At 50.2% G+C, this 488171-nt stretch overlaps 7 protein-coding genes, 3 long non-coding RNA genes and 1 pseudogene across 36 annotated transcripts; 8 read left to right on the forward strand and 3 right to left on the reverse strand.

The window, feature by feature from the left end:
• The first annotated feature begins 12682 nt into the window (after positions 1 to 12682).
• Positions 12683 to 22044, forward strand: LOC311586585. Of its 4 annotated transcripts, XR_014775592.1 has the most exons (7): positions 12683 to 12811; positions 18103 to 18280; positions 18356 to 18497; positions 19197 to 19305; positions 19672 to 19891; positions 21057 to 21179; positions 21334 to 22044. It is a non-coding gene; the product is annotated as an uncharacterized lncRNA (long non-coding RNA). The 4 variants fall into 4 exon arrangements; XR_014775593.1 differs by lacking the exon at positions 21057 to 21179; XR_014775594.1 differs by lacking the exon at positions 21057 to 21179 and having other exon boundaries at positions 12689 to 12854.
• Positions 22045 to 22966: 922 nt separating this feature from the next.
• Positions 22967 to 209382, forward strand: CUX2 (cut like homeobox 2). 11 transcript variants are annotated; one of them, XM_084762082.1, is made up of 23 exons: positions 67298 to 67344; positions 106629 to 106717; positions 138985 to 139095; positions 142225 to 142272; positions 165913 to 165991; positions 177667 to 177801; positions 179560 to 179680; positions 181434 to 181510; positions 182340 to 182406; positions 183589 to 183637; positions 186035 to 186139; positions 188769 to 188960; positions 189037 to 189095; positions 190663 to 190711; positions 190791 to 190911; positions 191721 to 192368; positions 193301 to 193402; positions 196738 to 197552; positions 197979 to 198144; positions 199296 to 199565; positions 201855 to 202043; positions 203356 to 203629; positions 206428 to 209382. In XM_084762082.1, exons 4-23 carry the CDS (start codon positions 142237 to 142239, stop codon positions 207212 to 207214), a joined length of 4341 nt encoding a protein of 1446 aa, XP_084618208.1. In that variant the 5' UTR covers positions 67298 to 67344; positions 106629 to 106717; positions 138985 to 139095; positions 142225 to 142236; the 3' UTR covers positions 207215 to 209382. The 11 variants fall into 11 exon arrangements, with proteins under 11 accessions (XP_084618206.1, XP_084618204.1, XP_084618207.1 ...); XM_084762080.1 differs by lacking the exons at positions 67298 to 67344; positions 106629 to 106717 and adding an exon at positions 22967 to 23194 and having other exon boundaries at positions 190812 to 190911; XM_084762078.1 differs by lacking the exons at positions 67298 to 67344; positions 106629 to 106717 and adding an exon at positions 22968 to 23194.
• A 3826-nt stretch (positions 209383 to 213208) lies between these two features.
• Positions 213209 to 219135, reverse strand: PHETA1 (PH domain containing endocytic trafficking adaptor 1). Of its 3 annotated transcripts, none has more exons than XM_084762163.1 (4): positions 218334 to 219135; positions 217139 to 217221; positions 216403 to 216502; positions 213209 to 215276 (listed from the first exon to the last, which is right to left on the reverse strand). In XM_084762163.1, the coding sequence occupies exon 4, from the start codon at positions 215250 to 215252 to the stop codon at positions 214533 to 214535; it is 720 nt and encodes a 239-aa protein (XP_084618289.1). In that variant the 5' UTR covers positions 215253 to 215276; positions 216403 to 216502; positions 217139 to 217221; positions 218334 to 219135; the 3' UTR covers positions 213209 to 214532. The 3 variants fall into 3 exon arrangements, with proteins under 3 accessions (XP_084618289.1, XP_084618288.1, XP_084618290.1); XM_084762162.1 differs by having other exon boundaries at positions 216389 to 216502; XM_084762164.1 differs by lacking the exon at positions 218334 to 219135 and adding an exon at positions 218017 to 218322 and having other exon boundaries at positions 216389 to 216502.
• A 12914-nt stretch (positions 219136 to 232049) lies between these two features.
• On the forward strand, positions 232050 to 254027 carry SH2B3 (SH2B adaptor protein 3). Its single transcript, XM_084762127.1, has 8 exons — positions 232050 to 232494; positions 239364 to 240044; positions 250095 to 250196; positions 250273 to 250364; positions 250447 to 250541; positions 250625 to 250839; positions 250930 to 251101; positions 251217 to 254027. The coding sequence occupies exons 2-8, from the start codon at positions 239391 to 239393 to the stop codon at positions 251540 to 251542; spliced, it is 1656 nt and encodes a 551-aa protein (XP_084618253.1). The 5' UTR covers positions 232050 to 232494; positions 239364 to 239390; the 3' UTR covers positions 251543 to 254027.
• Positions 254028 to 254545: 518 nt separating this feature from the next.
• On the reverse strand, positions 254546 to 346100 carry ATXN2 (ataxin 2). Of its 10 annotated transcripts, none has more exons than XM_084762094.1 (25): positions 345672 to 346100; positions 312084 to 312120; positions 310225 to 310284; positions 309696 to 309767; positions 308667 to 308817; positions 294686 to 294810; positions 291632 to 291723; positions 290616 to 290813; positions 289109 to 289287; positions 286959 to 287204; positions 284272 to 284454; positions 282449 to 282646; positions 281813 to 281920; positions 281377 to 281447; positions 275650 to 275954; positions 274472 to 274535; positions 273439 to 273591; positions 273024 to 273090; positions 268000 to 268184; positions 267466 to 267598; positions 263968 to 264021; positions 258909 to 259054; positions 257918 to 258145; positions 255965 to 256133; positions 254546 to 255157 (listed from the first exon to the last, which is right to left on the reverse strand). In XM_084762094.1, exons 1-25 carry the CDS (start codon positions 345761 to 345763, stop codon positions 255129 to 255131), a joined length of 3345 nt encoding a protein of 1114 aa, XP_084618220.1. In that variant the 5' UTR covers positions 345764 to 346100; the 3' UTR covers positions 254546 to 255128. The 10 variants fall into 10 exon arrangements, with proteins under 10 accessions (XP_084618220.1, XP_084618212.1, XP_084618215.1 ...); XM_084762086.1 differs by lacking the exon at positions 345672 to 346100 and adding an exon at positions 344943 to 345429 and having other exon boundaries at positions 273030 to 273090; positions 286959 to 287168; XM_084762089.1 differs by lacking the exon at positions 345672 to 346100 and adding an exon at positions 344943 to 345278 and having other exon boundaries at positions 286959 to 287168.
• On the forward strand, positions 326443 to 334939 carry LOC311586198. Its single transcript, XR_014775475.1, has 2 exons — positions 326443 to 330246; positions 330710 to 334939. It is a non-coding gene; the product is annotated as an uncharacterized lncRNA (long non-coding RNA).
• On the forward strand, positions 345553 to 368455 carry LOC311586200. Its single transcript, XR_014775477.1, has 3 exons — positions 345553 to 345622; positions 352295 to 352377; positions 368057 to 368455. It is a non-coding gene; the product is annotated as an uncharacterized lncRNA (long non-coding RNA).
• Positions 368456 to 372213: 3758 nt separating this feature from the next.
• BRAP (BRCA1 associated protein) lies at positions 372214 to 403102 on the reverse strand. Its single transcript, XM_084762119.1, has 12 exons — positions 402856 to 403102; positions 401387 to 401548; positions 399755 to 399950; positions 397861 to 398050; positions 388996 to 389109; positions 385952 to 386100; positions 382921 to 382996; positions 382417 to 382555; positions 381636 to 381745; positions 380215 to 380304; positions 376267 to 376370; positions 372214 to 374257 (listed from the first exon to the last, which is right to left on the reverse strand). The coding sequence occupies exons 1-12, from the start codon at positions 402935 to 402937 to the stop codon at positions 373894 to 373896; spliced, it is 1776 nt and encodes a 591-aa protein (XP_084618245.1). The 5' UTR covers positions 402938 to 403102; the 3' UTR covers positions 372214 to 373893.
• LOC311586194 (dynein light chain 1, cytoplasmic-like) lies at positions 392767 to 393662 on the forward strand (annotated as a pseudogene). Its single transcript has one exon. The product of its transcript is annotated as a dynein light chain 1, cytoplasmic-like (transcript).
• Positions 403103 to 403234: 132 nt separating the features above from the next.
• On the forward strand, positions 403235 to 448833 carry ACAD10 (acyl-CoA dehydrogenase family member 10). Of its 2 annotated transcripts, none has more exons than XM_084762099.1 (22): positions 403235 to 403391; positions 408233 to 408432; positions 414434 to 414582; positions 415856 to 416050; positions 417105 to 417263; positions 417858 to 418017; positions 419264 to 419405; positions 421853 to 421921; positions 425567 to 425748; positions 428130 to 428280; positions 429607 to 429752; positions 432007 to 432180; positions 433042 to 433442; positions 435297 to 435437; positions 435861 to 435998; positions 436101 to 436191; positions 437592 to 437750; positions 438803 to 438975; positions 442231 to 442374; positions 443216 to 443293; positions 443903 to 444095; positions 448718 to 448833. In XM_084762099.1, the coding sequence occupies exons 2-21, from the start codon at positions 408246 to 408248 to the stop codon at positions 444071 to 444073; spliced, it is 3210 nt and encodes a 1069-aa protein (XP_084618225.1). In that variant the 5' UTR covers positions 403235 to 403391; positions 408233 to 408245; the 3' UTR covers positions 444074 to 444095; positions 448718 to 448833. The 2 variants fall into 2 exon arrangements, with proteins under 2 accessions (XP_084618225.1, XP_084618224.1); XM_084762098.1 differs by lacking the exon at positions 448718 to 448833 and adding an exon at positions 444281 to 444660.
• Positions 448834 to 450019: 1186 nt separating this feature from the next.
• Positions 450020 to 474648, forward strand: ALDH2 (aldehyde dehydrogenase 2 family member). The gene is made up of 13 exons (XM_084762128.1): positions 450020 to 450248; positions 462334 to 462438; positions 463964 to 464104; positions 465841 to 465920; positions 467645 to 467756; positions 468155 to 468283; positions 468848 to 468961; positions 469738 to 469840; positions 470235 to 470419; positions 471202 to 471366; positions 472980 to 473137; positions 473892 to 474006; positions 474316 to 474648. The coding sequence occupies exons 1-13, from the start codon at positions 450129 to 450131 to the stop codon at positions 474346 to 474348; spliced, it is 1560 nt and encodes a 519-aa protein (XP_084618254.1). The 5' UTR covers positions 450020 to 450128; the 3' UTR covers positions 474349 to 474648.
• Positions 474649 to 488171: the final 13523 nt, after the last annotated feature.

The raw sequence follows: 488171 nt of genomic DNA on the forward strand, positions 1-488171 counted from the left end.
AAACTAATTTTCACTGCATGCATATACATATACACATATATTTTTATATATAACTGGTTCAGCCTGTGCAATACCACCTTATTATGTTTTGGGAGCTGGCCATTTGGCACTGGACAACCAACTGGTGCGCTCGTCCCTGGAGAGGCCCTCCTCTCCTCAGTCACGTAAAATTCTTTATGTAGACCTAGTGGGCTTTCCCCTGTCCGGCTCGGCACATTCACGGTGTTGCCCTTGTTCAGCACATGTTGGTGAGACTTTACAGGTGTAGCTCTGACACTGCTCGGGGAACACAGTCTCACAGCAAGCTCCCTGATCTGCTGGCGCTTACAGGCTTTCTGCTTTCTTTTCTGCAATGTTCCCAGAGCCTTTGGTAGAAGTCTCTTCTGGGACTCAAAGCCACAGTGCTGCCTTCTGGTTGTTTGTGTGTTTCTGTAACGGTCTCTCTCTATTGCAAAGGGAGTTTCCTTGATGAGTTGTGAGGGCTACTCTTATCTGTGGGTACAGGACAAATGTTTCTAGAGTGTTGTTCAGGATTAGGCTGGCTTATTAAGCCAGTGGCTGTAGATTCTCCTCCAATAACCGTGGCTCTACCAGCACGGACTAGTTGGCTAGGTTTCCAGTACCAGGCACAGTTTCCTTCTGGTTGACTGGGCCTTAAGGCTAATTACAGAGCTGTCGGTTACTGCCAAGGTACATATGTTACTACTGCACCCTTAAGGTCAACACCAGGCTGCTCACTGATGGGGTTCATAGACATCATAGCTGGATAGGAGTGATGGCTGTGACCTTCCTTGGGAAGCTCGCGTGGTGCTTTCTGGTACCATAAAAGCTTGTCCATAGGGAGCAGGCATTTTACCCTGTAGCTCAAAATGGACTCAAGCTCAAGATCATACTGCCTCAGTTTCCCCAGTGCTGGGATGACAGGTGTGAGCCGCCCACACTCAGATGAGATTCAAGTCACTGCTCTATGTAAAACACCAAAGTTGCCAGGCTGTCGGCAGTGGCACAAACCTTCAATCCCAGCACTCAGGAGGCGGATCTCTGAGTTCGAGGCCAGCCTGGTCTACAGAGTGAGTTCCAGGATAGCCAGCCACACAGAGAAACTTTGTCTGAAAACAAACAAACAAAACGTCACCAAAATGGGGTGGGGAGAAAGAAAAGAAAAGGAAGAAAGAAAGAAAGAAAGAAAAGAAGGAAGGAAGGAAGAAAGAAAGAGAAGGATGTGTCCTTCAGCCTGGCTTTTGGTGGGAAAAGACCAATGGGCTCCAAGTGACATTCAGAGAAGAGTCCCTTCACAGTCAAGGCGTGGCTTGGGGTAGAATGCCCACTTAGAATGCGTGAAACCCTGGGCTCCATCACCAGCTCTGCACAAAGCGGGTAGGACAGGAAGGCCAGAGGGTCAGGAGTTCAAGGTCAAGGTCATCCCCTGAGAGAGTTTGGGGTCCGAGAGACCCCGCCCCTCAAGAACTGACAGAGCAGAGGTGAGGATCCCGGGGGCTCCTGATCGAGTTGTTCCCCTTGGGCACAGCTGTTACCTGAGGTGGATAGCAGCAGGCAGGGAGAGAATCCCACAGGGGGGCACCCGGGAGGGAACCGGCACCCACCACCCCGACCCCAGATCTCCTGACCAGGCCCTTCCTGTCCAGATGCGACAGAAGACAGAGAACAGGTGTAGACCCGGGAAGCAGGGACTCCCTGAAGGGATGAGAAATGGACTCTGACAGCCGGGCTTCGGCTGGGTGCTCGACACCAGGCGAGGTTCCTTCTCACACCTGGAGAGGAAGTTACTGTTCCCATTTCCTGGATGGGGAAACTGAGGCGTATGGGGATGAAATCATGTACATCTAGGGTTTAGACAGACATCTGTTCCAACTCTTCTGAGGAAGCAGACATCTCTTGAAGATATCTTTCTCTTTACAAAGGGAAGGTGGCCGGGCGTGGTGGCACACACCTGTACTCCCAGCACTCCAGAGGCATTGACAGGTGGATCTCTGTGAGTTCGAGGCCAGCCTGGTCTACAAAGCCAGTCTAGGACAGCCAAGACTACACAGGGAAACCCTGTCTCGAAAACCCAAAATATAAAAATAAAAAAGGGAAGGTGACTTTCTTTAGCTTCACCATGCCTTCTTTCATACCTGAGACTCTGGTATATGCGGCTGATGTCTGGGGTTAGGGCAGCCATATTTTGACCATGAGGTAAGATATCACCAACAGGCTGAGCGGAGCAGAACATGAACAACGAAGGGGTTTGGGCCCTTGCTGACTGTTTTGCGTCTCTCTCAGCCGAGGTCTGAATTCCTATGTTGAAGCTTTGTGCTAATGAGTGGGCATCTTTTGTCCTGGCATTGGTAGAATCCACCACAGCTTGTATTAATAGCGAGATGCGTTCCTGATACCTGTCACAAACAATATTGCTATCCTGGAATTTCTTACGGGGATCCCCTCGGGGAGACTTTGGAGTTCCCAGGGTCCTGGGTAACATGCAAGCAAAGGGAAAATAAATAAATAAATAAAGACCTGCAAAAATCCCAGCTCCATTTCCCAGCCTTGTGACCTCAGACGGACCCCTTTGCCTCTCTGGGCCTCTGTTGCCTCGCTTTACAAACACACCCAGGGCTAGACACTTCGTGGCAATCGGAAGATTGAAATTGGGGCTGGAGAGATGGCTCAGAGGTTAAGAGCACTGTCTGTTCTTCCACAGATCCTGAGTTCAATTCCCAGCAACCACATGGTGGCTCACAACTATCTGTAATGTGATCTGATGCCCTCTTCTGGCCCGCAGGTAGAGAACTGTATACATATTAATAAATAAATATTTTTTTTGAAAAAGTCCCATAGGTTCAACCGTGACCCCTGGGGCCTTTAGCTGTCACCTTTTCTCTTTTGCTATGTCTGGAAACAGGATGGGAAAGACGTTGCCCAAGTTCTGTGGGCGCCGTGCTGTTCATCCCCCAGAGACAGATGGAAAGAGGAAGCAAGCGGTAGAGGTCACTGGGGAAGTTGAAATCATTTTTTCCCTTCAATAAAAATGATTTCGAAGTTTCGGGAAAGCAAGAAGGGAGGCATTGTTTGGTGTCTTAATGCTCGTGCCATGTCCCTGGGCCTCTCCTGGACCCCAAGTGATCCCTGCAGTCAACAGATTTCAGTACACAAATGTGAAAAATGCCAGGCAGGGGAAAGGTGGCTGCAGTAATCAGGGACTTCCTGTCCCTGGAGGCTGTGCTGCTGGAGTTGTGGTGTCCCTTGGCCAGGCACTGGCAAGGTCAGTAGATGTCACCATAGCATGACTTTTCCAGAGGAGACGTGACCACATGTCTCCTCTCCAAGGATGGTCACCAACGACAGACTACTCCAGTCTAGTTCAGGATATCAAGGAGCTTATTGGGGTTCCCTACAGCCACGTGGGTGACTTAAAGGTAGTCACATAGCCAAAAAGACACCAGTGTGGGTGAAGACTCACTTGAGGGCTGTGACCTTGGGGCTCCTGTCCAACATGTAGACAACTCTGAGCAAGAGTCCTTCTCCCATGGTGACCCCCCCCCATCATAGGGGCCCCATCTCCTCATCAAAACCTAATATTTATCTTTCAAAGGTGCTGCAGGGTGAATGTGGTACTGGCAGGGAGCCTGGGAACTGGGGGCTGGGGGCGGGGGCGGGGCGGCAGTATTTAATCTACAGCTAAGGCCTCAGCTTCAGAAAATGCAGGGTGAGAAGCCAGAAACGGTGAGAGCAGAGGCTGGGTGTGGCAGGGACACCTGGGCCACTCACCAGGAGGCGGTGCCGTGGTCTGAGCTCATTCTTTGGCGTCCACTGCTGTGAGATCTAGGGCAGCTATCTTACCCTTTCTCCGCATGTCACTCCTGTTTCTAAATGCCCGCCTGGCTGCTGGTCACGTGGTGTCCTTGTGGCGTCAGCCCCGCCTTACTGCCTCCCAGGCATGTTATGAAAGGGCGTGGCTTAGGCCTGGCCCACCATTGTGATGACTGGCTCAGACGCAGCCATGCTATCTAGCCCGGATTAATGAGATTCTTCTCTACTGTCCTGTTACTCACCAGGCAGGCCAGGCTGGCTTTGAACTCACAGACCATCACCTGTCTCTGTGTCCTAAGAGCTGGCATGAAAGGCGTGTGTCACCAGACCTGGCTTCCCCAGGATTTCTGATGGTGATTTTAGAAGGGCATTGAGCTGTGATTTAGGGAGATGGAGGTCTGGAAACTGGGAGCCAACTTTGCCCCTGAGAGAGGACAGGCCTGTCTGAGAATAAAGACACCAGGGAAGAAACCAAATCCTGGATAATGAGAGAGGGGAATTAGAACTGAGCACCACAGCCCTTCTTTTCCTGTTGTGCCCGAGGCTGAGCCCACGCATGTCGCTAAGCTCTCCGGTTGCTCCAGTCAGTCCCTTTCTGCTCAGGACAATTAGTGTCTGGGAGCTAGCGAGCACCTGTAGTTTGCATGCACTGGCTAGAGCTGCCTCTGTCCCTTACCTATGAGGACATCTCAGGTTTGGGACAACCGGCGTGATGCTCCCTCCAGACAAGGGATTGAAAATGTGCATGCTGAAATCCATCTTACCACCTCAGGAGGGTACCAAGTGCCCTGCTGTCTTCTGAGATAGGCAGTCTGTCTCCTTCCTAGCATCCTTTAAAAAAAAAAAATTTATAGCCCAGCTTAGTGGTACACACCTTTAATCCCAGCACTTGGGAGGCAGAGGCAGATGGATCGCTGTGAGTTCAAGGTCAGCCTGGTCTATAAAGTGGGTCCAGGACAGCCAAGGCTACACAGAGAAACCCTGTTCTCAAAAAAATTTTATTTGTGTGTGTATGAGTGCCTGTGTGCATGTGTGCACACACAGGCATGTGTAAGTGCCTGCAGGGGCTAAAGAGGATGTTGGATTCCCTAGAACTGAAATTACAGATAGTTGTGCACCCCAACATGGGTGCTTGGAATCGAACCCAGGGCCTCTGTGAGAGCAGCCAGTGCCATAACCACTGGGCCATCGGTCCATTCTCTCAACACTCTTTTTAGCTTCTTCCCTCATGTTGCTCAAGTTCCCTGTGGCCTCTGCTCTAAGCGACTTGCTTTAGAGGCAGGATTAACCACAGCACTGATTCCCGAGGAGGGAGTTGGGGTGATGAGCCCCAGAGAAAGAATGAGTCATCACCTCTTGCAGCCCCTGAGGCCACAGGTGGGGGGCCCCGGCCTGCCCCACACAGGACCTGCTGGGCCCGCTCTCCCACAGAGCCTGTGAGGAACAACACACCCAGCCTCTCCGTCCTGGGTTTGCATAAAATCCCACGTCCATGAAGTAGCAACTGCAATGTTTTGCAGTCACATAGCAAAGATATTTAAAAATATCACCCATATGTGTTTTAAATACAGGCAAATAGCTGGCACGGCAGCCGGCTTCACACCCGCGTGCCATTCTGAGCTCGCTCCTTCTCGCTCCAACTCTCAAAATCGCACATTGAAGGCCAGACAAGCCCAGAATGCCGCTGCTAGCTGTGGCGCCCGAACCCCTCCCACCCACAGCCGGACTTTTCTCTGGGAGGGGGGAGTAGATACGACCTGGGAAAGAAGCTAAGTGTCCCTAAGCTAAGAAAGACCTGCACTCCAGGCCAAGATTGGTCAGGCATTGCTGCAATCCTAGCACTCAGCAAGGTGAGGCAGGAAGGTCAAAGGTCACCTTCAGCTACATAGTAAGCTTGGGACCAGCCTGGGCTACTTAAGTCCCTGTCTTAAAAAAACAAACCAAGGGCTGGGCGGTGGTGGTGTACCCCTTTAATCCCAGCACTCAGGAGGCAAAGGCAGGAGGATCGCTGTAAGTTCAAGGTCAGCCTGGTCTACAAAGCGAGTCCAGGACAGCCAGGGCTACACAGAGAAACCCTGTCACAAAACCAAAACCAAAACCCAAAACCCAAACCAACCAACCAACAAAACAAAATAAGACAAAACCCCAAAGCCTTTCAATCCATCTTTTATGATGTCACACTAAGCAGAAAGAACATTGTTTTTGATGTCACAGAATGGGCTGGACTTGCCACCGAGTCTGACACCCTGAGTTTGACCAACACGGTGGATGGACAGGGCTGACTCCTTCAGGTTGTCCTCTGACTTTCCTGCGTGAACAGGCATGTACACACTAAACAAACAGGATTTAAAAAAATTAAATCCCACTTTGTGTGTGATATTATGACATAAGCCTCTTCCTATGTTCTCTCTCTCTCTCTCTCTCTCTCTCTCTCTCTCTCTCTCTCTCCCTCCCTCCCCCCGTTTTTCGAGACAGGGTGACAGGGTTTCTCTGTGTAGCCCTGGCTGTCCTGGATTTGCTTCGTAGAGCAGGCTGGCTTCGAACCCACAGCGATCCACCTGCTTCTGCCTTCCCAGTGCTAACGCTACTGTCTTGTTTCATGGGTTAAAGTGGGTCACGAGGCCAGATTCAAGTTCAAACAGCAGTGAGGTGGCCACTAGAGAAATAGGAGGCATGGGCTTGGGGCTCACCCATAGTGGGGTGACCAATGCAGAGGAGGGAGGCAGGGGTGAGGAGAGGAGGGAGGCAGGGGTGAGGAGAGGAGGGAGGCAGGGGTGAGGAGAGGAGGGAGGCAGGGGTGAGGAGAGGAGGGAGCGGTGATGTAAGACCCCCAGCACGGTGGTCTTAACGTAGAGACCCCCACCAAGAACCAGCGAGACCAAGGTTTCGGTTGCAACACGCAAGAGGCTTTATTGTAGGGGGACGGGTACCCGGGCGTCTCAGTCTCTGGAGAGGCTGGCGCCCCGAGTGAAGGGGAGGAGACCCTTTTATAGGGTGGAAAGCAGGAAGCAGGGTTACAGAAGCGAGAGGCATAATTACAGGGTTTTGATTGGCTAATTTGATGCGGCTAGATTTAGCTCTGGTCAGGGCTTTTGGAATCAGGAAACGGTTGGGCTATTTTTACAGTAGCTTACTCACAGATCATACATCCTGTTGCCCCAGGGCAGTTTCCCATACATCCTGTTGCCCCAGGGCAGTTTCCTAGAACCGTTTGTGCAGGCCTTGTGAAATGGTGGGTGACCACGAGTCTTGTGACATCTGCGAGCCTTGGGACATGGTGGTATTTTTCCAGTCTGACTGGGCCTTTCAGGTGACCTCCCTGAACTATTGTACAGCCTTACAAAATAGCATTACACAAGCCTTAAACTATTTGACTAAATAACATTTAGAAATGGGGTCTTTCATTCCCCTCTTTTTCTATGAACTAGAATGGAATCTTTCATTCTATTTCAGTTTCCATTTCCTGCCTCAGGCGATGGTATTGTTGGGTGAGGACCATCGCCTGGATTATGGATAACCTATCTTTCATGAATTGGACTAATCTGTTGAGGATGTAGGGTCCAAATAGGAGAATCAGGAGTATAATAATAATTGGTCCCAGCAGGGAGGAGACTAGGGTGGTAAACCAGGGGGACCCATTTTTTTTTTTCTGGTTTGGCCTGTCATAGCTACTGATTCTTTTTACCGTGATCAGATCCCAGGTGGAAGTAGGGTTTCAATGAGCCTCACCAGTAGTTTCACAACCCCATGCAGCACAATAGAAATCAGAGGTCCCCCCACACTGGTGTCGAAGCTTCTAACTGTGGCCCTGACCTGGGCAAACATAAAATTTTGAGGACCGGAGGTTGGCCCAGCAGAACTGTCCTGAGCACCCGAATGTGCTCCCTATCCCACCCGGGACGCACTGTTTTTCAGCCAGTGGTTTAGAGAGGTCTGTGTGGTCGGGGAGATCCCAGGTGAGCGATCCAGCCACCAACTTACAAATATCTGGCATTAGATCCGGCCACCAAGTCCATGGGGGGGGGGTGCACTGTAGTGATCGACCAGACAGTGTTCCCCTCCTCATTGATCACCTTCCAAGTCTGTTGTATTGGGGCATGAGGGTTGTTGTCCTGACTCAGGGTCGTGTCCATGACGCAGACGCAGCTTAAGAGGATTATCTCCAATCTTGAACTGATGAGGAACTGTAGGGTCTCCAACGGCGTAAGCGTTTTTCAGCTGTTTTCAAATCTCTCGCCTGATCGTCTCGAGAGCCTTTAAACGGGCTAAAAGATGGGTGGAAGGCACAAAACTGTCATCAGGACGCGCCACACTTTCTAGGATTTTAAACAGAGGTGGTGGTGCACCAAACAGTATCTCAAAGGGTGTCAGTCCCAATGGTCCAGGCGTGTTCCGTACCCGGAACAAGGCAAGGGAGAGAAGGGCTGTCCAATCACCCCCACCGGTCTCTAAGGTCAATTTTGTTAAGGTCTCTTTTATAGTTCTATTCGTTCTTTTTACCTGTCCTGAGCTCTGGGGTCTATAAGCACAATGTAATTTCCAATTTATCCCCAATTGTCTGGCCAGTCCCTGACTTACCTGGGCGACGAAGGCAGGCCCGTTGTCCGACCCAGTTACCTTAGGTATCCCGAACCGGGGAAGGATTTCTTTAAGTATCTTCTTGGCCAATACATTTGCCGTTTCTTTGTTTCGTGGGAAACGCCTCGACCCACCCCGAGAAGGTGTCTATGAAAACTAGAAGGTATTTATTACCATATCGGGCCGGTTTGACTTCAGTGAAATCAACCTCTCAATAAGTTCCAGGTCGATCTCCCCGCGAGCGCTTTTCTGCACAGTGTCTGCTGGAACCGGCATTAGTGAGAGCGCAAGCCTTGCAGTTTTTTTTTTACCAGATCCTCTACTGTCTTTTGTAGTCTGGGGATGTGATAGGGAGACTTATTGACCAGTTCTGTCATCTTCTTGGGCTCTAGGTGGGTAAGGCGGTGTATACTAGCCAGGTATTTTACCCCTCTTTCTCTGTGAGGATTCTTTTCTCGGGAATCTCCTCAGCCTGTTGGGGCATAACCTTAGCTATTAGAATCATTGGTCCTTGTGCCGCCTCTTTGGCCATCTGGTCAGCCATTTGGTTTCCCCTTTTTATAGGACCAGACCCTTTTTGATGTCCTTGGCAATGGATGATCGCCACCTTGCGGGGCAAATGAACAGCCTTTAATAAACTAAGAATATATATATATATATATATATATATATATATATATATATATATATATATATATATCTTTGTCAGCTGAAGTCAGCAGCCACGTTGTCTATAAATCACTCCATGGACATGAGCTGTTGCGAAAGCATACCAGCTATCAGTGTAGATATTGATAGCCTTTTTCTCCGCCAGTCTTAGTGCTTGGGTCAAAGTAATAAGTTCAGCTTTTTGGGCCGACGTTCCTTCTGGTAAACTGCTGGCCCAGATGACAGACTTCCCGTTTACTACCGCTGCCCCAGCCCTCCGCTTACCTGCTACCACAAAGTTACTTCCGTCGGTGAACCAAGTTTTTACCCCAGGCCACGGCTGGTCAGTGAGGTCTGATCGAGTCCCTGTTTTTTCAGCCAGTATCTCTTTACAATGATGAACTGGGGTCTCGCCAGCTTCGGGTAGCAAGGTGGCAGGGTTAAGGATGGCGGGCGGAGCGAAGGTCACCTGCTCTGTCAGCAACAAGCTCTGGTAGTGGGTCATCTGGGCGTTGGTCATCCAACAGTCTGGTAGTTGTCTGATAATGTTCTTGAGGGCGTGGGAGGCCATCACTATCACATTTTGGCCCATGGTTAATTTATCAGCATCTTTTACCAATACAGCCGTTGCTGCTATTGCCTGCAAACAAGAGGGCCACCCACTGGCTACGGGGTCCAGTTTTTTTTTTTTTTGACAGATAGGCCACTGGGCTCTTCCAGGGTCCTAGAGTACCCCCCTGGCAACTCCCTTCCGCTCATCGATGTACAGAGTAAAAGGCTTGTTCAGATCAGGCAGTGCTAGGGCAGGGGCTTCTAGCAGTGCCTTTTTAAGGTTCTCAAAAGCCAATTGGTGTTCCTTAGTCCAAGTGAACTCCCCCCTTTCTCTTGTTAGAGGGTATAATGGGGTCGCCAGAGTGGCGAACCTGGGAATCCAAAGCCTGCAGAATCCCGCGGTCCCTAGGAATTCTCTTACCTGGCGAGGAGTGGTTGGGGTCGGGATCTGAGTCACTGTTCGTTTCCTGGCTTCTGTGAGCCACCGTTGTCCATCTTTTAGGGTGTATCCCAGATATGTCACTTCAGTCCGGCACAGTTGCGCCTTCTTGGCAGAAGCCCGATACCCCAACTCACCTAACTCAGCCAGGATTTTCTGAGTCCCAAGCTCGCATTCTTCACGGGTCTCTGCAGCCAATAGGAGGTCATCTACATACTGTAGAAGAGTCACCTGGGGATTATTAGCACGGAAAGGGGCAAGGTCCCGATGTAGGGCTTCATCAAATAGGGTGAGGGAGTTTTTAAACCCCTGGGGCAATCTCGTCCACGTAAGCTGTCCAGTTCTTCTGTTTTCAGGGTCTTGCCACTCAAAGGCAAGCAGGGATTGGCTGTTAGGGTGCAATCTCAGACAGAAGAAGGCATCTTTGAGATCAGGTGGCAGTGTTCAATCTTCTCTGGGTCTCCTTGGCCCCTGCCTTCTGTTGTCGCCCAGGTTCCCTGTCTGCCTAGGCCTGCCTGTTCCCTGACGCCTTTTTTTCCCTACCACTGCGGCCAGTACTCTCGTCAGATTCTTTTCCTGTCTTTTTTTTTTCCTTTATCCTCAGCTCTCTTTTTTTTCTTCTTTCCTCATCCTCAGCTCTCTCTCCTTCTTTTTTTTTCCTGTTTTACTTTCTCTGTCTCCTTTTTACGATAAACTTTTTCAGCTTTCTTTACCACATCCCTGATGGTATAATTGTGCAATCCCTCAATGCGCTAATGCACTGTAGTTTTTTTTTTTTTTAATCAGGTACTGACTGTCCAATGAAAGCCATGATTACAGAGGCTCGCTGTCTCTCTGATGTAGGGTTAAAAGGGGTATATCTCCAGTAAGCCTCCATGAGCCTCTCTAGAAACACCGAGGGGGGCTTGGTCGTTCCCTGCATGACTTCTCTTACCTTCGCCAAATTGGTGGGCCTCCTCGCAGACCCTCTGAGACCTGCCACCAGAGCCCGGCGGTAAATGGACAGCCGTTCCCTACCTTTTGCCGTGTTGTAGTCCCACTGAGGACGGGTCAGGAGGAATCCTTCATCTATTTTGGCCAGGGTCTGGACGGGGTGTCCAGCGTCATCTCGGATATTTTTTTCAAGCCTCGAGGAGAATTCTTTCTCTCTTCTCGGTGGTGAATAAAACCTGCAGAAGCTGCTGACAGTCATCCCACGTGGGTTGGTGGGAGAACATCAGGGACTCTATCAGACCTGTAAGTCCCGTAGGGTTCTCTGAAAAAGGTGGGTGGTTAGTTTTTTTAATTATAGAGATCAGAGGAAGAAAAAGGCCAATACTGTAGGAGTTGTAACGCATTTTTTTTCCTGTCAGGGCCGGCCCGACAGCACTAAGGGGCAGAGCCACGGTGGAATCAGGCCCCTCCGGGGTGGCTCCAAGGCGGCTCGCAGTGCCCGCCGAGGGTCCATCACCCATTGTCCCGGAAGCCGCGGGCAGGGCTGAGGTTGGGGCTGTAACAGAAAGTCTCCCATTTGCCCTTGCGGACTTCTACTGACAGATTGTGTGCAATGACACGGACCTCCTTGAAATGCTGTAAGGTAAGGGTTAATGGAGTGGCAAGAGTCTGACCCATGGTACCAAAAACATAAAACGAAAGACAACAGAGGACAGCCAGACACAAAAGACCAAAAACAGCCTGCGCGGGACGCTTGCGCCAAAACGAAAACAAAACAGAGGTTGGAGACACAGGGGGTCCGGATTCCCCGTCTCCCAGATGAGGCGAATAGCCTCTCAGATGGGCCGGAGCCCCAAATTCGGATGGGACGGAGAGTCCCTACGGAATCCCGCCGGGACGTCTCCCGGGGGTACAAGGAAGAAGTCCGAGTTCGTCAACTCCTTCTTGTCCTTGCCAGATTCAGAGAGTCTACGCAGACACCGAGACACGTAACGATTAACAGAGAGACGACAGAGAGACGAAATGACAACAACGACTAAGCCGGCCGGCACAAAGGCTTACCTCCCGAATTTGGGTCGGTGGTCCCTGGGCGGGGGTCCCGATCTCGGTGGAACCTCCAAATGTAAGACCCCAGCACGGTGGTCTTAACGTAGAGACCCCCACCAAGAACCAGCGAGACCAAGGTTTCGGTTGCAACACGCAAGAGGCTTTATTGTAGGGGGACGGGTACCCGGGCGTCTCAGTCTCTGGAGAGGCTGGCGCCCCGAGTGAAGGGGAGGAGACCCTTTTATAGGGTGGAAAGCAGGAAGCAGGGTTACAGAAGCGAGAGGCATAATTACAGGGTTTTGATTGGCTAATTTGATGCGGCTAGATTTAGCTCTGGTCAGGGCTTTTGGAATCAGGAAACGGTTGGGCTATTTTTACAGTAGCTTACTCACAGATCATACATCCTGTTGCCCCAGGGCAGTTTCCCATACATCCTGTTGCCCCAGGGCAGTTTCCTAGAACCGTTTGTGCAGGCCTTGTGAAATGGTGGGTGACCACGAGTCTTGTGACATCTGCGAGCCTTGGGACATGGTGGTATTTTTCCAGTCTGACTGGGCCTTTCAGGTGACCTCCCTGAACTATTGTACAGCCTTACAAAATAGCATTACACAAGCCTTAAACTATTTGACTAAATAACATTTAGAAATGGGGTCTTTCAGTGACTTTGCCTTCCCCACAGGCCGGGTTGCCTTTTCTGCTCTCTGAAGGAAGAAGCTGATGTCCAGAGAGGTTGAGAGTCTGCCCTGAGAACACACAGCCATGGATTCAGGATTCAAACTTGACTCAGCCATGCCAAGCAACCCAGTGAGCACTTTTAAGTAGACTGAAGAGCCACCATGTGCCACGGGTAGTCTCTGTTTTACTGTTGTCTCTTACCCGGGCCGCTGCCTCCCTTCACTCTGCAGTTTAGCAGGCTCACGTTGGCCCACTCACGATCTCCTGGAGGCTCTCTCAACCCCAGAGCCGCCGGGGCCATTGATGCCTTCTCCTCCCCAGGGCTTGGAAGAGTGTGGCTCTTAGGTACCCTAGTCCATGTCTGTTCACAGGTGTCGGACACTGAGGGGACTTCCAGACCTCCTTTGAAGTGCCCGAGACAGTTCAGTGGGGAACAGAGACAAGGACAAAGCCATCCAGGGTGGCCTGTCTAGACTCACCATCCCCACCCAAAAACCCGAGTCAGTGACATCATCTCTGCCTAGGAAATGGGTTCAGTCCCAGTGGGGATTGTGACACTAGTGAGCTGTTTGGTGCTCAGAGCAATGTCTGCGTGCATAATTAATCTGAATTGTTGGACTGGGCTCCTGAAGCTGGGACTGGTTCAGGGATGATGAAGTCAGTTACTTGCCTGGGTTACGAAGCCCAGGAAGGGCGGGGCTAGGATCCACCTTGTCCTTGAATTTGGGTCGAAGGCCACTTCTGGTTCAGCCCCACCTCGAGCTGCACTTGCTTTCCAGCCATGTCACGACGTCACATGTTTTTTTCCAAATGCATATTTGCAGACATACAGCTGGGCAGGGGAGGCCATGGAGGAGAAGCCAGCTGTACCTCTCCTCTGAGGTCGTTTGGTGCTGCCGCCAGGGGAAAGGAATAGGAGAGGGGGAAGCCCTTGAATAGGCAGGGGGGTCCCCCAAATGTCCTTCCAGTTGTTACATGCCAGCTGTGGGACTGCCCAGCATCCTTTGGTAGGTCAAGGGGGCACTGGGTTGGCGAACAGTTGGCATATACACAAAGCGTCCACCAGGTGGGGCTTGTGCCAAAGTCAGGTGCTAGAGATCTTGGGAGAGGTGGCCTCACTCCAAGGAGATTGGTAGGCCCTGGGGTATGGGTGTGGTGGGGGTGTGGTGGGGAACCACACAAGCCCTGTGCCAACAGATGTGTCCCTGAGAAACTGCTGGCTCATGCATTAACTTGCGTGGAGAGTTCTGTGCACGTGTGGGCACACACCTGCTGCATATACCTATGCCTGCTGTACATGTGTGCTGAGTGGCATAGACATGGTGCCTGTGGGTGCGGGGAGCTGAAGTGTGGACCGGAGCCCTCTGTGTTGTGTCTCTGTGCTCACGTGTGTGCATGGATGTACGTGCAGAGATGAGTGCAGAGGGTATGGGCACGTGGTAGGGAGCAGACCCGAGTCTGCGTCTTGAGTTCACTTGAGTCTCCTTCTTAGGCAGTTTGGAGGCCAGGGGATAGAAAAACCTGCCTTTTTATTTTTTTTTTTTATTGATTTTTCTTGGCAGGGTTTCTCTATGTAGCCTTGGCTGTCTTGGACTTGCTTTGTAGACCAGGCTGGCCTTGAGCTCACAGAGATCCACCTGCCTCTGCCTCCCGAGTGCTGGGATTAAAGGCAGGCACCATCATGCCCAGCAGAAAGACTGGCCTTTTGTGGTAACTTCTGCATAAAACATTTGACAGGTCCCCCAAGTCAGGCTGTGATGGGAGCGGGAGCTACCCCTTTTCACATTAAGCTCTTTCATCTTTGAAGATTTCCAGAGTGGCCTTCTAGAACCATCATTTGGAGCTTGTTGAGTTCTGGTAAGGGGAGCCGCAGACAATGGATACAGAAAGGATTCTGCTCCATGCTGGGAGAGAGACTCAGTGTGCCCCAGGGAGGAGTCAGAGGCTTCTAGGGAACAGAGAGGGTGGCATCGAAAGCTGAGACCCCAGCCTCACCAGCTTTGTGGCTTGAGGGCTGGGTGACTTGAGCAATCACGGAGCCATTTCCTGGGCAGAAACGACAGTGTTGACCTCCCAGCACTGTTAGGTGGAAATATGAGACGGCAGGCTGGGCTAGCCTCGTGTAAGGAATAAGGGGATGTGGGCCACGGGCAAAATGGCCCTGACGTTCCTTTTCTGTCCCGTGGGATGGTGGCGTTGCTTTTGGTTTGTGTGTACCAAGTGCAGAGAAAGCAGACATTCCTGGGAGGCTGACAAAAAGGTGACTCAGGAACTGGCTGCCTGGGTCACAGACATGTGCCCCTTCGACCTTCTATTCCATTGGCCGCCACTGCCTCAATGGCTTCTTTATTTCCTTCTCCCTGCTCTGAGCCCAAGGCTGGTAGCCGCTTACCCAACTTTCCAATCATGTTCGTCCTTATCCCCTTTGAGTCCTTCCATCTCTCGGGGCCTCAGTCTGTTGACCTGCAAAATGGGCACAGCCATGTCTGCAGTAAGGGTCAAGGCAAATCCTGGTGCCACCCCTGTACACAGCAGGCACCATGAGGCTGTAATGGTTGACAACTGGCAGGGACAGAGACTAGAGCGAGAATCACTTTCCTCATCTCACAAGAGCAGCCACCAAATCCCCCCTTTTTGTTTGACTCAGTAGCCTCAGCTAAAGGTGAGAGCCATGGAGGCATCGGGAGAGAGGACAGAGAGGACGGGGCGGGGGGGGGGGAGGGGGGGGAGGGGGAGAGGAACTGGGAAGAAAGGAGAGAAGGCATGTGTGGTTGGAGGCAGAGAAACCAAAAATAGAAAAGAGAAGCTGAGAATGGTGGTGCTTGCCTGTGCTCTCAGCACCCAGGAAGCTGAGGCAGGAGGATCACAAGTTTGAAGGCAATCTGGGATACTAAGTGAGATTCTTCCCGTTCCCCCCCCCCACCCCCACTCCCATGATACTGGGGTAGCCCTGTGTTCCTCATCCCAGGGTTTCCTTGGGGATGGGTAGAGGTGCTGGCGGACTTGGGTTTCCTGGGCAGGTCCTTGGCCACCCTGAAGTCTGACAGAAAGGCAGAGGTCTCTCAGGCCGTAGCCTGCGGCTTTGAGGCAGAGGTCATGTGAGTGAGTGTCCTGTATTCCTTGGCTGCTGGCTCTGTTGTTTTTTTTAAATAGATGTGGCATTTTTATTTGTGTGTTTATGTGGGTATGCAGACATGAGTGCAGTGCTCACGGAGCCCAGAAGAGGGCGCCAGAACCCTAGAGTTGGAGTTACAGGGTGGTTATGAGCAGCTCAGCGTGGGTGCTGGGAAAGGAATCCTGGTCCTCTGGAGTAGCTATGACTACTTAGTCCTTGTTCTGACTGCAAAGCCAGCTCTGGAAAGAATCCTGGATTCTTTGTTTTGTTTTGTTTTGTTTTGTTTTGTTTTCAAGACAGGGTTTCTCTGTGTTAGCCTTGGCTGTCCTGGACTCACTTTGTAGACCAGGCTGGCCTCGAACTCATAGCGATCCACCTGCCTCTGCCTCTCGAGTGCTGGGATTAGAGGCTTGCGCCCCCACGCCCCGGCAAGAATCCTAGATTCTTATGCCACAATGGCTACCATAGCGTTGGAAAGCAAAGAGGCTGAGGGTGGAGGTGGGGGGGGGGGCGGGGGTTTAGAGTGCTGGCCTGGTGTGTGCGAGGCCCTGGATTCAACCCACATGATTGCAGGTGTGATGCAGTGAAGTTGGCTTCCTAAGGCTGATGGAAGAGAGCAATAGGTTGAGTTCCATCCTTTCAGACCCACAGTGTGAAGCAGGGCGTGGTGGCTACATGGTGAGTGTAAGGCCGGCACAGGCAACGTAAGATCCTGCCTCAAAGTGAATGAATGAATTACAGGATAAAACCAAACCATGGTGTGTTGTAGAGTCCCCTTAAAGCTGGTCCTCCTGTGCAGTGTGAGGTAGGGGGTCTAATTGAGTTGCGCCCCCCCCCCCAATCCCCACCGCCCATGCTGTGCAGCTAGCCAGCTGGCCCAGCATCCTTTGCAATCCAAATCTGGCCTTTCCTTTCTAGTTTCTGGGACTGGCTTTTTCCATCTATTTGCATGTGTCTGCTTTCTCCTTCCATCCTTGTCCTTCTGCCTCCCCTTCTCTGTCATCCTGACGTTGGTGACAGTCTTGGCATCTGATAGAGAGGTTCTCCTGCCCCAGCAGTTTTCGGATGAGTCCCTGCTGCTCTTAACCCTTGTGACTTTGTAATAATTTAGAACAGCAGGTTTTAGGAGAGACCCAGCTGTGGTTTCTTTTTTTTTTCTTTTTTTCTTTTTTTTTTTTTGGGGGGGATGGGGTGGTGGTTCAAGACAGGGTTTCTCTGTGTAGCCCTGGCTGTGCTAGACTCACTTTGTAGACCAGGCTGGCCTTGAACCCACAGCAATCTGCCTGCCTCTGCCTCCCGAGTGCTGGGGCACCACCACGCCCAGCCCCAGCTGCGATTTCAATGGGGACGGCCTGAATTTATGGCCACAGTTGAGGAAAAGAAGAAAGTCCTTCCCCCTGGACAGTGTCCCAGCCGTGACCACAGCAGCTCCCTCCTCGGCTCTCTTACAGACGAGCCAGCAGGCTGTGGTGCTCTGTGGCTAGTGTACTGGGCTGAGTCCCCAGGGAAAGCAGACTCTCCCGATCCAGAAGATTCCTGATGGAAAAAAAAACCCCACTAATTTATGCTCATAAAAAAGTAATTAAGAAGGCCAGTGAGATGGCTCAGCTGGTAAAGATGCTCGCTGCCAAGCCTGACGGTCTGACATCAGTCCCCGGGCCACACATGGTGGGCAGGGAGAGCTGACTCCTGTAAGCTGTCTTTAAAACAAAACATGATTTATATTTATTTTGTGTTTATTGGTGTTTTGCCTGCATGGATGTCTGTGTGAATATGTCAGATTCCCCTGAAAGTGGGATTACAGACAGGTGTGAGCCACCATGTGGGTGCTGGGAATTGAACCCCGGGGCCCTCTAGAAGAGCAGCAGCCAGTGCTCTTAAACCATGGAGCCATCTCTCCGGCCCTGCAGCTTGTGTTCTAACCTCCTCATGCGTGCTGTGGCACGAGCCCACCCCTCTCCAAATGAGTAGACTGGTAGCAATTTATTATTATTTTTAAATAGATTTTTTAAGAAATTAAGGGCTGGGTGTGCGGCTCAGTAGCAAACTCCTAGTTTAGCGCATGGGAAGCCTGGACAAACTGACTAGCCCCATGTCCCAGTGACAGCTTTTGTTTCAAAACGTACTGTGGGTGGTATCTGAGGTTGACCTGTACCCTCCACATGCTCATACACACACGTGCATGTGCCCTTGTGCGTGCACATGCATTCAGTGAAACACATTTAAGGTGGTGTGGGACTTAAGAGTCCACTAAATTAATTTCTGTGGCCGTTTGAGGTCTTTTCCTTGGCGTCTGTCCGGGAAGCACTCTGTGACAGAAGACGGGAACGCCCACCGTCTTGCTCCGAACCTGCAGGCATCTACCTGAGGGGTGATATTTTACAGACATCTAAACACGGCCTCAACCCACGTATAAGTCGCCACCGTCTTCTTCAATGATGGGACAATATTCCTTTGTCCACTCAGCCAGGATGTTTCACTGGGTGAGTCGGGGGGCTGCGTGGGGTGGGGGGAGGGGACGGGGACCGGTTACCCACCTATCTTGACCTTGCTGTCAGAGTTCTGAAGATACAAAGTGGAAAATTCCCAGAGTGACCGCATCCATCTTCTATGACGGTGGCCATTATCCTGGTTCCTTTGTTTCATGACTGCTGTGGCTAAACTCGGCACGTCTAGTGAACACATGATGCTTCCTCATAGGTAAGTGTGTATAAGACACAGGGTATGATGTGAAGTTTCAGGGATCCCCTGTGGGTCTTGGAAAGTGTCTTCTGCACCTAAGGCATTGGACAATATGGAGGCCTTGGGTGTCAGTAAGAAAGGAAGCCTCATACTTCAGACCTGAACGGGAGGCAGAGGGAGCAGGTCTTGGGGCCAGCGAGGACAAGACCGAGTAGTTACAATGGAGCTGTTCAAACTTAAGGGCAGCCGACTGGGAGACTGGGAACCAATAGCCCCAACTTCCTCTCTTTCCACCCTTTGATCTCCTAACAAGCATCCTATTGGTCAAGCCAAATGTTAGTCAGACAGCAAGGGCGCCTGGGAGATGTAGTCCACTGAGGTCAGCAGGTGCAGAATGGATGGGGGAGGGGAACTAAAAGGGAATAGTCAACACATAGACAATGCGATTGTTTATTTAAGTAGTGATGGCACAGGAAAGGAGTTGACACAGGAAGGGAAGAGAGCCTGTCCCATTATTGGGGTTCCTTAGCAGCTCCGGTGGGTCATGGGGAATTGGCACTTGGCTGAGGCCCCATCCTGGCTTTGTAGTCCGCTCTTTCCCATCAGTCTCAGATTACTGTGGATAAACTTGTGTCTGTCCTCACTCTGCCCCCCTCCCCCCATGTGACCTGGAACTTGCCACTTCTCAGGACCATAAGTGTCCCACCTTCATTCTAGGAGTACCCATCCCAGCCTGTCCGCTGTGACACCAAGAGCCCGTGGCCCCTGTGGATTCTCAGTGCTTCACGCATGCCCTTGTCACCCAGGAGGAAAACAAGCCACAAAGGTAAACTGGGTTGCCCGGGTCTCTAAGCTTAAGTGGCAGGGCCAGACTCAATACCCAGTCTAGCCACTCTGCCGTGTGACGGACTGACATTTCTCTGTGGCTGATTTGTCAAGTGTTGGCAACCACTAGGCACTTTCTAAGGTAGTAGTTGCCAGCGTGGGGGAGCAGGAATTGCTGGCGTGGTCCTTGCAGCCAGTCCCGGCCTGAGTCTGTTCTTGCAGGCGGCCACCAGGCTGTCTCCCCTCTCCTTGACTCTCCCAGAGTGTTCACACTTCCAGATTAATTCCAAGGCTTGCTTCACTCCTTGCCTGGCAGCCGCGGTGGGCGATTTCGAGACTCTCAGAGGGCATTTTCCTTTTGTTTCAGCTTTGATGCTGAGATCTTTCGAATATCATTATGCGTGGGGCTGAGGACCTGCCGGCAGCTTCCCGGGGATTCTTACACAGTTTGTGAATTTCTCGAAGGATCCTGGCTGCTTCTGCTTTCAGGATGAGCTGCCCGAGAAGGGCATCTGTGTTCTCGGAATTTCCTAACATCGATCTGAGGAGTGGTTGGCGCTGGGAGTCCAGAGCTCATCAGGGACCTGGTTAAGTTTCTCTCTGTTAAAAAATGTGAAAAGCATTTTGTCACAATTATATTTAAAATTGTATTGCCTTAGCTCCAAGGTCACTTGTCTGCTTTGAAAGCCTGAATTTCCTGGCTTTAGTGGACCACCCATAATAATATCACTTCCTAGAGCTAACTCTATTTAGGGGTAAACACTTAACCGCTTAATTCATTATTGCTGAGTCTGAGACGGTTACAGATGTGGCTGGAACGGGAGCCCCCATATCTAATAAGGCGCAGGCTGGCAATGTGCTTGGAACGTGGCTGGGAGAGAGACGGCTGAAATTTATTTTGTGAATAAAGCAATAAGCCGCTAAACAAAGCTAATATGTTTCAGCCGAGACAGAAAGACACGATCATTCAGTATTTATGTAGCAGCCCGTTCCTCGGTGGCACTGCAAGTGGCCGCCATTAAAATGGTCGGAATTCTTCAGAGACTTGGCTGTATTAAGTCATTTAAAAATATCACAGGCTTAAAACAATCTGAATTATTGGATTTTCTCGCTGCTCCTGGGTAAGCATGTTTGCCGTGGCAATTTCCTGCTTGGTCAAAAGGTGTACAGCCTGACTCAGTGAGGAATGAAGAAAAGTTGTTGGCAGAATCTTTATGCGGTGCCAAATGGCTGAAACAAAATCGGATCTTGATTTCATGTCTGTAGTTCTGACTTTTAATTTTGACATAATTTCAGATTCCTGGAAACGTCTGGAGGAATTGTAAACCCCGTGTGTTGAGAGACAGAACCCTGAGTGCTAGCGGCGTGCACTGTCCGGGCCTCGGGTTCTGGAGAGAGAGGGAAAGAGGGCTTGTTTCATTTGCACAGTTTGAGTTAGCCACGGATGTGGCTTCTCCCTTCTCCCTCCTAACCACTTTTGTGTATTTTCTAAAAACAGAGCTATTTCGTTAAACGGGACACAAAGCAAGGATCCAAATCAGAGAGGTACCGTTAATAAATATGTAATCTTATCTGTTGGCTTTGGTCCAAATTTGCCATTGAGTCCAGTTGATAGCCTTTGGAGACAAAGAGACCGCTTGGTTGTCCCCTTTTATCCCCTTGTCACGTTGTTCTGGTTTCGTACAGCTTGGAATACATACTCTGTCCTTCTGTTTGTTTCGAGTGACACTGACTTTTTTTTTTTTTTTGAAGAGAGCAGCCCGTTTATTTTGGAGAATCCCCCATCCACCACTTGGGACCGTGTGATATTTCTTCACAATTAAATTTAGAATCCGCACTTTGGGCAGGAATACCACACAGGCAGAGTCCTTCTTGGTACGACACCCCAGGAGTCACAGCATAGCGGCGTGTCCCACAGAGGCAAAGTCAGACATATGTTAAAAGACTCTCTCATTTGAAGCTCTGTTGGTTAAATGTGCTTTGAGAAGGTCTCACGAACTCTAGGTTTTTATTTTATTTTTTATTACAGGCTTTCAAAGGACAGACCGAAAGACACGGATGCTGCAAGCTGTACAGATACTCCAGAAGAAAATGTAGCCATTTAAAAAAATCGCAACACACTAGTTATGAGATTTGCCTAAATCCATTTTGCAGAATGGGAGCTGCAATCTGAAGGCCGACTCATGGAGGGGAAATAAACCGCACGTCACGTGCAATTTAATCTGGCAGGGGAATGGGCCCCTCGGAATTGCTAACTCGGCCTAATTCGTTTCATCTCTGGGAACGTTCTACTATTGGTCTGAGGAGTCTTTTCAACTCCTGCATTAATGTATTTGCCCAGACGTCACAGGGACAAAAAAAAAAATGTCTGAGGACAGTAAGAGAAATACTGTATCCTACTTTAAATCACACTGCAGTTTTTAAACAGCTCGACTGATGGCTTGGAGCGATCACACCTTCTCCTGAAGCATTTAAGAAACAGTTATTTACATTACATTAAAAACTTTAATTGCCTCGAAGCACGTGCTCGGAGACACAAATATTGGAAAATCATCAAAAATATCCATCACGAGTCTCTCTCCTTTACAACTCTTCTAAACTTCATCTTTTTTATAACCCACTGTATTGATCTATTGTCCCAGACCAAGAGTGATGCCAGAAGTCCAAGCTCGGTCATAAAAAGAGAATATAATTTCGCTTCGCTGTCCATAAAAGCTCGGCTTTTGACAGAGAAATGGGGGGGGGGGGACGATGCCTCTTCTTTTGGAAGGGAGGTAAATGGGGGTGATGTATTGGGGGGATGTATGTGTGAGGAAGGCGGCTTCAGGTCCCCAGGTGTTTTAGGGGGTACCTAGGCATGATGGGGGGTCTGAGTCCTTTCTGGAGGATGAGATGTTGGGAGGGTCTAGGGCTCATAGACCCAGAAAAGAAGAGGAAACTGTGAAACAGGACCCCTCGTCACCCCCTTTGGTCCAGGGTGTGAGGAACCACAAAAACCAGGACCTCCGCTCCCTGGCCTAAAGAGCAAAGGCAAGGAGAATGCAGGAACGCTATACTGCAGAGCGCTGAGGGTCACCAGGTGGGTTGGCCCCGGTAATGATAACATGACCCCCGCCCACAGTGGTTAGAGGTCTGGCGCACCCACGGGCAGGCCTGTGGCCCCCTGAACTGATCCAAGCAGCCGTTGGGAAAAAGGTTTCTCTAAGAACATCCCACAGTAATGATCACTCTCTATACGAGGGCCTTGCGGAGTAAAGTTGTGGGGTGCGCTACGCTCACTAAATAACAATCAAAGCCGTACTGTGAAGACTCAAAGCATAGACACATAATGTCCTCAACCGGGGTCTATGACCCACTCCCTCTCTGGTCTGAAAGCTCCCGGGCTGGCCAGCACCGTGCTGGGCGCCGGGAGACTTTCCCACGGCTCCGGGGCGCCCCCTGGTGGCCGACACCCGCAGCGCTCGGGAACGTGTGGCGCGCGGGGGACCTTGGCCTGGGGGGTCGCGCGTGTGCTCCGTGCTCCCTTCGCGCGTGAGGCCACACAGAGACCGGCGGCCCCACGACCTGCAGAGCGCTCACTTTGTTCCTTACGGTCTCCGTCGCCCGCGGCCCCTCCTCCCTCCTGCCGCCCCCCGCGCATCGATCCCGGCGCGCGGCGCCGTCGATAAGTTTGCGAGAAGCCAAAGTCAAGTGCGTGCGCGCGGAGCCGGGCCGCGCTCCCGGGGTCCAGCCCGGGTGTTGGCGGCAGCCGCATCCCCGGCCGCGCGCCCGCCCCCAAGATGGCGGCCGAGGGGGGACCGCGGGGGGCCCGGGGGCCGAGGCCGGCCAGGGCGGCGCGGGCGACCAGGGGGCCGCGCGCAAGACGGCGCCTGGACCTGCGGCGGCTGCAGGTGAGGGGAACCAGCCCGCCTTTGTTCGCCGCCGCCTCGAGCGGCCGCTGGGACGCGGGAGCCGCCGAGGCGGGAGGAGCGCGGGGAGCGGGAGGAGCGCGGGGAGCACGGTGAGCGCGGGCAGCGCGGGGAGCGGGACGCGGCTGCGCAGCCATCCAGCCGCCGCCGCCGCCGCCGCCGCCACCGGCTGCTGCAGCCTGCGCTCTCGGTGCACCTCCGGTGCCGCTTCTTGCGGGTTAGTCTCTGCGTCTTGCTTCCCTGGGTTTGCTACCCTCTCCGCCTGCTTTCCCTCCGCCTGCTTTCTGCCTCCCTCCTTCCCACCTCAGTCTTGTTTCCTCCTCCCGCCTTGCTTTTCTTCCCTTGCTTCCTCTCCTTCTGCTTGCTCCCCGTGTCTTGATTTCGTCCCTCTCTGCCTGCTCCCCGCCCCTCCCGTCCCCATCCTTTTCACTCCATCCTAGAACCCCCGGCCCGGAGCCCCAGGCCGGAGCGCGCGCAACTTTGCGCACCTGCCGCGGGGCGGAGCAGGTGCGCGGGCTGCGGCCCCTGGGAACTTTTGCACTCGCAACCCGGCTGCCGTTCTACCTCGCCGGCTCCCGTACCCTGCTCTCCCTGCCCTGGATTCCCCCGGTCCCCCTCGCTCTCCTCTCCTTCTCCCGGGCGAAGCTCTTCGCAACCCCAGCACTTTTTTTTGATGCTCCTGGTGCGCGGGCGCCGGGTGCCTTCTGGTTGGGATGTTTGCTGCCGTCATTATGAGGCCCTGGGTTGGGATGGTGGTGGTCACAGTACCCTAACTGGAGACACACTGCGGGTGCTCAGTACGCTCGCAGAGACCCCCACACACCCTGCAGTCCGGCAGAGTCGCGGCAGGTGCGGCGAAGGCCAGGGGCGGGGAAGCCGTATGGATAACCGCGCTCCGAGAACACTATGCCTGGTCAGTGACATTCTCAGAAGACGTGACACGTATGGAGATTTAAAAAAAAAAAAGGAGAAAATAAAAGGGACCCACTTTCCCTTTTTAATCTGCCCGCAGATCTCGTTAAGTTGCTTCTGATAAGTGGCGGCAGCCCCCCTCTTCTCTGTCCCCACTCCTCGCTCCCCTCCGCCCTCAAAGCCATCGAGGCGGAGAGAAAATCGGGGCACTCAGGCATGCAGTTAATAACTGCAAGAGCTATGCAATTCCTGGTCCGCCCCGAGTTGAGGTTACAGTTTGGTGGCCAGCTGAGATGGGCAGGGCTGTGAGCTGTGCTTGCCGGTTTAAAGGATGCTAAAGTGGCCTTTGGTGGCGGATGGGGTGGGAGAGAAAAAAGGAACGAGAGAGAGAGAGAGAGAGAGAGAGAGAGAGAGAGAGAGAGAGTTAGGTAGCCACATTGGGCTTGGCACGAAGACCAATGGTAATCGTATTCCCTGCTAATGTTTGTAAATGAGACCCGGGCAGGCTGGGGGACAGCGTCTTTATTTATGATTGATGTTCAGTAACATAAGGAATGACAAGAACGCGGCAGACGAGAAGGGAGCGAGCAGCTGGGCTGGCGGAAGCCCTTAGCCGGGTGCTATTGTTATTCGACTGGAGAGAATTGCCACGGTGAGGTTTACGGCTTCGGTATTTGCCCGGGGTCGGCCAGAATGCCAGTGAACACAATTCTCATTAGATAACTCCCTTTGCATCCAGGGCTGCCTGGTTGGTGGGAGAGAGGCTGGCCCAACAGCTGAGGGCTGGGTGCGCCCCCCCTCCACCCCCCCTCGCTGCTTTCTGATCTGGGGTGGTGATTCTTGATGCTCCCAGTCCCCAATCTTGGTGGGAAGTCTTTTGTGGAGCTGTGGAAGGTCACCCCAGTCTTGGTTCCAGCTGACTCCCCAGGGTCTGCAAGCCTTTTGTTAGAGTCTTAGAATACACAGAAATGGAAAAGGAGATTTGAGCTGGAAGGTAGTGAGTGGGGGTGGACAGGCCTGTCCAGGTGTCAGGGACCAGGAGCACAGAGACCTCTTTCTCCCCCCAGCAGGGGCTGTGCAAGGGTGTGTGTATGTATGGGGGGGGGTCTCATTAAGACAATGGCTGTGTGTCTGGCACAAACGGGCTCCCGGGGAGGTGTGTGGGGGGGCTCATCTGAATCGATATAAAGAGGAGGGGATGTCCCCTAGGGAGTTTGAAAAGGCTTCATAGTCCTAGAGCCTGGAGAAAAGACGGTGGAAGCTGCCGCCTGCAGCCTGTCAGGCCCAGGCTGGTGCGGATGCCCGCTCTCGGACTCTCCTTCTGTCCCTTGCACAGTGTGCAAAGCCCAGGGTCTTCCAGGCGTCTGTCTCTCAGCCCTTTGCCCAGGGACACTTTCTGCTACATCCTCTTAGTGGCTTCCCCTCCACGCTTCCTGGCATCTTCATGCCTTGTCCCCTCCATAGAGAAAACTTCTACCGTTTCGTTGTGACATACAGGTAGGGACCGTGGGTCTGTGCAGGCCTGGAGCTGGGGGCCTGGGAGGAGTATGTGACTTGTACTGTCGTCGTAGTGGGTTATTCAAGTTGGATGGTTTCTTGCAGCTTGATTTCTGAGTCTTAAAATGACCCAGCCGGTAAAAGCGGCCCCACATCCCCAGCCTGGACCCACACTGCTGATGCTGTCCCATTCGGGACAAGAAAGGTGACCTTGTGCCAGCTGGGCTCTCGGCCCTCCCGAAGTATATATTTCTTAAACATGGAAGCTGTCCGGTTAGTCATGTTTCCCCCCCCTCCCCCCCTTCCAGTACGTTCTCTGAGCATGGCGGAGCGAACATTCTGGGGCTGGCTAGGTGGGATGGAAGTCAGTCCACAACCCAGGGACTGACGGGCTCAAGGAATGACTCCAAAGGTCATTGCATCTGGGTACCCCACCCTTGGCACTTCTCAACCACCTCCCCCACTTTTCTTCTCTGTGCTCCCCCCCCCCTTCTCTGCTTGTAGCAGCTCAGGGATGAGAAGAAATAAAATCCCATCCTGAGTTAATGCCAGCATATTTCATTTGGCTATAGGATGGTTTTACGGTGAACATCACTAATGCGGGCGTATTTTATGGCTTTTCTGTGTATTATCGTTGTAACTGGATTCATGGTTTTTCTTTTCTGCTTTTGTTTACCCCCTACTCCCAGCCCCCCTTTTTAATTGGTGTTCTGGGTCCTGGCCCCCCAGTCCACCTTTCCTCTCCCCTCCAAAGAGAGTTGCTTAAGCTAAGCTTTTGGGGACACCCAGTTTGGATGAGGGATGGGGGTCCCTCTGCCTAGCTGTGTTTGTGGGAAAGAGTAGGGCTGGCGGCCCCATACAGGAGACCGGAGTAGGAACATGCCAGTTCCACTCTGAGGACTCAGTGGCACCCTCATGATGAGCCAGCGAGGCCAGGCTTGTTAAAGGTGCCTTACAGAAACTTCTGGAATGGCTTTAGAAGCCAGGTGGTGCTTTGCGGTACACTGTTCTGTGCTCAAAGTTCAGAAAGGAATATGGATAAAATTAAAATATTACAACCTTGTGATGTTCTGAAGCAGGTAAATTTTTACATATCAGCTGCCGAGTGCTCAGGCATCCATTAGAGCCGGTGACAGCTTGACTCACCTAAATGTGCTATCACTTAACAATGTGTCAAAATCCCCCTTTCTACCCCTGACAGCCGTAAATAAGCCATCAGGCAGGCTGGTGATTCCTAACTTTGGAAACTCTGACAGCGTAGACTCGCTGCTGTCAGAGTGGGGAGGTGGCAGAAAGGGCTTGGCGTGCCACGCCAGGCCAGCACGTGGGAGGACTAAAGGAGGTATGTGGGATCGGAGGAACCTTCCAGAAACATCTCAAGGTTAAGCCCAAATGCTGGATGCTTTTAGTAAGTCCAGCTGGCGGGTGAGCCATCTGCCTTCCTGGTTTTCACGACCTCTCTGCAAGAGCCCTTCCTTCAGAAAGAGCCGGAAGCAGATGTGGAGCATGCATTTAAGGAGCCTCAGTCCTGGTTTCTTACCTGGTCAGAAATCCTTCTCAAAGCTGGGCTCCCCGTTGGAGCATTTACCGCCAAGCTGTGTGTGTGTGTGTGTGTGTGTGTGTGTGTGTGTGTGTGTGGTGGTGGTGGTGGTGGGTGTCTTGGAGTTTCGTTTTAGGAGATGGAGGTTGTGAAGAGCTGGCTGAGCACTTTGGTGTCTGGGCGGCCTGCACAGAGCTGGTTGCATGGGTGCACAGGAGCTGGGGTTGAACCTGTACATGCACAAACAAAATAATTGGTTTCCACCACCCCCCTCTTTCTTTCTCTTTTTCTTTTAATTCGCCCATTAAAAGAGGGTTCTGTCTTCAGACTTGACATTCTGTGAGGTAACCTTTCTCCCGGCAGATGGTGTCTTACATGTGAGCACCTTGGCTGGTCTAAATTTGGGCCTGGTTGATGGCAGCCTGGGGGGTTTGTATGCTGCTTTCTGCAGGGAGAATCAACTGCCAGCGGGTTCCTGGTCACTTGCTGCTGAGACAGGGCCTGGCTCTGGTGAAGCTTAGTTGACGTATGAGGCGGTGGCTTGCCTCATACTTTTCTATCTGTTTGGGCTTTTTTGAGACAGGGGCTAACTGTAACTAGCCCAGGCTTACCTGCCCCAGCCTCCCAAGTGCTAGGACCACAGACAACCCTGTCCTAGCCTGCTTTCGATTCCTAGCCTTGGGGCTTGTGTCTTCTTAGGGTTAGTGGGGGGAAGATCAACCAGTAGCCCAGGTCTCCCAGGTGACAGAGCCACACTGTGTGGGCAGGCCAAATAAGTGTCACTATTCCCCCTGTTCTTTTTTATTTGTGCATATGTTTTGTGTGTGTATGTGCGTGTGCGTGCTCTTGTGTGTGTGCACACGTGCTTGTGTGTTTGTGTGCTCTTGTGTGTGTATGTGCGCTTGTGTACGTGTGTGTGTGTGTGTGTGTGTGTGTGTGTGTGTGTGTATGCGCGCGCATGCCCTTGTGTGTGTGTAGGCTGGTGATTAGCATCGAGTTTCTTGGCATCCGGTCTTATTTTATTTTTGAGGCAGAGTGACTGTTATCATTGTCAACAGACACAGCCTAGAGCCTCCTATAGGTCCCCCACCCCATGGTTTCACGCTCTATAGACCTCAAAACTTAAGAGATGCACCTGCCTCTGCTTCCTGAGTACTGGGATTAAAGACGTGTGCTACCCACTACTACTCCGTGTGTTTTGCTATGCAAAGGTATACTCAGGGGCCTGTATTTCCCCAAGGGTTGACCTCAGAACTTTCTGGGGTGTGATGGCTTTGCACATACTAAGTAGCAGTGGTCTGCCACCATCTTTCACAAAAGCTCAGGACAGTCACAGACTTTGAGGTCCTTAGTGTACCATCCAACTCTGTGTCAGGAGCCTTAGCCAATGAAAATGAATTGGTGTGGCTGGACATAGCCAATAAGAACAAAGAGGCGTGGCTAGCCATTTGTTACAGGTCAATAAAACTTTATTCACAAAAGGGGTAGTGCTAGCCATTCATTAGCCTGGAGGCTGTGCTTAACTCCTGGTCTTCTGGCTGTGAGATATCTGCCATATTGGTGAGCCATCCCTAGATTTTCCCTTTTCAAGTATAAATGTGTCTCCTCTCCTTTAAGATGGAAGCCTGACTATCCAGGATGGTGATGGGTACCCAGACTGGCTTCAAATCCTGTCTCCATCTCACCTGCCTGCTGTGTGACCTTGGGCGGAGACTGAACCTCTCTGTGCCCCTCTCTCTCTTTCAGCGCGACTGTTAGTATGCTCCTACTACACAGAGCATGGCGGCGTTCAGCAGAGTGTGGGGCGTTTGATTGTACTTTGTAAGTGCCTCATTTCTTCTTAGGTATTTTTAGAGGGTGTGGGAGCGGCAGCCAGAACCTGCTGGCCTGGCAGGCTGTCTTAAGGCTTTTTGGGTGTTGCAGTATGCTTTCCTAGTACCATGCAAACCACCCACAGGGGAGACAGAGGTTGCAGCATGGAGCCCTGCTTGGCTCACAGACATGTCTGTCTGTCTGTCTGTGTGGATGAGTCGTGATGTGAACTCTTTGTTGTGAAAGCTGTTGGCGTTTAGGACACAGGAGATCTCTAACTCCGAAATGCAGCTACTTTGGTTGGTTTCTTTGTACATGGGGGTGGGGTGGGGTAGGGGGTTGGGGGTGGGGTGGCGATGGGGGCAGTTGGGGAGTGGGCTTTGAGTGTTGGGCAGGAGCCACTGAGAGGGTGTTCAAAGCCAAGGGAACAGCCTGGGGAAAATCTTAAAGGATGGGGTCCACAGAGGGTCAGGACAGCTGCGGGGTCAAGGCCACTGGTTATCAAAGTTACCCTGCCCAGGTTCCTTTGCTGTCTTGCCGTGCATCAGAAAAAGCCTCCTCTAGGAGACCAAGGCTCCTGAGAGCCCCATGAGGGAGATGGTTGTGGTACAGAGTCAAGTTGTCTGGAGGCAGCCTGCCCCTCCTGCCCACCCCCGCCCCCATATCCTCTAGCTAAACCAAACTGCAGTTCCCGGATACACGTTTGTCATTAAAAAGAAAGACAGAACAAAATCAATCCCTAGGCACTCTGGTCTGAGTTGGTTGTCTGCCCAGGGCGCCTGGAGCCCAGTGGTGCTTAAGACTGTGTGAGCCGCCCGCCGTCACTCAAACTGGACAGGGCCAGTGGCTCCCTGGGAGCTGCTCTGTGTCCAGCCGGCTGCTTCCCTGTGGGTACTGTGGCTGGGGAGACCACAGAAGATGTCCCTGAAAGCACCTCGTCATTCGTTACCCACTGTTCCTCCTGAGCACCTATGGACCTGTATTGTTGGATGTGTTGAGGGCTCAAGTCCTGTGTCTGCTGTGTACCAGCTGTGTAGCCTGGGTTGAGTTGCTTAACCTCTCTGAGCCATGGCTTGTCACACATAAAGTGTGGACAGCGGTTTGAATCCCTCAGACTGAGGAATACACTCAAATGCTGGGCGCCCAGCATACAGCAGCACTAGAGAGAGCTGAAATTTATAACTGCTATTGTTTTACTTCTTAGGCGTGTGTTTACCACTCATGGGGACACTAATAACGATAATTAGTGGTTATATAAATAATAGTATAACAACATAATTAAGATAACTTGTAAACTGTGTGGTTCAGGATGCAGATATTACATAGATGTTAGCAGGAAGGCTGGGCGCCAGGGAGCTGTGAGGCGACAGGCGCAGGCAAGGTGGACACACACATCTGGGCACTGACTGAGCTTGTCACCAGACATGGAGAATGTGACCAAGGAGTTGTCTACTCCTCAAAATGAGAACAGTATGTGCAAAGCTCCAGTGGGCAGAGAACACACACCACACACCACACACACACACACACACACACACACACACACACATACACACACATACTCACACATACTCACACACACTCACACATACTGGGGAGGGGGGAGAGAGGGAGACAGAGAAGTAGAGGTAGCAGAAAGTGGGGTCACAGATTCCAATTGGTCTGTAGGAATTGCCTTCTTTCCTCTCCCAGAGGACAGCTGGTCAACTATCTGACGCCGGGAAAGGCTTGGGAACTTAATTGTTTTAACTAGTTAACCCACTTCCCTCACCTCCCCCCTTTAATCTCATGACTGCATGACATTGCCAGGTTCAAATCCCAGCTCTGCTGCTTGATAGCTGTGTGTCCTCGGGCAACTGCTTTCTCTTGCGAGGCTTGGGTGGGCACGCTGGGGGCTCTGCTGGTTGGGGTCGCAAGGCCATGTCTTGTCGGACTCTGGCTCCAGGGCAGGTGATCTACCTGGAGTCCCAGGTCTCAGTCTCCACGGTAAGATACAGCACACAGTGCGGCTGGGGCAGGCCCAGGGCGTTTTCTTTGCTCTGCACCCCATCTTCATGTGTGCTTCTTGGAAGCAGCAGACAAAGAAATGAGGTCACTTGCCTAGGCCTCCCACTGCCAAGAAAGACCCTCCAAGGTGTCCATCAAGTCCTGAGGGAGCTGACACTGTCCGTGTGTGTGGGCCCGAGCTCTGTGGTCTGGCCTTGCTGTCCGTGCACGCCCGAGCTCTGTGGTCTGGCCTTGCTTCCTGCCTTCACCCCTCTCAGGCATCTTCACTGGTTCCTGGTGTCATCCAGTCCATTTCAACCCAGGCCCTTTGCTCTGACCGTCTGGCGTGGCCCTTCCAAAGCTCCTCCCTTTGCCTTGCTGACCCCTGATTTTGTAGCCCCCATGTAGAAAGACCCTCCCCATCATTCTTAATGAAACACTCCTTACTCTGCTGCCACTGACTTGATTGTTCATTTGTTCGTTCGTTCGTTCATTCATTCATTCATTCATTCATTCATCCGTCTGTCTGTCTGTCCGTCCATTCATTACTTCTCCTTGCTCTGCTCCTACCCTCAGGGAGTCATGATGCAGTCCTTGAGCTAATGGAGACCATTGGGCCCCAAGCCAGTGCTGAGCTTGGTTTCTCTTTAGCTCTGCGCATCTTGCTTTAGAAACTGGTGACCCCAATTCCAGCCTGGGCGGTGGCCCCCCCCTTCTAATTAATGTGTCTTTGAATCAATTTCCAGTGGCTATGAGCCACTTGGGATGGTTTGCCAGCCTCAGTTTGTAGAAAGCTTGAAGCACGTAGGGACAGCTGCCATGGGGACAGGCCGTGGTCTGGTAGCATCTCCCATCAGAGTCCGTGCTTGTCAACTCAGAGCTATCAGAGAGGAGCTGAGGGGATGGGGACCCGGTCTAAAGCCTGAATCCAGTCTGGAGATGGATGTGCTGTGAGCTGACTTTGGCTCTGGGCAGGGAGGCCTTGGACAACCTCTCTGCCTCAGTTTCCTAATCTGTAGGATGGGTATTAGATCCAGCCCCCTCCTCCTGCCATGTGAGATGAGACACAGAGTCCTTGACCTTGGCCTGGAGCCAGCTCCTTCCTCAGCAAACCACACCAATGCCCATGGTGTGTCTTCCTCCTGCGTCTCTCACTTTTGGGTCTCTCCGCTTGCCTCTCCCTCTGACATCCCAGAGAGGCATTTGGGGCCCCCATGGCCTCCTCTAGCCCAAAGCGATCAGGCTCTTCCTGCTTGGCCCACCGAGAGCCAGCAGTCAGGAGATGAAGCTTCCTAGGTTTTGGGAGGTCAGAGTTCACCCTCGGGATGCCCATGTAGCTTGGTGGCTCTTGTGTCCTTATTCAAGCCGTTGGCTCACATTGTTCTATGAATCCAAAGCCTCTTTTCGGTTCCCATTTCATTGCTCAGTCCATTGCCGTAGTACCCACGGGCATGTTATTAGGGCTGCAGCCCAGGACCTTCTGGCCTCTTTGAGCCTTTGACCCACTATGGTCAGAGGTGCCAGGGCGGAGCCCACCCACCCCCACCCCCGCTCCAGCTCACCTGCACTTGCCCTCTCGCTCCCGCCCCCCTTCCTTCTTTTCAAAACAGAGGCTCAGTAGCCCAAGCTGTTTCCCACTCACCATGTAGCCAAGGATGACCTTTAACTCCTGATCTTCCTGCCTCTTCCTCCGTAGTGGGGGACTTGCAGGTGTGCCCATCACCCATGTTTTATGCGGTGGTGGTGGGGTGCAGACTCAGGGCCTCGAGCAGGCAGGCAAGTACTCTACCAACTGAGACCGCGGCCCGCAGAGCAGCCCGGGCGGTTGAAGCGTAGTCTGTGACTCTAGAATCTCTTAGGCAGACATTCTCAACCTGTGTGTGTCATGACCCTTCCAGGGGGGTCACCTAAGACCATCAAAACAAAAACAAAACCCAAACCCCATTTATATTATGATTCATAGCAGTAGCAGAATTGCAGTTATGAAGTAACTTTGACAACAGTCTTACGGTTGGGGGGCTCATCACAGCACGAGGAGGAACTGTTTTAAAGGGCGGCAGCATTAGGAAGGATGTAGAACATTCCTTTTCTGGATGGGTAGTGAGTGCCACCCACTGCCCAGCTCCCCCTCCCTCCAGTGTGGGGCTACGATGGCACCCCAGTCCTGTGGCCTGTGTTCCACAAGATGAAATTCCGCGCTGGCCTGATAATAAGCAGCTATTGATCCCTGCTGTGGTCGTTATCAAGATTTATTTAGTCAATATGGCCTCCCCGCTCAGTAAATCGTGTCGTTGATAAAGAAGGAAGGAGACAGACTTGTAGGCTGTATTAAAAAAAAAAGTTTTTTTTTTCCCCCCGGATTTCCTTTTCACAGCTGACTCCATCCCTCCTCCTTCCCAAACTGCACAGTCTTGTGGGGCCGACAGCGCAGTTACCCTAGACTTTAGCTGAAGACTCTGAGGTCCAGAGTGGTCCACGTGCCCAAGGTCAGTTAGGCCTCTGTCCCAGGCAGTCCGGCTGGAGTGTGTGCTCAGAATCTGTCATTCATTGAGCAGCTGGCCAACTGCATATGAACTAAGTGCTGTGAGCAGGCGGTGACTGTAGGGTGCAGGCCACACGGATGCGTAAAGTGCGGAAGTGGAATTGGAGGAAAGAGAAGCATTGCAACCACAAGGGGCCTCTGTCCACTCACGGTGGCAGTGGAGGCCACCCTGTGTGGGTGACGCTCAGGCTATGCGAAGGACTTGATCAGGCATAGGGCAGGCAGAGGAGAACTCTTAGCTACAAGCAACTCCTTGCCTTGGGGCGGATGGACCACGCCGGGATGCAGGTACGAGGGTTTGAATGTGAGCTGTCCATGTGTTTCAATAGCTGGCCTCCAGGTGGTTGCTCTCTTTAGGAAGGTTGGGGAACCCTTGTGAGCTGGGGTCCCCCTGGGGGAGACAAGTCACAGAGGGCTGTGGGCCTTGAGGGTTAGGAGTGCTGCTCCAGGGTCTGTCTATTCTGCCTCTCTCCCACGCGACAGTCGTCCCTCTCCCCCGTAACCGCGAGGCCACCATGCATTCTTTGATGTTATGGACTACACTCTGCCAGGTATTTGGTTATAGGGCAGAAGGGACAGCATAAGCTATGTGGGGGGCGAGCCCCGTTTTTCTGTCCCAAAGAAAGCCGAGAAGCTGGCCACCCCTCTGCTTATCCAACTTCCAAGATGTCATCTGCTCCTACTGTTTCTGTCCCTACCTCTCCTACCCACCCTGCAGCTGTTTCCAGCTGTCACCTCCTCACAAGGTACTTCCTGTGTCCTCGAGGCCCCCCACTTCTTCTTCATGTCACTTCCTTGTTTGCTTTTCAGGCCCCTCACTCTCTGGAGGACTCTCGCTGGTGGATCCCTCCCCACTGTCTCTTCCCTTTGTCCCCTAGGTGACAATGTCACACCCACCCCTCCCTGGGTGGGTTATCTGCTTTCCATCTCTGTCTCCCAAACTCCCAGTTTGGCAGCTTTTGTTACACAGCTTTCAAAATCTATTTTATCAACATCTTAATTTTTTTTTTACATTTATTTACTTAATCTTACCTGTACGTATGTCTATAAAACAACATATACTTCCCTGGTGCCTATGGAGAAGAGAAGAGGTTGTCAGAGCCTTTGGAACTGGATTGTGAGCAGCAGCCTTATAAAACCATCACCTACAACCTTCTGTAGGTGCTGGGAACCGAATCAAGGTCCTCTGCAAGAGCAGCCGGTGAGTGCTCTTACGCACTGAGCCGCCTCTCCAGCCCCTATGGAGATCTTCTGACTGCGTGTGGTAAAGATATCGCTAGCTCCAGATGACCAGAATTGAACTCTTCTCCCCTGGGCCTCTACTTGGGGACCACTCAGATCCATATGACAGAAACTCTGGGCTCAGTGTCTCTCCCTCCTCCTCTCAACCCATCACACACTCGGGGTTCACTTCCCACCTGCCCATGAATTTCATTCTCTACTCTCTTCTCTACTGTTGGCAACTGGCCTGAGTTCCGGTGACTTCTCCTGGACTTTGCTCACTTAATTTGTTTGTTTGTTTGTTTGTTTTCCGAGACAGGGTTTCTTTGTGTAGCCCTGACTGTCCTGGACTTGCTTTGTAGAGCAGGCTGGCTTTGAACTCACAGCGATCCGCCTGCCTCTGCCTCCCAAGTGCTAGAATTAAAGGTGTGCACCACCACGCCCAGCTTCAATTTGTTTTCTGGACTGCCTTCAGCTTCCCTCCCATGGTCACATAATGGGGTGTTTATAGATTGGCCAGAACCAGCTCCAAAGGGTCTCCCAGCTCCTGAGTCCCCAGAAGTGACTGTTCAGCCTCCACACACCACTTTCTGCCCTCTGGGTTTGTAATGTTGTTGAGCTTGGGTCTCTAGCTATTGTTGTTGGGCTATTTCTCTAATTATTTTTGCTTTGTGTGTTTTGATATTCCTTCATTAGGTGCCTGTCAGCTTATAACTATGCTTTCCTAGTAGATAGATCTTTCTTGCATTAGCAGACCTTTCATTCTCTAATAACACTAAATTTTTAAAAAGCCAATTTTGTCTATTTGAAACCTCTTTCATAAAAAAGTGTGTGTGTGTGTGTGTGTGTGTGTGTGCGCGCGCGCATATGTACATCACATGCTTGCAATCCCCCTTGGAGACCAGCAATGGGTACTAGACCCCCCCAGAGATAGATTTATAGGTAATTGTGAGCTGTCATATGGGTTCTAAAACAGAGCTTATGTCCTCTGAAAGAAACAGTACACGTTTTTAACCAGTGAGCCATCTCTCCAGCCCCTATTTGAAACTCTGTGGAGCCTTCTACTCTCAGTCTATATGTATCTTTGACTTTATAGTGTCTACTGCAGACAATGTACACTTTTTGTTTTGTTTCTGTGTAGCAGAGCCCTGGCTGTCCTGGAACTCTCTTTGTAGACCAGGTTGGCCTCAAACTCAGAGATCCACCTGCCTCTGTTTTCCAAAGTGCTGGAATTAAAGATGTGCATCACCACACCAGGATGACAATGTGTAGTTTTTAATCTGGTCTGAAGTCCTTTTCCTTTTGATTAGATTGTCTGGCACACTCATACTTAGTGTGTTACCGATGTAGCAGAGCTTGTGTTTGCCATTTTTCTTTTGGTTTTCCACATGTCTGGTTTCTGTTTTGTTTCTCTCTTCTTTTATTGTTTTCTTTAGAATTTTCTAGTGTAGCATTTTAGTTTAGTGATTTTTAAAAATTGCTTGGTTCTCCCAGCAACCACATGGTGGCTCATAACCATCTGTAATGACCCCTCTTCTGGGGGTCAAGCACACATGTAGACAGAATGTTGTATATATAAAAAATAAATAAATCTTTAAAAAAAATTGCTTGGTTCTTAGCAGTTACTGGGGCTTGCCACGTTCTTATTTGTTTGGTTGGTTAGTTTTTTTGACACAGAGTTTCTCTGTATAACCATGGCTGTAGACTAGTCTCTACCTCCTGAATGCTGGGATTAACACCCGGCTGCTGTATTCATTTTAAGCCATCAAAATCTGGCTCAGATTTACCATTGTTTGCTTCCTTCATGCCCCAGTTTTTGCACATGCTAGGCCAGCACTCTTACCACTGAGCTGTACCTCAGCCCATGGCCTCTCTTCTTCATCTGATCTTGAACTGCGTTCCATGTGCTTTCTACTCTCTAGCCGCGGGCCTCTGGCAGACCCCCCTTTACCCCACACTCCTGGTATGTTGACACCCCCTTGCATTGTGACACACTTTTTTTCCCCTCCCACTTTACCCATGTTGATCCTTTATGTTCCTCTGGTGCTTGCAAAACTGTGTCACCAGGGACCTGTCCTTGTGTGTATCTTGTCTCTGCTCACTGCCTGTTCACAGTGCAGCGCAGTTCTTCCACCACCTGCTTTCACGGCTGTGATGATCTGCAGGCACATGGGGCCAACGGACCCCTCTGCAACCGTGAGCTGAAACAAACCCCTTTGCCCTTACGTTGTTTGCCCCTGTCTGGTCACAGTGGTAAAAGGCAACCAAAATGGTGGGCTCCTGGTTAAGCCTGCCTCCCTCACGGGCACTCAGCTCCCTCAAGCTTGTGCTTCACCTGTAGCTCGAGTGACCCTGGTGTCACACACTGCAGCGATTCCCCGTGGCAGACTGTGTCGAGGTGATTTTTGCCTTTTCTGGCCTCAGTGTAGCCTGTTTGGAAAATGGGCAAGAATGACATCACTCCAGATGAAAGAAGTGCTGAAAAATTTAACTTTTTGAAAAAGTATATAAATATATTTTAAAAATTATATTTAGTGTGCTAAGGTTTAGCTCTCTTACTCTGTCATGTGGTCCTGGGAATTGAACTCGGGTCATGAGGCTCAGTAGAAAGCACCTTTACCCACTGAGCCAACTTGCCAGCTCCCAAATATTAGCTTTTATCTTGTTTATTTGGGTTTAATGAGCAGTTAAACACTCAGTGTTCCTAAATTCACACCCCTCCCCAAAGATTTTATCTCCACAGCAACACTATAATGTAGCCATTGTTAATCTCCCCTGTTTTCAGAAGAGGCCGCTGAGCTCAGAAAGGTCAAGTAACTTGCCCCAGGCCACACAGCAAGACCAGGCCGTCTGAGCGCAGAGTCTGCACACATAGGCTTGCTTACCTGTTATTGGAGTAATTGGGAAGTGGCTGCTTATGTCCAGTTGTCTTTTTCCTCTCCTCAAGCCAGTTTGTGTGCTGTCTTCCATGAGAAAGGTCGGCCCACAGGAGACAGAGATGCCTGACAGGAGTGGGAGCCAGGGCAGGAATTTCCTCAGGTGGGTACCACATGAGCCTCAGACTTAGGCTGTTTGGGTCCCTATGGCAGGAGTCAGGGAGAGCCATGTCTTTTTCCTATCCCATTACTACCTGAGGTCACTGGACCCCGTCCCTCATGCTCGCAGCCTGGAGCTTCTCCAAGCCAGCGTCTCCCTCAGAGGAAGTCCTCTGCAGCCTCCATGAGTGAGGGAGTTGGTCCCACGGCCCATGGCCTACTTTGAGAGACTGAGCTCTAGAAAAGAATCCTTTGGAGCCATGCAGGGCTGTTCGGAGGCTTCTGGAATGTGGGGACTCAGAGTACCAGGCGGGACGGAGGCCCAGCTGCCACCACCAACCTAGTTGGGGTGGTCCCAAGAAATACAGACCCCCTCAATGTCCCAGATGCCCTCCCCCTCCCACTGTGTCTAGGTAGTGGCCTGAGTGGGTGGGCCAGCCTGAGCCCTGCAGGTGAGGCTACTTCCTCTCTGGGGGACCCTCAGTGTGTTGACCTGAGGCTCAGCCTTTGGGCAGGTCACTCAGCTGTATGTGTGTGTGGGTGGTCTTAGCTTTGTCCTCTGTCTACTGTTTTTGGGGCTCTTTGCCTAGACCCTGCAGTATGCCTGGCGCTTCCTGTGGCACGGTGGAGTTGAATGATGTCTTTCTTTGGGAACAGTGTGTCCTGAGCTGGTCTGTGAAGCAGAGGAGTATGGGGTGAGGCAGATGTGTAGATATATCAGTCAGTCGTCACTGTGTAACAAGACACCCAAGCCTTGTGGGGACAATGACTATAGACTCCCTGGTTCTGTCAAGAATGAGGGCAGAGCCCAGTTAAAGAGGCTGTCACCACTTCATGACAGCTAGGTGTCAGCTGACAAGTTTCAGTTAGAGGTGACAGGATGCCTCACGTTTTGGCTGACGCTGGCTGCCCGCTGAAACTTCAGCTGCTCACAGGATTACCACCGTGTGGCCGTGGTGTGCTCCGTGGTTTCTTCTCACCTCACAGTGGCCAGGTTTCCAGAGGACAAGGTGGAAAGCTGGCTTTCATCATCTAGGCTTGGACCATGGTTGTTACTTCTTCAACTTTGCCTCAAGCCAACAGTCAGTCCAAAAGGAAAGGTCTAGACTCCACTCTTCCATGGGGAAACTGTCAGTCATATTTTATGAAGAGCCTGGGAAGGGAGAGCTGTGGTGGCCACCATCTTTGGAGAAGATGTTTTCTCTAGGAAGGGTGGTGCTGATTCGTGTGATTCAGGTCCAAGTGTGACAGAAAGTGGCTGAGGGAGACAGCGGGTGGTATAGGTTGTGTAGAATGACTGGAAGTGACAGGAAGTGGCCACGTAGGGAGTGCAAGCCACGGGAGAGCCTGGGGGGGGAATGGATGTGCTGAGAAATGGGCAGTAGGAAGTGTGACAGGAGAGTGTGTGAGGGGAATGGGCGTGACAGGAAGTGACCAAGTAGGAGTGTGACAGCAGGTGGTGTGAGGGGAGTGGGCGTGACAGGAGAGTATGTGAGGGAAATGAGTGAAGTGAATAGGACAGGAAATGGCCAAGGAGGCCACTTTGGCTTTGCCTGTGTCTGCCATGGTGGCAGTAATGAAGTAATGAAGATGCCGGGGGCACCATCTCTCTTCGCTCTCTGAACTGCACCCTTGTGCGCCTTGGGGTGACTGGCCAGTTTGCACGTGGGGGCCCGGGCCTCATCCATCTGGCTGGACTCCTGCCTTGCCTGTCTCTCATTCGCCTCCCTTGGGTCTTAGTGCTCCCCACTCCCACAGCAGCAGCCCCCCTTCTTCTAGAAAGCGCAACTCCCACCTCAACAGCCTGGAAACCCTCCAACTACCACACTTCTCTTCAAATAAAAGCAGCTAATTAACATTATTCTTTAATTATTGCCTTTATCAACAAGGGGTCTGATTGCACCAGCAGGGTAGTAGCGTTCCCTTAAACTACTCAAGTGAATGCTTCAGTTCCTGGTGCTTTTGAAATGAATTTGATGTCATCTGCCCAGAGTCACTTAATGGGGACGCCTGGGTAATGACTGAACGCGCTAACTCCGTTAGCAGCCCTGGAAGCGTGTAATTTGGCCCCTCAGGCAACCGCACTTTGAAAATCTCTGGATAGTTTTGAACTCTCTGTTCTTAATTAAATATGCAATTTTTCACGGTAACCAGGTTAATTCTTTTGTGTTGTGTTGTAATACTGTTAGGAATTTTCATAGTTCTTATTAAACATTATTCAGGCATTGTGAATTCCATAATTAAAAAAAATGAAAAGAACAAAGCTTGATTCCCTCCTTTCTTTTTTTTCCCTGGCTAATTTATCAAATGAATTTTGCAAATTTTTCTTTCTGTCCCTAGACAGTGTGGCAAGTGTTTTAAAGGGGAAGGATTTAATTGCCCTGTAGGGAACGGCTGGTTATGAAGGATTTTGGCTGTTTGATTAGTAAACCCAGTTGGGACCGGTCTAATACTCCATGATCTTAAAAATTGTCTGATTGTGCCCTCTCCGAGGAGCCTCGCTGCTCGCTCCCGCCCGTCCGCCCCTCACAAGTTTGATTATGGAGCGATGGGGAAGAGGAGCTGCGGTGTTGACTTTACTTTAAATTGGGGATCTTGGGAGATTTTTGCCCTCATCCCCCTGGCTAGGGAGGGAACAGGAGAGACAAAAGACAGAGCCACAGAAACACACAGACGCGGGTGTCGGGACACACACAAAGACAATGACAGACACACAGACACCAGGACCGAATAATTCTCAGATTTCAGGTACTGTGTAAGATGGAGGGTAGCCAAGAGGGTGGGGCCTGAGGGGACATTTCACTGTAGCTGTGAAGATGATGAACCCACCACCCCCCCCCCCCACACACACACGCACACGCACACTAGCTAGTGCAGAGGCAGAGCCTAAGCTAAGGCCGCTCCACTGTGCAGAGAGGGGAGGGGAGCGAGGACCTATTTCCATTCTGTTTGGGACCTGTTCCCAAAATGTGCAGTCTGCCCTACTCTGAGCATGCTGTTGGCGAAAGAGACAGGAGCCCTAACTCCCCTCAATCAGGCCAGGCCTCCTGGGGGAGGGGGGTCTGGCAGAGAAACCCAGGCCCTTGAAATGCTGACCTCTGACACCATTTGTTTCCAGAGAAGCCACCTGCCTTTGCCTCGGTTTTCCCTATCTGTAAGATGGGGGGGGGTAGGCAGATGACTCCTAGCCCGTTCTTGTTCTCCTGATCTCCCACATCTGTGTTCATACATGCACACGTGTGTCCACACATGGGTGCACGTGCACATACATCCAACCCTGGGATGCCGGCACAGTGTCGCCCGCAGCTCTTCCACTCCTGTCTATTTTTATTCCCGTTCCAGTCACTGGGGACAAAGAGGAGCCAAGGAAGATTTCTGGGATTTGGGGCAGAGAGGGAGGTACAGTCTGTGGAAGGATTTGGGGGGAGATTGTACAGCTACAAGGCAAAGAAGGTACAATTCTACAGGGTTTTGACTACGGAGAAGGGGCGCGAAACTGGAGCAAGGCCTAGGGGACTGCCGTCTGGGGTCCTGTCCACTTCTGGTTCCCACTGTGTTCCACGAAGCCATCAGTTCGGGTTCACACTTTCACTGAGCAACTGTGGCTGCCCTTGGTGTAACGCACATCACACCAGTTAGAGCAGGTGTTTCTAGCCAGTACCCTGGTGGCCTTCGTTCACTGTCCCCGCTGGAGGCCACGGCTCAGGCCCCCTTGAGACTTTATTTTTAACCGTTCAACCCATGGGCTTGCCTTGTTCTGTTAGGAGGGCTGGAGGCCTGGTGGTCAGAAGCCTGGCTATAGAGACAGGTGGGAACCGCTCTGCTCCTGTCTCCAACTCTGCAGGGGGTCTTTGACTGGGGGGACAGTGGGGAGGATGGTGTGCCAGACTAGACTACAGTAGGTACTCTGTAAGTGCTACCTGCGTGATGGCCAGGCTGGTTGTCCCCTCGTGCCCCCCAGGGTGCAGCGGGCACTCACCTGCCTCAGGTGCTGCAGTTGTCAAGCTGCTTTTCTGCCTAGGCTGTTGGCGGGGCGGTGTGTGTGTGTGGGGTGTGTGTGTGTGTGTGTGTGTGTGTGTGTGTGTGTGTGTGTCTTGTGTGCAATGGGAGCCCTGTGTGTATTGCACACACATGTGCACACACACCCAGCTAGGTCAGAAAGGTGTGCATACAAGGCCGTTCTGGAGGACAAATCTTACTTATCTTACTATGATTAAATGTTTATCTGGGGCTCGACGACACAGCCCCTGGCAGTAGATAAAGTGATGTCATAAGTGAAAGATACCCAGCTCAGCCTGGAGGAAGCAGAGTGGGAGGGGCTGGGCAGGGGTGACGTCATCCCTTCACCTGGTGATGGGCCAGCAAGTTTTGCTTCACAGCTCCTCACTGCTAGGGAGCCAGGGAGGCCCCCAGGGATCAAAGTGGACTGGCTGTCTGCCTTCACGGTGCTGTGGGTCTCCATGGTGTTTAAGGGGGAAAAAGTCCCCGAAGAGATCACGGTAATGAATCAAATAATCACACATTTGAAATTGCATACCCTGCGGAGGGCTTTGGGGGAAGAGAGCTAGGAACGAAGAGCTTAAACTGGCATAGAATTTCGTCTTGGTGTCAGGGAGGGACTCTTGGGATAACAGGGACTCAGCTTGTGCAAAGGTCCTGGGGTGAGGGGGTGGCATGCCTGCAGTTCGGGAACTTGGTGTGGCTGGGTCCCCCACTGGGAGTGTCCCCAAACATTGTATATGGTTGGGAGGATGAGCAGCCTGGCTCTGATGGGACTGTACAGAAGGGGACAGTGTCTGCAGGAGGGTGTTTGGGCTCAGAGCCTAGGGCAGGACAAGTGGTCATTCAAGGCTACTGAGCTTCCACACTATTGTCCTCTTGCCCTGCACGCATACAACATCTAGGAAATTGAAGGGTGCGGCAGATCAGCTTAGGGACAGGTGTGAAGCATGTTCCCTGCCCAGCAGATGGGGGGGGGGTGGCGGTGCCCCTGCATATTAGCATCATGGTCACTCTGGAATATGGATTCATGGTGGCATTCTGAGCCGTAGACCCACCGCTGCGATCTAATGGCTCCCTCTGAACCATCTGGGCTGTTGAGTAAACTGCTGCCTGTTTTTTTTAAGAATTGGGTACACGTGTCATGTACCAGCCATACTGGCATCAGGGATGGTCTGGCAAAGATGGTCAAGGACAGGGGAGCACACAGCTTTGCAGAAGTGGCCAGCTCAGTCTTGACGGCGTTGGAGACAGGCTTCTGACATGACATGCAGGGAAGAGACCTAACTCCAAAGTCAAGGTAGAGGGCCCGGGGACATGCTCGCCACTCAAGCATTTGGATCTGAGATGGGCTCCCAAGCACTCATAAAAACCAAGACGAGCTGGGCGTGGTGACACACACCTGTAATCCCAGCACTTAGCAAGGCAGAGGCAAGTGGATCTCCGTGAGTTCAAGGCCAGCCTGGTTTACAGAGCGAGTTCTAGGATAGCCAGGGATACACAAAAAGACCTTGTCTCAAAAAAAGCAAAAAGTAAATAAATAAATAAAATTTATTAAAACTGCCATTGAGCCACTCTCACACTCACAAACTCCCACACGCATAGACATGTGTACACATACATCACATATATAAATAAATAAAGCAAAAGCCTGGTGTTTCTAGGCTTGGTTCTGCACGATTGGTCACTGAATTCATTCATTGTAATTCTCCATGCTTCCTTGGCCTCAGGGGTCTCAGTGGGTGTAAACAAATTCAGGACACCCCCACTGCCGTGTGGCACAACGTCTCATCCTGACAGGCGTTGAGTTTCTTTGTGTGAAGCTGGGCAAGTGGAGAGACCCATCTCTGAGAAGCGAGTCTGAAAAGATCTCTCAATTTCATGTTATGTGTGTGTTTTACATGCATCTGTCTGTGTACCGTATGTGCGCCTGGTGCCCACAGAGGCCGGAGAGAGTGTTAGAGCCCCTAGAACTGGAGTTGCAGGCAGTTGTCAACGGCCATGTGGGCGATGGGAATGGAACCTGGGTCCTCTGCAGGCGTAGTGCCCCTAACTGCTGAGCCACCTCTCCAGCCTGTCTTACAGTCCCATCATGTGGAAAGGAGGGCCTGGGGCATGGGAGGCGCTGGGCCTAATACCTGGTACACAGTAGGTTTTCAATGACTGTCACTGCCAATGCCATTACTGGACTGAACAACTGACCTGCCAAACATAGAACTGGCTTCACAGTTGCTTTTGGAAGCCGGTATGTTTAGATGAGTGGTTCTCAACCTGTGGGTCGTGACCCCTTTGGGGTCGCAAATCAAATATGTGACGTGCCTATCAGATATTTGCATTACGGTTCATAACAGTAGCAATATTACAGTCATGAGGTAGCAATGCGATAATTTTATGGTTAGGGATTACCATACGGGGGACTGTAGTAAAGGGTCGCAGCCTTAGGAAGGTTCAGAACCACTGGTTTAGATGGCAAACACCCCATCCTTCCTCAGGCTCACATATCCCAACACTTGGTCCCCAGCAGCTGGCTGTTCCTCAGCAGCTGGCTGCTATTGGGTGTTGTGAAACCTTTAAGAGGCAGAGCCTCACTGGAGGAAGTGGGCTGCTGGGGGTGGGGCTTGAGCTTCATTAGCTCAGTTCACTTCTGGCCCCACCCAGATGACTTGTCTGTGGCGGTGACAGACTGTATCCCCTCCAACTGTGAGCCGGAATCGGTCTTCCCTCCCCCTAAGTTGCGTTTGCCGTACATAACATAGCAAAGTATGTATGAGAAAAGTAACTAACACAAAGTCTGCGCGTAATAAACCCGTTTTCAGAGGCTCCTGGCTCTGATCCTGCGTTTGTCCTGGGTTGTAACTTTGGACTGGTGAATTCTGCAGCCTGGACCAGTCTCAGGTGCCAGAACTCGACCAGAGATGAAACATTGTTGGCTTTGTCACTCGCATGCCATCTTCTTACACAACTGCTCGACTCTGCCCTGTGTGAAAGAGTGTGTAAACAAATACGGGGTGAGCCAATGAGTGTAGGGGCATTTGGCCCGAAGAACAGGGCATTCACCCCTGTGCCCGAGAGCGCTTCTGTTTGCTTTTACTAAATGTCCGGTGGTATTTTTCTTCATTAATTTCCTGGCAGAGGTTCCCCCGCCCCCAACACACATAGGGTTTCTCTGTGTAGCCTTGGCTGTCCTGGAACTCACTCTGTAGACCAGGCTGGCCTCGAACTCACAGAGATCCACCTGCCTCTGCCTCCCAGGTGCTGGGGTTATAGGCGTGTGCCACCACCGCCCCGCACGGTCAGTGGTTCTAGGACCTGCGGTGTCTATGCTGTCTGGGAATCCGTTCATACAGGGCCCTTTCAAAACCTCCTGAGTCAGCTTCCCTGGACTGAGTTCACGCCGAACAGGTCATCCAGGCGATCCTACTGCGCCCTTGAGAGAGTTCCAAACCCACGTGAGTGCGGAGCTTGGCTGCACGTGAGTGTGGGCTCACAATGTGCCGGTCCTTCTGTCTGAGCAGAGAATTCTCTTGCCTCTCCAGGGACCTTGATCCCCTCTCCAGGGGTTTTTTCTCGGGGTCGTGGGGTCGATTTGTGGGTTAAGAGCAGCAGGTGCTGAGCCAGTTGACATCAGGTTCCGTTCCAGCTCTGATGCCGAACACGCTGTGGGTTCTTCCCATGGCCCTGTGCCTCTGTGAGCCCCAGTTTGTCCTCCCATGGGATGGATGGGATGGGATAGTGGAGTTGCCCACTCGAGGAGGACACGCTGAACTCTCAGTGTGTGGTCCTGTTTGTGAGTGGCCTGGCCTTGTGAGGTGGGCGGGTCCTTGTGCACTTTTGGACCAGAGAGTGAGCTGCCGTGGCGTGGGGTGGCGTGGCAGATATGCCTTGGAGTGGCTCCCCCGCATCATATATCGCCATTAGTTCTGTGACAACCCAGGGAGATAGGGGAGCTGTCAGGCCCACACCCATTTCGCTGCCCACAGTGATTGGCTCAAGGGGAAGTCACATGACCCAAACTGGGCCAATCAGAGACTTTCCTGATATTTTACTTTGGCCTTGGGGAGGGGAGTTTTCTCTCTTGTTGCGTTTTAGAAGGAATGGAAGTTTAGAGCTATTCACATCCTATATTTCTGAAGACACACTGAAAGCCACCTCTTCCGAGTGACCAAGAGAGTCAGCTTTGTGTCTCTCTCGAGGCCACTGCCTTTGTCTTTAAAGCATGGCCAGTATACAATGGAGTATACCTGGGTCCTTAAGCTTCTTGAAATTAAATTGATATAATCAGAACTACAGGCTGCCCCTCCCCCCATCTCCCATGGAAGTTTCTGGAAACTCTTGGCCATTCCATGCTGTATGATCACAATTTCTATATGGGTGAGCAGGAAAAATACATGGCTACTGTCGGCCCTGGTGGACGGAGCGGGGCAGACCATATTGCAGCCGCCGCTCCCCCAGCCCGCCCCCCCCCTCCCTGGGGGAGGTGTTTGCGCATCCCATTTCCCTTGTAAGGTCTGTGCAGTGACTCTATAGTCTGTGTTTGGGTCCCTGGCAGAGCTTTAGCACAGTGGCAAGGTTTCTATCCTCCCAAGAGTCACAGTGTTCATGGGTGCCTGTAGGGGCTCCCGAGACCGCTCCCCCTCACCCCTCTAGCGTAAGGAGGCGTGGCTGTCTGGGTGTAAAAGTGGCCTGAAGACACCCCGTTCCTGGCATCTGCCATAACCCCTCTCACCTACTGCCACTCAGTCCTGTATGAGGATTGTCATGATCAAGGTCATTTCTCATGCTGCATTTGCCCCGCCCCCGCCCCGCCCCGCCCTGCCCCCACCATGTCTGATTCTGCCAGCATGGCTCTTTCCTCCCCATCTCTTTTTCCTCTCTCCCAGGTTTATGCTAGGTCTGGCTGCCTCAAACCAAAATAACTCTGAGTGCGCAGGGAAAATCATTCCCACGTCTCTGAGTGACACGGGGACAAAAGCCAGCAAAATGACCCACTGCTGTCCTTTGAAGGTGCTTGTCAGTGAGCTCCGTGGTGAGAAGTGCCAGGTGTCATCCTGTGTGACTGGAGATGCCTGCCTCTGAGAGATTCTTCTTCTTCTTCTTCTTCTTCTTCTTCTTCTTCTTCTTCTTCTTCTTCTTCCTCCTCCTCCTCCTCCTCCTCCTCCTCCTCCTCCTCCTCCTCTTCCTCCTCTTTCTCCTCCTCCTCCTCCTCTTCCTTTTCCTCTTCCTCCTCCTCCTCCTCCTCCTCCTCTTTCTCCTCCTCCTCCTCCTCTTCCTTTTCCTCTTCCTCCTCCTCCTCCTCCTCCTCCTCCTCCTCCTCCTCAGAAAGCTTCAGCTCAGCCTCTAGTCTCTCAGGGGGACCAGAGCACATCCGTTTTCTACAGAGATGAAAGGAGGCCCAGTGGAGCTCCTGGCATTAGCCATGGGCACCCAGCAGGGACCCTGAGGTGGTGGCTTTGCAGCCCACCTGCTCTATCCACATGGTTCCCTCTGCCTCTCTTTGTGGTCTGTGTGGCCACGTGGGTCTGGCTCCTCCAGGCAGAGCCTTGAGAGGAGGTAGGGTGCTGGCTAAGTCTCCTTGCTCCCCTGCCGGTGGGAAGGGAAAGCTTGGGGTTTAGGTCGTGGCTTTGGAGTCAGACTTGGTCTGGGTTCACATTCTGGCTCTGCCATCTTTACAGAGCTGGTCCTGTCACCTCCCTAAGGCTCCGTGTCTTCATCTATAGCTAGAGCCATCGGGTGTAGTGACTGTTAACTCTTCTCGTCTCTGTGACAAAACCAGTTTAAGGGTGGAGGAGTTCTTCCCAGTCACAGTGGATAGGATACCATCCTGCATGGAGAGGGAAGGCGAGGCCTCAGCATCGGCTCAGTACAGCATCGAGAGCTCTAGGCGGCTCTTCATACGTGCTTGGGGTCAGGAACAGGGTCAAGCTGTAAACTATAGGCCAACACTGTTCCCCCCAATAACCTCATCCCGTGAGGCTCCACCTCTTTTTATTAGATGGATGTTTTATAGTTGTTTCCCCCAGGTCTCTTCTTCTCTTGGCTTTGTCTTTTGCAGAACAGAAAATTTTAATTCTCATTATTTGTTGTAAATGATGTATTTACTTTCATTTATATGACTGTGTGTGACTGTATATGCACATGGGTGCAGTGCTCATGGAGTCCAGGAGAGGGTGGCAGATCCCTGGGGGGGCGAGAGTTACAGCTGCCTGACTTGGGTACTTGGATCCAAGTGCCTCTGCAAGAGCATCTCCCCCCGCCCAGAGCATCTTAACTGAGGAGCCATCTCTCCAGCCCTCAAGCTTTTTAATGTAATGAAATCAAGCAAATCATTTCTTTCATTGACCACGTCTTTGGCATTGGGTCTGGACCATCACTGCTGTGCCCAGGCAACCTCCCGTTCTCGCCTAGGAGTCTGAGGCGGGTCTTGGGTAGCACAGTATACTGGTCTATCCATTTTGAGTTGATTTGGGTGAAGGCTGGCAGGTCTTGGTCTGACTGTTTCAGTGTAGGTGTGGGCTGTTCATCAGCACCATCTGTTGAATGACTAATCTCTTCTCCCTCTAGTGCCTTTCCTCTTTCCATCAAAGCTCCGTCAGTTGCACTTATGTTGTCCTCTGCTGGGCCCTGGGCTCTGTCCTTCCTCCACCATGCTGGCTTCATCACTGTAGTTGTTTAGCATCTGGAGTCTTATGGCTCTTCTCCCTCAGGAGTGCAGGGGCCTTTCTAGGTCTTTCATCTCTCTGTGATTGATGTTTTGCCTTTTGTTGTTGTTGTTGTTGTTGTTTGATTTTTCGAGACAAGGTTTCTCTGTGTAGCCTTGGCTGTCCTGGACTCTCTTAGTAGACCAGGCTGGCCTCGAACTCACAGTGATCTGCCTGCCTCTGCCTCCTGAGTGCTGGGATTAAAGGTGTGCGCCACCACGCCTGGACTTAATGTTTTTCTTAGCCTCTTACTGAAGGTCTCCTTGTGAGCTTTAACTCTTCCACCTGACAGAACAGCCACAGCCTCTAGGCCAACACACTTTGCTTGCCCGGGACAGCCCTGTTCCCACATGCCAAGTGTTTACCAATCAACTCATGCAATTGTCAAAAACAAAGGAGGTAAGAGGTCCCTGTTTTACAACTGAGGAAACAGAGGCACATCAAGGCAAAGACCCTCAGCTAAAAGTGTCACACAGCCAGACAGAGTCAGAGCGACATCTACACAGACAGGCAGACAGACAGACAGATGGAGGAAGTAAGATAGATAGACGGTGTTAAAAGTAACTAGAGGCCACACTTAGCTGGTGGAGGTGACACCCTGCTTGGCAGTCATTATCAGTGTTTCCAGATGTATCTATCCACGCTGCCCGAAGCCAGACAGGTCTCCCTACATACCAGTGTCTCTCCCTAGGAGATGCTGGGTATTCCCTAGAAACACTCTGTCTGTCCTGACAGAGGAATCCCCCTCCACCTGCTGGGGACCCCAGAAGCCAAGTGCCACCCAGTCCCGAGGTCAGTGGCTCTATCCGAGGAACTGTGAGCTCTACTCAGGAAAGCCATGTGTCCCTCTGCATCGAGACACACACTCTAAGGAGCCTTTGATTGGAAGTCATTCCCAGTGTCCCTCGGTGGCATAATGAGAGTCATCTGCATTCCCAGGAGGATCACTGTGAGTTCCAAAACACACTGGGCTACAAAGTGAGATCCTGTCTCAAAAAGCAAAACAAGCGGGGCATGGTTCAGCTTGCTTTCTTTTGTTTATTTTACTTTTGTTTCTGTTTTTGAGACAGTGTCTTGCTGCATAGCTCAGGCTGGCCTTAAACTTAAAGTCCTCTGCCTCAGCCTCCAGAGTGTAGGGTGGGATTTGGGTGGCCGGTATCAGACCTCCCCAACCCCATCATCTTTAGTCTGTCTTCAGGTGCCAGGGTGGCCATCATGGAGGTTGCGTCCTGGCCCAGCTGTACTAATCACTTGACTCCTGTGAGCTGTATTATGAGAAGCCCCTGGCCTCTCCCACAAGCCCCATGTTGCTAGCCCAGGTGCTTCCTGGCGAGGCAGCTGGCGAGGCTGCAGGCGAGGCTGCAGGGTGACCTCTTCAGATGAGTTAGTCACATGTGGGTTCATTTGCACCAAGAGGGTCCCAAGCGGGCTGCACTCTGCAGTTGGCTCCGGGCTGTGGATGAGTAGGCTGGCGTGGACTGCTGGGCATCCTGGCAGAAGCAGGAGCCAGGCTGGGTACATCCTAACATGGGCCTCTGCAGCTGGATCCGGGCTGCAGGGAGCCAGACTGCGGGCAGCCAGGCCCTCATTGATCGCAGTTCTTGGAAGGCCTGTCACGAGGACAACGAGCGGAGAGTAAACAGTGCCGGTGGCCAGCAGCCGTCAGGGTTGGGCCAGCTCACTTCTAGGGACTGGCCAGTACTGTCCCTTGTCATCGAGGACACGGCACCATACTTCTCCTCCAAACCTGAGGCCTCCAGAGACCCTCTAAGCCAGGTAAGGTTGGGCCCCGGCTGAGAGTCTGGTCCCTGAGCCCCCAGCGGTGCCTCTTTCACCCTGTCCCTTTCCTCCTGGAGCCTCAGGGACTTCAGGGTCATTTGTTCATTCATTCCGTCTTCACTCGACCCCTCTGTCCAAGGCCTGCCCAGGCTGGGCATTGTGTAGAGGAAGCGTCATCTTGCTACAGCTCCCCTCCCTCCCCAAGAGCTGTCTCTTGCCCGGCTCTGGGGCTCCAGCTGGTATATGTGTTGCCACGGGCTGCCACCCGCTGGATGGCGTAGTGACAGCCCTGAAATGTCCCATGATGTTGTTGGGTCTCAGAGCTGCAGATAGACGTGCCAGTTAAGAGCAGATTCTCAGGTCCTGATGGGTCTGTGGGAGGCACAGCCTCTCAGTGGCTTGCTGGACGCTCGGGTGTCTCGGAGGCTGGTGACGTGGAAGTCCTCAGGGAGCTTTTGATGCTGGTTCTTTTGCGCGCATGTGTTGAGGGGGAACGTCTGTGGTGCTTTGGGTTTTGTGTGTCTGTCTTGCTGTACTTGCTGAAGTTCAGTGTTGCTCTGGACTGTGGGAAGTGGGCCATGACCTTGTAGGCCTCAGTACTGAGGAGCAGCCCAGAGAGGCTTCAGAGAGGCCTGATGTCAGGCTGGGGTCAAGGGCTTGCTGTGTGCCAGTTGTTTGTAGCAGCCTGCCTTGATGGAGAGTGCTGAAGCACAGACAGGTGGGTTCCCTTTTCCGCAGTCACACAGCCAGTAAGTGGTAAGGCTGGGCTTTGAACCCTGAGCTTGGCTTTCAGGCACAATCACATATGCTGAAGGTACCCTTTAGGGTTCATGCTAGACTCACTCTCATGCTGTGACGCACACATGGGGGCAGGGAGAAGGGGAGGGTCATTGTTACAGAGGTCAGCACTGAGGAGGTGGGGTGCATTCAGCTGGGTGTGTGGGTGACCTTATCAAGGATTCTAGGGGGCCTTACCGCTCTGGTGAGAGCAGCACTTGTCATTTCCTTGTCCTCCCATCTGGAGCTGTGACCTGGAGAACCGGCCGTTGGAGGCTGTGTGTCATGGCTCAAGCTCACACAGCCAGGACAGAGGCAGAGGCAGGTTTCAGGCTGTTCAGCTGCAAGCCTACCATGGCTTTGCTTCTCCCACATGACCAGGTCAGGGACCGTCAGGCTCCTCTGGTCTCCTCTCCCAGTCGCCAGGCCAACCCCCCCCCAAGCCCTGCCCCAGGAGGCTTCCCTTGTCCCCTCACATTTATCCTTCCCATTGGCCGCCTGTGAAGGGGAGGAGGAAGATGGGGGGGGCAGGAGAGGGTAATGTGACGGAAGGCCTTTCTTTAATCTTGCTTCGGAAGGTTCTAATTCAAGGTCAGAGAGCTTAGAAATTGGTGAGAAGGCCCAGGGCCACCCCGGGGAGGGGGGGGTGGCCACTAAACACACCAGCAGCTTTTGGACACCTCTGGCCAGTACCCCACATGGCCGTAGAGCTTTCTTTTGTATGAGGAGGCAAACTTGTGAAGGAGATGGCGTTGCTGGCCAAATGCCACCCCTCCCACCCCCACCTTTCTTTATTTGTTCTGTTTCTGTAGTTCAAGGGAAACCATCTTTCAACTTGGGAATCAGGAATGGCCTTCCCCAAGCCTCATGTCCCCAAAGGCCCTGGCCAGCCTGCCTGCCCTGCTTAGAGAGGCCTTTTAGTCAAAGGCGCAGCCCAGGCCAGGCCCCAGTGGATGCCAGTAATGTATTCACAGTCGTGACACGCAGCCCCCAAGTGTCCTGAACCCCGGCCTCTGGGGATTGGTGAGGCCATGCCATCGACCCAAAGTCCTGGACCGATGCCCTGGTCTAAATTCATCAGGCCCAGCAGCCCCCCTGGTCGTGGGCCACTGAATAATTTACGGTCCCTGGGAGCGGCGGGGAGCGGGTCACTGGAGTTCATGGGTTAATAACAGGTTTGGTTTTCGATGTCAGCAGCTCTCCCGATAACGTATGAAAGAATCCTATTCTGTTGATTAGATTTTGAAATGGATCAATTTTTAATCAGCCAAACACCTGACTCACTCAATAAGGCCCGCATTGTGCAGACAGGATGGAGGCCGGCTTTATTTACAGGAGTGTTTGTTTTTTTGGGGGGCCTGTACGCAAATGCCCGCCCCACCCCACCCCCTCCTGGCAGGAATTGACCGGGTTATCTCTGACCTCAAATGGCAGCGTTTGATTCCCTTTCTGATTAGTTGGGAAATCCATGGGTCTGTTTAAGAGATAAGAATGACAGCTAACAGTTTGATTTAGGCATCGCGCTTATTGATGGAGAGAGCATTTATTTGCCAATGAAGAAATTTTGCTTAATGTAACATCAAGAAAGAAAGAGGAAACAGAGAGCTAGCTCTGGCTCCTGCTGTGGCTGGGGGGCGGGAGTGGGGGTGGGGTGGAGGGTTGTTGGGTTCCCTGGCCCTACACTGGGGTGTTCTTCAAATAGCATCAATGAACAAATACAGCAAATTATAGAGATAGATGATAGCAGAGCAGGGTGTGGCGCCTGGGGTCATTTTATCTATTCATTCAACGAACACCGGAACTGGTAACATTAGCCTCCAACTGGGGACAGCTTGGGAGGGTGAGAGGATGGGTCTGGCGGTTCCTGTATCAGGAGGTGGTATTGGGGACCAGCCCTGATTGCCCATGGAGGCAGAAGGGGATTAATCACTGTAGATGATTTCCCTCAAACTCAAGAGCTGGGAGCAGGGAGCAGAGAGGATGTGTTGGGGGCTGTACTTTCAGCATGCTTTTCAGAAGCTGGGGCCTTGGGTAGACAAGCAAACTAGAGCAGTGTTCACTATAGAACCTTCTAGAAGAACCTGTTAGAAACTGTAAATGATAGAGGTCCCTGGGATGGAGTTTCTGGGTATGCCGAGGTGTGCACAGTCATTTGGAGGAGATATACCTTGGCTTGCCTCATGCTGGGATAATCCAGCTGTGTGGGGCATAGGTGTGGATGTGGGGGCGGGGGAGCTGGGCATCAGCTGCTATCCTCCCGGTGGACCTCATCCTCCTCACTGCAACTGGTAGAAGTCATGAACTTGATGGGCCCTGGAGCATCCTGGGTAGGACTTCTTCCCCCCATGGGATCTTAGTCTGAGATTGGTAGGCATAGCGACCCACCGCAGAGAGACCTTGGCGAAGAGGCAGCTGAGCTACCATTAGGAACTGCTCATGGGTCTGGTTCTGGCTTGTGACCGGAGCAGGATCAGGTTTTCTGGGCCTTTGTTTCTTGCACATAGACTTGGAATAAGGGGGACATCACATCTGTCTCACGGCCTGTGGGACTATTGTCCTGTCGTCTCATGCAGCCCTTTCATTTGTCTGGTAGCCAACCCCCCCCCCCAAAAAAAACAATGTTCTTTGCACATCCATGCACACGACACTGCTGGGCCATCCCTACCCTGCTTAGTCTCAACATGATTAAGCGTAGACTTTATACACTTCTTTTGCTGATCAATTCCTCTCATTAAAATGCCAGCTCAGCTGGCTGCGGTGATGCACCTTTAATCCCAGCACTCGGGGAGGCAAAGGCAGGTGGATCTCTGTGAGTTCAAGGCCAACCTGGTCTACAAAGCAAGTCCAGGACAGCCAGGGATACACAGAGAAATCCTGTCTCAGGGGAGAGGGGTAGATAATATACAAACTCTGGGGGCTAGAGAGATGGCTCAGAGGTTAAGAGCACCGCCTACTCATCCAGAGGTCCTGAGTTCCAATTCCCAGAAACCACATGGTGGCTCACAACCATCTATGATGTGATCTGATGCCCTCTTCTGACATGCAGGTGTACATACAGTTAGAGCATTTATATATATAAAATAAATAAATCTTTTTTTAAAAAAAATACAAGCTCTGGGAAGGCAGGGGCTTTTGTCTTTTAGGCGCCAGGTACCTGCAGTGGCATCCGGCACACGGTAGGTGCATGGTTAAGTTCCGGTTGGGGGGAAGGAACAAGATGAGTTGACGTCATCTAAGCTACAAGCTCTGTTGCATTGCTGCTCACGTGACTGCTGGCAGGGAGCTCTTGAGCCGTGCGGTTTCCTCCTCTGTTGGGTGCTGACCTTTCTCCTAGGCATTGGCAACAGTCGGCTGATGCAGACTCTGAGTCTTTCTTTGTCCTCCACTGGAGCATGTGATTCTACAGTACACAGGGCCTAGAGGAGCAGCCGGTACCCATTTCTGTAGGCTGCAAAGCCAGGCTGCCCTGGAGGGGACCTCGATTCATGCCTCAGTCAAGGCTGTGTTGTCCAGGGGACCTGACCCAGGCCACCATGGTAACCATAGATCAAGTCCACTACCCCCCTCCACAAAAACACCTCCTATGATGAGGGACTCCCCACTCAGGGGACTCAGGAGTGGGTGGGGCAGTAGGAGGGACAGGACGTGGTGACAACAGGATCCCATGGTAATCAGGGTGACTGTGGAGGCCGTGTGAGGCAGTGTGTGTGGAGGCTGCATCTTGTGCAGCTGTGGCACAGCAAGAGGAGGCTGGCAGAGTTCACGGGCCTCTACCTGCTGGTGACCATGTGTCTGGCTTTCCCAAAAAATACAAGGCCAGATCTTCTCAGAGTTGAATGGCCAGAGCATGGAGCCTTGCAGCTGTCCAGGCCTGGGAGCTTCGCCCTAGAGGAAGAACCTGAGGTCTGGTCTCTCTGAGAGGCATAATAATTCTTGAGTTCAAATGAATGACCGACCTGAAGAAAAGGCCGTTCTCTATGACACTGGACACCTACTGCGTGCACACTGCAGCGGCCAGCCCGGTGCTCACGGGACTGTACTCTGGTAATAGGGCCCAGCTAGCCATGCATGCATCATATGTGATCACCGATAATACCCTCCACAATAAAAAGGTGCAGGGGTGTTGGGAACCCCGGGACTGGAAAGGAAGCTGGGAAAAGAGGCCAGCTTCAGGGTCACCTGCTTGGGACAGACTACTTTAGTGGGCCCTCACCACAGAACCTAGTGAGAGCCCACAGTGGCATCTACATGAGTCCTGGGCGAAGAGAGGTTGGTGGTTGGGGGTGCCTCTGGACCACCAGGGGGACAGAAGCAGCCATGTGCCCTTCCCGGATACTGTTCGCAACCTGTGGATGGGTTGTGAGATTGCCTGAGAAAGCAAACTTTTTCTTTTCCTGCCCCCCCTCCCTACCTCCCTCCCCCCCACTGCCCCTTTTAAGGCTAGTTTATAAAGGATTTCTTTTCCTTTTCTCGCTGTGAACAGGCCAGGGGCTATTACGGAAATAGTAAACAGAGGGTGCCCGGCAGAAGCCGGTCTGTTTTAATTAGGGCATTAAAGTAGCTTAGCGCTCACACTTTATATTTTTGCGAACTTGATTGTATAGCATTTTAAATACCTGTGAACGTTTTAAGGACTCTGGGCGATGGATTATTTGCAGTTTCACAGGAAGCTTCTATTTTAAAAGCAGGCCGGGGTGAGGGGCTGTGCAGGCTTCGCTGCGGTGCCTCCTGGGGGAGTGAGTCAGGCCGCGGTGTTGGCAGGTGGCCAGCGATGCGCCCAGCTCTTGCTGAGCCACCCTGGGGTCCCCTCTGCAGGGGGTGCACCCTACTGGGCACCCAGCCGGGATCCCCACAAGCCTTGGTCGCTCCCAAGGCCTGATGGTCCTTCCCTAAAGTGGTTCCTAAATAGCTGTCTCTCCCTTTCCAGCCGCTGGGGTGACTTGGATGACCTCCACAGCTCCCAGCTTCTGACCCCCTCAATAGCCTCTCCAGCCGGCATCCCAGGATACACAGTCTCTTTGCTCAGAAACCTCCCAGCGGCTTCCATCGCCCGCTTAGGCCCCACAGCCTTGGGCAGGCAGCTTCTGGTGCCCTCCTTATGCACCCCTTCATTCTCTCTCACACACACACCCCTCCACATTCTCCCACAGTCCAGGCCAGCCCTTGATTCCCCGTTCTCTCAGCACCTAGTCATCTTAGGAATTTGTGTGTATGTGCATTTATGTGAGTGTGCATGTGTGTGCACATTCACTTGGAGGGCAGAGGGCAGATGTTTTTCTCAGTTATTCTCTGCCTTACTTTTTTTTTTTTTTTTAAAAACAAGAGCTCTTGCTGAGCCCCAGGCTTGCCAATTAAGCTAAGCTGTCTGGCCATGACGCCCTAGGGATCCACTTGTATCTATGTCCCCAGCACTGTGATGAGAGAGAAGCATTACCACATCCGATTTTTACGCAGGTTGCTGGGGATGATGCTCAGTTTCCTGTGCTTGTGTGGCAGGCACTTGACCCCCTGTATTGTCTCCTCAGCCCCTGCTAGTGTTAGACTAGTGGTTCTTAACCTTGTGTCGTGGTGACCCCCCAACCATAAAATTACTTTGTTTGCTACTTCATAACTGTAAATTCGCTACTGGTATGAATTGCAGTGTGTGACCCCCCTATGAAAGGGTTGGTTAACTCCCAAAGGGGTCAAGACCCACAGGTTGAGAACCGCTGGATTAGACCCCGCACCAAGCACACAGCAAGTCTCCCTACTCTGCAGGAGCTCGCCTTCAGGTGAGAGGAGTTGGACTAAACCAACCACAAGCCTCGTGTGTCTGGGATGAATGTTCTGGAGATCCCCTCCTATTAAAGGCTCCATCCTCAGCCTGAGGCCCTGTTGGGTAGTGGCAGAACCTTTAAGAGGCATGGCCTAATAGGAGTAAGTGAGATCACTTGCCCTTGAAGGAACACTTGGGGACTCATGGTTCCTTCACTCTTTCTCTTCTTGCTTCCTGGCTGAGGGGTAGCATTTAAAGGTGTCCCCCACCGATACAAATGACGTCCCCAAGGAGGGTAAGAACAAGCCAGGGCATCTCCTCCCTGCTCCTTGCTCAGAACAGAGGTAGCCTGGAACGTGCCGCACGGAAATGTTGACACCATGGTGATGGGCAGAGGTCACATTGGGCATGCCCCCAGGAAGCCTGTGGTTAAGCAGCTACTATCCCTGGTCTGTAGCATGCTAAAGAGGAATCTAGGGGAGGGTTAGAAAGGCTGCCCAGGGCCTTCTCTGCCCAGGGCAGGTGTTTGCAAGGCTTGGAAAGCATCAGGAAGCCAGTGGGCTGAAAGGGTGAAAGGGGGTAAAGCCAAAGAAAACCTTGCGTGCTTTTGGTTTCGACATACTCTGGGTTTGCTTGTGCTGCAGGACCTTTGCACATGCCTGCACCTTTCTCCAGGCTGCCTCCTCCTTCCTGATGCCTTCAATTTCCGCTTCCAGAGAGTCTGTCCCTAACCATTTTAGTAGAAACCCTCCCGTATCTGTCTCTATCCACACCTCACTTCCTTCCCCAATGTGTGGCTCGATGCCCCGTCAGTTACCAGGCTGTTGATCTGAAGTCACGCTGAGTTGAGAGATCTTGCTGTCTCCCAGTTAGGACTGAGTGGATTTCCCACCGGCGGGCGACGGCCACTGGAGAACCTTCTCTGAGCCTATTGTTGCCCGGCAGGTGCGTGGATTGTGAGGGCAAGGATCAGGAATGTGGTGCTGGGCTGCAGGAGGCTTCCAGCTCATGCTCCACGGGGCCTGCAGCCTAATTCCAGGTCCTTGAAGCAACAGGCCAGCAAACGGAGGATGTACAGCAATGGTTCCCTGTCCTAAAGGAAAGACTTACCTTCCATTTCTTCCAGAAACATTGGTGATGTGGCGATATCTATCTATCTATCTATCTATCTATCTATCTATCCATCCTTTGTGCCACAACTGGCAGCTCATCTGGTCTGAGAGCAGGGTTGTGCCAGACAGTGGAGCTGAGGGCCTTGAGCTGGCTTCATGGGTGGGTGAAGTGCAGAGGCCACTGATGCCCCGGACTTCGTGGCCTGAGGTGCATCAGCAGGGGAGGGGGATCTCTTCTTTATCAAAGGGAGCAGGTTCGGCTGACCTGATGACTTCTTTTCTTTTACTGATGAGAGCTTGGAACATATTGATTGAGGTGATCAACATTTAGATCTTTCATAGTTAATGAGGAGCTGTCTGATTGATATCGGAAACAATCACTGCCCGGGGCTTTTAATGAAGCCTGCGGAGCGGAGAGAAATAGACGCTTGACATTCCAGGTGGAGGAGTGTGGGCAAGGGAAGAGGAGGGCTGTTTTCCAGTCACTGCTCTCTGTCCTTGGAGCCTGGCCCTGCCCCGTCCTGCCAGGGTGGCCCCTGGCCCCATCACTCAGAGGACCCTTCAGTCCTCTTCTGTGAAATGAGAATGGAAGTAGTCCTGTCCTCTCTGGGGAGACTTGGTGGCTTGTGAGGGTCAGAAGTGACACTGTACGTGAAGTCCTTGGCATGATGGGGACACAGTGAAGTTTCCTGTTGGTACCCGGCCTTGAGGTTGGTGCCTCAAAACCTGAAAAGTGGCATGCTGTAGAAATGGTACGCTGTAGAAATTTCCCTACCTTCCTGGGTGACAGTGATGGGCTTGACAAAGGCGCACACTGCCTTCTCTGGCTAGCATGTCTTCATGCTCGTGGGCTTTGCCACGTGCAGTCCACCCAGTGATTGGATTCTGTGTGAGCAAAAGCAGAGGGTACAGGAGGGGACGACACTTGCCTTTGACATCGCTTGCCTAGAACAACATTTGAGCATAGTAGCAACTCTGTGGTTTTGTTTTGTTTTGTTTTGAATGAGTGTCAGAACGTGCCTGGGGGAGATGTCTAAGAACCAAGAGCAAGATCCCAGAGAAATGGAGCTAAAGTTGACATAAACCTGCACAAGAATGTTCCCCAACAGCTTTGTGCATAGGAGCCTGAGATCGAAAACAAACCAGCTGGACTTGAATGAGCTCATGGTTAGACCTGTGGCATTCCCATGTGAGCCATGGTTGGCTGTATTGTGGTATGCTTGCATGAGCTGATGGTTACATTAGCCCATGGCCTGACGGTGGTATGTGTGAACCTTTGACTAGACTGTGATACACCCATGTGAGCTTTTGTCTAGATTGTGGTACACCCATATGAGCCCGTGGTCATATTATGATATGCCCACTTAAACTAGTGGTTGAGACTGTGAGGCACCCACATGAGCTGATGGCTAGACTATGGTATGCCCATGTGAGTCTATGGTTAGACTATGGTATGCCCATGTGAGTCTATGGTTAGACTGTGGTATGCCCATGTGAGTCTATGGTTAGACTGTGGTATGCCCATGTGAGTCTGTGGTTAGACTGTGGTATGCCCATGTGAACCTGTGGTTAGACTGTGGTATGCCCGTGTGAGTCTATGGTTAGACTGTGGTATGCCCATGTGAACCTGTGGTTAGACTGTGGTATGCCCGTGTGAGTCTATGGTTAGACTGTGGTATGCCCATGTGAACCTGTGGTTAGACTGTGGTATGCCCGTGTGAGTCTATGGTTAGACTGTGGTATGCCCATGTGAATCTATGGTTAGACTGTGGTATGCCCGTGTGAGTCTATGGTTAGACTGTGGTATGCCCATGTGAACCTGTGGTTAGACTGTGGTATGCCCGTATGAGCCTATGGTTAGACTATGGTATGCCCATGTGAGTCTATGGTTAGACTGTGGTATGCCCATGTGAGTATGTGGTTACACTGTGGTATGCCCATGTGAACCTGTGGTTAGACTGTGGTATGCCCGTGTGAGTCTATGGTTAGACTGTGGTATGCCCATGTGAACCTGTGGTTAGACTGTGGTATGCCCATGTGAGTCTATGGTTAGACTATGGTATGCCCGTGTGAGTCTATGGTTAGACTGTGGTATGCCCATGTGAACCTGTGGTTAGACTGTGGTATGCCCATGTGAGTCTGTGGTTAGACTATGGTATGCCCGTGTGAGTCTATGGTTAGAATGTGGTATGCCCATGTGAGTCTATGGTTAGACTGTGGTATGCCCATGTGAGTCTGTGGTTAGACTGTGGTATGCCCATGTGAGTCTGTGGTTAGACTGTGGTATGCCCATGTGAGTCTGTGGTTAGAATGTGGTATGCCCATGTGAACCTGTGGTTAGACTGTGGTATGCCCATGTGAGTCTATGGTTAGACTGTGGTATGCCCGTATGAGCCTATGTGTAGATTGTGGTGTATGTACCCATGGGAGCCCTTGGTACATCCACATGAGCCTGCGACTAGACCATGGTACATCTGTGTAAGCCTGGGGTATGTCTATACTGTAGTATGGTGCTCATTGCTAAAAGAGAGTGAACTGTTAGTAAGTGAACAACATGGAAGAGACAGTAAAGAATTATGTGGGAAGAACTCAGCCCTATAACTGGATGGCTCCAGTGTGGGGAGGAAGTAGGGGGACAGGATCCATGTAGCCCGGGCTGGCCTCAAGCTCACTAGGTAGCATAGGATGACCTTGAACTTCTGATTGTCTTGCCTGTACCTTCCAAGTACTGGAATCCCAGGCCTGGGCCTCCAGGCCCCTCAAGTGACCTTGCAAAGAAGAAATTGGAGAAGCTGGAGCAGGGAGGGAGCATTCGTGGCCATGGAGTGTCCTGTGTCCTGCCTGTCACGTTTTGTTCATGGAGTCTTCAGGCAGCCATGTGAAGGAGATGGTGATGTCACCATGTCACAGAGGAGAAAACAGAGAACTCAAGGGGCTTGCCTGAGGACACACATGGTGAGAAGGGAACTCAAGCCAGGTTTCTCCCCAGGCCTGTGACTCAGAAGTCCTGTACAGAGAGTTGCTTGGCTTTCCAGGCCTGGATGGCTTCAAATCCCCAGCACCCACAGATGGAAGCAGCATGGTGGGGTACGCACCTGTAACCCCAGTGCTGGGAGGCTGGAGTGTTGAGAACCCCTTGGGCTCTTTTACCAACCCCTGTAGCTGAAGCAGTGAGTGCTAGGCCAGTCAGAGGCCCTGCCCCAAAGGAGGTGGGTGTCGTTCCTGGAAATGGCACCCGAGATGGCATGTACATGTGCACACACACACGCACGCACACACACACACACACACACACACACACACATGCACACAGATATCAGTATATTCATCTTGTGATGTGGCAAGAGTCTGTACAGGAAGAAAGACCTAGATGGGACAGCTGGCCCCATTTGGCCTTTATGCTCAGGGTGTAGGAGAGGTACTCACACCTCAGGGTGACAGGGAAGGGATCTGACTCAGACGCTCCTTTCCTGGAAGGCCTGGAGCCAACAGCTAGCATCAGGCTAGCCAAGGTCAAGGTCCCATTGTAGGGACCTGAGTCTAGGGGGAAGTGCAGCAGGTACATTGAGAGGTGTGGGTAGCTCACCTTACCCCATACACAGCCTCCATATTGACTTTTCCCAGCCCCAAGAACCTTTTAGAGATCCGGCTAGATGCTGCCAGGTTCTTCATGCTCTTTGTAGAAGAGCTGCCGGCATTCTCCACAGGTTGGAGCCCGGCACGGGCACCATGTGCAGCCACAAGGGTGGAGGCGATGGGCTCCACTGCAGGTGTTGGGCCGCATGCTCTCCACAGGTCCAGGAAGGTTGTCGCTGATCTTCAGCCCTGGCTCACTTGCACTCCCTGGCACCCCTCTGTCAGTTTCAGACCTCTCTCTTTCCACTTGGGAGGAGACAGTCACGGGAGCTGGGCCACCCTGGCCCCACATGCCACCTTTCACTTGACTCGTTGGCACTTCCAAGGTCCCAGATCTGGCCACATCTTGGGGTTCTGAGAAGATGTCAACTTCCGGGGTCGCATTTCAGTCCAATGCCAACATCATCAGGACACATTCGGGCGCGAGTATCCTCTATGCTTGTGAGTTGGGGACTCCCCTAGGCGTGACAGGGATAGGGTTTGTCTTGATTGTGCTACTGTCTCCGTAACTGCAGGAGCAGCTACGAATGGGCTTTGTGCCATGATGGGGCATTGGCCAGTGGTTCCTAGATGGACATTGCTGAGCCAGAGGGTCCCCCCACTCCTTGAGTGGTGTTAGCTTGTGCAACCCTCCCCAGTCTCAGCTGTCTCCTTGGAAGGGTAGAGGTGGCAGCAGGCCCACTCACGAAGGCCTTAAATTCATTGCTGTGGGGCTCATGCCAGGGGTAGATGCGTCCAAGTTCTCACTGCTGGGACAAAGGATGCAGGACTTGGAGAAGTGTGACCACAGTGACAGACACTGGTTTCAGGAACTCAGCCCCACCTCTCGTACCCAGCCAGTGATTGCCAAGGATGGGTCAGCAGGACTGAGCTGAGCCATTTACTGATAAAGCCACAATGGGAGCTGCAGGGGCCCTGCAAGGGGGAGACCATTGCCACCCCATTTTATACAGTGTAACTGAGGCTCAGGCAGGGTGAAGTCCACCCTCCAGGGCCATCCAGCCAGCTGGTGGCAGAACCATGACTCAAACAGGCACAGCTAGGTCTGCGTCTCCCTTCCTTAGAAGCCTCTGTGCCTCAGTTTCCCTATCAGTAAAGTGACCTTTTCTCCAATAGAGTCATTAGGTCCCTCCCCTGCAGTGGAACCGCTGGAGCCTCAGTAAGGTGACAAGAGCCTGGCTCACTCCCCCAGCAGGTCTCAGCTTCCTTGTCCCTCCCTCACACCACGACTTGAGATCTTTTACACGGATGGGAACTGTGTGTGGGGAGGTGAGCCTTGGGGTTGGGGTGTGTGTGTGTGAGCGCGCATGTGTTTGCAACAAATATTTTATAATAGACAAGCCTTGTCTGCCACTTCTAAAAGTAGTGGGGGAAAAAAAACCCACTTTGAGAAAAATAAAAATAACCCAATGTCTAAGATGCTGAAATCATTAGCTTGTTAGGGGCAGCAAACAGGTCCTGGGCTAGAAACTTCCACTTCCGTGACAGATACCTACGCCCGCAGGGAACAGGTCCCCACAGTTAGTTTGTGGGCAGAGCGGCCACCTGCCTTGGAGGAATGCTTCCTACAAGATGTCCGTCTTTCTTATTTTTACCAGTGACCTAACAACTGATCGTTGCCCTGGCGGCGGCCATAGAGCCTTTTTTACATGGAAGCCGAGCGCTGCCTCATAACGTGGGAGCTTGGCTGGGCCTTTGTGCCGATCTCAAGCTGCTTGGAAACTTTTATTTCCTGTGACTGCCCCCCTCAGGAGTGAGCCGATGTGTATCTGGCAGGCCCCAGCTGGGAGAGGACTGCACGGAGAAGGGCTTCCTGGGTGGCCTGTGGTTAAATAAGTATTGGCCGCTGATGGATCTGGTGGCCTACACCGTCGTCACCGCGGCAGCCTTGATCCTCTCCACGTCACAGGGGAAGCCTGGTGAGCAGAGTCTGCCCAACAGCGGCAGCGTCACCAGGGCCCAGAACTGAGGGAAGGCAGAAGAAACTGAGAAGACTGTGGTCCCTGGCCACTGTGCTGTCACCCACAGCCCAGAGAGTCTAGGAGGACCCTCGGGGAGGCAAGGGTCATCCTTTGAGCCAGGAGAGATGCTGGGACTCTGGGTCTGAGGCGCATGCCCTTCCTCTGAGCTGTGATAACAGTAGGGCCTGGCTCCTGGTGGCACCGCTTTTTAAAGCAGCAACAGGATTGTTGAGTCCCGGGGGTGTAGGTCTGTTTCGTCTGTGGGACCAGAAGTTTGGGAGTGTTTCCTTGGCTCTGGGGTTCTCCCTAAGTTTCTCTAGCTTGTAGCACCTGGAGAGCACGGGGGGAGGGAGCTTGTTGATAGCCCTCTGTCTCCTCAGCACTGTTCACCGGCTGGCGTTTCTTGGGGGCAGCTTTCATTAACTGACTCACTGGGTTTTCCTGAGGGGGAGGAACGGATGTGTCTTAAGAGCTTAAAGCTCAGAGACGGTTGGGATCAAGTTCTGGTCAGTGACCGGCTGTGTGTCCTCAGGCAAGTGGCCTGGCCACTCAGGGGTTACTGTGTTATTATCGGTCTTGGTCTTTGAAATGGAGGCGAGGATAAATGAGCAGGCTGTTTTATATTTGTTTCCTCATTTGAAAACTAGTATCCTGTGACTTTCCACCCAGGTTGTCACAGGAGCAAGTGAGAGGCTCCCCGGGAGGAAGGTTCAGGGCTGTACTGAAAGTCAGGGTCATGTTCACTGTCAGAACCGTCATCACCAATGCCGTATGACATTGCACACTGTATGACATCCCGTGCTCACTCTCTGTGGCCTGCCTACTTTGTGTGTCTTGGCGCTATTACTCCCCTCCCAACATTTTCCCCCCCCTGAGATAGGGTTTCTCTATGTATCCTTGGCTGTTGTGGAACTCACTATGTAGACCAGGCTGGCCTCGAACTCACAAAGCTCCGCCTGCCTCTGCCTCCTGAGTGCTCGGGTTAAAGGCGTGCGCTAACCACGCTTGGTTCTCTCCCAACATATTAAAGTCTCTGTTGGGGATACTTTGGACCAGTGGACTCAGGGAATCTTTTGGTCAGAATCCTGGCCCCAGATCTGTCCTGGAGAGAGCCAGAGAGGAGCCTGGAAAAATGGGAGTGGCTAAAGCCCCTCCTCCTCTTATTAGAATGAATTCCTTCCTGTGGGGTCTTAGATACCTGGGGCCAGGTTGCAGTGCCTGGGGCATGGCTGACCCTGAGTGCAGGGGTTTCTGAGTGAGCGCCAGCCCTAAGATTTTCTTTATTACTGAGCTCCCCATTTGCTGGGGGCGGGGAGCCAGAAGTTGCCCAGTGCGCAAATGCGCAAAACACCGTGTCCCCAGAGTCTGGCCCACACCTTTGTGACCACTTGTGGGGTCCAAGATAGAGCCCTTCAGCACAGGCAAGAAGCGAACGAGCCAAGGCCTCGTTCTGTAGCTTCTGGCCTTGGCTCTCTGTCCCCCACCACTGTTGTCGTGGGCAACCGTCTTAGTGGCCGCCATGCTTAGGATGGTGGAGGCCAGACCCCAGGCTGGTGCTCTCTGTGGGGTAGCTTAAGAATCTGAAAAGCAGGTTCGTGCCCACATGACCCTCCCTTGTGCCTTCTCAGGAGCCAATCTTGATCTCCATACTTGAATTCTGCAGATATGTCCAGGAAGATGCTTAGGGGTCCTCAGCTATGGATGCCACCTGAGCCCCAAGGGTTGCTCTGTGGTGAGAGCCACGTTATTCCGGGGTGGGCCTGGGGGTCTTAGACACGCAGTTTTACCACCCACCTCCTTCCTGCCTCCTTCCCTAGCCCCCCCCCCCATTTCCACACTGTTCTCCAGCCCTCCTCCCCCACCTCAGCCTGGGGCACCAGGGAGAGAACAAAGATGCTCGGTTCGCTCTTTTTGGCTTTATTTATTAAAAACACACTAATCCAAGAGCGAAGCACAGGGCACCAGCAGCAGTGGGAGCTTACAAATTATATTAATCGTGGCAGCAATAACAAATGCATATGAATACACACGTCTAGGCTGCATGGGGGGGGCACGGCTAGATAAGTGAGACAGGCTGCAGCGACAGGGGTAGTGGAAAGCCCTCACATCTCAGCACAAGTAGGGGACACTACCCTCAATGGCACTGAGGGCTAGGACTGGATGCCATAGGAGCCACATGCTGCTGTTGTGAGCACAGGGTTGGGGCTGTTTCACACGCAGGAACTGCACTGGGCACCAGGAACAGTGCATGCTTTGTGTCACTTTGTTGGGGTCCAGGTGAGTGGAGCTGACAGGGCCCCGTTTCTTGTGTGGTTGGGACTCAGGGTTGGGCCTTTGGTTAGTCAATTGGGAGCTGTGTGGTGGCTTAAGGTGTAGCTATGATGACCTCTGCACTTTGACCTTTTGCAGAGAGCTCTCATGCCACCACAGAGAGCAGGGCTGCAGGGCAGGAGCAGCTGGGAGGACTGCTGCAGTGCGCTAGGCCCGCGTCCAGAGTCCTGAGCCTGGAGACTGAGAGTCCCCAGAGCACTGTGGGAGCTAGTGTTTCTGTCGCCCACCCGTTTTTCTGCTAGGCATGTAGGGGTCTGGTAGCCCTCAGCAAAGCAGGTAAAAGCCAAGATGCTGCGTCACCTGCCTTCCTCTCTCGAGCAGACCCTTGCTTGCATCTGTCTTTTTTTTTTTTTTTTTTTTTTTTTTTTTGGTTCTCTCTGGCATCTGTGGAAGGACAGCCCTAAGGTCTGAGACCCGTGGGGGCCCCCAGGTTTGTTGGTTCGCGCTCACTGCCCTCAGGGAATCCCAGGATCCGACAAACTGAGGCAGGCAGAGGAAACTGGCTTGAGCCTGGGAGCTGCTGGGGAACTCGTGAGAGCTGTGAGTAGGTGCTTGGTCAGCCTGGAAGCCCGAGGACAGCTGCCTGTGTCATACATCCTATTGACGGCAGGGGCTAGGCTGTCCTGCTGGACACAGGAGCTCGGGTCCCCCAGCCGGTGACATGGAGGCTCAGAGGGGTACAGGTATGTGAGAGGAGGCAGCTGAAGCAAAGGCCAGGGTGCCCTTAATGGCAGAGTCACAGCCCAGAGGGTCCGGGCGCCCCAGTGTTAGAGTAACATTCTATTTAAGGCTAGCATTCTGTGTTCTTGGCCTTGGGGCCCATCCCCACAGCCCACTCTGCCATCTCAGGCTCTCTTTGATCTCCCGTCTCACCTAAGCTGTCACTGGGTCCAGATTAGGTCCCACATGGAGGTGTGAGGTGAGATGGTGTGCAGGGAAGGTGTTTTGTGGGGTGGGTCATAGAGCCCCACTTTACATCCTGTCCCCCAATTCAGAGCAATCTTGCCACTCGAAAGCCACTGTATGTGATGCTTGTGTGGAAATCAGGGTTGGGGCCACAGGGATCCAACTCACCGAGATAGGACTTTGAGGGCTAGTAGGGGTGTCTTTGTAGATTTGGAGCTCTGGTCACCTTGACCACATTAGTGGGGCCTGCAGGAACAGTGTAGGTTAGACTCCAGTGGCCAGTAGGTCCCAGGTCTGGAGCCTGGGACACAGCACGTCTGTGTCCCTTCAATGCCTGGTGGTCAGCGCAGGGTGCGAGGCGGCATCTAGCCGCCTCGAGAGCCAAAGAGGTAACGGCACTGCCTTTAAAATTAGAAGGAAGATGTTTGTTGCGGAGCAGAACCTGCGTCAGCTCTGAGTCCTGTGGGAAGGGCCGCTAGCAGCCTTTCGCATTTATTTTTGCACATTCTTTGCATGTGCTGGCTGCCGGCGGTCCTCCCTCAGCTCGCTCTCGGAGGGGCTTCACGCTGCCCGTCCCTGCCGTCACTGGACATTACCGCGTTAGTGGCTCTGAGGAGGACAGAGCTGTCCAGGGTGAGTGTAGGGGTGTGTGAGGAGAACAGGATTCAAGAGGGTGTCCTTGTGTCTGTCTGTGCCCTGCCTACCCTGTGGTCTTTAAGGCTTTCTCCCCTCATGTCATGGCTTCGAGAGTCACTCGCATGTGAGATTGGGTGGAGATCTTTGTCACTGTGCTCGTGTGTTCAGAGGCTGTGGCTTTCTGGGTCTGTCTGTACCTGTCTTCAAGAGGTGGCCATAGGCGTGGCTACATACGGGTCTTCACTCTGCACCGGTGTGGTCTTGGGGAGATACGAGTCTGTGATTGTAGGTCCCTGTAGCTGCAGGTGTGTGTGTGTGGCAGGGAGTGGACATGTGTGAGCACACGCTGGTGTACATGTACAGGGGTGTGTATAGGTTAATTTGAACATGTGTGCATACACGGGGCACACGGACAGCGTGCTGTGTGGGTGCACAGTGTGTGAGCGTTCTGTGTGAGTGATGGTGGGGGCACACGTGAGCATGTTTGGTACATGTGAGCTGCACGTGTGTGTGTGTGTGTGTGTGTGCATGTGCCACTCTTTTGGCTCCTGACAGAGCAGGGCTGCCATGAACCTGCCTGGCTTTTGAAGGCTGGTGCAGACTGAGGGGACAGGCGGGCTGCACCCCAGCTGGTCCCAGATTCCCTTCTGAGACTGGGGCTGGGTCTACCCCACCTGGCTCTGCTAGGAAGGGTTAGGCGTGCTTGCTCTCTGTAGTAGTGTTGGCTTTGTGGCCCCATGGATGACAAGTGTTGTCCTGTCCCCAGGCTTCCCTGAGAAAGGCAATTCCAGCTCTGGAGATCATCAGGATGGCTCTGTGTCCTCCTGGATACAGGATGCCCCCTTTACTCTTCATGGAGCCTAGTGGCTACCCAGTTGCTCTCAGCCAGGGGAACCTTTTCCCTGCGGTCTTCCCACCAGGGGTACCATCCTCTACAGAGCAGGTGGATGGAAGTGGGGAGTGTAAGTCAGACACCCCACAATATACAGACTCAGCCCATGTGGAACATACATCCAGACTCTGGCTTCAAATGCTGTGCAGCATTGAACACATTGGCCGACTTCTCTGAGTCCCATTGCTGTCGCTGCAAAAATGGAGTTGGGACAGTGCCAGGGCTTGTGGCTCTTTCTCGTTTGCCAGTGCGGGTCTCTGTGGCCAGGTGGCGTAGGTCGCGTGGCCTAGCTGTGTGTGACCCTCGCCAGGCCATTCTGTCCATGCCTCAGTTTCCTTACCCGTCAAATTGAGTTACTAACCGTACCTGCTTCTCGCTGACACTGTGAGGGTGTCTCCTCGTTTTACATAAAAGGTTACAGAGCATGCACTATTGTTGTTATTTCTGGAACAGTGGAATGCAGATTAAAACATCCCTCAGCCTGCAAGCGCTTCTATCCTTCCATTGTTAAGCACGGCGTGGAGGCCACTTCTCCGCAGTCCTGCCTGGGCTGGGATCTAGGCACCCTAGCATGCTGTGGGGTTGCGGGGCAGTGCCCCCGTGGGTGGGCTGCTCTGCCTCATCTCTCCAGGAAATTGGCACAGTGGGTATAGATGTGGCTGAAGCCACCATTGGCATCAGGCAGGGCCAGGAGCATCTGGCAGGGGAGCCCCTGGCAGCACTCAGTCAGCGTTGGTCCAGCCGGCTTGTGGTGGCTGTGGCCACCCAAACTATCTGTGCTCTCTGCGGAGCTGACTGACATGTGGACGTTGGTGGCGGACCTCGGAGACAAGGGTGATGTGATGTTGCCCCAGAGCTTGCCCTTCAGTTGCCGTGAAGTGCTCAGGGGTGCAGCCCTGTGCGTAGCTTGGGTGGGTGCCCAGACCTGCAGCATACGCGGCCGGTATCCACAGACACTACCCAAAGTATTCAGCCATGTCTTCCAGGTTGCTGTGGAGGTCTGGTTTCTCTAGTTGGTGGGTGACTTTGAGCCAGCTGCTTAACCTCTCTGGACCCCTCTAGCTACTTACCTTTTTTTAAAAAAAATGTGTGTGTATGTGCAGGCATGTGCACATGGCACGTGCACAGCACATGTGGAGGTCAGAGACAGCTCAGGGGGTCAGTTCTCTCCTTCCATCATGTGGGTCCCAGGGATTGAACTCAGGTTGCTAGCCTTGGTGGTAGGCATCTTTGCCTGCTGAGCCATCCCGCTGGCCCCGCTTTACCCATTTAACCTGGCGGCTGGCATCCTAAGTGATTTCTAAAATGTCCTTATTGCTTCATATTTAGCGAGGAAGTTGTCCTTGTCATTATAATAAAGGTAATGAGGCAATCTGAAGACCACATTTTGACATGGACCGGGGTTAATGTTTTACTCTTAGCAGCCACCCACGGTGTCCAGCCTATGGGGAGTGCTCCCTTTCCAAAAAGCTTGTGGGCAAAGCCTCTTCCTTGGGGTAGGGAGGGGCTTCACGCTGTGGCATCTCCCTAGCAGAAGGCCAGGCTGGGTAGCTGGGTGGACAACGTCTTGAGCACCTGCTGTGGCCGAGGGAGGTGCCGGGTTCTTGGACAAGGGTGTGATGGGAAACTGTGTCTTCCCCCTTCCCCACCCCCAACCCTACGGGCTATGGGGGCCAGAAGCTCCCTTAGGGATGGTCACCAAACTGCGATGTGACGGCTGGAAATAGAGACTTATGTTAGGGACATCATGAGACTCCAAGGCCAGGGGTCAGTTAGAGGCTGGGGTGGGACCCACAGTCATAGTCAGCAGAGGGTCCTTCACTCATCCATTGAGTGAGCATTTCCGGGTTCTACCTTGTCCAAGAAGACCTGTGTCAGGGACAGAAATGATTCAGGACATCGAACCCCTATGGCTTTTTCCGGAACTGGGTCAGTGAGGGAGACCCGCAGCTGCACCTTACCATCAAGGTTCAACTCCTACGGATCTGTGTAAAAGGCACCCTTGGGGGAGCCCTCTCATACAGACAAGGGTTGTAATTGGCTGAGGTGACCTGAAAGTTCTGGGCGTGGCTTCAGATATGGCTGTCTCCAGCTTCTGGGATGCGGTTGTCTCAGCAGGCGGCTCTTTTTATTAGTAGCTGCAGTAAACGGCCAGTGGCCAACCTGGCTGTCACGCTGGAGGGACCCTCTGCCAAGGTGGTAAGTGACTCTGACCACCTCTGCTTGTCTTCCCAGTCCAGCCTCACCTAGGCTCCGTGGGTGCTGGTGCCTAGCCCTTGTGGCTGTAGTTAGTCTTAAGTGGGCACGGCGAGATTTTGTTCCGTATCTGGCACCTAATTCTATTGTACCCTGGCTGTGTGGGGCTCCCCTCACAGAGGCCAGAGTCTCTGAATGGCGACAGCTTCACATTTGACCCCATCCCCACGGTTAAAAATATAGCAGGTGCCTGAAGTTTGTCTCCAGCGACTCCGGGGAGGCTCAAGGGAGTCCTAAAGAAAGCCCCCAAACCATCTTTCTGAACCCCTCATTTATAGATATGTTCCCCAAAGCCTGGGCCATTCACATCAGCTTTTACAGTTTCAAATTCCATCTCTCTGCCCTTCAGGCTGTGTGGTGTGAGGTGAGTTTCTTAACCTCTCTGAGCCTCTCTTTCCTCCTCTGTAACATTCACATGTATGTTAAGGGAGGAGCTGAACACAGTACCTGTGGGCTCCCCACATGGCTGCAGGTAACTAGGAGGGAAGGGAGTTCAGAACTCCGGTTTCAGTTCCATGGAGGAGAGAGCCATGGGTGAGCCTGTGGGACACCCCCAAGATCAAGGAGTAGGAGGGTCAGTGTGCCCTGCCTGCTCCCCTGGCCTCTGCTCTAAGCCTTGGGTCTCCTGCTAGGGATCTCTGAGATTGTAGCTTGCATGGCATGGTCCTTGGAGGATGGTGGCCCTGCAGTAGTGCGGGACAGTATGAGTGGGTGCCAGCTGCCGTGGCCTTGTTGTTACTGTGGCATCGTGTGACCTTTCTCCTTCCCGAGCTTCTTGCCCTTGGCTAGTCAGCCCAGTGGCTCAGTGCTGTCCCTAAATAGCCTCAGGGCCACACTGAGGGTTCGGGAGCTAAGTGGCATGGCTCGGTGCCACCCCCATCCCACGTCTGCCCTTTTCTTTCTGTCCAGCACCTCCGAAATACTGAGGGTGATTGAAAGGAAATGATGTTTTAACTACAGTGAGGTGGATGGAGTCTGGGAGACCTGAACAACACAGTGGCCTTGGTGGGGGGAGGGGGCTGGTCCCTCGCTGGTTCATTTGAGTTGAGAGGAGATGTGTATTGATTTCTTTCCCTCCTCCCTGTGAGGGCTGAGGAGGTGGGTCATGACTCAGCAGGGGGGGGGAGGGGAGGAGAGGAGGAAGCTGTGAGCTCTCCCCTCCCAAGTTGGACAGAGCTGTGCAGGCTGGAGGTAGCTTCCTCAGGGCCCCCCTCACAAGGAGGAGGGACGCTCTGGAGCCAACAGAAGCCTGCCCTTGTCTCCTCCCGTCAAGGTTACTACATGCTAATGGCATTGCCTACCTGTGACTCAGTTTCCTTGTCCGCGTGGTGGGTGAGCACTCATGCCTGTGGAGTGTGCCGTAGATGGAGAGGTCCACCTCCCGGTAAATGACAGGCACTCTGACGGCAGCCAGGGCGCACGTGACTGCATCCCAAAGGCTTTTGTTATGTCTGTGTTGCTGGGGATTGGATGGAGGGCCTCTCCCATGCTAGGCAAGAGGTCCGACACCAAGTGGCAACCCTCAACTCCAGAAAGGAGTTTTAGTTGTTAGTACGTTGGCAGTCCAGTCTATGGGACACCATAGGAGAGAGAGTGTGGGTCTCAGGCAGTCCTAGAGGGCTTCCTGGAGGAGGCTTGACTGACGTCACTCCTGATGGAAGGGGCAGTGCAGAAGACACAGTGTTGTGTTCAGGACGCTGCGGACAGGTAGGGGTGCACAGACTCTCAGGAGATACAGGAGGACAATGGCTGTCCATTGGGGCCAGGACAGAGGTGAGGGATGGCAACAGCGGGGTGGGGGTGGGGGGGATGTCAGGGAGAAATAAGGAAGTGATGACTAGTTACGGAGCTTAGGCTGGGTCGGCCACCCATGTGACAGCTTACCATGCCATGGACACCACAACTTGTCCCTCTGAATCCTGCCCAAGGTCTGGCTGGACCCCAGTGAGCCCACTGCTCTGTGTCCTGGCCTGTAGGCCCCTCACCGGGCCCTGGGTCTCTTCTATGACACTGGGGCACACTGATACCCACCTCCCACCCCCACCCCCAGGGCTCTCGCCTAATCCAACCGGGCAGAGCTGTCATACAATTGTCGCTTATGATTTTCTTTGCAGCTACATTTTGTCATCCCCTGAGCTGGATGGGCCTCACCTGAGCAAGGCCAGAAGCTTCTGGGGCCTCAAGGGCCGCTGCATTACCACCTGAGTGGGTCCTACTTTAGAGGGCCTGATGGTACAAGGAGAGGAAGGTCGGGCTCTGGCAGGAAATATTTCTTCTTTTGATCCTGAGGTGGAGGCCAAAAGCATTCACAGAGTGTCGAAGTGAGGTGAAATGAGAAAGTCCCTGGCCTTCCTGCGTACGTGGGTTCAACCTGAACAGTTTGCCAGGTAGCCGAGGCTAGCCCATGAGATCCCAGTGATATGCCTGCCTCTGCCTCGCCAGTGCTGGTTTTTGAATGTGGATGCTCGGAGGTTGCCACACTTGTAAGGTGGGCACTTTCCTGACCGAGCCATCTCCCCTCTTTCTGGCTTCCCCTGTCTGTGTTCCCCACCCCCACCCCCACTTTTAAAAATTGAGACGGAGTCTCACGTAGCCCAGGCTGGCTTCGTACACCCTGTGTCCTAGGTGACTGTGAACACAGACACTGAGATGACACATGTGAGAGACACTATACCCAGCTTGTCCTCACATTTTTTTTTCCTCTCCAGAGAAGCCAGCCCATTCATCCCACAGAGGCTCCCTCCATTGGAGGTGACAGGGCGGGAGCTTTCACCTCAGTTGTTTTCTTCTACCCCTGGGGTCTCCTGTCCAGAGGTCTGGGCAGGTGCCGGTTTGGCTTGATGCTTTTGGCAAGAACCCGTGGCAGTGGCTGCATGGTGTGGCGTCAGTAGGCATGCCAGGTCTGGCCATCTCCCTCCTGGCACTGAAAGGCGGTCGGTGGCTTTAGCTGTCACCTTGAGCTACTCATTGTCCCTTTCCTCTGGCTTTAATTACTGGGCCACCCCTTGTTCCCGGCTGGGGCATTTCTCTACAGCGCCCATCAGCTCCCTCAGAAACAAGGGAAGAGAGTTCAGAGGGAAAGGGTAAGAGCTTGCCTGCTTCCCTTCACCTGCCAGGCTTCCGCAGAGTGACAGACTCCAAAGATGTCTGAAGAAATGTTTAAAAAGATCACCAGCAGCCCTCGGATTGGGGTGGGGGAAATGGGAGGGCTACTTCCGCTATTACTGTCTGTACCCGCGCTCTGGTTGTCCTGTCTTTGTCACTTGGGGCCTCCATTTCTTGGCTCTAGGACCCTCTGAGCGTTCAGGTTTGGGACTTTCCTCACTTTCTGCTAGGACACACTGTCCCAGGCTCCGTGGGTTCATTCCTGTAGCAAGGTACAGTCACAGTGGTCCACGTGGGACAGGGGTGGGTGATGGGGGGGTGCCAGGTGGGAGTTCAGCAGCACTTGGGTCTCCTTACTTTCCTCACTCAGGTCCAGGTTGGTGTCCCACCAGGTCCATTATGGGCCTCCACTCCCCTCCTCTGTTGTCTTCCCTCAGGACATGCTGGGGCGTCTCCCCACCTCCCGCTCCTGACTTGGGTCTAGCTTTTCCCCCAGGGAAGAGCTGAGAGCTCAAGGCACTCCGAGAGACAGGCCCTGACCTGTTGTCCCCTGGACCTGCGTGACTCTGGACTTCGGGTCCCTTTCTGATACAGTTCAGCCTGAGGGGCCGCTCACTGTTTCTGCCTTTGCACATCTAAGGGGCCTCTTTCCCTCTGACCAAACCCAGACTAGAAAAAAAATGACATGTAATAATATCCTTTTACCAGAGCGACTTAAAAATTAATACGGGCCTCCTCGGTGTGCCACCCCGCCTCCACGCGAGCAGCCCGCGTTCTCTGTTTGAGATTAAAACTCACATTTCATTTTTATATGCTGTGTTTAATCCAATAATGATTTTGCGTTGCAAACGGCAATAACATCTCTCAGCATAGTTAATCAGACTAGACTTAATTCTGTCACTATTTATTAACCTTTGTTGAAAAGCAAGAAGTTTCTCTCTAATCTGCAATTGTTGGTCCTGTCAGGGTCTATCAAGTGGGGGGAAAAAAACAGTTTTGGCATTCATTAAAACGGTGCAAATCCCGAAATGACAAATGGGGCTGGGTGGGGTCTAGTGCGTGAAATCCTCGCTGTGTTTATCAGGATGGCCAAGGAACATGGGGGTGGGGGCATGCTGTGTGATGGGGACCCATGCGGTCAGAGGACCAAATGACCCAGTCCCAGATTTCTTTTGACTAAAATCATTTGCGGATTGCAGAGGATGGAAACTGAGTCACTCAATGCAATGGTTTTCAACTTCCTGGGGCCTGGCCCAGGTTCACGAGCCACCGGGAGTGTGTCCAGTTGGGATCTGTCAAACAGCGTGGCTAAGGACATGGCTCGGTGGGTAAAGCGTGAAGACCTGAGCTTGAGCCCTTGAGGCGATGTAGAAGGCCGGGGTGGTGTGCACACCTGCAGCGCCAGTGCCGGGGAGATGGAGGGAGTGGGGAGAGATTTCGGGGTGCTTCTGGTCAGCTGCTGCCCCCCTAAGACTAACTCTAGGAACGGCGAGGAGGAGAGCAGAGAGGTGGATCCGCGGTAGGGAGGATTGAACAGGCGGTGACCGGCTGGTTGAGGGAAACCAACAGTTGGTTGAACAACCAGCTAGAGGAACTAGAGGTTGAGGAACGGAGGAAAAAGAAATCCTTGGAGACTCAGGCGTATGTGGGACAAGCTGAAGGTCTTAAAGCCCCGGAGAACTTTTCTTCTGGCTCTCTGTCTGTCTCCATCTCTGTCTCGCTTGCTGTCTGACTCCTTGCTCGCTTACTTGCTTGCTGTCCTATCTTCCTTCTTGCTGTTCCCCATCTACCTACCCCTCTTGCCAGTCCCTATCTCTCCCCTCCTCTCGCTGTTCCCCATCTCACTCTAGCTTTCCTCTCTCACGTCTGTTGCTTGTTTGACCTTTTTCCTTGGGCCAACCTCAGTATTTTATTGAAATGAAGTTCAATTTTTTTTTCATTACAGATTATATCATGAATGTTTTCTCATCTTTTACAATCACCAGGGCAATCAAAAATCAACAGAGTAACAAGGAAATACAAAAAATTCTGTAACCTACAACAAAAATCAATCAATTTTCAAGCAATGGTCAGCATGACCTGATTGTTATTTTTTAAACAATACACGGGAAAGTTTAATCACAAACTTCCACGGGCTAAAGCCAATGTGTTTACAAGATGGGCATGGCAGCATAGCTTGAGCTAAATATTCTCTAAAGAAAAACTTGATCTACTTCCAGGCCCAGACCAACAGGTGTGCTATCCAAGCCTAGGCTAACCGCCAAGGGGTCCTCTATTGTAAAATATCTGTAGAGCATGACGCTCCAAGTCCACCGTCTATTGCTCTCAACGCAGATCCTAAGGAAACATTATTCAGCTAACAGAATCTAGCCAGGTACTGTTATGTCCAGGTCTTAACTTTATTTCATGCAGTTTCTGCTTGGGTGCTCACAGTCAGAGCAAAAAACTCTGTCATTTTCTCAAGCCTTTGGCCAGATGTCTTCTTTCAACAGTCTCTGTGGGGAAAAGTTTTCCCTGTAAGCTTTTCCTTAGGGCTGAGAAATAAAGAGAGAGAGAAAAAAAAAACCCCAAAAAACCTGTTTTAGGAGAAATAGCAGATTTCCAAACAACGCTACACCTGGACCATACACATAATATTTAGGGGCAGCTGGAGATCTTTGGAATTTTGTCAAGCAGAGCCTCAGCAGCTGCTCTGGATGTCTAGAGGCCATGCTGGACAGTCGGAAGTCTCTGGAACTTTGTCAAGCAAAGCCTCTGCGACTTATCCTCATGTCTGCGACAGCCAGCCAAGCCTACTTGGTGAGTTCCAGGGGAGTGAGAGACCCTCTCTCAAAAGCCAGGGTTGATGACACCTAAGGCTTCAGTGCAGAAGGATCGCAGTGAGCTCAGCTGGGACCTGTGTAAGGAACTGATGAGACCCCCCCCCACAGCACCCCAGAGTTGAGTAGGCCTGAATGTCTTAAGACCGCCTCTCTAGAAAGTTTCCTATTTGATGATGAGTGTGCTTGCGGGGGAGGGACATTCTGGAAGCCCTAAAGGACCTAGTGGTTTGGGGTTTATGAATTTGCTGGGATGTCACACCAGTGGGCCACTCATTGACCTTGGTTGGCAGCTGGATTAGGGTGCATTGTCTGAGGGTGGGGGGTCCTCAGTGGCTCCAGGCACCTCAGTTTTCCTGTTGGCATTATTCTGGGGGCACCCTGCCCTACTGTGCGCCTCAGCTTTACTTTACTCCCTTGCTGCCCAGCACTGGCTTATCCTTACGATGCAGGTTCTGACCATCAGGGCCCAGTGAGGTAGAGAAGTGCCCTGACAGATTCCTAGGCCCTGGGGAAGCTGGCGAATGCCGATGCCCTGGCTGGGTCCTGCAGAGGCAACCCTGTGGTCATACCTGTTGCCCTGGTGGGAAACTGGCTTTGAGAGAAAGGGATTGTTGCACCCGCTGAAGCCTCCTAAGGAAAGCCAGCTCTTGGCGTTCCCCATATTCCATTTCCAAGAGCTCTAGACACGCCTCTTGGTGTCCTTTTGGGGGGTGTCTTCACTTTCCAAAGATGGCTTAAGAAGAACCTAATCTGCAGGGGGTGTGACTTGCTTGATGGAGGGCTTGTCTAACAAGTGTAAGGCCATGGGTTCGAGACCCAGCCCCACACGACCTGGCCTAGTGGTACACACCTGTAATCTCAGTACTGTAGCACTTCGGGATTCTACAGGAAATCTGAAGCTCAAGGTCATCTTTGACTACATAGAGCTCTTGAGGCTAGCCTGGGCTACATGAGACCCTGTCTCAAAACAAAAAGCCAGTCCATCCACAAGGTGAACATAGCAGTTGTTCTGGGCTTGGGCTTGGGCTTGGGATGGCCAACGTTGGTGGCTGATGTGAGAGAACGCCCAGGAATGATGACTCCGCGGCCCTTGAGTGGTCGGGAGGCCGTGAGCAGGTGTGGCTAATTCTCTCAGGAAGGATGAAGGCCCCTGGGCAGGCGCTTTCTCTGTACTGTCTGGTGATAAAGGTGGAAGGGAATGCTACAATCCAGAACTCTCCTTTGTCCCAGATTGCAGTAGAGCTCAGGCTGGCCCAGACGATGGGAGCCTCTGACTGTGCGGAGGCCAGTGCTAGCTGCAGCAGCCGTGGCCCCAAACCCACTTTTTATTTCTGCCCTGCAAAACCAAAGCCTGTGAGAACTTGGGGAGGTGGTGTGCCTGGACAGCAGGACTTTGTAATCTGTCTGTGCCGGCAGAGAAAAGCTTTTCCACGTGGAGGTGTTGCCTCAGGACTGCAGAGACCTGACGGCCCTCAGGATGCTCCCAGAAGCACTTGCAGTCTGTCCTCGCTTCTATTCTGGGCCCCTAGAAACATCTGGCTACCTCTGTAGGTTAAAAGAAACTGTCAAGGAAATGTGTGGGTGTCGGCTGCAGCTTCCCCTTGTCTCTTCTGTCTGTTTCATCTTTGTGGTGATCTTTGTGGATTGAGGACACCTGGCTCCCTTCAACATGTATTTAAAGTTATTATTAATATTATTTAAATTAGCTCTGTGTGTGTGGAGGTCAGAGGACAAGATCTGGGAGACAGCTCTCTCTCTCCGTCAAGTGGGTCTCAGGATTAACCTCAGGCCAGCGTGCTTGGCTGCAAGTATCTTTACTCCGTCCATCTCGCTGGCCACTTGGTTCTAAAATGCAGCTTGACCCTGTGTCCTTAGGGGCTGAGGTGTTAGGGGTAGCATCGATTACTCACCCAGATGGGCTTAGCAAGTCTGAGGGCCTCAGTGCTTGGCACGTGGGGCCACCTCTCAAGGAGGTGATGTGTGAGGCACATACAGAGGGATGGTGCTTGGCAGGGACAGAGGAAAATAAAATTCTCTGAGGACACAGGAGCTAGACTGGAACTTGATGGACACTTGTGGGTTGGGTGGCAGAGGAGGCAGGCAGTAAGGGAGTGGGTGACAAGTGTGGAGAGTTCTAGCTGGGGGTGGTTGGGGAGGGACTTTGAGTTCTCAACACCTGATAAGGGCTCTGGCTCTCCCATAGTACATTGCGGGGATGCCTGATCAGGGCACGGACACTGGAGCAGGATGGACTTTAATACACTGCAACTTACTGGTTTGTTTTCTAAACTGTGACCTTTGACAACCCTCCCCCAATTCCCCTGTGTTACCCTTTGTATTCCAACCCTTCTCCCCTTTTCTGTTTGAGCCTGTGGCTTCTCTCAAGTTGGCTGAGTCTATGGGGTGAGGGAAGGGTTTGAGGGTTTTCCCCATGTCTTAGATGGACTCCTAGCTTAAGGATCTTTTTAATTTTTTAAATGTGTTTGGCCTCCATGTGCCTGGAGCCTTGCAGAGGCTGGCAAAGGGTGTTGGATCCCTTGGGACCAGAGTTATAGATGGTTGTGAGCTGCCTTGTGGGTGCTGGGAATCGAGCCCAAATCCTCTGCAAGAGCGGCCAGCGCTCTCAGCCGCTGAGCCATCTCCAGCCAGCCCCTGGACACCCAGCTTCAACACCGCGTGCAAGAAAAAGTAGGCTGTGTGGTTTGTTGCTTCCCGAGGAGCAGCCTGTCCATCCCCCTGGGAGGCTGGCACCAGGCAGCACTGTCACAGGTGTGAGTTAAAGGCTTCCAGCTCCACTCTTCCGACTTCTGTAGTCTGAGTCCTTGCATTTTCATGTGAATTGACTTTTTGGTTTCTCCCACTGAGCAACCAAAACGGGGCCCTGGTGTGGGGGTTGACCAAGACTGCGTGGACTCAAATGACTTTGGAGAAAGCAGAAGTTGTGAAGTCTTTCGGCCATGAATATGGATGGCGGAGCTCTCACGCTTCTCTCCCTCTTTTCCCAGCCCTTCTCTTTGCCTGTTGGTGTGTCAGCATGGAAGCCTCCTGCTGGGGGGCCCTGGATCCCTCACTTCCTGGCGCTCATCACCAGGACAGGAATTGTTTGTGCGATGATGTTTTACATTTGTCACTTCCTATGAACTGTGAGCTCCTGGAGGGCAGAGGGACCAACTCTGTCTGGTTCATAGAACCGAACCCGGGGATTTTCCCACAAAGATTTATGAGTGAGTGAGTGAGAGAGAGGGAGGGAGGGAGAGAGGGAGGGAGGGAGGGAGGGAGGGAGGGAGGGAGGGAAGGAAGGAAGGAAGGATAGATAAAGTCCCTTCTCATCTTTTCACACACACCTGCACCTTGCTGGCTGCTGTCAATCATAGTTATAAGTACTCCTCAGTGTCTGTCTGAAAATGGGGAAACTGAGTCCCCCTTTAGCCCTTTGCTTGGCCCCGTGCTTCATTCTCAGCTCTGGGTGGCTGTTGTTGCACCTTGAGAATCCTTGTTCATAGAACAGGCAGGTTGTGTAATTGTAGTTTTTACGTTCATGGATGTATTGTGTGTGTGCATGCATGCGTGAATGTTCCCATGTGCGCATGCGCTTCAGTGTGGGTGTGGCGGTCAGAAGCCAGCTTGAAGGAGTTGGTTCTCTTCTTCCATCATGGGGGTCCTGGGGTTCGAACTTGGGCTATCAGGCTTGGCGGCGGTGCCTTTACCCACAGAGCCATCCCGCTGGCCCGATTGTAGGCAGTGACTATAATGCAGATCTTTAATTTCCTGGTGAAATAAAGAGGGACTGTGTTCCAGCATTACTCAGAGAATTAGGAAAACCAGCTGTGGGGTCTTGATCAAATTAGGCTCCGCTTGTAAGTGGGAAAAGCCAGGGCGTGCAAGATGCCGACAGGCAGTGCAGACAAGTGATAGCAAGGAGCGCCACCCCGAACCACAATGTAGGGCATCATGATGTTAACTAATTGGTTTGTGGACATGACTGGGTTACATAGATTTCATTGTGCTTTTGATCCCAAGTCGATATGGAGGCCAGGTGTTAATGGAGTCCCCTGGGCGAGGACTATAAGGAAGACTTAAGGAAGAACTTCCTGTGGAGACCTGAGGTGGGTGGCCAGGATGCCAACATGGGTAGCAGGATTGGGAGATTCAGAGGGGGCTGGGGGGAGAGAGGGAGGGGGAAGGTGGGTGCTGTGCAGGAGCCCCGGGGGAGGTGGGGATGGGCCTTCTGAGCAGATTTTCTAAGTTAACCTAGGCTGCGCGGGAACTTGAGGAGGGGGGAGGGCACCCTGGGAGCGATGGGAGGAAGCCTGCTCCCAGTTAGGGCCTCTCCCAGTCACAGCCAGGATTCCCTATCCCATTCAACCCCGTTCCAGTTGCAGAACAGCCTGGAAAAGCAGATACAACAATGACTATTGTTTTTTCACAAATCATAGACCAGCAAACCGCTGGTGGCCGTGGCCTGCAGCTTCAGCGCCAGCCAGGAGGTTTCTAAGATCCCAGCCCCCAGGCCCCCCGGCTTCGCCTTGCCTGTGCTAGTTCATTGGCTTTGGTGATGGACCTGATTGGCTTTTACTTGTGATTCTAGAAACAAAGGACACCTTACTCCACAAGGGGCTGGAGGGATGGCTCAGCGGTTAAGAGCACTGGCTGCTCTTCCAGAGGGTCCTGAGTTCAATTCCCAGCAACCACAACTGCCCAGAACGGTTACCCCTTACAGTAGTCACTGGAGTAATTTCCATTTCACAGGTGAGAACGTGGAGGCTCAGAGAGGTAAAGCTACTTGTCGAAAAGTCACGCAGCTAGGAAGTAAGAGAAGTGCTATTTTGGCTACAGAGTCTGTATTGTATTAACCCACTCACAGACGGAGAAGTTTGAGGCCCAGTAAGCGCCAGCTAACACTTATCGTCATGCCCACTGGTCTCAAATAGGATACCTCCCTATTTGGGCAGTGGGAATTATCAGCCGTCCCTTCTGGGTCTCTCTTGGGTGGGCGCCTCACAAACCTTGGGTTCCTGAAGTGAACCTTGTGCAGTGAGTGCCTGCTTGGACGAGTCAGCTCTGCAGGAGCCAAGACTTTTCAAGTGCGTCGCAAAACACAGACATCATCACGCATTAAATGCCAGGCCTGGAGAAGTGGCTTAGTGGTTAAGAGCCTGTGTGGTGCTTGCAGAGGACCAGAGTTCAGTTCCCAGCACCTGCATCAGGCAGCTCACATCCACCTGTAAGCACAGCTCCAGGGGTTCCAACCTCCAGCCTCCATGGGCGCCTGCCCTCACATGCACACAACCTCACGCACATTGGTTATGCGCTTATGCACGTAGTTGGATGTGCAGCCTCTTAGACAGTTAAGGGACATAAGTAGTTGAGTCTAGTAACCTGCCTTATCCAAAGGGTCACAGTTTGGAGATCCAGATGTCCGACACCTCAGGTAGTATTAACCCTGTATGGGCTATGTCTTTTCCTATGTATACAATCCAGGGATGAGCCGGGCATGGTGGCACACACCTGGCCTGTAATCCTAGCACTCAGGGAGGCAGAGGCAGGTGGATCTTTGTGAGTTCAAGGCCAGCCTGGTCTACAAAGCGGGTCCAGGACAGCCAAGGCTACATAGAGAAACCTTGTTTTGAAAAACAAACAAACAAAAGATTAAAAAAAAAAAAGACACAAGAAAGAAAGCAAGCATGACATTTAAGTTTTGTAATTCAGGCATGACTAAAGATGAGCTACCAATAAAGCCAGCTAGTTGTCACAACATACCATACAGCCATGACAGCAGGCTGGGGAGGTGGCCCAGCCAGGAAAGCGCTCGCAGTTACCAGCATGAAGGGCCCGAGTTGGAGCCACCCACATAAAAATCCAGGTGCAGGGTTGTGCACAGGTTGTCCTAGGATCCCAGTGCTGAGAGGCAGGCAGAAACAGAGAGCTGTGAAGCTTGCTGGCCAGGCAGGCTAGCTGCATTGACAAGCTCCAGGTTCCACAAGAGACTCTGTCTGAAAAAATACTGTGGAGAGCGATAGAGGAAAGTGGGACTATCCTGAGGTCAGCGTGCACACCCACAGGCTCAGAGCCTTGGCTGTGTTTCCTGCCTCAGAATACCTCATTGCTGCGCACTGGCTCTATTCTCGGATACTTTCTACGGCTAGGTGATGAATAGGAGTGATGCGGTGCTGGGTTGGGGTTTAAGCGTTCCACGAACACAGCACCGCTGTTCTGTGACAGTCAGTCTGACTGAGATAGCTACCAGGCATGGCACATGGCGGCTGGGTAAGGCATAGAGTGTGGTTACACCAGAAGAAGTTCTGATGCCACTTCCTGGCTGGGACAGAGCTTGAGTGTGTGACATTTCATGCCACGCTAGAATAATACTTCATCTAAGATTCATGAAGTGTTTATTACTGGCATTTTCCCTTTTATTTTTGGACAGCAGTTGATCGCAGCTAGATGACACCATGGAGAGCTAACTCACAGATACCGTAGATATTTTTTCCATCGCGGGCCATATGGTCTCTGTCACGGCTACTCAACTCCACCACAGCAAAGGCAGTGTGCGCAAGAAAGAGCATGGCTGATTTCCAGTAAAACTTTATTTACAATACCGGAGGAGCTGGATTTGGCTCACGAGCCAGGGTTTCCCAACTTTTGTCTAGAATGTCCCTTACCTGCCTTAAATCTGCTCATGCGGCGGACGGAGGAGATGGCTCAGTTGGTAAAGTGTACCACTGGAATGTGACGACCTTTCTGAGATTTGGTATACTCCTGTCATCCCCAAGCTGTGGGGCTGAGATGGGAGGATCCCTGGGGCTAACAGATGTGGGGGCTCCCTTCCACCCCCCCTCCCCGCCCCTGAGATTCTTTGAGCGGCTTTAGCCATTCTCACTAAGGTAGAACGGCTGACCCGAGCCTTGCGCTTCTGAACGTTATTTAAGTTTCTCAATAGCCTAAGGATAGAGACACCGAGGATACCGTGGTCCAGGCCAGGAATGGGACAGGTGCCCAGTAAATATGTCATAAAAGAAGGACGACAGGCCCACTCATGTGTTTGATTAGCCATACTCCTAGAGTTTTCATCAGCTATATACACAGAGTCGGGAGTGAGGGGGAGATGAAGTTTCTCCTCCACTTCACGTCCCAGATTGCTAAGAGCCAAGGTTTAGCATCGGTAGATGTTAGAACCCCAAGATTGAGACAGGTTGGTCTTGAGCCCACATGTGTCCAGGGATGACTTTGAACTCCTCATCCTCCTGCCGCGGCCTCCCCAGAGCAGGCAGGACAGGTGTAATCATGGATCATTAATGTGGTGCTGTGGCTGTGTGCACAGCAGCCAAGCACTCTGCTAGCAGAGCTACACCCACAGCTCCCAGGAATCTTTTAAACCGTGTTGGTCCCCAGCTCCCACTTCTGGAGTTGGGCTGCAGCAGCAATGGAGTGGGCTTCAGGGCTGCTCTCTGCCCCAGCCTCCCCACCTCCCCCATACTTTCTCTCCAGAGTCCTGGACAGTGAGGAAAAGAATAACCGCGTGTGTTCCTCTGTGGCCTGATTTCAATCCATTAAGTCCCCGTGTCCCTGGAGATGAGCTCGGAGGAAGCCTGCCTTCACCCCGACTGCTGTGGTACAAGGGGTGAGGTGTGCGCTTTTGCTGCTGGGGGGGATTGGAGAATGTTTATTTGTATTTCTAGTAATGGACAAAACCCAGAGCAGCCACAGAACAATCCAGGAGGCCCCGCCTCTTCCCGCTCCCAGGATTTTTGCTTCCACCGAGTTCCAAATGTCTGCATTTTTGTCGTACATCAACCACTCCAGGGTCCCCCTCTGGGCCCCATGCGCTCAGTTGATTGCTTTCAGGCACACTTGTCATGTTCAAATCATCACCCTGCACGACCTAAACGCTGCATGTTGTGTTTTAGAATGAATGGCTTTCCCCCCAAATTGACTCGGTGTGCAATATTAGACCTTATCAATAATAAACATCCTCATCCCCGGATAGATGGGGTTACCCAAAGTCTCGATCCTTCGACAAAGTCACAGAGCTTAACCAGAAGTAAGGGGGGAAGGCGCACGGTAGGAGAGCTACCTAGAACACGCCGTCACTGTGCTTGCTGGTTGATCTGGTAGATGGCAGAGGCTGAGGAGATTTTTTTCACTGAGATGCTTCAGTGAGTAAAGGTGATTGCTGCCAAGCCTGACGACCCGAGTTCAATCCTCAGGACTCAAGGATGGAAGGCGGGAACCGACTCCCACAGATTGTTTTCTGTTGTCCGTATGTGCACCAGGACACACACGTGGGGAGGTAGCTCAGTCAGTGCCTGCTGCACAAGCAAGGGGACCTGAGTTCATGTCCCCAGCACTCGGCATAAAAGCCAGGTGTCATGGTGCATGCTGGGAACCCCAGTGCTGGGGGTTGGGGAGAGTGGAGACGGGTGGAACCAATCAGTGAGCTGTATCAAAATGTAAGGCAGGCGGGGCCTTCATGATGGTGCAGTGGATAACGTTCTTACCATGTAAGCCTGACAACCTGTGTTGGATCCCCACAGCCCGCATAGAAGTCCCCTGGCCTCCACACACAAGCTGTGGCAGTTGCCTCCCCTACCCATCATGTACACAATAACAGTAAGTTAGGCGAGGCTGGAGGTGGAGACCTCTGGTTTCCACAGGCATGTGCGCTTGTATATACGCAACAACATGAGCGCGCGCGCACACACATGTCTGTAGTGTAACAGTGAGGCAGGAGGAATGCTGAAGGTTGGAGGCTAACTTGGGATACATAATGTCTAAACAATAAGCTAAGCTGTACCAAAACAGAAAGACCGTAAGGTACAGGTGACAGCAAGGCAGGGGAGAGGGTGGTGTGGAGGGCGCCCGAGGGTGGAGATGTCCCCTGTAGATGAGACTCTGACATTGAGGGAATGTAGTACTGATTACAGTGAGGTCTGGTCTTTCTGGTTTTTCGAGACAGGGTTTTTCTGTGTAGCGCTGGCTGTCCTAAAACTCACTCTGTAGACCAGGCTGGCCTCAAACTCAGAGATCTGCCTGCCTCTGCCTCCTGAGTGCTGAGATTAGGTGTGCACCATTATGCCTGGCCCTTTGAGATGCTTGGCTTCTCTGGGTTCTGACTCTGCCAGAATCTTCTTCCATGACCGGCTGGATTGAGTCCTATTCCTTCTTTCAGGAGTCCCATCCAGTCCCCTACAGCCCATGGCAACATGGGCCTGTGTCCCCTACGCTTTCCCCTCGGAGGTTCCGTTTCCACAGATGAGAGCTCTACCATCTCAATATAACTATAGGAAAAGAAGATTCCGAGCCTGTCTGCTGGGGGCTGCCGAGAAGCCTTTGCCAGGAGCTCCCAGAAGCCTAGTGCTTCTCACCCTGAACATTAATTTAAAATAAAGAAATCATCTCTTGAGGGCTAGGGAGAGGGCTCAGTTGGTGAAGTGCTTGTCATGTGAGCGTGAGGACCTTACTTCGGATCCTTAGGGCCCGTGTGAAGCGTCATGCACAGTGGTGTGTGCAATCCTGGCTCTGGGGAGGCAGAGCTGGGAGGATCCTGGGTCGTGCTGGCCAGCCAGTCTGTTCAGTGGGTGACCTGCAGCTTCCGTGCGAGGCCCTGACTGAAAAAGATGGAGAGCGACTGAAAAAGATGGAGAGCGATTGAGAAAGACACCTGATGTCAACTTGTGGCTCACACATACACACTTCTGCTACACCCATAGACTCTCTCTCTCTCTCTCTCTCTCTCTCTCTCTCTCTCTCTCTCTCTCTCCCCCCACTGTCAGATAAAATAGTTCTCTGAGGTATCTGGCACTGCCTGCCTCCCCTTCCGTCTTTCCCACCCAGGTCCAGCAGGGCACATGCCCCTTCACAAAGGAGGCGTAGTTTTTACAAGTAGCTTCTGGAACAGGGATGGGCTAAGCGGTTGTAATTTCTCGCAAAGCTGTTTTTATAGAAGAAAACCGAGTCAACACTCTGGAGTATAACTCGGCTCTTTCCAGAGATGGGAGAATTAATCAAGCTGCCGAGCGCGCTGTCTAAGGCGCGCGGGGCGGGAGGGCCTCGTTTCATCAGCAGATTGGCGCTGGGAGGCGCGGATGAAAGGAAGGCCGACCCTCTCCTGGTGCCTTAAATATTGGCAGGCTGTGGGGTCGAGACGTTTCCTTCTCTTCTGTTGTTAAGGAAAGCCATACAGATAATTAATGCCGCTGAAAGCAGCCTGCTCTACTGGCGTCTGCCAGGCTGGGCTCCCCCCACCCCTCAGTCTGGGATTTCTAGGGAGGAAAAAAAAAAGTGAAGCCCCCAGGGGGACTCTGGCAATTTACACAAGCAATAAATATCGTCCAGAGAGCAGACAGGACCAGCCAGGGCCTCTCACAGCTACAGACATTTGAGAGGAGGACTCAAGTCACAGTGTAGACCAGTGGACTTGGCATAGGGAGTGCTTAATGCCTTCGGGTCTTGCATCTCATGCAAGCCCTGGGGTGTGGCTGTCACACGGTGATTACTTGAAAAGGTAGGTAGGTCACCAAAGCTCAGGGAGGGTTCACAATGGATTTGATACTTGAAGGTTTTTATCGCGCTGCTTGTGTGGATACCAGGAAAATGTGCTACCATCCCTGGATGTCAGAGGCAGCCAATGGGAGCATGCAGGCCTGGACAAATCTGCTGGTTCCCCAGGAGTCCAGTGTGTGCCTTGGTGTGCCCAGTCCCACAGAAACAGCTGGCTTTGTGAAGCCTTGTCTCTCACACTTCAGTATTCCGCTCACCCAGGCTTCACGAAGTGTGGGAAGGACTCTGGCTGCCCCCATTGTACAGATAAGGAGCCTGAGGGTGAGGTCATGTGCTAGCCAGAGTTGGAACCAGGATTGGAGCTTGTGTAATCAGCTCCAGAACGGGAGGAGGGGAGGATCCACGCACGCTGCTAGTCAGCGAGCTCCTGTGACATACAACACATGAAATTAACCATTCAAAGCAAACACCCAGAGGCTGTGAGTACAGTTTGTGTGACGGTCACTCCTGGCTCATTCTCAAACATACTCCTCTCCTGACTGTTAACCATCCCCAAAGGGAAGCTCGCACCCATCACCAGTCCCCGGCATGTTCCGGTGTCGTGCAGGTTTGCCTCCTACACATGCAGCGGAGCCTGACCTCTTACGCCGGCCTGTTTCCCTCAGAGTTGTGCTTTCATGGCCTCTCGATGCTGTAACATGCATTGGCACCTCATGCCTTTTCATGGCTGATCGATATTCCACGGCATTCCACGCGCGGATCTCATTTTCTCCCTGTGCCGTGGCTGGCATTTGGACGGTGTCCTTTTGAGCGGCTGTTGTGACTAGTGATGCCGGAGATGCCTAGAGACAGGCATTTGTAGCCGGGCATGGCGACGCACACCTTTAATCCCAGCACTCGGGAGGCAGAGGCAGGTGGATCTCTGTGAGTTCAAGGCCAACCTGGACTACAAAGTGAGTCCAGTCCAGGACAGCCAGGGCTGTTATACAGAGAAACCCAACCTCGAAAAAACAAAAACAAACAAACAAAAAGATAGGCATTTGCTTGAAGTCCTGGTCTTGATTTTTTTGGGGGGATGTGGAATTGCCAACTGGTATGGTGACATTGTACTTCCCTTTTTTGGGGGTGCCCTCCAGACTGTTCATGGCTGATAATCTTTAATTATAGCTAGATCTTCAGCACTCTTCCCCACCCCCCACCTCCACCCCCCAGGCATGTTGAGCTGGATCGTCTTGCAAGGCAGCTGTTTAGCTGTGTCTTGGGGGCACAGCAGGCTTTTTAATTGAGCACCAGGAAAATTCATTTATACAACAGATTTGGGGGTGTCACCATCGTGGCAGATGTTACACCTGGTACATTGGGGAACACCTTGGTGGTCCCTGCATGAGGCTCCACTGTGACTCCTGAACCGGAAAGTGTAAGAGTCAGGTGTTCATGTGGCAGGGTAGGCTGCTGCAGGGCCACAGGGAGCGGTGGAGACTGTAGCCAGTGTCCCAGAGGAGGCCTAGTTAGTGACTGACAGTTGCCAAACTAGCTCGTCGTGGCCAGGCTTGCCTGGTTGTAGAAGAAGCTAGAAACCCTACATCTTTGTGTAAAAGTCTCTGACTCTTTGTGGATGTCTATAAACTCTGCTCTCGGGAGGTAGAGACAGGAGAATCAGGAGTTTAAGGCCAATCTGAACTACATGGGCGACACGCCATCTTCCAGCCAGCACTCAGGCCCTTCTGCCCTCCAACCCAGGGACCTCTCACCCTCTGCCTGCTGACAATGAGGACCTCACCAGGAGGGTACCGCAGACATTTGAGCCATGTCTTCATGGTACTGTTCTGTGACCTCAAGGCCCGTTCTGTCCTACTTCCTTTAGTCACTTCCAGTCTACAGACCCCGCTCACGATGGCTCAGATCATGCAGTATGGCTGGACCCCACCATGTGCTGGCTGCCGTCAGAGGACACCAGACTTTGGTCCAGCACTTTGATGGGATGCCCCCTGTACCTCTGGCCTCTGGGACATGTGGTTGAGGGGCAGCTGGGCCTATGTAGAGCCACCCCCATTGCCACTCCTTGTACCACTCCGCCAACTGTAGGGGTAGCTGAATGGGTGACGTGAGCGGCTGTGTTTCATCCTTGCCCTTACTAGGGACATCACGACACCCTCAATTGCACACTGTGGACCCCTAGACATTTTAGCTAGGTAGAAGGCCCCTGAATGCCAGTCATCAGGCCCCAGGGGTTAGCCTGTCTCTGTCTCCCTAACTCTAGGCCTATAGATACACACTGAGGTGCTTGGCTTTTTATGTATTCTGGGGGTCCAAACTCAGGTCCTTGCACTTTCCAGAAAGTGTTTCTCCAGATTGGCCATCTCCCCAGCTCCAATTTTCTTATTCATTCCTTCTTTCCTTTTTGGTTTTTCGAGACCGACTTCTCCGTGCTACAGAGCCCTGGCTGTCCTGGACTTGCTTTGTGGACTAGGCTGGCCTTGAACTCACAAAGACCCACCTACCTCTCCCTCCTGAGTGCGGGGATTAAAAGCATGTGCCACCATGCCTGGTACCAATTTTCGTTATTTTTTATTGCAAGCTTTAAAGCAAAGGTTCTGCTTCTTGTGTGTGTGTGTGCATGTACACACACACACACACACACACACACACACACACACACACACACACGAGGACAGTTGGGGTTCCCTGATTCCGAATGTGGCTTTCAGGAGATGTTGCTCCCAGCTCCAGTCCACAGTTGGAGCCAGGCTGCTCTGCAGCTCGCCTCTATAGCCCCTGCCCCACAACCCTACTCAGTGTATGATAGGCATGTCTTCAGGACCCTGGGCAGATGCCAGCCTCTGAACCTCAGTTTACCCTTTTATGAGTCAGACTCAGAGTTGGTTTGCATGGACGAGGTACAGCTATATAGTTTTAAACATTAAGTGCCCAATAATTGTTGACTAGAACCTTCTCACCCTGCGTCCCTGATAATCTCTTAGTATCTGATTGCTTGGGTCCAGGCCTGCTGTGGACCGTCTGGAATGGGACTGTATGATCGAGCTGTCTAAAAGGATAAATAGCCTGGACTACTGTGGGGGCTCCAGCTGCCAGGACCCCCGCTCTGTTAGCTCCTCACCCGCAGCTTAACCACTCTGGGCCTGCCACCACCAGGAGGGGCTTGGCAGGAGGACCAGCAGATGCCAGCCTCGGCCCGCGCACAGATGTATCTGCCAGTTTCTGACGGGAAGACGTGATCTGGGAATCGCTCACTTCATTGATAATTAAATTCAAATTAAGAGAGATTTGCATTTATGAAGTGCCTGTTTGACAAGGTGTCACTGTTCCATCCACCACCAGGGTGCTGGGGAGCTGACGGGAAGTGGGAGCAGCCACAGGGGGGCAGGGCGGTAGAGGGTCACAGCTCCATAGGGAATGACACCACAGGATCTCAGTCCCACACCCCACCCCTGCTGCTGTCCCCTGAGTGCCCCCTCAGGGGTTCATAGCTGTAATGAGGCTATGAATGCTAGAAGGAAACCCTCCCCCGCGCCCCCATGCCTGTCACCTTTCCCATTGGATGTTAGCAAGGAGACCCAGGTTGTTTCTGGGAACTTTGATGGTGACCCTGATCGCTGTGCAGACAGAGTCCCCAGTCCCCATCTTCCTCTCGCTTATTAAAATGTTGGGTCCCTTCCTACCCTAGGTGTAGCTCATAGCCCTACAGAGGCCCCCAGTGGGACCACACGCCTTCAATAGCCCCATTCGTCCTTCCTCTCTTCCCGCCTTCTCCTCCAGAGGTACAGCAGACTCTTCAAAAGGACACACACACACACATACACACACACACACACACACACACACACACACACACACACACACACACACCTTTCCACCCCATCCCACCCAGGTTCCCCTCACGGACCTCGTGCTCCCAAAATGGCTGCTTGTGCTCCACCCATCACCAGCCTCCCTGACCCCACTGTCCTCTTCCAGGCCTGGCTATATCACCTTTCAAATGGAGACAGTCTTCTCCCCCTTGTAGTGCCAAGGGCCTCGTGTGTGGGACAGTCTTTTTGATATAGAAAGAGAGATGCTCGGGTGACTTTATTCCCCAGACCCACTTAAGGCAAGAAGCACTCAGCTCTTGGCCTCACAGCCAGCTTTCTTCCTCCTGTCACTTCTCCAAGCCCACTGTCACGGTTGACACATGGCAGCCTGTGTCTGCTGGCTCAGGCGTCCGAAGAAGCAGGTGAGCTGGGCCAGAATAAGGGGACTTCTTGTGCCCTTGTGTTAGACTGTGTGTTACATCGCCCAAGGCCCTGTGGCCTTTGGCAGGTTCCACCACCTCTATCAGCCTCAGTTTCCCCCTCTGTAAAGTGGCATTGTACCTCATGACCATGTCTCTGATGTGACATTCTGTGGCTCTGTTTTTCTACATGGGAACAACTCCCACGTGCCTCAGCTCTCTGCTCTCATTTTTCGCTGTCCCCTCCAAGGCTGAGAGGAAACAGTATGTGAGTGGGTGACCCAAACTTTGGAGTTAAGGTTATTTATCCATTTATGCCCCATATGTGTGGGTTTGTGTGTGCAGATGCACGTGCACACGTGTGTGTGGTGGTGGGGTTCGTACGCATGTGCATGCGGAGGCCCCCAGGCTGATGTTGCAGATCTTTTGATTATTATCCACCTTATACATTGAGGTGGGATTTTCCCCATGAACCCAGAGCTCACCTGTCTAGCCAACCTGCTTTCTCAGAGGGTTATTCTCTATCTCCCGTGTGCTCAGATTGAAGCCAGCTTTTCTCATGGGTTCTGGGGATCCGAACTCTGGTCCTCTAGGTGCACAGTGAGTGCTTTCATCGTCTCAGGGTTCAGTAATAACCACAGGACTGGGCAAACTGCTGTTTCTCCTAAGGGGTGGGGCTCCACACCTCCTTTACATGTACACACACACACACACCCATGCACGTACGCACATACACACACTCATGCACACTTCTTGGTAGGCTTGTGTCCTTCGGTGCTTGAAATGATGTTGTGCTGGCTGAGGGAGAGAACTCTCCCCCAAGCCTCACTACTCTGAAGTGTGTGTGGTGCTGTCTCCTTGGGCAGACTGAAATGACAGCAAGGAGGACTGGCCTTTCTCAACTGTCCCCAAACTGTCCTTGGTCATCTTAGCCTTTAAGAAGCCAGTGTCATGCTGGGCATAGTGGCGCACGCCTGTAATCCCAGAACTCAGGAGGCAGAGGCAGGCAGATCTCTGTGAGTTCGAGGCCAGCCTGGTCTACAAAACGAGTCCAGGACAGCCAAGATAACACAGAGAAGCCCTGAAAAAAAAGAAACTAAAAAAAGAAGGAAAAAAAAAAAAACCAACAAAAAAACGAAGCAGCAGCAGCAGCAGCAGCAGCTGCTGCTGCTGCCACCAGTATCAACTCCATATTACAGGTAAGAGAAATCAAGGCTCAGAGAGGTGACAATGGAGATCTTTAAGCAGCACACCCAGTAAGTAACAGTCTTGGCCGACCTCAAAACCTGGAGCCTCCAAGTCCTGGCACACCAACAGAATGTTAAGGTCTGGCCTCACACAGTGTTGACAGCAAACACCACAGCTCACAGGGAGCCTTTGGGGAGGAAGGACAGGATGCAAAGTGGATTTCCTGGTAAATCCTGGCACTGGTTCACAGACATCCACCCCACTTCTGCATGAGAAGGCACGCACTGGGCCAACCTCTGTACTGAGTTCAGCCAGGCATCCAGGGCAGCGCCTCTACTGGCACCCTCAATCTGCTATCCCTGAAACCAGGTGGAATGTTCTAGCACAAGGTGTGATGGCATGAAGTATCGCCTGGCTGAAAATCCCCTTAAATCTGCTGTGCTATCTAATTACTGCATTAGAGAAGTCTTCAGACCATGTATTGAACATTATAAATGGGAATAAGATGGTTCTGCTAATGGCTTAATAAAGCAGGTGACGCAGCCCCGACTGTCTGCCGGGTCCTTGGACGGTGGCCAGATTGATCTGTCAGGGAGGCAGAAAGCAGGGCCTGTGTGGGCCCCTGGAATACTGCCTCCGTGAGGGGCCTTGGACTCCGCTCCTTCCCCTCTGAAGCACTGGCCAGGCTTTTTGGCTAATAACAGTCGTCAAGTTGGGTAGAGAACTGTCTGTGGCCAGTTCTGCCTTCTGAAGCCATTAGCTTCTGACTGGGATGGACGGAGGGATGGCTGAAAGTCCCAGTGGCTGACGACATGTGGACCCACTGTGGTGGCCGTGGCCAGGGAAGAGGGTGGGCTGTGAGTGGAGAGGCCACTCAGCAGTCATGGGGTCCAAAGTGCAGTAAGATTGGATATGGCTTCTATGTGCCACTGTCCCGTTACCGTGGACTCCAGTCTCTGGGGTTTTCTGTGTTCGTGGTGACTTGAGCTGTGACTGTGTCCTCTGACTGTCCCTCCGCGAATACTCATGTCATTGCTCTCATTTCCGTGCCTGGTTCTTTTGCTGTTTCCAGTGGACATCTCCCCATTAGAACTTGCTCCTGCTTGGAGCTGATGTTCCCAACCCAGTGACAGAGAAGCCATGAGACATGGTGGGCACATGAGGAACGATGTCCCTAGGTGCTTGCTCTGCATGGTCCCAACCCCACCCCAACTTCTCGATCTATCCAGACTCCTGTGTCGGGGCTGGAGGTCAAGTTCCACTACATCTAGAGTCCCTCCCCAGGCCTGGCATCCTCGTCGTCATGGCGACGGGGCCCAGGACCCCAGAGACTGGGACGCAGAATTAATGGCAGCGCCGGGTAAAGGATTCCTGTCTAGGCACGCTTGATGGATTACGTTGACGAACCATTTGTCATACTGTAATTGTTCTGGCAAATGTAATACCCACTAGTATAAACATCGCGCTGCTTTGCTAATAAAACCCAAAATAGGATGAGAAAGGATGATACAGTGCCACGCTCACTTAAAGAGACACCGCCTCCTCTCCGAGTGGGGCCACTGCTCTTCCTTAAAGTGTCAGCGCCAAACAGTGGCCATCCTCTCAGCATGCACAGTGTGGCTACCGGGCTAGCCTTTTCTCATCTCCTTTGAGTTTCTTGGTGGCCTCGTGGTAGCCCCGGTAGAACCTATTTGCCCAATGCTTAAAGCCGCTGCTGCTGAGAAGCCTTCCTGGACCAGCCTTCCCTGACCAGGCAGCCCTTCTCTGAGCTCTCTTGCCTTAGTCTCCCTGCGGCTAGGCAGGAGGTTCCTGGGGCTAGAACCAAGGTCTGAGCGTCTCCATTTCTCTACCTTCCCAGCAATGCATACAACAATGTCTGGGACACAGATGGCACCTAATGGATGCTCAGCGAGAGGTCTAGCTGAGTACCCTCATGAGCACATGCCAACATTTCAGGCATACATCAGGAGTCATCTGTGTCTCTGGGCCCCGCCCACCCAGGGTCTGTACCCAGCCACTGTTCCTGGCCTTTCCTAACTCCCAGCTGAGACAGAGAGCTGCACCACTGGGGGGGGGGGGGGAGGGCGTCCTCCATCAGCCTTCAGAGCCTTGAGCTTCAGGGCTTACATGCTTCTCTCCCTGAGCTTCTCCAAGAGCAGTTGAGGGGCGTGTTCCCCCACTCTGACTGTACCTGGCCCAGTCAGCAGTCCCAAAACCCCTGGAGTCTCTGCTCCTGTAGGCACCATGGTGGGCTGCCTGGGACAGGAAGCCCAGGAAATGGTGTCTGGCATCACCTGACATGTGCACTTAACCTTGTAGCGTAGTTGTAGGTTCACAGCATAGCCGAGTACCAGCCCATCCCTACTGCACAGGCATCTGCGCAAATCTTTACCCACAGGCGGTGGCTGATTCTCCAGGGCTCGATTCTACATGCCAGGAAAGCACCAGAAGAGGAGGCCAAAGATGCAGAGGGAGAATTCCTCAGGAAGGGAGACCTACCCAGATGCTCCCTTTCACCTTCCATAGCTGCAAGAGAACCAGGAAGAGATCACCACCCCAAGTTCAAGTGTCCACGCCCTGACCCTCAGTGGGGTGGGGCACTCCCAATCCAAACTGATTGCTCTCCTTAGAAGATGCACTGTGCCGACACCACAGAACCCAGTACTTGGAGTAGTCACCATGTGGATATTGTGTCATGTGAGATTTAACATCTCTGTTGCTACTGCTTGGAATCATGGGGTTTTCCCCTTCTGGCTCTTTCTGTCTGTCTGTCTGTCCATCTGTCCTTTTTATTCCTTCTGGGCTGACTTATTTTTTCTGCCCTGCTGAGGATGGAACAGTGGCTGTTGCACACTCTAGGGAAGAACTCCACTGCTGAGTCACACCATGGCCCTCTCCTGCCATCTCGTGATCTGAGGCAATCTTTCCGACAGACCTAAAAAATAGATATTGTTAATGCACAGGCAACAACACCCACTTTCAGCATGCGGCAGTGCCAAGGTTCAGAGAGGGGAAAGCTTTTGCCCAAAGTTGCACAGCTTGATGGCTGCTGTACTGGTCCTTGAGTCTGAGACCTGTCCTCCGTAGGCCTGCCAACACTGGTTAAAACAGGATTGTGGTGTTGTTGCTGCTGTTGTTTCTTTGGCTGGAAACATTTGGGTGAATAGACCTTTGTCACAAGGACAGTCTGGCTGGGTAGGGTCAGCAGCAGTGCCCACTCCACTCAGTCCTCAGGAGATGCCAGTGTGTTTGTTGACCTGTGAGGAGTTTATCCCTCTCCAGTGTCCCCAGGGAAGACATCACCTCATTGGGCTGGGATCCTAGGGGCCTCTTGGCCACACCCAGGATACCAGGTACCAACTCGAGTTTGAGGCCACACCCATCTGGTCTGTGGAGGCCATCATGCTGGAGAGGTTATTTGAAGGAAGGGTTTACAGCACTTTCCTTTGCCTGTTGGAAGGGCCCAGGGTACCCCAGCTCCCAGTACCCTCTCACCCTGGGAAGAACGGGATGTGTCAGACACCCGTTTTTGGCATATGTGTATGTACTTAGAGCCTAAACAATGCTCATCTGCAAGGTGATTTCTAGAAACAAAAAGAATCCTTGTTTAATGTGTGCTGAGGTTTGACACCCCCAGCCCCATCCCCACCCAGGAGCATCTCTGTGAACAAAGCCCAGAGCTCTGTTGAATCCAACCAGCAGGAAGCGCGTGGACTCCGTTTGATGAAAAATCCTACTTCTGGCCTTATGTAATGGCTGATGTGCACAGTAGGTGCTTAGTTATTTCTCTGTGGCCAAAGGCAACACAGCGGTGAGGCAAGGCATCAGCACTCTCATTTGTGTATGTCCCTCTTATTTGAACATGCTTTATGACAAGAGCATATAATAACTTAGTGGCTCAAAAAAAAAAAAGCCATCCTCCAAAACAGGAAATTTCCAAACAAAAAGTGCCATTAACACCACATACAGGTGCTTGTCCTGTGAAAGCCACACGGAGGGTGAGGCCCGGTGGGGCCGACAGTCCTGCTGAGCTCCTCCTGAGTTCCTCCTGGGTAACACTGGACGGCTGGAGAGACCCCTTTTCCCTGGGGCTTTTGGGGGGGTGAGAATATGAAAGGCAGGAAGCTAGCTAAGGAGCAAGGACCTCGAAACTTCCAGCTTCCTTCTGCTTCTGTCCCAGCCAGGCGGCAGGAGGCTAGACCACATGTGCTCCTAGGGACTCCCAGATCTACTGGGGTAGAGCGATGGAGGACCAGGAGGGGAATAGAGTTTTAGCATCTTCCCGGGAGGCAGGTGTCTGAGTCTGGGATGAGGGTTGCTTTTCAAATTTGTTGTTTCATTCATTTGGTATTTACAGTCACGTGGAGGACGGGAGGAGCCCCATACCCAGCTTTGCACACTTCGCCATAGTCTGAAGCTCTCTGAATTCATGCCATCCCATCCCAGAATCCAGGGGTTTGGGTATTTGAGGTTTTTTTGTTTTTGAGTTTACAACTGACCATGGTCGGTGGGAAGAAAGGCAAACGCCGCTCCCATGTTTGGAGTCCTGGGTAATTTCTATCTCTTGACCTTTGAATGTATTTGAATGTAAGCAGCAGTAAAAATGAAGAGCTATGACCGTCATTTCACACCCCGGCTGTACTAACCGGTTCCTGCCCGAGCGCCGGGGGTTTTAAATTGGCTAATGCGGAATGCTCGCTGAGCTAATAATAATTCAGATTACTTCTGTCAGCTATTCCGGTTTCATGGGTAATTTAGTAGTTGAATAAATTTTTTTTAAAAAAAAATTCATTCGTTACCATGGGCTGCGATGAATCAGTAGATGGTTTAACATTGGCAGCCGTAACTGTAAGAAGATTTAAATCGCTACTGAAAAGGATTTGAGTGAAGGTAATGTTTTATAATGTTCTAAGCCATATGCACTACTTTCAGGCCTCATCAGTTTTACATTGATTCCTAGTGAAGTGTTTAATTGCATCGTGAATGCTATATAATTCAGTTCTTTCTGCTAATATGGTATATATCTCAAAGTGATATACAGCCCTGACAGGGGGAATTCACCGTTTTGTGTCTGGGTTTGGGAAGACAGTGGGTACTGGGTGCCTTGGGGGGGCGTGTGGAAGGTTGGTAGCTGGCCTCTCAACCCCCCGCCCTGAGGTAGAGGGCTCTGGCTTGGCTCTATCGCACAGAGTTGGCACGTGCAGGGTGGGTGGTGTCTGTCACCAAGGGACCCACCAAGGGGCCCCATGCCCACCGGATGGGTCAGGGGGTGGGGAAGTTCCCCCAGCTGGCTGACACAATGCACAGAGCTTTGAACAGGGCTGGCAAGGCTGGCGCCGTGCTGATGGGCCACTTGCAAGTGGCTGCCGGGCCTTCTGTTGTCATCTGTTTGAGCATGCGTTGAATATTCAAAGGGGTCTCTCACTGTGTATGGAAGTGGTGGTGGAGGAGGTGATTGTGGTGGGAGTTGGGGTGGGGGACGGGAGGAGACTGGCACCCACACCTCAGGATGGAGACTTGAGTCGTGTCAGGTGTGATAGAGACGTCAAGGGGCCTGGGGAGCTGGCACAATTGGCAATGCGGTTGCCTTGCGAGTAGGAGGGCCTGAGTTCTGATCCCAAACATTCACATTATAAACAAGCAAGCTGGGCATGGTGATGCTCACTTGTAATCACAGTGCTAGGGAGGTAGGGGACCAGCCACTTTGCCTGTGTCTATGATCACTGAGAGACCCTGCCTCAAAAAATTAGATGCAGAGTGATAGACGCCTGATGCTGACCTCTGGCCTCCACACTCAGGCACACATGTACTTGTGTGCACACGTTGCATACACCACAGAGAGAGAGAAGAAGGTGGCAGATTGAACCCCACAGTGGCCCCTGGCAGTATCTAGACATGGGGAATCTGAGCTCACAGGGCACATGGAAATAGATACTCTCAGGAGGGGACAGGCAGCCCACATCTCCAGCCACGTGTCTCAAGGCTGTGGAAGCTTTCCATTTTCCCCACTAAGCTAGACCTCCGGATTTGTATGCAAAAAAAAAAAAAAATCTCTCGTTTTTAAAGAAAAATTCAAACATATACACCATCCAGGCCAAACTAAATACAGTATGTCAGTGGGCATGGGCTGCGTGAGCCACCTGTTTGTCATGTCTGTTCCCGGGCAGGGCTCTGCTGTTAAAGCAAGTTTTTTTTTTTCCTCTGTCAGTTGACAAAGTAAGTGCAGTTCAAGATGGAGGAGGCACTGAAGGAGACCTGCCAGGCTGGGATGGATCATCAGAGTTGGGCTTGGCCATGCTGTGGCTGGGGGGGGGGGGGGGGGCAGACAGAAGGAGGCTGGGGCTTCTTGCCTAGCAACTGCGGAGGACACTTTCTCAGGTAGAGATAAAGACAGAAGGGACCAAAAGGTGCTGGTGGGAGCAGATGTACCCCAAACCCTTTTCCTGGAGTCTCAGGGGAGCAGCCTGAGGCTGGGATGTCCTTGCTGGGAATCCAGCTTCTGCTTGGGGTGAGCCTTCCAAGTGGCAGCAGGTGACAGCAAAACTCACCCCTGTAGCCAGCACTCGGTCACTTACTGCTGCTTCACAGTATGAGGTGAGACAGTGGTGACTAGAGGAGTTAGCCTTGTCCTCTGTAGCCTCTGCGTTCATGGGGACAGTTAAGCCAGGCTCAACTCTGTCATGACTACCACAGGTTGGCTTGGATGTCCCTGACCTCGCACTCCAGGGACCTGCTTGCCTCGGCCTCTATCCTGCAGTCTCAGAAGTAGGGCCACTCCGATGGAACACCACAGCCTGGCTTGCTCACAATAGTGTCTCTTACCTCAGTCTCTGTTGGAAGCCCAGACTCCGGGTGCTTCCTTCAAGCCCCGCCCATTGCTTTTTTCAAAGAACAGGTCATTTTCCTTTGTATTTTCACACCAGTATTCTGGCCTCAAGCCTGGCATAGTGGCACAGACTTGGGAGGCAGAGGCAGAGATGGATCGCTGCAAGTTCAAGGGCAGCCTGGTCTACATACGTTCTAAAATAGCCAGAGCTACATAGTGAGACCCTGTGTCAGAAAAAAAAAAAACCAACCCAAAATGATGATGATGATTAAAAAGGGATGGAAACCTTATCAGGCAGACCCACCCCAATTACTCTATTGGAGCCTGATTGGTCAGCCCAGACCCTGTCTCCAAATATGGCCACATCCTGATGTCTTGAAACACGTAGAAATGGGGGTCACCTATCAGCCCTTCACACTCTAGTTAGAGGGATAACAGGGACATGATTGTGGCCAAGCAGAAGAGACAAGAAAACTGCCATACCAACTGGCTAAGGGTGGGGCATCCGTCAGCGTTTAGCGATCCTGGTCACATCTGTCCCCTAGCGGCAGGACCTTCAAACGCAGTTGGCCTGCGTGTTTAGCTATCTGATCCCAGCCTTCAGAAACCAGCCCGGCTCCGCCCTCCGCTTGGCGCCAGCACGATGTAATCAGAGCTGTTCTTTTATCTTGGCTCTTGAGGAAGGCCAGCCAGCTAGCTCTCTCTCATTTTTTTTTGATCATATAACCTTGACTCAGAAGAATAATTTACCCATGCCTCCAGAAGAGGGAATCGCAGCATGTTATTTATGAAGGCAGCCACTGGGTGCATTTCTGGCTCCCAAGTTTGTGGGTGTTGCTGAGATGGGGAGACATGGGTGGGACCTGATGATGAAGCAGTTGTGCCTGTGAGATGGGAGGCTGCGGGTGCCCGTGGCAGAGACCAGGGGCGTGCATCCTCTTTAGAGGTAATCCACGTGCCTTTCTGGGGGTTAACAGACAGAACACAGAAAAGTGTCAGACATAGTGTGAGGTTGGGGGAAGGCCGTGAGCGTGAGTTGGGCTTGGAAGTGTGTGTGTGTGTGTGTGTGTGTGTGTGTGTGTGTGTGTGTGTGTGTGTGGCTGTGGCCCCAGTCTCAGGGACCCTGGGGGCTCTGCAGTGCAGCGTCTTAACTTAGGGCCTTAGAGTATTAGCGCCTTGGGTTTGGGTCCCAGCTCTGTCCTTCCCTGGGTGGTCTAGGCCAGCTGGCAAGCGGGCAACTTTTGTCATTGGTTCCTCTCTTTGTGGAAATGAGAACAGGTCTTCCCCAAGCTTGCCTCCAGGTTAACGTAAGAGAATATAAGGTCCTAGTCTGGTTCCTGAGCCCCGTGTCTTGGCTGCCCACCCAGCCTGGCCCTGCAGCCTGGCCACGCCGCTCCTCGCCTGTCGTGGAGTGAAGGGGTATAGGAAGGCATGGCTCTGTTCCTAAGCAGTGCTCAAGTACCTGGGATGTCTCCTGGGCTCCTCTGGGCCGCGCTCCTGAGTGGCCTTTCTCCTCAGAAGTCACTTCCAGTTCTGGCTCAAGTGTAGACACACAGCCTGTACCCCATCTGCCATCGTCACTGACTGACGCCATGTTTATGCCATGCTTAGCTGGGCATTGAAAAGGGGGTCCGGGGGAGGGGTTGGGGAGACGGTCAGATAAGCGGAGCTGCCGCTAAGCCTGATGCATGAGTTTGATTCCCAGCATCCACGGAGTGGAGAGAGCTGATGTGTGAAGGTTATCCCCTGTCCTCTACAAATGTGTTACGGCATGGGCGTGCATGTGGGGACACACATAAATACACAGACGTGAAACTGTTTTCTTTTACCCTGCGTGGCCTTGAGTCCCTTGTCATCAGAGAGCCGCCTCAGGCCATCAGAAGTTTCCTTCCAGCGTCACAGGGATGTGTGTTCCCAAGGGAGCCATGCCTGTCTGCTGTAGATGGGCTGGGGCTACCCCACCTCGTGAGGAAGCGTGGTCCTGAAGGTTCCGCCCGGTCAGGGTTTCGCGGCCTCTCAGCATTTTGAGGGTCTCTCAGATTAGCGGTTGATATTGAATTAGTGTTCATTTTCTCTAATACGATCTAGAAGGATAATCACATTAGTGACTTTCATAGCACATCAGATTAGACAGTTGGAACATGTCCCTCCCCACCCCAACACCCACCTAAAACAGCGATAAGGAAGAGTAAAAGAGGAACAGCCAAGAACAACTACCCAGGCAAGCTGGTCCGTCTCCCAGGAGCCCTCTCTCTGCTCCAGCCTCCTAGTCCCCGTGGAAGAGGGACTTTGTTCTGCCCCCAGCACATGTGGAAGGGCCTGTAAGACCTTAATAGGGGCGCCGAATGGAAGTCGGCCTAATCGCGGGGCAGAAATATAGGCAGAGCTGAGGTTGTAATTAATCGCACTAATTACACTCCTAGCGCTGCCCTTGCCCTCATTCCCAAGACACTGGGTGAGAGCAGCAGATATGGTTGCCTCTTGCTGGCTGCTGTCACTGGCCAGGGAAGCAAGCCCGTGAGCTTGAGGCACACTTGGCCCACACCACACGCTTCCAGTACTTTCTCCAGTTGGGCTCTCCAGGACTGTCCTGGTTAGGTTTGGTTTCGTTTTGTTTTTTAATTATTAATTAATGAATTAGAGAACTTTATTTCCAGAATGGCAGCCCCAGGCCAGATCTCCTGAGCACTGCTCTTTGTGGGTTAGCCTGGCCACCATACTGTCTCAAACACAGAAGACAACATTCCTTACAGACAGACAGACTTTCTGAGGTCTCCAAATCTGCAGTGGTACCACCAGGCCCAGAACTCAATCCTTCCCTCACTCACAAGAGGTGGGAGCCGCCCTGAGATTGACCAGGCTCCACAGGTGGCCTCTGTTTCACACGCAAACTGGTGTGTGCGCCCATGTATTTGCCATATGTGTAGGCCTGGGTGCTTGAGTGCGGGGGGTGGGGGGGGAAGGGATGGGGGGTAGGCAGGGGGCGGGGTCACACTCAAGGATTGTTCCTCAGTCACTCTACCTTAGTTTTTGAGACTGGGCCTTGGTACCTGCTGAGTCAGCGAGGTTGGCTGGGCCAACAAGCCTCTGGGATCTGTGTGTCTTCACCACCCCTGAACCCCCCCCCCATTCCCACCCCACCCCCATGCTGGGATTACAGGCACTAAGAGACTAGAGTCATGCTTGTGGGTGCTAGGGATTGAACCCGGGTCCTCCCGCTTGCATGGCACACACTTTACTCGCTGAGCCATCTCCCCAGGCTTGTTGGAGATTCATAGACCGTTTTCTAGGTCAGCAAAGAGCTTCATCTAATCTGTGTACAGTCTGCAGCCAGGCTGTGGGGATATGGCTCTCTCACTTAAGGGAACCAGACTCTAGTTGGGAGAGGTGGTGGGAGATAACAAGGCTGACTCTCATGGCACAGGGTAGAGCTGGTGCCTTCTGCTAAATGGAAGAGGTAGCCATTGGGCAGTTCCCCGAAGGAGAGAGGCTGACATCTGGCGTGTTTAAAGAATTAAGCCATCCATGAGCCGGGCGTGGTGGTGCACACCTTTAATCCCAGCACTCGGGAGGCAGAGGCAGGTGGATCGATGTGAGTTCGAGGCCAGCCTGGTCTACAAAGTGAGTCCAGGACAGCCAAGGCAACACAGAGAGACCCTGTCTCGAAAAACCAAAAAAAAAAAAAAAAAAAAAAAAAAAAAAAAAAAAAAAGAATTAAGCCATCCGGCGCAGTGGTGTACACCTTTAATCCCAGCACTTGGGAGGCAGAAGCAGGTGAATCACTGTGTGTTCAAGGCCAGCCTGATCTATGTAGATAGTTCCAGAACAGCCAGGGCTGCATAGTCCCCCTTGTCTCAAAATCAATGAATGAATGAATGAACAAACGAACGGAACAAATCATAGGAGCACTCTGGAGTGTATAGAGTTAATGGAAATAAAGGAAGACAAATTCAAAGACTAGGCTCAAGGTTACTGCAGATATCTGAACAAAGAAGGGTGGATAAAGGGTAAGTAGGACTGATTCATTAATGGGTTTGATATGTGTGGCAATCTATTAGTAATGCCTACCATGGGCATAGGAACAGCAGCAGCCATATGCATGCCATGTGAGGCATTTGTTGCTTGGTGGGAGAGAGGGAGGAAGATAAAGAGCTACCCAGGGATAGTATTTGGTGGCTTTAGGCACAGCTATGGATATTGTGATAGGGATAGTCATCCGCTGGCACAGGGTGAGAGGAGTCCATATTGTCTCCACCTGAGACCCAGGAATCGATTCCAGCAGACGGATCCTTCAGAAGATGCAGAAGGACGGCCAGGCTTCCCGGAGACCTGCTTGGTTCTGAAGGAAGCCAGGAAAGACAGTTCTGAGAGCACAGCCAATGCAGGCATCCATTGGATCAAGGAACAGAAAGTAGTTTTTAGGGAAGGCAGTGAAAACAGAGGCTTTCCCTTTCCTTACAGCCAGGACAGAGCCAGCAGCAGGTGCAGATACAATAACAAGCCAGAAGTACACCTCCAAGCTGAGGACAGGCAGGTAGAGATCCCTGTGAGTTCAAGGTCAGCCTGGTCTACATAGTGAATTCCAGAGCAGCCAGGCTATGTAGAGACCCTGTTTTTAAAAAAAAAAAAAAAAATCTAGAAGCATTTCCCAAAAGGCCTGATGTGGAGCCAGATTGGAGAACATCTGGGCAGGCCATTTTTGAACGTGAGCTTCTCAGAGATGTGTTATTCTATAAGCAACATACGTGCGGCTTTAAATGGAGCAGTTAAGATGAGCGCTGGTGAACAGGCTCCGCTTCCTGCCTCCTCCCGTTGCCAGTGCACACTCGGCCGCTTGCCTTGCTCACATTTACACGATGTTACGATGGACTGGCACATGTTGGATGGAAGCCAGACTCCAGGGGCTGGCTAGCAGATGAAATGCTAAGCTTGAGGGCCTGAGTTGGGGTCTCTAGATCCACAGGAAAGACAAGAGGGGCAGTGTGCTTCTCAGGAGTCCCATAGTGCGGGGAAGGCAGAGTCAGGAAGACGCTTGGGGCTTTGCCATTCACTGTAGCCAATCAGGGAGCTCCAGGCTTAGTGAGAGACTCTGTCTTAAAAATAACAGAGAACGGTAGAAGGAAACAGTATGTCACTTTGTATCCCCCTACACACACACACACACACACACACACACACACACACACACACACACACACACCATGCATATAACACACAGACTGATAAGAAACCAATCTTCCGGTTTTAAATTAGGGCATTGTTTCTCCAGATACTGGGCAGTAGCAATGAGGGCGGCTCCCTGGCAGTCTCATTGTGATAAAGGGAGCAGCCACCCCACAGCGTACTGTCACCCAGCTGGGATAGCTGGAAGGAGACGTGTACGAAGTGCCGTTACTGCTTGCAATATCCCCAACCCACAGTGGGCTCGCTAGGGACGCACCCCATCATCAGCCAGGAGCGCCTTATAGTCTTCTCTGGCTTCATGGGACATTGTGCACAGCGGGTGGGCATGCAGGCATGATCTCCCCCGTATCTGTCAGGCGAAAGGGGTCGAGGTGACGATGTCTCCTTGGCTCTCTTACTCCCTAAGAATGGAGTCTTTGTCGTGGGGCCTGTGTTGTGCCTGTGAACAGGTGAGTGCAGTGAATGTCAGAGAAAGGCTCAGGACACCAAAGAGGCACGGGCCGAGTCATTGGCCCTGTGAGTACACATGGCTGACATCTTGGTACCCAGGGAGCTGGTCAGTGATGGAATCCAGTTGTATTTCTGGGGTCCATCCGGGCGAGGGCCACCAGGGCTTAAGGTTGGCACTGGCCGACGGGTGCACTGGTGGGTAAGATAGTGGGGGATGCAGTGAGTGGAGGTGAAAATCTCTCCCAGGCGGGGACCAGGCGGTGGTGAGTCACCAGTGGTTTTCTGGAGGAAGGAGATAAGAGTGGCAGGGAAGGAGATTCCCTCGACCTCCAACAGGGACGGCAGCGCAAGGAGGCGAGGCACCAGCTCTCAGCTCTGGACGCTGTCCTGGCTGGCCTGCTGCCGTCATAGGAGCGCACATGGTCACCTTGTCTCCAGCCTGCAGCACTCAGTGGCTCCTGTAGCACGCAGGCACCAGAAGGCTGGGTGGCTCCTGTGGTGGTGGCTGGGGACAGCTTCCTGGCTGGTTCTGTCCCCTTCTCTCCCAAAGTAAGAGTGCATCGTGTCCAAAGTAATCCCCCATTTGCCCAGCAACGGCTACCACCAAAGCCGCCTTCATCCCAACCCCCAGCTGACTCAGCAAATGCTTCCAGTGCCCTCAGTGTTGAGTCTTGTGGGGTATGTCTGTGCCATCAGTGAGGAAACCGGGGCTGGGCAGTGACAGGCGCACTGCAATGAGTGATGGGCCCGTGTGAACCCAGCCCTGTCTAACCCTGCTCTATTACAAGTGCCAGCATTTCTTAGTCACATTTCTTCCACAGGCCGTTACCATGATACTCATTTTATCAAATGGGGAAACTGAGGCCCACAGGGAGGAAAAGCTTTGCTCTGAGTTGGACAGCTGGAACAGAACGGCACCAGGCTAGAACTCAGCCTTTAGCCACCAGCTCCATACGGCCTGTCTGTCATCACAGCCCAACCCAAAGCATTCCAGTGATCCCTGGGGCCGGAGAGAGACCTGGGCATCAAAGGGAAGCATCAGAGGCTCATAGGATCCTAGGGGCAGTGTGGCATGGCCTTGAAAACCCTAGTTCCAGAGACGTGGGCTCAGTACTGGGCAGATTATAGCTCACCAGGCACTGGGCAACCCAAGCTCCCCTGTCTGGGATACACAAATGAGCCTTGTGGGGGCTGGGGCCCTGTCCATCACAGCACCTGGGGAAGCAGTGACATAGGGAACAGCTTACAGGTGGAGCTGAGGGACTTCCTGCTTGCGTGTGTGTGTGTGTGTGTGTGTGTGTGTGTGTATTCATGTGTGTTTTGAATAAGTTAGTAGTGTGCGTCTTGAATAAAGAGCTGGGAATATCACATCCAGACTTAGCCTCACACCTGCTGAACCTTCCAGCTAACAGAGCATCTAAGGTTGGGCTGCCTTAGAATCCCACCTCTGCTTCCTTCTTGGTGCATAACCTTGAGCTTGGCCACTCTTAATGTCTGTGTGCCTCAGTTTTCCCCACCTTTGTAAGAAACAAAGTGGTGCATAGACCTGTGTCTGACGCATGGGGCTCAGTCACCATGTGCTAGCTAGTGTTCTTTTAGAAATGGCAAGCCATGTGGCCTGTATTGCAGCCACTTACCTTTGCTACTGTAATAGGAATGTGACCACGGACAGTGTGGCCATCTAATGCTCAGTGGCATTGGCTCAATGACAGGCTGTATTAAACAATTGTGCCTGGTGGCCAGGTAGTCTCCGTCGCCACATTTCTGTTCCAACAGTGTCCTTTAAAGTGGCTTCCGTGTAGCCACTTGTGACCTTTTCTTCCTGTTCAGGGTGTTTCTGCCCGCTTCTGTAAGGACAGAGCAAGGCCTTTGAAAGGCTGAGTGATGAGCCGTGAGACGCACCACTGCTGAGAGAGAAGGTATGCTCGGGTTTTGATCCTTGAACTTCCGCTCTGGCAGCTTGCTTCGTGAAAACTAAATGTAGAAGTATGTGGGGGTGGCGTGGGGCTCGATGCTGAGGTGTGAACCCCGCCTTCATGCTGGGGGGTGGGGGTGGGGGTGGGGATGTTGGAGGGTAATGGGCAGGGCTAACAAGTCCTGGTGGCTAAGTTTGCTTTAGGGACAGCGTAGTGGGTTTGGGATGCATGCTGGCCACATTCTGACAGTGCGAGGCAGGGGTGGGGGTGGGGGGAGTGTTGGGATCTTGGCTCCAGGCCTGTTGGCTCCTGGATGCCATGTGGAGCACTGTGGGAGTTATCCAGCAGCCTGGCGGGATGAGGAGGTGGGGCTGGATGGGACTCTTCGTGTCTCAGACAGGCTGGCAGATAGCAGGGCAGTACGTGCTGGTACCGGAGGCCTGCCTGGCTCCTACTTCATTCTCCCTGCCTCTCTCTCCCCAATTTGTGTGCCCGTCTCTTCCGCCGGGATAGGCTGAGCCAGAGAGCAGACAGGCAGCTTGGCATTAGGAAAGCAATGTCCCTGTCCCCACGGGTCTCTGCTTCCTCGACGCTATTAAAACCTCTGGCTATTTGTTTATGCTCCCCACCCCCATTTTCCTCAAGATAAATTTTAACCTCCTTGGTTTGGCTTGGAAACCTCTTGTGATGTGACCCCTGCCTCCTGGTCCGAGCTCCTGTCTTCCATCTTGTGTGTCCCTTGTGTGTCTCAGCTAGTGTTTACTTTTTTGTCATTGCCTGGCCCAAAGCTCACTGTGACATGTAGGTGGAGTTGAAAGGCTGGGAGAGGTCTCATGTGCATCTTAAAGTAGGTTTCCCATGTGTGGGGCTCTGTGTCTGGGACTTTCCCCCTGCACTCTTCTCTAAGCCTATGGCAGGTCCCCCTTGTTTTAGAGGGGGAAATGGAAGCACTGAGTGATTTAATTATGTGCCCAAGATGCCCCAGCCAGGATGAGGTGGTGCCAAGACTTGTATTAGAGCCAGCTCAGGCCCCATGCAGGGTTTTCCTACGTGTGTTAACTGCACGATCCAGCTCATATTTGACCCCCACCCTCACCCCTGTCACTCTCCCGTGCCCCGAACTTAACCCCACACTCTATCCCACACTCACTGTCAACGTGTTCATAGTGTCCCAGCCACCCTGCTATGCCCGTAAGAGCTTGATGGATCAGCCGTGGCAGCACCAGCCCAGCTGTCACACCAATAAAGACAAAGTCACAGAGGCTTGAGGAAGGTGCCTGGTCGCCCTCCGCTCATCAGCTTGTCAGCCGTCTGTGCAGGGAAGTCAGGGCCTCTGGGACATTTAAGAGAAGGGGCAGAATACGAGGCGAGAGTGTTGGAAAGAGAGTCTCCCTAAGACTGCTCCCTCCCCCGAGCCTCAGTCAGTGGCATGTGGCCCGTGGTGGCCCTCGTGGCCCTGCTCACAGCGGACACATGGCTTCCGCTGGCCCCAGTGTCAATCACCCCAGACCTTTGATGCCAGGCCTGGGTGAGGAGTGTCACGCTGCATTAGTGAGTCCCTGTCAGGCTGTGTCATGTTGGGGGGTGGCGTGAAGGCCCGTGCTTCCTCTAATATGATTCGAAAGTGACTAGTCAGAGAAGGCTCCCGCTTTCTATCCCGGGAAATAAACATCACAAGGCCATGGAGGTGGCTGCTCAGAAAGTCCTGCTGCTTATGTGACATGATGGGCCCGTGGGAGGAGTCTGGATTAGTGCTTGAACTTTTCTGGAACTGTGAGGAATTCTACAGTACTCTCATGCCTCCCCAACCCCCACCCCCACCCCCTGAGAATTAGGGTCAGGACTGAGGAGTTCACTCAGAAGATAAAGTACAGCCACTCAAACACGAAGACCCAAGTTCGATCCCCACCACCCCTGTAAAAAAGAGCAGGGCATGCCTCTAATCACAACACTGGGGAGGCAGAGATGGGAGGATCCTGGGGGTGTTGGCTAGCTAGCATTGCCTAATTGATGAGTTCCAGGTTCAGAGAGAGACCCTGGCTCAAAAAAAAAAAAAAAAAGATTGAGAATGACAGAGGAACACACTTAACGTTGACCTCTGACCTATACACAGTGTCCGGGCTCTACTCACTCCTCCTGGCTGTCAGCTCTACACCCAGGTGCTTCCCTGTTTGGAGTTAGATCTTGTCTTCCCCCAAATTCATGTTTACGTAGACCCTTGTCCAAGAATAGGGTCTTTGCAGAGGTCATTAAGCCAAGGTCATATAGGCTCTAATGGCTACGTTGGGTGTCCTGGTAAGAAAGCTATGTGAAAAACAGACATGGCGACACTACGGATAACAGGTGCAAAGATGATGCAGCTCCAAGCCTGGGGATACCCAGGCCAGCAGAGCCAGTGGACATGGAGGGGAGGATGGGGGGGGGTGAGAGGGGAGAGTGGGTCTGTGCTTTGAACTTGTGACCCCAGGAGCTGTGAGAGAACCGCATCAACTTGTCACAAGGCACCTATCTGGTGGACATTTGTCACAGTAGGCCCAGGAAACAAATGGCCCTATACCATCACCCCAGGAAATCAGAGGACAGTTTCCATCAACTCAAAGATGCCTGGCAGCCTAGGTGTTCTCAGGTGGCCTCAGGCTCACTGACTGTCCCTTGCCTGCAAGTGTCCTTTGAGGGCTGGGAAGAGTCAGGCAGTGGCGGGCAGCTGGCATATTGGGCTATATAGCCTGCCTCACATCACGTTAATGTGTGATTAAGGGGGTCTTTAAAGCGCCCATTAGTCCCCCTCTGATATCTAATAGCGCTTTCGGATTTAGAACAGAATATTATTTACTCATTAGCTGATAGCAGAGCTAGAGTGTGTTGTGTGGTGGGGGGGACCACGATTAGAGGCAATTACACAGGGGCTGGTGCTGTGGGCCAGGGCGGTCCATCATGCGTGGGGGTGACATCATGTGACCTCCGGGAAAGCTAGGAAAGCTGGGCCTGCTACCAGTCAGTTGTCAGGGGCTCATAAAACCCAGAAGTGAATCCCAGCGCAGACCCAGCCACCTTAATTCAGGCCTGGGATTCACCACCTTAGCGAGGGGCAGCAGTGGCACTGCCCTGTGGTGGCAAGTGGCCGCACCAAAGCATCACCCATGTCCCCTAGGCAAGTGTGCTACGCCTGAATGCCCTGCCGTTTCCTGGAGCAGTACATGCCCGTGGCCTACAGCCGGGAAGTGGCTAGATGCCAACTATCCTTGAATAGCAAAGCCTAAAACTGTCCCAGCATGCCTCTGTGCCCAGGGCTGAGGCACCTGGCCGGCTGGATCTCATCTTCTCTTACTTTAGACAAGAGATGGGCGAATGGTCACCCACCCAGTGAGCCGGAGCCTGTCACTCAGCAGCAGCAACCTTGACCTGGGCTAGTGGGGGAGGGGAGAGGCAGGCAGCGTCAAGGAGTGTCCCTAGCCTGTGCCTCATGGGAGCAATGCTGGGGCAGCCCTCTTCTAACAGGATGCAGCACGCCAAAGGAGCTTCTTGGCTTTTGACCTTCATATATGTCTTGACGCTGGCAAGCCTGACCCTCAGGTCTTGCATTCCTGATCCCAGAAATTTTGAGGCTGTCCAAAGAGACACATTTAATGTGCCCCCCTCCTGCCCCCTGCCCCCTGTCCCGTTTGGTAATACCTCCCACCATGTCAACTGGGAGGTTTAAGCCAAACCGAAAGACGATCCACAGCCAAGCTAGAAGTTGGGTCTGTCCTGGGTGTGTAACCTCCACTGTCAATACGTTGGGGGTCAGGGCTTGTCCACACACTTGAAAGTGCCAGGCCTGGCAAGCTGAGAGCAAAACAAATACCAGATATCACATGGGTCTCCAGCCTCACCTCAGTCCCCTAAGGCTCGAGGGGAGCCGCTGCGGATGAGGGGGCCTCTGTTGCTGGCCCTGGCCCCATCAGAGAGTGACTTGCTCACTGAGACTCCAGGGTGTGCCTGGCACCTGGGCTGGTTCAGGGCATTGTGGTTTTTCCAGAATGGCCACCTGTTTCTTCCAGTGACACTGGCCTAGTAAGACTGGGTACCTGGCTTCAGGAGCAGGTGTCCTGGGCACAAATGGTCTCTTGTCACTTCTTAGGGCTCCAAACAGGTCCCTGATATGCTAACAATGGTCCCTTTCGACTACTCTGGGAAGGAGCCAGGAAAGAGAAACCTTGACTGTGGGACCCTTGGGTGTTTTCTACTCCACACATGGGGCCCCTACCTCTGTTGGCCAAGCAAGGGGCATACACCAAAAGGTGCGACTGTGTGCATGCGCACATACTCTCGCCTCTGTTTTAATAAAACCTCACCAGGAATCCGATATCAGTTTCTGTCAGAACAACGCAGCGCATCTGAACCAGAACTAAATAAAAATAAACATTAAGCAATTATTGGAATTTAGGTTTATTTTAAAAATCAGCAGGCTGCAGGAACAAGACACCCGTTAGTGAGCACAACTATCAGGTCTTCGAACAACCCAGTGCGCCACCACGCCTGGCGGTGCCCCCATCTGGAGCAGAGCTTTTCACTTACCATGGTCCTTATAGTGGAGGGGAATCTGAGACCCAAGCTGCTCCAGACCCTGCACCCCAAGTCCCTGGACATCCCTCATTTCAAAGGAGCCCACATCTTGCCACATAGATAGATTGGCAGCCTTAGCAGTGAGTGCCACATTACAGTCACGGTACAACTCCCCGGGAACTGATACCCTTTGGAAAACTGAGTGAGTTGGGAAGTGGGGATCCTGATGTCAGCATCAAGAGAGCACCCCTAGTTACAGGAAAAGGAGCTGTTGCCTCTCCAACTTTGGCTCCAAGAAGAGCCCAGCAACCTGCCCAAGTCTTAGGTTAATTAGCACAGCCAGCCCCTAACAGAACGCCTCAGACCGTGGTGGCCAGACTTAGCGATCTTCCATGCTGACTGCAGATTTCCTGCCAGCTGCAGGGGTGGGGTGGGGGCATTGTTAGGGAGAGTCCTCCCCTTCCTCCTCCCATCTGGACCTTGCCTGGGCAATGGCCAGAGTGAGGCCTTGGTCCTCAGGGACACACTAGTCACTTGGCAATATCTTTGAAGGGGTAGCCAGGCTTCACCCCAAGAGTTCCTGCTTCTCCAAGTGTCAAGCTAGCAGGAAGTACCTGCGTTCTGTAGTTCTTTAGTGACTCTGGTGCTCCCGGAACGGGGCCCCTTCTATGGAAACCACCAGAGAGGCCACTGCAGAAACTGCAGTGCAAAGGGTCTGGGGCCAGCAGGAGCTTGGAGAGGTCTGGGAAGAGAACAGAGACTCAAAGTGGCCGGCGCTGAAGGATCTGGTGAGGTGTCCTCAGGCAGGGCACTAACCCCACAGGCTGGTTTTGAACGGAAATGGAGTGAGGGTCAGGGGAAGTTCTGAGCAGGGAGGAACCAGCATCCAAACATCCCTTCTGGCTGCTGATGTGGGTGGAGCAGTAGGTGGAGCTAGGAGCCTCACAGGAGGCCACAGCAAGCATCTGGTTCAAACTGATGGTGTAGGCCGGGGTGTGTGTGTGTGTGTTTGTGTGTGTGTGTCCGTGTGTGTGTGTCTGTGTGTGGGTGTGTGTGTGTCCGTGTGTGTGTGTGTGTGTGTGTGTGTGTGTGTGTGTGTGTGTCCCTGTCCTCTACAAGTATCTGAGTATTTAAGCCATCTCCCACTTTCAGATAGGTATAGGTCCAGTGTTTTATCCTGGGAGCCCAGGCAATTTTGTAGGCTTCAGTGCTTGAGGGCAGGGCTACATTGACTAGAGGTGACTCTGAAGTGCCTGTTGGTCACACACCTCATCAGCGGTTGGCCAAAACTGAGACTCTGCCTTCCTCTGACTTTTTCAAGCACTCACTCTGAGGGAAAAGGTGGGTTTGTACCCATACTCCAGACAAGAGAGACTGGGGTTCAGAAAAGGCAAGGGTGGTTTTTCTTAAGCTCGCTTGGCCTGGCTGAGGAGAAGGGCAAAAGCTCCCTCCCGCTCTGCCTCTGACGCCTGTGCCCACGAGCACTCAACAGATCACTAAGAGAGTCCCTGTAGTGAGGCCAGCAACGGTCCCCAGGTCCATGTCCTGCCTGCCAAAGACAGGGAAGAAGTTGCTGTTGTGAAGAGTTTGAAAGAGCCAGTGAGCAACAAGTTTCTCATGGTTCGACTGAAATCCAAGCATGGGGCAGGGTGCGTCTCCATAAACTTCTGCCTTGGGATGAGGAAGAGGAGTACATAGAACCTAAAACCTAAGCCGCGCATGCGCACAGAAGCCGATGGGGCCGTATGGGGACACACATCCTGGAATCAGTCTATAATGCAATCAATTTTGTATATCCCCGGTGAAACGGCAGCATTTATTTAACGTCTTTTATAAGAGCAGCTGAGTTTTATCACAAATCACATTCCATTTCCAGTCAGCTGGGACTCCTTGAAGGCTAAAATGCATTCACTTCTTCCAAGGAAATTTACCAATTCCTCAATAAAGGCCCATTTGCCTCTGTATGTAAAATTGACACATTTATTGACTATTAAACCTCCAAGACTCGGGTTGGGTTTTCTGCCCCATCCCCGCCCCTCCCCTCGCTCCCCCATATTTTCTTAAACTTGCATTTGATGCTCTCGAACCTCCCTGCTCACCGGAGGCCCTCGGAGGAGCAAGAACGCCACAGGTGCAGGTGACACAAGCCCAGGGCTTGTTTATCACGTGGCCACCTGATGTCACTGAGGTAGGCCGCGGGACCTGCTGCTCCAAGTAGTCCTGAGTGCTGCGTGCCTGTCCCTGCTCTTGGTGGCGGGCTTGGTGTCACACCGCTGTCATTGGGCTTGCAGCAAAGGTTTTTAGGGGTCACTGATGACATTTGCCAAAGGCCAGGTCCACCTCCCTCACAGCAAATGGCTTGAATTACCATGAGGGCCTGTGAGTAAGGACAGTTTCCTTTTACTGGTGTACCTGTTGGGGACAGACATCAATTCTGGTCAGGACACACTCTTCACTGGTGGGAAAAAATAGGCAGGGGCCTGATTGGGGGCGGGGAGAGGGGCTGAGCTGTTGAATGTGGGGCCCGGTGCTGGGTTCCATCTCTGCATGTGATTTGCAGTGTATGGTGGTGGGTACCAGTGGGCACTCTTCTTTAGGTTTAATTTATAATTTTAAACGGCGGAGGCAGGCATCTAGAGCGATAGCTCAGTGCTTGCCGCATAAGCGTGAGGTCCCGAGTTCGATCCAGAGCCCGTATAAAAAGCCGGGTGTGCTGGTGCACCATTGTAATCCCAGCGCTGGCAGCTGAGCCCTCCTGATTCTTAAGCTCCAGGCCAGGGAGAGAGCCTGTCTGAAAGCACTCAAAGGCGGACGGAGACTGAGGAGCCACCCTCGAGGCTGGCCCTGGCCCCCACATGCTCACACACAAATGTGGCAGAGGGAGAATGAAGAACTCTGTGAGTGGCGGACTGAGCAGATGCAGGTTCGAATCCTGACTCTCCTTGCCAGCGCCGTGGCCTCGGGGATGTGTGTTTTCGTCTTAGAACCTTGGGCCCTGCTGCATAAAGTCCAGACAACCAGCGTTCATCTTAGGACTCTCGGCAAGGTTAGACAAAGTGGTCACGGGAGTAAGATGTGGTGTCAGGCTAGGATGGGAAGAGAAAGTCACCAGGTCCAGCCACCTGTCTCAGGCTCCATTTTACTATCCATGGAGACTGGTCGTCTACTCTGTGCTAGGGTGGTTGTGGCCATCTCCCTGTCTTCCCCGGGATGGCCTGAGTTCTGTTTGTGGGAGCTCTCTCAGACCACACAGCTCCAAGCTCCGGGCTCCCATCTATACCTCTGAGCCCGAGGGCAGCATCCTGCAGCTTTTCGTACATTCCTGTGGCAAGCTGCTAGCATTTAGATAAGGCCTATGCAGTAACACCTCTGGGCTGGGCCCCTAAGGTTGGCAGCGCCCTTGTTGTTTTAGGAGTGTTTTTAGAGGACCAAAGGTAGAAGTTAGAGAAACATTTGCCCATGGTGCTCCAGGCCCCAGAGCCAGCTCTAGGCATTGCCAGGGACCAGGAGGGATGGGGATGGGGCGGGATGGGGGCTGCCCAGGCAGAATCACTCAACTGGGGGCTCCCCTGGCCACATAACTTCATGCCCCTCTGTTCCCTGTGGCACACCAGTGTCCCCATGGCTTACACTTCGAGGATGTCTCGTGCCCTTCTGGAAGCTGAACCCCATGTGCGCAGCTTCAGCTAAGCTTTCTGGGTCCTGAGGACCCAAACCCAACCTCTTGGGTATTTCCTACAGCTGTCTCTAGGAGAGGCAGGAATCACAACTGACAGAGGGCTGTGGCGTCCTCTTCAGAGGATCTCCCACGAGGCCATGTGACCAGGCAGCACTAACTTCCCCAGGGAGGACCAAGGTCTTGGTTCCTTGGGTGGGGGCCAGCCAGCCCTGGGTTTAGTGGACTTTGCCTCTGCCCGTCAAGGCTACCGTATATCTCTCAGAGCCTTGGTCTCCTCATCTATTTAATGGGATAAAAATATTCCTACCTTACGGGAATATGGCCTCCATTCAAAGAACTCCTCCATAGCTGGGTAATGGTGGCGCACGCCTTTAATCCCAGCACTCGGGAGGCAGAGGCAGGCAGATCTCTGTGAGTTCGAGGCCAGCCTGGGGTACAGAGTGAGTTCTAGGACAGCCAGGGCTAAAACAGAGAAACCTTGTATTGGGGGGAAAAAGAATCACTCTACAGTATACCACAAATATGTATCAATCTATGTTGTGTATATCCACTAAAATATAGAAAGATAACTTCAAAAACAAAAAGCAGAGACCCATGCCATGCAAACTGCCTCGCATGTAGAGGCCAGGGGTAAGGTACAGGCAGACAGGCACACATCCAAAGAATGAAGGACATTCCTTCAAAGTCGCCCATAGGCTTGTATTGGACTCTCAGAATTTGGGGGACTAAGGACTCGCAGACCACCACTGGCTGCCGTCCTCACCCGTTAGCAGAACTTGCCTTAGCCGGAGGATTCTGTTTCATTTTAAAAGGCAGCCAGTGTAATAAATCTTGCCCCGGAATCGCGGCAGCACATCTCGGCTGGAGTGTGTGATAAATCTAATATTCTGTAGTCTCTGTGAAAGGGGCCCTGGGTGGGTCTGTATCAGGATGACAAGCAAACCAGTAACTTGCTCTTGGCTCGACAAGGCCAGCCCTCCTGTCAGCTCTGTGAAGGTTGACGAAAGACCCTGCTCCATTTCCCTCCCTTTCCCCCTCCATCTCTCCCTCCATCCCTTCATCCCCACCTCCCTCTCTCGATGCCCCCTCCCACACTTAAAACATCTCTCTGAACTATGAATTCAAAGATACGTATCTGTGATGAGAAACAGAACAGGGGCCCTGTGGTCATTGGGACCCCGGGAGGGTCAGGCTCCTCCATTTTGTTTATTCAACAACTAGTGTTCAGGTTACCTGTGATGCCAGCGTTGTGAGGGTTAGGAGGATATAAAGGAGACGGGGACAAGATCCACCTGCTATGCTGTGTTGGGACCCCAAGGGCAGAGGTCAGCACAGGGCAAGGTGCAGCTGAGGTGCCTGACTCTGCCAGGCCTTTTGCTCGCTATTGAGTGGCTCAAGAACAGGAACAGATCTGTGTGGAAGACCCTGGTCTCAGGTCATGGTGGGAGCCCTAGGAGGGCGAGGTACCCCTCTTTATTCAGAGCTACACAGAAGCCCAACGGGGCCCCCCCCAAAAATGGAGAAACACTGTCCCTTAAGGGGTCAACCAGCACTGGCCCTCACAACTTAAAATCTCCTTCCCGCTCTGGGCCTCACCTGGAGATGGACCAAGTACCGATACCCACGGTGGTGGAGAAGCAAGAAGAAAAATTGTGCCGACAGACACGAGGTACCCAGAGCAGAGATGCAGCAAATACTGAGCTCTGTTCGCTCACCATACGGCCCAGGAAACTTCTAACTTCTAACCTGTGTGGCAGGAATGAGAGTCATAGGACTTTACGGTATCACTGGGGCCTGGCTCCAGTGGTCCTAACCAGGGCCTGTCCCCTGGCGTCTGTGTGAGAACAGGTTCCCTCTGACCCTCAGAGGCAGAAAGCTCACCCACATGAGGGGTCCCCAAAGGCCTTTGTCACCTGCCTGGTTTTCTCCAAGGCAAAAGGTTTCTTCTGCTGCCACCCCCTCTCCCCCATTTCTCTGGTTCACAATGTAACTATTAGCCTCTTCCTAAAAAAAAAAAAAAAAAAAAAAAAAGAACAGCAGTACCCTGGGCCCAAGAGTTCCCCCTCTCTGCCCTGCAGCCCCGTAGGCTTCTACCCAGAAGCCTCTATATCTAATGTCTAGACTGTCCCCCGGAGAAGAATTCGGGCCTTCACAAGAGGCCACGTGACAGTTTATTTTGATTAATGACAACACAGAGAGGCAAAAAAAAAAAAAAAAAAAAGAACACTGGCTCCAGCGGGCAGAGCACCACTGTTTGATTCCGGAACGTTTGTTTATGTCAGAACAAAAGGGTCTGTGATGGTCTGGTGGGCCCAAGGCTTCTGCTTCCCTCCTCTCCCAGGCCTCTCTCCTCTGCCTGGAGGTTGAGATGTCTCTCTATCTGAGATCACCCGGTCCTCACCTGGCTGCCAGAAAGGGGGTGGGTGGGGGAGTGGGAGAAGGACAGAGACCAGGCCATCCCCCTGCCTCAGGGCCAGAGGCAAGTGGGTGAGGCTCCTTGGCATTGTTGAGAGAAGATAGATAGCTCGGACCCCTCTCTAGAGATCCCCTCCGGGCTCCACCTTGATGGGCGTGCAAGAGGCCCTCCCTGTGCTTAGAAGGAATAAACAGCCTTTAATGAAGTTACATTGCGACATAATGGGAGTCGTAAAACCGCCGTCATCCTGCAGGGTCCCCGGACGGTCTTTATTATCGACTGTGCCGGAATCAGCTTTGCAGAGCTCGGGCAGCAGCCACGAGAAGAATGCAAAAGTCTCCTTAAATTACCTGCTGGAAGTAACCAGTGGAACATTCCACGGGAGGCCCCCCATGTGCCCGGGGACGCTGCCGTCGGGGCGGTCTGTCAGAGTCACTTCACTGCAGCACAACAGATGTTTGCCCTGCTCCTCCATCGGCTGTTTGATGAGAAATTTACGGCTCTCCCGCTGGGCAGGCGGCCCCTCTCGGGCAGCCTGGGCTATGAGACAGGCCAGCCGCTGGCAGCTGGCCAGGGCCAGGCTGTTTTGATGGAAGCCATGAAAAGCTCTGGCTTGGAAGGCGCCGGCGATAATGCACCGGCTAGACTCTCCTGATTGGCCGATCGATCGGCCTGATTTGATTTATTGATCAATCCCCTCAAATTTGGCGTCTGAGAAGCTGCAGTGATCTTTAACTGCGGTGAACGTCTCCGCCTGCCGGAGAGCGAGCCCCCACTAAGGAATGTATGAAAGGAACCGGGGCTTATCTTAATCACACACCGGGCCGGCGCTGGTCGAGCCCCACTGCGCGCCGCCCCATCGCCCGGGCAGGCCTGCGCCGATCTATAAATTGATGGAATTCAAAGCCTCCAGCATCGATTACCGTTATAACAAACAGCGGTGCGCAGAATGTCTGATTATTTTTAGACAAAGATTCTGTTCTCTCAGCAGCAATTTTGCTGAGCCTGTCACTGGCTCAGAAGTCTGTTGATTGCAATTAGATGCAAATACAAAAAAAAAAAAATTAAACTCTGCAGCCGCACTCCTGTTTCCAGTTATTAAATCTCTCTTTCTCTTTGTTTGCTGTTTCCTCATGGTATCTACAGCTGGGTGAGATAGTTGGCTGGCAGAGCAAGATCTTTGGTATCAGATGGAGAAGGAGGCAGCCCTACCCGCACACTGGATTATCTCCATGGGGCGGGGGGGGGGGGGGGAAGGGGTGCTGTGACTTAACCTGGATCCCGAAGGAGGGGAGCCCACAGAAGGTGTGTAAAGATGTCCACTTAAAAGTATGAGAAGGGGCGGAGCATGTGATGCTTGCTTTACATCCCAGCACTCTGGAGTTGGAAGCAGGAAAAGATCAGGAGTTCAAGGTCAGCTTGAGGCACTTGGTGCATTCAGGGCTAGCCTTGGAAACATGAGTCTGGGGCTTGGGGGTGGGAATGATAAAAAACAAAGGTATTCCAAGGAGCGGCGGGGGTGGGTAATGCCTTAGAGGTTCACAAATTCAAGACCAGTGTGGGCTGAATAGCTAGATCCTGTTACAAAACAAAACAAAACAAAACAAAACAAAACAAAACAAACCCAAACCAACAGCAGCAAGAGGCTGGGTAGATGGCTCAGTGGGTAAAGAGCCTGAGGCTTTCAGTGTATGGTGCTGTGTAGAACACGACAACATGTTTCTGAAATCCCAGTGCTTTGAGGTCAGATGTGTGCAAAGACAGGAAGAGATGTCTGATAAAAGACGGAGAACAATTTGGGAAAATGCCTGATGTTGACCTGTGCCCCCACCCCCACACACAGATGGGTGGGCAGACTGCACTGGATGTAAAGCTTGCTCAGGACGTCAAGTGCTCAAGTGCGTGGGTATAGTCTGTCTGTCATTGATGACCTACGAGACCTAGCCAGGGATGCCGGGCTACATCCTGGGAACCACTGGGTCTCAGAGATTGGCGCCACTTGGAATAATGAATTCCACACCGGGACCCTTTCCGCACACCACCCCACTGCCAGAACAGGCTTTAGGTAATTGTGGGTACAAGCAAATTAGGCACCCCCCTGTTGCCCAGCCTGGCTGCCAGCATCCTGGCTCTCAGAGAGAGCGCATCCATCATCCTGGCATCCTCCGGTTGATCTGTGTTCTTGGAGCCATTAGCCCCAGAGTCCTTGACAGCGGAATAACTGTAAAACTGAGCCCATCGCTGGGGCGGCTGAGACTGACAATTCATTACGCGGTTGGATGGAGAGATGACTCAGGTGACAGTGCCAAGGCCTCTCGGTTCCCAAAGGCCAGCTCCACTCGGAATTGGCAGCCTTGGGCTAATTTTAGAACACTTGTCATTAGTAATACGGAAGGAAGGGAAGGGTTGCAGCTTGGACTCTGGGATCAAATAGGCTGAGCTCGGAAAGACATCAGGCCAAGGGCGTCTTTCCCACCGCCCTGGAAGGATCCTGCAGGCAAGCAGGTGGGGGTGGGGGGGTGGGGGAGACTGAGGTCACCATGGGGCAGGGCAGGGGGTCAAGGTCATTCAGAAAAATACCTGTTCCTTGCATACCACCAACTGCTGCAGATCCCAGCCAGCTGCCTTCATGTACCTCTCCCCTCCCGGCTGCCCAGTTACCTGTTCGGTGGACTGTCATGCAGACACTGAGGCCCAGAGACACCGGCCTGCCCAGGGCTGCACAGCAAAGAAGACAGAGTGAGCTGGTTTTAGAGTTGAGGGTCTCACCCAATGGGGGAAAAGTGTCATCAGTGTTTTTTGAATGGATGAGTGGATGGATGGGTGGGTAGGTGGGTGGGTGGGTGAGTGGGTGGGTGAGCAGATGGATGATGCAGAAGCCTCCAGTGAGGACTCATTTGGGCTCCTGTGTAGCCAAGGATAGCCAGGCTATCTTTCTCTGTGTAGGCTTGGCATGGGAACCTGTAGGACGGCACTTGCTCCATATTTTATGGGCCTTGGGAGGAACCAGTTTGGCCTCACTTGGAAGTTTGCGTGTAAGGAGCCTTCAGGGTTCTTCTCCAGGAGGCCCCCTGCATGGGATGCCGGGAAACATAATGGGCTCACAGATCCCCTGGCCAGAAACCAGACAGCTTTGGGCTGACGAAGCAAGGATCAGCAACTCCAACCCTGAGGTCACCTTGGCCTTGGCTGAGACTTCAGGTTCACCCCATTCTCTGTGACCTTGGGTACGCGATCAAACCTCTGCAGACACCTCCATGTCCAGATGACTGAGGTCACAGGGAGCAGACATGTATACATCTCTCTGGCCAAGTGCTGGGCAGCGTGTTTGGTCTGGCGCCCCCTGGAGGACCAACTGTGACTAACACAGGCATGTGGCTGGGTAACATTCCAGGACAGGACCAACAACAGGAGCTGAGTGGACTCTCTGAAGTCACCGAGCAAGTAGCTGCCCAACCCGTCGTCTTTCTTGACACCCACTGTCACCTTCTTGGTGACAATTTGTCTGGGTCTCTCCTCTTCCTCCTATTCACTTCTTGGTCCTGACCTACTTGTAAAGCATGCTGCCACACAAGAGAACCCCCTCATGGGTAGGGCAGTGGCAGCCACATCCGGGCCTTTAGGGGAGGAGCCAGCAGCAGCTGTCACATTGACAGGCAGCCTTGCTCCCTACCCCGACCGGTCCATCTTCATGTTTTGTACATACCCATCTGTGGGTACTAAAACGGGTGTCTGTGGGTACTAGAGACAAACAGCAGTAAGAGCGAAGGCTGGCGGTGATGTGAGCGTCACCCATGTCTGTGAAGAGGGGATTATGAATAACGGAAGTGTCCAGGAGTGGGAGATTTAATGTGACCTACTAGAGAATGAGGGAGATGGCTCAGAAGTCCCTCAGCATGAAGGCCTGAGTTCCTACACCATGTGAAAGGCCAGGCATGGCTGTGACCTCTCGTCCCGACGTGGGGGAGGCAGGGTCTGGTGGATTCCTCGTGCTCTCGGTCAGCCATTTTAGCCAAATCAATGACTTCTAGATCCTGTGAGTGACCCTGTCTCCACAGGTGTGACACAAATATGTATGCACACATACATGCTCGCACTTGCACATACATGAACATACGCATTCTCACAAACACACACACACCAAAAAACAAAAAAGAAAAAAAAAAACAAAAACAAACTACAGCAAAAATAACCTGTGTCCACATGTGAGGGATTCAGACTAACCGCGGTATCCATGAGTTGGGGATTAACAGTCCAATGTCGGTTGGGGAGCTGACACATGGTAAAGCATGTCCACAGAGAATAGCCTAGAACAATGAAAAAAAAACAAGAGTGATGCCTTGTGTGTGGCTGCGAAGGCTTAGGTGCAGTAAACCCGTGCAGACAGAGAGCACAGAGCTATGGGGCGGCGACCGAGGTGGCATGGACACCTCTGAGTGGACAGAGATGATGACCACATCCAAGGACAGGTGTCTTTGTGCTGGGCCCTTTCACTGCCCCCAGTGACCGCCCTCCACTGATGACTTAAGACAAACGAATAAGCAAATGAAAACCCAGGTTTTTACTCTTAAACCCCATGCAGGGGAATGAACATAGATTCTTGGCGTCAGAGGTGGGTGCAGACACAGGCTATTTACTTGCTGGCTGGGTGCCCTTGGCTCAGCTATGGCGTTGCCACGCCTCCGTTTGCTGGCCTGTGGTGGCCGGCGTCTGCATAGGGCCTTGAGCCAAGTCCTCTGTAGTGGCTGAGGCCTCATCGTGGGTTTGGCAGCTTTATCCCAGAGCTCTTCCATGAGGGGACACAGGTGGGTCTCCTCAAGTCCCTGGGAACCCCACATTTTATAAGCTCCTAAGCCCATTAGCTGTGAAGCTCACACACAGGCTGTCCTCAGAACCCAGCTTCTGTCTCCTCAGAGAGGCCTGGGCCACATGGCAGGGCCCTGCTGTGCCTCCTGCTGTGGGTAGAGCGTGGTGGGCCTTGTTCCCCTTTAGCCACTTGTCTTCCCTGTGTTCCCCACTTTCCTTGCTTCCTCCCAGAGATGCCGTCGCAAGCCCTCCCCCGCCCTTGCCTCCCCTCTGTCGCTCTTCTCCCTTACACCCTGTGCAGCCTGGGCAGTGACAGGGTCTTCCTGGAAGCTGTGCCATTTGAGCAGAGATCCGAAGTACACTTGCGTCATGAAGATGATCTCGAGGGAAAAGCATTACAGAGGGAAGGGCACGTGACAAAGCCCTGGGGTTGGGTGGGGCAAGGGTGAGCTGAGCCCGCTGCAGCCACAGGTGGGGAAGAGTGCTTTCAGAGACCAGGGAGAAGGGTGGCATCACCAGCTGCCAGCTGCACGGCTCTGGGGGACCTTGCTACTCAGAACCTCTCACTAGGGCCAGTGACGGTGCCATGTGAACCGGGAGGGCTGCCATGAGGTGCATTGTCTGTGAATGGGCCCGACGTAGAACTGGGCTGTCTAAGTCTCCAGAAACTTATATTCTTTGCTGCCTTGTCTGTTCTCCCTGCGCTGTGGGGTCTCCCATGACCTCTATATCAAGCCTTCCCTCACCCACGCCACCCACCCCCCTTCCTACCCTCTGCACCTCCTTAACCGAGTAGGCACTGTCTGCTGCCTCGGGACCTTTGCACTCCCTGGACCTCTCAAAGACTCCTCCCTCATAGCTGCCTAGCCCAGCCTGCTCTGGGTCATGAGCAAAAGCCCCCTGTCCCACAAGTGCCCCCTGGTGGTTCTTGGTGGAACTGTATCACACCTCCCACCACTTCTGTCCTGTACCCTTTTCCCTGTTTGGTCTTCCTCTGTGGAAGCCTGCAGTTTAAAAAGCACTTCAGTGGCCCCCATTGGTCTTAGAGGCTAAGTAGGCACTAGAACCCCCATAGGCACCCCAGCCCTGAGAGGTTGGTTCAGGGGTGGTACAGTGGTGATTCTAATCCTGGCACTGCTTCCTGCTTGCTGTGTGGCCTCAGGCAAGCTGCTTGCCCTCTCTGTGCTTACTGTAGCTTCCTCAGTGGGTGTTGCTTCATAGGGTCTGTATGAGCATGGAGGAGAGGTGCAGCGTGGGTATTTGAGACAGGGTTTCTCTGTGCAACAGCCCTGGCTGTCCTAGAACTCAGTATGTAGACCAGGTTGGCCTTGAACTCAGAGATTCACCTGCCTCTGCCTCCCGAACGCTGGGATTGAAGGCGTGCACCTTATCCTTGAGACAGGACTCCTCACTGAGCCTAGAAGTAGGCTGATGGCCAGCAAACCCAGCCATCCTCCTGCCTCCACCCCCACGGTGATGGGGTGATAGGCTCATGAACACCCAGTAGAGCCCTTTGACATGGGTGCTGGGATTTGAACTCGTGTCTTTTTATGCTTGTGCTGCAGTCACTTTTACCCACCTGAGTGCTGGGATGATGGCCTGTACCCCCTCGCCTGCCTAGAACATGAAGTCTTCAACTTGTCTTGGAATCCTCTGGTCCAGTCTGCTGTTTCCAAGCCTGACCTCAAGGGTGCCCGAGACTGCCCAGGTGGTCTCAGGCCCCGCCCACACCTCTCTGACCTATGTCTGTGAGGAGCAGGGCTGACAGACAGCTGATGCAGTCGTGCCCCGCCCCCAGCCTTCCCCTCCCCTCCCCCCCACCCCCACTCCCACCCACCACCGCTGCCTCCTACAGCCAGTCCCATCGATTGGATGCTTTTCCTGAGTCACTTTGATTTTTGAACTTGACCCTTCTGTCTGTCTGTCCGTCTCACTTTCTGACTTTTCTCGAGGTCTTACTTTCCAGACTGCAAGTGGGCCAGCCAGCCAGTTACCCAGCCATTGAAGTCAAAGGCAGCTGAGCCTACAGGGGGCCTCAGGAGCACATGGCAAATACATCTCTTGGCCCTTGAGCCCACCTCCCAACTTGTTGTGGCAAGCATCTATTGAGCACCTACTGCACACACTGTACCGAATGAGTAGTCTACCTCGGCTGGTAGGTTACTAACACAGTGTGTTTCCAACATCAGGAGAGGAACGGAGGTGGGGGAGTTCAGGGGTGAGGTGAGAAGAGAGGGTAGGCTCATTTTCTGCACCCCAAGGCCAGACACTGTGTGCACCGAGTGTTGGTGTAGGCGGGGGGAGGGAGGGCCACAAGCAAAGGCACAGACGACCCTGCCTCAGCCTAGAACAGCAGAGACTGCTAGACACCACAGGGGGATGTAATCCCAGACCCCGAGTCCAAGAGTCCAAATGCTGTGAGGAAGCCCCTCCCCCCAAGGCCAGGAGGGAGGAAGAAAGGCAGAGGAGGCCTGGCTGAGCCCGTGTGAGAGGGCCATCAGAGGAATCAAGGCTGGCACAAAGGCCCTGGGGTGACCAAGAAATAAGGGCAGCGGAAACATGGAATGGGGTGAAAGGACGGAGATCCAGCCAGCACTGGGCAGGACTTGGGACTTCATTCTCAAGAGCTGTGGGAAGTCACTCTCTTCTTGTGACAGTTTCAGGCAGAGTGACCAGACCTAATTTATGCTTCGGAAATGGCGCCGCTGCCTTTGGTTGCTGTGGCAGGAGTGAACTGGGGGTGGGGGCTGGGGGGGTGGTGTAGGTCGCTGTGCCAGCCGTGCGCTTTGTGCAGCACTGGAGCGCTCCCTGGTGATCTTTTTTTTTTTTTCCCTTCAAGACAGGGTTTCTCTGTGTAGCCTTGATTGTCCTAGACTTGCTTTGTAGACCAGGCTGGCCTCAAACTCACAGTGATCCGCCTGCCCCTGCCTCGCAATTGCTGTGATTAAAGGCGTGCGCCCACCACGGCCTGGCTGCGATCTTTCTCTTAAGTCACCTTCTTGTGAGGACTTAATAGTGATGTGCATGGGAGGGGCGGGCAGATTCCAGGGGGCCAAGGCTTAACTCAGCAGTCAGCCATATTCCCCATGGCCTTGGGACAAGCACCGACAGCCAAATGATCCTTGGAATCAGCGCGTCCCATTCACACTGAAGTGGGACCCCCCCCCCAACCCTGACTGGGATCCTCAGTGTGTGCCCTTTGGCCTCTGGGTTCTCTCAGGTGTCACCTCTGCAAGATGGATCCATGTTGCCGCTTGTCTCTCTCTCTCTCTCTCTCTCTCTCTCTCTCTCTCTCTCTCTCTCTCTCTCTCTCTGTCTCTCTCTCTCTGTCTCTCTCTCTCTGTCTCTCTCTGTCTCTCTCTCTGTCTCTGTCTCTCTCTCTCTCTCTCTCTCTCTCTCTCTCTCTCTCTCTCTCTCTCTCTCTCTCTCGTGCGCGCCTGAGGCTATGTGGGCCATTCTGTGCGGTGAACACGTTATAGGGCTCTCAGCCATCCATGTTAATGGGCGTCTGGGTCATTTCCAGTCGGGAGCTGTTATGAATGGTGCCTTGGTGATACATTCTTCTCCATCTTGAACACATTCATGAATTATCTGGAGAGCTGGGTGAACTGCAGAGACGGCTCTGTGGGCCTGGCAGGGCCGCAGCCGTCACTCCACAAGAATGCCTTGGTGGTTTCCTGGCTGCCAGTGTGTGCACGAGGAAGCTCTGTGTTGGTGGACAGATTCCTCTGAAACACGTGTGCCACAGGGGACTGTGGCAGCACAGGGAGCTAGCTGTGCAAGGCTCTGACAGGCACGGTGACTTCCCAGGTGCCAACTGGAACCTCTCCAGTGGTGACTGATGTTTGGATTTTACCCGCGTCCTTGCCAACACTTGGAACTGTCTGCTTTTTGCTTGGTTCTCGATTTGCAACCCCAGCTAGCCTCGCTACTCTGTCACCCAGGCTGGCCTCAAGCTCACAGCAATCCTCCTGCATCACCTCCCTGCTGTGGCATTATAGGTGTACACCACCTCCCCTGGTTTGACAGTGGCGTGATGGTCACTTGCGTCATCTTGCATCTTGGTGCAGGTGTCTTACCTGCTGTTTCCTGATGTGTCTCACCGTGTTTTCTAAGAATTTGCCTTTCTTTAAATCTTCACGAGTTTTTAGCTCTGGACATAGTCCTTTATCAAATCAGGTGCATGACCCTTCAATTCTGCCTGGCCTATGTCACCTCATAGGTTTGTTTGGTCATTTTTTTTTAATTGAAAAATGAAATCATTCATATTACATCTCATTTGCTATCCCATCCGATGCATCCTCCCTCCCTCCCTCCCTCCCGCTTTCACCCCATTCCCCTTCCTTATGGCTGTGACTGAGGGGGACCTCCCCCCCCCTTGAAGATGATGCTAGGGTATCAAGTCTCTTCTTGGTAGTCTGCTATCCTTCCTCCGAGTGCCATCGGGCCTCCCCATCAAGGGGATATGGCCAAATATGGGGCACCAGAGATCCTGTGAAAGTCAGTCCCCAGTCTCCACTTAACTGTGGAGAATGTTCTGTCCCTTGGCTAGATCTGGGTAGGGGTTTGATGATAACTGCACATATTGTCCTTGGTTGGTGCCTTAGATGGAGCAGAACCCCTGGGCCCAGATCCGCTCATCATAGTGTTCTTCTTATAGGTTTCTAGGACCCTCTGGATCCATCTATTTCCCACCTCGTATATTTCTCTCACCTAGAGTCCCAATAGGATGTCCTCACCTCTATCCCACTTTCCTGGTAAGTGAAGACTTTCATGAGACATGCCCCTTGGCCTAGTGTCCAGTTATAAGTGAGTATATACCATTTGAGTCTCTCTGCTTCTGGGTTAGCTCACTCATTATGATCGTTTCTAGTTCAATCCATTTGTCCACAAATTTCGGGAATTCCTTGTTTTTAATAGCTGAGTAGTATTCCATAGTGTAAATGTACCACAGTTTCTTTATCCATTCTTCTACTGAGGGGCACTTAGGCTGTTTCCAGGTTCTGGCTATTATGAATAAGGCTGCTATGAACATGGTTGAGCAAATGTTCTTGTTGTGTGCTGGAACATCTTCTGGGTGTATTCCAAGGAGTGGAATAGCTGGGTCTTGAGGGAGCCCTATTCCCAGTTTTCTGAGATAGCACCAAACAGATTTCCAAAGTAGCTGCACTAGTCTGCATTCCCACCAGCAATGAAAGAATGTTCCTTTCTCTCCACATCCTCGCCAGCATGTGCTGTCGCTTGAATTTTTGATCTTAACCATTCTGATGGGTGTAAGATGGAATCTCAGAGTTGATTTGATTTGCATTTCTCTGATGACTAAAGACGTTGAGCATATCTTTAAGTGTTTCGCAGCCATTTGATATTCCTCTGTTGAGAATTCTCTGTTTAATTCTGAGCCCCCTTTCTCAATTGGATTATTTGGTTTGGTGTTGTTTAATTTCTTGAGTTCTTTATATAGTTTGGATATTAGACCTTTGTCAGATGCAGGGTTGGTGAATATCTTTTCCCAGTCTGTAGGCTGTCGCTTTGTTCTTTTGACAGTGTCTCCTGCCTAAGCTTCTCAGCCTCATGAGATCCCATTTATTAATTGTTGACCTTAAGGCTGTTTGGTCAGTTTTTTGAGACAGAGTCTCTCTGCATAGCCTTGGCTGTTCTGGACTCACTTTGTAGAGTAGGCTGGCCTCAAACTCACAGCAATCTACCTGCCTCTGCCTCCCAAGTAAAGGTGTGTGCCACCACGCCTGGTTTTGGGTTTTTTGTTTTTTGTTTTTTAATTACATTTGTTTGTCTGTGTTTCTGTGTATGTGGAGGTCAGAGGACTTCCATCATGTGGATCCGTGGACTTGAGCTGAGGTCCTCAGGCTTGGCAGCAAGCGCCTTTGCCTGTTGAGGCATCTCAATGGCCCTACTTTCAATTTGACCATTATTTCCCAGGGCCTGGGTGTGCGTAGTGACCCCATCTGCTGTGCTGAGCTGGTGGTGACGGTTCCGGGGATGGTTTTGTTTGGTTTATTTTGCTTTTTAGGGGCAGACTTTTACTCTGTAGCCCAGGCTCACTTAGAACTCGCAGTTATAGCCAACTTCTGATCCTCCTGCCTCCACCTCCCAAGTTCTGTGATTATGGGCATTCACCACCACACCTGGCCATATTCAACAGCGTGAGCACATAGCAGAACTTTCCAGCTGTTGCTCCAGGTGTGGCAGTGTCATCACTCTGATGGGTAAGAGTGATGGAACAGATGCTTTGCTGGTTTTGTTTGGGCTTGGTAGCCAGCAAGCCATATCTTCGTCTATCTCCATGGACCGAGCTCCCTGTGAGCCTCTGTTACTTTTAAGGCTGTAAAAGGTCCCCAGACAAGAAAGCTTTGGGGACAGTATGCTCTATGGCTAGCAAAAAATAAAAAATAAAAAAAATGGCTGCAGTGCCCCCTAGGACGTAGGACCTACATCTTTAAAGGTTGGCGGTTTGGGGACAGTAGCCCGATGGCCATGAAGGATGAGTGAGGTTTATGTGGGGGTCACTTGAACCGAGCTACCCATTCATGTCTTGGACCCCATAGTGCCTCTACACATCCCGAGGCTGGCCCAGGCACCCCAGGCTCAACCGTCATGGACTGAGGGGGGTGCCCCAAGGTGTTTTGTATAGCAGAACAATTTAAACTAATTAGAAACTTTGCAGAATGTCTTTAAACACACTGGTGTGGGCCTCAAGAGCAGCTCTTATTAGGAGGGACGGCTGCTGACTGGCGAGGAGAGGCAATGATATAAGGCCCTTGATTAACTCATTTGAATTTCTTTGGAGAACAAATTCGAATCTCTTTCTATTTTCTCCTATTGTACCGGCTGCACATCTGCTGGCTGGGGTTGGGGGATGGGAAGACGCACCACCCCAACCGCTCCCAGCCTGGGATAGGGCAGGGCTCCAGCAATCCTCACTGTCCAGAGTGGTGCTTGGCGTCTGCCTCTCAGTAACGTGTCAGGGTCTGGGCAAGGCAAGTAGGAAGCAGTGTGGCGATTTCCCCGGAAGGCCCCTGGGACCAGCTGGAGACAGTTCCAGAATAGAGAAGGCAGCCTGGGATCTCTGGTCCCGTTTGGCAGTACTGACATGCTGCCCCACAGCCACCTCTTCAGTGCTTTCCCTGTGGTTAAAGCAAGCAGTCCCTGCAGCCAGCCTGTGTGTTGGCTGAGGGAACCTCTCTCTGCTGTTATGTCACTCTAAGAGGGGATAATAGCAGGGCCCCCTTCCCAGGGTTCTTGTAGTCTAGGGCTGTGTACACAGCAGGCACACCACTCCACACTTAATTAATAGACTACACTTTGGCTGGCTGGTTCAAAGCCCCAGTGAGTCTGTTGGGTACAAACCGCATTGTTAGGGTTGTCCTGAACTAGTTGCCAGTGATGAAAGTTGGGAGGGCTATTTTTCCATAAAAAGTAAGGATTTGGGACTTTGGAGTGTGAGGTAGCTGCCCACTCCTGGCCAGTATCCTGGGATATTACCCTGCCAGAGCTGAGTTCCAGCATGCATGTAGCCCTGTGTTCCAACCCCAGCACTGTGTAAACAGGATGTAATGACTCATGCCCATAACCCCAGCACTCGGGGGTGGGACATGCGGGGTCCTGAAGAGTTCAAGGACCTCCTCCAATACTTAGAAGTCGAAGGCCTGCCTGGGACCTATGTAAGGCCCCCGCCTCAAAAAAAATCTGTGTCTGGGTGAGCGCGGGTTCCAAGTCTCCCCATGTGAGAAGTAATCTAAAGTGAGGGCACTTGGCATACAGATGGCAGAAACTCCAGACTTGGGCACTTCTGCTTGAGCTCACCTCCCCACTCCCCAGCTCCTTGACTACCCGGTGGCCATTGGAAGCTAGTTCTGTCCCCCTTGTACCCCTCTCCTGTCTCCCCAATTCTGATGTTCCAAAGACACACACACACACACACACACACACACACACACACACACACACAGTGTGTCCATATGCACTCCCCTGCGCCTCAGGACCCGTTCACCCACTGGTTCCAACCACGTTTCCTTCCTCGAGGCCTTTTTTACATGTTTAGTTTGAAGCTATTAAGAAAGAAAGAAGGGGGCTGGGAGAGATGCCTCCGAGGTTCAGAGGCATCTTCCAGAGGTGCGGTCTATCCACACACTGAGATGTTCCTGCAACTCAAAGGACCGAAGCAGGGCCACCCAGTGCTCAGGGCTGGAGCAAAGGCTGGAGTCCCATCCCCACTTCTGTAGCTGGGAAAGGCAAATCCTTCCAGGCAGGAAGGAGCCTGCGGCTGGGCAGGGCTGGATCAGGATGGATTACAAATTGATAGAAAAGCCCTTTTGGGTGACGGCAGTGTTCTAAAGCATTTAGCACAGAGGCTCGCAACTCCATAAACACCCAGACGCATCAGGCTGCCTGCACATAGTAGGTCGGTTTCACAGCATGTACACAGTAGGCCCACGAAGACTAGATTGGTGTGGTGGATCTGTTTGAGCTGGAGTCACAGGCTGTTGTGAGCGGCCATGTGGGTACTGGGAACGGAGCTCCGGTCCTTTGCAAGAGGAGCCAGCGGGGTTTTTGTTTTTGTTTTTCTTCGAGACAGGGTCTCTCTGTGTAGCCTTGGCTGTCCTAGACTCGCTTTGTAGACCAGGTTGGGATTAAAGGCGTGAGCCATCACGCCCCGCTGGAGCCAGGGTTCTTAGCCACTGAGCAGTCTCTCCAGCCCCGCCCTCAGGTTTCCGAGACCTTGGCAGGGTTCCACTTCCTGTGGCTCACTGAAGGAAGGGTGAGGAATGAGAGACAGGAGGGAAGGAAGTCAGCAGAGAGGAGCTGTGCTTCCGAGCACCACGCATGGGGTACCTACTGTTTTTTAAGCTCTGGCAGTTACGCGGTGTGTAAGGGTTTTGTAGTTTTCAAATCTTTTCTTCCATATTCTTCATGCATGCGCCCATGTGTGAACGTGTGTGGAGGCAGAAGGGTGACTTCCCATGTCTTCAGCTATTGCTGTCTCCCTCACATTGGGGCTCACACTTCAGCTAGACAGGCCGGCCAGCAGCCCCCCTCTGCCTGACCTCTGCCTGCTCTGTGGTGATACCCCCCACCCCCGCCAGATGCATGCTGACCTTCATGGGGGTGTGGCCAGTCGCACCTGTGCTTTGGAATAGGAGAATCTGACCAGGGAGCCCTGCCCCTCCCCCAGGAGATGCTAGAACTCTGGGGGATAAGAACAGGTTGCAGGCAGCAGGGACTGTGTGTGCCGGTGTCCTGGGGCGGGAAAGGGGCTGGCCCTGTGGAAGAACGTGTGACTGGGGAATGAAGGAGAAGAGTTGTCTCCATAAGGTCAGGGCCATGAGCCCCAGAGAAGAACCTGATTTAGACTGAGACAGTAGGCAGATGTGGTGGGGCGTGGAAAATAGTCTCTTACGAGGAACCTCAGTTCCCATTGAGGGATGCAGGGCCACCACCTGGAGCCCTAGCAAGTGCCCAGCACATAGTAGGTGCTTGGTGAGTTATGAGCGAATGAGTGGGTAAGTGCATGGATTAAATTAGTGAATAAATGAGTGACTAGGCGGGTAAGTGAGTGAATGGAAGGTAACTGAATAGGCAAGTAGGTGGGACAATGAATTAATGAATGAGTGAGTTAATGAGTGAATGTTTGCAGCTGTGACCTCCCGCAGCTCTTCCTGTGACTACGGAAGGGACAGGGTTACCCAGCCAGCTCACCCTCATAGCACCCTCAGAATGGGACTCCGCGCTCCCCGGGGGCGGGGAGGGGGGGGAGGGCACTTCCGCAGGGCTGCTTAGGGAACAGCAAGCAGTAATCAAGGCAGGAGGACGCCATCGGATGTGGCTTGTGCCAGGTGATTAGGTGTCTGATTGGCGCCCTCCTCCTAGGACAGCCACCTCCGGGTCCTACAGTGGCAGGATCAGGCTGCTCTTCCTGCATAATACCTAGGGAATGTCTGAAGGGAGCAACTGCTGAGCATGGGAGTGCACCCAAGTCCCGTGGGTCCCTTTCAGTTGTCCCTTTGCTCAGACATTTAATAGCTCCACAAGTAGTGCCCACCGTGGAGTGCACTGGGCATTCAGGTGAGGTAATGATCTGAGCCAGCCTTGTCTCTATGGTGGATACTGGAGAATTCCGGGTGTAGACATAGGTTGTCAGTGGCCAGAGAAGTAACCCACCTAGATGTGTGGGTAGGGAGGGGTGTGCAGAGAAATGGCAGAGGTTCAGGTGAGGGAGCAGCCTCGGCTGTTCTGAGGAGGTTGTGAGGTAGGTTTTTGTAAGGGGCTGAGACTCCAGGAAGGTGATGGTGAACATCTTCCTGTCCAAGAGCCAGCTAGGATCATGTGACTTCCTGTCCACCAACCAGCTAGGAATACCATGACTTCCTATCCATCAGCTGGCTAGCATCATGTGACTTCCTGTCCGTCATGTGACTTCCTGTCCCCCAGCCAGCTAGCATCATGTGGCTTCCTGTCCCCCAGCCAGCTAGCATCATGTGACTTCCTGTCCGTCATGTGACTTCCTGTCCCCCAGCCAGCTAGCATCATGTGACTTCCTGTCCACCAGCCAGCTAGCATCATCATGTGACTTCCTAGACAAGAACCAACCAGTTATCAGCTTGAGGCCTCCTGAGACTGCAAGCCAATGCTTCCTTGGACCTCTGGAAGCTGGGAGAGCTAACGCAGGACTCAAAAGGCTCCCGTTGTCTCTACTCCCTGCACGACCAGGTGTGTCACACGGGCAGGGCCTTCGCCTGTCCTTGTGTGTTGTGGGAACCGGAAAAATAGTTGTCGGGCGAATGAGTGAGTGAGTGAGTGAGTGGAGGATGGATGGGTAGACAGCCGAGTGGATGAGTAGATGTTAGGTGAGTGGAAAGACAGATGGATAAATGATGGGCGTGGTGCATGGGAGATGGAAAGATGGTGGAAAGATGGCTACATGAGCGATGGCAGATAGATGGGTGGACAGGTGACTACGGACGGATGGATGGACTGATGGACAGATGGGTAGATGATAAACAGATGAAGGGTGAATAATGGATAGATGTTAGCTAGGTAGGTGGATAGGCGGATGATAGCTGGAGAAATAGCTGGATGGATGGATGGACAGATGGACAGATGGACAGGTGGGTGGATGATAGATGTATTGTGGATGGATGAGTAGGCGATTGATGGATAATGGCCCGATATCGGAATGTTGGGCAAGTGGCTGGCTAGGTGGGTGGATGGTAGATGGGGGTTATAGATGATGCATGGGTAGGTGGGCTGACAGGTACACGGACAGTTCAGAGAAGGGCTCCCCTTGCTAATACCTGAGGCACACTCCCCAAAACAGCAGCCTAGAAGAAAGAACCACTGGGCACGTAGCTTTGTCTCCTTGCAGGGCCCACGTGTCAGAGTGTCCCTACATCGCAAGCAATTCATCCACTCCCTCGTTCCTGGAAATCCACTACCCTCTCAACACCGAGAACCACGTGGCCTGTGCTGGTTGGGGGACCCTATGCCCGACAGCACTTACGCTAGGTCAGTCCCTGTGAGGGCCGTGGGCGGTCCTCAGTTGACACCCAGCCTCTGGGGTTTGGCCTCATTCTGAACTGCCCCCCTGCACTGCTGGAACACAGTTGAGTCCAGCCTGGCTCAGAACCCTCCCCACAGGCTCCGCCCCTTGCCCCTGCCCCAGATAATTGGCCCAATACATCTTGGTGCTGGAAATTTACATACAGCGCAGGAAGTGATGGATGGCTCTAGTAAACCCGTCTGTCTCGGCCTGGCTCAGCTATCCATCGTAGTGGGCTGCGAGGCCATCTGTCTTTCTCCTTGCTGGTGGCAAGCCAACGTGTGCCCTCCATCCTGGGTCATCCAAGGCCCCTCTGCAGGCAACACCCCCCTCCTCGGTAGCCCCCAAAGCTTGCTCCTCCTCCGGTGTCCCTGGGCCTACCTTCTTCTGGCTCTGTGGACCTGTCACACAGAGGGGACATTCTTCTGTCCTAAAGATTAGCTGATTGCTGCTGTTGTGAGGCACATTTCATGGCTACTCCACTGACAAGCTCCCATGAGCTCCCAGGATCCACCTGTCTCTGGCCCCTGCCACCAGCTTGGGGCAGGGAGGCTTACAGAATTACGTTCCCCTAATGCCTAGCTCTCTATAGGTTGCTGGAGATCTGAACACTGGGTCCTCGTGTATGTGTGTGTGTGTGTGTGTGTGTGTGTGTGTGTGTGTGTGTGTATGTGTGTATGCTCATGCTCACTTACATGTGCACCCACACGCACATATGCCTGTATGTGTGGTTTGTGTATGTGTTTGTATGTATGTGTATGGTGTGTGCGAGCATGTATGGGTGTGTGCGTGTATGTGTGCATGCATGTGTAAGTGGTGTGTGTGTGGTGAGTGTGCATACATGCATGTGTATATATATATACATGCATGTGTATGTGTTATAGCAAGTGGCCTACCCACCAAGCCATCTCCTCAGCACCAGTTAGTGAAGAGGTGTGCCATTATTCGAAGACCAAGGACAGGCAAGCTGTGAGACACTGTATCAGACATGGTGACATACCCCTGTGATCTCAATACTTCGGAGGGAGACTGAGGCAGGAAAATTCAAAATTTGACACCAGTCTGGTGTACACAGTGGCATCCCGTCTCAAAAAGCCTCGAAGCAGAGGCAGCCCCAGGTGTTCAATTGAAGATAAATAGAAATCAGACCCGCTGTGGCGTCACAGGCCTGTGATCCAAACATTGAGGAAGATGGCAGCCAGGAAGGTGGTTAATATTTCAAGAACAGCCTGGGCTACTTAGTGAGCATAGTGTGTCTGAGGTCATGTATATACCTGTGTGTGTGTGTGTGTGTGTGTGTGTGTGTGTGTAAAATAAAGAGAATTCAGGTGGAGTAGCATTATGGTTGAAGTTATGACAAGGGACATGTTTCTGACCTCCAGCCCATGAGGTTGGTAGCACCTCATACGTTCTGAGGGCCTGGAGATCCCAGGCTGAGGAGACAGACCATCCCAGCATCAGGGCACACACCAGGCAGTGGGCAAGCATGGGGGTACAGACCAGTGACGGAGCCCCTCCTGATGCGGCAGCTCCACAGCCTCCCTCTCCCTGCTCGCTGGCTCCAGCCTCAGCTGCATCTGTCATCTGCTCCCAGCTCATTAAAATTATCTCTTTTTAGTTGCAAATAGGCTGCTTATGAGGGTCGTTACTTGAATGGTCTGCGCGGGGCTCCGGGCTGTCTGTCTGTTGCTGATGGCTAGTTAGGTTAATCGCATGTGTCTCCTCCTCGCCTGGGCCCAGCCTAAAGTCTGGGACTGTGTATATCATGCCTGGGGCCGGACATGGAAGTCTTGCAGGAGCATGGCTGGCAAGGGCTGCTAGCAGGATGCAGGGTGTGTCTCTGAAGCCGGACTTGAGAATGGGGCTGGCTTGTGTTTCAGAGATGTCTTCTGTCCCCTTGAAATAAACATAGGTCAGTGGACTTTTCTAACCGTGTTTGTTTTAAAAGCCCGCCTGTTGATTCCATCTCTTAGTTTGTTGATTTTCAAATGCCCGCTCTTTCAGAGTACAAGGGGATCGGTTTTAATGTCTCTGCTTGCCCATGGGTGTGTGTGTGTGTGTGTGTGTGTGTGTGTTTGTGTGTGTGTGTGTGTGTGTGTGATATCTTCCTGTGAAAACCTAGGTCATTTGGATCTAGCAGGGTGTCCTCTGCACCCTGTGTGTCTAAGAAGGAGATGAATATCAGCCAGTGTTTATTGAAATCCTGGCAGGGAGCATTATGATCTTGAATTATTTAAGACAATCTCCCCCCAAACACCCTCATCTGATGGAGAAAGGGAGCTGAGGATAGCTGAAAAGCAAGACATTGAAAATCTGCCTTCGGAGCCCACCAAGGAGCCGCTCCCCACCTTAGTTATTAGCACTGCCTGTAATTCGCCTCCTAGCCCCTGGCTGAGTCCTCTCAAAGATGCTCAGGCCCTCAATAAATGGTAGTTACGATTATTGCATTTATTCTTGTCACGATTGGTGTTGCCGATATACTTACTGTAGAAAAGCTGCAAACATTCAAGGTTGAAAGATGAGGACCAACTGAGGCAGAGTTGAGGGGAGCATGGTCCGCATGTCTGTGACAGCATCTGCTCTGACTGGGCAGGGGAGCAGGCGTGTGGTGGTCCAGAGCCAGGAGCTGCTGATGTCTTCTGCCTTGCCTGGCCCTCCCTCGGCCTTGGTGCAGTCAGCAGGCGTCCTGATGGTCAGGTCTGCACCCACCAGCAATTAGGGAAGTACAGACAGAAGGACAGCCCTGAGGCACACCATGGTAGCAACTAAATGTCCCCTGCATGGCCATTTCCTTTCATAACCTGTGTGAGGTGTGTGTATGTGTGCGTGTGTGTTTGTGTGTGTGCACGCACACTGCACTTTATTTGCTGACACATAGTTTCTTGCTATACACAGAACTCCAGGCTTACACACTTGGATAGTCTGCCTAGCCAGCTTGCTCTACGGAACCCCCCCAATGTCCACCTTCATAGTGGGGTTATCGGTACACCGCCACGCCTGCCTAGCTTTTCAGTGGGTGAAGCTCAGGATTCCAGTTGTGCGCACACAGCAATCCCTTTACCTGCTGAGCCATCTCTCCAGCTGCAAGCGTTGGTACTGATAGTGGCTGTGTGAAGAGGTTCAGGGTCCCCAAGAAAAGAGCTCACATGTGCAGGTGTGTTGCATACCCGTGATCCAGCACTCAGAAGGCTGAGGCAGGAGCCTTGTGAGTTCGGGCCAGCCTGAGCTCCAAATTTTAAAAATAAGCGCTCATAAAAGTCAGTGTCAGAAACAGAATAGTCCATAAACCAGGGGGTGCGTTCCAAGTCCCATTCTGTGTCCTGCAGCAACACACACACACACACACACACACACACACACACACACACACATACACTACACCTTGAAAAACTAAGAAAAACTTCAGTAGACCTCAACATTCTAGTTCTTTCTTCCTTACCAAATGAGAGCCTTACCCTCCTTGGGAGGGTACCTTGGGAGAAGTGTGTGTGTGTGTGTGTGTGTGTGTGTGTGTGTGTGTGTATAAGCCATGACAAATGTCTTCTCTGTCTTTCCCTCTCCATTCTCTTTCTCACCCAGCTCTAAATTCATCATGGCTTTCAGGCTGGCAGCCTCGAGGTGGCCCTGTCCCACGGTGATGTGGGGATGCGCTTCAGCACCTTGGAGAGCAGCAGCACCCTCGCCCAGGTTTTAAGCTGTTGGTGCCTCTGCTGTCCCCTCACCCCCAACCTACATACTAGTCTTGTGATTTTTTTCCCCAAAAGTTAGCTGTTCTTCTAGAAACAGATGGGTTGCTCCCCAAAAGGGCTCCTCCAAGGGCCTGAGGCTTCCCTCATAGGCTTGGGGGGGCGGGGCCAGGCAGGTCTATTGCGCTATGGTAAATTGCCAGGGAGCAGGCGTTGCAGACACGAGCTGCCTTTTACAAGGAAAAGGCTCTGCAGTGGGTTAACGGTACTTTTATTTCATTATCTAACAGTGAATGGGTTTCATTGTGTGCGCAAGACGAATGTGTATTAGTGGTGACAAATGGGGTCTTTCAGCACAACGCCGCACTTCGTCATACATATGTTGGATTAAAGAGTCCGCCCTGGAAACGCGCTCCCTGCATCTGTGTGCACGTGTTTTTTTTTTTTTTTTAATAAATCTGATTGCAGAAATTTATTGCACCACCGGATTTAGGAAATTATGAAGCTTGATTGCTGCAAATATAATCGGGTGATGTATGCAGGAGAGTTCATCGAGTTATCGTCCAGGAAAATAAAAAACTAAAAAAAAAAAAAAAAAAAAAGCACTGCTCAAGTCTGTGCCAGCAGTGCCGGCCACATAAACACAGCGTTCCTTGAATTATGCAAATGAGTCATGACAACTCCTGGTGAATTGTACTCCTCTTCTGAAAGCCTCTGTGACAGCAGAGGAAGCTTTGAGAGGGGCGAACAGGCACATTCTAGCAGCAGGCCCCACCGTGAAGCATGTCTCCCCACTTTCCCCCCTCCCCGCCCAATCCCTGATCTCATGTGGCCAAACCCTGGTCTGATTCCTGCCTGTGCTAGTCAGGCCAGGCCCTCTCTCCAGTCTGTTCCTTTCCAGGGTTCTGGGAACCTTCGGTGATTTACCGTGGGGTACACCCGAGGTCAGTGTAATTCTCTTCAGCACCTTCATTTTTCCAAAATCTGCTGGAATTAAAAAGCCATCTATATCTTAAGAGGCAAATTTATGAGCCTTTAAGGGAGAAAGCGGCAGTTGGATCGGCGCCCGCCGCTGATGTATGGAAACTGTCGGCAGCACTCTCGCACCGGGGAAAGTGCCCATACAATATGCCGCGCGCCGCTATTTTGACACGCTTTGGAGATGTTTTCTTCAGTTACTGACAGGCTTATGCCATCACTCTTTGGAAATTTAAGAGGTGGGGCTCGAAGGGGGAAATGGGGGGGCTAGGGGAGGAGATGAAACCTCCCGTTTAACTTTGTCTGGCCCAGCTCCTAAAGGAGGACAGAAACGGAAAGACCAGTGTCCTGCACACTTTTTGTTGTTGTTGTTTCATCTCATTGTTTTGTTTTGTTTTGTTTTTTTGTTTTTTAATTTTCCATTCGTGCCAGGAGTCAATATCGCCTTTTCTCAGCCCTGTAAGTTATGAAAACTGGTTCGGAGCGCTGTGTTGTACAATACTTCAAAGGCAAAGAGAAGAGGACAAATATTCTCTCTCTCTCTCTCTCTCTCTCTCTCTCTCTCTCTCTCTCTTTCTCTCTCTCTCTCTCTCTCTCTCATTCCAGAAGGAGCTTAATTCCGTCGCCTCAGAGCTGTCTGTGCCACAGGAGGAAAACGAGCATTCTCCTAAACATTTAATTGAACTCCGCCGGGAATTTAAGAAAAATGTGCCAGAGGTAGAGTGTGCCTGCCTGCTACAGCGTTGTCTCAAACAGAATGCAGCTTGCTTTACCGCACCCCCCCCCCAACTATATTGTGAAAACTGTAGACGTAAGTGACTAGCAAGAAAAGAAGCTAATTAGCCACAAAGATAAATCACAGCTCCAGCCTGTCGGCCTTGGTAGTGTTGTGGGGAGAGGGGGCTCCCCAGTGCAGGCTGGAGTTGGGGCACCCAAGCTCCTCCACCCAGATTGCTCTTTGCCAGGACTCCAGGTGGCTAGGATTTGCAAAGTCCTGATCTTGAGTGAAACGGTTGGCATTTGAACATTTGATGACCAAGACAGTTTGGCCAGAAGTCAAGCGATCATCTCCTGCTGCTGAGCCTGGGAGACATAGCTAGGGCTCTAGAACCCGCCCCCTCACTGCCAATCAATGTACCTGCCCCTCCCATTCACACACACACCCCCATCAAGGGTCCACACCCAACTCTTGGCCCAGAGAAGGCAGTGCCCAGGCAGCGGGAAGCCCAGTCTCTCTCCCTTGAGGAGTAGACCGGCCCGGACATGTCTGTTCTTTTTCTGAATTGAATGTGAGAATTTTATTTCCCCTCTGCTATCAGGACCCCTGCCGCTTCTCAAATTAAAAATAAAAAAATTTAAAAAATAATAAAATTTAAAAAGCAGCAAAAGTAAACAGAAAAATGGAGCCCTTGGGCCCCGTATTGCTTTGACAGGGCCGAGGCTCTCACAGAGAGTGTGAGCAACACACCCAGGGCCAGGCCTATTCTCCAGCCAACAGTGCCCTTCTGCCAGTGGCCGCCTCAGTTTTGCCTGCTGGGGTGTGCTGGACCACGGAGGGTGGGTAGGGGCTGGCAGTTGTCCCAGGACACAGCAGTCAAGGGTGGGGGGGGGTGGTGTTCCTGTGGTCGTTGGAGGCCTTGGATGTGAGAGGCAGCACAGACAGGGCACAGGGGCTGAGCCCCATACCGGAGGCTGTAGAATCCCATCATGACGTCATACGTAAACTGCAGTTCTTCAGGGCAAGTTGGGGGATGAGGGCCCAGCTTAGGACTTGTTTCTAGGCTGAGGCTAGAAAGCATCATGTGGGAAGGTGTGTACAGGAGAGAGGCAGGGGCCTCAGCCTCAGCATGACCCCTGCTGTTGTAGCTTCAAGGAGCACAAGTGAGGTCTTTCTGAGACAGGGTGGCACGTAGCTCAGGCTGGCCTTCAGCTGCCCCCCACAGCTAAGAATGACCCTGGTCGTCTTCCCTCCATCTCTCAGGTGCTGGCTTACAGGTGTGCGCTGACAGCCCGTGTTTATGTGACGATTGGGGTGGAACCCTGGGTCTCGTGCACACCAGGCAAGCACTCGGCAAATTAAGCCACATCCCCAGGCCTCCCTTCTCTTTTAAACAGACCATAGCACGTTCTATAAACGGAGTTTTCTCCCCACATAGAGATGCCTCCGGCCCCTCCCATCTTTGGGAAGCATATCTGAATCCACTGTAGACCTTCATCACATATTTTTTTTTCTCTCTCTCTGGTCTTCTCGGACCATCTGTCTCATCCTGTTTTCCCCAGCCTAGTGAACTAACTCAACCTCAACCGCTGGGTTCACACAGGAGCCCTCAGGTGAAGGGGGGAAATCCAGGCCAGGTTTTTAGCCTGCAAGTTTGACTTACGTAATTTTCAATGCTACATAATTATGCAATTACATAATTAGAAGGGATAAATTTCCACTCCTATTATAGTCACGGCTCTGGAAACTCATCTTTGGAGCTCATCCCTCCTGACGGAAGAGTCGTGACGACTTTTATTTAAGAGCATCGTCTGGGGGCTCCAGTCGACCTACTACATGTGGCCCGCTTGGCTCCCCGCAAGGTCTTACATAGTCACGGTAGGGAGGGTGGGACTTGGTCCGGCACTCATCCACTTCCCCATCTCATGACTCTCAGATGTGAGCCCCTAAACTCACTTGAATATAGCGTTATGAGAAGAGCCTGTTGAAGGCATCTTGGGACTTGGGCTCAAATTCCAGCCATATCACCTGCTTGCCACATTACCTTGAGCAGTGCCAGCACCCTTGGGCCTTAGGTCCCCCCCCCCCCACCTCCAGCCCCTTTATAAAATCAAGTGGGGCCTTTGGGTCTGAAAAGTTAAACTTTGTGTTCAGTTCTCTCAGGTCAGCAGCTTCCTCTAAGGCAGTTGGGCCCACCCTGCTGCTGCCCCAGGCTCAGGAAGTCCCCAGAGGCAGAAGTCAGCAGGGAAGGGGAGCTGGGGTCAGAGCAGGGAGCTTGTCACATAGGGACATTCACCTCTGCTGAGGGAGCCCCCCGAGACCACCCCTGAGGTCTGAGAACCCTGAGGTCACATAGGAAAACTGGGGCATCTGATGTCTAGGGCCAAGCCCACCTGTGTGCTCACAGTGTTGGTGACGTTGTTGGTCTGTGCACGGCCCCACAGAGCTGGTACACAGCCAAGTCCCCAGAAAGCACACCATGCCCCAGTGAGGAAAGACAGGAAGAGATAGTGGTGACTTCTGGCAAAATTCATGGGAGATGGCCGCTGGAGGAAGCAGCCCAGTGCCACACCTGGAAGGACAGAGGGACTTCCTGAGGGTGACTTTGCCCACCTAGTGCTGAGAGTGGAGAATCAGCACCAGCTCTCCAGCCCCCGCAAGACCTACCACATCACACACAAGGATGTCATGAGCAGCAGCCCCACCCCCACCTCAGGACTCCAGAGGCTGGGGCAGGGACTTATGAGTTTGAACCAGCCTGAGCTACATAGCAAGACCCTGTCTCAAAATGCTAAGGTTTGGGGCTGTAGCTCAGTGGTTGAGTGTGGCATACTTGGTTCCAAACCCAACACTGCCAAGAAGAAAACGGGTGCATTTAGGAAATACCCTTCCTGGCTGCCCTCCTCAGAATGCCCAGTGCTGTGACATTAAAGGCTCTAAAAAGTAAAGTACTGCAGGAACGAAGAGAGACAGACAGAGACAGACAGAGAGAGAGAGAGGGAGGGAGGGAGGGAGGGAGGGAAACACCAAGGTGCCCACAGTGACCCAGAGCGCGCTGGTGAAGGGGTGGGTGGGGTGGGCTCAGGAGTACCTGCACAGTGGTAGACCCTCTGTCATCTTTTTTCCAGGGACTCAGAGAGATGGTGGCTCCAGTGCTGAAAAGCTTCCAAGCCGAGGTAAGAGCCGGTGTCTTGACACTTGGGGAGGTGGGGGCAACATGCACTGACTTCCCTCCCCCGAGGCTGTGTGTCACATCTTTGCCACTCACCTTCCCAGGCCCTGAATTGCCCAGGTTGAAATCTGAGGTCTACAGTAGGTGAGCCCCACCCTCCCTGCCCCACTAAGGCTGCCTTGTGGTTAAGTCCCAGGCACTGCCAGCCCCCACCCCCAGCATATCAGCCTCCCCACCACACTCTGAGTGAAGCCGAAGCCGGCCTTTGCTGCAAGCCCACCTGGCAGCAGCTGTCCCCGCTGCCTCCCCACCCCATGATAGCCAAATGGCCTAGCATCTTCTCTATAGCATCCATAAATGCCCCTTTGCCTGTCTGAGAAAATGCTGGAGTCATGCTGGGCTGGGTGGAGGGGAGCCCCTCTCTAATGCCCCATGGGCAGGGGCTCCCCTTAAGCACAGGTAGAGCCAGAAGGCCTCTCCCACAGCCCTGAGTTGGGAGGGAGGATGTCTTTTCATTCCCTGCTCCTCAGAGCCATCTCTCCCTCAGAACCACATACGCACATAAGCCTCGACTGCATGTACAGTCTTGGTGTGGGTGCGGCTTCTCTAGATGCCTAGAACCAGGGGCATAAAGAGACTTCTGGTCCTTCTGTGTTGTTCTGGATATGGATAAAGAGAGAGAATGCAGGAAAGGAGTGAGCACGCCTGTCTGGTGCTCTCAGAGTGTCGCTGGGGTTGCTGGCTGTGTGATCTTAGCTGAGTTTCTTGGCCTCTCTGTGCCTTAATGTCTTACTCTGTCAAACTGGTGATGATTTTTCTCTCTGTCATAAGGTTTAGGCTGAGGGAGGAGCAAGGTAAATATATGAAGGAAGGCGTTAGAAGCCTTGGAGATAGCTGGGTGTGGTGGCGCACGCCTGTAGTCCCAGCCCTCGGGAAGATAGAGGGCTTCCTGAGCTGCGTGGAGAGACAATGTCTCCCCTTTTAAGTAGAAGAAAGATTTAAGCGTTGGAAGCTTTCAGTGATGAGAAGCCCGGGGGCGTACAGCCTCATGGGTGGCGGGCTTGGAATTTCAGCCCTGCTCCTTCAGTGGTGTGGCCCTGAGGGGGTTCTTTGACTTCTCTGAACCTCGGTTCTCCTCATGTGACATGCGAAGCACCAAGCTTCTAAGTCCAGAGAAGGAGGAAGCAGCTGGGTGCCCACAGCAGTGAGCCTGGTGCACAGCACCTCCCTGACAGGAGAGAAGTCTTGGTGGGAGTTGACCAAGCAGGGAGCTGGCTTCCCATGCTAACGTGTGCGCGCTGTTGTTCCGAGGGACCACAGGACTTGACTGTGTTCCCCAAGCCCCTGCTTTCCTTATGATCGCTGCACTTGGCTGCAGGTCCCTCCTCACCACTGTGGGGAGAGAAGCAGCCGCCAAACCAAATCAAAGTGACATGAGTGTCTTCGTTAGATCCATTCCTGCCTTCCAGTCCAGCAGCCTTGGTGTCTGTAGAGTTGGGGTCCCCCAATCTCAAATCCCTTTTCCTGCCTGTGGGAGGTTGGGGGGAGGAACTGGACTTGCCCATCCCGACCGTGAGTCAAGAACCGCTTTCTTGATGGTTCGAAGGACAGTGTAGACCCCTCCACACTGTCGGGAAAACAAAAGCCAGCCAGGGAAGGTGGCTTCTGGGAGGCAGCTTGAAATGGCCGAAGTTTGAACATCCTTGCGCGGAGAAAGGGAGCCAGCCCGAAGGCCCCGCTAATTATAAAAGTTGCTTTTATGAAAGATGATTCAAAGCAATAATTTAGCAAACATAATCAAGCCACGCAGATGGGGCCGCTGATGGATGGATTGCAACATGCAATTAGCGGCTCTCACAGTTACATGTCATTAACCCTCCACGCACAAAAATTATTTTCTCATTATTAGTTGAAAAGGTAAAATTAAGCTGACTAGACACTAAAGGAACAAACCACAATTAATTACCTTCATTTATTACAGTCATTATCTTAGAGTTATTTTTGCTTGGAGACAGAGAGATGCAAACATCTAAATTAAAAGTTTTGTTTTTGCTAAATCTTAGGTGAGGTGGTTCCAAGCAATGTGTGCACCCGTCTGCCCCCCTAGACCTCAGGACCATATCAGCTGGCCTCCCCTCCCAGCTTCCTCTTTGCAGGATGGCCCTTCGGGCTTGCCTGGAGCAGGGACGGTCACCTGAGCCTAACAGGAACACAGCAGTTTGAGGATCTGTGGGCTGACCCCTGTGGTGGAGCAAGTGTCTGAGCCACACAGTTTGAGTCCTGTGCATGGGATTCTGAGAGCCAGTGACTTGCTTAGTGCCAGGTGGCAGGCATGTCACTAGTTTTGCAACGTGGCACCCTGTACCGCAGCCTGCAGCCAACAATGTCCTCCTCCCAGGAACTGAGGGAGCTCATGTGACCACCACCTTGCAGCACCGGAGAGAGTACCAGGAGAAGATTTAAGAGGCTGGTTAAGTCCATGCAGTCGTTTATCATTCAGCAAACACTTGGCATGTCTAGGAGGATGGTAAAGTGGCTTGGGAGGACAAGAATCCGGGTTCAATCCCTAGAACCCACATTAAAAAAAAATGAAGTGTGGTAACATACTCCTGTAACCCCAGTGCTGAGGTGAGGTAGACAGAGTTCTCTGGTGTCACTGGCCGGCCAGCCTGTCCTGCTTGGTGAGTTCCAGGCCCGTGAGAGATCCTTTCTCTAAGAGGCATGGTGGGCAGCATCTGAGGAGCAACATTTAGAGTTGTTCTCTGGCTCCATGGGTACACATGCGCTCCCTTCCCTCTCTCTCTCTCTCTCTCTCTCTCTCTCTCTCTCTCTCTCTCTCTCTCTCTCTCATGCACACACACACAGTAGATATCCAAAGTGTGTCAAAGAAGTCTAATATCAGCCTATCAGCCTTGGGAGGCCACCCCCAATGGTCGCCTCCGCCCCTCCTGGCATGGAGAGAGCAGGCATTTTCCCAGGGAAAACAGACCACCCTCCCACTTGGCTGTCTACAAATAGCCGTGCATGTAACTCTTTGTGTCAGGCTCCTGTGAGGCTGGAGACATCTCAGAGCTGGTGAGACACTGTCCCTACCTCTGGGGGGAAGCTCTTTTGTGGAGAAATTGTTCAGAGCCCAAAGGGGAACTTGATATGCCCTCCCTAAACTCGTGTTGCCAGACTTGATGGTCTTGTCCCAGTGATGGCCCCGGCCATTCATCCTGCCCCTATCTGCCTGCATGTGTCCTTGAGTACCCCCATTGAGCCACTACATGGGTCTGTCTTTCAAACCTGGGCTTGCTGTCACAAGAGCCCAAAGTGGCAATGATACAGGGCCAGTATTGAGGATTGCCCTTAGCCTGCCTGGTGGCTCCGTTTCCTGACATGTCCTGGTGGCCAGTGCACTCTCTGCTAGGAGAAGCAGGTCACAACGCTACCCAAGAGAAGCAAGACCAGGAGCCGATGGCTGAGCTCGGTGGCTGCAGGCCCAGCGCCACCACCTGTGACCTCCCAAGAGACATGAAGAAGAGCCCACTGCAGAACCGTGAGCAATTGTGCTGAGGGCTGTTTTAGGAGTGTGGTTACCACACAGATAAAAGGAGACCCCATTTTGCAGTGAGCCTCCCCGCTTCTCTCCCCTCTCCTCCCTACCCTACCCCTATGGCAAAGTTGATTCTTGTCACTGTGGCCAAGTGCACAGGTCTGTCTGTACATGGAAGCACAGGTTTCTCTTCCTGGCTGCCGAGAATGGCGGCAGGTGGCTGTGGGAGTCGGGAGCAGGTTTGATAGCCATCCTGGGGCGAGGGGCAGATCGGTGGGGGCAGAGCCTGGGTCTTGCTGTCTTACCAGGTGGTCACCAATGGCAGCACTCAGCCTTGCAAATGGCCCCGACAGACATATCTGACCCTGGCTGAGTCACTCTCACTGAGCCGTCTGAAAGATGGGGCGATAGCTGGCCAGACATTTCAAGTACCCCCCCCCCCCGATTGCAGATGCGAAGCATCATGATGTACTGTTATCCAAGGCTTTCTAGAACCTTTTCTGTAGACTTTGTCCAGGCAGTCGTACCTCATGGTTTCCCTGGTGCTCCCTCTTGCAGGTAGCAAGGGCACGGGCCATCCCTTCCTCTGCTCCTGACTACACCAACCATGTGCTTGGTGGCTAGTCAGGCCAGCAGATGACAGCGACAGTGAGCAAAGCCAAAATCTTACTGCTGTGTGGCCAGCCACCAAGCGGTCAGGCTTGGCATAGAGGGTGGGCGGGGGGGCTGTCTTTCTCATACACGGTTCTGGTGACGACTCTGACTGCACGCTTTGTGTGTCTGTTAGTTTGTTACAGTTGTCCCAATTGTGGAGGGTCTGTGTTATCCCAAGTGGGGAAACTGAGGCTCAGAGAGGCAGTAACTGGTGTGCATCCGTGGCCTAAGTCTGGAACGGAGGCAGGGAGAGAATGGAGGAGACCTGAGTGTTGGGGAGCAGGAGGCTACAGGGGCTGCCCCATCTGGTATTGGGTAGAGGGTGCCATTGAGACGACAGTTCAGGGTTGGGCCATTTGAGTATGTGACCAGCACCCCCACTTCCATCCCGTCCTCAGACAGGCCTAGCCTGGCTCCTCCCACCCCAGGAAGCTAAACTCCTCTGTTCCTTCTGCCTAACTGTACTTCCCTATATGCTGTGTCTCACGCAAGTCAAACCCAAGGTCCCGAGGAGCGGGCAGCCAGTGGGCGCCTACCCAGCAAGGCACATGGCTTTATACCTCTTATGAGGATGGGGTGCCAGAGTGCTCAGGCCTCGGGGCTGCCAGAATTTAGACCATGACTGTACGTGGGAGAGCAGAGGCAGGATCAACTCCATCCCGCGTCTCGAGTGGACTCTGTGGGTGCCACTCAGGTGCAGCAGCCACCCAAAGATGACAGCGGAGACTGTGGGAGCCTTTGGTCCTCCCCTGCCCGTGGTCCTCGCCTGTCTTCTAAGTCTTCCCTTTTACCTGGGCAGTTAATCCTTTCCACTGTCTCTGTGGCTGCCATTTTCTCCCTCCCCAGGCTCCACTCTCTGGCTCTCCCAGTGCAGGGTTTGGCTATGCCCTAGGGCCTCACATTCAGTCTTTTTTTTTTTTTTAAAGATTTGTTTCTTTTTATATTCATTTTATTTTATGTATATATTTATTTTATGTACACCTGAAGGCCAGAAGAGGCTGATGGATCACATTTTAGATGGTTGTGAGCCACCATGTGGGTGCTGGGAACAGAACTCAGGACCTGCGGAAGAGCAGACAGTGCTCTTAACCACTGAGCTATCTCTCCAGCACCCGCCACCCACCCACATATTCAATCTTTTTTTTTTTTCCCCGAGAGGATTTCTCTGTGTAGTAGCCTTGGCTGTCCTGGACTCACTTTGTAGACCATCCTGGCCTCGAACTCAAATCAATCCACCTGCCTCTGCCTCCCAAGTGCTGGGATTACAGATGTGTGCCACCATGCCTGGCACACACATTCAATCTTAGCAAGCAGACAAAGCCAGGAAAAACTGGCCTCTGCCCTTTGGGACCTACCTGGGAGGACAGGTGATTGGGCAAGCCTGGGCTGTGGAGCAGGTTGGCAAGGAATTTCATCCCAGCATGCCTTTCTTCATAGCTGTGTGACCTTGAACAAGTCACTTCACTTTTCTGGGTCTCTGCCTCCCTTCCCCATCAAAAGATTTTTTTTATTTACATGTATTTGATGTGTGTGTATGCACCCATGTGCACATGTGTTACAGCACACATGTGAAATCAAGCCATGATTTCCTGGAGTCCTTTCTCTTCCTCCATCTTGTAGCTCCTGGAGACTGAGCTCAGGCCTCGTGACTAGTGTCCTTACCCACTGGCCTCTGCTTTTAAATGAAGAGCCTAGTCATGGCTGCCTGGTTGGGCTCACGGGGAGCTCCGCTGAGCCGATACTCATGCAAGGGGAGTAGAGGACAGAGGTGGCTCACTGTGCAACACTTGTGCCCACCCCCCACAAGTCCTGTGTGGGGGCCCCACCTACCCATTTCACAGGTGAGTAACCAAGGCCCAGCCATGGCCTACGAGACCTGACCAGTTGTGAGGCCAGTCTCATAGGCTCAACACTGCAGTGGAGGCACAGCCCAGACTGTACCCTTTCTGTAGGCCTGAACAGGCTCAGAGAGCGCTTGCCCAGGCCCACACAGCCTCAAGGGTTGGGAGCTACAAGCCTTGGTTTGGAGAGCTAACTGGGCGCCGCAGCATACAGGGTGACCAAGAGGTGCTGAGAAGGCCGAGTTAGGGGCCCCACAACAGACACGGAATGAGATTCTAATTCGAGGCTCGGTTATGTGATAACTAAGTATTCAGTAGACAAGAGTGTCATCTGCAGCGAGTCAGGTACCAGCAGCCAGCGCCCTCCCTGATGTCTGCCACATCCTGTCTCCCTGGCTGTCCTGCCAGCTGGGGGCAAGGCCCCCAGTAACCCGCCGAAGCATCCTCAGACCGTGATGCCGGGTTACAACCAAATTAAGAACCCACAGTCATCCTCTTTGACGCTCGCTCTCTGCCATATCAAGTAAATTATTAATGTCCCTGCCCCCCAGTTAAGCAGATAGCTGCAGCCGTTCCGGGTCCTTCTCATTAGAAATAACATCATCTAAAGAAGGGTATTGATTGATTTTTTTTTCTCCCTTTTCGTTTTTAATCTTGGTATCATGGACGTGAACCACATATTTACATGGCGTTCCCTTTAACTCACATTCTTGTGCTTTATTTTTATATTATTGATCTTTTCTTGACACGAATTGCTTTTTGGCCTCGTGTGCATGTTGTAAGCTTTTCCACCCAGCAAAGGAACGGGCTGGGCCCAGTCACGAAGAGCGATGGCTCTGGCTGCCATGTAGCAGGAACATTCCCGCATATTTAACAGCAATTAGCCTACCCCCAGCTGCCCAGACGCCTGCGTATGAAAATTTACAAGGCTTTTAATAGACTGAGCTCTGGGGCCGGGCGGTCTGGCATCGGGCAGATGAGGCCACCGGCTGTGTGTCCATCGAGATGCCTCTGGGTCACACAGGGTTGGGCGTGCTGTGGAAACTACTGGAAACACAGAACACCCACTCTAGCCCCACTTGTTGCAGCTGCTCAGTTGATGCTTATTGAGGGCCTACTGTGTGCCAGGCATGGAGCTAGGTGCTAGAGGTACACAAGAGTTCAGACTCATCCCATCCCTGTTGCCCAGGGTGGAAGAGAGTGCGTATAAACCCTGGGTCATGCATAGTTGAGTTCATATAGTGGCTCTGCTCATGGCCTGGTCCCTAAATGAACCTTGCGTTCCCTGGCTGTGGAATGGGGAATGCACACAGCACCTGTCATTCCCCCACCCACCCCCACCCCCGCCCGCCCCAGGGAGGTGGGGAAGATTCACAAAAATAAAGATGCGTGGGACCTGTTTATTCAGCCCATCACCCAACTCAACTCCACATACCTTCCCTCACTTCCCCAGAGCAGAATGTTCTAGACTCACTGTGGGCTACCAAAATGGGGCTCCCTGACTCCTTCCTGTTGGCCCACAGTGGCACTCAACACCTTTCCCTGCTGAGAAGGCCCTCTTCTTTCCGCCAGCTCTATCAGACCTCATTCAGCAAACACGGATTTGACACCTGCTGTGTATGAAGGAGAGTGGCCAGCTACAGAGTGCATGTGTGTGAGCATGTGTGTGAGCATGTGTGTGTGAGCGCATATGTGGAAAGTCTCACTCGGATCTCGGGCTCGCCAACTGGGCAAGACTAGCCCAATGAGGAGTTGAGTTCTGCCTGCCTCAGCCTCCCCAGTGCTGGGTTTACAGCTCCATGCTGTCAGCTTTTAATTTTTAATTTTTTTAAGATATGAGTTCTTGGCTTCACACTCAGGTCCTCATGCCTACAAGGGAACAACTTCACTGGCTGAGGCATCTCCTGAGTCCCTGAAGTCACCCCTCCTGCCCCTGTGGCACTGTGGCCTCCTGGGAGAGACAGGTAGACACTGCCCACAAAGCCATCAACATTGCACACTCAGGTTCCTATGGCCAAGGCGTGGAAAGACTAAATGACCCATGAGCCCTCCTGTGTGCAAACCCTACTGGGAACCCTGGGGATACCATGAGGGACCAGATGCAGCCTCTGTGTGTCAAATTTCCCATCACTGTGACTGATAACCTGAGAAAAACAGTAAGGAAAGAGTCTTTTGGTTGAGGGTTTCACGGGCCTCTGCGGTCACGTGGCCCTGCCTTTCTGCATTGAGCCGACATGGTACCTGAAGGGCACAGTGGAGCAGCTGTTCTCATAGCAGCCAGGAGACAGACAGACAGACAGACAGACAGGAAGTAGCAGGAGACCAGGTCAAAGTCCTCATCCAGTCACCTTCTAAGGCTTTAAAACTGGGTCCTGTAAAGCTTGGGGTTTGGGGTTTGGTTTTATAAGGGTTTGTGAGTGGTTCTGATGTTAGGGAACCTCAGCCTGAAGTCACATCCAGGCGGATTGACAGCACGTGGCCAGCCAGCCCTGCCTGTGGTGTAGATACATTGCCATGGTGTCAGCCACCCAGCAGCTGGAAGGAGATGCACAGTCCTGCCCGGTGCAGAGCTCTGCGCCCTCAGATCCCGTGGGTGTATTGTTCCACTTAACGTGACGTCCACCGAGTCTGTGTTGTCAACAGAATTTAATTATGAACTAAACAGGAGTTTTCAAAGTTTCTGGAAATTTAAAACTCCGTTTTGGGGCTGGGGTGAGAGTAGGTGGCAGTGCCCGCCTGCCGTCCTTGATTCTCTGGGCTCCGTCCCAGCCCTGAAATTGTGTCAGCCCCCAGCACACCCAGGCAACCCTCCTGCCAATGAGCACAGAGGTACAAATGTTACGCTGGCCCCTGGGTCGGTGCCCACTTGGTGAATGATTTGTCCCACCCCACTCCCGGGGCTCAGGCATGGCTGCTTCTTCACCACCCCAGAGCGGAACTGAGCAGTCACAGCAGGATCTAGGATCCCAGAGCTTTGCTGAAATAGTCGGTGACTCTTCTTTTTAAGGGAAAAATGTAATTACTGCATTCATTTATTCATTTACTCACTCTTTTTTGGGGGGGGCGGTTCAAGACAGGGTTTCTCTGTGTATCCCTTGGCGGTCCTGGACTCACTCTGTAGACCAGGCTGGCCTCGAACTCACAGGGATCCGCCTGCCTCTGCCTCCCGAGTGCTGGGATTAAAAGTGTGTACCACCACCACCCAGCCACTCATCCATTCTTTAATCTGCAGGACAGGTATTCCCGGAGCACTTGCTGTGCAGCAGGCAATGTTGCAGGTGCAAAACAAGTAACACACAGGACTCTGGTTCCCCTCATGACACCCAAGGCCAGTAGAGACCAGAGCTGGGTCCCAGCTCCTGGCGCAGAGCAGGGACTCAGCCTGAGACCCTGGACCTGAGATGTGGAGACAGTGAGGGGCAGGGGTTGCAAGTCCCACAGACACTCCTGTGTGTCCCACCAACACCTACATCTCTGACATCTGGGATGTTGTGGAGTGTTCTAGAGAAACCTCACATAGAGGTCATGCTATTTATTCTACAAAAAAGATATGGAGGCATGGGGAGACTGAATCAGGCTGAGAAGTGGGGGGAGGAGTCAGGATTCGAACCAAGTTCTCTAGCATTCGCCAGAGCAATTTTGTGTACATGCAAACTTGGTAATATCTTGTTCTAGGCAGTGGTGTGTGTGTGTGTGTGTGTGTGTGTGTGTGTGTGTGTGTGTGTGTGTGTGTGTGTGTGTGATATTCAGCTATGCACCACAGAGCCCCCTGAGGAGCAGGGTCACCTGTCATCCCATTGTCCCTTACTCTTAGCTGCTCTGTGGACAAGAGAGGCCGAATCATATCATTTCTGTCCCTGAGGGACAAAAGCCACTGGAGCCACAAAAGCCAAGGTTTCAGCCCCATCTGCTGCATGGCTGTCCTTTCGGGACAGAGCGCCTCCTTGCTGCTGGGCGAAAGCTTGCTGCTCTAGAACAGGCTTCGACTAGTAATGGGGAGTTTGCCAGGGCTGGGAGGGGTCAGTGTAGCAGGAGTGGCCGTGCCCTGTGCTGAGCTATGAGGAAAGAGAAATCTGTTACTGACAGGGAGGCTGAGCCCCCATCAGCAGTCCCCAGGGTCCACCATGACAAATGCACACAAGTGCTAGAATCTTGCCTTCCCCACTGCTCCAAGGAAGGGCTACTTGGTGTCTAAGGAGGCAGGCAGGGAGGGCTTCGTGGAGGAGGTGAGGTCCTAGCCAGGATTAGGAGGTGGAATATGATGAGACGAGCAGTGGCCTTGGCCTTGGCAGTCTGGGTTTTGAGCCCAAGTTTGGTCACTGGCTAGGTGACCTTGGGCAGGTCATTTCCCAGCCTGTTTCTTCATCAGCCGACTGGTGACTGGTGTGTAGCTTTGTGCTGAGGATTGAGATGGCACAGTGCTGGTACGGGAAGCAGACGTGAAGAGATTTGCCTCCAAATGGACGGCTTGTGCTGTAGGATGAGACTGAGACATGTTTGGGCAGGACAGCGGAGCCCTGAAAGCCGACTGACAAGCCGCATCTTGTCTGTGAGGCTGGGAGGGTGATGTAGGGACAGTACTGAGCCCGTCCAGGGGCTGCTGAGTGTGTGAACGCCTGGGTAGATGCCATCAGTGATGCTCATCAGCGGTCGAAGCTGCCTGTGCTCAGAACACACACACTGACCGCTTTGAAACAGAGTGAGATCTGAGGACTGGACAGTGAGGCGCGGGGAGGGGGGAGGGTGAGCACCCTGCGCCTCAGTTTACCCAGGTCTGCCTGTAAAGATGGCTCTGTGTGAACCTGTGCCTGGTTCTGTGAGCTCAAAGAGGTGTCTGGACTGCAGGCTACATCCTGTATCTTTGGTTCAGAAAGGGTCCAGCTGTCATGGTAACATACGTGCCCGTCACCTCAGCACTCAGGATGCTGAGGAAGGACGGAAGGATGATCGCAAGTTTGGCCAGCCTGTGTGTCAGTATAGTGAGTCCGGGTAGGAGAGACTCTCCTGCCCTTTCCAGCCCTTCTCCGCCCCTCCCTGTTCCTCCCCCACCGCTCTGTGTCCCTCCCTGCCCCTCTCTGCCCCTATGCCTCTCCTGAGTCCCAAGCTGTTCACTAATTCTGTATTTTGTGCTTCTTCTCTTTAATGATTACAAAGGCCTAGGTTAAGTCCCCAGTGCGCACACTGGGTACAGTGGCACAGGCCCACAGTATGTGGGAGGTAAAGACAGAAGACTCAGCTAAAGGTCATCCTTGGCCACATAATAAATTCAAAGCTAGCCTGGACCATGTAAGACCCTATCTCAATAATAAGTATATTAATTATATTTTTTTTAATTTTCTAAAAGCCTTCCCCAGCTTCCAAGACCACAGGACAGAGAAAAGTGGTGGTGCCAGGCTTTGGAAACTTTACACATTCTGCTCCCTCTCCCGGTCCCCAAATACTTTTCCTTCCCCAACTGCACATGTAAATGTCCATGTGTTTTGCAAGGATCCACCTTGGCATGAGATTCTGTGGCTGTCTGGACTGAGCAACACGTGATTCTAACTTCTCCTGCTGCTCCTGAGAACCAAACCTCCAGGGCTGACAGCACAGGTTACCCCGCACCCCATTATAACCTTCTGACAGCATAGGGTACCCTTATACCCCATTATAACCCTCTTTCAGCATAGGATACCCCCATACCCTATTACAACCCTCTGACAGCATAGGGTACCCCCACACCCCATTATAACCCTCTGACAACACAGGGTACCCCCATACCTTGTTATAACCCTTACCGCATATGGTACCCCCATACCCCATTATAACCCTCTGACAGCATAGGGTACCCCCACACCCCACTATAACCCTCTGAAAGCTTCCAGCAACTCCCAGGATGGACTCTCGACCCCAAAACATCCATTTGAGACTTCTGCCACCCACCTTGCCTGCCTTCTTTGCGTTCTCCCCATTCTTTTCTTTAAAAGTGCTTGCTCAGTCGCCCAGTGCCTGCCTTGGGGCCTTTGCACTTGCTCTACCCGCATTGCCCCCTTGCTGGCGTTTTGCCCACCACGCATCTCTGCAGAGCTCTCAGCCTGGGAACCGTGAGCTTCTGGGTCAGGTGGCTCTTCATCACCGGATGGCTTCTGCCTGGCTAGGGTGTCCCCACTAGTCGCCCTTAGCACCTCCCTCAGGCATCACCAGGCATCCCCGACAGAATTCTGGTCACATGTCACTCCTATGGGGAAGCTGCTGAGATTCCCTAGCCCTTTCTTTCATGGGCCCTCTCATAGGGCTTAGTACAGTTCCTCGTTGTGTGTCTGTCTGCCTAATTATTCAGATGCGTACATGTGGACTCCTGGGCTCCCTGCACCCCCCCCCATGGTCCCCACTCAGCAGGAGCTGGGGGAGCACTGACGAACTGGCAAAGTGGGTACTGATTGACATGTGATAAGATTGGCAGGCGCGGCCCTTGGTGTTTCCGTCCCGGGCAGCACTCTGAGTGCTCGGTGGTTCCCAATTCATTATTCCCCTTGACCTGCGCATAAGCTGGGAACCGTCATTGTCAGCATTTTATGATACAAGCAAGAGATGAGCACAGAGGGCTAGTAACCTGCCCGAAGACACGCAGCTGCTTCAAATTGGCAGCCCCAGCCTTTAGCCGTGATTTATCGAACACTTACTATGTGCCAGATTCCAAGGGTATGGTATGGAACAGGAGAGCCCCAGGTTACATGCATGTGCACGAGTGCACACATATGGAAAAATGGCTCCTTTTCAGGCACTGAGATGCCCAGACATTGAGCAGGGTCACACAGCCAGTTGGTGGCCCAGGCCTTCTCCTTCTTCCAGGCCTTGTATGCTTCCCACCACATATCCTGTCCACAGGGCAGGGACCCTTTAACAATCTAACCAGTCAATTATAATAATATTTTTCTCTCCAAATGTTTAAAGCGGGGGGAAGGGTGGGGGGGAGTTGGCGTGCTAAGGTATTAACCATGGCTCAGAGGCCGAGCTGGCATTAGTTATTAATTAGGCCATTATGCATTCCACGGTGATAATTGCTTTGCTGCGGAGTCACCAAGCATGAAACGGACCCGGCAAAGAAATGCAATCTATCAATCCTTGCAGCCGCAGCGCAGTTGCTCACCTTGAGCCAGCACCTCAGCAGGAAACAAAAAGAAATTAACGATGCCAGTGATAGGCAATAGCGAGCCAGACCCTTGCCTCATCCCAGCCCCAGGGACAGTGCTGGAAATGGCCATTTGTCTTGGGGACATCTTTTCCTGCCTTCTCTTTCCTACCTTGTCATTTGTGGGAAGATACTGCTGCCATCTCCTCCAACACTGCTCTTGGCAGGAGCAGCCTCTCTGCCTATGCTCTGCCCCACCCAGGTTCCAGCCCTGGCATTGGTGGATGGGAAATGAACCCCAGATTTGCTCTGAGGCCTCAGATGGGAGGTGTCTGGAGCAGACGTAGCCAGAATCCAGTCTTAGGACAGGGAACGGAAATCTCTGAGGGCGAGCATGCACGCAGGGACCCATCCAATGGCAGCTGTCATGTTTACGGAATGCCATCATGTGCTAGATGCACCCATTGCTGTGTGGTTTCCTGGTTTGGGTGGGCCTGTGCTGCCCATTTTACAGATGAAGGTTGGCCAGGATGATTCAATGGCATTGGCCCCACAGCTGCTGGTGTAGCTGGGATTCGAACCCCTGGGCTCCTGAGAGGTGAGAAAGCAGAGGTAGACGTGCAGAGAGCAGGGCAAAGCAAATACAACCATCTGGAACCAAGGCAGGCACGCTCCCACCTACACCAAGGAAGGCATCCTCCTCACAGCCGTTTCCAGGCCAGCTTCCTCAGCTCCGGGTGGGTCAAGCTCACCTCAGCTGAGAAGCATCAATCAAGCAGGTCTGAGTTCAGACTCGCAAGGTAATGGATGTCCGAGGCTCAGCTCAGCTAAGAGGCCTGTCTGGCCCATCAGCCTGATCCAACCGGCTGCAGAACAGAAGCCCACCTCAGCACAAGCATGGCGGGCCCTGGTTACTTCAGGAAAGGAGGAAGCCTGCAGAACAGGGCCTGGCCCTCAGCCTCGTATCGATTGTGTCTGCCTGGCATAGAAGCGGCTGAACAATTGGATGAGTGTCTTTGATGAACTCCGGCCTTCCCACACCACACCGCTCTCCCTCCTCCTTCCAGCACCTTCCTGAAGGCATTGGGGGGTGTCGCTCCCTGTAGGAAAGAAAAGAAAAGGATGCTGTCAGCAAAGAGCGACAGGCACATTCCAGGCATCAGAGAGCTGTGACGGAGAGTGGATGTTGCCCGGCCCCCACAGAAACACTTGGAAAGAGACAGGTGGTTGGAAGCAGCCACTCTGGTGGCTTGTCAAGAGTGGCTCAAGCCTATAGTCCCAGCACAGGAGAGGCTAGAACAGAAGGATTTCTGTGAGTTCAAGGCCAGCCAGGGGCTGGAGTGATGGCTCAGCCGTTAAGAGCTCTTGCAGAGAACCTGGATTCCCTTCCCAGCACCCACACCAGGCAGCTCGCAACCGCTTGTAACTCCAGCTCCAGGGGATCTGACACCCTCTTCTGGCACCCACAAACCCTGGACTCACACACAAGCACGTACGCACACATGCACACACCAGGCCTCTTTGAAAGCCCACCCCAATGACTGAGTCATTTCCAAACAAGATGGCACTGAACACTGGATGAGGCCACGCCCACGCTTGCTCTGTCTCCCAGTTCTCCATACCTGTCCCATCCCTGGCCAGGCCCCAGACATTTCCCTGTCACTCTGACATGTTCCTGGCACTTTGGCCTTCTGCTGCACGACATGTAGTCAGTCTGAATGCGACACTCCTCACAGCCAGAAGAAAAGGACTTCAGTGTCTAAAGTCACCCTGTCAGGCTACAAGGTGGGGAAACCCTGCTATTGGGGTGGCAGGGAGGAGACCGTGTCCCCCACATGCTTCCTTCTCTGGCTGGGCGCTGACATGATCATCCATCATTTTGGCAAATATTTATCGGGCTTCTCCTACATGCCAGATGCTCTTCTGAGCACTGAGCAAAACTCACTACCCGGATGTGCGTATCGATGGCCACGTCACCTGCTGTTGGTAGGGGTCCTACTCACGCAGATGCTGGGCCACCTCCAATCTGTTCCTCACCCCATCGATCCAAACTAGATATAGGGTTACTCTTTCGTTCCTCTGATTTGATACAGGGTCTCACATAATCCAGGCTAGCCTTGAACTCCTGATTCTCCTGCCTCCACTTCCTGAGTCCTGGGATTGCAGGTGTGCCCCATCACCCCCATCTGACACCGTTGACAGCGAAGCAACTGTCCTAAGGTCCCATGACGAGTAAGCTATGGGACTAAACCAGCAGAGAATCTTCTAGATGGGAGCGGGAGCATGTTAGTAAAGTCAGACTGTGGGCTGAATTCTAAGCTCACCTCCTGCCCTTATAAATAAAACTTTATTAGAATACAGTCTCCTTTGCATATGGTCGCCCACCTTTTTTTTTTTTTTGCAGAATAAGGACAGAGCTCAGCAGCCGCAACAGAGACCATAGCATAGGCCAAAGCACTGAGAATATTTATTCTGGCTAGAGCCGGGCACCTCAACTGTGCCCTATCCGGCTGAGGTTCCCTCAGGACCTTCCTCTGCAGAGACTTCCCAAAGGACACAGCTATATTTAAAAGCCTGGGAAGGACAACACTTTGATGACATTTGCGTGGCCGCCATTCCCTTAAAGGGCACACATGTTCCTTTAGCTTTGCTCTTCTGGACTGGCATTTTGGAAAATGTGCCAGAGTGGCATTGAGAGGAGAAAGCGGGGCTACCTGGGTTCCCCCAGCCCTTCCGGCTTCCCAGGGCATGCAGCTGAGAGAATGTGGGGCCACTAAGCTAGCTTGGGCAGGCAAGTGTGATACAGAACCCACGGGGGACAGCCCCAGAGGGCACCTGTGACCCAGAGCAGGCTGGAGCCTCTTGCCATTTCTGACTCTACCCACTCACCTTTGTCGCCAGGCTCCACCTCTCATGTGTCAACCTCTAACTCACCCTTGTAGTCCTTTGACCAGAAACTCTGGTCTATGCCTTGGCCAGTGTCACCTCTTAATGTTGACAGGCATGTGGCAGGGCTCCGGGGTTGGGCACGCTGCAGAGGCTCTGGGTGGCATTGCTAGCACCTCAAGACGACAAGAAACAGCAAATGAAACCTGTCTTTGAACTGCTAGTGTCAAGACACACCTGCTGAGCCTTGGTGTCCCCACGCTCCAAGTGGGGAGGCTGAGGTAGAGGAATGGCAGGGAAAGCTTGCTGATTCTCTCGGCCGTCCACCCCCCTGACATGAACGTCCTGGAGGCTGGCCAGGCTCTGCACCACACCCTGAAGAGCTCTACCCATCGCCAGCCTCACCTCACAAAAGAGGTAGCTGAGGATCTGGAGAGACTACTGGTAGACTGTACAGCTGGGGACCGGAGTTCAGATGCCAGGAGATCAAAACCCACATTTGGAATAGACTCCAAAGCCCTTCCTTGAATCCCTAGGCCTTTATTAGGCACTATCTGTAAGCATGCCCCATGCTTTCTCCTAGCCTTCCTCCTGTCATCCCCCCCCTGCACCCCCCACCTCCCCATCTCCTCAGGACTGGCCACCCTTCCACCTCATCAGGATTTGGCGTCTGTAGAGTCCTCTGGGTACCCCCAAGAGATGGGTGTGCAGGGCTGAGTTTTTCGGGATGGGGCGCTGAGATACTAGAGAGCCTACTGCGGCTTAGGGAGACAGCTGACTCGGTGTCCAGAGCAGCCAATGAAAAAAGGCTGCAGTTGTCCCTGGGCCCTGGCCCTTTGTCACCTAGCTGCAGCTTTGGAGGCACGGGGTATAGAGTAATGACTTGGAGGTGAGTGTGGGGATATGGACCAGAGGTTAAAATGACTCTGGGGCAGGTGTGCCAGGCCTAGGACGGGGCCACTTCAGATCCTGGCCAGTCTGAACAGACGGCCCAGATGGCTCCAGGTGGCCGCTGTCGATAGAAGCATGGGCCCTGCGTGGCCAGATCCCCCCCCAACCCCCGCCCCCGACTCCCTGGATAAGCTGGCAGTTTGGCACTCTTCTGGTTTTAAAATCCTGGCTCCCTCTAGATGCACATATTTACATATTCTGGTCCTTTCTGGGGTGTCATTTACATACCACAGTCAAATGTGCAAATCCGGAGTGTCTGGCTTGATGGATTCTGACAGCTCCAATATTTTTTAAACACTAGAGTGTCCAAGAAAATAGGCTCGCAAGGCTGCTCCAGCCCACTCTTCCCAGCCCTTCTCAGCTGTCACATGCCACATGACCCCCAAGAGTGAGGCAGGACGCAAGAGTGCGCACACGTGCTTGTATGCGCACAGGAGTACACGTGTAGTGTCCCGTAGGGCGGGGCCTGGCCTTGGGGAGGTAAGGGTGACACCATCACACAGCGCACAGCAAGAGCGTGGGCTCTGGGTCCTGAGTGCGAGTTCCACTTCTGCTCCTTGCTGGGCAGCTTTTCACTGCTTGCTCTGCCTCTCTGGATCCTGGTTCTCCCCATTGTTAACATGGGGAATATGATGCTAACCTCACAGGGATCTGGTCCAGGTTAAGGTCAGGTGCATGGTAAAATCTTGAGACATGGTCTTTTAGGTGTGTTTGTTTGTTGTTTGTTTTTTTTTTTTTTTTTTTTTTTGGAGTAGTTTGAGGTTGAAGGAGAATTCAAACCAGGACTTCAAAGCTTCCACGCATCCCCACTGCCCACTGTAAGCTTTGCACAGCTGTTGCCACGTTGATGAACCTCCTGCATCATGTGGCTCTGAGTAGCACCGCGTGTCGCTGTGGGTTTTGGCAGGTGCATGACACCAACAAAACCCATCTCGCTCTCCTGAAAGGACAGACCCAACGCAGCCGCCACCGTCACCCACTTAGGTTGCTAGGAGATCACAGAAATTCCAGCCCCCGCTCACTGCCACACAACTAGTCCTGCATCCGAAGTCACTCCTTACCTTAGCTTTCCTGTGGTGCCTGAAGCCACGGTCTCAGCCTCTCTGGCTGGCTCACACAGGAACCACCTCTCAGCCAGGACTGCCCCAGGGAGCCTTTGGAGTTCTCATGACCTACCTACTGCAAGAAGCCCTTGTGCTCTAGGCATTAGTTATGATCGGAATTCTACACAGAAAAACAATGGTGGGCATTGCGGACAGAGGGCTAGCCCAAGCCCGAGCAAGTAGAGAACCAAGAGGCTTGGTGATAGCTGCCTGTGAATTCACCCTTCTGGGGGTGAGGTAGTTGGAGAGTCACCCATGGGTGCAGAAGCAAGGTCACACTCTGGCCATTTAAGCTCTTAAAGTGGCAGGGCCGGCAGGGCCATGTGCCAATAGGCACAGAGTCACTTTTGCCCAGCCAAGGGCACCCAAACACAAGCACAGCAGCCTTGGCAGGGACTTCTGCTTCATCCTGGCCACACCCTCACAGAGCACGAAGCTGTCACGAAGCTGTCAGGAAGCCATGCCGTCCTTCTCCTGAGACACAGCCCTGAGGAAGTCCTGGCTCCTTCTCCAAGCCCAGGGCCAGTTTTCTTTCTTTCCTTCTTTTTTATTTTTCTTCTTCTTTCCTTTCTTCCTTTTTTTTTTTATTACCCTCAAAGCAAAATTTATTTGTAAGGTACTAAAGGAAGCCTCCTGTCCCTTTTATGAGGCAGCCCTCAGCAGAGAAGTGAAATCGTGTATTTCACTGCTAAAAAAAGCCCTGGCTTCTTTTATACAATTTTAACAATAGAAAAATGATCTTTGTGCTCCATTGCGTGGAGGCTTGGAGGAAAAAAAAAAAAACAGCAGCGTTCAGGTGGCTGGCGCTTTACAAATGAGCAGTTCGCCTTTGTTTTGAGTGACAGGCAATTTAAATGCAGTCTTATATGGAAGCCAGGGTTTTTTGTTTTTTGTTTTTTCCATGGGGGAGTGGAACAAAAATGGTGGGAGGAGCAAGAAGAACTGGGGGACTCTGCAGTCACCCCTGCATGAGGTGAAAAGTCCAAGTTGAGCTGTTTAATCAGGAAATCAGGAGTTCCTGGTTGCAGTAGTTGGTGATTGCACTATAGCTAATAGTGCCCAGAGCCTGGCGTGTGCTTCAGGGAGGTACATCTTGCTGGGGCCCCAGAGCCTGGCACAAACAAACAAGGGGCCACATAGTGTCACCTGGAAAGTGTTCTTAGCGTTGCCATTTGAAAACATGACCCTCTGTTTTATTTTTAACCCGGGGCTAATAACAAATATGGTAATAAAATGTCCAGTGATTCCTCCTGCTCCTGCAGACATCCCTTTCAGGCCTGGGGACAGTGACACATGATGGAAAAGGGCGGGATACATGTGCAGAAAGGAGTGCTGACTGTCGGCCTGGATGATTAGAATTAGTGCACCTAAGAAAGGAAGGGCATTACGGAGCTCGGAAGGTAGCTCAGTGGTTAGATAGCTTCGCGCTGTGCAAACGTGAGGAGTTCAAATCTCTGGAACCCACGTAAAATCCAGGCATGGAAACACGGACTAGAGGAGCCCTTATTTGCCAGGTTTTAACCCCCAGCAGGCAGGAGCCAGATAGATGGTATCAACCAGCCTCTTTCTCTCCTCATAGCCAGGGTCCTGCTGGGTTCCCGTACAAGAGGCCGTATAAGTGCCACACTATTGCTGTTTCTAACGGTGAACTTCTGTGAGACATGAGGCTGGACACTTTATTCCTCCCCATCTTTGTGACCAGGCATAGCCGTGAGCCAGCTACACAGCCTTTTCTTCCTGCCAAGCTCCCTGGTCAGGGCCTGTGGGTTTAGGACAAAAGCCACAGTCCCTAGAAAAGCACATAAGTAGTAAACATTGTTAGTTCACTGATGGAAGGGTCTGTCCCAGCTGTGCTCCTCTGTCCTAGAAATCTGAAAGGTACCATGGACAGTGTACCTTTATTAGAGTAAAGCTCTAATAAAACTTTATTTACAGAAACAAACAAAGGGCCAGATTTGGCCTATAGCTTGTAGTTTGCAACCCCTTTCTGGATTGGATTGGCAGAGAAAGAGAGAGGAGAGAGAGAGAGAGAGAGAGAGAGAGAGAGAGAGAGAGAGAGAGAATAAGCCGTATGAAATATAAAAATAAGATGAAACTGATGGATTTAATTTTAATAGTAGCTTTGGTTTTGCCTAGTCCGGCCTTAGCAATGTCATGCCAACAAGCAGTAGATATAAAATAATTGTTTGGAACTTTTTCATTTCTTTTTCTGTGCTAAGAGTTACAAACTCCTTATTCTCACCATACATTCAAGTGTGGAATGGCCACCTTTACTTACACATATTTATTTGTATGTGGGGGAGGCACACATGTATTCTACTGAATGCATGTAGAGGTCAAAGGACACCTTGCAGGGGTGGTTTTTACCATGTGGGTTCGGGAAATCAGACTTGGGTCACCAGGCTCCATAGCAAGTGCATCTCACTAGCACTGGAGTGGCCAGTGGCGTGAGGATGGAGGTGAGTGTATTGGACAGCTCAGCTCTAAGGGACATTCTACAAAGACAGTCCCAGAGATAAGGATGCCACTGCAGACTGGTGGCCATCATGACAGGAAAGCAGGGCTGCCCTGAGGCTGGGCTGTCTGTAAAGGACTCAGCCAGCCCTTGTCCCCACTCCTGCTTTTACAAGTCATGAGAACATTCTCCCCCTTCTGCAAATGCCAGCATGGATGATGGGAACTGGAGTGTGCGTGCGTGTGCATGTTCTCCATCTCGGGATGGGTGGTAAGCGGTGTTGCTTCTTTTGGCTTCCATGAGCTACGTGTCAGCTATGCAGTGGCTTCTAACCTCAAGCACCTTCAGGACCCTGGGGAGCCAGAGCATCCAGAAGGGTCAAGATGACACACCCACACCCACCTGGGGCTCTTGCCTTCCCAGGGACAAAGGGCCTCAATTTGCTTGCCCACACAGCTAGACAGTAGTGGAGGTAACTTGGTGACTTGCTTTGGTGACGTTGTCTTTGGATGTTTACAAACAAGAGTATGCGGTTTGCCTGGGCATTTGCTGTCGCTGACGTCCCTTCACGTCACTGCCTCTCCGCTGTAGCTTCCTTTCGCTTGGAGTAGCCGGTCTCTGAGGGACGGCACATGTACCTGTGTTGGGCCATTCCACTTTCATACACTTCCTGCCCTTGTCCTTCCCCAGCATGCCTCCCTTCTCAGGGAAAGATGGGGACTTGCCAAGTTCCACCACCAAACTGTATCAGCCCTCCCCCCACTTCCACCCTCTGCCAGCGCCCCGCCCCCAAGCGTTTCCTTCCAAACATTTAGTGCTTGTAACAAATCATCCGGGGGGGATTGCCTTGAAGTCCATGTTCCCGCTGGTTTATGGCTATTCTTAGTCCTCAGTGCGGGGCCTATGACAAGGGACTCTTGGGAAATGTTGGTTGAATGAATAAAAGACGGTCTCCCTGGAAGGTCAGAGACCAGGGTCTGTTCTCAGAACAATGAGAGTGAAACTGCTGTACTCGCTGGCCTTTTAAGTCCTTGTTCGACACTGACGCACATCTCTCTCTACTTCTCCTGTGTAACTCCTCCTATCTCGAAAGGCCTCTGTGGACCCTCTCTGTCAAATAGAAACCTAATGATCACAGACGGAATCTGACACTTTCTGGTAACCACATTGTTAAATAGTAAAAAGTGACTGCGCACCATCACCTCCGAGTGTATGTAGCTCCGATTTTAAAATGGTGGTGAGCTATGCTGTCTTTTTTTTTTTCTATGCTAAGTCTTTAAAATACTATGTGTATTCCATACTCAACACTCATTATGGGCTTTGATTTAAAGTCCCCGTGGTTCAGGTGGTCAAGAGCCACACATGGCTTTGGCAGCTGTTATTAGGCAGCATGGTATCCATATTGGGTACCATGGCAGCCACAATGGGTATTATGGCAGCCATGTGGGCCGTGTAAACCTTTCCTTAGTGCATTAGTATGTGCAAGGCAGGTTTTCTCTTAGGTTGTTTTTGTTAAACTCCAGAGAGACAAAACACAACTGAGATTCTCACTCAGAGCTGACAGTCAAGGAGAAAATTGGTCACCTTTGATGATAATCATATCTTTGAGGCCTCCGGCATGCCAGATGCTAAGCCCCTGGATACTCTGGAAAGATAGAGGAATGAGGATTTAAGTGAATTTGTGTCCAGCCAGCCATGCTTGAACTGCGGTTCAAACCTCTGGTGTCCACCTCTCTGGATAGGCTCAATTCACAAATAGCCTCCACCACTGGGAAGTGAAAGAGCCCTAGACAACATTTTGGCTGGGCACAGGGTTGGTGCAACACACTCAATTTGTTTATTCTGTAAATGGCATTGGTGGGCTGGGAACGGGGATCAGTTGGTAGAGTGCAAACCCAGCATGCACGAAGCCCTGGGTTCGATCCCCAGCGCTGCTTATACTAAGGCACGCCTGGAGCCTTACCCTTTAGGAGGCAGGGCAAGAAGACCAGGAGTTCAAGGTTATCCTCAGTTACATAGTGAGTTTGAAGCCAGCCTGGACTACATAAAACCATGTCCTGCCTGCCCTCCAAAAATAAATAAATAAATAAAATAATTGTCTTGGGCACCGACTTTGTGCCAGAAAGAGCTCTGAGGGCACGTTTAAGGAAGACCTTGGTTGCAGATCCATCCCTCTGTCTCTTTGAGTTCTCCGCTGAGAATTATGGGAAGTGCCAGCACAGAGAAGACTGACATCCCACACTCCCACTCGCCACAGGAAGTTGGTGCTGAGAGGGACGTGTGTGGCACTGTGGCCCAGCCAGCCAGGGTCCCAGGGATGAGGGCTTGCTGCCGATACCTTCCAGGGGCTGGGCTCAGATGGGGAAGGCCCAGGACTCTATGTTGCAAATGGCCAGTAAGAGCTAGGATCAAGGCTAGATTTCACTGTCTGAACCAGGAAATGAGAGAGTCCTGAGCCCCTAAGTCCCACTGCTGCCAGCCCTCCACAAGTCACCTTGCCACATGGTGCAGGTGACACCCATCGAGAAGGACGGAGTGAGTGCAGCTCCTCACTCCTTTATCCCTCAGCACTCTGTTGAGCTGTTCAGGTGGGAAGCATTTATTGAGCACCATCAGTATACCGGGAACTTTATTCATATAAACTCTATTACTCTCTGGTGTTGGTGAAACTCTTAGTGTCTTCTGCGGACCAACAATTTCACAATATTCACCAACCATGTCACACTTCCTCCCAAAACATGTCATGCTTGAACCTAAAACCATTGCCCTTGAGTAAATATTAATAGCGAATATTATTAATAACCTACCAATTGCTTTTCTTTGTGTTTCGTTCTTTTAAGCAGGTTAGGAGGTGGGTCTTATTATAATTTAGCCACGCCGCACCCCCATTTAACTAATGAGGAGACAGGCTGAGAGGGGCAGGGATATGTCCAAGTTCAAAGAGCCAGGCACAGTGCAGCTGGGCTCTGGGCTCAGATTCCTTAGAGTGGAGGCTTTGACTTGTAACCGCCCCCGGCTCCCCCTCCCCCTTTGCACAAAAAGATACCCATCTCCTTGCAGGTTCCAGGTCATGGCCACACATGACACTTTCTCTTCTTTCCAAAGGTGGTGGCTCTCAGTAAGAGAGGACAGGAGGCAGAGGCGGCATTCCTGAGTGTTTACAAGCAATTAGTTGAAGCGCCAGGTAAGAAGTACTCGGGCCCCATAATTGATTAATTGCCACTACAGAGATCATGAGCCACCGGGTGACACAGATACCATGGTGGCTTCATGGTGCTGGGGTCTGGGGACAGGCCTGGTCTCGGGGGGGGGGGGACAGGCCTGGTCTCAGGGGGAGGCCAGACCCTCTGGAAGCTGGGCATGGGGTGGGGGGGGGGGTGGAGGGAGGCCCACCGGGGGGAGGAGGGGAGAGAGAGACAGAGAAAGAGAGAGAGAGAGAATATGAGGATGTGTGACTTAGGCAGCCTGGTGTGAAGTGTCCTCGAGGCTGCCTTCATCCCTTGTCCAGCTTCCTGCCTCGTGGGTGGGAAGGCGACTCTGATGTCACCTGGGTCTTCTCATCCATTTCTTGCCCCAGGAGGCCCCTTCCAGGGCCACAGATGACTCTGCCATCACGGGGCAACAGAGAGATACTGCCACCTTTTCCACAGCCAACCTTGGAATCTTAGTATTGAGGAAAGCCTGGCCCAAAAGACCAAGTACTGGGTGGTTCCCCTCACAGACAGTGCTTGCCGGGCTCCCACCTCTAGCACCATGTAAGGTGTGTGTGGAGGCGAATGCTTGTGATCCCCTGCTGGGGAGGCAGAGCCAGGCTCATGGCTCAGGTGCATGGCTAGGCAGTCTCTAGCGCATTTGAGGAGTTTCAGGACGTGAAAGCTGTCTCAAAAAACAAACAAACAAACAAAGTAGCTGCCTCCTGAGGAAGGACACCTCAGGTTGACTGTTGGCCTCCCTACGGCACACACATGCATGTGCATCCAGGCAAACGTGCAAGTTTACACACGCATATGTGGGCACACACAGAAAATAAAACAATGCTTCATTCAATTCTTGAAGCCACCGTGGGACCCTCATCTTTCTGGACCCCAGGCTGTTTTAACTCAGCTACGGGCCCAGCCAAGAGCCACTTGAGTCCCCGAGACCAGAGTAGAACCTTCTAGAAAATCCTCACTGCCTCTCACCCCTGTCCCCAACGTCTGTGTTCTCAGAGGTCACAGAGAGCCCCAGAGTGGAGGGTGCTGACTTCACGCCTGCAGCTTCCCAGGTCTCCTCCCCTGAAGGAGGGCGGGGGGGGGGGGGGGTGCCACATCCCAGCTGTCACCGAGCTAGAAAACGAGAAGCCTTAACGGATGGAGACACGCCACACAAACAGCCCCTTTAGGGGCACTAATTCATTTTCGAGACATTTAAGAATAACACAATGTTTTAATGATTTCTTCGGGGAATCGGGAAGACGTATTTTTGTGCTCATTAAATGTTATCCGTAGACACATGAAGCAAATGTCAGAAGTGGAGGTTTGCAGGGCGCGGGGGAGGGGGGTGGCGCGGGGAGGGGGTCTCGGAGCACCTCCGCACACACCCTCTCCCCACCCCTACACAGCCGGTATACACTGGCTCTCCGTCGCTCTGTCTTGACAGGCAAATTATTTGTCGCAGTTCCCCCCACCCAAGTCCTGATTCAACATTTCCGTCTGAATGAGTGGCTGCTGCCAGCACCAGCCCTTGGCAGGCAGCGAGACGCGAGCTGATTGCTCAGCAACTATTTTGATAAGTGCGCAGTCCGTGTATCTGTAATTACGGAAGAAAACCGTAAATCTTTTGGATATTGTTCGCACAGATGTGGCACGAAGTGAGAAAAAAAAAACCAGTAAAATGTGTTAAAAGCGTAATTAATGTCATTGTTGTGAGGGAAGACTTGATTTAAACCCCTTGGCTTCGGCGTGCCGTGTTGACAGCCGATGTCTTCACTACACACAAGCCAAGTCGTGGGGGGACCCGGCCCGGACTCAGCAGGAGAACTTGGGGACCAGTGACTAGAACACAGGAAAAAGGGGGAACAGGAGGAAAAGAGAGAGAGACAGGGAGCCCAGGGGGCCACGTGGACACACGGCTGAGCCCGCTACAAGACAGGTGAGTGGCCCAAAAGGCTTCTTGGATTTTCTTTGGGTTTCTAAAACTTGGGTGTAGGATTTGAGAGTTCCCTGTGGGTGTCTCCTTGTTCTGCAGTGTCTTTTGGGGTGAGTCTGCTTGCAGAGGGGAGAAGGTCACTGCTGCAGCAGCAGCAGACACACAGTCAGGAGTCTGTCCTCGGTGTATTGAGTCGGTTGGCATGAGAGTTTGGTGCTCTGTGTATGAAGGCATCTCGAGGACCATCCCATAGCCTGTGCACGTTGGGGTCCAAGGGTTACGGGCATCTGTCGTGGATGGGGTTGCTACCTGTCTAGGACCCCAGGAGCTGTGTGGACGACAGCGCACCTGAGTGTGTGCACTAGGGAGCTGCGTGGCCAGGTTTCAGGGGCTTTAATGTGTCTTCCCAGCCCTAAATAACAAAAGAAGAAAGTAGCTTTTGCTGTACCCACCCTCAGCTCAGACAACAGGAAAGTGAAAAGAAAGAGAACTGCAGTTTGTCACCTCATCTTGTCCCCTGTGAACTTCTGCAGAATGGCGTCTGGTCCTCTGTGTGACCAGCGTCCTCCAGGTCCCCTTCCCCAGCATGAACGTGGTTCCTCACTGTGAGACTCCAGACCCGGCAGCTGTGGTAGTGTGGTTCTGACTCTTAAGGGGTTGTTCCTGGGCCCCTCCCCACACTGCCCATGCGCCGAGGGCTCGGTGCTGCCTTTCGGGGTTCCTTGGATGAGGAAGGAAAATGTGGGAAGGGAAGTACATTGCATCCTTGCCTAGATCACAGACCCTGTGGTGAGAACAAATGAGATTGTTTCCCCTTGATGGTCTGCCCTTCTCGTCTTTATTTGCTTTTCACACAGTGTGTTCTCGCGCAGTATATTCTGTAAATTGACTATTTGTGTCATTCCTTCATTTGTATCCGGACTTAATTATTATTGATTTGTCGATGCTCTTTGTATATTAGGGACAGGGGCATTGGTACTGGAAGACATGTTTGGCATCTTCTCTCTTAAACTGACTTTTGCTTTTTAACTTTGTTCATAACCTCTCTTATATGCGGTACCTAGCAGTCGTTCAGGCGACGATTTCTGTAGAGAGTCGTACTAAATATTTCTTTCTGTATCCAGTTTTTAAATATGTTCTCGCCTATAGGTTGAAATTGGGCTTTTTGAGTATCCTCGCGATCTTTTAAATCTGAGCCATGTGAAAAATATTTTTGATGGGGGCAGAAGGTAAAATCACTAGTTTTGAGTTTTGTCCCAAATGACTAATTCTAGCGCCATCTAGTGATGGAGCCACCTTCACCTCTGAGGCAAAGGAAGGTTTTAGTGTAATTGGGAACAGTGGTGACCCCTGCTGCCCCTGCAACCATCACCTCCTCTTCCTCCTCCTCCCCCCTCTTCTTCCTTCTTTCTCCCAGCCCCTCCCTCCCTCCCCCCTCCCCCTTCTCTCCCTCCATGCCTGTGTCTTTAGGATACCATAAGAACACACACAGAAACACTTCATTTGAGCTCAGATAGAAGATCAAGGGCCTGTCTTGCCAGGACATTTCTGGGGTGCTGTCTGTGTGACAGGCGTCATGCCAGCCCCCCCACAGTCACAAGCTTACAGACTGCACACGCACTCATACACCCCCTTCAAGGTAGGCTCAGAGAGGTCAAGTCGCTTGCTGGAGGTCACACAGCACAGAAGCGCTGGGATCTTAAGACCTGTGGTTCCCGATGTCCACCCTCACTGCAGAATTGATTTATAAACCAAAAGATTTGGGGGGGGGAAATGGCCATCGGAGACTTGTGCTGTGGAGAGAGGGGGCATCATGGGCTGGGCATCCCTGCCAGTCCTTTGGGAGAGCTGGACTGGGAGGCTGGGAGGTCCTTGCTAAAAATCAGATGCTCTCACTAGCAGGGCAGTGGCATCTCCCGTATGAACCCCCAGAGTGAGGGAAGCAAAGAGCTACAAATGGGGGTGGGAAGCAGTAGAAGAGGATTCTGGGCCGCAGGGTTGGGCCAGGCCCCACTTGGCCGTTCTGCTTCTCCCCGCATGCCTGGCCCTTCCCACGCCTGTCTCCCCTGACATGTGGACAATGGGACCCCATCTCCGTGGGGCGATGGGGCAGCAGAGACCCCATCTTGTCTCCTTGCACTGCTCACTCGGCAAATATTGGGCGCCTGCCGTTTGCCGGCCTTCCTCCTGCCGCAGGTGTTGGGCGAGATGGACCTCTTCCTGCCGTCCTGGGAGGTTCCACACACTTCACACATGATGGCGTTATGACACACGTGTTCCGTGGCTGGGAAACTGACTCTCCACCCGCTGAGCTGCTGTCTCCTCTGGCCAGATGCCCCTGTTCCCTAGTACCTTGAGCAAGACAAGAGTCTCAAGTACCACGGCCTGTAGTGACTGCTTAGCTAACAGTGGCTGCTGTTGCCGCCATTAAATACCCAGTGCCAGGGAGGAGGACCCTCACCCCAGCCCCTCTGAGGCCACTAAGCCAGGCAGCTCAGGCCACCATGGGGAGAAAGGAGTACAGGCTCACGGCCGTTGTAGAGGAAGGGAGCTGTGCCCATCTGCTAAGGAAAAGTTAGGACTCTGGATTGAAGTCAGCCTGTGCGCCACCCACATGGACACCGCCCGAGCCCAGATGGAAGCAGGCTGCTGCCTGGGTTCCAGCTTGGAGGGGTGCGCGCATGCTTCTGCATATATGTTTCCAAGCAGTCTCGTGGCCAGCCTTCTGGCCCCAGCATCCCCCCCCCCCCAAAAAGCCCTCAGTGTGCCACTTCGGGTAGATGATGCAGACGGAGGGGAGGACCAGACTTGTTTCCCCGTGTCTCTGGCTCCCGCCTCCTCCCATGAGCATCAGATAGTGACCAGATGCTAGTCGACACAGGCCAGGCTCTCCCAACACAAGGGTGCCACCCACCGCCTGTTATTAGCTGTCCGTGCATCGAGAGCAGGCCATGGCCCCGAGCAACCTTACTCCGACTCTTACCTGTCCCCTTCCTCACCTGTGTCCACCCCGGCCTGCGGTCCCCCTCTTTAAGGGTCCAGTCAGTTTAGCTTATCCACAAGCCCGTTTGTTCATACACTGTGGGTTTGGGGGGGTTCCCCACTTCTGCTTTCGGAAAAACCTAGGTTGTCCCCAGGGCCACTGTCCCACCCCTTCCACAGGAGTTACAGGAGCCACTAGGGAAGGCAATGCCTCCCTCCCTCACTGGGTCCCGGGCCTGGTGTCCCAAGAAACTGAACCAGGCAGAGAGGAGTGGAGGGGACACACCTGGGTGCCAGCGGCCTCTCTGAGCCCAGCAACCTCGTCTGTAACTGTGGCCTGTGGTCTTACGGACCCATTGAGGCCTTATTACTGGGACAGTAAATCTAATGGATAAGAGTTGGGGGGGGGAAGAGAAATGGCCTCTGGGCTGCCACAGCCCATACACCTTCCTTAGCACCCAGCAGGCCCTGGCAGCGCGTGACAGAAGGAGGAGCCACACCTGGCGCTTAGTGCATACTCAACAGCCACAAGCTTGTGGCTGGTGCTGCAACAGGCGGGGCACCCCACAGCTTTGAAAGGCAGATGTGAAGGCCTGCCTCCCAAGGCTGCCACCTTGCAGGTTATAATGCCTTCCTCAGAGACTCCAGACAGTGCCCTCCGGCAGGCGGCCACTTCAGCTCGCTCGCTCCCCTCTCCTAGGGCCCAGACAACCCACATTTATTGCTGGGCCCTGGGGAGGAAGAAGACAACATGGAAACCAGGGAACAGTCCCGGGTCAAGGGCTCTTCTCCTTTCATCCAATCTGTGACCACTACAGTTAGCAATGAGTTGCTGCACCCCACTCCAGCCCCAGGAAGCCTGTCTGTCTGTCTGTCTGTCTGTCTCCCAGCCCTACCACAGTCACCACCCACAGCAGCTGGGACCAGTACAAGTTGCCTCCCATCCGGCCCCCCTCCTTAGGCCACATTACATATTATGCATAGTATGTCTGAGGCTGGCCCCTAGGGGGGGTCAGTGACAGGAGTGGTGTCACGTGTCACATCCTGAGTTGCCACTGTACAACTGTACAGTCCCCACACTGACCCTTCTCTGTGTGCACACCCCTTCCTCTGCCTGACTTTCAGCTCCAAGTCACCTGAGACCCTCCCACCCCCCGACACACACACAGGGAGAACTGGGGTAGAAATATGCCCAGAGTTCGAAGATGTGGATTGTCAACCTGTGGGTTCCAACCCCTTGGGGGGGGGGTCACATATCAGATAGTCACATTACAGTTCATGACAATACCAAAATTGCAGTTAGGAGGTAGCAAGGAAGTAATTTTATGGTTGGGGGTCACCACTCCACGGCCTCAGCATTAGGAAGGTTGAGAACCACTGTGCTAGAGGTTGCAAGTTCAAGGTCAGGGCAAAAGGGTAACCTAGGCTGATCACCACTTCACCCCCCCCCCTCATGACCTATGACCCTGCCTCCTGCAAAATGCCCAGCTGGGAGTTTCACCCCTGAACCTGAGCATGTGGTCCCTTGCAGAGCAGGTGGGCGTGACACAGCCCTGAACACTACCAGTCTCTGCTGCGAGCAATTTGGCTCTTATGGCCTTAAAGGAGACTCTGGGCGGGGGGAGGGGGGAACCCAGGCACTGGCCTCATCCCCCTTGCTCCACCCCGAGGTGCTCTGTTGCATATAGCAATCTCACCAGCAGGAGCCATAACAGTGTTGTGTCTGGAACCAAGGCCTGCGCTGTCTGGGCCTCTGTGATCTGACTGTCACTTGCTGACCCTATGTGGTATGTCCCCTTGTTATCCCCAGCTGCCTATTGGGAAACTGAGGCCCAAGGCACCCTAAGCCACTTTCTCTGCCGATGTCATAGCCAGGATTTGACCTTGAGCCTCTTAACCCTGGCCCCTCTCCGTTTCTGTCAGTGTGGCTTTGAACTCTCTGGGGAAAGAGTCACCATGACACCCTTCCCAGCCAGGTTAGGTGGCTTGTGCTTTTAATCCCAGCACTTGGAGGTAGGGACAGGCAGATTTCTAAGTTCGAGTTCAGCCTGGCTTAAGTGAGTTCCAGGACAGCCCAAGCTATGTAGAGACCCTAACTCAAAAATAAATAAATAAATAAATAAATAGCCATCTCCTCAGCGTGTCCAACTCAGTGGGCTTACCCTGTGTGACAGCCTCAATGCTGAGTGTGTGCCTGGGACACTCTTGTCACAGGAATTTGAACAGAGAGCTCTGTTCCCCCAGTCACAGCCCCAGGTTTCTGGTGGCATTTAAGAAGCCAGCTTCTCCCTATGGTGCCCCGAGGTAACTGGCCTGATGCAAAGAGGCAGACAGTCCTGTGTTCAAATCCCTCCACTGCTGCTTCTGAGCACCTTAGACCTCCTCTTCAGTCATTTCCTTGTCCTGGGGACGATGGCAACATGGGGATGAGAAAGTGCATGGCTACACAGGGCTCCAGCCTTAGGCTGTGGTCATGGTCTGAGAGGGGCTTTCGGAGCCCTAAGACCCACGTTGCCTACTGACCTTCCTCAAGCCAGGCTGTTGCCATCTTCGAACCTTCCGGATCAGATGTGTCAGTCTACAAGATGAGCCCACTCCCGGATACCCTTGTGCTGGGCACGACCTGCCCACCTGTGCGCAGCAGGTCCTGCGCGTTCCTCCTGCACTGTGTCACCGTCTCATCCGCCTCCCCCTCTGAGCTAGGCTACCCCACCCTCTCCTCTCTTATGGAGACTCTGGTCCCTTCGGCCCACACTGACTCCCTCCCTGCCTTCTAATCCTTTGAGTTGCTCGGGCTGGCAGATACCAGATTCTAGGGCCTGGAGCCTTCTTCATCCCTCGGCTCCCAGGAATCTGGTCCCATAGCTGAAACGTGGCTCAGTCATCTGAGAGGGGCTGCCCTGTGCTGTCGGCCGTGGGTACTGTAGTGTCTCCATCTTACCTGTGGAGAAACTGAGGCCCATGCTGAGCAAAGGTTTTGTCCATAGCCTGCTCCCCAAAGGAGGTGAGAGTGGGGTCTGAGCCCGGCGGGTTTCCTGGGCAGGGGGGTGCTGGGTGCCTGGCCCCATGTGCTTGCCATTACGCACTGTCCTGCACCCTTCCTGTGTGGCCCTGTCTTCACCCAGCCTTGAAAGGAGACCATTGCACCAGTGACTGTGCAGGTTTTCTTCGTCACAGGCTCTGGAAGTGACCAAGCAAGAGGATGACAGGCTCCCTAGGGAGCTCTAGCACCCCCTCCACACCCACCAGCTGGGACACTGGGGACCTCAGCTAGCCTTCCCTGGAGATCCACCTTAGGAGGATACCTCCTCCATTGCCTCACCCTGAGGGGAGGATGTAACCGTGCCTCAGTTTCCCCATCTGGGCAATAGAGATACAACATTACTTGCCTCCCATTGTGGCTGTGAAAGGCGCAGGCTGGGAGGACTCCAATAGAGTTTCTGGGGAGGCATAGGGACACCTCCGTGTGACACTCTTCCTCCTTCTCTTGGGGACCACAAGACCCACACTGGGTGGAGGAAGTGGCCCAAAAGGGCCTCTCTCAGCCCTGCTACTAGTTGTCCAGCAGATTTGGGAGGGGGCAGGATCCCACCATCCCCACCTGTGTATTAGGTTGGGGAATAAGTGGCAAAGGAAATAATGAGGCATCCGGTCTCCTGGGGGCCCTTCTGGGTGGTCCCTCAGGGGTCCCAGAGTGGCGTTATCTGATGGTAGCATGTAGGCTTACCATCTGTCCCCCAGACTTCACGGAGCATCACTATAGGCTGGCTGGCCCCAGCACTCTTGAGCTCCAGGGGCACTTGGCTCTTGGGGTGGCCATGACGGCCAGCGCCTTACCTTGCTCACCTCCCACACTCCTACCCACCAGACTCTAAGCAACCATATAGTGCCTGTGGCAATGTGGGGAGGGGCCAGGGCTGTTCCCACCCTGAGCCATACCACCTCTCCCTTCCCTGTTTTTATCCGTTTATGTAGATTGTGCCAAGGATCAAACCCAGAGCCTTGCGCCTGCTAGGCAAGCAGTCTGCCTCAGAGTCACATCCCAGCCTTTTCTTAGCCAGGATCTTATGTAGCCCAGGCTGGCCTTGAACATGCGCCATCACTCCTGGTTTATGGGGTGCCAGGGTTGAAGCCCAGGGCTCCATACACATGAGGCAAGCACTGTACCAACCGACCCATATCCCCAGCCTTCCAGTGGCCCCAGTGGGCTTTGAACTTGCAATCCTCCCAACCGCCAAGTGGCTGAGCTGACAGGCCTCAATGTCTTCTTCTTGATCTCCCTGTTAATGCCTTCTGGGAAGTCAGAACTGCCCACATCCCCTCTGCCTCTCCTGTAGGGAGGGCTAGGGCGGGACACACAAGCCATCTGGGAACTCCTCAAGGAGGGCAAAGGGCTGTCCCCGACCTCTGTGCACAAACAAGCAGGTGACAGGAACCTTTTCCTGCCCTGGTGTGGTCCTTTGGCCTGGCCTTCTGGGCCTCTGGGCCTACCCCCTCCCCTATGGCCCCCTCAGCCTGTGCTCTCCCATATTTATCTAATTTCCCTGACCCCTGCAAACGCTCAGCGCCCTTTTTTTTCCCCCTTCCTTCCTCAAAAACCAGGCCACAATAGAAAGCAATTCCTTGAACTTATTAAAAAATCTAGACTTGTAAATTAATTTGTTCGTGTTGTACAAAGGCAGTGCAGATGGGCTCGTTAGCATGCACACAACAAATAATTAGAGATGAATTTTTAGCCGGCCTGCCTAATGCACTTGCTGGGTTAATTATGTCAATGTATAATTACACCAGCCCGGGGAGGCATAATGGCACACCCTGCTGAGCAGGCCCGGCCTAATGACAGGCATTTGAGGGGGGGGGGGGGCGTTGCTGACAGAGGCGAGCCATTGCCAAGTCCCTCACACCTGCTCACCTCAGCGCATGCATCGTCCAGCCTCCCGCCACCTAAACAAACAGGAGACAGAATAAAACAAGAGGCCACCTTGTTCCAGCCAGACCCGAAGGCACCCCGATGCAGGCATGGCCTGAATCTTCTGCCAGCCAAAAAAAAAAAAAAAAAAAAATGTGTCAGGCTAGACTTTGTCGGGCTTCAGCCGGGTTCGGAGAGAGGAGAAAAGCAAGAGTGGATATGATCCCAGCATCCTTTGCTGGCGTCTGTCCACTAAGGGATAATGAGATGGACTTACAGAGACATGAGACGGTTGCGGGACGGCGCACGGGGTCTGTTCTTGGGTTAGAGGGTGGAGTAAACCGGGAGGCCTCCCTGGAAGAGGTGGCATTTGAGTTTCTGGGAGGGGAGGGGAAGATGTTGGCGCTCCTGTGCATAGCCTCTGAAGACTGGGGCGTCACGGAGAAGGACTAGTTAGGGTATCTGTGTGTTCTGAGGTCTTGGGGGCTGCGCTGACCACTTTGTATGTTCCTTGTCACACGACACCCTCCCCCCCCCCCGCCCCCGCCTCCTCCCCCACTCCGGTGCTGCCATCTGTGGTGAGGCACAGAGAGGGACAGCTGCTTGTCAACGTTGCACAGCAATCCTGAGAGTAAAGAGGGCGAGTGAGTGGGAAAGGGGCCCCAGGGAATGAGAGGGAACTGCGGCCTCGGGACCTGTGGTCCAGGGCACATGTGTGGGTGTTGCCTGCGCCTGCTGAGGCTGTAACTGCACGCGCTGGGCCCCGCCATTATTCGGGAGATCCCGTAAGAGACCCTGATCTCAGTGTCTCACCACCTGACTCCCCAAGTCTGTATTTGCATGTGACAATGGGTTGGATCCAAGGCAGCCCCCAGGGTGGACACTGAGGACTGTGGGAGCCATTTCTGTGCTGGGCTCTGTCCCCTGCAAGGTGAAGCTGGCCAAGGCCTACATCCTGGTGTGGGTTTTCTTCTACTTAGTTGGCACATGTCACAGCCCGTGGTGTGTCCACCCAGGGGTGAGAACTTCACTGCAAGTAGGAAGTGAGAGGCTGCAGAAGAAGTGGAAGAGCCACAGGCCACACGGTCAGTTTGACCACAAGGGATGGAAAAGTGGGAACCAGGTCCCACCCAGGTCGGGGTGTCCTCTCTCGGCTTGGCCCCCACAGCAGTTCTGCAGCCTCTGTCCCTGGGCATATGGTCACTGTGTGGGACGCCTTTGTGGGTCCAACCATAACGGTAGTCAGTTACATGCCGATTGAGATACTATGCAAGGGCGGGCGAGGGGGTTGTCGGTCCATATCATCACAGTGGGGGCGTGGCCCTGAGAAGTAGCTGAGAGCTTTACATCCTAACCCACGTGCAGGAGACAGAGAGTAAGACGGGGTCTGGCTGCCAGGCATGGTGGCACACGCCTTCCCAAACATTTCCACTAGCTGGGCACCAGGCATTTAAACATACGAGCCTTTGGGTGCCATTCATGTCGACTTCCACAGGTGGCTTGGCACGTCCTGTTCTTGCAGAGGATGCTGGTTACACACCCTGGTAAGGTGCCTCACATCCACCTGTAACTCCAACTCCAAGGCATCTGACACGTTTGGCCTCTGAAGCTACCTACTCTCATGTGTACATCCCCCCACACACACACACATGCATAGTTAAAAGAAATTAAAATTTTAAGTTAAAAAAAAAGAGAAAGAGTTGTCTCTGCTTTCTGTTGCCGTCAGAGTGACCCCAAGGGGCTCTTACAGACTGTCCCTGCCTCCCGCTTTCTGTGGAAGGGTATCTTGACCCCATGGAGCCCCCCACACATACCCCCTTCCTCCTTTTTTCTTGCCGCAGACCCTGTTCCTTCGTTTGAGGTGGCGCGGCCTCTAGACGACAGACTGCAGCGTCCCAGCTTCGACCCCAGTGGGCAGCGCCTACAAGACGTGCACATCTCGTGGAAGAGGTGCCCAGAGCCACCCAGTGCCCGAGGTACTGATGGTGCCACCGAGGGATGTTGGAACTTCAGGCAACCCTGAGCACCCTTTGGGTGTGGGGGCGGGGCAGGATCTGGGAGTGATGGTGGGTTGTGGTAGCAGGCCTGCTGAGGCATCCTGTCAGAGCGGTGCTAACCACCATGCCTGGGCAGCCCAGCACTCGGGAGGCTGAGACCAAAGGACCTTTGAGCTGAAGGCCATCCTGAGCTACATATATCCTGTCTCAAAACAATTTTTTAAAAAAAACACTGTACCCAGGTGGTGTTGGTGCACACCTTTAATCCCAGCTCTTGAGAGGCAGAGGCAGGTGGATCGCTGTGAGTTAGAGGCCAGCCTGGTCTACAAAGTGAGTCCAGGACAGTCCAGACCACACAGAGAAACACTGTCTCGAAAAAACATAAACAAAAAACAAACAAACAAGCAAAAACTATGTAAACTGACAATACGCCATAGCATGGTTAAGGGGAAGGTTTTTATGTAGATATGAGGGAGAAAACGGCCAGAGGCAACTGGAAGAGCCTAGAACACAGAGGGAAAACAGTAGATTGAACGTGGCCATCAGACTGGACCTGGCCATGAGAGAAGCAGGAACAGAGCTTAGGGAAAGAAAGACAGGGAGAGCGACGGTGGATGGAAAAGGAGAAAGTGCACAGAGAGAGAGAGCACATATGTAGAATAGGTGGGTGGTAAGGAGTGGCTGGGGCAGGAAGCCCATGAGCTGGGGGAGTTTAGGGTGGGGGATGGGAAGAGCTGAGGATGCCAGCGCGGACTGTGAAATGTACAACAGGTACTTGCGATACTGCGGGAGCCGGGAGGCCAGCATGCGCTTTGGGACGCTAATATGTACCACAGAGAGCCACGTGTCCCTTCAGCCTGTGATAAGGGACGTACGTGGCTGCTTTTGGTAGACAGGAACCAGCTCCACAAGTTTCTGAGGAATCGTGGCTTTTGTCTAACCCCCAGAATCTGGGGGAAATGGTGGCTCCTTTGGACTTGACACACTCAAGAACACAAATGGATGACATTGTGAACGTCAGCTGAAAATTGTTAAGGCAGCATATGTCTATTTTAGCACAACTGTAAAAACAATGAAGACGACAGAGGGGCGCGGATGTTCAGAAGGGGCCGCTGGGTGTGCTGTCTGAGGCTGGAACTTCGGGAGCTTGGTTTGTGTCCTAGTTAGGGTTACGATGGCTGCTGCGATGAAGCCCAGGACCAAAGCCACTAGGGGAGGAAAGGATTTATTCAGCTCACACCTCCACATCACGGCTCATCACCAAAGGGAGTCAGGACAGGAACTCAAACAGGGCGGGAACCTGGATGCAGGAGCTGATGCAGAGGCCATGGGGGGCGGAGGTGCTGCTTACTGGCTTGCTCCCCATGGCTTGCTCAGCCTGTTTTCTTATAGAACCCAGGACCACCAGCCCAGGGGTGGCCCCACCCACAATGGGCTGGGCCCTCCTCCATCAATCACTAATTAAGAAAATGCCCTGTATGCTTGCCTGCAGCCCTAGATTATGGAGGCGTTTTCTTAATTGAGGCTCCCGCCTGTCAGATGATTCTAGCCTGCGTCAAGTTGACATAAAAGCCAGCCAGCAGGCCAGTGGGTCCCAGCCTCCTGCAAACCCCACCCCACTCTCTCTAATGATAAATTGACCATCCTAGGGGTCCACTCCACTCAGCCTGTGGAAAGAAAGCCTCTATGCCTGCCGCTGTCTGGGTGATGAGTGTGACCATCCCTGCCTTCCCACAGAGCAGAAAGAGGGGACGTGTCCCACCGGGCACACGCCAGCCAACGGTAGCCACCTTCCAGGTCCCGAGAACACCCTCCCGACAGACGCCTTGCTGCAGAAGGATGAAGCCGAGAGACAGAAGTGAGGAGGGAGGGCGTGAGGAAGGGGGGCGGGGCCACCCAGGAGGTGGGGAAGGGGGAGGGACTCTGAGGCTGACCCTACTGCTCCACGTCACTCTTCGAGCCTCAGTTGTGCCGTCTGGGTAATGGGCTGGTCTGAGTACATTCATCTATCTCCCTTATTCAGGAAAATATAGCCGGATTTTTGTTGTTGTTGTTGGCAGTGGTTTTGTCCTTATATATTTTAAGGTGCTTATCTAGGGGGGGTCGCGTGGTCACGGAGTTCTTGTCAGATGTGCCAGTAGCAGAACCCTGGCATGGCCTCCTGCTCTCCAGGAACACCACTGTTTTTCTTACCTTGCTCTTGAGACTGTCAGTGCGTTAGACCAGGCCCACCAGCCTCATCAAGGGGAAGACACTGATGCAGCATCGTGGACCGTAGACAACATTCTCACCCAGAGACAGTCAGCTAGCACCCAAGCTCACACGCACGTAGCTGGGCTGGCCAGTGGGAAGGTACAGAAATAAAGAGAAACCATGTTTATAAGAAATGGCGAACACGGGTTGGAGAGATGGCTCAGAGGTTAAGGGCACTGACTGCTCTTCCGGAGGTTCTGAGTTCAGTTCCCAACAACCACATGATGGCTCACAACCATCTATAATGTGATCTGATGCCCTCTTCTGGCCTGCAGGTGTATATGCAGGCATAGCACTGTACACATAATAATACATAAATTAAATCTTTAAAAAAACAAAATGGTGAACAAGCCGGGCGTGGTGGCGCACGCCTTAAATCCCAGCATTCAAGGAGGCAGAGGCAGGCAGATTGCCGTGAGTTCAAGGCCAGCCTGGTCTACAAAGTGAGTCCAGGACAGCCAGAGCTGCTCAGAGAAACCTTGTCTCAAAATATAAAAAATAAAAAATGGTGAAGAAGAGCAGAGCATGGTGGCGCATGCCTTTAATCCCAGCACTCGTGGAGCAGAGGCAGGTGGATCTCTGAGTTCGAGGCCAGCCTGATCTACAAAGCGAATCCAGGATAGCCCGAGGCTAACACAGAGAAACCCTGTCTGGAAAAACAACAACAACAAATGGTGAAGAAAAATCCAGCAAGAGTGGGGAGATCAGATAGGGTGGTCTTTCTTGGGACCCAAGGGGGGGGGGCATGGTGAGGGAATGGGTAAAGCTCTCAGTCAGTGAGATTCCTGCAGGTGTAAGTGGGAAGGGTGTGACAGGCCAGGGGACCAGTCAGGCTGGAGGCCCTGTGGTGGGAGCCTGCCTGGAGCATCAAGGAGGTGAGAGCAACCAGAGAGGAGAGGCCATGAGGGGAAAGAAGTGACACCAGCCTTCAAGGTTCATTCTCTGTTAGGAGAGAGACAGTCGGTAGCCTGCTCTGTATGTGTGACCTCCAGTCCCTCTAGGGCCCCTCTTTCTCTGCTGCCAGGGCCAGGTCCCATTTGAAGGAGGCCTCTGGGCTGGGTGAGCATCCAAGCCCCCGCCACAGGCAGCGGAATAAAACCAGGGGAGGCCGTGAGGCTGACATGCCTGGCCCCACAACACCCACCATGGCAGAACCCATGAGGAGCTCCGTTTTATAGCTAAGGAAACTGAGGCCCAGTCACCGGGGACCGTAGCAGTAGAACAGATTGTGGGGGTGATGGAAGCGCCAGGTCTGGACTTCACACAGAACAAGGTGCAGACAGTGAGGAGAGCCTGGCTCAGGGTAGGAGCAGGTGGGTCCCAGCACCCAGCACAATCAGCCTTTTGTGTCTCTGCAGGGGCCTCCAAGAAGTCCACGTCACCTTGGCAGCCAGGCTGGGGGAGGCAGAGGAGAAAATCAAAGTGTTACATTCAGGTATGACCCTGACTCGAATGGCAGCCATCAGGCCAAGTGGCTTGAAGCAGTGTTGGGGGGGGCGGGGGTGTGGAGGCAGTGAAGCCATGAACTTGGGGACAGGAATTAGGTGTGCCCAAAGATGGAGGGAACCCAAGAACAGAGTGTAAAGAAACAGCTTGTTTAGCAGGGACCAGCTAAAGGTGGAACCAAATGGGGTGGTTTGCCAGTGGGCTTGCACTGAGCCATGGAGGCAATGCCACAGTTGGGGTCTAGGGTGCCTGGTGGGACAAGCTGTCAGGAAGATGGCTACTGCCCTGGGTACCCAGGCAGGGCTAGGTGACCCAGAGTTGAGTAGCCTGCCTTTCAGATTTCTCGCTGTCACTGACAAGAAGCTGTTCAGCAAGAGATTTAAGGCTAGCCTGAGCTACACATAGTGTGTCCTACACCCGCCTTAGCCATATTGTGAAACTCCATCCCTCAAAACCAAACCAAACACACAATAAAACTGTGACTTTTCTAGAAGCCTTAGAGGCAGCCACAGACTGGAACTCCCGGCTTTGATGGCAAGGCTCAGGGGTGGGTTGAGCAGGCCCCTCCCAGGCCCTGCAGTGCAGAGTGGGCAGCCCCACAGCCCGACTTAGCCACAGCTCCCTGCCCTTCCCAAGCCCCAGGAGTCCCCACCTGGCCCAGACAGGAAAGGGCTCCCCACTGTGCCAGCTCTTCAGTCCAGACTGCCTCCCAACTGTGGGTGGGAATGAGGGTCCCAAGGGAAACTGGAGGGAGGGACAGAGGTGGGGGGTGGGGAGCACCCAGCTGCCGCTCCTCATGTGACCTTCACCCCTTCCAGCGCTAAAGGCCACACAAACAGAACTGCTAGAGCTGAGGAGGAAATACGATGAGGAGGCTGCATCCAAGTAAGTGAGCTGGGGACACCTCCTCCCTCTGTCCGCCCCAGACAGGCCACGTTTTTTCTGCCTCTAAGCAACCCCAGTCTCATCCCCAGGTATCACCTGGCCCATTGTCACATTCCACTCACACACCATAGCCACAGCACTCTTGGACCCCTCTGAGTGAGGCCACTGGGCAACCTCATCTCTGACCCTTGACCCCTGACCCCTGACCCGGGAGCTATCCCCACCCATTCCTCAGCTTCCCAGGACAACCAGTGGAGAGCAAGTCCTCCACAGCATCTAAGTGACTCAACGTGCAAGCACGTCTTCAGGTTTAAGGCATTGCTCCCTTCGTAAGTGTTTCTTGAGCACCTACTGTTTATCTGGTGCTGTGCTGAGACCCTGGGGGAAACACATTCACTTGTGATCCTGCCTTTAGAGCGGACACAGACAGTAAGGAACAGGCCATAGAGAAGCCACTCACAGATACTATTGAACGCTTACTGCATGCGGGCACGAATGCTGAGTATGTGACTGGGGTGGCCCAGGCACTAGGAAGTACACCTTGGACAGTAGGGACAGCTGGTGCCACTGAAGGCCTGGAGCACGGTGTGACCAATGGGGTCGCAGGGTCCCAGCAAGCTAGACAGACCTGTCCTAAGCCCTCGGTGTCCGGAGGAACTGGTACGATAGACAAGTGACCCCCCTTAGGGCGTCACAGCAGGGGCCTTGAGGAGCTGGTCCTCAGAGGGAAGGGCACTCATTCAGAAGAGCTAGCTAGAGTTGGGGAAACCCTGGTGGTGGCTCCCTAGAGATGGAGGCCCTGAGGGGAGTGGAGGCTGGGCCTGGCTGCCTTGGGAAGAGGAGTTTTGTGCCAGGCAGTGGTGGCGCACACCTTTAATCCCAGCACTCAGGAGGCAGAGGCAGGCGGAGCTCTGTGAGTTCGAGGCCAGCCTGGTCTACAAAGTGAGTCCAGGACAGCCAAGGCTAGACAGAGAAACCCTGTCTCGGGAAAATAAATAAATAAATAAACAGAGGAGTTTGGAAGCCCAGTCCCCAGTTTCTGGCGGTCAGGATGTTTTTCTACACAGTCTGGTTTCTCCTTGGGAAGTATGGAAGGCAGCCTCCATGACCCGGCTCTGTGGGGCAGAGACACGGGTGGAGGCTGCCAGCCTGCCTCAGGGCCCCTTTCCCTCCGTGTCTCAGGGCAGATGAGGTCGGCCTGATCATGACGAACTTGGAGAAAGCCAACCAGGTGAGCCGCGAGCAGGAGCCTCCTGTGGGTGGGGGTAGGGGGTAGGGCTGAGGGGAAGTGAGGTACCCAGCCCAGGGCTTGCGGGATGGGATGGGGTGGGGGCATGGTGTGTGTGTGGCATATCTGGGCCCAAGCTCTCTGGCCTTGCCAGGCTCCCTGCAAAGCCACAGCTGAGGAATGGCCAGGAAGAGCCTACAACCCCTTAGTACTGAGTACCTTCCTGTCTGCCTGTGGGTGTCAGAGGTACCCCCGTTATCAGCAGGCTAGCCCTGTGGGAGGGCACATGAGCAATAGCCTTGGGTCACTGCAGGAGGCCTGCAGCAGAGACCAGGACAAAGCCCCCCCCACCCCACCCCCGGCCAGTCTTATGATCACAGTATAGGCTACTGATAGCTCTTGAGCCTCTGCCCTGGTCTCCCATGGGGGCAGTAGCCCCCTGGAGAGGCATGGCCTGGCCAATGGCTGTGGTGGCTTTCCTGACCTCAGCTCCTACGGATGTTCGGATGAATCTGTTTGTTTGTTTTGAGGCAGGATCTGCTGTACCTTAGGCTGGCCTTGAGCTCCCGGTGTAGTTGAGGCTGACCTGGAACTCCCGATCTCCTGTCTCCACCTCCCGAGTGCTGGGATTACAGGCTCGTGCTGTGCTGCATCCGGTTTAGGCTTTTTATAAATGGTGCAGCAGATCAGAGGCCTGGCTTCCTGCATGTTGAGCAAAGGCTGTCTACTGAGCCACACCTAGCCCAGCTCCTGTATATTTTAATGGACATTTCTACCGGTTATGTTGCATTTTTAGTGATTTTGGTTTTTTTGAGACAGGGTCTCACTTGTAACCCTGGCTGGCCTGGAACTTGATGTGTAGACCAGGCTAGCCTTGAACTCACAGAGATCTGCCTGCCTCTGCCTCCCTCTGGGACTAAAAGCACAACCATCTCCCGGCCCTATCTTATATTTTCAAATAGGTAATTAATTCACTCACATAGCTCAGAACTCAGAAAAGATGACTCAGGGCAGATCTAGGGCACTGGCCCCTTCCCCCAGTAACCTGTCTGGCCAGTTTCTGGGCTCTTCAGAGATGTCCACCCATTCACAAACCCACATGAACCCCACATGCTGTGCAAGCCTCTGGTGGATGTCTATCCTGTGCCTGTTGGCACACATTCAGCTAACCAAACATTAGAAAATAAATATTTAGCGCTAAAAGCTACAGTTTGTGTCCCAAAGAGGCAACTTCACCACTGTAGCAGGAAAATCTAGATACCGTGTCCATAAGTGAGCACACCTGGGTACCAATAAAGCTTTATTTATAAGAGCAGGTAGTGGGTTACAGATTGCTGGCTCTCCTGCACAGCCACTGTAGATGACTGTTCACAGTGAATACCCACCTTTCCCCTTCCCAACTAACATTTTCTTTTTTCTTTTTTGTTTGTTTGCTTTTTGTTTTTCAAGACAGGGTTTCTCTGTGTAGCCTTGGCTATCCTGAACTCCCTTGTAGACCAGGCTGGCCTCCAACTCACATCCATCCGCCTGCCTCTGCCTCCCGAGTGCTATGATTAAAGGTGTGTGCCACCACCAGGCCCAACCAACATTTTCACAGTTAACCCCAGGCAGACACCACCTCACGCACTGGCAGGAGCTTGGGTGGGGCCAAATGCCAAAAGTGGGATTACTAGGCAAAGGTTCTGTGCCTTCAGGACATGGCAAACGGAGCCAAACTGATCCTCCCTTTGCAGGGACCAGTCTGGCTGCCCGATGATAAGGCCAGTACTGTATGTCCAAACCTTCAGATCTTTGCTAATGGCATGGGCTTGGGATCGTAGCCAGGTGTGGTGGTACACACTTGTGGTAGAGACAGGAGGACCAGGAATTCAAAGTCATCCTCAGCTACATACCAAGTTCAAATCCAGGCTGGCTAGAGAAGGTCTGGAATAAATAACCAAGTAAACACACAAATAGATTTAAGTCTTGCCGTAGACTCCACTTAACAGAGTGCCCTATTCTGTTTTTAAGCGCCCGGCTGTCTCTGATGTTATTAATACCTCCGTTTTGCAAAAGGGGAACAGAGGCCTTAAAAAGCCAAAGAGCTTGCCCAGAGAGCCGTCAGAGCCTGGGAACTGGGGCCGCCTCTGCAGACTTCCCGCCTAAGGCACAGTCTGGACCCAGTGCCTGAGAACACAGGCCACCCTGGGGACAAGTGCAGACAGCCCCTTCCTGCCCTTCCCTCCCCAGCAGAAGGAGCGTTCTCACTCTCCTCACCGGGTGACTGGGCTTCCCGGGTCCCAGCCTGCGTTCAGGACCAACAACGTGGGGACCTATTCCCTCGGAGCCCCAGAGTGGTGTAGGTGTGGGGGCCCTTGTGCCCTTTTCACCCCTTACTTGGTCCCCTCTCCTCCTCCCCAGCGAGCAGAGGCTGCCCAGCGGGAGGTGGAGAGCCTGCGGGAGCAGCTGGCATCGGTCAACAGTTCCATCCGCCTGGCTTGCTGTTCCCCTCAGGGACCCAGTGGGGTAAGGATGCACTTGGGAAGGGGGAAGCAGAGGGAAAGCCATTGTCTCTGCACATAGGAAACGGTGGGTGCCACAGGGAGGGCCGCTGTGGAGGTGAGCAGGGTCATGTGGAGGGCGTTAGTAAGGTCAGCTTAGTAAAACACAGTTATAGCAGGGTAACGCTGTAGCCACCACCTTAAATATTCAAGCTTCCACTGCCTCTGGCTTGACAAAAGGCCCAGTATCTTCCTTTGGATGCCTCCCTCTCCTGGCCTGTGATTGATGGAGTTGTACCCAGACCAGGGAGGCTCACACCATATAGCAAAAGCACACCAGGATTTAGGCAGCATGACTGAGGTGCAATGTGAGTGGTGGCCACCAGGGGGTGATGTTGAACATCGGTTTCCCACTGCTTGGTGGCCACTTGGGATCCTGTGGCCCTGGCCAGGGGTTTTAGGGCTTGTCCTCAGCCCTTAAGTCCTAAAACTTTCAGATGGCTCCATTGGGACCTGCCTCTTCTGACAGCCACATGCTATTAAGAGCCAGTCCCGCTATCGTCCCCGCTACCAACCCTGAGGTCCCTGAGTAAAATCAATCCATCTTTCTCCTTTTTCCTGGCCAACACCCCCTAGGGTCCTGGGGTCATTGCCTGCCTAAAGACCTTAGTCATCACCCACCATCCTGCCCTCATGGCCGCCTTCTTGCACAGTGGTCAGACTCCTTCTCGTGTTTCTGCATGCGGAGCGGTTAGAGCCACAATTCCTTACATAATCACAGGCGGCTGGAGTGGTTTCTGCCTTCCTTACCACGCAGGCGCTGATGTCACAGCACTCCCTCAGTCTGTACGTTGGATGGTATCTCTTCCTATAGCAGTGACCGTGTGCATGCATGTGTGCGCACGCTGACCGTGCCTCAGTTTCTTCCCCATCCTCACCTACCTCTACAGGGTTATGAAGAGAAGTGCTTGGCTCGTAGAAGGTGCTAGAAAATAGCCAATGCTACCATGAGAGTGTCTTTGGCTCTGTTCATCAGAGTTCATGGCCTCTTGCATACACACGTGTGTGTCTGGTGTGATATGTATCAGGGACTGTGGGTACTCGATGCCCAGGAGGTTCGCTCTGTGTGTGTGTGGGGGGGGGGGGCGCAGGGAGGGAATATCCAGGAAGTTACTTGTGTTTGTGTCCCAGGAGAAGGTGAGTGATCTGCCAGGTGACTGTCCCACAGAAGCCAGGGAGCTGCCTAGGGAGGAGTTGCCGGTGTTTCTTAATTAACCCCCGCGGAACCTGCAAATGGCTGAGCAGCCACACAGGGAGCCAGGCTGGTTTGGGAAGCACAACAGTGGCGCTTGATGCTAATTAATTTAATGTATTAATGGCATCCGCTTCCTGTTTTAATTGGCATTTATCTCCAAGGAAGAAAGCGGGATTAGTAGTGGTGGGTTGTTTTTGTGTGTGAAGGTTTGGTTTTTTTGGTTTTTTTTTCTTAAGTACTTCTTAGATTGTGTAATTGAGCCTGACCTGGGTCCCACAGATAGGAGCCTGTCCCTTGTCATAGCTTAACGGAAGACTTGGGCAGTTTCCAAGACCCCAGATGGCTGGCAGGCCTGCAACAAATCAGGAGATGCCATAGTAACACGGCCTGTGGGCTCCATGTCTCTGCTGGACCCATGGTCCCCTGGATGGGGAAGAGCACAGACTGACCTGGCACCCCCAAGCCTCGGAATTGCCTTTACCACAGTTTCTCCTTGCTCAGCTTCTTCCTTCCTTCCTTTCTTTCTTTTCTTTTCTTTTTTTGTTTGTTTGTTTGTTTTGGTTTTTTGAGACAGGGTTTCTCTGTGTAACCTTGAGTGTTCTGGACTCACTTTGTAGACCAGGCTGGCCTTGAACTCACAGAGATCCACCTGCCTCTGCCTCCCAAGTTCTGGGATTAAAGATGTGCATCACCACTGCCAGGCACTTCTTTCTTTTTTTAAGAGAGAGTGTGTGTGTGCGTGTGTGCACATATGGGTATGTGCATGTGTGTGTATGCATGTACACACACGTGCATGCGTGCATTTGGGCATATATGTGCATCCCAGTGTTCCCATGTGTGTTGAAACCAGAGGGTTGTGAGGCACCATGTGGTTGCTGGGAATTGAACTCAGGACCTCTGGAAGAGCAGTCAGTGCCCTTAACCTCTGAGCCATCTCTCCAGCCCCACACCCAGTCTCTTTACATGGATTCCAGAGGCAATATCTCACTGTGTAGCTCAGGCTGACCTGGAACTTGTGGTCATCCTCCTGCCTCTGACTCCAGGATACAAAGGTTGCCATCACACCCCGCCATGGTTGTACTTTTGACAACAAAAGTCTTGGTGTACCAGGCGTGGTGGCGCATGTCTTTAATCCCAGCACTCAGGAGGCAGAGGCAGGTAGATCACTGTGAGTTCGAGGCCAGCCTGGTCTACAAAGCGAGTCCAGGACACCCAAAGCTACACAGAGAAAACCTGTCTCGAAAAAACAAAAACCAACCAAACAAACAAAAGTCTTGATGTAAGGGGAACCGTGCTGCAGTATGGCATTGCCAGATGGAATGTCCCTTCTGCCTGGGATCCAGGGATGGCGTGCCCTGCATCAGCCCCTCAAGGCCACTTACAACTTCTGTGTGCCCAGGAGAAGGTGAGCTTCACGCTATGCTCAGGGCCCCGGCTGGAGGCAGCACTGGCCTCCAAGGACAGAGAGATCCTGAGGCTGCTGAAGGACGCCCAGCAGCTGCGCCACTCCCTGCAGGAGCTGGAGGAGGTCTCAGCCAACCAGATCGCCGACCTGGAGCAGCAGCTAGCAGCCAAGTCGGAGGCCATCGAGGCAGGTCCCAGGGTGGCAGGAGCGGCGGCGGGCTGGGAGCACGGGGCCAGCTTCATTGTCCACATTTGTCTTCCAGAAACTCCAAGAAAAGCTCGAGGCCCAGGCTGACTATGAAGAGATCAAAACGGAGCTGAGGTACATACGGTGCTGGCCTCCCTCCCAGCTGCCCACCTTGGGGTCCACATCTCCTCCAGTCGGCACCTGGCCCATCCTAGGCATGGTGACCCAGCATTCAGGAGGCTGAGGCAGGAGGCCTACCGGCCCAGGCTGGGCCTTGACGAAACGAGCTGGTTATCCTACTTTAGTTTCTATCGCTTGATAAAGCACCAACCAAAACCAACTTGTCACTCACCATTCCCAGTCCCCTCATGAGGGAGGGGGTGCCAAGGCAGGAACCTGGTGGCAGGAGCCGAGGCCATAGAGGGACCACTTACTGGCTTGTTGCCCGGAACTTTCTCAGCCTGCTTTCTCAGAGCACCCAAGGCTACTTTGTTTGTAGAAGGCTTGGCCCTTCCCTTGTCAGCAGCTGATCAAGGAAGCGCCCCTCCACCCCCACAGAGTTGCCTATCTCACGATGGCATCTTTTCAGTTAAGGCTCCCTCTTCCAGAAAGACTCCAGCTCATGTCAAGTTGGCAGGGAAACTAGCCAGCACCCTGGCCCCTTTTCCACGGAGACATAGAGATAGGCATCGTGTCATGGTGTGGAAACTGCGGACTCACGCACCAGACAGATAAACACAGGCCGTGGGCATGTGGGCCTCACCAGACCCCAGCCGCCTCCGGGAACCACGGCAGCTGTTGACGAGCCTGTGACTTCAGGCCTGCAGCTGGCAGCTTTTAATAGTCAGCTGGCCTTTGGTGTCCCCAGGATCGATGCTTAAGGCCCCATATGACTGTGGCCGGGTACCCCATGGAACCCAGCCGCAGCCTCCTGCCACGTCATCATCTCTTCTCCCATGAGTCCTGGCGCAGTGACCTCACAGTCCCGCCATTCATGCGGAAGCGCTTCGGGGCTCAGCATGCAGCCCGAGGCAAATCCAACTTTTGCTTTTTGGAACTCTCTGGGGAAAATATGTATCTTATGGTTTCCATCCATGTCGGACTAAAACCATGAGGCAGGGTAGCTCAGTGGCAGAGGGCATGTGTGGCATGCAAGAGGCCCGCAGTCCCTTCCCTGGAACCACAGAGGAGGGGGCGGGGCGGTGATATGAGAGAGAGCAAAGAGAAACAGTGAGGGGGGTGGAAAAAGCAGACTGATGGTACTGCATACCTGTAGTCCCAGCACTTAGGAGAGGGAGGCATGAGGGTTGGGAGCTGAAAATTAGCCTCAGCTACATAATAAGTCGGATGCTAGCCTGGGCTACATGAGACCCTACCTAAAATGAAATAGAGAAAAGAAAAAAAGAAAATCAAGACGGGTGCTGGTGCACACATTTAATTCCATCTCTCGGGATACAGAGGCAGGTGGATCTCTATGCATTTGAGGCCAGCCTGGTCTACAGAGTGAGTTAGTTTGGACAGCCAGGGCTACACAGTGAAACCCTGTCTCAAACACAAAAACCAAAAAAAGGCAAGTAAGCTATGAGCCCGCAGACCCAGGGTCTCCTGGGAAGAGGAGCAGATGACATAGTCAGCACCTCACTGGTTGCCTCTCCTCCTGGTGGGCCCCGCTGACCTCAGGCCTCTCTGCTTTCCCCGGCAGCATCCTGAGAGCCATGAAGCTGGTCTCCAGCACGTGCAGCCTCCCGCAGGTACCTCTCCCTGCCGCCATCCCTGTCCCCCAAAAGCCGGCCACTCCCTCCTGAGCCTGTAGCAACCTTGCCTCCTCAGCCTTGTTTTCCGTCTCCTCAGGCGCTGGCCAAGCCCGATGAGTCGCTACTCGTGGCCAAGGAGGCCTTCTTTCCCACACAGAAGTTCCTGCTGGAGAAGCCAGCTCTGCTGGCCGGCCCTGGTAGGGGACGAGGAACACCCTGAGGGGCACGAGGGCCGAGGGCTGGGCACAGATACCCCGGGCTTTTTCACACCCCAGGGCCACTGCCATCTGTGAGGCAGGAGAACCCAGACCCAGTACGTGGGCTGAGCACCTGCCTTGCGATGTCCCATATTCAGAGTCGCAGGTAGACACAAGGCTCCCGACGGCTCCCCTCGACCCCGAGTCCAGCTGGATGGTGGGGCTTTAAAATGAACTCAGGAGGAAGAGGTGTCCCCACCCCACCCCACCCCACCCCACCCCCACAGCAAACCCTCAGGTAGTGGCCCACAGCTTAAAGCTGCCTTCTCTCCACAAGTGGCTCAGTGCCCTTTCAGCCTTGTGACCCTCCCTAAGACTGCAGGCTCATTATTGGTCCCTTCATAAATTGCGAGTGCTGGGTGGCCTGGATGGCGTAGGCACAGAGGCCTAAGACACCTGGGGCAACAGTGAGCCAATCCATCCCTGCTGGCGAGGGTAGTGTTCCCAGTGCAGCCCACAAACGAGTGGTCGGAAGTGGTGGGGTTTGAGAACGGAGGGGAAGCAGGCAGCATGGGTGTTTATAGGCTCCAAGGCCTATAGCCTCCCCTCACCCTGTCCCTCCATTACCCGGCATTCCCTGTCCCTGCTCTGTCTGAACCCATCTCCATCCCTGACCGCTCACTCTGTATCTACCTCTCAATATCTCTCTTGCCTCTGCGCATCCCTGCCCTCCGTCTCCATCGGCCTCTCTGTCCCTCTGTCTGTCTGTGCATTCCCCTCCTCCTCCCCTTCCCCCGCCAATGTTCTAGAGGAGGATCCCTCGGAGGATGACTCTATCAAGGGCTCGCTGGGCACGGAGCCCTCCTACCCTTCTCAGCTTCCACCTCCGCCGGGCCCGGAAGACCCGCTGTCCCCAAGTCCTGGGCAGCCCCTACTGGGCCCCAGCTTGGGTCCCGATGGGCCAAGGACTTTCTCGATGTCCCCCTTCCCCAGCCTGGCACCCGGAGAGAGGCTGGCCGGGGACCCACTGCTACCCAAGCACATGATGGGCCCGGCTGCCTTCAAAGGGGAAACGGGCAGCCTGCTGGCGTTCCCACCGGCGGCGTTCTATGGCGGTGCCAAGCCTACGACGGCTCCTCCTACCTCAGCGCCGGGTCCTGAGCCCACCGGGGCCCCGGAGCCTATGGACGGGGCTGGGCCCGAGGAGGAGCAGCTGGACACGGCTGAGATTGCCTTCCAGGTGAAGGAACAGCTGCTGAAGCACAACATTGGCCAACGCGTGTTCGGTCACTACGTGCTGGGACTGTCGCAGGGTTCGGTGAGTGAGATCCTGGCGCGGCCCAAGCCGTGGCGCAAGCTCACGGTGAAGGGCAAGGAACCCTTCATCAAGATGAAGCAGTTCCTCTCGGACGAGCAGAATGTGCTGGCCCTGCGCACCATCCAGGTGCGGCAGCGAGGTGAGCCGTGGAGCAGCCCCAGCGCCCAGCGCCCAGCGCCGTGTGTGTGTGTGCATGTGCGTGTGCGTGAGAGAGAGAGAGACAGACAGACAGACAGACAGACGCCCGGGGTGGGTGGGCTACCACCCTGTGCCTCGGTTTCCTGATTTCAAGGGCAATAAGCCTGGCCTCAACCCCTCCTTTACTGGGCCACGCCCCCTCCCTCACACCCCCAGCCCTCACTGGGCAGCTCAGGCTAGGCTCTGGGTCAGTTTCCCCATCTGTCAGCCCCCTGGGGGGAGGGGCTTAAAAGGCCAAGAATGCTGATCGCCGCACCCAGAATGCTCAAGAAGTGGTAGCTAGCCGGGTGTGGTGGCACACGCCTTTAATCCCAGCACTCGGGAGGCAGAGGCAGGAGGATTGCTTCAAGTTCGAGGCCAGCCTGGTCTGCCGAGTGAGTCTAGGACAGCCAGGGCTATACAGAAAAACCCTGGAGCCAGGGCTATACAGAAAAACCGGCTGGAGAGATGGCTCAGAGGTTAAGAGCACTGCCTGCTCTACTAAAGGTCGTGAGTTCAATTCCCAGCAACCACATGGTGGCTCACAACCATCTGTAATGAGATCTGGTCCCCTCTTCTGGCCTGCTGGCATACATGCAGGCAAAACACTATACTTAATAAACAAATGTCTAAATAAATAAATCATTAACAAACAACAACAACAAAACATGTGCTAGCTGTTACCATCATCATCACCATTGTGGTGTGTTCCTGTTAAGTCAGCGCTAAGCAGGTGGCCTAGCACTCACAAGGCCCTGGTTTCCAGCCCCAGCCCCGAAGCCAGAGTGACTACACCCCCAAGAACAGTCTGGTCCACACCCTCCCGCCCACCTCCAGGGCCTGACCCCCCATCACCTGCAGGCCCCACAGCCGCCACCTTCGTGCCTCCCCCAGGCAGCATCACCCCGAGGATCCGCACACCTGAGACGGGCTCGGACGACGCCATCAAGAGCATCCTGGAGCAGGCCAAGAAGGAGATTGAGTCTCAGAAAGGAGGTGAGTATGGCCTCAGCCAGTGACCTCTGACCCTCACCCGCACCTCAAGGCTGCTCTGAGCCAAGGGCAAGGCCTCCCCTACCTCTGTTGTCCCAGAACATTCAGAGGCCAATTGTAAGACCTTCAGAAAGACCTTCCTGGAACACACACATGGACATGCCATTGCTCAAGCATCTCCCGTTGTGGTTGCTGGGAATTGAACTCATGACCTCTTAACCACTGAGCTACCTTTCCAGCCACCCCCACCTTCTCTTCTTTAAAATGGGAGTGGGATTAGCCCTTCTTTCTGAAGGCTGTGGGAGGATTACGTGACATCAACGTTCACCAGCCAGAGGCAGTACATAGAAGACTGTAGACAGAGCATTATAGTCAAAACCACCATCCTTGTGATCCTGCAGTCAATGGCTCTGACCATGTGGCTGTCCCTGCCACTGACTTGGGGAAGCTTCTGTGGCCAGGCCCAAGATGAACACTTAGACCCAGCCTGCAGTGTAGACCTTGGCTGCCTGGGACGCTGGGCTTGGAGTTCCCACACTGCTGTGTGGTGTCTGCTGCCCCCTGGTGGAGGCTGAATGCAGGTGTTCCAGTTGCAAAGCCATAGCATGAAGATAAACCCTGACTGCCCTCCTGTGGGGCACCGCTCTGTTCTTGGGAGAGGCCACAGGAGCGGGGACATGCTTGGCTGGACTTTACACTGCCCCGCTATATAACCCTCTGAGCCATTTGTGATGCGTTTGTAAAGCTCCTGCTACGTGCCAGACAGGGCTACAGATGTGGGTGAGGCATAGCAGCAGGGCCAAGGCAATGCTCACACTCAGTAGTGAGCTGTAGGGGCTGGCACACTCCTCACACTCACACACCCTAATGCCTGGAACAACTGAGAAGGCCAAGCAGAGACCACTAGTCATCGCCAAGAAGGAAAGGTGCTGAGGGACTGCCAGCTCCAGGTGTCCACCAAAGGAAATGTCCAGACTGGGGGGGTGGCCAAGCATTTATACAAACTGCTTAGAACAGTGATCCTGCTAGCTGGGCAGCCGTGGCGCACGCCTTTAGTCCCAGGACTGGGGAGGCAGAGGCAGGTGGATCTTTTTGAGTTCGAGGCCAGCCTGGTCTACAGAGCAATTCCAGGACAACCAGAGCTACACAGAGAAACCTGTCTCGAAAAACAAAACAAAGGAACAACAGTGGCAGGCTGGAAACAGCCTGTGTCCCACAGTGGAGACTGGGTAAAGGAAGTGTGACACGCCCCCCCCTTCAGTGACCCGTGTGGCCCTAAAGATGGAGTTTGGTTTGGTTTGGTTGTCTTTTGTGACGTTAGAGATTGAGCCCAGTGCCTGCCTCCCACCTGCCAGGGCCCAGCCACACCCCAGCCACCTCTCCACCCCGCTCTCGAGCTATCCTCTAAGCCCATAATAAAGTAGTTTGCATTTTGAGACAGGGTCGCACAGGCTGTGCAGGCTGGCCTTGGACCCCTGCTTCGGCCTTCTGAGTGGCCGAGGCGACAGGCCTACCCACCAGGCCCAGCTGGAAGAGGGGAGTTTCAATTTTGAGGTGAAGTTACAGACTGTGTAATGAGCGCCTTGCAGGCCAGAGGAGGCCATCGTCGGGTGTCCCGATTCCCTCTGAAGCGGGGTTTCTCACTGATCCTGGCCCTGGCCCGGCTAAAATAATCCTTGTTGCATCATCACTAATCCAGAGCTGACTCACCACCCTAAAAAGACATCCTATCCAGATAAGCAGCCACGCCCCATTTCAGCCTCTCCGGCCTGTTGCTGGACTTTGAATGAAGTCATGTGGCAGGCACTTCCTGGCTTGTCATTCTTCACTCCCTTTCTAGGTTTTTCTAGGTTACATCTTGCATCTGTGCTATGTCCCTTTACATGACCAAATAGTCATTCTATTTCTTTTAATTTGAAAAAGTTATTATTAATTATTATTATTGTTATTTTGGTTTTGTTTGTCTGTTTTCAAGACAGCCTTGGCTGTCTTCGAATTCCCTTTATAGACCAAGCTGGCCTCGAACTCACGGAGAATCTGCTTGCCTCTGCCCCTGGGACTAAAGGCTTGCATCAAAAATGTTGATTCCTGGGTGGTGGTCCCTAGGATTGAGGCCACATAGAGGGGTCATGGAGGAAGAAGGTCATGGTGACCTGCCTGGCCCAACCGTCAGAGAACACTACATAGACGGTAGAGGCGGCCCCTAGTCACACACACCCTGAGCAATTGCTGTTCCTGGGGCACAGCTGGAGTTCGTGACAGTCTCTCTGTTCATTTCCTGTGTGGCCTTCTCCTTGTATGTGCTCACTCACTATTCATATAAGGAACCGAGCCTCTAGGAACTATGGCCTGACCCAGTGTAGAGAATCTGTGTGCCTCTGACCTGGCCCTCCCCTGCCCCCCTTCATCTCCCAGAGATAGCTATCGACCTTTTTTCCCCATATCAATCCATTGTGTTTGTCATTTAGTGAGATTTCCCCCCTAAATCACCTTGTTTAATTTGCTTGCTTGGTAGGTTCTTGGAGGAATGTCACACTTCGGATGATCCTCTCATCTTATTTTTTGTTTTTGTTTTTTCCTGTGTAGCCCTGGCTGTCCTAGTTTGCATATTACTAGGATCCCCGCCTGTCTTTACAAGGCAGTTCCTCTTTCGCTGCTGTGTAGTCCACTGTGCCCACACTAGTGCTCGTTACCTACTCTTTTACCTTTGGACATTTGGGTTTCTGCCACGACTGTCCTACAGAATGCATTGAAGAGCATCTCTGTGTTATCGCCTCTTTCCTGGTTGCTTCATAGCATACATAATAGGCATGCTGTGTGTGTGTGTGTGTGTGTGTGTGTGTGTGTGTGTGTGTGTGTTTTGGTTGGTTGTTGGTTGGTTTGTTTTTTTTTTTATATTGTCTTATCTCCATGTTCACTTTCTTCACATATGTTGGTCTGGTTGTTTTTTGGGTTGTTTTTTGTTTTTTTTTTTTAACCTTTATCTATTTACTTATTTATTATTATTTGTTTTTTTCAAGACAGGATTTCTCTATGTAGCCCTGGCAGTTGTAGAACTCACTCTGTAGACCAGGCTGGCCTAAAACTCACAGAGATCCACCTGCCTCTGCCTCCAAAGTGCTGGGATTAAAGGTGTGCGCCACCACTGCCAGGCTTGGCCTAATTTTTTTTTTTTTAATGCCTGCCTAATATTCCACACAGGCCATTACTTACTTGACTAGTCCCCCATTGCTGGACACAAAAGTTGTCCTCACATTTAGATGTTATAAACACAGATGCTTCATACAAACTTTGTCCTGGTGATGAACTTCTGTCTGCCCTGTCACCCTCCCTTACAGGTGAGCCCAAGAACTCCACGCCCTCTGTGAGCATCCCCAACGGCACAGCCTCCTCCAGCACCTCTGAAGATGCCATCAAGAACATTCTGGAACAAGCCCGCCGTGAGATGCAAGCCCAGCAGCAGGCCCTGCTGGAGATGGAGGCGGGACCCAGGGGCCGCTCAGTGCCTCCCTCTCCTCCGGAGCGACCCTCGCTGGCCACGGTGAACCAGAATGGAGCCCTGGCCTGCGTGAAGCAGGAGGATGGTGCTGGCTGCAGCAGCGGCAGTAGTAGCAGCAGCAGCAGCAGCAGCAGCAGCAGCAGCAGCAGCAGCGCGCAGGCGCCGCTCGCTGTCCTGTCCCCCGCCGCGTTTGTGCAGCGCATCATCCGCAAGGTGAAATCTGAGATCGGTGACGCCGGCTACTTTGACCACCATTGGGCATCGGACCGAGGCCTGCTCAGCCGTCCCTACGCTTCCGTGTCGCCATCCCTCTCCTCCTCCTCCTCTAGCTACTCAGGACAGCCCAGTGGGCGAGCCTGGCCCCGCGGGGACGAGGCAGCCGTCGCCCCTGAAGATGAATCAGCCATGGTCGAGGATGAGCCCCCCAGGGTGGGAGAGCTCAAGGCTGAGGCCGGGGTCCCCGAGGTGGGCGGAGGGCGGCTGCCCTACTACCCAGCCTACGTGCCCCGCACACTCAAGCCCACGGTGCCGCCCCTGACGCCCGAGCAGTATGAACTATACATGTACCGGGAGGTGGACACGCTGGAGTTGACCCGCCAGGTCAAAGAGAAGCTGGCCAAGAATGGCATCTGCCAGCGCATCTTTGGGGAGAAGGTATGCGCCTTTGGGGGAATCGGGCGGCCTAGGAGCAAGGCCCACTGAGACCTGTGGCCCTAAGACCTGTAGTCTGGAGGGTGACCCGGGTGGGAAGGTACTCCCAGGATTCCCAGTCCCTTGCCCTCCACCGCCCTCTGTAGATCCCAGCCCCTGAAGGGTGGGGACTCAGCCCCTCCCAGTGCCTTAATGTCCCCAGCTGGTTCTGGAACATCAGGTTTAAATAGGAGAGGTATAAGAAATTGTCACAAAACCAGAGCTGGAAGAGAAGAGTGGCATCCCGGAAGGGCCCGTGGGATGCCCTTCAGGGTCAAGTGGGAGTTCTGTACACGGGGCAGTACTGAGGGTGGGGAGCTGGTTCTGAAGGGCCTGGGAGAGGCCAGGAAGGCTACATATAGGATTTGGCGATCTGTCTTCCACCTGCAGGTCCTGGGACTGTCCCAGGGCAGCGTGAGTGACATGCTGTCACGGCCAAAGCCGTGGAGCAAGCTGACACAGAAAGGCCGGGAGCCTTTCATCCGCATGCAGTTGTGGCTATCGGACCAGCTGGGCCAGGGCCAGGCCCCACCCCAACAGCCCAGTGCCACCCAGGGTGAGTGCAGGACACGGGGCCTAGGCTCTACCCCAAACCTTGCTTGCCCACCTCTACCCCTCTCTCCACCCTTAACATCCCTCACACCAGGTGTTCTTAGCCCACGCCCCCTTTTCCCTCCTCTGTTCCCTCCTGGAAGGAAGTTTGCACCCAGCAGAGGTGCAGCAGGCCTTGGCCCAGGCCTTTAGAGTATGTGGGTCACACAGGCAGCAGAGCGCCCCCAACATGATTAAACTCGCTGCTTTTCAGAATCTTTCTTAGCACAGGCCGGGGCCAGTCAGCTGTTCACTAATGATGTCATGGGCAGGGTGGAGCCTGAACTTCTGGGGGGGGGGGAGAAAATGGAGGCTAAGAGAGTTGCCTGAAGTTGCGTGGGGGGTGAGGTAGGGGGGCAAGGGGGGAGGGGGCCGTATGCAGGGCTGCTGGGGTCCTGTGGGTGGCACCTATTTCAGGACATGTGGCTTCAGGCAGGATGGCCCATCTTCCCCAGACACCACAAAGAGACAGTGGCTCTGGCCCAGGGTCGGTAACCCAGCCTGTAGAGTGGGGATCCAGCAAAGCTGTACCTCAAGTCACAGAGATGAACCAGAACTTCAGCAGGACTATAAACCAGAACAGAGTGCCAGGTGACAGTTTTCCCCTTAGCAACAGGACTAGAGCTCCCTTTTCAACTTGGTGGCGACAAAACCAAGGCTAGGCAGTTGGTGGTAGACAGGCAGAAGGCCAAGACTCATAGACAAGAGAGGTGACAGACAGGTGGCAGGTAGACTAGACAGGAGGCCAGATAGGCTGCAGACAGGTGGCAGGTAGGCAGGAGACAGGCCAGACAGGCAGCGCTCTCTGAGCAGAGGCAGGAGGATTATGACGTTTAAAGCCAGTTTTTGCCATGTACAGAGGCCTATATATCTCAAAATGAAAGTTTTTAAAAGAGTTGAACTATTATTGTTCAGTGATAGAATGCTTGCCTGGCATAGCAGGGCCCTGGTTCAAGTCCTTGTGCCACAGAAAAAAGAAAACCTATGCTACCTTGAGGACCATAGACAGTCTCGTCTGGTGGCTGCAGATGCCTTGGTGCCAGTCTCGGCTCTGACAAGCCATCCTGTGCAGCCACACCCAGCGGCAGTGACCGCCTCGCTGTCTCTCGCCTGCAGCCAGTCCCACTGAGCCAAGGTCCTCACCGTCACCTCCCCCAAGCCCCACGGAGCCTGAAAAGACTTCTCAGGAGCCTCTGGGCCTGTCGCTGGAAAGCAGCAAGGAGAACCAGCAGCCTGAGAGCCGGGCCAGCTCCTCCCTGGGCGGGAAGCCCTTCTCAGGCAGCCAGGCTGCGGGGGGCATCCAGGAGATGGTGGCCATGTCCCCGGAGCTGGACACATACTCCATCACCAAGAAAGTCAAGGAGGTCCTCACAGACAACAATCTAGGTATGTCGGCTAGCTCTTCCCGGCTTCCAGCAAAGCGTCGCTGGGACTTCCCAAGTGACCTTAGGGCCAGCCTGGAGGTGCCAGCCAGTTCCAAGCTTGCAGAACCCCATGTGAGGCACATGACTCTGACCAGGGTCCCTACTGAGGGACACAAGGGAGCTGGCACAGCCTGGCTCTCGAAGACGCCCCGAAGGGCGCCTTTAAGAAGTCCCAGTCACTGCAACAACGGTGACGCAGCCCTCTGCAGGGACCAGCAAGCAGGGTGACATGTTCTTTCACTGTCCCCACCAGGGACCCAACAAACTGTCACTATGGAGTCTATTATGAGAGGATGGTAGTGTTGTCCCAAAGTGCCCAACAGGAGGTGGGCACAGTGTTCATGCACTAATCCTAGCTCTTGGAAGGCTGAGGCAGGAGCATTGCTACACATTAGAAGACTGCCTTGGCTAGAGCGTGAGACCTTTTCTCAAAAAAAATAAGCCGGGTGGTGGTGGCGCACACATTTAGTCCCAGCACTCGGGAGGCAGAGTCAGGCGGATCACTGAATTTGAGGCCAGCCTGGTTTACAGAGTGAGTCCCGAATGGCCAGAGCTGTTAACACAGTGAAACCTTGTCTCAAAAAAAAACCAAAAACAAACAAATAAATAAATAAATAAATAAATAAAGCAAGCTGGACGGTGGTGCCACATGCCTTTAATCCCAGCATTTGGGAGGCAGAGGCAGGCAGGCAGTGAGTTCGAAGCCAGCCTGCGAGTCCAGGACAGCCAAGGCTACACAGAGAAACCCTGTCTCAAAAAAACAAAAAAAAAGAAAAAGAAAAAGAAAAAGAAAGAAAGAAAGAAAAACCAAAAAACAAACAAATGAATAAATAGTAAAATAAAAGTCAATAAGATAGGCCAAGCAGATGGCTCAAGTTTGAATACCCAGTCAGGCATGGGGGCTGGAAACATGGTTCAGTGGTTAGTGGCACTGGTTGCTCTTCCAGAGGACCCAGGTTCAATTCCCAGCAACCACTTGAGTAGCTCACAACCATCTGGGGATCCGACGCCCTCTCCTGACCTACTAGGGTACCAGGCATGCATATGTTCAGACATATATGCAGGCAAAACACCCAGACACCTAAGTAAAAATAAAAACAAAGAAAAGGCTGGGCATAATAGCACACATCTGTGACTCAGTGTTAGAGCTGAGACAGAGCTGGCCGGCAGGGAACTGGTGAGCTCCTGGTCCAGTAAGAGATCCCGTCTCAAGCGGGCATGGTGGCACATGCCTTTAATCCCAGCACTCAGGAGGCAGAGGCAGGTGGATCTCTGTGAGTTCAAGGCCAGCCTACTCTACCAAGTGAGTTCAGGACATCCAAGGCTACACAGAGAAACCTTGTTTACAAAAACAAACAAAGCAATGGAGGAAGGTTGACCTCTGACCTCCACATGCAGGCAGTTGGGCCCAGGTGTGTCACATATCCCTGTGATCAGCACTGGAGCCTAAGGCAAGAGGGTCACAAGTTTGAAGCTAGCCTCAGCTACAGAGCAAGACGGTTCTCAGAACACACAAAAAGCTAAACAGGGACAGGAGTGACAGGAAGTAGGCGTAGCATAGAGCTTGGTGGCCTCCAGCACCCTCACCACCAAGACAGTCTCGAAGCCTTTAGGCTAAAGACAGCCTAGAGGGCAGGTGTCCTAGGCTAATTCTGGGGAAACAGATTACTGGGTCAGACACATTTGAAATTCAAATAGGAAGCCAGGCTGTGGTGGCACATGCCTTTAATACCAGCACTTGGGAGGCAAAGGTTCTCTGAGTTTGAGGCCAGCCTGGTCTGCAGAGAAAGTTCCAGGACAGCCAGAGCTACACAGAGAAATTCTTATCTCTCAAAAACCAAACCAAACGCCTTTAATCCCAGGACTCGGGAGGCAGAGGCAGGTGGATCGCTGTGAGTTCAAGGCCAGCCTGGTCTACAAAGTGAGTCCAGGGCAGCCAAGGCTACACAGAGAAACCTTGTCTCGAAAAAACAAAAACAAAAACAAAAAATTCATGTAAAATCTGTTAGGGTACCCTGGGGGTTGTGTACAAGTACAAGCTGTGTACAGTACAAAGTGTCTGCTTGGGACAGACTTGCAGTTTGGGAGAGGGGGCGGGGTCCCCTGGGAATGAAGAACTTTGCTAACAGAAAAGCAGCAGTTTCTGGGTTAGTGTGCAGTGCTGACCTTCCCCAGCCGCTCCTCTGACTCTCCTGGGAGTGGGTCTGTGTGCCTAGCCCGGGGTGACAGTTGTCCTCTGCCCTGTCCCCAGGGCAGCGGTTGTTTGGTGAGAGCATCCTGGGGCTGACCCAGGGCTCCGTGTCAGATCTGCTGTCGAGGCCCAAGCCGTGGCACAAGCTGAGCCTGAAGGGCCGGGAGCCCTTCGTGAGGATGCAGTTGTGGTTGAGCGACCCCCACAATGTGGAAAAGCTTCGCGACATGAAGAAGCTGGAGAAGAAAGGTGAGAGGCAGGCAGGGGTGGCAGGATAACCAAGTCTCAGCCACACTCTGAAGACCCCCCTACCCCCCTATCCACCCCCCCTCACCTCCTACCCCCCACCCACCCCCACCTCACCCCCCACCCCCCTATCCACCCCCCTCACCCCCTACCCCCCATCCACCCCACCTCACCCCCTACCCCCCCACCCACCCCACCTCACCCCCCACCCAACCCCAGGCCCCCACCCCCCTATCTCACCCCCTCCCCACCCCAGCCCCCACCTCACCTCCACCCCACCCCACTCCAGCCCCCCACTCCCCCACCCCCCCTTCCCCCTAACCCCCCCACCCATGGCAGCAATCCAGATACCCACATCTCCCGCTAAAACCACACGGGGCCACTCTCATGCCCTTCACACGTCCAGAGCTGCCACACAGCCTTGCCACCCTCAGCTGCACACTGCCCCAGCTCCCTCTCAGGCCTCCCTGTCTCCTCTAGATGACGTTTTCTTCCTACAGGAGGTGGGCCCACCCTTGGACAGACCAGGGTCCCAGTGGTTCAAAGGCATGATCCCCAGGGGCTGCGGAAGCGTTGTAGTTGGTAGAGCATTCATGAAGGCCCGGGTTGATTTCCCCAGCATGGCCTAAACCAGGCATGGGAGCGCACACCTGTGATCCCAGCACCACCCAGGAGGTGGAGGCAGGAAGATGGAAAGTTCAAGGCCAGCCTGGGCTACATAGTGAGTTCAAGGCCAGCCTGGGCTAATAAGACCCTGTGACAAGCAAATCAAGATATACCTCCAAGGACCTAGAGACTCTTACTAGACCCCACCCCTTAAAGGTCCCAAGTCCTCCTCCCAGTGTCACTCAGCTGGGACAAGGCCTTCAACACTGGGCCTCTGGAGACCCTTGTAGATCTAAACCACAGCAGAGCGTGGTTCACGTCTTATTACCACGAAGGGGCCATGCATCCTACAGTAGGGGCGTTCGTTCAAATTAGCCCCTCACACAGCAACTGTTCTGAAAGTCCCTGACACCTCTGACAGTCTTGGTGGCCACAGAGCATGCCAGTTTGAGCACCCCTTGCCTAACAAGCACCCCCTCATGGCCTCTAGAGTGGCTGTGCTCCAGGAGCTGCCCTCACCCCCCAACCCCAACAGGCCTCAAACAGACATCAAGGTGGGAGGCAGGGACAGGCCAGCGTGTCAGGGGAGTAGGAACAGAGAAGGCAGGCGTCGGGGCCGGCCAGCCACTGTCCTTGCAGTTCTGCCATCTGCGGCAAGCAAGCGGGCTGGCGACGGCCCCCTCAGTCTGCCCTCTCCATCTCTCCCCAGCCTACCTGAAGCGCCGCTATGGGCTCATCAGTGCAGGCTCGGACAGCGAGTCACCGGCTGCACGCTCTGAGTGCCCTAGCCCGTGTCTGCAGCCGCAGGAGCTGAGCCTCATGCAGGCCAAGAAGCCGCGGGTGGTGCTGGCGCCCGCCGAGAAGGAAGCGCTGCGCAAGGCCTACCAGCTGGAGCCCTACCCCTCCCAGCAGACCATTGAGCTTCTCTCGTTCCAGCTCAACCTCAAGACCAACACGGTCATCAACTGGTTCCACAACTACAGGTAACCTGGGGGGGGGGGGGGACACAGGACCACAGAGGGACCCAGTAGGCCATGGGAATACAGAGGACCATGGGGCATACAGAGGGTCACAGGAAGGCCAGAAACTCATGAGAACACCTTGAGGGTGTTTCCAGCCTTTGGGGGGAGGGCGGGGGGAGGGCTAAAGCAAGATCGCACAGCTGTTTCTAGATTCCTAGATGCACTGACTCTGTCACCTCCAGCTGAGGGTCCCTGAGCCCCGCGTAGTAAGCTGTAAACAGGAACACAGCGCATCCCCCTCCTCAGTGTCCAGAGGATATATATGTAAACAGCCAGCACTGACAGTGTGACACTGACACTCCCTGAGGCATCGCCAGCTGGTGCTAACTAGGGTCTCTTGGTCCCTCCTACTCCTGAGACCAAAGGAACACCTGCCCAAGCGCAGCATGCCTCAGGCGGGCTGGTTTCTTCTTGCTGGGCTCTGGTTTTTTTGTTGTTGTTTTGTTTTGTTTTGTTTGAGACAGGGTTTCTCTGTGTAGCCTTGGCTGTCTTGGACTTGCTTTGTAGACCAGGCTGGCCTCAAACTCACAGCGATCCGCCTGCCTCTGCCTCCCGAGTGCTGGGATTAAAGACATGCACCACCATGCCCGGCCACAAAGAGGTTCTTGAGGGTGACCTACAGATTGCAAAGGTCCCTACTCTCTGAGCAAGAAGTTATCACCAGTGCCCATGTGTCGCTGTGGAAGTTTGTCCATCCATTTCTGTTTTTGTTGGTGGTGGTAGTAGTTTTTCGAGACAGGGTTTCTCTGTGTAGCCTTGGCTATCCTAAACTCACTTTGTAGACCAGGCCGGCCTTAAACTCACAGAGATCCACCTGCCTCTGCCTCCCAAGTTCTGGGATTAAAGGCATATGCCACCGCTACCTGGCTGTCCATCTAGTCTGGGCAGAGAGAAGTTCCAAGATTCCCCAAGGAGAAGGGGAGACAGGGTCGGGGGTGGGGGGGTGGGGGGAGGAGTCAGGGTAATACATATTCCCTGGCCCGCTTGTTGGTGTCACAGGCACTTTTGCTGTGTGGCCTCAGGCAGGTCACTGGCCTCTCAGAGTCTCATGATGATTCTGCAAGATGGGACGTGTCACTCCTGCCCCCTAGCACCAAGTTCAGTCAGCCCTTCGAAGAGCTGAGGGAGTGAAGCTCGCCCATAGAGCTTTGTCCCGGATGCAGCCGTGGGTCCTAAGAGCTTCCCTTCCCCCACCTCCTGAGTGACAGTGGAGACACCATCTATAAGCATGGCTCTGGGTTCCATCCACACCACAAGAAAGAAGGTGGGAGCCAGGTGAGGCCGACTGAGTGCTTGCCTACATGAACATGAACCGAATTGTGATCCCCAACACTCAGAGTGTTTTAACACTCCGAGGCTGCCAACCCCTCTTGACAAGTTTGACAACCTGAGTTCGATCCCCAGGGCCCACAAAGCTAAAGTGCAAAGTGTTCTCTGGCTACACACACACACACACACACACACACACACACACACACACAAACACACCAGTCAGTGCAGCCAACGCTTGAGTACCAGATTCACTGAGAGACTGACAGCCACAGCCTCAAAAGCTAAGGTGAAGAGCGATTGAGGAAAACACTAGACGCTGACCTCTGACCTCCATCCCCCCCCCCCACACACACACACACATCCAAGAGGAGAAATGCAGGCCCCTGCCTACTCTTACTCTCCTTTCGCTATGATAAGACACTGACTAAAAATATCTTGGGGAGGAAAGGGTTATTCGACTTACACTTCAGGTCATGGTCCACCATTGAGGGAAGTCAAGGCAGGAAATGAAGCAGAACCCATGGAAGAAACTGCTCATTGGCCTGCTCACCTGCCTTCCCCTAGCCCGTGCTTGTCTAGTTTGTACAGCCCAGACCCTCCTGCTAAGGGACGCGCTGCCCACAGTGGACTGAGCCCTCATATATCAACTAACCACCAAGGCCGTCGTCTCTCACAGACATGGCCATGGGACAGTCTGATCCAGGCAACACTTCAGTTGAGGGTTCCTCTTCCCAGTCTAGGTTGGGTCGATTTGACTGTAGAAACTGTACATCACCAGACATGGTGGTGCACGCCTTTAATCCCAGCACTCGGGAGGCAGAGGCAGGTGGATTGATGTGAGTTTGAGACCAGCCTGGTCTACAAAAGCGAGTCCAGGACAGCCATGACTGTTACACAGAGAAACCCTGTCTTGAAAAACCTAAAAAGAAGCCGGGTGTGGTGGTGCACGCCTTTAATCCCAGCACTGGGGAGGCAGAGGCAGGTGGATCACTGTGAGTTCGAGGCCAGCCTAGTCTACAAAGTGAGTCCAGGATGGCCAAGGCTACACAGAGAAACCCTGTCTTGGAAAACAAACAACAAAACAAAAAAAATAAATAAAAGAAAGAAAAACCTAGAAAGAAAGAAAGAAAGCTATGCATCACCCATGTCGACTTCTGGCCTCCATGCACACTCACACACTCACGCACTCACACAGAAGTCTCAGTTACAGTGGCAGAAGGAAAAATTAAATACCTAGTCTGTCCCAGGCACCAGAGGGAGGGAGACAGGCACATGAGGTGTTGAGTCCACACAGCATGACAATCTGCACTGAGCTCTGGAAAGGAGAAGCAATGGGCGTTGTTAAAGAGCATGACTGGGAAGCCCAGCCGTGGATGGGAGTGTCGCTCAGGGTGACGGTGGGGAGGTACAGACACTGTTCCCATGGGCCGCGGCTGGGGTCAGCAGCCGCAGTCAAGCCCGGGCTCTCACCGTCGTCTCTGTCACAGGTCCAGGATGCGCCGTGAGATGCTGGTGGAAGGAACACAGGACGACCCAGACTTTGACCCAAATGGGGGTTCCAGTGTCCTGCCACCAGGCCACACCCACATAGACCCCAGCCCGCAGAGCCCCGACTCAGAGGCTGAGGATCAAAAGCCACCCAGGAAGAGCTTAGAGCTGCAGGGACCTGAGACTCCCACACACCCAGCTGCCCCAGACAGGGTTCTGATGAAGATTAAGCAGGAAGAGGACTCGGAGGTGGACGGGGACAGCCAGCCCCAGGATGTAGGGGATTTAGACAGAGGGCAAGGTGGCCCCAAAGAAGAACATACCCACCCTCTGGAGAACAATGAACTCCAAGAGCTGGCCCCCAGAGCCTTCCTTCCAGGCATACCCAACCCAGACTGCCCCTTATTACAAACCCCCCAAGAAAAGGAGACTGGGGAGCAGGTTCACTCAGACCCTCTGAGTTTCAAGTCCACCTCAGAATCCTCATGCTGCAGCCTGGAGGGGCCACCGAACTCTCCCTCTGCCATCTCCTCACCAGACCTCATGACATGTGTGTCACCCACCCCCTCCTCCTCAGCCCCCATCTCCCCATCCCTACCTGGCGCCCCACCTGCCAAAGTGCCGAGTACCAGCCCCACTGCTGACACAGCTGCAGCCTTGCACCCCAGCACCAAGGTGAATCCCAACTTGCAGCGGCGGCATGAGAAAATGGCCAACTTGAACAGTATAATCTACCGACTGGAGAGGGCTGCCAACCGGGAAGAGGCTCTGGAGTGGGAATTCTGAAGCTGGGGTGAGGGACACGCCTTGGAGGTCACCTTTCCTCCTCCCCTCCCTCCCTTCTCCCAGATGGGGTGGGGTCAGAGAGGCAAGAACTCAGCCATGCATATGTGGACAACAATGTTAAGCCGTTTACGTTTATTGTTGTAACACTAGTTACCTGAAGTTGTGTGTGAGCAGATGCCAGCACCTCTTCTTTTTGACAGCCCTGCTTGTAGAAGGCACTGGAATCCTGCCCTTCTCCCCTCCCCTGTGGGAAGGCAGGACCAAAATGGCACCACATTCTCACCCAAAAAAAAAAAAAACACCTCCAAACTCTTTTAGAAAAATAAAGAAATATTTATAGACCTCTTTCAGCTATTTTAATAAAGGATCCTTTGGAATTTATCCCCAGCCAATGCTGTTTTGATATTAAAGAGAGTTATAAAAATCAGATGCTGTCACTGCTGTTATGGAGCAGACACAGAAGCTGTGTCAATTTTTTTTTTTTTTTTTTTTGCCATGAGATGAGATTAAAAGAAGACGATTGTTCAAAGCCATCACAAAACACTCTAAGACGGACCAAATTCGGAGAACCCTTGGACTGCGGGTTTGGTGGGGGCTTTTATGCTCCTCCACCCACACGCGCCTGTCTGTGAGACACAGCACGATGCTACTGCCCTTCCGGAACCTGTGCTGCAAAGAGAAAGTCCAAAAGACTCTAAATGAAAACCTCCATGCCGCTGAGGATGGGACGGTGCTGGCGGGCTGTCTGCAGCCTCCACGTCACAGGAGGTCCTGTTGCTGGTGGGAGCATTTCCCTTAGCGAATATAGCGTGTATCACAAAGGCCTCCACTCCCTGAGTTAGACACCTTCTGTCCTGATGGAGTATAGACTGTTTCTAGAACCTTCCGAAGGCTGGGTTGTGGGAAGGAGCTAATGTCAGAGCAGCCCTGGCCCTCATCCTGAATCGTGGCTGTACTTGGAAGGTTTCTCCTAAGGTCTCAGCAAGGCCATTTCATTCCAGAAAACATGTGGTCTCCATATACCTTCCTTGGTTCCAGAAAGGGACAGTCTTGGTCCACCATAGCACACACACACACACTCCCCAGAGCCTAACAACTAGCTCAGAAAACTAGATCTATCCAGTTAGAAACCTCAGCTCCATTTCTCACCATCATCTCTCTCAAGCTGACATCAGCACCATCCCGGAAGGCGTCCACATCATCACGGCGTGGCCACCAAATCCCCGTCTCTTCGCCTAGTCTCTTTTCCTACGCAAGACCTACTTGGGATCAAGGATGTGACACCCTCTGCCCCTTCCCCCCAACCCAGAAGCGACCTTCCTCCAACATCCTGATATGATTCCCAGGAAGAACAGTCCCGTTGGATGCAAAGGCCTCCATGTTGGTTGTTGAGTCTCTCCTGCTTTTTTTTTTTCCCAAACTGTGGAAGCTGAATTGGTGACTGATGACAAATATGTGACCACCTGTGCTTCCATTCCAGTGCTGGAGGGACAGACAGTTGCTCAGTGCACTGACTATTGTGAAATCATATGAGCAAAAAAAGTTTCCAGAAAGGGAAAAAAAAATTAAGGAACGTTCCAGAATTTCTGATTCTCATGCACCCAGCCGAGGCTGCAGACTGTCAATATCGAACAGGTCCTGGAAAACATCCTTTTCCACGCATGACCCTGGCTGTGCATCGAAAAGTTTTCCACTGTATCCATTTTTATCCAGAGGAGGGTATTTTTGTATTTTGATAGGAAACCATGACCAGTTTTCAGAGGAATCCATTCTGGGCCAGAGGAAGTTTGTCTCAGCCTCTGCCTGCCCCCCACTGCAACACCTCCCCCCACAGGGAGACCCTGCCACTCTTCACCTCGAAACTCCATGTTGAGGCGATGCACGCCACACGCGCACAATGCCAACTCAGCAGAATTCACCGTGGCTTGAGTGTGACAGGGTTTGGTGTGACCTTTGAACACAGAAATCTGGCTGTGTGGAAGCCCCTGGACCTGCAAACAGATCCGTCCAGTTCACATCCTACAATGGTTTAAAAAAAGAAAAAACACACACACACACACACACACACACACACTGTTTCTATGAGAGATTGATGAACTTTGTCTAAAATTTAAAAAAAAAGGGATACATTCTGTAAACACGTCTCTAAATACAGAATTGTATAATAATCCTGGGTGTCCCGTTTGTTCTGGAGTTTGGGAGCAAGAGGGGGGTCAGAGTTGATCCTCAGAAGGATTGTACAAAAGGAGGGGGTATTTGGGGAGGGGGTGGAGAGAGTTGGATAGTGGTGGGCTCTTTTGTTTGTTTTCTAAGACAAAGTTTCGCTTTGTAGCCCTGGCTGTCCTGGAACTCAGAGCTCTGCCTGCCTCTGCCTCCTGAGTGTTAGAATAATTTCCTTTTGGTGTGTGAGCATGGACACACATGTGGAAATCAGAGGACAGCTTGCCAGAGTTGATTCTCTCCCACCATATGGGTTCCAGGGACTCGAACTTGTGCTGTGAGGCTTGCATGACGAGCGTCTTTACCTTCTGAGCTACTTCAGCAGCTCAAAAATCATATATGTAAAAACCAGGCCATTTGGATCACTTGTTTATATATTTATTAAGGCAGGGTCTGTGTAGCTCTGGCTGGCCTGGAACTCACTATGTACACCAGGCTGGCCTGGAACTCACAGAGATCCACTTGCCTCTGTCCCCCCCACCCCCACCCCCACCCCCCAAATACTGGGCTTAAAAGCACAACTACACCTTCCTTGTTCTCACTGCATAGGTCCGCATGGCCTGCAGGTTGAAGTTTTTCAGCCTCACCATGCTGAATGCTGGCGTTACAGGCGCCCAGCAAAAACTGGGTGCTGGGATTAAAGGTGTGCATCACCACAACCGGCTGCACGACTTGGTTTTGAGAGGCTCATGTGACCCAGGCTCCTCTGAGACTTGCTTTGTAGCAAAGGGTGACTTTGAACAACTGATCGTCCCTCCTGGGTAACTGGGATTCTGGGCGTGTGCCACCATGCCCTGAAAATACTGGCTAATTGAGTGGCAGCATTCAAATATGGGGGGGGGGTCCTTTTAAGCACTGCAGATGCCAACTTCTGAAAACTCTAAACTCTGGCCATACTGGGTGACAATCTGTTGTGACAACAGCCAGCTGAGGAGTGGCCTGCTTTGACATGGCATCTGGTTGTTGACTGAAGGCAACCGAGGACAACTTGAAACTTTGTCCTCCATAGTGTGGCCTGAAGGCTGGGTGGTTGGACTCTGGTGCCTGGGACCAGGGTTGAGATTGCGTCTTGTTCATACCTGCAGCCACAGGCCACGGCCCTCAGCCAGCCTGTACACGGAGTAGGAAGTAAGTCTGCGCAAAAAGGGCGTTTCTCTGTCAGCATGGCCCTCTCCCAGCTGCATAATGCCTCCATTTCCACACCTGTAAAATGGATTGTTGCAGCAGTGGGTAGAGGTGCATTCTGGGATGGCATCTTGGAATTGCGTGGAGCATGGGTACGTCTTCCCAGTGCCTGAACTGGGAGCTTGCCAACCGTGTGACCAGTATCTGAAGCGGGGCTGCCTTATCTCTGGCCTCAGCCATCAGTCGCCCGTAAATCAGAGCCACGTTCAAGTGGCTCAGATGGTTCGCTGGTAAGGAAACCTTCCTACACCCCATGGTTTCCACATGTCTTCTTGGAAGAGAACTGACTCATTATACCCATGGCTAAGATCATCTGCCTCAGTCCCGAAGTCTGGCTCCCAGGCAGCAAGGGGGTGGGGGTGGGGCAGAATAAAGGGACCTGTCCCATGAAGGGTGACTGTGCAGGCAGGCCCCGGTGGGTTGAGTCAGGGAACCACACTTGCTTTCTGCAACAGCCCCACTTCTGAGAGCTATGTGTCTATATGAGAGAACGCCTAACCCTCTCTCTGCCTTAGTGTTTCCATCTGTAAAGTGGGGACAGCTATATATTTCCTGGACCAGTAGCTATAAATTTCAGATTACTGGGCACTGGCCATTCTGGTTCCAGGTCAGAGGTTAAGAAGTCAGGGAATGCTGGTCATGGCGGCACACACCTTTAGTCCCAGCACTTGGGAGGCAGAGACAGGTGGATTACTTGAGTTTGAGGCCAGCCTGGTCTACAGAGTGAATTCAGGACAGCCAAGGCTACACAGAGAAACCCTGTCTCGAAAAACCAAAAACAAACAAACAAACAAACAAACAAAACAAAAGAAGTCAGGGGACAGGGAGATCAAAGTGATGTATTCCTGTTATCCCTATTACTGACGATGCTGAGGCAGGGGGTTGCTTGAAGTGTAGCCATTTGAGAACAACCTGGACAATACAGCTGAATGCACCCCAAGACCCAAGAGCAGTGGGGCTGAACAGAAGTGACCTTGTCAAAGGTGACCCACGGGGGAGCTAGCCTGTGACCCTACCCTGAGGCACCCGCATGCCAGCCTTAAAGCCAGGTCTCTCATTGGGTCACCTAGAACTGTTTCCTCATCTGGGAAATGGTACGGCCAAAAGGCAGTGTTAGAACCCGCTGGCTATGGCTGCTGTGTGAAGCTGTCACCTTTGGTGGCTCCCAGTCCTGAACAGTTCTCTCCTTGAAGCCTTGAGGCATGAGTCTGAGGCAAGCCACCTGTTGCCTCTAAGTTCCCTCCCCAACAACAAAAAGGAGACAAAACACCTGGTCCCAGAAATACTGCCCTCTCTGCCTGTGTGGCCCCAGGCCCCAGGTAAGATGCCTGATGTTTCCAGGCCAGGCTCGAGATGCACTCAGCCAGCAGCCTAGTGCGGCTGCCCTCTGCACCATCCCAAGTCTGGCTGTCCCTCTCTTGGAAGCCACTCTCATCCACTGGGACAGCAGGACCCACAGGTACGTACGCCCACAATCCCGATGGACAGGAGGTTCTGCGGCCACCTGGATGTGGCCAACAGTGCTGCTGTGCACACACATGCACACCAAGACCCTTGCAGGTCCCTGTGTGTCATCTGTGGTTCGGTCTTGAACCGTCTTTACAACTGTCCAGATGTTCTGCCCAGCGGCCATGTACTGAGGCTCATCCTCCCTCCACATCCCCTTGGCCCTGGTCACTTTTTTCATAGCAGCTACCTGATGGACGCTGGGTCACCCCACTCACATCTCATTGGCCAAAACTGGGCCACAGGGTCACTTGGGGGCAGTCAAATGGCAGCAGAATGGCTGATCCAAGTGGATTAATCACTTGGGGTGGGTGGACGCTGGGTAGCCATGACCCCTGGCCTGAGTGTTCCTCCACCCCCAGTGGCTTCTTAGAATATTCCTGACCACGCGGTGCCCCTAGGTCTCCTGTACCTTGCACACCTAACAGTAGCAGGAGTGCAGATAGGCACATTAGCACTAACTTTGACCCCCAAGGCCACCTGTCACCCCAAGGCCACACCTGTGAGCCTGCCTCTTGGCGCACTTCCCCCTCTTCTGTGCCCTGACTCAGGCAGCTGTGGCCTCACGGGACATGAGGACTCAGGAGCACGGGGTCCCCTGACCACAGACAGCGCTCTCCGTTTTGTAAACTTAAACATGAGCTATGCGGGTTGCTCAGTTGCTCAGAGACGGGTTTGCTGAGACAGCAGCTCACTATGTAGCCTAGGCTGGCCCTGGGCTCCTCCTGCCTCTGCCTTGCTTGCTGGGATGGGTGTGTACTGTCCTCAGGTCTGGCCAAGAGCCAGCCTCGGACCCTTTTCCCTTTGACATCCCTCCCAATCCTCAGAGGCTGAGCCCAGCCTACCTGTCAATCATCTTCTCATCTTTCTTCCTGCCCCCTTGTCCTCCATGTACCTCCTGGAGGTACCGCCAGCTGACCGCCAGCCACAAGGTCAGCGGTTGGCATCCCAGCTGACTCTCCAGCTGTGTGACCTCTACGAGCCTCTATCCTTCACCCCCAGGACAACAGTCACCTCCCTTCTAGGACCCATCAGATCTATCAACTGTGGATTCTGCAGGGAGAAAAATAACAGACACAGACATTACTTGACCAGCTTTTATTTTGGCCCTCGTGCCCTGTCCACGGCTGACATCTCTCCTAGTTGCAAAATTAGCTGGACCTCATCTTGTGCTTTGGGAAAAGGGGGCATCTCCACCCCTGCCCCGTACCTTTAGAGTTTGTAAACTCATCCCAGACTAGAGTCTACACCTCAGCACTTTGGCTGGACCATGCCAGAAAGTCCTGAGCCCCACACAGTGGGTGAGTTGAAGAGACAGAGACGAAGTCCCCGGAGGCACCTGTATAGACAGCTGAGCTCAGGACACAGAGAGGTAAGGGCCAAGTCAGCTAGGCGCCTGTGTGTCTCCTCCTAGGGCCCAGCTCCCTGGAGACAGTGCCACCCTTTGCAGCCAGCCAACAGTAACAATAGCGGTGGCTGTGGAGGTGGAATACTAAGACAAATGCAATACCTTACTTACTTCAAAGAAAAAACAACAGCTAAGCCCTGGCCCCTGAGCCAGCAGGGAGCCAAGAGGCCCTGGTGACAGATGCACCCATGGAACCCCAGCCCAGGGCCTCCTGGGACTGAGGAGAGAGGCCAGGGTGAAATCTGTCCATACAATGCAGTGATTGGAGTGACAGTGTCCTCCGGTCCCCAGGACAGGGCACTGTGGAGGACTGTAAACAAGACCCAGGTGGAGGGGTTGTCACGCCCAACACTCTGGAAGACAGCCAGCACTGTGATGAGTGAGAAGCAGGCGCAGTGGGGAAGCCCACTGGTCAGCTGCTGGGGGGGCCAGGGGCAGCGCCTGGACTCTCCCCCTGCAGACATGACATCAGCTGGGGGCCTACCCTCCAGGTGAACCTGCTGAGGAAGCTGGGTCACAGCCCAGGGCTGAGGTCAGGTGGCTCTCAGAGGACCCCCCCCCCCTTTCCTCCAAGGCCGGGCAAAGTCCTGCCTTAGCTGGTTCCCGGCCAAGAGCCTTGGAGATTTATCAGTTCAAGCTCCACCTTTTCCCTGCGGCTTCAGGCCCACAATCAGCAGCCCAGGCAGCAGCTACCAGGCCCAGGCCTCAGATCCTTGTGAGACCCCGGCGTCAGGTGGACCCTGGGCCCTGTGGGCTTGTGGCCAACTCCAGGGCTCTCAAGGACACCCAGGCTGCCCTGGGGCAGTGTTCTCTAGAAACCAGCTCCTCAGGCTCTTGAAGCATCTTCAGGTCCCAGATTCTTCTCGGCAGTAAGTGCCATTGTCCCCAGGGGCCAGATCTTCTGAGTCACACGTCCTGTGCGCCCCCTAGGAGCCTGGCTTGAGTCCAAGCCGTTTAAGGCCTTTTGTACTCAGGCTTTCCTCAGAACCAGCAGGCCCCTTAGGGCTGGTCCTGGGTCTGGGTTCTGATCCCACCCGAACCAGAAGGATGCCAGGGGACCTCCAGGCCAGCTAGGCCACCCTGGCCTCCACGCCACTGGTTCCTGAGGGCCTGCACCTCTAGTCCGTATTGCTCATGCAGCTGGGCAAAAGATGCCAAGGGCCCGTTGGCCGAGGGGGCCCTGCGGCGGGGTGGCAGTGGTGGGCGCTGGGGGGCTGCAGCAGGTTGCTCAGGCAGCACGCTCCACACCGCCCGGCCATTCTCCTTGGGTCTCGGGTTCGAGACAGAGCTCGGGTCGGCAGGCAAGGCGTTGGTGGGGCCTCCCTCGCGCATGGCTGCCAGCTGCTGCTCGAGTTCTCGCACCACCAAGCGCAGGTAGTGGAAGCTGGCCCGTGACAACGCCTTCACCCAGCCCTCCAGGGCTGCCTGGCTGTCGGCGGCCAGCACATAGGGCCTGGAACGGCCACTGGCGAAGCGCACAGCGAAGGCGAATTCCTCCCTGGCGTCCACCAGCTCCACCGTGCAGCCCTCCAGCAGGATGACGCCCAGCGGCTCTCGGCTGGCCTCCGCCTCGAAGTAGAAGAGCATGTTGCCACGGAGCACAAACCAGCGCCGGTGCGAGCCAGCCCCGCGCCCGCCGCGCTTGTGCAGGAAGCCTGCATTGTCCACCGGCGCGTCGCAGGTCGCATAGAAAGCCAGGCTGCGCTCGTTCAGCTTCATGGCCGCAAGGCCTGCGCCCGTCCCCTGCACCGGAGCAGACGATACTCCTATGACCACAGGCTCCCCGGCAGCCAGCCACCTTCCACCACACCCACCCCAAGGCTCCCAGGGAACACGGAGAAGACAGGAGTCTCCCATGTCCATCTGGAGCACTCCTGCTGCCCTTAACCAAGGAACAAACATAAAAGCATTCGGCTCCCTGGACACTTAGCCTAGCTTAGCTCTGTCAGTCTAGCAATGACCTTGGATGGCATGGACCGGTGTTATGGTTGCATCTGTGTGGGGGATGGGGAAACTGAGGCACATCAAGCTCAGCCACAAAGACAAGGAACTCAAAAGCAAGTTGGCCAGAGCCTTTGCTGGTGCCTGGAGGTCCCGGCACCAAGACTTGCCCTTGGTTTGTAGGTCAGGTTGGCCAGAGAGGGAGCCTTAGGGAGGACCGTGGCAGGGGGGAACAGCGAACACAGGGGGTCCTGTGGTAAAAACCTCCTGCTGTGAGGAGGGGTGATCCGAGTCAGGCAGGGAGTAGAAACAAATACACTCAGAGCACTGGAGCGGCTTAGAAAGTAACCTAGATAACACAGGCTCAGCCCAGACTGACGGAAATAGGGCACTCTAACGTGTATCTCCCCAAAAGTACACACTGGGGCAGCAGCGGGCGGTAGGACCTACCGGGAGGTGACTCTCGGGTTATCAGTGTGGCCAGTAACAGGAGGTCCCGTACCCTGTGGGTCCCCAGTCACAGCCTCACTCGGTGTGGGCGGCAGCCACATATATAGTGAGCCTGGAACGCAGCAGTTAACTAATGTCCACCCCTCTGCCTGAGTGGTGCCTTGCCTGAGGTCTGGGCGGTGGCTCTGTAGGGCCTGCAAGTTGCACCACCTGACCCGGGTGGAGGGACAAACTGCTGCCAAACAAATACTTATTTTCTTGCCACCTCATGCCGCCCACGTTGTAGTCAGGGACAGCTTCCTGCCTTCTTCGACACCCTTGTCCCTACAGAGCAACAGGGCTGGGTGCTGTGTGGCTTCTTATACGAGCTGTCCCTCTCTGAGCCTCTCTGCATAAGTGACTCATGCTCCCCTTCCAAAACAATTGCACGTGACTCACGGGGGCTGATTCTCATAGAAACCTACCACAGGCTGCCCACCCGGCTCCACTCCCTCCCTCTGTTCACCGGTCAGCTCAACGTCCAGGCTGGGTGGCCTCAGGTGCGCGCGCTCAGCCTCCCTGCACCTCTAACTCTTCACCTATAAAAACGAGAGCAAGACTGTCTAAGTCAAGGTTATGCCAATGAGACTGGGACACAGGGAACCAGGCCCTCTGCTGTGTGGCTGCTGCTGTTGACAAGTGAACTTGGCCCCCTCTAGTCTGTCCTGTCTCAGCAAATGGCGGGCCCCTGGTGTCCCTCTCACCCCCACATCTAATCACTGAGGCTGGGTGGTTTCCCTCCCTGCCCCGCCTCCTCCCCCCTCCTCTGCCCTCCAAAGCAATGGCTGTTTAACTCTTATCTCTAGGTCCCATCTCTGTTTGCTGGAACCACTACAGCCGTCACCTGCCTCCACCTTTGACCCTTCCTATCTGGCCACCTCCAGGTAAGATCACCTCCCTAGGGCCCTCCCCTGGGTCCACAGAGGGACCTTTACCTCCCATGACTTCTACCCACTTCTCAGCTCCCTTCTTCCACCCCCCACCCCCCAAAATCTCAGCTCCTTTCCCCAATCTCTACCCACGTCTGTCATGGGGCCTCAGCCTTTCTGTCCCTCCATCAGGACCTTTGCCCTGGCTGTTTCTCTCTCCCTGGGCTGCCCTCCTCAGCCTCACCATCACCTGGGAGGAGCAAGAGACCACCAGACTCTCTGTCCTGTACCCCAGCTGGGCGTTACCTGGGTCATTGGTGCCTGCTCCAGGAGGGGAGGGTTTTTCTGTCTGAATCTGAGTGCCTGGTGTGTTACAGCTACTCAGGAGCCTACAGGACAAAGGAAACCACTGTCAACATGAGGGTGCTGTGTGTGAGCAGGGGTGGCTCCCACCCCACATCCATGGATGTGAAAAATTACCTACCCAAAGTGCAGGCTCTGGGCAAAGAGCTCAAGGGGGCACCAACCTTCTACACAATTAGGACTAACCCATCAGCCACCCTCCCCGGACTGCCCAGATGGGACACCCTGGCCCAAGGTCGGCGGCACACAGACCACCCAGCCACCAGGTTCCTAGCCTTTGTCTGGGAAGCAGCAGGGCCCAGGCTCTACCTTCCCCAGGAGAGAGAAACTGCTCCCCACTTTCCAACCACCCAGCTCGCCTCAAGTTCAAAGTCTGTCGTCACCGCCACTTCTCAGACCTCAGTTGCCTCAATGGGCTTCAAGGAGGCTAGGATAAGCTAAAAATAAGGAAGGCCTGTGACAAACTACTGGCTGGGCAAGTATTCTAAAGGAGCCGAAGCACCCAGCGTGATGGCGCGGCGCACACCTGTCATTCCAGCACTTGGAAGGCAGAGGCCAGCCTGAGCTACACAGCAAGACCCTGCTTAAAAACAAAATAAAAAACGTCCCATGCCGAGTATGGTGGTGCACACTTTTGATCCCAGCCCTCGGAATGCATAGGTAGGTGGATCTCTGTGAGTTAGAGGTCAGCCTGTTCTAATTATCGCGTTCCAGGCCAGCCACAGCTACACAGTGGGACCCTGTCTCACAAACAACAAAAAACCCACAAAAAGGCGAAACAGTTCAGCGGTTTAAGGCACTTGCCGCCAAAGCCTTCTGACCTGATTCCGAGCACCAGAAACCACATGGAAGACGCAAAGCCGCGACTCCTGCAAGTAAGTTGTCCCTCTGACCTCCACACGCGCACACGTAAACAAAAATAAATATTTAAAAACGTAAGACAAGTGATGGGCCCACCACCCGTGGCGTTACAGCTGGTCCCACGGACAGAACTCGAGGAAAACTGAGGCAGGGCACCACCGCAGAACCGCAAACCCCGGCGGCGCGCGGCCGAGCCGCGATGGAGGCCGCGGGCGGGTTCCGGGCGATGGCCGCACGGATCCCGTCCCCGTCGCCATGCCCGCCCAGCCGGCCTCACCTGGCTGCGGGGCTGGCACGACGGTCTGTCCCGCCCATGGCCCGGAACCGCTCGGGGACAGCGAGGAGCGGGCGCTTTGTCTCTCCGGGGCCGATCGGCGGCGACCCGCGGGCGCCCCTTTAACCCTGAGCGGCCCGCCCTGGAGGGGCCCGCCCCCGAGCTACATACGCCCGCCTATTGGTCAGCCTCCACTAGGCCCCGCCTCCGGATTTGCCACGCCCCCACACGCGCGCTTGGAAACCACTCTTAAAGGCACAGTGCCGGGATCAGGCGTCCCCAGAGTTCTGTCCCAGAAAACCTGAGGATTTGAGCAGAGAAAAAAGCTAGGACAGATTCGTAAGTTAAAGACATCAGCTTCTGAGACGGCTGGTGCACAACTTTACTCCCAGCACTTAGAAGGCAGAGGCAGGTGGGTCTCTGTGAGTTCGAGGTCAGCCTGGCCTATGTATCCAGTTCCAAACTAGCCAGGACTCCCAGGGTGAGACGCTGTCTTTATTTTAAAAAAAAAAAAAAAAAAGAGTTTAACTCATGTCGTTTCCGGAAAAAATCTGTTGTAAACGTACGGGATACCGAGCCATCCAAGCACTTGCTCAGGTGAAGAGAGAAAATTCTCGGAGGAAGCCGAATTGCGGGACCTCTCGGCAGTACTTCTCTGAGCTTCTGTGTCTAGTCTGCAAAATACAAAGACAAGCATAATATTTACAGGGTGTGACTCAATTGCAGGCGTTCCCAGTAAGTAGGAATTGCTGGGCTTTTTTTTCCCCCTTCTCGTCCCAAAATAACACTGTTCCACCTCCCAGAATTCTTTACTTCCTGTTCCTTCTGCGCCCTCCTCACTTCCTTCTACCTTTCCTATCCTGGGTCCTTCTAGCCTGAGGACAAGAGCCAAACAGGACAGACCAGGATCCCTGCTTCATTCCACAGCGTCTCACTAGCGCCTACTGTGTGCAGCCTGATCCAGAGAGAAAGAGGCAGGAGTCAATCAACAAACGGTTCTAAAAGTGTGCGGTGTGAGGAAGAGACAAGAGCCTTAAGACAAACTCTTAGGAAAGGCCCCTGAGGAGACCCGCAGGAAGGATGGTTTCCTTCCATCTGTCCCAGGAGGAAGGAACAGCAAGTGCAAAGGCTCAGAGAAGGGCAGTGAGCAAGTGGAGGAAAAAGAAGTTATGGCTGAAGGGGTTTTGTTTGTTTGTTTGTTTGTTGTTTTTAGGCTTTTCGAGACAGGGGCTCTCTGTGTAGCACTGGCTGACCTGAAACTCACTCTGTAGAACTGGCTGGCCTCGAACTCCCGGATCCTCCTCTGCCTCCCTGGTGTTGGGATTAAAAGCGTGAGCCACCAGGCCCGGCTGGCTGAAGGCTTTTAGGAGGCCACATTGCATAGGACCCTGTGAATTTGGGGAAAACTTGGCCTTCAGGCATGCATGGTAGCACACACTTATATTTCCAGCAATGGGGGCGGGCAGGGGGTGGGCAGAGGCAGGAGGATAGCTGCAAAGGCATAGCTACATACCAAGACTCTATCTCAAAATGTAGTAGTAGTAGTAGTAGTAGTAGTAGTAATAATAAAATAATAATAATAATAATAATAATAATAATAATAATAATGGTAAGGCCAGGTGATGGTGGTGCATACCTTTAATGCCAGCACTTGGGAGACAGAGGCAGGCGGATCGCTGTGAGTTCGAGGCCAGCCTGGTCTACGAAGTGAGTCCAGGACAGCTAAGGCTACGCAGAGAAACCCTGTCTCAAAAATAATAACAACAATAGTAGTAGCAGTAATGGTAATAGTAGGGTTTGTCTGTAGCTGTCCTGGAAATCGCTCTGTAGACCAGGCTGACCTCGAACTCACAGAGATCCTTCTGCCTCTGCCTCCTGAGTGTTAGGAGTAAAGGTGTCCCCTACAGGATGTTTACCACTTAGATGTGAGAGGGCAGGATGTTTTTCCACTTAGAAGTTGAACCACTTGGGGGAGGAGCTTGGTTGTTGCCAGCTGAAAAATATCTTTGAACAGACTGAGAGGATTTGTATATAAGGCCAAACCAGGCGCTTGGGGCTCTTTGTTGGGACTTGGGTTTTTGGCTGTTTATCCCTGCACTTGGAGATGCTCCTAGAGAGAACCACTCCTGGGAAAACTTGGATTCTAGGCTTCAGGTTCCAGTTGCTCCAGGTTCCAGCAGCAACTTTGGTGGAATTGATGGTCTGAAGAAATCCTGCTGACTACGCCAGGAGAATCTTTCCTAGGAACTGACACCCAAGTTCCACTCTTGTTTTCCTTCATCTCCTTTCTCTCTTGTTTAGGCTACTGGATTATAAGGGAGGTACGCTTGTCTAATAAGTTCACAATAAGGTATAATTGTTAAGGTAAGTGAGCCTACAACGTATACCACCACTGCCCAGCCCTTTTTTTTTTTTTTTGAGGTGAAAGTCACTTGAAAAATCTATCTCAAAGCACACAATTTGGCTGCCTTTGCTGCATTCCCAGTGTTGCGGAACCAACCACCACCTGTGTGTAGTTGCAGGCAGGTGTGTTGGCTTGCTGAGAGATGACCTCATAATATAAGCCCAGACCAAAATATATATATATGCCCAGACTGGACCTGAATCCACGTTTCTCTTGCCTGTACATTCCAAGTGCTGGAACGACAGGGCAAGCATGGCCATGCCCAGCTACGAGACATTTTTATTACTTTAGAAAAAGATCACCGGGCAGGGGATGGAGCTCAGTGGTAGAGTACCTGTCTAGCGTGTGTAAGGCCCCACGTTTGTGAGAAGGAGGCCTCACCCACAATTGTGAGGTTCCCAGCACCATCAAAAAAAAAAAAGGGGAAAGTTAGTCCCCACTTTCCAGCCCTAGGAAGCCTCAACCCTCTGTCTCTGTGGATTCCACATACAGAGTCACAGAATCCATGGCATCCGTTCGAGGCCAGTTCATGCTGAAGTTGGCATTCCATCCTTTTCATGGCCGAGTGATGGCCCATCGTTGGCACTGAGGGGCCTTAGGCAGTCTCCACCTTCCAGCTGCTTCCAGTAGCCAATACCTTTGTGGCTGGGGACTGAAGATGGGTCGAAGGGACCCTGAATCAGAAAGGCCAAAAAAGTAGAATTAGGGAACCAACACTGGGCTGCGGCCAAGGATATGGTTTTGCCTACAAACCACGTCTCAAATCCAGCACTTCCCCATCTCACGCCCCATCAGGGTTCTTCAGGCGCTTTCTCTCCTCCTTGGACCCTCGGGTCCCCAGGCTCCCTTCTCCACCTCCAACCAGCAGCCTCAAGGTTCCTCTTGGAGCTTGCCTCAAACCAAATCCTCCCTTCTCTTGGTTAAAGGCAGGGCACAGCTCCTCACCACCTCAGGATCAAGACCAGAATCCTCTGCCAGCCGGAAAGCCATCCTTGTACTGACTCGTTTGTTTGTTTGTTTTGGGGTTTTTTGTTTTTGCTTTTTGTTTTTTGAGACAGGGTCTCTCTGTGTAGCCTTGGCTGTCCTAGACTCACTTTGTAGACCAGGCTGGCCTCGAACTCACAGCCATCTGCCTGCCTCTGCCTCCAGAGTGCTGGGATCAAAGGCGTGCGCCACCACCGCCCGGCTCTTTGTATTGACTCTTGCTACCCCTCCAGCCTCGTCATTGTTTCCTCTCTCTCCTCTCCCCACCACCTGCCTTCTCCGTGTTCCAGAATGTACTGTGCCCCAGACCTCTTCCTGTCCTCTGTTCCAGAAGTCTCCCCACACCCTCCAGTACTTGGCTACCCATTCTGATCCCTTCACTGGGCCACTTCCTCTTTTTTTTTTTTAATAATTTTTAAAATTTTATTCTATGTGCATTGGTATGAAGGTGTCAGATTCCCTGGAACTGGAGTTACAGACAGTTGGGAGCTGCCGTGTGGGTGCTGGGAATTGAACCCAGGTCCTTAACCACTGAGCCATCTCTCCAGCCCTGCCGCTTCCTCTTCAAGGGGGCAGATGACCCCACCCCAAGTCCTTCTCTGTTCTGATTCAGTACTTTCCTTCCTTCCAGCTGTTCACCCAGCCAGTAGCACGTAGAGAGCATCCTGCTGTCCCAGGCACTCAGAAAATAAGTTTAAAAACAAAAACAAAAACAAAACAAAACTACCATGATGAGCCAGTGAGATGGCTCAGTAGGTAAAGGTGCTTGCCATTGAGAACCCCAGGTTCTGCAAGATGAAAGAATAACTCCCCAAAGGTGAGCCAGGACCTCCACATGTTATGTTGCAGGAAGCACAACCAATAAGCAAATGTATTTTCAAAATCCACACGGATGGGGCTATCATACAGATGGGGTGGTCAGTTAGGAAGATGCTTGCCGTGCAAGGGTGCTGACCTTAGTTCAGAAACGCAGAGTCCACATAAAGAACCAGCCCCCCCACCCCCCACCCCCCACCCCCACCCTCCACCCCCGGGCTGGAGAGATGGCTCAGAGGTTAAGAGCATTGACTGCTCTTCCACAGGTGCTGAGTTTAAATCCCAGCACCCACATGGCAGCTCATAACTGTCTGTGACGCCAACATCTGGCACCCTCACAGAGATATACATACAGGCAAGACACTAATGCACATAAGATAAAAATTTCAAAAAGAAAGAGCCAGACACCCAAATGTGCACCTGTAACTCCAGCGTTTGGGAGGTGAGGAAAGAAGGAACCCTGGGGGCGCTGGCCAGCCACAAAGCTTTCCCCTGGAGCTGCCCCTAAAAAGGAACTGGTATTATTCTCCATTACCCACAAGGATAGGAAAGACCGCCCTCTTCTGATGCACACAGAGAACAGAGAACACAGGCCATGTTCACAAAACAGATTTTGTTTTGTTTTTTCAAGACAGGGTTTCTCTGTGTAGACTTGGCTGTCCCTGACTCGCTTTGTAGGCCAGGCTGACCTCGAACTCACAGAGATCCCGCTTGCCTCTGCCTCCTGAGTGCGGGGATTACAGGCCTGCGCCACAACCCCCTGGCCTCACATAGCAGATTTGTAAGGACTTCCTTCAGGGATGGACTAGGATGTGGAAGTGAGGGCCAAATAAACCCTTTCCTGCCCAGCTTGCTTCTGGTCATGGGGTTCCAGTGTAGCAGCAGTGACCCTGACTAGGGCAGGTGGGTGCTGTCCCCCCGCTCATTTTACAGATGAGGGGACTAAGGCTTAAGAGGGTCACAGACCCCAGGCTGCTCTTACCAGCCTGGGCTTTAGGGTCACCAGCTTCCCACGCTGACCTGCCTGCCACTTTGCCTCAGTGTATTCATTGTCGATTGGCAGATTTGTTCCTGCAGTACTGACCACGAACCCAAGGCTCCATTCATACAAGGTGAGAGCTGTAGCACCAGGGTGGCACCCCAAGGTTTCAACACGGGTGTGGTACCACCCACACAGTGGAATATTACTGAACCATCAAAAGGAATGGCCCAGGACACGCTGCTATAGCACGGATGGCCCCTTAAGGGGGAGCAGACGAACACCAAGGCCAAGTGTGACTCTACACCAAGTGCCAGCCTCATCCCGGGAACTTACAGGACTCAGAGAGAGTAGACCACCTGCTCCATCCTTCGACGAACTCAGGCAAGTGACGGAGTCCTGCATAAAAGTCAAGGCCATCCAGAGAAACCCTATCTCCAACACCAAGAAGACAAGGCCACTGCCTGTCAGAGAAAGCTACACCCCCCAGAGAGCTAGGACTGTCTTCAGGTGGAAATCACATTTTGGGTGGTTTTGAAGGGTGCGTAGGAGTTTAGCAAACAGGAGAAAGGGAGGAGAAACGAAGGCATGGAAAGTACTGCCAAAAGTCTGGGAGAATAGACAGGAGGAAAAGCGTCCATTGGCTAGAGCATGGGTGTTTATACTGACGAAGACGCGGCTGAGGTAAGAGGGAGCTAGGGCGGGCTTTAGAGTATATGTGTACAGAGCAGGACATCACCAGATTGGTGCCTTGCAAATAACTGGTAATACACTATAATAGCACTTATTGAGTGCTTACTATAGGACAGACTTCCACATGACAGCTTTGACTCCATTTTCACGACAAGCCAACCAAGCAGAGTTATTTTATTTACTTATTTGTGGTTTGGGTCTGTTTTGGCAGGCTCTCAATATGTAGCTGCCGCTGGCTGGCCTCAGACTCACAAGTACCCACCCGCTTCTGCCTCCTGAGTGCAGGGATTAAAGCTGTGCGCCACCACGCTTAGCTTAGAGTTGTTTCTTATCTTTGATTTATGGATGAGGAAATGAAGGTTAGAAGATTCTAAATCGCTGGGGGTGTGGCTCAGAGTTAGACCAGTTGCCTGGCAGCCGGTGCCAGGCCCTGGAAACGGTCCCCAATACCCCCCCTCCAAAACAGAACGGGGGTTGTGGTTATTTTTACCAGTATGCCCTAATAATCTCTTGTTTTGTTTTTTTGTTTTTTTGTTTGTTTTTTGTTTTTAAGACATGGTCTCTCTGTGTAGCCTTGGCTATCCTGGACTCGTTTTGTAGACCAGGCTGGTCTCGAACTCACAGAGATCCTCCTGCCTCTGTCTCCCAAGTGCTGGGATTAAAGGTGTGTGCCACCATGCCTGGCCCTAATAATGTTTATTATTAGGCCTATACCTACTATGACAGCAGTATTTTTAAGCCCGCTAGCAATCAATCAAGACACAGACACCTGTTATATTTTTAAATAACCTTCGTTAACCTGGGGCAGGGCAGATATTAATCCCCTAAACTACTTCCCATAGTGGGGCAGGATACCCGCCCCAATCCCATGCCATCTGTTTCTAATACTTTATATCAAGCTACCTCCTATGCATAATCCCAAATACTTGCTAATTATCATCATCTGGGCCAGGTCTCCATCCACGCCAGCCATGTGCTTCTCCTCCACTTAACCCATGATGGCCTCCTCCTTCCTCTTCTCCTCCTGTCTCTCTTCTTTCCAACAATCTGTCTCCCCAAGCCCAGGAACGTTAACCACACCTATCCCATTTGCCCTGCCCAGGTGTGAAGGCCGTTTATTGGTCAAACAGATCAGGCTCTTGGGTCACAGAGACCTCAAGCAGTAATTAGCAGCAAAATACATCAGACCAACCTCCAACAAAGGCGGGATTGGGGGGGAGTGGGAGAAGGGGGGTAGGATGGCAAATAACTGAATTTGTTGTTGTTTTTGAAAAGCGCCTCCTAAGGGAGAAAACTCTCATGAAACCCGTGTCCTCCATGACCAGCAGGGGGCGCACGAACCTCGTGCCCGCCCGCCGTCGCCAGGCTTCCGCCCAGGAAGCGTGCGCGGATCCCGGAGGGGACCCGAGGCTCCCAGCTGCAGAGCAATTAGGGGCTTTAATTACCAGGATTGGAAGTGGACAAGCCTCGCGTGGCCTCAGGGCACTGAGTCACTTCCCCAGAAACCAGATTCCCAGGGCTGGCGGAAGAGGGGGCGGCTGCGCTTCCTTGCGGTCGGGTGCTGGCCGGGACTGGGCTGAAGCCAAGACCAGAACCTGCAGGCGGGGCGGGCGGGCAGAGGGGTGCAGGTTCCTGCTGGCCTTTGCGCCGCTCTGCTGGACTTGGCGAGGGCACCTGCGTCTCTGTGCCTCAGTTTCCTCCTCTGTCAAGTGGAGAGGAGCGCCCTCCTTCCCTGCATTACAGTTGTTGGCCAAGCAAGTTGTGAGTCTGTGAGAGACCCTCCAAATCGTTTCCACAGGACCCAGGCGAGCTGGCCCACAACTGTAAACCCAGATTTCAGGCAGGAGGCTGCAAGTTCACAGTGAGCCTGGGCTACTTACTGGGTTCTAGAACAGCCTAGGCTACCGTCTCAAAACAAACACAAACACGTTAATTATTCTCCTATAGCTGTTATTCCTTCCAGCGCTGAGTACAGTAGATGAGGTAGCCACCGGGCTCGCAGTCACGAGTCCCAAGTGGCTCCTTCAGTCCCCCAGAGCTGTGTGACCATGGTCAGGTCACTCCGGTGCTCTGGGCTTCAGTCTCCTCGTCTGCATAGGGCCTATGAAGAAACAGCCCCTTCCTTCACCGTAGGCATGGCGTTGGCAGGGCCACACATAGTCGGAGCACGACGCCTGACTATACTTGTATTGAGCAAGGATTTGTGGCAGTGTTCACAAGGGGCAGAAAGTCCAGAAAAGGGAACCCTAGCCCCAGAGAGGAAACAGAGGGAATAGATAGATGGCGCCTGCTTCCTGAGCTCAGCAGAGCCAACCCACAGCGCAGGAATCCTGCTTGGGAGTTCTGAGTGCCCGGTGGGAAGAGACCACAGCAGATGTGGCTAAGCTACGCAGACAAGACTGCTCTCCTGGGCCCTTTCAGCCGTTGCTGAACCCATGAATGCAGAGCAGATTAGATGAACACCCTGGGACCTTCGACGATATTGCTATTAACACTAGCACTTGAGGAGGCTGAGGCAGGAGGACCAAGAGTTTCAGGTCAGCTCAGGCTACATAGTTAAACTCTGTCTCAAAAAAAAAAAAGTTAAAAATAAATTTAAAATAAATTTGTTAACTGGCTGTGGTGACACACTCCTTTAATCCCAGCACTCAGGAGGCAGAAGCAGGTGGAATGCTGTGAGTTTGAGGCTAGCCTGGTCTACAAAGCGAGTCCAGGACAGCTAAGGCTACACAGAGAAACCCTGTCTCCGAAAAAAAAAAAAAAGATTTATTCATTATGTATAGTGCTCTGCCTGCATGTACACCTGCATGCCAGAAGAGGGCACCAGATCACATTATAGATGGTTGTGAGCCACCATGTGGTTGCTGGGAACTGAACTCAGGACCTGTTCTTAACCTCTCCAGCCCCTCAAAATATATATTTTTTAATTACCTTAAACTTTTCCTCTTATTCATTCTGTGCACGTGTGGGGGTGGGGTGGGGAAGCATGTGTCATGGACCTGTGTGGAGGTCAGAAGACAGCATATGAGAGTCAGTTCCTCCTCCACTATGTGGGTCCCAGAGATGGAATTCAGACCATCAGGCTTGCCAGCAAGCACCCTCACCTGCTGGCCCGCCTTGACAGTCCAGAATAAACAGAGGTTTTTGTTTTGTTTTGTTTTGTTTTGTTTGAGACAAAGTTTCTCTCTGTTGTCTTGGTTGTCCTAAGAAATGTTATTTTTTTTTTAAGATTTTAATTTCTAAGCCAGGCATGGTGGCCCATGCCTTTAATCCTAGCACTCGGGAGGCAGTGGCAGGCGGATCACTGTGAGTTCAAGGACAGTCTAGTCTACAAGAGTCCAAGACAGCCAAGGCTAACACAAAGAGACCCTGTCTCAAAAAACCAAAACAATAAAAAAATAATTAATGCTTCTTTTTGTTTATTTTTTTTCTTTCTCTTTCCTTTTTCTTTTCTCTCTTTTCTTTCTTTCCTTCTCTCTCTCTCTCTCTTTCCTTTTTCTTTTCTCTCTTTTCTTTCTTTCCTTCTCTCTCTCTCTCTCTCTCTCTTTTTGTCACTTTGGCTGTTCTAGACCAGGCTGGCTTTGAACTCACAGAGAGCTGCCTGCCTCTGCCGTGCTGGGATTAAAAGAGTGCCCAACAGCACCCAGTTAAGGGTTTTAGTTTCATGTATATGAGTGCTCTTAACCTCTGAGCCATCCCTCCAGCCCCTGAGCTACCCATTTTTGTTGTTGTTGTTGTTGTTTTGTGTTTTGAGACAGGGTCTCTCTGTGTAGCCTTGGCTGTCCTGGACTCACTTTGTAGACCAGGCTAGCCTCGAACTCACAGAGATCCACCTGCCTCTGCCTCCCAAGTGCTGGGATTAAAGGCATGCGCCATCACTGCCCGGCCTCGAGCTACCCATTTTAATTAACATTAAAATTGTAAGTACAAAGTAAATTTGGAGGCTCACACCTGCTAACTTTTAGCACTGGTGAGGGAGAGGCTGGAGGATGGCATGTTTGAGGCCACCTGGGCAACATAGAAAAACTCTGTCTCAAAAAACCAAAAACAAAGCCAGCCCCGGCATCACAGGCTATTATCTCAGTTACTCAGGAGGCGGAGTCAGGAGGAGTAAGACGGCAAGCAAGGCCTTCCTGGGCTAAGTCTAAGGCTAGCGCAGTCATTTCAATGAGACTTTGATTCAAAATAAAGAGTAAAAACATGGCAACGGATATAGCACAGTGGCCGAAGCCCTGGTCTTGTGACCAGTGGGTATATTTCTTTCTTTCTTTTTAAATATTTATTTATTTATTATTTATACAGTATTCTGCCCACATGACAGAAGAGGGCATCAGATCTCATTATAGATGGTTGTCAGCCACCATGTGGTGGCTGGGAATTGAACTCAGGACCTTTGGAAGAGCGGTCAGTGCTCTTAACCTCTGAGCCATCTCTCCAGCCCTTCTTTTTTTCTTCCTTTTGTGTCTGTGTGTGTGTGTGTGTGTGTGTGTGTGTGTGTGTGTGTGTGTGTGTTTTTCTCGAGACAGGGTTTCTCTGTGTAGCCTTGGCTGTCCTGAACTCACTCTGTAGACCAGGCTGGCCTCCAACTCACAGTGATCCATCTGCCTCTGCCTCCCAAGTGCTAGGATTAAAGTCGTGTGCCACCACGCCCAGCCTCAGTGGGTATATTTCAAGCAGTCAGTTATTTATCATATCTTTTTCGTTTTTTTTTTCAAGACAGTGTTTCTCTGTATAGTCTTGACTGTCCTGGACTGGCTTTGTAGACCAGGCTGGCCTCAAACTCACAGTGATCTGCTTGCCTCTGCCTCCCAAGTGATTGTATTAAAGGTGTGGGCCACCACTGCCTGGCTTCCTTTTTCTTGAGACAGGGTCTCACTATGTGGCTCTGGCTAGCCTGGAACTCAGTATGTAGACCAGGCTGGCCTCAAATTCAGAGTTCCATGTGCGTCTACCTCCTGAGTGCTGGGAGTACAGGCATTAGACATAGCACACACATGACTTGATTTCCTCGTATTTTTTCTTTTTTTCTTTTTGTCTGCTTCAGGTTGCTTTGTGTTTTTGTTTGAGACTAAGTATCTTATTGAACTAACAAGTCCGATGGGGCTAGACTGGCTGACTCAGAACCCCCAAGCAGTGGTCCTGCCTGGCTTTTATGTGTGTTCTAGGACTTGAATTCAGGTCCTCCTGCTTGTATGCCAAACACTTTACCTATTTTGCCGTCTTCCCAGTCTTATTTGGCTCATGTTTGTTATTTGTATTAACAATACTAACAGCTTGGATTATTGACTTACTATATATACTCTTCGCTCTGGTTAACTTTCATTAGTAGTGTCAGGTTTGTTTGATTTGAGACAGCATTTTTGTAACCCAGGCAGGTTCCCAACTCACTAGGCAGCCGAGGCTGGCCTTGAACTGATGGCCCTGTCTCAACACCTAAGTGCTGATCTCTTGTCACTCACTGCTCCTGGATGACATTAAGGTGACTATTGAAGCTCTGACCTTGTTTACCTATAGAACCTATTACACTAGGATTTGGTTGTCCTTTCTGACCCGGCCACCTGGGTCCCTGCAGGTGGACACTGTGCCGCTGCCCTCCGCAGGAAGGAAGGGCGGGCAGCTTGGCCCCTGGGAGTGGACAGCCTGCTTCCGGCAGTCCCCGCCAGCCGCCGTGGGAACTGGCGTCCTCCCTCCCAACCCTAGCCGTGCTGGGTAGGAGGAGTCAGGTCCCCAGGGGCGCTGAACCCCGGGGTCGCTGCTGTCACTGCAGGGTCTGGCCTTGGAGCCCGTTGCCTTTCGAAGGGAAAAAACACAAATAAATAGAAGGCTCTGAGGGCGCAGAGCTCTTAGGGAACCCAGACTGGGGCGGGCCCGCGGGGCGAAAAGAAACTGAGCGAGGAAGGAAACGAGTTTGGGCCTCGGAGAAATCTGGCAGGCAGGGCTGGCCTGTGATTAAAAAGAGGAAGAACCACAAGTCCCCATTTAACTCAGCAGGGCTGCAGTCGGCTGCGAGAGGGAAAGTGCTTGCGGCTGGCAGATTGCAGCCACCATTTGGCAAAGGCTGCCAGTACCTGATGCCTGATGCAAAGCGCACGCCTCCTGGCCACAGGGAGGCTGCAGGTACGCTGTGGTCGCCCCAGATGTTGTAAGGAACGTGTGCTGGACCAATCAGGCTGGGATTCGCTGAAACCCTTCCTCCCTCGAGGTTGAGGTTGCTTCTCTCAAAGGGACACTTCCGAATGGGGACACCAGCCCCAGGCTCTGTCTGGGCCTTCTCTTCCTCATGATTCTCCATGGCTCCCTGGTGGCCTCAGAAAGGACCCCCCCCAAAAAAAAACCCAAACAAACCAAACAAAAACGGACTTTGCACCAAGACCACCACGACATCACGTGTAGGCCAACGTGTTCCTTCTTTGTAGGTGGGGCCATTTTTACTTTCTAACAAGGCATTTGCTGTTCCTTTGGCTTGCAATGCCTTTCCTTCTCATCATGTGGGAGATCTCAGTGTAAGTATTACTCAAATATCTTTCTTCCTGAGACCCAAAGATGGCCCCCCCTTATCCTCACCGGGGTTGTCACTGTGCTGTCTCCTAACCAGCATGCTGCACCCACTAGGAAATCACTAATTTGTGTCCACAAGCACCGTAAAACAACTATCTCATCGTAGGTATCGCCTTTGCACGTGTGCGTGTGTTCTTCCAAGCAGTTCCGCCACTCGCCCCCTTCTCGATGCCGTCCGATTGTAGTGGAAATCCCCACCTGTGGGGGAGTCCCTTCCTGGGGCTCCAACGGCGGGCCTGGGGACTGAAGCCTGGTTGGTTAACTGCTCTAATACAAGCTACTTACTCCTTCCAGTCCCCAAGTGGGCTGGGGACACGTGTTATTTCCATTTCATGAGGAAGAAATTGAGTTGGAGGGGTCAAGTATTTGGTCCCAGGCAGCGGCTCTAGGGAGCCAGTGGCTCGTGGGAGCCTGTCGTCTGGGAAGGCTCGCAGTGGCCCCTCCAAGCTGGGGGCGTGGGCGGGCTGCTTCCTGTTGGGGGAGGGGGGAGGGACAGGCATTCCTCTTTCCCCTCCCTCCCTAGTGTCGCGAGGAAGACTGGCACGCAGTGACTTCACTTCAGAACAGGGGCACCCCTGTTACCCGCACCCCAATGTGGCGATAGAGAAAAGGTAAAGGGCTAAGGGGCGCGCCGACGGGAAAGCTCAAATGGCCAGGGGTTCGGAGGAGTTCCTGGAGAAAGTTACAGCAAGCTAGAGAGCAGCGGGGCAGCCAGGTAGAGAATAGCTTATTCGGCTCGTTCCGGGACTACGCGGACCTTAGGAGGGGAGCGGAACCCGAATGGATGGCACCGCCGAGACAGGTCGGCTCGGTGGAGCCGCGGGTAGTGAGGCCAGGGCGGGGCTGGACCCCCTCCTCGGGAGATGATGAAAGCCGCGGTCGCAGTTCCTAGACCCGGCCGGGCGAGCGGAGATAAGGCCGGGCTGGAAGGAGTCCGCAGGGGCGCGCCTCCACGAGGTCCCGAAGGTCGGGCGGCCACACCCACCACTCGTCTGGCCCCGCCCCATCCTTTCCAGGACCCCCGCCCCTTTGAGGCTAGCGGCGACTGGTCGGTGCGGGAGGGGCGGGGCCAAGAACACTCCTCCCCCTCGCGAGTCCCTCCCCCTTCCTTAAGGGGCGCGAAGCGAGTCGGGGGTGGAGACCGCGCCCTCTGGGGGCGGAGCTTGTCAATGTTCTGCCTCCCGCTCGTCGACTCGCGGAGGCAGCTCGGGGAGGGAGGGGCATCCAGGCCCCGCCCCTTAGCCCCGCAGGCGGTAGGCGGGGCGTGGTCCGTCGTGGCCCCGCCCCCAGGTCGCCCTCCGGTGCCGCGCGAGGCTCGCGGCCGGTTCCTCTTTACATAACGGCGCGGGGCGGCATGGGCTCGGGCCGTCGCCTCCGCCTGGCCGCCTGCCCGCCCAGACTGTCACGGGCCACGGGGTCCACAGCGGCGGCGGCGACGGCGGCAGCAGCGTCCCGGGGGCGTCCCGGGGCCGGGTCTCCAGGCTGCTGTCAGGCGCTGGTGGCGGAAATGAAGCGCTGGCCGTTTTCCGAGCCGGGGTTTCCTGCCTGAGCGCCGAGAGGCCGTGCGACGCCATGGGCCGGCCGGGCCCCGACCCGCAGCTTGCGCGGTAAGCGCGGCCCGCCGAGCGTGTTGGAGGAACTGAGCAGCCCGCGTCCCGCTTCTGTTTTCTGGCGTTTCCTCATTCTGTTTCTCTTCCCCAATCCCAGACCGCAGTGATGTGGGCGCGGAGGTCAGTGTTTGCAGCTGGGGCCTCGGGAGAAGAGGGGCCTGGCGGGGCGCCGCGGGAGGAACCGAGAGCCGTCCTGGGGACACAGCGTGCTTGGCCTCTGCCAGAGGGGGGGTGGACACTTGTGTCACTGTGGCCCTGGTGATCCTCAGAGGTGGCACACCGAGCCCTAAAGGCGAAAGCAGGCAGAGATGGGGAGCCTGGGCGATAGGGCATGGCAGACCAGGGCCAGTGGGGAGGTTGTAAGGATTTTACGCGCTTAGAACACTTTTATGAGCCTTGTTCTACAGCCTCCCCCACCTCCGGCCCCCCAGAGGGAACTCCATCTGGACCAAGGTGTGAATACATTCTGAAACTTGTGCAGTCCCCGTGGGCCACGGGGATGGGGGTGGGGGTGGGGGGAGGGCGGTCGACTAGGAAGAGGTTAGCTCGAAGCAGCATCAGCTGTGGTCTGGGGTCCTCAAGGGCTGGGCAGTGACAGAGGAGGAAACAGATGGTCCTAGAGGCAGAACTTGGATTCTTCCTCTGCTTTCCAAGCTGAGGGCCACGACCTCAGTTTCCCTTCTGTTAAATGAGTAATAAGAGATTTGCGGTGAAGTTTTAATGAGGTGTAGTTTTAATGAGGTGGCGTGTGGAAGGCACCTGTGCCTGGCAGGAAGAAGGGCTCAATTACAGGCTGCCTGCTTGTTTTCACAGTGTCCTGTTTTATTGACCTGGGCTGTGAACCTTCCTCAGCTCTCCGGAGTACCCGCTGCTCTGGGGTTTCCTAAGCCTTTGGGCAGGGAACTCTGAAGGACCTGGGCAGGGTCAGATGACAGCCCCTTCCTGGTCTCGGTTTCCTCAGTTGACACCTACTTGTGAAGGCCACCAGAACACAGAAAGGCTTGATCAGGAAGCCAGGCAGGCATGACAAGGGTGTTATCTGTTATGGTGAGGTCATTTCTGCTGCTCTTCCTTCCTGACTCTTGTCACCCAGGGCTTGGTCTTCCTTGCTCAAAAGACAACCTTTTTAGACAAGTGAGTTCCTTTAAGCAGCCAGACTGCAGACAGCTTGTGGACCTCAGGATGTCTAGTCCAGCTGGGCTACTGTCAAGTTGGCTAATGGAGACCTCTAGTGACTTCACAGGGAGCTAACTGTCCCAGCCTGGGACTGTATCACACTCTTTGCCCAGCAGGTCCTTGGGGTCCAGCCCACGTTTGAGGCTAGCGAGCTTCTGAATTTTCTGTTGCTGTGAATCTTTGGGTGGTCAGTTACCTTCTCTGAGGCTATGAAGTCATCAGGAGTGGGCAGGGTTTTAACTGTCTGGCACGCACAGAGATGGAGCAGATAGTATCGACATGACATGTCTTTCCTAAGTCCCCACTTGTCCCTGGAGCAGCACTCATGTGGAGACTAATCCAGACTCTCTGCGAGCTTCGCTGGTGAGGCCCTGGGCAAGTTAACTGACATCTCTTGGGCCCTGCCCAGTGTGAGCCTCTTACCTCCCTAGGGTGGTTGTGTGCCATTTAGGAGCCCAGCAAGGAGTAGGCGTTTGAGCTAGGTTGGCTGTAACTCCCCTGGCTCTGAGGTCTTTGGCTGGTGTGTGTCTCAGAGCTACAAGTGTTCTCAGAACTCTGATGCGGAGGTGCTGAAGGACAGAACGGTTCTGAGAGAGGCACTCAGTGTGGGCATGAGATGAGGTGTGCTGCTCAGTAAACTCAAGCTACTTGTAATCCAGGAGGAGCAGGCACTTAATTGCCAGGCTTCCTGGGAAAATGGTCCCCAGGGCCCCTGGGTGTTGAGCAGCTCATCTCTGGTTGGGCAGGGCAGGGCAGGAAGCCTCTTTTTTTCTGGAGTGTCTAGAGGGGCTGCTTGCTCCTGTCAGGCCTGTTCCCAGCCACCCACCCTCCCCGAGGAAACTGAGGCTGGCAGGCTGCCTGCGGGAAATGACTCAGTGGGGGTCACTGGCTGAGTCATGCTTAATTGGTCCCAGGAGCCCTGCACCCCAGCTCCCAGCTTCCGGGGGCTTGAGGTCCCTTAGGGACTGGGTACGTCTGAGGCCTGGCTGCCTGTCCTTGGCCACTGGTAGACACCACCTGCTTGGGCCCCACAATTTGGACAACCAGTGTCTCCTGATCAGTGTTCTGGGGTCCCACTGAAACACCACTGGACTGTTGAACCCAGTGTCCCTCTTCTCAGTAGGACAACAGACAGGTCCCTAAGGGATTTGATGGCCTGCCCCACCCTGGGCAGCCGGAAACCCGGCAGCTGAGCAGATGGCTGAAAGATTTTTCCTCCCACACAGCCCTGTCAAGGGTCGGCAGGGGTGTGTGGGGGGAAAGAGGGGCGGCAGCAGTCTCCTGGCTTCCTTGTGAGCCAGGACTACAGCCCCTTGGGGCCTGTCCGGATGTACCCCCCCAGCTGCTGCTGGGGGGTGCAGCTTGGTCCCCATGGAGGTCTGGAGGGAGGAAGTCTGGGCCCTGCTTGTGGGGCTGACTCATGGCAGCTGACTGGGGGGTGGGGTCAGACTTGGGGGTGGGGGCTCAATGTAGCCTCCTGATTCGGGAGGTAGACTTACCTTTCAGATCCACACTGGTGGCATCTCCAGATAGTTCCAAGGACTCATTTGGGTGAGATGAGGCATACAAAGGCCAGAGACTGTTGATGCATCCCTCTTAAGACCCAAGGTAGTTCAGGAGTTGATGAGGCTTTCCCTTGCAGTGAGGAACATCTGCCATCACCTCTGCCACTGTCAGCCCTGTCTGGTATTGGGAGAGTACAATATTGGGGGCTAGTCCCCTGTTTACCCCACCTCCTAGGACTATGTAGGGTGATGGCTGTCTGGGGTGACAAGATGTGGGGGTGGGGCGGGGCTGGGGAGTACACAGAGGAGGAGGTAGGGCAGAGGAAGCCAGATGAGACTTGCTATTCTGGCCGACTGGGCCAGCCTGATGACCTCAGGATGGGCCTTACTGGCTGCCAGGTGGTCTAGCTTGGCCCAAGCTGGTTCCCTTGCACCCTGCTTCCTGTGGGCTAGAATGTGCACTGGGTCTTTTCAACATTACAGCACAGAGTCAGTTTGGAGGCCTCCTTGAAGGAGGCACCTGACAGGTGGATCCGAATCCCATCTCTCTCTCTTGTTCTCCCGCATCCCCTTCCCTCCTGACAGCTGGGGCCTCCAGGTGCTGAGGCTTCTGCTGAACCTTTGAGGAGGGAAGGGTGGCCAAGCTGAGAGGCCGCTGAGCCATCTCTGCAGTCATGGGCCCGGGGTGGTCACAGCATGCCGCCCCCCTCCATTCTCAATGACTGGACAGGCCATCTGTGTCTTTGGGGTGCTTGTGTCCAAGCAGGAGCACCAACCTGGCTGTGGTTCCCAGGGACCAGCACCGCCTGTCTGGGTTGCCTTGCGACAGGCTGGCTGCAGGGAGCTAGGTGCCTGGCATGTGTGCCATGGGGACTTGTGAGTGCAGAACAAGAACCTGGGCCCGGTTCTTCTTTCCTGTCACTGTGGCTCCGCCCAGGCTGAACCCAAGTGGGCAGATGAGGGTGTGTCTTCTCTGTGGGGAGGGGTGGGTGAGGGGAGCAGAGCCTGTGGCCACATCACAAACTCCATCTGGGGCTCCTGGGGCCGAGCTTTGCTCCTTACTTCTCACAGTTCTGCTTCGTCTCCTAGCACATGGAAATGTTCAGTCCCTGGAGGGGACAACCTTTCTGCTGCCCTACCCCCTGACTATACAGCCTGTAGCCGCCTTACTCGGGGACAGCCTTGTGTTCCCTTGGCTCTTTTGGGCTCTATTTGTAGGCCAGGCTGGCTTTGGACTCACAGAGATCTGCCTGCCTCTGCCTCTTCTAGTGCTGAGATTAAAGGCGTGCGCCACCACACCTGGCCCATTGTGACTATTTCTAAACAGTTGGTAGGTCTGGGCTGTGGACAGAGTCACTGGTCACTTTCCACTCCAACAGAGCCAAAACTGTCCTTGCCATTCCAGGCTCTGTACTATAAGCACTCTGTAGAGTGTAGGAAGTTAGTATTTGGGGTACATTTGGCCTTTTGGGGGTACCCTCTGAGTGTCACCCTGTGGTTTCATTCCTATATCTTGGGGTTCTGTGGCGCCTGGAGTCTTATCTTTTCAGGAGTGGTCAGAACAGTGCCTAAGGGTATGGGTGCATAGCTAGTGTTACCTTTGTTGGGGGGGGGGCATTGGAGTGAGCCACAGCTCCCAGGAGCTGGTTCTGCAGCTGAGCTCGTGACCCTCACATATGGAGTGAACACGCACAAGTTCCAGATGAAGGGGCAGGTATGGACGGAGCCCAGGGTACCCAGAAGGCAAGCCAGGCAAGACTGTGGCTAGTGGGTGATGTTGGCCCCTAGGCATCTGTACACAGGTGGCTTTTAGACTGGGGTGTAGCTCAGATGGTAGGTGCTTTACTTAGCATGTGGGTAGCTCTGAGGTCCATTCCCAGCACCAGAAAAACCCAGTGCACGCCTGTAAACCCATACTCGGGAGCTGGAGGCAGGAGGAGGCCACCCGAAAGAGGGAAAGTCTTCCTTCATGCCAGGCCTATAGGAGGATGCTGTACTCGAGTCCATTTCGGCTTTGTAGTAAGAGCTAAGTTTGTGTGTGTGTCACTGAGCCCTTGCTGTGGCAGGAAGTGTAGGAGAGCAGCTGTGCCCTGGTCCCTGGTCTGGTGGAGATGGCCACTGACGAATCTCCACTGCTCAGGGCCGATTCTGGACTTGTGCTCCCTTGTGCTGTGATGGAAGCAGACAGGCCTAGGGAATATGAAGCAGGGGTGCAGCCCAGTGGTCCTTGCAGTGTGCAGATGGGGCTGAAGCTAGATGTGGGTCACCCAGGCTGTGAAGGCTCTGCCTGCCTCTCCCCTGCCTCAAGGCCTGGTGTATAGGGATATGACACTGACCAAAGCTGGGAATCCCCCAAGGAGTAGACACTCCCCATAGGGAGACGGGCAGAGTGAGGGGGACTTGGTTAAGATGTAGCTTGTTCCTTTTTGCTTCCTCCTGGCTTTTTAATATGTGCAGAGTACCTACTGTGTGCTAAGGAATGCATGGTCTTACGGTATGGTATGCAAGTACTGACAGTGCACAGTGCCCTGTGAGTGCACAGGCTACAGAGGAGGAAGTGCCTGTGGAGTAGGGTGAGCAGGAAGAGTCCCATTTTTGGGCCCAGCTGTCACCCTCTAGCCCATTGCAAGGAGTCCCGACAAACACTTAATGAGATGAAAATTAAAGTGATCACACAGCCAGTGCCCGGTCCTCTTTGCAGTGAGTTCTAGGGGGACAAGGTTTGTTTGTTTGTTTTGGGTTTTTCCAGACAGGGTTTCTCTGTATAGCTTGGCTGTCCTAGACTCACTTTGTAGAACAAGTTGGCCTAGAACTCACAACGATCCCTGCATCTGCCTCTCAAGTACTGAGATTAAAGATGTGGGCCACCATGCCTGGCTCTTGTTTGTTTCTATTGTTTAGAGGCAGGTCTCACAAAGCCCAGGTTGGCCTTGAACTCTCGACCTTCCCAGTGCCGGGAAGGCACATGCCACCACACCAGCTAAGGTTTTAAATATCTTGCCTGTTTACTCTTGTATCCTGTAGTACACAGTAGGCCCTCAATATGTTGTGGAGAGTGCCTGAGGTAGTAGATGCAAGTGGGTCTTGTACACAGGATCTGCAGTGCTTATCTTGACCAGACACCAAGGACAGTGCAGGGGTGACCCACTGACATCTTGACTGTCTTTGTGCCTGCAGCTGCCTGAGTGCCCATCCCTCCTACCTTGGCCTAGAGATGTTACCTCCCTGTGAGTCTGGTCACTACATTTTGTCTTTGCTGCCGCTGTTACCACACTTGCTACAGCATTTAAATAGAGACACAGCTAATGACACTGAACTTTTCCAGATTATAAGCCATTCTCAGTTGAGTCTTTGTAACACTCTGAGGTGGGCAGGATGATATACAGGAAACTAAGAACCACTTGAGTTGTTCAAGATGACATATATATAATCAGTGGGAGGTGGGCCTGGGGTTTGGACCCAGGCTTTGGAGCCCATGTTCCTAGCCATGCTTTCTAGAGATGAGTAGTAACCATCTGCCTCAGTCACTTCCCCTGCACCCTACACCTGCCCCATAATCTACCATTTCAGGATTAATCTGCCTGCCAGGCCTTTCTTGTCCACTATGAAATGTGTTACCATAGCTGTGAAAACTAGCTAGAAGAAGACAGTGAGCCTTGATTCGTGTGCTGAGTAAATACGGTCATACAGGGTACATGTGTGGGTTTGACCTGTCCTCACCCTTGCTTCCTGCTATAGGATGCACCAGTGCCCTTGCCTCTCCACCTAGCTTGGCCTGCTGGTCAGGGTTGTCATCAACAGCAGGGAGCTGTGGCCAGGGCCCTGGGCCTACGAGCAAACGTTCACGTTCACCTTGAAAACCTTTAACAGTGGGAAACAAGTCTAAAATGACTCTTGTCAGCCTGTCCCCACAGAAGTTGTACTGCTTACAGTACCCACCATGGCCGGTGGAGAGCCTGTGTTCATTTTCTACAAAGCAGCCCCGCTGTTTTTACCTTGGGTGTTCTGTGAGTAGCCTACTTTTCTGGTAGGAAGTTCCCCTCATCCGAAATTTCACTTCATTTGGTCACCGAGGCCTGAAAATACTAGATGGAAATTTTTGGAAAACCTCAGCATGGCTCTGCGTGGTGCTGAGCTCTTGGAGCCCCTCTGGAGGAGGCATCTCCTCGCTGGTTGATCTTGCCTACCCACTGTTTCCACCCTGTGTGCGCTGCCCGCCCGCCCGCTGGCTTGCTGGCTTCCACGTGCGGGGTGTTCCCCGGGGGCGGGGACGTTCCCTGGCTCACTGCCTTCTGTCCTGTCTTGTAGCTCGGCCTCCCCGCCACGTTCTCCGCCATGAGCGGGCCCACCGTGCAGCCGTCCCGCACGTCCTCGGCACCCGCGTCGCCTGCATCCCCGCGCGGCTGGAGCGACTTCTGCGAGCGGCACGCAGCGGCGGCAGCCCGAGAGCTGGCCCGCCAGTACTGGCTGTTCGCACGCGCGCACCCACAGCCGCCGCGCGCCGACCTGGTGTCGCTGCAGTTCGCCGAGCTCTTCCAGCGCCACTTCTGCCGGGAGGTACGAGAGGGTCTCGCGGGGCCGCCGGGTCGCGACTACCGGGCCACCGCCCCGCCCCGCCCCGCGCTGCCCAAGGCACGCAGCTCCGAGGACCTGGGCCCGCGGCCCGCCTGCGCCCTGCAGCACCTGCGCCGCGGCCTGCGCCAGCTCTTCCGCCGCCGCTCAGCTGGGGAGCTGCCGGGGGCTGCCAACGACACCAACGACACCGACAATGACACCTCCGCCTCCACCAGGCCGGGCCCGGGCCGCAAGCTGCTACCCTGGAGTCTTCGGGAGCCATCGGCCGAGGCGCTCAAGGAGGCGGCGCTGCGCTACAGCCTGGCGGATGAGGCAGCCATGGATAGTGGCGCGCGCTGGCAGCGGGGTCGCTTGGTGCTGCGGGCCCCGGGTCCAGGCCACGGCCGCCTGTTGCAGCTCTTCGATCCACCCAAGGTAAGCGTCCTGGAGAGTATATAGTGTAGCTCCTGCTAGGCATTTGCGCTTGGACTCTGTTCATATTGTTGTTGATGGGTTGGCGCAGATCGGTTCAGAGTTTTTGAAAGTCCAGATCCAGCTGACACTGACAAGGAACTTCTAGGAAGAACGAAAGGGCTGAGCTTGAAGCCCTGCTGTACCCACCCTGCAGTTTCTTTTCTGGGACTTTGTTCCTCCTGCCTGATAGCCCGGGCAGGTGAAGCCCAGGGTCTCAATCCTCTTGTGTGGCCGTGGGAGACCTGGTTGTCTGTCTTGATTTCTTCTCTGTTTTGTTTTTTGTTGTTGTTTGGTTTGTTAGTTTGTTTCCGAGACCAGGGTGCAGCTCTGGGTGTCCTAGACTCTTGTAGACCAGGCTGGCCTGGAACTCACAGCCTGCCTCTGCCTCCCGAGTGCTGGGATTAAAGGCGTGCGCCACCACGCTGGGCTGATTTCCTCTCTTTCTGTTCTCTGTGATCCCATTCTGTGTGACAGCCTGGCTATAGGTAACAATGATGTGTGACCCAAGAAACTCTTGGTCATGTGGTGCAGACCAATGATCACTGGACAGATAGATAATCATTAGCACTTACTGTGTGCCTGGGAAGCTGCTGTTCTACTGAGCTGTGGAAGGAACAGGCCTCAGTGAGCATGCACTTGGCCCTGGTGCAGAAAAAAGGCAGTTGGCCCTGCTAGGGCGGCACAGGGCCTTGTAAGACCTTCTTCCCTGCACTGACTGCTAAGTAGTGGTGCTCTGAAGCTCTGTCTCAGTGTGTGCCTCCAAGAAGCACTTGCACTTCTGCACTCTCTGCCTTCCCACTCCAGAGTTTGGATAGCTGGTCTTGTTTTTGAGATAGTGTCTTGCCTAGCCTGGTCTTGAACTACTATGTAGAGGATAACCTTGAGGTTTGAGCTTCTTGTCTCCGCCCCCTGGTTGCTAGAATTCTAGGCATGTCCCCCCAGGTCTATTTGATGTGGTGTGAGGTGTTGGGCTGGAGATGTTGACGGTCAGCAGCAGTGTGTTCAATACGCCACAGACAGTTCTCGATCCCTGGTCCCTAAGTATTTACTTTTGTGTGTGTACATGTACGAACATATGTACATACATATGTGCTCATGGATGACTACAGGTGCCCTCAGAGGCCACAGGTGTCCAATACCCTGGAGTTGGAGTTATAGGTGGTTGTGAGCCACCTGATATGGATGACAGGAAGCAAACTGTCCTCTGCAAGGGCAGCAAATGCTCTTACCCTGAGCCATCTCTCCAGCCCCCTTAAGTTCATCTTGTTTTGTGTGCTTTTTGGTGTGAACACTAGCCCATGCTGGTTTACTGTCACCTGGGCTGAGTTGGTAAGTGGTTTCTACTTCACGCCTTCTCCCCTTGGGAAGCTCTTGCTTAGGTCCTCTGGCATCAGTCTCCCAAGTGCTGGCACCACAGGAACCAATATGCTCCCGCACTTGGCTTTTTTGGGGACTTTTTTGAAAAATGTCACAGTGACATTTGCACATAAGCCTCTGGAGGGCATGTGCTTTGGTCTCCCTTGGGTGTATTGCTAGAAGTGATTTTCCTGGGGACACTGTGGCTGTACTTCCTGGCAGGGCTGAGAGAACCCGTTTCCATAGCCTCACCCACCCTTGTACCTGGTTAGTTCTAACTGGCATGTGCTTGTCTCTTAGGAGCTTTAGTGTTTCATGGTAACCCTTGTGATTTACTCTTTCGTACGGAGCCTGTTTTTTTTTCCTTTTTTAATTTTATGTGCATTGGTGTTTTGTCTACATGTATGTCTGTGGGTATGAGATCTTGGCATTACAGTTATGACTGCCATGTGGGTGCTGGGTATTGAACCCGGGTCCTCTGGAAGAGCAGTCAGTGTTCTTAACCTCTGAGTCATCTCTCTAGCTCCGTTTTGTTTGTTTTTGAAATAATTCTTGTTGTTTTTGAGACAAGGTTTCTCTGTGTAACCTTGGCTGTCCTGGACTCGCTTTGTAGACCAGGCTAGCCTCGAACTCAGAGTAATCTGTCTGTTTCTGCTTCCCAAGTGCTGGGATTAAAGGTGTGTGCCACCATGCCTGGTGAAAAACTTTATTTTTATTTTATGTACATTGGTGTTTTGCCTGTTTGTATGTCTGTGTGAGGGTGTTGGATCCCTTGGAACAGGAGTTACAGTTGTGAGCTGCCATATGGGTGCTGGGAATTGAATCTGGGTCCTCTGGGAAAGCAGCCAGTGCTCTTAACCACTGAGCCCCAGCCCCACTCCAGCCCCAACAGCTGTTTAGTTTTGCTTTCCCCCATCCTTCCCGTGTCTGCATGTGCACGTGTACATGTGTGTATATGTGCATGCAGAGGCCAGAGGACAACCTTTTGTCTTCCCCTTTGTTGTCCACCTTATTTTTTAAGGCAAGATCTCTAAACCTGGAGCTCATCGATTCAACTAGCCAACCTGGCCAGTGAGCCCCAGGGATCTGTCTCTTCCCGATACTGGGCTGTGTCCAGCTGTTGCCTTAAGTTCTTGGGGTCCTCAGGTTTGCCCGCCATGCTTTACCAGCCATTCCTGTATTGCAGATGTCATGCCACATAATATGGACTGTCTTTTTACCAACACAAGTTCCCACCTTTTGTGGTGATTCACTCACTGTAATTCAGCTTGTAGCAGGGGTTGGAGGGGTGTGCGATACATTTGTCAAGGTCAGAGGATAACTTACAGGAGCCATTTCTCTCCTACCACCTGGGTCTCAGGGAATGGAACACAGGTTGTCTGTCTTTTGGCAGCACTTTTTTTTTTTAACCTGCTGAGCCATCTTGACAGCCCTTACTTATATTTTTGATAAAGCACCTCCCTATGTAGCTGAGGTTAGCCTTCAACTCTAGACTCTCTTGCCTCAGCATCCCAAGTGCTGGGATTATAGGTGTGCTGCAACAACACTGGACAAGAAGCTCCTCATTTTACTGTAATGTTTTTTGTATCCTGCCTAAGAAATAGTGGCCCACCCCAGGCTTTGTGGGCACTGTCTTCTGGAACTTTCTTGCAGCCCTCATACTGTGGTGGTGGAGTGTGGAGTGTAAGAACAAGGGAGTGCCACCCCACTGTGCCTGTGATGTGCAGCTTAAGAGGCTGGCATTTGGTGCTAACGTGCCCATCTGTGGGGATGTGCTTCTGCTTCTTGATGGCGGTCTGTCGTGTTGGCCAGAGTTCTGGGTTGTGCCAACAGCATTGTCTAAACTGCCAAAGTTTCCATGTCTTCCTTTTCCACACCCCACGACAGGGTGGCACTCAGTAGCTGCTGGGGTAGACCTGGAAATTACCAGGTGGTGCAGGCTGCATTCCAGTTGAAGGCCATGCCCCCCCCCCCCAGTGTGCTGGGATCACAGGCATGTGCCACCACACTGGTGAATCTGGAGGGGAACCTGCTGATTGGCAGCAGGGGACAGCTGGCTAAAGGCCCCAAGGTGGGAGATGGACGGAGTGTTTGAAGGAAGAGCTGTGAAAGCTGCCTGGGTTGTCGGGTGGAGGCCACCCTGAGGACTTAGCACCATGTTCTAAACACAGACACAGGGGCAAGGGGCAAGCGGATACTTTTATCCTTACTCAGAGGAAACCCTGGAGGGGGAAAAATCCTGAGCTTTAAACTGGGTATGGTGGCACTGCCTGTAATCTCCACAGGATCAGTTCAGTGTCAAGCCTTTGTTACACATCAAAGTGGAGCCAGCCTGGGTTAAGTGAATTGCTACCTCAACAGCAGACAAAGTCCTAAGGACACCCCCCTCATTATCCTAGGCCAGCTCAAAAGATACAACCAAAACCTCTTGAGACTGTGACAGAAGAGGGTCCCAGCACCTGGTCTTACCCGAAGACATCACTGGCTGAGGAGCGGCCTCTGTGTACTGAGTTCCTCTCCCAGGGATGTTGTATGGTTGCTACAGATACTGGGGCCAAGACAGCCGTGTTTCAATGTGTGCCCCAGCTGGGGGCACCACTGATAGGCTATAGGAGGCCGCTGCCTCGGCACCTTCCAGGGAAAGAAGGCTTGGGCTGCTGGGCCCTGCTGCATGGCCCGGTTGGCAGGAGTGGTTTTCAGGCCTGGTGGTCTCTTAGGCCCTTGGAGCGGCACGTCAGGCCAGGTCAGTTTCACTTAGGTGTCAGGAATAGGAGTGACTCTGGAATATGCTTGGGTCAGGCCTGTGGGAGCTGCTGCTTAGAGAGAAAGGTCTCACAGCTGGTGGCGGGAGTGAGGGCTAGGGTGTAGAGTGCTGTAGGAAGGGAACCAGGTGCAGTGGCTGCGTAGCCTGGAGTGCTTCAGAAGCTGGGGTGGTGGTGGTCAGGAAGGCCGTGTACTTGCTGGGCACAAGGATAAGGAATCTAGGAGGCCTGAGGAGCATGGGGCATGCAGAGACCTGGCCTCTCTTCCTCCCTGCTGTGTGGGAAAGAGGAAGCAGAAAGAAAGGTCTGGCCACTGCCGGCCTGGCGGTTTCCTCCTGGCCTGGGAGGAGGTGGCGGGAGGCAGCAGGAAGTCTTGTTCTGTGCCTACCACCTCTGCTGGGTTCCAGGCTCTGGTCCCACAGCTCCCACCCCCACTCAGCCATGGGACAGGCACTTGACCCTTAAAACAGGCCTAACTTCGGGCCTTTCTGGCTGCTGTTCCTGGTGTAGTGGCTTTCCCTTTCGCTTCATTGCTTGCCCTGTAACAAGCACTATAGATGACTCAACCATGGAGTTCTCCCACAGCCCCTTTAAGGGGCCCATCATGAAGTCAATTCTTGGATGAGAAGACTGGTCAAGGCCACACAGCCTAGAGGTGGAGGAAGCAGAAATGGAGTCTTGTGTGAGCTTTAGGGCTAGGGTTGTTTAAACCCCCAAGCTCCGCCTGAAGAAGCCATGCCCATATGTCACAGTGCCTGTCAGGCTCACCTTGGGCCTCAGAGGCAGTTGCCTAGGTTTCTCTGAGTTGTGAACATTCAAGGGGCTTGCTCTGGGCCTACTGGGCTGGAAGGGGAAGAGACAAAGAGATGCCAGAGTTGCCAAGAGGCCTGTTACACACAGCCATTCCTACTCCCTCAATGAGTTCTGTGGATAACTGGTCAGAACCCAAGCTCACACTGCAGGCAGGCTGGCACCGTGAATCCCAGACACCACCTGCACACTGCTGCCACCATCATGGTGGTTGGTCCTGTTGCTTTGTGGGGTGGAGCCATCAAGGAGTCAGGGCAGTGGGCTCAGGGTTGGGCTCACGGCTAAGGGCAGAGTGGTAGGCACTGGGGAGGTGCAGGGCTGAGCTCACAGTTCAGCTTCTGTCTTTGGGATATAGCTCTAGGCTGACAACTTGACTTTGTGAGCCTCAGTTTCCCATTATGGCAGACAGAGTGCTCTGGCATATTACCATCCTGAGGGGCAGAAAAGACTCTTTGCATGGAAGGCTTCAGATCCCAGAGATTGGTTTCCCAGGAGCCCTTCCCAGTTAGTAGCCCAATGGCCATGTGGGGGAAACGCCCTGCCCTGCCCACTGGAAAAGTAAACAAAGGCTTCAGAAGGGCCCAGCATGACCTTGTGGGCTGATCAGAGGAGAGACCCTCTGGAGGGAGTCAGGCTACCTGGCCCTGGCACAGGCACACTCTCACTCCAGGCAACTGTCCGAAAAGGGGCCACTTGGCCTTAGAATACTGGCACCATCTAGGAAACTAACCAAAACCACAGATGGATTCCCCAACATCCTCCGTTCCTGGCGGCAGAGGACAGTGCATCTAAGTAAATGGCTGTCTCTCTCCAGCTAGCTTCCTCAAAGAGGCTATCTCCTACCCTGCAATGTACCAAACAGATGCCTGGAGCTGGCATCTAGAGGCTTCCAATATAGGGAACTTGAGCCTGTGTGGCCCAATGTCCACAACAAGTGTCAGCATGGCAGACAGGTTCAGCCCTGTGTCACCTGTACCCAGTTCTGACACCTGAGGTGTCTTCTGAGTGCAGCTAACTGCACTGAGCTTTGCATTATCTGAGTGTCTCCTTTGGTGGACTTCCTAAGAGGGCAGTGTTAGGCTGGGCTCCTCTCCCCACCCCCAGGGTCCACTGGATCTGGCTACCGTGGTGTTGTCATTATTACCCTCTCCTAGGACATTAGCTTGTCTCAAAAGGACTCAGGCTGGAGGGGCCTTAGGAGGCTCCCACCAAGGCACATCCATTATCTTGTTCATTTTAATGGCCAAATAATATTCTCCTGGGTGGATTTACCATATTTTCTTCCCTAATTCATGACTAAATGGAAATTAGGCTGTTTCCACTTGTGGAGTTATGGTGACTAATGCTTTGAACATGTGCGCAATCTATCTAGTAGGTGGTTCAAATCATGCTTAACATTTTGAGGAGCTGCAAAATTACAACACAGACAACACGTGATATTCCCACAAAAGCACATACAGGTGTCCTTGCTGACTTGTCACTCCCCATCTCTATATTGGCTGCAGCTGCTGGGGGCAGAGCCAGGATTGGACCTGGTTCTGTGGCTGGCTAAGGGTGTCTTTTCCATGGTCAGTGGCCACTCCAATGCTGGGCTGTATCCTTTACCCATTGCGCTAGCACTAAACACAATCTTGTTACCCCCAGACCCCCTTTTTACATTATGTATCTCAACTTAAGCTCAGGTTTTTTATTATGTGTCTGCACATGTGTGTGCTCTGGTGCCTGCAGAGGTCAGAAGAGGGTGTTGGATTCTCTGGTTTGGGAAGTGTCACAACCAGGTAGGTGCTGGCAACTGGTCTTGAGTCTTACAGAAAAGCACAAAGTGCTCTTTCCTGCTGAGCTATCTCTCCAGCCCAATCCTTTTTGGCTATAAGTATGACTGGCCATTTTTCTCCTCCTCCTCTTTTTTTTTTTTTTTTTGAGACATGGTTTCTCAGTGTAGCCTTGGCTGTCCTGGACTTGCTTTGTAGACCAGGCTGGCCTTGAACTCATAGATCCACCTGCCTCTTGAGAGCTGGGATTAAAGGTGTGAGCCACACACCCAGCTGTCATTTCTGGGTTTTATTCCTATACCATAACTTTATTTGCTTTAACAATACATTGGGTTTTGGCGTACTTACACAATTGCACAACTAATTCCAGAACACCTCACCTGAGAGGAGTGCACCTCCTCAGCACTCCATTCCCTGTGAGCAGTCAGCTTTGTCTATGGATTCTGTTTCCCTGCTGTTGGTCATTTCATTGGAGCTTGGGCCTGATGATGCATGCTGGGCAAGGGATCTGTCACTGAGCTACATACACCCCCAGCCACCCCTGCACTTTACATCTTAGGAAACAATAGTTTATTTCTCTGTACCTCAAGCTCATGTCATAGTCAAGGATGACCTAAACTTCTGATCCTCCTGAAATTTGTGCTACCATCTGGTTTTTGTGGTGCTGGCCACTGAACTAGGGCTTTGTGCATGAGAGGCAAGCACTCTACCAACCAAGCTCCATCTCTAGCCTATGTTGTCTGTCTTGTCACGGAGTCTTGGTTCTGTCACAGGGCAAACAACTGTTTTACTTCGCTCTCTGATCTTCCTAACTCCTGGCATGAGGGTCTTTAGGTCTTCGCCACAGCTGATGGCAGTTCATCAGTGCTGTCTGCCTCTAGGGCTCATCGTCATCATCGCTTCTGTTCCAACCTCAATTCTCAACACCAGAAAGGTTTCCTCTGAGGACCCCAACATCCACCTTGCCTTGACAGGCAGAGGTCTAGGGCTCCCTTATGCCTGTGAAGGGTGCCTGTGGATTCCCTGTGACTTAACAACCCCATCCCTTGGAAGCACTGCAGACAGCCTGTGTCCAGTGCTGAGGATGTCCACTCTAGCCATAGCTACTCTGTTGTGTGACCATTGCCTTTTGGCCTCTGTGGGCACTCTATCTAGAGCATGCTGCCAGGGCCTGCTGCCCCAGGGCAGAGCACTTGCCAAGGAGCCTTTGTGCTAAATCTTTTTGACTTGTAAGGGACCTTGGGGATAAAAAGGGTAGCAGGGCCAACCCAGGCCTGGCTGGAAGGTGCCATGAACCTGGAGTTCATAGACTTGTTTACTTGACCTGCTAGCCTATAGGAATAAGGTCCGGAATGGGAAAGTCCGGAAGATGCATAGCCTCAACAGTCTGCTGTCAGACCTGTCAGAGTCCCTCTTAGGACTGACGTCTGCTAGATAAATGTCTCTGATTAATCTTGTAATCTAGCTGTCTGAAAATCTGTTTGGGAACAAAACAGGGTGTGTGTGTGTGTGTGTGTGTGTGTGTGTGTGTGTGTGTGTGTGTGTGTGTGTTGTGTGTTGTGTGTGTGTGTGTGTTTGTGTGTGTGTTTTAAACAAGGCTTCATATTATCCAGCATGCTAGCCTAGAGCTCCTCTGCTCCTCTGTCTTCCTAATGTGTGCCAGTGTAGGTGTTCCCCATCACACTGGGCTCTGGATGGCATTGGAGGTGAAGACAATCACACATGGTAGGACTGTTACCCCAAAACCTCCTCAGTTCATCAGTGGACCCTACCTTTGGTTGTCAGCTCACAGGGTGGTAGTGGTAGAGCCAGGCTCTAAGTTGGGACCTGCTTCAGCCTAGGTAAGGCAGTAAAGGGTGACAGCAGTGAGGCTGTATCTCTAGGCATGGTCCCCCTGGCTCCCCTTTCTCTCAGGCTTCCACACTGTTCAGCAGAAGCTTGTGGCCTGCTGGGCCATGGTTGTCTTCTGAGGATTTCAAGGTAGCCACAGGCTCCTTTCTTGGGTGGGCATGGCTTCCCTGGGCCAGGTGCCTTCAGAGCCCTATGAAGATGAAACAGCAGTCTGCTGAAGATACATACTGTTGGGTTCCAAGACAGAGCCTTTCTGTCCTTTGACACATGAAACTATGGGGTTTTAAGAGTGACCAGAAATCAGTACAAAGACACAAGAGGCAGCTGTGGCTAGTGGCAGGACTCCTGACGTCTGGCTTCTTCCTGTTGTGTCACTGTGCTAAGGCCTACAGGGACAGGCAACTGCAGTGTGCTGTGGTCCACGCAGAACTGACCACCATCCTGGAGACATCTGAGAGGGCTTGATACACTGAGCATCCTAACAACCCAATAACTGGCTTCTTAGCCTTGAGTGCACGGTACAGAACGTGGTAGTTGGTGCCACTCTGCTTACACTAGGAAACCTCAAATGGCCTGGATACTCCGGCCCCCCAGCCATCCCACCCAAGCTGCTCTGGGGAAAGCTGCTTATTGGCTAGGCCTGATCAGTGAAGCAGTTGGTGAAGAAGGACCTAAGGCTCCAAATGTATTCAGGGTTCTGGCTACAGACTCCCACTACCTCCATCCTCTCAGCAGCCCACCCAGGTGGACCACAGCCCAGTGCTTCTGTGCCCTGTCCCCACAGGGTCAGGCACCCTAGCAGGTAGCTCAGAACAGACATCGTGACCCTGATCCTTCTAGGACTTGCATAGGGAGTTGGGGAAAGCCCCAATTCTGGCCAGCACACAGCAGTTGTGGACAGGAGGAGGAGTCATGTCTTCCCCACTTGGCCAGTCTCCAGCAGGTCCCCCTCACTATTAACAGGCAGTTGGCCAAAGCTAATGGCAAGGGGGTGGTGGACTCTGGAAGGAGCAGTCAAAGGCCAGGGCCTCTGAGCACTTGGCTGGAGCACCTGGTAGTCTCTCCTGACCTGGGACAAAGGCCATGGAGGGAGGGGGGAAGGCCTGTCCTTTCAACTTCTCTAGCTGTCCCAGTTGCCTATCTCTCAGCCTTTGCTGAAGCTGGTCCTCAGCTGTCTCAGCCAGCAAGAACAGTCTTATCACAAGAGGAAATAAAAGACCAGAGGGAAGGGTGCTTCCCTCTTGTAACTCTGACCCTGAACTTTGCCTTGAGAACTGGGCCAGCCAAGCCTAGAGAGGTGGCATGTCCAATCATGTTGTATAGCCAACCACGTTGACTCCTGCTGCTTCCTGAACTGTTCCAATTGGCAGAGAGCTGCAGGAGAAGGAGACACAGACAACCTGAGGGGGAAAAGCCTCCGGGGATAAACCTTGTTATCCTAGATCCTTTTGTTACCCTAGAGCTCAAAGCCCAAGCTCCAAGAGGCCTGTTCGAGCATCCGGGAGGTCCGGCCGTGCACACGCCTGGAGATGCCTGATAACCTCTACACGTTTGTGCTGAAGGTGAGTAACAGGGCTGGGCTCCTGGGGACCTACTACTTTCTCCACAGATGCAGAGCTGCATGCCTCCTCTCTGCAGGTTCAGGACCAGACAGACATCATCTTTGAGGTGGGAGACGAACAGCAGCTGAACTCATGGCTGACAGACCTCAGGGCAAGCACAGGCCAAGGGTGAGGCTCACCCTTGCCCAGCCTTGGCTCGCTTTGAATCCTCCCTGCTGGCTCCCTCCTCACCCGGCCTCTTCCCTTACAGGTTGGAGCACATGGACACAGAGTTACCCCTTTCCTTAGTAGCAGAGCCTGGCCCAGCCACCTCCCCAAGGGGAAGCACAGACTCCCTGGACCAAGGTATGTGCCAGTTCCTTAGCCTCTGAGTGCCCTTGGATTATGTGGCACTCCCGAGTGGGTCACTACCACCATCTTTCTGCCAGGTGCTTCACCTGGGGCGATGCTGGACCCAGCCTGCCAGAAAACAGATCACTTCCTGTCCTGCTACCCCTGGTTCCACGGCCCTATCTCCAGGGTGCGGGCTGCACAGCTGGTTCAGCTACAAGGCCCTGATGCCCATGGAGTGTTCTTGGTGCGGCAGAGTGAGTCCCGGAGAGGGGAATATGTGCTCACATTCAACTTACAGGGCAGAGCCAAGGTAGGGCAGGAACTGATGGGTCAGGGTGGGCCAGGTGCATGTGGGCAGGGGGTGGGGGCAGCAGCAGGCTGATCTCTACCCTTCCCATAGCACCTCCGCCTAGTGCTCACAGAACGTGGACAGTGTCGTGTGCAGCACCTGCACTTCCCCTCAGTGGTGGACATGCTCCGTCACTTCCAGCGCTCCCCCATCCCACTTGAGTGTGGAGCAGCCTGTGATGTTCGGCTCTCTGGCTATGTGGTAGTCGTCTCCCAGGCACCAGGTAGGAACCGCAAAGTTTATGTCAAGAGGTGGTATCACAGCAAGTGCACACATGCATAAGCTTCTTGTCTGGTGTACTTTCTTCACTTTAAGACTCACCCATGTCATCTCTCCAGGTTCCTCCAACACTGTCTTCTTCCCTTTCTCCCTTCCTCACTGGGATTCGGAGCTGGGTCTTCCCCACTTCAGCTCTGCTGGCTGTCCCCCTGGGCTCGGCACGGAGGCTCTCCCTGGCCGAGTGACACCCCCAGAGCAGATCTTCCACCTGGTGCCTTCTCCTGAGGAACTGGCCAACAGTCTTCGGCACCTGGAGCTGGAGACTGTGAGCAGCAGTGCCCAGGACTCAGACTATGAGATGGACTCCTCTTCACGGAGCCACCTTCGGGCCATCGACAACCAGTACACCCCTCTCTCACAGCTGTGCAGAGATGCAAACTTGTGAATGTAACCATCTTCCTTTCCTCCAGGCTGCCATCAGCCTTCCCCTGCTCAGATGTACCCCCTCCACTAGGCTGTCACAGGCCTCCTGTCAGCCGCAGCTAGCCCCTGGCTTTCTCCCACTGTTTACAGATGTAGTCTTGTGCACAGGTGCCAGTAGCTGGTACCATAGACGTAGTCCCCAACCCAGAGGCGATGGGGGCTGTAAGACCAGAGCTGGCAGTGGAAACTGACAGAGCTGATGACAGACTTCCTTCTAGTAGGGTCATCGGGAAGCACAAAACACTAACAACAGTCCCTGGATTATTCCCACATGGTTTCCTTTACTGTGGCTTCAGTTCCGTGGCAAGGACACATTCTATGCCACGGGTGATGGATGCTTCATAATCCTGCATCTACTCTTAGCTTTAGGACAAGCTAGGGGGACAAACTTAAAAGATCAAAAATGATTTTAAACATTTTACCTCAGATTAATTTTTTTTAAAAGGATTCAGGTTTCCATTTAAAATTACAGCTTATTTCACTGCCCTGCCCTTCTAGTACCCGTGCCACTCTCAAGTCAGGGGCAGCTACGCACACCTGCTCATTCGCCCTGAGCCAGGCTAGCGCGCTAGTGTTCTTGTCTGCTCATCCTCAGGACAGTTGCCTGCAGTGGGGTAGCCACTATCCTAATGTAGAGAACGAAGTGTGTCACCCTTTCAGGGAAATCCAGGCAGCTTGCAGAGAGAGGAGGGTGGCAAGGGACATTCTGCCCCAGTGCCTTATGCATAAAAAGGCCAGGACCCTGATTTATAGCAGCTTTACCAAGGATGGGATGAACAGGTGGGGGAGAAACAAGCACAAATGGAAGGGATCCTAGGCTTGCCCCCTGACCCCCACCATCTAGTGGCTTAGTGAGTTTAGCCCCATTGTGAACCAAAAAGGGAGCTAGCACCATAACCATACTACGAAGGAACTCCTGAAAGAGCTCACCGTAAGTGTTCTGTCCCACGTGGCACCACAGTCACTGGTGGGAGAACATGCTCCCGAACATACATACAGTCTCTCCATCTAGATAGGGCCTATACTGTTCTGATATTTCCCAAGTGACAGACAGTTCACAGGGACTGAAGTGGGATGCTCATGGGCACAAACAGTGCCAGGTAGTGCGGCCCCCAGGTTTAAGAGAATCACAACTTCATTCTGGGACATGTTCATCGGTGGCAAACATGCTGACTTGCCCTGCTGAAACCAACAGCACTGCGCCCCTGCCCCCATCTGCAAGCTTGTGTGTGTCCCTTAGTGGGTGGAGGAAGCAGCCAGCTGTACCTCAACTTGGAACACCCACCATTGTGTTCACAGACCAGGGCAGGTCCAGCACAGGTGCAGATTTGTGTTCCATCCTTAAGATAACTAGCTTTCCTTCTTTTTCCACAAAGTATGAACCAAAGACATAAGCAATATCCAGTCACTGGTCCAGCCTTACCTATTCTGTGCAAGAGGAAAGCGGTTGGTTGGACAGCTCTGTCCCTGCCCCTGGCTAGAAGTTCAACCAGTGGGCCTTCAAAGGAGAGATGTGGCAGGCACTGTAAACCAACACCTCTGTCCCACAGCTCTGGGAATCAAGGTATCTATGGTATGAGAGAATTTTGAGTATATTATGGCAAAAAGTTACTCTCATGGCTCTGGGACAGTGGCATTAAGCCAACACCCTTTATTTTCTGTCAGAGTAGGTCCAGTTGGCTGAAGGGACGTGGGCAGTAAGTTAAGCCAGAAGCCCAGTATCAACAGCAGGCACCAAACCCACCACTGGCAGCAAGGCCACTCTACGCTCTGAGACTAAGTGTAGCTCAGCGGTCCCTGCACTCTTGCTACAAACTAACAGTCACCAGCACAAAGAATTAGGTCAACTAACCTGCCCCGACTTTAGACCAGCAATCCATAATGGCTTTATTTGTGTACATCTTCTGCCTTTGGACATTTCTAGACTGTGTAGGAAAAATAGTGATCATTACGATCAATTTGGGGCCAGAACACTATTTTTACCTAAATTTCTTGGTTTTTTCAAACAAGGTTTTCTCTGTGTAGCCTTGGCTGTCCTGGATTGGCTTTGTAGACCGGGCTGGCTTCGAACTCACAGGGATCCATCCGCCTCTGCCTCCCTGAGTGCTGGGATAGAAGGTGTGCACCACCACACCCGGCACCAAGTTTCTTCAATTTAAGGCTTCACACCTCTTTCCTGAGGGCTCTGTCTCTTGTTCACATGTTAGCTTGGCACAGACACTGAGTGACATAGATCGTTATCCACTGCCCCGTAGTGAAGACACAGCCACCAGCCAGTGTGTGGCTGGAGCAAGCGGGACTGGGACAGCAGAAGAGGGGATTTCATTTCTATCATATCAGAAAGTATTTGGCAAATCTTTTGTTTATGTACTGTACGAGTAACTTATTCTTGAATAATGCAAATTTGCTACAATGTACAAATTGCTATATGTGAATTAAAAATGTTTCCAGAATTACTACCATGATCTCTGTTGCACCCATCCACCCCTTGCCTTTCCCATAAAGCAGCTATATGTAAGGTCTCATTCTTCTGCTGTCTGGGTCTCCCAACCAGGACAGGACCAACCAAGGCTCTGTGCTATTAGGCAAGGACACAGGCCCAGCCTTGTGGGGTTTGTTTCCCTTTTAAAATAAGTATCTTCTGCCCCCTGCTGGTAACACAGGCCTGAACTGGGATCAACAAGGAAAAAAAGTAAGCTTACAAGAAGAGTCTGCACCTGCTTGCAGATGTGGACTTTTGACTGCTGCCCACCTCTGGCCAGCCTTCCTCCTGCTGAAGCCAACTGCTATCCACCTGAGAGGGTATTTCTGTCTTGACTTTTAAGAGCCAGAACTAAAGGTGAAGAAGAAAAGTCATTTGGTCAACACCTCCTCGGAGACTGGAGCAGCACACCCAGCCTGCCCGCCCAGGGTCTACCTCCCACAGCAGCAGCAGTTGACACAAACACACACTACTAACTGGGTATCAGTTTTTAAAACTTTTTTTATTTTTTAATTTTTTTTTAGTTTTTATTTTATATTATCTACAAAGTAAAAGTTTTCCCTTAACTTAAAAGTTGAACCACTGTAGACAGTGATTGCCTCATCAAACTTGATTTATAAATAATAATCCGTCAGTTTGGCGGTAAGAATTTACTGAACTTCTGTCAAGTTTAGTAAAAGGGCGTTCCAAGTCTTGATTTTTTTTTTTTTAAAGCGGTAATAGCAGCAAGAATCACTCTTGTTACTTCTTTTGCTAGCTGATGTGTTCATGACTCTCAAGGGCCATTAAGAAATAAATAACTTCCAGTTTCAGCAAGCAGAGCTGGGTACTTGCGGACCCTGCAACAGCACATGGAATTATGAACAGCCACGGGTCCCTATATGCCTCTACTCGGTCCAAACATCCTCCACTGCAAGTGAGCTGTTAGCATTCCTATCGGATGTTAAATCAGTGTATCTTTTTTAAAAAAACAAAATAAATGAAGTTCTAGTTTTCTGTGCTTCCAGTTGGTAGAAGCAGTAGAAGGGAGGGGGGAATTTGGCCTTTCGGTTCCTCCAGGGCAGCCTTACAACTGCTGTTGGTGGTGGGCTTGTACTGTAAAAAAGAAAAGTGGCTATTGAAACAACACAGGCACCGCTGCCCACCAGCCTAGTGTCTGCAGCACATCACTGTCGACTACTCTTGTGCTCGCTGATAAGACTGGAGGTGTATGCTGCCCCCTCCCCCCAGCTGCAGCCAAGGTGGGGTTGGGGAGGGAAGGGGGTGAGGAGAAACAAACCAGTCAGACGTAAAACCACTTCAGATGCAAGTCCTGGACTTGGGCTTGTGGGGCAGGAGCACAGGCCTTCACACCCCCTCCCACTAACACCAGCCAAGCACCACTGCTTTCCAAGTCACAGGGGAAACAGGTGTCATCACAGCAGCCATCCAGTACGAGACATCATGGGTGTCCTGTGTCAGGGCACAGGCTGGGGCTAAAACTACACTCAAACCAGTCCGCACACAGCACGTGCTCATCAGTGTTCTTCTCCAAGCTACAATCAAACTCGGCCACAGGCATAAACCCCCCACATCCGCCTGTAAGGACTCAGGAAGGAACACGCTTGCCCTGTCTAGCCTGTCATACATAACCAGGAAGGCCAACTGAGTCCTCGGCATGCATCAGAATGAGGCTGCTGCTGCTTCTCAAGCCAACCCTGATACCAGCAGAACACACACAGACTGAGCTCCAGAGGCCCTGAGCCCTGATGCTCCCTGACCGCCACGATCCCTCCTGCGCACACTTGGACGGGCCTTGCTAGTCAGGTTTGAAGCCTGAAGCATTTGGTCCTGCCTGCCATTCTACCTGTGTGAGCAGAATGCTCGGGGTGCCCCGGCGGCCCCTGCACACACACGCCTCACCTGAAGGGTGCGTCATATAGGGGAAATGCGCTGTTGTCGAGACTGGAATGGGCTGTAGTGCACTTTGAGCGAGGGCGGCCTGGGGACCGCCGGGTGGCTGTGTCGTCATTAGCATCATTGGCGCATGGGCAGTTGGATGAGAAGGAACCATTCCTGACTGTACATGAGCCTGAAACAGAGAGCTCTTTTACGCATACAGGCAACATCTCCGTCTTAAACAACAAGTCAACTGTTCCTTTCATTGGACTGGGGCTCAAGAAGGGGCAAGATGGACATCCTGGGTCACCTTGAGGCAGATCCTGCAGGGTTGAGATGGGGACACTGGCCACAGCCTCCTAGTCCCCAGCACGTCTGCTCAGATTACCACACAGGGCAAGGTTTCACCAAGAGCAGGCTTCTATTGGGGTGGGAAGGTCATTTTCTTAGCTTGCTATGGCACAGGGCCAAGGGTATCAATGCCCTTTTCAAGTCAGAGAGCAACTGACAAGGGCCATGATGGGGACTGCCTCACAGCACCCTCTTCAGCTTCCTGAGTCTTTCCTCCTCCGCACTTCCCCAGTCGTGATGGGTTCCCCAGATGCAGGGTGAAGCAGCACTTAGGCCCCTCACTCTAAAAGCCTAGCTGATGGAGCAAAGGCCGCAGTTAATGGCTCCACGGAGATGAGAGAGCAATCTCAAGTTGGGTCAACCTGGTGCTCCGTACCAAGTGGCAGCAAGTTTAAGTTAGAAAGGTGAAGCTGGCTGACTGGCTGGCAAGCTCAACCTCGGCTCTGCAGACAGTGGGCAGAGCAGGAAGAGGCTGCTTCCTGCCTCCCATCCTGTGCACTGTGCTAGCTAGACCATCACTCCAGCAAAGCACTGGTTCACACCTTCAAACAGGTCCATGGCTGTTTCCTACGTTAGCCTCTTACTCTTGTACACAAACAAGCGAGTGAGGTTTGGGATGAGCCCATCTTACACATAAAGTCACAGCCTCTGCTGGATGCTTATAGGAACCTGACTCTCTCAAGTCTCACTCCATCAGATCACACTGACCAAACGGACTCCCCTCCCCACTGTTGCCAGCCAATCAACAGGAGAATACCCTACAGACCCTTACCTCTAGGGGGAAGGACACCTAGGAACAAGCTAACCTTCTGCAAGAGACCCAGCTACACGGCATCTGCAGCTCACACCTTGCCAGAGCCTCACTGGCACACTGTGACAGGAAATGGAATCATTCAGTAACTCTTCTAAGTAAGACCCGCCTCAGGGAGCTGTGATCAAAAGTAAGAGACATCTGATGCAGCCACCTTACGCTAACAGCTACAGGAAGGGCCTACCCTGGCCCTGGGCTGCCCTGGCTCTATCAGCAACCACACCTTTCAACCTCAGAACTTTACACTGTAGGAAAGAAAGCTCCAGATGATCTTGGGGCAACCCTGGAGCATCAGTTGCACTGCACCACAGTCCAAGGCCAAGCACTCAGGAAGCACAACACAGGACTGCAGCAGATAGAGGGTAACCAGGCAAACAAGTGAGACACTAACAGGCCTAGTGCAGTCACCTCAGAGAGTGGAGAACCATCGAAGGCCTACCTGCCATCCTGCCCTCAGGCTCCCATGTGTGCGTGTGTAGGTGTCTGTATGTGTACACATATACACATAGTGGTGAAGCTAGAGACGTAGCAAAGCAGACACAGAAAGGAAAGGACTGGGGTGCATTCCAGACTCAAGAGAGTTTTAAGGTCTCAGCTGGGAAATGCTAAATCACAATTTCACTGATCCATCACAAAATCATAGCAACATTCACTGAGGGCCAGAAGATCACGTACTAAGCAGGAAGGGGGAGACAGGCAGATGGCACCACACACAGGGTTTCCTGGCTTGGGGAGCACCTGGCTCCTTGCTGCTTCTCTGACAACCACCACACCCCTATGTGGCCTTCACAGAAACTTGGCTAGTGCTGGTTTACCTGAGGTACGTGGGCCATGTGGGGTGGGGTGGTATATGCCGGCTGAACGTGAGAAGGATGGATGGTGAAGACTGTCTGTTGTGCTGCTGGAAAACTGCTCTGTGGAGATTGTGTATTAGAAGCAGGTGTCATGGAAGGTGGGGTTGGTGCCAGCCCCGCGTGGTAAATGGCTGACTGCTGCTGTGGACTGGCCAGATGAAGAGCCTGGGCGGCCTGGTGTTGATGGTGCTGCAAAGCAATGGGAAACTTCTTTACCGAGAAGCCATTAGAAATCAGAGCTTTATAAAAATAATAGACAGACAGACAGACAGACAGACACACACACACACACACACACACACACACCCGTGAGCGCGAGAGAGCTCAAGTCTTAGCTAGACAATTACAAGTCCAAACAAGTTGAGGTGGAACAAATGACAAGATGTCAGAGGCATTAACTGCCCTACTAGCACATGTGACTAAAGAAGCCAGCACTACTATTTGGCTTCAGTAATGAAATTCCAGAGAATGTTTTACACTTAACTAAGAACTTTAATAAACTAGACCAGCTTTGGCCCTCTTCCACCCCACCCCCAGCCACCCATTTTCTCTGTGTAGCCTTAGCTGTCCTGGACTCAATTTGTAGACTACAATGGCCTCAAACTGAGAGATCTGCCTGCCTCTGCCTCCTGAGTGCTGGGATTACAAGCCTGCACCACTGTGCCCAGCTCTAAAGCAGCTTTTCAATATTTGTGTTTCCACTATTTACTCTTAGGGTATGGCTTACTTGCTGGGAATTGAACTCACAACCTCTGGAGGAGTAGTTAGTGCCCTTAACCTCTGAGCCATCTCTCCAGCCCCCTTGATGTGGCATTTTCAGGCCTCCTCTGTAACCCACAACTGCCTGCAGCTGCATAAGGATGGCTGCTCTATAGATCCTGGTCACATAGAGCCTTGTAAGCAGCAGGGACAAGGAAGCAGCTGTGCTCGCACAGGCCATACCTCCCCTTACCTGAACAGGACTGGGTGCAGGATGACTTCCACCATGCTGGCTTTGTTGCTGTCCGGTGGGAGTGGCCGCAGGCTGAGGATGGGGCGTATGTGGATGCAGGGTTGCATTAGGATGTGCATACTGCTGAGCAAGGGAGCCCGTGGAGACTGAGGTGAAAGGAAAAGGAATGTGTAGAATTGAGACACACTGATGACCACTGTCAGCCCAATATGCCTCACTGACAGTGCTTTCCCAACACTACAATCTAGCCCATGCTACTGCCATTCTCTGCAGCCATTTCTATCAGGCACAGTATGAAGACAGATGTAAAAGCTCTGCTTAAGAAGGCCAGCATCTCATCACATGCTATAGCTCTAGACATTAACACTTAGTCGAATTTACTCAAAATAGTCCCCGTTTCTTCTGGAGGCTTAAAAGCATAGGCAGAAACAAGTCCAACAATCACACTGGCCCACATAAAGAGAGGTGCAGCCCGCCTCTCTCTCGGCCATCTTCTGGCTACCCTCACCATGCTACTGCCTTGGAGTGGTCCCAGTACACCAATGAAACTGGGAGCAAGGACAAGGTCACTACCGTTCAGTCAATCACTGTATCCACTCTAAGGTAGGCATACTCTGTCCCTAGAGAGTCTCCTACTAAAGCCTGGGGACCACACTGACCCCATCCTGTTAGCTAGAGAACACGGAAGGAAACATGAGCTTGTTAGAGTGTGACTATAAGGACAGAGACCCAGAGGTGCTCTTTCCCCATCTAGTGGGGCCCCACTTTGGTACCAAACAAGGAGAACAAGTATTGGGTGAACCTGTGCCTTCACAAAGCAACAGGCTGGGAATGAAAAGTCCAGGAAGGTCTCACTGCTCTGTGACTCCTGACAGCTCATGAGTAAAACTTAACAGTGAGCAGAAACCGGAGTGCACTCGAGCACATGTATAGCAGCACCAGACCCTTAGCCCTCCACAGCCAGGCCCCCACACAGATGTTGTCATATCACATTCATGCTCTTCAGATAATGTCAGCAAACACATGGGGTGTGGCAGAGTAGAAGCAACACTTCAGGGTCAGCACCAACGTTCCTGAGAATGGAGAACTCTGGCTGTGTACAACCTGAGTGGTCCAGAGGGTTAGGAACAGGAAACATTCCTGAGATGTCACAGTGCAGGGCAGGGTACTCTATTCCCAGCCTATGGTCTTGAATGGTGAATGCCATCTGAGAGGGCAAAGCAGGATGCTAGAGCTGGGATGGATGACCTGTGCACCCAACCACCAAGGCCACAACCGTCACCAGTGTTGCTCAGTATGCAGGTGAAACTGATGACAACAATCTTGTTTAGACCCTGGGAAAGCTTTGAGGTAACAGGCATAATCTCACCGGGTTTTCAGTGTGATGATTTTTCTGAGTAAGGGGAGTAGTCTGTCTTCTGACTCACTGGCTAAAAGCCACCCATAACCCTCACAGCACTTGGAGCTCCTTTTCTTTTTGGAGACAGGGTCTGCTAATGTAAACTAGGCTACTGGGCGGTAATGACAGGTATAAATGTCTCATTTTAAAACCACATAAAGTGTTTATTAAGTGTTTCCTTTGTAGCACCGTTAAATCCAACTGATGGAAAGCAATCTTCAAATTCTACTTATGAGGTTTCATAAAGAGTGGGTAGAGAGGCTCAAGCGCTCTGAAATTTCATTAGTAATTACTTCCTAAGTTTCAGAATACAAAAAAAGTTTTAAAAGGCTTGGAGACACAGCACAGCTTTGCCCAGGAGAACGTCCTGAGTTTCACTCCCAGAAAAGGAGGGAGAAACAACAAATAACTCTGAAGGAAATTCTTGCAAGATGCTGCACTACCTTTACCATGGCAACACAGCTCTGCAGTAATAGTGACTATGTCCATGAAATCTCAGAGTCAAAATCTGTCAATTGGGAAAATGTAAAGGTCTTGATTTTGTCATTTGAAAAAAGAAAGTTTCCCCCCTTTCTCTTTTCTTTTTCTTTCAGAGCTCCAGTTGACCTGAAACCCTGTTACCCTGTGTCTATCTTTCAGAGGGACTGGCACCAGCATACCACACCCAGCCAGGGTCAAACAGCTGTAATACTTACTTATAGTTTATGCTGAGGATTGAAGCCAGAGCTTCCTGCATATTAAGTACACAGTCTACCACTGAGCTACACCCTTAGCCACGTTCTTAAGATTTAATACTTAAGTAAAGGCAGAGCCTAGTGGAGTCCAAGCTACCTCAAGCTCAGCAGGCAGCTGAGGATGACCTTGAACTTCTAAGAGGCTCTCCTGCTTTAGCTTCTGACGTGGTGCGGTCATAATTTCAACACCATGTTCACTTTTAAATTTTATTTTTATATGCAAGGTCTTGCTAGCCCCAAACTCTCAGGCTCAGTCAAGCTTCCTGCTTTAGTCTCCTGAATAGGCAAGACATAGATAGTGCCATGTCTAACTTTACGTGTTGAAAGACCTCAAAACTATTATTATTGCTGTGGCTGTAGGCAAGGGGGTGGGAGTGGAGGAATTTGACTCAGCTCATGTGGAAGGCAGCAGAGTCGGTTTTCTCCTTCTGCCTTTATGTGGATTCTGGAGATTGAGCTCTAGTTGCCAGGCTCTCACAGAAAATGCATTTTTATCATTGAGCCATCTTGCTGGCCCTATTATATCTTTCAAAAAGACATTTTTGGTATGCATGAATGTTTTGCCGTATGTAAGTCTGTGCAACACATGTGTGCAGTGCCCACAGAGACCAGAAGCAAGCACTGCATCTGTGGCACTGTAGTTATAGATGGCTGTGAGCAGCCACGTGGGTGCTGGGAACCAGCCCTAGCCAGGCTCTTCACTGCTGAGCTGTCCTCTCCAGGCCCCCACTATGCATTTTAACAAGTATCTCTGTAGCAGGAGCATTCTAGCTTACAGGTTCTCTCACAGCACCGGTGCCGTAGGGAGCCCGCAGTGGCTGGGTCCACACAGGCTTTGTCTATAAAAACCTAAACAGAAACAGAGCTCACACCCCTTGTAAACAGAAAGGAACAAATCCTTAGAAGTGAAAACCGGATGTGTGCTGCAAACACCACTTTCAGGAGCACCACTAGAGATGCTTTCATCTGGTCACTTTGTGGCTCAAGCACCTTACACAGCTCTTTCCCCTTGAATATGAAGTGAGAACCTGGGGAATGGCAACCAGACACTGTAATCCCAGTGCAAGCACAGCCAAGGATGATACTTACTGGAGAGAAGGGAATTATAAGAACAATAGGGGGAAGAGAGCAGAGCCAGGGAAGGTAAGTAAGCAGAATTTGGGGAGATCGGAGAGCAAGGCTTTCAGGGCAGGGCAGGAGTCAAAGGTCTCTGCTCTTCTGGCTAATTTAACTACTTGGAAAGTTCTGAAATGGCTACTCGCCAGCTAAAGCACTACTTACAAGGCTTGCACAGCCTCGTGAGAGCTGGTGAGGAGGTGAGGCCAAACCTTTAACATTAGCTACCTTTCAAAAACAGCTAAGTCAAGGTGTTAACAGAAGCAAACTTAGGGCCTCATGTTTAATCTGTACACAGGTTCTGTCATTTTGATCTTGGATGACAAGCCATTGGTGATCACCAGCACTTGGAAACTCTGGAAATAAGCACAACAGGGCCCTCCAAGCTCAACAGTAATTCCAAAAAGGAACTGTAACTCAAAGGAGCAAATTTTAGGGGGCAGAGGGGACAAAGGACAGCTAACTGAACTAGCAGTGGCGACTGAAGCCCCAATAGCGGCTGTAGACTTCCTTGCTGACTCCTCTCAGGAGGAAGCTATGCTCAGGCTGTCAGTGCTTAGGGATGACGATCAAGGACCTTTCAAACATTTACCGGGAAAATGACCATAACCGAGTGAGGGAAACTGCACTTGGGACCTCAAACTCTATCCATAAAGCTCTCACGGACAGTCTCAACAAGACGACTTTCCCAAGAGCATCTGAAAGGACTCCATTTGTTAACTTATCCCAGGGACCAAAAAATTCCAATTAATTTTGGACACCTGACCAAAGCTTGGCACAATTAATTAAAAGTTAAGGTCAGAATGTTCCCAAAACTCTTTATCTTTATCTGTATTTGTAGTCATCCCAAACTTTAGACCCTAGGTCAAGAATGTAAAAGCTTAGCATTCTCCAGAACAATGTTTCATACAAAAAGACATTAGCAACACACATTTCTAAAGGGTCTTTTAGTAATCAGTACCCATGTGGGCCTACTTTATTGTAAAACACTGCCTTGGAAACAGGGAAATTTCATCTATCAAGTTCATGAGGGAAGAAGGCGGCCTAGATCCCATATTGCCGGCCTCGCGAGGCCCTCTCATGCTGAAGGAATCTCTGGACACCACAACTGTATCTGCTCCCAGTACTTTAAAGCCTCTAGTCATGTAAAGACAGAGAAGACAGGACTGCTTCTCTAAGTACCTCGCCCACCCTGTGCTGTAAGGAACCTCAGTGAGGACACTACAAAGCTTTAAGCTTTATACAAGCATGTGGCTTGGTCCAAAACAGCATTAACTGTTACCTGGATGAGGAAAGCATAAGGCATCTTCCACAGTTACACTTTGGCTTTGTGTGCTGCTTCATGAAACAACTCAGCCTTTCTCTCACTCCAACTTTTTTTCTTCCTCTTTTTGTTTTTGTTTTGTTTTTTGAGACAAGGTTTCTTTATGTAGTTTTCACTGTCCTGGAACTTGCTCTGTAGACCAGGCTGGCCTCCAACTCATATCAATCTGCCTGCCTCTGCCTCCCGAGTGCTGGGATTACAGGTGTGCGCCACCACGCCCAGCTGACTCCACCTTTTTAAAACTGAGCACAGTTCTTAAACACAAACACAGTGACAATTCTTTACTTTTTTTTTTTATACTAGGAAATGAAATCAGAGCCTGGTGCTAGGGCAAATATTCCACCACTGAGCCACATCCCCAGCCCAGACATGCACACTTTGAATGATTTTGTCTGGTAGAAGAAAAATACACTTAGCTACTTTAACATGTATCCCTTAAATTGTGTTTACTGTGTAATTAAAATTAGTATAAAAAACCCAACTCACTGGCAAAGTAGAAAGAAGGGCTTGTCTCCTTGTTGTATGGTAATTTGGGACATGCTGAATTTGGGAAATAGAAAGGTAAATTAGCCTCTTGCGGTGTGCATTCCTGATGGTCTTTTGTACTCTTGCACGGCTCGTTTTGACAGGGGTGACCAGCACTGTAAATAAGCATTGCTGCAGAGATTTACAAGCCAAAAGGACTGAACCGGAAGGCTTTCCTTCTGTACTGAGGTAGCAAGCCCGCACGCTGACTTGCTTAAATAAAAAGAATAAGATTATTATCTGATATAGAACCATTAACTGATAAAAAGATCAACATGCCATCCATCAAACAGCCTCCACATAAGCAATGTACCCAGAAAAAGCAGTATTTAAGCAAATTCATGAGACATAATTTTCCATAGCAACATAAATGTGATCACAAGCCCTTGGTAGTGAATCCCAAGGTTCATGATACAAACATACATATTATACCACTTTTTCTAAAATGTGCCTGTACAAAAGGGTGTAATTAAAGCACCTGGGAGAATGCATGCCAACATTAACAAGTAGATGTCAGAAGGATTATGGGAAATTTTATTTTGTTATGCTAATTGCACTTAAAAAACTTATCTGCATTAAACTACACGTGTCAAAAATATATAGCTGGGCGTGGCTGTGCACACTTTTAATCCCTGCACTTGGGATTAGGCAAGGTAGAGGTAGAGGCAAGTAGACTTCTGAGTTCAAAGCCAGCCTGGCCTACATAGCAAGTTCCAGGACAGCCAGGGCTACATAGAGAGACCCTGTCTTTTTGGGGGGACTGCGGACAGGAAGGACACATTAAATTCCTCGGGCTGACTTGTCAGTCAGATAGCTTTATCACTGTTTCTGAAAATGAAGCCACTGCTGTAATACCAACTCAGATGAACCAGAGACTAGATGGGAGTCTAAAACAGAAGTTATAGCGACCTCTTAGGAGGGCAAAGGCAACAGGGTGAGGATGCTAACAAAGTCCTTCCTTAGAAAGAGACAAGATCAGACACCATGTAGCCTTCCTTAACATGAGGGCCTTTGCTTTGACTGTACCAGTAACTATCAACAAAAAGATTACTTGAAATCAGCAGCAACAACTGAGGACAAAGCATCACAACATCATAAAATCTCAAAGTGTAGCTAGAAATCAACACATTCAAATATCTGATTTCTTGGGTTATATAAAATGAGTACTTTTCAAAGGAAACAAACATAAAATTAGCATTTCCGTACAACAGTTTTCAATCAGTATATTTGGTATAACTGATCTGTGGAACAGCCAAAATAACTGAAATGAATGACAAAGTCCTGACAAACTTATCTAAACATATTAAAAAATGACTTGTGACTGAAAAACAAACAATTCACTTCCTTGTGTGCTTTTTTAGGACCTGCATGACAAAGGCAAATGTGGATGAGCAGCCTCACCACGCATGCAGGCAGGCACCTTCTGCACAGCACTGCACTGGCAGCCACACAGTGGCTGGTCCTAAGAGTACTGGAAACCTCAGCTCCAAGCTGCCTCTTAATCCAACGGGATGCCAGAACAGATGAGGAAAGAAGTGGTCTCTTCTACTTCACGCTGTAAGCAGAAATGTCCAAACAATCTAAAAAGCTCTTTAACCAAGCCTTTATCAAGCTGGAAAACTGCAGAAATGCATGCAAAGTGCAAGACAGCCAGCAAGAGTCACCAGCAACGTTTCCATACAAGGTCTGATCCAGCTCCATGGAGCACAACTCAACACACACTAAGGAACACATCATGGTGAAATTATAAACCAGGCCAGGCTGTCACTTTATAAATCAAATTACAGGGGACTTTTATTTGAGACTGGGTCTTGCTGTGCCACCCAGACTAGTCTCTGAATACCTGGTTTTCTTTTTCCTGGTTTTTCAAGACAGGGTTTCTCTGTGTAGCCCTGGCTATCCTGGACTCACATTTTAGACCAGGATGGCCTCAAACTCAGAGATCTGACTGCCTCTACCTCCCACCGCTGGGATCACAGGTGTGTGCCACCATGCCAGGCAAAAGAAATGTTTTCTAAAGAACAGCAATTTGCAATTGCCCTACTCTTTATTTCAAATGCCTAGTGCACAGTAATAACAATAATAAAAATAAATAAATACTAGATGTTAATGATCAAAAACTCTTAAGTGTTAATGTGGAAAGGCAGACTTTAAAGCTTTATAATGTATCCTAACTGCTAATGAATCCTGGTGACAGGTATGTGTCCGCTCAGAACATATGCGTGTGGTCACAGACACAGGGAGAATGGCCAGGGTGCCCAATCCTACTCTTCTCAGTCAGCATAATGTTAAGCCATCAAGAAGGACCAGTAAGTGTTTCCAGGAACCTGTAAACTTAATTGTTCTGTATATGCTCATTAAGGCATCAAACTGAGAAGATGAGATACAAGGTCTATACGGCTGCATGCACACTTCTCAGTGCAGGAATAACCCAAACTTAACACTCCAGAACAGTTCATTTAAAGTTGGGAGTAGTTCAAGGTGTGCTATAAAAAGCATACAAGCATACTGTAAGGTGGTCCAATGACTCTACATGGTAAGATGTGGAAGTTTATCTTGCAAGGCTTAGGCAGGATAAACATGAGTGGGGGGGGGGGGGGCAGAAAAATGCTCTCCTATTAATTTTTTTTCCTCCCCTGAAACAGGATCTCACTATATAGCTCTGCTGTCTCGGAACTCACTCTATAGACCAGGCTGGCCTTGATCTCACAGAGACCTGCCTGCTTCTACCTCCCAATGCTGGGATTAAAGGCATGTGCCACTAAACCTAGCTCATTTCATCCCCTTCACCCCCCCACCCCCCGCTGGGTCTGTGGAGCCCTGGCTGTCCTAGACTTACTTTGTAGATCAGGCTGGCCTCGACTCAAACTCACAGAGATCTGCCTGCCTCTGTCTCCTGAGTGCCACCACACCTGGCTACCATTTCATCATTTTTTAAAAAAGAAGAAACATGTCAAGACAGAGGAACTGCAGGTACAAAGTAAAAGTAAATTGCCAATACTTGTGAATCAAACACAAGTTGTTTTCGTTTTAAGATCTTAACACTCAATGGCACAAGAGTCAGGTTATTTTTTACTCCTTTTTGCTTTTTGAGGTAGGGTCTCTATGTTGTCCAGGCTTATCTATAAGCCCTGGGCTTAAGTGATCGTACCTTACTTTCCCCCTCACCCCTAGTAGCCAGGATGTGGTTACACCACCTCACCTACCTCAGGCTATTCTTTTTTTTTTTTTGGGTTTTCGAGGCAAGGTCTCTCTGTGTTAGCCTTGGCTGTCCTGGATTTGCTTTGTAGACCAGGCTAGCCTCGAACTCACAGTGATTCGCCTGCCTCTGCCTCCCAAGTGCTGGGATTAAAGGCATGCGCCACCTCGCTCAGCTCTCGGACTATTCTTAAAGAGTACTTTTACAGACCTTTACAACTACAGTCACACACACAGAAAAGACAACAGGATGCTTCCTACCATACATCGCATGCGTCTGCTCGTGAGCCCCGAACTGAGCTGCTGAAGAAGATACTAAACCAGGTTGTGCATGTGCTGGAGGTGCCATCATCCTGGCATTACCTTGTATGACAGGACTGTACACATGAGGATGCTGTATTTAGACAAAAACATAAAAGAACATTACACTGAAACCAAAAATGAACAATGTGGCTTTTAGTTAAGATTCTTTTTTAAAAGATTCATTGTGTGTGTGTGTGTATGTGGGTACACATGCGTGTCTGTACTGGTGCCTGAATAGGGGATCAGATCCCCTATTCATGTATGTATGGTTCACATACGTACATGCAGCCAAAATAATCATACATGTAAAATAAAAAATAAATCTAAGAAAAGTTTTATTATTCTAACTTGCAGAGACACATATTTAAAAGGTCCCAACTCCTTAATTACCTGATATCATAAAGCAAAGTCAAAAAACCCATAAATATAGAAATGACTGAAATGAGATGCTTTTCTAAGGAGTGAACATGAGTTAGGCCCCACTGGTCTTACCTGAGACTGATAATGTGGCACATGCTGAACCAGAGGCTGATTGGGAAACTGCTGAGGACTGTAGGCAACATACTGAGTGGAGTAGGCGGGCGGGGTGGCTACAATGGGCGGCCCTGCCGCAGAGGCAGGGTGCATTATGGTGCTTTGATGGTGCTGGTCCTGTCGCTGTTGGGGCATATTTGGTACTGTAGGAAGGAAAAAGAAGCACACAGATAGGAAATGAAACTTCCTCAGCACAATGCATGAGCTTGCGTGGTCTATTAGGTGCTGTATGATCTGATTCTGCCTCTCAAAAGCTGTCTCACAGCCCACACCCACCTCCAGTTCCTCTGAGCTCCTGTTCTACTCTCTCAGACAGAAGTGTGACTCATCCTTCAGAGTTTAGCTGTCAAGTGACTCTCACTTGACTTTCATCTCTAACAGAAGACATGGTTTCAGGATGGGAGAAGGAGGGCACCGCAGGGACAGTCTAATACTCCAGATATAAGCCATGAAAGGTTTGTTTCAGAAGAAAAACAATGATGACAAAACAGCCAGAACAAATCCAACACCCACTACTCAACTCCTTTGCTTTCCCATCTGTTTTTGTAGACCTCTGTAGACCAGGCTTCGAACTCTTAAAGATCCACCTGCCTATGCCTCTCCCAGTGCTGGAATTAAAGGCGTGTGCCACTTTGCCTGGGTTAATATTTTATAACATAAAATATATTATATAAAAATCTATTATTTTATACAATTTTAAAGTAAATTTATATTTATAAAAATATAAAGCATAGTTAACATTTTTACTTTACTCTTTTTATTTTCTTAGAGTCACTAAGCTTTGGACCTTTGGAACGCTAAACAAGGGTCCCACCATTAAGCGACAGCGCAAGTCCAGCTCAGCCCAGCCCACCTCTGTTTTTCCCAACATCACACAGGGCCAAGTGCACCAAGTAGCAGGTGTCTAACCAACAGTCCTAGTGCTGCTGTGCAAAAAGGAAAGAAAAACCATCTTCCATATTCCTACAAAGGTTTCTGTTCCTGATAAATCTTAGCTAAGAGCTGGGCATATCTTTAATGCTAACACCCAGGAGGCAGAGGCAAGAGGATCTCTGTGTAAAGCTCACAAACACGCACTGCACCACCTGTACATTTCCTCCCACAAATGCACATCAGCTGGAACTGTCACATCTCTTTCTGATGTCATGTTGCCTGTGGGAGGAACTGCCTCATGAAGGGTACAGCACCAACAACATATGACATGGCTGGTTCACTCGGTCAACAGAACTAAAGCAACTATTAATGTCTGTGTTTATTATTTTAAATACCTAAAAAGATTGGCTGAACATTTAATGACTACTGCTGTTATTTATCTATTCAGAAAATAAAATTGAAAATAGATGAAAGTAATATAATGATTTTTTTTCCAACATAATACTAGCAGTTCCTATGTTAGGGAAGAAAAAAAAAAATCAGCTTCTTTTGATTGAGTGTTAAAAAAAGCAAAAAACTCCATGAACCAAAATATCGCTTTTATCAAATAAAAATGTGCCTAGTTAATTTCACTAAGATTAATATATTCATTAATTGCGTTATCTTTCTGTGGATTTTTTAAAAGGTGCTCAAGTATTGCTTAGCTAATGAAATGCTTGCTAGCATTTATGAAGCCTAAGTTCATCTCCAGCACCGCATACGCCAGCAGAGATAGTGCACACCTATATTTGCAGCACAAGAGAAGTGGAGACAAGAAGAACAGAAGTTCAAGGTCCTCAACTTTTGAGGCTGGTTTGGCCTGCAAAATACATTAAAAACAAGACAAAAACCCCAAAGCTAGTCATGGATACCTGCTCTCCACAAAAGATATCCTATTTACTTGGCTGCAGTGGTTTCTCCAAAATTGAATGTATACACATATTAGACTACTTGAGATGAACCATACTTTAGCTATTTCACATATCACTAGGAGCAATTTTGCTCAACAGAGACCACGTAACAGTATCTGGAGACCTTTTAGTCGTCATAATCAAGTAAAGGGGAGTGCTACTACTAGGGCCTAGTGATTGCTCATAAGCACCCCCAGTTCACAAGAGACTTCTCCCCACCGTAGAAAAGAAGACCAGTCACAGATGGAAATGGTGCCAAGGTTAAGAAAACCTACATTAAGCCTGACATGGTGGTATAGGCATGAAGCTCAGAACCTAACTACAAGTGGCAAGATCAGTCCACACAGCCACAAAGAGAACTGGAGACCAGAGTCGGCTCAATGACTCTGTCTTAGACAAAACAGAAGTGTGTGTGTGTGTGTGTGTGTGTGTGTGTGTGTGTGTGTGTGTGTGTGTGTGTGAGATCTACTTTATGTTAACTCCCTGACTGGCATGTTTTCAAACATAACTCCACTTGTCTTAGAGGATACATAAAAGGTGAATATAATTTATGGTGAGGGAAATTGAGGTGATTTATGCAGAATAAAACAAGACATTTTATTGGGTGGTGAGGGTGTACAGGCCTTTAATCCCAGCACTTAAGATGCAGGAAGATCTCTGTGAGTTCAAGGCCAGTGGGGTCTACACAGAGAAACTGTCTCAAAAAACCAAGCCAAACCAAATCAAACCAACCAACAACAGAAAAACATCTCTAGCTCCATGGAATCTGACACCCTCTTTTGACCTCTGCAAGCAAGTGCTGGTGCATGCGTGCGCGCGCGCGCGCACACACACACACACACACACACACACATTCAACATTTAATCTTGGGGTCTGAAGAAATGGCTCAAAGTTAAAATTCTAATGCTCTTTGAGAGGACTGAGTTCAGTCCCCAGTGCCCACGTTGGGCAGCTTCCTACTAATAGGTAAATAAGGAGAAACAGCTCTGGGGTCTAAGTGCTCATTGCTCTTCTGCAGGGCCTAAGTTCAAGTCTCAGCACCCACAGGGCTGCTCACCATGTGGTGGTGGGGTCACAGTAAAAATTTTACAGTGGTGTCTGGAGAAATGGTTCAGTGGTTAACAGAATTACTGGTTGCCCTTTCAGAGGACCAGGGTTAAGTCCTCAATTCCCACATGACAGTTTACAACTGTCTCCATCTCTAGTCCCAGGCGGATGTGATGCTTTCTTCTGGCCTTTACAGGTACTACATATTCACAGTCCTGAAACTTGCTCTATGGACCAGGCTGGCCTCAAACTCAAGAGTTCTGTGGTCTCTGCCTCTTGAGTGCTAGAATTAAAGGTGCGCTTTGTACCTGTCTTCAGTATTAATCCTGAAACCTAGCTTTTGTGGTATTTCCTAGTTCTGTTCACCAAGAGCAACAGGCAGTGGCTTACTAGAAGAGAACACACCTCATGACTAGGATTGGCTTTGAAAAATAGTTCTCAGTAAAGGATTAGGGTTTCTTGTAGAAAGGCACAGCAAGGATTAGCCAGATCAAGGATCCCCTTGGCTACATAGCAAGTTCACTGAGGCCAGCCCGGTTACAGGCGAATCTTGTCTCAAAGATAGAGAGCAACCTGAGTGGTGGTGTATGCCTGTTGGGGACGGTCTTGTGCACTGTGTATTCAGATGTTGATTTTTGTGCCCAGAGAGCCGGTTGCAGTCCTGACATGGGCATTATCATTTCTATGACGAATCTCCTGTCTCAATGTTGGGTAAAAAAAATGGTTCTCCATCATCTGTGATTGGCTAATAAAGAACTGACCAGACAACAGCAAGGCAGGAGAGTTGAGGTAGGGGGTCCCAGGTAAAGCAGAGTAAGAAAAGGAGAAAGTCGCCATGAGGACAAAGGTGGAGCAGGAGCAGATAACGGGGCATATAGCTGGGAAACATTCCTGACCAGCATAGTTGGGCTAGAATCATGACTATTTGCCCAGCTATAATGCTTTAACACCTATAAATAAACGTAATAGGTCATTGTTTGTGAGCAAGAACAGGCATAGAAAAATCCACACTATCTACTTTTACATATGACTTTAATTCCACGCATTAGGGAGGCAGAGGTAGGTGGACCATTTTGAGTTTGAGGTTAGCCTCTTCTCATAGCCAGTTCTAGATCAGTCAGGGTTATACAGTGAGACTGTCGGAAAATAAAACCAAATAAACCACAAACAGTAATTTATTTTAAAATTTCAATTTAGATGTCAGGTTAAAAAGTCCTAAATTTATTTCTTTTGGAAGAAAATACCAAACATGGGCTAGAGACATGGCTCATCAGTTAAAGGCATGCACATGGCAGCTCACCACTATCTGTGACATCAGTTCCGGGGGGAGGAGGGAGAGGGGTGCGGGGGGTAGGTGGTGGTGGTGGTGGTGGTGGGTGTTCCATTGCCCTCTAATGGCTTCCTTGCACCCATACAGTGTAAGTACAAATATTCAGGCAAAACATTCATATGCACAGAACAAAAATAAAATATATAAATATTTTTATGTGTATGAGTGTTTCGCCTGCATTAGATGCCCTGGGTCTGGGAGTTAGTTACAGACAGTCTGAGGTGATATGTAAGTGCTGGGTACCAATCAAGTACTCTTAACTGATAATCCAATTCTCCAGCCTCAAAATACATCTTAACAAAGAACGCCAGGTATGGTGGTGCATGCCTTTAATCCCAGCACTTGGAAGGCAGGTAGATTTATGTATTCCATGGCAGACTGGTCTATATAGCAGTCCCAGGCTAGCCAAGGCTACATAGAGAAAGGGAGAGACTCTGTTTCATAGGTGGGTCGGGGACAAGGGGACATTTTTCTGGTTTGGCAGGATGGCTCAGCAGGTAAAGGCACTTGTGGCTAAGCCTGACGACCTGAGTCTGATCCTTCTCCTACAGGGTTCTCTCAATCTCCATATGCACTCGCACAGTTAGGTAAAGAATATTTTTTACATGACTACTATGTGCTACCTGCTCATCAAGAGTCACCTGAACGCTCACATTGGCTATCAGAAGGCAAAACATACCCGATGAGTTCAGGCTGAAGCCAACTAACTATCCATTGCACACTGGTGCTTAATTCATGCAGCATGCAGACTACAAGCAAACACAGGCAGGGTTATTCTCACCTTTACCTGCTCTATATGTCTTGGCTTGGTTCACCGGCATGGGCGTCATAGGTATTGGGTATAAAGGCTTGAGGGGATGGAAAACACATCATGAGATTCATATGGTAACAATGTTTCTATCTATCATTGTCTTTAATGTAATCTGGTCTGTGTTTTCCTGATTCCCTAAGAGTTATTCAAAATTAAAATAATACCCACAACAAAAAGGAATAATTCTGGCCTACAGTAAATATAAGGCATTTTTCTGAAAACTAACTGTAAAACTCAGACACACATGTTAATGACACACCCAACCTATACCCACCACCCCTCTGTGTCCCTGTGTGCCATCAGGTGTCCCATTTAGTGCAAATCTAGGACAGTTGTGCTAAATACTAATTATGGTGACCCAGCAAATTCCAATCTGTGGACTTACTTGCACACCCGGGCTCACTGGAACCGGATACATCATATTTGGTGCAAAACAAACAGGCTGGGTATACACTGGAGCCGGCTGCTGATGGCCCACCATGGATGGGCTGGCTTGTGCTTGAGGCCGAGGCGACGTTGGGGTAGTAGAAGGCTTTGGCTACAAAAACAGAAATAACATTTGGCTATGTCAAGGTGAGAAGTAACAACGAATGCAGCCTTCAGAGCAATTTCCCCAATCTTTCTGTTGATTTGTTTTTAACTAACACCTTTTATTCGAAAGGCAAAACAAAACAAAAAACCCCAGCTCTAGCATTTAAGAAACGGATTCAGTTTCCTGGGGATAAAAAGGGAAAACAGAGGCTGCAGGTATTGCTCAGTGGTAGAAGGCTGCCGTAAGCACGGATTTGGTATATTCCCCAGAACTGTATCTACATCTATTTAAAAACCATACATACAAACAAAAAAGGCTTTGATATAAAACTAAAGTATTTACCAATAAAAAAGTATAAAAATGGTAATTTTACAAGGAACCAGGAAAGGCTTATCCATTTTTATATTTTTGGGCAGGGTCTCACTATATGGCCCACGCTAACCACACTCATGATCCTTTGCCCCAGCCCTCCTGTTTGCTGGGGTTACAGGCATGCTCTAGCTAACATAGCTCTCTTTAAAGATGTTCCCAAATGGCAGTAAATACATTCTTTTCTGTGGTTAGTGGCAGCATCACTAATCAGCAACCTTATATTCTGAGCTGTTCTTCACAGCCACAGGGAAAATCAAGCCATCTCAGTGTCCTACAGCTTGGTTTTTTGTTTTTCGAAACATGTGTAGCCCTGGCTGTCCTGAACTCACTTTGTAGCCCAGGCTGGCCTTGAATTCACAGCGATCCACCTGCCTCTGCCTCCCAAGAGCTAGGATTAAAGGTGTACACCACCACGCCTGGCCGTACAGCTTGGTTAGCTAGATGGAGCACAGGAAAAACCATGATGGTCACAATTAAATCTCTTCAGAAATTAGATGAATGGCCACAAACTCACCTGAGAAAAAGAACGAGGGTTGAACTCCTTTGCATTGGGATTCAATGTTGACTTCCTAACTTGCCTAAATGAAAAAAGAACAAACAGGCAGGCCAGTGAGACATGCATAGAATCCATGTTTGTCTGGCTCTGCCACACTTGTCAGGTTTCAAAGGACTGCTGACATAGGTCAGAGTGAAGCAACTCTCAGGGTGTAAGTCTCCTCCACTCAAACACACACTTTCTGTTGCTCACAGGCGATCAACGAGTATTTCAACTGACAAGGCAGTAGCCCCATAGAAAGTCCAGGGTATCTGAAACCCTCTTCTGGCCTCTGGAGGCACAGCAAGTATGTGGTGTACAGATGTACATTCAGACAAAACACTCACACATAATAAAAAAATCTGTTTTAAGAAAACCCCAATGCTTACTTAATATATGAATTTACAGTATTTCTAATTGTTATTTTTAAAAAGACAGGAGGACTTTGCAATGCAACACAGGTTGGACTCCAACTTGGAATTCACCGCCTCAGCTGCACAAGTGCTGTGATAACAAAGCCTATGCCACCATGTGTAGCATGAACAGTGATTTTAAATTTGTCAAAGATTTTTTAAATCACATGCCTTGGGAAAAACGATTGCTGTAGTAATTTTTTTCCTGCAAATGAAGAATAAGCCATCACAACTTGCCGTTCCAAGAGTTCAAATACAATTAGTTTTTTTTTTTAAATCCAGAATACAAAAAGCAGTGGTCAATAGGTCTGAGCCTAGCCCACTGGTCTATTTAATTGCTTTATTATGCCAGATGTACAGGACTAAGATTTATAAAGATGCACATTTTAACTAAACATTTGTTTCTGATAGAAACTGTCTTAACAACTATGGTGCCAGAAGCTGTACTCTCTTCCTCAGCTGGGGCAGCAAAGAGTTCTCACAGACAGCAGGTTAGGTAGAACTAGAGTCCCAAGACAGAGTTTTTGAAATTTGAACTTCTTTGTCCTGTACAGAGCTAGCTTTTCTTACCCCCTTAGCTGGGTGCAAAGCAGAACGGGAAAGGTGTTAAGAATTCAATGCCTGGATTTGGCTAAGATTTATAAAACCAGCTCCACATATACTTTGTGAAGACAATTCCCAGTGGGAAGGAAGAAATCCCTTAAGAAGTTTTACTTAGGGTATGCTACAGCCCAGGTTACTCACTCAGCTGCGTCTTTTTTCTCTTCTCGGTCATCCTTCTCTTGTTTGCAGGCTGGACTAGAAGTCTGCACCCCTTGGGACGTGACCTCAGGCCCCCTCTTGTGCTCGGTGTTGCTAAGCACAGAAGGAGAGATGCTAGGGCTGCTGGTCTTGCTGCTGCCACTGGTACAGTTGCTGCTGCTGTTGTCAATGAAAGCATCCTTAGCACTTGCTTCAATTTTGTCTTTGATCAAATCTCGTGACTTTTCTCCCTCTCTATTTTTGCTCAGTAGTTGATCCATAGATTCGGATGTAGAACTTGGCTGTAACTAAATATAAGAAATAATTTCCCATAAATAAATAAAGTAGTATCTGAAGGCAATGAAATGCTTTAAATAAGGCCTTTTGTTTGTATTCTCAGAATAGGGCCTTTTTGTTTGTTTGCTGAGGCGAGCTGTTCTAGAACTCTCTCTGTAGACCAGGTTAGCCGGAACTCACTGAGATCTGCCTTTCTCTGCCTCCTGAGTGCTGGAAGGAATTAAAGGTCACCATGTCTGTCTCAGAATATGTCTTTTTAAGGCACCAATAACAGAATGATATACAACGTTAGCAACCAGTGCCCAAGACTCAAGACATAAGCCTTTAAATCCAACACTCAGAAAGCAGAGGCAGGTCTGTGAGTTCTAGGCCACCTTGATCTACATAGTGAGTTCCAGGACAGCAGGTCTATGCAGAAAGACCCTTCTGTCTCAAACCCCTGGCCCTGCCTCCCCCAAGCCCAAACACAAAACAGTTACTTATTGGAGTGGTATGGTGGCTTATGCCTGCAATTTCAGAACTTAGAAGCCAGAGACAGGTCGGCTAGGAGTTCAAGGCCATCCTGGGCTATAGAGATTCTGTCTCAGGAGAAAGAAAAAATGGTGAATATTTGCTATAGGCCTCCAACACTAGCAACTGTGTGGCTGACACTGAGCAAGATGCATCAGTTCGGATCCACTAAACATGTGAAGGCAGAAAGCAACCACAGAGCACCCGCCCCTCCTAAAAACAGTATCCGTGAAGGGAAGGTTCCTCAGGAGACTAACATCTAATCTAAACAAAAATTAATTTAAAAATCCCAATAGCATGAGAAAGTGGAAGAGGAGGGAACAAGAGGAGGAATATGCTCAGAGTATAGTATATCATACTTATTTATAAAAATGTGCTTATAAAACAACACACAATGACTATGTGCCAAATAAAAAGATAGGGCTGGAGAGAAGGCTCAGCAGACACTTGCACATACAGGTTCACTTCCCAGCACCCGCATGGTACAATCACCAACATTCTAGCTACAAGGGATCTGGTGCTCACTTTGGGCTCCATAAGTATCAGGTACAGATGTAGTACACTCATACACTCTCAGGCAAAACACCAGACACATAAAATAAAAATACATCCTCATAAAAATGCAAAGAAGGGCTGGAGAGATGGGTCAGTGATTAAGAGCAGTGGCTGCTCTTCCAGAGGACCCGGGTTCAATCCCCAGCAACTTCATGGTGGCTCACAAGCATCTGTAACTCCAGGTCCAGGAGATCTGACACCCTCACACAGACATATATGCAGGCAAAACACCAAAGCACATAAAATACACATAAATTGTTTTTTTTTAAAACTGCAAAGGAAAGGGGCTGGAAAGCCTGCTCGGTAGTTAGAAGCACCAGGGTTCTAAGAGAACCTGGGCTCATTCAGCTACCAGACCACAATAATAACCTGTGACTCCAATTATAATGGAGTTGGTGCCTTCAGTGGGGTCGCCACTGACAACAGGCACACATGGTGAACAGACATACATGTACACAATTCCATTTTTAGATAAACAAAGCTTCAGAATAGGCATGGTGGCACATCTTTAGAGAACTCAGGATGTAGAAGCAGGCAGATCTCATCTCTGTAAATTTGAGACCAGCAAGTTCCAAGATAGCCAGGGTTACATTGTGAGATGCTATCTGCATACATACGTACATAAAAAGGGGCCACAAAGAAATTTTTCAGGGCAGCAAAATGGCTCAACAGGTAAAGTGCTTGCTCCTCAAGCCTGAAAATGCAAGCTGAAGGCCCAAAACCCATTTAAGGTAGAAGGAGAGAACCAACTAGAAGTTGTCCTCTAATTTACACACACACACACACATACACACACACACACACACACACACACCTCACAATAATAGAAAAACACGCTAGTGGTAAACTTTTAGAAAGCCTTTTCTATTTCCATTCTTCTTATAATGGCAAAATTACCTATAGAGGGAACAAACACTGATCCAAACTGTTATTTGTTTAATCCACACAATGGCTTAATTTAATGCGGGCGCTTTAAAATTTTTTTATCTTGGTTTTTCAAGAAAGGGTTTCTCTGTGTAGCCCTGGCTGTCCTGGACTCACTTTGTAGACCAGGCTGGCCTCAAACTCACAGCGATCCGCCTACCTCTGCCTCCCGGGTGTTGGGATTAGAGGTGTGTGCCATCACCAACTGGCAATGCAGGTGCTTTTACATACATCTTATAAATGACAAACCCATGGAGAAAACAAAATACAATTTAAATTTTGTTGGGAAAGAAGTATCTGTGCTCTACTAGTACACAGTAAATATAAACACACAGAGTTAAACCCACCCAAACCCAAGCGTTTTTGTAACTCAAAGAAAAAAGAACGTCAATAGCCAGTTTACCATCAATTTGGCAATGTAAAGTTATATCTAGTGCCAAGAATGGACTACAGACACATTAAGAACAGGACCCACAGTTAAAACTCTATCATCGGCAACCAAAGCGGGTTCTTCTACCATTCCTTGCTTTTCTTGGTATGCCAGGCAATACACAGCACACACAACACACAAAGTCTTTATCTGCATAACCCATGCTACTAAGTCTTAGCAGATTAAACCCTAGAAACCCTCCATATAAAATGACCAGCCCTCAGCTATACTACAGAGAGCTCAAGACCAAATTCACACGTGACAGGGTGATCTGTCTAGTACCCCAGATCTTGTTAGTCACTGCCTCAGTTTCCTGATGTGAACCCTGCATCAGAGGAGGGGATGGGACAGAGCACTTGGGAAAGTGTCTGAAACAGTCGGCACTGAATGTGTACTGCTCACTGAATTTTACATTTAGAACAAATAGAAACCAAACACTACACTAAAACTCCTGCTTTGCTTTCTAGCATTCACTTATCGGTCAGGAACTCAAAAAAAAAAAAGTATGATCAACTCGTAGAGACCATCTCTTAATGCCATTGCTACCTAGAATTCAACAAATAACCATTAAAAATGTTTAAGCAAAAACGTTAAATTAAGTAAGTTCAGTTAAATTTTTAAAAATTAATGATAAGGTCTCAAGTAACAAAACTGCACTTGAAGATCTCAGAAAAGGAACCACAAACTAAGTTCAAATCAAGGCTCAGGACAAAAAAAGAGATTTAAACATCATAAAGGATTTGTCATTAAGGGAGGTTCAAAGAGAGTTGCGAACTAATACTTCAGTGGGTGGAGTCATCTAATAAGTAAGTAAATAAAGAAATAAATAACCATTTTCTTTTTGGGGTGAGGGGCTCCTTTCAAGACAGGCTTTTTCTTTAGAGCCCTGGCTATCCTTGAACTTAGAGAACCACCTGTCTCTGCTCCCTGTGGGCTGAAATTAAAGCTGTGTGTCATTACGCCTGGCAAGAATATCTTAGCCTTTCAAAAGGTATCAGCTGCAATCAATAGAACACAAGCAGAACGCAAAGACACTGGAAGAAATGGAGTGTATTGCCAAGCAACTTTGAGCAAGAGTGGGGGTTAAGAGTCCCACTTCAACAGATGATGCGGAGATAACGGACAGATACAAGCAAAAGACCGAGAGTGAACCTCAATATGGTGAACTGTGCAGACCAGAGCTCCCCAGGTAAGTACTAAGAGAGTAGCCAGTGTTGTCATCTCCAGAACTAGGGACTTCGGCCATGATTTGCAAGACCAGACACCATAATCACATACTAACTGGCAACTGGTATCAGGAAAAAACAATGTCATTAAATAAAGCTATGTTTCAAGGAACAGAAAGTGAAAAAGACAACACACAAAATGGGAGAAAAGAACTTCACAAACCTAGATCTTCTGAGGGATAAAGCACAAAGAATGGAGCTCTGTGCCATTCTGGGTTCCAAACCAGACTCAGGTCTACAGCACATGAGAGTGATACTAGCAAGAGTGACCTTACAGCTGAGGTCAGCATGTGCTACACACTGAGACACACTGAGGGCCCGAGAACAGGTCTAGTGCAATTCATTGGTAAGAACCCAGTTTTTAAAAGATCAATTAGTGACTGGGCATGGTGACGCACGCCTTTAATCCCAGCACTCAGGAGGCAGAGACAGGAGGATCTCTGTGAGTTAAGGGCCAGCCTGGTTTACAAAATGAGTACAGGACTACACAGAGAAACTCTGTCTTAAATAAACAAACAAATAAATGTGATTTGATATTTAAGATACAGTTTTCTATAGTTTTGTGCAGAAGAATAAAAAATAACAGGAGTGCTCTGGATACACCAGGAAAGCTTGTCTTAGGATAAAAAGTGACATTACAGAAAGAAACCACTTCAGCCATGGGTTTAATCCTCAGCATGAAGAACATGAATGAACAAGTAAATGAATTTGATCACAATGTGGAATCTGAATTAGCTCAGGCCCCCAGGATGCATTATGCCTTCCAGGGCACACACATAGCCTTATTCTCAACTACAGACCTACTGAGCCAGCTGCTCAGACACTAAAGCAGTGAGCTCTAATAAGTCTGTTTCCAAGGTAAGATAACACTCCTTTATTTGTTCCTGCAGTCTTATTAAAAAAATAAACCAAAACAAAACAAAACAAAAAATTTGTGATTTTAAGTTATTGCACTTAGACCAGACAAAGACATCTTTAAAAATAATAGTGCATGCCTGTAATCCCAGCACTTGAGGAGGCAAAGGCAGGAAGATCTCTATGAGTGTGAGGCCAGCCTGGTCTACAGAGTAATCCCAGGATGGCCAAGGCTACACAGAGAAACCCAATCTTGAAAACAAAACAAACAAAACAAAACAAAACAAGCAAGCAAGCAAAAGGAATAATTGTCAAGGGGCTGGAGAGATGGCTCCGTGGTTAAAAGTGTTACTGCTCTTCCAGAGGACCCAGATTCAGTGTCTGACACCCACACCAGGCACCTCTCCTTCACCTTAACCCCAACCCCAGAACCTCTTCTGGCCTCAGAGGGCACCTGGACATCTATGTGCATACTTACAGACAGACAAGACAACACACAACACACATATATATACACACACATATTTAAACTCTGTGGGCCGGAGAGCAAAATTAACAGTTTAAGATCACTGGCGGCTCTTCTAGAGGGCCTAGGTTCAGTTTCCAGAACCTAAATGGTGGCTCACGACTATCTGCAACTCCAGTTCCAAGAAGTCTAGTGTCCTCTTCTGGTCTCAAAGAACACCAGGTAGGCCCATGGCCCACATATATCATGCAAACACTCATATGCATAAAAAACAACTAAAAAAATTTAGCTTTCTGCGTATATGGCTTAACGAGGGAGGCAGAGAGAGAGAGAGAGAGAGAGACAGAGAGAGAGAGACAGACAGAGAGACAGACAGACAGACAGAGACAGAGACAGAGAGAAAAAGATCGATCGATCAGTTTGATTTTTTTTAAAAAATTCTAACAATCACTCAATGGAGAACTTACCCTAAAATCATTCTTAAACTTCTTTAAATCATCAATCTGTTTTCTATGTTCAGAAACAACTGGTGACATACCTGTAAAACCAAAACCTGTTAAGATTTCAATTTACTTCTGATCTTAAACTTATAATTGTTAGTATGGAGTATTACAAATGAGAACAGAGGCCAGCCAGCTGTGGTGGTACATACCTTTGGCACCTCTAATCCCAGCAGTGGGACTGGGGGTGGGGGTGGGGTTGGGGTGGTGGTGAAGGAGATAAATATTAAGAAACAAGAACAGCTCTATCACCTGAAGACTAACATTCTGGTTAGACATTTATTAACATGTACATTTCACATAAACAAATTTTAGAAAGGGAGTACTCAGTATAGAACATGAAATTAGATAAAACAGTTTTCTATTTCTGTAATTTTATCTAAAAATGTTAACAAACGCTGACCTTTGTTTTCAGCTTTTGAAAAGCTAGGTGATGTTTCACTTGCTTTAATATTTTCTTTATTCCCCGCAGGAGAGTTCTGCCTCTGATCTTGAAGCCTGGAATCTTTAGCTAGAAAACAAGTTTAAAAAACGAAAAAAATTAAAGCCGGGCGTGGTGGCGCACGCCTTTAATCCCAGCACTCGGGAGGCAGAGGCAGGCGGATCGCTGTGAGTACGAGGCCAGCCTGGTCTACAAAGTGAGTCCAGGATGGCCAAGGCTACACAGAGAAACCCTGTCTCAAAAAATCAAAAAAACAAAAACAAACAAACAAAAAAACCCCCACAAAAAAACCGAAAAATTAGCATCAGACACTAGTTAGGAAAGTAACATGAGAAACACAAACCCTTCTAACTTTCTGGTTTAGTGGAAAAGAGTTTCATTAAACAGAGGTTCCTCTCAACTAGTCCTCACACCAAAACTCAATAAGCCTGCTCATACAACAGGCATGGCACACGAGAGTAGCTCAGAAACATGAGGGAATGTAGATGCAACAGCGGCATCATAGACAGTCTCTTGCATCCATAAACACATCACTGTGTGTTCAGACACAGCTCTTGGTCATGCAGGTTACAAGTAGGAAAGGCCTTCATTATGTACCCTCAATAGATGGTGTCAGAGCTCTGTTGGATGCAGGGCTGGCAGGAGTAGGAGATGCAGCTGGAACAGGCATGGAAACGGCTTCAGCAGGGATGATGCCAGCTTGGGGAGAAGCAAGCACAGGCCCACTGGGAGTGTTTCCAATACTGTTCTGCCTGGGAGACCTGGGTCTGTGAGTTTTTGGAGATAACCTTGGAACTGGAAGCAAAAAGATATTCATTAAATTCTCAGAAATATCTTATAGCAGAAATTACCAATATCTAAGCACCACTGTAGTTTCTCTCCTAATTAAATGTGTTAACTTTGAAGTATTTTGAGTACAGATCAGCATCGAGTTTAATGGCAAGCTAAATCACACTTTAAAAAAAAAAGATGTCCACAGTACCAACTAGTTTATTTATTTATTCATTTTAAAGATGTATTTATTATTACATATACAGTGTTCTGCCTGTATATATATGCTTGCATACCAGAAGAGGGCATCAGATCACATTATAGATGGTTGTGAGCCACCATGTGGTTGCTGGGAATTGAACTCAGGACCTCTGGAAGAGCAGTCAGTGCTCTTAACCTCTGAGCCATCTCTCCAGCCTCTAGGTTATTTATTTAAGGTGAGACAACCCTACTATGCCTTTCTCCTTCCATCAACACACTAAGTAAAACTATGTTGGTAGCTTGTTGCTCAGCCTATGTGCTTTTTCTCGCAACATTAAGATCCACAGCCAGTGCCAAAGGAAATAGGAATTAACCTAAAGGGGTATCTAACACAGAATGAATGACTTTGATGTAACCCTTAATGTTTCATAGTCAATTAAAAGTCTATTTGCAGAGTTCAGACTCATGGGCTTAACAAAAATGGCTCAATTTGCATCACTTTAGTGAATTCTCTTTTTGAAGCACAAGCTTCATAGGAGGAAACTGTCCACTACTTTCACTTTTTCCAGCTAAGCGTAAAGAACAACCCTGTATCATGATCCTCATTGTACCCCTAGCAACTGTTTCCACTCTCTAATTTCTAATTAGGCTGCGATTCTCAAGCTCAATTCAGACCATCCATTAGAACACCTCAAGATTCTTTTCTCATCTTCTATTTTCCTTTTAATTTTCAGTTAAGAAGGTCAAGGAAAATAGCACAAAGGAATTTACAGGGTAATTACTACAACTGCATATGGATGAGGATGAGCGTATAAGGGTATAGCAAATAAAGACACACATTTAACAGTTCAAAGTTTTTGTTTACGTTTAAAGACCTCTTTCTTTAAAAAAACCAAAAAAAACAAAAACTTCTTTCTGCTACAGGTCTATTGACTGATTGAGAAAAGTGAAGCCAAAAGAGCAGATCACGCACAAGCTACAGCTCTGCAGCCCTGGAGGGAGCACTACAGACTTGACAGACCAGCACAGCAGCAGAAACAGCCCGGCCTAATTCTAAATCTGCTCCACACAGTCAGCACTTCTCCAGCATGCACAGGAAACGCTGAACTTCTCCTTGGGTAGACTATTCCTTGAAGAGCAAGTATTTATTTATTCCACAGGCAGATGCCATGGGAACATGCTGCATTAAGAAGCCCAAATGGGAAAAAAAAAAAATTAAGAAGCAGCCCAAATGGATTTAGAAAATAAGTACAGGGACAGAACTGCCAGAATGATGGGATGGTCCTTCAATTAATGTCATGAACCTCTGATATTTTATAACTGGCAACTCCTGTTTATGGCATCCTATTTAATTCCTATTTCTGTACTTCTCTCAGACCTTCAGCTTGGCCCTCTACAGTACATGTACCATAATGACAAAATCAACACTGTCACAGCGTCATACCTACCCCCACTGACCACTGAAGACCACGTTCCCCCTGCAGGGCTGGTCCTTGCCACTGGAGGAGCACTTGCTTCACTTGGGGGGTTGTGGGATACAAATTCTAGGCCACTAGACATGGAGCCTCTCCCAGCAGAGACCCTGTGATTCCGAGGGTGCCGCTGTGCCTTTGGAGACATCCTTGGAGGGCCTGAGGAAGACACGATGGATGTCATGTAAGTCCTGCAGTGTCCACCTTACTGCTTTTTTCGCTAAACACAGACATTACTCTTAACAAATCTTCATTGTTAAAAAAAGACCAAACTAAGAATTATTTTGTGGGTTGTCAATTAAGTAAGTACATTTTATTTCCTCCCTTTAAGATTTATTTTGCTTTTAATTATATTGTCTATATGTCTCTGTCTGTGTGAGGGTATGTGCGCCGAGTTCAGGTGCTGAGCCACCTGACAAGAGTGCTGGGAACTGAACTCAAGTCCCCTGGAAAAGCAGAAAGCTCTCTATCGGCTGACCCATCTTTCCTTATTTCCTTTTATTTTTAAAGCAAGGGAGAGATAAAATTGATGGCGAGAAATCAAACATGGCATAATATTGTATAACTACATTTGCATACAAATTTAAGCTATAATAAAGTTTTAAGAGGAATTATAGCTGCATGATGGGATATTATCAGTTTACCTTTTACTTTTCTATCAGATTTTTTTTTTATTACTTCCAAAATGAGACAAAAAACAAAACAAAACAGGTTTTTGGGTGGTTTTTGTTTTTTGTTTTGTTTTTTTTTTTTGCAGGACTAGGAATCTAACCTGGGGCCCCATAATTGTTAGGCCTGTGTTCTATCTCTGAGCTACATCCTTTAGGCTGCAGGACAACCCAGTTCTTCTCTCCCTCTTTTGCCACAATCATCAATTGTTCAAACCATGGCTTCCGACAGTCCTCACACATAAGTAGCTGCCACATTAAGACCAGCACAAGAATACTTTGCAGAAATTTGCACCGTGTGAACTGTGGGCACTCTCCATCACTGATTCTGCCAGCCATCAGGGACTGTTAAGTTTACAACTGTGTAATAGACTAAGCCACTGAATAAAAACACAAGCCCAAAACTAACTGTGTGAAGCTCCTAACACACACTCTGCTCTCTGTGTTCTAAATGGGAACAAAGTCAGACATGATCTCTGAGAAAATGCTAACTAATGTTAGGACTCTCCTTTTTCATTTAAAAAAATGTATTATTATTACATGTATATGGTATGGGGGTGGGTTTGTGTGTGTTATGACATGTGTGTGCGGGTGAGGAGTCAGCTCTGTGGAGAAGGTTCTCTCCTTCCACTGTTACATGGGTTCCAGAGACCTAACTGAGGTAATCAGGCTTGTATGGCAAGTACATTTACCCACAGAGCTACCTTGACAGCTTACTGTTAGAGCTTTCACCTGGAGGTAGCAGCACCTCTGGACAACGCAGAACATTCTTAGTGGGTAGTCCAGGATCAGCCCTCCCTTCTGACTACAATGCAATTCTCACAGTTCACTTGTGTTCAGTGTTCATCTAAAGCATCCTTGTAGAATAAGCACCTTTACCCCAACGGTCTGCAATACAGCACCATGTTGCTGCTGGGGGCCACTATGAGAGGCATGCATTAAAAGTCAGTGAAATCTGCCTTTGCAACATTACAATCTTCAGCCAGGAAGTTCCTTCTGCCTTGGTGAAAATTTAACAGAGGCCAATATAGTTTATCCCCAAACAGATTCTCTTTTGTAAACTTTATCAGTCTTGATCAGCTAATATTCATCATGACTTTACCAAGACAATGTGATTAGAATATTAACACAAATATTCTGAACAAAGGACACTGTCATTTAAAACAAAGAAAATTTTAACTTATTAACTGCATTAAATCAGAATGCTACCTACTTCGGGCAGGGTGTCGGGGTGGCTGCTACAGGGTCCTTGCACTGGGATTACAGGCATGTGCCACCATTCAAAGTATATGATATGCAACAATGGTGAATTCAGCATCAAATACAAACAATTTGATAAGAGCACAAAAGACAGAAAAGCCCAAAATCTATTCCTGCTTTTTTTTTAGTTGATAAATTTTAGGTAAAGATCTCCTCCCAGATTAAAGTAAGGTAGCCTTTCACTATAGTGATATCGCAAAATGATTTAAAATAATTAATTATTCAATTAAATTTCTAATTCCTCAGGCACTCTAAAAACTACTGTTACCTGAGGGCAGACATATAAGGCCACGACAAGGGATGTCATGGATCACAAAGGACCCCAGAATAGTACTCCTGCCTTTGGCCAACAGGAAGGTTTACTGGCACCATGGCCAGGGAGCTGGAATGTGGCAACCTCACCCCCACCCCACTCCCCCCAGGGCCAGAAAGCGCCCAGTTCATCACTGTTACTGTGCCAGGGTCGTGACCTTCCTGGGCTGCACAGGAGCACCACTACCAGACAGGTCAGGCCCCATCTTTACATCCAGGACAGTGTAGAGCTTTACATACAAGCACCCATCAAACTTCACTCTAGTGAAGAAAAGGTTAATAGAAATAGCTTTAATAAACTAAAGTTAAACCACAGAAATTATAGGTTATTAAATAATGAAGAGGAAACTATTTTGTCATCATAAACTCACAAAGGAGTTAAACAAAGACAAACAAAAATATGAACAAATTGTGGTATTGTACCTTCTGAAGACATGCGTTTAGGCATAGTAGAGACAGGAGCTGGAGAACCATGAGCAGAGGGGTGAGACGGGGGTCTGGATGGCCTCGAGGGGGGCCTGGAGGGCGGCCGTGTAGGGGTGGCTGCCCGAGGTGGAAGAGAGTTGGGACCTGACTGGTAGCGAGAAGGTGGGCGAGAGGAAGGAGATGGGCAAGGCGATGGCCAGGGAACACCTGACAGAACAAATGATATGAAGGAAAGTATAAAAACTAAAGAAAAAAATGAGGGAAAAAGTAAACAGAAAAAAAAAAGTAAAATGACAAAAATGATTTCTTGTACATTTTAACCCTTTGAGGACAGTCATTTGATTTGTGCTAAGTTTTAGCATAACTTAACTGACACAAATTCACATTTTAACCTCCTTAAAATTCTGTTTAAATGAATCCACGTTCCCAAAGGGTTAATTAGGATCTACACATACTACTGAAGAAGACAATTAAGACTCTGCCTAGTAAGACCTACTTCTTCAGCTGCTGTCAGCCATCACTTGGGAGGAGAATGTCACACACACAGATGCCCTGCTGAGGGAGGCCATCATCACCTTCACTGGGCTTGGCTCTCAACAAGTAAATAACAGCAGCTACTTAATGCATTGTAAAAAGCTCCTTTCTTACTCTCACCTGAGATTTTCCTCAAGTCTATATGTGAACCTAATGTCAGTTTCAAACCTCATTTACCGAGTCCCATTCAGGTAAAAATTAAAACTTCTAGTGTTTTCTAGAATGCTGGAGTAACAGCACCCTGGGCTTTTGTAAAATAAGTGTCCTTCCAACAGACTAGAAAGGCCTGCTTATTTACGTCTGCTACACTAACAGGAAGAACTCTGACAACAGGCCCAGCACCATGGCCTTGGCTCTGCTGCTTTGTCAACAGTCCAGGGCTCCTCTCCAACAGGCCAGGGCTCCATACATGGGAGTCTCAGACATTTCTCAGCATCCTTCAAGTTTTTAACTTGAAAGTTCTGTTCATAAATAACTGAAAATCTTTACTCAGTGAGCAAATACATTTCACCATCAATACTAAGTAGAGAAAATACTCAAGAGAGCTTTCTTGGAGAGGAATTCTGGAGAAAAGACTCAGTGAGAACAAATGAAACTGGAAACGTTGTGTGCCGCTTTCACACATCCTTGCCTCCCTCCCTTCCTTCCTTTCTTTTGCATGAAGTCTCACATGACCCAGCCTGGCTCAAACTTCCTGTGGATCATAGACTGACCTTTCTCTGCTCTTATCTGAATGAGCTATTCTAACCTTCAACAGCTGAAATTGGCTGGACGTCCACTCTTTTCCCTGTCAGTCACCATATTCCCAAATAACTTACTTCTGTTTTTCCTGCCTGCCAGATTTCTATACACGCCTATAGTCTATATTCACCTGACTGGAGACACTACAGAAAGTGCCTTCCTACTAAAGATCAAGGTGCTGCATTCTTTTTTTTATTTTTTCTTTTTAAGATTTCTTTATTTATTATGTATACAATATCCTGCCTGCAAGCCAGAAGAGGACACCAGATCTCATTGTAGATGGTTGTGAGCCACCATGTGGTTGCTGGGAATTGAACTCATGACCTTTGGAAGAGCAGTTGGTGCTCTTAACCTCTGAGCCATCTCTCCAGCCCAGGTGCTGCATTCTTAACATGTCCCCTCAGAAATCAAGGCTGGCTGTGCTGTTTTCCAGCACACATCTCTCAGGACTTTCTTCACATGATTCTTGGTCATGTCTGACATTACAAATTACCCCATAAAGAATAAGATCCATCCTAGATAATGAAAAAGTTGTCTGCACTAAATCAGGTGTCTGCCACATGAACTATGCCTACAATTTTATTACCCAGTGTCCTTAAAACTAAGAACCTACTCAAAAGTTTCCAGTTTATTTGTTGTGGAGTGTTTTTAGGCCAAATAAGTATATGAAAGGAATGCAACAGCTCAGGACCATATTGTCACCGAAAATGAGCCAAGGGCATATGCGATGTTATACTATCTGGTAGCCACAAAACAAAACTAAGTTATATAAAATAAAAGCTATTTCATTCCTACCACTTATGTAAACCTTTAAATATTTAGATAGCTCTGTATCTCATAAAAAAATTAACAAATATGGTTAAAATACTTGCCTCCATTGACTACTCTTTGGTCTGAACCAGAGTTCGGGTTGAAATCTGAAGTGTGAGAAGCAGCTCTTGATGGCATGGAGCCTGGTCCAGGCTGGCCCATCCGTGGTGAGCTCTGTCTCCCACTTCCCCAGGATATGACTTCTCTGTTTCTTTGTCCAGGAGGAATATATTTATTTTCCCTGGAAATGAGAGATCCTCTAAATTATTTATGCTAAAAGGTACTAGGCTAACAAACACAGAGAGGTACACTAATAGAAGAGGACTTGTCACATAAGCCTCAGTCCCCACCACATGGCCTCACACCCTGCGGGTCTCCCTACCAGCAGTTTAACAAGTCGCACTCACTCATGTCCCCAACACTCTGTGGTGATTAGGAAAGTCCTAAGACTCAGTTGTTAAACCTTGAAGCTAGGATGCACTTGTGCTTTACCCACAATGCAGTAGGTGTTCCACACCATGTTTATGAATAAATGACAGAACCACAAGCCCCAAAAATGTACTCAACCACTGAGCCATTCTTTCTGCCTTCAAATTCACTTCACACTGTCTTTAGTTCATGCATTCTCAGGACAACATCAGCAAAAGTTGAATTTCCAAGTAAGGCTCACGTCTCCCTAGTTTTTCCAGCCTTCCCACTGTTGAGTCTGTCTAGCAACTTGCCACTTTCTCTCAACTGCAATACTGTGTCACACTGACGGGGTCTCTGACTAAGAGCATGTTGGTGCCACACTGTTATCTACAGGCTACTCTTCAAGCATGAGACACAGTGCTCCTGCCACCTGCCACCATGACATCCAAAATACTGACCCTGGGTTCTTAGCCTTTACCTCAGGTGAAGAGGCCAGATTCTCTTACAGGACCATGTTTCTGCAAAAGCAAAAAAAAGTTCCCATACTACCAGTGGCAGATAGGCCCCATTACTATGTCACAAATGTCACCTCGCCTTCTGCTGAGGCTCTCGGGAACAAGTCTAGTTCTTCCCCACTCCACAAATGCCTGGTGCTCTCAACAGAGCTTCACCTGCAAACCACAGTGCACTGCTATAGGTCACTGGGCCCCACTCTGACCCTGCTTTAAGGAGCTCTTCAGGGTTTGGGCTGAGTCTTTACTTACATGAGTCCAGCACTTGACTCTAGAGAGCTGAATCCCAAAAGATACTATTAAGATGGCCATGAGCTTTTCTCTAACAGATCCCCTTCCCCCTACCCTTTTGGTTTTTTTGGTTTGTCTGTTTGTTTTTTTGGTTTTTCAAGACATAGATTCTCTGTGTAATAACCCTGGCTGCTCTAGAACTCACTCTGTAGACCAGGCTAGCCTGGCACTCACAGAGATCTGCCTGCCTCTCGGTATGCACCACCACTTACCAGCTCTCCAACAGAGTCTTAAGCCAAATTTACCAGCACTTTCTACCTACGTTCCATGAAAGAGGAAACAGTCAGACTGTATCTTCTCATAAAGACCTTGTATCACAGGTCCAAAACACTACAGTATGGTTCCCTTCAAATACCTAGTGTTTGTGCCGTGCCCCTCGCGATCGCTGCAATTTCTCTGGACTGCTGTATATTTTTCTTCCTCACTCCTGTCATCATTCTCAAGGGCCAAACGAGCTTTGTACTGAGCACTGGACTCAATTTCCTCTGCTAACTGGTTTGCCCTTGCCTCCCGTTTTAGGAATTCTTCTGAGTTGTCCCTTTCCAAGGGAACTCTAAACACAAAGGAAAAAAAGGCATAAGTGATCATTTCAATACTTAACAATAAGAATGTTTATAGCACGGGGTCGCCAAGGACACTATCAAAGAAAGGGGCCTTGCTATCACAAATCAAAGTATGCATTGTTTTGTTACATAGAAGAGCACTTACTGTTTTGGTTTTTGGTTTTTTTGTTTTTTGTTTTTTTGACACAGGCTTTCTGTGTGTATCCTTGGCTATCCTGGACTTAACTTTGTAGAGCAGGCTGGCTTCAAACACACAGGGATCCGCCTGCCTCTGCCTCCCTAGTGCTAGGATTAAATGCATGTGCCACCACACCCGGCTAATATTTACTATTTTAAGAACTGGTTCACAATAATCGTTATCCCTGTAAATTTGACTTTTTTACAATTTAAAAACAAATACAAAATGTATTTTGACCTGAAAACAAGGTACAGGGAAGAAAACTACATTTGTTCCCTGTTTGAAGGGTTTTTTGTTTTTGATTTTTCAAGACAGGGCTTCTCTGTGTAGCTAAGCTGTCCTGGACTCGCTTTGTAGAACAGGCTGACCTCGAACTCAGAGAGCTCTGCCTGCCTCCATCTCCCTGAGTGTTGGGATTATAGGTGTGTATAGGTGTGTATAGGTGTGTATAGGTGTATAGGTCCCCAGCTGTATTCCATTTTAATGTGAGTCTATTAGCCTAAATAGTTAATAAAAATGTCATATTTTCTATATTTAAAATTAAAAACAAAATTTAAGCAACAACATAAACTAAGTTGATAAAAATCAAAGACAGATGCACTAAAATAAAGGGGAACTGTGTGAACTTACGTATATGAGGATAGACTGCTGTCGTACGTGGAGACTACGCCGTAGTTCTCTTCATTATACCGAAACATGTCATTGGGATCCCATCCATTAGACTAGAAGGAAAACGGAGGTGAGTTTTCAATATGCAACTGTTTAATTCACCTGCAATCAATATTTATAGAAAAATATAACAAACTGTACTAGCTGGCTCTAACTCTTACCTCTTCCCACCAAAAAGACCAAACTTTACCTGGCATAATAGTACTTAGGACACTGAGACAGAAGGGTATTTTGAGTTCAAGGCCACCTTGGGTACAGTTTTAAAAGGTCTTATTTCAAAAAAACAAAAACAAAACAAAAAAAATCCAACACTGTAAAAGAAACTTTCTTTACACATATCGTCTCCTTAAACAAGTAGGTGATTATATCAGTTATCTGACAGGATGTGAGGACAACTTAGACAATCCAGCCACACCACAACCCCAGGGCCGCAGGGCCTTCACTTGTACTGACATCTTTCCCCAGAAACTTCTCTCGCTAAACTGGGTTAGAGAAGGACAAGAGGTGTATTGTGACAGCCAAAAACATTTCTTCCAGCTTGGGGTAATGAAAGGCAAAGTCAAAACTTTTTCTACTGGATATCCATGCCAGAACAAAGCCATACCTTGGCCTTCCCCTCCCCTAGGCAGGTGAGGAAGAGCAGCATTAAGGACAGAGGAAGGCAATGGGATGATGTCACACCAGCTAAGTTTTACAGCAGTTTTGCCATGAAGGGTTGCAGGAGGATCTCAGGAACAGCTATGGGTCCCACTGCCCTAACTTCCTGCCTCACTACTGTTGCCCTCCATCAGTGAAGAAGGAAATTGACACTCTCAAAACATAGGCTGCACTCTTCAATGTGGAGGAACTGAGGCAGAATGCAGCCAGAATCTTCAGTGGCAAATATCAATGGATGGCTTGCCACTTAACTTCTCTCCCGTCCAACTCTTTTAAAGCCTGACAGGTTGGATGGCCCAGTAGTCAATTTATGTATCTCCTTTTTTTCTTCTTTTTTAAAGATAGAGTCTCAAGCCAGGCATATGCCTTTAATCTCAGCACTCAGGAGGCAGAGGCAGGTGGATCTCTGAGTTAGAGGCCAGCCTGGTCTACAGACTGAGCTCCAGGACAGCCAAGGCTATACAGAAAAAGTTATGTCTTTAAAAACAAAAACCAAGGGCTGGAGAAGAGATGGCTCAGTGTTCTGCTCTTCTAGAGGTCCAGAGTTTGATGCCCACCAACCATATGGTGGCTCACAACTGGGATCTGATACCCTCTTTTGGCACACAGGTATACATGCAGATAGAGTACTCATAAACAAAACTTAAAAAAAATAAAAATAAAAAGAGAGAGAAACAAAAAGACAGGTTCTCATTGCAGCCCAGGGAAACCTAGATCTTGCTATGTATATCAATCCCTTTAAGTGTTGGGACTAACAATATAGACCACAACCAGTTAAAGTAAATTCTCAGTAGTAAGACTAACAGAACAAACTATACTTAGATTTTAAATTTTGATAAACACAGCCAACCCTCCCCGAAACCCTCAATGAACTTATCCTCCTAGCTAATAAAGTGAAAACTGTACCTGTTTCCCATGCCAAAGATAAAGTGACACACAACCTTGAAAACCATTATAGTACTTAGGTGGCTCTTTAAAGTCTGAAGGTGGCACTAACAGGCTTCCAGGTTAGCCCTGTTCCTTTGACTAGCTGAGCGCTCAGAGATGACACTACTTATCACATGACTGTGCCTTAGACAGTGAACTCGGGTCTCTGTTCACAACAGAAGGCTCTTTGCTCACTTAACCTTATTTACAGCATAGCTCATCATTAACTCGCTATGCTTTGGGGGCTGAAGAGATGGTTCAACTGTAATAAGCACTGGATGCTCTTCCAAAGGACCCAGGTTCACTTCCTAGCATCCACACGGAAACTTGCAACCACATGTAACTCTGGTTCTAGGCAATCTGTCACACTCTTCTGGCCTCTAAAGGCAGCCAGTATAGGTACACAAACATACATACAACAAGTCCATACACATAAAATAAAAATTCTAATTAAATACAATATAATAAGCTCTATGCTCTGTCACAAAGTATACTCAGATTTGATGGTAGCTCAGAAGAAAACAACAACAAAATAATAAATGACAAATAGGCATTTCAGAAACAAGTTTCTGTGGAGAATGGTACTAATTAAAGTTCAAAATAAAGGCAGGCAATGTGTTAATTTTAATGTAACTTAATTATTTATATTTTGTGGATATCTTGTGGCCAAGAGCTAATTCCTACAGTGACAGCTAGCCTCAAATTTCCTATTTAGACCTTTCTCTGCTTCCTGCAATACCACACCTGCCTGCTTTGGTTTTTCTTTTTTCTTTCTTTCTTTTTTTTTTTAAAATCAGGCTAGCCTCAAGCCTTCTCTTTAGTGCAGGCTGAACTCCTAACCCTTCTAGGAGTGCTGACAACACAGTTGCCACACCCAACTTAAAATTTTATTTATTTTTAAAGATTTATTTATTATGTATACAGAGCTCTGCCTGCATGTGTACCTGCTTACCAGAAGAGATCACCAGATTTCATTATAGATGGTTGTGAGCCACCATGTGGTTGCTGGGAATTGAATTCAGGATCTCGAAAGAGCAGATAGTGCCCTTAACCTCTGAGTCATCTCTCCAGTGCCCCCAAATTTTATCTTAAGGATAACTCTCTTCCTTAGACAAAAAGGCCAACTTGACCTCTTCTCTAGGAAAGTCAACACACAGTTGCCTTAGGTTGCTTTTTTGCAGGTATTCAAAACAAAAAGACTGTCATCTCTTAACTTCCATTTTCCAGGAGTAAACTGCTCATCACTATTTTATCACAAAGGAGTAATTTATGAGTGATAAGCCCTCACATCAAAGAGAAATTATTTTCTTGTTCTTTACTTACTGCCCAAAGAGAGTACTGCTCTAAACGTACTCCCTATCTATGACAGAAGCATGCTTACACTGTGAGCTGGTGTGTGCAGCGCCCTACGCCATCACAAAGGGCACTCACCACGTCATTCTCCAGAGCCTCCAGCTCCTCGCTGGCTGTGAGCTCCCCAGCATCCCAGGGCTCCAGGGCCTTCTCCTTGTGCTCACCGTTCACTTTAGCGCTCACTGCAGAGTCCGTAAAAGCATCTGTGAAGATGACAGCGGGCAGGCGACATTCAGACACAGAGCAGTAACCATGACAAAGTGACTTCTGGTATCTAAGTAAGAATACACCGGTCAACTATAGCACAGTGGTTAGTGAAGACATTTCTTCTCATCGCTTCATGTTGTGAAGCACTGCGTGCATTCAAGTGAGTTCAAGCTCTCATTTGAAGGATCCATGTGTGGCTAATTTACCAGTATGGCCTAATAATGTTTATGATTAGGCCTATAATTATTATTACGGCAGTATTTTCTAACCTGCTAGCAATCAATCAAGACACAGACACCTGTTATACCTGCCCCATCCCGTACCATCTGCTTCTAATAATTTCTATCAGGCTACCTCCCATCCATAATCCCAAATACTTGATAATTTAGCTCTTCATTTGGGCCAAGTCTCCATCCATGCCTCCCCCTAACCCATGGTGCAGCCTTCTTCCTCCTCTCCTCTCCTCTCCTCTTCTCCTAAGACTCTCTCCCCCAAAGCCCGGGAACCTTAGCCACACCTATCCCATTTGCCCTGCCCAGGTGTGATGGCCTTTTATTGGTCAAACAGGTTAGGCTCTTAGGAAAGGTACATGGTGGGGCACAGAGACTGCAAGCAGTAATTAGCATCAAAACCCATCAGACCACCCTCTAACAGATCCACCAGTTAAGACACATCTCTGAATAGGCAAATACCATTAGTTGTTTTTGTTTTTCAGATAGTTATCTTATTATGCAGCCCTAGGTGGCCTAAAATGTAGTATGTAGCCCAGACTGGCCTTGAACTTATAGCATTCATCCTTCCTGCCCGTTACCTCATCAATGCTGGGATGGCAAGCAAGTGACACCATGTGTATCTAGGCAGAATGACTTTTAACTTTCTAAGCTTAGGTCTCTTAGGGGCCAGTATCCAAACATATCTTCTGACAGTACATGTAGTAAGTAAAACCACTGTAAGTGAGTGACCCATCCCTTTCCAAAACATTTCCTCAATACTACCTTAAGAATGAGATAGGGGGCCAGGCGTGGTGGTGCACGCCTTTAATCCCAGCACTCAGGAGGCAGAGGCAGGTGGATCGCTGTGCGTTCGAGGACAGCCTGGCCTACAAAGGGAGTCCAGAACAGCCAGGGCTACACAGAGAAAGGCTGTCTCGAAGGGAAAAAAAAAAAAATAGTAAGGATGAGATACGGGGCTGGAGAGAAGGCTCAGTCATTTTTGAGATTGGAGCTCATTCTGTAACAGCCCAGAATGACCTGGAACTCAGTGTGTGACCTAGACTAAGCTGTGAAGTATGGCAATTCTTTCCCCCCAGCATGCCAATGTTGAGTATAAGCATGTGCCACCATGCCCAGTTAATCAGAAACAAGCAAAGAGCTAAAGTTGAAGGAGGTCCAGCAAACAGAACAGACAGGGATTAGGGACAGACAATGACATAACCAAAGGCCTGGTTTCAAGCCCTAGCACCACAAGTACACACGTTAGACAGACTGGGATATAGCTCATGGTCCGCCTGACATGTAAACAGCCTTGAGCTTTCACCTAAATGCACCATCAGACCAGGTGCTATAATAGGCATACCAGTTTATAACAGAGCAGCAATAAGAAACCTATCTATCCTCTTCAAATAAACGATCTAACTTTATGACAAACTATTACAAAAAGAGAAAACATTCCATCAGATATATAGATCCTACTTAGATATTTTTAAAAGGAGTTATTTTACTGAACACCTTTGATCCTAGCCCAAACTGCCCAGTGTGCAGAACAGGTAAAGAAAAAGTGACTAGAATTAAATTCTAGTTATTATAGTTGTGCCAATACCTGTGTCTTCCTGGCAGACACATCCAGCATCTTAAATTCAGACTGCTCGTTTCTAGTACAGACCAGAAGAAAAACTGTCTAAACATGCTTACACCACATCCTGCTAGGACCCCTCAGTGAAAAGGCATCCACCCCTCAGCATTCCATGGGGACACAGGAAGAAAGTGAGGCAGTTGGTCTTCATGCTTTCACTGCTGGCCTCGTGCCCAGTGTTAGCATATCTGCAGCTCCTAAGATAAGATGAAACCATAACTATACCAGAGCTGACAAGCTCTGCTCTACCAGGCTGGCATGGACACAGACCTACTGAGCATGTTGGGGCTCTTGTGAATTGCTTACCTGCTGGGGAGTTAAAGGATGTCACTTGCTTTCAGTAACCAAGGCACATACTGTCGGAGCCGTGCCTCACTATCAGCAGACAGCAGATTCCCCTCTTTCACCACCCAGCTGAGGGAGAGGCACACTGCACTTGCTCCTTTAAGCCCTGGCTCTTTGGTTAGTGGGAGGCAAGTTACCATTCTGTTTGCAAACCCCCCCTAGCTCCTAGTTCTCAGCAATCTTCTGTAGATACGTCATTAGCTTTGTATAAAACAAACTTTACTTCAATATTTTCTTCTTTTTGATGGTCAGCCTTAGTCTAATTTGCTTTCCTGTTGTTGTGATAAACAACAAAAAGCAAGTTGGAGGAAGAAAGGTCTTTTGCCTCACAGGCAAGAGCTTGAAAAGGACACCGTGGTGGAATGCTGCAGGCTGGTTTACTTCCAGGCTTACACACAGCTACTCTTACACAGCCCAGAGGTGACACCTCCCCAGAGATTGCTCCTCCTCCAATCAGCAATCAAAACATGTCCCACAGACATGTCCAAGGGCCAATCTGATGGAAGATATTCTTAACCAAGGGTCTCTCTCTTTCCACTGTGTCAATCAGGCAACCAAGATTAGTCATAGGCAGCACATGCTCACAAGGCTCTTGTCTCTCAAGACTACACGAATGCCAGGTGTGTCTTGTCTTGCACTGGACTGCGCAGACAGAGTGGGAAATAAAAAGCTGATCTATTGAATGCTATCCAATGCCACTGGCCAATGATCTGCTTGTCTCGATGAAGCCTTACTGTACATACAGACTAAGGCATGCATTTTCATGTCTGGAAAGGCAAGTCCCACCTTCTCATACGCTTTATAAATACATGAAAGTACAGACAGAACCTTTATCATCATATCAGTATCTACAAAAATGATGCTCTTTAGAGATCACAAGATCACTGACCACATTCCAATATTAAATGCATTCATTCAAAGCACAGCAAAAATCTTCAATTTACCCAGTTCTATTTTAGTAGTGTTTGTATTTATTTAGTATCTTTGTCTTTTGGAAGGCTGGGCACTGACCCCAGACAGGGCAAAAATAGGAGATATAGCTCAGCTGGAGGAATCTTTCCTATCATACAGAAACAGCGCGGTTGGATCCCTTACATTAAGACTGTGGTTGTAGTGGACCCCTGTAACCTCAGGACATGGAAGTGGAGTCAGGAACAGAAGTGTAAGATCATCCTTGACTACATACCAAGTAGCCTGGGATACAGGAAACCCTTTGGGGATGGGGGACTAGACATTAACTCACACCCCAGTGAGATGGTTCAGTGGTTAAAGGCATCTCCATAATGCCTGATAACACACAGATGCCAGAGCATTCATGCCCACATATATATTAAATAAATTATAACTTTAAAATAAAATATGTAAAAACCAATCAGGCCACCTAACTGTTACTAATATTATATAGTAGTCCGAAACCTCTTGCCTCAGCCTCTGGTTAGAATTACAGGAAACATAGCTAAGCCCAGCAAAACTTTTTTCTTTCTTTCTTTCTTTTTTTTTTTCTTTTTTTGTTGTTGTTGTTTTAGACAGGGTTTCTCTATTTATCCTTGGCGGTCCTAGACTCGTTTTGTAGACCAGGCTGGCCTTGACCTTACAGGAATCCACCTGCTTCTGCCACCCGAGTACTGGGATTAAAGGCGTGCACCCCGCTCACAAAACTTGTTTTTCATGCTTTGACCTGCTGCTGTTTGTACATCATGTTCTACAATTGCAACATTCCCTCCAGAGAGAAGGGGGCCTCACAAACAGATAAACAGAAGGTCACTGTGGTGGTTTGAATAAGAAGGGCCCCATAGGCTCATCAGGGAGTGGCAATACTCGAGAGGGGTTAGGAGGTGTGGCCTTGTTGGAGGAAGTGTGTCACTGGGTCTGGGCTTTCAGGCTTCAAAAGCCCAAGCCAGGCCCAGTGTCATTCCCCTCCTGCTGCCTATGAATCTTGATGCAGCACTCTTAGCTACTTCTCAGGAACCGTGTCTACCTGACCCTACCATGATGAGACTAGACTAAACTTCTGAAATTATATAAGCAAGCTCCAATTAAATGCTTTCTTTTAAAAGAACTGTCATGGTCGCAGTGTCTCTTCCCAGAGATTCGCTATGACAGTTACACATCCAGGAAAAAAACAAAACAAAACAAAACAAAACAAACAACTTGAAAGATTCTGAGCCGTATCTCCAGCCCACTTGGAAAATTCTTGATAGACCTACCAACAGTATAAAAAGCAAAACTGTCTCCAAGCTACACAGAAAGCTCCAGATTGCAGTACTCAGATGCTATCACCCACTGTGCGGCTGCCTTGTGATTCCTCACCTACACTCCTAGTAACCCCAACGAACTCACAGTGGTGTGATCATCTTTACCATGGTCTGTCCTGGGTTCTGTTGAGTTGATGTATGCTGTGTCGCTCCAGACATCAGTCATACAACACCTGAGCATACACATGAAAAATACAGACGAGGCCAGGCATGGTGGTGCACGCCTATAATCTCAGCACTTGGGAGGCAGAGGCAGGAGATCTCTGTGAGTTCGAGGCCAGCCTGGTCTACAAAGCAAGTCCCGAACAGCCACAGCTACACAGAGAAACCCTGTCTGAAAAAGAAAAAGAAAAATATGAAAGAATTTCTGTATTTTCTGAATATGTGTGAAAGTAACTTGGCAAATGCTTTCTATCACATCTAGCTAACAGTCCTGTTTTTTGTGACCATTTTCACAAGTGTCATTATTTACCTGGAGTGGTATTTAAATGCACAAGTTTGTTTGTAGTTCCATAGAGTGAGGAAATTTCACTAGGTTCTCAAAAGAACTCAGAAGAGATCTGGGCACCTCTCTGCAAAATGACAACTCTGGAGCCTAGCAAGACAGCTCAGGTTATAAACACTGCTAGCTTTCTCACACTTTGTTAATCTTTGGCTTTATTTATTTTGGGGTGTGGATTTGGGTGAGCACACGCACACGTGTGTGAAGAGGTACACACTCAGGTACCCACCAGAAGGCCAGCGGACAGTGTCAGCTCTTCCCCGCTGCTACTCTCCATCTTCCTTCTTGGAAGCAGAGTCCCTCCTGGAATCTTGGACTTAGTGGGGTTTGTTTGTTTTCTTTTTTGAGACATGGTTTCTCTGTGTTAGCCTGGTTGTCCTGAACTGGCCAGGCTGGCCTCAAACTCAGAAATATGCCTGCCTCTGCCTCCCTGAGTACTGGGATTAGAGGTGTGCACAACCATGCCTGGCTAATAAAGAGTTTTTTTGTTTTTTTTTTTTAACCAGAGCATTTACTTTATGACTGATTGAAATCCTCAAGATGAACTGGATGCTGCAGCAGCTGCCCTCTTGGGTTAAGGTGTTGTTCCTTCATGGAACCCATGTCTAATCTGCAGTAGATAATTTTTAGGTGCCTCATCCGCAGTCTCAGTGTTTTATCTCTTAGCCTTGGTACTCCAGTTATACTTTTTCTTGAGCCTGGCAGGGTAGCCACACTTGCCACAGATTGACTCTGAAGGTGGTAGGCCTTAGAGCCACTGAGGCAGCACAGTGTGTGCATCTTAAAGTGATATTTTCCAAAGGATGATGTTCCTTTTTTTTCTCTCTCTCTCTCTCTTTTTAAAGATTTATTTATTATTATGTATACAGTGCCCTGCCTGCATGTACATCTGCAGGCCAGAAGAAGGCACCAGATCAAATTCTAGATAGTTGTAAGCAACCATGTGGTTGCTAGGAATTGAACTCAGGACCTCTGGAAAAGAAGTCAGTGCTCTTAACCTCTGAGCCATCGCTCCAGCCTGGATGACATTCCTTTTGTCATCTTGCTTCTGCTGCCGAGGCCAAAAAAGCAATAATGAGAATTTTTAAAAGATTAAAAACTGAGCTTGAGAGATAGCTTAGAGGTTAAGAGCACTGACTGCTGCTCCAAAGGTCCAGAGTTCAATTCCCAGCAACCACATGGTGGCTCATGACCATCTATAATGAGATCCTGTCGCCCTCTTATGGCATGCGGGTGAATGTGCAGGCAGAACATTATATACACAATAAATAAATAAATCTTTTTTTAAAAAAAGATTAAAAACCAACCAAACAAAAAACAGACATAGAGGCTCATGTCTGTAAGCCTACTACAGAGGATACTCAAACAAGAGAATTGCAAAGAGCAAGAGAACTGCAAAGAACTCACAGTTCAAGCTAGCCTGGGCTACAGAGTGAGGTCTTGTCTATGAAATATAAACTAAAAAATAAAGACCCAACTCAAATTTAAGGAACTCAGAATATAACGGGGAGAAACATCACCCTCATACAACCTTGTCTAAAGGTAGTGGCACAGGCACTGGGCAGGGGCTTATACATGGCATAAACCAGGAAAGCATAAGCATGTGAGAGGGCAGTATGAAGGAAAAATAAGCCAGGAATGAGGCAGAAAAGGGATGAGTAATACCGGAAAGCAGGTACACATACCAGTAAGTCAGAATGAATCAAATGTGGCCTGAGAGTCTCAAAGAGTCCCAAAGGACCTGTGTAAATGAGGCTCCAAGGGGCCTCAGGTATGACTATATATATGAAGAGGAGGAAAGCAATTTTTTTTTCAGGGAAGGAGACTTGAATAATTTGCAGGCAGAAGTGAAGGAGTGAAGAGCATGGAGTCCAGAAACAAGTGGTATAAAAGCCCAACATGGTGGCCCATGTCTAACAAGCTGAATTCAACACCCAGAGCCCACAGTGAGGTCCTCCTCCCTCTGCACAGTAACATACATACATACACACACACACAATAGGTCAAAGCCAAGATCAGGGAGGGAGTGGGAACGCTGTGGAGGAAACCAATGGAAAGGTGAACTTAGTTTAGTTTGTGGAAGGCCACAAAGCCAGAGAAAAGAGAATCAAATTTGTAGATGAGTAGGTGGTAGTTGTAGTAGCTCCAGAGGGCATTCCCAACAAGCCACCTGCTCATTACTTCTTCCTGAATGTGGCATCGGGAAAGCACAACTGATTATCTGGACTGCTTCCAGTTGGAGTGGTCATAAGTAAGAAACTGAATGAGATGATACGCATAATACTAGACCAAGCCTCAGTGCTGAACCTGAGATTAGACGTACAGCATGTTCTGCTATTGCACCAAAACCGTAGCAACATGTAGCTCTTAATAGCTCCAATATAGAACCGAGAATGATTTAGCTAAGAGTTGGTTGGCAAGCTTTCCTGTCAAAGGCCAGATGAGTTCTATGTGCAGGGCCTATTGTCTGTTGTAAGACTGACCTCCAGCTCTACAGGACAGCAGCTGCAGCCAACACATGAATGAAGGAACACAGTGCTGTTACAATCAAACTTTGTATACCACTGTGTCCATCTGTTGACCTGCTATCCTGGCTGGATGAGACTACACAAAGCACAAAGCAGTAAAGCTGCAGCATGATAGACAAGCAAGAGAGGGGCCATGTAAATCTGAAACACAGGCAGATCATCACAACAAAGAACACAATACAAACTCAAGATCACTAATCACTAGGGACTGGGAAACAGGCAGTGACAGCTGATGGTTAGCATGGATGAGGACTTGGGGGGTGCACAATGGAAAGATCGGAAAAGAGTAGAGCAAGAGACAGAAATCTGATTACAAGACAAACAACAACAAAAGGTGCACATGTTCTAAAATGTAGGTATCAAAAGAGGGGAAAAAAATGAAGGCGGGGCAAGCACGGCTGGTAAACCACTTGCAGAGCAAGCATGAGGACCTGAACTCAAACCCTAGGCCCCAGAAAATATTGCTCACGTGCTGCTGCGCAGCTGTCATCTCAGTGCTAGGGATGCAGAGACAGGAAAATCCCCGGGGTACACTGGCCACCCAGTCTAGCCAATCAGTGAGCTCCAGGTTCAGTAAGAATCCCTGTTCCAAAACAAATAAGACAGGACACGATTGAGGAAAACACACGCCTTTTATTCCAGCACTCAGGTGGCAGAGGTAGGCAGATCTCTAAGTTCATGGCCAGCCTGATCTACATAGTGAGTTCAAGGATAGCCAGGGCTACATAGAGATCCTGTCTAAAAAAAAAAAAAGAGGGGGGGGGCCCTGAAGAGATGGCTCAGTGGTTAAGAGTGTTGCCTGCTTTTCCAGAGGGCCTGAGTTCAATTCCCAGCAACCACATGGTGGCTCACAACCATCTATAATGATATTTGATGCCCTCACCTGCAGATAAAACATTCATATGCAATAAATAAATAAATCTTTGAAAAAAAGGAAAAACAAAAATACCATCCATCATTTACCTCTGACCCACACATACACAGAGGCCCACAAGCACATACATACACTATACACACAGAAAAGTGCCTTAGGGCTCAAAAGATGGCTCAGTGAGTAATAGTACTTGCCATGTGCACTCCAAGATCTGCATATGAATCCCAAGAACTCACATAAAAGCCAGACATATAGCATCAGCTCCTGTAGTTCCTAAATTCCTCTTAAAGGAGCATGAGGGAGAAAACAAGAATCCCTTAAGCTCACACTTGTCGCTGTATACCACAGAAAAGCTACAAAGAAACCAACTAAGGCTGGACATCCTCTGAGCTTCACACTACCCTGTGAGACACACACACACACACACACACACACACACACACACACACACACACACACAGAAAAAGAAAGCATTCCCAATTTATCTGCAGTATACCTCAATTAAGAAAAAAGGCCACAGTGCTGGAGAAATAGCACATACTGCTTTTTCAGAGGACTCTAGTTTGGAGCCAGGACACACCTCATGGCTCTTAACTGTCTCTAACTCCAGTTTCATAGGATCCAACTTCCTCTTCTGGCCTCTGTGGACACTGCAGGCATGTGGTACACATACATACATACATACATACATACATACATACATACATACATACATACATACAGGCAAATACTACTACATATAAATAAAAATATAAAAATCTTTTAAAACTAAACATAAGGGCTGGAGAGATGGCTCAGAGGTTAAGAGAATCAGCTGCTCTTCCAGAGGTCCTGAGTTCAATTCCCAGCAACCACATGGTGGCTCACAACCATCTATAATGAGAGCTGGTGTCCTCTTCTTGTGTGCAGGTGTACATGCAGGTGCAACACTGTGTACATAATAAATAAATATTTTTTAAAAATTAAACCTAAAACCTATTTTCAAAAGCCAACTTTCCAATTAGAAGCTGATCTTTACAGCTATGCTTGGTGGCAATCACCTACAATCTCACCACCTGGGAGACTGAGGCAGGAAGAGCAGAAGTCCTCTTCAAACCTGTTCCAAGCCACTCTGGTCTACATGAGAGAGGCCTAGACAGCATGGAAGAAATCTCATGACCTGTTCTAGTTAGTTAGGGGAACTCAGTGTAGGAAGACACTTTTTTTGGGAGGGGGTGGGGGTGGCTGTCCTGGACTTGCTTTGTAGACCAGGCTGGCCTCAAACTCACAGCAATCCGCCTGCCTCTGCCTCTTGAGTACTGGGATTAAAGGCATGTACTACCACGCCTATGAACCATATTGGTCCATAAAATACTATTTCTAACCCTTGCAAGTATGTGTGAAGAGGGATGAATACGGGATTGGAAAGATGATGACTTAGTTAAGAACACTGGCTGCTCTCTCTACCAGAGGACTCCTGTTTAATCACAGCACCCACAGGCAGCTAACAACATAAAGCTATTTTTTAAAATGGGAATTGTGGAAGAGAGCTCAGTGGTTTTGTTGGGAGAGTATGCACATGCATGTAGTTGTCAGAGCACAACTTGTGAGAGCTGGTTCTCTCCGCCACCATGTGGGATCCGGGGACTAAACTCTGGATTGGTGGTAAACACCTGATCGACCCTTAAAATACTGCCAGCTTCAACCTGACTGTGCCATGGTTTTCCCCTTCCCCACTGGTGATTAAACCTAGGATCTCATACATAGTGATCAAACACATTCCTCCCAGTGGTACTACTAGATTGCTTTGGTGGGTTTTGTTTTTTATTTTAAAGTGTGTGTGGGGTGTGTGTGTGTGTGTGTGTGTGTGTGTGTGTGTGTGTGTGTGTGTGTGTGTGTGTATGTGTATGTATCTGTGCATGGTTGGTCCTATCTGTGCATGGAAAAGAGAGGACGTCAGATCTTCTGGAAGTGAAGTCACATAGATACTGAAAATGGAAGAGTCCTCTGAAAGAGCACCCAGTGCTCTTAATCACTGAGCTATTGCTCCAGGCACATCTGTTGTGTGTTTTTGTTGTTGTCCGAGACAAGATCTCACTGGCCTTGACTCACAGCAGTCTTCTGCCCTAGCACCCTGAGTGCTGGAATAACAAGTAAGCCACTGCCCTAGCCAACAACCTCAAGATTCTGACAGTGGTGTTTTTAAAAAATTGGTGAAAACAGAAGCTCCAGGAGGAAATTCTCTTCTTTATTTAGAAAGCTTTAATGTCAAATTACCAACCTATTAGTCATTCACCTGTCAGTCTCTAAGAAGTCCTCCACCCATCTACCCTTTCAAGGTATAAAATACTAGCGTATCAGCAAAGCTTTACAAGACAATGGTTAACTCAGAAACAAGGACCCCGAGTCAAGGAAAGAAGCAAGTGCCTTCAAGACACTTAGAGCAAAGACATTCCCTGGCACTAGAAACCCATGTCCACTCCTCATATACCTCAATGCCCAAACCCAAAGCAGTGTGTTTGTACATGTTTATGTGTATTGGTGTTTTGCTTGCACATGTCTGTGCATCATGTGAGTACAGTGTCCAATGAGGCCAGAAGAGTGTGCTGTATCTAATGGAACTAAAGTTACAAATGGTTGTGAGCCACTGTTTTGGGTATTAGGAAATCAAAACCAGGTCCTCAGCCAGGCGTGGTGGCGCACACCTGTAATCCCAGCACTCGGGAGGAAGAGGCAGGTGGATCGATGTGAGTTCGAGGCCAGACTGGTCTACAAAGTGACTCAAGGACAGCCAAGGCTAACACAGAGAGACCTTGTCTCGAAAAACCAAGAAAAAATAAATAATTAAAACAAACAAACAAACAAAAACAGGTTTTCTGCTCTTAAAACTCTGAGCCACCTCTCCATTCCACAAGCTGATTATCAGTAAATTAGAATATAAAGGAAAGCTGACTGATTTTCTGGAAAATGTCCCCTAAGTGTTTAACTACAACTCGGTGTTAGTACGCACTGATTAAATTCTATCTTCTTTTACTCCAAGAAATTAAAAAGCAAACACACACACACACACACACACACACACACACACACACACACAGAATCTGACTCAAGAGCTTGGTAGAGGGCTCAGTCAAAGTGCTTGCCATGCAAGCATACAAATCCAAGATCCAAGCCCAATCCCTAGCATCCATATAAAAGCCAAGCACTGTTATGTTTATAATCCTTGAACTGGAGAGGGAGAGACAGGTGGTTCACTAAAGTTTGCTGTCTAGCCTCATCAGAGAGCACCGAAAAAATACAACTGTACAATCAACTAAACCATCATGGGCTTTGGTTTGTTTGGTTTGGTTTCTCTGTGGAGCTCTGGCTGTGCTGAAACTCACTCTGAGGACTAGGCTGGCCTTAAACTCAGATATGTCTACCTGCCTCTACCTCCTCCTCCTGTCGCAGGTGCCTTTCTACAAAGTGCTTGAAATTATGTCAATACTCTTGTCTTCATAAGGGAAATTAACCCATTAATACACACACAGTAAAAGGTATCCTTCCCCTCAGGGGTACACTGAACATTTGAAAGCTGTTGCTGTCATCTGTATTTCCTTGGCGTGCTTGAGAACCTAAACCACCTGAGAAAAGAAGACACAATGTAGTAATAAAATAAAACCACTGGTTTCAAAAAGGATTAAGAATGCTCTGCAAAAACTATTTCAGAAGTAATGTTTACTTATTTCCATCCATATTTGAGAAGTGCCAATTCACTGTTTAAACTTTTTTTTAAAGACAGGGTTTCTCTGTGTAGCCTTGGCTGTCTTGGACTCACTCTGTAAACCTGGAACTCACAGCAATCCTCCTGTCTCTGTCTCCCAAGGGCTGAGATTAAAGGTGTGTGCCACCACAGCCAGCCACTGTTTAAGCTTTAAGCAACAATAGCATGCTCAAGGCTGTGGCTCATCATCTCAGAACCACAAAACACCAAACACAGCAAACAGTCAGGCAATGGTCACACTCCCACCATTCTACAGCCAGGCAATGGTCACACTCCACCATTCTACAGCCAGGCAATGGTCACACTCCACCATTCTACAGCCAGGCAATGGTCACACTCCACCATTCTAAAGGATCAAACCTGGAGTACAGAGCTACTTACAAACCAACTTCCTATCTCAAACAACAGGAAATAAATAATGAGATGTAGCTCAGCTGCTAGATGCTCACCTAGCATGCATGGTCTGGGGTTTAATTCCTAAAACTAAGGAGAAGCTAGGATGTTGGACACACCTGTAATCCCAATACTGGGAGTGAAGGTAGGACACTATCATTGGAGGTCAGTCCTGACTACAAGAGAACCTGTCTTTGAAACCTAAACAAACACAGGGCATAGTGCACATAACTTGTAATCCCAACACTTAGGAGGAGGCAGGTGGATCTCGGGGTTCAAGGCCAGCCTGGCCTATAGAACAAGTTCTAGGACAGCCAGAGCTACAAACCCTACCTCATTAAACAAAGGGGAATAGGGGTGTCGGTAATTTTTTTTGTGCCTTAGAATTTTCAGTATGAAAAGTTCAACCCAAAAGCAAAACCAACTGTTAGAGCACCAACTAAAGCATGAAATTGAATTGTAGTTAATGACAATATCATTCAAGAGTTTTTTAATTGCAACAGTCCTTTCCCAGTGCTTCCAAATGCCTCTCCAGAGGAGGGGCTAATTCTTACATGCCCCTCTTCAATCAACACTTCCAACAGGTTGTGGTCATACATAGCGCGCACACGCACACACCCTCTACCTACATAGCTATATATATAAAACCACCTTTAAATTCTCGAAATACACATATTCTGAACAGCATTTTGTTTCATTGAGGTGGTCTCACTATACAGCCCAGACTGAGCTTCTGAATCCAAGGCTTACAGATGTGAGCTACCATTGCCTTTACATGCTCTTATGTTAACAGAGTGCATACTGGGGCTGAAGAGATGGCTCAGTGGTTAGGAGCACCCACACGGTAACTCATAACCATTGAGAACTCCAGTTCTGAGGGAACTGCACACCTCTGACTTCCATGGTACCACGTATGCACATGGTACACATAAATACATTCAGGCAAAACGCCTATATGCATAAAATAAATAAATCTAAAAACTTTTTTTTAAAACGTGTACTTCAACTAATGCTTCTACTAGTACCCGGTTATTTTCCCCTTAAGTTTTAAATATTTTCTATCAAAAAATGCATTAAAACTCCCATTTTTATTGGATTAAAAAAGCATTAATTATGTTACTCTAGAAAATAGGTCTAGTTTAAAAAAAGAAAATCTCATTCCCAGGCCTGAAGGCAAAGACCTACAACCTCAGCCCTGGGAAGGCAAAAGCAGGAGAATCAAGAGTTCAAGGTCAGCTCAAGCCACATAGCAAGATCCTGTCTCAAAGGAGGGAAAACCAAGTCTATCTGATTGCTGTAGAATCCCGGCTGGAGGGAGCCTATTACGCCAGGATTAGGGTGATTTAGGAAAGCAAAGCCTACCTCTTCGTGCATAACTGGAGTCTGTATCTTTAAATTGTACCACAACAAAATCTGAGCATTTGAACAAAATACTCTCCATTATTTCTTCACGTTTTGGCCCCGAACTGGATTCTGTACTTTTCTCATGTGCAGCATCAAGTACCAAATCGCACTAAAATAAAAATATTAATAAACATTAAAAACATTAAGTAAAATTCACAGGGCTACTTAGCTCATCAAAGCACTTTTTCAGTCTTTGGCAAAAGTAGGCATCAGAAGAAATCATATCTTCTTTAGAGCTATCATGCTTTTCTTTTGTATTTTTGTTTGTTTTTCAAGACAGGGTTTCTCTGTGTAGCATTGGCTGTCCTGGACTCCCTCTGTAGACCAGGTTGGCCTCCAACTCATAGAGATCCGGCTGCCTCTGTCTCTGCTGAGATTATAGGTGGGCGCCACTGCACCCAGATCTAAAGGTTTTCTTACTATAGTATATCTGCAGTCACTAATGTTAGAGGGAAGAAGTAACTCATCCCAGTCTTCCCTCTTTTAGCTCATGACGTCTGAAAATGGTTGCATATCATAAGCACATACAATGTTTTCAGTTTTACAGACAGTCGTTAAATAGTAAGAATTGTTACTAGAGAGAAAAATCCAAGTAGTTTTGAAAACAGGTAGAGTGTGGTGAACAGGAAAACACTTTCACTTTATAAGAAATACAATCTTGGCTGGAGAGATGGCTCAGAGGTTAAGAGATGGCTGTTCTCCCTAAGGTCCTGAGTTCAATCCCCAGCAACCATATGGTGGCTCACAACCATCTATACTGAGGTCTGGTGCCCTCTTCTGGCTTGCAGGAGTATATGCAGGCAAAAACACTGCTATATACATAATAAATAAATAAATCTTATGAAAGAAAGGAAGGAGGAAGGAAAGAAAGACAGACAGACCATCTCATCAGCTCAACTGCCAACTCCATAGTCAGCTCAAGTCTATGGCAAGACACTCTCAGGATGTGACATGACCATAAAAATGTGAACAAATAGTAAAAATTACCTTAGGACTGTATGTTTTAAAAACTCCTTCATATACACCTCCATTTTTCACTTGAACTTCACATTTCGATCCCTAAAAGACACAAGTTTTAAAAAATAGTGTGCTACCCACCATCAGAAAGAAGTGTTTTCATTTCACTTTATATAAAGCCTCAGTATTAGATATTGGCTGGCAATGATAAAGTTTCAACACATTAACATTACACAAACTTCTCTACATGGTATAGGACTGGCAACTCCAAAATGAGCATGAACTGAATACTAACTAAAGCTACATACTTCTGTCTCAAGTACCACCAGACAAGAAATACTACACAGAGGACAATCAACTAAAACACCATTTTACACACCACAGGGTTAGCACGAATATTTTTACTATGAGTTATAATCAACTGAACAGCATTCTAATGCATTTTTAAAGTCATCTTCATTACAAATAACCTAATAATATTAGGCTAAAAATTGTCTGTTTTAACTCCATGAAATATTCCACCCCAAAGAAGTTTATCCCCAATAATCAGGCAACTTACGACAACCGACGTAAGTATATGAACCATCCTCACGTTTGCATAGATTCCGTCAAAAGAAATCTGAAATGTTTGACAAATAAGCGTCACTGTGTGCCGGTCTTTGTGCCTGTCTGCATGCTGAAGCTGAGGCTTCTCTAGCTGTAACATGCTGGGTTATAATGCCTGAAGAAAGAGCTGGGTACTACCTTGTTCTGTTTCCTTACAAGAACAATGATTCTAACTAATAATTAATATGACATAAAACAAACAAAAAACAGCAGACCTACACCTCCATGTGTGAGGAAGCAAGCCTCAGCAAATCAAATGTCGTGTTGTCTTCAGTGCAGTAGTGGCAGTAGGATTATAAACTTTTTTAAAATGCGTAGGCACAGAGAGGGGTATGCTGTATATAACTTTAATTTCACCATTCTGGAAGGAGAGGCAGGTGGATTTCTGTGAACTCCAGACCATCCTGGTCTACACAATGAGTTTTCAGGACAGCTAGGATACATATTAAGACCTTGTCTCAAAAGATACATATGTAAAAACCTCAGACAGGGGCTAATAAGATGGCTCAGTGGGTAAAGACACGTGAGCCTGACGTCCTGAGTTCAGTCCCCTCATGGTAGTCCTCTGACTACCAGATGTGCACCACAGCACATCTACTACCCTACACTAAATAAAAACAAGTGTACACCACAACAGAGTCAACTATCAGCTGGCCCTGAGAGGACCTGGATGGCAGAGTGCTTGCCTAACATCCAGCATCCAGGGAGCAGGGTAGTGAAGAAAGACCTCACCACCTATGTCCCAAAAGAGATGCAGTATATCTTAATAGAGCAGAGAAATGATGAGCAGGGCATACCTTGCACAACCATCTTCGCTCAGCATGTCTGAATAGAAATAGTAGAACTATTTCAGGCTGGACTAACCCTAACTCTGACCCTGAAGCTCAAAAAGACAATCTGACCAATAAAAAACCCAGCGGCAGCTAGATCGCTATTGAGTTTTGGGCTAGCCTGGTCTACATACCAAGTTCCAAACAGCCAGAGACCCTGAACCAAAAACCAAACAAACAGCAGGGCAATGGTAGCCTATAATCCCAGTACTCAGGGGGCAGAGGCAGGCAGATCTCTGTCAGTTTGAGGCCAGCCTGGTCTACAGAGCTGAGTTCCAGGACAGCCAGAGCTACACAGAGAAACTGTCTCGAAAAACAAAAAAACACTATCAGTGGCAGCTTCTCATATGTAGCTTTATGCATGTTCATTTTACAACTTCCCTGACAAAAGTTGGAAAATAGCCAGAGGCAGATAGATTGCTGTAAGTTCAAGTCCAGGACAGCCAAGCCTACACAAAGAAACCCTGTCTAGGAAAAGGAAAAAAAAAAAAGTTGGAAAATATCAGGGCAAGAAGTATTTTCCAAAGAAGAAAAATGAAATTGAGTTAAAATGGCACATCTCCCCTCCCTGCCAAGGCAGGGTTTCTCCCTGTAGCTCTGGCTGCCCTGGACTCACTTTGTAGACCAGGCTGGCCTCCAACTCACAAAGCTTTACCTGCCTCTGCCTCCCAAGTGCTAGAAGTGTGCTCCCCCACCACCTAGCCCTAAAATAACACATTAAATCAAACAAGAAGCCCAAAGAACTTTGCAAACTCTGGTCCTGGACCATCAAAACACTTGACTTGGTGTCAGCGTTATACATACCACAAATATTATTACCAGAAAATTGTACATTTCAGAGCCCTTACTGAAAAACAACTCATAGAATCAGCAACTTTGTATTAAACTGACTCATCTATATTATCTGTAGTACAATTCAAGAGATTTTATCCTTTGCTTTCCTATTAAGTCTACTTTTCCAAACAACATGAAAGTTACTCACCGTAGGCTGAGGCAGTCCTTTGCTACTGTTCCGACCTCTGCAAAAATTAAATATTGTTTTTATTAAATTAAATGTTTATTATATTTAAATTGAAGACTAAATAAACTTAATGTCAAATATAATCTTATAATTCTACTCAAATACAGGCCAGGGTGTCTGTGGAAGGAGTCATCTAATATTGTATGACAAGAAATCTAAGTGGCCATGTGCTGTGTTACCTGAGCAGAGGGAGATCACCAGAGAGATGGAAGAAAGAGCAGGCGTGTTTTATCAAAACCAAATGAATGAGCCAGGCTGAATAGCTCATGCCTTTAATCCCAGCACTTGGGAGACAGAGGCAGGCTGATCTTTTTGAGTTCAAGGCCAGCCAGGGCTATTATACAAAGAAACCTTGTCTCAAAAAAACCTTAAGGAGGAGTAGGAGGAGGAAGAGAGAGAGGAGGAAGAGGAAGAAGGCAATGACTGAAGACAGCCTAGCTGGGTGTGGTGGTGCATGGCTGTACCTCACACTTCAGAGGCTGAGACAATAGGATGCTGTGGGTTTGAGGACAGTCAGGGCTACGAAATAAGGCCTTGTCTCCCCACCTCAAACAAGCCCACTGTAAGAAAAAGAAAAGGACATTAAGCACAAAGCAATAGCATTCTTAAAAGTGAGGTATGGCAGCACACACCTACATCAGCCTATTTGACTAATACCCTAGTCACATCTCATTTTCCTCATCTCTTAAAAATAGGTGATATCTCTATAGCTGCAGAAAAACTATTAAAAAATAAAACAGGCCTTTTTAGAAGGCTTAGCAGGTAAAGGCACTTGCTACCAAGCGTAAGGACCTAAATTCAATCACCAAGGCCGATATGACAGGAGGAGAGAATCAACTCCCACCAATTGTACTCTGGCCACTACATGTGTGCTCTGACAAATATGCATACATGCAGTAAGCAAATAAATGTTTAAACCTCAAATAATTCTGAACACTTTTACTTCTAAATACATGTCTTTGCCAGAATTCACATGTGATATGGCAGACCCACAGCTATAATCCCAGCTGAGGCTGGAGCTTCCTGAAATTCAGGAATTGTCCAACAAGTGCTTTTCCTACGAATTATCTCCCTTGGAAAAGATACGGTACAAAAACTCAACTACTGGGTTGGGATTGTAGCTCAGTGGTAGAGTATGCTTGCCTAATGTGTGTTAGCCCTTACCTCAGTTTCCAGCACTGCCCAAACAAACCCACGTTAAACAACACAAAAGCCAGTTATCAAATGTTGCCTTGTAATGTTGCCTGTTTTCAAATGAACTGAATCATAATAAACAATAACATTGTTTGTATTCTGGAGGATTGGTCCAAGACCCCATCAGAACCATATTTAAGAATGTTCATATCCCTTATGTGTTATCTGTATGACCCACATACTTTGTTGTTTATAATATTCTGTCAAATGTAAATGCTATATATTCCAATTGTATTATTTAGAGAATAACAAGAAAATAAATCCATGCTGCACTGTTCTGCTGGTGCCACTTCTACCCATGGTTAGTTCAATCGGCAAATCTGGAACCTGTACAACCTAAGGCTTATTCTATGGGAAAAGACTGGGTTCCTCAGATATAAGAAATATTATATTTCTGTTCCACACATTGTGGAACACCACCACTGGAATCCCATTTAAAAGTTGTTGGTCTTTTAAAAAATTTTACATGTGGGTAGGTCCCTGCCTGTATGCCTATGCACCTTGTGCATGCCTGGTGTCCCAGTGGCCAGAGGGGGACACTGGATCCCCAGGAACTGGAGTTACAGAAAATTATAAGTAGCCAAGTGAATGCTGAAAAACAAACCCAAGTCCTCTGCAAGAACAGTCAGGGCTCTCTCTTAACCACTGGGTCTTCTGTCCAGCCCCGGCAATCCCATTTTAATACAGTAATACTCTAATTAAGTCAGAATTAAAATATTCAATACATAGCAAAATTCAATAAACAGCTGAAAGCCTGGAGCAGTGTTGCCAATTCCTAAGCAGCCACAGGAACAGGAACGCTGCAGCAGTCCTCACCTACCTATTCCCCAACTGTTCTCTTCTTCGCCTCACTTAATTAGGCCAGATGACCTCTCATTTCTTTTGGGGATTCTGTAACCCTTTGCTTCACACATTATAAAAATGTTATTTTGGCTAGGTGTGGTGGCATACACCTTAAATCCCAGCACTCAGGAGGCAGAGGCAGGTGGATCTCTGAGTCAAGGCCAACATGGTCTACAAAAAGAGTTCAGGATAGTAAAGGCTACACAGAGAAACTCTCAAAAAGCCAAAACAAAAACAACACAAAAAAAGAGATGGCTCAGTGGTTAAGAGTACCACCTGCTCGTCCAAAGGTCCTGAGTTAAATTCCCAGCAACCACATGGTAGTTCACAAACATCTGTAATGTCATATGATGCCCTCTCTAGCCTGCGGGTGTGCATGCAGGCAGAACACTGTATATATAATAAATAAATACATCTTTTACAAAAAAAATTTAATGATTTATTTAATGTATATGAATGCTGTCTGCATGTACACCTGCAGTCTAGAAGAGGGCACCAGATCACACTATAGAAGGTTGTAAGCCACCATGTGGTTGCTGAGAATTGAACTCAGGACCTACCTACTACAAGAGCCATCTCTCCAGGCCCAAGAAAAGAAATTCTTAAAGCCTAAAGAACCTGAACAAGTAACTTATCACAAATGTTACTATCAACCAAGTACAACGTTAATAACCATTGGACTCTATAATCAACCACTTGTTTCATGGTTAATAAAAACGAACCCAAACCACCCAACCCAGTTCATGTGAGGTAAAGTCCTACTGAAACCAGGTGCACCTAGTCTAACCCAGGCTTTTGTTTCTGGGTTAGATTCCCTCAGGAATCATCCCAAGAACTTCTGGCACCCTACAAACTTTACAATTAAGGCAGGCTCAGTTAGTAGAATGTAGCCAGTCCTGGCTTTAGCACCGGGGGGGGGGGGGGGGGGGTTAAAGTGAGACACACACTTGCAATCTTAGCGCTAGCAGGTAAAAGCAGGACCAGGCGCTCAAGGTCTGACCCATGAAGATGGCTCAGTGTTAAAGGTGTACTTACTGCTCTTCCAGGGGTCCATTCTGTTCCCAGCACCAACGTGGGGTGCCTTGAAATTGCATGTAACTCTAATATCAGCGAATATTAACTCCTTCTTTGTGAGCACTGCGCGCACACACACACACACACACACACACACACACACACTTAATCTTAAAAGAGAAGCAGTTCAAGGCCAGCCTCAGCTACAGAAGAGCTTGAGACCAGCCTAGACTATTTAAGATTCTGTCTTTAAAAGAGCCACCTCAGGGACCAGAGAGAGGTTAAGAGCACTGGTTGCCCTTCCAAAGGTTCTGAGTTCAATTCCCAGCAACCACATGGTGGTTCACAGCCATCTATAATGAGATCTGGTGCTCTCTTCTGGTGTGCAAGTGTACATGTAGGCAAAACATTATATACATAAATAATCTTAAAAATCTTAAATCTTAAAAAAAATCTTTAAAAAAAAGAAAGGAAAAGAAAAAAACCACCTCAGCAGGGCGGTGGTGGTACACACCTTTAATCCCAGCACTTGGGAGGCAAAGGCAGGAGGATGTTTGTGAATGAGTTTGAGGCTAGCCTGGTCTACAGAATGGGTTCCATGACAACCAGGGCTACACAGAGAAAGCCTGTCTGGAAAAATAAAAAATAAACAAAAGAACCACCTCCTCCTCCTCCTCCAGTGTCTAGCCCAGTAAATGGATGGAACTAGAAGAGATCATATTTAGTAAAGAAACCCAGTCCCTGGGCTGGAGAGATGGCTCAGACGTTAAGAGCACTGGCTGTTCTTCCCAAAGATCCTGAGTTCAATTCCCAGCAACCACATGATGACTTATACCATCTATAATGAGATTTGGAGCCCTCTTCTGGCTGCAAGCATACATGCAGGCAGAACACTGTAAAAATAAATAAATGAATGAATAAATATTTGGGGGGGGGTGTGTGTGAAGAAACCCAGTCGCATAAAGGCACATGCCCTCTCTTATCTGAAGTGCCTAGTTACAAATTTTCAGATTTGAGTACATATATCCTGGATTAACTGCAGAAACCAGGAAAGTAAGAAGCAATGATTGAAGCCATGTATAGTGGTACACGCCTTTAATCCCAGCTTTTAGAAGGTACAGGCAGGATGATCTCTATGTATTTGAGGACAGCCATGACTACACAGAGACACTGCCTTTAAAAAAAAAAAAGCGGGGTGAGGGGGTTGGGGGGTGGGGGGAGCTGGAGAGATGCTTGGGTTAAGAGTGGTGTCTGCTCTTTTCAGAGGTCCCAAGTTCAATTCCCAGCAATCACATGGTGGCTTACAACCATCTATAATAAGATCTGGTGCCCTCTTCTGATGTACAGGTGTACATGTAGATACAATAAGTAAGTTAAAAAAAAAAAAAAAAAGAATGTTGATGGAGGCAGGGGGAGTGAGGCAAGAGACGGGTATAGTAATAGTAGCCTACGAGTGATCTGATCAGGAAAATGGCAGAAGGGAGGGGGAATCTTCAGGGAGTTACTAAAGGAGGAAAGAAGGTATTGCATACATAGTTTCAATGAACTTTTCTTCTCTTTTCTTTCTTTCTTTCTTTTTTTTTTTTTTTTTTTTTTTGGTTTTTTTTTTTTTTTTTTTTTTTTTTTTTGGTTTTTTAGAAACAGGGTTTCTCTGTGTAGCCTTGGCTGTTCTGGACTCACTTTGTAGACCAGGCTGGCCTCGAACTCACAGCAATCCACCTGCCTCTGCCTTCCGAGTGCTGGGATTACAGGCATGCGCCACCACACCCGGCCCTCAATGAACTTTTCTTATCTGAGCTGACGTCGCTTTCTCCAAGAGCCAAAGACTTAAAAAAAAAATAAAATAAAAATAAAAAACCCACACCCAGACATGGAGAGCCCTCTTCTGAGTTGTTGATCAGGGGTGTCTAAAAGACTCCTAAACACACAGCTTATTGCTACTGGTCTTGAGTGATCCCCGAGAAGTGGAAGATAAGTCTCTACTGCTGAAAACAGCATATACATCAGAATCAGAACCTGGAGACACCTGAGCTGGAATTAGCCCGAATGCCTTCACCCTGAGGACTAGCTTTTATGGTACCAGAAGACATGGTGTAGGCTTACAAAGGAGGCTAACAACCAACAGTCCTACCCAGCTATGATGCTTATAGTCCACAAAGAGACACTAAGGGTGCAACAGTGGCATACAATACTTTGGTAGGTACCAACCACCCTACCTTTAAAATGGCTGACAAGCCTGTATTTGCGGATCAATGGCCTATGACCAAAAAAAACAAACAAACAAACAAACAAACAAAAAAAACAAAACACTTAGAGGTACTACAACAGCTGGTATGGGAGCTGCTAATGCTCAACACACTGAGGAATCTATCAGCCCACGGAATTCCCCTGTGTTTGTTATAAAAAAAAGAAATCAGGAGCCGGGCATGGCGGCACACGCCTTTAATCCCAGCACTCGGGAGGCAGAGGCAGGAGGATCGCTATGAGTTCAAGGCCATCCTGATCTATAAAGTGAGTCCAGGACAGCCAGGACTACAAGAGAAATCCTTGCGCCATATTTTATATACAAGAGAAAGTCCTATAGTGTGCCATATTTTATAAAACACACAAATAATTCGCAAAGTTTCCTCAATCTTTAATTTACCATTATATAGATGATATCTTACTGGCATCTTTAAAAAATGTCTGATGAAGTAAAGAGAATTTTGCCTTGCTAGAGATTACAAATTATTCCTGAAAACAAACAAACAAACAAATACAAAGGAGATTCTATCAACTATCTAAGATATAAGATAGGTTTACAGAAAATCCAACCACAGAAAGTACAAATCAGGAGAGATCAACTGCAAATGTTTAATGATTTTCAAAAACTGCTGGTAGATATTAACTGGCTATAGCCCAAACTGGAATAACTACTGAAGAACTACTTAAGTTATTTCAAACCATACAAGGTGGTAAGGACTTAAAATAGTCCACAAAAATTATCGGCTGAGGCTAACAGACAATTGGCTCTGGTAGAAAAATTACAGGATGTACATGTGGATTGCTTGGATTCAAAGCCTGGCTGTATTTTCTTTGCTTTGCTTTCTACATATTCTCCCACAGAAATTATTATGCAAAAAGATAGTATATTAGAATAGATTTGTTTTTGTTTCTGTTTTGTTTTTTGATTTTTTGAGACAGGGTTTCTCTGTGTAGCTTTGGCTGTCCTGGACTAACTCTGTAGACCAGGCTGGCCTCAAGCTCACAGTGATCCATCTGCCTCTGCCTCCCAAGCGTTGGCATTAAAGGCGTAGGCCACCACGAGGTTCAGAATGGATATTTTTAGCACACAGAGTAAAAAAAATTAAAGACCTATGTAGAAAATGTTTTTGAATCGATTGTGAAAGGAAAAACAAAACTTCATCAACTAGCAGGAATAAACCCATCAGAAATTGTACCCTTTACTAATATACTGAGATCGCCTCATTATGGGCAGAAAATGAACATTGGCAAAGAGCTTGTAGTAATTTTTTGGGAGAGATTAACAACAAATGTCCCAAAAGACTTCAGTTTATTAAAAAAAAAAAAAAAAAAAAAAAAAGAACTAACTAGATTCTCCCTGGTATAGTAAAAGGAACACTAATATCTGGAACCCCTACATTCTATACTGACCCAAATCAATCAGAAAAGGCAGGCTGGAAGTCAGGAAAATTAAGTAAAGTGACTCAGAGCTCTTATGATTCAGTTCAAAAACCAGAGTTGTATGTAGTTCTTAGAGTATTATGTGATTTTCTCAATATGCAGGGTTGTTTTATATATTGAAACTACTGAACTTGTTCTAGATGATTCAGAATTAACTTCACTGTTTATTCAACTACAACAAGTAATCAGAAATAGGATACATTCATTGAATATACCACATTTCAGATCCCATACAGGTCTGCCAGGCCCTCTAGCACAAGGTAATGAGGAAATTGATCAAGTCCTAATAGGAAACATGCTAGAAGCCTCAGAACTGCAAGAGACAACTAGGAAAGCAAAAGGAAAACAGCTTCTCCAATGCTGCTGCATGTACAATGCTATAGCTATAATATGGTCACCAAAATGGAAGCCACTAACTGGAAGACAAATGACCAAGATATCAGGCTATGGGAAGTATGAATGGAAACAGCAAAACCTAGCAAGCATATCAAATGTTACATAGACCCCACAGGCAGGGCAGACAAAACATGTGACATGGATGACCTAGTGGACAAACTGGAATCCTGTTTAACTAAGACTAGACTACTTAGGCAGAAGAGGGAAGAAAGGTGGTAATGGGAAGAGCAAGGGGATAACAACTGGGATATAATGTGAACAAGTTATAATAAATAAAATTTTTTAAAAAAGACTAGAATACTAAAGTTTGCCAGAAAACAAATTTAGAATAAATCAACACAAATGATAAGATAACATATTCAAAAAACTTGAAAGTTTTAAAAATTCCAATTAAAAGATAATAGTTTTTCTGTTTCCAAAACAGAAACCCCCCAGAGTTAAGGTTGAGGCAAGATTCTGCCTTTGTCTTTCCAGGAGAAAAAAAGCATCCAACTAAGGTATTTGGAGATCACTGGACAAGTGAAAATCCTAAAGAAAAAGGACAGATCATCAAGAGAAAATGTCCCCTGGACTGCCGTTGGCACCTGTGCCACCATCTTGCTTGAGGGACCAGCCCTTCCCACCAGACAACTACCTGATGGGAGGGAGGTGCAGACAGACAAAACACAGCAGCCTGGCAGGTGCTCCTTTCTTAATTCCCACCCTGCAGTTGGCCCACCCCTGGCAGATTCCCAAATGCTAGTCTCTGCTGCCCTCTGCAGACGTAAGTAGCAAATGGTCTTCATATGGTCCCAATTTAATTAAAAATTAACACTGGCTTTGGGGTTGGCGCTCTCTCCTTCTCCAAACCCACGCATGCATGTTAAAGGAAAATCTAAAATCTCTGTCTCATATCAGAAGAGCCACCTGGTACGCGATAGAGGAAAACAGAAAGGAAGGGACTAGTCTATGGCCACTGATCTCATAATCTTTCGGTTTTCATTTGACTCTAAAACTTGAGGTACAAATATCTCAAAATCTGTAAGATTATTATGTATATATAAATTTTCTGTCATGATACTAGTAGTCATACAGAGTACTAATTCTCGAAATGAGCTCCATCTATTTTCCTGTACATGTTTTTAGGTTTGAGTCTGAAGAAGGTAACTGAAAACTAAGTTTATGTACCTTGGATGTACTTAATTGATTGTGGTCCTCAAACCTTTTGAAACAAGTCTGCTGAATATGGCATTTAAAATGTTTAAGTTTTCGGGGCTGGAGAGATGGCTCAGTGGTTAAGAGCACTGCCTGCTCTTCCAAAGGACCCGGGGTTCAATTCCCAGCACCCACATGGCAGCTCACAGCTGTCTGTAACTCTAAGATCTGACACCCTCACACCGATGTGCATAAATTTAAAATTAAATAAAATATTAAAAAAAAAAAAAAAATAAAATAAAATGTTTAAGTTTTCTACAATAAACCACGGCCATTCCTAACAGGAACTCTTTGAGGTCTCCAAGAAGATGACGGGGACCTGCAACAAGGAATCCACCTGGACTGTGGTAACACTAACCACTGGGAAAACTGCTCCATGCCTTTTCACAACAAATCCACTTGGACTGTGGTAACACTAACCACTGGGGAAAACTGCCCATGCCTTTTCCTTCTTTTTTTTTCTCCCCTTTCTTCTTCTTTGCTGGGGTAGGGGGGTTTCGAGACAGGGTTTCTCTGTGTAACAACTCTGCCTGTCCTGGAACTCACTTCATAGTCCAGGGTAGCCTTGAACTCATGGATATCTGCCTGCCTCTGCCTCCCAAATGCTGGGATTAAAGGCATGTGCCACCACCGCCCAGCCGCCTCATGACACCTTTGGGTTGACTGCTGTGTTCTACCTAAACAGGATTGCCACTAAGATGACAAACACCACCCAAAGATTAGCTTCAGACTACAAACTGTTCACTCAGAACATTCAAATTGCTGAGTTCATAGGAGATGGACACAAACAACTGAAAGAATTTTGAACTCAAAAATACTTAATCCTGTTGGGTGGTGGTGGCGCACACCTGTAATCCCAGCACTCAGGACGCAGAGGCAGACAGATCTCTGTGAGTTTGAGGCGAGCCTGGACTACAAAGAGTCCAGGACAGCCAGGGCTACACAGAGAAACCCTGTCTCAAAAAACCAAAAGAAAACAAAACAAAAACAACTTAATCCTAAATTTCCAAATACAACCAGGCTGTACATTATGGAAAGTTTGGCAGAAATAGCTTCATTGATGTAACTAGCTTTACTGTGTTAGAGTTGAAATCCTCCCTTTTTATTTAGATAAAAAGGGGGAAATGTTGCAGGATGAGATCATATTGTGAACCCAGAGATTGTGCTGTTTATTGGAAAAACCTGGTTTTTGTTTTTCAAGACAGAGTTTTCCTGTTGCCTTTAATCCCAGCATTTGGGACTCTACAAATCAGAGTCCAGGCTAGCCAAGGCTACACAGGGAAATCATGTCTTGGGAGTAGGGGGTAGAAAAACCTGTTTTTAGTTGTGGTGTGCTCAGCTTTATCACGCACCTTTAATTCAATTCTGCTTGAATATTGTAAACAGGATTGCATAAAGTCAACCACAGGTCAAGAGGTGAAGTAGAAGGGTAGGCATGGTGGTGTGCGCCTTTAATCGCAGCACGCTGTGAGTTCGAGGCCAGCCTAGTCTACAACGGGAGTCCAAGACAGACACAGAGAAACCCTGTCTCAAAATAAAAACAGAGAGGAAGTTAGGAGGACAGGAAGTAGAAGGGAGGGACACTGCGTTTGAGGGCTTTGGGAGAGATTCCTTCTGGGCTGAAGAGGAAGGTCAGCTGGGTGCTTTCTCTGCCTCTCTGAGCGAGAAGGCTTTCACACCAACATCTGGGTTCCAAGTCTTTAGTGGTAAAATTGAACAATTGAAATTTTGTTAAAAACAACACTCAACCTTTATAATGCCGCAACCCTCATGTTTTAGTGACACCCAACCATAAAATTGTTGCTACTTTATAACTGTAATTTTGCTATTGTTATGAGTTATAATGTAAGTATCTGTGTTTTCCAAAGGGGTCATGACCCACTTACTTTTAGTATTTTGGGTTTATTTGGGGAGAGCGGTTGGAGACCAGTCTCAGGTATCTCAGGTTGGCCTTGAACTCAGTCTGTAGCAGAGGACAAGCTTGGACTCTTAATCCTCCTGCTTCTACCACCCAAGAGCTGGGATTACAGGTGAGCAGCACGGCACCCAGGTTCGTGCAGAGCTGGGGATCCACCACAGCTCCTCTTACATTCTAGACAAGCCGTCTACTCACTGGGCTACAGTCCCAACTCTCAATTTCTTCACTAGTACTTTAGACCCAATCGTCTATTTAATGTAAAAACAAACAAACAAATAAAAACGGAAGTATGCTTTGTTAGAAGTACTTAAGAGAGTAGAAAGGTTTTGGGTTTTGGATTTCTAATTTCTTTGGACTTTTTGGTAGGTATCTTGAGATGGGACCCAAGTTTAATGTTCGATATGTATCTTCTGCACATAAGCTGAAGGGGTCTGTATGCAAAGCCTTCAGTGGCCAGACATTCTGACTACATCACTTTTGCTCTGATGCAGGACTTCCCACCTGTAGCATCACACTGGCACTAAACACACTCAGACTTTGAAATGTGGAATTTCCCATTTTCCAGCCAGGGAGGCTCAACTTGAAACAAATACTGACTCTCAGTAAAAAAGGACCAGCAAAATGTCTCAAGGGGCAAAAGTACTTGCAAACAACCTCAGTGCAACCCCCAGAATCCACACCACAGAAGGAAACAACAGACTCCCTCAAATACCCATCCTCTGACCTCTTTAAGTATATGTGCCCGCCACCCTTGCCACACACACAAATACAATCTTTTTTTTTTTTTTTTTTTGGTTTTTTTTTTTTTTTTTTTGGTTTTTTGAGACAGGGTTTCTCTGTGTAGCCTTGGCTGTCCTGGACCCACTTTGTCGACCAGGCTGGCCTCGAACTCACAGCAATCCACCTGCCTCTGCCTCCCCAGTGCTGGGATTATAGGCATGCGCCACCACGCCCGGCTCACAAATACAATCTTAAAAATAATTTAAAATGCTAGTTGAGCTAATATAAAGAAACCTGCCAGAAAATAGCACAGTCCATACCGCTTGTGAGTAACAGGAAGGAGGAAGTGGCTGCCATATGGAACAACACCAGTATGACTTGCTAAGTGCTGAAGCAAAGTAGCAGGTGTACAAGGGTCATCATACCAGTCTGTCTACTTTCCTACACCACCCCTTAAAAACAAGGGCTACAACAGAAGTTCACTGAGCATCCACATCTATGAGGACAGGGAAAACACAAACACAAAAGATCCTAACTACCACTGGTAGGTTACACTTGTCAGCTAAATCCAGAATGTGATCAAGCCAACATAAAAAAGATTCCATTAAGAAATAAACAGGAGAAACCCTGTCTCAAAAAAACAAAAACAACAACAACAAAAAGAAATAAACAGGAGTCGGCGTGGTGGCACACGTCTTTAATCCCAGCACTGGGAGGCAAAGGCAGGCAGATCGCCAGCCTGGTCTACAAAGCTAGTCTAGGACAGCCAAGGCTACACAGAGAAACCCTGTCTGGGGAGAGGTGGGGGAAGGGAGCTGAGGGAGAGGAATACACGCCTTTAATCCCTGCACTTGGGAAGCAGAGGCAGGTGGATCTTTGAGTTTAAGGACAGCCTGGGTTTAAACGTGAGTGTTGGGCCAGTCAAAGCTACATATTGAGACCTCATTAAAAAAGAAAGAAAGGAAGGAAGGAAGGAAGAAAGGAAGGAAGAAAGGAAGGAAGGAAGGAAAAAATATGAAAATCAGCACCATGACATTAAATTCTTTTTTAAGATTTATTATTATATATCCAGTGTTCTGCCTATGTGTACACCAGAACTCATTATAGATGGTTGTGAGCCGCCATGTGGTTGCTAGGAATTGAACTCAGGACTTCTTAGAAGAGCACTCAGTGCTCTTAATCTCTGAGCCATCTCTCCAGCCCCATTGAATTTTTTTGTTTGGTAGGTTGGTTTGTTTTTCAAGGCAGGGATTTTTCTGTGCCGTCCTGGCTGTCCTGGAACTTGCTCTGTAGAGCAGGCTGGCCTCAAACTCCTGTAGATCTGCCTGTCTCTGTCTCTCAAGTGCTGGGATTAAAGGCGTGTGCCACCACACCCAGCTATGACCTTAAATTCTTAAATATGACATTAAAAACACCACAACTGGAGAGTTAGCTTTGGAGCAGTGATATATGATATAGTTTCAGCTGCTTCGGAGGCTGAGGAGGTGCTCTTAAGCTCAGGAATTCAGCAACAGCTTCAACAACATGGCAATATGTCTCCTTAAGCCAACATTCAATATCGAGGTCAGGCTGCACATGTGGCATACACTTGAAACCTCAGCAACCAGGAGCTGGAGGTAAGAGTCAGAGACTGGGGGCATCCTGGCTACATAGTGAGCCTAAGGACAGCCTGCACTGCATGAGACCCTGTCTCAAACAAATAAAAATAAAGTATTCTCAGAGACTAAAGTATAATCAGAGACAGCTCACTGATTAAGAGCACTGTCCGCTCTTCCAAAAGACCCAGGTCAATTCCCAGTACCCACATGGCAGTTCACACCTATCCGTAACTCTAGTTCCAAAGGACCTGATACTTTCACACTAATACACATAAAATAAAAAAGTAAATAAATTATAAAAAAAAATAAAAATAAAAAAGATTAAAAAATAAAATATTCTCGGTTCCACCAGTTTTTAGGAAATTACACTTCACATTCATTGTGGCAGCTTATAGTAGCTCAGAAATAAAGTATTTAGCCATACATGAGGCCATGAACTTTATTTCCAGCAATCTCTCCAACAAATATCAGAAATCAGCAAGTAGACAGAAACAGTGAGGAAATCAGAACCCTTGTGTACCACTAGTGGGAAGGGAAGGTGGTGTGCCACACTTAACATGGGGACTCCTTAAATCATTAAACACAGCTGGGCATGATGGCACATGCCTTTTAATACCAGGACTTGGGAGGCAGAGGCAGGTGGATCTCTGAGTTCGAGACCAGCCTGGTCTACAGAGTGAGTTCAGGACAAGCCAGGGCTACACAGAGAAACCCTGTCTCAAAAAATAAGAAATAAAAAAAATCATTAAACACAAACACAGAGGTTGTTGAGACAGCTCATTGAGTAAAGGCATCCCTGGGATCCATACAGTGGAAGGAGAGAGAACTGGCTGCACAAACCCTCTGAAGCACGCGCGCGCACACACACACAGCTGTTAGGTCAGGTTCTTGCCACTGTTCTGTTGCCATCAGAACTAGATAGTAAAACTCTTCCTAATGAAGACAGCACACACATTGGATGCAGGACAGGAAATCACTGTAACAGAGCCAGGAGCTTCCCTGCTGGCTAGCTTTCACAGCGCCTGAAGGTGCTCACAAGCTGTCCTTAACAAAATAATCAACCTGATCAAAGTCTTAACCCTGAAGTGTGAACCCTATGAGCTACATCAACCTTCCACTCAAGGTGTGCCCATTGGCACAATAATGACATTGATTACTTGGTGGGAGGGGGCAACTAACCACATTCTAATTGGATCAATTTCCTCCTGCATAGGAGAAAGTTCATGCCTACCTGAAACCATAAAGCTGCTCAAATACCCACGGCTAGGAAAGTTATAGGTTACTAGGACAATCCACTATTGTTTTTCTAAGTGGACATGGTATCAAATGACTTTGTAAATATTTTTGCCAATCCCTATAGATTAGAGCTGCTCTCAGCCTTGATCAGACACTAATAACTAGTCAAAGTGCAGATAACGATGACTGTTGAGTGCTGGGCCTGAAGTGAGGCATCTGTGTGTCACCCCTCCAACATTCAGAGAGCATTAAACAAGGGGAAGGCACTGCGAGTTTAAAAGCCAGAGGATGGACATGATGTGGCAGTTGCACTCAAGGACTTACAGCAATGGAGGTCACCTGTAGAGGACTGGGCCAACCACAGTCCAGCATAGACGGGGCATGGGGTCCTCCAGTCCCACTCTTCACAGGGAACTGCTGGAGGAAGGGTTGGTTTCTTCAGTGGTGTAATGCTCTTACTGCAGTAAGTAACTCCCAACCCTCCCTCTAATCAAAAGCAGTGGTCACCAAAATAACCAAACAGGAGGGGCGTTCGCTGGGGAAAGGGTTTTAGCAGGAGTGGAAGCAGGTAAGAGAATTATGGGAGTAAGGAGCAAACAAAGTTCATCATGCACATCAATGAAATCACTAAGGAACATTATGTACATTAAAAAAATATTTCAAAAGTTGTCACTGGAAGAAGGTTAAATAAAATAAAATGACCAGAAGACACAGTAGTTCAATTTCTGGGCATATATCAAAAAAACTGACTGAAGCAGTGAGTCAAAAGACAATTACACACCCATGTTTGTTCACAGCAGAGTCACTCACCACAGAAGACCATTCAAACGCACATTGCTGGGTGAGTGAACGGGGTGATGAAAGGTAGCCCAGCCTACAATGCAATGCTATGTTAATCATAAATAAATAAGGTTCTTTCTCCGGAGTGAAGAGACAGCTCAATAGTTAAGAATACTTACTGCTCTTGCACAAGATTCTCAGTTCAGTTCCCAGCTCACAACTGCCTCTAACTCCAGCTCTGGGGACACAATGCCCTCATCTGGTCTCCGTGGGCACCTAAACTCACATGCATGTATGCCATATACACACACACACAGACACACATGTGGCTTTCAATGAACCTGAACCCTGCTGGCTGAACTAGAATGCCTTGCAACAATGTGCCCACTTTCTTTGTTGTTCAGGCAGGCTCTTTCTCCAGCGCTGGCTCTCCTGCACTCACTCTGTAGACCACCCCGCCTCAATCCTCAGAGATGCACCTGCTTCTGCCTCCCAAGTGCAGGATTAAAGGCGTGCACAACCACACCAAGCTCTCAGCAGGATCCAAGTTAACTGACAGCTCAAACAACAGGGTGGTAGTGGGTGGCATCCAAGACAGATCTCTGTCCTCTATACATTTATATGCACACATAAATCTACACATGCACACCAAAATAATACAAAATAGTATCATCCAATCAACAATTAATGTGATTCCTGCCAAACCCACTGTGGTCCAGACTGACTGAGGGCCGGCCAGCCAGGTGAAGTGAGCCTGGCTTCACTGAAGTCATTCAGCTGTCCGTTGTACACTGACCATCACACACAGACCACGTCCAGTGCTTCCACAAGATTATACTGCCTGAGCACTACAGGGCCACCGTGTGTTATGTGATTACACTGTGTGCTATTCTCCATGACTCCCAACAGCACAGCTTCCTTATCTTCTTGTAACACTGCCCAACTATAGTAGTAACAGCTCTCCTCTAGCTCCAGACCCAGACTTGCTACGAGGTGTTGTCTAAAATATCCACTTTTCAATTAAAAACAAACAAACACAAAGCCCAGGAAATCATGATCTTACCAACAAAGCAGAAAAACAGAAAACAGAAGCTGCTCCTGTGACCCCAAGTCCAGTTTAAAAAATAAAACTAAAAATGGCAGGGCACGGCCGACTCCAGCTATAATGCCTGGCCTTGGGAGGCTGAGGCAGGAAGAGCCGCCAGGCAGTCTCAAACGCACACAATAGAAAGACCCTGTCTCTAAACCCAAAGGTAGCCACTAAAAACAAGCTCAACTGTGAGAAAGGCAGCAAAGATAGTGTGATTAATTACTATACAGCATTGAAAAACTACGTAAGGAGAAATCACTGGAGACAGCAGGGTTTAACTCAGGGTTACAGTGCTCACCTGGAGAATGGACATCCTTGGGCAAAGAGAGAAATGAATCCCCCAGCAGGGAGATGGCTCAGTGGGTAAAATCAACTGTCCTGCAACCTGATGGCCTGAGCCTGAAGCTAGTGCTGACAGAGGCAGGAACTTACTCCCAGCTGCCCTCTGACCTGTCTACACTCCTGGGCACATGCCTGCCTCACTCATACAAAAATAATAAAACAGCAAGGGAAACAGGTGCCCATGCCTTTAATCTGTGACTGGGAAGAATGGGCTAGAGGATCTCTGTGTGTTCCAGGCCAGGGTAGCCTACAGAAGGAGTTAAGGCCAACCAGGGCCCCATAATGAGAGCCCTGCCATTAAAACAAAAAATTAATTAGTTGATTTAGTGACTGGGCTGAAGAGATGGCTTAGCAGTTAAGAACACTAGCTGTACTTCCACAGGACCTGGGTTCAATTCCCACCACCCACTTGGCAGCTCACAACCATCTGTAACTCCAGTTGCAACACCCTCTTCTGACATCTGATGGGCCAGCCTACAGTGGGGTGGGAGGAGGCATATATAATATTTTAAAAAGAAGGAAAAAGAAAATTTCATGAGAACAAGTATAACTTAAATTTACTTGAAGGGGCTCAACAACACCTGCAGCAAGACAAGATAATTAATAAACCTGTGGAACAAAACACATTAGAAGACCTAAAGAGGGCAGGGCGTCTCCCCAGTCTCTCAAAGTTCTGTGAGGATGTTGCTTTTTGGCTTACAACATACGCAAACACAAAAAACCCATAGGATGTCAGAGTAAAGGTAACTGCACAATAAAAGCTACTTTAAACACCAAAAAATCTGGTCTTCTGGTCAGGTGTGGTGGTGAATTTACTCCCGCACAAAGCAAGGTCAGGACAGCCAAAGCTAGAGAGAAACCCTGTCTCAAACAGAACATGTGTTCGTCTACTAACTTACATGCAGCTGTGTAAAACCTTATGTAATATCAAATATGGCAGCTCATTACCATAATTCAAGCAAGACCTGCTTGAGCTATAGAATAAGACTTTGTGTGTGTGTGTAAGGGGGGGGTCCTCTATGTACCAACCCTGGCCAACCCAGAACTGGCTCAACTACTAAGCCATTTCCCCATGCCCCTCATTATCTTAAGAGTCCTGGTCTAGGGCTGGAGAGATGTCTCAGAGGTTAAGAGCACAGGCTGTTCTTCCAAAGGTCCTGAGTTCAATTCCCAGAAACCACATGGTGGCCCACAACCATCTATAATGTTATCTGATGCCCTCTTCTGGCCTGCAGGTGTACATGCAGGTACAATACTGTATACAAAATAAGTAAACAAACAAACAAATCCTTGTCTAACATATACAAAGGTACAAACTGAACATATGCTTGACGGTGACTCACAACTGTAGTCTAGGAGGCAGTGAACTAAATTGTGAATTCAAGGCCAGCCTGAAAAATGTGGCCAGCAAAAAAAATTATGTGAACATTTACTACATGAAGCAATTAACATCATTTGAAGAGTACAAGCATTAGTAAGTGGTTGGTCCTTCACAAAAGAAAACAGGCCCAAGGATCAGTGCTGCAGTCCTGACAGAGTTAGAGGATTTATTCTGGCCGGGCTGGTGTTTTTTGGGGGGAATGGGGTGTGGAGACAGGGTTTCACTGTGTGGCCCTGGCTGTCCTGGACTGGCTATGTAGACCAGGGTGGTCTCGAACTCACAGAGACCCACCTGCCTCTGCCTCCTTGGTACTGGGACTAAAGGCGTGCGCCACAACCACTCAGTCCCTGACCAGACACCTTACTGTAAATGGGATTGTTTCCCTGACTTCATGATTGTCACTGGTATTCAGGAAAAGCTACAGATTTTTATGTTAAATTTATATCCTGCAACTTTGCTGAAAATATTCATTAATGCCAAAGAGCTTTTGGATAGAGTCCTTAAGATCTTTTACATATAGACTCTTATCTGTAAATGAGGGTATTTTGACTTCTTCCTTTCAATATTTTTAACATTTAAAAGGAACTTTTCCAATTTTTTTCTTAATTACATTTATTTATGTGTGTGTTTCGTCTGCATGTATATCTGTACACTGTATATACTGCCCAGAGGCCAGAAGAGGGTATCAGATCCCCTGGCACTGGAGATAGAGGCAGTTGTAAATCACTGTGTGGGTGCTGAGAACCGGACCTGGGTCTTCTGGAAGAGTAGACAATGCTGTTAACTGCTGAGCCACCTCTCCAGCCCCCCGAAATATATTTTATTACATTTATTTATTGGAGGAAAGTGTACATGTCACTACATGTGTATAAAGGTCAGAAGGCAACTTGGAGGAATGGTTCAATCTCTACCACCATGTGGACTAGAGATTCAATTCAGATCACCAAATTTGGGCCAGAGCCAACTTGCTGGCCCCTTTTTAGGGGTTTATGGTAGGACCCCACTCCGTAACCTAAGCATTCAGAAGCTCTGTAACACAACACCCTAGCTCCCCAACTGTCTCAGTACCATAGGTAAGTGGACATTTAGAACTACTTGCGGCTGTTTGCACTAGTGTGGGAGCTCAGGAGAAAGACCTCATCTCACCTGTCAACTACGATGCCCTCAAGCCTGGCAAATAGGAATTTCTGCAGAAAGGGGCTTTAACACATTATTCCCACAATGAAACCACTCCCAGTCAATCACGAACCAGCTACAAAACACACAGGTTTTATAGGGCCATTTGTGTCCCTAGTCTATCTCTAGAAGACCACGCAAGCTGATCCCAACCGGAGATGACACAAGAAAGGCTTATAAATATGCACAAAGATGCTCACCAGTACTGGGCATTAAGGAAGTGCGTTTTTAAAAAAGGTTTTATTTAATTTGTATTTTGTGTGTGTGGGTGTTTTACTTCATACAAATATGTGTAAAACATGCATGTGGTACCCATACAAGCCAGAGGAGGGCACTGGATTCTCTGGAACTGGAATTACAGACAGTTGTCAGGCACCATGTGGGTACTGAGGATTAAATCTAGGTCCTCTGGAGGAGAAACCAGTACACACAGACACACATACAATCTCCCTCTCCCTCTCCCCTACTCCCTTCTCCCCTCTCTCCTCTCTTCCTCTCCCTCTCTCTCTCTCAACACAGTTCCTTTGGAAAAGAAACCAGTACTCTCTCTTAACCACTGAGCCATCTCTAGACCCCCCGAAGAAATGCCCTGGAATACCACTGCACACCTACTGATTGCTAAATCAAGGGGCTGACAGAAGAATCAGAACTAGGAAACTCACGCATTGGGCTGGAGGTAGTTCATTTTAGCTACATTAAGTCTTCTCTTTAAACTAGCACTGCGAGGTAGAGCACATACCGGTACTGGTTTCTGTCTGTAGTACTGGAGGCAGGGCAAGTATTAGTTAAAAACTGGACGTGAGCTGGGGGGTGGAAGTGCACGCCTTTAATCCCAGCTCTCAGGAGGCAGAGGCAGGTGGATCCCTATGAGTTCGAGGCCAACCTGGTCTACAAAGGGAGTCCAGGACAGCCAAGGCTACACAGAGAAAACCTGTCTGGGGGGTGGGGGGGGACCTGGACATGCATGGTGGTTCCACACCTGTAATCCCAACACTTGGAAGAGCAAGACAGGATAACTACCAGGAGTTTGAAGCCAACCACAATTAAGACACCTGCCTTTTAAAAAAAAAAATCTGACCAACTTTTCCAAGTTTTTCCCTTTCACCATCAACGATTTCATTGGTCACTATCTAAATGTGACTCTTGGCACTAGCTGCTCTTGCAAAGAACCTGGTTCAATTCCCAGCACCTCTATCAGGTGGCTCATAACTGCCAGGGATCTAACACCCTCTTCTGGGCTCCAAACACACACACACACAAATAAAAATAATTTTACACTTGGGAGGTAGAAATTTAAGGGTCTCTGTGAATTTGAGGTCAGCTTGATCTACATACCAGGTTTCAAGGCAGCCAGGATTCATAAACCTGTCTCAAAAGGGAGGAAAAAAAATCTTATTTTTTAAAATCTGCCATTTTCAACACGAACTGCTTTCTTCTATAATTCTGTCAGTATGTACTACTGATGTACTTGGATATGGCAACATTAAAAATAAGCTGAGTCGAGCACATAAACATTTTTTAAATGACAGTGATGGGTGCCTGAATTTGACCACTAGTAGCAACAAACAGCTACCTGTCTGTTGGTGGCTGGTGGCAAGACCCATCTACACTGCAGTTGTTAACTCTGCTCCTATTTCAGAACTCCCCATAAAAATAGAAGCCTACAGCAGGGTGTGGTAGTGCACACCTGTAATCCCAGCACTCTGGGAGGCAGAGACATTCAGATCTCTGTGAGTTCGAGGCCAGCCTGGTCTACAAAGTAAGACCAGGACAGCCAAGGCTACACATAGAAACCCTGTTTCAAGAAGAAGAAGAAAAAGGAAAAAAAAAAAAAAAAAAAGACAGATGACAAGAGCAACCGATTTCATCTCATGCATGCTGAATAAACACTGTGTGCTCTATGGAGGGACCTGACTACCATAGAGAACCGTCTGGATTTGAATAAGACAAGAGTGAGAGTCACTGACAGTCTCTCCACAGAGTGAAAAGATAATGATCACAAGGCTCTGCAGCATGTGGAACAAAAAGTGCCTGGACAAGATGGAGCCCAGGTGTAGCTCCATTGTCAGCGCACAGGCTCAGCATGTGAGGTCCTGGGCTTAATTCTTTTTTTTTTGGGGGGGGGGGGAGTCATTCTAATACCACCTATGCAGCCAAAGGTGAGACTTAAAGACATCAATGGCCTGAGTTTCTTCACCTGCAAACAGAACTGAGTGCTAAAACCCACCAGCATCTTCCAGCGTCAGGAAAGGTAGCTGACAAGGTTGGAAGGTAAAGAGAATTTAGGCCTCGGTTGTGTGTGTGGTGCCAGGGATGGAGGCAGGACCTGCACTCCCCCCCAGCCCTATTTGTGCTTATTAAACACAGAAGCTGGGCCCTCACTTAAAACAGCCAATCACCTTCTTTGGGCCAAGAGATACAATCAAACAACAAAACTGCAGCCCTCGGGCAGCTTAACTGAGTTAAAGAGGTGAACCAAGTCTCCAGCTTCAACTACTGCAACCACTGAGATAATATAAACCTGGTCAGAGCCACTGGCTCAGGAGGGCACAATCTTACAGAGGAATCTAACTGTGCTGCTCTGCTAAATGACACGTAGTCCAAGTGCCTTCTAAACACTGCCGCTTACACCTAAAGATTGAGGCTGCTCTCAACTTTGACAGAAGTTCCTTTCTGCAGTGGCCAATAGTTAACACAGATTCATAACTGGCCAAAATGCTGAGACTAAGTGTTAAGTGCCTGGCCCTAAATAGGGCGCTTATATCAAAAACACTTGGCCCCAGGCTTCAAGCAACATCATGAGATAAAGAGCAGGAAAAAAATGTAAGAACCAGTGGATAGGAAGGAGTGTTATGAAATGCTGTTTTCTGAACACAATACGCTCGCTGCACTCGTGAGATCACTGCAGCTACAATCTCTTGCACAAGACCTAAACAAGGGCAAGCCAGTGTCAATGCACATTTCAACAGAGGGAACTAGCTGGACTCAGTGGGTTACAAAGAACAAAGCAGGGCCAGACATGATGATGTACGCCTTTAACTCATACACCAGGGAGGCAGGGGCAGGCAGATCTGTCCCAGGCCAGCCTGGTCTACAGAGCGAACTGCTGTCCAACCAGAGCTGCATAGTGAGGAATACTACACCCCCAGCACCCATCAGCCAGTACACTTTAACTAAAGTGATTTCATAATCTAACCAGTCATGACCTGCAGTTTGAAAAATACTTCTTTGAAAGACATTAAAAATAATTTAACCTTCTGAGTCACCACAGTGAGCACACACATCAACTACACTGTGCTATAAGGCAGTAATGCCTCTGGGGCCTAAGGCCCAGGGTCATCCGCTCAGTCAGAACCCCCAGCAGGCTATGGTTTTGAAGTCTCATGACTGGCTAGAACCCTCCAGCCTCTCTACCTCATTGCTGCCAATTACATTTGCCTTTGAAAGTTCTACTTTTGATTCACTGGCAACTTAAAAGCATAAGTAATTTTTTTTTCATTAAACTATCCAGGAATCTAGGGAGTGCAATACTTGCCTGGTACATACAAGGCCTTGGGTTCAATGTCCAGCACTGAAATAAAAACCTTTCCTTGGCTACATACCAAGTTTATATGAAACTGCTTTTTAAAAAAATTTAAGTAGATTTCACATTATGCTTATGCAGAATTACATAAATTAAAAACAATTAAGAAAACAAGACTTATTTAAGTGAGCCATACTCAAAGAACTCCTGAAGGGCAAAGATTGTCTACAACTGTATTCTGTAAAACACACAACATGCTGTTTTTATGTACTTCCTGTGGTACCAGGTGGGGATCTAACCCAGAACCTAATACAAGTTAGGCAAACCCTGCACTGATGAGTTGCATGTGCAGCCACCATCTTGTTTATGCCTGCATTTACTGGGGCAGGCGTGGGGGGCACATAATAAAATCAACAATGCTGCTTTCGGCAAGTCACCTCATCTCTCAAAGCTGAAAGTTTTTTTTCTATTCTGTAAGATTTCTTTTCCATCTTCTTTTATCATACACTAAAATTCTTTTCTGTTTTTATTTGGTTAGTTTTGGGCTTTTGAAATAGGGTTTCTCTGTGTAGTCCTGCTGTCCTAGGCTGTCTGTCTGCCTTGGCTCCCGAGTGCTGGGAGCTGGGATTATAGGCGTGCACCACAGTGCTGGGCATACTCTAAAATTCTAACAACTCAAGGTAAAAAAAAAAAAAAAAAAAACCACTCTTTAAAAGATACAAACTACTGGGGGCTGGAGAGATGGCTCAGAGGTTAAGGGCACTATCATTTCTTCCAGAGATCCTGAGTTCAATTCCTAGCAACCACATGGCCACTCACAACCATCTATAACGTGATCTGATAGCTTCTTCTGGCCTGAAGGTATACATGCAGACAGAGCACTGTATACATAATAAATAAAGAAATCTTTTTTTTTTTTTTTAAAGATACAACCTACTGAACTCAGCACTTAATCTAGGAGGCTGGAGGAGTGGCTCAGCAGCTAAAAGTGCCCCCTGCCCTTGCAGTAAGTTTAGTTCCCAGCACCCGTGTTCATCAACTCACAGCCTGTTAACTTCAGCTCCAGGGGATCTGATACCATCTTCTGGGCTCCTTGAAAACTCATATGCACATTTCTCCCACAGACACACAGGTATCACATTAACTAAAAAATCAAAATAAGAGGCTGGAGAGATGACTCTGTGGTAAAATGCACTGAGGATCCAGGGTTCAGTTCCCAGCATCCACATGGTGACTCTGTAATTACTCTCAGAGCAACGCAATGCCCCTCTTTTAACTTCCCAAAGCAAGTATTTACATGGCACACAAATATATATAAAGGTAAATGGCATAAATCTAACAATATTTTTAAATAAAAAATAAAAATCTTGCTGGGCACGGTAGCACAAATCTTTAATCCCAACACTCAGGAAGGCAGAGGCAGGCAGATCTCTGTGACATTGAGGCCAGCCTGGTCTACAAAGGGAGTCTAGGACAGCCAAAGCTACACAGAGAAACCCTGTCTTGAAAAACCAAACAAAAAACAAAATAAAAATCTTGCCAGGTGGGAGGCAGAAGCAGGCCGACCTCTGAGTTCCAAGACAGCCAGGACTACACAGAGAAACCCTCATCTTGGCGGGGAGGGAGATCCAGTGAGTACAGTGATGCATGCCGGTAATCCCAGCACTCTGGGAGACAAAGGCAGGCAAATATCTGTGAGTTCAAGACCAGGACACCCAAGGCCCCACACAGAAACTGTCTCAAACACACACACACACACACACACACACACACAATCTAGCTGGGTGTGGTGGCACATGCCTTTCAACTCAGCACTTGGAGGCAGAGGGATCTCTGTAAACTCGAGGACAGCCAGGACAGCTAGGACTACAAGAGAAACCCTGATAAGAAAAGGAAAAAAAAAGCTGGGCGGTGGTGGCACACTTCTTTAATGCCAGCACTTGGGAGGCAGAGGCAGATGGATCACTGTGAGCTGGAGGCCAGCCTGGACTACAAGTCCAGGACAGCCAGGGCTACACAGAGAAACCCTATTTCAAAAAACCCCCCCCCCCAAAAAAAGGAAGAAAAAAATCTATGTACCATCTTTCTGTTTGTATTATATACAAACCTGTAATAGTGCTTATCTTAAAAAAATAAAGATCCTTTCATTATCTGAGGCTTTTTGCTTTCCAATGAGTTTTTGGGGTTTTTTGTTTGTTTGTTTGTTTTAGTTTTTCAAGACAGGATCTCTCTGTGTTAACCTTGGCTGCCCTGGACTCGATTTGTAGACCAGGCTGGCCTTGAACTCACAGAATCCGCCTGCCTCTGCTTCCCAAATGCTAGGATTAAAGGTGTGCACCACCACACCCGGCTTCCCAGTGAGATTTAATTTTTGAGATTCTCATCATGTAGCGTTGGCTGGCCTAGAACTCAGAGTAGCCTTGAACTAGATCTTCTTGCCTGTCTGTCATGTGCTAGAACTTTAATAACTTATTTATTTAATGTATGTAGATGAGTACTCTATATATGCCTGTATGCCAGAAAAGGGCATCAGATCTCATTATAGATAGTTATGAGCCACCACGTTGTTTCTGGGAATTGTTTTTTCAAGACAAGGTCTCTCTGTGTAGTCTTGGCTGTCCTAGATCTGCTTTGTACACCAGGCTGGCCTCAAACTCACAACAATCCACCTGCCTCTGCCTCCTGAGTGCTGGGATTAAAGGTGTGCACCACCATGCCTGGCTGTTTATGGGGATTGAAATCAAGACCTTTGGAAGAGTAACCGGTGCTCTTAACCTCTCAGCCATCTCTCCAGCCCCATGTGGTAGAATTAAAAGCATGTACCAACGCGCCTGGCAGTATTTCACTTTCCTGTGAGTAACCTAAAACGTCAAATTATAAGACAATAACAAACAAACCCACCTATAAATAAGGGACTACGTACACCTCAGCTTACTAATCGCACAAACACATTTGTTCTGCACCCAGGACAGTACTTGGCTCTATCACAGACTACATCCCATATATATCCCTAATTGTAGACCATATTACCCAGCAGTTGAGAAGCTGAGACAAGAGAAGCCCAGATTCAAGGCAAGCCTAGAAAAAGCAAGGTCTTATCCCTAAATAAATAAATCACATTTTCTGTCATACGTGGTACTAGTTTTAAGGTATGGATTCAAAAGTGTCTTTAAGTTCTAGACTTAACTGCCCATGGAGGGGCAGTTTCCTGAGACGCATACTTTGTGTCCGCCAACTAAGGAAGCACTGACAGGTGAGTAGCACTGTGCTTATAGTTCCGGGGTACACTCAACAGGCAACAGCACCCTTTACAGTGACCACACACACACTCCAAACACTCCAAGCACTCTTATCATTATTCACTCAGCCGCCCTGCCCCACCTTTCTGAAACAGGGTCTGGCTATGCAGCCCTAGCTGGCTTGGAATTCACTATGTACACCAGGCTGTCCTCAAACTCACTCACCCATGTATTTTTAATTTTTTTCAAGGCAACTTCAAATCAATGTTGTTTTTCTTTCTTAACAGAACCTGGGATTCAATCTAGGGCCTCTTGAATACTAGGCAAACCTCTACCACTGAGCTACATCCCTCCCCCATGCATTTCCAATTCAAAACCTCCAGCATCAGGTTAGCCTGCTGATAAATTCCATTTACATCTCCACTGAAGCTGTCACCATCACTTCAAATAACTATAAAAATAGACTTGTACCCGCTCAGCACTATATAATACTAAAAGCAATTTCTACCTAGCCAAAATAGAACATACAATTCAAGGAAAAGTCGAGAGAGAGAGAGAGAGAGAGAGAGAGAGAGAGAGAAAGCACACACACACACACACACACACGCGTGCGCGCGCGCGCGCACACACAGTGCTGTAGTAGAATGAAATTCCAACATGGCTGAAGCTATTTAGAACAAAAAAAAATGAGATAGTTCTTTTAGTTTGCATCATGTGGCTATTAATCAGGACGGTGTAAAATTGCAACTGTGCAGTTAAAGAAACAAAAAACACAAGTTCACATTTAGACAAAATAAGAACTCCTGATTCCCACAAACGCCTCCTCTGGCAAATGTTAGCATGCAGGGGTCGAGTGGCTCCCGTGTTGTTTTTCCTTTCAAACACAGATAAGCAATCTCCACATATTTGGACAAAAGAAATCAGGTGACATATATAAGTCCAAGAGAACAGCGCAAACATCTTTTTTTCTCTGTTAGCAGACTTTAGTAGTTTACCTCTAATGACCTAAATATCAACTAATTTTCCTGCTAACTTCAGATTGGCATAATCAAATGACTATCAATACCCCTTCAGAAAATGACATAATAAGCCAGTCTTAACTTCATGAGCTGTAACTAACTTCAAGATGAATGGCTCAAGGACCTGATCCCTCCACATTACCTCTTCAGGGAGGCTCCTCTAATCCACTTAAATTTACAGCCATCCCCTTCCTCAAACTTTGTATGCCCTTAATCTGCTTCCTCTAATCCCAGCCCTGTCTAATGCTGTCCACAGATGTGCTGTTTAAAGATGCCTGCCGCTCCCTCTCAGTCAAGGCAAGCTAGGTGTGGTGGTACACACCTGCAATCCCAGCAAACCAGGGCTCACACAGGACTGTCTGGGTCACACAGGGAGCTAGCTAGCTTCAAGGCTCAAAAGAGGAATGTGAGTTCCAGCAGAGCAATCACCTTTGTTTTAATCATGAGCACACCCCAAGAACTTAGCGCTGCCTTACAGATGCTCAACAATTTGTGCTCTGCAGTGTTTTAGGCACTTTAGGGGATATGAACTTATGGAGATGTCTCTGACATTTAAATGGAAGCACGATGAACAATTCGTAAAATGCAATGCCTTAAGAAAATAAAGCCAAAAAAAACACAAAGCTGAAAAATCAGAGAAAGGTTCTTAAAAAGTGAGAGGCCTGGAAAGACGACTTGCTTAATGAGTAAAAGCACCTGCCCCCAGGTCTGGCAGGCAACCGGACTTCCATTTCCCTGGCACACAGAGTGAAAAGAGAGTCATCTCCTCCCAGCTGTCTGTCTGTCTGTCACACACACACAATCAACTCTTTCGAGACACAGGTTCTCTATGTACCCTTGTCTGTCCTGGACAAACAAATCCATTCAAAACTAAACCAGGTGTGATAGATAGTGCACACCTTTAATCCCAGAACTCAGGAGGCAGATGCAGGCAGACCTCTGAGAGTTAAGAGACCAGTGTGGACTATACAGTGAGTTCCAGGACTGCCAGAACTGGATAATAAGAGAATCTGTCTGAAAAAGAATACAACAAAACAAGTGTCAGGCTTGAGAGTTGACTCCTCGATTAAGAGTGCTTACTGCAGCTGGGCAGAGGAAGCAGAGACAGGCAGATCTCTGTGAGTTCCAGGACAGCCTGGTCTACAGACTACAGGACAGCCAAGGCTACACAGAGAAACCATGTCTTGAAAAACCAACCAACCAAAAAAACTATAAATTAAGGGCTGGAGAGATGGCTCAGAGGCTTAAGAACATTGTCTGCTCTTCCAAAGGTTATGAATTCAATTCCCAGCAACCACATGGTGGCTCACAACCATCTATAATGAGATCTGGTGCCCTCTTCTGGCAAGGTGTACATGCAGGCAGAACACTGTATACATAATAAATAAGTAAATAAATACGTCTAGCCAGGCGGTGGTGGTGCACGCCTTTAATCCCAGCACTTGGGAGGCCAGCCTGGTCTACAAAGAGAGTCGAGGATAGTCAAGGCTACACAGAGAAACCCTGTCTCAAAAAAAACAAAAAACAAAAAACAAAAGAAGATGTCTAAACCATTAAGCTAGGCATGGCACATGCCTTTAAGCCAAGCTGCACAGTAAGACTTTGTCTCATTACAAAACAAAAACAAGGGCTGGAGAGAAGGCTCAGCAGTTAAGAGCACTGTCTGCTCTTCCAGAGGTCCTGAGTTCAGTTCCCGGAAACCACAAGGTGGCTCACAACCATCTATAATGAGATATGGTGCCCTTTTCTAGCATGTAGATGTTCATGTAAATAGAAGAGTCATACATAAAATAAATAATCTTTAAAACAACAACAAAATCTTGGATAACCTGGTATGCAAAGTAGATGCTGCCCCACCCACCACTGAACTCAACAAAATGGAAGAGAGGGAGGGAGGGAGGGCTGAGAGAATTAACTAACCCGGGCTGACCCAGTACAGTCACTAAATAGGAGCTGAGAATGTAGTTACAGTGGTACCTTGTGTGCCTACCATGCAGATAAGCCCTGAATTACCATCCCCAGCACTGCATAAACTGGGTGCACAACTACAATCTCAACACTTGGAAGGGGGAAGACAGGAGGACCCCAAGTTCAAGGTCATTCCCATTTTCAAGGTCAGCCTGGGATACAAAAGACCTGACCCAGCCAGGCGTGATGACACGTGCCTTTAATCCCAAAGGCAGAGGCAGGTGGATCTCTGGGAGTTCAAGGCCAGCCAGGGCTACACAGTTTAGAAACCCTGCCTGGGGGGGCGGGGGGAAGGGAGGGGGACCTGAACAGGGTGTGGTGGCGCACGCCTTTGGTCCCAGCACACCGGAGGCAGAAGCAGGCAGAGCACTGTGAGTTTGAGGCCAGCCTGGTCTACAAAGGGAGTCCAGGACAGCCAAGGCTACACAGAGAAAGCATGTCTCAGGGAAAGGGGGGGAAAAAAAAAACCAGACCTGATGATCTCAAAAAATAAAAAGGTAGGGTTGTAGACAGCTGGCTCAGCAGTTAAGAGCACTGGCTGCTCTGGCAGAGGACCTGTGTTCAGTTCCCAGCATCCACACGGTGCCTCACAAGCACACAGAACTACAGTTGTAGGCCACCTGAAGTCAGTCCCCTTCTGGCCTCCAATAGGCACTTGTAAACAAATAGTAAAATACTCATACACATAGATCCACCTGTCTCTGCCTCCCCAGGGCTAGAATTAAAGACGTACACCACCACCACACAGTAAACGTGCAGCTCAGGGTGGCCAGGAACTTGTGATCCTCCTGTCACCAGCTTCTTCAGCAAATCCTACCAGTGTGCCCCACCATAACAGGCTAATTTTTTTCAAAAGTGATCATAAACTAACAGCTAATAACAGAAGTTAAAAGACTAAAATTTTTTTTAAAGTTTTAGAACAGCTCAGATCTCATGGGTCTGCATGGGTAGTGTACACTACACTACAGGCTCTAAAACATGTTCACATACAGTCTCCGTGAAAACTCAAGTATAAGGGCTGAGGTGGTAAAAGCACCTGTTGTCTTGTAAGCCTACTCCCTATATAGACAAGGCTGGCCTCAAACCCAAGAGATCCACTTGCCCCACCTACTAGTGCTGCGACATGGGGCACCATGCCTGGCATTTGTAACTCTTGCAGAGGAGCCTAGCACCTACATGGTGTCTCACAACTATCCCTAACTCCACTCCAGGGGATCCAGAGCCCTCTTCTGGTCTCTATGGGCAACAAGCAAGCAAATGGGGCACTTCTGAACATGCACACAAAACCGTAAACTCCAAAAATAAAAATAAAAACAAGAGGAACAGGATTGACGGCTCAGGGGTTAAGAGCACTAGCTGCTCCTGCAGAGGACCCTGCGACTCCAGAACCACATGGTGGCTCACAGCTGTCTGAAGCTCCAGTTCCAGGGAACACAGGGCCCTCTTCTGGTCTCCGTGGACACCAGACTCGCATGCAGTGTGCCTAACATACAAGCAGGCAAAACACTCATACACAGAAAATAAAAATAAATCTTTAAAAACTAGAAATGACCAGAAACACACACATGATGGTGCCTGCCTGTGAGTGACCCTGACGTTGAATGCCAACATTGCCCAACAACATCTACCACACAGAAACCGTGCCCTGAAGAGCTGCCTCCTGAGCTCCAGAACCCAGTGAGTCTTCTGAGAACTAACCCGGCACCGCTCATGAGAGCCACAAACTTTCGAGTCCGTGGCCTAGCGCAACCACTCCTCTAGCACTTCCTCTAGGGAAAAGTTAAAATGAAGCAAAAGTTCCTAGTGTGAAGTTCACTGCACTACCTCTACAAGAACAAAAATGTGAAGTCCGAAATCCCAAGTTTGGTACAGACTTAGCTTAATAGGTTAAATCACTGTTTTAAAAAAAAAAATCACCAGGTTAAGGAGGAACAGGGCAGATCACACATAAGCACAACCTCCCAACAAAGAGGTCAAAGTCCAGAGTAAGAAGTAGGTTCAGGTGCAGCTGTGGTGAGAGTTTAACAAAGTGATCATACAGTTCTTTTCGTAGGCAGCAGCCCCTAAGCACTGACAGGAAACAAAATTGTTCTCAAAGTTACAAAATTTGTTCAGCTGAGTAACAAAGTACTTGTTTAGCAAAAGCAAGTTCCTGGGTAAGAGTTCCAGGGAGAGGTCCAGGAATAAAACAGTGCTTAAGGGGCAGTCAACTTCTAGACTGTGAAGAACATTTTGCTATTTCAAACGTGACATCAAAGCCACTGTTTCTTCTTCTTCTTTTTTCTTTTTCTTTTTTTTTTTTTTTAAGTTTATTTAATGTGGGGGAGGGAGAACATGCCCTGGCAGGTGTGTGGAGGTCAGAGGACAACTTGCAGGAGTCAGTTGCTTCCTGCTATGGTGACAGGCGGTGGGAATCCAAGTTGACAAGCCTGGCGTCTCCTTTCCTCAAACATGCTGCCAGTCTTATTTTAAATGACACACACAAACCAAGCAAAATTCTGTAAGTTTCAATGAATTTATAACGAACCCAGAGGAGATTGGAAGCAATTCTACAAGTGTTATATTAACCAAGGCTCTGTACAGAACAAAATTGCACATTCTGAGGCGTATTGGATGAAAAACTGCCAGAAAGATTAAGTGCTAAAATATATGCTTCAAGAACTTAAAGCAAGGAAGACTCTAAATGCCTTTAACTTTTCGGAGCCTCAAGAGCAGAAAAAGACTGGTGGTGCTCATAACCAGCTCACCTGGGACGCTCACCTCCCTGTCAAGTCAACTCACCTACAATCTACTCTTCAAGCCTGCACCTTAGAAACTTTAGTTTTAATTTGTACTTGAACAAGTTAAATACATCCGTAATTTTCTGATAACTAAAGAGAAAACATGGAAAAGAAAAACAGGTTGCATCCTTAAATTTAAAGATTTTTTTCGTCTTTCACTAAAAGTCAAGAGCATAACGACTCCAGCTACAGAGCCGAACTTCACGGAGCCGGGTAAATAAATAATAGTTTAACTTGAATGGGGCGGGCTAGGAAGGTTTGAAATGCCTCATGCTAGGAAAATTGGGAGTGTGAGAAAAATAAAATAAAAAAACAGACTGTTCCCAGCAGAATTCCTTAAAAGCCTGCTCTGATTCACCCCACTGGTTAACTTCTGCTCTAGAGGAACACTCTCTGGAAATGGACGGCTGGAAAATGCGGCTAAAAAGAAAACTCAGTATGTGAAAAATCCCCTTGCCCACCTCCTAAGTCCTGGATCACTATTTAAGGAGGAGGCTGCTCAAGGGCCTGCCACCAGGCCTAGGCCAGAGGGAGGCACAGCAGTGCCTGTAACACGGATGGACTCGGGGCACAGGGGAAATGGACTTGCATGCCCTTGGTAAGCTCTGGCGGCGCTTCCCAAGTTAAGGACACCGGCCACAATGGAATGGAGTCTATTGGCATTCGCCTCACCGTTTTAACACTAAGCATTTTCTTAGTTCGTGAAATACGAACTGACAAGCACCCCCACCCCTCCCTACCCTCGCGCGCACACACCCTCCAGAGTCAAGCCCAGTCACACAGGACAGCACCCGGCCTCCAGCTCCTATCAACAAAATCGGGCCCTGGGGAGGGGGAGAGGGGGGGCGAAAGAGCAAGCCAACACCCGCGTGGTTGCCATCGGGACCCGTACCAACTCCTCTGCTGCGGTTCCTCACCCCTGAAAATTTCAGGAACTGGGACGGGGGTTGGGAGGGGAAAATGCGCTGCGTGTCCGATGCCTGCCGCCAACCCACCTCCCGAGTCCGGCCTTCGCCCACCTCTATTCAAAGGCGCCTTCTGCTCGGAGGACTCGGAACAGCAATGCGGATCGGCCACCACCCGCGCGCAGGGGACCTTGCGGGGAAGGAGGGAGGCCGGCCTGGAGGGAGCCGGGCACTCCCACCCCTTCCCCAGATGGGGGAGGACAACCCGCTGCGGGAATCCCGCCGGCCCAGATCGAAAGGGGGATGGGTGCCAAAGGCCGCTGGCCACCCACCTCGCCTCGGTCGCCCACCTTCCCCAGGGTCTGACGGGTGGGGGATACGCAGGACACCCGGCTGAGCCTACCTTGGGTGGCTGGGCCTCAACGTCTCCTCCTCCCTCCCGACTCCCCCACCCGGCAAAGAGGATCATTTCAGGAGAGGGTCCCTCTGCGACCTGCACCCTGGCCTGGTCGCCCTTCCACCACGGGTAGGGGGACTCAGTAAGGGGGTGGGGCGGGGATACCAATCGCCCCTCTCACACACACCAGGGGCCGGGGGCCGCCTCGGCCGTCCATCTTGGCCGTCTGGGGGGAGGGGACGCGATGGTGCGGGAGGCTGGACACGGCCTGAGAAGCCCGAAGAATCGCCTGCGCCTCCCGCCCCTCCGCGGGCCCCTAGCCCACCGCCGTCGCCGGCCGGTCACGGGGCGAGGCGGGGGAGGGGACGAGCGGCGCGGGATCGGCCCGACAGGCGCGGAGGGGGCTGGGGAGCCGACACCCACCTGCCCAGGCCGGGGCGCCCGCCGCCCGCGGACGCCGGGGAAGACGCCACCGGCGCGGCCGGGGCCGGCACCGTGGAAGACGAGGACGACGCGGCCGAGGCCGGCGCGGCGCCGGGCGAGGAGAGCAGGCCGCCGCCGGGCTTGCGGCCACTGGCGGGCGCGGGCGGCTGCGGCTGCGGCTTCAGCGACATGGTGAGCGGCCCATACACCGGCTCGCACGCCGGGCGGGGACAGCCGGGAACCGGGCGCGCAGAGGAGACGCCGGAGCGCAGCGGGGACGCGCGGACGCTGAGCGGGCAGGCGCGGGCTGGCGCGGTCGCGGGAGCCAGGGGCAGCAAGACGACGACGAAGGGGCGGGGAGGCCCACAGACACCGAACAGCCGCCGGGAGTCGGGCCGGGACGCGCCGTTGCCGTTGCTACCAAAACAGTCTGAAGCGCAGGGCGGCGAGCGCGGCCCGCGGGGAGGGGCGCCGGGGCCGCGCGGGGGAGGGCCGGCGGAGGGATACGCGGCCGCGCCGCCCCGCCCGCCGCGCCGCGCCGTCCGCGGGAGCGAGCGCCGCGCGGCCCAGCCCGACAGGCGGCGCGGCTCCGGGCCTGCCGCAGGCCGCTGAACGGCGGCGATCGACGGGCGCATGGGAGCAGGGCTCGCGGACGCGCACGGGGCGACGCGGCCTGGAGGGTGCGGAGATGCGAAGCAGAGCAGGGGGGTGGGGGGGGGGACTCTTTACCGGAAGTCGGAAGGGTCAGGCGGAAGTCGAACGTGAGACGGCTTGGGGGCCGATGGGGACACGTGAGGAACGGGCGCATCGCTGGGTTGCATTCGCTCTCGGGGGTCGGGCCAGGGCCGCGGCGGGTCCGCCCTTTCTGAGGCTGGTCTGCTTTGGGGAAGGGAATACTGATCTTCGCCCGCAGGTCTTGCTTGACAGATGTGCCCCACGAATTGTTCCGGCGTCCTCCGCCCCCTTCCAGGACCTTGGTTCCCCCTTAACCAGGTGGCGCACAGACGATCGCCCGCGGGCGCCTTCGAGGCGAAGACCCTCAGTTTCCTCCGTAACTCCCGGGGCCTGGCACACAGTAGACCCCCAGGTGCCGCTGCGTGCTTGACTTCCCTGCCAGCATGGGAAGCTTGCCACCACGCAAGCCACCGGCAGCTGCTTCACTTTGCCCCACTTTATTCACCCCAGCGATCTGTTGGGTATCTGACCTTCATTTGAACCCGTTTTTTTTTTTCCCTCGTTGCTACTTCTTATTCCTCCTTCGGGAAGTGGACGGGATTGATAGAGCTGGGAATTGGGGTCTTGCCACGCATAATGGGGGTCTCCCTCAGAAAAGACTAAAACAGACCTCACGAGAATGTGAACTTTAGACCTTGACCCTTTTAAAAGTTTTACTTTAACCCGCAGAGGCTGCCAGGCACTGTGGTCCATTTTTAGGGGGGGTTGGTTGGTTGGTTCGGTTTTTAGATACAGTGTTACTATATGTGTAGCCTTGGCTGTCCTATACTCTTTGTAAATCTGGCTTGCCTCAAAATCACAGCGATCCACCTGCCTCTGCCTTCCTAGTGCTGGGATTAAAGGCGGGCGCCACCAAACCCGGTTTATAATCCCTTTTTTAAGGTGGTGTAATTAAATTGAAAGCAGGTAGGTAACTTTTTTTTTTTTGGCAGTGAATTTATGTTTTGTTTTTTAAATGAAATTGCTTAAGGAAATGATGGGCAAAATCTCCCTCAATCTACTAAAATCATTCACATAAATTAGTCAGGCATGGAGCGAGGCCCGGTGGCTCACTCCCGTAATCCCAGGCCTCAGGGAGGAAAAGGTGAGGTGGAGACCAGCCTGGTGTACAAAGCAAGTCCAGGATAGCTAAGATTACTCAGAGAATCCCTGTCTTGAAAAACATAAATAAATACTGAGGCATGTTCATGTCTGTAGTGAGCCCTTGGGAAATGGAGGCAGGATTAGACGATCAAGGTCATCTTCACCTAGATGAGAAAATTCTAGTCTAGGCTAAACTACAAGGGACCCAACCTCAAAAAGGGCAATTAGAGCCGAGTGGTGGTGACACACACCTTTAATCCCAGCACTCAGGAAACAGGCAGGTAGATCTCTATGAGTTCAAGGCCAGCCTGATCTACAAAGTGAGTCCAGGACAGTCAAAGCTACACAGAAAAACCCTGTCTCGAAAAACCAGAAAAAAAAGGGGAGGAATGGTGACCCTTGGTTATGGCACACACCTTTAATCCCAGCACTGGGAAAGGACGTGGTTCTCTAAGATCAAAACTCACTTGGTCTACATAGATTAAAAAGTAACTAGAAAAATAGGGCTGGTGGCCAGCCAGATAGCTCAGCAGGTTCAGGCACAAGCCGCTGAGGCTCGCCGCCTGAGTTTGATCCCTAGAGCTGACCCGACAGAAGAAGAAAACTGTCCCTGGAGTTGTCCTCACACTTCCACACTCACGTTGTGCCAAATGTGTGCCCACACACAATAAATAAGACCTTTTGTTGGTTTGGTTTGGTTTTTGGAGACAGGGTTTCTCTTTGTAGCCTTGACTGTCCTCGACTCACTTTGTAGACCAGGCTGGGCTCGCACTCACAGTGATCTGCCTCCCAAGTGCTGGGATTAAAGGCCTGTGCCACCACCCCAGCTTTTGTTGTTTTGTTTTTTGTTTTCTGAGACGGAGTTTCTCTGTAACAGCTTTAGCTGTCCTGGAACTCACTCTAACCCAGGCTGGCCTCCTAAATGTTGCAAAAAGTTAGTCTTTACGTTAGTGGCCTTTTAAAAATATAAGCTGAAAAAAAACATAAGCTGAAGCACTCCGGAGACAGAGGCAGGTGGATTACTGTGAGCTGGAGGCCAGTCTGGTCTACAAAGTGAGTCTAGGGCAGCCAACGCTACACAGAGAAACCCTGTGGGGGGGTGGGGGGTGGCCGACCTTAATCTGAACAAGCCTGCCATGGATGCAAAGCCTTGAACCCAACACTTAGGAGGTAGAAGCCAGAGTCAAAATAGCTCAAGGCCAGCCTTGACCACATTTCCAAAAAGAAACCAAGAAAAAGTAACAAATATCAGCAACTTCACATTAAAGTTTTTCTATAACTTATTCTATGTGCATTGGTGTTTGGCCTACAAATTGTTTGAGTGAGTGAGTTGGATCCACTGAAAACTTAAGTCACAGACAGATGTGATGTGAGTACCAGGAATTGTACCCTTGTTCTCTAGAAGAGCAGCCAGTGCTCTTAACCACTGAGCCATCTCTCTGGCCTCATTAAAGTTTTTGGTTTGTTTTTAATGAATGGATTTAACTATGTGTATGGGTATTTTGCCTGCATCTGTCTGAGGTAACATGTATGTGCAGAGGCCAGAAGAGAGCACCATGTGCCTGGTGCCTGCAGAGGCCAGAAGAGAGCACCCGGTCCCTGGAACTGGAATTGATGATTGTGGGCCACCATGTGGGTGTTGGGAATTGAACCTAGGTCTTCTAGGAGAGCGAACTGCTGAGTGATCTCTCTAACCCCAACATATGCCTCTAAATAACCTAAAAGAAATCAGAGCTAAAGAAACAAATGAGGGGGAGCTAGAAAGATGGCTCAGTGGTTAAGAGCATTGCCTGCGCTTCCAAAGGACCCGGGTTCAATTCCCAGCACCCACATGGCAGCTCATAACTGTCTGTAACTCCAGTTCCAAGGAATCTGACACCTTCACACTAATGCACATAAAATAAAATTAAATTATTTTAAAAAAAAAAGCTGGGTGTAGTGGCGCACGCCTTTAATCCCAGCACTCGGGAGGCAGAGACAGGCAGATCGCTGTGAGTTTGAGGCCAGCCTGGTCTACAAAGTGAGTCCGGGACAGCCAAGGCTACACAGAGAAACCTTGTCTTGAAAAACCAAAAAAAAAAAAAAAAAAAAAAAAAAGTAGGAAAAAAGACTTATCACACAGACAGAATCACATTCTGTTGTGATGATTTAACAGCCAGAGCTAGAATCAAACTCTCAGAAGTCAACGGTGAGGAAGCCAGGTCTCAAACTCACTGTGAAGAAAAGAGAATTTGAACAAGAATGCCTGAGCTTGGTAGCTACTTATAACTTCATTTATGCTAAGAAAAGAGCTTTCAGTTTTAATCACATTTATCTACTTACTTTGTGTATACATATGTATGTGGGGTCAAACTCTATTCATCAGTCTCCGTGGCAAGCACCTTTACCTTCTGAGCCATCTGGCTCACCCTGGTTTTAGGTGTTTGTATCTGAGGCAGAGTCTCTCTCTGTAGCCCTGGCTGGTCTGACAATGAGTTTTGTTGGTTGGTTGGTTAGTTGGTTGGTTGATTGTTTGGTTTGTTTTTTCTTTTCTTTCTTTTTATTTACTTTTTTTTTTCCGAGACAGGTTTCCCTGTGTAGCCTTGGCTGTCCTAAACTCTCTTTAGACCAGCCTGGCCTCGAACTCACAGTGATCTGCCTGCCTCTGCCTCTTAAGTGTTGGGATTAAAGGTGTACGTCACCAAGCCAGACCCTTTTTTTTTCTTAAATACAGTATTCAAACTTCAGGCCACTGAGCCAGCTCTCCAGCCCTAAATAATGAAAATATTTTAACATAGGCTTAAGCACTAGGGGTTAAGAGAAAGAGGTATGCTCAGATGAAAATAAGGCATACATGCTGGCCTGGAGAGATGGGTCAGAGGTTAAGAACACTTGTCTATTCTTCCAAAGGTCCTGAGTAACCACATGGTGGGCCACAACCATCTATAATGAGATCTGGTTCCCTCTTCTGGTGTGCAGGCATACATGTGGGCAAAATACTGTACAAATAATAAATTTTAACAATCTTTAAAAAAAAAAAAAAAAGACATGCATGCCAGGTAGTGTTGCACGCCTGTAATCCCAGCACTCAGGAGGGAAGCCAGCTGGATCTCTGTGAGTTCGAGGCCAGCCTGGTCCATGTAGTGAGTTCCAGGACAGCCAGGGCTACACAGAGAAACCGTGTCTCAAAAAACAAAGAAAAGAAAAGGAAAGGGGGTGGGGGTTGGGGGGGAAGGTAGCTTTCAGTTGGCAAGATGGCTGAGCAGGTAAAGAAGGTGTTAGCCAGCAGGCCTGAGGACCTGAGTGCAAAACCCCGGGCCCCATACAATAAGAGAGAACCAATTCCCCACTAATTGTTTTTTGACTTCCATATACTTGCCACATGTGCACACCCACACATATGCAACACACAAAGTAAATACATATATGTAAAATTAAAAGGGTAGAATTTAAAAGAAGAAGAAAGACAAGCTAGCTGTCAAGTTGTAAATTAAATTTTACGGGTACTTGGCAAGGATCTGAGGCTCGCCCAACAGTCAGCAGGGACCTGATGGCTACCCAGGTACGTGAATGAACTGGGGAACAGGTCATACCTCCATATGACTGCAGTCCTTGCCTGCATCTTTTTTTTTTTTTTTTTTTTTTTTTGGTTTTTTGAGACAGGGTTTCTCTGTGTAGCCTTGGCTGTTCTGGACTCGCTCTGTAGACCAGGCTGGCTTCGAACTCACAGCGATCCGCCTGCCTCTGCCTCCCGAGTGCTGGGATTAAAGGTGTGTGCCACCACGCCCGGCTCCTTGCCTGCATCTTATTTGGCACTGCTAGAGACCTGGAGCTTGGGTCACCAAGCTCAACTGCACTCCGTGTGTGTGTGTGTGTGTGTGTGTGTGTGTGTGTGTGTGTGTGTGTGTGTGTGTGTGTTTGTGTGTGTGTTTATACAGGCCAGAAGCAAACATCAGTAGACATTTGAATCATCCTCTACCCTGTAGTCAGTCCTAGCAGGCATGGAATTTACAGAGATCTGCTTGCCTGTGCCTTGTGAGTGCTGCGATTAACTGTGTGGGCCACCACGACTGGCACATTCAACACTTTTTTAGGTGGTCTGGGGATCAAACTCAAAGGTCACATGCATGATCACTTTAGCAGCTGAGCCATCTCTCAGAACTGGACTACACCTGGCCTATTTTTCTTCTTTTTTTTTTTTTTTTTTTGGTTTTTGTTTTTGTTTTTTGTTTTTTGTTTGTTTTTCAAGACAAGGTTTCTCTGCGTACCTTTGGCTGTGATAGACACATTTTGTGGGCCAGGCTGACCTTGAACTCACAAAGATCCACCTGCCTCTGCCTCCCAAGTGCTGGGATTAAAGGCGTGCACCACCGCGCCCAGCTGCACCTGGCCTCTTAACCATCTGTCACTTATGCTGCTCCTCAGGATAATTTATGCACATGAAACCCCCTGGTCGTGTGACCAGTTGGTGATTCTCTGAGATTACAGAGTTAAGGCATCTCCAGTGACATGATGTAGTCCTTACAATGTAATCTGTTTTCAGCAGTGGGACACTGATGCGCGTGACCCAACTATGTTTTCTGCAAGTCTCGTGTGCCTTCAGAATTCTTTTCAGACAAATTCGCCTCTGAGCTAATACCATGCTACATTATTAGCAGCTGTTTACTTTGACTTGAGAGCAGGGAGGTGGATGCATACAGGGTCAGGGGGAAGCCGAGGGCCAGCTTGCAGGAGTCAGTTTCCTCCTTCCACTGTGTGGGACCTCGGGAGGGAGCTGGGGTCTTCAGACTTGGGAGCAGTCACCTTTACATGAGCCATCTTGCAGGACTCCTGGTTAATGTCATCCCAGCATGTGGGAGGTGGAGGCAGGAGGCACAGGGAGTGGTTTGTGGTCATCTTCTGTTAGTTGATGATTCAGCATGAGCTATGAGGCCAGGCCTCAGCACACACGTACACACAAAAATACACACATGGGACATCATAAAATGGAGAGGAAAGGAGAGATGGATCAGTGGTTAAAGCATATACTTCTTTTGCAGAGGACTGAGCCACCATGTTGGGCAGCTCACAATTTAATTCCACCTACAGGAGATCCAGTACCCCCCCCCTTTTTTTTTTTCTCAAGATAGGGTTTCTCTGTGTAACAGCCCTGGCTGGCCTAAGCATGCTGGCCTGAAACTCAGAAATCTATCTGCCTCTGCCTCTGCCTCGCCCTCTCTACCACTATCACCACCACCACCACCATCAGCTCAGTGCCCTTTTCTGACTTCCAGGGACACTGCAGTCGTATGCACAACCCCAATCCCTGCACACACACACACATGCACATACACACACACACACACACAATTTAATATTTAGGGTGGGCGGTTCAAGATAGTGTTTCTCTCGTACTCCTGCCTGTCCTGGACTCTCTTTGTAGACCAGGCTGTCCTCGAACTCACAGTAATCTGCCTGCCTCTGCCTCCTGAGTGCTGGGATTAAAGGCATACACCACTACGCCTGGCCCTAAACACGATTTTTTTAAAGTGTGTTTTATTTTTGTTTTGTTTTAGATAGAGCCTCACTATGTAGACCAGGACAGTTTTGAACTCACAAAGATTGGACAACTTCTACTTCCTGAGCGCTGGAATTAAAGGTGTGTGCCACCATACCTAGAATAAGTATTCTTTGAAAAAGGACAATAAAAAGGCCAGTTGTAGTAGCATATACCTTTAATCCCAGCACTGGAAATGCAGAGGCAGGTGGGTCTCTAACTTCAAGGCCATCCAGGCCTAGATAGCAAGTTCTAAGACATCCAGATCCTCTTTTTTAAAAAAAAAGGCATTGAAGATTATTGTTCTAAAAGAGATCTGTCACTGAAATGTATTGCTGGAGCTGCCTAGACGGCTTGGCAGTGGACAAAGTTCATTCCCAGTACCCACATGAGGCAGCTCACGACTACCTGTAACACTGGTTCCAGTGGATCCCAGTGCCCTCTGACCTCAGTGGACACCTACATGCACATGTACATAAATACCTTTTTTGTTTGTTTGTTTGTTTGTTTTTGGGTTTTACAAGACAGGGTTTCTCTGTGTAGCTTTGGCTGTCCTGGACTCCCTTTGTAAACTGGGCTGGCCTTGAACTCACAGTGACTGCCTACTTCTGCTGGGAATAAAGGTGTGTGCCACCATGCCCAGCCTTACAAATATCTTAAAACAAACAAACAAAAAAGTTGTTTTGTTTTGGTTTTGTTTTTTGTTTGTTTTTAGTTAGTTAGTTTGTTTGTTTTTTATTTCAAGGCAGGGCTTCTCTGTATAGTCCTTGCTAAAGAGAAGTGTTTTTGTTTGGTTTGATTTTTCAAGACAGGAGACAGGGTTTCTCTGAGTAGCCCTGGTTATCCTGGAACTTGCTCTGTAGACCAGGCTGGCCTTGAACTCACGAGAGATCCACCTGCCTCTGCCTCCTGGGTGCTGGGATTAAAGGTGTGCACCACTGACTGCTGAAGAAAAGTATTCTTAATATTTAACCCATAAAAACAGATATGATCAAGTCAGCAAGATGGGTCAGCAGGCAAGATTCTGTCTCCCAAGCCTATGAACCTGAGTTAGATTCTAGGCACAGCCCAGGAAGGAAATAATCAACTCTCTGTTCTCTCTCTCTTTTACACACATGCACATGTATTTTTTTTTAATTTTATTTTATTTTGGTTTTGGTTTTGGTTTTGGTTTTTGAGCCAGTGTTTCTCTGTGTAGCCTTGACTGTCCTGGACTCATTTTGTAGACCAGGCTGGCCTCTTACTCACAAAGATCCACCTACCTCTACCTCCCAAGTGCTGGGATTAAAGGTGTGTGCCACCACCACCCAGCTGCATGTGTAATCTTTAAAAGTATATGAATATGCTTTTTGAAACTAGCAACACAGAGCCGGTGTAGTGGCACACACCTTTAATCCCAGCACTTGGGAGGCAGAGGCAGACAAATCGATGTGAGTTTGAAGCCAGCCTGGTCTACAACGTGAGTCCAGGACAGCCAGGGCTACACAGAGAGACCCTGTCTCAAAATAACAACAACAACAACAAAAAAAACAAAAACAAAAAAACTGGCAACACGGTACACACCTATAATTCTAGAACTTGGGAGGCAGAAGCAAGTGGATATGTGAGTTCCTAGACAGCCAGAAGGCATGTAGTGAGACTATCTCAAACCAAACAGAAAGAGGAAGAAAAAAAAAGAAAAGCGCTATTTCAGCCTTCAGAGATTGGTAGAGAGCGCCTGTAAGATTTGGTGCCTGAGTCCTATGGACTCTCCACTTGAAGTGTGGCTTCCTCGGCCACACAGCACTTAGATTAGCCTGTTCATTTTGATCACTTCAATGATCAGTCAGCTCTCAGGACCTGGGGGTGACAAACTGAGCCCTGCAAGGCGTCGGTTTGGAGTGAGTTGTGGTCGTCACATGACCCACATGCCGAGCAGTTCATTTTTCTGCAATCATCTCTCTTCAGCTCACTTGGTGTGAGCGTGTCTAAAGTGTGATGACGCATTCTTCCCTCAATGCTCTTGATTTCTCTTTCAAAAGCATGAAAATTCCAATCAGTGCCAATCTGCGCCCCCCCCAACCCATCCTCCTCAAGTCTTTGCAGATGTAATTTCAAAATAGGACCATGGCTAATTACAGTGAGGATTTGTTCCCCCTTGCCACAGTTACTCTGAATTCTTAGAGCCTAATCTATTTGTGGACGCTCCAGGAATCCCAAAAAACTAAAAGCCAGAAAAAATTAAAGAAGACATGGACCATGGCAGGGGCTTGCTGGAAGGTGGCAGGCACGTTGTGTGTATTGCCTGTAGCTCCGAGGACTAAGGGCCCTGCCCTAACATAGCCTGGAAACACAGTGACCACATGGCAAAGTACTTCAGAGGGCCAGACCCTAGGCGAGCTCTCTTCTAGTGTGAGGCAGCTCAGCTGGTTTTACCTTAGGGGATACAATACTGATACTGTGACATTGTTCCCAGAGCAGAAACTGGGTGCCAGCAGACACAGAGGAAAGAACTCTTTATTTTTCAGGAATGCAAGTTTTGGTCCCCCCTAGCTCTGTCTATAGACCAGGCTAGCCTTGAATTTACAGAGTTCCTCCCTTACCTGCCTCCCCGGAGCTGGGATAAAAGGGGTATGCCACCATGAACAGGACATTTCTGTTTTGATTTACTCCTCTTACACCCTTACCCTGGAAATTTTGTGGGCAGCCTGTGGTTTCAGAGCTGGCCTCAAACTCAAAGAGATCCGCCTGCCTCTGCGTCCCCAGTGCTGGGATTAGAGGTGTGTGTCACCACCACCACCTGGTGTTAAAAACGTATTTAAAACTAAGACTAAAACAACCCGAGCTGGAGAGATGGCTCAGTGGGTAAGAGCACTTGCTGGATAATGAGCACCAGAGTTGGTTTCCTAGCACCCATGTTGGCCAGCTCACAGGTACCCAAAGCTCTAGCTCCTGGGACTCTGCTGCCATCTTCTAGCCTATAACCCGCACCCACTGTGCATACCCACCCCCATATACGCACAAATGCACCTTAGACTGTAACCCTAGTACTTAGTAACTGGAAACCGGAAGGTAAGTGCAGGGTCATCCTCAACGACACTGTGAGTTCAAGGCCACCCTGGGCTTTAAGAAATCCTATCTCAGTGAAAATAATGGAGATCATCAAGATGGCTCAGCATATTAGGACACTTGCCACCAAGCCTGACGCTGAGGTAGATCGAATTCCCAAAAGTTGTCCTTTGACCTCCATACACACACACACACACACACACACACACACACACACACACACACACACACACATACACACATACATTCAAAAGAACTCAGCGGTGGTGGTACAGGCCTTAAACCCCAGCACTCAGAGGCAGAGGCAGTTGATCTCTTGAGTTCAAGGCCAGCCTGGTCTACAGAGCAAGTCCTAGGACAGCCAGGGCTACACAGAGAAACCCTGTCTCAAAAAAATCAAAAAGAAAGAAGAGAGGGAAAAAAAAGGAAAAGAAAGAGAAGAAAGAAGAAACAATGGTAGGTGTTCATAAGGCCCTGTCCCTCCAGGAGGATCTGTAGGTAGTCAACTGTCTCTGGGAATGAAAAACCGTTGTCCTCAGTGGTGTGGCCACTGGAAACTCACACTCCTGTAAATAACCCCAACATGTGCTATCCTACTTAAAGTCACTGGGTCACCAAAAAAAGCTGGAGATGATGGTGTATATTTTTAATCCTAGCACTCAGAAGGCAGTGGCAGGCAGATCTCTGTGAGTTCGAGGCCAGCCTAGTCTACAAAGCAAGTACAAAGTAGCCAAGGCTACACACAGAAACCCAGTCGGAGGAAAAAAAAAAAAACAGCCAGGCGTGGTGGCACACATCTTTAATCCCAGCACTTGGGAGGCAGAGGCAGGAGGATCACTATGAGTTTGAGGTGAGCCTGGTCTACGGATTCTAGGACAGCCAAGGCTACACAGAGAGACCCTGTCTCAAAAAACAAACAAAAACTTTTTTCTAAAGAAAAAAACAAGGTAACGATTCTTTATCCCTTCATCCACTCTATGGCCTGCAGATTCTCTGTGGGAGAGTTCAGCCACCTTCCTCAGGAGCCTGTGGCAATGTCTACAGACAGCTTTGTGGTGAGGAGGGGACACTCCTGGCAGCCTTTGGGTAGAGACCAGGCATGCTGTTGGCAGACTTGTATGACAGATAATCACTGGTGGTCAAGGTTTCCTGGCAAGCCATTCAGAAGTGCCTGGGATTGTCAAAAAGGTTAGTGGCTTTCTGTATGCTAATGAGCCTCCTGTTCTGGCTGCCTCCCTCAGGTTACATGGTCTCGAGTGGCCTCACTGACATATCTAGCAGCGGGCTAAGTGCCAGCTGGATTTGCAGTGACAATGGAGGTTGGTGGTTCTCTATCCAGCAGATTGACCTGTGCACACTGACATGATTTGCCCACAGCTTCTAAATAGCCACAGAAATCAGCACAGGGCTCCATAACTTCACAGGGCTTTTTGTCTCTCAAATTTTCTAAAATCAAATTGAGTAAAGAAAGACACACACATGGCCAACTCAGATTTGGTAAGCAAAGACACAGACACTGACTCAGTTGGTTTTGTTTTATTTGGGTTATGTTTTTGTTTTGTTTGTTTGTTTGATTTTTTAAGACAGGGTTTCTCTCTGTTTTAGCCCTGGCTGACCTGGACTCACTTTGTAGACCAGGCTGGCCTTGAACTCATAGAGATCCACCGGCCTCTGCCTCCCGAGTGCTGAGATTAAAGGCGTGCGCCACCAGGCACACCCTGAGTTGCATTCCCACCATCACATGGAATGAAGGAATGACTAGGCAGACAGAAACCAAACCCTGTAGCAATGAACCAAGGAGCTCCTGCAGATCGTTGGCTGGCCTGTGCGCCTCTGCTTCTCACCTTTCTGTCTCAGAGGCCTGTTCACACCCTTTGACCTCACCTTATTGGGCAGTGTTCCTGTGCACTCTGCAAACATAGCAGGGTTGGCCCGGCGTGGTGGCACACGCCTTTAATCCCAGCACTCGGGAGGCAGAGGCAGGTGGATCGCTGTGAGTTCGAGGCCAGCCTGGTCTACAAAGTGAATCCAGGACAGCCAAGGCTACACAGAGAGACTCTGTCTCGAAAAACCAAAAAACAAACAAACAAACAAACAAAAAACATAGCAGGGTTTCCAGACCGACCTCACAAGTCTTTCACCCACTTCTTTTTTTATTTGTTCTTTGTCTTTACTTTTGGCGTCTCCTGGAGTCACTTTGTAAACCAGACTGGCCTGGAACTCACAGTGATCAGCCTGCCTCTGCCTCCCGTGCGCTGGCATTAAAGGCGTGGGCCACCACACTCAGCTCCGCCTACTTTCTGAAGGGCATTCATGGTTGGCCGACTCAACAGTAGCCCATAGGAGAGGGGGCGGAGTCTTAGGGGGCTTGGCAGTGGGTCATGGAAGCAAAGGCCAGGAGGAATGAAGGGAGAGGCTGAAGGTGAGCGAGAAGAGAGCCTGATGACCGAGGGTAGTTCCTAAGCATGCCTGGCTTGGCTTCTGGCTTAATTTGTTTTGGTGATACTGGGACTTGAACTCGGGGCCGAGTGTGTGCTAAGCACATGCTGTACAGCTGAGCTACAAGCAGGTCATTCTCTTCTTTCTGAGATGGGCCTCTCTAGGGCAGGCTGACTTCAAACTCTCCCTGGAGCAGAAGCCGCCTTGAATTCCTGATTCTCCTGCCTCCCAAGCACTGGGACTACAGGCCCGTGTCACCATGCCTACCTCCAGGTTGTGTTGTTTTGTTTTGCTTTGCCTGAGGTAGGTCCCACTATGCAGCCCAAGCTGGCCATGGACTGAGATTCGACTGCCTCGGCCTCTCCAAGTGCTGGAATTACAGGCATGCACCACAGCGCCTAGCTACCAGTGTTGTCATCTCAAAACAGCTGTGTTGAAATACAGTTTGCACTATGTGGAGAGACCCTGTCTCAGAAACAGAAAACAGCAAAATATAATTAACATTCTAGAATTCTGTTTTAAAATATACAATTCAGCCAGGCGTGCTGGCACACGCCTTTAATCCCAGCACTCGGGAGGCAGAGGCAGGTGAATCGCTGTGAGTCCAGGACAGGCAAGACTACACAGAGAAACTCTGTCTCGAAAAACCAAAATAAATAAATAAAATCTACAATTAATGGCTGGGTGTGGTGGCACAGGCCTTTAATCTCAGCACTTTGGGATGCAGAGGCAGGTAGATCACTGTGAAGCCACATGCATACACATGCATGCGCGCGTGCACACACACATAATTCATGGGCCAGTGAGATGGTGCAGCAGGTAAAGATGTTTACCGCAAAATCTAATACGGCATGAGTCCAATCCCTGGGCCCCACATGGTAGAAGAAGAAAACAGCTCCCAAGGATTGCCCTGTAACCCCCTCACACATACAAAACAGTGTAAACAAAGAAATGGTACCATCCAGGAGCTTTTTGACTTTGTTCAGAAATATGCAGCTGTCACCAGAGAGTAATTTTCCTCATTCCAAGTAGATGGCCACTCCCTTCACGCCATCTCTTCCCTGCTGTGGGGACATTTTCTGTCCCCTTGGGCAGCACCCTTGTCCACACCAGAAACCTCTCTCATCTCCTAAGATTAAACTCCGCCTCATTCCACACCCGCCTCCCCCAGAGCCAGGTAACCTCCATTTACTTTCTGGTTTTTCTTTTCTTATTCTATCTTAACTCTAGTTTTAATGGTTTATTTTGGGGTGTGAGTGTTGGAGAGTGAGTGGAAGTCAAAAGACAGCTTGTGACAGTTGGTTCTCTCTCTACCATGTGAGACCTGGGGCTCTAACATCCCAGGTTTGACAGCAAGTGCCTTTACCTGCCACCTGGCGGGCCCTCGCTTTGTTTCTTGGTTTCTTTCTTTCTGAGAAAGGCCTGCTCCACCACGCCCAGCCTCCCCCCCACCACCCTTGGTTTTTCAAGACAGGGTTTCTCTGTGTAGCCTTGGCTGTCTGGACTCACTTTGTGGACCAGGATGGCCTCGAACTCCCAGAAATCTGCTTGCCTCTGCCCCCTAAGTGCTGGGATTAAAGGCGTGTGTCACCACCGCCCAGCTCCTCGCTTTGTTTCTTTCAAGACAGTGTCTTGCTAAGAAATCCCGGCTAGCCTAAGTGGCCACTCTATAGTCCGGGATGGCCACAGGCTGATGAGAGTACAGCACAAGCCCCCGTCTCCAGGAACTATTTAATTTCTGTCTCTGACTCAGCTAAGAGATTCATCAAAAGGCTGAGTGTGGGCTGGAAGGATGATGGCTCAGCAGTTAACGAACGGTGCTCGATGTTCTAAGAGGATCCAAGTAAGGTAAGGTTTCCAGCACACACATGGGTGGCTCACAACCACCTGTGACTCTGGCTCCGGCAGTCCAGCGCCTCTGACCTTCACAGGCACCCGAGCTCATGTGTACATACAAACAGGCATACACACAATTGAAAATAAATGTTAAGAACAAAAACTGGCCAGGCGGTGGTGGCGCACGCCTTTAATCCCAGCACTCAGGAGGCAGAGGCATGTGGATCGCTGTGAGTTCAAGGCCAGCCTGGTCTACAAAGTGAGTCCAGGACAGCCAAGGCTACACAGAGAAACCCTGTCTCGAAAAAACAAACAAAAAATAATAAAATAAAACAGACAACTGGGTGTGTACTCACAATCCCAGCACTTGGAAGGTAGCCCAAGCACAGAGACCAAGGTCAAGATCATCTTCAACTACAGAGTAAGTTCCAGGCCAGCCTGAGACGCCATACAAATAAACAAAAATATGTAGGCCCATGCGTGTGAAGCCCACAGCCCTGAATTGTATTCTACTCGATTTAGATCATAACCTGCTTTTTTCTTGTTTTTCTCTTTTGTTTGTTTGTTTTGTTTTTTGGTGGGGGGAGGGTGTTTGGTTTGTTTTGAGACAGGGTTTCTCTGTGTACCCTTAGCAATCCTGGACTCTCTTTGTAGACCAGGTTGGCCTTGAACCAGCAGAGATCCACCTGCCTCTGCCTCCTGAGTGCTGGGACTACAGGTGTGCGCCACCGCGCCCAGCTTTTTCTTGTATTTTTGGAGAGAACTTGAGGCTGTGGAAGGTATGTGTGGCTTTCCCACCTCGACCAGCTTGCTGCATCCAGAGGTGTGCAGTTCCAGATCTGGAACAGAGGTATTTACACAAAGTCCTTCCCTGCCACCTCAGAAAAGGCAGAACCATGACAGCACTGCAGTGTGGGGACAGTGTGCAGGAGATGCCAAGAAGCAGGAGTGTCAGGTCAGAGGAGACAACGGCACCAAGCAATGACGGGGGTGTAGAGGGGTTAAGTTGTATTTGTCCTTACTTTTTGTTTTGGTTGGTTTTGTTGTTCATTTGTTTTTTGTCATGTGATAATTCTAAATTTAGTTCTTAGATACTGTCATCTCTGCCCCACGTTTCCAGTGGCCATTCAACCTAATCCACATGTGTTTACAGGCCTTACAAACGGCCAAAAGACAGAAGCAGCCCAGATGCCCACCAGCAGGTGAAACAAAAGCAAACATGATGTGACCATGCAGTAGAATATTATGCAAAGAAACATCAATGTATTCTGCCGTGGGCAAAACTAGAAATGAGCAGACATCACAAGTCACATGTTCGTCCCAGAAGTCCATTTATGCAGTGTCCAGAAGAGGCAAGCTCATGGGGACAAAGAGGCTGTGCTCATGGGGCATTTGGGACAGAGGAATGGAGAGAGCTGGCTTTCCTTTTGGAAAGAATGTTCTGAAAGATCAAAGCAGTGGTCACACACCTCCAGTACATCAAATGCCACCAAAATATTCCCTTCTAATGTGGTTAAGATGTTACTGAAAGCTGGGGGTAGTGGTGCACGCCTTTAATCTGAGCACTCAGGAGGCAGAGGCAGGAGGATCACTGTGAGTTCGAGGCCAGCCTGGTCTACAAAGTGAGTCCAGGACAGCCGAGACTACACAGAGAAACCCTGTCTCTGGGGGAAAAAAAAAAAAAAAGAACTTGGCTCAGCTGGCTAAGTGTTTGCCTAGCATGGACAAAGCCCTGGGATCTGCAAGTACTACATCATTCAGGCATGGTAATGAATGTTCAGGGTCATCCTGGGCTACTTGATGAAGCCAGTCTGCGATCCATCCCAGCAATCAGAGGCTGAGGCAGGAGGATTGCCTCAAGTTCAAAGCCATTTGGCTACTACACAGCAAGACTCTGTGTATAAAATAAAGAAAATGAAAATAAAATGGTTACTTTTATAATTTTATTTTTGAGGAAAAAAAAGATCTTTCTCTTAACATCTTGACTTTCATTATGAAATAGTTAACAATTTTTTTTTTCTAAGACTGGGCAATTAAGAAGAGACACAATATTACAAAATTTCCAGGGCAGAGCGGACACAGCAGGGCTCTGAGTCAGAAATGAATCCCCATTCATGGTCTCCCTCGACTTCTGGTAAACATACACTCGGAATGAAGCCGGGGTTTAACCGAGAGTTAAATTTAGCTGGCCTTCCTCCGAAGCCGAAGCCGTTTCCCTGCCTGTCACAGCTTCTCGCCCCCAGCTCCTGGAGCCTCCATGCGTTGCCAGCCTCCGCTTTTCCTGCCTCCTTCATTCAGGCATTCCCCTGCTCCCACGCGGAAGTCGCACTCAGCCCCAGCCCCAGCAGTGACTAAGGCTGGGATGAGCCACTCTCTCTGCCAGACTGCCATGTGGGCCCCGAATTTGAGCGATGGTGGCTGGGAGGCTCATAAAAATGGCTCTGGTAGCCCCAGGTGTCCACACTGACCAGCAGTGAGCACCTGCTGCAGTCCCAGCATCTAGGTTTGGAGCCAGGATTTGGAGACCAGTGTGGGCATCAGAACAACATCAGGTCTAAAAAAAACACAGAGCTAGGCAGTGGTGGAACTCACCTTTATTCCCAGGACTCCGCAGTGAGAGGCAGGTGGAACTCTGTGAGTTCGAGACCATCCCGGTCTACATAGTCTCGAGACAGCCAGGGCTGCATAGTGAGAGCTTGTCTCAAAAATAACCACAAACAGCACAGGCAAGAGAGGGCTCAGCTGGAAAAGGTGCTTGTGGGCAAGCCTAACACCTGACTTTGACCCCCAGCACCCATCAGTGGGAGAAGTATTCCTAAAAGTTGTCCTTCGACTTCTGCAGCACACAGTGGAACTTGTACACACACTGAATAAATGCCATTAAAACCAAACACGGGGTTGGGGTGGCAAAGGTCTATAATCCCAGCATTTTGGAGGTAGAGACAGCTGGTTCAGGAGTTCAAGGTCATCCTCCGCTATATACTCATTTTAAGACCAGGCTGGGCTATATGAAATCCTCTCTCAAAACACCAACATAGGGTCTAGAGAGATGTCTTAGGGGTTAGGAGCACACTTTGTATGTGTGTGTGTCTATTTCATGTGCATTGGTGTTTTGCCTGCATGTATGTGTGAGATTGTCAGAAATCCTAGACCTGGATTTACAGACAGGTGCCATGTAGGTGCTAGAAATTGAACCCAGATCTGGTGAGCCCTGTGTCTCTGTCTCTGTCTTTCTGTCTGTCTGTCTGTCTGTCTGTCTGTCTCTCTCTCTGTCCCTCCCTGCCCCCGCCTTTTTTTTTTTTTTTTTTGAGACAGAGTTTCTATGTGTAACTCTGGCTATCCTTGACTCACTTTATAGACCAGATGGGCCTCAAACTCAGAGATCTGCCTGCCTTTGCCTCCTGAACCCTGGAGTGCTGGGATTATAGGTATGGGTCACCATTCCTGGTGAGATATCTCTCTTAAATGAAGTAAACCTGCCAGGCAGTGGTGGTGCACACCTTTAGTCCCAGCACTTGGGAGGCAGAGGCAGGCAGATTGCTGTGAGTTCAAGGCCAGCTTGGTCTACAAAGCGAGTCCAGGACAGTCAAGGCTACATAGAGAGACCCTGTCTTGAAAAACAAAAAAAGAAAAAGAAAAAGAAGTAAACCCAAGTTCTGTTCATAGCAACCACATTTTAGGTGGTTCACAGACAGTAATTCCAGCTCCAGGGGATCTGCTGAGCCTCCCCTCACTAAGGACACCTACACTTACACATGAACAGACCCACACACAGACCCACAATTAAAGATAAAATATCTCTTTTAAAGAGCTCACAGAGCCGGGTGGTGGTGGCGCACGCCTTTAATCCCAGCACTTTGGAGGCAGAGGCAGGTGGATCCCTATGAGTTCAAGGCCAGCCTGGTCTACAAAGTGAGTCCAGGACAGCCAAGGCTACACAGAGAAACCCTCCAAACAAACAAACAAACAAACAAAAAAGCTCACAGCAACATAAACAAATACACCCAGGCTTAGCACTCCTACCTACCCAAAGGATTCAGAGTCAACAGGGTCCCCAGTCAGCAGAGTTCTCTGTTGATCTACTCACAACAGCTAAAATGAAGAACCATGTTGGGTTTTCTCAACAGAGGAATGGGTTTAAAAACGTGACGCACATACAAAAAGAAATTAGCTTTAAAGTACAAAATTATGTCTCAGACAAATACTGCATTTGCCTATCATTTGCAGAACCTAGAACATAGGCACATAAAATCACATGTGCTTATATGACCTGGAGGTAGATGTGACAGTGTTTGGGGAACAAAGGGCACTGGTGACAGGGACAATAATGGACGAGAGGTGGAGGAGAACACGCTTGAAGTACATTATATAGGTTCCCCCCCCCCCACCCACTGAAACAGAGTTTCTCAAATGTATTTTCTCTTCTTTTTTTTTTAAGATTTATTTATTATGTATACAGTATGCATCAGATCACATGATAGATGGTTGTGAGCCACCATGTGGGTGCTGGGAATTGAACTCAGGACCTCTGGAAGAGCAGACAGTGCTCTTAACCTCTGAGCCATCTCTCCAGCCCTCAAATATATTTTCTTTTTGGTGGAGGATGGGGTTTCAAGACAGGGTTTCTCTGTGTAACCCTGGCTGTCCTGAACTCACTTTGTAGACCAGGCTGGCCTCGACTCACAGAGATGTGCCTGCCTCTGCCTCCCGAGTGCTGGGATTAAAGGCATGCACCACCACACCCAGCTTCCAGCCTGGTCTTACAGATAGAGTTCCAGGACAGCCAAGGCTACACAGAGAAACCTTGTCTTGAGAAACAAAACAAACAAACAAACAAAAGGTATTATATCATGTTGAATTAAAAAAAGAAAAGGCACCTATAATCCCAGCACTCAGGAGGCTGAGGTAGGATTTTGAGTTCCAGGCCAACCTGGGCTATATAGCGAATTCAATGCCAGCCTGGGCCATGTATCAAGATCTTGTCTTTCCAACAATGGGATGGTGTTAGTTTGCTTACACAGGCAGCTTTCAGGCGTCCCCTCCTCCCTCCCAGCCCAGTGCCTGCCCCTTACTGTGCTCACTAACCTTGGCCTAAGGAACAAGGGAACAATGTCCCCCTTTGTTTCTCCCTCCTCAGCCTGACAAGGAGCCACCATCTTTCCCTGAGTTTGTGGGGGAGAAGGAAAGGCAGAATGTGTGCTTCCACTAGCAGAGATTGCCTGTCGGACAGGCCTGTGTCATGGAGCTCAGGGCAGGGCCTAGGCTAGGGATAGGAACCTGGAGCTGGGAGCCGACAGTGTGGAACTAGTTTTCAACCACAGGGGGAGTAGGCATAGTGGTGTGCACCTGTAATCCTAGCCATGGGGAAGCCAAGGCAAGAGGATCTGGAGTTTAAAAGGAGGCTGAAGCCTGCCATGGTAGCGTACACCTTTAATCCCAGCACTCTGGAGGCAGAGGCAGGCGGATCACTGTGAGTTCAAGCCAGCCTCGGCTACAGAGTGGGTCTAGGACAGTCAAGGCTACACAGAGAAACCCTGTCTCAAAAAACCAAAAACCAACCAAACAAATAAATAAAAATAAATAAAAGCAGGCTGGGCTATGAAGCAAGACTCTGTGTCAAAAGTGAGAGAGAAAAAAATCACAGCAGGGAGTGGAGGGTACAACACAGTGTCCACCAGAGTGACTGCAGGCCCGCCCTTCAGGCATCTTCTAGAGGTTTGGTGACAGCCCAGGAGACGACAGATCGCAGGACCTAGGAGGAGGTTGGCGTCTTCGTCTATAAATGACAGTGAAGGGTGAGCAAGATGGCTCAGTGGCTTAAAGATGTTTGCTGCCAAGGCTAATAAGCTCATATGGTTGAAAAAAAGAACCAATTCCACGGGCCAGGTGTGGTGGCACATGCCTTTAATCCCAGCATTCAGGAGACAGAGGCAGGTGGAACCGATGTGAGTTCAAGGCCAGCCTGGTCTACAAAGCGAGTCTAGCCAAGACTACAAAGCCAAGACTACACAGAGAAATCCTGTCTGGGAAAAAAAGAAAAGAACCAATTCCACAAGTGGTCCTCTGACTTCTACATGCCATCCATGGCATGTATGTGCTTGTGCGTACACTCACACATAAATAAATAAAGTGCCAAATAAATAAAATGATAGCAAACGGCAAGGAGACCTACAGTATCACTTCCAATTGTTCCCAAGACCATTTTTGTTCCCCCAGCCTCAGGATTCTGTTTATTCAGAACTGACACCGCACAGGGCTGGGAAGAGAGCTGGGCCAGTGTCATGCAAGCGTGAGTTCGGATCCCCAGCACTTATGGAAAAGCTAGGTACAACAGTAAACGCCTATAATCCCAGCTCTGGGGAGAGACACAAGTGAATCCCAGAGCTCACTGGTCAGCCAGCCTAGTCTACTGGGCAAGCCACAGGTCTCAGGGAGACCCTGATGCACAAAATAAGGTGGAGTTTACTGGGAAGCTGTCTCACCAGTTAAGAGTGCCTCCTGAAGGCAGGCTTGGTGGTGCATGCCTATAATACCAGCACTTGAGAGGCAGAGGCAGTCGGATCTTCATGAGTTCAAGGTCAGCCTGGTCTACAAAGTGAGTCCTATAGCTGGGGCTACACAGAGAAACCCTGTCTGAAAAAAAAAACACCTCCCCCCAAAAAAATAACCCAAAAAAACAAAAACAACCCTCTTGCTCTTGAAGAAGAGCAAGGTCCAAGGTTGGTGCCTAGCACCCTTGTAGCGGCTTGGTTCACAGTAATCTAGATCTCCAGTTCCAGGGATCTGAAGCCTACTTCTGCCATGAGCATAGTATGCACATGGTGATCATACATACATGCAATAAACACCCATGTACATAAAATAAAAATAAACCAAGGCGAATAATTCCTGCCTTCTACATGCATGTACATACATGTACATACGCTCCCACACATACACCTCTCCTCACACACAAACTTGTACACGTTCACACACAATAAATTTTTTTTCTGAGATACGATTTCTCTGTGTAGCTCTTGGCTGTCCTGGACTCCCTTTGTAGACCAGGCTGGCCTCAAACTCACAGAAATCGGCCTGCTTCTGCCTCCTAAGTACTGGGATTAAAGGCATGTACCACTATACCCAGCTGTAAAAAATAATTTATTTATTTATTTTGGTCCCCCGAGACCAGAAGACGATAGTGGGATCCTGGGAACTAGAGTTGCAGATGGTTGTGAGCCACCCTAGGGGTGCTGGGAACAGAACCTCGGGTCTGCAAAGAGCAACAAACCCTCCTAACCATGGAGCCGTCTCTTTTATTGATGGTGACTGACTGTGGTTTGGGCATAAGTATGGAGGTCAAAGGACACCTTCGTGGAGCCGGTTTCCTCCTCTGGCCTTTCTGTGAGTCATTTTAAGGATGGAAGTCAGGTGGTCAGGTGCCTTTACCAGCTGAACCAGCCGTCTTGCTGCCTCCTAAGTGGGCTTTGTTGTTGATGAGACAGGGTTTCTCTACGGAGCCCTGGCTATCCTGGAACTCACTCTGTAGACCAATCTGGCCTCAGACCCATAAAGACCCACCTGCCTCTGCCTCTGGAGTGCTGAGATTAAAGGCGTGCGCCACCATGCCAGGCCCCTAAACTATTAAAAGCCCATAGAAGAGAAGGCATTCCTGATGGGTGCTCTCAAACAGTAAATGATTGACAGACACATTTGGGTTAACTCCTCAGGGTGGTGCGGGCACAAGTCTTTGTTCCTTAACAGGTGGTAGTATTTCAGACAGTTGGGGATGGCCTGCCTCCACCCAGGCCAGAGCTGTCCCTCAGCTGCTCCTCTGACCAGTATTCAGCGTGCTAGTTTCAGCCCTTGGTTCTATTGGCTGCTGAGGAGCCAGGAGGAGCCCATCTGCAATCGACTTCTAATGTCTGAGTAGCCACCCAACAGCTGGAGTCCTAGCTTAGAATTCCAGGGAGGCCCGCTGCTGCCTTGTCATTTCCCAGCCTAGTGACCAGAGTCCAGGCTGGCCAAGTCCCTGCCTGTTTCCACCTGAGCCCTTGGTTTTCCCAGTGTTTGCAATGGGCGAGCTTCTACAGTGGCCATGGTGGTGACTGTGTTAGCCTGACGGGGCTGTGTCCAGATGTGATATGGCCTTGGGGTTCAGGAGTGGCTCCAACTGAGACACTTGGCAAGTGCAAGGCATCTCCAGCAGGATTGGGTCTGCTTGTCTGGAATTGCTTAACCGGAAGACAGACCTCCAGAAGAACCACAAGAACATAGGCACGTTCTAGACTTTTCTGTATTACATATGCTAATGGTAACCTATTGTGGGTCCCCTAGAATCAACCATGTTCCTTCCCCAAATGTTCTATCAGGTGAGGACATAGTTTTCTAGAAACTACACAAAGCTGATGAAAGGAGGGACTTGGTGTCGGTTCAATAAAATGATAATGATTAATAATAATAATTATTGCTTTCTGAGACGTGGTGGTGTGTGCAATGGAGCTCTGTTCACTCTGCTCCCGTCCTGACTCACCACTGTTCGCTCCTGCTGAGGAACAAGTTGGTCAGGAAGCGTTGCTGCAGCCGTGGCTTTTAAAGAGACTGGAAAGACACCCTTGGGAACCCGAGGTGGCAGACATTCACCGACTTCGAATTACGCTCACCAGCTGCAACGTGAAGGCGCTGGAGAAGGCGTGTGCTGACTGGATCAGAGCCGCAAAGGAAAAGAATCTGAAAGTGAAAGGACCGGTGCACCTGCCTACCAAGACATTGAGAATCTCTACAAGAAAAACCACCTTGTGGTGAAGGTTCCAAGACTTGGGATCATTTCCAGATGAGAATCCACAAGCGACTCATTGACTTACAGAGTCCTTCTGAGATTGTTTTTTGTTTTGTTTTGTTCCTTTTGATTTGTTTTTTTGAGACAGGGTTTCTCTGTGTAGCCTTGGCTGTCCTGGACTCTCTTTGTAGACCAGGCTGGGCTCGAACTCACAGCGATCCACCTGCCTCTGCCTCCCAAGTGCTGGGATTAAAGACAGACGTGAACCACCACGCCCAGCCCTTCTGAGATTGTTAAACAGATTACTTCCATCAGTATTGAGTCAGGAGTGGAGGTTGAAGTCACCAGTGCAGACGCCTAAGTCAACTATTTTAATAAATTGACTTAATTGGTAAAAATAAAAATAATTATTATTTAGGGTCTGGTATGATGCTTCAGTGGGTAAAGGTACTTGTTACCAACCTTGGCTGCCTGAGTTTGATGCCTGGGTCCCACATGGTGAAAGAAGGGAACCAACTCCTGAAGGTTGTTCTTTGACCTCCACACAGAAGCCAAGGATCCATATGGACACACACACACACACACACACACACACACACACACACACACACACACACACACTATGGCACATGTATGGAGGTTAGAGAAGAACTCACAGGAATCACTTCTCTCTTTCCACCATGTAGATCCCAAGGATTGATCTCAGTTTGTCCGGCTTGGCAGCAGGCACTCTTTCCTGCTGAGCCATCTTGCTTGCCCTAGGTTTCTTTTATTTTTATTTTTCAAAATTGTTTTTGAAAGCCACAGAACCAGGATCTTTGTAATAAGCCAGGTGGGCTGTGTGTCTGTAACCCCAGCCCCCCATAGGAGGAAGGGAGGCAGAGTCAGGAAAGTCGCCTAGTCAAGTGCATGGCCCAGAAGCAGAAAGAGACCCTGCCTCACCTTCACACGGCACCATGGCCTGTGCACACGTCTTGTATACACACACATCAGTGCTTGAAAGCATTTTTTAAAGTCCTAGAGTATTCTAATTTACAACCCTGAGAGGCAGAGGGGCAGCATGGGGGAGAAGCAGCCAATTTCCAGAGGAAGAAAGAAAGCAGCAAAGTTTAGCATTTCTGCAGGAATCCTGCCAAAGGGAAAATGCGGACTTGGAAGCAAGTACAGCCCAGCATGGACATTCAGGACAGGTTCTAGGCCTCAGCGTGGAGCCTTTGCCTCTGGACCAGAATTTTGGCAGCCCCCAGCCCAGGCAGACTCCTACTTAATTGAAGACGAATGTGCTGGGGGAGGGGTGGATGGAGGCCTTTGGGCCTTCCTGCAGAGTCCTGCGTCCTGCACTTGGCCCTGCCTGGGATCCAAGCCAGTTAGCAGCTTGGGAACAAATGCAAGAAGCTGCTTTCCCAAGGCCTCTCTGCACTTAGAAAAGCATTTTAGTGGTTCTTTCCCCCTACCAAGGACAGGTGGGGGAGTGTGACGTGGCTCTGGTGTTTCAGGAGGCTGGAGGGGGCTGGGTGCATTTGCCTGATTGGAAAGGAATCAGAAGATGAATGGGCCAAGCTTGTATGTCTCAGCACAGATGACTTTAAGGGACACTTCTGGTGACTCTAGTCGAGTGGGCAGAACCTTTGCCCAAAGGAGATAAGTCAGTTTGGTTGTTCTCTGTTGGAGCATTTCCAAGAGGAGCTTCCAATTGTCTCCTAAGAGTTTCTGCTGACTCTACTTCTAGGCCTTTCTCTGAGATCTGCTCCACCCCAGAAGGGAGCCTGTGGCCCTTCTCACTCTGTGTAGGTACTTCATGGTACAAAGTGTTTCTAATTAATGTGAGGTGACACAGGCCAGTTTCTCAGGTGGTGAGGGTACCTCCTTCTACAGACCTAACCAGAACTGTCTACAGACCAAGGTGCTTGCCTCAGGGAAGAAGCCCTGCAGCTTCAGAGCTTTGTAGACTCCTCTTGTATGGCAGCACTGGAAATAATGCCCACTTGACGCTTTTAAGTTTTAAAAAGATTTACTGGACAGTGGTGGCGCACATCTTTAATCCCAGCACTTGGGAGGCAGAGGCAGGTGGATCTCTTGTGAGTACGAGGCCAGCCTGGTCTACAAATCCAGTTCAGGACAGCCAAGATAACATAGAGAAACGCTGACTTGAAAAAACAAGAGCAGCCAGTGCTTGCAACCACTCATCCGTCCCATACTTTTTTTTTTTTTTTGGTGTGTGTGTTCATGTGGGCAAACGTGTAAAGTGTGTGCCTGCTTGTGAAGGCTGGAGGTCACCCTCAGGTGCCTTTCCTAGGTATTTTCTCCTCCAACCTTGAGATGTGGTCTCTCTGTGGGAGCTGGGGTTTATCAATTAGGTCAGGCTGACTGGGCAGTGATTGCCCAAGAGCCTTTCTCTACCCCCGAGTGCTGGGATTACAAACACATGCCGCTATGTTTGCCTTTTCACATGGGGTACCAGGGTCAGACTCAGGTCATCACGTGCATGGCAGGCACTTTACCTCCAGAGCTACCTTCCCTGTCTCCACCAGCCTTGGGGGTCTTCTTTATAAATTAGGACACTATAACATACAAGAGGCTTAGTGTGGGATCCACTACTTCTGGGCAAAACATGGCAGAAGACATCTCTATGGAGGTAGCTCAGAATGGGTCTCCTACATGACATCTCTGCTGTGAGTGATGTGAGGCCAGTTTTGACCATGTAACAAGAACTGCACTGCAGTCACATCATGTCAGGCTGGGATTATCCTGGGTTTCCGTGGCCTTTGTACGGAGGACACAGAAGGCGAACTCACTCTTTTCTAGGCAGAATCAGGCTGGATCTGAAAGAGACTGGAGTCGGGGGTCTAGAGCAATGCCCGCACAGAAACAAAGCTGCTTTAGTTCATGCAGCGAGCTTGGTAGTTGGCCTGGAGAAACAAATGCTATGCGCAGCACAGCAGCTCTGTGCCAAGTACCAAAGCCACATTTTCCGGATAATTCCCAGTGAGAAAGTTTTGACCTAAAGCATTCAGCATTAGGCTCCCCCCCAAAGACTGCAGTCATCTTGTGTGAAATGACATATTGTCCGTTTCTTCCTTTAATGTGGCAGGAATGTGCAATCCTAAGAAGCTGCTGCAGAATTTGTTCCCTTGGCTCTTCTGTGTTCACAACACACTGATCTGCTGCAGGCCAGGTTAGCAATGTTGGCCTGGCAACGTAGCTCTTAGGAATAAAAGCCTGAGGTTGGTGAGCAGTCCAGGAAGTCGAGGTGAGGAAGGCCAGGTGTGGTGGTGCACACCTTTAATCCCAGCATAGGGCTGGGGGGAGGGGCAGGGCGCTGTGCTGAGGCAGGTGGATCTCAAAGTGAGTTTCCAGGACAGCCACAGCTTGTCTCAAAAACTAAACCAAACTAACAAAACAAAGACGACATTCCAGCTGGGCGTGGTGGCGCATGCCTTTAATCCCAGCACTCGGGAGGCAGAGGCAGGCGGATCTCAGCCTGGTCTACAAAGTGAGTTCTAAGACAGCCAAAGTTATTACGTAGGAAAACCCTGTCTCAACAAACAAACGAATAACAAGAAGTAGGCCACCGACACTTAGACACATGCTCTGAAGCAACAGCACAGATGCAAATTTCACGCAGGGCAGAATAACTTCTGCCTGGTTTACCTCTTTTCTTCTTTCTTCCTCTGTCTGTTTTTTCTGGGGTACGTTCTCCCCCTTTTCCTTCTCTCCACATGCTCATTTAATAAACTCCGTATCATTAAAAAAAAATCATTGGTCAAGGGAGTATGGGAAAACTGAGTGTTCATCTTTGTTCTGAAGAACACAATGATAGCTTCCATTCTGTGTAATGTCAGACTCAAACATAACTCTTTGACCTTTTAAAATAACATTTTATTTACACATCTTGATTTTTGTTTTCCTGGAACATTTTTAAAAGACCTTCAAGTAGTTTGGAACCCTCTGCCCATCTGCTGCTTCCTCTGGCCACAGCCTTCCCAGGCATTTCCCCCAACCTGGGCTGGGAAGTGCTGCTCTCCTCTGGGCTGGGCGGCAGGCTGCTTGGTGGATTGCAATGAAATGAGGAGCCCGCTTTGGAAACTTAATTAGCATGCTACCACCCACCCCAGCTTCTGCAAGGTCAGATGTGCACGACAAGCAGGGCCGAGCCAGCAAGACTGTAACAGTGTAAAACTCGTTCTAGATAAAATAGAAGCTCTAAAGGGGTGGCCCTGCTCCTGGCGCCTGTGTGGCTCAGGCCTGAGGATCTGACCAGAGTGCTGGTCTGCCCTAAGGAAGAGCCACAAAGTCCGAGCACACTCATTCTGCAGTTACAGGTGGCATTCTGAAAAATGCCACACACATTCCACAGAACTGGATGATCAGTAACACAGGCAATGTGGTGACAACACGTCAGACATTCGGGTAAAAGGACAAGGTCCAGTCAGAAAAGAAAAAGAATCCCTAAAGCGTGACATTTCAAACCTTTGGCTGATGATAAAAGCAGAAAATTAAACTGTAATACACACGGCTGCCCTAACTACCTAGACTCTTCTAGAAGCTAAATCCCAACATGGTGTCCCTTCAATTCTGTTCGATTACGTTACAAGTTACTTGATGTTCCTGGCTCTAGAGAGAGGCACGCAGCCCCCTGTTGGTCACAGTAAGTATTGTATGGCTGTTTGAAAGGGGCTCTGCTAGATTTTCTATAAAAGCTTAACTGAAATCTGCACAAGCTCCCTCTAGCTGGGACCTAAACATGTGCCAGCCTGTAAACAGTTAGTATACAGTGACCCCAGCAACACACATGAGCTTGTCAGAGGCCTCTCAACAGGCTTGCCCCTTGACTCCTGCTAGATGGAGGACACTCTCAGTTACCTGAGCTGAGGAGGAGCCAGTAAGGCTTTTCTCATTTGACAGGCACATTTCATATGAAGCCATCAAAAACAGAGCTGTCACCAGCTTCCCTATGCTGAGTCTACTCTGGCTGCCCCAGTTGCTAGTTTTCCCTGCCCTCAAGCCAGGCAAGATGGCTGCTGAGGACACACCTGTGCCTGGTGTACAACCTAGTGTCTTCATTGTGACCTGCCAGCAGCTCTTCAGCTCCATGGGCAAGAGAGGGATAGCAGGAGAGATGAGTGCTCTGTAGCAGGCATCAGGCTCCTGTCCTGAGGGCAGCTGCGGCAGCTGGGAGGCACTGTGCTTAGAAGATAGGTGCGGCTGCCTCAGAGGTCATATTGTGTCACTGACCGACCCCAGAACTCAACGGCAAGTACTCCAACTGAATAAACAACAGAAAACGCACAAGCCTGGGGTCTACCCAGCTGGAAGGCAGAACGGCCATGAGGTGTCTGAGGTCTGAGACTTACCCTTGGGGAGTGCCGCCAACGCCACCCCTCTTTCAGTCTCCTCACATCACACGCAACAAATGAAGGAGCCACATGACCACAGTTCATCCTCAGGCGTACTTATTAGGGCCCACCCTCCCACTCAGCAAAGGTCCCGGAACACCCTGCGGTGCCCCGGAAGTCCCAGGGAGAAGTCTCAGAAGTTCACTTGCCCCTCTTGCTGCGGCCCTTCCTGGACTGCAGCTTCCCACCAGCTCCTGAGGAGGGTGGGTTGGGGGCTGAGGCCATGGCGATGTTGATCTGCCCCTCCTGGATCTCCTGCCTTGTCTGCGCAGGCAGGTGGCTGATCTGCTGCTGTGTCTCCAAGTAGAACATGACGTCACGCAGCTGCTCCTGGATCTCGGTGATCTGTAGGTCCTTCTGGTCGCAGGTCTCCTTCAGCAGCTTCTCCTCCTCCTTCAACTTGTTCTGCAGCAGCAGCTGGTTGGCGCGCAGACACTTGTTCAGCTCCTGTTCCTCCTGCAGCTCCGTGCTGAGCTTGGCCACTCTGGTGTTCAGCTGAGTACACCTTGAGCAAAACAGGGAGACAGAGCTGGCTTCACCTGCTCCATGTCCCCTTCTGCTCCAGGACCTCAGAAGCAGCACTCTAACAGAGACACGGCCATGACGAGGAAGCCACCAGGGAAGTGGCACTCAAAGAGATAGTGCTCAAGGAGGGAAAGGGGTCAAGAGTCGGGGTACTCTGTCCTCAGTGCTCACTCCTAAGTAGAGAATTATAAATCAAGACACCACAGGAGACACCATTTTGTTTTGTTTTGTTTTAGTTTTTCCAGACAGGGTTTCTCTGTGTAGCCTTGGCTGTCCTGGACTCACTTTGAAGACCAGGCTGGCCTCAAACTCACAGCGATACGCCTGCCTCTGCCTCCCGAGTGCTGGGATTAAAGGTATGCAACACCACTGCCCGGCTTAGGTACCGTGTTTTTATGTATCAGAATGCCAAAGAAGCCAGTTATGGTGGCTCCAGCCCGAAATCTTAGAATTCAGAAAGCTAAGGCATAAGCAATGTTTGAATTCAGGGCCAGTATAGGCTACAACGAGACTGTATCCCAAAAGACCAAACCAAAGCTTGGTTTTGTGGTATATACATCTTTAATCCCAGCACTAGGGAGACAGAGGCAGGTGGATCTCTGTAAGTTCAAGGCCAGCGTGGTCTACATAGTGAGTTCAGGCCAGCCAGTGTTTCAAAAATAAAATTAGTTCTCACCTCTGTCCTCCACAGGCTCACCTTTAACACACACACACACACACACACACACACACACACACACACACACACACTTTATATTACACAATTGTCCACGATTAAAAATAAACATTAGGCCAGGAGTGGTGGCACATGCAGCACTTGGGAAGCAGAGGCAGGCAGATCTCTGAGAGTTTGAGGCCAGCCTGGTCTACAGAGTGAATCCAGACAGCCAAGGCTACACAAAGAAACACTGTCTCGGGGAAAAAAAAATTAGGCCAGGCATGGTGACACAAGCCTTTATATATCAGCAGAAGTAGGTGGCTCTCTGTGAGTTGGAGGCCAGCCTGGTCTACATAATAAGACTCTGTCTCAAAACAAAGTAACCAACAACATGCACTAGAAACTCACTTGATAGTGGAAGAAAATGGATACAGGGATCACAGGAGACTTTTAGAACTCTTTGAGACTTTCCTGCAAAATCTATTTTCAAAAGAAACAACACTAAGGACCAAACACTAAGGACTCATTTTGTAGACCAGACTGGCGTCGAACTCACAGCAATCTACTTGCCTCTGCCTTCCAAATGCTGGGATTAAAGGCGTGCGCCACCATGCCCAGAAGCTTTATCTATTAACAGTCTTGTTACATCTATATTATATATAACTGAAGCCAGGGAGGGAACTTTACCCTCTTCAGAGTTTGGGAAAAACTCAGGCCCTTGTGCATGCTGGGAAATGCTCTGCCACTGAATCACAGGCTAGCAACAGCTACCAGTGACACCCACTGTCCCTACTGTAACAGAGCAAGTGCTCTTGTCATTCTGCTCATGGGCTCCTCACTCAGCATCATTAGCTGTTAGGTCCTGCCAAGGGGGAGCTGTGACATCGGCTTAAACAAAATCTCTTTCCTCACTGCCAGCTCTCAGTCAAGATGGCTCAGAAACTGCAAGCAGAAATGAAAGCCATCTGCATACGGCTCGCAGGAGAGTTCAGTGTTCCACCTGGCACCCACCTCAAGTGGAACACCAATCGCACCTTGTTTTTTACATTTGTCTCCTGTGTCTGTCTGTACACGTGTTCCAAGGTACACGTGTGGAGGTCTGAGGACCATGTGTGGGAGTGAGTCAGTTCTTTCTTTTCACCAGCCTGGTCTACAAAGTGAATCCAGACAGCTGAGGGCTTGGCAGCTAAGCCATCTTGCTCACCCCAACTGCACAAATGAGAAGTCACTGTAACTTTGCAACCATAAGGAAAGCACATGCTGAAAATGGGATGTTCCCAAGGAAGCGAGGTGCTTCTGTGGAATGGCTGCTAAGAAGTGAAGATACCTACTTCCTTTCCACAGACTGCTTCTCCTTCAGGAGGTCACTGAGCCTGAGCTCCAGGCTGTCACACTTCTCAATAGTCTCTTTAAACTTGGTCTTCATGTTGTTAATCTGTAAGTGCAAATGGAGGTCAGGCAGAGCCAGAGGTTTTGGGACTGATCCCGCCCCAATGTCTCTATACCAGGACAAACTAGACAAGTCCACCTGAGCCACTTGAAAGGAATTGTGACAGCAACAAAAATTGTGAGACCCTGAGAGAAAGACTTCCTTCTAGGATAAAAAAGGCCCAGAGGCTACTGGGTACCCAGCGAAACTGCCAATGGACATGAAGAGCTAATGAAGAGCAAGGGGGGTGCCTTCTACCTCCAATCCCAGCACTCAGGAGCTACAAGAGGAGAATTGCCAAGAGGACTCTGGGGTACACAATGAGTCTCAGGCCATCCTGGGAGATCCTGTCTCAGTAAACTAAAAAATTTAAAAACAAAAGAAACCTAGATTGGTCTCCCCTGATTTCCTGATGTGTCATGAAGATGAAAGAATTGCATGCTTGTCTTGGGTCAATCTGTAAGTCATGTATCTATAGAAAAAATTCGTATTTCAGAGATTTAGGAAGAACCTAAGTTTTGAACGATATGTTGTCAGGCAATAGCAGTCCTACCAAGAGCCCGCTGGAGTCGAGCTAGGGACATTGGGAGCACACACATGTAAAGAGCTGCAGAACTAAAACAAAACAAAAACCAAAAAAACTCAGCCAGCGGGTGGTGGTGGTGCACGCCTTTAATCCCAGCACTACAGAGGCAGAGGCAGGTAGATCTCTATGGGTTCGAGGCTAGCCTGGTCTACAGAGCAAATTCTAGAACAGCCAGGGCTACACAGAGAAACCCTGTATTGAAAAACAAACAAAAAACAAAAACAAAAACAAAAACAAAAACGAAACAAAACAAAAAAAGAAAGAGCTGCAGAACTGGGAACTGCCTCAATCCCAAATCTTACAAGCTGGGAGCAAATGAGAGGAGCAGGGGAGGTGAGAGGCCTGGTTGCTACGCACTAGCATCCAGGAGCCCAGTAGCCTTTATATTCACTGCTCTCAGTCAATGAGCTTCTGAGGAAACAGACTCAGAGAAAGACAAGGCAATGACCCAAGGTCTCTCTAGCTTAGGATGAGGGAGCCTGTCCACGACCAAGCTTGGCCAAAGCCAAGCTCTAAACCACCATGAAGCTGAAGGCCAAAGCTTTATGTCCTCTGGTTGGGGCACATCTAACACTATGGTCACACTCTAGCCTTTATTTGTTGCCTTGTTTTATCTATCTTTCCATCTCTCTCTCTGTCTGTCTGTCCATCCTATCTCTCCCTCTCCCTGCTCCACCCCCTCTATGTTTTTCAAGACAGGGTTTCTTTCTTTCTATCTATCTATCTATCTATCTATCTATCTATCTATCTATCTATGTTTTTCAAGACAGGGTTTCTCTGTGTAGCCCTGGCTGTCCTGGACTCACTTTGTAGACCAGGCTGGCCTCGAACTCATAGAAATCTGCTTGCCTCTGCCTCCCAAGTGTTCAGATTAATGTTTTATGCCACCACTGCCTGACACAAATTATATTTTTTTAAGAAGAAAGAAAACCTAGGGCCCTCTCATGGCTCTGGGTGCCTGCCCCTAATTCCATGAAGGCTGTACTAAGCCACATTCCCTTAAGTGTACAAGTGCTTGGCCTATCACTGCCTTCAGCCTCACTATCCCCATGAATGTGCTATGAGGCCCACAACTGAGACCTGCCCATGCCTCTCAGCATGCTCTACTTCTTGGAGCACAAATGGACAGCACACCAGTCACAAAAGGACACTGCAGGACAAAAGGCCTACATCAGCCATGAACTTACCGTTGGGACGTCCCTTCCCTGGCCCTGGTTTGCTTTTGCTGGCATGTCTTAGGGAATGTGACTAACCCTGAGGAATCTCACAAGGCAGAGAGGGTCCTGAGCTGAGCTCACAAAGGTCTGTGTGAAACACTTTGAGTGGTCAAGCTGGTAAAGCCACAGAAAACCATTAGTGAGTCTGAAGCGGCACACCACCCTGGGCGTCTATAATGTGAGTGACAGCACCCCTGGTCTGCTCCTGATACCTGCACAGGCTTTCTTCCCTGCGTGGCAATTTAGGATGTAAAGTCAAGTGTCCTCTAGGGTCTCTGCACTGGCACTTCCACTGACTGGAAAGTTCCGAAAAGAATTTCATTGATGACTTTTTTAAAAAAGATTTTATTTATTTATTTTATGTATATGAGTGCTCTATCTGCATGTACACCTATCTACCGAAAGAAGGCTTTAGAAGGTATAGATGGTTGTGAGCCACCATGTGGTTGCTGGGAATTTAACTCAGGACCTCTAGAAGAGCAGATGGTGCTCTTAACCGCTGAGCCTTCTCTCCAGCCCCTCATCGATGACTTTTTTTTTTTTTTGGTTTTTCAAGATGGTCTCTCTGTGTAGCCTTGGCCATCCTGGACTCACTTTGTAGACCAGGCTGGCCTCGAACTCACAGCGATCCGCCTGCCTCTGCCTCCCGAGTGCTGGGATTAAAGGCGTGCGCCATCACACCCAGCTTTAGATACTGAATTTCATTCAGAAATTTAGACCCAACAAGACAGGAAAGATGTTTACTGCAAGTTTGACAAATACAAATAGCCAAATCACTATGAATGTAACATTTATAGAGCTCACGATTGTCTCATGTTTTTCCCTGGTATGTATAGTTTGTTTTATTCATGGGTAATAAAATAAATGTATATGTTAAAAAAAATTTAAAAATTAAAAAAGAAATAAAATAAAATACAAAAATGGTAAAAAAAAAATCATTTCAAAGCCCATTGCTACTGTGGCTAGGGAGGTGGGAATTAAATTACTAGTGGGATCATTTAGAAAATTAAGACTTCATTTACTGCTAAGAGAAGCGGCTGCTGGAGATGCACACATGTGCGTTCAAACTGTCTTCTCTAGAACGCTCAAGGTTCCTTGAACATCCTACAAACTAAGAAAATCAAGCACACAGAGCTCAGGCCTTCTGCACAGGTTTCTGAAAAGTCACATCATTTTCTGTGTTTTGAGATTAAAAAAATCCAAACCAAACCAACAAAAAAGTTATTTTGAGGGCAGGAAAGATGGTTCAATGCTTAAGAGCAGTGTCTCCCCTTGCAGGGAGGGGACCTTGGTTTAGTTCCCAGCACCCATTGTAGCTCACAACCATCTCTAACTCCAGTTCCTGGGGAGCTCATGCTCTCTTCTGGCTTCCACAGGTACTGAACACTTGGACATACAGTCAAACACTCATACACGTAAACAAAATCTTCAAATAATAAACATTTAAAAACAAACAGGCTATGTGACCTGAAACTTCTGGGACTAAACAATCCTCCTGCCTCTGCCTCCTGAGTACACAGAGCTACAGGCTCAGGCACCATGCATGACACACTTAAGGGATCACTTAAACTGTGGTAACTGCAGCCCTGAACTGCAGTAATTCTCAGGGTGACCACAGAAGCCCCACCATTTCTGCCCAATTTATTTCTGTCCAGTTCACAAAGCTGCAGGCACACACCCAGCTCCTAAGGTTCCCAAGCTGACACGCCAGAGGCTGACCCACGCTGCAAAACCTTCCATACTTGCATAAATTCTGAGTGTTGCCAGGAGAACCCTTGACGGAGGACACTGGGAGGAAGCGGTAGGCTAGGCAGCCACTGGAGTACTGCCTGCCTGTTTTACCTTCTGACTGGGATTGTACAAAGAGCTAGATCTGACAGGTGAAAGACAAAAATACCCTTACCATTCAACTATCAAAACCCTTTAAGTTTTAGAGACAAAACAGCTCTCTCCCCATCATCGCGCATCAAGGGGAAAATCCTCACAGTCCCTCTCCCTGCATCTGTCAGCAGCCCTGCTCTGGCGCTTCAGTCACGAAGTCACTTACCTCCTCTGCTGTGTCCTTCTCTATGCGAACAATCTTGTTTTCCCAGTATATCCGCTGCGATTCCAGCTGGCTTGTTAGCAAGTAAGAATACTAGAAACAGAACAAGCACCCAGATGAGAGCCACCACCAATTCTGAAATCCAGTAACACCGACCTCATGACAGCCAACAGAACCAATTCCAGATTCCAGGTCCCCATGGGCATAGTGGTGCTCACATATAACAACCAAATGAAATTAGAAAACAAACAAACAAACAAAAAGAGCTGCTGAGCTATGATGGTGCACGCCTTTAATCCTAACACTGCAGACAGCCTGGTCTATCTATCTAATTCCAGGCCAGACAGGGCTACATAGACAGGCCTTATTTCAAGAAACAGAGAAAACATCTTTAATCTCAGCACTCGGGAGGCAGAAGCAGGTGGATCTCTGTGAGTTTGAGGCCAGCCTGGTCTACAAAGCAAGTCCAGGACAGCCAGCGCTACAAGAGAAACGGTCTCAAAAAAAAAAAAAAAAAAAGGGCGGGACGACAGAGGGATAGCTTAGTGGTTAAGAGTACCTGCTCTTCCAAAGGACCCGGGTTCAATTCCCAGCACCCACATGGCAGCTCACAACTGTCTGTAACTCTAAGATCTGACACCCTCACACCAATGCACATAAATTAAAAAATTAAATAAAATATTTAAAAAAAAAGACGCTGTCTTCAAATCAAACCAAACCAAACCCACATAAACAATGAGACATTACCAGCCAAACAAACAACACTACATGACTGCTCTGCACAGATAACAGTCTGTGGCAGACAGACTTCACCACTCAGAAGAAAAATCTGAGTGTGCTAAGTGTATTGTTTCTTCAAACATATAAACTCAGAATTGCCTTTACATAAATGAGCCCAACTCAGAAACCATGTTAAACACACAGCTATGCATAAAAGGCTACAGGGAAGAAAAGAGGCTGCAGGGTCCCTCTGACCCCGCCTATTCCACATCTAGCTTCTGTAGAGACAGTGACAGGACAGCACTGCCTTCCTGCTTTCTGCTGCTGTGGAAGATGGCCTGAACTGCCGTAACTATGACCCCAAACTCAAGACAGCCAGGAACAACACACTGAAAACAGTAAGACGAAAACATCACCAACAAACACGGACACCACAGAATGGCTTCAACTTGGAAAAAAAAATTAGAAATAGAAATTCTTCACAGCAGTGACAAGACTTAAAAAAAAAAGTTTCACTCGGCAGGTGACAATATTAAGGTCAAAGCTGCTAGGCTTTGTAGCCTGGTCTACAAAGCAAGTTCCATGACAGCCAAGGCTACACAGAGAAACCGTCTCAGAAAACACAAACAAAGAAAAAAAGCCCAAACAAAATGAAAGAAGATAGCAAGAGTAATTGTTAAAGTGACAGCTAGTAGCCATCTTACCTCTAACTGTAAGGCATCGATCTTCTCTTCCTGGCAGGTGTCGCCCTCACACTCGTATTGAACAATCTTTCCATCTGTCTTGCTTGCAACTAGTCGATGGACATAATTATCTAAAGAAAGGAGGAGTCAGCCAGAGGTGGCCTCTTAAGAATGAAAAGTTCTCTACGCCCCTCACCCCCAAGACAGGGTTTCTCTGTGTAGCCCTGGCTGTCCAGGAACTCACTCCGTAGACCAGGCTAGCCTTGAACTCAGAGATCTGCCTGCCTCTGCCTCCTGAGTGCTTGGGTTAAAGGTGTGTGTCACCAAAACCTGGCCAGTTCTCCATGCTTTTAACTCTGAAACATTTTCTTGTTTTTCTAAATCTAAATGATGTAGAATTTTTCTTTAAAAAGGGGTTAAATCACTTGAATTTGGGGGTAGGGGGAGGATAAGAATAGACACCTAGAGCCGGGCGTGGTGGCGCATGCCTTTAATCCCAGCACTCGGGAGGCAGAGGCGGGCGGATCACTGTGAGTTCGAGGCCAGCCTGGTCGACAAAGTGAGACCAGGACAGCCAAGGCTACAGAGAGACCCTGTCTCGAAAAACCAAAAAAAAAAAAAAAAAAAAAAAAAAAAAGAATAGACACCTAAACCGTCTCTCCATCTGGGTCATCCTTAACCTGGCACCTTTGAGGGCAACCATGTAATCTGAGATTGTCGCAGCCGTTTAGGAGGATGCCACTGTAAACTGTGAGGAGTTTCAACGGGATCCTAACCAGAAAACAGCTGTGCACTCACTCACCTCCAGCATAGTCCCAGACCCGATGGTTGGTGAGCTGCATGGCATATGTGTGTTGGGTCTCCTCAAAGTGCTTGTAAGCATGTCGACTTACATACCGTCCACATCCTATGTGGCCGCATATTAAACAAATCCAGAGGTTCTGCCAAGAGAGGAGAGCTGAATTGGTGATGGGGGAGGGGAGGCACATGACTGGCCCACATGGCGGCTTGGAACGAAGACTTAGGAGCTGCTTCTGAATAAGAAGGCTCTAAAGCCTAACCTTCCAGGGTCCTTACTGGTCTACCACTTCCCCTCCCTGGCTTCTGCAAAGTCCTAAGTACAGACTCACAAGTGATTTGGTAGGCACCTCAGTCTTTTAAGAGAATAATAGCAAATAAAAGCATGAAGAATCTGTGCATTCACACACCTGACGAAAAAAAAAAAAGGAATCTAAGCTGCACCAGGCAGAAGAAAATCCCAGGGGAATAAAGCTGCTCTTGATCCCTCCTCACCAGCATTACTTACTTCCTGGACACCACATTCAAAACACTTGTTTTCTTCCACTGGCTCTGGTGTTTGACAGTACCGGCAAACAGGACACCTGTCCGGGACATTGAAGGTAAGGCCAAGATTATACACAGGTAGGAGCCTGCACTATAAACCCACCCCTCTCTATGCTTTCTCTTTGTCTTTCTTTTCTAAAGGTTATTTACTTGAATGAGACAGGACCTCACTCCACAGTCCTGGCCAGCCTGAACTCACTATGGATACCAGGTTGATATCAAACTCATAGAGAACAGTTTGCCTCTGATCCCAAGTGCTGAGACTCAAGATGTGAGCTACCACACCCAGCCAATTATTTTTGTTGCTTTTTTGAGACAAGTCTCACTATGTAGTCCTGGCTGACCTGGAACTTGCTCTATAGACCAGGCCAGCCTCAAAAATAAAAGATCTGGGGGCCAGGCGTGGTGGTGCACGCCTTTAATCCCAGCACTTGGGAGGCAGAGGCAAGTGGATTGCTTTGAGTTCAAGGCCAGCTTGGTCTATAAAGCAAGTCCAGGACAACAGTTAAGGCTACACAGAGAGATCCTGTCTCGAAAAAGCTTAAAAAAAAAATCTGCCTGACTCTGTTTCCTGAGCGCTGGGATTAAATGCATTTGCAACCATACTCTGCTCCCAGCCATTTTTCTTTCTTTCTTTCTTTCTTTTTTTTTGCTTTGTTGACCAGGCCGGCACTGAACTCACAGAGATCCACCTGCCTCTGCCTCCCTGAGCGTGGGGATTAAAGGTGTGCACTACCACGCCTGGCTTCAGGCAATGTTTTATAAAGGTTTATTTTTATTTGTATGTGTGTGCCCACCAAGGCCAGAAGAGTGTGTCAGCTGAAGTTACAAGTGGCTGTGAATAGCACATTGTGGGTTCTAGGAACTTAACCTGGGTCTTCCCCAAGAGCAGCCAGTGCACTAACTGCTGAGACACCCTCAGACATACACAGGACACTTCCTCCCCCTCAGGTTTGAAGATGACTTTTAACTCCTGATCCTCTGCCTCCACCTCCTATGTGTTAGTATTATAGGTGTGTGCCAGCATGCCCAACTGGGGTAACTCTTTCCTATCACATGCAAGAGGAACTAATATTCAATACTGGTCATCAATATATTTTGTTTAATGGATCAATATGACAGAAAGTGGGATACAGCTGTAGGTGATTGAACTGCCACCAAGAAAGCAAGCTCAATTTATTCTTTGGCCAGGTCATGAAGAGTAAGGAAAATGTGCAAGCAGGCAGAAGGGCAACCAAGGTCCATCTGACTTTCTTTAGAACAGAGGAAGATGGGCAGTGTGTGGTTGAGTGTATTCTATGCACCATGTGAAGCAGTGCCTGCCGAGGCCAGAAGAGACCATTGGATTCTCCAGATAAGGAGTTACAGTTGGTTGTGAGCTGTTTAACATGGATGCTAAGAACCAAACCTGGGTCTCTGCAAGAGCAGGAAGTATTCTTAACTGCTGAGCATCCTGCTTGCTTTTGAAATGGGTTTCATATAAAGTAGGCTAGCTTCAAACTTTCCATGTATTCAAGGATGACCTTGAATTTCAGGTTCTCCGGTCTGCAATTCCCTAGTACAGGGATGCGCTATGTCTGGCTTAGCAAGTGCTAGGAATAGAGCCCAGGGCTTTCTGAGTAGGCATGCCAGCTACTACGCTAGGAAAGAATTCACCAACGGAACTACAGCTCTAGACCTGAGAGCTCAGTTCAAGAAGACAACAGACAGACAGGGGCTGAGAGTTAATGGTAGAACTGTACTTAAAAAGGAGGAGAGGAAAAGAGAGGGAAGAAAAGGAAGAGGAAGGGAGAAGGAAGGGGGAGAGGGGGAGAAAGAATGTGGGAAGTAGTGCTTGAAATGGCTGCTGGTGTAGGCAGAGCAGCTGCACAGGGAGACAGTGGCCCTTCTGCGTTGCATGTGTGCTGGCTGTGGCAGACACTGGACAGGAAAACAAACTGATACTGAGTTCTGACACTGACTAGGTCACATACCAGAATCTAGGGGAACTATTCAAAACCAAAGTTTTGTAGCACACAGTGAGTGCATTTTGACATTCCACAGCGTCTAAGAAAACATCAAGTGTATTGAATGACGGAAGCTCCTGCCAAAATCCAGCTGCTCTGTCTACTGGCATTGAAGGCATGACCACAATGCTTGGATTCAACCTTTTTGTGGGGTGGGATCACTTTGTAGCCCAGACTTAAACTCCTGACTTTCCAAACTCCAACCCAAATTATGGAATTACAGGTGTGGTCACTTCAGTGGGCTTTTGAATCAGCCTAATTATTTATTGTGTGTAAAGGTCAAAGGGCAGTTCCGTGGAACTGGTGGTCTCTCTCTATCCACCATGTGACACCAAGTGCCTTTTCCAATGAGTCATTTTGCTAGGCCTAAGCTTTAATAATTTCTTCTATTTTTACTTTTTGTTGTTGTTGTTGTTGTTTATTTTTTGAGACAGGGTTTCTTTGTGTAGGCTTGACTGTCCGGGAACTCTGTCCAGGATAGCCTCTGCTTCCTGAGCGCTAGGCTCTGAGTCCTGGAATTAAAAGCCTGAACCCCACCATCCAGTCCAATTTTACTTCTATGTTTGTTTTCACATGTATGCAGGTGCCCACAGAGGCTAAAAGGGTTTTAAGAGGTCTTGGTATTTGAAGAACAATGTGGACTGAAGGATGGCCCAGTGGTTAGGAGCCTTTACTGCTCTTGCACAAGAAGGACCTGGGCTCCATTCCCAGCACCCATATGGCAGCTCACAACCACCCATTTACTCCAGTCCCAGGGGACCTGACACCCTCTGGCATCCTGGAGCACCTGCACGCATGTGGTACATGTAAACTCAGGCATGCGCGAGCACACACACACAAAACATCAATGGCAGTTTCCACAAGACCTGAGAGGAACATTGAGGTCTCTTCACTATTGAGATGCCAGCTTTGCAGAGTCAAAGACTAGCAGTGTTGACAGTCATTTTGAATTCTGGGAAGGGGTCATAAAGGGCCCCTTGCACTCACGTGGTGTCATCCCACCGCTGCAGACACTGGCTGTGGAAGCTGTGGTTGCACAGCGTTGTGAGGATGCCGTTCACAGACTCATCCATTCGCTCCAGACACACAGTGCACTTGGGGAGCTCCGTCAGGTCCATCACAGGAAGGCTGGCGCCCTATAGGAAAAATCTGGTTAAGCCCCACCCTTCATCCTCTGCCGCCTTCTTCTTTAAACAAGAGAGTTCCTGATGCTTTTTTTGTTCATTTTTGAGATGGAGTTCCACCCTAGACCAGGCTCACCTGGAACTCGTAGCAAGCTACTTGACTCAGCTTTGCAAAGAGATTGGAGGTGTGAGCTATGTCTGGCATCTGCTGATTTTTCTTTTATTTTTAAAGAGACTTAATTTTAAAAAAAGATTTAGGGCTGGAGAGATGGCTCAGAGGTTAGGAGCACTGATTGCTCTTCCAAAGGTCATGAGTTCAAATCCCAACCACCACATGCTGGCTCACAATCATCTATAATGAGATTTGTATACATAATAAATAGATCTTAAAAAAAAAAGATTTATTTATTTTATGTATGTGAGTACACTGTCTTCATGCACACCAGAAGAGGGCATCGGATTGTATTATAGATGGTTGCTAGCCACCATGTCATTGCTGGGAATTGAACTCAGGACCTCTGGAAGAACAGCAAGTGTTCTTAACTGCTGAGCCATCTCTATAGCCTTGAGATTGATTGAACTTTCATATGTACTGGTATTTTGCCTACCTGCATGTCTGGTACCACGTATGTGCAGTGACCATGAAGCCCAGAAGAGGGCAGTATCTCCTCTGGAGTTGGAGTTAACAAAGGGCTGTGAGCCATCTGGGAATTGAACCCAGGTTGTCCACAAGAGCTCTTGACTGCTGATCCATCTCTACAGCACCCTACCACACACTTTTATTTATTTATTTATTTATTTATTTATTTATTTATTTATTTTTTGGTTTTTCGAGACAAGGTCTCTCTGTGTAGCCTTGGCTGTCCTGGACTCACTCTGCAGACCAGGCTGGCCTCGAACTCACAGTGATCCACCTGCCTCTGCCTCCCGAGTGCTGGGACTAAAGGCATGCGCCACCACGCCTGGCTTTATTTTTTTTTTAACATTTAAAAATTTTTAAAAAATTTTTTGGTTTTTCGAGACAGAGTTTCTCTATGCAGCCTTGGCTGTCCTGGAATCACTTTGTAGACCAGGTTGGCCTCGAACTTGTATAGATCCGCCTGCCTCTACCTCCCAAGTGTTGGGATTAAAGGCGTGTACCACCATGCCTGGCCCCTACCCCCCTTTTTTTAAGTCTTGATTTTTGTTTGTTTTGGAGGTAGAGCTCAGGCAAGCCTCAAACTTTTGAAATAGTTGAAGAAGGCCTTGATGTTCTAATCCTCTTACTACCACCTTTTTATTTATTTATTTTTTTTAATTTTAATTTTTTTGTTTTTTTGAGACAGGGTTTCTCTGTGTAGCCTTGGCTGTCTTGGACTCACCTTGTAGACCAGGCTGTCCTCAAATACTTTTAAAAAATGAAAAAAAATTATTTATTATTTATACAGTATTCTGCCCACATGTGTGCCTGCCTGCCAAAAGAAGGAACTGGATCTCACTACAGAAGGTCATGAGCCACCATGTGGTTGCTTGGAATTGCACTCAGGACCTTTGGAAGAGCAAATGGTGCTCTTATCTTCTGAGCCATCTCTCCAGTCCCCTTTTTAATTCTTTTCTTTTTTGCTTGTTTGTTCTTCAAGATAGGGTTTCTTTGTGTAGCCTTAGCTGACCTGGACTTGCTTTGTAGACCAGGCTGGCCTCAAACTCACAGCGAACCACCTGCCTCTGCCTCCCAAGTGCTAGGATTAAAGGCGTGCGCCACCACCACTTGGCACATAAAAATGTAATTTGAAAAGATTTAAAGTAGATCCAAGAGCTGGCCACAGTGATGTCACCTGGAATTTGAGAGACTAGGGGCTAGAAAGATGGCTTAGCAGTTAAGAGTGCTTAATCTGCTTTATCCGCTGAGTCTGTGAAGCTTGGCTGTTCTAAACCAGATACTGGACTTGAACACACAGAGATCTACCTTCCTCTGCCTCAAGTGCTAGGATTAAAGGCATTAGAGAGCCAGATTCTTAGGTCTGCTTGAAAAAGAAGGAACTATTACAGCCTCACAGAGTTTGAGGCCCCTCTAGTCTACATAGTGAGTTCTAGGATAGCCAGGGCTACACATGAAGACCCTGTCCCCCCAAAAAAACCAAAACCAAAAGGCTTTAATCCTGGCACTGGGAGGTAGAAGTAGGTGGATTTCTAGGAGTTCAAGGTTAGCCTAGTCTATACATCGGGTTTCTGGACAGCCGTGGTGACATAGAAAAACCCTTTAAAAAAAAGCTAGGAAGGAGATTTGCGTGAATAGTTTGGAAAAAAAAATGCTTCTTTATGCTCCAAACAGTGCTCCATTGTTCTGAGGTAGCGTCAACAGTGCAGATTTCCTCTTACTTTGATATGGGGGCAGGGTCTTGTTATATAGCCTAGGCTGTCCTCCACCTCACCAGTCCATAGCCTCTGCCTCTTGAGTGCTGGGGTCACATGCATATGCCACCACACCTGTTTTCTACATTTTAAAAACAAGATTTAACTTTTCCATGTTTTTTTTTTAAAAGCAGGACCTTGCAATGCAGCACAGGTTAGCTTTGGACTTGCCATGCTACCTGTGAATCCATCCACCCTCACTCCCTACCCCCCGTAGCCTAGGCGCTAAGATTCTCCATTTTAAACTCTGGCTTTCGTACATTCACACCACCATCCATCGTGCACCAAACACCACCATCAAATTTGCCAACATTCTATCAGCCCAAAAGAACCTCTATACCGTCAGCTGGCCCACCCCATTCCCCTTTCCTCCGAGACCCCAGAACCTGTCCTTTGTCTCTACTCTCAATCTCCATGGTAAGGCCTATTTTTGGATGTTTCCGCAAGCATCTTCACATTCAATTCTATACCAAGCAGCAACATTGCTTATCAGATTTAAGATGTCTTCACACTCACATCTTCAGATTTCAGCACTTCCGCCCTTTCCACATAGACCAGCTGGCAAACGTCATCTTCAATTGAGTTGAACTGGCGGCCGTTGCATGCCATGTAGAAACTATCCGCATCAGTCTGCGTGCACCGAAGGGGAGAGGCAAAAACAAAGGCTCGTCAGGGAAGACGCCTTCCCAATCCCTCATCCCACACATTTGCAGTCAACAGAGAAGCATAGGAGTAGCATTCCCTGGAGCTCTGCAGCACAGGGTCAGGCTGCTTACAAGACACAAGGCACTGCAGTGTGCTTAACAGAGTGCTGTGCACTGCTAACCGTCAACCCAGCACCGCCAGCATGCTCCTGGGGGGTTCTTTCCCAGCTAGTCATTAACATTCTGGAGCTAAATCGTAACTAATCATAGTCACATATTTTTTTTCCGAGACAGGGTTTCTCTGTGTATCCCTGGCTATGCTGGAACTCTCTCTGTAGATCAGGCTGGCCTCCAACTCAGAATTTGCCTACCTCTGCCTCCAAGAGCTGGGAATAAAGGCGTGTGCCACCATGCTTGGCAGCCAGTCAGAATTCTCTCTCATCTCTCTCTTTTTTTTTTCCTCAAGACAGGGTTTCTTTATGTTATCTTTCCTGGACTAGCTTTGTAGACCAGGCTGGCCACAAACTCACAGCGATCTGCCTGCCTCTGCCTCCCGAGTGCTGGGATTAAAGGTGTGTGCCACCACGCCTAGCCAGAATTCTCTCTCTCTCTTTTTTTTTTTTTTGGTTTTTCGAGACAGGGTCTCTCTGTGTAGCCTTGGCTGTCCTGGACTCACTTTGTAGACCAGGCTGGCCTCAAACTCACAGTGATCCACCTGCCTCTGCCTCCTGAGTGCTGGGATTAAAGGCGTGCGCCACCATGTCCGGCTCAGAATTCTCTTAAAAAAAAAAAAAGGCAGAGCACTGTGGCACATGCCTTTAATCCCAGCACTCTGGGAGGCAGAGGCAGGCTCAAAACCATTTGTAATAAAATATGATTCTTTCTTCTGGTGTGCATGAAAACAGAGAATTCATATACATTAAATAAATCTTAAAACAAACAAACAAACAAGGGCCGGGCATGGTGACGAATGACTTTAATCCCGCACTCGGGAGGCAGAGGCAGGCAGATCGCTGTGAGTTTGAGGCCAGCCTGGTCTACAGAGAGTCCAGATCAACCAAGGCTACACAGAGAAACCCTGTCTTGAAAAAACAAACCAACAAACAAACATCCTAACAAAACAAAAACAAGCAAACAATAAAGGCCAGGCTTCGTGTCACAGCACTAGGGAGGCAGAAGCAGATGAATCACTATCTCGAAAATCAAATCAAATCAAAACCAAACCAAACAAAAAACTAGCATCTGTGTTAAAGAATAAGGACTGCCTCACTGCCTCCTTCTGCTAACCTAGGTCTAGTCCTGGAAGCTTCTAGCTTCCATGCAGTCTAACCCAGGCCTGGAATGTCTTCACCCTCTGAGACTCACTGCTTCGTGAGTTCACCTTTAATTGTTCTTTCTGAGAGCTGGGCTGGCTGCTTCAACTCTGCTGTCTGGCTCAAACACCCTGCTGACTTATTCAATCTGGCTTCTCTCTCAGCCAGGAATTGCTCTGCTTGGCCTCAAACTAACTCAGTCTGCTCTAGTCTACTGGCTTCCTCTTGTTTTCTGGCCTGTTCCTTCTTCACCTGAGTTCTCTTTCTGCAATCCTCTCTCTATTACTGTCCTGGTCAAACTGCCTCCTCTCCGAAAAACTGCCTTTTAAGTAGCGTCCCTTTCCTCTCTCTTCAGAGTTGGGCGTATCCTATTCTATCAGATCGTCTCTGATTCATCATCACCTTTTCTGGCACTCAATACACATCACTTTCAAACATGTGTGCTTTCTTCTACAAACTAACTTTACTTTCACTTGGGATTAAAGGCATGTATCACCATGCCTGGACTTAAGCTTTTATTTACCTGATACTTGCTCTATACCAGGCTGGCCTTGAACTCAGATCTGTTTGCCTCTGTCTCCTGGATTAAAGGCGCATTTGTATCCCAGCTGGATCACACAGATCTAGATCTTTGAATGTCATCTCTTGCCAGCATTAGCCTAAACACAGGAAGCTAGCTGCCTGTTTCAGCCCTACTAATGCAGATAGGCTGGGGGATGGGGGTCGCTTCCTCAGAAATAAAGCCCTTGCACTGTTGACGTCCACCACCAGATTCACAGCTGTTCTACCAAAACATCCTACCTCTCTTTTTCAGCGTCTCAACCTCACAGCCGCCACAAGTTTCTTGAACATTTTCTAATTCCATTCTAGTGATGCAATCTCATAGATTTTTAATTTATTTTATGTGTAAGGGTGTTTTGCATGTGTGCGTGCGCGCCTGTGCTCGTGTGTTTGTGTATTTGTGTGTGTGTGTGTATACCACATGCATGCAGTGCCTAAGGAGGCCAGAAGAGGGCAGCTGGTCCCCAGTAACTATAGTTACAGCTGGTTATAAGCTGCCATGTAGTTGATAGAGACTGAGCTCAGACTCCCACTTCATGAGTTGCCAGTGCTGTAAACTGCTGAGCCATCTTCCTGACCCCACAGTTTGTGGAGTTTTGGCTATTTATGCTTTCTTCATATAAGCCAGTGAGCTGAGCTCTGAGAAGAACAATAAGTTCTGATCTCGTTTTACTGAAGAGGCAGTGCATTTTAAGTTCAGATGTGTAAAGCTGGCTGTGGAACAACTTTCTTTCATCTAAGAGATACTGTTGGATAAGGAGGTAGACCCCTCAGGCTGAGATACTTACTGAGGGAGCAGCCAGGCTAGGGGGAGGCTTGGTACACGCACACTGTAGCATGCTCTCAAGTGTGTGCGCGCACACACACACACACCAATGCAATGAAAAATGGTAACTATTCAGGTGCTAAAGAGATGGCTCCACAGTTAAGAAAACATACTGCTCTTCTATAGAGGATCTGAATTCATTCCCAGCACTGGGACCAGATGGCCTATAAGCAGCTGTAACTCTAGGAAACCCAATGCTTTCTTCTGGTCTTTGTAGGTATGGATGCACATGGCAAACACACACACACACACACACACACACACACACACACACACACAATTTGAAAATCTATCTCTTGAAAAAAAAAAATGCTCAGCCTGGCGTGGTGGTGCTTGCCTGTAATCCCAGCACTCAGGGAGGCAAAGGCAGGAGGATCTCTGTGAGTTTGAGGCCAGCCTGGTCTACAAAAGCCAGTCTAGGACAGCCGAGGCTATATAGAGAAACTCTGTCTCAAAAACAAAACATAACAAAAACAACAACAAAATGCCATTTTGTTTTGTTGCTGCATGAGACAGGCACCATCACTGTACCATGGCTGGCCTTGACTGTACAGCCTTTGCCTCTTGAGTGCTAAGACTGCCGGTGTGGTCTACCATACCAAGCAAAGTGGGTTTTTGCTGCTGTTGTTCTATGGGTTTGCGTGGTCTAGGCTGGCCTCAAATTCCTGATCCTTGTGACTCTGCCTCTCCCTTGTGGTGAGTACAGGCATGCACCACCATACCCAGCGAAAATATACCTCTTTCCGAAATGACACTGTCAACAGTGGAAATCTACAATGTCAACACACTGGCATCCTCTTTACAATGTAGGTATTAAAAATGCAGGCTGAGATGCACCACGGCTTTGGTAGCAACCAGCTCTCCTCTGCTGCTTGAGCGGTGCCAGCATGCTCCCCAGGAGCTCACAGCAGCCTCCTGGCCCCTGCTCCATGACTGGAAGGCGGTGATAAAATGCAGACATGTGGGAAGAGATGCAACAGCACTCAGTAGAGTGCCCTACTCAGGGGTTGGAGAAGTAGGAAGTACAACATAGACAAGGATATTGCGGCCCACATCAAAAAGGAGTTGGACAAGAAGTACAGCCCCACCTGGTACTGCATTGTGGGGCGGAACTTCGGTAGTTACGTGACACATGAACCCAAACACTCCATCTACTTCTACCTGGGTCAGGTGGCCATTCTTCTGTTCAAGTCTGGTTAAAAGTATGGACTGTGCCAAACACCCAGTGATCCATCCAAAAACAAGGACTGCATCCTAACTTCCAATACCATAGACTGAATCCTCAGCCTTGTTAAGGGAACACTTTGTTTGAATCTGCTGTTTTGTACAGGGCATCATCTCTATACGAGTTTGTGGTTATAAAATAATTAGTAAAACAGCTTACATTTGTATTTGTTTTCTAGTCCATACTTCTATACTCCATTTTTTTTCTCCCTTAAGCCATTCCTTTAAAAATAAGTCTGCTGAGCTGGGCGGTGGTGGCACACACCCTTAATCCCCAGCACTCAGGAGACAGAGGCAGGTGGATCACTGTGAGTTCAAGGTCAGCCTGGTCTACAAAGCAAGTCCAGGACAACCAAGGCTAACACAGAGAAACCCTGTCTCAAAAAACAAACAAACAAAAAATAAATCTGCTGGAGATGTAAATAAATACATAAATAAGCCAACTGGATGGTCTGCTCTTCTAGAGGTCCTGAGTTCGATTCCCAGCAACCACAAGGTGGTTCATAACCATCTATAATGTGATTTAATGCACTCTTCTGGCATGCAGGTGTACATGCAGATAGAGCATTCACATACATAAAATAAATAAATAAATCTTTAAAAGAAAAAAAAAAAGCATGCTGGGCCAGATGTGATAGTGCATGCCTGTGATGCCTGCACTCAAGGAGGCAGAAGCTGGTGGATCTCTGTGAGGTTTTTTGAGACAGGGTTTCTCTGTGTAAGAGCCCTGGCTGTCCTGAACTCAGATTATAGGCCAGGTTGGCCTTGAACTCGCAGTGATCCACCTGTGAGTTCCGTCTGTCTCTGCCTCCAGAGTGATGGGATTAAAGGTGTGTGCTACCACACCCGGCTGTGTTTTTACTTTTAAGAAGACCAGAGTCCTAGGGGTCTTGAGTAAGTACAGCAGGGAGAAAGCCCACCGCACTGCTGAGTGGTTTCCTGTCCCACACATTTCTGTTTCCATATCCTGATGATCTGCAGATTCCTTCCTCAAAGACTGCATTTCCTGAAGGTCATACTATTGATTCCTGAGTACCCACAGACCTCCAATGAAAGCTAAGGAACAGGCGCTAGATAGATGACACAGAGGGTAAAGACCCTTGCCAGCAAGGCTGATAGCCTGGGTTTGACTCCTGAACCCCACATAGTAGGAGAGAACTGACTGCTGCCAACACACATATACATACATACACGCACAAAAAAAGTAAATATAGACAGTTAGGGCCAACAGAATTACAAAATATTCAGAAGACTTGCAAGTTCTCATGACAAACTGCCCTGTCAGGAAAAGAGGGGCCAAGAACGTGGACAGCTGCCTGTATATGGCCTCAAGCGACAACTTTCACATGACACTTCAGATCTAACTTTGGGAAATGACTAGTTGGATCCTATTTGCACCTGTTCTGTGTATATCTGCAAAGCCCTGAGTATAAGAGGAGACAGTTGTCAATCTGACTTTACAAAGTCCCCCACCACTGGGAATACTAAGAATGTGTTTCAAGAGCTACAAAGATGGCTCAGTGGTGAACAGCACTGTCTGTTCTTTCAGAGGACTCAGGTTTAGATCAACAACACATGACTTAAGGATCTCTGTTCTATAGGGTGAGTTCCAGGACAGTCAGGGAAACACAGAGGAATCTTGTCTCGATAAACCGAAAAACAGAAACAAAACTCAAACCCAAACCCAAAGGGCTCACAACCATTTCTGGCTCATGCTGCAGAAGGAGGCCCTCTTCTGGCCTCCATGGACACTGTACACAAGCCGTGCACAGATAGCACGCAAGCAATTACCTACACATGTGAAATAAAAATGTTCTTGTTGTTATTTGAGACAGATTTCTCTACTTAGCCTGGTTGTCCTAGAACTAGGTAGACAAGGCTGCCCTCAAACTCAGAAATCTCTTCTGCATTTGCTTCCTGGGTGCTGGGATTAAAGGCATGTGGCACCACACCCCACAAAACAAATCATCACTGTCGCACCCTCCCCGCCGCCCCCCCCCACCCCCGCCATGGGGCGACAGCATAGTCCTGGCTGTCCTTGAACTGGATCTGTAGACCAGGCTAACCTCAAACTCACAGAGATCCACCTACCTCTGCTCCTCAAGTGCTGAGATCAAAGGCATGCACCACCACTGGCTGGCTCACAAAACAAATCCAAAAATCAAAAACACAAAAGCCAAGGTATAGCTAGGCGTTACATACCCTTAGTTCCAGCACTCCAGAGGCAGGAGGCCAGGCTGGTCTACAAAGCGAATCAAGGAGAGCCAAGGCCACACAGAGAAACCCTGTCTCGAAACAACACAATAACAATAACAACAAAAAAGCAAGGTATTCAACTCCTCTGTAGATCCAGATTCAGAGGTTGGTACAAACACAGCAAATATACCTCATCCCTGACTGACAGGAGGTCTCCTGAGGTGCTTTGGAGACAGTGGGGCAGTGGGTCCCTAAGCTAGCTAGACTTGGTGGCATAGCAATAACAGCCAGGTGTGGTGGCACAGGCCTTTAATCCCAGCACTAGGGAGGCAGAGGCAGGTGGATCTCTGTGACTTCAAGGCCAGCCTGGTCTACAAAGCAAGTCCAGGACAGTCAGGGCTACACAGAGAAACTGTATTGAAAAGTCAAAAAAAAAAAAGAAAGAAAGAAAGAAAAAAGAATAGCGATAACATCACAGGCCCGTGATAAGAGCTTTGTCCTCACACTTCTGCAAGCTATCCAGATGTCCCCTGGAGGCATGAATATCCTGTATTCTCTGTTTCAAAGGTGAGAAAATTGGCTGCAGAGAGGTTAGTAATGACTAAAGTTGCACTGCTAGACATCAATAAGATGGAGGAGGCCACTTTTTTTTTCTTTTTTCTTTTTTTTTTTGGCTTTTCGAGACAGGGTTTCTCTGCGTAGCCTTGGCTGTCCTGGAACTTACTCTGTAGACAGACTGGCCTCGAACTCACAGAGATCCGCCTGCCTCTGCCTCCCTGAGTGCTGAGAGGCCACTTTTAACCCCTAGGAGTGGGACACAGGTGTTGGTAAAGGACAGTCACTGGAAGCCACTAGTAACAGCAATCAATACTTTATATGTCTATAACTGATCAACAGATACCACAGAGAAAAAGGCACAGAACAAAACTAGAAAATGTCTAAGAATGTACTAAGCCTAATTTGTGTAATGGAAGTTTTGGTTTATTTGTAAACTCAGTTATGTTATATAAGTATGTTTTTGTTTTAATTATAAGTGTGGGATTTTAGTTTGGGCTTTAGCTTGTCCACAGCTGATAACTGCCTCCTATAGGGCATGGTCTTTTTGCCAGCTGTTAATAGCCTGCCCTGTATGGCACAGAAAGGGATGTGGTTTAGGACTCTGAGGGAGAAAAATAGGAGATCCCAGAAAGAGGGTGTGTGTGTGTGGCGTATGAATTCCAGGACAGTCAGGGCCATACAGAGAATCTGTCTCAAACAAAACAAAACAAAACAAAACAAAAATTCAAGCCGCATGGAGGTGGTACACGCCTATCTCTGTGAGTTTGAGGCCAGCCTGGTCTACACAGAGAAACCCTGTCTCACAAAAACAAAACAACAGGGCTGGAGAGATGGTTCAGAGGTTAAGAGCACTGGCTGTTCTTCTGAAGGCCCTGAGTTCAATTCCCAGCAACCACATGGTGGCTCACAACCATCTGTAATGAGATCTGGTGCCCTCTTCTGGCATGCAGGCACACATGCGGGCAGAGTACTGTATAAATAATAAATAAAATCTTAAAAAAAAAAACAAAACAGCAAAACCCCAAAACCCCCTACAAAACCGCCATCAATAACAAAAACCAAGAAAACAAAGAAAAAATAACCCAGGAAAGTAAAGTTGGCTAGGCAGTAGATAGTACAGAGAGTTCTATTTCCAGCACCCACATGGGGCAGCCTGTGACTCCAGCTCCAGGGCATATGACAGACACACTTTTGTGGCCTCCATAGGCATTGCACTCAAAGAACATCTTGTAAACAGAGAATGAAAGAAGTGGGGACAATGACAAATAGCACAGTGACACCAACCACAGAAGTGTGCAGGCTTCTGCGTTACTGGACTAATTACCACTGGATAAACAAACACAGTGTTGGATTTCACACCCAATCTGTTGCATAGAAACCATGAGTCAGGTGTTGGGTGCAGGTGTGTCATCAAGCTACATGGAAGACTAAGGGATGAGATCATAAGTTCAATGCCTCCCAGAGCCAGAGAGTGAGACTAAGGGCAGCCTGGGCAACGTAGTGAGCACTGTCACAAAGCACAAAAAGCTTAAAAAAAAAAAAAAAGGCTAGGGACATAGTCAGTGGCAGAGCACTTACCTATCATGTGTGAGGTGCTAATCTCCAGAACCATGAAAATTAACAATAAATAAATAAACACATTAAAAACTTTTTTTTTAAATTATGGGAGTACAGACAAGTAGAATAACGGATAATGCCTGTAATACTGATCAGGAGATGCCAGGTTCAACTCCTGGCTGGTTTGGTCATCTGAGGTTTTTTTGCTGGGTGTGGTGGTGTACACCTTTAGTCCCAACACTTGGGAGGCAGACAGATCTCTTGTGAGTTCCTAGCCAGCCTGGTCTTCAAAGCAAGTACCAGGCCAGCCGGGGCTAGATAGTGAGACCCTATTTTTAAAAAAAGCCACTGTAATTGTATTTCTAATAGTTATGGGGCAACAACCACAGTTAACCACACCTAGGAGCCATATAACCATATTTGAGGTGTAAACCACACACAACGGGCATCACCGTTTCTGTAGCATGTCTGCGGCAGAGGTGTCTAGCATCTTAACCTTTACCTGTGCACTGAACTTGATCAGCACCATATACTGATTCGGAGTAGAGTCTCTGATGATTTTCATTTGTTCAATTACATCATTGAATGGGGCAACAAACTTCATGAGGTCGTGACTGGTCATGGTGGCAGGGACAGTGAGGACACACAGCATGGCGCTGCGCCGCACATCTTCTTTTAAGGAGGTCATCTTACTAAGAGGAAGACAATGAGACCATCTTGAAGAGTTTGAAGAGCACTAACCAAATAACTGTTGTTCGAGAAGATATGAAAAATAAAATGGCTAGTATTTCACAAATCAACTTAAACAGCCTGAGCATTTACTTGAAAGCACACACTGACTCCACTGTCTACAGTGCCCCTTAAGGCAAGATCTACAAGGTCCACCCGACCAGAGTTTCCAATATTTAAAAAATATTTATTAGTTCTTTTAGAATTTCATACAATGTATTTTGATTGTATTCACCCCATCCAGCTCCTCTCCAGAAATTTCAATTTTGACTTAAAAGTTGTTAATCTACACAGGCCAGACTCAGTGTTTCTTTTTTTTTCTTTGGGGGGTGGGTGGGTGGTTTCAAGACAGGCTTGTTCTGTGTAGCCTTGGCTATCCTGGACTTGCTTTGTAGACCAGGCTGGCCTGGAACTCACAGTGATCCACCTGCGTCTGCCTCTGGAGTGCTGGAATTAAAGGCGTGTGCCACCACGCCCAGCTTATTTTCTTTTTAAAAAAGATTTATTTATTTTGATGTGTATGAGTGTTTGGCTACATATGTCTGTGCACCACATGCAGACCTGGTACTTAGAAGAGGGCATGGATCCCCTGGAACTACAGTTAAAGATGGTTGTGAGCCACTTTATGGGTGCTGGGAATTGAACCCAGATCCTCTGCAAGAGCAGCGAGTGCTGTAACCTCTGGGCCATCACTCTAGGCCTGTGTTTCAGTCTCTTTAATGAACAACTGTGAGGCACAGTGCTACTGCCAAGTTCTCTTAAGAGCTCTAGAAGAAAGAGCTGTAAATCTATGTGAGAATTCTAAACTCAGAAGATGTGACTGAAGAGTACAAAAAGTGCCTCCTCGGAGTGGAGCAGCTGGGAGGGAGGAGGGGACACCTTCCACAGTGAAGTTTGCTTTTGATGTGCTGAAAACCGAATTGTGAGCTGGGATCCAAGATGGCTCTACCTGATGATTGGCTTGTTTTTCAGTTTCCCAGGAGAAACACGGCAAACAAGTTAGGGCAAGAACAGTTGCTGAGACAGGAGCTGAAGACCCTGCTGTGGGTTATCTGTCCAAGTGCTTCCTTTCCTTGGGCTTCCGGAAGAAAGTTTTTGTTTGTTTGTTTGTTTTTTAAATATGGGGGGGAGGGGGGACAGTTGTAAAACATCAGGTCTAGTGGTGAACACTTTTACAGGCAGATCTCTTATCAGTTTCACACCAGCCAGGGCTAAACGGTGAGACATTGTTCCAAACAAAACAAGCGCATGTGTGCACACCCACACCCACACACAGACACATACGCACGCACGCACGCACGCACGCACACACACACCAACCCTCAATACAAAATAAAAAACAGAAGTACAGTTGCCTAGTTTCGTAGCTTTGGTATGCTGTGGTAAGAACATGAACATGGGATGGTTTGGCTCATTCGGTTTGTAACTCCCCAATCAATACCCATGCCTAACAGCTAATAAAGTGCATCTACATATTTATTTTTGAATAGGGAAAGCTTTGGCCCAATTGACACTGTTAAAGGCAAAGCATTTCAGAGCTCTCTAGTCCACAGTATCTGAAGGCAGTGCGCTGTCAAAGCTTCAGCTGTCAGGCCCACAGGCCACAGAGTTTCCTAAACACTCAAAGCAAAATCAGAGCAGTCTGGAAAAAAAAGAGCTTTTCTTACTTCGTCTTATACAGGTGCATGATGCCGTGGACGATTTCAACGGAGGGGTTGCCACTGAAGAAGGAAATCTGGTCTGGGAGCTGTTTGGATGGAGAGTCTGGGGTCGTGTTCACAGACTCACTCTGCTCTCTAGTTCTCTGGGTAGAGAGGGGGGCTGCTGAAGACTTCTTTTCTTCCATTGCGTCTCTCAACTCATCTTACAAAAGTAAAAGTTAACAGATCACAACAGCTGAAGATATGCTGAAGGAGCCTAATAAAGTTAGAATTTCAAGCTGGAGCAGTGAACTGTGACAGAGAAACTACACTGTACTACATTAAGAACCACAGTCATGCTGGGTAGGAAGGCTCACACTGTAATCCCAACACTAAGAGGCTGAAGTGGGACAGCTACAGATGTGGGCTACAGTAAGAGACCCTGTCACAAAAACAAACAAACAAAACTGTATTGGGAAAACTGTGAGGTTTGGGAACATCTCAACTTTAAAGCTCTCTGCCTAAAAACATCTCTTTATACTCTTGTAAAAATCTCCTAACACCCTCAAAACCCAAGAAGGGTTCCTCCTACATCTAGCAGCACCACAAGTGGGCAACATTTATCACATGCTCCTCAGTGAGACAGACAATCGAGGCTCTCTGAAAACTGGACCTTCCGGTTCTGACCACACCTATATTAAAGATGTAGAAAGCACCCACTTCCCTAGCTGCCCACGCCAGCAGGGCAGGGAGGCCACAGCAGGCTTACTGGATGGACTGCTCCTCTGGAGCCCAGTTAGTGGTAATGAGCACTCCACCAGAGCTAAGAATCTATTTTGTTACAATCAAGCAGTCAATCAATTTTCTCCCCTTTATTATACTTCTGAAAGAGGATCTTCTTATGTTATCTGTTTCCAAACTCCAGGGTTTAAATAACCCTTTTGGGGCACTGGAGGGAAGGCTTAGAGGTTAAGACACTGCTGTTCTTCCAGAGGTCCTGAGTTCAATTCCCAGCAACCACGTGGTGGCTCACAACCATCTATATTGATTGGGATCTGATGCTCTGTTTTGTCATGCATGCAGAGCACTGTATTCATAACAAATTAATAAATTTTTAAAAATATAAAAATAAATAACTCTTTTGCCTCAGCCCCCTGAGTGACTGGGACTAAAGGTATGTACCTCTGCACCCATTTTTAGTAGTATTTAGAAAAAAATTAAAGGCAACAAAATGTGGATTCTCAAAATCATGTAAAGCACACAAGTGGTAGGGGGGAGAAAAAGCAAGCTGGAGTAGGGCTCAGTGGGTTGAGTGCTAGCCGACATGGCTGAAGCCCTGGGTCTGCACCCAGCACTGCATAAGCTGCATGTAGTGATGTGTACACGTAACGCCAACACTCAGGAGGTGAAGGTAGAAGGGTTAGAAGCTCAAGGTCATCCTCTGTTTCATACAGTGTTTGAGGTCAGTCTGGGCTAAATAAGACCTTCTCTCAAATAAGCAAATAAATGGAAAAAAAAATATATGCCAGAGGTGAACCTCATGATCAACCACAAAGGGGGGGGAAAAAAGAACACACACACACACACACACACACACACACACACACACAGCCAGGGGCTCAGAGCACAAGAGCAAAGCTAGGCATCCTGAGGACACACCTGAGCTGGCCTTCATGGTCTCAATAATCACATCGGTCATCTCCCGGCGGCCAAGGTGCTGGTGGATGACTGCTGCTCTCTCCCCTGGTGACTTCCCTTCCAGACAGGCGACGGCTGAAGCCAGTGTCTTCTTTTTGATCTCCTCATCGGACATCTCCCCAGCTGAAGAACACATGAAAGATTAATATCTGATGACAGGACAAATTCCCCTCACTTCTCGGCACTCCAATCAATAGGTTTCCTCCTCGTCTACTGCGCTTCCCCAGCGGGCAAGGCGCCTTCGCAGTGTCTGCCTCAGCCCCTCTAGGGCTCAGAGAGCAGCCCCGGCAAACAGTCAGACAGCATCCATCCCATCTCTGAAACTTTCGGCTGTTCTAGTGAAATCATGGACTTTAAACAAACTCTCAGGAATAAAGGCCTTCCAGAAGGTTCCACAGTGATTTACATCCAGATGAACTAGCACGAGTAGCACCCAGAAAACGGTGAGCCTATGTTGTGGCCAAAATGTAAGTCTCGTGAACAGACAGCACTTTGGGCACCCTGAGGCATGGACTCAGAGGCCCTTAAGGTCAGCTCCGAGGCAGACCTCAGGCTGGTCCTGCCCCACACTCATCCCACACATCCCAGCACACAGTAGGAAGCTCTCCCTCTATCTTGGTGGCATAAATGTCGCCATGACTGGGCCCATGAAGATGCCCAGTGCCTAAGTGGCAACTCTGTAGACTTTCAGGACCAGGGGTCACTTTGAGCCCTTGAAAGCTACTTGTAACCTTGAAATAAATCACACTCAAGGGACAACACACACTTAAGTCTTCCACTGACGCTCGCTCCAAAGGTTGGATTCACGGAGCGTCCACTGATGCCACTCTCCCAAGAACAAGCGCCAGGCCTGCTCGCCAAACTAAGTAAGTGTTCCTGTTTCTCTTTTCCATCAACTTAACTTAAGCATTTAGTCCTTACGCCACAAATTAGACGACGCAGCTGTGACAGACACCAAGCAATCACCCTCCCACACAGACTTTTTCTGCTTGTTTGTTTGTGTAGACGGGCTTCCCTGTGTAACCCAGACTGGCTGGTGGTTTGCCGGTCGTCCTGCCTCCACCTCGGGAGTCTCAATGTTATCAGGTAATGTTGTGACGACCAAGGGAGAGTGGAAGCTGCATGGCCCACTAAGGACATCTGTGGCAGGTGATGAACACATCAGATTCTCGGGCCCAGGCGGGTTAGAATCCCTGTCTCCAGCCCCCCCACCCCCACCCCCCACCTAACTTTGGGCAAAACATTTAAGCCCAGGCTAGTCTGACAGTGTGGAAAAGCTGCATAACACCCACCCCGCACCCTCCGAGGCCGCGCTTTCTCGCAGCGAGGGCGACGTCGAGCAGAGGCACTTGACAGCCCGGGGCGCGGGGGTGGGGGTGGGGGTGGGGGGGCGGCTGAGCCGCCAGCCCTGCGCGAGGCCGCGGACTCACCGGCGGCGTTGAAGCCAAAGTCGGAGGGGACCGGCGAGTGAGCCGCGAGCTCCAGTCGGATGACCACCAGTGACACACTCATAGGACAGGCGCTGGTCGGCGTGGGCCCCAGCGGGCTCGGGGAAGGCTGAGGGCCGAGCCCAGAGGCCGAGCGGCCGGGGGTCGGCAGCGCCGCCACTGCCTCAGAGCCGCGGCCGCCGCCTCAGCAGCGGCAGCTCTCTCGCGCAGCCGACCGAGCCACAACAAGCTCCACTTCCGCCTCCCGGCCGCCGTCGCTGACCCGCGGGGTCGCGCACGCGCACGCGAGCCGGCGGGAAAGGGGGGGGGGGCGAGGCCCCTGGCGCGCATGCGCCTTCCGCAGCCACTGCTGACCCTTGGCCGACCGCCTATAAGAGAGTTTGCGGTCTGTAAATAGAGTCACAGTCTCTTTTTGCGTTCGACCTCTCGCTTTTTTGTGTCCCGCCCACTCTCCGGCAGGATTTGCCCAGGTGCGAGGTTTCCTGAGCCTTCGACCTCAGGGCTGAAACTTTATGCAGGTATGGCGATGGGCTGGTTAGGAGCGCAGTGGCTTTACAGTTGTTCTCTGAGAGCTGGACATAGCGGGTCTGCGGAGGATACTTTTGCAGACACAGAAAACAGACCCTGACAGGGCGACCTTTAGCACTCTTGCCATCCTGAGCTAGTCGTTGCATAAGAAACACCGCACGGTTGTGTGAAATATAACGCTGTGTGGGGTACATGGATAAACCAGGAACCTTATAAATCATGGTTAATTTTGCTTTTGATGTTTAGTTGTGGTTTTGTTCTTGTTTTAATTATTTGTTATTTTTTCTTTTTTGGTTGGTTTTTTTTTTTTTTTTTTTTTTTTTTTTTTTTTGAGACAAGGTTTCTCTGTGTAGCCTTGACTGTCCTAGACTCGCTTGTAGACCAGGCTGGCGCCTGCCTCTGCCTCCCGTGGGCTGGGATTAAAGGCATGCGCCACCACGCCCGGCTCTATTTGTTATTTTTTCAAGACAGGCTTTCTCTCTGTATTTCTGGCTATCCTGGAATTCATTCTGTAGGCCAGGCTGGCTTTGAACTCAGAGATCCTCCCGAGTGCTGGCATATAGGTGTAAGCGCCACTGCCTGGCCATTGTTTAGTTGTTTTTCAGACAGAGTCTGGGGTAGCCCAGGATGGCTCAAACTCTTCCTGTTGTAGAGGATGTCCTTGAACTTCCGACCCTTCGTCCTCTTCCACCTCCACAGTGGTAGGAGTCACAGGCCGCTGTTGGAAGATCTGTGTCAGGATAGGACTAACTCAACAATTGCATTTCGTGCAGGAGCCATACTGAGCACATACACACACTGAGAAATGTACTTCAGTGGTAGAATGCTTGGGGTACAAGCTCTGGGTTAAATGTTCAGTACACACACACACACACACACACACCCCACAATATCTGGTACGTACACAGAGAGAAAGAGAGAGAGACAGAGAGAGAGAGAGTGAAATAAAAAGAAAAGCCAGCTAAAATCAGTGCACCATGGGGCAGCGGAAATGATCCGATAGAATTCTGTATATATGCTATAATGTATGAGGATCTGTGTATACACATTGTACCTGTAACAGGAACACATGATACATGGACATGCTTATGCTGTGCCCCATGTAATATTTCTCACACCTTGGCTGACCTGGAACTCTCTTTGTAGACCAGGCTGGCCTCGAACTCACAGAGATCCAGAGTGCTGAGATTAAAGGCCCGCACCGCCACACCAGGCTCCTCTCACACCCTTTTAGTGCCAGGGCTTCCCGGCTTCTGCCCTGCGCACACCTCAGGTCCTGATAGCGCCTTTCAGGGTGCAGGTGTGTGTGATTGTGAACCATATACAGTGGTACTCTTCTCCTGCTGGTGACCGCCAGAAATGGTCCCAGATATTACCAAATGTCCCTCGGCGGCCCAGATCACCCCTGTGGAGAATCACTGTCACATGTGAAGATGCGCAAGCCGTCCACGTGGAGTACATTGCCTGGCCATGAGTCAGTAGGAGACTTTTGCTTTGGGTGCTGAGGATTGACCTAGGGCACAGCTAAGCACCTGCCCTGCGCCTGAGGCACACCCCCCAAACTCAAGTGTCAGATAACTTTAAGTGGCGTGGCACGCCACATTCTAACTTAATAGCTTTACATTCTTTACCTTAGGCAGTGGTGAAGCACGCAGGGCCATAGGTACTGTAATCTGTAATTCTTCCCATTTTACAGAGGAAGAACCTGAGGCACGGGGGTGGGGGGGGTGGGGGGGTGGGGGGGGTGGGGGGTGGGGGGGTGGGGGGGTGGGGGGTGGGGGGGTGGGGGGGTGGGGGGGGTGGGGGGGTGGGGGGGGTGGGGGGGTGGGGGGGGAGCGAGAGTAATGTACTCAGCATCCCCCTCTCAATACACAACAAGGCCAGAATTGGAAACCAGACAGTCGTCCCCGCCCCCCAGATCACTTACGTCTGCACTAACCCATCTCTGTGATATAAAACTGTGCAGAGTGTGGATCCTTGCAAAGTTACAATCAGGCAGGAAGACTACATTATTCTAGCCTCATTCTGATTGACAAGGAGAAAACAAATACTCTCTGTGCTGTAGAAGATGCCAGTTCCAAGCCGGGTGGTGGTAGTGGCGCACACCTTTAACCCCAACACTTGGGAGGCAGAGGCAGGCAGATTGCTGTGAGTTCGAGGCCACCATGGGCTACAAAGCAAGTCAAGGCTACACAGAGAAACCCTGTCTCGAAAAACAAACAAAAACAAACAAACAACAACAACAACAAAAAACCCAGGCCAGTTCCAGGAAACTAGCATTGGTAACCAGGAACGGACAAGCTGTCACAGCTCTCTGTGGCTGTCAGCCACTTAAGTGTGTCCCTGGCTTTTCCCTCCCTCCATCCTTCCATCCCTTGTCCCCTTTTCTTGCTGTGTAGCCTGGGCCCACCTGCCATTCAAAGCTGGCCTCCCTCTGCCTCCCTGTGTGCTAGGGTCGCACTCACGCATCCCCACTCCCTGCTGTTTGCTGACCTGGCCAGGTCATTCTTCCTTCAGCTCCTTTAGCCCGAGGAACTGCTCTGACTTTAGAAACACCACCAATGTTTGGGATGGCTGGCTGCCTGAAAGATGATTAAGACAGTTCTTGCCTTATGGAGCCTACTATAGGACAGCTCGAGAGGAAAGCAGTTACCGTGCAGAGCGGTAAATACTCCACTAAAGAGATGCAGAAGGAACATTGGGTAGGGGCAGGGAGCCCACCACCAAACTGCCACAAGTCAGCTTGGGAAGAGAAATGAAATCACAGGCAAAGAAAGCAAGGCTGAGGTGTAAACGTGAATGGAAATTCACCAGGCAGAAGAAGCAGGGGAAAGGGCCCTGTCTGCCGCCACGGCAGGTGCCAAGGCCTGGAGAGCCGGAGCGCTTGCCTAGTGTGCACAAAGGTCAGAGTCCCAGTCCCCAGCAACACGTAAGCCAGAAGTGGTGACAAGTCTGTAACCTCTGCCTCCACGTCAGTTTCTATGTCCTTCATGGACTTTGGCCTTGGCATAGAAAGAAGGAAAACTGAAAGATGGTTCACCAACCATGAAGTTTGGGGTTTGGGGGTGCTTGCTTTCCTTTTTCTGTTCGTTTACCTACCAAATTCAACCACTTTTTGATGAATTAGTACATCAATCCTTATTTTTCAATACTTTAGAACCTTTTGTTAGCTGGGAACCATGGCTCATATGTGCCTGCCATACCAGCTAGGGAGACTGAGGCAGGATTGCTTGAGCCCATGAGTTGGAGACCAGCTTAGGCAGCAGAGTAAGACCTATCTCAGAAAGAAGAGAGAGAGAGAGAGAGAGAGAGAGAGAGAGAGAGAGAGAGAGAGAGATATTGAGATTCCTTATTTAGGTCTTGGTTTTATTTGAGAATTTTTTGTTTCTGCCCGGAGTTTATTATGTGTTTGAGATAGGGTCTCATTTGATGAAGCCCTAACTGGCCTGGAACTCGCAGAAATTCCTCTACTTCTGTCTCCCCAGTGCTGGGCTTAAGGGGGTGCACCAGCAAGCCCCAATAAATGCCTCCTTTCTCACGCTTGATTAAAAAGGCCTCCACCGTTAGGAAAGGGGGCCTATTGGTGTTCTGGTGAAGGGGTCCAGTGACAGTTTGCCTCTGAGGGCTCTGGACCCAATCAATGGGCTGATCCCTTGATGGATTCATAATGTGCTAGCTTTGTTGGGAGCTGGTAAATCCTGGGAGGTGGGGTCCAGCTGGAGGAAGCAAGTCAGTGATGTACGTCCTGGTGTCTTGCCCTGGCCATTTCCTATGTTCCCTCTTTCTGCTTCCTGCTTGCCCATGAGTACATGCCTTTTTGTTGTCACACTTCCTGACCCTATGATGTTCTCACCAAGTGCATGGAGCCACGCAGCCGTGGACTGAGCTCTCTGAAACCGTGGGCCAGGACAAATCCTTCCCTTGCGTTGCTTTGTCAAGGAGTGGGTCAACAGCAACAAAAAAGTTAGCAATACACAGGTTCCTTAAGTCACCCAGGCGAGCCTGGAACCCAGCAATCCCACCTTAACACCTCCTGTAGTTGGGCTGCCACACACTGTTTCCAATGAAGTTTTTAAATGGGGTTAAGCCAGTCTGGTAGTGCAGGAGGCAGGCAAAATCTGAATTCTAGGCTAAGCTGGTTTGCTTTATAGATCAGAGTTCCAGGACAGCCAGAGCTACATAGAGAAACCTTGTCTCAAAAAAAAGCAAAACAAAACAAAAAACAACAACAACAAAAAAAACAAAGGTTAAGATGTAATTCAGGGGGCTGGAGAGATGGCTCAGCAGTTAAGAGCACTGGCTGCCCTTCCAGAGGACCCAGGTTCAATTCCTGCACCCACATGGCAGCTCACCACTGTCTGTAACCCCAAGATCTGACACCCTCATTCAGACATTCATACAGGCAAAACACCGATGTACATATAATACAGATAAATAAATTTTAAAAATAATTAAAAAAAAAAAAGATGCGATCCCATCTGCAGCTTTGAAGGACTGACTACTCCAGCTAACGAGGGAGGGAGGGAGGTTGAAAGAAGGTTTGAGAAGAGACAGGGGACCCTTCATGGGCCCTGAGGAGGCTTGTGCAGTGAGAGAAGCTGGGAGACCGGGGGTGCTTGGGAGGAGGTGCAGGCAGAGGGGGTGCAGCTGGGTTGGGACTGAGGAAAGTAAGGGCTCAAACCCCCTTTTCTGTGGATATAGCAGTGGAGGGGTGAACTGTCATTGAGGCCAGCTGCGGGTGTCAGCTGAGAGGTGTGGGTGGCACTGAGCGCAGAGATAAAGCTTGTGGGAAGCTGCACGTCAAGTGGCCCTGTGCCTTCTCCCTCTACAGCCTCTGCCTCACCATGTGCATAAGGAGGCTCTTCCAGCCTTCCTCTCTCCACTGGGCATGGAGGACTGCTGCCCTGAAGCACACCCTGGGCCGGCAGCAGGGAGCCTTCCGCTGGACACACTCTGGAGGCCGCAGCTACAGAGCAGTCATCTTTGACATGGGTGGAGTTCTCGTGCCTTCTCCAGGGACAGTGGCTGCTGGTGAGCTCATCACTTTTTCCCCTTGCAGGGGCTGACTGGGAGTAGGGAAATAGATGGCTGTAGGGGAGACAGACAGGCCCTACAGTCAAGTTCTCTTTTTTTTTTTTTTTTTGGTTTTTCGAGACAGGGTTTCTCTGTGTAGCCCTGGCTGTTCTGGACTCGCTTTGTATGCCAGGCTGGCCTTGAACTCACAGAGATCCACCTGCCTCTGCCTCTTGAGTGCCGGGATTAAAGGCGTGTACAACCGCTCCTGACTTCCTAGGGTCAAATTCTAAGCCCCACTGAGTGGCAGTGTTTGAGGCAAGTTATTCAGCTCTTCTGAGTCTTGGTCCTTGTCATTAAGTCAGGGCTAATAATAGACCCTCTGTCCTTGGCATTTGGGGGAGAGTTAAATGAAATGGTCCACAGAAAATACGGTAGCTGGGGTGGTGGGGTGAGCCATGTGTGGCTTTTGAGAGGTTGAAGCAAGAGGAAGAAGATCAGGTGTTCAAGGTCATCCTCAGCTAAACAGCAAGTTCAAGGGTAGCCTGGGCTACAGGAAACCTTATCTATAAATGAATAACACAAGGAGCGCTGTCTTCCTCCTGGTTATCATGATGGTGATGCGTTCTGCTACGCCTGCCTGCCCCTGAACTTAACCCTCCAACACTGTGAGCCCAAGTAAAGCTTTCCTCCCTCAGAAGCGGATGTGCGTGCTACACAGGGAAACTCTGCTCAAAAACAAACAAACAAACAAAAAACCCCAAAAGAATAAACAAGTAACACAAGGAGAAAAAGTACAAAAATGAAATTCTCACCCATCAGCTACAAACTGAAGCTACCTCAGTGCACCCTAGCACTCTCCGCAACCAGCGCTCAAGCATTCATGCACTCTGTGGAGTTTTTAAATATGCAATATGGCTCCATTGTGAGCTCAAAGCTTAAGCCAAGGATTGGCTAGCATTTCCAAGAGAGAGCCAGAGGGCAAGGGCTTTAGGCCCCTTTAGGCCATCAGGTCTGTGCTGGAAGCACCTGCATGCTGTCCTCACAGAGTCAGAGCAGCCAGGGCAAAGTGAAGGCATTGCTCAGCAGTCTCCTAGGTGCCTCTGGGATCCTCATGTGTCACAAGAAACTATTTTTGTTGTTGTTAATTTTCAACCTTTTCAGATTCTGACTCACAGATCATGTAAAAAGTGACAGTGGCTAGCTTTGGCACAGGCTGGCTGACTGAGCCCTGGGAGTACAGTTTTTGGACTGGGCTACGGCTCAGTAGTAAAGGGTTTGCTTAGTACCCACAATGCCCTGGGTGTCCATTCTCAGCACTGCAAGAAGGGGATTGGGGGAGGGGACCAGGAGGACACAAAGGTCACACAGCTATGTACCACATAACTGGGTTTGAGTGCAAAGAAAAAAGTTTCTTTATTGCATTCCTGTTCTCACCCCCTTCCCTTTGCTGTGGAAAACATCCTGACCAAAGATAACATGGAAGGAAAGAGTTTTCTTTGTCTTCCACACCCTAGCCTGAAGGAAAGTCAGGACAGGAATTCTAGGCAGGAACTTGGAGGCAGGAGCTGATGGAGGGGTGCTGCTTACTGGCCTGCTTCCCAAGGCTTGCTCAGCCTGCTTTTTTTTTTTTCTTTTTAAAAATTTATTTAAGAGGGGTCCCATGGCTTGCCCAGCCTGCTTTCTTTTTTTTTCTTTTTAAAATTTATTTATTTTTATGTACATTGACGTGTCCCGGCCCGTGTTACGAATCGAACCAGGGTTCACCTGAAAGAGGGAGTGGGGATTGAAAGTGGGGTACAGAGACACGAGAATAATGAGTCGGGTCTGGAAATTTCTGATCAAGATTCTCTTTAATGCCAACGAGTAAGACTTTGTATAGCAAGGTCAACAGGATCTATTCTGATCCCTCTCTCCCTAGGACCCAGGCAAGAAGAACACAATAGTCTGAGTAGCTCTCTATAGGAACTTCCTTAGCCCTCCAGATGTCTCTCAGTAGAGACTTCCCTACTTCTTTCCAAGGTAAATAGTCCAAGGATAGCCTGGAACACAAAGACCTCCTCTGGCAAAGCTCAGCATCTGGAAGGTCACAGCGTGCAGCCTAAGCACGGGGATTTCTGACATGGCAGAATTTAGCACAGCTCCCCACAACACATTTAGTGTTTGGTATACATATATATGTCTGAGTGAGAGTCTGATCCACCAGAATTTGAGTCACAGACCAGACAGTTGTGAGCTGCCATGTGGGTGCTGGGAATTGAATCAGGGTCCTCTGGAAGAACAGCCAGCACTCTTTGACCCTGAGCTATCTCTGTCTCTCCAGCCCTCCAGCCTGCTTTCTTTTTTTTCCGAGACAGGGTTTCCCTGTGTAGCCCTGACTGTCGTAGACTCATTTTGTAGACCAGGCTGACTTTGAACTCACAGAGATCTGCCTGCCTCAGCCTCCCAAGTGCCCAGCCCAGCCTGCTTTCTTATATAACCCAGGACCACCAGCCCAGGGGTGGCACCACCCATAGTAGGCGGGGCCTTCCCCTCTCAATCACTAATTAGAAATGTCCCACAGACTTTTTATAGAACAATTGGATGGCTGCATTTTCTCAGGTGAGGTTCCCACTTCCCAGATGACCCTAGCTTGTGTCAAGTTGACCAAAAACTATCCAGTGCAAGTCCCTAGTTTGTTTATTTTTTATTTTTTGGTTTTTTGAGACAAGGTTTCTCTGTGTAGCCTTGACTGTCCTGGACTCCCTTTGTAGACCAGGCTGGCCTTGAACTCACAGCGATCCACCTGCCTCTGCCTCCCAAATGCTGGGATTAAAGGCGTGCGCCACCACTGCCTGGCTAGTTTATTATTTCTAAGTCTTAGAGATGAACTAATTCATTTAAGCCGAACTGAGTGAAGAAAGAAGCAAAACCCAGCTAGGGATGAGGCTGGGGACCCATCTGCTCTGCTAGGTGACCTGTGTGTGCCACAGGCCTGACACTCTGTTGTTCTAATATTTCCTGCACTTATTGCCTCCCTTTTTATGACTATAGGTCACTTAGAGTTCTTCTTCTGTCAGTCCTGTGTTTCTTGCTGAGCTGCAGAAAACTGCCTTTTCTCAGTTATATTAAGCATCTTTGATGTTTGGGGATATTTATTCATTATGTGTATTTGTGCGCACCTGCCTGAGCTTTTGTTCTGCAGGTGCCTGTGGAAGCCAAAGTCAGGTCCATTCAAGAGCAGTGAGCACTCTTAACTGCTCAGCCGTCTCTCCAACCCCCGTCTTTTGATTTTATATATATAATGTTTTTGAGATTTTTTTTTCCTTTTGGAAAAGGATTTATGCCAAAATTTGCATTTTCAAAGTACCATTAGAACCATCTGGTTTTGTTGTTTTTTTTTTTCCTTTACCCTTTTAGACTTTTGAGTCTTAGTTAAGAACTGCACTTGGGGGCCTAGATAGATGGCTCAGAAGTTAAGAGCACTGGCTGTTCTTCCAAAGGTCCTGAGTTCAATATCCAGCAACCACATGGTGGCTCACAACCATCTATAATGAGATCTGGTGCCCTCTTCTGGTGTGCAGGTGTCCAAGCAGGCAGAACACTGTATACATAATAAATAAATACATCTTTTTAAAAAAGAAGAAAAGAACCGGGCGTGGTGGCGCACGCCTTTAATCCCAGCACTCGGGAGGCAGAGGCAGGTGGATCACTGTGAGTCCAAGGCCAGCCTGGTCTACAAAGCGAGTCTAGGACAGCCAAGGCTACACAGAGAAACTCTGTCTTGAAAAACCAAAAGAAGAAGGAGAAGGAGAAGGAGAAGAAGAAGAAGATGAAGAAGAAGAAGATGAAGAAGAAGAAGAAGAAGAAGAAGAAGAAGAAGAAGAAGAAGAAGAAGAAGAAGAAGAAGAAGAAGAAGAAGAAAAGAGCCGGGCGTGGTGGCATACACCTATAATCTCACCACTTGAGAGGGAGAGGCAGGCGGATCACTGTGAGTTCGAGGCCATCCTGGTCTACAAAGGGAGTCCAGGACACACAGAGAAACCCTGTCTCGAAAAACAAAACAAAACAAAAACAAAAACAAAAACAAAAAGAGAACTGCACTTGGGAGGCAGAGGCAGGTGGATTTCTATAGTTCGAGGCTAGCCTGGTCTAAAAGAGAGCCCAGGACAGCCAAGGCTACACAGAGAAACCCTGTCTCAGAGAGAGAGAGAGAGAGAGAGTGAGAGAGAGAGAGAGAGAGAGAGAGAGAGAGAAGAAATTCTTTCCTAGCCAGATGGGGTGGTTCACATCTGTAATTCTAACACTTGGGAGTCTGAGACAGGAGGATCACTGAGAGTTCAAAGCTAGCCTAGGCCACAGACCCAGGTGTGCCGACCTCAGGCCTACATGATCATGCATGCACGGCTGGGGAGGAGGCTCAGTGGCGGACATGCTTGTCTCAGAAGCAGGAGGAGCTGTGCTGTGGCCCCAGGATCCATGTCAGAATGGTGAACGTGGTGGGCCGTGCTTGTGACGCCGCACATTCGGCGTAGGCAGAAGGATCCGTGGGGCTGGATGACCAGCCAGTTTAGCCTGAGAAGTGAGCTGCAGTCAGCGAGAGAACCTGTCTTAAAGGAGATGGATGGCATTCCTGAGGGGAACAGCAGAGGTTGTCATCCTGCCTTCACATGTCTGTGCGCACGCGCACACACACACACACACACACACACACACACACACACACACACACACACACACACGTAAGGAAAGAAAGTCCCCGTGAACGTTCCCGTCTGTGAAAGTATCCATTGATGCCCGAGAGCACACACTTACACACATTAGAATACTCTTTTTTTTTCTCTCCTACCTGGTAGACAATTTTGCCCATTTTTCTTTTTTATGGTGGTAGGATCTAGGCAGGCCTTGCATGTGCTAAGCACACGCTCTACATGGAGCTCTCCCCCCACCACTCGAGCTCTTGCCCCCCCCCCCCATCCTTCGCTACACTTTCCTGGTGATTGACATAGGTGTAACCCAAGGGTTAGCATGCTTTTCCTTTGAGGACTGTGTCAGTTTTATGAGCTGTACCGTCTCCGCCACAGCCGACCAGTGAGACTGAGCAGGTAGGAGGGTAGGAGGCTGGGGGCGCCTCTGGTAGGATGCCTGCCTTGTGTGAATCCCACTGCTGAGGGAGCAAAACCCAAGAACCCAGGGAAACTGATGAACCTCTGAGCCACAGTCATAGCTGGCGTCAGAAGCCCTTTAACCGTACACATGTACCTTCAAAATCTTTCTTTTGCAAGCAAGTCTATACACACAGCCCTGCACAAAACTTTCACTTGCTTTGTAAATTATATCAGGAAGAAATTCCTGGAAGTGAAATTATGATGTCAAACATACATTGAAGATTTTTTTTTTGACAGAAAGTGCCAAATCGCTTTCCACAGAGGCTGTACTTGGTTACATCCAAGAACAGAACACGAGGGTGCCAGGTGCCTTCTGTGCCTGCCAGCTCTGGGACAAGAGAGCCGAAAGGCTGTGCCCTTCTGAGTGTTCAGGGCTTAAGGAATCCTTGCTTTTAAGGCCTCGCTGTCCTCTGCGTGCCTACGCTGCCCTGACAGCAGTTTTTCCGAAGAACGTAATTGCTTCTTCTCTTTACACCTTTCCATATTGCCAAATAGTGTCAAGTCATGTGTTCCACTTTCTCAGAAAAAGTGCTTAGAAGATTCAGGCTGGAGAGATGGCTGGTGGTTACGTGCACCTCCTGGTCCTGCAGAGGACCCGAGTTGGTTCCTTGGCCCATGGTTCACAACTGCCTGTAACTCCAGCTCCAGAGGATCCGCTGGCTCTTCTGGCCTCTGCAGGCAGCTCGGGTGAGGGTGAGACTGGACCCTCACTATTTGTGCTCCTTGTCTGTGTCAGTCAGAGTGAGCATACAGACTTGCCCGGAGCACACACAGCGATGTCACAGTGATGTCACAGGCCCTAGGGCCATCACTCCCAAGCTCCCCAGATTGTAGCCATTTGTTGTTCCTTATCCTCTGTGTGTGTCCTACAGAATGGGAGGTGCAGAATCGTGTCCCTCCTGGAACTATCCTGAAGGCTTTGCTCAGGGATGGCGACAGTGGGCCCTGGATGAGGTTTATGAGAGGAGAGATGACAAGAGAGGGCTTCCTGGAAGAATTCGGGAATCTGTGCTCCGAAATCGTGAGTGATGAGCATTTCTTTCCTTGTTTCTTTCTCTTCTCTTTTTTCAGGGGAGGGGTGTTGAGACAGGTATGCAGCCCACAGCAGCCTCGAACTCACTCTGTAGTCCTCCTGCGCCCACCTCCCAGGTGCTTGATTATAGCCATGAGCCCCCATGTCAGGCATGTTAATTTTTTTTCTCTTTGCCTTAAATATGCTAGCATCCAGCCACAGATTGATGTAAATGAACTAAAATGAAAACCTAATAACCCATCTTTATGTTTTTAAGTTCTTCCTTCCACTCGTAGCCATTCTGCCTCAAGTTTGTGTATGAATAAATTATTGGAGTCTTTACTGTAAGCTACAACAGACACTGAAACCCGAGCCATCAGTCTAATGGTTGAGCCGAAGCTTTTTAAATCAATAAACATTGACCGTTTCCTCTGCACTTTGCACTATTCTAAGTTTTTCATGTACAGTGACTTCTGTAACCTTCAAAGCTCACATTGTATCTTAAACACAATTTAAAATATAGTAATAAGTTCCACAGAAGGGCCGTATGATGGTGGACACCGGTGAAAGTGTATTTTATGCTGCTGAATTAATATGCTTTAAAACGTTTTACAGTGCAGCTAGCAAGATGGCTCATACAGTTAAGGGGCATGTCACCACAGCCCAATGAGCTGAATTCATTTGGCAGAATCTAAGTGATGGAAAAGGCCTCTTGAAAGTTGTCCTCTGGCCTTCGCACTCATAAGATGCCACCTGGGCACTCACACTTAAATACGTTTCTTTTTTTTTTTTTTTTTAAATATGTTTCTTTTGGTTTGGTTTGGGTAGGGTTTTTCAAGACAGGGTTTCTCTGTGAGTTCGAGGCCAGCCTGGTCTACAAATCAAATCCAGGACATCCGGGGCCACACAGAGAAACTCTGTCTTGAAAAACAATAATAACAAACCTATTATCTGGGTGTAGGGTCCATCCCTCCATGCCTAGCACTCAGGCGGCTGAGGGAGGAGAATTAGGCAAAGTAAAACAAAACAGCTGAGCACGGTGCTGCACCCCTAGTCTCAGCACCAGGGAGGCACGCGCAGTGGGGTCTCTGTGAGCGCCAGGCCAGCCACAGCTTCAGAGTGAGCCCTTGTCTCAAGACCACAAAACCAAAACAAAACAAAAGCCATTAACCCACAAGAGCATCCAGGCAGCAGTAGGATGCCCGGAATGGATTTTGCCTGTGGGCCATGAGGGACCATACTAATGACTGCCCGATTCTCCTGTTTCCTCTCCTGTTCATAGGCAAAGACTTCTGTGCCTGTGAGCTCCTTTTTCTCGATGCTTACCAGTGAACAGGTGATAAAGCAGTTCCCAGTGATGACACAGGCCATCTCTCAGATCAGAGCAAAGGGCCTTCGGACTGCAGTGTTGACCAATAATTTTTGTCTTTCCAACGGGAAAAGCTTTTTGCCCCTGGACCGGAAACAGTTTGATGTGGTAAGTACAAGGTGATGGACATGAGGAGACGGTCCGAGTACAGCTTTAAATGCTGCCTACTATCAGTCTCTAGTAAGTGGGTTTTCATTCACATAGCTGCCCGAATTAGGTTTAGGTGTAATAAATATTGTTGTTGCTGTTTTTTAAGACAGGGTTTCTCTGTGTAGCCTTGACTGTCGTGGACTCCCCTTGTAGACCAGGCTGGCCTCGAACCCACATCGATCCACCTGCCTCTGCCTCCCGAGTGCTGGGATTAAAGGCATGCGCCACCACACCTGGCTAATTTATTTATTGTATCATTACATTATAGATGGTTGTGAGCCATCATGCGGTTGCTGGGAATTGAACTCCGAACTCCTGGAAGAGCAGTCAGCACTCTTAACCACTGAGCCATCTCTCCAGCCCTAGTTTTTTTTAACAGGGTCTTGTGATATAGCCCTGGCAACTGAGACCTTGCTATGTAGACCAGGCTGGCCTGGAGTCCACAGAGATTCACTTGTCTTTGCCTCCCGAGTGCTGGGATAAAGGCCTGTGCCCCCACGGCCAGCAAAATGGGCTCTTAAAGCACAAGTGTGCTCACAGCCGCACACTGATGGAGGCGCCTTCACACTCCACACACAAACTCCCACCTGCATGCACACACTGCCAGCAGCCTCACAGCCCACGTGGCTTCTGACTTTCTTTCCACTGTTTGTGGACCAGTGCCATCCCATAATAGCTCACTGCTAGTCTGTGAGATGGCTCCCTGGGTGAAGGTGCTTGCCATAGAGCCTGGCAACCTGTGTCCCACCCGCCTTTCCCACAGTATGACAGCCATTTGTGAGGTTCCCAGCTCCTTTTCTTGGTGTTGGTCCTGACTGTGGGCCCCTAGGTTGTATCCCCCAAATTTCCAGTTCTTCGCTTTAAGAAGGCAACATCATTTTGCATAATACCACTTTTTTTTTTTAACTTCTTGTTATTATAAGCAACCCTGCACCATCTTCATTCTCTCAAAACCCGTGCCAGGGTGCTTATGTGGCAGCTGCCCCTCTATAGCCACCCCTGTCTCCCCCAGGTGGTGGAGTCCTGCCTGGAAGGCATCTGTAAACCAGATCCCAGGATATTCCAGCTGTGCCTGCAGCGGCTGAGCCTGCAGCCCTCAGAGGCCATTTTTCTTGACGACCTGGGACTAAATCTAAAAGCAGCTGCCAGCCTGGGCATTCGCACCATTAAGGTAAACCTGACAGTCTCTTGAACCTACTGCACACCAGTTAATAATAGGTTTTCTCCCTCTGAGGAAATGAGCCAGTTCAAATCAGATTAAAGCATAAAGGCAGGTGATTGGGTGCAGCTCTTGGGCCGGTTCCCTGGTCCCAAGGAAAGAGGCCAGGGAGGTCACCACGGGGAGGGAGAGGAAGAGTGAAAGTGTGTGTATATGCAGGGAGGAAGAGGAGAGAGACAGAGACAGAGGAGAGAGGAGAAACCAAAATGTCTGGACTAGTTCAGGGCAGAGGGCGGGGTATGCCAGTCATGCCCTGTAACAGGTAGGGACCAAGGGATGCCGGGAAAATCTGGAGGCCCAGGTCTGCTTTGGTATGTTAAATTTGCACCTCAGCCACTTGTCCTGGGTCTAAAACCCAACAGTTAATACAAGCACGTCCACATGATCTTTCCTGTTTGCGCCTGTAGCTTTCCTTGGTGCCTCTCTCCGAACAGTTACCCTGCTTTTGGCTAATTATGAAGTCTGTAACCAGCCGCTCCTATCTGAAGTGTGAGGAAAGCGGCCTTTGACTGGCACAGACCGTCTGATTTTTTTTCTTCAAACCAGGTTGACGATCCTGAGACAGCCGTGAAGGAGTTGGAAGCTCTTCTGGGTTTCCCGTTGCGTGCTGGTGTTCCCAACACTCGTCCTGTGAGGAAGACCATGGAGATTCCAGAAGATGCCTTGGAGAAGTACCTGAGAGGCTTGCTGGGGACCAGCTCCACAGGTAGGGAAGGCTCCCTGTTGAGGGAACTCTGCCCACAGCAAGGCCTGCAGTGGGGGCAGCCTTTGCCTGAGCATAGCCACCGAGGAGGAGGCAGCTCAGAGACACAGTGTATGGAGCGAGCAGTTCTGACTGTTTGAGACAGTGGCTGTAACAGGGTTTCAGAGCCTGGGAGTCCAGCTCAGTGGTAACACTTGCCCAGCATGGGTGAGGCCCTGCTTCGTCTCCCAGCACCAGGGGGAAAAACCCTCCATGATTTAAAAAGTGGCACGGGGACTCCTCTCCCAGGATCCTCTTGTTCTCTGCCTTCTTCCCTCTGAGATAGGCACCGCAGGCAGAGCTTTTGAAATCTTTCCTTGGTGGCAGTCCCCTCCCCTGACTTGGTCCTCTAGAAGACTCTTATTTATAGTTGCCCAGTGTGCTATTTCCTAGCCATGGCTTTCTTGGCAGCGCACCCACAGAGCTGAAGGCCCCTCTCAGCCAGGCCAGCCTCCTGCCGAGCGGAACCCATCTTACTCTGAAGCTGAGGCCTAGTGAGGTCTGCCTCTCCCAGGGGCCTGTGAACGAGCCATAGAACTTAGCCTAGAGAGTAGGAAGTCTCTTGTAGACAGCTTTGCCTCTGCATAGGCTCCTGCCATCTGGCAGCTCTTGTGTCGGTGTCAGGCATGGTTTGGTGGCGCACAGGTGAGGACATACAGGGGCCTAGGACATTCCATGGGCCAGACATGTTGTTATGACTGCAAGACTGATAAACAGAACTGTGCGCATGACAAGGAGACGCACATCCGTGCAGAGAGGAGGTGACCTTTGTACACCTTTGTGTTAAGAAAGCGGCCTTTTTAATCCCAGCACTCGAAGCGGGGTGGGGGGAGGGGCAGACACAGGCAGACCTCTTTGAGGTCAAGGCCAGACTGGTCTACAAAGCAAGTCCAGGACAGCCAAGGCTACACAGAGAAACCCTGTCTCGGGGAAAAGAAAAGAAAAACAAAAACAAAAACAAAAAAACCAAACCAACCAACCAAAGGGGGGGAAAAAAAAGGTGGCCTTTGAAGCTATAATAGCATATAGTTCTGAGTATATCTGTCTGGGCCTCAGCTGTACCCCAGAAGGGCAGTGTCTCTCGCTCAGCATCTTCCAGGAGGAAATCATGCCGTGCCAGAGGCACACCTCCCTGGGAAGAAGGACTATCCTTCCCTCCAGATCACGGTACTGGCTCCCTTCTGAGTGTTCTGTGTTGTCAAACCCCCAGGCCCCATGGAGCTGCTTCAGTTTGATCACGGACAGTCAAATCCAACATACTTCATCAGGCTGGCCGACCGCCAGCTGGTTCTGAGGAAGAAGCCCCCGGGGACCCTGCTTCCCTCTGCCCATGCCATAGAGAGGGAGTTCAGGTAAGTTTCTGGGGGGCCCGGGGGTGGTCGTCCAGATGGTGTCCCCAGCACACAAGCTTAGACCTAAACTGTCAAGTCGCTTCTGTGGGCTGCCCTGAAGTCCCTCCCTCCTTTAGAAAACAAGATTTTATATTTAAGTGTGCGTGTGCATGTGTGCCCACGCCCATGGAGGCCAAAAGAGGATGTCTGGTGCCCTGGAGCTGGACTTACAGGCAGTTGTGAACTGTCACGTGGGTGTTGGGAGCAGCACACACTATTTTATGTGTATGAATGTTTTGCCTGTATGTATGTATGTATGTATGTATGTATGTATGTATGTATGTACGTTTACCACATACCCGTGGAAGTCAGAAGGTGTTGGCTCCCCTGGAACTGGAGTTACAGATGGTTGTGAGCCACCATGTGGGTGCTGGGAACTGAATGTAAGTCATCTGCAAAAGCAGCTGGTGCTTTTAACTACTGAGCCATCTCTCCAGCCTCACCCAACCCCTGCTTTTTTTCTGAGACAGGGTCTCATTATGTAGCCCCGACTGACTGGCTGTATAGACCAGGCTGGGCTTGAGCTCATAGAGAGTCACCTGCCTCTGCCTTAAGTGCCAGGACTAAAGGCATGTGCCACCATGCCCAGCTGCCTTGAAGCTTTTAAACCTCCCATTTCCACCTCCCAGCTCTGGGATTGCCAGCATGCACCACTATGCTGGGCCTTTTATGTGGTACTAGGAATTGAATTCAGGTGCTTAGAAGCTTGTGCAAAGCTATGGTACTGACTGGGCTAACCTCCAGCCTTTCCCTGCCCCTCCCCCACCCCCGCCCCCCAGACAGGGTTTCTCTGTGTAGCCTTGGCTGTCCTGAACTCTTGGACTCACTTTGTAGACCAGGCTGGCCTTGAACCCACAGAGATCCACCTGCCTCTGCCTCTGGGATTAAAGGCGTGCGCAACCACAGTCTGGCTACTTCCAGCCCTTTTAAAACGGATGGCATGTTGGATGAAGGCACTTGCTGCACAAGCCTAGTGACCTGAGCTCACTCCTGAAACCCACATGAAGGTGGAAGAAGAGAGCCACCCCCAGAGTCGCCCTCTAACCTCCACATGCGTGCTATGCACATGCACCTCCATGTCTCATAAACAGGCATCCACAATAATAAACCAATAGATTTCTGTAAATGTTCTTTCAGCTGTGGTCTTCCTAGGTTCTCAGCTAAGGCCTGAATTGGTGATCTTTTGACCTCAGCTTCCCTAGTAGCTGGGATTACAGACCTGTACCACCAGGACAGTTTAAACATGCATACTAGAAAAATCCTGCCTCCAGATCGCTTAAAGTGGAGGGGCAAAGCCATCAGAACCCTAGCCTGACGTCTCTCCAGGAAGGCCTTTTCTCCTCCTCCCCTGCAGTACAGTGTGTGAGACAAAGGACAAGTGTGGGGCCCAAGTACAGTGTGATACCCTGCCTTTCTTTCTTATTACGTCTTTTAGCTTTTGATGCTGGGTCACAAGCACACACCTGGGCTTGGTGTAGTCTCCCTCTATCCCGCCCTCCCTCCCTCCCTCCCTCCCTTCCTTCCTTCTGCCACACTGGGGGGTGGAGGCCTGGGCCTGTGTATGCTAGGTGAGCCTCCTAGCCTGAGGCACAGCTCTACCCCTAACATAATATTCTTAATTTAATTTTATTGTGTTGTATGTTATTTAAGTGTGTGTGTGTGTGGTATGTGCATGTGCATTTGGTGTGCCTGTACATGTGTGTATATATGTAGAGACTCAAGGTCAAAGTCACTCTCTACCTTCATGATTTTTGATGTGTGTGGGTGTTTTGCCTGCATGTATGTCTGTGTACTGTATGCTTACAGTTGCCTGCAAAGGCCAGAAGAAGGTGTTGTGAGCTGCCGCGTGGGGGCCGAAGCCAAATCCTCTGCGAGAACAGACAGTGCGGGGTTGCAGGTTGCACTGCCATGTTGTGGCTTAGCCACCTTTGTGTTTTGACATAAAGAAGTCTTGGTGAACCTGAAGCCATGCCTCGAGCAGTCTGCCTGTCCACACCCCGCCTGCACCCCAAGGCTGACAGGATGGGCACTTGCTGCTGTGCTCAGCTTTTCACACGGGTGCTGGGATCTAGATTCAGGTCTTTGTGCTTGTGTCAAAGGCACTTTACCAACTGAGCCCTCTCCCCAGCCCAATACTGTACTATTTTTTCAATCAGAAAAGCAATGTCAAGAAAATCTTATCAGGGGCTGGAGAGATGGCTCAGTGGTTAAGAGCGCTGCCTGCTCTTCCAGAGGTACTGAGTTCAATTCCCAGCAACCACATGGTGGCTCACAACCATCTATAATGTAATCTGATATCCTCTTCTGCAGATAAAGTACTCATATGCAATAAATAAAATCTTAAAAAAAAAAAAAAGAAAATCTTATCAATTTAGCCCACAATGATGTGTTTGCATTTGTTCTGACAGGATAATGAAAGCCCTTGGGAATGCTGGTGTCCCTGTTCCCACTGTCCTTGACCTCTGTGAAGATTCAAGGTAAAGATCTGCTATATGTTGCCATTGTGTCCTCAGGCTACAGGAGAGGAAAAACCACTTTCTAACTCAAAAGCCCATTTCTTAAAGATGAGAAAATCACCTGCAGCTACCTCGTCCAGAAGCCCCAGACCCTGTCACTCAGAAAGCATGGCCACACCCAGAATTGCTTTCCTAATATTCCACATACATGCCCACGTAGCTGGACATGGTGCGTGTATGATCCCAGCACTTGGGAAACAGAGGCAGGAGGCTACATAGACACAGACTCTCTCTCTCTCTCTCTGTCTCTCTGTCTCTCTCTCTCTCTCTCTCTCTCTCTCTGTCTCCCTCCCTCTCTCTCTCTCTCTTTTTCTGGTTTTTGTTGTTGTTTGTTTGTTTTGAGAGATCCTCTCTCTATCTCTTTTGGTTTTTTGTTTTTGTTTTTTTGTTTTTGTTTTTTCTTGAGACAGGGTTTCTCTTTTTAGCCTTGGTTGTCCTGGACTCGCTGTGTAGACCAGGCTGGCCTCAAACTCACAGCGATCTCCCTGCCTCTCAAGTGCTGGGATTAAAGGTGTGCATCACCACTAACTGGCTAGAAGATCCTCTCTTAAGCAAATAATACATACACACACACACCACACACTACACACACACCACACATACCTACCACACACACACTACGTACATGCATACTACGCACCAAGCACCATATACTGCATATGTACACACACGTCATACCACATACACACTGTACGCATGACATACTACACAGGACATGCACACCACATATCACACACCACAAAATACAAGCCACTTACACGCACACCAAAACCCACATACTACAGGCATACACACACACACCACAAACCACACACACCACCAACCACATACTACATACACACACAAACACTACACACTATACACATCACAAACCACACATCACACACATACCATACGCATATCACACACACCCACACACATACAACACCATAAACACATGCACACACCACACCAAACATATACACAGTACCCACCACGCACCACAAAAAATACACCAGATACCACATACCACAGACATACTCACATCACACACCACATCACACAGCAAAGTCCACTGAGTTTCAAGTTGCTTGCTTTTGGTTTTTTCATTGTGTTCTAAAGTATTTTATTTGTTTATTGAGACAAGGTCTCTGTGTAGCCCTGGCTATCCTGAAATGTGTAGACCCAGCTAGCCTTGAACTCACAGCAATCCACCTGCCTTTTCTTCCTGGTATTAAAAGTGTCTATCACCATGCCCTGCATTTTTTGGTTTTTTATTTTTTCAAAACAGGGTTTCTGTATGTAGCCTTGGCTGTCCTGGACTTGCTTTGTAGACCAGGCTGTCCTCAAACTCACAGTGATCTGCCTGCCTCTGCCTCCCTAGTGCTGGGATTAAGGCATGTGCCACCACCCCCAGCCCCAACTGCTGTAACTTTGTGTGTGTGTGTGTGCCTGTTTGTCTTCTGTCTGTCTGTCTTTGAGATTTTTGTATCCAAGGATGAATGGCTGATCTCTCTGCTTATACCTCAAGTGCTAGGGTCACAGCGTGCAGCTCACAGCCTTTTTCTGTGGTGCTGGGATGGAAGCCAGGGCTTTGTGCATGCTAAGCCAGCGCTGTTCCTTCCTCTAAGCTGTTTTCCCAGATGAGTCTTTTTCCTTAATTTTTCATTAGAAAGGTTTTAGAACAGAGAACAATTTTTTTTTTTTTTAAAGCACAGAACAATTTAAAGAAAACACGACACAGAAACATCTAGTTACACTTTGGGTTAAAATGCTGTTAATATTTGCCACAAGTCTTTTTCATATATGTGGAGTAATTTACATGCCAGTTTATTTATTTATTCATTTATTGGGACAGGGTCTTACTGTGTAGCCCACAATGACTTCTCATTCACAGTTCTTCTGCCTCAGTCTCCCCAGTACCAGGATTACTACAACTGCCTCCCAAGAATGTTATGTGTGTGCGTGTGTTCATGAGTGCGAGTATACGTGTATGTGCAAGCATGTGGAGGCTAACCTTGAGTGTGGCTCCTTAAGAGCCATCTTGTTAGTTTGATAAAGGGTCTCTCTCTGGGACCTGATTTTCTCTAGGCTAGGCTGGCTTGCCAGAAACCCGCAGGGATCTGCATGCCTGCCTTCCTAGGCTCTGATTGCTAGTGCATACCACATTCCTACTTTCTTCCCTGTGATTTGTGGGGATCAAACTCAGATCTTTGTGCTTGTGCCACAAGCATTTTACAGACAGAGATATCTCCCTAGATCTTCCAAGAATGTGGACTGAAGAGATGGCTCAGCGCTTAAGAGCACTTGCCAATCTTGCAGAGTACCCGGGTTCTATTCCCAGCATCCACGTGACAACTCCCAGCTGCCACTCCAGGTCAGGGAATGCCCTCTTCTGGCCACCATGAGCACCAAGCACACATGTGCCGCACAGATACACACGCAGGCAAAACACCCACACACATTATAAAAGAAAGAAAGAGTGCATCAAGTCAGGATAAACACATAGAATAGAAGAATTGTTAAAACCACTGTTTAGAACAGTAAAGTTCTTTCTAGTCATAACTAAGCAATGGTTGACAACATGACAGCACATCACCTGAACACCATAACGTGGTACTTGTGGCTTTGGTGCCTTCAAATATTGGTACAGGTAACACCATAAATAAAGAGGGATGTCAAATGACTGCCCCCCTGTGTAAGGAGATGCTCTAGCAGGACTTCTGGGTATTTGTTCTCTTGGTCTTAAAACTGGTTAAGTTTTAGAGATGAAAAAAGCAACAGGACCCCCCCTATAACTCCAGTCCCAGGGGATTCAGCACTCTCTCTGGCTTCCATAGGCACATGGTGCACACACACAGTGCAGGCAAAACAGCCATATACATAAAATAAAATGAAGGGAGAAAAGACAGCAGGGGCTGGGGACAGCAGATGGCTCTGTGGGTCGAGGCACTTGCTGCACAAACATGAGGACTTGAGTTGAAACCCCACAGGAAGGCTGGGTGGTAGTGAGAGTGCCTGCCATCCCAGCGCTCCTGCAGCAAGGTGGGAGGCAGAGACAGGAGAGTCCCGGAGCTGTGGGTCAGCCGGCCGGCAGAAGGTGAGCACCTGACGCTGCCCTCTGACCCCCCCCACACACACCTGTGCTACATGACACAGGTGTGTGCCCCACCTAGCCTCACACGTATATAATAAGGCACAGGCCTGTAATTCCAGCTCTCTGGAGGGCCAGGCAGGAGGATCTAGATTTCAGAGACAACTTATGCTATGTAATGTGACCTAAGAAAAATGAAAACCTTCAGAGTGGCATCTTAGCAAGTCTCCTTGGGCAGTAGTGGGACTCCACGCTGGTCCTGAATGACCACAGACCTATTCTTCTCGCAACCATTTGGTTCCATAATAATCACACTTGAGACTCTTCATTGCTTTCTACACATGGGCCAGAGAGAAACGAGAGAGAGCATGCTGGCTGGCTGCACACAGGTGGACGTGGAGGGGGCATTGGGCACTCCCAGTTCTCTGCACTTGGATGCTCTGCCCCCCTCTCCCAGATTCTCCCCACCGAAATGGAGGGGTACCATGACTGACAGCCACTGTAGTGCTCATCCCCGTCTGTGTCCCTGCCAGCATCATCGGCACCCCCTTCTACTTGATGGAGTACTGCCCGGGCATCATCTACAAAGACCCCTCCCTGCCTGGCTTGGAGCCCAGCCGGCGGCAAGCCATATACACTGCCATGAACCAAGTCCTGTGCAAAATTCACAGTGTGGACCTGCAGGCCGTGGGCCTGGACAGCTTCGGGAAGCAAGGTGTGCAGGGGCAGCCCATCCTTCACTGACACTTCCTCTCACAAAGCGAAGTTCTGCTGTTGGGGTCTGGGTGGTTAGGGGCGCTGTCGCATAACCCTGCCCAGGCTAAACCCAGGCTGGTCATAACTGGTTCTGCTTACCGCTCATTCGTCCCCGGAGAAGGACGCTCTGGCCTTAATTAAGGACTCTGCTCTCCTTAAGGCTTCTTTGCCACTAAACTATTTAATCCTTTCTTTTAAAAAAAAAAAATTTTATTTAAGTCGGGTGTGGTGGTGCACGCCTTTAATTCCAGCACTCGGGAGGCAGAGGCAGGCGGATTTCTGAGTTCGAGGCCAGCCTGGTCTACAAAGTGAGTCAAGGACAACCAAGGCTACACAGAGAAACCCTGTCTTGAAAAACAAAACAAAACAAAATTTATTTAATGTTAATTTATGTGCATTGGTGTGAGGGTGTCAGATCTTGGAGTTACAGACAGTTGTGAGCTGCCATGTGGGTACTGGGAATTGAACCCGGGTCCTTTGGAAGAGCAAGCAGGGTTCTTAATCACTGAGCCATCTCTCCAGCTCCTAATCCTTTCTTTCTAATGCTGATCATAATGATTAACATATATTCTCTCCTTCTACTCCCTCCTTCCATCTTTTCCTTCTTTTAGTCCTTTTTTTAAAAAGTTATTTTATTCTATTTGAGCCAGAATACAACTTTAGTCCCAACATTCACACTTGGGAGACAAAGGCAGGCTGATTTCTGACCAGGTCAGCCTGGTCTATGGAGCAAATCCCAGAACAGCCATGGCTACACAAGGAAACCCTGTGTCGAAAAAACAAAGCAAACAAACAAATGTAGCTAAGGGATGGCTTTAAACTTCTGCTCCAGCCAGGCTTGGTGGCTCACGCCTTTAATCCCAGCACTCGGGAGGCAGAGGCAGGCGGATCGCTGTGAGTTCAAGGCCAGCCTGGTCTACAAAGTGAGTCCAGGACAGCCAGGCTACACAGAAAGACCCTTTCTCAGAAAAAATAATAATAATAATAAAACAAAACTCCTGCTCCTCCTGCTTCTACTTCCTCAGTACGAGGATCACAGGGTGCACCCCACCACAGGGTTTCACTGTGTAGCCCTGGCTGTCCTGGAACTCACTCTGTAGACCAGGCTGGCCTCGAACTCAGAGAACCCCTTGCCTCTGCTTCCTGAGTGCTAGGATAAAAGGCTTGTACCACCACAGCTGGCCACACGTGGCCTCTTTTATTTGGTTGGTTTTGTTTTGTTTTGTTTTAATAGTTTTTTCAAGACAGGGTTTCTCTTTGTAACAGCCGTGGCTGCCCAAGACTTGATTTGTAGACCAGGCTGGCCTCAAACTCACAGAGATCCACCTGCCTCTGCTTCCCTGAGTGCCTAGCTACACACATAGCCTCTCAAAAAAGAAAGAAAGAAAGAATGGAAGAAAATGGAAAAGCTTTTTTTGCTATGTTAGGAGTCTCACTATGTTGCCAAGCTGGCCTTGAACTTGCCTCAAATGATCTTTGCTCTCTTGTTTGTTTGTTTTGTTTTTTGTATGTTTTTTCAAGACAGGGTTTCTCTGTGTAGCCTTCGCTGTCCTGGACTCACTTTGTAGACCAGGCTGGCCTTGTACTCACAGAGATCTGCCTGCTTCTGCCTCCTGAGTGCTGGTATTAAAGGCGTGCGCCACCACCGCCTGGCACCTCAAATGATCTTTAACTTAACATACTTTATTTTAATATTATTTTATTTATTTATTTTGGCTTTTAGAGACAGGGTCTCTGTCTGTATAGCCCTGTCTGTCTTGGAACTCTCTCTTTAGACCTTGCTAGCCTTGAACTCAGAGATCCACCTGCCTTTACCTCTGCCTCTGTCTCCCCCCCGCCTCCCCCCGCCCCACTGCTGGAACTAAAGGAGCGCATCACCATGCCAGGCTCAACTTCATGTATTTTCTCCTTCCTTCATCTCTGGGAGGACCCTTCCAAGATGAGGAAAGCAAGGCCCAGAAGGGTTGGGCAGAGCTGGAGTCCAGACCTGGTAGTCTGACCCCAGAGTCATGCTCTTAGTGTACCACCATTACCCTTGACCATGAAGGGGTTTACTAGGCTGTTTGTGAGTTTCTCACAAACCCTCAAAGCGATCAGGGGTCAGGCTTGAAGCTTCACTGTGGAGGAAGACTACCTAGGTGGTGCAGATCCAGCTAAGGCCAAGTGGCTGGTGCCTTCCATTTTGGCAGGAGCAGGACTTTCCCTGCCCCAGGAACAAGTGCAGACACACACACAGCGCTGACCCAGAGCTGCTGTTGTTTTCACCGCACTGGAGACCATGCAAAAGCATTGTGTGGGCTGTTGGAGCAGCAAACTACATCCTAACCCTCTTCCCCTCAGGGGACTATATTCCTCGCCAGGTGCAAACCTGGATCAAGCAGTACCGAGCAGCTGAAACCAGCACGATCCCAGCAATGGAGAGGCTTATCCAGTGGCTGCCACTGCACCTTCCCACGCAACAGAGAACCACAGTGGTGCACGGCGACTTCAGGTGGGCACAGCTGCCAGGGGGAAGGACTGTGCAAAGGATGTCTCAGCATCAACACTGTGACGGTCTCATGTCATGGAGGGCTGTTTCACCTCTTAGGAGGTCAAGCATCATCTATCATGAGACACATGATCACCAAGGTGGGGAGGGAGGGAGGAGGCTGTTAGCTGAACAGTGAGGTGAAGGAAAACCTGCAAAGCAGCAGTGTCTTCTCTACTTTTCTTAGAAGACGGCACATGGTCTGTATGTCATTCCTGATTGCGCAGGGGGTTTCCCTGTGTAGCCTTGGCTGTCCTGGTCACACTTTATAGACCAGGCTGGCCTCGAACTCACAGAGGTCCACCTGTCCCTGCCTCCCAAGTGCTGGGATTACAGGCATGTGCCACAACATCTGGCTGATAATTTTTCTTTTAGACACTTATTTTACTTTTTGATTGTGTATATGTGTGTAGGTGTGAGTGCAAGTATCCAGTGGAAGCCAGGAAGGAATTAGCTCCTGGAACTTGTGGCTATGAGCCAAATCCAGCTGGGTGCTGGGACCTAAGCTTGGGTCTTCTGCAGGAGCAGCACATGCTCCTAAGCCCTGAGCCCCCTCTCCAGCCCCTTCCATTTATTTTAAATCAAGCCCGCATTAGTGTCCCCTCAGGGATCAGAAGGCCTCAGAGGCCACTGAACAAACCGGAACTGCCGTGGGTTCCTAGCCAGCTGGCTCTGCCTGGGCTAGCATGCTCAGCTGAAGCTACTGCATAACAAACTTTGCCACGGCCCCTTAGGTGACAGCAGGGACAGGGCAGGATAGCACATTTCCCCCAGGGTGGCTCTCTGGCTGGGGCCACAGTCATCTTCAGGCTTGGGCTGGGCGGTTTTGTGGTTTCCCAGCATGGTGGTCCCTGAGTAACAGGAGTTAGCTGGCGCCTTGGGTTTCCAAAGGTACATGTACTGTTATCTCTACTGACCTTCACCACCCCGGAAGTCCCTCAGCATCACTTCCTCCACTTGATGTTTTATTAGAAGCCGGGTGCTTCATGGAGTGTAGAATTAGTGGCAAGTGTGTCAAAAAATGTGCAGGCCCGCTTTAGTGACATCACAAGGAGGGCATGAATCCAGAAGGGGTAACCTCAGAGAGGGCTTCTGGCGGGAGCTGTGACCCTTGGCTTTCCTCAGCTCTTCCTGTCCCTGTGGTGCGTCCTACTGGCTGAGGCCAGGACAGCTGGAAGTCAGAGGACCTGGGAGCCCAGTAGGTTGGCCTTGGCACAGCGTGCAGGCTGCGGGAGGGTGGACCGTAGGCGTGTGTGCCCAGCTGTCTCCATTCCTTCTGTGGCTTCTCAGGCTGGACAACCTGATCTTCCACCCTGAAAAGGCGGAGGTGCTCGCTGTCCTGGACTGGGAACTTTCCACCTTAGGGGACCCCTTTGCTGACGTGGCCTACAGCTGCATGGCTCACTACCTGCCGTCCAGCTTTCCAATGCTGAGAGGTAGGAGCATGCACTGGCTGACATGGTGTGATTGGGCTGGGGCCTGAAAGTGGGACCACGTGATGGTGTCACTGGAATGTGGGGTGGGAATGGGATGCATCTCCCTTCATTCACACCGCACACAAACTTGTCTTTTGTCTTTTGCACTTGGGTTGAATCTTGGGCCTCGTGCATTGCCAGCTGACACTGTAGCATCAAGCGGAGGCGCCAGCTTGCATCTTGCTCTGCGCGTTCTGGACAAGCTCTTGCTGATCAGACCCGGCTCAACTCGTGCCTTCCGTTCTGTTGTGTATCTGTCTTTGTCTTTTGTTTCGGTTGTTTCTGGGTTGTGTGCTCTGCAATGGGCTCTCCTGGATGGCTGACCTTGCAATCTGTGGAGCTGAGGCCGGCTTCAAACTCCTAATCCTCCTGCCTCCACTTCCTGGGTGCTATGTTACTGCATTCAGTCTACAGTTGAAACAAAATACTGTCATATAGTTTTATAATGTAATTACTCCACTTAGCTGTATACTTTGCTTGGATCTGGTGTTTTTGGTTTTTTTTTTTGGGGGGGGGGGCGCGTTGTGGTGGTTGATCTTCTTTTCTTCCCTCCTCTTTCCTGTTGTTCTTTTGTGTGTGTATTTTGTTTGTTTTCTTTTGCGACAGGATCTCACATAGCCCTGGCTGTCCTAGACTCGCTTTGTAGACCAGGCTGGCTTCAAACTTACAGCGATCCACCTGCTTCTGCCTCCCAAGTGCTAGGGTTGAAGGAATGCTCCAAGCATGCCCAAATGTTTTGTTTTTAATTGTGTGCATATGTGTGGTGAGTGTAGCTACCATAGAATTGAGAGGCAGGCATTGAAACACCTTGGGCTGGGGTTGCAGGCCTGGCATAGGTGCTGGAACCTAACTCTGCCCTCTGCAAGAGCAGCAAGCAGTCGTAGCCATTGGGCCATCTCTTTCCAGCCCTTTATTCTGCTTTTTGAGACAGGGTCTCAGTATGTAGCCCTGACTGTCTTAGAACTTGCTTGTGGTCCAGGCTGTCCTCAAACTCCAGTGAACCGCCTACCCTGCTTCAGGGTGCTGGGATTACAGGCCTGTGCTGCCACGCCCAGCCTAGTTGCCTAGCATGGACAGGTGCTCATTAAATATTTCTTTGATGACTCATTTGCAATGACAGCTTTTATCCACAGGATTAATGTAAGATTTCTTTTTTCTTTCCTTTCTTTCTTTTAAAGATTTATTTATTATGCTCTACCTGCATATACACCTGCAGGCCAGAAGAGGGCATCAGATCACAGTATAGATGGGTGTGAGCCACCATGTGGTTGCTGGGATTTGAACTCAGGACCTTTGGAAGAGCAGGCAGCGCTCTTAACCTCTGAGCCATCTCTCCAGCCCCTGATTTCTTTTTCTTTTTTAAATTTTTTTCTTTTATTTTTAAGAATTTATTTTTTATTATTTGTACAGTATTCTGCCTGCATGTGTGCCTACAGGCCAGAAGATGGCACCAGATCTCATTATAGAATGTTGTGAGCACCTTGTGGTTGCTGGGAATTGAACTCAGGACCTTTGGAAGAACAGACAGTGCTCTTGTCCTCTGAGCCATCTCTCCAGCCCCCTTATTTCTTTCTTATTTGCATGCTTTGTTTCTGAGAGGATTGTTGTTGTTGTTGTTGTTGTTGTTACTATCCCCTCCCTTGCAACCCCATAAAGTAATGCACGGGACATCCTTTCTCGTCATCTAATTCCCAGGCACACTGAGTGTTCAACCTTCCAGTCAGTTGTCACAGAGGAAGCAGATTAATGAAGCTACTGTCCTGTTGTCATTATCTGCTTCATAACATGGCGGATTGCTTTTCTGATGCCTGTGTGTGTATATATGTGTCTGTGTGTCTGTGTCTGCGTGTCTCTCTGAGTGTGGTGCTGGGCATCACACCCATGGCCTGTAATGTGCTAGTCAAGTGCTGTACCACTCAGATCCACCTCTCTAGTACTCTTTCTAATCAACTGACCAGTTGAGGATGGTGTCCATCTGTGAGCCTGTGGACCAGGGGGAATGCTCTGTTTACTGTTAATCTGTTCTGAACCCTTGAGGGAACAGTCTGTAAATAGCAGCGTCACGCTTGCCTCAGGCCACGGCTAGAGCAAGGAGCCGCTGGCCTCATGACTGTGAAAGCTGCTCGGAGCATAGTGGCCTTTAGGATTCAGGGTTGCTAGTGGTAGGAAGTGCAGGTACCAACCACTCAGGGCCGGCTCTGTCTTTCTCTCTCAGGGTTCAGGGACCAGGACGTGATGCAGCTGGGCATCCCCACCGTGGAGGAGTACTTCCGGATGTACTGTCTTCACATGGACATCCCGCCCATCGACAACTGGAACTTCTACATGGCCTTCTCCTTTTTCCGTGTGGCTGCCATTCTACAGGGAGTCTACAAGCGGTCACTCACCGGTGAGTTTAGGCCAGCCTAATGGTCGTAGAGGCTTCGAGGAGATAGGTCTGGCCAGAAAAGTGTAAGGTTCAGTTTTCTCAGTCATCATGAAAGCGTGTATGTGTGTAGCCTATGGGGTGACACACACTTGTTCCCAGCGCTTGGAAAGTGGGGGTATGAGGACAGGGTGTTCAAAGTCACCCTCATGTGCATGTTGGAGGCTCCAGGAGGCCCTGCCTCAAAAACAAACAAACAAACAAACAGAAAAGCAGAGAGAGAAAGTGCCAGTGCGCTCCAGGATTCTGGCATTGTCACCCAGAGAAAATGGTGCCTAGAAACTGGCCCTACCTTTCTCTCCACAGGGGAATTAGGTCATATAGGGTCTCTTACTGTCCCCTAGTGCTGCAGAAGTGATTGGGGTGTCACTAAATAAACTAGCTTCTTTTTGTTTTTGATTGGTTGGTTGTTTTTTTTGAGACAGGGTAGCCCTGCCTGTCCTAGAACTCACTCTGTCCTAGCCTGGCCTCGGACTCAGAGATCTGCCTGCCACTGCCTCCATAGATGCTAGTTTAAAGGTGTGTGCCACCACAGCTCGAATCAGTTGTGGTTTTTGGTTTTTTGTTTTTTTAAGAAAAGAAGTAGCAAGCAGCAGAGGACATCCACCCTCCAACTTCTAGGCCACAGGCCACTGGCTTAGCACCCTCTCCAGGCTCAGTCTCCTTGTCCACCAAATGCTGCTGCCTGGGAGAGCATGGCCCAGGCCCTGGTGTAGAACAGGGGTTCAGCCAGCAGCAGTGTCTGCCCTCAGAGTATGGGCTGTGTCACTGACTCACATCACCAGGGTGGCTAGGGGTAATCACATTTCCCTCCATTCTGCATAGGACAGGCAAGCTCAGCCACAGCCGAACAAAGTGGGAAGCTCACTGAGTCCATGGCCGAGCTGGCATGGGACTTTGCCACCAAAGAAGGGTTCCGGGTTTTCAAGGAGATGCCAGCCACCAAACCACTAATGCGATCCTACCATGCACGGGCTGGGCCGCTGCCCCCAAGGACCGTCCTGGGTGTGAGGAGTCACAGCACCGTAGCAGCTGCTTCCCCTTCTCACGAGGCAAAGGGAGGCCTGATCATCTCTCCAGAGGGCTTGTCTCCTCGGGTCAGAAAGTTGTATGACCAGCTATTGCAGTTTATGGAGCAGAACGTGTACCCGCTGGAGAAAGAGCTGCAGAGACACCAGGCCTCAGCCGACAGGTGGACGCCTTCCCCGCTGGTAGAGGAGCTCAAGGTAAAGGAGCCTATCAACGCGGCTGACGATTGCTAGCGAGGCAAGAGGGAAAGGTTGAACGGAATCCTCTCGGGTTCCTGTCAGTAGAGAGAGGGGCAGCTGCTGATTAATCCGGTTTCAACCTGTGGCACTTGGGAGGTGGAGGCAGGAGAATAAAGAAGTACAGGCGAGGGCTGGAGAGATGGCTCAATGGTTAAGAGCACTGACTGCTTTTCCAGAGGTCACAGGTTCAATTCCCACCACCCACATGGCAGCTCACCACTGTCTGTAACTCCAAGATATGATACCCTCATACAGACATACATGCAGCCCAAACACCAGTTCACACAACATAACTTAATTATTTAAAAAAAAAAGAAGAAGAAGAACTAGCAGTAGCAGTAGTAGCAATAATAGTAGTAGTAGTAGTAGTTGCTGTTCAGACCAACCTCAACTACTTGAGATTCTGTCTCAAAATGGAGTAATATAATGTGTGGTTTAGAGAGACTCACCGGGCCAGGTGAGCATCTGTCACACAGATTTGAGAAGCAAGCCATATTAGGCGACAAAATCTCTTGCTGGAGATAAAAATATCAGGCTGAGAGCTGAGCACTTGTCAAGTGTTCTGCTCGCCCCACTTTGGCTGATGAAGCTCTCTCACCGTTCTGACGAACACCTGAAAGCGCGACTGAGGAAAGATTCCTGTCCATGATGGGTCCGTGCCATTGCTGCGTGCCTGTGGCTAGGCGGGACATCACAACGACGGAACATGTGGCAGAGCAGCTCACCTCAGGGTGACAGAAATCAGAGGCAGAAGGGGACATGTGAGCCTGTAGTAGAGGCCTTCCTTTCTTCACTTTGTATTCCATATGGACCTCCAGCCTAGGGGATGGTGCCACCCGCATCATGGCAGGTCCCCTACTTAATTACTCACCTCTGGAAGGGAGGCCCCCTCAGGGCCTGTCCTCAGAGGTCTCAGGTGAGGAGTCCTCCAGGAGCAGGCTGTGTCCCATAGAAACCCTAGCTGCGACAGTGCTAATGTTAATCCTGGTGGCCTGGGGTATGGAGACCTGGAGTGAGCTCGCTGCGGGCCCTGCGGGTTCTCTCAGGTTCATGCCACCCGCACCTCCAGGTTTGTATCTAGCCGATGGCTCTGACCTGGCGTTGCTTTGGGCATACGCTGTATCTCTGAGTGCACCTTTCTTTCCCCTTTGTGTTCCTCTGGTCGAGACAGGCTGTGATCACAGCTGGAGAGATGACTCAGAGGTTAAGGGGACATACTGCTGTTGCAGAGGACTCAGGTTCAGTTCCCAGCACCCACATCAGGAGGCTCACAACTGTGTAACTCCAGCTCTGGGGTCGCCATCCCACACCTCTCACCTCCGTGGACCCTGGGCTTACACACACACATACATACTTTTGTTTGATTTGGGTTTGGGTTTGGGTTTGGTTTTTGAGTCGGGGCTTCTCTGTGTAGTCCTCCTGGCTGTTCTGGAACTTGCTCTATAGACCAGGCTGGCCTCAGACTTACAGAGGTCCACCTGCCTCTGCCTCCCTAGTGCAAGATTTAACTCCGCATTAAAATCAGTTGTGGTTTTTTGTTTGTTTTGTTTTGTTTTGAGACAGAGTTTCTCTATGCAGCCCTGGCTGTCCCCAAATTTGACGTGTGACCAGGCTAGCTTCAGGCAGAGGCAGGCAGATCTCTGTGAGTTCAAGGCCAGCCTGGTTTACAAGCTAGTCAAGACGGCAAGGCTACACAGAGACACCCTGTCTCAAAAAACAAACAAACTAACTAACAAAAGATGGATACTACCACTTATGGATGGGGAATATACATGAGATTCAGTGAGTGTGTCTCTCCTTTGCCTCTGATAGGAGAAAGCCAAGGCTGAAGGGCTTTGGAATCTTTTCCTACCCTTGGAGACAGATCCTGAGAGAAAATATGGAGCAGGGCTGACAAACTTGGAATACGCACATCTGTGTGAAGTGATGGGCATGTCTCTGCATGCTCCTGAGGTACAGTCAGTCCCCACAGTTCCCTCCATACATGAGAACATGTCCCCGCATGGCCATTGCAGCCCCTGCATGCGGAAGGCCCATCTCAGGGCACCACACAACCTGAATCTCACATGGGAAGGGAGGACAAGTTTAAGCAGCTGGCTTAAGCCAGCATAAGGAATCCACTCAGCAGGGAAGCCACTAGGGGTGTGGGCTACAGAGGCTTCTAGCCCGTGGCTTTAGGGTCCTTAAACTCAAGAGGGGATTCATGGAGGCTCCATTCAAGCCCCAGGACATTCGAGATTCATTGTGTCTGGCCTTCTTTGGGCAGAGGAAACCCTCTCATGTATTGACAGGGTGTAGGTGATGTGGAAGGAACCTGGTCCCCTTCTCCCAGGAGGCTGAAGGTGTGGGGGACACTAAAGAGTTTCTTCTCCTCAGATATTTAACTGCTCTGCCCCCGATACGGGGAATATGGAGATCCTGGTGCGGTATGGCACTGAGGAGCAGAAGGCGCGCTGGCTGGTACCTCTGCTGGAAGGCAGGATCCGTTCCTGCTTCGCCATGACTGAGCCCAAGGTACCATGTTCATGTCTTCCCCTTTGGCTGGGCCACGGCTGGTTTCTGCTCCCGTACAATGTCGGTCACTACGAATGCTAACCAGAGTGTGCTCTTGCACAGGTGGCCTCCTCAGATGCCGCTAATATCGAGGCTTCCATCAGAGAGGAAGGTGGCTCCTATGTCATTAATGGTCACAAGTGGTGGAGCTCAGGTACTTGGCCTGAAGAATGCTTTTCAAGCTTTTCAGTCTGTGTGGATGAGCAGACCTCTGAGGCCCAGTCTGAGATGCAGTGGGGGCTCTGTGTTGTGGAGGCCCTCCAGGAGCAGATGACCACCCCCGTGGCTGGACCCTGCTGGGGGATCTGTAGGAATCTGTTTGGTCAGCCTTCTCTCTCTATTCTGCCCCTGACCTTTTGGCTGGAACTCTTTTTTTTTTTTTTGGTCTTTGAAACAGGGTTTCTCTGTGTAGCCTTGGCTGTCCTGGACTTGCTTTGTAGACCAGGCTGGCCTCGAACTCACAGAGATCCACTTGCCTCTGCCTCCTGAATGCTGGGATTAAAGGCGTGCACCACTACCACCTGGCTGTTTTGTTTTAAAAGATTTATTATGTATGCAGGGTTTTGCCTGCATGTACACCTGCAAGCCAGAAGAGAGCACCAGATCTCATTATAGATGGTTGTGAGCCACCATATGGTTGCGGGGAATTGAACTCAAGACTTTGCAAGAGTCGCTTCTGAGCCATTTCTCCAGCCCAAGGACGCACTCTTGTCCAAGTCTTTGTAGCCAGTTCTAGCTAGGCTGCTTCACCATGAATGGATTTGTGAGCAGTCTGTTTTGTACCATCCATGGTAGACATCTCATCGTGACACCCACTACCTTAGGTGGAGTTCAGCAAGCTAGAGACACTGATGGATGGCAGCCACTTTGACATCTTGTTTCTGTTTTTGTTGTTGTTGTTTTGGTTTTTTCAAGACAGGGTTTCTCTGTGTAGCCTTGGCTGTCCTGGACTCACTTTGTAGACCAGGCTGGCCTCAAACTTACAGAGATCTGCCTGCCTCTGCCTCCCAAGTGCTGGGATTAAAGACGTGTGCCACCACACCTGGCTTTGTTTCTGTTTCTTCAGTCTAACATGATTTTGTTTGTTTGTTTGTTTGTTTCTCATGGGATTGGGCAGAGGTCTCAGCAGTTAAAGGCACTGGCTGCTCTTGCTGAGGACCAGGGCTTGATTCCCAGCACCCACCCACATGGTAGCTCACAACCGTCTGTGACTCTAGGTCCAGAAGATCTGACACTCTCTTCTGGCCTCTGTGGGCATTGTACACACATGGTGCACAGACATGCAGACCAAAGCTTATACATGAACAATTAAAGCGTTGCTCTCACAGTGTGGTAGGTACCATCTCCCTGAGATAAGTTTTGTCTGGCCTGGAGACTCCATGAGCTTCTCTGATTGTGTGGCCTCTGTCAGGGTCCTGGAACCTGCATGTATTTCTCTGATCCTAGGGATATGAGGGCCCTAAGTTTGCCTTTCACAGCATAGGGCTGCATGTGGACAGAGTTTGGTGGCCTTGGAACCAGCTGATAGGACCCGTCTCTCTTCTTTCCTGCCAGGCATCATGGATCCTCGCTGTAAACTCTGTGTGTTCATGGGAAAAACAGACCCTCAGGCCCCGAGACACCAGCAGCAGTCCATGCTCCTGGTTCCCATGGACACTCCTGGAATCAAAGTCATCCGGCCTCTGTCAGTGTTTGGGTTACAGGACCCTCCAGGTTAGACACCCCTCCCAGGACCCCTCACTCTGACTGTGGCTCCCCCCACCCCCCCAGGACCGCTCTAGTCTGCGAACAGCAGTTTGGGGGAGCCCTTGTTACTCTGAATTTACCACATGCCAAGGACCTGATGGCATTGGTAAGGCATGGCCCAGCCTTTTCTTTCCTAAGGAGCATGGCTGGCCCAGCAGACCAGTGGGTGTTTACACTTGCCTTTCCCCTTCTCGTCTCAGAAGACAAGCAGGAGTCCATGAGAGGAAACAGGCGGCAGAGGCGCCAGAGCAGCATCCTCCTGTCTTTGTCTTACGCAGGCCATGGTCCCAGTGGAGACCCTCCGTGAGAGGGGCTTCTCTCCTGACAGCATTCTCACCCTCGCCTCTGCCATCTCCAGAGAACTGACGGCAGCTCCTCATCTGGGGGTTCTGGCCTACATCATATTTTACCACAAGGCCTGAGAGATGGCTCAGTGGGAACTTCCACCAAGCCTAAGTGGGTCATTGGGAGAGAGCTGACATAGCTTGTCGTCCTCTGACCTCATACATGCTTGGCATGTGTATACACACACACACACACAGTAAAATTTAATGTACAAAATGTTTTTAAAAGAAACTGTATGCTGGGCATGGTGGTGTACACCTTTAATCCCAGGACTCGGGAGGCAGAGGCAGGCAGATCTCTGTGAGTTCAAGGCCAGCCTGGTCTACAGAGCGAGTTCCAGGACAGGCATGGCTGCACAGAGAGACCCTGTGAAGAAAGAAAAAAGAAAAAAAGAAATGGCAGAAGTAGGGCAGCAGTGGGCATAGACAAGCAGATCTGTATGAGTTCCAGGCCAGCCTGGTCTACACAGAGAAACCCTGTGTCAAAAAAGGAAGAAAGAAAGTAAAGAAATGGTAGAATTACTTGTTTTTACTGTAGCCATCAATTCCCTTTACAAGTTTCTGGGCTCGATGTCCCCTCCTTAGCTGTGACCCAGCTGGGAACAGTGGCAGCAGATAGCCCTAACATAAGCAAGGCATAAACACCCCCCCCCAAAATGCATTTTGGTCTTTCAGGTGGCCATGGTGAAGCACAGTTCACTGATGTGCGTGTGCCCAAGGAGAACATTCTTCTGGGCCCTGGCCGAGGCTTCGAGATCGCCCAGGACCGGCTGGGGCCTGGCCGGATTCATCACTGCATGAGGTTGATCGGGTATTCGGAGAGGGCCCTGTCGCTCATGAAGACACGCGTGAGTCCCCCCTATGCCCACGTTGACTCACAGCCACTGTTGCCGGCTGGGTGTCAAACTGTCGTGCCCTTCTGAGAGCAGACTCACAGCGTGGTGTTCATGCCCAGAATCTGCCTCTCTACTTGCCATGTGCTCCACTTGGCCACAGCTGATGTCTTGAGAGGAACAGGTACCTCCCTGTCCAGGTGGCCAGAAGCCAAAGCCAGGCTTTATGGTGGCTGAGGGTGAGATTCCAAAACCCAGAGGATTATGGGTAGCCAGGGGCCATTCATGCTACCAGCACATGAAACTCAGACCCTGGACCGGAGAGATGACTTAATGGTTAAAAGGACTGTCTGCTCTTCCAGAGGTCTTGAGTTCAATTCCTAGTAACCACATGGTGGCTCACAACCATCTATAATGAGATCTGGTGCCCTCTTCTGGCCTGCAGGTGTACATGCAGACAGAGCACTCATATACATTCAATCAATAAAGAAATCTTTTAAAAACTTAATGTAATGATAACCCAGACCCCAGGGAGATCCTACACAGGCTGTTTGCGCTGACCCTGAGGTCACAGCACCTGGCCCTGTGCATATCAGCTTCCCTGTCCAGTGCACCCAGGCATGGTATCTTATGCTGTAATTCTAGCACTCAGAAGCTGAGGCAGGAGGATTACAGAAACTTCAAGACTAGCCTAGATTCCACAGCAAGACGCTGTCTCAAACCAGTCATTCTCCATGGGTCCCTTGAAGACAGGAGGCCTGTATAGAACAGAGGCCTCTGCAGCCCCACACATCAGAGCGAGGGTGTGCAGGAAGCACGGAGGCAGTTCAGTTAGGCGTGACTCAGCGAGTGTTGGTCCAAACTCAAGGAGTCTTACCTCATGCAGTTAATTTTAGGCATCTCTAAGGTCTGTACAGTTTGGTGAAAACTTATTCTGCTAATGAGTAACTCAATCCTGTGTGCACAACAAAGCATACATAAGTCTCTTTGAGGCACAAAGTAAGCTAAGTATAGATTGGAAGTGCCTACATCTTCCTTAAAGATGGTTTTGTACTTTGGCTGAGGAAAACAAGCCTATGGCAAGGGTGCGGGGAGGGTCCTCCTGGAGGAGGCTGTGGTGTCACATCTTCTCTCATAGCTCAGGGGCTCCTACAGCTCATGCTGGCCTGGGCCTCTCCGTGCAGGCAGAGACGTCCTCGTTGGGACTCAAGTGCGCCACAACATGCCTGGTTGGCCAGTAGCTTCTTAGTGTGGAGATGAACTCACGGTGCCCCTAAATTATATGCTGTAAAAACAGGCTGCAAGGTGGGCGTGGTGGCACACACCTTTAATCCCAGCACTCAGGAGGCAGAGGCAGGCAAATCACTGTGAATTCCAGGCCAGCCTGGTCTACAAAGTGAGTCCAGGACAGCCAAGGCTAACACAGAGAAACCCTGTCTCAAAACAAACAAACAAACACCAGGCTGCAAGGGACAGGCGTCATGGCATATGCCTTGAGCCACAGCGCTCTGTAGGCAGAGGCCAGTTTGGTCTGCATAGCAAGTTCCAGGACAGCCAGAACTACATGGGAAGACCCTGTCTCCAATGAGCAGATAGACAGAGGTTACAAAACAGTACACAAACAATGACTATGGTTTTGGGTTTTTTGTTTTGTTTTTGGTTTTGGTTTTTCAAGACAGGGTTTCTCTGTGTAACCCTAGCTGTCCTGGACTCTCTTTGTAGACCAGGCTGGCCTGGAATTCACAGTGATTTGCCTGCCTCTGCCTCCTGAGTGCTGGGATTAAAGGTGTGTGCCACCACCACCTGGCGATGACTATATTTTTTAATGGCGGGAGGGAGACCAGTGAGATGGCCCAGCAGATAAAGCCTTCTGTTGCCAAGGCTGATGAAGTGAAGCTGATCTTCAGGACCCACAGAGTGGAAGGAGCTCCAGCTCTTCTGACCGCTGACCTCCACGCACTAAGTGTATAACGCTTTAGAACTGTGTGTAGATGTCTGTATGCATGCTGAAAGTATGGAAGGACAAATAGAGTCGTTTTTCTGGAGATGGGCTCCTTGTGCTGCCCAGTTTGGTCTCAAGCTCCTAGACTCAAAGCAGCTCTCCTGCCTCAGCCGTGCAGATAGCTCACCCCGCAGGCCCACCATGCAGGCCACCTGCTCTCACTGTAGGCAAGTAAGTGGTAGGATACTGGGCATTTTCTCTTTGACCTGAAAATTGATAGTCACACCATAAGATATATCATTTGTGTAAAAAATTACTTTTTCAAGGATAGATAAAGAAAACACATGAAAGAAGAATGCTTTTCATCCAAGCTGAAGCTCCAGGGTGTGAGGCTGGCCATCGTCAGCAGGTGGCAACGTGCCCCTTTCTAAAGCTCCCTCACTCCCTCCTTTCTGAGAGCAGCTTTGGCCAGAGCTGGCCAGGGCCTTCCCTTTTGCCCAGCCTCATGCCCAGAGCTTCAGTTACGGGTTCTTCAAAGTAATCTGAGCTGGATAGTGGTGGGACATGCTTTTAATCCTGTCATAGTGAGTTCCAGGACAGCCAGGGACACACAGAGAAACCCTGTCGGGGGTAAGGGTGGCAGGCGGAGCAACATGGCTCTCATTTCAAAGGATGTTTATTCCAGAGCCACATGTGGGTGCCCACTTCCCAGGAATATAGATTTACATTACCTGAGACACCCCGTTCCACCTTGCAGTGTGCTAAGTCCTACCAACTTTCCTGTTGTCTTGTTTTAAGTCGTGGCCTAACTATGAGTCTGTGCCCCCATGCCCCGGCATAGACCTCAATAGAGATCCACTTGCTTCTTCCTTTGGGATTAAGCATGTGTGCTACCATGCCCAGCTTCATGAAGAGAAAGAGAAAATCCTAAAACGCTATCAGATAAGCTGATGGTGCCTCTGGCTGGCAGCTCACAACAACAGTGGGGACATCTCGGCTGCAGGTCTCTGGTGCTCTCTGATGACCTTCACACCCCCAAAAGGGTCACCCATGGTTCCTGGCTCTGGCCCTGCAACATTCCAAGCTCTCCAGGGTCACTGTATCTGCAAGCAGCACATCAGGCTTTGGAGGCTGTCCTCTATAGGTGCTCCTTCTGTAATGAGCGCTGCATTGCCTGTACTCAGACCCTGGCCCCCTTAGCTGGCAGGCAGCACGCCCTTCTAGTCTCCCCACTCACATGCCCTGCTCCTCTGCAAGCCACCCACTCCTGAGCCTCCCAGGGCCACTCTAGGCCCAGCTCCTCAGCCTTGTCTCTCTGGTGTCTGTAGGCGATGTCCCGCACGGCCTTTGGGAAGCCCCTCTTGGAGCATGGCACCATCCTGGCAGACATTGCCCGGTCACGTGTGGATATCGAGCAGGCACGCCTGTTGGTGCTGAAAGCTGCCCACCTCATGGACGTGGCAGGAAATAAGGTGGGAGGCCTCACAGGTGACAGCCGTCATCCTGAGGTGCTACTAGAGTCGGGCCCTTCTCTCTCTGTTTGGCAAGCTGCGGGGGAACCTCAGCTTTTGCACGCTGATGGCTGCTACTGTTTAAACTCTGGTCATCTACGACAAACCAGGAAAGGCCCAGGGAGAGAGGTGAACTTTCACCAGGTGAACTGGTGACCTTCCTGGTTGGAAAAAAGGAAGTCTGATGGCCGCTGGTCAGCCCTGTACGCTCAGGGCATATTGACGCAGGAGGTAGATGAGGGAGGAGAGGGCTGGGAGAAGAGCCCCCAGAGATCCGCTCCAAGTACAGCGTTAGCCTACAAAGGGGCTTGTTCCCGAAGCGACATTACCCATTGGCTATAGTGGGTGGCCATGATGTATTTTGACCACTGTGTTATCCGCCGTCTTATGCAGGGGCTACACCCAGGCAAGAGCTGCCTAGACAGGTAGTGGAGCTAGGTGCGCAGCTCCTGGTGCTTTGACACCTTTGTTGCTAGAGGCTAAAGGATGCCTCAGTCAGTGACCAGGCTCAAAGTCATCCTTCCTGCTTTGGTCCACTGTTGCCCTGGGCTAGACGCAGCTGTTTTGTTTTTGTGGCATTTGGAGTCAAACTCAGTGCCTTGTGCTTGCTGGGTAGGTGATCTGACATGAACAGTCACTCAGGCCTCTAGATCTGGTTGTGGCCCAGAATACAGCCCAGCCAGTCCCCTCTACTGTAGTTGTGCCCTCTTGCAAAACCCAGCACCCAGTTCAGTCAGCCTGGCTTTGTGTCGACCTCCCAGCATCTCGTCCTCTGTTTTCCTAACTCGGCCTTTTCCTGCAGGCTGCAGCTTTAGATATTGCCATGATCAAAATGGTAGCCCCTTCCATGGCCTACCAAGTGATTGACCGCGCCATTCAGGTGAGCGGCCCTGGACTGCCCTTCCACTGTGCCTGCCACCATCCTCTTCAGAGGAAACTTCTTCAGGGGCCCCTCCCTCCTTCCCAAGCCCAGGACAGTAAGCGCCTCACCCAGAGCGTTCTTTTGTTTTTGTTTTTCAAGACAGGGCTTCTCTGTGTAGCCTTGGCTGTCCTGGACTCGCTTTGTAGACCGGGCTGGCCTCGAACTTACAGCGATCCACCTGCCTCTGCCTCCCGAGTGCTGGGATTAAAGGCGTGCACCACCATGCCCAGCTTCACCCAGAGCATTCTGCTTACAAGTAGCTGGCCTCAGCCTCAAGGGAGCCCTGGTGCTTCTCACACCCAGTGTCCTCACTCTTCGGGTGCCTCCTTCCACATCCTGACCCCTGGTCCCACACAGAACTTTCTCAGTAGCAGAAGCAATCTTATAGAATGGGCTTGGTGAGTCAGGCATCCAAGGACGACTATGTGGCCCCATGTGCAGCCTGGAACACAGAAGTTTCACAGGGGACCCCCTGGCGAGACAGCAGTCACCTGCTCTTTTGAGCAGACTGTCACTTTTTTTAGGACTCACCCAGGCTTTCTTCTCTTTCCTGCTGTGTACTGCCAGGCCTTTGGAGGAGCAGGCCTAAACAGCGACTACCCCCTGGCTCAGTTCTTTGCCTGGGCCCGAGCCCTGCGCATCGCTGATGGCCCTGATGAGGTACACCGGCTGACAGTTGGCAAGTTGGAACTGAAGAATCGAGGCCGACTGCAGGAGCCAGCGGGGCCCAGAGTCTAGACGCTGCCTTTGGAAAGGCCTGGTATGTGTGGTTCTTGCATCCCAGCCAGCAACATAGTCTGGGATGGTCAGGGTAACCTGAGCCTTCCTGTGACCCCCAAAGAAGGCATTTCCAGAGGGGCTGTGTTGTAGGAAGGAGTTTTGAGTGTAGGCCTGAGGAGCTGGTCTCCAGTTCCTCAGAGTTGACTTATGACCCCTTTCCCCCAGGCTGTAGGAATCTGGATACTGGTGTGCTGTGATCTCTCCAGGAGTGATGGGGATCCTTCTCGGGGCTTCTAGGAAAGCCTGTGACCACTGGAGCGCCCACACCATGGAATACTGATCCAGATGCTCTGTTTGAGAGGAGATTTGATAGCTGGGTGCCATGGCGCACACCTGTAATCCCAGCACTCAGGAGTCAGAAGCAGGTGGATCATTGTGAGTTCAAGGCCAACCTGGTCTACAAACAAGTCCAGGACATCGAGACTGCACAGAGAAACCCTGTCTCGAAAAACAAACAAAAAAGGGTGGGTAGGATTTGGGGACACAAAGAGTCTGTGTACTTCTATCTTACACAAAGGCCATGGGGAATAAAGGCTCCCACAGCCCCTGTGACTCAGGTGTCAGTGGCTTCCTCACACCTGTGCTGCTTTTCCTGTGCTGGCCTTATGCACTGGGGTACCACAGGACACGACGCTCCCACATGCTCTTCACGCCCATCACCACCTGATTTCCTATCCTACTCCAGGAAATCTCACCAAAGGCACCATGCCATCTGAGTGAGATCCCCACTAACCACCACGATCCGCCACCTGCCCTGTCGGTGGAATTGGGGTATGGCGGGTGACAGAGAAGATGCTGCTGATATTTGAAGAGTCATGTGTCCTCCTTGAAGATGGGGACAGTCACCTCGGCAAGATCTGACTTGTTATAGGAGCATAGCCATCATGAGCCTAGAGAAGGATATAGCTACCACAGGCCTGGAGCAGGGCAGTAGCCACCACAGGCTAGGGGCAGGGCAGTAGCCTCCATAGGCCAGGGGCAGGGCAGTAGCCACCACAGGCCAAGGGGCAGGGCAGTAGCCTCCACAGGCCAGGGGCAGGGCAGTAGCCTCCACAGGCCAGGGGCAGGGCAGTAGCCTCCATAGGCCAGGGGCAGGGCAGTAGCCACCACAGGCCAAGGGGCAGGGCAGTAGCCTCCACAGGCCAGGGGCAGGGCAGTAGCCTCCACAGGCCAGGGGCAGGGCAGTAGCCTCCACAGGCCAGGGGCAGGGCAGTAGCCTCCACAGGCCAGGGGCAGGGCAGCAGCCACCACAGGCCAGGGGCAGGGCAGTAGCCTCCACAGGCCAGGGGCAGGGCAGTAGCCCCTAAACTACATCCCCTGTTAGACAGGTAGCAGATACCATGCCATCTGCTTCTAATAATTTTTGTCGAGCTACCTCCCATCTGTAATCCCAAATACTTGCTAATGCTCTTCTTCTGGGCCAAATCCTCCATCCATGTTGGCCATGTGTTTCTTCCTGTCTAACTCATGGCAGCTTTCCTTCTTGCTCCTCTCCACAGGCCTCTCCTTCCCAAGATTCTCTCTGTCTCCCAAAGCCTGGGAACCTTAGCCACGCCTATCCTATGGTGTGATGGCCTTTATTGGTCAAACAGGAAGTTCCTTAGGCGAGGTTATATAGCAGTCCTGTGCCACAGAGACTACAAGCAGTAATTAGCATCAAATTATATCAAACCAACCTCCAACAAACACCCAGTGTTGTCTCAAGAAGGACACTTGGAATGCCAACAAATGCAAGAAGGAACACAGGAGTGTCGGCCACTTACCTCGGACTAGTTAGGGTACCCGAAGCTCCCACACCAAAGCCAGTTTTCTAAATACAGACGACCAATGCCGAGTTGTTTAACTGTCAGCATGCTGCCTGTGAAGTGCACTTCTCTGCTGAACTGTAAACGCTATCAACTGTAAACTCTATTCACAAAGTGTGGGTAGCAGTAAAAGTGAGCCTCGCTGTACAGACTGCACTCACTTGCTCTGTGAGGCTGCCCAGAGACCCCAGTTTCCCATTTTCCTTTTTTCTGCATTTATCTGGAGAGGCAATTTGACAGACCTCTCCCAAACTGGATGAAACCCTTCAAGCTCAAGTTCCCTAACAACCATGGACTCCGGTGGAGTCTCCCACAAGAATAAATACAAAAAGGCATAGGAATCATGGTTTCAGAAGTCACAAGGGAAGGATCCAGGGAGCAACAGGGGGCCCTGCCTGGCACAGCCTTCTGTGCCACCCTCAAATCTAGCCATTCCATGACCCGAACCCCGGGAACTCAGAGATCTCTGCCTCCCCAGTGCTGGGGTTAAAGGTGTGCGCCGCTGTCTTTGAACAAAGATCTTGTTTTGGTTTTGGGCTTTTTGGTTTTTTGAGACAGGGTTTCTCTGTTTAGCCTTGGTTGTCCTGGACTCATTCTGTAGACCAGCCAATACACTTGCCTCTGTCTCCCAAGTGCTGGGATTAAAAGCGTATGCAACCAAAAATAAAAATAAATAAATAAACAAAAATAAATAAAAGCATGCGCAACTTTTGAACAAGGATCTTTTCCCTGACTAACAAAAGTATCCTCCTTCATGATGCTCAGTAAGCCAGGCTCCCAATCAGCCCGAAGCCATTCAAGAGTTCGTATCAGGGACTGGAAAGATGGCTCAGAGGTTAAGAGCACTGCCTACTCTTCCAGAGATCCTGAGTTCAATTCCCAGCAAACATCTGGTGGCTCACACCCATCTATACTGGGATCTGATGCCCTCTTCTGCAGGTGTACATGCAGACAGAACACTGTGTACATAATAATAAATAAATAAATCTTTTTTTTAAGTTCTTATCAACAATTACTAGACACAGACACTGCACAGCACAGTCTAATAGTGAAGCTGTGATGTGTGGCAGGCTTGGTGTATTGAAGTCATGTGGTTGTGTCATGTGATGGAGTCTGGTGTTACCCAGTCTAGTCAGGAACTCTTTATGTAGCCCAGGTTGACTTTGAACTCCTAATCCTCTTGACCCCACTTCCTCAATGCAGAGATTACAAGGCATGTACTACAGGAAAGTAAACTTTGTTGTTGTTTTGGTTTTGTTTTGTTTTGTTTTTCAAGACAGCATTTCTCTGTCTTGACTCACTTTGTAGACCAGGCTGGCCTCGAACTCACAGTGATCCACCTGCTTCTGCCTCCTGAGTGCTTGGATTAAAGGTGTGCGCTGTAGGCTCCAACTTTTCCAACCTACTTTATTTGGGGTTCTTCAAATGCTTATACCTCCCTTCCAACCCACCTACCCTAAATAGGAGAGAAAGGAGATTTAGGGGAACAGGAGAAATAAACCTTGTTGAATTCAGTTCCTTGGAACGATTCTCCTGGCGAAGTCTACAGGATTTCAGCAGACCAGCAATTCCCCTAAAGTTGCTGCTGGAACCTGGAATAGCAGCTGGAACCTGGAGCCTCAGCCCAAGCCCAAAGCCTCAAATCCTTCACTGAGTCTCTAAGTGGAGTGATGAACAGCCAAACAATACCGAGACCCAAAAAGCCCAGCCTCCTGTTTTGGGTGTGTATAAATATATCCTCTCAGAGTCTGTACTAGGATGTTTTTCATCTGGCAAAAAGCAAGCCCCTACATGAGGTGGTTCGACCTCCAAGTGGATAAACATCTCCTGCTCTCTCACAAGTCTGTTCCCCATCCCACACTTGGGATCAAAACAAAAACATGTTTATATATACTACAGTTCACCACCACCACCCGCTACTATTTTTTTAAAATGGGATCCACTTCTTTCTAAAAAACTTTTAAAAAATGATTTGTTTATGTTTAAGTGCTCTATCTTCATGTATACCTGCAGGCCAGAAGAGAGCATCAGATCTCATTATAGATGGCTGTGAGCCACCATGTGAGCAGACAGTGCTCTTAACCTCTCTTAATCATTGAGCCATTTCTTCAGCTCTGAAAGTAGACTTTCAATGCATTCTTGATTTGTGATACTTTCAACCTGTGAGGGGTTACAGGCTACCCATTATACGTCAAGCAGCTTGTATATAGCAATATCCGTATTTAATTAGGAAATATCCTGTGACTTAGTGGTTCTATCTCTGTGAATTTCTCAGTAAGTCAAAAATGCAAACCTTGGCAATGTTTGTAATAGCACAAGATTGGAAGCCCCCTAAATGTCAGCCATAGAAAAATGTTTAAATGGAAACGTACATGTAGCCAGTGGAATAATGAGTAGACATTTGTTTTGGGTTTTGCTTTGTTTTTTCGAGACAGGGTTTCTCTGTGTAGCGCTGGCTGTCCTGGACTCGCTTTGTAGACCAGGCTGGTCTTGAACTCATAGTGATCTGCCTGCCTGCCTCTGCCTCCGGAGGGCTGGGATTAAAGGCTTGTGCCACCACCGCCCGGCACGAACCAGCATTTTAAAAACTGAATGAGGACACCTTTCTGTAGGAAATGGGTCTGGAGACTCCCACACACTCCAAACCGTTCTGGCAAGGCCAAATGGTTTAGTTCTGCAGAAGGGAGCCTCAACATGCTGAGCAAGCAACCACATCCAGAGGGGCCCTGCTGATGATTGGTTTTTTCTTTAAGATTTATTATTTATTTATTTATTATGTTTGCATGTAATCCTGCAGGCCAGAAGAGGGCACCAGATCTCATTATAGATCGCTATGAACCACCATGTAGTTGCTGGGAATTGAACTCAGGACCTCTAGAAGAGCAGACAGGGCTCTTAACCGCTGAGCCATCTCTCCAGCCTACCCCCCCCCCCCCGCCGCCGTCTCCTCCCCCCCCCCCCCCCCCCCCGCCACATGACTGTTTTAAAAGGGGCTCACTATATAGTCATGGCTGGCCAGAATGCCAATGTAGACCTCTCAGAGATCTGCTTGCTTCTGCTTCCTGAGTGCTGATATTAAAGGCCTTGACCCAGTTTCCTGTTGGGTTTTTATTACTAAAACTAAGGGGTCCTGTGTCTCCCTGATTGGTTAGAGCCAACCTTACGTTCTGACCTGATAGGCTAATAAAGAGCTACACAGTTTCCAGAGAGACGTGAAATGTGAGAGCTTATCTTTTGATTTCTGTAAGTGCAGACCCCTGAGGAATCTGAATTTTTGCTAAGTGGCTTCTTTACAATTTCTCCTGTGCTCTCAGCTTCCCAGATTCCTTTGCGCCTAATGTTGATCATGTGACCCGCCCATGTGGTCCTTAAAATGCTCCCCCCCCCCCTCTTGTTTTGTGCTAATGGTGCTGAGTCCGGAAACAACTTTAGTTGTCCAACGCAAAAGTCAGAGACACACAAGGAAACATGCCCTGGCCCCTTGCCTCGTCACTGGGATTTTGCTCTTACAGCGCCGGTGACAATATCCCGCGAAGACATCAGAGCAAGGCGAAGCTCATGCTCTGCCGTCTTCTGGCTGGTGCTTCCGAAACGGGCTGAGCCTCAGCTGCCAAGGGCTCCGCCCATTTCTTGGGCTCCTCTCTTGCAAAAACACTTCTCTTTGCACTGCCCAGAAGCCCCCGCCAGGCTGTTCATCTCCTTAGCCCACTGCTGCGTTCATCTGGTTGCAGGACACGACACACGGGTGACCAGGCGTCTACATCCCTTTCTAGCCAAAGCCCTCCTGCACCCTCAGTGCCCAGTTCCAGGTTGTCCACGAAAAAAACCGCCTTCATGAAATTCTCTCTTCTCCTCCACATCTGCATTGACCGGAGCCATAGGCGCCAGCCACCCCGAGTGCACAGGACATATCAGGTCCCTTCTGTCTGGGTGACAACTTTAGGAACTGGCTAGGCTTTCTCAAGCCACTCCTGAGTTCTGCAAGGTTCCATCTCTAGCTCGCCTTGGGGAGCTGGGGTCGCGCCCCGCAGGCCGTTGGGGATTGGGGCTCATCGGCCCCGCCCCCGTGTCTCCACCGCCCATTGGCGGCTAAGGAGGGCGGAGGCTAGCTGTCCGGGTCTACACCGCTGCAGTCGCCCCCGGCTCTGCTAGGCTCCTCTCGGCTTGGTTCGCTCAGGTAGGCTCGGCTCTGCTCAGCTCAGTACAACATGCTGCGCGCCGCACTAGCCACCGCCCGCCGCGGGCCGCGCCTGAGCCGCCTGCTGTCCGCCGCCGCCACCAGCGCAGTGCCGGCCCCCAACCAGCAGCCCGAAGTCTTCTGCAACCAGGTGAGACTCGAGGTCGCCTACGCAGGCTCCTGGGCGGGACGGGGCGGGCGACCCGGCCTCAGTTGCCCCGCCCGGCGGTCTTTGCGCGCGCCTACCCCTTGCCCAGGTGGCTGCACCGTAGCCCGGCCCGGCCGGGCCCGGGAGAGTTCTGGGCCTCTTTATCCCTCCTGGATGCAGCCGCGGTGGGTTGCGGAGCCCACTTGCGCCCCGCACGGTCCTGGGTCCACCCAGAAGGCCCACCGGTCCGGTCCCCTCTTTGCTAGAGCTTCCTTTCCCCCCTGCCGGATTCACGCAGACCTGGGCCAGAGATCAGAAAGAGAAGCTGGGTCAGGACCCCTCTGTGGCAGCTCTTTCCCAACCCGGACTTTGTCTGAGAGGTGGTTTGAGCTTTGGTAAAGTCTGGAATCACATGAAAAGAAACTGGTTGTGGAGTATTCTTTTTGTTTGGGCAACAGGTGGGACTTGGCTGCCCTCTTCTGTATAATGGGAAGGCAGTCAGGTCACGTGTCTTGATCGGTTATTTTGAAACACGGTCTCATTTTGTAGCTCAGGCTGGCCTGGAATTCACTGACTTCTTGCTTCAGGCCCCCAATGTTGAATCTAGTCCCCCTTGGCGGCCTTTTCCCTCAGAATTTGCGTGCACGCGTTTTCAGAGGGAGGGGAGCCAGCTTCTTACACTCTCTGCGGGGAGTGAGTCCCCGCTTGGGGCGAGTCCGCCCCACCTCGGTCCCCCCCAGCCGAAATAAGACACCAGGAAACAAAACTAGGTTTTAATTCACTAATTATCTTCTACAAACAATAGCTTTAATTCACTGTCTTCTAAACTTTAAACTAAGATTAAAGATAACCGAGACAAGGACAGGGCTAAAACAAAAGAAAAGAGAGAGCACCCCCTACTCGGGGGACCCCTGAGTTTTAAAGCCCAGGCATGTAAATTGTAGGAGGGTTCCCAGGGGGGCCTGCCTCAGGGATGGATTCAGGGCAGCTTTGAAATGTGTCTCTGAGGCCTGGAGAGACAGCTCAGTGGTTAAGAGCACTGGCTGTTCTTCCAAAGGTCATGAGTTCAATTCCCAGCAACCACACATCTGTAATGAGATCTGGTACCTGCTTCTGGCCTGATGGCTCACCTGCAGGTAGAATACTGTGTAAATAATAAATAAATAAATCTTTAAAAAAGAAAAGAAAAGAAATGTGTCTCTGAAAGGAGCCAGCTTTTTGACACCAGCAGGAGGGAGGCACTCTCCTTATTTGGAGCTCAAAAAGCTGGAGGGCCTCTGGGCCTCTGGACCTGGGCTGGCTGGAGATGGTCCACACCCGTCTCCCTAGCCTTTGTGCAGGGCAACATCCAAAATAATTCAGTCTTTAAGCCTTAATTAAGACTTAGAACCTGGAGGTTGACAAGACACAGATAAGAGACTGAGGTCTAGTTATTTTCCCCAAAGACCCAAGTCAGGACAAAGTCTGGGTTCTCATCTGGGATTACGAAAGCAAGCCCTTTAACCAGAACATTCTGTGGCATATTGCAACTTGGAACAGTGGTCCCATCTCAGCCTCTGGCTGGGTTACTGACCACCCATGTTGGAGCCTTGGCCTCTAGCTTTCTACAGCGTACCTCCAGGACCAGGCAAGCCACTTCCACAGTCACAGAGCATAAAGGTCCATGTGATTTATTTATTTTTTTATTTTTATTTTTTTGAGGAACACTACAAAGAGTCAATCCAAGGGAAAAAAAAATTTTTTTTTGCATAATACAAGCCATAAATGCAGTTAGCTGCTGGGTTTTTTGGCCAGCCGCTGATCTGAGGCATTTGGGCTTGAAGGAGGTGACCATCATAAAGAGCTGAAATGACCACAAGAGGAGGCACCTGATCCATAGCTTTGTTCCTCTTGTTTACCTGGAGGCAGGCCCCAAAGTATCAGGTCCTGACATGTGCCCGAGCTTGATGGTTCGGTTTGGGGTGTGGGTTGCAGAAGCAGGGTGAATTCTCCCCTGTGCTTGCCTGTCTCTTTACCACATTTTTCTTTTCTTCTTTTTCTTCTTCTTCTTCTTTTTTTTTTTTCTTTTTGAAATCACAAGAATAATGCACGTTCATTTCAGAAATGTGTGGCACGTACCAATTTACAGCTGGGCACCCTATTGCACATTAACGAATGTGGCCTTGCTCCAGTCTGCTGTTAAGAGTTTGTGTAGGAAACAGCGTGCTGGCTACTTGCCACTTGTGTCCCTAAACACCCCGTCTCCTTGAACATTGTTTATCTCTCTCAGCCAGTACATCAGCTGCTTTTAAGGTGTTTTTTTTGTTGTTTTTTTTTTTTTGTGAGCACAAGCTCGCTGCCATAGGCCAGGCTATATCTGCTTGGCAGTGGTCATGTGGCTTTTTGCAAACTCTGCAGGACTTGGAAGTGGTGGCTCTGGGATCCATGTGTTCCTAGATGTCTCTATGGCAGTTACTAGGGTCACTTAAACCCAAGGAGCTGCCAGTGTGGCATTGAAGTTGCTTCTACAGAGACCGGGCTTGCTTCCAAGGGCATCCGCAGGGCCTGGGCATCCCGGAGGATGTTTCTCTTCATGGGTCCCATGTGGATGGGGTCATGTCCTCACCTTCTTGCCTAACGAACGTGGACTGAGCGAGGCTTGGCTCATCTTCCTCGAGCCTTCTTGGCTCTTGTGCTGAGATGGACCACATGGGAGAGAAAGTTCTTGCATAGGTGATAACGACTTTAGGTGACTTCGGCTTCCCTGGAAGGGATTCATGAGTGTGGCTCTTGAGAGAACCACATTTTACCCCTATCTAATTTTCCGATTTCAGGGACCAAAATTGACACAATTTCAACGAAACTAGTTTTCACATTTAATTACTTCCTTGCTGACTCGGAGAAGCTTCGTGCCTCTATCTGGGGCCTCGCCTCATCCTCACCGTCACCAGTCCTATGTGTCAATAACAGTGATGAGTGTTAAAGCCAGGTGTGATGCGTGCACCTTCAAGCCCCACACTGGGGAAGTAGAGGCAGGAGGATCAGGAGTTCAAAGTCAGTTCCCACTGCATACTGAGTTCCAAGCCAGTCTGAACAACATGAGACCCTGTGAGTGAGGGCTGGGGGTGGGGTCGGTTGGTGGCATGCTTGCTGACCATGCATGAAGCCCTGTGTCTGATTCCCAGCAATGCACAATCCAGCTGTGGTAGTGTGAACTCTTGCGGCATTCCAGATGTGGTGGTGCAGGAGGGTCAGAAAGTTGAGTATCAGCTGTATAATGACTTTGAAGTCGGCCTGGGTTATAGGACAGCCTGCCTAAACAAACAAACAAACACACATGAGCATGTGCAGTACCACCTCAGATTTAACTGCTTGCCGCACCCCCACTGATGGGCTCAGGAGGCTTCGTTCATCCAGCAGATGCTTGCTGACACACACTGGATCTCCTGCTCACGAGGGGCAAGCGAGGACAAAGACCTAAGTGAAAAGAGCAGTGTGGCACCAGAAGATCAGCACGGTAGAGAGAAACAAAGCTAGGAGGGATGTGCAAGGTAGAGTCTGGGCCTCAGTGACCACATCTGTGAAATGGGGTAACAATCCCACCCTTGTGGTAGGGTTCTTGTGAGGACAAAATGGGATGCGCCTCGGCCTTGCATATTTATTACAGCTGTGTGGGAGCGGGGACAGCGGCTCGGTTGTTTAACTTACAGCACAAGGTGATGAAGTTTACAGGCTAGGGGTGTAGCTCAGCGGCCGGGCGGGCACTGTTATGTAAGTGCTGGTGAACTTGGGGGTTTTCTTTATTTTATTTTATTTTTCTTGGGGTTTTTCTTTAAGGAGAGAACTAATTGTGGGGGGACTGGGAACTTTGGGTGCATTAAGCTGGGGTCCTTATTCTTAGCCTCCTAACCCAACAGCCAGAAATCAAGGGAAACATATTGGTGGGAAGGGAACTAGAGAAAATTTTCCCTACAGAAAATTTTTCTTTAGATTTTTGTTTTTGTTTGTTTGTTTTTGTTTTTTGAGACAGGGTTTCTCTATGCAGCTTTGACTGTCCTAGACTTACTTTGTAGACCAGGCTGGCCTCCGAACTCACAGTGATCCTCCTGCCTCTGCCTCCTGAGTGCTGTTTTACATGTATAAGTGCTTTTGCCAGCATGCATGTCTGTATTCATGTGCATACCTGGTGCCTGAGGTCAGAAGAGAGCATCAGATCCCCCGGTGGTCATGAGCCACCATGTGGGTGCTGAGAGTCAAACCAGATCCTCTGCAAGAGCACCAGTGCTCTTAAATCACTAACCGCTGAGCAGTTTCTCCAGCCCCCAGGGTTTTTCTCAGTTGCTACACTGATGCACATCAGTATAGAAAGTGTAGCTAGGTGGGAAGTCACTGGAAACATTCATGGGCCCTTGGTAGAAGCTACTTGTAAGGCAGTACTAGAAGATGGGTGCCTCTGTCCTGGCTGTAGGAAGGACTGGCTGACATGGGCATTGCTTGCTGAGTCAGCTGGGTCTCTAAATAGTGGACCTCAAAGGCTGCGCTTCAAGGGGGAGAGCAGCCTGTTTTTCATAATACAAAGTACACTAAAGCAACGAAAGCTGCGCTAACCAAGACTTGCCTCTGAACACTTCACTGTGTACAGCATGCACCAGCAGACTGGGGGCATGCCCTCTAGGGCAGTGGTTCTCAACGTATGGGTCGCGACCCCTTTGGCAAATGTCTATCTCCAAAAATATTTACATTAAGATTCATAACAGGCCAGGTGTAGTGGCGCACGCCTTTAATCCCAGAACTCGGGAGGGCAGAGGCAGGTGGATCACTGTGAGTTCGAGGCCAGCCTGGTCTACAGAGTGAGTCCAGGACAACTAAGGCTCCACAGAGAAACCCTGTTTCGAAAAACAAAACAAAACAACAACAAAAGTGCATTTGCTGTAATCAAACAGGAAAAGAAAAAAACCAGCGGGAGCAGAGGGGCATGTCTGGCATCCTAGCACATCGGACGTGGAAATGGGAGGCCCAAAACTTTAAGACCAGCCTACACTACTGGGTTCAGGGGAGGGGAGGGGCTGGGGGAGGAGGAGGAGGAGGAGGATGGTGGTGTTGGTGGTAATTGATAAACCTTATTGAAACCACGATATGCGCTAATGCAGGACAAGTTAAAGTATATAAATGCAGGTTTATTGGGAGCAGCTCATTCAGGGGTGGGGGGAGAAAGAGAAAGTCACATGGAGAGAGGGAGAGAGAGACATTCAGGGGTAGGGGGAGGGAGAAAGAAAGTAAGAGTCACAGGGGGAGAGAGGAGAAAGAGGAGGAAGAGAGATGCATAGAGAGAGAAAGTAGAGCAAGACAGGAGAATCAAATGCCTGGATTATAAAGGGAGTGGGGGGTGGGGGAGCCCCTGTCCCTGAGCTGGAAAGTTCAGGATAAAGGATGGGGTACGCCAGCCAGCTACACCCTGCAGCAGGTAGAGACTGAGGGGTGTTGGGAGAAGCCCAACAGAGATGGTGATGATGGTGGTGGGATTCTGATAGATACCCTGTCCACAAAGATCTTCAGTGTCAGCCGGGCGTGGTGGCGCACGCCTTTAATCCCAGCACTCGGGAGGGCAGAGGCAGGTGGATCGATGTGAGTTCGAGGCCAGCCTGGTCTACAAAGTGAGTCCAGGATGGCCAAGGTTAACACAGAGAAACCCTGTCTCGAAACAAACAAACAAACAAACAAACAAAAAAGATCTTCAGTGTCAACGGAGTGAGTGCTGGGCTAGCCTGGGATACAGAGTGCGACCCTGTCAAAAACCAAAGCACCTTAGGCTGTAAGAACTGTTGCAGCACTGGTTACATTGGTTTACACTTGATTCTCCAGAGCATCACAGAAAGGTTGGGGTGACCCGCAGAGCCCTGGGACTGGTTCTTTGTCAGCCAGTGTTTTTAAAACCAGGGACCACAAATAGTGTTCCATGCAACCTGCCTGTCTGGGTTCATGGAACCTGCTCGAGCCGCAAGGTGGCTGGGGTGCAGTCATGTCTGTGGTGGGGCCAAGCCGAGGCTAGAATGCGTTGCAGACATGCATCCACAGTGCCTGGCCTGCTAACCGCAGCTTCGGACCCCTCACTCCTTATCTGACCCTGAACAGAGGGCTATTTCCTGAATCTTCCCTTGGACCACCTGCTGTTCTTTAAGTCAGTCTGTTACTGTTGCTGTCCCTGCACCAAAGGGAGAAACTGAGGCCCCGGGAGGCCTTAAGGTGTCAGTTAGAACAGGTAATGTGCTTAGCTCTGATGAGCTTAATCAGACGCCTGCTACCTCACAGATTAAGACCGTTTGGGCCAGAAAGAAGTAAATATTTAAGGAAACATTTGATCAGACTTTGAAATCAGCAGGGAGGAGCCACATTTGTGCTCCAATTTGTATTCTTGGTGCTGATACTGTGTTTGGCAAGGAATTGACTTTGAGTAAATATTGAATTTACAAATGGTTGCTGTGTTTATGAAAGTGGCCATGGTATTTCGACAAAGGAGTGAGAGATTGGGTCACTTCCTGGGGACCCAAAGTAAAGTATCTGGGAATTGTAATGAGCAGAATGTAGGAACAGGTGGGGAGGTGGTGAAATGGGCCAGGGTCAGGGGTCAGGGGTCATGGTAAGCTACAATTGCCAGCTGTTAAGCACAGGGACAAATTAAAACCTCACTATCCTGGCAAAGGTTCCAAAACAGAACTAGCCCCACCCACCTCCTGGGAGTGGTGACAATAAATATGACAGTTCAAAGAGCACTGTCCCTGGAGGTGGGCAAAAGAGGGGATGACTGGGATCAAGTGCCAGAGCATCTTGGGGACGTCTGGGGAGGGGGTTGTCTCCTCTTAGCCTTGACCCACAAGCCGACCCTAAGAAGTTTTGGACGTTAAAAATGTAGATGTGGGGCTGGAGAGATGACTCAGAGGTCAGGAGCACGGAGGAGGTCCTCAGTTCAATCCCCAGCAACTACACGGTGGCTCACAACCATCTGTAACGGGATCTGATGGCTTCTTCTGGCCTGCAGGTGTATATGCAGGCAGAGCACTGTATACATAATAATAATAAATAAATCTTTTTTTTTTTTGAGTGTGGATGTCTGTGGCATCCTGTTTATCTACCTGACCCCCTCACGAACTTTCAATGCAAAAGATAGCATGTGTTGTTCACTGGATTGAATTACATAACTGCCATTTAAGAAGCAGATAAGTGCTTGTCCCAGGCTCCAAGCCTGGGGTTTGTTTATAGCTGAGGGTGGTGGGGGAGGGTCGGAGTAAGGAACTGTGGAAGAGGCTGGGCGTGGCTGGTATGTGCTAGGCAAGGTGGCCTTCAAGAGGCTGAGGCAGGAGGATTGTGAGTTTCTGGCCAGCCTAGGCTACATATAGACTAACTGGAAAAAAAAATTGTTTTTAAGGAAGAAAGAAGAAAAGCAAGAAAGAGCTAGAAGAATTCCCCAAATTAAATGGTGTTTGGAATCACCCAGGAGGGAAGTGAGGCACTCCAGAATCACGGGTTTCTAGGGGACATTATTCATTCAAAGCTTCAGGCCCTGAAAGAGATGCCCAGGATGGTGCTGGCTGTGTTTTGGGGACCCGGGCAGCCAGCCCCCTGCCGCAGTATGTATTTCAGGTTTCCTTGTCTCACCGGAGTCTCCATGAGTGAGGAGGAAGATACAGTGCTGGGGTAGGAAACGAAAGACCAGCGTCTCTTATGCTCAAGCTACACCCAGTGACACAGCCTCCTTGTGACACACCATGTCTGCCATGTTTCCCCTGCCACAATGATAGGAGTTGCTTTGGTCATGGTGTCTCTTAACAGCAATGAAACCCTATATAAAGGCTGGGCATGGTGGCACATGCCTTTAATCCCAGCACTCGGGAGGCGGATATGCTCAATGTGAGTTTGAGGCCAGCCTGGTCTACAAAGGGAGTCCAGGACAGCCAAGGCTACACAGAGAAACCCTGTCTCAGAAAACAAACAAAACAAAACAAAAACCCTAATTAAAACACAGTTGTTGACATAGTCTTTTTAAAAAATATTTTACTTAATTTTAATTTATGTGCGTTGTTGTGAGGGTGTCAGATCTTGGAGTTACAGACAGTTGTGAGCTGCCATGTGGATAATGGGAATTGAACCTGGGTCCTTTGGAAGAGCAGGCAGTGCTCTTAACCACTGAGCCATCTCTCCAACCCCTGATATAGTCTTTTATTGGCCCAGGGCAGATGGTGACTGACTGTACAGAAAGAGGCTAGGATAATCAGGCCTAAGATCCCAGGGTCCACCTGCCCTGCTCACAGCCATGGCAAACCTTGCTATAACTCCTGAGTCTTCTACCCTCGACCCGTTATCGTAGCTACCTGGACTACACTTGCAGTTGGCAGAGGAGGCCCCTGCTGCCTCTTTCCGCCAGCTTCACAGGAACCTGTTGGCTATAGCAGCGCCATTGCAATTGGGAATGCCAGCCTTCTTAACTAACTAAACGATCTGTGCCAAATGTTGCTGAAGGTGCCACAGTTCTCTGCCTGTGGAGTGAGGCCCAGACAGAGCAGTTACCAACAAGAAAGGCCGTCGTCCCCAGTTCTGGCTCACGGCAGGAGGGACGGAGACGTGTGCACATGCGCATGCACACGCGCGCACACTCACACGCAACTCCAAGCACACAGTGAGTGGAGTTTCAAGCCCACTACCTCATCCTTACCACACTCCGCAGCCACATGAGTCTTTGTAATTCCTTTGCCCCCAAACTCTTTCTGACTTTCAGCTGCACCCCCCCTTTTTTTTTTTTTGGTCAAGAAACCTCAAATCTTTCGCTTGTTTTTGAGACAGGGTATCACTATGTAGACTAGACTAGCCTCAAACTCACAGAGATCTCCCGAGAGCTGGGATTAAGTTAGTAGTTCTCTTTTAAGATTTGCTCTTTAGCCGGGCATGGTGGCGCACGCCTTTAATCCCAGCACTTGGGAGGCGGAGGCAGGAAGATCAATATGAGTTCGAGGCCAGCCTGGTCTAAAAAGCGAGTCCAGGACAGCCAAGGCTACACAGAGAGACCCTGTCTCAAAAAATCAAAAAAAAAAAAAAAGATTTGCTCTTTATTTGTGTTTGTGCTGGGGCTGAAGGTGTGTTAAGACCTAACTCTTTGGGTCTTCTTTTCTTTGGGTTCTCTTTAACAGAACCCCCTGAGCCCCGGTGGTTTCACCACAGCCTGTGCTTGTTCCCTGGGCCCCTGCTCCTAAGCTCTGAGGAGCCAAGGCTTTGCTGTTTGGCCCTGTGTCTGGCTCGGGTGGCGGCTCTAGCTTGTTGCTGGAGGGAGTCTGCAAAGCCCTGATGACAGGGGTAGACACTGTTTTGCGTTTTGCTTCAGATTCAGAATGTCACCTCCTGGCCTGTGTGTTCTAGAAGCTGTGAAGAGGAAGGGAGAGGCAGGAGGAAGCACCCCTCCACTGTGGTGACTGGATTCAGCATGTTATGTAAGGCAGGCTTGGTTTGGGGCCAGGAAGGTTAAGGGGCAAGTGGAGTTTTGGCCCGGACTCTACCCTTTTGTGGTTCTGAAGGCCCTCTGCTGGAAGCAGGGCTGTGTGTGGGTGCCCTCCCTTTCTGCTCCCTGCTCGCATTTGGCTGGAAGCAGAGGGGTGGGTGGGATGGGGGGGCTGATGGGGGAGGGGCTCAGAGGAAATGGGGACCCTGAGCCCAGGACTCTCGTATTTCACCAGGCAAGGAGGAAGAACAGACCCGTTCCCAGTCAATTTTGACAGACTGGAAGAATGACACAGCATATTTCAGACTCGCTTCTCAGCCCAGCGACAATGCGGGGAGTGCCCTGGTGGGGTGTCCGCCCCTCTCACCGACTTCCTGGTGTTTGCAAACTGCGCCTGTGAGAACGTTTTCAGAGTAAACTCATGGAGTATCTGCCATGAGGGAGAGAGCTGAGAAGCCAGGTCACACTATTATTGGTCTAAGATCGTTAGTTGTAGATGGTGGCCGGGTCTAGGACAGCGTCAAGAGACAGTCTGTGTGCAGGTCCTGGTTGGGAACTGCACACCTCAACGAATCTTCAAACAGCCCCCCAGAGGTATCGGGTCAGACATGAGAGATTGGTTCGCCCAGTTTCCCGGTAGAGAAGGCCGGAGTCCAGCCCACGCTTGTCTCGTTCTGAAGTTGTCTCTTTCCGACATTCAGAATAAAGTGCAGTGGGGCAGTGAGAGACAGAAAGATGGCAACTGTATGCTGATCTCAAGGCAATCCTCCTGCCTCAGCTTTCTAAGTGCGGGGGTTGTACACATGGGCCTCCATGCTTAGCTTGGAGGAGGTACTTTGGGGACGAGCATTCTAACCTCACAGGCGGACCTGGGCTGTGGCCAGAGGCTGTAGTCAGAAGCAGTGCTGATGCTGACAGCTCATGGCGTCTAGACAAGGAGCAGGGGGCAGTAGGAGAAGAGGCCACTTTTCCCTGCCCTCTAGCCTGGCCCCCTGATGCCCTCTCTAATTCCTACTTGTGCTATTTTGCCATATAGGGATCTCAGAGCCTGGAACCCCGACATCCATCCCCATGTCCTCTTCCGCATTACCTCAGATCCCCTCTTCCGCTTACGTCACGTAATCCGGAAGAAGAGGAAGAGGTCGCACTATGCCCAGAGTCTCAACCATGCGCAGCCTGAAACCCAACTCGGGGGCATTAAGGTTTCAAGTCTGAGCCTCACACCAAGTCCCTCCCTGGCAACTACACGGGTCCAGGGTTAAAGTGACAAATTAATTAAAGACGAGTATCAGTGGCTATGAGACCACACATGCGTGCATAGCTTGGCGGGCTAGTCTGTGTTTACGCGTATCTTGCCAGATTCAAGCAGTGAGCAGGTGTGCACTGCAGTGAGAGCAGCATGCAAACGGTACGAAAAATTCAGCCTCCCGGGACTCCCAGGCACCCACTGCAGTCAACATGGGCACCTGCGCGTGCCAGGCTGGTGCCAGAGCATGCCGCTTAGGGAGGGGGATTTCAATGGGCTCCACTCTAGAGATGAAGAAGGCTGAGATGACAGAAGTCCCTGACCCTGGGGACAAAGCCAGGAACAGAAATGTTGCAAGTTTTTCCAGTCCAAATTCTGCCTCCAGCCTATGTCCTTGATCACTGAACCGGGCCACTGTCCCTGCCCTGGGACAGAGCCTGACCTGGAAGTTATTACAATGTGTGCTACAGAGATGAATGCATGCACTGAGAAGGGTCGTCTTTCCCTGGGTAGTCTAAAATAAAGATGGCGAGCTGGGCATGGTGGTGCGCACCTTTAATCCCAGCACCCGGGAGGCAGAGGCAGGTGGGTCTCTGAGTTCGAGACCAGCCTGGTCTACACAGTGAGTTCCAGGACAGCCAAGGATACACAGAGAAACCCTGTCTGGAAAAATAAAAACAAACAAACAAAAAAGATGGCTGCAAATGTTTTCTTGCTCTCCCAAAGGAAAGGGGTTGCTCCTGCCCCGCCTGTGAGTCTGGACTGGGTCTGTGATGTATTCTGACCCAGAGATTCAGTGGTGGATACATCAGCTTCTGAGGTTAGGGCCCCAGAGACCTTTCAGCTTCTTTCTGAGACTCCCTGAGTCTGCCATGCTGTCAGAAGGCCAAGTAGCCACGTGACACTGGATGAGTGAGAGAGGAACCGCCTTGCTCATCCTGCCCCGCTGACTCCTGGACTGCGGTCATATAAGGAGCCTGTAATCCCAGCAGGTGGATCGCTGTGAGTTCGAGGCCAGCCTGGTCTACAAAGGGAGTCCAGGACAGCCAAGGCTACACAGAGAAACCCTGTCTCAGAAAACAAAACAACAACAAAAATGGTCTTAAGCCGCGGTGTTTGGGGCTATCTGTTACACGGCAGTAGATGACCAACACAAAGAAACCACCTCACTAAGAGGTCAGGCAGCTTATTCAGGTCAAGCGGCCATTGGGCATTCTAGCTTGGATGTTTCTGGACTTGGGCTTCTAACCTGGAATTCCCCAGCCCTCTGGAGCTGACTTATGTCTCCATGTTTATTCTGAGATTTTTCTTTTTTACTCCGCGGGTAGTTAATAGAGTTGAAAGCTGGACCGAGAACATTTCTTTACTCTTGGTTGCAGATCTTCATTAACAATGAGTGGCATGATGCCGTCAGCAAGAAAACTTTCCCCACCGTCAACCCTTCCACAGGAGAGGTCATCTGCCAGGTAGCGGAAGGGAACAAGGTAAGGCCTGGTGACTCATATCGCTGCAGATTGGTTTTTGTTTGTTTCTTCAGTAGGGTCTCATTATGTAGCCCAGGCTGGTCTGGAACTTGCTATGTATAGCCCAGGCTAGCCCGAAACTTGTGACAGTCCTCCCAGCCATGCTGAGGGCAGAGATTACAGGTATGTGCTACCACGCAGCGCACAGCTGTTGCTTTGCGGTTTTGTCTGACTGAAATAGGGCCATGGATGTGTTTCACTTTCCTAACTTAAGACCACCAACCCGACACCTGAGATGTGAATCTGCCGCGAGCTCCATTACACTAGGGTGCTGCATGGAGGGTGAGCTTCCTAATTCCTGCTCTGTGGAGAACACTGAGCCACTCTCTCCTTTTTAGACCTGGGGTAGAAGGCCAGGGAGGGTTAGGATGGCATAGATAAATAGTTCTGGTGTCTTTTTGTCTTTTTTCCTTTTTTTTTTTTTTTTTTTGAGATATGTCTATGGGGGCAGACTACAAAATATAAAGGAGCTTTAAAAATTAGTCTCTAACCAAGAAGAGATTTGATAGCCTATGAACATATACAGGAGGAGGAGGTCCCCCTCAGTCACAGTCATAGGGGAGGGGAGTAAGGGGAAAATGGGCGGGAAGGAGGAATGGGAGGATATCTCAATGGGATAACCATTGAGATGTAATATGAATAAAGTAACAAAATATATTTTAAAAAATTAGTCTCTAAGCAAGGCATAGTGGTACACACTTCTAATCTCAGCATTAGGGGTGTGAAACAGGAAGGTCGTCCTCGGCTACATAGCAAACTGTAGGCTAGCTTGGACTACATGAGACTCCTATTGAACAAAACAAAATCAGTCAAAACAAAAAAACTGGAGTATCTTTTTACTAAACTCAGCAGTCGGTCATGTCTGATCCTGGCCTCTGTGTTTTGTTTTGTTCATTTTTTTTCCGAGACAAGGTTTCTCTGTGTAGCCTTGGCTGTCCTGGATTCGCTTTGTAGACCAGGCTGGCCTCGAATTCACAGAGATCCGCCTGCCTCTGCCTCCCAAGTGCTGGGATTAAAGGCGTGCGCCACCACACCTGGCCTGGCCTCTGTTTTAAGAAGGTCCTTTCTTTCATGCCCAGACCTCCTTTGCTTTTCTGGCTCATAGGGTGTCCTGATGGTCTGATGGTCCATGTGTTTATTCTAAACAAAAGCCTTGTGCCCTCCTCCTGGCTCATGCTGCACTGTGCTAGGCTGTGCAGCTTCCAGAAGGAATAGTCTTTTGGGGGGACTTACTTCCATGGGGGAATGGAAAGAAGGGTCCCTCTCTTAGGATTGACTCATGGGGTCTCTCCTATCCAACAGCCAGATTCTCCTTCCCCTCAAACCCACTGTGTTTGCAGCTAAGTTTTGGGGCACTGGAGACTGTTTTAGGGAGGCTTCCTACCCTGACCCGTACTGACTGGCCCGTAGTGTTCTGCAGTGTGGTGCCCGGTACTGGGAGCTGTTTACTGCCTAGGCATGAGCTCCCAGGGTGATTGTTTTACAGGAGGATGTGGACAAGGCAGTGAAGGCCGCTCGGGCAGCCTTCCAGCTGGGCTCACCCTGGCGCCGCATGGATGCATCTGACAGGGGCAGGCTGCTGTATCGCTTGGCCGATCTCATCGAGAGGGACCGGACCTACCTGGCGGTGAGTCCTCCGCCCTCTTGCCCTCACTTCCCACAGCTGACGGAGCTCACAGCCTTCCTCGAGCATCCAGAGGCATTGCTGCTCATAGATCATAATGGGTCTCTGATGGATGTGGTCCACCTGCCACCGACCAGCCATGGTTTATGGTCAAGATCAAAGATTTCTGGATGCAGGGGAGGGCCATCCCTATAAATCCCTAGGGCTGGTCACCTGCCCTGGGCACCTCTATATAGTGGGCCAGGCCTTCACCCTGTCCACCCTGATGGGAGAAGTTAAAGGTAGCCCCTTTCTCTATAGTGGAAGCCAGAGTGAACTGTCAAGGTGCATGGTGGCATTCTGTTCTCACAGCCTTGAGGAGTCCTTGACGTGGCTGGATTCCACTGCCTAAGTCAGGCAGTGCTGCTGTGTCCCTCACTGGCTCAGTCCCGTCTACTAGCGGCCCCTCCCCCACCCCTTCTCTTTTTTCTTTCTTTTCTTTTTTTTTTTTTTTTTTCTCTGTAGCCCTAGCTGTCTTGGAACTCACTCTGTAGACCAGGCCAGCCTCGAACTCACAGAGATCCTCCTGCCTCTGCCTCCCAAGTGCTGGGATTAAAGGCGCGCACTATTGCGGAAGTTGAGGGGGGGTGATGCTTGAGGTTTAATGATGAAGACACGGAGACGGCTGTGTAGTACAAGTCGGTTACCCTGTTTTCTAGGGTGGCCACCCAGCCTCCCTGCCAATCTCCCTCTCTCCAGCCCCAGCTGCCAGCACTTTTTTTTTTTTTTTTTTATCACAAGCCACATTCCCCTCTCATACAGAAAGCTATTAGCATAGTGGGTGAGGTTCCACAGCTTACTCACTCTGAGCCAACCAACCCATATCTTACTGTTGCCTTTTGGCTAGATAGAGGGCGATGGTGGCCCTCCCTGACCTCCCCCATGGCAGCTTGAAAATCTCAGAGAATCCCCTTTTGGGGGGCAGGTGAGGGAGTAACAAACCTACATGGTACATATCCTGCCTACGCACAGCGGTTAACAACTGAGAACACAGGGGCACACGCTTTCATAGTCAGTTGATACAATATGTGTGGGGGTGGGGGTTGGTTACCCCAACAGTGCACCACCACCACCGCCTGGCTCCCCTTCACTTTTTGACAGCCAAGCTTCTTGGAGCCCTGAGACCTTGGCACACACTGTCTCCCTCCTGCCGGGACTCATCACTTCATTGCCGGGCGTCCAGGCTCCCACCCCGGCCCCACCCCATCCTTCAGGGTTACTCTCAGTTGGAGTTTCTGAGGCGGAGCCTGGAAGGCTGGCTTTCTTCCCTGCGTGTGTAACATGTGTGAAGGACGAGCCGTGTCACCGTGCTCTTTGCTCCAAAGGCTCTCTGCTCACTGCTATCCTCCCAACCGTTAAGCTGGTAGAGGACAGAACTTAAAAGTATGTCTGGGGCTGAGCGGTGGTGGCGCACGCCTTTAATCCCAGCGCTTGGGAGGCAGAGGCAGGCGGATCGCTGTGAGTTGGAGGCCAGCCTGGTCTACAGGGTGAGTCCAGGACAGTCAAGGGTATACAGAGAAACCCTGTCTCAAACAAACAAACAAAATAAAGTAAGTCTGGGAAGTGAGTGGGGCTGGCTCTTCAGGCCTTCCTCTCCCCTCCCTGCCTTGACAGAGGTCGGAGTGATGGTCCAAAAGGGTGTTTGCTTCCCTTCATTCCTGCACCAACCCGTGTCTCTGCCACCCCTGATCTCTCTTCAGGCCTTGGAGACGCTGGACAACGGCAAGCCCTATGTCATCTCCTACCTGGTGGATCTGGACATGGTCCTGAAATGTCTCCGGTACGAGTTTTGTTCTGGCCGACCTGAAAGGGGAGGGAGCCATGTTGGGAGGTAGAAGTAGATTAAAAGGCCAGGTGTCGGGGCTGGAGAGATGGCTCAGTGGTTAAGAGCCCTGCCTGCTCTTCCAAAGGACCCGGGTTCAATTCCCAGCACCCACATGGCAGCTCACACCAATGCACATAAATTAAAATTAAATAAAATATTAAAAAAAAAAAAAAGGCCAGGTGTGGCGTCATGAGCCTGTAATCCCAGCACTCCAGGAGGCAGAGGCAAGTGGATCTCTATGAGTTCAAGACCACCCTGGTCTGTAAAGCGAGTCCAAGACAGCCAAGGCTACACAGAGAAACCCTGTCTGGAGGGGAATAAAATTAAAGAGATGAGCTGGGCATGGTGGCACACGCCTGGAATATCAGCACTTGGAGGCAGAGGCAGGTGGATCACTGTGAGTTCAAGGCCAGCCTGGTCTACAAATCGAGTCCAGGACAGCCAAGGCTACACAGAGAAACCCTGCCTTGGGGGGAAATAAATAAATAATACAAGATCCTCACAGGGATGGGAGCCTCCGTTTAGGCTCTGTCTCATGAGAAAAATACCTCACTGTCAACCAACAGTCAGTCAGTCCTTGGGGTTCGCCCATTGGAGACCACAGCAGGAGTTGTGTCTCAGCGTGGAAGGCCTGACTTTCAACCCCACTCCCTCTTCTCTTGCCACGCGTGGTTTCTTCAGGGCCAGCCTTCATGTTGCCATCCATCCCTTAGCCCAAATGCCAACATCCTGGGGGAGGGGCTGCAACCTGCTTCCTTCCAGTCTGACCAGCCACGCGCAGCGTGGGCAGACTGATAGAGGGCAGCAGTGCCTGAACAGCAGCTGTTCTCTACAGCAGAGTGTGCGTGCGTGCGTGCGTGCATGCGTGTGTTTGTGAGAGAGAGAGATCCAAGGTCATCATGTCCCCAGGGACAGTGAGCAGTTTCAGAAGCGTGTCTTGTCATGACTTCGGAGAAGGGTGCTGCTCACTCTGGTTGCAGAGCGAGGAGCCGAGGACGCTACTAAACATCCGCAGACCCGCCAAACAAGTCCCTACAGCAAAGAATTTTCTGATCCAAAATGTCAGATGTGCCGAGGCAGAGAAACCTGAGCCCCACCCTGGCCGGCTTTGGCAGACCCTGTTCACTTCAGAAATTTTCCTTCTACAACCCCCGGCACCTCATCTTGAGTCTTTTCCTGTCCTTTCCTTCCCGGAGGCAAAACCATTACACGCCATAACCCCTTGCTGGCCATTGCAGCTGTTAGGCTTCTCTGTCACCCGAGTCCCATGATTTACATAATGAGCTTCATAAATCGAGGCCATTTGGGGACATGCTAGCCGTTTGATGTGTCTGCCCTCCTCTGCCAGGTCACACCCATGATCCCCCCCAGTGCTGGGCTGGCACAGGTGCTTAGGTGCTTAGTTAAAAGGCTTGAGTCCGCAGAGAAGTGTGCGGAATGGGTGGGAAGCAGCCCCGGCCGTGGACCTGATGTTTATCAGCAGCAACGTGCGTGATTCTGACGCTCTGAGGTTTATTATAGAGAGGGTGCCACCAGACCCAATGTCCTGGTGGTTATCAGTTTCTTTCTGGGAATAAGCCAGATGCCAGAGTGGTTATCGATGTGACCCAGATCATCCCCAACCCCGGTTCTGCCAGGTATGGCACGCTGACTTAACACTTTGACTTTTCTTCTTTTAGCTATTATGCCGGCTGGGCTGATAAGTACCACGGGAAGACCATTCCTATAGATGGCGACTTCTTTAGCTACACCCGCCATGAGCCTGTGGGCGTGTGTGGGCAGATCATTCCGGTGTGTACCAGCCCCTCTGGGAGTCATGGTGTTGGGGGCGTGAAACTTGGGGAGAGCCATGCTCATTGCAAAGTGGGAGATTCTACTGCACGTGTCATGGGAGGGTGACTGGGTGGCGGCGACTGGTACATAGGCTTTGGAGATTCTACCAGGATGGGTTTAGGTCTGAGCCAACAAAGTAATTTATCCCCTGTAAGCTTCGGTTCTTCATCTGAATAGCGGCAGCCTATTGATTATGGGGGCTAATAAGTGTGAGCCACTGTCACTATCAGCCACCTGCCTCGACCAGCATCTAAAACCATGGTTAAGTAGCAGGGGCTCCTCAGGAGTGGCCTTCCCGCCACCTGCTATGGCTCTCTGAGGAGGACCTGTGGTTGCATAACTCTCGTTCCGTCCAGTGGAACTTCCCGCTCCTGATGCAAGCGTGGAAACTGGGCCCAGCCCTGGCAACTGGAAACGTGGTTGTGATGAAGGTCGCCGAGCAGACACCGCTCACCGCGCTCTATGTGGCCAACTTGATCAAGGAGGTGGGTGGCTCGCTTCTGCTGTGACCTCTAAATGTTCTGGTAGGTGGTTGTAGAACTCAGTCCTCAGTACCTCACCCAGAGGAGAACTCAGTCCTCAGTACCTCACCCAGAGGAGAACTCAGTCCTCAGTACCTCACCCAGAGGAGAACTCAGTCCTCAGTACCTCACCCAGAGGAGAACTCAGTCCTCAGTACTTTACCCAGAGGAGAACTCAGTCCTCAGTACCTCACCCAGAGGAGAACTCAGTCCTCAGTACTTTACCCAGAGGAGAACTCAGTACTCAGTACCTCACCCAGAGAACTCAGTCCTCAGTACTTTACCCAGAGGAGTCCCTGCTCCTGTCTCCCACTCTGAGGGAGGAAAGCCTGTTCTAGAACTGTCAGCTCCTCAGGGGACCCCACAGCCAGGCTCATTGTTCCAACCCCTTTTCGAAGTCCCTACAAGGTAGCTTATGCACTATAGAGTGTGTCCCCAGATCACTGTTGTGGGTACTGGGGTGTTTTCTTTGTCGGGGCACTAGGGGCAGGAAGCTGACACGTCCACCTCTCCTGGCTTTCCCTACAGGCAGGGTTCCCCCCTGGCGTGGTCAATATCGTTCCTGGATTCGGCCCTACCGCCGGGGCTGCCATCGCTTCCCACGAGGATGTAGACAAGGTGGCATTCACAGGCTCCACTGAGGTAAGGTGTCTCAGGACCTCAGATTTATGTATGGCAGTGAGAACCAAGCCGGTCACAGGTCCCCGCCAGGGTGTGTAAAGCTGTGACCGTTCAGGAGGCAGTGAGTGGGTGAGTGGATCAGGGCTGTTACAGGCTGCTCCGTGGCTGAGACACAGACCTAGAGAGTCCTTGGAAACAGGGACACATTTCTTTCCAAAGGTCAGCGGGTCCCCACACCTGAAATCTCAGCCTTCCAAGAGGGGACACTAGTTAGTGGATCAACAATACTTTTCAAACTGCTCAACTACCGAGCCCTGCTGCAGCGAGCCGGCCTCCTTGCAGAGATGTGGGGGAGGGGGGAAGCTTTGTGCCAGGCTCTGGGTTTGTGGGAGCAAGAAGTATCCTGTCCTTGCCCTCACAGAGTCCACAGCACACTGCAGACATTACTCAGCTGGGAAGGAGGCCACATCATAGTTTGACTGGGTCCTGCCTCCTCACTGACCACCTGGGTCATGGCCATGCAGAGTGGCCACTCCGAGCCTCAGCCTCCTTTTTTCTAAGCCATACCGTCCACGGGGCATCAGGAGGGCTGACTCCCAGCCCCAGCACCAGGAACACAGAGCTCAGTGGCGGCAGTGGTTGTGTGTGTGTGTGTGTGTGTGTGTGTGTGTGTGTGTGTGTGTGTGTATGCACGTGCTCACTCGTCCAGTCTCTTGGGACTTGGCGACACCCTGTGTGGAGAAGTGTTTAGTTTTCTTCTGCTGCTAACGGCAGTCCGTGTGTCTGTGTGCCCACAGGTCGGTCACCTGATCCAGGTTGCTGCAGGGAGCAGCAACCTCAAGAGAGTGACCCTGGAGCTGGGGGGCAAGAGCCCCAACATCATCCTTTCAGATGCTGACAGTAAGCTATGGCGCTGCAGGGGAGGCCTCAGCCTCCAGCATGATTGATTTGGGGCCCGTGTGGTCTGGCCTTGACCTCTCCCTAACTTAGCTACTCCTCCCTTATTAGGGCCGGCCTGAGCCCTGTGCTGTCCACCCACAGGCCACTAGGCCTTACCTCAGCACACCCTGTCCTGTCCTCTCTGAGAAACACATCCCATCCTCTGTCTCTTTCCCAGTTGCCAGTCTTCACAAAGAGAAGAAGGTTCCATTTCATTCTGGCCGGGCCCCTGCCCCCAGCAGGAACCACCCCTGATGGTGTGAACGGGTTGTGTGGTGGGCAGCTCTGGGGGTTAACGGCCTCTTCTCATGTCACCTCTCTCTCTCTCTCTCTCTCTGCTGTCCCCTCCCTGCAGTGGACTGGGCTGTGGAACAGGCCCATTTTGCTCTGTTCTTCAACCAGGGCCAGTGCTGTTGCGCTGGCTCCCGGACCTTTGTGCACGAGGATGTATATGACGAGTTCGTGGAGCGCAGTGTTGCCCGGGCCAAGTCTCGGGTGGTGGGGAACCCCTTTGACAGTCGGACAGAGCAGGGGCCGCAGGTAAGGGGCCTGGAGTCCAAAGCCAGCATGGCCAAGCAGAGTGGGTGGGGCTGTGTTCAAGCATCTTATATCAGCTGTATGTCCTATCAGGGTTAACGGGAGAGACCCCGGCCTCTGTCTGAGTCCCACACTTTGGATGGTTTGTGGACCTCGGCAGGAGAGTGGACGCCGTACCCTCAACTGAGCCATTCCCTAAGCGCCTGTGTTTTTGTGTTTTAATTTTGTTAATATAAGAGTTAAAGGCTACACAAAGAAACCCTAACTTACACACACACAATAAAATAAAAACAAAACAAAACAAAAATAGAAAGAAGAGTTTAAATTAAAGAGCCGGGCATGGTAGCACATGCCTTTAATCCCAGCACTTGGGAGGCAGAGGCAGGTGGATCTCTGTGACTTAGAGGCCAGCCTGGTCTACAAAACAAGTCCAGGACAACCAAGGGTATACAGAGAAACCCTATCTTTAAAAAAACTAAAAAAGAAAAGAAAAGTTTAAAGAGAAGTGGCCGCCATACCCACTACTGAGCCATTCCCTAAGCGCCTGTGTTTTTATGTTTTCATTTTGTTAACCTCAGAATTTAAGGAGAAAAGCACTGGGTATGACGTGCCTTTCCTTGGTGGTAAAGGATGTGGTGTCTCAGTTGAGCATTATGCTTCCTACCGTGGACTCTTGCTCCTTCGAGGCCTTGGTCCCCTTCCCAGCCACCTCTGCCTATGTTTCTCAGCCCAAAACCAAAGAGAGGCTGGCTCTAGGTCTTCCTTCACTCTGGGGCCTTCTGCAGGTGGATGAGGCTCAGTTTAAGAAGATCCTCGGCTATATCAAGTCAGGACAGCAAGAAGGGGCAAAGCTGCTGTGTGGTGGAGGCGCTGCCGCCGACCGTGGCTACTTCATCCAGCCCACCGTGTTCGGAGACGTGAAGGACGGCATGACCATTGCCAAGGAGGAGGTTAGCACCTCGGCTGGGTTCTGGCTGCTGCTCTTAGCAGGAAGCAGAGTGGGTGATTTGGTTTAGTGTCTTGACTGTGCCCGAAAGGTCTGGTTGAACCATGTCCTAGAGCAAGTTATTTGCAGCGTGCTTCTGACATGTCACTCTCCCCTTACGCATGCTGGGGCTTCCCGCCACTGAGTGAACAGTAAGTCCCTTAGCCTAGCCCACAGGACTTTGTATTCTTTCCCCTGGGAGTCATGAGTCTAGGAATGGGTTCATCTGGCCCTTTCCGTAGTCTTGACCCGAGTGAGACGTTGGGTGACACCCGTGGGTGACTCTCCACCCAATGTGATAGCTCTGATGTCCCCTCCGCTTGCACCAGCTGGGTTAAACCCCAAAGCCACCAGCAGGACAACGTAGTGCCACTCTTCTTCATGCTAGTGGGAATATTCTATAGGTGTGAGAGTGCCTGTGCTTGCTGTGCCTCAGCCTGTGATACCTTGATTTAGTTCTTAGCCCAACTCTGAGGTTTTCTGGGCATCCTCTGCCCCCTGTCCCCTCTGGGAATCCTCCATTTCTTTGTGCAGACCTAAGTTCCTTTCGGTGTGGAATAAGACTCCATTTTTCCCCTTCCTCACTTGCTACAGACTGTCACTTCCCAGCATCTTCCCCCCTGGCTCCCAGTTAGGTCTCTCTGTTTCAGTTCGCTGTGCCGTGCTGGTTACATGTGGTCAAGTGGTCGCACGGTGGCCAGTTCCAGCCAGTTCTCAGTGGTCACTTGACAGCTCTGGATGTGACGCAGTGGCGCTGGCTGCAGCAGCCCGCCTTGCTCACAGGTCTTGGTTTCCGAATTTTGTTCTCCATCAAAGGAGCTAGAGTTACTTGGAGAAGTGGCCTGTTCTGGAAACTGCCGGCAAGAGCAAGAGAAACCAGCGGCTATTTCACAGTTGCTTGCTCGGCAGCTAGTCTGTGCCTTGCACCTGCGTTAAATGCGGTGAGGGCCAGTCTTAGATTATCTGCTCTAACTCCACATGCTAACTAACATATCCCCCGCGCTGTGGGACTGTTTAGAAATAAGATAACTGGCTGGGTGTGGTGGTGCGCGCCTTTAATGCCAGTACTCGGGAGGCAGAGGCAGGTGGATCGCTGTGAGTTTGAGGCCAGCCTGGTCTACAAAGCGAGTCCAGGGCGGCCAAGATAACATAGAGAAACAGAAACTCTGTCTTGAAAAACCAAAAAGAAACAAAGAAAGAAAGAAAGAAGATAGGGCTGGAGAGATGGCTCAGTGGTTAAGAGTGCTGCTTGATCTTCCAGAGGTCCTGAGTTCAATTCCCAGCAACCACATGATAGCTCACAACCATCTGTAATGTGATCTAATGCCCTATTCTGCAGATAAAGTGCTCATATACAATAAATAAATAAACTTAAAAAAAGAAGAAGAGGATAACTGTGCCCAAAACACAGCTGTGCAGGAGGCAGCCAGTCCTTGTCCACTTTTTTCTGTTTGTGGTTCATGAGCTTGGACTGGCTAGGTCAGGTCTCAGGCTCAGCAGTATCCGCCACCCTCTGACACTCATTAGTCCTGGAGGTGGGGAGCCTTCCAGCCTTCCTCCTCTACCCTCTCCCTCCAGATCTTCGGACCAGTGATGCAGATCCTCAAATTCAAGACCATAGAGGAGGTTGTGGGGAGAGCCAACGATTCCAAGTATGGGCTGGCAGCCGCTGTCTTCACAAAGGACCTAGATAAAGCCAACTACCTGTCCCAAGCCCTCCAGGCTGGCACTGTGTGGTAAGAGCCTCTCAGTAGCCACCTTCTTCAACCTAGTAAAATATCCCCCAAAGATCTGGAACCCCAAAACTTGGACCCTACCTAGACCAGAAGCTGTCCAGTCATTGCCTCTGCCAGAGAAGGACAACCCCCACCTCCAGATCAGGTACCTTTGAACCTGGTGACTGGCCACCTTCCCTAGCTGCGATGGTGGGAGCCCAGGCTGTGAGCATAGACAGTTGCTCAGCCCCTTCTTCATCATCATTAGGGTTAAAAAAAAAAAAAAAGAGAGAGAGAGCAAATGGCCGGGCAAGGTGGTACACACCTGTTATCCCAGCATTCAGCACTCAGGGAGGCAGAGGCAGGCAGATCTCTGTGAGTTCAAGGCCAGCCTGGTCTACAAAGTGAGTTCAGGACAGCCAAGGCTACACACAGAGAAACCCTGTCTTGAAAAAAAAAAAACAAAAAGAAATGACAGAAATAAATGAATAAATATATAAAAGAAAAAAAGAGGTAGGGGAGCGCCAGGCCCTTGTTGGCCAAAATGACTCATTCAGATCGGAAGCTGGCACGTGGTGTGCTGTGTTGATGCCCCCCTATGACTGCATCTACATGGATGGCAGCAGTGTGTTCCCCGTGACCTGCCTTACCCTCCTCCATGGCTGAGTGTTAACCTGTTACATCCCTCCATTTTCCACATAAGACTGTGGGGCCGTCCATACAGGGCCTGGAAATGGCATTGTAGTTCCTCACAGTGTGACCTCTCCGATTGCAGGATCAACTGCTATGATGTGTTTGGGGCCCAGTCTCCATTTGGTGGCTATAAGATGTCGGGGAGCGGCAGGGAGCTGGGCGAGTACGGCCTGCAGGCCTACACCGAAGTAAAGACGGTAAGCACACACCCGGGCACCGGGTCCTGGCCTCTCCCAGCCAACGGTCGCAGTGCTTAATACTATTAGTTCATTGTTTAGGCCAGAGAAGCCACAGATGGGGTCAGATAGAGTCTCTAGGGTCTTGCCCCCAAACAGGCCCATGCAGAACTTTGCCACTGGCAAATGCCCCATAGGACTTTGGGTGAGGAAGGGGACAGCCTGCTGCCAAGGAGATGTGAGAAGAAGTGGGGGGCTTTTGTCCCCAATGTGACCTGCTGACACCTGCCAAGTGTGAGGAGTAACGGCTTCTCCGAACCCTTCACACAGGTCACCGTCAAAGTGCCACAGAAGAACTCGTAAAGCAACAAGCCATCTTCCTCAGCCAGCGCCCGAAATCCCAACAAGATCCTGAGAAAAACCACCACGCACACTGCACCTCTGAAGAGAAACCCCTTCACCAAAGTGTCCTGGGCCAAGAAAGTCAGAATTTGATAAACAGGGCTGGTTGGTGGGGGGTGGGGTGGGGGTGGGGAAAGCGCCTTACAAACTGGGTAGGGGAGGGGTTGGGTCTGGGGCAGAAAGCTTGCCCAGCGTGTGCAAGCCGCTGGGTTCCACCAGCAGTGCTTAAGCAAACGGAGCAATAAAAAGCCACTGATCAAGGCCGCTGGGTCTGTTTTCTAAGAAAGAAATCCTGAGCCTTATCACTATTGCACTCTGTAACTCTCCACACAGGGAAGGGGGGGAAGGCCACTGTTGCAAGTGAGTTAGCTTCTGTGGAACAGTAACACCTTGCTGTTTCCTGGACCGATAGTCATAAAAGGTAGGACGGCTCTCAATTCCTGGTGCCTCTTTCTCCTGTCACTAACCCAGGGACATGCCTGGCACCAGGCATGTGAGTGTCCTCGCTGTTTGCTGGTGTCACAAAGTGCCTTATTACTCTCCCTATTGGTGCCTGTGTCCTTGATTCCCACAGATAATTCTAGACCCAAGAGGAATGCAAGATGGGGGGGGGGGGCAGGGGGCATGGCTGGCTGTGGCTGCTGCTACATTTTAGAAGTCTCACAGAACACTGATTCTTTCCAGGGTGGTCCAGGTCAGCTTTCAACCAAGGTACCTCATGGCTCAGCATCAGTCTTACTGACTGCTAACCTGGAGTAGAGGCAGCAATAAGGCAGCTTCCAGGAGTCGCCTTGTTCTCCCAGGCTGCTCTGCGGCCTCCTCGGGGCACAGAGTAGAGCAGGGCCGTGTGCACAAGTGCAAGGGCTGCCTCTCACACACCCAGAACCAAGAGGACATAGTGGTGCTAGTGACAGCAGCAACCTGATGGAGATGACATTGACAGCCAGAGGAGGCAGTTTTTCTGGGGAGTCAGAGGAGGAAAGGCGGGGACTGTGGGCTGGGGGCCACAGTGCAGGCTCAGTAACGTCTAGAAACTTCAGGTCTGTTTCAGGGAGAGAAGGCAGATGCCAGTGGGTGTGGCAGATGTAATGACATTGCTGAGGGACAGAGGAGTGCACTCACAGTGTCAGGCCAAGAAAGCTCTTGAGCCAGTTACATCTGATTTCCACCTCACCTGCCGGAAGGTTCCATTCCCAGATGCCCCTGACCTCTGGCCTTTGTATAAGTGGGGTTGCTGTGACCATAGCCCAGCCCCGCCCCATCCTACAGTACGCGTTGTAAGCCTTCAAGGGACACCTTGTGTACAGCCTGTAAATTATTTCCTCTACATAAATGCCCCTGATGATTGGCATAAAAAGTTAGTAAGCAATTAGCAACAGTAATCGTGAGAAATTACACAATTCTTGGCACCGCCACACTTGTGTTTTGGGGTGTTGAGTAAATTCTACCTAAGTGCTACAATACTCTAGCAAGCTCAGTAGCCAAGATAGTTGCTAATGGCTCATGGGTGGGTATCTATGCCATGTGGATACAGCGGCTGTAGGCATGACGCTCAGGCGGCTCACACCTGTGTGTGTTTGCTTCCAGAATTTTCATCTGATACTCTTAGGCTGTGCATGACTCTTAGGTGCTTGGTACTGGCCCTGAGCAGTGATAAGCAGGTCCAAGGTTATGGTTCCTGATGGATGCTTTGGGGCAAAGGCCACAGATCTTACTCAACTTGTGAATGAATCAGGACACGGAGAGCAAGAGGAAGGCCGGGTGATGGTGGCACATGCCTTTAATCCCAGTACTTGGGAGGCAGAGGCAGGCGGATTGCTGTGAGTTTGAGGCCAGCCTGGTCTACAAAGCAAGTCCAGGACAGCCAGGGCTACACAGAGAAACCCTGTTTCAAAAAACCAAAAAAGAAAGAAAGAGAGAAAGAAAGAAAGAAAACAAGAGGAACAGCCAAGTGAAGAACAAGCTGCATGAGATGACTCTGAGGGTAAGGGGCTTACAATGAGAGCCTGATGGCGCCCCCCAAAGTTGTCCTTTGACCTCTAATACATACACATGTGTGTCCACGCACAGAAATAAATATAATTTTTGAAAATCAGCCTCTAGCTGGGTATGGTGGCACACACCTTTAATCCCAGCACTGGAGAGGCAGAGGCAGGCAGATTGCTGTGAGTTCAAGGCCAGCCTGGTCTACAAAGGGAATCCAGGACAGCCAAGGCTACACAGAGAAACCCTGTCTTGGAGAAAGAAGAAAAAAAATAAATCAGATGCTTCGTATGATGGCGCATACCTTTAATCCCAGCACTCTAGAGGCAGACGCAGGTGAATCTGTGAGTTCCAGGCCAGCCAAGGCTAAACAAGAGAAACTCTGTCTCGGAAAACCAAAAACTAAAATATAAAATAGGATGGCTGCCAGCAGAGACACACCCTGCAATCCCAAGATTTAGAAGACTCTTAAGAGAAGGCTGGAGGGTTGCCGAGAGTTTGAGGACAGTCTGGACTAACCAGTAAGATCTTGTCTCAATAAAACAGGGAAAGAAAGAAAAAGGGTGGGGTGGGAGGCAGGCTGTGAGGTAGCAGGGCAACCACAGTTAGCAGCTTAGTGAGCCCTTGAAACCAGCGGGGGGGGGGGGGTGCCCCACCTTCCTGTTCACCCGCAAAGGTTATCATGAGGAGCCATTTTTTTTTCTTTCTGTGTAGCCGTGGCTGTCCTGAACTTGCTTTGTAAACCAGGCTGGCCTCGAACTTGGAGATCCTCAGATATCTGCCTGCCTCTGCCTCCCCAAGTGCTGGGATTACAGGTGTGTGCGCTCCTGTGCCCGGTTTGAGGAGCCATTTTTCCAAATGTAGACACCTATCAAAGCATCATGCTATACACACTGAATGCATGGTATTTGTCAACTGTGTCTTGGAAATGCTGTGGGGGATTCCTGTAGTGTTAAGCCCAATCCCACTCATGTGGCGAGAAGGGGGAAGGGGTCCCATGATGAGAGCTGCTTCCTTCGCCTTCCACCTCTTGTCTCTGCCTCCATCGCAGATTCATTTCCGGCTGTGCCCACTCTCTGGCTTCTGGTGTGTCTGGATCCTTAGAGGAGCTACCCAGCCTTCCTCCCACCACGCTGAGGCCCACCTCCCATCCACCTGCAAAGAGAAAGCATTCTGTAGCCTGAGCGTCCATACTGTCTGGCCCAGCTGATGTAAAATGCCTCTGTCCTCTGTCCAGCTCCTGCTACAGAGATGGGACTGAGCTTAGGCCAGAGTCATGTGGTCCACTCCCTGACCAGGAGGAGAGCCCCCACTAGCCAAGAATAAGAATGACAGATCAGGCCGGGCGTGGTGGCGCACGCCTTTAGTCCCAGCACTCGGGAGGCAGAGGCAGGTGGATCGCTGTGAGTTCGAGGCCAGCCTGGTCTACAAAGTGAGTCCAGGACAGTCAAGGGCACACAGAGAAACCCTGCCTCAAAAACCAAAAAAAAAAAAAAGTGACAGATCTCCAAAGACTAGAACTATCTCCATGAGAACGGAAGGTTGGAGGAGGCCAATGCCAACACATTCTCCTATAAATATTGCCAGTGCCAGGAGCGGGCAATGGTGGCACGTGCGGTGTGTGTGGGGGATGTAATTCCTGGCTCCAGGCGTGTGAATCCGGCTCAGTGCATGACAAGCAGTTAATCCAAAGAATTAATCCACAGAGTTAGTCCAAAGGCAGGCAGGTATGAGCTGCCTGGAGCACTGTCTTCCACACCCAAGATGCAGTAATCCTGATCAGGTGAAGGAACCATGTGGGCCTAGGGTGAAAACAAGGTTCTCGGGTTCCAAGGAGCCTGATCTTTCTGGGTACCTGGATGTGAGCCGGTCACAAGGGTATAGGGTGCAAAGCCGCTCCTTGTAGGTTTAACCTTGTCTAATCCTCAAGAGGAATGCTGGGGCCTTGTGCACAACGACAAAAAGCACTTGGGTGCTGGAGCCACGACCTAGCCATCAGCGCCTCCTTGTGGCCAATGGCCGGAACAGCGCCACCCTCTGCCGGGGATCTAGAGGTCAAGAGTGAGGAACTGGAAATGCCCGCGAGATGATGACTCTACAGTAAAGGGAGCCTGCCACCATACGTGACCGACTTGAGTTTGGGTCCCAGAACCCACCTGCTGGACGGAAGGGAGAATGACAAGAAAACATGGACGCCAACAGCCAAAGGGAAGTGCTGAACCCCCAACGTTCAAGCCCAGGCTGCTTGATGAAACTGTCCATCCCCAAAAGGGAAAGAGGCTGGGAGGAGCTAATTCACCAGTCTTGGAGTTTAAAGTGTGTGTGTGTGTGTGTGTGTGTGTGTGTGTGTGTGTCTGTGTGTGTGTGTGTGTGTGTCTGTGTGTGTGTGTGTGTCTGTGTGTGTGTGTGTCTGTGTGTGTGTGTGTCTGTGTGTGTGTGTGTCTGTGTGTGTCTGTGTGTGTCTGTGTGTGTGTGTGTGTGTGTCTGTGTGTGTGTGTGTGTCTGTGTGTGCCATACTACATGTGAAGAGGTCAAACCAGGAGTTGACTCTCTCCATCCAACACATAGGACCCAGAGCTTGAACTCAGAGCATCAGGCTTGGTGGCGAGTGCCTTTTTACCCACTAAGCCATCTTGCCCACCCTGCTTTTTGTTTGTTTGTTTGATTTTGAGACAGTTTTTTGTGTTGCTCAGGTTGTCCTGGAACTCGCTAAGTAGACCAGGCTGGCCTCTAATTCACAGAGATCGTCTGCCTAGAACACCATCTCTCCACCCCTCTCTTCAGCACATGCCAGAGCAGTGACAGGTGGGATTCAGTAACAGCAGGATGGCTGTGTGGTATCAGTGCTGGAGTGGGAGGTAGGTGTGGGGGGATTTTGGGGGTGGAGGGAAGGGGCTGGGGGCTAGAGCAGGCTAGCTGTGTCTGCCAGAGGGACGTTAGGGAGTTAGCTACCCTTCAACTACCCAGACGGAGGCCTGCCATAGCTACGAGCTAGGTTAGAGGAAGCGGGCGGGGGTGGCTTGAGAGATGGCTCAGCAGAAAAGAGCACTGGCTGCTCTTCCAGAGGTCCTGAGCCACATGGTGGCTTACACCCATCTGTAATGAGCTCTAATGCCCTCTTCTGCCGTGCAGTCAGAACACTGTATACATAATAAATAAATAAATATATCTTATAAAAAACAAAGAATCTGGTCTGCCTCCCCCCACACCCCCAATTTAAAATACAAAATAAGGGAGCTGGGCATGGTGGCGCATGCCTTTAATACCTTTAATCCCAGCACTCGGGGGCAGAGGCAGGCAGATCTCTGAAAGTTCAAGGCCAGCCTGGCCTACAGAGGAAGTCTAGGACAGCCAAGGCTACACAGAGAAACCCTGTTTCAAAAAACCTAAAAAATAACATTAAATTAAAAAAGCCGGTCATGGTGGCTCAAGCCTTTAATCCCAGCACTCAGGAGGCAGAGGCAGGTAGATCACTGTGAGTTCATGGTCATCCTGGTCTACAAAGCAAGTCCAGGACAGCCAAGGCTACACAGAGAAACCCTGTCTTGAAAAACAAACAAAAACCAAACCAACCAAACAAGATAATGCCTTCCCTATGACACTCTCATACAAACATCATTGCACAGCCCGCTTCCTGCCTTGTCACGTCTCTGTGTGTCCATGTGCATATGGCATCCCCCCCACACCCCAGTTCATACTGGTGGCCTCCCAGCCTCTCCTCTGCCTGTTCACCCTGTAAGCGGAGCCATGCAGTGTTTGGCTCTTTGCGTTCACTTCCTGTCGTCATCTCGTCTCCCCTCCGCCCCACACTGCAGGGAGCTCTCTTTCTATTGTATTCCATCTGTGTACTATGGCAGCTATGGGACTTTGGGGAAGCTGTTGGAGGTGGCGTGGAGGGGGTGGGTGGCCAGTGAGAGATGGCTCAGAAGGCAAAAAACACTTTGCGGCCAAGCCTGGTGGCTTGCATTCCGTCTCTGGGACCCACGTGGTTGGAGGCCAGCGCCCTCTGACCTCCATGTTCTTCGCTGTTCTCCAGCCTTTCAAACTGTACTCTAAGGAGGTTGCTGTGAGGAGGAGACGCGTGCTAGTTTTACATGAACTTGATCAACTGTTAAGGAGGAAGCGTGAGTGACGTAAGCCCTTTCCTCCCCGGGTTTCTTTTGGTCATAGTGTTTCATCACAGCGAAAGTAACTCTAAGTAAGACAGGATTGTGGGGTGCCACTGTGACAGACCTGACCGTGTTGTTTTGGGGAGGACTTTGGAACTTCGGGCTAGGGCTTTTGAGTGTTCAAAGCTGGGTGAGCTGTTCTGTGGGAGCTTGGAACAATTGCTGCTGGTCTGCTGGAGCTAAGACATTATAAGAAGGTACCAGTGGGGCCAGGCGGTGGTGGTGCACGCCTTTAATCCCAGCACTTGGGAGGCAGAGGCAGGCGGATCGCTGTGAGTTCGAGGCCAGCCTAGACTACAGAGGGAGTTCCAAGACAGCCAGAGCTGTTATACAGAGAAACCCTGTCTTGAAAAACCAAAATAAATAAATAAGTAAGTAAATAAATAAATAAAAGAAGGTACCAGCGAGCCGGGGGTGGTGGAGCACGCCTTTAATCCCAGCACTCTGGAGGCAGAGGCAGGCGGATCGCTGTGAGTCCAAGGACAGCCTGGTTTACAAAGTGAGTCTAGGACAGCCAAGGCTACACAGAGAAACCCTGTCTTGAAAAACCAAAACCCCCCCAAAAAACAAAAAACTATGAGGTCTGGGGAGATGGCAAGGTGGGTAAAACACTTGCGTTCTAAGTTCAAGGGCCTCCATTCAAATCCCCATCACTCTGGTAAAATGTACGGGAAGGTGTGATGGGCATGAGCGGAGCCCAGTACTGGGTTAGAGATAGGGGCATCCCAGGGGCCGCTGGCCACATAGTGTAGCAGAAACAGCTCTGGGTTCAGTGAAAGACCTGGGCCAAACAATAAAGTGGAGAGTAATGGAGGAATACATCAGCCAGGTGTGGTGGTGCATGACTTTAATCCCAGCACTTGGGAGGTAGAGGCAGGCAGATCGCTGTGAGAGTTTGTGGCCAGCCTGGTCTACAAAGCGAGTCCAGGACAGCCAGGGCTGTCTCAAAAAAAAAAAAAGAAAGAAAGAAAAGATTAGGCACTATAGCTTGTCAGATTTTGTGCTATCCAATCTGTCTTGAGCCCCAACTGTTCTAGCCACGACCCCTCACACGGTCCATTATAGTCCTGACACCTGTGCCTTTCCATGTCACATGGCAGATTCTTCTCCCAGAATCCCTATCTCCGCCCACAAGTTCCGCCCTCCCTTCCTGCTTCAGCTATTGGCCATACTCTCTTTATCAAGCCAACTAAAAGATGAGAGAGGAAAAGTGTTTACAAAACCCTGAGGTAGGCGATGATCCATAAGAATAACAATACAAAAATCCAGACAGTGGGGCTGGAGAGATGGCTCAGAGGTTAAGGGCACTACCGCTCCTCCAGAGGTCCTGAGTTCAATTCCTAGCAACCACATGGTGGCTCACAACCATCTGTAATAGAATATGATTCCATCTTCTGGTGTGCATAAAAACAGAGAGTTCATATATGTTAAATTTTAGAAAACTAAACAAACAAACAAACAAAAAACAAAACAAAACAAGGGAGCTGGGTGTGGTGGTGCACATCTGTAATCCCAGTACTCAGGAGGCAAAGGCAGATGGATCGATGTGAGTTCGAGGACAGCCTACAAATCAAGTCCAGGACAGCCAGGGATACATAGAGAAATGCTGTCTGGGACGGGGTGGGGTGGGGGAGGGGGCGGGATAGGCCAGAGCATCAAGAAAAGGTTAGCATTTGGATGCCAGATAAACTGTGCAGAGGGCACAGGCAGGTACCAGGCAGGTGAAACCATCCTGATGGAGGTAAACAAGGGTCCAGGTCCCTGTCAGTTGGTGGGCAAGCAGAGATAAGTTGAGTATCCACAAAGAAAAACATAGCAGAGGCAGGAACGCGGGAGCTACATGAGGAGGAGGAAAGTGTTTAGTTCTTGTTTGTTTCCTTTTCCTCAGAACTCCAGGCTGATGTCAGGGGAGGCAGTAAGTAAGACTGGAGAAGTTTGGTACAGTTATAGTAGGAAAGGGAAGAGGACAGCTAGGGGTGAGGAAATGTGGTTGGCTAACAGCAGTTAAAAGATGATGCTTCTGTGCCGGGCTTGGTGGCACATGCCTTAATACCAGCACTTGGGAGGCAGAGGCAGATGGATCAATATGAGTTCGAAGCCAGCCTGGTCTACAAAGTGACTCTAGGACAGCCAAGGCTACACAGAGAAACTCTGTCTTGAAAAACAAAAATAAATAAATTAAATTGAATAAAAAGATGATGCTTCTGGGTGTGCTCAGGGTGGGAGCCTGGAGAGTGGATTCTTTGTTTACACTCAAGAAGACTGTGGGGCCATCGTAATGAGGGGCACAGCACTGTGTCCTCTTTGAGCAGTTCCCATCACGTGAAAAAAAAAGAAAAGGCTTCCATAGTAGAGTACCCCGTGAAATGAGCTGGGGACAGGAGAGACAGTCTTATTGACAAGGTCAATTCAGTGGTGATGAGGTGTGTAATTTTATGTTTCCCTTGTTTTTGTTTTTTCGTGGTGCTGGGAATTGAACTCAAGACCATGCATGTACCAGGCAAGTCCCCTACTAGGAAGCTAAACCCCTAGCTTGAGGTGTGTAATTTTACCAAAAATTTTATTTCATGTGCATTGATGTGAGGGTGTCAGATCCTCTGGAACTGGAGTTACAGACAGTTGTGTTGGGGGTTGAACCTGGGTCCTTTGGAAGAGCAATCAGTGCTCTTAACCACTGAGCCCCCCCTCCAGCCCTCCAGTGTTCAAGAGGGCTGGAGTATGTTGTCTACAAAGACTCCCTTGGCAGAGAGAGCCGAAAAGCAGTTGCCTGTTGTGGAGCTAAGCGTGAAGGAAGTCCGCTCCGATAGGAGTGCGTAGGGGCTGGCCCAGCTCCACAGGGCACACCACCCCTCGGTGTCCTGGCTGTTCGCAATGTAGGCGAGGTCCTGGCGGGGCCTTGAAAGGGGGCAAAAGGACTCTGTTCGGAGGGTCAGAGTGGCCATTCCAGGAGACAGGGACTGTAGGAGGGAACAGGCTGCAAACATTTCCACAGACCTGAGAGCCTCGCTCCATGTAAAGAACTGCAGCCATCTCTTTCCTCTTCCTTTCCCATGGGAAGAATCTTATTGGGTCTGGGGGTGGAGAAACCAATGAGGAAAGACCATCACCAAAGCTAAAGTAAATCAGATAGCAACAGTTTTCACTGCAGGGGGGCGCCGGGGGCGGGGGAATGCTTCTGACTGGCTAGGGTCGAAGATCAGACTTGGGAGCTGGAACTGTGGACTTGGCTCTTTTTAAAGCGGAAACCTATGACGGGTGTTAGGATAGGACTAGAGAAAGAACTCAGTTATTCTCTCATGCGTCTATGGGTCTGTCCTTGAGTGCTGGGCTTGCTCAGGATGTGAGCTTTAGGAGAACAAGGCAGGAATGCGTGAGAACCGGTGCGTGCCCACGTTTGTGATAGCGCTGGCGGAGGCTGCGGCAATGGCCTTGGCGATAGCAGAGCAGGGAGTGCAGGAAGAGTGGCACCGCCACGGCTGGGAAGTGCGCCAGGGCTTGGAGGGTAGGGGCCTCCCATTCGATCTCATGGAGATGGCTCTGGGCCCTTCAGTCCGTCTCTCAGTGTGTAAGCCAATAAACACAACCCTATCTGTTGAAGGGCAGGCTCCCTTGTTGAAGGTCTCTTTGCTACTTCCTGTTCTCTGAAGGAGAGATAAACCTGTTTTTTAGGATACCAAGTGCGGGAGAGAACAGGTGAGGTTAATCCACTAGAAGAGCAACCACCTCGTGCGGGAGCTTGATTGTTGCCAGCTGAAAAGATCCTGTGAACAGACTCTGGGAGGAGATACATAAATGAGCTCAGAACTGGAGGCGGGGCCTTTTGGAGACTTGGGATAGTTTTGGCTGTTTATTGCTGCACTTCGTGACGCTCCTAGAGAGAACCGCTCCAGGGAAGGCTTCCTTGCTCTAGCCCTTGCTGAGGTTCTGGGTTCTGGTTACTCAAAGTTCCAGCAGAAGAAATCCTGTGGATTGTGCCAGGAGAATCGTTCCTCGGAACTGATATCCTTACGGTTTTGTTATTGTGTCTATTAATCCTCATTTCCTATTGTTTTGGTTAGTCGGGTTATAAGTGACGTATGCTCGGTCACTAAGTTGTTAAAATATGTTGGTTAAGAAAATTGAGTGTGCAGTTCTCCCTTTGGGCGGCCTCTGAAATCTAACTAACATTCAGCGCTGAAACTCAGGTGGGGAATCCAGGATCCCGCCCACAGACACACCTCCTTTATTAACATGTGGTGCAGTGGGGGTCAGAGCTGGCCTGTAGCTGCCAGAAAAAGGGTTAAGAGCAGTAGTCCTGCGGGCACCAGAGCCCTGCAATGCAGCCCAAACAGTGCCTGCAAGGGCCCTAAGCCCTCATGAGCCTCCCGTGCTCTCCTCTGCTCACTGGTCCTGTGTGCCAAGTTGGCCTGTAAGGGCCACACACTCTCTGAGACAGCCATTTCTTTCTGTTTCCACCCTTCTGTCTTGAATTCCAAACAGGAGGCCATCTCTCCATTCAAGCAGACCGTGTATCCAACACAGCCAAACCTTTGGACAAGGAACCCCGAGCGCCCTAACTGTGAGGCAACCTGGTTAGGTCTGTGAGGCGCCTCCATCTTTGAGACTGGCTCAGAGGTTCCGGGGCTTTCCACCGGCTGTGAGATGTATCACCTGATCAAGTTCCGGGGAACTCTCCACTGGCTTGTGTGACTTGCTTGGCAGAAAGCTCTAGTAATTTTCTACATACCGTTTGGACTCTTGATGCCTGGAAATGTGGATCCAAGCACATTTGGTACTGTGAGCAAGAATGTGTAGAGACGTGTAGTTGGGATAACAAGCTACATTTGATTAGGCTGAGGGTCATCATACAAATGTTCACACTCTCCTAACTATGGTCCTAAGCCTGTCCCCCAAGGCTGCTCACTTGTGTGACAGCAGGAGGCCAGGTCCGGTCTCTAACAGTAGTCTCTGATTCCAGGGTCAGGATCCTGAGGGAGACTCTCCAGCTGAAGGGCAGAACAAGGTGGCGTCTCTCCAGCTCTGCAGAACAGAGCATTGCTCTTGGTCTCTGCTTATGTACTGACCAGTGGGCATCCTGGGGGTTCTCAGCTTGTGTCTGGTTATTATTTTGGGTGAGTGATGTCACTGGGCTCTGGTTATCAGGTGTAGCCTTGGGTATAGTGGGGTTCCACACTAGCTATTTTTACAGGCTTAAAAGGTTTTCTTCTTCTTCTTCTTCTTCCTCCTCCTCCTCCTCCTCCTCCTTGTCGTCTTCTTCAAAGTATACTCAGCCGGTTTTGGTTGTGCACGCCTTTAATCCCAGAACTCGGGAAGCAGAGGCAGGTGGATCGCTGTGAGTTTGAGGTCAGCCTGGTCTACAAAGTAAGTCTAGGAGAGCCATGGCTACACAGAGAAACCCTGTCTCAAAAAACCAAACCAAACCAAACCAAAAGAAAACTATACTCATTACATTAAAAACTGTGAGGGATGCCTCTCAGTGGCTCAATTTAACCCATTTTTTTTTTTTTTTTTTTGCCTTGGGTTGACACCTGCCACGGGTTCCAAACTGTCCCTTCCAAAGGCCACACCTTGAGCTTGGCTGCAGGATAATCTAAAAGAGCTCCATTTGGACACCTCAGGAGCCTAACTTGCTCAGCTCTCGGTCCTAATCTAGCCTCAGTACACGTTGGACAATGACTACTGCTGGCCCAAGTTCAGAACTTTTGATTTTAATATCTAAATTGATTTAGATAACTTCATAAAATGGAATGGAGAGTGGTCTGAGGCCTCTTCCCCCATATTTCTGCCTTTTTTTTTTTTAAGTGAATTGGTGTTTTTCCTGTACACGTCTGTTTATCCTGTCTGTGTAAGGGTGTTGGATTGCCTAGGACTGGAGTTACAGAAAGTTGTGAGCTGCCATGTGGGTGCTGGGAATGGAATCTGGGTGCTCTGGAAGAGCAGCTAGTGCTCTTACCCACTGAGCCATCTCTCTAGCTAGTATTTCTGCATTCTTTTTTCTTTTTTTTAAATAATTTACTTATTTTTTATTGTATGTGCATTGGTGTTTTGCCTGCATGTATGTCTGTATGAGGGTGTCAGATCTTGGAGTTACAGACAGTTGTGAGCTGCCATGTGGGTGCTGAGAATTGAACCGGGGTCCTTTGGAAGAACAGTCAGTGCTGCATTCTTAAGATTCTCACTATAAAGGCTTAAAGGCTTTTCCCCAGGCAACTATTCTAATTCACTGGAGGAGTCTGCCCCCTGCTGTGCAACCAATACACAACACCCCAACTGTTTTTTTTTGTTGTTGTTTGTTTTGTTTTTTTTTAAATCATTGACGTTTTGCCTACAGGTCTGTGAGAGGGTGTTGGATCCTCTGGAGCTGGAACTACAGACAGTTGTGAGCTGCCATGTGCGTGCTGGGAATTGCACTCAGGGCCTCTGGAAGGGCAGCCAGCGCTCTCCAGCACTGAGCCGTCTCTCCAGGCCTCTGCCCCAACTGTTGAAGATCAGGTTCTCATCTCTGTTCTCCTGTCTGCTGTCCCTTTGAAGTGTCTCAGGAATCTAACATTAAGAGTATGTACTAAACTCCTTGTACAACCCTTGTAGCTCCTGGTTTCACTTTATTAAACTATAATTACAGGACTGAAGAGATGGCTCAGAGGTTAAGAGCACCGACTGTTCATCCAGAGGCCCTGAGTTCAATTCCCAGCAACCGTATGGTGGCTCACAATCATCTATAATGAGATCTGATGCTCTCTTCTGGCCTGCAGGTGTACATGCAGCCAGAGCACTGTATATATAATAAATAAATCAAAGCTTCTCCAGAGGTGTTCAGATACCTCGTATCAAGAGAGGAGCAGGCGGAGGAATTGCTTCAACAACTCTACTTCCCATTTTTTGAGACAAGAATCTCCATGTAACCCAGGCTGGCCTTGAATTCAGATATCATCTGCCTCTGAGGGGATTAAATGTATGTACCACCAGGACCGGCTTTCAGCAACTTTTTGAAATATAACTAGAGAGCCACCAAAAAAAAAAAAAAAAAGGTACGAAGGGCTTGTAGGGCCAATACAAAGACAGTTAACAATTTACCCTCCACGCTTGGGTGCGCCCCCCAAGTTTGCTATAATCTGGTTGGTCCTAAATCTCTCAGCATTGAAGCCATGAACTCCTTTGGCCTCCTTAACAGGCTAACTAACGGGAGACTCCCTGCGATGCTGAGGTGGCAGCAGGCAGCTGCATCTTCGACCCACGCACAGCTGAGAGGACAAGCACAATCCGGTTGGTTCCCACCTTGCGTCCCGAGGGACCGTTCCGGTCGGTAGCTAACCTCTGTCGCTATTGCCGCAGGATTTCTCGGGAGTGCGAATCCTCGCAGCCTGACCTCGGTCAGCGGGCTCCCGCGCACGCGTACTACTTGGCGGGCCAGCCGGCTCGCTGTCTTACGTCATTAGCGTGGCGCCATCGCAGCGGAAGGCCCGGGGTCCTGTGTTGCTTGCGGCGCGCCCTGGGGAGGACCCGGCGGGCGCCTGCAAACGACCCGAGCGGCCCGGGGGAGCCTCGGAAAGCCCGGCGGACGCCGGCGAGGGGCGCGCGTAGCTGTGGGGTCGCGGAGCCTGGCGGCAGCAGGGATAACATGAAGCTGCAGAG

The sequence above is a fragment of the Acomys minous genome (assembly GCF_964271855.1).
Source record: "Acomys minous genome assembly, chromosome: 16".
NCBI lineage: Eukaryota > Metazoa > Chordata > Mammalia > Rodentia > Muridae > Acomys > Acomys minous.

What these genes read in the sequence shown, in the direction of transcription:
- CUX2 (XM_084762075.1), top strand. Translation starts at nt 67,225, where the DNA reads ATGTGCTGGCTGCCGGCGGTCCTCCCTCAGCTCGCTCTCGGAGGGGCT. An exon ending in GATTGAGTCTCAGAAAGGAG is followed by an intron (nt 193,403 to 196,737) that starts GTGAGTATGGCC and finishes CCTCCCTTACAG; the next exon opens with GTGAGCCCAAGAACTCCACG. An exon ending in AGCGCATCTTTGGGGAGAAG is followed by an intron (nt 197,553 to 197,978) that starts GTATGCGCCTTT and finishes TTCCACCTGCAG; the next exon opens with GTCCTGGGACTGTCCCAGGG.
- PHETA1 (XM_084762163.1), bottom strand. Translation starts at nt 215,252, where the DNA reads ATGAAGCTGAACGAGCGCAGCCTGGCTTTCTATGCGACCTGCGACGCG.
- SH2B3 (XM_084762127.1), top strand. Translation starts at nt 239,391, where the DNA reads ATGAGCGGGCCCACCGTGCAGCCGTCCCGCACGTCCTCGGCACCCGCG. An exon ending in AGCTCTTCGATCCACCCAAG is followed by an intron (nt 240,045 to 250,094) that starts GTAAGCGTCCTG and finishes TTGTTACCCTAG; the next exon opens with AGCTCAAAGCCCAAGCTCCA. An exon ending in CACAGACTCCCTGGACCAAG is followed by an intron (nt 250,542 to 250,624) that starts GTATGTGCCAGT and finishes TCTTTCTGCCAG; the next exon opens with GTGCTTCACCTGGGGCGATG.
- ATXN2 (XM_084762088.1), bottom strand. Translation starts at nt 345,133, where the DNA reads ATGTCGCTGAAGCCGCAGCCGCAGCCGCCCGCGCCCGCCAGTGGCCGC. An exon ending in GGGCGCCCCGGCCTGGGCAG is followed by an intron (nt 312,121 to 344,942) that starts GTGGGTGTCGGC and finishes TAATTTTTGCAG; the next exon opens with AGGTCGGAACAGTAGCAAAG. An exon ending in CCCTTCTTTCTACTTTGCCA is followed by an intron (nt 259,055 to 263,967) that starts GTGAGTTGGGTT and finishes CTTTCACCTCAG; the next exon opens with TCTCCACGGGCTCCCTTGCT.
- BRAP (XM_084762119.1), bottom strand. Translation starts at nt 402,937, where the DNA reads ATGAGTGTGTCACTGGTGGTCATCCGACTGGAGCTCGCGGCTCACTCG. An exon ending in ATGCACCTGTATAAGACGAA is followed by an intron (nt 398,051 to 399,754) that starts GTAAGAAAAGCT and finishes TCTTCCTCTTAG; the next exon opens with TAAGATGACCTCCTTAAAAG. An exon ending in CAGCGGTGGGATGACACCAC is followed by an intron (nt 382,997 to 385,951) that starts GTGAGTGCAAGG and finishes TGTCCCGGACAG; the next exon opens with GTGTCCTGTTTGCCGGTACT.
- ACAD10 (XM_084762099.1), top strand. Translation starts at nt 408,246, where the DNA reads ATGTGCATAAGGAGGCTCTTCCAGCCTTCCTCTCTCCACTGGGCATGG. An exon ending in TGGGTTACAGGACCCTCCAG is followed by an intron (nt 437,751 to 438,802) that starts GTTAGACACCCC and finishes TTGGTCTTTCAG; the next exon opens with GTGGCCATGGTGAAGCACAG. An exon ending in TGTCGCTCATGAAGACACGC is followed by an intron (nt 438,976 to 442,230) that starts GTGAGTCCCCCC and finishes TGGTGTCTGTAG; the next exon opens with GCGATGTCCCGCACGGCCTT.
- ALDH2 (XM_084762128.1), top strand. Translation starts at nt 450,129, where the DNA reads ATGCTGCGCGCCGCACTAGCCACCGCCCGCCGCGGGCCGCGCCTGAGC. An exon ending in TGTGTGGGCAGATCATTCCG is followed by an intron (nt 467,757 to 468,154) that starts GTGTGTACCAGC and finishes CGTTCCGTCCAG; the next exon opens with TGGAACTTCCCGCTCCTGAT. An exon ending in CTCCAGGCTGGCACTGTGTG is followed by an intron (nt 473,138 to 473,891) that starts GTAAGAGCCTCT and finishes CTCCGATTGCAG; the next exon opens with GATCAACTGCTATGATGTGT.